The sequence below is a fragment of the Lissotriton vulgaris genome, chromosome 6 (assembly GCF_964263255.1).
Source record: "Lissotriton vulgaris chromosome 6, aLisVul1.2, whole genome shotgun sequence".
Taxonomy (NCBI): Eukaryota; Metazoa; Chordata; class Amphibia; order Caudata; family Salamandridae; genus Lissotriton; species Lissotriton vulgaris.
Window position 1 is genome coordinate 25,616,735 of NC_141694.1, and position 576,716 is coordinate 26,193,450.

General features: G+C 45.6%; 3 protein-coding genes across 3 annotated transcripts; all 3 read left to right on the top strand.

Annotated features, from left to right (window-relative positions):
• The first annotated feature begins 11,116 nt into the window (after positions 1 to 11,116).
• Positions 11,117 to 438,367, top strand: LOC147706728 (solute carrier family 22 member 7-like). Its single transcript, XM_086925872.1, has 10 exons — positions 11,117 to 11,620; positions 22,781 to 22,884; positions 70,833 to 70,987; positions 87,070 to 87,238; positions 89,141 to 89,264; positions 192,465 to 192,574; positions 192,663 to 192,877; positions 293,876 to 293,984; positions 411,695 to 411,901; positions 437,905 to 438,367. The coding sequence occupies exons 1-10, from the start codon at positions 11,123 to 11,125 to the stop codon at positions 437,963 to 437,965; spliced, it is 1,752 nt and encodes a 583-aa protein (XP_086781998.1). The 5' UTR covers positions 11,117 to 11,122; the 3' UTR covers positions 437,966 to 438,367.
• On the top strand, positions 106,863 to 129,120 carry LOC147706729 (uncharacterized). Its single transcript, XM_086925084.1, has 3 exons — positions 106,863 to 107,199; positions 127,222 to 127,353; positions 128,684 to 129,120. Exons 1-3 carry the CDS (start codon positions 106,863 to 106,865, stop codon positions 129,118 to 129,120), a joined length of 906 nt encoding a protein of 301 aa, XP_086781210.1.
• A 23,020-nt stretch (positions 438,368 to 461,387) lies between the features above and the next one.
• On the top strand, positions 461,388 to 497,059 carry LOC147706730 (uncharacterized). Its single transcript, XM_086925877.1, has 4 exons — positions 461,388 to 461,546; positions 465,429 to 465,530; positions 473,290 to 473,437; positions 493,199 to 497,059. The coding sequence occupies exon 4, from the start codon at positions 494,167 to 494,169 to the stop codon at positions 496,108 to 496,110; it is 1,944 nt and encodes a 647-aa protein (XP_086782003.1). The 5' UTR covers positions 461,388 to 461,546; positions 465,429 to 465,530; positions 473,290 to 473,437; positions 493,199 to 494,166; the 3' UTR covers positions 496,111 to 497,059.
• The last annotated feature ends 79,657 nt before the right edge of the window (positions 497,060 to 576,716 follow it).

Genomic DNA, 576,716 nt, shown 5'->3' on the forward strand with positions numbered 1-576,716 from the left:
GTCTTCATGATAATACTGGTGTACCCCTGCTCCATCGAAATAATTCCCACTCTGTTTATTTCCTCCTGCACTGTCTCTGTGCATGTCTCCTCGTCCCTCTATGGCCACTCCTCCTTAAACCTCTGCCTCTCTCATTTTCTCCTCTCGACTCCAATTCCGGGCACTCGCTCCTCCAATGTCCCTCCTTTCTAGAGTATGTGCACGGATTATGTCCTAGCAGCTCTCCTTGTGCATCTCCTCTACCAGTTCTAGGGCCTCGGGGACCCAAACATGAACCACGTCCTCTAACTCCTCCTCTTGCGACCTGCTGTAACAAAACTCTTGTCTTCAAATCTTTTACTTTCTTCTCAACTTTCTCCTTATTCTCGTTCTCCCTATGTTCATAGTACTGAGCCATACTCAAAATCACTGATGGGGTGGACATCATCCATGTACTCTCTGCCGCTTGTAATCGTGCTGCAATCTCTGGTAACAAATTTGTGACAAATCTATTTACAAACAGTCGAACTCCCCCTTCTTGTGCCAAATCTTGACCACCAAAGTCAAAAAACACCCCTTCAAACCTTGTAAAAAAATCAGAGACACTCTCATCCTTCTTCTGTCGACATGCCGTCAACTTATCCCAACCTACTTTTTTAGGCAGGATAAGGGAGTGCATGTAAGTGATGACCCGCCCCAGCAATGCCAGTATTTCTGCTCTAGGCTTCTCTCCAGGTTTGCACTCTTTGTCCCATTCTCTAAGCTCAGTCCATGTTCCACCTAATTCTAGTGCATGATCCTGATCATGTACTTGTCTCCAGACATCAACCGGCACCAACAGTCCGAAAAACAACCCTATGTCTGCCAACGTCATCACAGTGGAAGAGGCTGCTTCCGTCAACTCCTTATAGTACGCTGTCTGATTCATTCTTGGATCTGGCAATTGACTCCTCAGTGAAAGCACCTCACTCCTCTTCCAAGGAGTGTAAACCCACTGCTCTTGAAACCGAGCGTCAACTCGCTGTCTAATGACCACATTTGTGCTATCTCACAATTCTGGTATCTCAGGATGATAGATGGGGTGCACCTCTCTAATGGGGTGCTGGGTCCACAGTAGTGGGACTTTCTGATGTAACTGACCTCTATAACCTACTAGTGTTGTTACATTACTAAATACTTCATTCGAAGCCATGTCTGTCATGTACACTCTATCTCGTATGTCGTAAATAACCTGCGGTGCTACTCCTGCCCAACACTGTTCCCACAGCGCAATCAAAGTATTCGACATGTGCTTCAGAGCAAGTTGCTGTATGAAGGGCTCATAATCTTTCATCACACTCCAGATATCTTCGGCACTGTAAATCGGGTGCCGAACCCACTGAGCTGTCTGGTTTGCTACAACCTGCCTCTCCTCTAGACCTACCGCATTAACACTTTCCTCATGGGGTCTTGCATTACTGATCGATCATTATCTGTATGTCCACGTGCCGGGGTCTGCGTCACTGACTGAGGTGAAGCGCTTGAAGAAGATGAAGCAAAAACAGGGCTAGGTCCCCCACTATAATGTTAAAAAAAGGGAGGTGTAAGTAAAGGGAAAGTGGGCAAAGTGGTAGCAGTTCCCTGTTGAGGAGGGGGGTCAGAGCAGGAATGTCCTGCAGATCGGCAAAAACAGCCTGTCTTTCTGGGGCAGCGGATACAGGGACCGTGGGGTAATTTCGCTGTGGGGCATATGGCAGCGGCGGGTGGGAGTCTAAAACATCCTCAATCAGTTTATCCCTTTCTTCTCTAGCAACGTAACTTTTATTTACTTGGAACCGGAACCTCCTATCTTCACATTCTATTCCTTTTTCTGTCTTTGCCCTGTCATTAGCGACTGCCTTCTGTGTAATGGTTTGCGTGTCTTTTCTCCTAGCCACCTTCTCCTCCCTCAAGCGCTGTTGTCTCGCTTCTTTCTGCCACACCCTCAAAGAGTCAAACAAAGACTGCCCACTCCACCTAGAAAACATTTTCTCTTGCAAGTAATTATTTTTTTTTCATCAAAAGAACAGGTAAGCGCCCCCTGCAACTCAATATTGTCTTTAATATACTTGTGCCATAATGTATTAAGCATAATAGGAGCAATTCCATGTTTAACATAGATATCGAAACTCGGAGTGCCCTCCGGAGGCGTGGGCTGGCTCTCTTCCAACCGCTCGTCTGTAGTGTCGCAGCAGCTTCCAAAACACCTAAGTTTACTACAACAAGGCATTCTATAACATACGAACAACACAGACAATTAAAACATTGAACAAAACAATCACAATTGGTTTCAAATCGAAATTAACTGTTCGGAAGCCCCAAACACCTCTCACACATGTACTTGCCACATCCGCGTCTTCATCCACACCTGCCTCCGATCCATATCACCCAGCACACACTATTTCAATACTCAAGTATCAATTCCTAAAATCATACGTATTCCAACAAGGCATGCCAATTACAGGGGTCCTTGGACCTACCAAGTACCAAACCAAGACGGTATACCTCACCAGGACACAGCCCGTCGACTCGTGTCGTTCAAGTTGGGCAGCTCAGAAACTACACCCAAGACAGTCCAGCGACTGTACCAAGACAAGAGGACAGGCCTCAGCCCCCGACCTTTTAGCGAGTTCAATTTCCAGTTGGCCTGGCGGAGAACCTGCCCGTAACCCTGGACCTTTTAGCGAGTCCAATTTCCTGTTGGTCCGGCAGGCTTCTCACAAGCGCTCTGTGTCCCTCAAGGGTCCCCAAACCCACCAAAACCAAGACACAGCCCACCAGCTGATGTCAAACCAAGGCATGGTTCATTAACTCGTGTCAAGCAAGGCACGGCCCATCAGCTTGTGTCAAACAAGGTACGGCTCGTCAGCCTGTGTCAAACAAGGCACGACCCATAGGCTTGTGTCAAACAAGGCTGGCTCCCTTTTCCCAGAACCAAGTCACTCACCTGGGGCACGCAGGTCACAGGTTGTTCTCCACTGCTGTCTCTCCAGACCAAACGGGCAGCTCCAAAGTTTCGCCTTGAGGACTCCGGCCAAGGGCCACTAGCCGGGGATCCGCCTGATCGGGAAGGCAGAGCAGCTGCAAGAACCAAACTCGGTCTTGTACATGGGGTCCTCGGTCTGCCTGTCCGACCAAGTACCACCCCGGCCCCTACAATATGATTACAGATAAGAGAGCTCTAATAGTGGAGTCCCAGTTCGGCCGCCATCTGAAGGACGTGGCAATTCTAGGGCCACGCCTGTAATCACCTCCTACTATGCCTTCCCAAAGAAGAGTCGGTCAGACAGTGGAGAAGATACAACAAACATTTATTAGCTTATATCTCCATAGAGAAGCCCCATCAGAACCTCACCCAAAGGAGAGCATCGAGAGGACTGCCTCCCCAACATTAGGTAATACAGGATAAACCCCTCGAGGGGCTTCGGCCACGCCCACAATGGAAAACTACCAGCCTGAGCCGGACAAGAACAAAGGAGGCACAGAGAGATGGGTCTCACCTGCCAGTGGGTCGTATTATCAGCGTCTTCCTTATGTGCGAACATCATGAAGTGTTTCCTTAGGAATGAAAAACAATTGTACTCCTTATTAGCAAGTGCAGATGCAACCTTGGACATGTCAGAGAAAATATAACAAAATGAACGGTTCTGCTGAAGCAAGCGATTTCATTACTAGGCCTCACATGAAGCTTACGCAAACTGGCAGCGATTATGAAATCCAAAATGGAGGTGCTCTAGTCAAACAAGGCTTTCTGCTTTATACAGGTTATAATGGACCAAAAACACAACCCTTGGTGTGTGTAATATAGCCACACGCTGCTAACTATAAGTAACACAATTCACTGCATCAGGAGAAAGGAAATGTTGAAACCATCAGCAGTCAGCGTCCACTGTCTGCCCTCACTTTTCTGCCCTCACAGAGGGGCAAGAGACAGAGTGCTCTGTCTGCCCTCATTGTCTGCCCTTGTTGTGGGGTCAGTGGCAGTGTGGATGGTCTGTCCTCACGTCCCTGCCCTCACTGAGTGGTCAGCGGCTGTGTGCACTGTCTGCCCTCACTTCTCTGCCCTCCCTGAGGGGTCAGAGGCAGTGTGCACTGTCTGCCCTCACTTCTCTGCCCTCCCTGAGGGGTCAGAGGCAGTGTGCACTGTCTGCCCTCACTTCTCTGCCCTCACTGAGGGGTCAGGGGCAGCGTGCACTGTCTGCCCTCACTTCTCAGCCCTCGCTGAGGGGTCGGAGGCAGCGTGCACTGTCTGCCCTCACTTCTCTGCCCTCGCTGAAGGGTCAGAGGCAGTGTGCACTGTCTGCCCTCACTTCTCTGCCCTCCCTGAGGGGTCAGAGGCAGCGTGCACTGTCTGTCCTCACGTCCCTGCCCTCACTGAGTGGTCAGCGGCTGTGTGCACTGTCTGCCCTCACTTCTCTGCCCTCCCTGAGGGTCAGAGGCAGTATGCACTGTCAGCCCTCACTTCTCTGCCCTCCCTGAGGGGTCAGAGGCAGTGTGCACTGTCTGCCCTCACTTCTCTGCCCTCCCTGAGGGGTCAGAGACAGTGTGCACTGTCTGCCCTCACTTCTCTGCCCTCACTGAGGGGTCAGGGGCAGCGTGCACTGTCTGCCCTCACTTCTCAGCCCTCGCTGAGGGGTCGGAGGCAGCGTGCACTGTCTGCCCTCACTTCTCTGCCCTCGCTGAGGGGTCAGCGGCAGCATGCACTGTCTGCCCTCACTTCTCAGCCCTCGCTGAGGGGTCGGAGGCAGCGTGCACTGTCTGCCCTCACTTTTCAGCCCTCGCTGAGGGGTCGGGGCAGCGTGCACTGTCTGCCCTCACTTCTCTGCCCTCGCTGAGAGGTCAGCGACAGCGTGCACTGTCTGCCCTCACTTCTCAGATGTCGGTGAGGGGTCAGGGTCAGTGTGCACTGTCTGTCCTCACTTTTCTGCCCTCGCTGAGGGGTCAGAGGCAGCTAGCACTGTCTGCCCTCATTTCTCTGACCTCACTGAGGGGTCAGAGGCAACGTGCACTGTCTGCCCTCACTTCGCTGCCCTCGCTGAGGGGTCAGCGGCAGCGTGCACTGTCTGCCCTCACTTCTCAGACGTCGCTGAGGGGTCAGGGGCAGCGTGCACTGTCTGCCCTCACTTCTCAGCCCTCACTGAGGGGTCAGGGGCAGCGTGCACTGTCTGCCCTCACTTCTCAGCCCTCGCTGAGAGGTCGGAGGCAGTGTGCACTGTCTGCCCTCACTTCTCTGACCTCACTGAGGGGTCAGAGGCAACGTGCACTGTCTGCCCTCGCTGAGGGGTCAGCAGCAGCTTGCACTGCCTGCCCTCACTTCTCAGCCCTCGCTGAGAGGTCGGAGGCAGCGTGCACTGTCTGCCCTCCCTTCTCTGCCCTCACTGAGTGGTCAGAGGAAGCGTGCACTGTCTGTCCTCACGTCCCTGCCCTCGCTGAGGGGTCGGAGGCAGTGTGCACTGTCTGCCCTCACTTCTCAGCCCTTGCTGAGAGGTCGGAGGCAGCGTGCACTGTCTGCCCTCACGTCTCTGACCTCACTGGGGGTCGGAGGCAGCGTGCACTGTCTGCCCTCACTTCTCTGACCTCACTGAGGGGTCAGCGGCAGCGTGCACTGTCTGCACTCACTTCTCAGCCCTCGCTGAGGGGTCGGAGGCAGCGTGCACTGTCTGCCCTCACTTCTCAGCCCTCGCTGAGAGGTCGGAGGCAGCGTGCACTGTCTGCCCTCACTTCTCTGCCCTCGCTGAGGGGTCAGCGGCAGCGTGCACTGTCTGCCCTCACTTCTCAGCCCTCGCTGAGGGGTCGGAGGCAGTGTGCACTGTCTGCCCTCACTTCTCAGCCCTCGCTGAGAGGTCGGAGGCAGCGTGCACTGTCTGCCCTCACTTCTCTGACCTCACTGAGGGGTCAGAGGCAACGTGCACTGTCTGCCCTCACTTCTCTGACCTCACTGAGGGGTCGGAGGCAGCGTGCACTGTCTGCCCTCACTTTTCTGAGAACAAGTCCTCATATTTTAATTAAAGAGACATGCCAAATGCAGCATGGGGGGCACCTGATTCGGACCCCAGGGCACTTATAATCAGGGTCTTATTCCACTGCTGTGACTGGCACCTCAAAGACCATGCCGCCCAGAAGAGCACCCGAGTGCGAACAGCACTCACCAGCCACAAGGGGGGCACAGTGAAACTGTCCTACTGTTCCTGGGAGAGGAATGAGGACGGGGCTGAGTGATTGATTTGATTGATTTGATTGTGATTTGTAGAGCGCATAGCTACCCTAGGGCATCCCAGCGCTAATTGAACATTCTCCAGCAAGGTAGGGAAAGTGGGGAGGAGTGATCATGGAAAGAGTAAAGTCTTTAGTCGTTTCCTGAACTTGAGGTGGTTGTGTTCTTGCCTCAGAGAAAGTGGGAGAGCGTTCCACAGTTTAGGGGCATTGTACGAGAACAGGCGGCCGCCGGTTCTGGACTTCCTGATTCTCGGGACGTCAGCAAGGGATAAGGAGTTAGATCTTAACTGTCTGCTTGACTGGTGCTGTGTCAGAAGTGGTCTGAGAATGGGAGGGCCTTCATTGTTCATTATTCTGTGCGTAATGCACAGGGTTTTGAAGTTGACCCGTTCTTTCACTGGCAACCAGTGCAGATTTCTGAGGGCTGGCTTGGCCGAGTTCCTAGCCTTAGTTCCTGTGAGGAGCTCGCGACAAACCCCTTTCCGGGGCGAAGCAAGTTAGAGGGAAGGAGCTAAGCCCAGGGCTTTTAAGTGGGATGAAAAAACTAGAGGGTCTCTCAAAGGGGCGTGACCAATGTAATTAAGGGCGTGGCTTAAAAACAATTCAGCTAAAAATCTGTGCTTAGCATAGTGTGCCGACTTGTATTATATCAACAATAAGTCAGGACTATTGGGTTTGTCAATGGTTGTTAGTTGCATAAGATAAATAAGCAGCAACTAAAATATTGAAAAAGCTTTTACTTAAAGCCCTGGTGACACTAAGACGATGTTGCTGCTCCTCAGTTTAAAAAAAAGGGAGATCCAGAGAGAAAATGACTCTCTTCAAAGGATTTCCATTCCTCTACAAGGCTCACCTGGCATGACGTCATGCCGTAACTTCTCCACTAGTGAGAAGTGAACAGTGTGAGCAGCGCAAACCGATGTGACTGCTGTCACTGCAGTCTGCCTGTGCCAGGGCACAAAACAGAGCTCGATAGAGACCCGTTTTGAGGCCCCCTTTAAAAAACTGCCGGTGCTCAAACCCGGTGAGACCCGGCCCAATTAAAGCCTTGGCTAAACCCAGGAAAAATCTGTGCACCAATTGGTCAGCTTGGTTTAAAAGGACCGATCAGCAGGGTCCCCCCCCCCGGGGGAACGCCACTGTGGCGCACTGGGTTGTTACCAGGGAAGGCCTCGCAGTGCGCACAAGAACTGGCACACCAGTCACAGCTCACACTCTCAGCCGGAGGTCACGTGCGACTTCGACCCATTTATTTATACTAACAAAAAACCACAAAGAGGGTTGAGGCAAGAACCCTGCCCCTGTTACCTATGATGTCTTAATAGTATAGCGATGGTGCTAAAAAACCAGGAAGTGCACCCCTCTCCACTTCCTATTGGGTAAATCTCAAATACAATCAAAAACATGAATTGGAATTAGCACCCATCAATTAGAAATCTCATTACAGTTCATTAAAGCTTAAAAAACCCATGATGAAGGATAGAAGAAGCAGGTCCAGATTTTTCTTATGGTCGAAAGAGTTGTTCTTTATTGATTAATATATTCAGACGTTTAAAATCCAATGATCACAATGATTCTTTTAGCCAACGCGTTAAGTCTCTGTCGAGACTTCTTCAGGGTTCAGAATTCTATATATGTTGTTTGATCGTATTCCACTAGCAAAAAGAACTTGCGGTCAAAAATAAATATAGTGCCACGATAGTCATCTGGGTGTGAGGAACGTAGAAAACAATAACATGAATAGGCAGGGTGGCCAGCAACAATCCGTGCTCGAGGCTTTTTTTATACCCTCAGACCGAGCCTGGTCACAAGGGGTGGTGCACAGCAACATTGATGGGTACCGGCCAGGTGGCCCCTCTACATCCATCCTTTCTTTTAGATACACAGGCAGCAGGAGAGGAAATTGGAAACGAGAGGATAGGAACATGATCACAAAAGTAAATCGCAAAACAGACTCTGATGTTGGCTTGCAGTTCGTAATGAAAAGAGCTGGCGGGTGCTCAGCTCATTCAGCACACTAAGAGACATATTTACAACAGGCAACGATATTATCGCTGACCGAGCTTAGCGCGTTTTTTTTGTATCGCCGGAATATATCGCCAAGTTAGCATTATCCTTACAACGTTTAGCGTCATGGCGATGAATATTCCGGCAATAGCGGGGATTTCGCAGTTTTCCATGGAACATCGCTGGTTTTCCAGCGATGTTCCCTGGACAAAGGCGATAAGCTTACTGATAAGGCCCTGTGGCCTTAGCCCCACAATCCACCCCCCATGTCATGTATGCCTTAGTCAGGAATTTAACAGCCGTTAAATTCCAGCATTAAGGCAGAGGTAGCGCAAATAATTTTATCGCTACACTTAGTTGTACATATTGCAATATTTATCCATGGAGTGTTTAGAGGCACTCCTACTTTGCATCTCATTAGCGATGCAAAGTTAGGCGTGCTGGGAGCGGGCACTAAATCAGCAAACGTGTAGATTTTGCCAGCGCTCAGTATGAGGCTTGGTCTGGGCGACAACCATTCGTACTGGTCAGAGTCCATCACGTTGACCTACGCGCCTGTGTCTATGAGGGCTTGCACCGATGTTCCATTGGCCTTGATGTTGCACATCGAGGGCGAACACCTCTTTTGTCCTGGCCTTCCTACAAAGGATATGACGAACGTGTTGTTGTCGTCTTCGTAGTAAGTGACAGCTCCTTGGTCCGGGGGTGCTCCAGGGTCATCGTGTTCTTCGAGCATGGGGTGTTGTAGGGTCGTTGAGCAGCCTCTGAATGCGCCTCCTAGTGGTAGACCTCCGCCACTGCAACATACAATGGTGTAGTGATTGGCCTGGCCACATTTTGAGCAGGTTTATCCTCTCGCTGTCTTGTTCTCTGTGGTCGAACCCACAGTGCCCACACTTGCCAGCAGGCCCACTTCTGGTGCCTCGCTTCTGGCTTGGGGCGGGTCGCCTCTGTACAAATTCTACTGTCTCCTCTTTGACCCGGACTGTCTTCAGCATCAGCCCCTTCTGTGTGTTACGAAGTAAGATGGCTTCCAATTCATCTGCCTGCTTGTCTGACAGTTCGTGAGAGCGGACTCGATCCAGGATTTCGTCCATAGCATTTTGCGCCGCAGTGCAACAGACTTGCATCCCTGAATGATTTGCACCCTTATCTTTTTGGTTTGGTCGATGCCCGTGCGTGTCAACTTCCGGAGGCAGGCGTAGAACATACCTACTGTTTCCGCCTCAGTTTGCCTGACCCAGTTTGAAGTGCTCGCAATCAGGGTTCTTCTGGGGGAGAAGTATCTGTTGAGGGCTGCAATGGTGGCGTCATACTTGTGGGCCGTTCTTGTTTCGGGCAGCGTCTCAAACAGCTTGTAGAGCTCGTCTCCTCTGAAGTGCTTTAGCAGGGAGCACTTCACCGTCCCGTCTGTCTCTCTGGTCCCTGTAAAATAGTGATTGAGGTGGCCCACCCAAAGCTTCCATCTGGGCTCAACTGTGGCAGGGTCAGCGAGCTGGCTGCAAGGGGGTATTGGCATCACCGACACAAGTGAGTGTGGCAACACTGGTGCTGGGACCTGTGGTTGTGGAGGATCTCCCATGGTGTGATGGGCCTGATCTTTGCTGGATCCGTGAGGCAGAGGTGGGCGGGCTCTTGATCAGCAGGTGCAGGCTCGGACACGGATCCCAGACACACCTGAGCAGGCGCCCTCACGGCGTTTGCTCGTTGTGGGGAAACATCCTTTACGACGCGGATGTTACCCCGCAGTACCGTTACAACACGGATTTTAGAACGCAAGTCGTAACCACGACTTGCGATGGAGGGCGCTAAAGGACAAGGAATAGTAGATTTACTATTCCAACACCTTCCCTATTGTACGTAGGCTGGTGTTGGAATAGTAAATTAAACTATTCCTAAGCCCGCACCCCTACAGCGCAAGTCGTGGTAACTACTTGCGTTGTAAAATACGCGTTGTAACGGAACGCGTGGTAATACCAAGCGTCGTAACAACGTACATCCTCTAGGATCACTCCTGTGAGCTGTGACCGAGGCAGCAATACGGCTGGGAGATGGTGAGCAGGCTATTGGTCAGCAAGATGTCAGCAGAGGGCGGACACAACACTTGCAGCCCTGGCTAGGCAAAAGGTCCGCCCCCAGCACTTGGCAGCAAGGTGTAGCCCAGAGGTCGCAGGTTGTGCTGGACCCTTGCTGAAATGGGTAATTTGCTCAGGGTGCTGTCTTGGGCTGCTTTAATGACCAAACTGAATCTACAGACAATTTAGCAATACTGATGTTTTATGCTTGAAACATTTTGAACTGTGTTGTTAGATCATATTATGTGAATAACACTGTGGCCATTTTGCACCACTAAAGACACCTGTGTTAGTTACCACAAGGGAAGGTTGGGAGCATGCTAACAGACGGGGAGCTTGCGGGGCACTGGCTCGTCTGGGAGGGGTATAAGCAGAGGGGGCTAGGCTGAGCCATACATGTGGGGGTACACCCTCTGGCCAGCGGAGTCCTTCGGAGGTGCTGGCCTTTTATACCACCAGCTTCCCTGAACTACTCAGATATGTACAGCACAAAGTGAATCCAAGCCACAAATTCCAGCAAAAAAGGTGAATTAAAAAACTATAGGGGTGCTGATTGCATGGTGTGCCTAGTGCGGCCTAGGTTGAGACATAGGTTAGTCTGTTGTTGTCAAGACCAAGTCCCCCTCCATCACCTTAAGGGGTTTAACTCAGTGTTGGCCAGAGTGACCTCTGCCTGCTGCCCATTCCTGGCCCGCTCCCTCCATCCACAATTGTCTCTGAATCTTGTGCAGGTGTGGTCTGTAATGAGTAGCTCTTCGAGCATGTGACCTTTCACCTCTCGTTCCAGAAAACCCTCCTCTTTGCTCCACAGTGTGGTGCTACTTAGGATGAAGTTTGATGACCTCCTCCAAGACGCGGGGGGCTTTGGAAGGTTCCAGGTTCTCGTTTTGCTCCTCATGGCCCTCGGAAGGACCAGCCTCCCTCTCCACTTGCTGCTGAACAACTTCCTAGCGGTGGTTCCTCCCCACCGGTGTGTCCTCCAGAACCAGGGTGGGTTTGGAAACCTCACGGAGGAGGAGCGGCTCCTCGTCAGCATCCCCAGGGAGCCCGATGGGACCCTCAGCTCCTGCAAGATGTACAGAGAGCCCCAGTGGCAGCTGCTGGAGAACTCTTCCTGGGGCCCACCCAACAACTCCACCTGGGGGACACCCAGCAACAACACTTGGGGACCATCCAACACCTCTACCTGGGGGCCACCCAACACCTCCACCTGGGGGACACCCAACACCTCCACCTGGGGACCACCCAACGCCACCTCCCTGCAGAGATGCCAGCGTGGCTGGGAATACGACCACTCACAGTTCACTTCTACCATAGCTACCCAGGTAAGAGCTAATGACATTCCTTATAAATATAAAAACAAATGCAAAAACAAAAATGCAGAACAATGTCGTATATTCACCCCAGTACAGAGATATGGGCCTAAATCCATCGTTTTTTTGATCACCATGAAATTCCAGTTGACCCAGCCATATACAAATGAGTCTTGACCCTGTACCCGATGGGAACAGTCCAGCCCGAACTGCCAAGCCAGGTCGTCCCTGGACTGGAAACAAGCATCCTAGGACCGGTTTCGGGCTTTCAGCCCTCATCAGCCTGGATAGCTTGACTCCAGTGGCTTTCTTATAAATAGGCTGGGGGGGCCTTGAGTGAAATATCAAAAGCATCAATGCATTATTGTATACAAATGACAACCAATGTACGAATGAACAGGGTACACGGTCCAGGAGGCCAGATTTAGATTTTATGGGCGTTGGACAAAAAGGTAAAGTTTTAAAGGCACAATGAGGAAACCCAAGTGTGCCAAAACATGAGAGCCTCTGAGACTCTTGTGAATAGCAATAGCGAGAGTACCCTTCAAGGAGTGAAACTTTGCTAAGATTAGCGAGGCTCGCTCCCTGGGTGTCAGAGTATGCTCTAGGGAGCAAAAATCACAATGAGACTGTGGCCCTATAACTGAGTGACTGGGATTCACATTCATACCATGAGCCTGTGTTCCAAGGAGTGAGCTCAGACCCCAAGAGTGAGCCTGTGCTTGAAGATGCTAGAAGCAGGGGCGGCCTTAGGCATGTGCAAGTTGTGCACCAAACCCCAGGGGCCACCACGGCAATATACATCCTTAATATAATAATCCTCTGAGGATGGATACATATTTGCGTGGCAGCCCCTGGCAAGGATTTGGCCGCCTCCGGCTCTGTTCCACTTCCAAACACCCTGACCCCCCTCTTCACTGGCCTCCGCGCTCCACCCCGCCTGGACCCCTTCTTACGGGGCCCCCTACCTACGCTTCCTGCCCAGGGCCGCCATTAGCCTAGAGCCGCCCCTGCTAGAAGTCCATACTCTAAAGATGTGAGCCAGAAGCTAAAAGCTTTGGTGGATTGGGCTACTTGTTAGTTCTCTGGAAGAGCATATCCTGGAGGTGTGCTCTCGCAGTTAATACTCTGGAGCAGTAGGCTAACAGTTAACACACCAGAATAGTGCGCGTTCTGTTTGTACTCTGCGTAAGTGTGCACATCATTTTCTGGAGGAGTACGCTAGTATTTAATACCAGAGAGGAAAGCGACTGTTGTTAATATATGTTAGTTCTTAAAACACTTTAAGTGTGCACAGAATGAATACTCTAGAGCAGTGTTTCCCAAACTGGGGTCCGTGGACCCCCAGGGGTCCGTGACACATTCTCAGGGGGTCCGCAGGCAGCAGTTTTAAAAGCACAGAAAAGTTTCTTGTAGAATTAGCAGCTTTCGGCAACAATAAAAGTGTCAAGATAATGCCAGTGATTAATGTATCTGCTGGAGCATGAGGAGAGTTTTGTTCAGTGGCAGCTTTGATTTAACTAATGTAGCACAGAGGGTTAATGTGCCTAATGCAAAGAACGTGGAACATGCATTTTAAAAAGCAGTATTTTATGTGCATAGGTTCGTGGTTACTGATGTCGTCACAGAGATTCTTTCGTTACTGTGCACTTCATAAGTGACAATCGTAATCTAGCAGAGGTACCTATAAACTGTTTCAAGAGCTGCTTGCAAACTGCATGGTACCAGTTAGTAACTTATATTTTTTCCCAGTTATTCATTATCCTGATGCTGCTAAAAAGATTTATTTGGGTGGAAATACATTTTTAATGTTTGTCAGTGCTAGCCACTGTGTTATGTTCTGAATCCTGAGTTTGTGCTTTTCCAGACCAAGCACTCTTTAAACATTTTATATACACACTGATTTACATGTATGATTCAATGTCTATATATGTGTGTGATGTAAAGTGCTCTGACATCCTACAATGGTATGAGAGATGCTATAAAACAAATTAAATACATGTGACAGAGGGGCTATTACTTCATTATAGAATACTAAGGGCCAGATGTACGATCCGTTTTTATATGCGCGAACGGGTTCGCGAACCCGTTTGTGCATGCAAAAACTTATTGGACCATGTACATAGCCTGTTTTGCGAGTCGCAATTTGTTTGCGACTCACTAAATAGGTTTTGCAACTTGCTAATTGGAAGGGGCATTCCCTTCCAAATAGCGTGTCTCAAAACCATGTACAAATGTTTTGCGGTCGCAAAACAGTCGCAGTTACCACCTACTTCAAGGACATGGTAATGCATTCGCAAATGGAAAGGGGTCCCCAGAGGACCCCTTCCCCTTTGCAAATGCATGCAAAATTATTTTTTAAGGGCAGGCAGTGGTCCCAGAGATCTCTGCCTGCCCTTAGAAAATGAAACAAAAACGATTCATTTTCTTTTTTTTAAAAGCATGGTAAACAGGCTGCATTTTTTTAAACTACTTTTTTTAAAAGCAGTCCGAGAGATGGTGGCCTGCAGAGCCCAGCAGGCCACCATCCCTGGGAGGGCTGGCATTCCCAATGGCCTCGCAAATTGCGAGAGGCTCATTAATATAAATCTGGCCCCAAAATCCTTAGTACTTTGAGTATTTGTTTTGTGTGCACACAAGTGTATTGTTTTCGAATTACCGTTTTAATATTTGAAATTTAACTCCTACAAATTGCTTGGGGGTCCCCGGCTTCCAGTGGTGACTCAATGGGGGTCCTCAGGAGTCAAAAGTTTGGGAACCACTGCTCTAGAGGAGTAGTATTTAATATTAAAGAGGAAGGTGACTCTAGTTAATACAGGGGAGGGGTATGCTTGTTCTCAGTACTTTGTAGGTGTGCACTTAATTAATACTTTGGATCAGTGTGCTAGCATTTAACATTACAGACAAACGTAACTTTAGTTAATACTCTGGAGGTGTGCCCTAGTATTTCATTCTAGAGAGGAAAGCGGCTGCTGTTAATACAGAGGAGGAATATGCTACGTCTTAATGCTCTGTAAGTGTGTACGTAATGAAAACTCTGAGTGGTCTGCTCAATTCAGACACTCTGTTCATCACCACCCCCCCTTTTCTGAAATGAAAACTCTGAAGGCATGCATTAATATTTCACATTATAGAGGAAAGTGACTGTAGTTAATACAGGGGAGGTGTATGCTACTTCTTAGTACTCTGTTAGTGTGCATTTAATTAATGCTATGGAGGAGTTCCCTAGTGTTTACCAGTACCGATGAAAGTGGCACAGGGGAAATGAAGGGGGCCCGGGCCCCCCGCAGCCCTTCGGTGAAGCTGTGAGAGAGGCTTGCGCTGAAGCCTCTCTCCCTCTGAAGCAGGTGCAGGCTGTCTGCAGCCTGCTCTGAGCCCCCTCGCCCCTCCCGCCCGGGACAAGGGTGGGGGCCCCAGAGACAGCATTCCCCACAGGGCTCTGCTCCTCTGAGCTACTCCGACTTCCCACAAGTGCCAGCCACTCACTCTGCCACCAGTGCCAGCCTCTCACTCTGCCACCAGTGCCAGCCTCTCATACTGCCACCAGTGTCAGCCCCTCCCACTTCCCACCAGTGCCAGTCACTCACTCTGCACCAGTGCCAGCCTCTCACACTCCCATCAGTACCAGCCTCTCACTCTGCCACCAGTGCCAGTCTCTCACTTTGCCACCAGCGCCTGCCGCTCAGTCTGTCACCAGGGCCAGACTCTCACACTGCCACCAGTGCCTGCCGCTCAGTCTGCCACCAGTGCCAGCCGCTCAGTCTGCCACCAGTGCCAGCTGCTCACTCTGCACCAGTCCCAGCCTCTCACACTCCCACCAGTGCCTACCACTCACTCTGCCACCAGTGCCAGCCTCTCACTCTACCACCAGTGCCAGCCTCTCACTCTGCCACCAGTGCCAGCCTCTCACTCTGCCACCAGTGTCAGCCCCTTTCACTTCCCACCAGTGCCAGCCGCTCATTCTGCACCAGTGCTAGCCTATCACACTCCCATCAGTACCAGCCTCTCACACTCCCATCAGTACCAGCCTCTCACACTCCCACCAGTACCAGCCTCTCACACTCCCATCAGTACCAGCCTCTCACACTCCCATCAGTACCAGCCTCTCACACTCCCATCAGTACCAGCCTTTCACTCTGCCACCAGTGCCAGCCTCTCACTCTGCCACCAGCGCCTGCCGCTCAGTCTGTCACCAGTGCCAGCCTCTCACACTGCCACCAGCGCCTGCCGCTCAGTCTGTCACCAGTGCCAGCTGCTCACTCTGCACCAGTGCCAGCCTCTCACACTCCCACCAGTGCCTGCCGCTCACTCTGCCACCAGTGCCAGCCTCTCACTCTGCCACCAGTGTCAGCCCCTCTCACTTCCCACCAGTGCCAGCCGCTCACTCTGCCACCAGTGCCAGCCTCTCACTCTACCACCAGTGCCAGCCTCTCACTCTGCCACCAGTGTCAGCCTCTCACACTCCCTTCAGTACCAGCCTCTCACACTCCCATCAGTACCAGCCTCTCACTCTGCCAACAGTGCCAGCCTCTCACTCTGCCACCAGCACCAGCTGCTCACTCTGCCACCAGTGTCAGCCTCTCACTCTGCCAACAGTGCCAGCCTCTCACTCTGCCACCAGTGCCTACCGCTCACACTGCCACCAGTGCCAGCCTTGCTCTCACTCTGCCACCAGTGTCAGCCCCTCTCATTTCCCACCAGTGCCAGCCGCTCATTCTGCACCAGTGCCAGCCTCTCACACTCTCACCAGTACCAGCCTCTCACTCTGCCACCAGTCCCAGCCTCTCACACTGCCACCAGTGCCTGCCCTCAGTTTGCCACCAGTGCCAGCCGCTCACACTGCCCATGTTTGCTACACTCCTGCCCAGTGCCAGTTCCTGTACAGTGATATCACACTGTGCACCAATGCCCAGCAGTGCCTGCTCCGTCCACTGCCCTCATGTGTACTTCAGTCCCCCTCAGGTAGTTAATGGAAAGGTTTAGACTCCTTGGCCAGCACTAATATTTGTTCACTGTCTCGCAGCTTATCTTTTTTAGCCTAAGTTTTCACATGAAATCCCCTTAACTCCGTGCCCAGAATGCATTTGAAAAGGTACAGTCAAGCGCTATAACTTAAGATGCCTACTTCATTCCATACATTTCTCACTACACAAAAGCCAAAGCAATTATCTCCATTAAGTAGGGTTCGATGAAGCAGTTGGAGCAATTAAGACAATTAGACACTAGGCTATGAAATTCATTGGGGCCTCTTCGCAAAGGTAAGTTTACACATGTACATTTACTCAGGGCACAAGTCTTAAAAAAAGAAGTGGGGGGGCTGCTGTCGTCACGACAGGAAGTGACGTCACGAAAGGTGGCTTGCACCATCAGACTCATTGCCTCCCCTCACTCACCCCTTAGATGCGATTGCATCAGAGAAGCCAGCGCATGAGCAGCGTTCTGAATGAGCTCCGATCTCGCCCCAGAGAGGCCAAAGAGGGAATATGTGGCTCCATTTGCTCCAGTTATTGAGATCCCGGTAAAATAAGTAGGGGGACACCGTCCACACGCGTGGTACACCGACTCGAGCCCTGCATTTACTCCTGTAAACCCCTGCATCTAAATCTAAACCTTTTTGCCATCCAGCGTTTCCTACTGTAGATTTACACCTAAGTGTAAACGTACACGTTTCCACCCACTAGTGGACTTTCCTTCAACAGGATTTATGAGTCTAAAATAACTACTAGTAACTTTTCACTCGTAGGTAGTGATTTCCACCACTGTAGTGGAGATCTCGTTGTGAGGAAGTATAGGGAAATTATTAAAGCTTATTTTTAACTTAAAAAAAATTGAAAATATTGAAATATAAAATATAAATGTAAATTCATTTAGGATATTTATAATAAATAAATCTCGATGAGTAGCGCGCTCTATAAATGTTTTGATTGATGGATTGATTGATCTAAATCTTGTCAGTAAATAACAGTGCTCAGAATTCACAACAAAAGAAAGATAAGAAAATTGACCACTTGGCACAGGAAGTGGAGACTGTGCTTTTTGATCTATTCCTTTCCCATCTCGTCTGTTCACTTTTTGCTAAAACGAGCTCTTTCACTCTTAGCTTAGGATAGGTTTCACAGCTATTAGGATTTTCATCTAGATTCTTTATGAACTAGCTTACCCGTCTCGCGTTGCTGCGATCTCAGAAGAAGGGAAATTTAAGGAAACTTGCTATGATAACATTCAATTTACATTGTGTGATTTTTATTGAAACGTATTCATTTTAATATGGAAAACATATCAAAGTGTTGTTTTAATTCTGTTTTTTTATTCGAGTGCTTGTGGATACACAATATTTTTTCTTTTTCCGTCTGGTGCGCACACAAATAAATCAGAAGGTTTTCCGATGTGTAAGCTGGCCACATACAGTTGTCCATGTGAGAAGCACGGATTCTCCAAATCTAGTCCACACACTTGCAGCGATTGTCCTTGTGCTTTGTTGATGGTCAGTGCAAAAGTGAGTCGCACCAGAAAGTGTAAACGTTCAGTATTGGAAAGATTATGAGGGCCCTGGGTGGCCTGGGGGGGTGGTGATATTTAACAAATTTTTCTTCTTTTTTTTTGCCAGAAACCTTCGTGTGAGTGTACTCAACAACTTTTAACAAATGTATTTATTTATTTGAATATTTTTTTTTTTTGCCAGAAACCTTCACAGGAGTGTACTCAACAACTTCCCAAAGTTTCGTGCCGATCGGTGTAGTAATGCATAAAGGACAACCAGACATACTTTTAGTTTTTATATAGATAAAGTTGCTGCAAGTACCTGGAATTGAAAATAGCCTTTTAGCAAACTTATCTTCAATATTTTCTAACTCTTCTACTTGTGTGGTTCTCCAGATTGCAGCCCCATATGTGGCTATAGAGATGTGTTTTGATAAATAAACTTTAATCATTCCCTCAATTGGTTTACTGCCCAAATTATTTTGGAAATTTGAATAGTGCTGCTCTGCTTTTTGTCATGAGAATCGCCTTATTGGACGCCATCCCACTCCATTTTAATTTCGAATCAAATAGAATGCCTAAATAAGCAAATTTTTCCACACGTTCTATGGTTTTGCCCTGTATGTGGAGCTTCCTCAGTCTTTGCTTATCCCCACCGACTGTCAGAACGAAGGTCTTTGTTTAACCCCTTCGCTGCGGCGGCTAGTCCGCCGCAGCGCTAAGGGGGTAGGGCGGCTGCGCGGCGGTCACGTGCTTGTGACGGAACCGCTCCGTCACGGCACGTGGGTGAGCTGTGCTTGTGACGGAACGGTTCGGTCACAAACGCGCCCGCTCAATGGAACGCATCGCGCAGGCGCGAAATCAGCGCCGCGCAGGCGTGCCGAGCGGGCCGTGACGGAACCGTTCCGTCACAAGCACAGCTCACCCGTGGCTTGTGACGGAGCGGTTCCGTCACAAGCATTCAAGGGGTTAATGGCATGTGTCTGGTGCAACAACCAGAATGTAAAAATTGTATACACTTTCTTCAGATTTCCCTTAAATATGCATTCTTTTCACATGCAGAAGTACTTTACCTTAGTACATCAGATTGTATCTTTGCATAGTCAGATCTTTATTAAAAGTGATAGTTTTTAGGAACATTCATGGCCAATGTCATTAGTGAAGCAAGACGCATGTCAGTATTCATGTAGACCCTAAACGTGGCCTAGATGGAGCAATCTACAGTCTATTAAATCAAACATAAGAGGTGCTTGTGCAGTGCACATCCTGAACTGAAGTATTTGAAAAGTGCACTCACATTTGATCATGAAAAAAATAAGTCTCTGTGAAATAAAGTGTTTGCCTAGGATCACACAAGTTGGGCAAGCGAGGAATCCAATATGGATTTCAGATGATCTGGTTTCACATTTTGAAACTGAACCACCAGATGGGTATCTCTGTCTCTATTTTTGTCCTATGCTCACAGGTTACTATTTTGGATTTTATTCTTAGATCAGGACAAGAAAAACCTATACAGGGATAGCAGACCCAACTAGCAAGAAAATGATGCATTTATTTGAGGATTGTCACACCCCAAACACCCCCCTGAAGCTATGCCCCTGAGGGGCATATTGACAGGCTGCAAAGGAGCGATAGCCTAGAGTCTGCAGTCTGCAAAGGGGTAGAAAGCAGGTACTACACAATAGGGCAAGATAGGGCAGCAAACATAGGCTTCACCGGACGAGCCACTCAGAGGAGTGGCAGAAACCGTGCAGAAGCAGGGGCAAGGATGGGTAGATGGACTGAAGAGAAAGCAAGATAGCACACTCAAAGACAGGAGAGAGTCTCAGCGTCAGGATCCTCACAGAAGGACTGCAGAGGTGTGAACGGATGATACCAAGAGGCCAGCAGGGGGGCAGGAGGCTACTCAAGGGCTGCAAAGAGGATGGGGACACCCAAATTCTGCAGGTGCAAGGCGAGTTACAAAGAGGGGAGCAGTGGCGCCTGGCATTTAAGCAGGGTAGTGGGGTGGGAGGGAAAAAAAATTAAGTTATTAATACATTTTAAAAGATTACACTTGCCTTCAATCCTGGTGCAACATCCTCCTCACTCAGGTCCAGGCAGGCAGGACCCAACAAGGGACCAGGAAACTGCAGTAACCAATCCTGGCGCTGCTTTCATGCAGCATGAAAGAAGCATCAAGATTGGAGGGAGCGGCCTCTCTCACCTCTCCCGAGGACGCTGGAGCCCTATGCTGTGTCTAACCCACCTGTCTTAGACAGCTGGGCTAGAGAGGTTTAAACTGCGCATGTCTGGCTGGCCGTCCCAACACGGCCGTCCAAAAAAGACATGCACCCTTTAAACTTAAGTGCCCTGACTAGCACTGCTTTCTGCAGCTGCCTAACAGGCATCAGCAGAAAGCCCCCGACCCTGTCCTCACACTCGGCTCTGGATGGGGTTTTGAAATATTAAATGGTAATAAATCACCTTTATTACAATTTTATTTTTCCATATCTGGGGAAAATATTGGATAGTTGGGTGGCACTCCTCCAACTTAAGGGTGGAGCTGCCACTGGCAGGGGAAACAGGATGCAAACAAAGGCCCTGTAGAAGGGGCGGAGGCACAGAGGGGCTGCGGAGGCTGTAGCATGGCAGCACACGGGAGAAAGCAGAAGAACCGGATACTACATTTACGGGAGACAGGGACATAGAGTAGGACGTAGGAACGCAGTAGATGTAATGGACACAGAGGGGCTTCAGAGGGGTTGAGGGGCAGACAAAAGGGCTGCACACAGGGGCTGTAGGGCAGTAGTACACAAAAAAGATGTCGGGCACAAAGAGGGGAAGTGGGGCACACAGAAGGTGAGCGAGGGCACACAGATGGTAAGCGCGGGCACACAGAGGAGCTTGTGGGTTGTTGTGGTCACACGGATAGGCTGCAGGGAGAATGGGAGGCACACAGAGACACAGTGTTGGCAGGGCAAGGGCTGCATGGGGAACCTGGCACACACAGGTGCTGCTGGGGGAGTGATGGCACAAACAAAGAATGCAGAAAGAGAAGTGACCTCAGAGTGTCTGCAGGGGATGGGGGCACACCTGCCATCATAGAACACACCAAGACACTGACCATCATAAGCTAGCACACTCACCATCATACACCAACCAACATGTATCCACACAATACACGCGTTCATATGACTACACAACCAATATCATACATCAAAACATATATATCGTATGTCACAACCACCGTCCTATTCCAATACATCCTCTACCATGCCACACACACACCCACCATCATTTAAGCAACATCAAACACCAACATACCCACCTTCAGATGACCACATGACCAATATTACACCCCAACAAATTTAACACCATGTCATCTTTCGACTCAGGCACCAACATATTCTAATACATCCTTCTCCAGGCTTACACATACAACCAACATCATAATCCAAACACACTAGGCACGGCCGGCACAAGTAACAGCAGTGGGGCGGTGTGAGTGGGGGGCGGAAGTGGACAAACAACGGGATAGGGAACGTAAAATAAAAAAAGAAATCAAAACACCTTGCGCTCACCGCATTGCCCAGTTGGAGATGTGACAAGTACAAGGTAAGTGGTTTTATCTAATTATTTATTTACTTTATCTATCGCACCATCTGTCCACTCATCACCCCACCTTTGCCCCATCCCAATGCTGTTACCTGTGCTAGCCACTCCTGAAACACACCCACCATCATACTTCCATTAATTTCACCTAAAAAAGAGCTTCATGAAATTCCCCCAAAAAAACTGATTGACAGATAAAAGTTATAAAATTCAAAAGTCAAATTGCTACCTTGTGATTATTTTTGACGGTATAGTTTTTTTTAACGTTTCCATTAAAGATTTCCTGCGTTAGGAAGTCTCTTAAGGGGCCTTCAGCTGCGTGTAGTAAGTTGTAAGCCCATCTAATTACATTTGCCAGATATGTAGAATAGACAATAGAAAGGGGGAATTTGAAATATAGTGCTTGAACAGGAATTGCTTGTGTGGTATCCTGGGTTGGATGCCATGTGCCTTTCTCACTAACCTGTCTTGCTGCTCAGCCTATGTGTATGAATGGTGGAATGTTGGAGTGTATGAGGTCATATAGAATCTGTGGGATGCCTGGTGGATGGATGACCGCTGGAAGAGAGGGCTGAGTAGCAAGAGAGCTGCTCCTGGTGGGGCTTTAATGATTATATGATTTAACCTGATAATTCATCAATAAACCATCTTTAATCAGTACAACTCGGCGACGGTCTATCATATTACAGCTTGACTAAATGAAATTATCTTCCGGAGAAGCTTCCCTCCGAATACATTTAAAACTGACCATTTACCTATGGGAATATATTCGAGGGCATAGGATAAAATACAGGTATCTCTGCCCGAAAGGGCCCGCTGTGTAGATTTCAAGGCAGACAGGAGAGTTTGAGTGGAAATCCATTGAATCCTCTCCATCAGGGCCCTCACACATGAGATGTGGTACCAGGGGGTCTATTCACTTGTACTCATAGAACATGCATGGAAAGAGGAGGAGGTGGGATACCCTGCAGCTGCTGCAAAGCATGAATAGCTGGCATGAGGGGCCCAACCAATGCAGAGCAATGAGGGGCACTTGGAACTAATCAGCTGCAGTAGAGGAATCCATCTCTGACCTTGGCTCCTGCCTTTCTCTTTCAGTGGGACCTCGTGTGCGAGCAGAAGTGGCTCAATAAGGCCTCGGCCACCTTCTTCTTCATCGGGGTCACCGTGGGGGCCATTCTAAATGGATACCTATCCGATAGGTACAGTATATATTAAAGGTTTCCATAATGTGTATGTTTCCCTCCCTGCAGTTAATTTCTGGCCAATTCTAAATGTATCCTGCAGATAGTGCACAGTGTGGTGTTATAAGCTGGCAACTCCGCTAGCCGGGTGTCAGGATGGCATGGCTGATTGCGGCCTATAGAATAAAAGCACGGGGACACATGCATATTGCTGGCATGCCCCTGCCCGGGTCTCCGACTGACGTCACCTCGGGCAGGGGAGTATTTAATAATTAGGCAACTCGTGGTGCAGAAAAAAAAATTCCCCAGCTAGTCACAGGGGTATGCAGAGATATCACATGGGACAACTCTCTCTGTTAAGTTATGTTATGTTAAATGAATTTATATAGCGCACGTACTCCAAACGGTTTCATGGCGCTCAAGAACAAGAGAGGAGCTGCGACAGTGATGCATTTGGCTTACAGATATGCCTGAGTGAACAGAAAGGTTTTAAGTTTAAGTTCTAAGGATTATCCCACGTTTGGTCGCTCTTGTTACGTCACAGGAGCGACACAGCATTCCTCCCCAAAATAAAAGAACAATACCATAACCACAAACCAAAACTCCCAGTGATATCAAATCACAGTCTCACAACAGTAATGAGTATTCTAGTCCACACAGGAGATGGATGAAGACACAAGGAAAATTACAGTCTCAACACACACTTGCACAGGCCACTAGTCACCTTACTCGAACCACCGTCAGACCACTCACACCACATGATCTCTCAGCCTGATGGATGGCGCTGGATTTCTGTTTAGACCATACCAGGTGCAGGTGGCCTAGCTGGTCAGTGACTCAGGAACAGGATTCGATGAGTTCACCTGCTGGCCTGTCTGATTCAGGTCCATCACCAGGCTGACACCCAGATGCACAACTCGCCACTGATTCCCAGTCTGGCCATTCTTCATACCAGCTCCTCTGCGACAGATCCACACTGGAGGCCTCATCAGTGTCCTCCCTCTGATGGCAGCGAGGCTGATGAAATCTCTTGAAGGCTGAAACATGCTGAGTGAGGACTTTCGATCCCCTCTGAGCAGAAACTTTTGTGCCATGAAAAATGATGGTCCATGGATACCATTCGAAAAATAAACGGAATTTGCTGCCAGGGCTCCAATCTTGAATGAGCACTTCATCTCCCACTTGCAGATCAGACACTCGGTCTTGTCGTCGATGACTAGCCTGATCATTGGACTTTTACCAGTGACCATATACTTCTGACTCGCTAACAGGATCAATCACCCAAATCGAATGAGGAGGAATGGTGTCATTCACCACTCGGCCCATGGACAAGTGTATGGGGGCGTTCCCCGTGGTAGAATGAGGAGTTTGTCGAGATTCTCATAAGAAAGTATATATTGAGAGTCCACGGACTGTTGACTGGACGAGGCAATTCGAATGACCTTGTTCAAAGTTTGCATAAATTGGTCAGCCTCGCCATTAGCCTGACACCACCTCGGAGTGATCATTTTGTGATTGATCCCCAAAGAGAGTGTGGAATTGACAGTTTGTGGTCGGTCATCAGGGTGAAAGTGTTCCCATACACATAGAGGTGAAAGTGGCGACAACCCCAATGAATGGCAATGGGCTCTTTCTCGATCTGAGAATACCTCTGTTCGGTGCTGGTTAAGGAGTGACTCACAAACGCGACTGGGACCCACTCCTTATACTCATTTGATTGTTGCATCAACACGGCTCCCAGGCCTTTCAGGTCAGCATCAACAGCAATTGTGGTGTACTTTCGAAGGTCAAAGTAAGCCACAGTAGTTTTGGAGGACAGGGCATCTTTACTGGCCTGAAAGGCAGCATCCTGCTCAGGCCCCAGGACCACAGGACCAATGTCTTGGTCAATTCGCGGAGTGGCTGACTCAGGGTGGTAAGGTCTCTTATAAACTGGCCACTATATAATTGACAATGCCCAAGAAGCTTCTTACCTCAGTCACAGAAGCTGGGGCAGGCGCCTACTTGATTTCTTTAACCTTTTCAGGGTTTGGAGTTACTCCCTCTGATGAATATACATATCCAAAGAAGTGTAATTTTTGCTGCAGGAACTCACACATGTCGCAATGAAGGGTCTGGCCAGATTCTTTAATTCTCTGCAGGCTTTTTGCAGTCGGATGTTATGCTCAGGCACAGTTTTGGTGTATATTAAAATGTCATAGCTAACATTGAGGGCACCAGGGAGGTTCACTGGAGATGCCAAAGCTCAGTCACTTGTAGTGTCGCAATCCCACAAGCATAGAAAAGGTGGTGATATATCTTGATTCCTTATCTAGAACCAGCTGGTGATCGCCCGACTGTAGCTCTAGCTTTAAAAACCAACTGGCTCCACTGAGTTCACCAATCAGATCATAGATTGTTGGTGTTAAATGTCTCTTTCTATTAATCGCAACCTTGGCCATACACATGTCCACACATATCCTCACCTCTCCTTGCTGTTTTGGTTTTCGGGTCATCACAATCAGCGATACACACACACGTTACTTTCTCGATAATGCCTGCTCTTTCAAGTTTGTCTAACTCCTTCTCAACAAGGGGCCTTAGATGAAACACAATCCATTGATGGCGGAGAGCGATTGGCTTTTCTGATGAATCAATATGCAAATGTATCTCTTTGCTCTTCCGGCATCCTATTTCATAGAAGACAGTCAGAACTTTGTTAAAAATTTGAGTAATGGCATCTTGATGTATGTCGAACAAAAATGTCACAATGCCATGCTCTTTAGCCGTCCTGCAGCATCCCCTGACCTTCTTCTTCCACATTGATATGAGACTGTATCCACTGGGAACCATAGTTTATGGTGTTTTTAAATTTGCCTCGCTTTTTCAGAGACCGGTCTTGGTCGTAGGCAAACACCTTGATCACCGCTGGGTGCAGCTCTGCGATGGGTCTCATGGTGTTGAAAAACTTGGCTGACATGATGTTGATGGTCGGCCCGTGTCTACCACAGCCACAGTGATTTCCACCCTGTGCTTTGCATTGGGGCAGACGCCGTGTTGTCTGAGCAGCAGTGTCGATGGAGAAAACCGAGTGAATCGTGTGCTCTTTGACTTCAACATCGTCCATGTCACTGTTCCTTTAGTTTACTTCCGGAATAGCATTGATAGTGGTTCGCAGCCCTCTCTCCTTTCCTGAGCGACACATACTCGCAAAATGATTCATCTTGCCGCACCCTGCGCATTTCTTTCCTTTCGCAGGGCATTCAGACGGGTGATGACTGTTTCCTCCACTATACCCACCGGTGAGTGACTTGACACCCTCTCTTCTATTTTGCTTGGTAGTGGGGTTTGGGGACACACTCTTAACTGGTTCTGTTTTCACCAGGGTTTGTAGGGCAGCTTTCATATGAGCGGCACAGGCTCTGGAAAGTTCTTTCGTTCTGCCCAGTGTGAGTATGTCCGCTGAGGATTTCCCAGATTTCCTGAGGATGCACTCCAGTAATTTTGCTGATGCACATCCCTGAATGATCTGCCCTCTGATTTCCCCACTGTCATCGTTGAAACCGAATATGATGGCCAATTCTTTCAGGTGCACATAAAACACATCTATGGATTCCTCAGCCTGCTATCTTGCTTGCCAAAACCTGAAACGCTCGTAGTCCTGGTTCGCCATTGGGACAAAATGCACAGTGAGCGCCGCTATGAGGGTGAAGTGTGTTTTGGGGGCTGCCTCATTAGGGGACTTCGATATCTTGTAGATGTCCTTTCCATCCAAGTGTAGAATCAGCGCTCCTTTCTGGGATTTTTCAACTTTCGTCGCTTCAAAGAAGAGTAGCACTCGCTCCACCCATTCTTTTCACTTAGGAGCCTGCGCTGTTGGAGCCTCTTCCACGATGAATGGTTCTACTGCTAGAATATTCGCCTTAGCTTTGCTGTGGTGTTGGGGACAATCTGAAGTGTCTCTTGTCTTACTAATCTTCACCACCAGAGACAGCCTCTCCACCAGTCCTCTGCCATCTTGCAACACTCCTAGCAGGGGGTCAGGGTCTCATTCCCCTACTTCACTAGTTTGTCACTTGCAGAACACCCCCTGCAGGGGTCCTGTCAGCCCACCTTTGCCCACTTCTTCCAGGCATTCACTTCTATTCAGCAGGGGTCGGGAGGGGGCTTTCCACCCATGTGCAGGCCCACATTGGGTCATTTCCACCAGCACACAGTGCTCCAGCCTAGTTTGATGGCCCACCGTTGTGTTGAGGCTTCTCTTCAGCATCGTGGGAGACGTGCGCTGCACTGGGACTCCAGTCACTTGGCACAGCACCGCACACTTCTTCCTCCTTGTGCACCATGGCCATGCAGTACCAGGGCAGTGGGGACACAATCCAATCCCCTCGTCGCCAATGTGGTGTTGTAATCCTGCAATAAATGCAAAGGAACACATGCATATTGCTGGCATGCCCCGGCCCGGGTCTCCGACTGAAATCATCTCGGGCAGGGGAGAGTTTATTAATAAGGCACAAGGTGCTGCTGAACAAACCATTTCCCTCGATAGTCGCAGAGATATGCCCCTTGCTGGGGATCATCCCTCTGTCATTCACTCTTGTTATGTCACAGGAGCAACACCACACACAGCATTGTCTTCTCAACAAGGCATTCCAGTCACTTTCCAGTGAATGGCGACTGCTGGTTTGCCAGAGTAGATACAAGGAGACAGTGCATGAGCAATCTTCACAGTATCTTCACTTCATTGAAGTGGCTCTCTTGCCAGCCTACTCAACCGACATCAAATGGGAAGTGCCAGGGATCTTTTGGAGCTCTAAATCGTCAATAACTACATGTCTTGTAGATACTTGGTGACTCTGACTGGTTGTCCAAACCTCTGAGAGAGGTTAATTCCCTCCCATCATGCCTTGCACCTCTGTGATGGAGCCCTTCAATCCCTTAAAGACCCCTCGATATAAAATGCCTATTGTTTGCATTCACAGATATTGTACATTTGGGCTTTTCCAAGAAGCTCCTTTTTTATTTTTTTATTTTTATTTTTTAGTTCAGAAAAAGTTTATTAGGACAAAAGAATTACAACAATGTGCAGAATATAAAAAAAATGAAAGCAGTAGGTTCATATACAATGTAACAAGTGGGTTTAGAAAATAAACAGAGTATAAACATAACAAATAAGAAATGCAAATACAGTAAAAAAATTATGATAACATAAGCAATATTGTACAAAAGAAGGTGTAAATAGAAATATAAATTAACACAAAGGAAGTCATGGAGGTTTAGTAACTTCTTGCTGCAGAGGTCTAAGGGTAGTAGAGCATTTAGCATGAGCGTCAATGAATAAAATGACCGGAGCCCATAAATCAGAGCGCTTGGATGGCAAATGTGATGGATATACAAATGTAGTGTCTAGCCTTGATCAGACTGAAGTTTTTGCCGATGGATCGAGGGAACTGAAAGTGTCAACTTGCACAAGTGATAGCAGTGGGTCAACATTCGTCGCACATTCCCATCATAGATGAGGGAATAAACGTCTTTCTAAATATTACAAGAAAGTAGACAGAGAACAGTAATTGTGGAAGAATGGTGCCATAGCATCTCCTACATTTAGCTGTAAATACACCACTATGGACTAGAAACAACAAAAGAGGTTGGAGCTCATGACCAGAAAGTTCCAAAAGTAGTAAAACAATATTGAAGGAATAGAAATCTTCAGGTGTGAATCCAAGTATTACGGGAGTACAGTAGAACTACGGGGCCTAATACATAGTCAAGAGCCCATAGCTCATTATAAAAGGCTGTGGTACACCTTGGTATTGTTATCTCCTGAAGGCAGAACTCTCACAGTAACTTTTCCTCTTTACAATCTTAGGCAATAATGTTTATGTTTATGTATATGTTTATTAGATTTGTATTGCACACAAATACCCAAAGGTGTCTCGGCGCAGTGGATTATCAATTGACAAGTTTAATGCAGAATGGAATCATTGATCAAAGAGCCATGTTTTCAGTTGTTTTCGGAAAATTAAAAGGGTTGGACTGGTCTTGATGGTAAAAGGGAGAGTATTCCAAAGCCTCGCAGTAGCTACTAGGAAGCGTCTATCTCCCCAAGCAACTGTTCTAGTGCGAGGGAGAGGAAGAAGGTAATTGGATGCCGAGCGAAGAGACCTGCTCGGGGTGTAGATCTTGAAGTCCTTTATTAGAAATTGAGGGCCCGAATTGTGGATGGCTTTATACGCAATACAGATGGCCTTGAATTTTATGCGGCTTCTGACTCTAAGCCAGTGCAGTTGACGTATGGCCGCAGAAAAGGAGTGATACTTGGGAATGGAATGTAGTACTCTTGCCGCCGCAATGAAACAAAGTGATTTATTTAGGCTACATGTTTTTCTGCTCCCCCATGTAAGCTGTGCAATTTAACTGGAAGTCCTGCTTACGTTTCCAGCAGGAATCATCATTTGTAGTGTTCTGTGGGTGAGTGATATATATATATATATATATATATATATATATATATATATATATATATATATATATATATATATATATATATATATATATATATATATATATATATATATATATATATATATATATATATATATATATATATATATATATATATATATATATATATATCCATACTAATATAATAAAGAGAGAGCCCAAATCTTTGAGGCGGGTAATCTCAGGAAAGGGCAGTTGCAGAAGAAGGACATAGGCTATGCAGACACCCACCATATACATTTACAAGGTAAAAGAACCGTGCCAGCAAAGTAGTCCCTTGTGGGCGTGTCTGCATTGTGCTGTGGGCGTGTGCTGGGGGCGTAAAAAATGCTGGGGGCGTGTGGTACATTCCGCCCTTCATGCCATGTCTCATATTGGTGCTGGGAGCGTGTGCTGGGGGCGTGTTCGGGCGCGGGATTACGGAAAAAAAAGCGAGCGTTGTGTCCAATATTTCATTGTTTGTTCTTACCAGGTTCTGTACATTCCAGCTCCGGGCGTCCACCCTGCTTCATTTAAATACCCCTGCACCCCATAATCATAACCCACCCTTACTCCTTAAAATACCCCAACATCCTTAAACACTAACCCATCTTAACCCTTTAAATGTACTCTGTACCCCAAAACCCAAACCTATCCCTAAACCCAAAAAATACCCCTGTACCCCAAACCTAGCCCTGAACCCTATAAATACCCCTGTATCTCAAAACCCAAACCTACCCCTGAACCATAAAAATAACCCTGTACCCCAAAACCCAAACCTAGCCCTGAACTCTAAACATACCCCTGTACCCCAAAACCCAAACCTACCCCTTGAACCCTAAAATACCCCTGTACCCCAAAACCCAAACCTAACCCTGAACCATAAAAATACCCCTGTGCCCCAAAACCCAAACCTAGCCCTGCACCCTAAAAATACCCTCTACCCCTAAACCCATACCTACCCCCAAACCCTAAAACTACCCCTGTACCCCATAACCCAAAACTATATCTGAACCCTTAAAATACCCAAACACCCCAAAACATATACCTCAGTACCCCAAAACATATACCCCTATACCCATACTTACCTTATCCAAACATTTAAAAAAAACATGCTTTTACCATTCATGCATTTACAACAAATTTCGTTGTAAATGTATGAGTGGTAAAAGCATATAAAATGTAATGCCATGCGTTATAATGGCATTGCGGAGTCATGGTACTTTCGTAATGAAAGTATGCGGAGTGATGGTATGCGGAAAGAAAGTTGCGGAATAATGGGTGTTTACCCTCCCCGGGTAAGTACATTGGTGGCACGGCGGCCCACATCTCCAGCAACATACTCATATTTTTTCACCACCGATTTGAAAAATGCACAGGTCGCTCTCATTGATGGCTAGCACCGACATACACTTTTAGACACACCTCCCGCCACAAGTTCTAGAATTACGAACTTTAGAGCTGGGGAGCTACGTTCGAATCTCGGAATCACCTCAACATCCTGTGATTCCAGGCAAATCGCTTTGTCTCCCCGTGCCTACCACAAATGAATGTGTTCTTCTGTAATGTAATTTGTGCTCATGCCATGTTGTCGAGTTCGCGCTATAAAATATTGCAAGGAAAAATAAAGTAGGGAAACTTGAGTTCACTAACTACTGAATGCGCACTCTTAAGTGCATCAGCAGTGCACTGTGAATCGGAGCGTTTCACAGGCCTGTCACAGATAAGAAATGCTATCAAAACGAAATCCTAAAAAACAATATACAACTGGCCGTCAGCAATTCATACCCGGGCAACGTCGGGACGGGCTGCTAGTATATATATATATATAAACAGAATGCATGAGAGCTGTTTAAAGCATCGTGGGACCTGCTCTTTCCCTCCTGCAGACACCTCCCAGAAGTCTCTGTCACTGGAACAAGACCCTCTTTCTGTTTTTTCACCTCCGCCAGCCATATCTACCCACGCCAACTACCGCATTGCTGGACTTGCTCCTTTCCCTCCCACAAACACAGACCACACCTCCAGGCAACCTCTGTCACTGGGAGGAGATCCGCTTCCTGCGTTCAATGGCCATATCTTCCATCGCTGACTTCTAAATCACGGGACACAGGCGGCTGGTGCCCCTACAACTGAGACATAGGCCACTAGTCTCTTTTCCCCTGCCTCATCTCCTGCCCATCTCTGCACCATGCCTGATACCGCCCTTGTGGATGTCCACCACTTCTCCCTTAGCGCCCTGACTTCCTCCAGCATGGAGACTGGAGCGCATCCCCGCAGCAGATGCATGCAGAGGGCTCACCATGCACGTGCGTGTGCCACGCTCAGTGCCAGGAGTCCAACCCCTATGGACTGCCACCGCTTCACCTTGGATGAAGTTCGAGCCCTGAACCCCCAATAGCAGGAAAACACCAACTCCGCCTATAACTCTCCCAGGACCACAGAAGGCCCTTTCTCCAGCTGGAACTGCTGCTTCACCTGCATACCATCCACGCCATGCCCATCAGCCACACTACGCCACACTATGTCAAACGCACCCACATCAAGGCTGCTGACAACACCTCCAGAAAGATCTACTGCCTGGTAATCATGCATGCTCACTCGGAAAACATGATACAGAAATCTGGGACACCATCATGGGCCATGCCCCGGTCTACAGTTGATGCAGCTCTACTCCGGAAATGTTTTCTAAAACCATATCACCTTTCCCTGAAGTACCAAATCATACATTACTCATCAGTGGGGCCCATACCACTGCAAGTTACTTACAAACACTTTCATCCTACTTCATGGATCGGTGTGATTCAAAGGAGAGCTGCTGGATCATACGGAGTATCTAAATCATAACTAAATATTTATACTATATACACCTGCAGTTTAAACATTTTTTACCATGATTTTTATTAACAAGACATTTTATTCAGACACACCACCATTATAGTCGATGAATCTGCTAGTAAAAAATTAGGCTTAGGAAAATACAAGACTAGCTTAATTCTCCATTTATGTAATTTGTAATTAAGCAGGGTAGTGGGGTGGGAGGGAAAAAAAATTAAGTTATTAATACATTTTAAAAGATTACACTTGCCTTCAATCCTGGTGCAACATCCTCCTCACTCAGGTCCAGGCATCAAATGGGAAGTGCCAGGGATCTTTTGGAGCTCTAAATCGTCAATAACTACATGTCTTGTAGATACTTGGTGACTCTGACTGGTTGTCCAAACCTCTGAGAGAGGTTAATTCCCTCCCATCATGCCTTGCACCTCTGTGATGGAGCCCTTCAATCCCTTAAAGACCCCTCGATATAAAATGCCTATTGTTTGCATTCACAGATATTGTACATTTGGGCTTTTCCAAGAAGCTCCTTTTTTATTTTTTTATTTTTATTTTTTAGTTCAGAAAAAGTTTATTAGGACAAAAGAATTACAACAATGTGCAGAATATAAAAAAAATGAAAGCAGTAGGTTCATATACAATGTAACAAGTGGGTTTAGAAAATAAACAGAGTATAAACATAACAAATAAGAAATGCAAATACAGTAAAAAAATTATGATAACATAAGCAATATTGTACAAAAGAAGGTGTAAATAGAAATATAAATTAACACAAAGGAAGTCATGGAGGTTTAGTAACTTCTTGCTGCAGAGGTCTAAGGGTAGTAGAGCATTTAGCATGAGCGTCAATGAATAAAATGACCGGAGCCCATAAATCAGAGCGCTTGGATGGCAAATGTGATGGATATACAAATGTAGTGTCTAGCCTTGATCAGACTGAAGTTTTTGCCGATGGATCGAGGGAACTGAAAGTGTCAACTTGCACAAGTGATAGCAGTGGGTCAACATTCGTCGCACATTCCCATCATAGATGAGGGAATAAACGTCTTTCTAAATATTACAAGAAAGTAGACAGAGAACAGTAATTGTGGAAGAATGGTGCCATAGCATCTCCTACATTTAGCTGTAAATACACCACTATGGACTAGAAACAACAAAAGAGGTTGGAGCTCATGACCAGAAAGTTCCAAAAGTAGTAAAACAATATTGAAGGAATAGAAATCTTCAGGTGTGAATCCAAGTATTACGGGAGTACAGTAGAACTACGGGGCCTAATACATAGTCAAGAGCCCATAGCTCATTATAAAAGGCTGTGGTACACCTTGGTATTGTTATCTCCTGAAGGCAGAACTCTCACAGTAACTTTTCCTCTTTACAATCTTAGGCAATAATGTTTATGTTTATGTATATGTTTATTAGATTTGTATTGCACACAAATACCCGAAGGTGTCTCGGCGCAGTGGATTATCAATTGACAAGTTTAATGCAGAATGGAATCATTGATCAAAGAGCCATGTTTTCAGTTGTTTTCGGACAGGAAGCGAGAGCGAGAGCTGTGCTGTGCTGTGCTGTGTGTGCTGTGCGGACGAAACCGAAAACTCAGGGAGCCACGGAGCCGAAAGAGGCTCCTGTAACTTGTAATTAGGTGCCAGGCCCACGGCAGCCGCTCGGAAAAGCAGTTAGCGGTCAGCAGAGGAGTCCGCAGGGCTCGGCAGTGCGGGAGAGCTGGAAGCTGCGGGTGTGCCGCTGCAGGAGCATTTCCACCGCGCTCACCTTTTCCCTCGTGTATCGGGCCGGAGCAGTGCTGGGGGCCAGGAGGCGTGCCGCTGGTGTGCCACCGCAGGAGTGCTGCAGGAGTGCTTCTATCGCCCCCACCTCTTCTCTGTGTCCTGGGCCAGGGCCGGTGCAGAGTACTGCTGTGCCGTCGCGTTGAGTCAAGTCGTCAGGCTGGGCAGGGTGAGCACCAGCGATCAGCAAGCGACGGGGGGCCAGGACCACAACAGGGGCCCGGGCTGGGCTGGTGTCACGTTGTGCTGTGGAGCTGCCGGGCAAGGCGAGCAGCTGCCAAAGCGGGACCAGCCACAAGCTGTGTGCAGAGTGCCGGGCACCGGCAACGCAGCCGCATAAAGGAGACGGCCACGGGAGGCAGCAGTGAGCGGAGGAGACGGCCACGGGAGGCAGCAGCGAGCGGAGGTGACGCAAGCATACTAGCGCTGCGCCGCACCACCCCGGGGCACCTGAATGCCCGCCAGGAGCAAGGAGTCAGGAGACAGGAGACAGTGACAGAGTTAGTGAATACATTCGTTTTTCGTTCATACTTGGTCTGCATTCATTTAAATTTATTAAAATTCCCACCCCACCCTACGCCCGTTTTTGCCAAAGTTAACCTCAAATAAAGCCGGGGAACCTGAGAGCCATCCGTGGCCGGACGACGCCAAAGCCAAAGCAGAAGCCACAAGAAAAGAGGTAGCGGGGGCAGCAGAACCGGGAGAGGAGGCAGTGGCAGGGGGGACAGAGGGAACGGTGGCAGCAGCAGCAGTAGTGCCGCAGTACGCACCGCTGACATCCTTCGGCCACGGCCACCGTCCCTGTCAAAAATTAGACCCCTCGAAAAGGATCACATAAGTGCGAGAGAGCGGAAAGGCTCATAAACGACTGTCAGCAAGCGACAGGTCTTACATTCACCAACTTTGAGACAAGAGTAAACAAATAAACAAACAAACAAAAAAAAAAAAAAAAAAACCTTTTCGAAGGATCAGATTCCGACGTAGGGCAAAGAGGAGTGCAAGGCCCCGTCTGGGGAAATGAGATCGGGGAAGATGCGCCAACTCACAGAAAGTAAAAAAAAAACCAAAAAATCAAGGAAGCTTATTATGGAAGTTAAATCAACGGAAACAGGGACCGAATCAAACCCCAGGGAGAGGTTGGTATCAGCCCCAACCCCCGATCTAACATCAGACTCCAGACGGAAAACCGGTCTCTTAAAATTCTTCTATTTAAAGGACCCAATGGCAGCGATCTACGCACCAACAGCCGAGGCTGGCAAGCTGCCAAGCCCCATTGCGCCATTGAATGTACCCTCCCCACTGGCAAACGGCTTGCAGAACACGACGAGCATTGAACCAGAGTGTCTACCATTTCCATCTTGTTCAGGTTCCCCTCTCCAAGGCAAACTGGAGTTAGTAACCGCCCAGGTGCACTGTTCCAACACCCCCGTAGCCACAAACGAAACCAAGGGAGGTAGAGCCATAAAGGACACCATAGATAACCGCCTCGTAAAGGACACCCGGCAGAGTACAAGTACAACAATCATGGAGCTCGTCGAAGCCAGCGTCCACACAAAGGAACCTAAGAGCACCAAGGAGGGTAATTTAGGTCACAAAAACCTATCTACTTCATCTGGACAAGAAGGGGACCCATGGTTAAAGCCCCTTTTCCTATCAAACGATTCTCAACTCGAGGAACTCTCTGAAAGAATCATGAAGTACATCGACTCACAAGGAAGAGGACCTCAAACAGAATATGGTTTTGCTAATCGACTTCTGAGTCCGGGTATGCTGGTCTCAACCCCTCGCTGCCCAGAACTAAAAAGAGACCAACAAAAAGTATCCATAAACGATAGTATCATTATGCAGATGAACCAGTCTCAATCCAACCATCCCGTACCAATTACAATTTCATCGGGGAGCACGCTGGACTCAGAGCCCAAGGACACAAGCATAATCCAAAAAGTCGAACCCTCCACGTCATGGACTCAATCCCTGTTAAGCACTTTAGAGCAGGCAATAAGGGTATTGAACTACCAATCCAACAAAATGGAAGTCCAGATTGACCTCATCACGTTAGTGGCCGGGCACATTTCGGGCATAAATGCTAAACTGGACTCCTTAACATCCCTATTAACAACCCAGGGGAAATTGGAGGCCAACACCAGCTCGAGGAAACAACAGTGCAACTGTGGATGCGGAAGCATAATCGAAAAGCTAGCAAGCCTCCCGGCCATCTTGATGGATATTTTAGGGGAGGTAAAACAATCGCGCAGCCACAGTCAGGTGATAGAAGCTAAACCAACCCCAGAGAAACCTCATATAGTAAAGACGATGTATATTAATGGTCCCACAAGATGTAAACGAACAATGGATCAAGACCAAATACCAAATGAAACTGGTAAAGGAAAACTAGTCTTGGAAATTGACGAAACACAATTTGTTCAACAATCCTTTACTGAAGATAAACCAACAAAGAGGCAAAAGAAAAGGGCAAGGAAGGCTAGGCTCAAGTATAAAAAACAACTAAACGCAGATCCAGATAACATTTTTCCAATTTTCAAAACCAGCATCTCTCAGGAAAATAAACCTAAATTATTGAACGAGGCGCCTGCGGGTGAGGAGTTTCTTGCAGAGCCATCTGAGAAGGCAAACTCATCGAGTACTTCAAGGGTCGAAGGCCCAGGAACAGGAGCCAACTCGTGTCCATCCCCATTGATAGGTGCAAACAGTCAAATGGATATAAGATCTGTCCAGCGACAAAAAATGCAAGAGCCTGGCCGGGAAAATATGAGGTTCACGCAAGTGGTTGAAAATGGAGGATGTGAGCGAAACGAATGGAAATCAGCCCTGGAAAAAAACAGTATTGGCACAAAAGGCATTTGCAGAGAGGTTTTAAACCACAGTACAAAAATTATTATTGAGAAACAATTACCCTCAACGTTTGAAAAAAGCGTAAACGAAATTCAGGGTCAAGCAGTAGCACCAAAAACAAAATCTGTGCCAACCCCCGTGCGAATAACAGTTTTTGAAAAGGATCGTAAATGTTCGCTAATGCCAAGGGTTCCAAGTTCGGCACTAACTAACTTAACCAACACAGCTCCATTACAGGAAAAAACACATACAGTTGAGGGAGTACAGAAAGATGAAGCACTTCAAGAGACACACCCCCCTTGCGGAAGTATCCAACTCCACAACTCGTCATCACGCAAAGCAGGCTTAATACATAAGGAGCTAAGTCAACATCTGGAGACATTTGACTTAAAACTAGTTTTTATTCCCGAATATTCAACCAGGGGGACACAGGACATTCTAAACCGAGGTAATCTGTTAAGATTATTTAAGGAAATACCAGCTTTACAAGAAATTTCTTCTCATGACCTTTACTCCATTGAATTTCAACAAAACTTAAACAACGCGGCCATTGAGGAAACAGTTACAACATGGGCCTCAAAGGTCCTCGTAGAAAAGATATACTCCGCAAGACCTCAGTTTGAATCATGGGGTATCTCCATTATGCGCCACAAGCGCCCAAGATATCCCTATCCTTTACAAATTAGGACAGGTGACCTGAACAAGGGGCAAGAGATAAGAGGTCAACACACCACCTGTCTACGTGGCGCCCGATCCACCTCGCTAGTGTCATCAAGCGCAAGTCGCAAACCACAAACAACTGGTCTCCACCACGCAGATAGAATGGATTGGTCCTGGATACCCAATGTCTTGAGTAATAAAACTACCTAACCCAGACCCAAACCTCTCTGGGACCACGTGGAACAAGAAGCTCTCCCAGAGTGCAACAAAGAAATCAAATGTTTCACTTTGCTCGTGGAACGTGCATGGCTTTCGAGAAATGGCTCATGATCACGAAACACTATCCTTTTTCTTACAACAAGATATAATCTTGATCCAGGAGTCATGGAAATTACAACCGACTTCAATCCCAGGTTTTACAGAACACCATATATCTGCAGAACGCAATTCAATGCATGGGCACCCCTGTGGTGGATTATCAATATATGTAACCCATAAATATAATTGGGCATCAGAAGAGTTGGACGTGGGTCTGAACTGGGCCCAAGTGATTAGAATCACTGAAGCCCCACAATCGGGGTTTGATCCATGGAAAATTTTAATATTTAATGTCTATATCCATCCCAACAGAAAGACACAAAAAGAAAAATACGCAACTTTGCTGTCACTGATCAAGGCAATGCAAAGAACCCACTCACAATGCCCACTGGTTATTTCCGGGGACTTCAACAATACTCTCATTGTCCAAAACAAGATGAAGGCGAAGTCGACCACAAATATTGGCGGAAAAAGGCTAGTATCAAGCCTAAAAGAACACGGACTGTCAATCCTGAACGGCAACACAAAAGGGGATAGGCCGGCAGCCGTCACCTATCTGAGCGGTAAAGTCCATTCAACAATTGACTACTCCATAGTAAGTGACGAGTTAATTCCCAGCATCGAATCATTTAGCATCGAACACCGAGTAGAAAGTGATCATTTCCCCCAAATAATAAGACTAAATATCGTACTCAGTAAGGCTCCAACCATGACCTCCCTTCTCCACCATGCATCAAAGTTCAACTTAAGAAAACTGAAATGGCGTGGTGACGGGTTGGGCAAAATCACGGACACAGTTAAAGACCAAATGGCCAACCTTGGGACCCAAAAAGATGTGGAGCTAGTCTCTAGCTGGGAGCAAACGATTCAGGTCCTTCAGCAAAAGTTCCCAGCAAGGTCAGGGAACCAGGGTTTTCGCAAAATCAAGAAGGAGCCTTGGTTCAACATGGACCTAAGAACAAAAAAAAGAAAAGTCGCCAAGGAAGTCAGAGCACTCGCAAGGCAAAAAATGTTGGGGGCCGTGACAAACAAATTTAATTTGAACGGAGCCAGGAGCATCTACAGGAAGGCACTGAGGGCCGCAAAGTACTCGCATAAAGAAACCATCTGGAACAAACTGCTAACCGCGGGCAAACAATCAAATAGCCGGGACTTTTGGGGTATTATAAACGATTTAAATCAAGGGGCGAAACTCCAACAGGAAGTTGGGGTTGGAGCAGAAACCTGGACCAGACACGTGCAAATTCTATACTGCAACACAGATTCTGGCCCCGTTAATGGTTCCGGGGCATCACAGGAAAATGCGGAGGAACTAAAAGGAGCTGAGTACAAAGAAAAAAGAGCTCTCGAGCAGGAAAAAGTTCAGAAGGGGCCAACAGAGCTTGACGACTTAACCACCAAAGATGAACTAAGGATGATAATATCAAGATTAAAGTCAGAAGGAGCTGCAGGGCCAAACGGGCTGCCAAATGCGATCTTTAAGCATGACCCGGACCTGTGGTCTGAGATCCTAACGCCCCTGTTCAACCAAATATACAAGCAAGCAGAGTTACCCGCATCCTGGAAAGGCAGTATCATCCACCCCATATTTAAGCATGGCGATCATCGTAACCCCAGAAATTTCAGACTGATATCATTAATAGACGTAGAGGCTAAGCTCTATGCTTCCTGCATTCTACGAGAACTACAAGCCTGGATAGCAGAAACAAAGATAATGCCCAAATTTCAAACCGGTTTCAGGCAAGGAATGGGAACAACAACAAATTTAACTTGCCTGTCCATCCTAATGGATCAAGCGGTTGCAAAGGGATGCCGCTTGTACGCCTGTTTTATAGACATTAAGTCAGCTTTTGATCGGGTGAATAGAGAGCGCTTGTGGATGAAATTAAAAAGCTGGGGGTTGCCACATCAACTCTTAATAGCCATCAAAGCCCTTCATCACCATACTTGGGCAAGAGTGAAACTGGGAAACGGGGGCAATACAACCAGGAGCATCCCGACTCATCAAGGCCTAAAACAGGGCTGTGTATTAGCCCCCACCCTCTTTAACCTTCTTCTCTCCGACCTCTCAAGCGCGCTGGAATCGGCAGATAGCCATCCACCATCTCTAGCTAATAACCCAATATACTACCTACAATATGCTGATGATATTGTATTGCTGAGCAAAACACCAATCGGCTTACAAAGAGCTATAAATAAATTAACATCGTACTTAGAACGGGAAAGCCTAGAATTAAATAAAGAAAAAACTAAAGTGGTCCGTCTGGTAGACGCGCACAAGTTACGGTACAAATGGATGGCTCAAGGGGCAATAGTGAAAGAAGAAAGGAATTACAAGTATCTGGGAATAATAATATCAAAAGGTGTTAACCACAAGGACCATAAAACCGCCCTACAAGCAAAAGCACAATCTTTAATCTTTGCGTATCGTTCCTTAAAAGTAAAAATGGATTGCCCTAATTATAACCATCTACTAAAAGTAATGGCAGCGCAGATCATGCCTACCCTATCTTACGGCCTAGCGACGTGGTGTGGCAAGGAGGCCGATCTTTTAAATGAACTACAGACAAAAATTTATAAAACGGTCTTCACTCTGCCAAAATCCGCCTCAGCTTCACAAGTCAGGCTTGAATTTGGACTGCAAAACCAGAACTTCCGGAGCATGAGCGGCTTCGTGAAACTCTGTTACAAACTTCGATCCGCAGACCCAGACACATTGGACTGGCTGAGCTGGGAGGAAATCAAAAAATGGGCGGATACTGCACACCCAAACCCTTGGGGAAAGTACCTGAAACTATGTGTGGAAAAGCTGGAGCTGGAATCAGTCTGGAAATTAGGGACAGATAAAGCAAGCCTAAGTAAATTAGCCAATGCGGCAGTAAAAAGGAAATCCTTTTTGGAGGATAAAGAGACATTGGCAAAACGTCGGCATGGCTGGACCATCATGAACTCGTATACAAACTCAAAACCACTCGCTTACCTATTATCTCACTTTAGTGGCCATTTAAAAAAGGCTTTTATTGATTATCGGATGGGGATGCACATTTCAAAAGACTTATTACCGTCCTGGATACCCTCCGACCAGAAGGAGCAATGTCGCCTCTGTGGGTATAAAACTGAAACCCTTGCCCACTTTCTTTGTGTTTGTCCTGCGCTGATAGGACAGAGACGACTGTTATTGAAACCTATTTTTAACGCGCTAAACATACGCTCTTGTAGACACGCCGTTACAAGCTGGCTTGGAGGTTCCTCCATAATCCTGGCATGCCGCGGAGTTAAATTCCTGGCTGAAGTAAGAAATCGCCTTGGACAAATTGAAAAGGGGGATCACCAGGTTGGTGGGTTATCAGAAACTTTTTTAACATGATGATCGTTCACGTTTTGACCCCAATTTTAATAGAAGCAGAGAGTTTATAACTCTAGTAGTTTTAATTCATTTTGTATCGCTATTTTATTATGCAAATTTTGTAATAATTTTAACCAATTATGCAAATAAAACTTTGATACAGTTGTTTTCGGAAAATTAAAAGGGTTGGACTGGTCTTGATGGTAAAAGGGAGAGTATTCCAAAGCCTCGCAGTAGCTACTAGGAAGCGTCTATCTCCCCAAGCAACTGTTCTAGTGCGAGGGAGAGGAAGAAGGTAATTGGATGCCGAGCGAAGAGACCTGCTCGGGGTGTAGATCTTGAAGTCCTTTATTAGAAATTGAGGGCCCGAATTGTGGATGGCTTTATACGCAATACAGATGGCCTTGAATTTTATGCGGCTTCTGACTCTAAGCCAGTGCAGTTGACGTATGGCCGCAGAAAAGGAGTGATACTTGGGAATGGAATGTAGTACTCTTGCCGCCGCAATGAAACAAAGTGATTTATTTAGGCTACATGTTTTTCTGCTCCCCCATGTAAGCTGTGCAATTTAACTGGAAGTCCTGCTTACGTTTCCAGCAGGAATCATCATTTGTAGTGTTCTGTGGGTGAGTGATATATATATATATATATTCACAGAAAAAACCATAGGTTATACTCCATATATAGTTAGGAATTTGCATTTACAAAACCTTGAAAATTCAATGAAAAAACCATTGGTTTTAGGCCATATATAGTTAGGGATTTGCATTTAGAAAACCTTATTTTACTCGCATAAAACCATTGAAATTCCATATATAGTTATAAGCGCTAACTATATATCGCGCACCCGCAATCCACTGCTGATGATGTCACATATTACATCATTCATGACATGGTTAGTGACATCACTGATGACATCACTGATGACAACATCCAGTGACTGTATGTTTCTGTAAAGTTAAAACATGTCTTACATATTGAAGAATGAGTGGATGTATAAGTGTCTGGATGAAGGATTTAGTAGGTGCAAGACTGACTGTATGAGTGAGTGATTAAATGTGTCTCACTGAGTGCATGGGTTAGTGACTAAACTGTTTTAATTTGTGCATCATTATATCTGTTGTTCTACAAACTGCTGCATATGTTGATCAGTAGCTATATGAGTAACTGTATGGGTTATTGATTGGTTGTCCAAGTATTTGTATGGGAAACTGAGTGTGTGTGTATGGGTGGCTAGGAGGTGTGTGACTCTGTACATAGATGTGTGAGTAGTTGATTCACTATATGTATAGATTCAAAACTGCATGTGGAAACAGCTGTATGGGCGGTTGACTGTGCATGAGTGTATTAGTGAGTGAATGGATATCTCAGTGCTACATGTCATATTAAGTACATATGTAAAACACAATACATGTGAGAGTTGACATCTATAAATAACTGTGCATAAGAGCTAGTGAATGTATGAGTGGCTGTATGGATCATTGTGAACATGTATCAGAGATTGTATAAGAGAGTAAAGTAAATATGTGTTAGTATATGTTTGAATAAGTAAGGTGTGTATAACTGTATAGTTGAGAAAATGGAGGTGTGATTGATTTTTGGCATAACTGACTAGGTGTGTGAGTAACTCCATGGATGAGTGACTGTCTGTTTACACTGATTGTATCTAAGGTTATATTAGAGTCTGAAGAGGTTCATGGTATTATCCCATGAATGATATCATCAGTGATGTGATCAGTCATGTCAAATGAGATGTTATCAGTGATGTCATCAGTGATGTCATTTGAGATGTCATCAGTGATGTCATCAGTGATGTCACTAACCATGTCATGAATGATGTAATATGTGACATCATCAGCAGTGGATTGCGGGTGCGCGATATATAGTTAGCGCTTATAACTATATATGGAATTTCAATGGTTTTATGCGAGTAAAATAAGGTTTTCTAAATGCAAATCCCTAACTATATATGGCCTAAAACCAATGGTTTTTTCATTGAATTTTCAAGGTTTTGTAAATGCAAATTCCTAACTATATATGGAGTATAACCTATGGTTTTTTCTGTGAATTTCAATGGTTTTTTAATAGCAAACATCAAAAGCTGTCAAATGTCAAGTACGTGATAGGTAAAAACGTTTTCGTGTTTATGCACGCTGATGTGCTTTGAACGCTGCCCCCCCCCCTCCCCTCTTTTCTCTTAGTAGTACTCTCTCCTTGCAGATAGTGAAGGGTAGTTAACGCAGACCTTTACCCCTGTTGTAATCCGTCGTACCTGCTTGTCTCTCCATTTGATTGATTATTATCCAAGCATTTACTGTTTTACAATTGGTTCTCTTTGGATCATTCTCTATTTACAAACAAGCACAAAGTCGCAATACTCTGTTTAGTCTTTGCAGATAGTGAAAAATCGTGTAAAAAAATAAAAGTAATCGAGCAAAATCAGTAGACCACTAATTCGATCTCTTTTTAACCTCGGTAAAATACAAACATTAGGAATAACCCTTCATGAGAAATACGAAAATAGTGAAATGAATTGAGCTCCACACCATGAGGGCTGCAAAACAGCTCGACTCCGCCACCCACACCGCCCAAAATAACGGCAAACCCTATGCAAATATTATAAATATACACAACACACCACCAAAGAAACAGAATAAAACATTTTATTAAATAACTATTTACATAACTATTTTATACTTTTTATTGCCCGATCCGGCTAGCTCAATCGATCGAGCATGAAAGTCATGCACTGATAACAAGCGTTGAGAGTTTGTAGAATGATGGCTTCAGATTTTCCACATACAGTGTAGTGGCGCGAACTGGCAGGGGGCGTTTGGATTCTACCCCTTCTCCAAATAAGATTTTCATACGTGAATGTTCGTTCATGCTTTTTGTCCCTGAGTTGCTTCCATGTCACTGCCTTACATAAATGGCATAAGTCCTGGTTATTGAGTGCCATACTTCAGAGTTCTAAGCAGTTCTTGTAACACTGTTTAAACCTTATTTGCACCTGCTGCAGCTTCACTATTCAAAGTAGTGGGGTCCATTTGTGGACCTGACTGCATTGGAAAACAATGTGATACGGTGCCTCCCTAAACCGCTTGACGGAGGCTCCCGAGGGGCGGTGAGATGGCGCGGACTGAGAGGGGGCGCTTGGCTCCTGCCCCCTCCCCAAGTCGTGTTGCCCTGGTGAGGCCTGAGATCGCCCCCGGCATAGGTGGCCGGCTCCCGGGGTCCGGCGGAATTTTTTCCCTTTTGAAGAATCTTTCATTCTGGACCTTGTCCCACAATCCGTTTCACCTGAAGACACGCTGTCGTAGGGCGCCCCTTTACCGTTTTAGTTGCCATTCCGCCCGCTTTTGGTACTCTGTGCCTCTTCCGCCATTCAGCTGTTTACCGCTCGCTCTTGCGACTACAACGTCTCGCTCACCATGTAGTTGAGTTGCTCCCGCTCTTAAGATTTGACCGAACTTTTTGGACTGCTGAAAGCGGTGGAATTCCGACCGCTGGTTGGTGGAGACATTTTGACTATATTCTGCACCTGCATTGTCGCGTAATGCGTCATATGACGCGACGCGTTAGCGCACCCGGATGTGCTCCGGTGCGCAAGGCGCAGCTTCCCGGAAACGATCCAGAGCGCGCCGCGCAGCGCGTAACGTAAGCATAACAGGTCATGTGACTTGTTAATAAAACTTTTCATTGGTTCATTTTACTTTTCTTTTCCTAATTATGTAAGACTAGGTCATGTGACCTAAAAATAACACTTTTCATTGGATTAAAACTTTTTTTTTCCCAAACGATGAAAGCCCCACCTTGTTTCTGGATGTTTCAGACTGAAGCTGGCGTCAACATGAGAGCACCACCATCTCGTAGCTCCGTCGTGGCCATTCCGCAAGCAATCATGGCAGCCGCTCCCCACCGGAAGCCTGCGGGAGTCGAGGGCGCCCAAGACTTTTGTACAATCTTCAAGGCTGAGGGGACGCTTTCGAGAATGGAACCCAAGCCCTGGCAGACAAGCGTCCGAGTTCCAAGGTGTCCCAGGGCCATTTTACTGGACCAGGCCCAAATCCGAAGAGCCGGCCGCCATTTTAAGAGTCCTGTGGAAGCCGCCTACCGCTGCACCGCAAGAGTGGGAGCAACTCAACTACATGGTGAGCGAGACGCTGTAGCCGTAAGAGCGGGCGGTAAACAGCTGAATGGCGGATGAGGCACAGTGTAGCAAAAGCGGGCGGAATGGCGACTGAAACGATAAAGGGGCGCCCCACTACAGCAGACAAGCCTCCGCCATGTGCTTCAAAACTGCATATGTATCTCGTGATATCAAGGTTGGGCAACCAGTACAGAACAAGCAGTTACGAGTCCCATTTACACCGGCGCCATTTTGGGCGCGGCCGGGCAGGTCCAGGATCTACTGAAACATAAAAAATGAGGCTGACGTCTCTGAAGCAGTTCACGAACAGCAGGACATAGCAAATAAACATGAACTCTCTAAAGCTGTTAACTCACTGCAGAACAAAACAAGTGAACCTGAAACCTCTGGAATAATTGTCGCTCAAAAGAACAACACACAAAACTCTGTAGTGTCTGTGGAAAGTAAAACAGAAGGGCACTGGAGTTTCAGACACACTTAACACTAATGACTTAACAAAGATATCGTCTGTCTATGAAGCAGCTGTCACAAGGAAATCCCTAACGCATCAGCATTCTCGGAAGAGGTTGACACAAAAACATCTTAAGGAACAAAGAAAGACCTGTTCACTCTTGACACCCCAGGTGCTGTCTATGTTGCACTATAGTGCTGCATCGAGAAAACGGACAACCCTATTGATGTGGATTTTTCATTATTGATTATTGTAAAGAAATGGCGACTCCCCCCTTTAGCAGATTAGCTAAATGTTTGCGTAATTTAGGCATAAAAGTTATATTATTGTTGTTGTTGTTGTTATCGTTATAGTTCTGGTTAATTTCAAAAAATGGTTAAATATATTTACAGTTTTTGTTGCGTTCGTTATATTTAAATGTTAATAAAATTTTAAAATGTAACTGTCTTGGAGTACTATATTTTTTTTACAAATCGGGTGAATGGGGCCTTGAATCGGGTTATTGTCATGTGTGGGCTTTGCAAGTGTACTGCTACAAGATCGGACATTTCAAACTCAAATGCACGTTCTTTTTCTTACCTTTCCGAAGCATGGAGCGCAATAGCAGGCAGAGAAAGGGTGATGCACGTGTTGAACACTGCCTGGCCTACAAATTGCTGCCAGTGCCCCCCCGCCCGCTCCTGAAAGAGGACACACACACACCGCCGCCCCGAGTACTTCACAAATCTTTAAAAGACCATGCGCTTGTTCAATGGGAAGTGGATAACATGGCTAAGAGCATTTGCTGACTAATGCATGAATATCGCTGACTTTTCAGCGATATTCATGCATTGCGGCCGTTTTTTATCGCATTTGCGATAAACCTTGCTAATAGCAAGGTTTATGTGCGATAAAATTCGCCGAAGTGCGGCGATAATTATTGTCTCTAAACAAGTTAGAGACAAAAATTACCGCTAGTTGTTGGAAATATGCCCCCGGGTTTTTCCTTGCAGGAATCGGGAAACGAAAGACTAGCACTAAAATCAGTAGTCTCACACCTGAATCGGGAGGGTTGGCATGTCTGGATACTCTACAGCTGGAGCCATACACTACATCCGCAGGGCTAGGTGATAGCCTAGGTCCGGCCTGGACAATCGGACACAGAGGAAGAGAAGTGTCAGAGGGTGCGGTAGTGAATAGGGTGAAAGGGAGGTGTCGAACGGGCACAGGGTGTGATTCTCAGAGAAGAGCAGCGCAGATGGGGGAAGTATATGGCCCATGCATGAGAGAGAGAGCGGGGGTGACCATTGCGTGGGGGAGATGCGTGCGAGGGTGGGGAGCCATGCTGAGAATCGACGGCGTGCAGAGAGTGGCCCTGGTCAAGGCATCTAAAATGGCTGCTGTGCACGACAAAATTGTGGCATTGGACAAAAACGCAAGATGGCGCAGACAATGTTTATCAATAAGGATTCATTTATAACAAAATATTTACTCGCAGTGACAAAATGGTGTTCAACACTTCCTGATTTCCATCGAATCGAACGTTAACAAACGTCACGCAGCAAAAAAAAAAAAAGCTCACGCACAGAGCGGTTTTTAGCCATGTTATCCAATGGAAGGTGGATAACATGGCTAAGAGCATTTGCTGGATAATGCATGAATATCGCTGACTTTTCAACGATATTCATGCATTGTGGCCGATGTGCGGCGATAATTTTTGTCTCTAAACAATTAAAACGAAGCACAAAATGGCGAATTCCCGTTTCGCTACCAGTTTGCGGCCCAGTTCGCGGCCCGGGAAACGCTTCTACCGTGAAAAATCTTTTTTTTTTTTATTTTCCCCACGGGACCCTTTAATAACCCCAACAACAATCCTAGGGGGTCAAGAGGGGTATACCTTGCACCCTTTCAATAAATTCCCCCTTCGTTTTTCACCTCTTCTCTCTCGATCCTACCGAGAGATAAGATGGCGGCCGCTCCGGACTGTTTAGAATATTGACAGACACCGGAGAGCCAATCAGCTTTCTGCGCGCAAAGTTCCGTTTCGCGAAAAGTAAGCGGACCGGATCGCTGCCCAGAGCGCTGTTACAGATATATATCTTGGTTTGAACGTTAATTTCTCAAAAACTACTGGAGCACATATATTGAGACCTAGCAAAGGCACATCGGGCTAACAGTCCCTACAATTTTGCCAAGTTTCGTGCAAATCCATTCAGCCGTTCGAGCTAAAAGTGAGTCCAACCGCCCTATGGAAAAATGAATGGGAAAAACGCGTTTTGGGACCCCCCTTTTTTCTCAGCCCCCCCTTGACGAAACTCTACCAAATTTTCAGGGGCTGCTCAGAAACAAAATGTGCCATTTTCCTGAAAATTTCAGCCGATTCCGTCCTCAAACGCCAAAGTTATTAGACATAGAATTTTCAGAAATCCCATAGGGAAAAAATCCTAACTATATATACCTACTGGCTATTGCCAGTAGGTAATATATATATATATATATATATATATATATATATATATATATATATATATATATATATATATATATATATATATATATTACCTACTGGCGTTCGCCAGTAGGTATATATAGTTAGGATAAATTCCCTATGGGACTTTTGAAAATTCTATGTCTAATAACTTTGGCGTTTGTGGATGGAATCGGCTGAAATTTTCAGGAAAATGGCACATTTTGTTTCTGAGCAGCTCCTGAAAATTTGGTGGGGTTTCGTCAAGGGGGGGCTGAGAAAAAAGGGGGGTCCCAAAACGCGTTTTTTGCATTGAGTTTTCCATAGGGCGGTTGGACTCACTTTTAGCTCGAACGGCTGAATGGATTTGCACGAAACTTGGCAAAATTGTAGGGACTGTTAGCCCGATGTGCCTTTGCTAGGTCTCAATATATGTGCTCCAGTAGTTTTTGAGAAATTAACGTTCAAACCAAGATATATATCTGTAACAGCGCTCTGGGCAGCGATCCGGTCCGCTTACTTTTCGCTTATCGGAACTTTGCGCGCAGAAAGCTGATTGGCTCTCCGGTGTCTGTCAACATTCTAAACAGTCCGGAGCGGACGCCATCTTGTCTCTCGGTAGGATCGAGAGAGAAGAAGAGGTGGAAAACGAAGGGGGAATTTAATGAAAGGGGGCAAGGTATCCCCCTCTTGACCCCCTAGGAATGTTGTTGGGGTTATTAAAGGGTCCCGTGGGGAAAATAAAAAAAAAATGATTTTTCACGGTAGAAGCGCGGCCGCGAACTGGTAGCGAAACGGGAATTCGCCATTTTGTGCTTCGTAAATTAAATTACTAGTTATAAGTGGGTGCGGGAGACGTATCCTAATCCCCTATGTTTCCTGAGGGTGGGTGAGGAGGCTGATATATGTTGATACATCTCTTCCAGCGGCTGTGCGTGAGCTTTTTTTTTTTTTTTGCTGCGTGACAGTCCGGAGCGGCCGCCATCTTGTCTCTCGGTAGGATCGAGAGAGAAGAAAAGGTGAAAAACTAAGGGGGAATTTAATGAAAGGGGGCAAGGTATCCCCCTCTTGACCCCCTAGGAATGTTGTTGGGGTTATTAAAGGGTCCCGTGGGGAAAATAAAAAAAAAATGATTTTTCACGGTAGAAGCGCTTCACGGGCCGCGAACTGGGCCGCAAACTGGTAGCGAAACGGGAATTCGCCATTTTGTGCTTCGTTAATTAAAGTACTAGGTATAAGGGGGTGCGGGAGACATATCCTAATCCCTTATGTTTCCTGAGGGTGGCTGAGGAGGCTGATATATGTTGATATATCTCTTCCAGCGGCTGCGCCATCTTGCCTTTTTTCGAATGCCACAATTTTGTCGTGCACGGCAGCCATTTTAGATGCCAGGCTGGTCCCAGGCTATCACCTACCCCTGCGGATGTAGTTTATGGCCCCAGCTGTAGAGAATTCAGACATGCCAATCCTCCTGATTCAGGCGTGTGAGTACTGATTTCAGTGCTAGTCTCCCGCCTCCCGATTTCTGCAAGCAAAAACCCGGGGGCATATTACGAAGAACTAGCGATAATTTTTGTCTATAACTTGTTTAGAGACAAAAATTATCGCCGCACATCGGCGATTTTTATCGCAGATAAACCTTGCTATTATCGCAGAAAAGTCAGCGATATTCATGTATTATCGAGCAAATGCTCTTAGCCATGTTATCCACCTCCCATTGGATAACATGGCTAAGAACTGCTCAGGGCAGGTGTTAGATTTTGGAGATATTCGCGCTTAGCGCGAATATCTCCAAAAGTTGGTAATAGAAGGTAGCGATGTTAGGGACTGTTTCCAGTCGCTAACATCTTGGCACGCCACTTTGCATGTCATTAGTGATAAGTATCACTGACATGCAAAGCCGGGCCCAAGATGGTCGCTATCTCCTTTTAGGTGTCACTAACTGGTGTTAGCGACAGCTTGATAATAGGGAAATAATTTTATCTCCGCTTTCATTGTTTTTAAAGCCAAAAAAGCGGAGATAAACCCCCTTGCTAATATGCCCCACGATTCCTTGGGGGTTTCAGCTGATAGGGCTTGGTATTGTGTTACATGGTAATTTTTCCATGAAACGTCAGAGGGTCGATGTAGGGGTTCTAGAAGAGGTGATAAACCATTTAAGCCTCATGAACAAGCGCATGGTCTTTTAAAGATTTCTGAAGTACTCGGGGCGGCGGTGTGTGTGTGCCCTCTTTCAGGAGCGGGCGGGGGGGCACTGCCAGCAACTTGCCAGGTCAGGTAGTGTTCAACACGTGCATCACCCTTTCTCTGCTTGCTATTGCGCTCCATGCTTCGGAAAGGTAAGAAAAAGAACGTGCATTTGAGTTTGAAATGTCCGATCCTGCAGCAGCACACTTCCAAAGCCCACACATGACAATAACCCGATTCAAGGCCCCATTCACCCGTTTTTCAAAAAATAGATAACAGTCCAACAAAGTAAGGTTATAAAACTTTATTAACTTTTAACGATAATGAACAGAACAAAAACTAAAAACATTTAAACATTTATTAACACAAAAAGCAACAATGGTTAGAAGCTGTCTTTTGTGCGAATAGTCCCAAGGCAGCACAACGTGCAGAGTTCTGGACGGCACCCAGGTGATGTCGCCTGGGTGCCGCACTGGTTTAGGGATCCTACAATGCTGCTCCGAAAATTGGCGTGGGGTGTCCCGGGTGGGGCGGGGGGAGGCCTCGTCAGTAGCGGTCTGTTGTGCGAATAGTCCCAAGGCAGCACAACGTGCAGAGTTCTGGACGGCACCCAGGTGATGTCGCCTGGGTGCCGCACTGGTTTAGGGATCCTACAATGCAGCACAGAAAAACAGCGTGGGGCGTCCCGGGTGGTGCGGGGGGAGGCCTCGTCAGTAGCGGTCTGTGTCCAGTGTCACATGGCTGACACAACATGTACGACAGGCACCCAGGTGATGTCCAGTAAACTGCCGCACTGGTTTTGGTATCCTACAATGCTGCTCCGAAAATTGGCGTGCGGCGGCCCGGGGGGGGGGGGGGGGAGGCGGCGTGAACGGGCCTCCCCAGGTGGCGGCCATCTAGCTGAGTTGCGTCTCGCTCACCATGTTGTGGAGTTGCTCCCACTCTTGCAGTGCAGCGATAGGCGGCTGCCACATGGTTGTCAAAATGGCGGACGGCTCTTCGGTTTTGGGCCTGGTCCACTGAAATGGCCCTGGGACACCTTGGAAGTCGGACGCTTGCCTGCTAGGGCTTGGGCTCCATTCTCGAAAAGCGTCCCCTCAGCCGTGAAGATTGTATAAAAGTCTTGGGGGCCCCCGACTCCCGCAGGCTTCCGGTGGGGAGCGGCTGCCATGATTGCTCGCGGAATGACCACGACGGAGCCACGAGATGGTGGTGCTCTCATGCTGACGCCAGCTTCAGTCTGAATGATCCAGAAACAAGGTGGGGCTTTCATCGTTTGGGAAAAAAAAATGTTCTAAACCAATGAAAAGTGTTATTTTTAGGTCATATGACCAAGCCTTCCATCTTTAGGAAACCAAAAGTAAAATGAACCAATGAAAAGTTTTATAAACAAGTCACATGACCTGTTATGCGACATAGGGCTACAAAAAGCGTAGAAAATCCGTTGGCACGTGAGGCGGCGTCAGTAGCGGACCGATGTGCGAATAGGCCGAAGGCAGCACAACGCGCCGAGATCCGGATGGCACCGAGGTGGTGTCCAGCAAATTGCCGCACTGGTGTGGCCATCCTACAATGCTGCGCCGAAAGACGGCGTGTCCAGCAGAATTGCGGTCACTGTTGCGGTACAGTGACTCGAACGCGCCGAGATCCGGATGGCGCCGAGGTGGTGTCCAGCAAATTGCCGTACTGGTGTGGCCATCCTACAATGCTGCGCCGAAAGACGGCGTGTTCTGCTGAGTTCCGGTTACTCTTCCGGCACAGTGACTCGAACGCGCTGAGATCCGGATGGCACCGAGGTGGTGTCCAGCAAGTGGCTGCACTGGTGTGGCCATCCTACAATGCTGCGCCGAAAGATGGCGTGGGGTGCCCCGTTGGCTTATGAGGTGATGTCAGTAGTGGACTGATGTGTGAATAGGTCGGAACCAGCACAAGGCGCCAAGATCCGAATGGCAAGTCCTGGATGTTGAGTGCCTCAGTTGAGAGTTCTGAGCAGTGCTTGCAAGACTGTCTGAAGCTTATTTGCACCTGCTGCAGCTTCACTAGGTCCGGCGGAACTTGTTGCCTTTTCCTTTGTGCTTCTTTTCCTACAATGCGTTTCTTCTGAAGACACGACCAGGTCCCTGAATGTGTGCAGGGGGACGCTATTGAATGAATGAACGCGCCAAGATCTGGATGGCACCGAGGTGGTGTCCAGCAAATTGCCGCACTGGTGTGGCCATCCTACAATGCTGCGCCGAAAGTCGGCGTGGGGTGCCCCGTTGGTTTATGAGGTGATGTCAGTAGCGGACCGATGTGTGAATAGGTCGGAACCAGCACAAGGCGCCCTGCACTGTTGAGCCTTTTTCAATGTCTGTTTTTTGTTCTTTCCCCTCCATCAAAAACAAAACAAAAATACAAGGTGCCAAGATCCGAATGGCAAGTCCTGGATGTTGAGTGCCTCAGTTGAGAGTTCTGAGCAGTGCTTGTAAGACTGTCTGAAGCTTATTTGCACCTGCTGCAGCTTCACTAGGTCCGGCGGAACTTTTTTCCTTTTCCTTTCTGCATCTTTTCCTACAATGCGTTTCATCTAAAGACACGACCAGGTCCCTGAATGTGTGCAGGGGGACGCTATTGATTGAATGAAAATGGCGGCTTGACACAAAGCTGACTCAAGCGTTACTGTTGGTGCTATACAGACAAAAATTGGTTTTCAGTTTGTACATTCTTCAGGTTTTTTTTTCCATCCAAGTCTGATTGAGAGTTTGTAGAAAAATGGCTTCAGATTTTCCACATACTACTCTTCAACATTCTTCCTAAATGTAACAATGTGAAACTCACTAGGAGAACGGCTGTTTCTGTTTCCTTTCAAAATGCTGCCACCAATATTTTCTGAATGGAAGACACCATCTTGTAACATAAAGGGCCGAAAGGGGTTCTGGTCTGGCCGATGGTTGGTGGAGACATTTTGACTATATCTTGGACCTGCCCGGCCTCGCCCAAAATGGCGCCGGTATAAATGGGACTCGTAACTCTTTGCCCGCAAATGTATATCTAGAAAATGTTATTGTAAGTGGCCCTGTCGTATTTTAATTACAAAATGTACGTCCACCGATTCCGCAACTGTTAGACACCTTTGTTCTTGTCACCTAATGGCCCGCTCGTTACGTTCTTCTACAGTGTAAATGTCTCCTCATCATATACGATTTGAGTTTGCTCCGTGGCCGGCCCACGTGGTTATAGGCCCGTATTTGTATACTGACATTTTCACAATAAAGGTTTTTAAAACAAAACACGGTAGTAGTATTTTCATTTGTAAAGTTTTTACTTTTAGTGACTGTTTTCGAATCAGTAAAAGGCAAGTGAAATAAAGCAGTCCAATTACATGACGGATAAAAGGTATAATATGTAGGAACGCAGTAAAGATAAATGGTCAAGGGCAGTTGTGTTTTTCATGTCTGCAACATAAAGTGATCGATAAGAATCTGATAATCAGGCGCATCGGCGACTAAGACAGCAGGCCGAATCTCTTTTACTCAACGGCTCCGTCATGGAAGGAAGAAACGCCCTTTTTCTCGAAAAAGGAATATATTTTACTTGCCAGACAGTTGTAAATTTTCCGGGAAAGTACATTAGCCTGGAATATTATAACATATGTTTGAAAAAAAAATATTGTTCGAAAATAATAAAAAGCGTAATTTTTAGGTCATATGACCAAGCTTTTCATCATTAAATTAACAAAAGTAAAATGAACCAATGAAAAGTTTTATTAACAAGTCACATGACCTGTTATGCTTACGTTACGCGCTGCGCGCCGCGCCTCGGATCACTTCCGGGTGCGCTAACGCGGCGTGTCATAAAACGCATTACGCGACAACGTAGGTCAAGAATATAGTCTAAATGTCTCCACCAACCAGCGTTCAGAACACAACCCCTTTCAGCAGTCCAAAAAGTTCTGTTAAATGACAACAGAGGGGACAGGCAACAAGAACCATCAGTCAAAGAGGGGAGGGCAAGTTCTTCTCTTCCGGGTCATGTTGGGGCGCTACCGGAACTGATCGAATTGGTAGTCTACAGTGTTTCTGGATGTTTCAGACTAAAGCTGGCGTCAGCATGAGACCACTACCATCTCGTAGCTCCGTCGTGGCCATTCCACGAGCAATCATGGCAGCCGCTCCCCACCAGAAGCCTGCGGGAGTCGGAGGCCCCCATGACTTTTGTAGAATCTTCACGGCTGAGGGGACGCTTTTCGAGAATGGGATCCAAGCCCTAGCAGACAAGCGTCCGAGTTCCAAGGTGTCCCAGGGCCATTTTAGTGGACCAGGCCCAAAACCGAAGAGACGGCCGCCATTTTGAGAGTCCTGTGGCAGCCGCCTATCGCTGCACCGCTAGAGCGGGCGCATCTCAACTACATGGTGAGCGAGACGCTGTAGTCGCAAGAGCGGGCGGAAAAGAGCTGAATGGCGGAAGAGGCACAGTGTAGCAAAAGCGGGCGGAATGGCAACTAAAACGATAAAGGGGCGCCTCACTACAGCTTGTCTTCAGGTCAAACGGATTGTGGGACAAGGTCCAGAATTGAAGAGTCATCAAAAGGCAAAAAGTACCGCCGGACCCCGGGAGCCGGCCGCCTATGTCGGGGGCGATCTCAGGCTACACCAGTGCTATAAGACTTGGGGAGGGTGTCGGAGCCAAGCGTCTTCTCCGAGTCCATGGCCATCACAGCGCCCCTCAGGGGTCTCCGTCAAGCTGTTTAGGAAGGTAACATATCATATTGTTTTCTAATGCAGTCAGGTCCACAAACGACACTCACTTACTTTGAGAATAGTGAAGCTGCAGTAGGAGGAAATAAGCTTCAGACAGTGTTACAAGCGCTGCTCAGAACTCTTAACTATGGCACCCAACATCCAGAACTTATGCTATTTGAGAATGGTAGTGACATCGAAGCATCTCGGGGACCAAAACCATTAACGTACTTTCACGTATGAAAATCTTACTTGGGGAGGGGGCAGGAGCGAAGCGCCCCCTCCCAGTCAGCGCCACCACACCGTATGTTGAAAATCTGAAGCCATCGTTCTACAAAGTCAATCAAACTTGGATTGAAAAATCTAGAAAAATGTACAAACTGAAAACCAGTTTTGGTCTGCATAGCATCAGTAACAACGCTTGAGTCAGCTTTGTGTCAAGCCGCCATTTTGATTCAACAAAGCACAGGCATTGAAAAAGGCTGAAATTCAGAACTCTAAACTATGGCACCCAACATCCAGGAGCTTGCTATCCGGATCTTGGAGCCTTGTGCTGTTTTCGATCTATTCACACATCGGTCCACTACTGACATCATCTTATAAACCAACGTTATGTAAATAGTTTTTTAATAAAATGTTTTACCCTGTTTCTTTGCTGGTGTGTTGTCTATATTTTTAATATTTGCATAGGGTTTGTCATTATTTTGTGCGGGATGGGTGATGGAGCCGAGCTGTCTTGCAGCCCTCATGGTGTGGAGCTCAGTTCATCTCACTATTTTCGTATTTCTCAAGAAGGGTTGTTCCTAATATTTCTATTTTAGCGAGGTCAAAAAGAGATCCAATTAGTGGCCTACTGATTTTGCTCGATTACTTTTATTTTTTTACACGATTTTTCACTATCTGCAAAGACTAAACAGAGTATTGCGACTTTGTGCTTGTTTGTAAATAGAGAATGATCCAAAGAGAACCAATTCTAAAACAGTAAATGCTTGGACAACAATCAATCAAATGGAGAGACAAGGAGGTACGACGGATTACAACGGGGGTAAAGGCCTGCGTTAACTACCCTTCTGTATCTGCAAAGAGAGAGTACTACTAAGGCAAAAGAGGGGAGGGGGGGGGGGGGCAGCGTTCAAAGCACATCAGCGTGCATAAATACGAAAATGTTTTTATCTATCACGTACTTGACATTTTAAAGCTTTTCATATTTGCTATTAAAAAACCAATGAAATTCACAGAAAAAACCATAGGTTATAGTGGATATATAGTTAGGAATTTGCATTTACAAAACCTTGAAAATTCAATGAAAAAACCATAGGTTATAGGCCATATATAGTTAGGAATTAGCATTTACAAAACATTATTTTACTCGCATAAAACCATTGAAATTCCATATATAGTTAGCTAACTATAAGCGCTAACTATATATCGCGCACCCGCAATCCACTGCTGATGATGTCACATATTACATCATTCATGACATGGTCAGTGACATCACTGATGACATCACTGATGACATCTCAAATGACATCACTGATGACAACTCAAATGATATCAATGATGACATCTCAAATGACATCACTGATGACAACTCAAATGACATCACTGATGACATCTCATTTGTCATCACTGATCACATCACTCATGTGATAATACAATGAACCTCTTCAGACTCTAATATAACCTTACATACACTCAGTATAAACAGACACTCACAGACTGTCACTCATCCATGGAGTTACTCACACACCTAGTCAGTCATGCAAAGAATCAATCACACCTCCATTTCCTCAACTATACAGTTATACACATCTTACTTATTCAAACATATAATAACACATATTTACTCTCTTATATAATCCCTGATACAAGCTCACAGTGATCGATACAGCCACTCACACATTCACTGGCTCTTATGTTCAGTTATTTATATATCTCAACTCTCACATGTATTGTGTTTTACATACGTACTTACTTGCACATGTAGCAATGAGAAATCCATTCACTCACCAACACACCCATGCACAGTCAACCGCCCATATAGCTGTTTCCACATGCACTCTTGAACTCATACTCCTAGTGAATCAACTGCTTACACATCTATGCACAGAGTCACGCACCTCCCAGCCACCCACACACACACTCAGCCTCCCATTCAAATACTTGGGCAACCAATCAATAACCCATATGGCCACTCTTATAGCTACTGATCAACACATGCAGCAGCTTACACAACAACAAACATACTGATGCACGAATTAAGACAGTTTAGTCACTAACCCATGTACTCAGTGAGACACATTTAATCACTCACTCATACAGTCAGTCATGCACCTACTAAATTCTTCATCCAGACACTTATACATCCACTCATTCTTCAATATGTGAAACATATTTAAACTTTACAGACACATACAATCACTGGATGTTGTGATCAGTGATGTCATCAGTGATGTCACTGACCATGTCATGAATGATGTAATATGTGACATCATCAGCAGTGGATTGCGGGTGCGCGATATATAGTTAGCGCTTATAGTTAGCTAACTATATATGGAATTTCAATGGTTTTATACGAGTAAAATAAGGTTTTGTAAATGCTAATTCCTAACTATATATGGCCTATAACCTATGGTTTTTTCATTGAATATATATATATATATATATATATCCATACTAATATAATAAAGAGAGAGCCCAAATCTTTGAGGCGGGTAATCTCAGGAAAGGGCAGTTGCAGAAGAAGGACATAGGCTATGCAGACACCCACCATATACATTTACAAGGTAAAAGAACCGTGCCAGCAAAGTAGTCCCTTGTGGGCGTGTCTGCATTGTGCTGTGGGCGTGTGCTGGGGGCGTAAAAAATGCTGGGGGCGTGTGGTACATTCCGCCCTTCATGCCATGTCTCATATTGGTGCTGGGAGCGTGTGCTGGGGGCGTGTTCGGGCGCGGGATTACGGAAAAAAAAGCGAGCGTTGTGTCCAATATTTCATTGTTTGTTCTTACCAGGTTCTGTACATTCCAGCTCCGGGCGTCCACCCTGCTTCATTTAAATACCCCTGCACCCCATAATCATAACCCACCCTTACTCCTTAAAATACCCCAACATCCTTAAACACTAACCCATCTTAACCCTTTAAATGTACTCTGTACCCCAAAACCCAAACCTATCCCTAAACCCAAAAAATACCCCTGTACCCCAAACCTAGCCCTGAACCCTATAAATACCCCTGTACCTCAAAACCCAAACCTACCCCTGAACCATAAAAATAACCCTGTACCCCAAAACCCAAACCTAGCCCTGAACTCTAAACATACCCCTGTACCCCAAAACCCAAACCTACCCCTTGAACCCTAAAATACCCCTGTACCCCAAAACCCAAACCTAACCCTGAACCATAAAAATACCCCTGTGCCCCAAAACCCAAACCTAGCCCTGCACCCTAAAAATACCCTCTACCCCTAAACCCATACCTACCCCCAAACCCTAAAACTACCCCTGTACCCCATAACCCAAAACTATATCTGAACCCTTAAAATACCCAAACACCCCAAAACATATACCTCAGTACCCCAAAACATATACCCCTATACCCATACTTACCTTATCCAAACATTTAAAAAAAACATGCTTTTACCATTCATGCATTTACAACAAATTTCGTTGTAAATGTATGAGTGGTAAAAGCATATAAAATGTAATGCCATGCGTTATAATGGCATTGCGGAGTCATGGTACTTTCGTAATGAAAGTATGCGGAGTGATGGTATGCGGAAAGAAAGTTGCGGAATAATGGGTGTTTACCCTCCCCGGGTAAGTACATTGGTGGCACGGCGGCCCACATCTCCAGCAACATACTCATATTTTTTCACCACCGATTTGAAAAATGCACAGGTCGCTCTCATTGATGGCTAGCACCGACATACACTTTTAGACACACCTCCCGCCACAAGTTCTAGAATTACGAACTTTAGAGCTGGGGAGCTACGTTCGAATCTCGGAATCACCTCAACATCCTGTGATTCCAGGCAAATCGCTTTGTCTCCCCGTGCCTACCACAAATGAATGTGTTCTTCTGTAATGTAAATTGTGCTCCTGCCATGTTGTCGAGTTCGCGCTATAAAATATTGCAAGGAAAAATAAAGTAGGGAAACTTGAGTTCACTAACTACTGAATGCGCACTCTTAAGTGCATCAGCAGTGCACTGTGAATCGGAGCGTTTCACAGGCCTGTCACAGATAAGAAATGCTATCAAAACGAAATCCTAAAAAACAATATACGACTGGCCGTCAGCAATTCATACCCGGGCAACGTCGGGACGGGCTGCTAGTATATATATATATATAAACAGAATGCATGAGAGCTGTTTAAAGCATCGTGGGACCTGCTCTTTCCCTCCTGCAGACACCTCCCAGAAGTCTCTGTCACTGGAACAAGACCCTCTTTCTGTTTTTTCACCTCCGCCAGCCATATCTACCCACGCCAACTACCGCATTGCTGGACTTGCTCCTTTCCCTCCCACAAACACAGACCACACCTCCAGGCAACCTCTGTCACTGGGAGGAGATCCGCTTCCTGCGTTCAATGGCCATATCTTCCATCGCTGACTTCTAAATCACGGGACACAGGCGGCTGGTGCCCCTACAACTGAGACATAGGCCACTAGTCTCTTTTCCCCTGCCTCATCTCCTGCCCATCTCTGCACCATGCCTGATACCGCCCTTGTGGATGTCCACCACTTCTCCCTTAGCGCCCTGACTTCCTCCAGCATGGAGACTGGAGCGCATCCCCGCAGCAGATGCATGCAGAGGGCTCACCATGCACGTGCGTGTGCCACGCTCAGTGCCAGGAGTCCAACCCCTATGGACTGCCACCGCTTCACCTTGGATGAAGTTCGAGCCCTGAACCCCCAATAGCAGGAAAACACCAACTCCGCCTATAACTCTCCCAGGACCACAGAAGGCCCTTTCTCCAGCTGGAACTGCTGCTTCACCTGCATACCATCCACGCCATGCCCATCAGCCACACTACGCCACACTATGTCAAACGCACCCACATCAAGGCTGCTGACAACACCTCCAGAAAGATCTACTGCCTGGTAATCATGCATGCTCACTCGGAAAACATGATACAGAAATCTGGGACACCATCATGGGCCATGCCCCGGTCTACAGTTGATGCAGCTCTACTCCGGAAATGTTTTCTAAAACCATATCACCTTTCCCTGAAGTACCAAATCATACATTACTCATCAGTGGGGCCCATACCACTGCAAGTTACTTACAAACACTTTCATCCTACTTCATGGATCGGTGTGATTCAAAGGAGAGCTGCTGGATCATACGGAGTATCTAAATCATAACTAAATATTTATACTATATACACCTGCAGTTTAAACATTTTTTACCATGATTTTTATTAACAAGACATTTTATTCAGACACACCACCATTATAGTCGATGAATCTGCTAGTAAAAAATTAGGCTTAGGAAAATACAAGACTAGCTTAATTCTCCATTTATGTAATTTGTATTAAAAGCAAAGTTTAGCATGCCAAGCATTTTATTCACTTTATTTATTTCTTTATTTAAATTAATCTTCTAAAAGGATTTTTTTTTATCACAGACAGTTATATTCATTTCATTTCAGAAATTCAGAAATCGACATTATTATTTAGATTTATGAATACAAGTATTAGCAAAAGACAGATAGTTCCCAAAATTAATTTTCTCCTAACTTCCCTAACTAATAACCTCAACTAAAGCTCAGTCTCACTCAAAGAAATAAAACATTTATTCAAGAGTTCTTACATCTCAGGAAAATCAGCATACCGACAGCATCTCAGGAGGAAATCGAAAGAGAGTTTTATCTTAAGGAAAATCATGACTTTTTATACCTTTTTCACTCACTTTATCTATCTACAAAAGTAACTGTCAGCGCAAACTCAAGTTCTGATTGGACAATTTGAGTTTGAATGAGCATCACCTCATCATCTGAATATTCAATTTCTGTAGCATCAGCTGAATTTAAAGAGTCCTTGGTTTGAGAAAGTCTTGGCCTAGTCACATCCTCAACTAGTTCCTACAGGTTCCTTTCCCACGATCAGTAACTCAAATGTTCATTCCGTTGGTAGTCATCAGGATTTCCAGGGTAGGCCGTCCTTGAACTGCTTTCATTCAGGCACAGGCAGCTCACATTCAATCTCGGCTTCAACCACGCGTGCGCAGTATCTTTCACTGTCGCAGTAATCAAAAGCCTCAATTTTTTAGGTAGGCCTCACGAGCCAGAATGGGAACTATCATAGAAACAAACACAAATAAATGTTAATTATTGAAATATAGCCCTTCTGTTTACCTCCCCCCATACTAAGGGTTCCCCTGTTAGTTGTTACCTAGCAAATAAACAACACATATGCATGATATACTCACCTAACTCCATGTTTTTGCCACAAAATACATAAACAGAAAGCACATTTATGCCGTTTTAGATTAATTTAAAGCCTCTGCATTGATAAACAACATGACAACATTACTAAATTAGTCAGTTATATAGTTTTACATGCAAGCAGATTATTATTCCCACTGTATTTGTGTGTGCATTTTATACTCTGTTGATTAGTTTTTCAAACCACGCAATTAATAAAAGTTACAGTTATGAGGAAATGACTTCACGAGGGGTATACAAAATTTTGCTTCTTCACCTCGCTCTATCAACTCCCTCCTTTGGTGATCTTATCACCAAATATCTCCCAAAGGTTTGCAAATTTTATCCAAACATGTTTCAAATTCTTCAGATTAGTATGGTTTATACTCTAGTATCTTCTTCTCTAGTTTCTTTAAAGACCTTTTCTCGAAATTCCTCCATTTCTATATCACAGTTTTTTTTTTCTCTTTCTCGTTTTTCTTGAATTAATTTCTTTATTGACTTTCTAACATTCCTTCTTTTTCTATATATGCAGCATAATCTTAGCATCAAAAACACTAATACTATTATTGTTACTGGGATTAGTATCTTACCCATAATTGAACTACCTCTTTCTTGAAACCAATGTTGAACTGCTGAAAGACTTTTACCAAGTCGTTCAGGAACACCATCAACCTCCAGTGGTTCGATTTCCTTATGCAATTCTGTTATGTTTGTAATGTACTTTTCAATATTTTGACTTTTGTCTGGAATGTAAGTGCAACAGTGTTTTACCTTCAAAATTCCATAAACTCCTCCTTCTTTTGCTAATATTATATCAAGAGCAAGACGATTTTGCATCACCATAGCTCTCATAGCAACCATTTCAGTATTTACCATTAAGAATCTACCGACTGTGTCTGTTGACAAACGATCTACTATCGTTGACAATCTTTGAATTTGGTTTGCATTAAAAGATATTCCCACTGCTGGTATCAGTGCTCCAAAAATGTCACCTATTATCTCAATTACACTCTCTCTTTTTCTACGACTTAAAGGTTTACCTATCTCATGTATTCCATTAGTACCTCTATCTACATGAACATTTTTTGGAAAGACCAGACCCATACCGGTGGTCCAGTAATCTATAGTAAGCTTTGTTCCCACATATACAGTATATACCAGGGAAAAGTGGATCTTTTCCTCCTTTAAATCCCCAACCCCCTATTATTCTATAGGTACATTTACATTGACTCGCTCCCACAAAATAATTGTCATACACAGTGTTGTCTCTTCTAATACAGAATTTCCCTAACAATGGAGTGTCTATATTTATGGCCACGTTCACATTTCTATCATCAAGATTTTCATCTTCAAATGCTGAATATTTGGATTTTTCATGTTTCACTTTTTCACTACGTTTATAAGCAATTATTCTCTCTTCAACCATATCCAAAAATGCTTTTTCCTCACTTCTCATTTTACAAGTCAAATTATTTTTGAAAGCACATTTGTGGCTCAATTCATCCATTTCTAAAAATAATTCCCCCATCACTTTAGCAGGCTTTACTTTATTCATGGCATTAATTACTTTCAGCTTTATGAATACATCATCTGAATTTGAATAGTAATACTCTAATTTTCCTGTTTGATAAAACAGACTTGCATTTACACTACATGTGACACCATATGTAAGTGGAAGATGGTGGTACGTCACCCCTTCTGAAACGGATGCAGGTAATTTCACGCACACATAACAGCCACTAGCATCCATGGTCTTAGCATATTCATATAACAATCTTGAAAACGTATTTTTGGTGTAGTCACTGATGGACCTTGTTGGTGCATTTCTGGTCTATATACATGCTATTTGTTAGACTTTGATTCAACATTTCGTTCATTTGAACTCACATTATGTTTCAACTTCACTAAGTTATCCTGGAAGCTGCTGCGTGTGCCCCTTGCCTGCCCTCTGCCTCGCTGCCTGCCTCGTTTGCCGGCTGCCGGCTGCCTCCGCTGCTGTTGTTTTTGCCGTGTTTTGTCTGTAATTTGTGCCTGATTTTTATTTTTCTATTGTGCCTGTATGTTTCCTTCCTTGTTGTCCGCCTACCTCGCCGCCCTCCGCTCTCCCTTCCCGCCACCGCCGCTTTTCCCCGCCCCTTTTTTCTATTCTGTACCCTCCCCGCTCCCGCCTCCCAGCTGCTCCGCCCACCCGCGCACTTCGCCTTAAATGGCGACCGTGCGAACGCGCAGCGGGTGCGCCGTTTGTGCGCCGAAGGCGCGCCAAAGGTAAGCCCGTCTGCGCCCGTCCGCGCCTGGACCGCGCCCAGTGCCAGGACCCCTGGCCCACGAGGACCCCGACAGACCCGCCTGACGTACTCCGCCGCCACCCTCACCGCTCTCAACACCGGCCGACTCCCAGAATGCCATCAAGCCACTACACGACGTACCCACGGACCTTTCAGCTGCCACGCCTGCAAGTTCACCTGCATCCGGACCAGCCTCGCACCAGCACCCGCCAAGTCGAACACCAGCAGCACCCACCTCAAGTGCATCCTGCTCAACACCCGCTCCGTCCATAGACACGCCATCGAACTCTGGAACCTTCTAGATGCCACAGCCCCTGACGTTGCCTTCCTCACGGAGACCTGGATGAACGCCTCTTCAGCTCCCGACATCGCCATCGCCATCCCAGAGGGCTACAAGATCGTCCGGAGGGACCGAAACGCCAACCAGATGGGAGGAGGCATCGCCATTATCCACAGGAACACCATCCGTCTCACGACCAGCACCGACAACACCCTGACCAGCGCCGAACACCTGCATTTCCAGATCCACACCAACCCGAACACCACCCTCAGAGGCACCCTGATCTACCGACCCCCTGGACCACGCACACAATTCAGCGAGGACATCGCCGACTTCGTCAGCCCGCATGCCCTCCCCTCCGCTGACTACATCCTCCTGGGAGACCTCAACTTCCATCTGGAGAACAACAACGACCGCAACACCAGCACCCTGCTCGACAACCTCGCCAACCTTGGACTCAAGCAACTGGTGTCCACCCCCACCCACCTCGCCGGACACACACTCGACGCAGTCTTCTCTTCCAGCACAGATATCGACTTCAGCCACGCCACAGAGCTTCAATGGACGGACCACAGCTGCGTCCACTTCACCTTCAAGAGAACGACGACCCACCAACACCAGCAACAGGCCGCCCGCAGAAGCTGGAACAAGATCACAGCAGACCAGCTCGCCACCTCCCTGAGCCAGCACCCTCCTGCCAGCTCAGCGAACCCCAGCCAGGCCGCCGACAACCTCACGAAGTGGATCAGCAACTGCGCGGACGAACTCGCCCCACTGAGGACCCCGCCTAGCAGACCCGGCAGCAAGAAGGCCCCATGGTTCACCGACGAACTCAAGAGCTCCAAGAAGAACTGCCGAGCCCTCGAGAAAGTCTGGAGAAGGAACCCGACAGCGGACAAAAGGACCTCCATCAAACTTGCCACCCGGAAACACCACCAGCTGATCCGCGCCGCCAAGAAAACAGCATTCAAGGACCGGTTAGACAACAACGCACACAACTGCAAGGAACTCTTCAACATCGTGAAAGAGCTTTCCAACCCCAGCGCAGGAAACAACGACATCACCCCATCGCAAGACCTCTGCAACTCCCTCGCTTCATACTTCCACAACAAGATCGCGGACATACACAACAGCTTCAACAACCAACCAACGCACACCATGACCGAACAACCACCCCCCACCACCACCCTCCACACCTGGACCCCGATCAGCACCGAAGACACCATCCGCACGATGAACTCCATCCACTCCGGATCACCGACCGACCCCTGCCCTCACCACGTCTTCAACAAGGCCGACGCTGTCATCGCACCCCACCTGCGAGACATCATCAACACATCCTTCGACACCACCATCTTCCCTGAGAGCTGGAAACACGCCGAACTCAGCGCTCTACTCAAGAAACCAACAGCGGACCCCACCGACCTCAAGAATTACCACCCCATCTCGCTCCTCCCGTTTCCAGCCAAAGTCATCGAGAAGACCGTCAACAAGCAGATGGCCGCCTTCCTCGAGACGAACGGATCCCTCGACCCCTCACAGTCCGGCTTCCGAGCCAATCACAGCACCAAGACCGCCCTCATCGCCGCCACCGATGACATCCGAGCCCTGATGGACAATGGAGAAACAGCGGCCCTCATCCTCCTAGACCTCTCCGCGGCATTCGACACGGTCTGCCACCGCACCCTAGTACGGCGCCTCAGCAACATCGGAATCCAGGACAAGGTGCTGGAATAGATCATCTCCTTCCTCGACGGAAGAACACAGAGAGTCCGCCTACCACCGTACAAGTCAGAGGCCTCCGAAGTCATCTGCGGCGTCCCTCAAGGATCATCTCTGAGCCCCACCCTCTTCAACGTCTACATGAGCCCCCTCGCGGCCATCGTACGCAAACACAACCTCAGCATAATCTCCTACGCCGACGACACCCAGCTGATCCTCTCCCTGACCAACGACCCCGCCGCCGCCAGAGCCAACCTGCACGAAGGGATGAAAGAGGTAGCCGAGTGGATGACGACCAGCCGCCTGAAACTGAACTCGGACAAGACGGAGGTCCTCATCCTGGGCTCCTCACCCTCCACCTGGGACGACTCCTGGTGGCCTCCCGCCCTGGGCACCGCACCCAAACCGACAGACCATGCACGCAACCTGGGCTTCATCCTGGACTCCTCCCTCTCCATGACCAGGCAAGTCAACAACGTCTCCTCGGCGTGCTTCAACATCCTACGCATGCTACGGAAGATCTTCTGGTGGATCCCCACCGAGACCAGGAAGACCGTCACCCAGGCCCTCGTCACCAGCCGACTGGACTACGGCAACGCCCTCTACGCCGGTACCACCGCCAAGCTCCAGAAGAGACTCCAGCGGATCCAGAACGCCTCAGCCAGACTCATCCTCGACATCCCACGAACCAGCCACATCTCCGGACATCTGAGAGACCTTCACTGGCTCCCCGTCAACAAAAGAATCACCTTCCGCCTCCTCACCCACGCACACAAAGCCCTACACGACCAAGGCCCGAGCTACCTCAACAGCCGAGTCAACTTCTACGCTCCCAAACGCCACCTCCGATCAGCCAACCACGCCCTCGCCGCCGTCCCCCGCATCCGAAGAGCGACTACAGGAGGAAGGTCCTTCTCCTACCTGGCCGCCAAGACCTGGAACTCCCTCCCGACCGACCTGCGCCTGACCCAAGACCACCTCTCCTTCAGGAAGAAGCTGAAGACCTGGCTGTTCGAGCAGTAGCGGCACCCCCCCTGCCCCCCCCCAGCGCCTTGAGACCCTACGGGTATGTAGCGCGCTTTATAAGTGTCAATGATTGATTGATTGATTGATTGGAAAGGAATGACAATTGCTAAAATTATCCATATCAATATTAATAGTCCAGTACATATTAAACACATTCTACACCATTTTCTAACGATAGAACATTTAGTTTTATGGTTATTGCTAGACATTTTTTTTTCAAACAGTTTTTTCTTTACAATTCTCTTAGACCTTTTGTCATCTATAGGTTTTCACCTTTCACTTACAATATTCTCCTTATATCAGGATTTCAGGTTTTGTCTTCACCTTGTACCTTTGATCAATAATCACTTTTCTCAGCGATTCACTCCTTTACTCACTTTTATCATCTGACTTTAGGCAGTATAAGTTCCCTTGGCTACTGTTTACTTCTTCAATAGGAGGTAGAATGATATACGACCATTCAGGTGACTTTTATTTTTGGTTTGGTCTTCTCTCTGTTTTTGGCCTTTGAACAACTCCTATTAACTCCTTTTGACTGGTTATTTCATTTACTTGATCTTCTGGTTTTCTCGCTTTGTTAACCAGTTTAAATCTCAGTCCATCAGTCTCTTTAGGCCAATTATCTCCTTTACAAACTCTTTTTGTCTTAGGTTCCGTGGTGTTATGATCCACTCTCCAAGCCCTTTTTCTTAAACTCTTTCTCAATGGAGTCTCATCTGCACTGTCGTCAGTTTCACTTTCAGTCTCGTCGACAGTTTTGTTTATGATAAACTTTATAATGTCTTTTTCTTTTTCCAGATCAGTTTTCTCTTTTGTCAGTTCTTTCACTCTGTTAGGAACATCTCCATAGCTTGTACTTGGAATCTCATCCTTATCGTGAGTTATTTCCTCTTTTCCAGTGTCATGATTTTCGCTTCTGCTTTCAGAGCTTTCAGACTGTTCTTCAGGATTTTCTTGATGACCAGTTTTATCTCCACATTGCTCAGTGTCCTTACTGGTGTCAGTCTCTACCAAATCTCGATCTTCAGAATTCCGTATTTCGACAATTTCTCCTTCTCCTTCAGACGCAGAGCTAGCATCTGATACTTCCATATGTCAACGTTATTGTCGAGCTTCAGTATTTGGATTTCGCTCTGGTTCACCTTCAGAATCAGAATCAGTTGTGCTTTCACATTCCTCGTTTGGATTCTCAGGTTCATGCACACGGATGGTGTGGCTTGGAAGCAGGGAACTACCGGTCTATGATCGTCAAGACGAAGAAAAGATGAGGAGACAGAGAAAGGATGGTTAATGCAAACCTTCATTCATTGAGACAAAGTAAATCCCATCAGCCCACCACAGTGGTGGAACATCGTCACTTGGGAATGGTTGTATACTGAATGACTGTTGTAGCCCACACCTATCCAGGGGGACAGCTACATTACAGTCATTGCCAGTTATTGAACCAACCACTATTATATTTTTTGCAGTGATAGTGATGATTTGCAGTGCAAAATAATGTAAAGAAAAAGTCCAAAAAGTTAAGATTGACCACTAAGACACAAAAGACTTTAATAAACGTTATCTTAGTGTCAAGATTCAAACCAGATACTGATAGTTTGAAAGAATAACTATCTTGAGCAATAGAGAAAAATTGGCCTACATGGCCTACATGTTTCAGCCATACAAGTGTCTTTCACCAGGCTTTCTTCAGGACCAGATGTAAACCACGCTACTGCAAATATTTGTGAAAAACTGCACAAAATATGCATTTTAAACACTTAATAACTGGTACAATACACCCTACCAGAGTATGTGATTCAAAGTAGAATATTTCTTTTGGTTTCACAGGAGATGTCATTCCTTTCCTACAAAATAATATAGAAGTGATTAGTATTAAACCCGATTCACAGAATTCAAATCAATCATAGCCTTGACAAAAATAATGTCAAAATATAGACAATATCCTACCCTAATAAGTGGCAAAAAATGGGAATACTCCATTTATAAATAATTAATTTAGAAGTAATCATAAGTACTTACCCAACTTTATGTAGGAGTACGCCTCACCTCACCTGGCATCTGCTCAGTTGATGAGCCCCCGCTCTGTAACGTGGGTAGACAGAACAGTCACACAAGAGTAGCATCCCCCTATGTACCATCTCCCAACTTATATACACATAAAAGCAACCTTGTGACCTAATAAGCCAGCTGGTATAGCAGTATTTACGAACCCACACATAGTACATCAATGTAAAGGTAGACAAAACAAGGAACGATAAGTTCTCAAATGCGTTCCTCTTCTTCTACTAGTGAACAGCTATATCTATATCATCACTGTCCTACTTCGTACCCGAGCATCTTATATGCTTTACCTGAAATTTCAACCAGTACACAAGATGACACTGTTGAATTTAAAGAAAGCTCATTCCCGCACCACCATTCATGGAATAGTGATGGCTGAATATTTACGTGGCAAGTGTGCACTAACTGGATTGTTTGTCAAAATACTCCCAGGCTTTTCTTGACTGACAAAGAATTTTTACGAGATTGGTCATTGATCGCGTGGAGATGTACACGCGATTGGCTCATCTTAATCATAAGCACTGCCAAAAGGGTGGCAGATGCTATCCTCATTGAGATACAGGTATTGGAGGGACAAATTAAAGCTACCATCTCTAGCACCCTCTATAAAAAGAATTTGGATGAGACCAAAAAGTCCAATAAAGAATACAAAGACAATATCCTTTTGACCAAAATTGAGAAATTCAGGAAAGACCTTGCCCGGTTTTCACTGGTTAAGGTTTATCCATATACTAGTGACAACTATACAGCACCTGAGTACAACAGGAAAGGCAAGCGATACGGCTCCAACTATTCCACCTCAGGTTCCGAACAGGGCTCTAGTGAGTCTGACACATCAAGCTTGAGCACCTCCCAAAACAGTGGTAGAGGCCAACAAAATAGTCTGTTGCACGTGGAATCTTGACACTTGGTTACTGCCAGAACATGTTGTGGGATAGGCTCAGACATCAACTAACTTCAGGAGCAAGATTGAGAGGCATGGAGAGATCCTCATGCCTTTTCAGGTGTAAGAGGGGCCAAGTCTTGCTTAGATTTTTTATGATTTTAATTCAACTTACTTGAAGAGTTGGAGTGCGATGATGATCGACCTCGAGATCAACTCCTGTGAGTTCTAGACCAGAAATGGAACCAAGACCACTTCTTGGGACTGGAATAGTCAGTATGAGGAGTCTTCCAATGTTTGGCGATATATAGCTTCTTCTTGAAGTCTCGTATGGCATCTAGGATTCATCGACACACAGTCACTGCTGGCCTTAGAGCCATGACTTGATCCAAAGCACCTCAGGTAAACATGGTGATGATTTGTCACAGATATTTATTAAGGAAAGTCCTTACAAGATTCACACCTTATTATCTTTGGGAGTGAGATGTCTGTTGCACACTGTAAATGATAGAAAAATGGTCTTGAAGAGGCAAGAGGTAGCTCTGGACCCGCATTTGGTGGCATGGAAAGAAAGGAACTGACGTCAGCATGTCAGAGTGGCACCAATATGGGCTCTGCACATAATTTCAGGAGTCGAAGGGCATCAGGGCAGAGCTGCATGGTAACCCTTACCCGCACACAGAGGTACTGCTCAAAAAATTGCAGATTTAATCTGACGATTGGGGAACATTCAAAAGTTGAGGAATATCCAGTTGGAAGTCTTTATCGGAATTAACCCTTATGTAAACATTGCAGACTCTAATAAAACTGTTCGCTCCACATAGAGACACCATGCACATGTACTTAAATGTTGAGCAGCTGCTTCAAAAGAGAAGAAATGTTGGGGAAAACAGAGCAAGAGAGCATTTCTAGATCTCCATTTGCTAGGTTACTGGTGGAAGTGTTATTTAAAGTGATGGGAGAAGTGGCAATAAAAGAGAAATGTATAATCACTAGCCATGGGGTAATGAATGCCTGTAGAAGACTGGGTTATTACAGCCACACCTTTATCTTTCTCCATGCAGGTATGGCCGGAGAACGATTCTCTTTGTAAACTACGTACAGACAGTGGTGTTCTCGATGATTGCCGCTGCATCCGTCAATTACCCCATGTTTGCAGTGTTCCGGTCTCTTTCTGGGATACCTTTTTCTGGAATTGCCATCATCACATTTTCAATAGGTAAGTGTAGTGGTGAATGCGAGCAGAACATTTTTGTTTACTAAAACTCAGTTTTTCTCATCACAGTCTTTACACAATTGAAGGCAAGAACCACACTGAGCGCTTTCTGGGAACTTCCCAGCTTATCTATTAAGCGTTGAAGAGACCCAAATCTCAGACAGACAGTATTTTTGAAGGGCAGTACTCTGTTGTTGTCTGACACAGAATCTTTTTTCAAAGGGGACATTTAAGACCCCAATTGCCCAAGCGTCATGACTATGTCATGGTCACCCGGATCAATAACTTAAATGACAGTAGTTTTTGATGGTTGGTCTACAAAGGCAACTTGGGTGTTCCTGCGGTTTTGAAAACAATCATTGACCGCCATGGATCTGACCCACTGGATGGGATAAAGAGAATCTCTTGATTCTTTTAATCATGATAGCCCTCACCAGAGTTATCTTAAGACTCTGATGAACAACAATTAGGGTCTAATCTCACATGGTGGCAGCCACATGGTCCAGGGTAAATCCAATTTGCAGACAGGCCAGTTCCTCTGGAGGATTGCATTCCAGTGTTGCCAGCCATTGGTACTGCATCAATACAAGCATGTAGTAGTGACATGCCTAAGAGTCCAGGTTTCTTTAGAAGTTTACATTGTTCTTTCTTACCCTTTTGTATGTACTCTTATTTGTTGATCAAGCCTTTTATATGCCAACAACTGTAGCTTTTGGTATGTTGAGGAAATTTGAGAGAACACAGAGGTGTTGGGAATTCCTATCCTTGATGATTCAACAGCCACTGTAGAAGAAGGAACTAACCCACCCATTGTCAGTGTAGGAATATGATAACTACGTCCTCTAACACATGACCTTAACTAGTATTTAAGTGAGATGGGAAAAGGGGCTGAAATGCATGAAGTAGTGCTTTCAGCCATGGCCAGAACAGCAAATATACCCATATCTTTCCTCTTACTGAAGCCGGAAGTAGAACCTGTGTAGTAAGGATTGTTTTTCTCTGCAGACAGACACACTAAACTTTGTAAAGATGCACAGATTGAGAGAGTATGCTTCAGATTATGTAGACTCCTTGCTAAATGTGCACGCTTCGACATTTTGATATGAGTTTGCTTTTGTTTAGGCACGAATCGCAATGGCTAGAACAGTGAGTTCAAGGGAACATATCTTTCCCTGTTTACTCACAAATGCCTTAGCTGCCATTTTGCTGGTGCAGATGAACACAACTTGGTGCTGCACTGATGATGTAAAAGTCATGAGGGCCAATTTAAAGACCATAAGAACCCTGAAACATCTGTCAGAATCAAAGAGGGGTGGGGTCGCACACTACTCACACACCGGCGGAAGTTGCCCCTAAGGACTCTGGTCATTGTAGTAGAGTGCTCGTGATGCATCATCTTTCGATCTTGCTATCTTCGCTGTCTTCGCCATCCCTGGACACGTGTTTCGGGTTATCAACCCTCGTCAGCAGGGATAGGCAGTGTTCTGGGGTCGCCGATGGCTGCCAATATCTGCCAGGTATAGTACCACTCCGGCGCGTAGGTGCGGGATCCCAGGCTCGTCAGCCCGCTGCTCAAGGGAGCTTTAAGTTACAAAGAGGGGTGGGGTCGCACACTACTTACACACCAGCGGAAGTTGCCCCTAAGGACTCTGGTCATTGTAGTAGAGTGTTCGCAATGCATCATCTTTCGATCTTTCTATCTTCGCTGTCTTCGCCATCCCTGGACACGTGTTTCGGGTTATCAACCCTCGTCAGCAGGGATAGGCAGTGTTCTGGGGTCGCCGATGGCTGCCAATATCTGCCAGGTATAGTACCACTCCGGCGCGTAGGTGCGGGATCCCAGGCTCGTCAGCCCGCTGCTCAAAGGAGCTTTAAGTTACAAAGAGGGGTGGGGTCGCACACTACTCACACACCGGCGGAAGTTGCCCCTAAGGACTCTGGTCATTGTAGTAGAGTGTTCGCGATGCATCATCTTTCGATCTTGCTATCTTCGCTGTCTTCGCCATCCCTGGACACGTGTTTCGGGTTATCAACCCTCGTCAGCAGGGATAGGCAGTGTTCTGGGGTCGCCGATGGCTGCCAATATCTGCCAGGTATAGTACCACTCCGGCGCGTAGGTGCGGGATCCCAGGCTCGTCAGCCCGCTGCTCAAGGGAGCTTTAAGTTACAAAGAGGGGTGGGGTCGCACACTACTCACACACCGGCGGAAGTTGCCCCTAAGGACTCTGGTCATTGTAGTAGAGTGCTCGCGATGCATCATCTTTCGATCTTGCTATCTTCGCTGTCTTGCCATCCCTGGACACGTGTTTCGGGTTATCAACCCTCGTCAGCAGGGATAGGCAGTGTTCTGGGGTCGCCGATGGCTGCCAATATCTGCCAGGTATAGTACCACTCCGGCGCGTAGGTGCGGGATCCCAGGCTCGCCACCCCTCTTTGTAATTTAAAGCTCCCTTGAGCAGCGGGCTGACGAGCCTGGGATCCCGCACCTACGCGCCGGAGTGGTACTATACCTGGCAGATATTGGCAGCCATCGGCGACCCCAGAACACTGCCTATCCCTGCTGACGAGGGTTGATAACCCGAAACACGTGTCCAGGGATGGCGAAGACAGCGAAGATAGCAAGATCGAAAGATGATGCATCGCGAACACTCTACTACAATGACCATAGTCCTTAGGGGCGATCCCGCTGGTGAGTGAGTGGTGTGCGACCCCACCCCCTTTTGAAATGTTTAAAGCTCCCTCGAGCTGTCGGGCTGACGAGCCTGGGACCCCGCACCTGCGCGCCTGTGTGGTACTAGACCTGGCAATATTTGGCAGCCACCGGCAAACCCCAGAAGATAAGAAGATGGCCTATTCCATGCTGATGAGGGGTAAATACCCCGAAACACGTGTCCAGGGATGGCGAAGAAGGATACATCGCGGAATACTAAACTACACTGACCATAGTCCTTAGGGGCGATCCCGCTGGTGAGTGAGTGGTGTGCGACCCCACCCCCTTTTGAAATGTTTAAAGCTCCCTCGAGCTGTCGGGCTGACGAGCCTGGGACCCCGCACCTGTGCGCCTGTGTGGTACTAGACCTGGCAATATTTGGCAGCCACCGGCAACCCCAGAAGATAAGAAGATGGCCTATTCCCTGCTGATGAGGGGTAAATACCCCGAAACACGTGTCCAGGGATGGCGAAGAAGGATACATCGCGGAATACTAAACTACACTGACCATAGTCCTTAGGGGCGATCCCGCTGGTGAGTGAGTGGTGTGCGACCCCACCCCCTTTTGATCTGTCAGAATCACAGACAGTCAAATGCAAAGAGTAATGTTACAAGATAAGCCCTGGGGATACTGTTGGATCTGGCCTGAAAGAGGGTTCTCCTCGTAAGTCCCTACTTCCACTACCTTCTATTGAAGTACATTGTCGTTCCAGTGGTTCACCATGTCCCGTGCTGGACTTTCTCTCTTTCGCCCTTTTTGTCTCTAGTAACTTTATAATGGTAATTTGTGAATAGCAATGGTCTTACTCTTTAGTGGGTGGCCGCACATCTCTCCTTAAACCCCTGCTTCATCTTCGCTTCCTCTTCCCTTCCCTTCACCCATACCCTTTAGTAAGTATCGAGCTGCCACGTGGTGAGTGCACCGGGCGCGGGGTATAACTTTCCATCCCTCACGCTATACCGATCTCGGTCCGGCTGAGAAGTGATTCGTTTCATCATTCGCCGCCCGAAAAGTGAGCGCCCCCCCACACAGTGCTGGGCTGCATATAGACATGGCCAGCGGGAGCCGTACGAAAGCTATTTCATTACTAGAACAGGCTCACCAAGTGGGATCGGCAGGGAATATACATCGTCTGCGCCCGGGTACCCCCCCCCACCTCCCGCTACCAGTTTCATTGGCGTCCCGCCCGCCCTGTGTAGTGTCTGGGACACCAGGGGGCTGGGTTGACCTATGCCACGTAGTGGGGCCTTGTTAACTGTCAAAGAACCACACGGACACTCTCTACTGATTAGGGCCAAAGACCCCGAGCGGTCTTCCGGCCGTTTATTTATACCCAGGGGCTACCCCGCCCCTGAGGTGTATGCGTGTGTGTGTGCGTACGTAAACGGGCCGGGTGGCTCCGTTACTACATCCCTCCAAACTCACGGATCAATGGTCCCGGTCATGGGAGTCTCTTGGGCGAACCCATTCTCCAACCGTAGTCTTCCAGTCTCTGGCTAGGAGTGGGATTTGGCCGAAGGTGGTATCTCTGGCTTCACTGGCTCTCCATGTCCTCGACTTCTTCGTGTCGATCTGGGGGATTTTGGGCTTCATTCGGGACATTTGCTGGACCGGTGTTTTCTTCCCGCTCCGGCCTTGTCGGAATTGTTTCTTCTTCTTCTCGCGGGCTTGTCGTGGATTCATTTCCACACTGTCCGTGGCCCTCGTCCTCCACTCCTTCGAACGGCGAGCTGGCACTTTCATGCCCTCGAGGGACGCGCTTGAACCACGACACGTTCCGTGTTACAGCTCTCGTGCCTCTGATCGCCGATACCATGGTGCCTTGGACATTCACAATCTCCCACACTTCAGGTTCGAAAGCGGTGTCATACTTCGAGTTCCGGTGTCTGTTTTTGAGAACTACCTTGTCTCCGACCACCAGGGACCGAGCTTGGGCTCTCCGTGCTTGACTGGCTTTTTCATTGGTGCGTCTTCGTCGATCTTGGGCGGCACCTTGGTTCATTGCAGGTGGACACCACGAGGGTGCTGCCGGTACACAATCCCTTGGCACCTTCTTAAAGAGTAAGTGCGCCGGGGCACAACGCGTGGTGGAGTGTGGCGTTTGCCGGTATGCACTTAGAAATTGAGACAGACATTCTTCGGCATCCTCTCTCTTCTCTACCCCAATCTGGAGTGCGCGATTCAGAGTTCGCATAAATCTCTCGACTTCCCCATTTGCCTGGAGGGGTGACTTTCTGGTGATGGATGCCTCGTGCGGTGAGGTAGGCTTGAAAATCTTTTTCCTGGAATGGCGGGCCATTGTCCGACCTCATCTCTTCCGGCAGGCCCATCATGGCGAAGACCTTTTCCAGGGCTTTCTTCACATGTGCAAACGCGGTGGAGGGCACCACCTCCACAATGGGGAATCGTGAGTAAGAATCTATTAGCGCCTTGAGACCCTCCGGGTGAGTAGTGCGCTATATAAATGTTGTGATTGATTATCATCACCAGGGTATGTCGTCCATCGGGGAAAGATCCAAAATCCATGCTCACTTTGTACCATGGTTCGCAGCACGGGTCTTCGGTTATCACAGGGTGAGGAGCCGGGTCTTGGCTTGTGATGGTGCACGAGTGGCAGGTGCTCACTTCCTCTTCCACTGCTGCATCCATTCCGGGGAACCATACTTTGCTGTGTAGCCTTGCCTTTGTTTTCGACACGCCTTGGTGGCCTTGATGAGCCAGGCGCACGACCTCCTTCTGTAGCTTGGTGGGAATCACTATTGCCGTACCCCGGAGAATGACTCCATGGGGTCCGACACTGAGTTCGCTCTGTGCCCTCCATAGCTGCTGTCTTGACTGTTGTTCCGTGGCTGTTAGAGCGCTGACTCCATCCAGGTAGTGCTTCCAGCTTCGATTTGCTAGCGTAACTTTCACCTTGTTGAGACACTCATCCCATCGGTTGCCTTCCCGATGACTTCCGAGTGAGGGCAGTCGGGCAAGCCTCTTGTGACACCATCCTCACGTACTCCTCTACTTCCTCCATGTCTGTTGACCCGTGATCTGTGGTGGTGGTCCCGGGGTGTCGTGACAGAAAATCAGCGGGGTTGTCCGCTCCGGGGCGGTATACGACCTTAAATCGGTAAGTTTGAAGTTGGACGGCCCACCTTTCAATCCAAGGAGGGGCTAGTCTGGCCGTCCCCGCGAATAGGGGTACAAGAGGTTTGTGGTCTGATACGACTCTGAACTCGTGGCCGTACAGGTAGAGGTGAAAGTGCTGGCATGCCCACTTCATGGCCAGGGCCTCCCGTTCTATTTGTGCATACCTCATTTCAGTCGCGGTCAGCGCCCTGCTTGCATACGCTGTCGGTACCCATTCGTGAGCCTCTGTTTCTTGCATCAGGACTGCCCCTAGACCAACGGGGCTTGCATCAACAACCACTTCCGTGCGCCTGTGGGGTCTGAAGAAGGCCATGACTTTGTCATCTATCAGCGCGTTCTTGATCGCCGTGAAAGCCTCATCTTCTCTGGCAGACCATGCCCATGGTTGGCCCGACTTGGTTAGGACGCATAGAGGTTCTGAAAGGGAGGCTAAGCCGGGGATGAAACGTCCACAGTAGGTAGCCATCCCTAGGAAGCTTCTGACTTCCGTGGCCGACGTAGGTTTGGGTGCTGCTCGGATGGCTTCGGCTTTCTTTGGGTCCACTTGGAGCCCGTCCCTGGAGAATATGTATCCAAAGAAATCCACGGACTCCTTGTAGAAAGAGCACTTGTCTCGGTGCAGGGTGAGGCCGTGATCGGCCAGGCATTGTAAGGTGGCTCGGAGGTGCGTATGGTGATCCTCTAGGGTCTTTGAGTAAACGAGTATGTCGTCACTTAGATTTATGACTCCTGGCAGTCCTGAGAGTGTTTCCTTAATGGCGTTTTGAAATACTTCAGCGGCCGACGACACCCCAAAGCTCAAATGCTTGTACCTCCGAAGTCCCACATGAGTGGAGAAAGTTGTTATGTTGTGACTGTCTGGGTGTAGCTCAAGCTGGTGGTACCCGGCATTGAGGTCCAGCTTCGAGAACCAGCGGGCGCCGTTAAGGTCCGCTACGATGTCGTCCATGGTGGGCGTCAGGTGCCTCTCCCTTTTCACTGCCTTATTGGGTAGGCGCATGTCCACACACAGGCGTATAGCACCCGGTTGTTTCGGTTTTGGGGCTATCACCAGGGGCGATACCCATGGCGTTGGGCCTGATACTTTTTCTATGACGCCTAAGTCTTCAAGCTTCCGCAGTTCTACCCCCACTTGCGGCTGCAAGTGAAACGGTACTCTGCGATGTCTGAGGGCTGTCGATCTGATGGTGGGGTCTACGTGTAGTTTGAAGGTTTTGCCCTTTAGGCAGCTGAGTCCTCGAAAGAGGGATGGGAAGTCTTTGAGCATGGCGTCCGCGTGCAACTCATGCACCTGTCGTGCAAAGAACACCAGTTGAAGATCTTTGGCCGTGTGGCAACTGAGGAGTGTGCCACGCCGCCCACCAGTCACTTGGAACCTTGTCTTGACTTCTTGGTCGTTGCAGGCGGCTACGGCTTCGATTACTCCACGCAGCGGGAGCGGGTCATCACTGTCGTAGGTGTAGATCTTGGCGTTTGATGGAGATAGCGGAGGGCGTGGAGATAGTTGTTCGTATTGAATGCTGTCCATCACATTCACAGACGCCCCTGTGTCGATGAGCGCCTGTACAGGCGAACCAGCAATGGATATTTCGCACATCGGGGGCGGCCGTTTTCTAGAGCCCTCTCTCCTTACGAAAGAGACGAAGAAGACGTTGTCATCATCATCATCGAGGCGAAACACTGATCTCGAAGCATCACTGCACGGTCCGGGGTCCTCCAGTGAGAGTTGTCGCACGGCCTGTGCAGGACTCTTTCCACCCGGTCCTGGGCGGCGATTGCCGCCGCTGCGACACATCTTCGCAAAGTGGTTAATCTTTCCACAGTTTGAGCAAACGTTGCCTTTCGCAAAGCACTTTCCTCCAGCGGGGTGATCCATGCCGCAGTTCCCCCAAGAGTTGCGAGGTGATGTTTGAAAGTTTCCTCTCTGGGGTGGCGGCCATCGTCGAATCGCGTCCACGTGCTCCTCTTTGATGTGCGTGGTTTTAGCTGCCACACCAGGCCGGTAAAGGGCTGCCTGCATCTCATCGGCCCTGGTGTTGGAAAGCTCATGCGATCGTGCAAGAACAAGGATCTCATCCAGGGAGATTCGTGGTTGTCGGAGAATGAGACGTCTAAGTTGCACCGACCTGCACCCCTGGGTGAGTTGCGCGCGAATTTCCTGACGCTGGTCCGGGAGTTCGCAGGCAAGGGCCAGTTTCCGCAGCCTTGCGTAGAAAGTGTTGATGGATTCAGATTCACCTTGCCGTGCCTGGCGTAGTTTGAACCATTCAAAGTCAGGGTTCACCCTGGGGTCGAAGTAGAGATTTAACGCCCTGACAGTGGCGTCGTAGTCGTGGTCACCACCTCTGTCCGGTAGTGTCTCCAAGAGCTCATACAGTTCATCGCCCCCGTAGCACATGAGCAAGGAGCGTTTGACTCTGCCATCGGTCTCCCGAACTCCAATGAAATAGTGTTCTAGCCTCCCAATCCACAGACGCCATTGTGCTGCGGCCGTAAATGGGTCTGCGAGTTTACTGAAGGGGGGCAGGGGTGCAGCCAGTCCGTGCCAAGGGGGGGCCAGTGCGGCGGCCGTCGCGGGGCCTGCGGCATTCGCAACCGCTTGAGGCGGCGCCGGGGCAGGAGGTCTAGGCGGCAGCGGTGCAGGATTTTGCGCGGGTGCCACAGCGAGCGGGGTGCAGGCACGTGGTTGCGTCTAGTGACGTGAGACCGGCCTTGGCAGTGAAGTAGGCGGGTGGCGGCACAGTCACGTGGCAGAGCGCGTGTCAGGGCGTGGTGGGGCGTCTGCGGGCACGCCTAAGATGTGCAGAATGCTCCTGGTGCAGGTGTGAATAGCGTGGAACACTTGCCCCCTTGGCGAGGTGCTGAGAGCCGTGGACAGTGGCTGGGCTCAAGGCGCGCGGGGCATGACCATATTCTGAGGGCCGAACGCTCCCTCCGATCTGCGGCCGCCGTCCGCCCAATGCGTGAGCAAACGCAGGGCCTAGCGAGCAGTTGAGTCCGCCCAATGCGCGAGCAAGCACAGGGCCTGGCGAGCCGCTGCCGTTCGCACGTGTGCGAGCCAAAACCGTTGGTGCTCCAGGTGCGCACGGGGCGCGAGGGCCGAAACAGTCCCTCCGATGCGCCTGATAGCCTGCTGGGTCGCACGCTGGCACAGGAAAGTGGCGCGCCACCCGGGGGCGTCTGCGGGTGGGCAGGATTCACGGCCGCAGGCAGGGCCGAGTTGCGCACTGGGCCGCGGACCTCGAATGGGCAGAGGCGCGGGCTCACCTGTGGTGCCACGACCTGGCACCGTGTAGACTGAGTGTACCGGAACAGGTGCACGCAACGGCGCCGGCGCCGAGGGCTCATACGCGACAGGCCTAAACTCTCCAGGCGGGGGCCAAACAGCAGAGCACTGCTGCGTGTCGAGGCGTCGGGTGGGAACCCGCCTCGTCGCCAGTGTAGTGTCTGGGACACCAGGGGGCTGGGTTGACCTATGCCACGTAGTGGGGCCTTATTAACTGTGCAAAGAACCACACGGACACTCTCTACTGATTAGTGCCAAAGACCCCGAGCGGTCTTCCGGCCGTTTATTTATACCCAGGGGCTACCCCGCCCCTGAGGTGTATGCGTGCGTGTGTGCGTACGTGAACGGGCCGGGTGGCTCCGTTACTACACCCTGTGCCTTCAGCATAGCTGGGATTTTGCTGATCTGCATGCCCTCCATTGTGGCCTTGGTGTCAGCGCCTGGTTCATGCCGCTCTCCATCCACCCCTAGCGGACCAGACCCAGAAACTACAGCTCTATATTGCATTGTGCGGCAGCACTCTTGCCTCCAGCCTGGCCTCTGCAACAACACCATTCAGGCTTGTAACGGTCTCTTTTGGCTCTCCGTGCTGCGACAGCCCACGCAGTAATTGTGTGCTTTTCCTGTTCCACACAATCACTGAACCCTCTCACACGCTTGGTCTCCCACCGTAACAACACTGTGTCTCCTGTGGACCTGCCTTTGAGTGATTACGCCGAGTGTTGACCCGTTCTCTGTCCTACTCCGGAGACCCTCCCTCACTGCAAACCCTGGCCCACTGTCTCCTGGGTTGGCGAGCAGCATTGGCCGCAAAGACCCAAAGCCAAGGACTCTCCCATATGAGAAACTAGCGAAGACGGCCCGGGAAACAGGTGCTTATCTGGCTGAGGGCGGGCAGGTTGCTCTGCCCACTGGAGACCCCAAAGGTCAGGACAACTTGTTGCTTCAAGAGATGAGGGCGGGTTTCAAGGCCTTGGATGGCAGGTTTGATGCACAAGGCAAGAACCTTGCAGACTTAGGTGTTCAAATCCAGGTGCATGATCGACGGCTCGATGTCACCGAACCCGCATATCTGACATTGAAGATGGCACAGCGCAGTCACTCAAGAGGTTGGAGAGAATAGAGCGTATCCTAAAAGATGTGGGGATGTAAAACAAGGACTCGGAGGCGCGCAGTACACGGAACAATCTGCCCATCTTGGAGGTTCCGGAATCCACAGCCACGGGTCGTATGGACACCTTTGTCGAATCAATGCTGGCTGATCTGTTTGGTAGGGCCTCCTTCACTCCGGGCTTTGTGGTGGAGCGCGCCCATCGCACTCTGGGCCCCCGACTCAACCCAAGCTGCCCTCCTAGGCCCATCATCACCTGGGTCATGAACTTTAAGACCCAGACACCGCACTTCGTCTAGCCCGTGGCAATGCTCCAAACTGTCCCTAAATCCTGACTTCACCATAATGGTCCAGGAGGCCCTTCGCAAGTTTAATGGTGCAAAGGCAACGCTCTGGAATCTCGGCCTCCGGTATGGCATGCTGTACCCGGCAAGACTGCGCGTGGAGATCAATGGTAAAGTCTGCATCTTACAGAGGTTTTGGAAATCTGTTGCACGCATAAAAACAACGTTCAGACGGTTGCAGATGGAGCTGGACCCTCCCTATCACAGAACTACTCAGAGGCCAGCATGGAACTTTTCTCTTGTTCTGGTCACAGCTGACCATATCGAGACGCTACCCCCTTCTTTGTTGCCTATTGCCATGAGTGAACTTGGGCTATTTCTTCATTACATTCACTGTTCTATATCGCTGGTGAGCTGACGCGCGTTGCCTCCCCCCATTGGTGTATACCATGGTTTCTCCTTTTGGTTCCTGGAAGTACAGTCGCTGGGTTATTTACATTCTCTTACTATCACGATTGGTACTCCTTGTATATTTGATAATGTTGGTTTTGCCTTACTTGTCAGGTTGTACGGTTGGGTGGTGGGAGGGGGGGCGATTGCAATTGATAAGATGCACTTGGTTCATCACATGTTTGATCACAGTCACAATTCCTATTGAAATGTTGTCAAATGTTTTTTGTGTCCTTGATCTGACTCCTACATGGCCCCCCTAGGTAATGTTGTGGCCCTTAGACGTATGTGTCGTGGAATATCTGAGGCCTCAATGACAATTGAAAGAAACTCCAAGTCCTTCACTATCTCCTGCGTCATAACATTGATATTGCCTTCCTGCAAGAGTCCATTTGCCTGCTTCTGACCCCTCGCGCTTCGCTGCTAGCTGGGGAGCTCATAGATATTTTATCAACTTCAGTAATTACTCCAGTGGCACTGTGGTCTTTATACATAGGAGGATCCCTTTTAGCCCACTCACGATTCTGCGCGACAGAGAGGGCAGATAAACCATTGTTGCTGGGGCATTGATGGGACATGAGGTGGGCTTAGTGTGCGCCTACGGCCCAAATACTGACTCCCCTGACTTGTTTCACTCTCTACTTGCTCAGCTTTTAAAATTGGGCCAGACGGCTATCATAATGAGAGGAGATATTAACATTATTCACGACTTGTCCCTTGACCGCACCTCCATTGCCCCAGACTCCAAGCCCTGCACATGACGAGCGTTACAGTTCTTATGCGAAAAACTATCCCTGTTGGATGTATGGCGCTCGCGTAACCCTACCCTCACAGCATACACTCATTACTCAGGGTATCACAACACCTCGACCAGAATTGACTATTGGCTAATATCCCCTAATGTATTCAACTGGTGCCACACGATTCAGACCCTCTTGCGTACCTATTCAGACCACTCCCCGATAGTACTCACACTGAAGATACCCTACCAAGAAAGATTCGAGAGGCAGTGGCGCTCCCCGAGCCCCGCGTTAGAAGATGACTTGTTTCAACAAGAACTCCACGAGGCTATTGAAGACTACTTTACCATAAATACTGGCTCTGTTTATACTATGGCTGTTCTCTGGGAAGGTTTCAAGGTGTACATACGAAGGGTCTGTATTTCTAAAAAGGCTGGGGTACTTCGCGACTTGCGCACCACGTTGTCCAAGCTGGAAAGCGAACTCGCTGATTTAGACGCTACTTTCGTCCAGGTACCCAGCCCCGACACTGATCAGGCCTATCTGGGCCTGCTTGCGGAATATAGAGAAACTGCAGACCGTGAGATTCGGTACATGGGCAAATATCACACTGCGAAACATTACGGTGAGGGTGAGAGACCAGGAAGGGTTTTGGCACAAATGCTCAGACCCCCATATAGTAAAGGCTACATTACCGAGCTACCACGGGCCAGTCACTTTCAGGCACCACTGAGATTAGGGATGAATTTCTGTCATATTTCAAAACATTATACACCTGCAGAAAAGGGTCTGACCACTCTGCCCTGGAATCCTACTTATCCGAGATAGAGTTGGTCTACCTCGAGAAGGATATGCAGGACTTCCTAGCTGAACCCATCTCTGAAAACAATGTATTAGGGGCCATTGTCTCCCTGCGGTCCTCCTCTCCCCCAGGGCTCCAAGGTTTCTTGGGCGACTTTTAAAGACTTGCTAGCCACGCAACTGATAGAAGTATATGCAGAGGCCCTAGAGAGGCAGATCTTACCACCTACCCTTTGTGAAGCAGTCATTATTCTTCTCCCAAAACCTGGCAAAGATCCGCAGCTCTGCAGCTCCTATAGGCCCTTGTCTTTATTAAACTTAGATTATAAGATTCTCGGCCGAAATTATTGCTGGGCGTCTATCTCAATTAAAGGAATTTATTATCTTCCCTGCACAATCTGGCTTTATTCCCCACCGCTCCACCTCATTAAAACCTCAGAACACTTTTTTCAGTGCTGCACAGGATCAACCCGGATACACCAGCGGCCGCAATTCTGCTTGACACGGAAAAGGATTTTGATTCGCTAGAGTGGCCCTTTTTCATGTCAATCATGCGCTGCATGGGAATGCCTATGGGCTTCATGGCCACCACAGCGCTACTTTACCTCCTTCCAACTGCTCGCCTTCGGTTAAACGGTGCGCTCTTGCAACCCTTCTCACTCTCGCAGGGCACAAGGCAAGGCAGCCTGCTGTCACCCTTGCTTTTCATCCTCGCTATGGATCCCTTAATCAGGCACTTTCATGAACAATTTCCACTTATATTATATCATAGCACAGTGCAGCCATGCCTACACTTGGCACCACCCTGGCGCCAGGATTCTGTACTTTCGTCCAGAAGCAGACCTCGTCCTCGCCAAAGGCCTCCCCAGAGACCCTAACAATATCCCAACAGTCTCTACAACAATTTGGGCTAGGGAAAAGCTACGGCGAGTTACACGCACAGCCCTTTTATATTCCACGGCCCTTCCACTCCCCAATGCTCGTTGGCTACCACTTACAGGCGAGATTGTGCAGTGCACTCTAACCAAATTCGCGATCATGAAGGCCGGGGACCTGTTCCTGGATGGCCATGCCTATATGGGAAGTGATGACACCCACTTCCCTGACGCCACATTCATGGAACGGTTTCTGCTCCGGTGACTCCAATCAGCGCTGCGTGCCACAATACCCTGTTTTACCATAGACCCCGACTCGTTCACCCCCTTGTCTCTGGTCATTGAGAGTGAGATTGGCATCCACCTCATATCAAAATGTTACCGAAAAAAGCGGCGATAATGTAACACCCATTCTTCATAATATGCCCCTATGTTGTTAAGAGAAAAAATAATAATAATAAATAAATAAAAATCATCTTTGGTCTACATGTACATACTTCCATTGTGCATCTATGTACCTTCCATGTACTTGGATCTGTGTGTCTGTTACTTTTCTTCTGAAAAAGCATATCCAATGCACTACCCTATTTCTCATCCTTTGCCTCTATTAATATCTTAATATCTTTAATCTACATATACTTACCTCCTTTATGTATCTATATACTTTCAATGTACTTATGGATCTATATATTTATCACTTTCTTCTAATTTAGCTTTTCCAATGAGCTACCCTATTTCTCAGCCTATACTTCCCTCAATATATCTTCTAGCCCAACCTTCTGACTCATCTCAAACTTCTTTCTACCACTCCTTCCAATGCACTACCCTATCTCTCATCCTATACATCTATCAATATATCCTCTGCATCCACTCTCTCATTTATCCCAAACCCCATACCACTACTATGATCCCCAAAATAACCCTTTCTATACTCCTACTCTACCCCTCATTGCATCATCTGACTCCTCTTTTTACTATATCGATCCCCTAAAACCTTTCTAAGCTCTTCCCTCTGACTCCTCCCCTCCAAAACTCCTTCTTACTCTTCCAAAAGCCTCCTCCTACTGCTAAGACCTAAAAATAAATGTTAAAAAAATCTTTCACTCTTTTATCCCTCCACTATCCTTTTCAATCAAAATTAACAGACTAACATGTTCACTTCTCAAATTCCATATTCAACTATACTAATATACTACCCACATAACTGAATAACATATCCACTACTCAAATACTTCATATTTATACTATACTAATTTTCAACACTAATCCTTTATGGGTTCCGGAGTGGCGTGCTACTCACCACAAAAGCGCTTCAACACCCATCAGGGGTAACAAGTGCTATATGAATGCAAATCTTTCTTCCCCTTTTATCCCTCCGCTCTCCTTCTCACTCCAAGTAATGACAAATATCCACCACTGAAATGACTTCATATTTCACCATTTTAATTCACCACTAACCCTTTAGAGGCTTCCTTAATAGCGTGCGTCAACAAGCGCTGTATAATTACAAACCTTTGTCCTCATCTATCCTTCTGCTATCATTCCAAATCCAAATAACTGCATAACCTATCCACCACTTAAAATGTACTTGCATGTTTCACTATACTAATTCAACACTAATCCTCTATGGGTCTTGGAGTAGCGTGCTACTCACCGTAAAAGCGCTTCAATGCCTCCTAAAGGGTAGTAAGTGCTATATAAATGCAATTACAATCAAATAGACACAAGAAATACTTTAAAAACAGGTAAACCGCATAGGAAAATAGATGGGCCCAATGTGGGGAGGGGGGTCAAACCACATACTAATATAGTGTAATTTGAAACAGTCACCAAAACAGGACTACTGCTCCAGGAAGGGGGACCCCAGGAGCTGATCATAAAAATGTGGTGAGGGAGGTGACAGGAGATTGCCTGGGGTCTTGGCAGGTCCAGCATTCCTGATCTACTCTTGATAGACATTCATTCAGGACTATATCTCTGGCTGAAGAGCCCGACAGTGGGGAGCCTAGCTCCTAGGCTCTTCTGCTGAAGAAAAAGGGATATAGCACTTTGACCGGATGTACGTTGTTACAACGCATGCTTTTACCATGCATGCTGTAACAACGCAAGTTTTAAAACGCATTTCATTACAACGCATTACACTGGGGGGTGCTGGATAATGAATAGTTTACTTTACTATTCCAACACCAGTCCCCGTGGACACTAGGGAAGGTGTTGGATAGTAAATGAAAACTATTCCCTATCCTAGAGCGCCCCCCAGTGTAATGCGTTGTAATGGTTTTTGTTTTAAAGTCTGCGTTGTAATAGCACTGCGTGCTAAAAGTTGCTTTATAAAGGTTGTTCCCCACTTTGACCTAAAAGACAGCCCGCCACAGATTCATTCTTTGATCCTTGCTTTCCTTTAAATGCCGGATATTACATTCTAGAAATTGCAATATAGAATTTATTCACAAACTCTCAATTCCCTGGAATTAGCATCCTATTATGTGCTGTTGTGAAATCACTAGTTTGGTAGGTTGTGATGTAACAGAAGCAAAGAATGAATAAATAGTCTCCTGCACATGTAAACCAAAGCCCTTTGATAGTGAGAGCTTGGAAGGAGGATTACCCTATGATGCAGCTCCAAGTTCTTATGTTGAAAGAGTGACCTCTAAGAACCAATATCTGAATATTGTATTTTGTCCCGCAGCTCTCGAGTGGGTGGACGCGGAGCACCGCTCTTTGGCCTGGTTCCTGGCCTCTCTGTGCTGGAGCATTGGTACCATGATTCTGTCACTGGTGGCGTACCTGATCCGGGACTGGCGCTGGCTTCTTGTTTCCATCACCTCCCCGTATATTTTGGGCATTATCAGCATATGGTGAGTGAACAACGCCATGGCTCATGTGAGACACAGGTCCCAGGCACAACTTTTCGAGTGCAACTGGTTTAACCCCTTGCATGCTGGGGTTATTCCCTCACTGTGCTGGGGGGGTGGGGTGGGCACACACAGCGCCCCGGTGCTCATGACGAGCTCAGCTCGTCATGAGTCACGGTGGCCGTGTGCTCATGACGAGCTGAGCTCGTCCCGGCCTCACCCATTTCTTCAGAACGTTCAGCACAGCAGGGAATTAGCCCAGCTTGCGAGCGTTTTAACCGTTATGACAAGCTCAGCTCGTCATGAGCACGGGAGGGGTTAAAGCGTACTTGAAGCTAGATGTTTTAATTCAATTATACTCATCAATCACAGCACAGGTGAGGTGTGGGGAGGGGGGCCAACTCACAGATCCCTTTCCAGTTCAGTGCGGAGTAAGGCAGGGCTTTGTCCTTGCCCCCACACAGATTGTGGACTGTGGATGAACTTCTACCATACCAGGAGCCTCTCTCGGAGCTACTAAAGTCCCCATCGATTACTTCAATCCCATGGTTTAGGGTATTAAAAGAGTTACTAGGGAGGCATGGGCTGATGGGGTTCTGGTTTGATTCTGAAAGTCTGGTATCTGTTTTGAGAATTAAGTTGAAGAAAATGTTTTGAAAATCAACACTATTGCAAGTTTTGAGAAAAGCTGAGGATCATTTGACTACTGATTTTCTCAATTTTAAATGTGCCCCCTATTTTGAGGACACATTGGATGCAATTGTCCCTCCTCTGGCCTGGAAATTATTTCTCCAGTTTCAGTACAAAATCATATCCACTAAACTCTTTTGTAAAAAATTGAGTAAGGATGTTGTCACTGGTGATCTTTGTCCTGCCTGGAATGCAAGTCCTGAATCTATTGTGCATTTGTTATTTTGTTTGCCCGAACTATAAATCTCTCACGGAAAAATGGATAATACCACTCTGTAAACTAGTTGGATCCGCCCACTATCTGGAGGTGTTAAGTATTTTGAGTACAGTCACATGCAGCGTTGTGGTCTTTGGTTTGTCCAGATATTGGTATGCACAGTGGCTAAGACGAACAAAATGCACTTTATGATGGGCCTGGCTAAAAATGTATATGTATTGTAGACTAAGCGCACACCAAGCACTTTATGATGAAATCATTAACCCCTTCCATGCTGATGACGGCCCCCAGCCGTCATGCACTATGGTGCTCCTGTGCTGATGACAGCTGGGGGCCGTCATAAACCCACCCATTCGCAATTCTGACGCACAGGCGCAGAATCGCAGCCGCATGGAAGGGGTTAATTATAACTATGTGTTTTCATATGAAATGTTCTTATCTATGCTATCTATCTGTCCCTCTTTTGTTGTATAATGGATGTGCTGTGTACTTTTATGATCCCTTGTGATCGAAATAAAGTGAAGATGCTGAAGCTTACTTCAAGTCTATCACTTGTCTGTCACCTTCTACCATTGGAGTCGCAGGCTGACCCCCACTAATACATTTCTGCCGTTGTCTGAATCTGTCACTTTGGCCAGTCTTTGCTACTATCTTGGCCATCATCTTTGGAGGCGTCCTCCTGGTGTGGTAGGCAGTACTGTCTCACTCATGGAAATTAGCCCCCTTTGATTTAACAATTGGTTCAATGCTTCTGCTGTTCCCTATCCCTCAAGCCCTCTGTTGTTGCCTCATAATGATTGGCTCTCTTACCATTTGCTCTGTGATGTCTTCATCACAAACATATTCTTCTATCTATGTGATATGATGAACTCTTAAAACCCAACTTTATGACTGTGATTGTCATTTTCCAGATCTTTCATTTATCTTCTGCTCTCTCAGATCAGAAACTGATGAGATGTACTTATTCTTGTGCCTCAGTCTCCACTCTTCCCACACAGGTGGCTTCCAGAGTCTGCGAGGTGGCTGTTGGCCAAAGGCAAGGTGAAGGAAGCTCAGGCCGCCCTGGATCGATGCGCTTCAACAAACGGGCAGGCGCAGTTGTCCTCCAGTATAAACACTGAGGTGAGAGGATGTGTTCACTTCTCACCTGGAAGACAGTTGAGGCTGCCAACATAAGGGGCAAAAGGTTCTTGTTTCTTAATGTGATTGAAAGCAAACTGCTTTCAGGGGTGAATATCCTAAATCATCAGGAGCTATTCTGCTTCCCACGTCATCACTATGGTCATCCCAGTTTATTGTTTTACACAGGGGACTCACATCACAAGTAGGCCTACGGAAATTGTTTGGCAGGATCACAATCTTCTTTCATTGGATTTGCATAATTTGTGTATTTCCACTTTTTTCGAAACACATACGCTTTTTGCTTAGGGATCTGAAAGCTGGGTGTGTGGCGCAGACACGTGTACTGCATTAGCAATATTCAAGACTTGACCTTAGTAGCTGTATGGGCAATATATTGAGCTCGCATATCAGACGACCTTTGTGAGTGAGGGCACGACTCACATACACTTTTCACACTAAGGACTACGCACCCATGATATACTTAAAACACCAACATTTTACATGGATTTTGCATGTTTTCCATAGAAAAATAAATGCAGTTTTGCTCAAGCCTAGAATAGTTGTCCTGTACATGGCTTTGGTTGGTGACTCTACACTTTTTTGGGCGGTGCAGGCCTCCTCACATTAGCAATCCTTTCATCATGGATGACTACTGTCCACGTGACTAGTCTATGACATTCCTAACTGTTGGTGGCAGACAAACTGTAGTTATGGGGTATAGGCCTGTATACAACTGCACTTAAGTGTAGCTATGCCATCTGAATTTCTTCTGATTGTACAAGGAGCATGAGGCAGTGTTTGGATACATGTGCAGAAGGTACCCTAGTGAGTAGCGTCCTTCATAGGTTAATGATACTCAGATGTTTACTGTCTCCCAGCTGTGATGCTACCAGCTTCCCCCAGTGCCCTGTTACATATATCCACAGAAAGCCAGGACTATATGTCTGGGTTTGAATTCACATCCTCTTCAGTGAGCAGAAAAGTAATGGGCGCCCTGCAACCTCAATTTACCAGCCATCCGATGGGTGAGCCCACCTGCCAGGGTTCAAACATTTGACTTGCCAATCAGAGCATATTCCTCAAGTGAACGCTCAGCTCATTGAGGCAACTAGACTGTGGATATGACAAGGTGCCTGTGATCGATGGTTGCTATGGGACCATTCCGTGGCAACCATCTATCAAAGGTACATGAAAGATGCTTGTTCTGGTGATTGAGTCCCTTCAAGGGAGTGGCCAGTGGCTTTGGCGCAGCTGTCAAGGTTTCTAAATCTGAGCTGGCGGGTTGTGCCAGATCAGTGTTCACGTATCTTCTGCAAGGTGCTGCGGAAACCAGTACAGAGAAAACTGCTGCATGGGACAGGAAAAAAGATGTCCCCCTGAAGGAGTCAAGAGCATACTCCGAAACAGAAGAACAGACTCTTGTCATTGACATCAGTATAGAAGGTGACGTACTGCCCTTGGGCTGAACACCTGCCTGCTCTTGACAAAAGAGCAGTCTGCCTCAGCTGTGTGACTGCCGCAGGCACAACACAAGAGCCACTGAGACTAGAGTACTGCCCAGCCACTACCGGGAAGGGCGCCTCATGACCATCCACCATTTTCTTACTTCATGGAGACAACACAACAGCAAGAAGTGCCACTGGAGCAGAGAGGGAGGGCTCCAGAAACCTCCAGGCCATGGACCACTCTTAGCTCCATGTCTGCCATAGGTGCTTTCCCTACTGACCTGCTTTGCCCCTGATCACATCAACATATTGCATTGTAGGCTCTCCCAAGCTGCACGGGTAGCTGCTGATTGCACCAATTGTGCGGAGAAGTTGTGTTATTCCCTGAGGGCACAACGATACCAGCGCCCCACCCCTCAGAACTGCTTTTCCCACCGACCACAAGGGCTTTGTGCAATATTCTCACAAACCACCCTCGCCATGCACATTGTTGTTATCAATGATGTCATTTCAGATGTCAGTAGGTGTGTTTTCAATGTAGTCATTCAATCAATCAATCAGTCAGGGATTTTTAGAGCCCACTAATTAAACAACAGGGGGTGGAGATGGACAGAGTTTCTGAATTAAGCAGAATACTCTCACCCAGTCCAAAGATCATGGCTTGATCCATCACCGTTTTTTAGCTCACTGCACCATCCCAGCTCAGAACCTTGCTACATGCAAATTAGTCTGTCCCTGGCCCAGTGCATCATGGGAACAGGGCAAACCAAACTACCAAGCCAATTCTTTCACTGGGAAGGAAACAAGCTTCCGGGGACCGGTTTCTGGCATTTCAGCCGTCTTCGGCCCGGCTTGCTTGAATCCTGATGGTGCAATGAGCAAGGGACTCACGTCTGAGTATACCCTTCCACGCTTATGGTGGACAAAATAATTAAACAACAGGGGGTGGTGATGGACAGAGTTTCTGAATTAAGCAGAATACTCTCACCCAGTCAAGAGATCAGGGCTTAATCCAACACCGTTTTTTAGCTCACTGCACCATCCCAGCTCAGAACCTGGCTATATGCAAATTAGTCTGTCCCTGGCCCAGTGCATCATGGGAACAGGGCAAACCAAACTACCAACCAATTCTTTCACTGGGAAGGAAACAAGCTTCCGGGGACCGGTTTCTGGCATTTCAGCCGTCTTCGGCTCGGCTTGCTTGAATCCTGATGGTGCAATGAGCAAGGGACTCACGCCTGAGTATACCCTTCCACCCTTATGGTGGACAAAATATTAAACAACAGGGGGTGGTGATGGACCGAGTTTCTGAATTAAGCAGAATACTCTCACCCAGTCAAGAGATCAGGGCTTAATCCAACACCGTTTTTTAGCTCACTGCACCATCCCAGCTCAGAACCTGGCTATATGCAAATTAGTCTGTCCCTGGCCCAGTGCATCATGGGAACAGGGCAAACCAAACTACCAAGCCAATTCTTTCACTGGGAAGGAAACAAGCTTCCGAGGACCGGTTTCTGGCATTTCAGCCGTCTTCGGCCCGGCTTGCTTGAATCCTGATGGTGCAATGAGCAAGGGACTCACGTCTGAGTATACCCTTCCACGCTTATGGTGGACAAAATAATTAAACAACAGGGGGTGGTGATGGATAGAGTTTCTGAATTAAGCAGAATACTCGTACCCAGTCAAGAGATCAGGGCTTAATCCAACACAGTTTTTTAGCTCACTGCACCATCCCAGCTCAGAACCTGGCTATATGCAAATTAGTCTGTTCCTGTCCCAGTGCATGATGCAGGTTCTGAGCCAGGTTCTGAGCTGGGATGGTGCAGTGAGCTAAAAAACGGTGATGGATCTAGCCCTGATCTCTTGACTGGGTAGGAGTATTCTGCATCATTCAGAAACTCTGTCCATCACCACCCCCTTTTCCAAAATCGATTTTTAGAGCCCACTACTCACCCGTGAGGATCTCAAGGTGCTGGGGAGAGAGGGAGAGGGCAGCTCCGAGGTCAACCAAAAAGCCACGACTTGAGGTCCTTTTTGAAGGCTTGCAGTGTAGGTCTTTATCTGATGCCGAGGAGGAGTTTGTTCCAAGTTTTGGCCGGGATGTATGAGAAGGATCTGCCTCTCGTTCTGGCTCTATGAATGTGGGGGATTTCGTCCAAGGCTAGGTCAGCGGAGGATTTTCTTGGGGGCGTGGAAAGAGATTCTTTCATTAAGGTATTAGGGCCCAGTGTTGTGAAGGGCTTTGTAGGTGTGTGTGAGCAGCTTGAAGGTCACTCTTTTTCTGACAGGGAGCCAGTGGAGGTCTTGGAGGTGCTGGGTGATGTGGTCATATCGTGGGATGCTGAGGACGAGTCTAGCTACAGCGTTCTGGAGGGTCTGGAGTTTATAGAAGAGCGATTTGTTGATTCCTCATTGTTGAGTCATTGAACATGTCACGAGTGATGTAATATGTACCCTTAGAAATTCCCTAGAGAAAAGAACAAAAGTTAAAGTGATGCTATAGTTAGATAAAAATGTCAGTTAAAAAATACTATTTTAAACTATAAAAAAATAAAAACAATGAAATCGACCGGTTATAGTTAACTGAAGTAACTATACCTTGCACACTTGCCATGTACAGTGATGTTATTAATGTTGTAATTTCAGATATTCTCAGTGATTTTATCAATAATATCATGGGAAATGTATGAGTGATATAATATGTGCGGTCATAAGCAGTGCATGCCTAACTATAATGTCTCCGTAACCTTTGTTCTTATCAGGGAATGTCTAGTTTTTTTAACGTGAAGTAAGATTTAATTACCATACCTAAGTATGCCAATCCCCTTCCACGCACGTCCCTTGGCCTTAGACCGTGAGCAGCAGGGAGAAGGTACATCTTAAAGATTTTGGTGGCCCTGGACCAAACATACTTTGGGCGCCGCTGTTTGGAACAGCATTTTTAATCTTATTTCAGCTTTTGCACGCCCTCTTTGGCCAGGTCACTGACAGGGCCCAGGCACACTCATCCAAATTCGAAAAGGGGTTGCATCTAATATTCAGGGATAGTGGTGTATGTTTTCAGTATAGTAACACAGCAGTAGCTCACTAACAGTACCGAAAATAATCTCTGTCAAGCCCCCCATTTCTTATATGTGAAGTGATGTTCGAAAAGAAACTTTTTTATGGATGTTGCATAAAACATAAACACAACATTTCTCTGCAAAATGTCTGTAATAGATTCTCACACATCATCCACATTAAAATTTATGAAAGGAAAAGGTATTTAAAACAATGTGATAAAGAATTATTCAAGGTCATCAGGGCAAGACTCTGTAGAACAGAGATGGCTCTATCAGGGGCCCAGGTCTAGAGCCCACTTTGCCTCTGCCTTAAATTAGCTCTAGTGGGGAGTTGATCACAGGACCTGGCCTGCTGTCAGACCCTGCACCCAAACCCCATTGGTGCAAGAACCTCCCTCAGGCTGCAACCCCCCTAAACTCCCCCCAACCCCTAACCCCCCTCCCCCCCGCCCCCACCGGCCGCCTCCATGGTCACGCAAAACCGAAGGACACCCACCCAACTTGTCTTTGTTCCACTGTAATCTCATAGTACTTGAACGATTTTTCACATGGGCGGCACTGAATATTGCAAGTCTGCTTTGGCGTAAAAAATACTTTTTGCACTACGAACACAGGAGGGTCCCTGTATGGGAGTACCCTGCTTCCATGCTTTGGACATATGACTAGAATGAGTACAAATTCTGAGACAGGCACCCAGTACGTAGTTGATTACTACTACTTTTTTGAGGATGTCCTGCACAATTAGGTTGATGCGATGCACGAAACACAGGACTCTGAAGTACCCTCTATCAGCCATGACAATATTACTGCTAATGTTAGTGGCAACAAATCCAGTGCTAATACTTCTGGGTTGAACCCATTCGTAGACTTTGGTATTAAATTCTTCCAAGATCCTGGCAGCTGTACGCTTTCTGTCCATGGAAACATTGCAACTGTTGCATGTCACTGAATGCCTCAAATAGTAACATCAGTGGAGAGATCAGCAGCTACCCTTTGCTACATTCTCTGGAAGGAGATCCAGTGAGCAGTGATGCACATTTAATCTGTTGCTTGGCAGCGGGTCCACATCTCGAGCGATAGACGGGCAAAATAGGACTCTCCTTCACCAGAACAAAGGCATTCCGAGATGTGCTGTTGATTTGGCCTGAGGATAAAGAAGTCCTTTACTGGGTTGGAGAGCTTTCTTATTGTGTCTGAAGAACCTGCTGAAGTGCAGGTAGGTGTTTTTTTTGTCTTTACCTTGGGGTGGTCTGTGACTTCGGTAGGGGTGGTGGATGCTGCAGGTATTTAGGGACTTGAAAAGATGGACGCAGGCAGTGTCGGTGGGCTACATGACTCACCGCAGGTTGAACAGAGATTGACTTTACTTCCTTTGTGCCACTACCAACACTAACATTCACTGGCAAATGATCAATTTCCTCAATTTGAGAGCTGTTGGGGGCCTTCCTTTTTTTCTATGTCTCTTGTGGTGAGTTTTGGTCAGGCTCCAATCCATGCCAAGATCATCAAAACGGGGCTTGGAGAAGATGGGGGGGGGGGTGCTCTTTATTTTCCTTGCAGGGGACTGTGAAGCTGATCTGTCCAATGGAAGAGTAGTCATAACATCTTACCTCTGGGAGATCAGTTGTAGCTCTTGAGTTTCCTGTGAAGATTAACTTTCCTGCTGGGACAATTTGATTTCCAATTCACTGCTCTCAGCCACGACTGCAGCGCAGAAGGATGTCTGCTTCAGCTTTGGTGGTGCTGGTGTTGTTGATGATACAAAGGTGATCCTTCTCCCAACTTCCTCCTGCCTAGTGGAGGGTGCAGCAGGTGCACCACATTGCTGGAAAAAGAAGGAGGATGTGATGCCAATGGTGGCACTGGGGGTTGACTTGTTTTCCTCACTGGCTACTTTCTTAGTAGGAATCTCCTTTGGGGCTATCTTCTTTACTTCTTCTATGGGTCAGCAGTTCGAGTAGATGCACTTAGCTGACACCAGAGTCCAGAAAGACCTCTCTTCTAAGTTACTGAGTACTCTCCATCCCAGTTAGTGAGTAACTTCTCGTGCACTTGCAGGCAACAAAAAGAAGGGAGAAGGTAAGACTTGGCCATTCTTGTCAATACAATACATGTTATAAGTAATCATCACCATAAATAATTATTAAATAATATTTTAAAAAACTGGTATTCCTCCAGCTTCCATCAGGCCACTATATGAGGATCTGGAGAGCAACAATGGAATACATTAATGAACACATAGTTGCTTTCCCTCCAGGACCCATGGGCCCCCTATGGGTAGCGAGGGGCATCTAAAAAATGGATGCAATTATTACATATTTTGTGTCGTTCCATGCCCCAAAGGGCTCCACGTGGAGGCAGGCAACAATTGAATACATTATTTAACAGATGGTGTCCGTCCAGGCCTATGAGGCCCCTGTGGGGGGAACTAGGGGGGACACAACATTGAAACAAATTCATCAAAACAACAAATGTGTAAGAAAGATATATTAGGATATATTAGGAAAAAACAGAAATGAGCAAGAAGAACATGGGCTTTTTAATATCATTTTGTCTAGAAAATTGGATAAATTGATGAATTATCAGAAAGACCCACTGGCTCAACAACATGTTGGTTTGCTCACTGCATGGCATGGGTCAGCAAGTGTGGAGGGAAACAAACACAAAATGGCCATAACACACATGGCCAGCAAAGGAGAAGGAGGCATGGACTGAGCAAAATGACACATATTACATACACACCACAAAATGGTGGTTGCCCACATGACTCAGCAAGAAAGAGACATTGAGAACAAAGAACATGACAAACCTATCATGCTTGGAGCACCTTCCTTCCCCCTAAAAACATTCTAGCATTGCATGCAAAGGACTGCACAAATATACACCCCCGAAATGTATCTGGGCCCATCAATGGAAGTGCAATTTAACCACCCACCACCAGTCAATCAGTAATGTCAGAAAAGAAAATATATTTAGAAAATGACCCAACCACAAACAGCCCAAGACAGCATCAAAAATATAGAATGTGTGGCTACATGGTCCTGGAGTCCCGACCCCACCACCAACAGGGACAGGCACACAAAAATGCACTTTGTGCATGAAAATAAGGCCATCCACATGCCCATAAAATAAAAAAAAGGAAACTACGGCACAGCAACAGTAACACTTTTAATACATTAACAATACACTCAAGGGGTACTGGAGCGAAGAATACACCCCAACCAGTAAAACAACACAGTAACATGATTGACCAATCTATACTAAATTCACTAAAAGAACACAAGGACATTGAGAAAATATATATTACAATCTCATGCCTCCAGCATCCCAAAAAAGTGCAAAAATGTGCAAACATTACCCTTTAAAAACCTTAATCCCATATGGGCCCTTACACCAAACTCATGGCCATTCAGCAACAATTATAAAAAGAAAAGGACCTAGAAAAGAACTAAATTAGTGATGCCTAACCTAGTCGAGCGCAGCTCGAGAGTGAGCAAACACAACATGGTGACCCAAAAATATAATTTGCAAGAAGAATTTTCTTTCAAGTGTTTTCTTCAAAATGGGATTGGTGCATATATATTTCTCATTAATTCTGCACAGTATCCTAACAGTCTGAAAGGTGAATACTGGACAAGAACTGTGAGTGGAAAAGAGAAGACTTGGATGCTTGAGTAAGACACACCAAGCTGCTGTTGTGTAGTTTCTACTAATCAGTAGGAACTGAGGGGCATATTATGAAGGGTGTTTATCCCCGCTTTTTTGGCTTTAAAAGCCAAGAAAGCAGAGATAAAATTATCTCCCTATTACCTAGCTGTCGCTAACACCAGTTAGCGACAGCTAGTAGGAGATAGCGACCATCTTGGGCCCCACTTTGCATGTCAGTGATATTTATCACTAATGACATGCAAAGTGGGCGTGCCAAGATGAAAGCGACTGAAAACAGTCTCTAACATCGCTATCTCCTATTACCAACTTTTGGAGATATTCGCGCTAAGCGCGAATATCTCCAAAAGCTAACACCTGCCCTGAACAGTTCTTAGCCATGTTATCCAATGGGAGGTGGATAACATGGCTAAGAGCATTAGCTCGGTAATGCATGAATATCGCTGACTTTTCAGGGATATTCATGCATTGCGGCCGATTTTATCGCATTTGCAATAAACCTTGGTAATACCAAGGTTTATCTGCGATAAAAATCGCCGCAGGTCTGCGATACATTTTTGTCTCTAACCAAGCAATAGCGATAATTATCGCTATTGCTTGGTAATTTGCCCCTAAGTGTTTATGGACAACATGAACTTTGGATGGTGTCCGACTGATTCAAAGGACCCCACAGGATATGATAGCCCTTAGACCTGCTACCTCACTGTGCCACCTGGAGCCCCTCTAAGCCTAAGAGAGGAGCAAACAGTTCTGCAAACCACTTGAACATGACAGCCCTATTCCCTCTGGAACTGTGGTGACAGACCTAGAACTTTTCGCTCAGTCACTCTTTCGCTTAGTCACTCGTGCTCTTTTTGATCCGAGAAATATACGAAGAATATACAGAGAGGCGTTTTTAATATTTATTGAACCGTAGTGATTCTTCTAAAGAAGATATGTGCTGTGATGATTAATAGACAGAAGCAGATGAAAGTTATTAAGAGTGTCAAAACAGTGAATAAAACAACGAGTTCCACCATCTTGTTGAGACAACTTATATATGCTTACATATACAATAATATAACAATCTAGCATACTCCAACAAAGCAAGACCCTAACCTACGTGTCTAGGGTGCAGATGTATGTTTGCCAGGAAACTCCCTTCTGGATGATCTAACCGTACTACCTGGTGGGTAAGAGTGTAGGACCCCGTCTCGGTCACAAACTGGGCACCCCTCACCGAGATGTCAGTAAGCTGTTAGATGGGAGCCCCTGTATACAGGGTCCCCTCAAAGTCATCAGAAGGGTCTCCTCTGATTATGCCACAAAACAAAAGGTTATATATACCGAACGGCATCCTTGCCTTGGGCCGAGATTGTAATCAGGTTGCTATTGTTTGTTTTTCACAGATAGCTTCGTCGCCATATGGACATAAGAATAGACACATTTGTATCATACATGTGAGGGGGATGTATGACGTTACAACGCATGCTTTTACCACGCATGCTGTTACAACGCAAGTATTACAACGAAAACCTTTACAACACATAGCGCTTTGGGGTGCTGGATAGTGAATAGTTTATTTTATATTCCAACTCCAGTCCCCGTGGACACTAGGGAAGGTGTTGGATAGTAAATTAAATCTATTCCCTATCCTAGAGCGCCCCCCAGCGCATTGCGTTGTAATGGTTTGCATTGTAATAGTTGCGTCGTAAAGGCACTGCGTGCTAAAAGTTGCGTTGTAAAGGATGTTCCCCATGTGGGGGCCTTGCACTTAGTGCCTAGGCAGTGTCATAGTCTTATCATGAAGTATTTCATGTCAGCAAGGTCGTTGTTTCCAAGAAACCAGTCCAAGTGTCACAAATGAAAATTTGTGTGAAGAGTCGATGTGGCAAAGAGGAGGCAATTTTAGAAAGAGACCGTGTTCATGTAAAATGGCACTGACTGCTACCAGGCCTTTTGCACATTGAGCGACATCTGATATAATGAACTGCAGCAGTGAAGAAGCCAACAGCACATCACTCCTGGCACACTGAGAAGCTCTACATAAGCTAATGATGGCTTCTAAGAGAATAATCTCAGGATGGGTGGTGGACAACCATGAAGTAAAAAAATAAATGGCAAAGTCCTTTGGCCGGTGCATCAGTGAACAGACTACAGAGACCCCTGCCTCAAAGGAACACATCTCCCTTCTCCCAATTGATACAAACTATTCTAAGCATAATACTGTGCAGATTTCTCTTCACTAACCAAGCACAGTGATACCGAGCACATTGACTTTGCTTGATGAGAATCTGTGAACCTATGGAAAAAACTACCACACTCTTCATGTGCCAGTAACATTATTTAACAAAGGAGCAAGGACACCTCAGGCCCCCTGTGCAGTTTCATGCACAGCAAGATGGGTAGAGCACTAGTGCATCAATCCTGCATGCTGCTCTACCATACTGAGCACCGCCCTGTTATTACTATCAGTATTGTATAAAATCAGGTCAGTGTGCTGCGAGAAGTCATTGGTTAGATGGGCTCATCCTCCCAACTTCTGCTTCTGAGGTGCATCTTTTTTTGGAGCTAAAGTAACACATTATTACAAAATGCCTAACTATAACATCACTTTAATCTTTGTTTTTTTTCCAGAGAATATATATCTCCAGTAGGTACTCATAGCAGAGGCGGCTGGCACCTATGTGCACTGGTGTGACCACAAGCTCTGCGCTGAACCCTGGTGGGGCAGGAGTCCCAGGGTTAACATTGGGAACACCGCTAGCGCCATTAGTCCATCCAGCGCTCAACCACAGTGCGAGGACTACCAGTCCCAGCATCCCTTGCTTCACCGCAGGTGCCGCTGTGAGGGGGAGGCACTGGTGTAATGAAAAGTGAGGGGGCCTCCCTGCACGGTACTTAGGGGGGCCCCCTCCTGGCTCAATCAGGAGCTCTCCCGGCCAGAGTTCAGTGCCAAGGGGGCCCCTTGGAGCTAGGGGCCCCCCCCGCACCGCGTGGGCTGCGGGGGCCTGTGTTACACCCCTGTAGGCACTTTCTGTCACCGTGCTTATAGCTTTGCCTCTTCCCATGCGGCGTGGGAGCAAACAAACTTACTGCCAGCAAGGGTCACCACAAGCTCTGCGCTGAACCCTGGTGGGGCAGGAGTCCCAGGGTTAACATTGGGAACGCCGCTAGTGCCGTTAGTCCATCCCAGGGCAGGGCCACCCCTCTAAACCCCTGGGTCCAGGATACAGCTTCACACCAGGAGCCGGCAGAAAGGTGCAGTGAGCACCATCACAGACTGTCTTATTTTAATTAGTCGAATCCTAAACTTGACTCACATACTTTGCACGCTTCATGGCCGAGATGATTGGGAATAACACCCAAAAAAACATTTGACACCCAGCTTGGCCTGAACTGATTGGATCTTCCCCAAGACTTGTTATATATTATTCAGGCCACTGCACGGTGCACTTTACTGCTAGTACTTTGTTGTAATGTACCCTGTCGCTTTGTTGTTGTTTCCCTGTTAACCCCTTGCATGCCCTGTGAATTTTCGCGCTGTGCGGGCGATTTAGAGAGTGGGCGGGTTCATGATGGCCCCCAGCCGTCATCAGCACACGCACACCGTGATGCATGACGGCCAGGGGCCGTCATCAGCATGGAAGGGGTTAAAAAAACAAACGTCATCCCTAATATTTGGCACCGCTGTGCAAAAGGGCCCGCGACATTATCAATACTGCACATCCCACCCTTTTGCTAGTATTTTATTTATTTATTATTTATTGAGTGATTTGTAGAGCGCCTGGTGACCCGTAGGCATCCCCGCGCTATGGCATTTGTAGAGTCCAGAGGAGAAAGGAAGGGAGGGGGATTTTATTTTGGGAATAGCAGCGTTTTTAGTTTTTTCCTAAAGATCGGATGGCTGGGTTCCATCCCGAGGGTGCGGGGAAGTGAGTTCCACCCAGAGGATGCTTTAACCGAGAAGCGTCGGCCACCGGTCCGAGTCTTCTTGAATCTGGGGACGTTGGCCAGACGCTCGTTGTCCGAACGGAGGGACCTGTGGGCCTTGTATGGAGTGACCAGGTCTCTCAGAATGGCAGGTCCGGAGCCGTTGAGAAGTTTATGTGCAGTGCACATGGCCTTGAATTCGACCCTTTGACGTATAGGGAGCCAGTGTAGGGCTTTGATTGCTGGTTTGGCTGAAACTCTGGAGGGGAGGTTCATGAGCAGCCGGGTGGCTGTGTTCTGCGTGCGCTGGAGTTTGGCCATGGTGGATTCAGGTGCTCCTAGATATATCATGTTGCTGTAGTCCAGCCGCGCAAGGATCAGACCTTGGACCAGGAGTTTTCTGGAAAGGGGCGGAAGTAGTGGGAGGATCCTGCGAATGGAGCGCATGAGGCCAAAGCAGGTCCCTGCGGTTTTGGATGCCTGGGTTTTCATTGACAACTGGGGTTCTAGCCAGACTCCTAGGGTCTTAATTTCTTGTTTCGGGGTGGGAATTTCCCCGAACACGTCTGGCCAGACTGATGGAGGGATGGTGGTCCATTGTTTCCCCAGAAGCATGACTTCCGTTTTTGACCCGTTTAATTTGAGCGAAGAGTCGCACATCCATTTATGGATGGCCTTGAGACAGTTCGGCAGTTTGTCAGGGTAGTTGTCCAGTTGTGAAAGGGAGACGACCAGTTGTGTGTCGTCAGCGTAGCTAACTACCTTGATCCCGAAGGGGGTGACCACGTCTTCGAGAGGGGCCATGTAAGCATTAAATAGTATGGGGAAAAGGAAATTAATGGAGGGGAGTGCAGTAGGGGGGCTAGGAGAGCTGCTGCCAGGGATAATAGGGGAAAAAAGGCTAGAAGAAACCAACACCAAATACTTAAACCGACCCACGTAATAATTGTGTCATGGATATAATAGATACACTCATAAGTGAGTGTGAGGGTATCTTTGAGGATGATACATCCACCCAGGTGCTAACCACCAAACTAACCCAAGGCCCCGTATGTACCACTATCCTTTGTCCTGGACGACAGCTAACAATCCCTGTAATCTTCCATAAATCGATTGAAGGTGGTAGCTTAACATCTAAAATGGGGAAGACAATAGATGTTGGGAAAGGAAGACAGGCCTCCGTTAAGAATGTAACCAATATTTTTCAGCTATTGGGAGTTGATGTTGCCTGTGCTAACAGGTTCTCCCCTCTAACTGACGTTCTGGTCGGAGATGGTCTAGACACCCAGCCATGTTCTTCGCTTCCACCGGCTGACTCTGCTCCTTGTTCTAATGCCAACTAAGTCCCAGATTCCCAGGGAACACACTTTCTTATAAATGAATTGAGGTCGGAAATTTCATCAATGCGACTATTGATTGTAGATTTAACATCTATGGTTAAACTCCTAGGGCCACATTTATTAGAAATGACGCATCGCTGTGTGAAAGCAGCGATGCGTCACTTTTCAGTGCGCACTCCTTGGGACATTCCTGATGCGTCATATTTATAATATGACGCATCATGTCGCAAGGAGTTACAGATACGTCAGTATTTCTGACGTATATCTGTAAGCGCAAAAGTGACGCATTGCTGGAGTGTGTCACAAAAGTGACGCAACTCCAGCAATGCGTCCTTTCACATGGGGAAAGTCCCATGTGAAAGGGCTTGCGTCAGTCTTACGCCTGCTGTGAGGCAGGCGCAAGATTTTGACGCAACGGCGTCCTAAAAGTGATGCAGTGAAATCTCATAGATTACACTGCGTCACTTCTACGACCCTTCCTTGCGTCAATACGCCCCCCTTGCATACATTATACCTGGCGCAGGTAAAATGTGGCGCAGGGGTTTACAAAGTGACGCATCTACCTACATGCATCACTTTGTAAGTATGGCACAACGAGGTGCATTTTTTACGCCACTGGTGCGTCACAAAAAGTGACGCACCGGCGGCATAAAAGTGACGCACAGCCTCATAAATGAGGCCCCTAGTACAAAGGATACCTACCTATACTACTACGAAAAATAATCTAAGTCGGGACACCAGCTTAGAAAGACAGATCATGATAAACTTAAGTCTGGTTCTGGAAGTATTGGCTTGGCTAGTAAGGCTTTCCCTGAGTCTCGTTGCTGCACTATGGCAGGAACAGAAATGATCCCCATGGACAGACCAGATGGTTCAAACACAACGTGTCTAAAATTAATGCCAACACAACTAGCAAAAAAAGTCCCAGTTTAGTAAGAACAGGAAATTCAAGACATAACAGCCAAGAGCATAGATCTTCAGTGCCTAGACCCATTCCATCACAGGCCTCTACAATCTTTATGGTGAATGTACCCAAACATGCTAAAATTAATGACATAGAAAGTGCAGATTCCCTTACTAACAAGGCAATACACTGGATCCGTCACGTGAGGGGGTGCCGTTCAATTATTCGTGAGGATATTATTTGTGCAAGAAGACTTACCTCACGAACTGACCCATTGGATTGCATTGAGCTGAAGTTCAAAGGGCGAAATCATGCAGATAATATACTGGCATTAGAATACCGTACATCGTCCCCAGATTATTCCTCAATCCAATTTAGACGCTTCCCACTTACTGATGGTTACGGATGTCACCCTGGGCAATAACATTCCCTTCAAGCAGGGTTTTCCTCCTTGGAAGATAATGATTGACTCGAGAACATGCCCTATGAAGAACAGGAAACCCAGGGAGCTCCCTTGGTAATCATAGAATCTTCGTCCTGTATCCCCTGTAATCATATGCCATCAAGCCCTACTAACAACAACAACAACAACAACAACAAAACCTACAACAACATTTGTCTCCTGCAGGAAACTTGGATGGTGGATCCCTGTTTCCAAGCAGGCTACCTAAATTATAACATGCCGGCCATTAGGGGAGGGGAAAGGAAGCGCCTCAGGTGGGTTACTAATCTGGGTTCGCCAAGAATTGGGTTTTGTCGTACAGACACTAGAGTCGAACAGTAAGGACATCTTAGCAATCAGGGTGAAATGGGGCCAAAATGGCACCATTGACATGTACAATGTTTACCCAAAAGGGACTAATGGTAAAAAATCTGAAGTTTTAGCGGCTCTCAATGGCTTACTAGACCAGCATTCTAGGGGCAGGACGGTACTAGTAGCAGGTGACTTTAATGTGACCTTCGAGCCCCTTACAAACGAGAATTATAACCTTACTGAAGATAAAAATGACCAGTGGGGAATTCCTTACCTAGATCTAGCTCCCATAAAAAAGTGGGCAGATGTGGTGATCCAATTATATTCTATATGCCTGGAGAAAGGCCTAAGGGCGACAAATGGCAGAACCCCATCTGATAGACATGGGGCTTGTACATTTAATAAAGGCCTTAGTACCAGTCGTATTGACTACCTATTGATTAACTTCCAACTATGGAACGTACTATGTGATATGGTGGTCGCAGAGAGGCTAGTGAGCGATCATAATCCGCTGTGTGCAGCTTTTAACACCTTAGCTGCGTGTAAACATTTCTCCCCAGTGCTGCGCTGTCCATTAGAACTAGTGCTGAATGGACTTTCAATGGTCGTGCGCAGCACTGGGGAGGTAGCGCTGCTGACGACCATTGGCCGTCAGCAGCACTTAAGGGGTTAACCTATCAATAAAAGAAGTAGAAAAACCCAAGCATAGAGATATTGTCACTCAGGATTTGTCTTCATCTAATGACATGAGGAGGTTAAAATGGGCACACCTACTTGAGAACTCTGAAGCCCTCTGAAAAATTTCCATGGATATTAATAGTAGGGGTGGCGGAATTTGCGTAATCGCGTTACGCGAATCTCCGCGAAACGGTAAAAAATCTCTGCGAACACGCAGAAATTCCACAAACATGCTTTTTTACTGTTCGCAATCGCTTGTTTGTGTGCTCGGGTGGGAATATCTCGCGAACACGCATGTAAGAACGTGAACAAGCAAAAGATTTCCCGAAGTTGCGGAACGCAGAATTTTGGCCAATTTTGCATTCTCCGCAGAACGCAAAATTACCCAAATTCGGCAAACGGAACGGAATTTTCCGCTCAGTCCTATAAAGTGCAATATTCTCATTAGTAGTTCTCCTCTCCAACTCCGCAACCCCTGAGTCCATAATGGAATTCCATGAAGAATTCTTTAACCAACTACATACCTATTTTTCTAAACATTCTAAGACCAGAAGTACTAACTCTAGAAATACTTTAAAATGGTTTAACACCGAATGCAAGGAGGCACAAAAGTCCCTAGGTAGCGCAGTAAGAGAAGGGGACCATGTGAAAGTATGGCAAATCTACAAGAAACATATAGCCAAGAAAACCTGGGATGAGAACAGATGGTTGGACCTTTAACACGCCTGCGAGAATAGAAATGCCAAAGTGTTTTGGGATGTTGTAAAATAGGGCAGTGGTGGTCGATCGACAGAACCAATAAACCATGTAAGTCAGGATCAATGGGTTAACTACTTTAAACCACAGTATGCCTGTAACCCAGAGGATAGTGAAACGAATGAGTTCTTACATTCTTATTTTTGCGGCCCGGCTTTTAATGATGCTGATGTTAACCTTGCATTGAGAACCCTATCACGAGGCAAAGCACCGGGGCCTGATGGAAATCCCGGCTGATGTATATCTCTTTGATCAAGTTAAATGGAGTAAATACATTATGATACTAGCTAATGAAATCTCAAAGTGTGCACCGGCCCCGGCCTCGTGGAAAGGGGCAGAGGTACTCCCTGTTTTCTAAAAAGGGGACAGATGTCAACCTGAAATTTATAGACCGATTAGTCTAATTGATTACTCCCAAAAAATTATGGGCCGTCTTGTACAGAATAAGGTGCATGACTGGGTGGAGGAGCAGGGTATTTTATCACTCCTCCAGGCGGGGTTTCGGGCACGCACAAGCACTGTTGACCAGATATTTCGCTTTACTGTGCTTCACTGGAAGACGGTCATTGAGAAGGGAAGCCTATATGCTGCCTTCATAGATCTTAACCCCTACGCTGCAGGGGTAATTCCCCCGCTGTGCTGGGGGGGAGGGGGCACGCACAGCGCTCCCATGCTCATGACGAGCTGAGCTCGTCATGAGCTGCAGTGCTCCTGCGCTCATGACGAGCTCAGCTCGTCACAGGTGCATTGGTTCCCGTGGAACGCTCAGCACAGCAGGGGAATTCTCCCCGCACCTGAGCGTTCCATAGCCCATGACGAGCTGAGCTCATCATGAGCACAGGAGCACCGTGCCTCATGACGAGCTCAGCTCGTCATGAGCATGGAAAAAGTTAAGGCGGGTTTTGACCTCGTCTCCTGTGTTAAATTGTGAGCTGTACTACAAGAGCTAGGCATACCCCATAAATTACTATCACTCATAATTAGACTCCATGAGGGAAACCACGCAAGAATCAGATGGGGTAGGCAAGGACAGACTATAAACACTTTTTCCGTTGAGAAAGGAGTGCGACAAGGTTGCGTAATGGCACCAACACTCTTCTCTCTGTTTATTAACGGGATTGCAAAATTTATGGAAGCTACCCCTACTGATGCTCCAGTCCTAGCCGGTGAGAGAATACCGATCCTAATGTTTGCGGATGACACGTTGATTATCGCCAAAACACCAAGCGGCCTTCAACAAGCGCTGCTGCTCTTTGAAGAGTTTTGTCATCTGCGGGGACTGGTAATCAACGTGTCAAAAACTAAGTTTATGACCTTTAGTCCGCATAGATCCACTTCATTGCTTCCAGTTCCCAGTGTTCTACAAATCGCGGTAAGCCACTTACGGTGCGGCACCGTATACACTGGGCAAGCAACCAGTAAGTGGGCTAGAGATTCTGGGTGAGCGGGGCATATTGGGCAAGAGACACAGGTTTGTATGTCCCATTTTGCCGAAAATGACCTTACTGGTAAAGAGCCAGCTCTGAATTGGAAGTATAGCTTCCTATCGTGTGGCTTTGTGATTATGTCCCAGTATGGTTCCTGCTTTTGCATAGGCTTCACACTCAGAAAGTATCTTGTTAGTGTTAAAGAATCGTTATTTCTAACAATGTTATCCGTTACCCAACTCCAGTATCTTTCCTTTAACAAAGCCTTGGAAACGGGGTGCTTTCTGGGTTTTCCCACAGTGCATCCATGCCAATGTTGATTAGCAATATTCTGATTTCCTGCAACCATCTGACTTTTTTATAACAGTCTACTCTAATTAAGTCCTTCAGGCCAAGTGCATAGGCTCTTAGTTCTGGTGTTGACCAGATTCTCCGCCAATGTAGGAGGGGTCACAATCTGGCTATATCAGCCAATGACTTCCTTCCCATGTCGTGGAGCAGCGAACGGTAGTAGTACGCGCAGATACAACAACATCTATAGTCATTGCCTTGGCAAAGTTCTTAGGTTGGGAATGGTCTATTGGATCCCAAATCATCTCAGCTGGGTAGCAGGTATGTTAGGTGCATATGTACTGATTCCCAAATGCCCCCAACTTTTTCGGATGTTGTATCTTTTGACTTTTAATGTCCATCTGCCTTAGATAATACTGCTTTATATAATAGCGTGGTATGATAATAGGTTGATACTAATGATTTCTGTTTTCTCCCTTATAATATAATAAGTAGCAAAAAGACACCACACTTTTAACTATTAACACTGTTTTTTATTTCCATAATGTTTTACTCTTTTAAATGTTTTAGTGTAACTTGATCTTAAGTTATTAATTAACGGTCATGTGTTTTTCTAAATTTTGTATACCTGCTTTGATGACTAATATTGTCGAATAAAGCTAATATGACATTGGTGGGTGGGTGCTTGCATGCATGCAGACAAGGAGACTAACAAATAAAAAATAAAGTAACTTACCTTGCCTGCTGCACGTCCAATGTCCTCTTTCGACGTGCAGCTGTCGGCTCCAGGGGCACTAGACCCCAGGAAGTTCCATTAATCTTGTCTCCTTTCTGGTGAAGAATTGGCTTGGTAGTTTGGTCTGCCCTGTTCCCATGATGCACTGGGCCAGGGACAGACTGATTTGCATATAGCCAGGTTCTGAGCTGGGATGGGGCAGTGAGTTAAATAACGGTGATGGATCAAGCCCTGATCTTTGGACTGGGTAAGAGTGGTCTGCTTAATTCAGACACTCTGTTCATCACCACCCCCTTTTCTGAATCGTTTTTAGCCACTATAGGTGTGGCAGGGTATACTCAGACATGAGTCCCTTACTCACTGCTCCATCAGGATTCAAGCAAGCCGGGCCGACGACGGCTGAAATGCCAGAAACCGGTCCCCGGAAGCTTGTCTCCTTTCTGGTGAAGAATTGGCTTGGTAGTTTGGTCTGCCCTGTTCCCATGATGCACTGGGCCAGGGACAGACTGATTTGCATATAGCCAGGTTCTGAGCTGGGATGGGGCAGTGAGCTAAATAACGGTGATGGATCAAGCCCTGATCTTTGGACTGGGTAAGAGTGGTCTGCTTAATTCAGACACTCTGTTCATCACCACCCCCTTTTCTGAATCGTTTTTGGCCACTATAGGTGTGGCAGGGTATACTCAGACATGAGTCCCTTACTCACTGCTCCATCAGGATTCAAGCAAGCCGGGCCGACGACGGCTGAAATGCCAGAAACCGGTCCCCGGAAGCTTGTCTCCTTTCTGGTGAAGAATTGGCTTGGTAGTTTGGTCTGCCCTGTTCCCATGATGCACTGGGCCAGGGACAGACTGATTTGCATATAGCCAGGTTCTGAGCTGGGATGGGGCAGTGAGCTAAATAACGGTGATGGATCAAGCCCTGATCTTTGGACTGGGTAAGAGTGGTCTGCTTAATTCAGACACTCTGTTCATCACCACCCCCTTTTCTGAATCGCTGTCGGCTCCAGGGGCACTAGACCCCAGGAAGTTCCATTAATCTATCTTGGCGCTACTCTCACCAGCATGAGAGCAGCGCCAAGATTGGATGGAGTGTCCTGGCTGAACGCTCCTTCAGGCTCTTTAGGCCTGTGCTTGGTCTCCACCCAGCTGTCTAAGATAGCTGAGTGGTGTTCTGTAAAGTGAACGTGTCGCTTTGTCCGGCGCAAGACAGCCAGCCAAACTGACATGCATACTTTGGAGGGTCCGTCTTGCTTCTCCAGTCCTGTATGCTGACAATCAGCAGCAGAGGAGGACATGCCTCCACTAATTCCTGCTGAAGGCCGCTGCACTGCTAAACACGAAAAATTAAATGGCAATTAAATCATTTTATTGCCATTTTATTTTTCACATTTTGAGTTGCAGCGGGCGGGGGGGGGTGACACCCCCTTGCCCTCACGAAGAAGCTGCCACTGAATTATGGTTAGGACCTAGATTCCATGGGCAAACTATTTTTTGTTTCGCCAATAACTTTTGTGGAGTTTAACAAATATTCACGAACTTTTCAAAACTAGTTTAGCACTCACTTCTGTTTGGAAACTTTTAGGGTGATTCGTCAAGCGCAGGCCGAGAAAAGGTCCCAAAATGCGTTTTCCCCATGCAATTTCCTATAGGGAGTTTGAACACAACTACAGCCTGAACATCTTAATAGAATTAAATCAAATTTGGCAGGTAGCTAGATCTTGATCCAGAAAGATCTGTTTTAGTAATTTGTTGTATACCTGTTCAGTAGTTTTGAAGTTATTAAAGAATAAGATTTATGTATATCTAGAGCCTCAGAGGGTCTGCGGATTCAACAGATCTCATGCTGAGGTCTGATTGGTTGCCACTAAAAGCAGGGAGTAGTGGCAGCCATCTTGGGATTCAAGATTCGTCTTGAGTCCCATAAAAAACACAAGGTGACAGGGTAGGAATACCCTGACCCCCTATACCTGGTGGTGGGGTCCCACAGGGACCTTGCCGGGGGTCAAATATATATATATATATTTTAAAGTTTGCTACAAATTTGAAGAGAATACGCAGCAAAATAAAAAAATAAAAACAAGAGCAGTCTCCCGCACTGTTTTTATTTTTAGCCCTGGGTGGGACAGGCCTCGGGGGGAATTGAAGTTATTGTACTACTGAGGAGGGTGGCACACTTGGCCCCCCTCCTGGGCCGATTTCGACCCTGGGGACCACATTCCACAGCCAATTCTGAAAAAGGGGAGGGAGTCACGCCCCCACCCTCTCAGGCTGGTTTGGGCCCAGGGGACCTCAGATGCTTTGGGAGCCGGGGAAGGGGTCTCTGTCGTCGGGGAAACATCCTTTACAACACAACTTTTACCACGCAGTGCCTTTACATCGCAACTTTTACAACGCAAACCATTACAACGCATTGCGCTGGGGGGCGCTCTAGGATAGGGAATAGATTTAATTTACTATCCAACACCTTCCCTACTATCCACGGGGACTGGAGTTGGAATAGTAAATTCAACTATTCACTATCCAGCACCCCTCAACACTATGCGTTGTAAAGGCATGCGTTGTAAAACTTGCGATGTAAAAGCATGCGTGGTAAAAGCATGCGTTGTGATGTCATACATCTGGATCACTGAAATAATATCGAGAGACAGAATATCGACCATCAAGAATATCGTTGACAAAATATCGACTGCCAAAATATTGAGTTTCTATCTCCAAACAGGTAAGTACAAAAATATTGAGTTTTAAATATCGTTTACAAAAATATAGATTTAAAAAATATCGACTTCACTAAAAACAATGTTAAATTAAATTAAAATATACTTTAAAATACTTAAATTAACTTATAATAATTAAATAATTAATGAAAGTAAAAAAATAAAAAGATTTAATTCATATTTCTTAAAACATATATATATAGTAACAAAATATAATTAAATAATAGCCAATATCATTAACGTACAATAACAAAAGTGTAAAAATTACTATTCCCACTCCAAAGAGTGCAAGCATAGGGAAAGCGTTGGATAGCGTAGGGGTTAAAATTACTATTCCCACTCCAAAGAGTGCTTCAGTAGGGAAAGCGTTGGATAGCGTAGGGGTTAAAATTACTATTCCCACTCCAAAGAGTGCAACAGTAGCGAAAGCGTTGGATAGCGTAGGGGTTAAAATTACTATTCCCACTCCAGTGAGTGCAACAGTAGGGAAAGGGTTGGATAGCTTAGGGGTTAAAATTACTATTCCCACTCCAGTGGGTGCTACAGTAGGGAAAGTGTTGGATAGCGTAGGGGTTAAAATTACTATTTGTTGGAAGTAAAGATGTACTGAAGAAACAGGACACAGCTGGAGAAAGTACAACTCATTTATTAGCCATCCACTCTCCTCACTGGAGAACACCTCAACATTCTACAGTGAGCTTCACAACGGGAGAACCCAACAGGGGTCAGGGAGAAGGGGTGGACGGAATGTACCAAAGCAGGTTGTAACACATCTCCCTTCCTTATAATGAGTACCCACAAGGCGTACCAGCAGGTACGGGTTCACAAACAACTTGGTCGGCTCCCCGAGGGGGATAACAGAGTGTTCCTACAAAGAAAAGGTTATGGCTGCACTTTTACAATGTTGTCAAAACTCCACCATTGACCATTTTCAAACTGTACAACATTCTTTAATACTTCCCACTCGTAGGGGTTAAAATTACTATTCCCACTGCAGTGGGTGCAACAGTAGGGCAACAGTAGGGCAAGCGTTGGATAGCGTTGGTGTTAAAATTACTATTCCCAATCCAGTGGGTGCAACAGTAGGGAAAGCATTGGATAGCGTAGGGGTGAAAATTACTATTCCCACTCCAGTGGGTGCAACAGTAGGGAAAGCCTTGGATAGCGTACGGGTTAAAATTACTATTCCCACTCCAGTGGGTGCAACAGTAGGGAAAGCGTTGGATAGCGTAGGGGTTAAAATTACTATTCCCACTCCAAAGACTGCTACAGTAGGGAAAGCGTTGGATAGCGTAGGGGTAAAAATTACTATTCCCACTCCAGTGGATACAACAATAGGGAAAGCGTTGGATAGCGTAGGGGTTAAACTTACTATTCCCACTCCAGAGAATACAACATTATGGAAAGTAAATATTTCATATATTAATCAAAAATCTAAAAATGAATAACTATTAATAATTAATTAAATATAAATAAAAATATTATCTAATATAATAATTAATATTTTTAAATTACTAATTAACAATATTTATTTCAATTAATCACCTATTAATACAAATTAATTAAACATTAACAAATAATTTTTTAATAATTATAAATTATTTTACAATTATTTCCAAATAAATACATTTTAATTATTTGTATTATTTAAAAAATTAATAATAAATTACTTCCCACCCTATTCTTCTATAAACCCACAAGCGGCTACAGAAATTTAATTAGTAAAATGTACATAATTACCAATTAATCAATTAATAAAAATTAATTAACAATTATAATTAAATTAATTAACAAATATACATTTCTTAACAATTAATTACTAATTACTATCAATAAATACTTTTACATATTTAATTAATTATAATTAAATTACTTCCCACCCTATTCCCCTTTAAACCCACAACCCGCTACAGAATTTAATTAGTAAAATTTACATAATTACCAATTAATCAATTAATAATTAATTAACAATTATAATTAAATTAATTAACAAATATAAATTTATTAACAAATAATTACTAATTACTATCAATAAATAATTTTCCATATTTAATTAATTATAATTAAATTACTTCCCACCCTATTCCCCTATAAACCCACAACCCGCTACAGAATTAAATTACGCAATAATTATAAAATAAATATTCATTAAATAAAATTATTTATAACATAAATACACACTTTTCACACATATTATAACATAAAAATACACTATAAACAATTATATATTATTAAAAAATCGATATTTTTAACTATCTATATTATATACTTCGATATTTTAACTATCTATATTTTTAACAGTCGATATTACTTCACTTACCTTAATAACGATATTTTTGTTATCTATATTCTGTCCTGTTGATATTTTGTCCAGTCTATATTAAATACTCAATATTATGTCCAATCGATATTTTGGACTCGATATTATGTCTGTGCACCCATACATCTGCGTCGTCGCCCTCCTGGGCTGATTTCAACCAGGGACCCCATCACCAGGTGCCCGGCCGCTTTTGAAAACAGGGAGGGATGCTTCACACCACCCTCCCTGGTCCACTTGGCTCTAGGGACCTCATGCCCCAGGGCCCGGCCATCCATTCTATAGTGAGGTCTCCACGCAGCCCTCCTCCTGAAGCCATTATTTGGCCCGGGGGTCCCTATCCCCCAAAGCCGGCTCCAGCTATCTCCTCGGGTGCCCACCCGAGGACATAGTGGTTTACCTGCCACATTGGTGTGGACACTAAAATCTGTATTTGCTCTTTCAAAGCTTTCGCCAAACAATGGCAAACACTAGGGGCCTGATTCCGATCCTGGATTTTTTTTTCCATACAAATAGGATTTGTAGTTTTTTTCCATACAAATTGTACAAGTCCCTTCCAAACCGTGTAGTACGATTCGTACGGGAAAAATACATAAAGATCGGCCCAATCCTTACAAATCGGATCGGAAAAAGCTGTACGACACGGACTTGTAAAAAAGACCATACAAATTGTAAAAAGGCTGTCCAACCCGTCAAGTATGATTCGTACCAGTTTGTCAGCATACGATTTGTATGGAAAATGGCCTATATACAGGGAATGACTCTTACCGTGCAATGAAGCGAACCCCTATACACCTCATACCCTGGTATGACTTGTTCTGGGGGTACGACTCATACCGGGGTACGGGTTGTATAGAGGTATGAGGCGTACAGGGGCCCCCCCACATGCGAGGCATGTGTATAGTGCGTACACCAAAATGGCATATGTGCGCACCGTACCCCAAAATCGCCCATGTACACACCGTACCACAAAATCGCGTATGTACGCACCGTACCCCAAAATCGCCCGTGTATGCACCGCACCCCAAAATCGCCTGTGTACGCACCGTACCCCAAAATCGCCCGTGTACGCACCATACCCCAAAAATCGCGTATGTACACACCGTACCCCAAAATCGCCTGTGTACGCACTGTACCCCAACATCGCGCATTTACACACCGTACATACGCGATTTTGGGGTACAGTGTGTACACGGCTGATTTTGGGGTACGGTTCGTACACAGGTGATTTTGGGGTACGGTTTGTACACAGGTGATTTTGGGGTACTGTGCGTGCACGGCTGATTTTGGGGTACGGTTCGTACACAGGTGATTTTGGGGTACGGTGCGTACACGGCCGATTTTGGGGTATGGTTCGTACACAGGTGATTTTGGGGTACGTTCGTACACAGGTGATTTTGGGGTACGGTGCTTGTACGGTGCGTACACGACCAGTACCCCTTCATCGCGTATGTACGCACCGTACCCCACTTTCCATGTCATCCGTACGCACTGTGCATACGCACCGTACCCCTGTATTCATGGGGTGTACGACACGTACATGGGGGGGTCGGTCTCGTACTGTTTTAGGGGCGTGCAAGGCTTTTCCCGCACTTTTTGGCTCTTGTAAAAAAAGAGCCGTACCGCATGCCGTTTGTACGAATCGTACTTGCCGGGTTGTAAACTGCTGCCGGGAATACATGGGAACGTCGCGTACAGAGCAATCTGAATCGGAACCGCTTGTATATACGAGTTGTAAGGTCTTTTTTACAATTTGTATGGAGTGCGTCTATTTGTACGGATCGTACTTCCTAGGTTGTAGGGGCCTCCTTAAAAGTACGAGTTGTATGGAGAAAACGCTCCATACCACGGTTTGTACAGCGTTTTTCCAGGATCGGAATCAGCCCCTAAGTCTGCTTCCAGGGGCAGTAGCATGAAAAATGCTCCTGCGTGTTGGGAGAAAACTTGTAATTTGTTTCCCTGCCTGCACTGAAGTGGGCAGGTAAACAGATGAAAATAATGCTCTTGACTGCAGGGAGCAACATTTTTAGCTGTTCCCTGAGGGTGGGAGCAGTGCCGGCTCCAGCTGGAGGAGGAAAGCCAGCTGGGGCCACCGGTGACTTGTAGTTCTCCCCATGACCCCCAACAACAATATAGTGGGTTCCTGGGGCTGAAATCTGTCTGGGGAAGTAGGACACGTGCCCCCATTAGTAATTTTCTGGGCCCTGGGGAATGGGGTCTCAAGAGCCGATATTGGCCCTGTTAGTGGGGCTTCGTGCCACCCCCCCCTTTATAATATGGCTGGCCCTAGGAAATGGGGTCTCTGGGGCCAAAGGTGTGGTGGGCTGCGTCCCCCCACCCCATTTGTAATTTGTTGGGCCTGGGAGATGGGTCCATAGGGTCGTAATTAGTCATGCAAGGGGGGCTGCGTGCAAAGGTGGCCATTTAGATGTTGATGAGAGCGGGGCTCAGGGAAGAAATCTGGGGCACTCCGCAGCTGATCTCTGTAGATTCTGAGAGGAACGGGGTAGTCTGACTCACTGTCTCAAAGAGTGGATCCAGTCCAGTGCCTTGTTTTGGATGCCTGAGTCATGGAGTCTGGTGATTAGGGTGCATTGGGAGACGGTGTCAAAACCGGCCAAAAGCTCCAGTAGGATGAGGCCTGCAGTCTCACCTTGGTTGAGGAGTCAGCGGATGTTGTCAGTGGCAGCGAAAAGTGCGGCGAGGAGTGTGGTCTATGTGCTGTGGTTGCTTCCGAAGCAGGATTGGGAGGAATCTAGAAAGTGGTTTACTTCAATGAACTCGGAGAATTGGACGCTGCTGCATATATACTACTAACACATCCATCCACTCACCGACACACTCAGTCCCATATTTAGCCGCTCACAGCCACACTCACTAACCCATACAACCACTGACTCACCCACTCACTCATCCATGCAGGCAGTCACACACCACCTCATCTACCCACAGAGACACTCATACACCTATACAGGTACTCATACAACCAATCAATCACCATACAGCCACTCACGTAACCACTCACCAATTCACATAGCCAGTTAGACACCAACTGACAGACTGATACAGACATTCACGCAACCTATTCACTCACTCATACATTCACTAAGACACCTAATCCCTCACTTATAAAGTCAGTCAGGCACCCACAGAATCATCTGTATAGGCACTCATTCACCCACTTATTCATCAATACACCTTGGTGAATATTATGTAACACCCATAAACTCTTTAAAAACATTCTGTAAAGATTTATGGAGTCTTCATTAAGTTCAATTAGTAGTTTATTAGCAGCATCTTCAGCTGAGCTCAACGCTCACCAGTTACTTCTTCAAATTGACATTCTGCCCAAGGTTAGCAGTGACCTCACTATATTCTAGATTTCCCACTGCTACTGGTCAGCTATGACCTTGTTACATTTCATGCTCTCAGCATTACACGTCCTTACATATCTTCCCATTAACACATTCAAATAGAAACAAAGATTAACCCCTTCCATGCTCATGACGAGCTCAGCTCGTCATGCAGTACACTGCTCGTGTGCTCATGACGAGCTGAGATCGTCATGAAAAATGGGATTTACAGCACAGGAGGGGAAAAGTCAAAGCAGCCAAGGTGTTAAACATACCAATAATAAAATACATCTTAATATAGGATTACATCTAAACAAAAGTAATGCTTTCACAACGTATAATTGCAATTGAAATCAAATGCTATTGACACATCAAAAAATACATACATATTAATGACACATCAGAAGTACAATTCTAGACTTTACATATATCACCCATACTTCTAGTAGCACCATTCTCCAGGATCACCACACTTCACTTTGCATAGAGTAGAATATTTACTTTCACCCTTGCAAACGAACCCTTTTTTTCACGACTACCCAATCTCCTGGTCGTACATTACTCCAATTCACAACTTTCCTTTCATTATAATATAGCATGTTTTTCTTCTGTGCCCTCAAGACACACCTTTGAATTTCTTCACGATCTACTTCAACCTTCGTTGCTACTCCCCTTTAGCCATACAGGGCACTCTTTTAATCCTGGTTTCCTTCCTTTTAAGCAAACAAATGGAGAAACACCTGTTACAGAATGGGAACTTGTTCTATGCGCCCACATCATTTTCTTTAATTTCCTTTTCCACTGAAGATGGTTGGCAAGAGACAGTTGTATATTGTCCATCACTAACTGGTTAACCCTCTCAAACAACCCATTGGCTTGAGGTCAGAAGAGAGCCACCTTCTCATGCACAATTGCCATGCCAGAAAGATAATTTGCCATTTCCCTAGACACAAATTGCAATCCATTATCCGACACAATTTTCTTTGAAAAACCTTCCTCCACAAAGACTTCCTCTAAGAACTCAATGACATTTGAGCTGTTCACTTCACCAACATCTTTGATAATAAACCATTTACTATGGTAATCCACTAGGATTAGAATGAATTTACTCCTAGATCCTTACTTGGACACAGGTCCTAAAAATTCAATGGCCAATTTTACCCAAGGTCTTTCAGGGAAATTCATGACATTTAATGGAGGCTGTCTAACAACTTTGGTCTTGTCACTGTTAGCACACATTGAGCAATTCCTCACTTTTTCTTCCATGTCTCGATCAACCCCCTGCCACCAAAATGACTGTCTAACCTTTCTTTTCACAATTCCTCGTCCAAGATGTCCCTTATGGACGATATCAAGTATTCTGGTTTGAATACTTTTGGGAGGGACAAACTGATTTCTCCTCATTAACCTGCCATCAACTATGCTCAGTTCTTCTTTTACCTTAAAATACTCATGTAACTCACCACTCATTCCATCACTTTCCTCCCAAACATGTACAATTTTTGTTTCAACTTCTTACATTCCAACATCATTCTCTCTTGCGGCCATCCACTCATCAGGAGCTATAGCCAGTTCTCCATTAGCAAGTATTCCAGCTCTGAAAATCACTTCAGCAACTGTGTCATCAGTATCCACATCCACTGGCAGCCTTGATAGAAAATCTGCCACAACATTCTCACTACCCTTCACAAACTCTATCTCAAAGTTATAATCCATTACTGACAACAACCATCTTGTGATACGAGGTGTAACATTTCCTTCTAAACCTCTCCCACCTTTAAAAATATACGTCAATGGTTTGTTGTATGGTCTTAGCTTGAAGGGAATCCCCCACTCATGAAACCTGAAATGATTAATTCCCCAACAGCAGGCTTGGGCCTCCCTTTCAATCACTGAATATGTGATCTCTGCACCTTGCAATCTTCAGGATGCAAAACCAATTATATTCTCAATACCATCTTCACGTGTGTCAACACAGCACCAACCCCAACCTTACTAGCATTGGCTATGATATGTTTTGGCTGTCACATCAAAATGCCCCAATGTAGGAGCATGGGTAGTACTCTTTTTTTATATGTAAAAATACATCTACACACTCTCCACCCCATACAAACTCAACACCTTCCTTAAATAATCTTCTTAAAGGTTCTACAATTTCCGTAAATTCCCTCACAAATTTAGAACTGTACTCTGCTAGTCTTAAGAACGATTTCAATTCCTCCTTAGTCTGTGGTCTGGATGCATTTTCAATCGCTGCCACTATGCTTTTTTTTGGACTTATACTCTTGGCATTGATTGTATGTTATAGATACGTCACCTCTGGCTTTCTAATTTGACACTTTTCTTTTTTTATAGTCAAACCATGTTTCCGCAACCTCATCATTACCTCTTCAAACAACTTATCATGTTCAGAAACATTTTCTCCCACAATCGGTATGTCATCCTAGAAACACAATACATGTTTTAAATCTCCAAATATAGTTTTAATTATCCTCTGGAAGACCGCAGAGGCCGAGGCCAAGCCAAACGGCATTCTCTTGTATGGAAATGCTCCCAATGGGAGTAACAAAGGACGTTAAGTGTCTAGATTGTGTCTGCAAATCCACCTTATGATAAGTAGAAGACATATCTAGGACACTGAACACCACCCCCACCTTCCATTGTCAACATTTCTGAGATGTTAGGGAGTGGTTGTCTGTTCACCCAAATACATTTATTCAGGTAACGTAGATCAATACATAAACAAACCTTCCCTTCAGCCTTGGGTGCCACCACAATTGGGGCCAACCATTCGGAAGCCTCGATTGGTTCAATGATTTGCTGCTCCAATAGTTTATCAAGTTCTTCTTTCTAAAGATCTCTCATGACATTAGGAACATTTCTTATTCTATGTACCACAGGTTTTACTCCTTCTTTTAATATTATCTTATGTGAGAACCCCTTCAATAACCCCAAATTATCAGAGAGTATTTCAGGGTATTTCTTGATAAGATTATCATGACCATCTACATTCCATTCTTTCACTACATCTTGTGGCATTGGGATTAATGACTGTGCCTAAATCACGCTGGTGACGCCACCCCAGTAAGTTTGAACCATAATCAGTAATATACACTCCACCATACACCTCACTTCCCTTGAACGATATTGTTAGCCATTTCATCCCTAGGATCTCTATTTTCTTTCCAGCATATCCAACAGCTTTTATGTCAGATTCACACAATGAATGATTATCAGAACATTTCCAATTATTTTCATACGTCCCCTTGGAAACCAAGGTGAAGAGACTTCCAGAGTCAACTAAAACTCATACAGACAGTCCACCCAAGAGTACATGACAGTGAGGTTTCTCTAATGTGTCAGTGCTCTCTAGTTTTACACCAGATTCGCTCACATTTTTCATCACCTTTCCACTCAGCGCCTTACCATCCACAGGGAAAATGATTTCAACTGTTGAAATTAATTCTTGAATGTCTTCACAACAATCGTCTGACTGCTGATCAACCTGTTGAACTCTTCTGGCATCTCTGAACACTATCTTGGTTCTACACATCTTTGCAAGATAACCTTTTTTTCCACATTTTCTACAAACAGTATTTCTGGCAGCACATCTTGCACTAGATGCGATGTGTCCTGTAGCACCACAACGAAAGCATTTTACATCTCTCCAATCTCCATTCTTTTGCTTAATTGCAATTTCACCCTTAGGATTCCCTTCACTTATTTTTTACATCACATTTCCCTTTTTCTTATTTTTTACTCACTTCACCAATAACAGATTCCTTGTTCTCACTTCCTACATTATCCATTTCCTTCAACCATATCGCTGTATGCTCCATCCCTTTGGCAATCTGGATGGTTTCTTCCAAATTGGAATCTTTTATCAACAACCTTTCTTTAATTCTTTTGTTATTCGTACATCTGACTATCTGATCTCTAAAAGAGTAAGTCAAATGTTCGAATCGACACAACAATGCCAAACCCCTCAATGTTGCAACATAAGATGCTATGGCTTCTTCTTATCTTTGTACCCTAGAGAAAAACGTATGCCGTTCCAATACTAAATTAGTTTTAGGAGTGAACTGAATATCTAACATTTGTATAGACACATCATACACGTTATTAGGTTGTCCATTACCCATACCCAAAGACACTTCAGGTAGATCTTCATACATTCTTCTCCCTTCAATAACTAAATGGTGAAGTAAAATTGTTTGCCTCCTGAGGGGCCCATAACGATCACCACCAATAGCCAATGAATATGTAATAAATAATTTTTTCCATTGTTTCCACGTCACAGGTGGATTGCCAGGGGAGGATAAGAAAGGTGAAGACAAAGACATCAACTGATCTCCCATTCTTGTAATGTAATCAACACAATACACTAAAAAAATATTTAAAATAACAATCCAACATTACAAATTGATATAATAAACAAAACAATTGTGAACACAATCGTTGTGAAGTCTTGTCTTCTTTTCTTCCTTTTGTTTTTGTCCTCTGTTGTAGTGCAGTTTTCCTTTAAGCTCAAGGTGCAGTTTCCTTCAATGCTCCAAGTGTTGTTAGCAACCGTCTTTCCTCTAATGACAGAGGTCACCACATGAAATAAGCAAATAGAGAACTGTTGCTCATCTAACAGTTCAGACGTCACCAGAAGAGACAGACAAGAAGCAGTTTCGCCGCTGCAGTAAGAGGTATGGAAGTTCAAATGTTTATTTGTTTATGTGGACAAACAGTTTCAGGAATCTGACTCGTGCCAATAGACACGCTGATTGTCAGACTTATGCTTCAAAAGCTTTTAGCTCATGCTTTCCAGTAGCTCTTGATGAGGCTTAACGTGCCCCGATGCGTATGTGCCACAAACAGGCAATTACCTTGCGCTGATGTGTACACGAGCCACTTCTCTCATGACAGCTTGCGCTGCTCATGCTTATGGCCACTCTCAAGAGCTTGTAATTAACACCATGCGCACGGTGGCTTTTCCCGCTGCACGCTGACTTTTTAAAAAACCTGCGTTACATGACGAGCTCAGCTCGTCATGAGCGTACGAGACCCGTAACTCATGACGAGCTGAGCTCGTCATGAGCGTCGAAGGGGTTAAATAATGTTCTGAGTCGGTTATGCGCTGAAAGCGGTAAACAAGTTTCAGACAGCAGGCAATTAATCATGTTCCACACCACAGCCCAATCCTTTCTTTGTCCCAGAATTATGGGTGAAATCCTCATTAATAATGCACCGAGTTGGTTATGCACTGAAAGCCATAAACAAGTTTCCTACAGCAGGCGATTAATCACATTCCACACCGCAGCCCATTCTTTTCTTTTTCCCAGAACTACTGGTGAAATCTCCTTGTTTCCTTGGGAGTAAACCTCTTCTCGAGAATTTAACAACAGGAAACTTGCCTGGCTGGTTCAATTCTTGTTCCAGGGGAGAAGATGCCGTCCGTCTGTCCCCTGCACAGGTTGTAGAAGTCCTTCAACTCGTCCCCAGTGTAAAGATTTAAGGAGTCTTCATTAAGTTCAATTAGTAGTTTATTAACAGCATCTTCAGCTGAGCTCAACGCTCAGAGACAGGGAATGGGAAGCGTATTACTGACCGCTCTCATGCGTTTATTCTATACCGGAAGCGGGAAGCGAAGTACTCACGCCTACCGGTGTGAAGATTTGATTATGAAACCGAGGTGATTGCTGTAAAGGGATGGGCTTTGGGCGCTGTAGTATACGTGTAGAAGTAGTGTTAGTAGGCGTTTATACCATACCGGGAGTGGGAAGCAAATTACTGACCGCTACTGTGTGTTTATACTATTGCGAAAGTGGAAAGCGAAGTACTCACGCCAACCGGTGTGAAGACTTGGGGATGAAACCGAGGAAATTGCTGTAAAAGGGATGGGCTCTGGGCGCTGTAGCATACATGAGCAAGTAGTGTTAGTAGGCATTTATACAATACAGGGAGTGGGAAGCAAACTACTGACTGCTAGCGTGCGTTTATACTATACTGGAAGTGGGAAGTGAGTACTCACGCTTACCGGTGTGAAGATTTGGGGATGAAACCGAGGTGATTGCTGTAAAGGGATGGGCTCGGGGCGCTGTAGTATACGTGTGCAAGTGTGGTAGTAGGTCTTCATACCATACAGGGAGTGAGAAGCGAGCTACTGACCTCTCCTGTGTGTTTATAGTATACCAGAAGCGGAAAGTGAAGTACTGACGCCTACCAGTGTGAAGAGTTGGGGATCAAACCGAGCTGATTGGTGTAAAGTGATGGGCTCTGGGCGCTGTAGGATACTAGCTGCTGTAGTATAAGTGTGTAAGTACTGTTAGTATGTGTTTATAGTATATAGGAAGTGGGAAGCAAACTACTCACCCCTACTGGTCTGAAGACTCTGGGATTAAACTGTGACCCTAAATTTTGAGCTCATTGCTGTCAAGTGATGTGCTCTGGGCGCTGTAGCATACCTGTGGAAGTAGTGTTAGTTTGCGTTTATACAATACAGGGAGTGGGAAGCAACTACTCTCCCCTACCGGTCTCAAGACTAAGCATGGGCGAATTTTGCGAATCTCGCGTTCGCGAATTTTGCGGATTTGCGAACTCGCAATCCGCAAAATCCGCGAATTCTTGCGAATTTGCGGATTTTTTTTTTTTTTTGTGTTCGCAGGGATTTCTGCCAGTTCGCGAGGGTTTCGTACCAGTTCGCAATTGCGAACTTACATTTCGTCGCGCAACGGTCGCGAATTATGTTGTTTCTACGTCTGGTAGGTTCATCATCACAGGTTCCCAGCACCCTCTGTTTCACCACTGCAACCCTCTGTTACATCAATGCCACCCTCTGGTTCATCATTACTGTAGATTATGGGGGGGAAAAGCAAGCACACCAGCCCTGCTTCAACTGAGATGAATTAATTTGGGGTTAGTTTATTAATGTGTCACTGTTTTAAAATTCCAGTCTGGCACCTGCTTCCTTATCTGTAATTTTGCTTTCTGTTGCAGTGCATTTTTTTTCCCCAGGACCTTCTTTGTGGCCTACTTGTAGCTATTGTATGAGCCTGCTGTGAGGGTCAGAGCAGGGTCATACAATTGTTGCAACTAGCAACTGAATTCTGGAGGGGCCCCAGTCAGGAAGCACTACCGGGAATTGTTACTAATGATGAGTTTGAACTCTTGCCCCTGCCGAGTGCTTTCACTTTTGAAAAACTCGTTTTTCTGCAATTTCGCGGGGTTCGCGGGGTGCGAACACGCGCAAGATCGGATTCGGAAGCCGCAAATTCGTGCGAATATGCTATTTGTTTTTTTTGCGGCGTGTTAGTTGGCAAGGTTTTGTGCGTTTTTGCGAGCCGCTCGTAGCGCAAGACGCGAAGTTACCCTCGCGGTCGTTCAAGGGCGCAGCCATCTTGTTTGCCTGACGTATTTCCGTTTCCGGGCGCGAAGTGTAATCTCGCAAAGTCCGCGGCTTGCCAGTACAGTCTCGCGCGTGTTCGCAAGGAAAATCTCGCGCGAACTTACCCGCGCGGTCGTGAACGGGCACGGCCATCTTGTTTCTCATTCATTGCTATGGTTCTGGGCATGGTCTTTGTATCCTCTGTCAATCTCTGCCATCCTTTGCTTGTTTGAAGTTTTTTTTTATCTATTTTACTTATTATCTATCCCTCTATTTTTCTAGCCCTATATTTTTGTGTTTACTGCTACTTTTGGTTAATTTTAAACTACTTTTGTAAACTCTTTTCTTTTCTTCTCTTCCCTATTCTATTTTCTTTATTCCTTTCCGCCCAGACCATGGTGAAGGGAGCCGGGAAGCATCCCGAGAAGGGGAAGGGTCCCGCACCCCGTGTCCGGCTCCCGTGCGGGCGTTTGAGGGGGGTGCTAGTGATGCCACGGGAGATCTTTACCCCGGAGGAGGTGGCCCAACTCATTTTTTATGTTCAGCGCCGCCTCCCCAGGACCATCATGGGAGGCGGCAAGATCAGTGCCGGGTACGGGGCCCGGGAGCGCCGGAAGCGGTGGGAGAAGGTGTGCCAGGCCATTTACCACCACTCTCGGGTCTGGCGCACCTACAACCAGGCCACCCACCGCTGGACGGATGTCCTGACCCGTGAGCGAGATCTGCTCGACCTCCTTGGCCTTGAGATCCCCGGGCTTGGTGAGTAGTAGTAGCTATGTCTTTACTACTATGTTTTCTCCTGCTGTGTTATTATATTGCAAATTTTTGTTTTTTACCAAGAGCAATAATGCTGCTCATTACATTGTAGGTACATTTTATTTCAAAATCTTCTGTGCATTTCAGGTACACTGCTCTCCTTCTCAGTAGTGTTGCTACTATGCTTATTTGTTTTAGATTTTGTGTTCATTTCATTGGCCTGTGAAATTATGTATGAGTGTAGTTGAAAGAACTGCGCAATGCTACACACTAAGGTTCAGATTTTTAATTACCGGCGCATCCCTGCAAAGTTGCAGGGATGCGCCAGTAATTGTGCGTCACGCCACCATCACCCATGGTGCGCCGTATTTACAATGCGGCGCGCCATGGGCCCAAAACGTCACCAAAGCGTTACGCATCTGTGCCGTAAAGGTGGCGCATTGCTGGAGTTGCGTCGCAACGATGGTGCAGCTCCATCAATTCTCTGGGGTGCCCTATCTCCCCAATGCTGCGTCAAGCCGTACGTCTGCTTCAAGCAGGCGCAGGGTTTGAGTCACGCATCATTGTCCTCAAAGTGACTGATTGAAATCTTGTAGATTTCCCTCAGCCACTTTTAGGATGCGTTCCTGCGCAGGAACGCCCTCCCTTGCGCCGGAACACCCCTATTGGCGCAGGGCTTTACAACGTGATGCATCTCCCAGATGCGTCACGTTGTTAATATACGCCGCACCATTGCGCCTCTTTTGTGCTGTCGCTGCGTCACAAAAGTCACGCAACAATGGAGCAAAAGAGCCGCAAGGGCCTTATAAATCAGCCCCTACAGACTCAAGTCCAGTCCTTCCTTTGTACACATGGCGATAAGAAGAAATAGTGGTGGTGGATTAATAGTTTGAGTATTTTAATGACTGGTGAATGTAGTAGGAAACTTTAGTGTTGTCGCTGATCTTCAATCACGATGGACTTTGGCTGTCACTTTGCGTGCTGCGGACTGCTGCCTGCCAATCCTAGGCAAACCTTTTTAGTACTTTGTTTAGTGAGTTACATAGGGTAGTTTCCAATTCGACGGTCCGCAAATCAAGCAATACTAAAGTAATGACGTAGTCGACCACATGAGATTGGTCAATAATATATCCCGTGGAGTCGTTCCCTATTTGCTATTTCGCAAAAATATTTTGTTACTTTGTTAGTTCTTTTTTAAATGTTTGATTTGGTTGAGAAATATCATCCATGTTTTCTGTTTTTCTTTCTTTCATGTTGTACATCAGCTTCCCCCAGGGGCAAGAGGAGGACACAGGAGGAGGAGGAGGAGGGTGCTGTTGTCGATGCAGGCCAGGACCGGGCAGTCAAGGGCTCCTTTGCTGGCCCCAGTAAGTTTTAATTTTAATATAGAGTACTTATTTTTTCCTAGCGTTCCTCATTCGATTTTTTCTAAATCGTCTTTGATCTTCTTGTAGACAGGATCTAAATTCTTATCCTGCCTCGACTATGACTCCGTGTGGTATTACTAGATTATTCTTATTAGTCTGTCTGTGTAGCTAACTAAGATTGCACATTTGGCATTTCCATTGGACTCCCATTCTAGTCAGCAATAGCTCTATGCACTGAGTGTAGTCCTCTGGGATTGTCCATAATGTCTTTTCAAGTATTCTAAATGTTTATGCTTTGACCATTGCCAACAATAAAAAGGTGAATGACCACCACCAAGAAATAATAAGATACTACTTTACTTTTGGTTTGGATAGGAGGACAATCCATTCTACTACTGTTGCAGGGACAAATCTGCACAAACAGAACTATGGACACTAAATAATGCATCGCTTAGCTTATCAATTATAATAGGTGCTGTAACTGTTAGACTTTCCACATACCTCAGTGATAACAGACTTTGTAGTTGAACCCCCAATCTCCTTACTGACTAGATAGTGTGGCAGAGTCATTTAGCTCCCAAAGTCACCGATGGCAGAGGCACGGACTCATGCTTGCAAAAATTCGAAAACCTTTAGCTCATCCACTCTAGTCTGGAGGACCAAAAACCACAGAGTCTATTTAAGTTTAAAAGCTTTATTAAAAGTAAACACATTTATTAAATTCAAGTTTGTCATAAAAGTGAACGTGTAACTGAAAATGGAAAAGTGCTTAGTGCTGACGATTAATTGGACACATTTCTTGTGGTCGAGCCGAGCTCTCACCTGGTTTGAACTTGATCCTGCTCGTGTTCTTAGAAGTCAAGGTTCTGTCTGTTAGGAGAAAAAGTGGTGCGTGTTAAAAAGTAAAAAGCAAACATTCATCAGTTGTGCCAAAAAGTGCAGCAAGACAACAGCCTTCCCTGGAAAAAGGGACATTTTTACTCTAGAGTACACAGTCAAAAATTATTAAATTGTACACTTTTTTTCACATTTCTTTCTTCCTCCTAGACCAAATATTATATAGTAGTGAGTGGTGTATTCTAACATTATTAAATGTACTTTGTAGGTGGAACATCTGGAGACGGGGCCAGCGCGGAGGTGGTGGCATTGGACGAGGAGGACAACTCTGGGGAGGAGGCGGTGCAAGTGCCGGAAAAGGACATGCCTGTGAGGGTTCAAACGGTGGTGGCGGGCAGAGGTAAGCTATACATTCCTTAGTCATTGAGATTGAAGACTGCAGAGTGTGCTTTCTGCACGGGTGTATTATAAAAAAAGCAGGTAGTAGCCTCCTCTAAATGTACTTCGACTTAGCTGTGAAGTTTTTGGCGAGAAGAATCCCAATCAGATCTGAGGTGAACTTGATGGATGGGATGAACGAAAAGCGAAAGAAGGGTGTAAGTAAGTGTGGAAGCACGAGAAATGTAATGATGACTGGCAAAGAAGAATGATATGTGTTTGCTTGGTCCCCGAGGTGGCTGGGAAGGTAAGAAAATGGTATGGTGCATGGCTGGGTGAATGATGAAGCAAGGATGGGTGGAAGGAGAACAGCCTGGGTGGGTGAGACAGAAACTGTATGTGTGCAATATACTTTGAATGGATGGATGCCTGGATCATTCATGGTACTATCTGACTCTTAGATAGCATATGTGAATCTAGAGAGAGTAGACGGTCACTGGATGAACTAAGTGTTACTTTGAAGAGCATGTAACACCGCACCCGCACGTCCGTTCCAGTGTAGGAAAGGCAAGGAAAAGAAGTTGTAACGTGGTCCAAAGACTACCATGAATAGTAGCAGTAGTTTGTATTGCAACTGCAAGCACAGCATATATCCAGTTATTACGGTGGACACTCCCTACCTCCCTTAATAACTTTCGTTTAGTAGTAGTACGTCATTCATGTGTGGGGGTATCACTGTTCACTCAATAATAAGCAAAGCACCTAAAGTCATCCCATATGTCATCAAATACATCCCATGTGAAGTGATAGATAATCAGATAATTTAGCTTCTTCATTTTCCTTTTCTAATACTCATTTGCACTGTAGGGTGAAAGCTAAATTAATTAAGCAGTAGCCCTTTTAACAGAGTATTCTCAGTGCCACCCGTAATAGAAAAGTAAGAGCTTCACCACCTGCATGTACTGGACCGGTACAGTAACGCAAGTCTGTCTCACTCACCATGGTGTGCGTCTGTTTTTCTCGGGTGCAAGTTCACTGCGCTGGCATTATGCCGGCTTGCATAAGATAACGTACCAATTTTCCTAAACAAGAGAGAAGAAGAAGAATAAGAGTGGTGTACTGTCATAGTCGACTGTAATAGAAGTCCATAGTGCTCGTAGAATTTGTTCCTTAAACTCCCACTAATGTTAGAGCAAGGATGAAGAAGTCGGAGGTTACATAGATACTGTCCTCAATAGTTATGCACTGTGCTTTCAATTTGCTACTTGTACTGTGACAACTTTCTGCTCAATCATTTTGTGTTAATCTTAAGGAGCATTGGTTACAGACTATGTCTTTCTTTTTTCATGTAGTTGCTCCTTCCAAATCCAAGACACCATCAAGGAGGAAGGAGCTGGCTCGAATGGCCCGGCAACGGAGGCTGGATGCCACTGTTGCTGAATATCGGCGGCTGGTGGCCCTGGAGGAGGAGGAGACGCAGTCTGGAACAACAACAACGTCCACTGGGACAGCTGCATCCTCCTCCGTGCGGGCTGCCAGCCAGCGCAGTGCTCCAGCGGTACGGAGCCGGGCTACCAAAGCCAAACACCACCGCCCAGCAGCAAAGAAAGCAGCTGCCCCTCACAGGATTTGCAAGGCACACCGGCGCCGCTTATCCCTCAGACTGTCCTACCTGGAGCAGGAGGTCCATAATTATAAGAACGTGGTGGAGGGCCTCCGCTTCGAACTTGCCACCCTCCGCAAGGAGCATGATGCCCTGGCTGCTAATTCCAACAGCACCCTGCCATAGTGTCCCTTGCCCCTTTTTTAGAGACTTTTGGGGGGTGGGAATTGGGAGTTGTGATTTTTGGGGACTTTTGAAGGACAATCGTTGGGGTTAGGGAGGGTCTTGCGGGAGATTCTTTTGTTAGGGCTATAAAAATATACTTTTTGAAACTTTATCTGACCATACCTGTTTTTTACTGCTTTTGAGTCTGGTGGGTGGGGGTTTAACATAACAGTAAGTTTGTTTTCCTGAATAGTCCTAGGACTTTAGTAGTACTACCGTCAATCAAATCTCTTGTCTCTCCTAATACTCCATTATACTACCTCCAACCAAACGCCTATCTTACCTGTAATTTCTGTTTGCAAGTAGGGCTAGGCCGAGGGCTGGCTCCACGGGAAACAGCAAATAAGGTTGGCAATCCTGGGCGGATAAAATTTCCTCATAGCGGTGGTACTAGTGGTGTGACACAGTGGCAGTTGCTTGCCTATGAAAAAAAAGAAAATGAAATCTGGTTTGTCCTCCTGAGCAATACAAAGGTACAATACAGAATATAGCAGGTGACAGAAGTACACTAGAACAGTGCCACGTTGTAGCCTAACAAATGTTAAAGTATAACTAATTCGGTTGAAGTTCTTTGACATTAGCCATGGGTCTTTGTCAAGCAGAGTAAGAATATATCCTCGGATTTCTTCACCAGCCTGTTGCTATCACCTTATCCTCCCCAGCAAGTGTGTGGATTTATTGCTGTAATTTAGTCACACATCAATCAAAACCACACAGCCCGGGGGAAGAGGGTTAGGGTTTGAAAAATGGATGGGTACGGGGGTTTTTGGGAAAGGTTTTGGGAGACAAGAAAAAGTAGCACAGCATGGACGAACAATTGTGAACATAAACAAATCTTTGGGTACAAACCTATCCATCAATCTTTGAAAGTGCATACACTACTGCATGCATGTCAGTTAAAAGTAAGTAGTACTTTCGACAACTGTGGAAGAAAGAATGCGACAGTACAGGGCGTGGGTGGAAATATTGATAACTATATTCAACATAAGGTCTCTGTAGCCAGATACCTGAGAGCCTTGCTGGTCACTATAAATCCATTCACAACAACACTCAATGGGGTTGGTCTGGAAGGTATAGTAGATAGAAAAGGAGAAATTGCTTTTTTTCTAGGTGTCCCCTCACTCACCAGGGTTGCCCCTTGGTGACATGCTTCATCATTGGGGCCATCCCAGTCCTCTACGGGCTGGGGCGTGCTGCGACTTGCGAATTACGTAGGAGCACTTACAAATGACTATGTGTGGTGCAGATGTGATAGTGGAGTGGACTAAGTGATGTGTTAAGGGATCAATTTAGAAGCAGAGAGAGATCCAAGAAATGCAGTCACAGTCAGAGAAAAAGGCAAGGGATACTGTATCTATGTGGTTGTAGTGGTCCTGTTGGAAGTGGTAAGTAAGTTGCCTGCAGAAAAAAAATCCTCCTTTTAGCGGCACTCCTCCATTGCAGCCGACGCTTCGTCCATCGATGTTGGTCACCAGAAGACACCCTGTAAAAAAAAAGCACAGCATACACAAACAATGGAACATAAACAATTCTTTGGGTACAAACCTATTCATCAGTCTTTGAAAGTGCATGCACTACTGCATGCATGTCAGTGAAAAGTAAGTAGTACATTCGACAACTGTGGAAGAAAGAATGCGACAGTACAGGGCCTGTGTGGAATTATTGATAACGATATTCAACATAAGGTCTCTGTAGCCAGATACCCGAGAGCCTTGCTGGTCACTATAAATCCATTCACAACAACACTCAATGGGGTTGGTCTGGAAGGTGTCAGGTTTACTCCCCGTGATCCAGTCGATGCAAATATGGTTCCACCTCCAAATGTCACCAACACCCAGAAGTGTAAACACAGGGTGTTCGAGGCATTAGGCGGGGGAGAAAAATAACAAACTAAAATAAAAAATGTGGGATGGGTAAAGGTAGGGTCAGCAGGGAAAGGATACCTGTAACAGAAGACAAGACAGGCATCAGTGAAGTGCTGTCCTAACATACAAGGGTACTCTCATATAGTCTCACTAAATAGTCTGCAAGTCTCCCGCCTACTCATGGGAAATGTAGTTTCATAGTACGGTAGGCGCTTAGGGGCTGCGTAACCTGACAGAAGGTATAGTAGATAGAAAAGGAGAAATTGCTTTTTTTCTAGGTGTCCCCTCACTCACCAGGGTTGCCCCTTGGTGACATGCTTCATCATTGGGGCCATCCCAGTCCTCTACGGCCTGGGGCGTGCTGCGACTTGCGAATTACGTAGGAGCACTTACAAATGACTATGTGTGGTGCAGATGTGATAGTGGAGTGGACTAAGTGATGTGTTAAGGGATCAATGTAGAAGCCGAGAGAGAGCCAAGAAATGCAGTCACAGTCAGAGAAAAAGGCAAGGGATACTGTATCTATGTGGTTGTAGTGGTCCTGTTGGAAGTGGTAAGTAAGTTGCCCGCAGAAAAAAAATCCTCCTATTAGCGGCACTCCTCCATTGCAGCCGACGCTTCGTCCATCGATGTTGGTCACCAGAAGACACCCTGTCCACTGCCTGCCTGATGCTGAATTGTGGCTCGCTACTGTGAAGCCTGACTCCATCCTTTTTTCCCCATTGCAGAGACTGAAACCCGGCCTGTAATTATTCAACGAAAAACAGGAAGTGATATAATATTACAACACCACTGATAAATAAATATAAGGTATGTAGGCTGTGGAGTGCAAAAAGTCACAATTTGTTTTTCCTAGTAGACAGTACAATGTTTTTGAAAGTGCGTACTCTGAGTCACCTTTTGAAGGATAAATAAGTATGGGCAAATTAATGTAGCGGATCTTGCCCCTCAAGCTAGGTGTACTGTAAACTGTGTTTTAGAACAAAATTAGATCTTCCTAGCAGTGCTCCCACCCAGACCCTTACTAAAGCCAGTCGCAAAAATGTAGAAGACCCCCAATCAAATCTCAAAAAACGAGGCCTAGCAGAAAACTGGTGACAAAACTTACTTTGAAAGTAAAAGTAGGCCGAAGTACCCTAATTACCCATTACCCACCGTGGATTGCATTCAAACCACTTGCAAGCAACCAAGCAAAAGTAGCCATAGCCAGCATCGCTCCAAGACTCGAAATCCCCCCCACTCAAACACATGCAATAGAAATACTGCTAACCCTAACGAACCCTAAGTTAAGAATAGTGGCAAAGGCTTTCTTTAACTATGCCAAATCCCCCCTTTCCCACCATGGATTTTCTTCAAATGACTTGCAACCAAAATTACACATTCTCACGAGTGCTCTAAGACCCCAGAACTCAGTTTGAAAAATCTAGAACACCCCGAAACACATGCAATCCTGCTTTTAGGGCTAACCCTAACGAACCCTAAGTTACAAAAAGTGCCAAAACTAAAGGCTTTTCTGCGCGGATTTTGTCCCAACCACTTCTACCCGGTATTAGACCTTCCCAGGAATGCCCCAAGACCCGGCAACCCACCCGCCAAGAAGCGTAACACCCCCAAACAGGCCAAAAGCAAAATCTCATACTTGCAATATTTCTGGGCCTTCGGTCCAAACGCGCTGCGTAGCTAGGCCATAAGTCGGGGTTGGCACGACGGATTTCCTGAAAAGCAAATGCAATCAAGATTAGAGTGTCCCAGCAGTGCTCCCAGACCACGAAACTCACCCGCAAACAGACGGAACCCCCCCTAAGAGCACCTCAAAGGCAAGCAAGTCATCAAAAACACACAAAAAATTCCGCCTGGGATTTGGTCCAAAACACTTTTATCCGGTATTAGAGCTTCCCAGCAATGGCCCCAGAGCCGTCAACCCAGGAGAAAACGAGTAGAAGACCCCCAAACAGCCAAAGAGCAAAAGTACAAAAATGGGGACTTAGTCAATTTTTCACAAATTTCCCAAATCACTCCGCGCGCGCTCTGCAGCTAGGCCCTAAGTCCCCTCTGCCACCATGGATTTGCTTCAAACCTCTTGCAAAGTAAAGTATATATAGCCAGCAGTGCTCCCAGACCACGAAACTCACACACAAACACCAGGAAGCCCCCCAAACAGGTCCCCGAAAACGCTACATAGAGCAAAATGTCAGAAATAGCCAAAAAAAATCGGCCTGGATTTTGTCCCAACCACTTCTACCCGGTATTAGACCTTCCCAGGAATGCCCCAAGACCCGTCAACCCACCCGCCAAGAAGCATAACACCCCCAAACAGGCCAAAAGCAAAATCTCATACTTGCAATATTTCTGGGCCTTCGGTCCAAACGCGCTGCGTAGCTAGGCCATAAGTCGGGGTTGGCACGACGGATTTCCTGAAAAGCAAATGCAATCAAGATTAGAGTGTCCCAGCAGTGCTCCCAGACCACGAAACTCACCCACAAACACCAGGAAGCCCCGCAAACAGGCCCCCGAAAACGCTACATAGAGCAAAATGTCAGAAATAGCCAAAAAAAAATCGGCCTGGATTTTGTCCCAACCACTTCTACCCGGTATTAGACCTTCCCAGGAATGCCCCAAGACCCGTCAACCCACCCGCCAAGAAGCATAACACCCCCAAACAGGCCAAAAGCAAAATCTCATACTTGCAATATTTCTGGGCCTTCGGTCCAAACGCGCTGCGTAGCTAGGCCATAAGTCGGGGTTGGCACGACGGATTTCCTGAAAAGCAAATGCAATCAAGATTAGAGTGTCCCAGCAGTGCTCCCAGACCACGAAACTCACCCGCAAACAGACGGAACCCCCCCTAAGAGCACCTCAAAGGCAAGCAAGTCATCAAAAACACAAAAAAAATTCCGCCTGGGATTTGGTCCAAAACACTTTTATCCGGTATTAGAGCTTCCCAGCAATGGCCCCAGAGCCGTCAACCCAGGAGAAAACGAGTAGAAGACCCCCAAACAGCCAAAGAGCAAAAGTACAAAAATGGGGACTTAGTCAATTTTTCACAAATTTCCCAAATCACTCCGCGCGCGCTCTGCAGCTAGGCCCTAAGTCCCCTCTGCCACCATGGATTTGCTTCAAACCTCTTGCAAAGTAAAGTATATATAGCCAGCAGTGCTCCCAGACCACGAAACTCACCCACAAACACCAGGAAGCCCCCCAAACAGGCCCCCGAAAACGCTACATAGAGCAAAATGTCAGAAATAGCCAAAAAAAATCGGCCTGGATTTTGTCCCAACCACTTCTACCCGGTATTAGACCTTCCCAGGAATGCCCCAAGACCTGTCAACCCACCCGCCAAGAAGCATAACACCCCCAAACAGGCCAAAAGCAAAATCTCATACTTGCAATATTTCTGGGCCTTCGGTCCAAACGCGCTGCGTAGCTAGGCCATAAGTCGGGGTTGGCACGACGGATTTCCTGAAAAGCAAATGCAATCAAGATTAGAGTGTCCCAGCAGTGCTCCCAGACCACGAAACTCACCCACAAACACCAGGAAGCCCAGCAAACAGGCCCCCGAAAACGCTACATAGAGCAAAATGTCAGAAATAGCCAAAAAAAAATCGGCCTGGATTTTGTCCCAACCACTTCTACCCGGTATTAGACCTTCCCAGGAATGCCCCAAGACCCGTCAACCCACCCGCCAAGAAGCATAACACCCCCAAACAGGCCAAAAGCAAAATCTCATACTTGCAATATTTCTGGGCCTTTGGTCCAAACGCGCTGCGTAGCTAGGCCATAAGTCGGGGTTGGCACGACGGATTTCCTGAAAAGCAAATGCAATCAAGATTAGAGTGTCCCAGCAGTGCTCCCAGACCACGAAACTCACCCGCAAACAGACGGAACCCCCCCTAAGAGCACCTCAAAGGCAAGCAAGTCATCAAAAACACACAAAAAATTCCGCCTGGGATTTGGTCCAAAACACTTTTATCCGGTATTAGAGCTTCCCAGCAATGGCCCCAGAGCCGTCAACCCAGGAGAAAACGAGTAGAAGACCCCCAAACAGCCAAAGAGCAAAAGTACAAAAATGGGGACTTAGTCAATTTTTCACAAATTTCCCAAATCACTCCGCGCGCGCTCTGCAGCTAGGCCCTAAGTCCCCTCTGCCACCATGGATTTGCTTCAAACCTCTTGCAAAGTAAAGTATATATAGCCAGCAGTGCTCCCAGACCACGAAACTCACCCACAAACACCAGGAAGCCCCCCAAACAGACCCCCGAAAACGCTACATAGAGCAAAATGTCAGAAATAGCCAAAAAAAATCGGCCTGGATTTTGTCCCAACCACTTCTACCCGGTATTAGACCTTCCCAGGAATGCCCCAAGACCCGTCAACCCACCCGCCAAGAAGCATAACACCCCCAAACAGGCCAAAAGCAAAATCTCATACTTGCAATATTTCTGGGCCTTCGGTCCAAACGCGCTGCGTAGCTAGGCCATAAGTCGGGGTTGGCACAACGGATTTCCTGAAAAGCAAATGCAATCAAGATTAGAGTGTCCCAGCAGTGCTCCCAGACCACGAAACTCACCCACAAACACCAGGAAGCCCCGCAAACAGGCCCCCGAAAACGCTACATAGAGCAAAATGTCAGAAATAGCCAAAAAAAAATCGGCCTGGATTTTGTCCCAACCACTTCTACCCGGTATTAGACCTTCCCAGGAATGCCCCAAGACCCGTCAACCCACCCGCCAAGAAACATAACACCCCCAAACAGGCCAAAAGCAAAATCTCATACTTGCAATATTTCTGGGCCTTCGGTCCAAACGCGCTGCGTAGCTAGGCCATAAGTCGGGGTTGGCACGACGGATTTCCTGAAAAGCAAATGCAATCAAGATTAGAGTGTCCCAGCAGTGCTCCCAGACCACGAAACTCACCCGCAAACAGACGGAACCCCCCCTAAGAGCACCTCAAAGGCAAGCAAGTCATCAAAAACACAAAAAAAATTCCGCCTGGGATTTGGTCCAAAACACTTTTATCCGGTATTAGAGCTTCCCAGCAATGGCCCCAGAGCCGTCAACCCAGGAGAAAACGAGTAGAAGACCCCCAAACAGCCAAAGAGCAAAAGTACAAAAATGGGGACTTAGTCAATTTTTCACAAATTTCCCAAATCACTCCGCGCGCGCTCTGCAGCTAGGCCCTAAGTCCCCTCTGCCACCATGGATTTGCTTCAAACCTCTTGCAAAGTAAAGTATATATAGCCAGCAGTGCTCCCAGACCACGAAGCTCACCCACAAACACCAGGAAGCCCCCCAAACAGGCCCCCGAAAACGCTACATAGAGCAAAATGTCAGAAATAGCCAAAAAAAAATCGGCCTGGATTTTGTCCCAACCACTTCTACCCGGTATTAGACCTTCCCAGGAATGCCCCAAGACCCGTCAACCCACCCGCCAAGAAGCGTAACACCCCCAAACAGGCCAAAAGCAAAATCTCATACTTGCAATATTTCTGGGCCTTCGGTCCAAACGCGCTGCGTAGCTAGGCCATAAGTCGGGGTTGGCACGACGGATTTCCTGAAAAGCAAATGCAATCAAGATTAGAGTGTCCCAGCAGTGCTCCCAGACCACGAAACTCACCCACAAACACCAGGAAGTCCCCCAAACAGGCCCCCGAAAACGCTACATAGAGCAAAATGTCAGAAATAGCCAAAAAAAAAATCGGCCTGGATTTTGTCCCAACCACTTCTACCCGGTATTAGACCTTCCCAGGAATGCCCCAAGACCCGTCAACCCACCCGCCAAGAAGCATAACACCCCCAAACAGGCCAAAAGCAAAATCTCATACTTGCAATATTTCTGGGCCTTCGGTCCAAACGCGCTGCGTAGCTAGGCCATAAGTCGGGGTTGGCACGACGGATTTCCTGAAAAGCAAATGCAATCAAGATTAGAGTGTCCCAGCAGTGCTCCCAGACCACGAAACTCACCCGCAAACAGACGGAACCCCCCCTCAAAGGCAAGCAAGTCATCAAAAACACAAAAAAATTTCCGCCTCGGATTTGGTCCAAACCACTTTTAGTGCTTCCCAGCAATGGCCCCAGACCCGTCAACTCACCTGCAAAGAGGTAGAACAACACCCCCGCAAGTGCTGAGTCTTTCTTCATTGGGCGTAAACCAGCCCTCTGCTTTGATGGAAATAGGAGTCTGGAGGAGGAGGATAGAGGAGCATGTTCTTCTGAACTTGTGAACCTGAGGAATGCAGACTGCGGCACCTTCAAATAAATTAGCAAACAAGTGAAGACAGTTCTGCTGATGGGCTTGTTTTTGTGATTATCTGATTAAAGTTTGAATTATATTAACTGTGCACAACAAAGAAAGACAGACACACAGGAATAAAAGTGAATAAGGATGAAAAAGAAAGTTATTGATTCGTTGTATCATTTTCAGGGCTCGAAGTCGGTATCACGGTCCAGGAATAAGAATAAGGCTTCGTCATCATACTCTGCGAATTCAGGCAGGGTGAGGTCAGTGTCACCTGACAGAGTAGAAATTCCCTCATCTATGTTGCTGTCCACCTCCTCTTCATCCGGCACGCTCTCTCGTACTCTGAAATCTGGTGGTATGAGGTGCTGATTCATCTTGATCATTGTTAACCTCTCCACATTTTTGGGCGAGAGGCGGCTCCGTTTGGGAGTTACAATCCCACCAGCCGCACTGAAAACCCGTTCAGAAGACACGCTTGCGAGTGGGCAAGACAAGTAGTTTAAAGCCAGGTTGGTGAGCTGTGGCCACAATTCTTTTTTCCCATGCCAATACGCCAATGGGTCAGAATTAACATAGACCTCTGTTGAGTCATTCAGATAGTCCTTCACCATCGACTCAAGGTCCTCATCCAAGGTTCCTCCACTTTGCTTAGCTCTTGCTGTGCCTCTGACCTTTTGAGAACCAAACCCACGCAGAGCTAGCCAATCCTCTTCAGCCTCCAATGTTTCTGTTGTCTTTCGTGCAGATGATCCGGTTGCCGGTGTCTTTAACGGCTGAGAGGTCACTTGTGCCACAGCCACAGGTGCAGAAGTGGATTGTTTTGACTGGGGATGGCCTGCTGATGTACTGCCATTTCCTTCAATTTCCAGCCGTTCTGTTTCAAACTTCTTGGCTGACAAGGCTAGCCAACGTTTGTACTTTAGAACATGTTCATCATCAAAAGGAAAGAATGCTTGGCCTGCCAGCGCCTTTTTGTAGCGTGGATCCAGAATAGTAGCACAAATGTAATGCTGTTCTGAGTGGATCTTTTTAAGACGTTCATCACCTTGTAGGAGCTCTAATAATTGCTCGGCCAGAAGCAAAGAGTCTTGGTTTTTATCTTTTCTAAACACAGAACACACCTCCTTCAGTTGGTCCTCCAGCATGTACAACAATGGGATAGCTTTTCCCAAATTAGAGTCCTCCTTGCTGACTGCACGCGTGAAGAACTCAAAAGGACGAAGCATGCGTGTCAGGCTTTCAACTATGTTCCATTGCGGCCCACCCATCCTCAGCTCCTCTGCACCCTCTTTAAAGAAATATTGATCGAGTTCCGTACACTGCTCATACAGACGCTCAAGCATGTAGAAGGTTGAGTTCCAACGTGTTACCACCTCCTGGATGAGTGCTTTCACTGGCATTTGATGTTGATATAGCAGGCTCCTCAGCTGCTTCCGGGCCTTAAAAGAATGGCTGAAATGCTTGCACATTTTTCGGCAGGTGTCCAATACACCGTACGCTGCACTGCCTTTATTACCCAAGAATTTTTGGACAACCAGGTTTATACAGTGCGCCAAACACGGCACTCTGAAATAGTAACCGTCCCTCATGGCCTTAACTATATTGGAGCCATTGTCCGTGGAAACATAACCAACCTTGCGTTTTAGTGGGGACAGCCAGTTAAGGACCTTTCTGTTAAAGACATCCAAAATGTTTTCTGCTGTGTGACGTTTCTCCAAACCAAACATGGATAGTGTTGCATGTTTCCGAGCACCTTTAAAAACAATGTTAGTGTCAACACCTGAGTTTAGCTTTGCTTTAGCCCCTGAAAAAGAGACCCAGTGTGCAGTGATGCACATGTAATCAGCGCCTGCGCCACTGGTCCACATGTCTGTTGTCAGATGTATAGTGTGAACAGCACTCTTCTGCAAAGCTGCCCCAATCACCTTCAGAACATCTTCATGTAGTGCTGGAACCGCAACTCGTGCAAAATAGAAACCGGCTAGGAACCTTCCATTTAGGGCAGAGCGCTGTCACTAATTCTAGAAAACCAACCCCTTCTACAAAAGAAAAAGGGAGAAGGTCCAGAGCTAGCATTTTAGCCAGCTTAGTGTTATACAGACGGGTCATTGGGTGGTTGCGTTCATATTGCGCTTCTGTAAACAACATCTTTTTAATGTTGCCCTGGACCAAGGATTTACGGGATGATGATGATCTCTTCGACCCAGTTACGCTCGCTGATTAACTTTTCCGCATTGATGTCTCACTCTCTCCCACACTCTTAGTGTGGCTCCCATGGGGTGTGCTGCTGACAGGGGAACTGGGTTTAAGTGAAGTGTTTGAATCGTCTTCTACCTCCTCGTCATCACCAGATGAAAAAACAACGTTTTCATTGCGTGCAATTGCGGCTTCCTTGATCGTGTGTAGGTGCGCAAACCATTGGACATCGTGCGTTCTCCTAAGATGACCTCTCTGGCCTCCGGTACCATAGTTGGAACCCAACTTACCACGACTAACTCGAAGCTTACAAATGCTACAAATGGCTATGTTTTCATTTTTTGGGCAAACACTAAAGAAGTCCCAAACTGGAGACTTGAAATGTCTTCGGGGGGCAGAGGAGGCGGCGATACTGGTGGTGGTGGTCCTGTTGCTAATGGCAGATGAAGTGGAGGATGTGGATTGCCGAACTTCAGTACGTTTTGCACTTTCACCACCACGAATTGAGGTCGAGGACGAGGTGGGTACCTTCTTGCGAGGAAGAAATATGGAAGCGGTAGGTTTTGGTGTACTACTTAACTCCAAATCTAATGATTCCATTTCCATTGCCTCCTCGCCGACATCATCATCACGCTCAGCAGCTTCTCGGGATAGGGTCAAAATGTCTCTTTGCTGCATGCCCGGTGGGGCTGCAGTGACCTTTGTGATGACTGGCTCGTCGTTATCGTGAGAGGCTTCATCACCAGCAGTATCTGTCACTTCTTGTTGAGCCTCATCACACTCCATAGGTTTGAGTTTTTGGACGACCTTCCTTTTACGCTTAGGTACCGGTGTCAGATCATGGTGTGCCTCACTGTCAGACGCAGTTGTGGTTCCCAAGACAGATCACTTGCATCAGAAGGAGGTGGGCTTGAAGAAGATGTAGACACCCCCCTTGATCTTTTCCTTGCTAGGGATGTGGAAGACAATGAATGATCATCAGGAGGAGTGGCTTCCAATGATACCTCGGCTTCATTGTCGATTTCCAAATGTGCCCCTACTTCGGGAGGAACAACTATTGTGGGCACTTGTGAACCTCCATGCACCTTTGCTTGCGCATCTCCTTTTGCTGCCTCTCCTTCCACATGTACTTGGGCGTGTACTTGCACATGGTGTTGTTGTTGCGGCTGTGGTTGTTCAACACTTGTCAGATGAGTTACAACAACCTGTGTTGATTCAGGGACATTGCTGCTACTTTCTTGCGATGAGCCAACATCACTAGTCGATGGTGATTGGAGAAGTACACTGACTGCCTCTGAAGCACTCAAGGGCTTTGACTTAAGTTGGCGTGGTGGTGGAGGCACTGAACCCAATGGAGCAGGGGTGCTGCTCCCAGCTTGGTCCCCAGCAGATCCTGCTGCTGCAGGCGTACTTTTTTTTTTGCTCCCAAAAAAAGTGGCGGGTGGCACACCAGCCTCCTTGGTAACTTGCTTCTTCTGCTCCTTACTAGCAACTTTCTTGCTAGAGGAGCTACGGAGAACTTTCTTTGGGGGCGGGGCCATCTTCTTCAGAGCAGGTCAGACAGCAGGCCGCAGTTGCACGAATTGTAGAGTTGTCTGAGGCCAGACGTGACGTCGCGTGACGTTATGCTGCACACACACACCGCTGCAGGACTTCTTCCAGGCACTGGTGGTTCTCTTGAGTCTTGTGCACCTAAAAAAAATGGAAGACAGAGGAACATCAGTTCAGTTATAGAGCACCAAAAAATCGAAAAACACTGCAAAATCAGCACAATCCCAATCCATCCATGCCCTCCATAATGTTTAAATTCAAGACAACCCACAGAAAGACTAGACCCATGCAAGACTCACTACCCCTGGGCATAAATAAAGGTTGAAAAGTAGGCAAAATGGTTGGAGGCCTAACAACAAAGCCTGCATTTAAAATGGCCACTTGCCTGCCAGCACATGGCCAGTGCCTGTAGCTGCACTCAAAATGGCCACCAGCCACATGGCATGTCCCTCCCCATGAACACCCCCAAAAATCGAAAAACACTGCAAAATCAGCACAATCCCATTCCATCCATGGCCTCCATGATGTTTAAATTCAAGACAGCCCACAGAAAGACTAGGCCCATGCTAGACTCAAATACCCCTGGTGAAAAGGCCACAAGTACAGGCCCAAAAATCGAAAAACACTGCAAAATCAGCACAATCCCATTCAATCCATGGCCTCCATGATGTTTAAATTCAAGACAACCCACAGAAATACTAGGCCCATGCAAGACTCACTACCCCTGGGCATAAATAAAGGTTGAAAAGTAGGCAAAATGGTTGGAGGCCTAACAACAAAGCCTGCATTCAAAATGGCCACTTGCCTGCCAGCACATGGCCAGTGCCTGTAGCTGCACTCAAAATGGCCACCAGCCACATGGCATGTCCCTCCCCATGAACACCCCCAAAAATCGAAAAACACTGCAAAATCAGCACAATCCCATTCCATCCATGGCCTCCATGATGTTTAAATTCAAGACAGCCCACAGAAAGACTAGGCCCATGCTAGACTCAAATACCCCTGGTGAAAAGGCCACAAGTACAGGCCCAAAAATCGAAAAACACTGCAAAATCAGCACAATCCCATTCCATCCATGGCCTCCATGATGTTTAAATTCAAGACAGCCCACAGAAAGACTAGGCCCATGCAAGACTCAAATACCCCTGGTGAAAAGGCCACAAGTACAGGCCCAAAAATCGAAAAACACTGCAAAATCAGCACAATCCCATTCAATCCATGGCCTCCATGATGTTTAAATTCAAGACAACCCATAGAAATACTAGGCCCATGCAAGACTCACTACCCCTGGGCATAAATAAAGGTTGAAAAGTAGGCAAAATGGTTGGAGGCCTAACAACAAAGCCTGCATTCAAAATGGCCACTTGCCTGCCAGCACATGGCCAGTGCCTGTAGCTGCAATCAAAATGGCCACCAGCCACATGGCATGTCCCTCCCCATGAACACCCCCAAAAATCGAAAAACACTGCAAAATCAGCACAATCCCATTCCATCCATGGCCTCCATGATGTTTAAATTCAAGACAGCCCACAGAAAGACTAGGCCCATGCTAGACCCAAATACCCCTGGTGAAAAGGCCACAAGTACAGGCCCAAAAATCGAAAAACACTGCAAAATCAGCACAATCCCATTCCATCCATGGCCTCCATGATGTTTAAATTCAAGACAGCCCACAGAAAGACTAGGCCCATGCTAGACTCAAATACCCCTGGTGAAAAGGCCACAAGTACAGGCCCAAAAATCGAAAAACACTGCAAAATCAGCACAATCCCATTCAATCCATGGCCTCCATGATGTTTAAATTCAAGACAACCCACAGAAATACTAGGCCCATGCAAGACTCACTACCCCTGGGCATAAATAAAGGTTGAAAAGTAGGCAAAATGGTTGGAGGCCTAACAACAAAGCCTGCATTCAAAATGGCCACTTGCCTGCCAGCACATGGCCAGTGCCTGTAGCTGCACTCAAAATGGCCACCAGCCACATGGCATGTCCCTCCCCATGAACACCCCCAAAAATCGAAAAACACTGCAAAATCAGCACAATCCCATTCCATCCATGGCCTCCATGATGTTTAAATTCAAGACAGCCCACAGAAAGACTAGGCCCATGCTAGACTCAAATACCCCTGGTGAAAAGGCCACAAGTACAGGCCCAAAAATCGAAAAACACTGCAAAATCAGCACAATCCCATTCCATCCATGGCCTCCATGATGTTTAAATTCAAGACAGCCCACAGAAAGACTAGGCCCATGCTAGACTCAAATACCCCTGGTGAAAAGGCCACAAGTACAGGCCCAAAAATCGAAAAACACTGCAAAATCAGCACAATCCCATTCCATCCATGGCCTCCATGATGTTTAAATTCAAGACAGCCCACAGAAAGACTAGGCCCATGCTAGACTCAAATACCCCTGGTGAAAAGGCCACAAGTACAGGCCCAAAAATCGAAAAACACTGCAAAATCAGCACAATCCCATTCCATCCATGGCCTCCATGATGTTTAAATTCAAGACAGCCCACAGAAAGACTAGGCCCATGCTAGACTCAAATACCCCTGGTGAAAAGGCCACAAGTACAGGCCCAAAAATCGAAAAACACTGCAAAATCAGCACAATCCCATTCAATCCATGGCCTCCATGATGTTTAAATTCAAGACAACCCACAGAAATACTAGGCCCATGCAAGACTCACTACCCCTGGGCATAAATAAAGGTTGAAAAGTAGGCAAAATGGTTGGAGGCCTAACAACAAAGCCTGCATTCAAAATGGCCACTTGCCTGCCAGCACATGGCCAGTGCCTGTAGCTGCACTCAAAATGGCCACCAGCCACATGGCATGTCCCTCCCCATGAACACACCCAAAAATCGAAAAACACTGCAAAATCAGCACAATCCCATTCAATCCATGGCCTCCATGATGTTTAAATTCAAGACAACCCACAGAAAGACTAGGCCCATGCAAGACTCACTACCCCTGGGCATAAATAAAGGTTGAAAAGTAGGCAAAATGGTTGGAGGCCTAACAACAAAGCCTGCATTCAAAATGGCCACTTGCCTGCCAGCACATGGCCAGTGCCTGTAGCTGCACTCAAAATGGCCACCAGCCACATGGCATGTCCCTCCCCATGAACACCCCCAAAAATCGAAAAACACTGCAAAATCAGCACAATCCCATTCCATCCATGGCCTCCATGATGTTTAAATTCAAGACAGCCCACAGAAAGACTAGGCCCATGCTAGACTCAAATACCCCTGGTGAAAAGGCCACAAGTACAGGCCCAAAAAACGAAAATCACTGAAAAATCTGCACAATCCCATTCCATCCATGCCCTCCATGATGTTTAAATTCAAGACAGCCCACAGAAAGACTAGGCCCATGCACCACTCACTACCCCTGGTCAAGGCCCCAACAACAGGTCAAAAATCGAAAAACACAAAATTTTACACAAAAAAAAAATCGAAAAACACAGAAAAATCAGCACAATCCCAATTCATCTATGGCCTCCATGATGTTTAAGTTCAAGACAACCCACAGAAAGAATCAGTCCACCCACCACTGAGTACCCCTGGGCAAAAGGCCCCAAAACAGCCCAAAAATCGAAAATCCCAAAATTTTAGTTGCAGCAACTGTAATGCCCCAAACAAACTTACTTGTAAAATTTCTAATCCAACAGTGATCCAAAGAAAGTCAAAAAGGCCTCAAATCCAAAGATCCAGCAGCATCCACAAAAAGTAATCCTTCCAGGTCCACATCCAAATGAAAAGTGACCAGGAGATGGACAAAGCACTGGGAGGAGCCTGCTGAACAGGAACAGGAAGTTGAAGACTATGGGGCACTTCCTTCCTCCCACCCCCCTGCCCCCCTCCCCAAAATGGACTCCTCGCTAAAAAAGTGCAGGCAAATGTCAAACTAAGGAGTTATTCACATAAAAATCATCATTTCTAGAAGGTTTATGCTGCTTGCTGGTGGATTTCTTGTGCAGAATTGCAAATTTATATTTTCGCGCGCCGCATCTCAAATCTCGCAATTGCGAAGTACCGCGAGACGTGATCTCGCCGTACTCGCGTTGACAAACTATCGCTGGCAAGCCGCGATGACGTAATCGCGCTCGCCAATTCCCGCGGGATCACACAGCAAGATCCAAAATGGCGCAGCACTCGCAAACTATCGAAAAAAACAACTCGGCAAACGATGATAAACGCCGCGCGCCGCAAAAATTGTATCACCAACGCCGCGCGCCGCCAAAAAAATCCGCTGCGTGCGAATTTGCGGATTTTGCGGGAAATCCGCAAATCTCGCGGATTGCGGATTTCCCGAAAATCCGCAAAATCCGCGAGCGTAACGGATTTTCCGCCCATGCTTGCTCAAGACTCGTGGATGAAACCATGAGCTCATTGCTGTAAAGTCATGTGCTCTGTGTAGTTTTCCAATGTAAGTCATTGTACAATGTTAGTATGTAATTCTACTAGAATATAAATATGTAATGTTAGAATGTAGTGGTGTCATGAGGGGAACCTAGCGGAGTTCGTACACGGTGCTGGAGAAGACGGTTGCCTTGCAGTCTGCTCCTGTTGGTGGCTGTTTCAAGTGTCTTGCTTTCCTGTAATAAATCAACTTATCGGATCCACTGCTGTCTGCCTCTTCACTAAATAAATTTGGCGACGAGTGGGAGAAGGTAAAAAGAAGGCAGCACTCACCAATATTTCAAAATTGCTTGTGTTGTGCTGAAGACCCATTTTCTTCGTGTAGCTGTTTCTACTCATGCCAGGGTCGTCAGCTCATTGAACTATGTCATCTGACTTCTGGTAGGATTTATATTTTTAGATTTTGTGCTTACTCTGCTTCTTCACTACATTCTGGTCACTGTACTACACGTGTGTAAGTAGTGTTAGTATGCGTTTATACTAACAAATGCATCATGGTCCTTGAGAGCGCAACCTCTCAGGCGCAGCTCTTACAATGTCCCGGGGTGTGCATTCGTGGGACATTTGTGTTTGCTATTAGAGGGCGGGTGCATGGCTTCAACCCTGTGATAGCCAATCTTTGTTTGACTACTTGAAGCGAGAGGAGAAAAACCTTGTATCGCTTTAATAGAGCAGATGTGGATGGTAAAAATGGAGAGAAAAAAAAAGCAAACAAACAAAAAAAAGTGGGGTCTCATCCGTTCATTTAAATGAGGCCCCTGGTGGGTAATGTTCCGTGGCCAATCCTATTATTATATTGCTGGGTCTCTGTAGGACTGGGGATCTTAATGTCTCATGTAAATTAGGCGCGGAAGGGCACAGAGACGTTCCTCAGCCTAGGGGACTGCCACCTTCCCGGGTATTGTTTACTAATTGTTCGGGGGGTTCGAGGCCAACTGAAGTCCGGAGATCGCCACACTCCGGGGCTTTACTTAAATATGCAGGGTGGGCCTCGACAGTCCCTGAAGCCTTGGTGGTCCTAGGCAGTGCCTTATTAGTTCTGTAATCATACGGGCAGTACTCAAAGTGATACACTCATAGAACCCTTGCATTTGTAGAATTACCCAGGCTTAATTTGTGTAATAGTAAGTTGGATTATGTTTGGTAGGTGCACTGTAATATTACAAAGGTTTGTCCTCATAATCTACTATAAACAGACGATTTTCACAATAAACTATAGACAAGTGTTGTCAGAAAAAGAAGACCTATACATTTAGTTATTTATTTGAAAAAAAACGTAACCTTTATCAAAACACAAATAAATAGAAACGTAAGTTTAATAGAACAAACAGTATAACATAAAAAACGTGGGTTGGACTCCTGTGGAAGCAGCGTAGAAAACCTGCAATACAAAAATTAAACATAATTATGAGTGCTTTGTGGAAGAGGTAAAGAAAGGTAGTCTGAATGAAAGGACAATAGTGAGAATGGGAGGGAGAGGGAGTGGGTGGAAGGTAGAAGGGGAGGGAGAGTCAAAAGAAGAAAGGGAGGAGGAGACAGAGCGTCGACCTACTGCACCCAGCCCTCAGTGTTTACCCTCCCATCTCCCGTTTGTCTGGGACGCTGGGGTCTGCGAGAAAGAGTGTGGTCCAGCAAGTCCTTAAAATGAAACATATGAATAAGGCCAGAGATTAGGGGCCATATTATCAAGGAACAGCGATACAGTTATTGCCGCTTTTGCGGCAGGAAACTACAGCTAAAGCGGCGATAAGCAGCTTGGTAATATGCCCTTGTGAATTCCCATAGAAGCCTAGGTTCTGGTGTTCCTTGATAATATGGTCCTACATTATTAGCTACAGGAAAAACGCTTGCCTGCACCTGTGCACCCAGGGTGCTGCACCCCAGCCCCTTCCCCTGCACTGTGCTCAATTGTAGGTTACTGCTCACCTGCCACCACTGGTGTGTCCCACGACGTGTTGGTGCAAGCTTCGAGTCTGTGGTACGTTTGTAGGGTAGGAGAGCAGGTCTCCGATCGGGGACAGTGTCTTGATACCATGATGGAAGGCGTCAGAATGCCCAGGACATCATCGCGGGGAGAGCTCCCACACCACCCAGCTAATCAAATCAGTGTCTGAAAAGGAAGAAATAATTTAATGGTGGAAAAGTCTGGAGGTAAATGAAGGTTCATTTCAAGCTTAATAGAAAACAGGAGTTGAGTGCATCCTTCGTTTTCGAAGTATGACCTACCAACTGTTAGTGGTAATCGTAGTTCAAAGAGGAGTTGGAGTGCACAAGAATACACAAGGTTAAATAATAATACGTTATATGAAGGTTCACATAGAAAGGAACAGAGCACATGGCAAAAGCATAATGTGTGCGTGTAATGCAGTGGCGGAAGGCTGTGTGCATGTAAACTTAGTAACAAGCTCACTACAGTGCCCTAAAAGCCTGTCTGCAGGACAGCGCTGCCCGGTGGCTCTGGCCTACAGTACGGTCCAGCAGGTATTTAAAATGAGACAGAGATGAGACTGAGTCAGGTCAGAGATCACATCATTACACACGGCAATATCGCTTGTTCGCACCTGCGCACTCAGGCTGATGCACCCCACCCCTCCCTCAGCACTGCGATCAACACATGTCTGTAGGGCAGCTCTGCCCGCTGGTTGAGGCCTAAAGTACGCTGCAGCAGATCCTTAAAATGAGACAGACATGTGACTGAATCAGGTCACAGATCACATCATTACGCATGGCATCATCGCTTGTTCACACCTATGGACCCTGCCCGATGCACCCCACCCCTCCCGCAGCATTGCGCTCTGAACATGTCTGTAGGGCAACACTGCCTGCTGGCTCAGGCCTACAGTATGGTCCAGCATGTCCTTAAAATGAGACAGAGATGTGACTGACTGAGGTCAGAGATCACATCATTACGCATGGCAACATCACTTATTCGCACGTGCGCACTCAGGCTGATGCACCGCACCCCTCCCACAGCACCATGCTCAACACATGTCTGTAGGGCAGTACAGCCCGCTGGCTCAGGCCTACAGTACAGTCCAGCAGGTCTTTAAAATGAGACAGAGATGAGACTGAATCAGGTCAGAGATCACATCATTATTCATAGCAGCATCGCTTTTTCGCACCTGCACAGCCAGACTGATGCACCCCACCCCTCCCGCCGCACCGTGGTCAATTGGAGCTCCTGTGCACCCAGGCTGCACTGCTCACATGCTGTTATTGTTGTGTGTTAAAACACTATGGGCAGCAGTGCTCACAATTCAGGTGGAGTGTTGATTGCAGCATGGTGTACACCTCATGGATCCCTTTGGAAATACAATGGGCAGTAGGTTTCACAATTGAGATGCTGTGTTGATTGCAGGATGGTTTACACCTCATGGATCCCTTTTTAGGTCTCGTTCGAGACCTATTGTGATTGTGTCGGCTCTCAACGGAGCCAGGCCTGGCCACGAGCGCCGATTGCACATCGTGGACGCGCATGCCCAGCCTCCCAGAGCCGTGCACATCTCCAGAAGCACATCTCCAGATTGCCAGGGTCAGCCATGCCTCTCCAGTCGCACGCGCACACACACACTGCATGCGCACACACACACTGCATGCACACACACACACTGCATGCACACACACACACACTGCATACACACACACACACACTGCATACACACACGCTCACACACAGGTGCCAAGCCCCCCAAGCCCCACTTACCGCCTAAGCCGCCACTCCTGACTTCTGCTGCCACCGCTTCCCTGGGCCATTCACTCCGTGGACGCGGACTTCTCGCGAAGACGGAAGTCCCGCCCCACGACTGCCGTGAGCGTGCACATCCAGAAACCGGAAGTTCGGGAGAGTGCGCGCTCACGGCTTGTTTTCTAAACTGCCTAGTTTTATCAATATGCACAGCTATTGGCCTGGCGGTCTTGTCTGACAGTTAAAAAAAATACAAAAGAAAAAATATATTTTCGAAAATTGAATACATAGATGAAAACTACGTGTTCTCTTCCTATATGTACGTGTAAAAGTAATTTAAAATGGCTACCACGGAGCCTCAGTTGTGGTTATTTCCCCACGGCCCCATAAGTCCAGAAGATGGAAGCCTCGTGCTGCAGAGGCCTTGCTTCCACATAGGCTGAGCCCGAGCGAGTGTAGCAGCAGCTGTCCAGCTGTACAGGTTTAATTAGTGACTGCGTGTTACGTTTATCACCTGTGATTTCCTGTGCAATTAGGCTCACGCCCTGTATGACTAATGGCGCGCGCAGTGCTTGCCTGATAACAAACTGCTCACTTGCCCAAAAGCTGCGCAAGAAAAAGGAATTTTAGCAAATTTTAACCGGAGTTTAATTTCCATAATCCAGCGGATCTCTTTGTGTATAATGGAACTTCTGTTTGGCTAGTGTAACATATAATATCACAGGTCATATCAGGTGTCTGGGGTTTTTAAAACAGAGCCAGTGGAATTATGAGATGCTGCGGCTTTGGAGGTTTCTGCATAATTTGTGCCACAGTAAGCACATATACTACCCTCTTCTGCATACTTTACAGAGTTCAACAAAAACAGTTATTTCTTGATCAAACGGATCAAAAGTTATTTAAAACAGTACAACACGTGTTGCCAACCAGTGATAGAACTTTTGTTGCCTAGAAGCAGGTGACCTTTCAGTCGCAGATTGGTGTATTTAGGTGTTAAACTGATAATATTGAGGTGTAGCTTATGCCCATGCAGCGTCAACATGTGTAGAAATGGCAAAATATGGAATAGTGCTTTAAAATGTTCTGCGTTCACCACATAACTGACATTTTCTTGGCCCATAAATTGATAATCCCCTCCTGCATAACTTGGCCCTCTCCTGCCGCATAATTCCAGTGACCCTGACTAGAGTTATATATATAACAAGGCACCTTTAACATTTCTTGAATCATATAACCAAAAAATCAGATCAGAAGTTCTTCTTTTTCTCCTGAGACATCCTTAATAGTAATTAATTGGAGTATGTGGTCTGAGTATCTCTGCAAAAGGGTTTATGGCATGATTAAACGGAAAGTAAAATATGAACAATGAGCGATAGTAAAAATGTAAAGGTGTATTGAGATTTAGCACATGTTGTAAAAGGCCCACACATTTACGTTACTAAGTTACTGAAGCCTTCACTTGATATGCCACAGCTGATCCCTTCTAAAAATTCTCAATTGGGATGACATCGCCACTGCATCTTAATGCAAAATTATTTGTGCTGTTAAGAGTATTCATTGTTGAGGGCGTGCACATCAGTTGTGATTGCTAGCGGCACATTATGTGGAAACCCACTTCCCTGGTATACGTCTACTGCTTTCCCCTTCAATACAGTAGGTGCCCACTAAATCCCCTTTCATCCTCCTGCTCTATTGTTCTTTATCCCTATAGATCTGAGGTGAATTCCAGCATACCACACCTCCCTTCAGATTTCAGAGAGGCCTAATATTATTCACTGTAAAAGTGGCCTCTACCTTTTACCACCCTTAGTTGTCCCCATACTCTGCACACCCCTCACTACCATTCCAAGAAGCCCCACTTTCCGTCGCCTCACAATCACGCCGTACTATGTCGGTTTGACCACTTCTATCTGCACTCTGGGGCCATATCATACTCGGGGCGCACTGTCCTTATTTGCAACCCCAGTGGACCATATGAATTAAAGCTCCTGGTCTTTAGATTCTGAAGGCATTATTCTCCTTATCTTTGTCACCAGTATCATGTCCACGCAGTGTTCTGTGGTCTATCCTGAGAGACTAGTGCAATTGCCTTTGGGTCCAAGTGTTATCTGTAAGGCTACTGAGTTAGTAATACATTTCTTTCAGTATGGCCATTAATTGTATGATGCTAAATTCAAGTTATGATATACCATTGGCAATGCTGGTGATTAAAACTTATTTGATCCCCACTTGAGTGCCACGTAGATAGGCCTTCAAGGTGCCCTGGAAAAGGTGTAGAAAACTGTGACCTGAGGTGATAAAAATCCCTCAGCGGAAGATGAGGTTGTGAGAGCCCCTACACAAGATGCATACATTATTCCCCCTAAAATTAGAATAAGACTACCAGAACTTTATGTGTGACAGAAGTTTGAAGTTTCACGTTAAATGTTACTTAGTGAATTGTGAACAATAATTCTGTCTGGGATCTTAGGAAAATAAGCGGTTTGGGCCAAATATCCTCATTTATGAGGGGACTCTCTTAAGTTTTATACCTAAAATTCGATGTGCCCTATTCATAATAAGCATTAACATCCTGTATGAACAAAATACAAATACAAATAAACATTTTATTCTGGGTTACTCGTGCGATTCTCACCCTTTTGGCAAATCTCTGACTTTTTGTTGTTTTGTTTTCCCACTTTTCTAAAGAAGGTTCTCTTGGTGTGGTGGGGGAGGGGCAAGGAAAACCAGGCTCGTGTTTACAAAGACTAGACAAAATGTAACAGCAACAACAGAGGTAACTCAATCATGCAGGCAAAGAAAGCCACTCAGGGAGCCCCTGTTTCCTGTGAAAAGGCGGAAGGCCCACAGAGCAGACCAACATTTGTTGACGGGCTGTGTTTACTTTCGCACAAAATGGAGAAGACCCTTTAAGCGGTTTCAGCCTCACCCTCGCCCCTTCCCCGAAAAAAACACTGCCTTTGTTTGAACACGGCCGAACAGCTGCTCCCGTCCATGCATTCCAGGATGCCTCGCAGAGATACCCTCAGTGACAGAACAAAGACGTTTGGGGGTTGTGCGAGGTTGGGCGCGGATGAAGTAGGGGGTGTTGGGGGGGGGGGGGGGGTGTAGCAATCTGCGACAGGGCAGGGGCTCAGAGAATAGTCCACTTAGTTTCCGCAGGTCCCATGGAGTGTAAATGTAATAAGGTTTACATTTAAGAGCATTTAACAAACTGGGAACATATTTTACCGCATGTGTCGATGATAAAAAAAGACCCTTCGTTTTTCGAATCCCTCACTGGCCCGAATTATGCACGTGGTTTGAAGCGGAAAGGGTGAAACACATTTTCTTTTCTGCACAGCAGCACTTTTTGCTTAAGATTTCTAGAATTCAGCAACAAAAACTGTAGGTGTGTTCCTAAAACCCAATTTTCTTTTTCTTTTCCATACTCTAATCTGAACATACCTGATTGTCTGATTCTACTTTCCATATGACATAAATTGCTCCATTGGTGTTACGAAACTTGAGCCCCCCCCCCTCCTGCAAGGTACATAGAGGCCCCCCCTCCGGACTTAATCAGGAGCTCTCAGTTCAGGGTACTGTGCTGAGGGGGCACCTGGAGCTTGGAGGCTACTGATTTGTTTGTGTCATTTTTTTACCTACACTAGACTTGGCTACCAGGTCATTTTTAGGTCTCGCGTGGCATCAGGTGCGCACATGCGCACTCGAGCTCGCGAGATTTAAGGACTCAGAGTAGCGAGGGTTAACCCCGCCCCTCTTCTCCATTGGCTGGCCTCCTAAACGGCGGCCAGCCATTGGGGAAGAGGTCTCAGTGACGTCATTCTCTCGCTCTAAGCCCTGTCTTTTTCGGACTGGGGGCGTGTTTTTTAGTTTTGTTCTACCCTCTTCTCCATTGGCTGGAACAGTCAAAAACACGCCCCCAGTCTGAAAAGGACGGAGCTTACAGACAGTGTGAGCCGTCCTCCCTGCCGTCCCTGCCCTTCCACTGGCTGAGCCTGGCCTGGGGGAGGGGGCGGGGGACGCTCCCTCTTATCCCTGTTGTGGTTTTTGCATCTTCAAGGATCAGGAAGAGGGTCACATCGAGGTTTTTCGTGGTCGTATGAGAGAACACGCAGGAAGTCCATAATATTAAACAAACGGAGCTCTTGCCATGCGTTTATTTAAAGCACAGCCTCAGAATTCTAAACGATGCGTCAAAAATAAGAGCAGTTTAAATAGCCAGTTTGCACAAAGGCTGTAAGATGCGGTCTAGTGCCTTTCCATCTTTCCTGAATCGTATCCGAAATGAAGCCGTCCCAAGAACTTGCCTGGTTATTAGTTTCTGCGGCATGCTGGCGGGCTGTGCCTCCCTCTACAGGCATGACCCCCTCGGGGAGACTGCCTCAGCAGCCCCCCCAGACGTTACCACAACACATGAGGAGGGAGCGAGCAGCCGCAGGAAGGTAAACACCTGGCTGCCTCCCAACACGTGTAAACACGCCACCAGAAAGGCTCCGCAGCCGCAAACCACATACTCCCTCAGAGATCTGGAGGAGCAGGCCGCAGCCAGGGGCTCCTTGGCGACACTGAGTGCACCTAGCAAGAGGGCTTCTTAGACCTGCACTTTTAGGAAACACGTCTATCCAATTGTGCAGCATGAACCTACCCAAAACGGTGAGTAATCGCTACCAAGTAACAAAAGTGCTTTGTACAATGACAAAGATAGGATGGATGCGTGCGAGCCGCTGGACGCGGTAAAACAGGTTCCTCGCAAAGCATGGGGTACTTTTAAATTCTTGATCGGGCAGCCTGTGGATTCCTACTTCTACATGAATAGTGCCCTCACAACGATAATAAGGAAGGAGATATTCTCGTGCTTTAAAATAGAAATATGCAACTCAGGCAAGGCTCGATGCGGGCTCTTGCCACGCTCGACCACTGTCCCATGGAGAATGGCGAGCTAAAACAGAGCAGAGTTTCTGAACTTTAAACATGGTTTGGAATAGCTGTCAGCCGCAAAATTCACCAAGAGACGTAAGCACGCAGTTTGAGGCACGCTTGTCACCCCAAAAACCTGCTAAAATGCCATAGGTTAAGAAGGGGCACTTACGAAATATTTCAAAACTTTCATTCATGGTGCGTTAAACAAGCCCCTGAGACCCTCCCCTCAAGAGCCCGGGGTTATCACCCTCCTTTAGCAAACACTGAAATACTCTGGGGGTAACAGGGACTTTTTCAGCACAATTTCTGTTAACAATTGGCTTAAAAGCCACAGGTATTGGAGACAGATAAAAAAAAATGGGTCATGCAGATTCACGTTTCATCGTGGCGCAAAATGTACAAATCATGTTTAGGTTTCGCTTACCTGACAGCATTGGCTTGCCCAAATTGTGGCTATCCCACCCCTTAAGTTTGCCCCTCCTCTCAAACCCCCTCACCCCCCTCACCCTCACACCCACACCCGCTCACCATCACACCCCTCACACACCCTCACCCTCAAACCCCCTCACCCACCCTCACCCTCACACACCCCCGCCCTCACTCACCCTCACCCTCACCATCACTCACCCTCAGCCCCCCTCACCCTCACACACCCTCTCACCCTCACACATCCTCACTCTCCCTCACTCACCCTCACCCTCACCCCCCTCACCCACGCACCCCCTCACCCTCACACACCCTCACACACCCTCACCCTCACACACCCTCACAACCCTCACACCCCCTCACCCTCACACACCCTCACTCACACCCTCACCCTCACATCCCCTCACCCTCACACACCCCTCACCCTCACACACCCTCACACACCCTCACTCACCCTCACACAACCTCTCACCCTCACACACCCTCACCCTCACACACCCTCACTCACCCTCTCACCCCCTCACTCACCCTCTCACCCCCTCACCCTCACATCCCCTCACCCTCACACCCGGCGCTCTGTGTGTGTGTGTGTCGCTGTGCGTGGCACTGTGTGTATGTGGTGCTCTGTGTGTGTGTGTATGTGTGGCACTGTGTGTGTGTGTGTGTGGCGCTCTGTGTGTGTGTGCCGCTTTGTGTGTGTGGCACTCTGTGTGTGTGGCACTCTGTGTGTGTGGCGCTCTGTGTGTGTGGCTCTGTGTGTGTGTGTGTGGCTCTGTGTGTGGCTCTGTGTGTGTTGTTCCATGTGTGTGTGTGTGTGTGGCTCTGTGTGTGTGTGTGTGGCTCTGTGTGTGTGTGGCATTGTGTGTGTGTGTGTGGCATTATGTGTGTGTGTGTGGCTCTGTGTGTGTGTGTGTGGCTCTGTGTGTGTGGCTCTGTGTGTGGCTCTGTGTGTGTGTGGCTCTGTGTGTGTGCGTGGCTCTGTGTGGGTGTGGGGGTGCAAATGCAATAGGTCTCGCATTTGCGAGAGATTAATCTATTGGCATTGTAAATGACAATGCCATTTATTTATCTGTTTTCAAAACCAACACATAAATAACAATTTTGTCATTTACAATGCCAATAGCTTTAACTTTTGCAAAGTCGAGACCGTTGCATTGTAAATGCTTGTTTTTATTGCGCGTTGTGATATGCGAGGTGGATGCAGCCATATCACCTGAGGCAGTGTGGAAGAAGAGGGACATGTGGCGTTGTGGTTATCCGATTTATACTTATGCAAAGTGGCCAGGCCAGCGTAGGGGTGTGAATAATTATTCCGGGGACCTGTGCGTTGTTCAGTTTCTGCCTGGCCAGGAAGTGTACTTATGTGTGTTTGTTTTGTAGTTTTGACCTCGCAGAGTGTGCAATTTACAGTAGTGTAGCATGTGTCGGGAGGGCGACAACTATCGCTAATGAGATGGTGTTTGAAAAAATTGAATGGTGAACATCACATGTCGCTGTCAAGGTTGTGGATATGCGCAGACACGCATGTCAATGGTGTGCGGTATAATTGAAAGTGTTGCTATCGCGAAGCTTACACATGTGAATGTGCTCGGATGGATGGGGGATCAGCAGTGAGGCTACGTCATACACAGTGATAACGCTCATTACAGTCAAGCAATGCATGTCAAATGTGGATCTGAAAGTCTCACATATAACACACTACTACATTGGTAAAGCCTGACAACAGAGCGTACAGCAAAAGAAATCTACGCATTGCTGTTTACTGTTTGTCACATGTGATCTAGGATGTGCACTCTGCCCGTGGCTCCTGATACTTCTTAGAGCTACCAATACCCAGGTCGAAAGGAAGCACAATAATGTGCACACACAAACACACCAGGGGAATCGTGTAACACACATTTATTTTTTGATGGACCATTTGAGATGCATGGCGATCACACGTGGAAGGCTAATGTACAGACCATGCATATTGATCAAGATGATCGTTGCTTGTTGTGTGTAGTATAAGATATGTGTATACAGGAAATCACTTTTCAAAAAAGCTGTCTAAGCAGAAGAGGTGTCTCTCATCAAACGCTGTAGAGAGAATGACTAAAATGGGTGGGGTCGTCCAACTGTGTTGTAAACAAATCTAGGACCCTAGTGTAACTTTTCTCGATACATGCCCTTATATAGGTATACTTTACCCTATCCTTGTATAGGCATAGAAATCATTACCATATTTGGCCTGAGCCTTACAGCCCAAATACGGCAAAGCTACTTCCACTAAGTTCCGAGAATTCACACCGATTTCTTGGAGAAACCCGCCTTCAGCAGCTAGGATCTTCCCCCTGCTTGAATATTAAGTTATCCAAGAAATCCTGGAGTTTTCTAGGAATTGAACCTTTGAGTGATGTTATTAAGTCCAATCATACATCATACTTGGTACCTTCATGGTATAAATATGCCTACATTTGCCCAAACTAACACACGGTGGTTCTTGGAGCAGATCGACTAACTACTTGCCTTACGCCCTGCAGCAGCAAGTGCAGAAGGAAGCCGATGCACTGAGAGACACTGTTTCTTCTCTTGCCGAGAAATCCAGCTCCAGTGTTTCCAGCTTACCCTTGCGGTTATCTGAGAGATCGAGTCATGAGAGAGAGATACAAGACCTCTTTCATTCTAAACCAAGGTACGGAGCTGATTAGACCCTTAGAGAATTCTTGATTAGACTCTTGGCAGATGCTAGGCCATGAATACTAAACTTAAAACTACTCCTAAACTTATTTCTTCCCTGGTGCTAGGCTTAGGTCAGGTACATCGGGGTAGGCGTATTTTAGAAGCACTAGTTGAGTACATTTAGCCATCTCTTTTATCATTGCATGTATTTTATGCATCTTATCGATTAAAAGCAACATATGGCTTAGAAACCATATCATGCTTTTACAGTACTACTTCATAATACTGTTTGTATTATATGCCTCTTACTTTATAACCAGCATTACTATTGGAGCAGTACATTTCTCATGCTTGAGATAAAAGACTGTTCAATAAATACCTTTTATTGAAATGAAATGAAATGAAATTTGATTTATAAAGCGCATGACTGCCAGGAGCGTCCTAGCACTATAGAACAGAGAACAACTGAGAAAGGGCCCGTCTCTCTAATTTCTTAGCAACTCTGGTGAAACTAAGTATACACGATGAATGAGTAAAATAGTTTTAGTTTATTAATGAACTGTAGCGATTACTTAAAATCATTACAGTATAAAAGATACAGTTTGGTTCAATAAAATACAGTAAAATACCCCCCCTGCTCGATCTACACCGGTCAAGGACCATTGGTGCAGCTATGTGGTCTCGATACTGACTATATTCACTGGTACTATACATTATTAAAGGAATTAAAGTTTTAGAGTCATCGTGAGACCTCGCTTACTAGAGTCTGGAAGGCGTCTAAAAGTTCGACATCCTCAGTTGCACTGTGGGCTTCATCGGACCCTTAGTCGGCCCCAGTTGGATACCTCTGACTGATGGGACCATTTTCTTTTCGGTGGCTCCCTGTGTTATCTGTGGAGTGCCAACTTTAGGCCGGCGGGTCACAGGGCTCTTCTGGATGGTATCCTTTAGTTGATTTTCGAGTGCCATTTTAACTTGATGGATGAACTTGCCTATCCTGTCTAATAAACATGTTGTGAGAAACACCAATCCGAGGCCTCTCTGCAAGTTCTGTGGCCCAAGATACGTAGTGCCGGACGTAGCAATCGCTGTCGGTCACTGGTCAGCTTAGTGCAGCAACATAGCAAGTGTAGCCAGGATTCTCTGCGATAGTTGCAAAGTCGGCAGGCAGTGGCTCCGTAAAATATTTATCTATTGTTTCTACGACTCTGAAGATTGATTTCTTATTCATGGGAAACAAAGTTGTCATGTTATATGGTTGTCAGAAACTTATCCCTTCTTGTACTTTCGAGAAAGTTTCTAGTGACCTCTGAGCTAGCTGGCACACGCATAATTAAGTCTAATATATTTGGTAGAGACCTAGTAGACCTTAGTCCTACGTCTAAACTACAGTATATATTATTCCAATGCGCAGAGCCTATTGGGAATATAGGAACTACACTACATGGCGCCCAACGTTTGGTAAGGCGATAATTTAACGCTAGATACTAGAGTAACTCAGTCGTGCTTTTCACACAGACCCCTTTCTCCCGTAAAAACTCCAAAAGACGTCTGGAGTGGGTGAAAGGATAATATCCGCCAAAACTGAGTAGGACGAAAAATCCTATGTATTAGTTTTTGGTTTGTTCAACGTTGAAGGATACAGTGTTCCAAAATATTGTGCACCTAATCTTTGTTTCCTTGAAACTTGTTCTGAAAAACTCTTCAGTCAAATAATGAATAGTGCAGCAGCAGCTCAAGCGATCTAAGATGACACTGAAATACTAGAAAATGACAGGGATGCTATACTGCTCTCGGTAAATGTAGGAAAAAGTATAACTTACAAACTGATAAATAATGGAGTATCAGCATGAGGAGGCAGAGTAATCTTGGTCATAGAGGCACATGAATATCGGCAGACAGAGGTATTCTATTCATGAATTCAGTTTCCAGCAGCAAATGCAGGAACAAGAGAGTTCCACTACTACAAAGCAGAGGAACCTCCAACGGAATACGTTCCTTTCGAGGACATTGAAATTCCATTAACTTACCAAGAGCATCAGCTCTGGTTTAAAGGCACCCTAAAACATGAAGATCACATTACCAGGCTCGGTCCACTAGGTAGACCCGGAGCTACATGGCCGGTACTAGCCATCTATACACCACATCCAGACATTGAAAGAATGTCAGATGTAGAATTGTTAGCACAGCTAAAACAGTTAATTAAAATACATAGACAATTGGTCCAATATGTCATGCGGACATTAACAGTCCAACCAGCTGTAAAAATTCCACAGCACACCCCTCACCAGGGGAACACAAAAAAAATAACACCACAGACTATTCAATCGGTCATTGAAAAGTTGCCTGCCAAAAGGGAACAAATTCCGTTTTGGTTAGCACAAAAAATTACTCAAATAGAGGCAGTATTTCCTGATAGTACACCTTATGAGAAACACAGGATTCTAACAATCTGTTTACCTATGGGGATTGCACCGCACGTAGAGGATTGTGACACTTGGGGCACAGTCTTTGCTTCAATCTACACAAAAACACATGGTGTTCCGTCCATGGCGGTAATACCAGATGTTTTAAGGCAGATTCAAAATGAATACGGTCCAGAACCAGCTTTACATCTAGGTATGAAATTACTGAAAGATTTCAAACAGGTATCGGCTATACTACTAGCCAACTTTAGAGGTGAAGCAGCATCAGTGGCAATCCGCCAGAAATTAAAAGAAACAGACATTACTGAGCAACCATATGGGCTTGCCAGAATCGTTGAAAAATCCTGTGAAGAATTAGGTAGAGATAGTTTGGGTGGGAAACCACTAAAACCACAATTAACGGAAAATCCTGAAAAAGTTTTTATTAAAAACAATCTGATTACTCCTAGAAAGAAGTGGGAAAATAATAAACAGACACTTCCTAGAGAGAAGCAATCTCAGTCCAGAGGAAGATCTCCCCAACGGAGAGTTAGATCTCCTGAACAGGGAGGAAGATCTCCTCAACGGGAGCCTTCTGAAAAAAGATATAACCTTAGAAATAGGGATACTTTAAGAAAACCAGATAGATATCAAGATAATGACACACGTCCCTCTCGATCTTTTCAGACTTATTCGCAGAAATCAGAAAGAAGAGGACGGTCAGAACACAAAGAAGAACGCGTCAAGTCCAAAGACAAAGAACCCGTTCACCAAAATAAAAAAGCTACATTTTCAAAGAAGAAGGTAGCAAGCATAAACATTAAACATGCTGAGGATTCTGAGGACACAACTCAAGAACGGGGAATGGGCTCAGACTATGCTAAACAGTGCAGCAGAAGTGACCATAGCTTGCAAGATCCTGATGGATCATCTGCAGACAGTGGATTTGAATGAATACATTCAAGTTGAAACTGCCGACACCAGGGTTAGTACACCCCACAAGTTATATAAAATAACACTCCGGATAGAGGGGGACATAACTAGAAAAATAAAAGCTCTCTTTTGGGACAAGCTTTCCAAGGGTTATGACATACTTCTATCTGAAAAAGACTGGCCACCTGTTGTTGTTAGGGAGTGCACGGCAAAAAAATGATTATGGCAGCCTTCTCAAATCACATTCCAATTAATAAAAAATATACATATGCAAGGAAATGGGCTGTAGCTCAAGCTCCAGCATTATATAAAATTCACGTACAATGGGATGAGTATTCTCCTCACCACAAAATACAGTTAAAAAACCAACCTACTGCTCAGAGACAGTACCCTGTTAAACAGGAAGCTAAAAAACAAGTCAGGGAGATTCTAAATCAACTTGAATATCAAGGGGTGATTGAAACATGCACCTCATCTTTGAACAATCCTTTGTTTCCTGTCTCCAAACCAGACAATTCATATTGTCTAGTTTTGGATTACAGACACCTAAACTCCTGTTGTAAAACATTCGCAGTACAAAATGCACATAGTACTGCACTGATGAATAACATTGTGCGCAAAAAATATAAAACCACATTGGACATTTCAAATGGGTTTTTCTGTCAAAACATTGCACCAGAAAGCAGACACATGACCGCTTTCTCAATCTTGGGGACACAGCGACAATGTTGCCGTCTCCCCCAGGGATTCAAGAATAGTCCAGGGTTATTTTCAGCCAGAGTAACAGAGTTACTACAAATGTACGACGATGAGGCATTATCTTATGTCGATGACATCTATCTTACAGACGACGACTTGGATGTTATGTTATGTTATCGTAGGTTTTGTATAGCGCTCAGCTACTCTAGCAGAGTGTCCCGGCGCTGTACACTAGAAAAGAGTGAACACCATAATACTTGGGTTTGCTTCTGAAGGGTATAAATTCAATTTTAAGAAATCACGAATTGCCCACCTCAATGTCCTATTTTTAGGGTACAAGTTATCAAGTGAAGGCAAAAGCCTAGCAGCAAACTTTCTTGAGAAGTGTGCGCTGCTTCAACCCCCAAAAACACTGAAAAACCTACAGTCAATTCTAGGTTTCCTGAATTTCGGTAGAACTTATGTTCTAAATTACGCAGAAAGGGTTAAACCTCTCTACGAACTAATCAAACCTGATTTCAAACCAACTAATTGGACTCAAGCACACACAGAAATTCTGCGTTCAGTCCAAACAGACATGATAGCTAAAAACAGTTACAGACACACGAAAACGTTCGCAATCTAGTGATCCGTGTCATCCCAGGGAAATGCGGATTCACATACCTGACCTTTAATGAAGGTGAAAAGGTACCAATCGCTTACAAATCACACTTGTACATACAAGCTGAAATGAAATTCACATCAACAGAAAAAATTCTGACAGTGACTTCAAACTGCAGTAGCAAAAGAGAGAGCTCTCGCACAGGGTAAACGTATAATGATCGTTACACCTGTACCTGCCTTAGAGGCAGTGACAAGAGCTAGCATTCCCAATGCAAAAGCTTTACATCCGAGATGGATTCAATGGGTTAACTCTCTTGCTGCAACAGACGTTGAATACCATTTTGACACTAATTTAAAGACACAAGAATTTCTCCAATACGAATATGAATGTCCTCTGCCGACTGAAATTCTGCCTCTGGAACATTACGGATGTATAATCTATACAGACAAATCTGCACAGCCCGCTATTGGGGGTAAACAAGCCTATAGTGCTACGTGCACGATTGTTAAAGGTCGCTGGCGCAAAGGCAAATTCAGACCTATGGTCACAAAAACTCAATCACTCGGGGACTGTACAGCTCAGCGAGCTGAACTACAGGCTTTCAAGATGGCGCTTGAGAATACCGATCGCGAATTCCCCACACTAATAGTGTGCGATTCGTATTACTGCGTACAATCTTACAATGAGTATCTGCAGAACTGGGTTCAAAATGGTTTCAAAGACGCAAAAGGTGGCACAATTAAGCATAAAACGCTTTGGGAACAAGTAGTTCTTTTACAGAAAGAACTACAAAAAACTCACTTTATTCATACACTGAGTCATCAGCGTGATGGCGTTCACGTTGCAGGGAATTCATTGGCTGATGAAGCCGTAAAGTCAGCTGTGCAAACGGCTTCCGTAGCTGCAATCACCAGGTCAAAAACAAAAATAGACAGCGAAATAGTACAAGCTGTCACTGCTACAGACAAAGACAGTGGTAAGACACTACCGAAAGGCTTTCCAGTAAAGTACTCATATATAACTGATGCAAACTTCCTTTTGCTCGAATCCCTGGAGTGGGGATAGGGCAATCCCAAACATGGAACATAGGTTAGGACTAGTTGTAGAAGCACATGAAGGGCTAGCATCTACACATGCGGGAATTTCCGCCACTGTGTCATTATTAAAACAGAGATACTGGTGGCCGCGCATGAGGAAACAAACTAGAAATTATGTTCTAGAATGTGAAATCTGCCAGAAAATAAAAGTTTCTACAGTGAAACGTCCTGCACAGACACCCCTTCTGATTTCAGACAAAACACTAGCGTGTGTTTACCTGGACCACTGTGGTCCCTTAACTAGGGATGGCAACTATAAATATATTATGGTCGCAGTGGATTCCTGCACAAGATTCATTTGGATGTGGCCCCAGCGCTCGGCTGACGCCAGAACTGTTATAAAGGATTTGCGAGTCTTTATCGGCACATACGCAATTGGCACGCTACATTCTGACCAGGGTCCTGCGTTTAGCTCTAGGGCTTACAAGGAGGCCATGGTCAGCTTGGGCATTGCATTGCGGTATTCTAGTCCCTTCCATCCCCAGGGTAATGCGGTAGTGGAAAGAAAAAACTGTGACATAAAGCAATCCATAACAGCCAAGGTATTGGGTTTGGGTGACGGGTGGATCAAACATCTAATAAGTGTCCAACGTAGTCTTAATATTCTGCCAAGAAATTCTCTGGGTGGAGTCACTCCGTATAAACTAATGTTTTGTACCAGAATGATTATCGGGGACCTCGATCGTCAGTCTTCAGTGGTAGAACAAAAACCCTTTGATATCAAAGATCATTTGGCTGTTTTACAGGACTTAAATGAAACAAGAAGAAGTCTGAGTAATACAATACAGAAACAAATGACCACTGAAGGAAAACCACCTGTCCCAGCAAGACCTGTCTGTATTCCAAAGATTGGGGATCTAGTCAGAGAGACAATTGAGGTAAAGAAGGAATTTAGGCCTTCTTACAGAAAAGCTGTACCTGTCTTGGCAATCCACGGAACAAGATCAGTAGTACTACCGCCTCTTGCTGGTAACAGGAAGAACAGAGTTGTGTCAATTGACCTGGTCAAACCACAATCATGTGGCCAATAATAAGTAGAAGGCCCAGTGGACTCCCGAAAAGTAGCAGGCGTCCTAATCTTGCTACAATCCAAGAGGTTCAATCTGAAAGACTTATCACATTTGATAAACCTGCACTAAGAAAAGAAGGACTATGCAACAAAGCGATGGAACTTATGCCTCTGGATGCCCAAATAACAGTTCATCAAGACACACCTATCTACAATGATGTGACATCTGACTACATAGATATGGTGAAAAGAGAAAAGGCTCCAGTGACTTCGAATAATCCTGAAGCTATCCCAACAATTGACAGAACTGCTTCTGGCTATTTCATGAACTTTGATACCTTTTCAGAAGATCTCAGTGAAATTGAAGAAACGCCAGGAAAAATAAAAACATACAAAGAAAAGTTAACAGAACTCTTTCATCAACTTGGAAAAACATATCTGGTTTCACCATGGGTTGAATTTTGGATTGGGTTAGGTGCATTTGTTCTCCTACTCTGGCTCTTACTTGTGTTAAGCTTGGGAAGTAAGTAAGTAAAATTTATTTGCACAATTAATTAAAATCATTGCAATTGACCGCTAAAAAAAGAGAATATTCAGGTCTATTTAAAAAGACAATAAGTTTGTTGGTTAAAAAAGAACGAGAGAAATATCACTTAGAGGGGATAAAGGTCAGACTTAGTCAGATGGTAAGATCAAAGAGTTAATTTCTGTAATAAACTTTACAAAGCGTGTCGCCATCTGAGGTGAGTCTCCCCTCATGCATGCATCGAATGCTTCTTGGCATGTCCTGACATTAAGAAAAAGCCAAATTGGGCGCATCCAGAAAATTCTTTGGGGTCGTAGGCATTGACAAATGCACAATATGTGAATGAGCTTTTCCTCTTCCTGTTTACAAAAGCGGCATTGGGAGGAAGCTTCTTTCTTATATCCTTGGCCAAACTTATATGCCTTCAGCTGAATTAAGCCAAATCGGTATCTCATTAATTGACGTTTTTTATGAGATTTCAAGGATGAAAGATAAGGCAGTAAAGTTTTCGGGGTATATAGTTTGGCGGCCCAGGGGCCATGGAAGAGCTGAAGTACCTGTTGCGAGTCGAGGTCATTTGATAGAATTTTTGCTTGCTTGGTTAAAAGCTTCGATTTTGCCTCGATGGGTAACGTAGTTGACCATATGTCCTTTGCTTTGAGGGATTCGAGGCAGTATGTCAAATATTTATTCCACGATGATTTGGGGTTGCTGAGCAATGACCATATACAGCTCTTTAAAGTGTGAGGCACTTTTTTTAGGCAGTATGAGATGTATCTTGCACTCATTATTCATCGCTGGGAAGATAGAGAAAATTCTTTCCGAATTTGGGCATGGGAGGTCGAGTTTGGCAATCAAAAAACCCTACAGTAACATGACGATTGCGCTCTGTCTAACCAATTATGCAGCTTATCTTTAAAGATTATTGCGCGGAAAGAGATTGTAGGAAGGAATTTTGCAGTAATCAATTTTATTAGCGGGACTAAGTCCTGGGAGTGCAAAGCACTCTTCGTTCTTATAAAAGCCCCCTCCAGGCTGCGAGCAACTGCCTGCATTTCAGTTGTATGTAAAGAAGGTCTCCCTTTGTGATCGATCCAAACACCCAAGTACTTATATACGGTGACAGTTTCCAGTGGCTTCCTTTCAATAAACCACATTGTCTTTTTTGTTTTCACGGACGATATTGCCATTGCTTTGGTTTTGGTAACATTGGTCTCTAGCATATTGAAGTTGCAGTACTGGGCGAGGGTGTCAAGCAGTCTTTGAAGGCCCACCTGAGTTTGGTCGAAGAGGATGGTGTCGTCTGCTTATTGCAGAGTTTGAATTTTTCTTTGAGCAATTCCTGGGGGAAAGGCACAGGAGCGAGACAGCCATTCAGGCAGGTCCGCGAGGTACAAATTGAAGAGTAGTGGTGCAAGAGTGCACCCTTGTTTTAGGCCTCTGCTAGTATAAATTTTTTTAGAAGTGGATCATCTCGATGTAACTCTTACTTTGACCCAAGTGTCAGTGTGTAGGGCTATTAGTGCTATCAATAGCGGCCGAGGGATGCCCCCTCTTGCCAGTTTTTCCCAAAGTTTAGGCTGGCTCACGCAATCGAAGGCTTTACGAAAGTCGATAAATCCCAGGAATAACGATTTACCTTGTGCAGCTAGGGTGGTTTCCATCAAGTGGGCTACACAGATCAAATTGTCTTCGATGTGACTGCCTCTTTGGAAGCTAGTTTGGGTGAATGGGATTAAGTTGTTATTTTCCACCCACTTTGTAAGTGCTGTTAAAAGGGCGCTAGCGTATGCCTTCCCATCCACATCGAGGAGGGCTATCATCCGATAATTGTCGGGGTTGGACCGCGAGCCTTTTTTATGAAAAGGAACGAGAAATGATCCTTGCCAAGAGGCCGGGATAGGGCCTCCCAATATTGCGACCTCAAAGAGCGGGGACAATATCAAAGCCCATTTCTGGATGGAGGCTTTGAATTCTTTGGTGGGGATCCCATTGGGTCCGGGGGCGCCACCTGAGCGCATTTTCTTTATTATTCCTGTTATTTCGTCTGTTGTTATCTTGACGGAGGGGAATATGTCATCTTGAAGGGTTAATTGATCGAGAGTGGACAGGCTACTGGTATTTAAAGCGTGTGGTGCTGTATAAAGTGTTTTGACATACATCTCCCAATCAGCAGGAAAGATATTAGTTGTGGTGGGAGGTTTAATGGCTTTGGTGGCCTTATTTACCCAATTCCAAAATTTTCTTTGGTCTTTAGATTTTTTGATCTCAAAAGCTGTTGCCCAATGGTACTCTTCTTTCAGTTTCTTTAGAAAGAACCTGGCCTTCCTGTATTCTATTCTAGCCGCTGATATGTGGCTCTTCAGAGATTTATATTCGATTTCGTTATTCGCATTGTTTCGTTGCAACTTATTTAGTTTACTTTTTGTGGTGATTATATGTTGTTTTTGCTCTAACAGAGTAATTGAAGCCGGAAGGTCCTTCGAAAGGCTGTTTGTTGGTTTTGAGGCTAACTGATCTCTGAAGTTGGTCAATATAATTTCCCAAGAGGATGCTGTCAAGTGACTAATATCGTCCAAAACCATTTGGTCAGTGAATTGTCCACTTCCGCTTCTATTACTTCCCGATTTCCTTCGGGCCATCTCAGATTTCTTACACTCTGTAGGTTCGATTACGTTCCAATCAAGGGAATATTCGGGCGGTGTAGCTGCCTAAGAGCAATCTTGATAAACCTGCAGTAAGAAAAGAAGGACTATGCAACAAAGCGATGGAACTTATGTCTCTGGATGCGCAAATAACAGTTCATCAAGACACACCTATCTACAATGATGTGACATCTGACTACATAGATATGCTGAAAGGAGAAACGGCTCCAGTGACTTCGAATAATCCTGAAGCTATCCCAACAATTGACTGAACTGCTTCTGGCTATTTCATGAACTTTGATACCTTTTCAGAAGATCTCAGTGAAATTGAAGAAACGCCAGGAAAAATAAAAACATACAAAGAAAAGTTAACAGAACTCTTTCATCAACTTGGAAAAACATATCTGGTTTCACCATGGGTTGAATTTTGGATAGGGTTGGGTGCATTTTTTCTCCTACTCTGGCTCATACTTGTGTTAAGCTTGGTTAGGATGATGGATGGAAAATATAGTTCTATGGATACACAGCAGGTCAGAAAATCAACTTGGTCCTGACACCTCACAAATCATCTCATCATGAAAAAAGAGACCTATCATCAGTGAAAATCACAGCCGTACCTATACCTGGTGGTATAGCATGGGACACTACTGACTATGACATTTATGGCCCGGTGGAACTGCTGAAGATTCCACACCAATTTAAGTTTTTTTTAAGTGACTTTGAATCACCCAGCACATTCAGTGATGATTGGGACTTTGAAGCTGTTAATAACATGATGTCTAATTTAGAAATGTCAGCAAAATTCACAGAACATGAATACTTACAATGTTCATCAGATTATGAACAAATGTATTGTTTTAATCACTATGGTCATCATTATTTGCATAAATCTGCTAACCCTAGAAATGTTTTTACTTACAATCAATGGGAACATTGTCCAATGCCAGCAAAAGGCAGCTCGAAAACATTTTATGTGAAATTTCAATACTTCTCAGGGTATAATGTTACAAATCCAGAAACGTTTTATTTTAGAAATGAAAATAAGACAGGAATGAAAACAATGTTGACCAACACTAAACAAATTTATTCTGCAAACTTTTATGCTCAAATGTCTACATTAGGTTTTGACTTTTGGAACAACAACATTGAGACGAAGACCATTTGGGGTACAAAAGATTGGCAGATGCAAGGTTTAGAAGCATTGTTCAGAGCTTGCATAATACCAGAACAAATAATGTTCTTAAATGACACTGTTCAACAAACATCTTGTCTTGGCATTGCTAAGATAAAAGATTTAAATAAACCGTCTATACCTAATCCCATACCTGACAGTAATAACAATACTGATAAGGACTTAGATGTATCCCACATTTTAAAACAAAACAGAACTGATCCTGACTGGAAAAAATGTTAATCTGGCCCACAGACACTAATACCTGTGGAGATAGATTCCTGAACAAAACACAGGGTTTCAAAATGAACAGGCCAGATCCGAGATACTCCCAGAGACAACATCCAGGGATAGTAACTACTTATAGTGTAGGGAAGCTATGCCTTGAATGGTTAAAGACATCTACACTCTCAGAGATTAAGCAACAATTATCTTTACTTAAAGAAGGCAATGATTTCTTACAGGGACCTCGCAAACCATGTCAAAAACATTTCATATACGCCGGTATATACGCTGGGTACAATGAAGCTAGGATTGTAACGCAAATTGAAACTGCAGAAAAGATACGAGAAATTGATTGTATTAATTTAGAGAAAAGTCTCTCTGTAGTGGACAATGTGTTAACGACTCTGTCCTCCAGAATGTATTCTTTGGACAGCATTGTATCTTCTGCCATTGACATAATGGAGCAGGACTTCCTAATGCTACAACATGGCCAGTCCCAATTACGTTCTATCATGCAGTTAGGCTGGACGTTGCAAAATCTGCGTTCAGGCTACGTGCCTTGGCGTCTAATCAACACAACGTCATTGTTTTCTGTATTTAACCATACAGATAAACAAATCTCTTTGGCACAAAAAGGAGCAGACTTTAGGTTGCTGAACATTGAAAAACTGGAAAGATTGCCCTAGACAGTTTCTGAGAAACCTGTCACTGAATGGATAATTCATGGCACCATAAAAATAACGGTGACAATTTTCCAATTTCAGTATTGTCTATAGCATATACCAGTGGGCCTGTATGAAAGGTTGGGTAAAAAATATATTAAGTCAACCTGGACTTTATCTTACACACAGAAATGTTGGAAAAAGGGAACAGAGGTATTCCTTAGTGGAAATAATTGGAAAAATTCACTGAGTGGTACACGTTTGTGCCAAGGTATTCATTTACATGGAGCCTGCGATGGTTCTGCAAATAACCTCTCATGCCACCTGCACGGAACTCCCTCCACAGTAATAGAACCAATTTTCAGACAGCTATCTAACGGCAGCTACATTTTACTGAATGATCACAGCTGCTGTGGCATGTTGCCAGGAAAACTTTATCTTTTAGTGTGTCCTCCAGGGTTACTTGTTGTATGCAAGTATTGTATCCGAGGAGCAAGTCAGACAGAGTGACGGTGTTATGACCTTCACTGAATATCTCTTCTCTACGGATTGATACTTTAAGCAGAATGAAATCCATTCTTTTGCACAAAACTGTGCCAATGACCTCGTCTTGAGAAATGTATTATCTGTAGGTCGAAAGGACTTCGGTAGAGATACATGCCCTATTATCAGCGAATTGTCCTATGCATTTTGCAGAAATGTTGAGCCAAATCTTAAACATGTCTGATACTAGCGGTATCGCACATGTATTTATGACAATATTTTCGGGACTTTTAGCACCTTTTGAAGGAGTCCTCGGCATTTTTCCAAATTTCGTACACTCTGTGTTCGGCGGACTACCACTCATCTTGGGACTCATAGCTGGGATACTCTTTTTATTTCTCCTGCTTCGATATGGCAAGTCTGGCAAACAACGATACCCAGACATCCATGGAAGAAGCCCTCCGTGCAATGAGGTATCGTGAGCGGATAACACAGATTCACGGCTTGGCTCGTTTAAGAGACCTGAACACCACATGTTTTCTTTTGTTCAGACCAATCTGGCAAGAATGCATCTTACCTGTTCTGCGATGCCTGCTTTGCAGAGAAGAATGCGTGTTAGACATCTGTCTTACACTTCCATCAGTACTGCCATCGGATGTTAACGCTTTGCTAGGTCCTGTAACGGCTCATGCATCGTGTTGCCCCCAACGGCTGCCAATTCTGATGACGGCATTCATTGATATCTCACCGGCAAGTTTAACTACGGGTGGGGTACGAGAAACTACAGGCATACGGGTAACATCGACTGCTGACGTTGCTAATGCTTCCCACGCTGACGGCAATGATCCGCAACTATGCACATTTGATCTGCTTGATCAAGTAGTTCCACTTTCGCCTACTACGGTAGACGGCTTTTTTGCCAGCCTCGATGATCTGATGTTTTCTCCTGACTCTGAGAATAACTTTTGATAATATTGGCACAGCGTTCCCTGAACTCTGAAATTCGTCCTTCATTTTTCAAAACAAACCCTCCGGCTTACAAACTTTTCTACAAATGCAACTTTTGAACTTTTTCCAAAATTAGAACTTGTTTTGGCACAGAGTAATCTGTTTAAAGTAGAACTATTCATAGAGAACTGGATTTCTTTTTAGGACTTCCTACTGACAATATTTTGGCCTAGCCATCATAACACAATGGTTTCAAATATTTTGCTATGAAATTATCTCGATTAAATTTTTCTTTTCTGTACAGACTTCAGAGACAGTTCATGAATGTATATTTTCATTTTGCTTTGTAAATATTTGAAGGTATTAGCTCATACAGTGTACTTTCACTTTTGTTTTATCATGTAAACAAGCCTTTTCAAATGCAAATTTGTATTTTGGGTGGGATTGTGAACACTTACTTTAGAATTGCTCAGTGCTTATAGGTCTAGTCTTATTGAACTTAAGATCGTGGAGTACGTGTTGTAAACGAATCTAGGACCCTAGTGTAACTTTTCCCGATTCATGCCCTTATATAGGTATACTTAACCCTATCCTTATATAGGCATAGAAATCATTACCATATTTGGCCTGAGCCTTACTGCCCAAATACGGCAAGGCTACTTCCACTAAGTTCCGAGAATTCACAACGATTTCTTGGAGAAACCCGCCTTCAGCAGCTAGGATCTTCCCCCTGCTTGAATATTAAGTTATCCAAGAAATCCTGGAGTTTTCTAGGAACTGAACCTTTAAGTGATGTTATTAAGTCCAATCATGCGTCAAACTCGGCACCTTCATGGTATAAATATGCCTACATTTGCCCAAACTAACACACTGTGGTTCTTGGAGCAGTTCGACTAACTACTTGACCGACGCCCTGCAGCAGCAAGTGCCGGAGGAAGTCGACCCTCCACCAGACGCACTGAGAGACGTTGTTTCTTCTCTTGCCGAGAAATCCAGCTCCAGTGTTTCCAGCTTACCCTTGCGGGTATCTGGGAGATCGAGTCCTGAGAGAGAGATACAAGACCTCCTTCATTCTAAACCAAGGTACGGAGCTGATTAGACCCTTAGAAATTTCTTGATTAGACTCTTGGCATATTCTAGGCAAAGAATACTAAACTTTAAACTACTCCTAAACTTATTTCTTCCCTTGTGGTAGGCTTAGGTCAGGTACATCGGGGTAGGCGTATTTTAGACAGTTGAGTACTTTTAGCAATCTCTTTTATCATTGTATGTATTTTATGCATCTTATCTATTTAAAGCAACTTATGGCTTAGAAACCATATCATGCTTTTACAGTACTACTTTATAATACTGTTTGTATTATATGCCTTGTACTTCATGACCAGCATTACTTTTGTAGCAGTACATTTCTCATGCTTGAGATAGAAGACTGTTCAATAAATACCTTTTATTGAAAACGCCTGTCTCTCTAACTTCTCAGCAACTCTGATGAAAGTAAGTATACACGATTGACTGAGTAAAATAGTTATCTATTGTTTCTACGACTCTGAAGATTGATTGATTTCTTATTCATGGGAAACAAAGTTGTCATGTTATATGGTTGTCAGAAACTAATCCCTTCTTGTACTTTCGAGAAAGTTTCTAGTGACCTCTGAGCTAGCTGGCACACACATAATTAAGTCTAATATATTTGGTAGAGACCTAGTAGACCTTAGTCCTATGTCTAAACTACAGTATATATTATTCCAATGCGCAGAGCCTATTGGGAATATAGAAACTACACTACAACTGGTACAATGGGAAATGTTATGAAGCAATCAAATGCTTTTTTTTAAGATCACATGGCAATCGTGCAACGAGCACACAAGGAGGCCACACCAATGTGATTTTGCCAAATATATTTATCATGATATAAGTTTATTACAGTTAGAAATATATAAACGTTTAAAATATTTTGGATTATCGCTTGCTCTTACATACTGTTTAAAGTTATTTAGATATATTTTTGAGACAAAAAATGGCGTACCAGGCGCTGCACTGTGTGTGCCGTAACACAGGGCCTGGCAGCGTGTCCTCATCACATACGCAACGTGCAGTGGGCACGACCCCATACGTACATGACGTAATGCGTGGCTTGGTACTGCGTACCCGTCGGATACCAAAGTAGCAGCTGGGTTGACTTCATGCATATATGATGTTACGCGGGACGCAGTGCCACAAACTCATTGGATCCGAAATGCGCATCATTTATGAGTTTAGCAATATGGAAGATAGGATTCACGCAGTGATGGAGCTTGGTACGCTATCGGTATAGGAAGGCAGTTTTCTCCCAAAAAAAATATACATATTTTTTGGGGAAGATATAAAACATTACATAATTTTTAAAGTTAAAAAAAAGAAGTATATTAGAGTTCCAAAATATTAAAAAAATATTACAAAAAATATAGGTTTTAAAAACACTAAAATAGGAAATTAACATTTAAAAAACCTTTGAAATTAACTGAAAAAGCCATAGGTTTTACTGACGGTATAGTTAGGAATTAGCATTTAAAAAACCTTAGAAATTCACTGAAAAAACCATAGGTTTCAGGCATGTTATAGTGAGGACTCAGCATTTAAAAAACCTTAGAAATTCACTAAAAAAAATATAGGTTTCAGGGACGTTATAGTTAGTTGAACATTTGACTCATATAAAACCAGAGAAATTTGCCTGTATAGTTAGTTGAGCTAACTATAACTCGCTCGCCCGCAATGTACTGCTGATGTCACATATTACATCACTCATGACATGGTCAGTGACATTACTGATGACATCACTGATGACATCTCACATAACATCACTCATGACATCATCCAGTTAATGTGTGTTTCTGGCAAGTTTAAATATGGTTTCTATATATATGCCAAGGTGTATTGAAGAATGAATGTATTTACAAGTGCCTAAAGGAATTATTTTGTATGTGCGTGACTTACTGTATAAGTGAGTGATTGAACTTGTCTTACTGAATGCATGGGTTAGTGACTAAACTGTGTGAAAGTCTGTATTAGTCTCTCTGTTGGTGTTTAAGCAACTGCATGGGTTGCTGAATAGCTACGTGAGAGTCTAGATAGGTTATTGATTTGTTGTCTGAGTATCTGTATGGGTCCCTGAGTGTCTGTGTGGGTGGGTGCGTGGAGGAGTGTATGAGTCTGTGCATAGATGTCTGAGTGGGTAATTCAGTGGTTGTATGGATTAAAAAGTGCATCTGGGAAGGACTGTATGGGTGAGTTAGTGTGTGTATGGGTGTGTTGGTGAGTGAATGAATGTCTCAGTGGTATATCTGTGATTAACTATATATCTTTTAAAGCACTATATGTGAGTGTTGAAGTATATAAATGAGTATACGTGAGACTAAGTTATTTGAAGAGTGTGTGGATAAAAAAGTGTATGCTTCTATCAGTGATTGTATAAGACAGTAAATATAAGTTAGTAACTGTATAAATAAGTGATGTGGCATGTCTAAAAATAATGAAGTTGGTGTGTAAAACTGTATACATGAGTAAATGGGTATGTGATTGATTCTTTGCTTTACTGACTAGGTGTTATGAGTAACTCCATGGATGAGTGGCAGAGTGTGACTGCATGTATAGATGTATGAGTGCATATTATAGTCCTATATTGATGAGTAACTATAAGTATAAGTGACTGGATGTGTGTGTAGACATAGGCATTATTGAGTGATATGTAGTATATGGCATTCTTGTGTGTACAATTCAAAAATAATAGTCTGCATTTTAGAATGGGTGTATCAAAGTTTATATTACAGCATCAGTATGTGCATCAGATTATCTTGTGGATGATGTCATGAGTGTTGTCATCAGTGATGTCATTTGAGATGTCATGAGTGATGTCATCAGTGATGTCACTGACCAAGTCATGAGTGATGTAATATGTGACATCATCACCAGGGCATTGCGGGCGTGCGAGTTATATTTAGCTCAACTAACTATAACAGGCATTTTTTTCTGGTTTTATATGAGTCAAATGTTCAACTAACTATAACATCCCTAAAACCTATGTTTTTTTACTGAAAAAAATAAATAAATATATACAAACACACACACACGCACACACATTGAGAAAGCCAAAGGTTAAGGTAAATTTATGCTTAGTTTTGTTTATAAAACTTGGGTTAACTTTTCTTCTAATACCTTACCATATACTTTAAAAAAAAGAAAAACATCTACCATTCACTAAACATCAATGCGCAGTTGAAGTGAAATTATGGATACAGAACAAAACATAAAAACCACTGAAATTTAGCAGTAGTGGATAGGTAGACTAACCATAACTTGTGTGCTCCGTCATGCAGTGCTTATGACCCCACATATTAAATCACATTAATGATGACCTCACTGACTACATCATTCATGATACTGCTGTTAACATTACTTTGTGAAACCTAAAAATTATAAAAATAAAAATGAGAAAAAAGAAGTCTATGACCATATGCAGCATTGCATGACTGCTTGAAGAGGGCTGGGTACAGGGATTGCCCATAGGTCCAGCCCTTTGGCTAACACCCACTGTGCACAGCTCTGTGCTGTGGGGGAAGCTTGAGGAAAGAGGAAATGCACTCAAGGAGAGGGAAGCTGTATATTTAGACAGCTACAGGGCCAGGGGGAACTTACTGAACCCAAGGGCTTGATCAAACTGTGGTGATCTCATGTCCATCACATTCCAGTATTACATCACTGGAATGCAGAATGTACCTTGTGGGTTTCTAGTGTAGAGATTCTATGTTAGACAGTTACTTTGAGACTGCTGGAACTGTGGCTAATAAACTCAGTACATGAAGTATTTCTCGCTACAGACCTTCTTTACATTATACTTCATTACAATTTGGCGACGATTTAGCCACAGCCAAGGATCCACGTGAGAAGAATCTCAACTTTTAAAGAAAAAAGACTGGGAAGATAATTTCACTTCATGTTGGGAAGAATACAGGCCTGTATATTTTTGAATTAAGACTTTGGCATAGCAGCTTTTGAACGGTAGTCTTATTGATGGTTTGAAAAAAGAAACTGAATTATTGCGTTGTGTTTCATTAGAAAATATTATTTACTTATGCGGGAAATGCATGTTAGTTGTTGATGCCTGTCCACGCTCATTATCGTCAGATTGAGACTTTTGGATACATCAATATAAATCTAACAGATTTTAAACATTTTAAGCACCCCTCGTGAGCACTGCGTGTCAAGCTGAGCATGAACTATTGGAAAGGGGCGACCACTCGGTCCCCTGAACGTATGGTTGGGGGCCCGGATCCTCCCGGGAAACCATTTTGGGCGGGGGGCGTGTCACGGCTGGTATGCCCGAAGCGGCGTAGCCGGGGCGCGCCTTTTCCCGCCCAAGAGGGGTTGTCCTAGACACCTACGCGATGGCCACGCCCAGTAGGCGTACCAGCGGAGGGTTCACGCCCTCCCGAAGAGGAATAAAGAGAGCGGGAATCCGAAGAAGCATCCTCTTGTTCCTGTGCTTGGAAGCTGCAACCACTCGTTGCACGTGAGCCCTCGACGGAACAAGGAGCAATTTTGAGAACATTGTAATTCTTGTGTTTCTCTTTCAGCGACTTCGAGGCTAAGGATCCAGGACCGTGTTGATCAACTTGGATCGGATATTCGATAATAATGCCTGGCAAGAAGGCAGGAAAGAAGTCCGGGACTGACCAGATGCTTCGCATGCTGGTAAGAGATATGGCAAACATGAAGAAGCAGATGGCTGCGATGAGCAATCCGGGTAGACCAAAGAAGGTAATAGGCCCGGCATTGCCGAGAGTTGCCCCCGAGGGTAGGGGGAAACGGGTCAGGAGTAGGGTGGCAGGGGGGGAGGTCCCGGTTCCCGAGGTTCCCCCGGCGAGCCCGGCCAGTCCAGTCAAGGCCCCGGTACCAATCCCGGACGCGGGTCAACCGATACCGGTTGTTGTTACGCCCGCCAACGAGGAGGACATGCCTCCGGAATTAGCCGCCCAGTTGGCCGCATGGCTCGACAGGAAAACAGGGGGTGCTACGGCGCCTGAAGACATGGCCGAAGAGGCCAAGTTACTAATGCAGCAGTTACGGCAGTCGCGAGCTGCCGCAAAGGCGAATCTCCCTCTTGTCCCCCCACAGGTGACCTTGGAAGGACTGGCAGCGGGCGTCGAGAAAACAGAGGGAACGACAATGGAGCCGGGTAAGCAGGCATTGCCAATGGCGGGGGAGGGGTCGTTGCCCTCAAGGCGGGAGAAGGTGGTCCAACATATACCGTTGGCCACGAAAGAATTGATATGAGCTGATAAGTATGTGAATATGTTTTCTCTGCTGACTGACCATCGCGAGATGGAGTATATTAAGACACAGAAAGATTTGTGGCACCCGAGTCTATGGCGAGCAAAAATGGCGGGATTCAGGGCTGATGAGACAATCACAAATTGGGCCAAGGCCTTTGCGATGTTTACTGCAATTATTGGGGAACGTAAGCCCGAGGTTTTGCCCGAATTGTCTTGCTATCAGGCACGAATAATGGATTTTTATGAAACGTATGAGGGCAATGAGTGGATGGGTTACGATATGAAGTTCCGTAAGGCCAAGGAGTGCGATTCATCTCTGACGTGGGATTGTCTCGACTCGATTTCTTGGCAGAAGCAGCTCCTGCCGGGCGCGACGAAGTCGTCCTCGCTAGGCGGAAATGGGTCGGGGCCTTCCCGCCAACAGCCCTCGGTGCCCTTTCGAGTGGGCCCCGGTGGCGACCACCAAGCAAGGACTGGTGGGAATGGGGGTAAGAGAGGGGTCTGTTGGAATTTTAACAGGGGCAATTGCACCAGGCCACAAAGGACATGTAAATTCAGACATGCGTGTGCAGGTTGCGGGAATTCCTCACACCCCGAGAGTTTGTGCAGATCCAGGAATAGTGGGACGGTGGGTAGAGGAGGGTCCAAACAAGACTGAGGGGGACCATTGTGTACCGCTACCTACCCCCGTTGATATCATGGCAATGATCCCCTGGCTAAACGAATACCCTGATCATGTCTCCGCTGGGGTGTTGAGGAATGGCTTCTTATATGGTTTCCACATCCCGGCGGGGGATTTTCGTGGGGAGCCACTTTGTAGAAACAAACTGTCAGCTCAGCATAATCCAGGGGTTGTGGAGAGGAAGATTGCAAAAGAGGTTGCCCTTGGCCGGGTTGCTGGCCCATATAGGCACCCGCCAGTAACTAATTTCATCTGTTCCCCGTTAGGAGTGGTTCCCAAGAAGGATCCGGGGGAATTTAGGCTGATCCATAACTTGTCCGCTCCAAGGGGTCTCTCGGTGAACGATGCGATTGACCCGGGAGTTTGTTCGGTGCGGTACGCATCCTTCGATGATGCCGTCACCATGTTGAATCGCCTGGGGCCCGGAGCGCTGATGGCGAAGTCAGATATCGAGTCGGCGTTCCGGTTGCTCCCGGTACACCCACGGGATCAGCGCCTGTTAGGCTTTGTGTTCCAGGGACGTTACTACATGGATAGATGTATGCCAATGGGTTGCTCCATCTCTTGTGCTTATTTTGAGAAATTCAGCTGTTTTTTGGAATGGGCATTCACCAAAGCCACTGGCCATAGCTATGTTATGCATTACTTGGATGATTTTTTGTTCTTGGGGGCAGCCGGCGACACAAAATGTGCGCAGGCGCTACAGGAATTTTGCACCCTCATGAAGGGATTCGGAGTGCCATTAGCACCAGGTAAGATGGTTGGACCATCTACTTCACTCGAGTTTCTGGGAATTGAGCTCGATTCTGTGGGAGGATGTTTCCGTTTACCAGTAGGGAAAGTAGCAAAATTCAGGGCTTCCCTGGAACTGTGCCTTAGCAAGGAGAAAGTTACCCTCCATCAGTTACAACAAGCGGTGGGTCAGCTTAACTTTGCCCTAAGAGTGATACCAATGGCCCGCCCCTTTTCCGCTCTATCGCGCAAGCTATGGTTGGTCTCAAGGAAGGGCACCACCGCACGAGACTGTCTGCAGAGGTTCGCCAGGACATGCGCATATGGTTGGCATTCCTGGCGGATTTCAACGGTCGAGTGGTGTGGAACAAGCCGCCAGCATCTTCGGACGAGCTGGGTTTGTGGACCGACTCGGCGGGGAGCGTGGGATTTGGCGCAATCTTTGGTAATCGATGGTCGGCGCAAACATGGCCGACGTGGTGGCACACCAGCGGTCTCACAGGTAACATTGGGTTCCTCGAGTTGTTCCCCATTTTTGTGGCTCTGATGGCATGGCCGGATGAGTTCAGAGATCGCTCTGTGGTGTTTTGGTCCGACAATATGAGTGTTGTTGAATGTATAAATAATCAGGCAGCACGCTGCAAGTGGATATTACGAGTATTGAAGGAAATTGTATTACTTTGCATGAGACTGAATGTGCAATTCAGGGCGAAACATGTGCCGGGTGTACTGAATCAGGCTGCTGATGCACTCTCTCGTTCACACATGCAGGCTTTCAGGGGTTATCTACCGTCCGCGGACCTAGCGGCGGCACCATTTCCCGAAGCACTCTGGCTACTCGGTGCCCCGGATTACAAGACCTCGTGGCAGCAAGCTTAGCCCCCAGGACAAGGAAAGCATACGAAGGAGCGTTTCGTTCCTATTGTGCATTTTTGGGTCCGGCAGGGGAGGACAAATGGGGTCAGGAGGATTGCTTCCTAAAGTTTCTGGTAGCATTACACAGGGAAGGCCGATCAGTAGCAACGGCCAATAGGCACCGGGCCACCATTTCTTTCATGGCGCAGGCGCATGGCATCAAGGACCCGACATCGTCCTTTTTGGTAAAGAAAGCCCTTCGTGGCTGGCAACGCCTGGAAGGTCGTACAGTAGACGTGAGGCGCCCGATTGGGTTAGAAAGGTTGTCTCTGCTTATGTCGGCACTACCCACGACATGTTCCTCCCATTTCGAAACAGTTCTGTTCCGGGCCGCTTTCGCATTAGCGTTCCATGGGGCTATGCGGGTGAGCGAACTGGTCGCAAAGAATAAGAAAGAGGTGGAGGGAGGTCTGTGTCGGGATCACATCCTGATTAGGGGTGATTCAATGGTAGTCACAATAGCCAAGTCCAAGACTGACCAGAGAGCTATGGGAGACAGTATTGTTGTCCAGCGCATGCGAGGGTCCCCCATGTGCCCGGTAAAGTGCGTTGAGGAATATTTGGCGTGAAGGGCGGATACATGGGGGGGGAGCCTGCTGAGACACATTGATGCCACCCCACTGACGAGGTTTCAGTTTCAGAGGGTGCTAACAATGGCAATCGCAGCGGCGGGCTTGGACCCGTGCGATTTTGGGACCCACTCCTTTAGGATAGGGGCTGCTACTGAGGCGACAGCCAGGGGTCGGAGTGTTGAAGAGGTGAAACAGTTGGGACGATGGTCCTCGAATTGTTTTAAAAGGTATGTGCGATTGCACATGTTGTGAAGTCAAGTTACATGCACTCACGCTTCTTGTCTTCTGTTTGATTTACAGTTTCGCGAGCATGCTATGCGGGGCGGAATTTGCAGTCGACCCGACACCAGGGGACCAGCGGTCAGAGATCACCGGCTGAGGAGAGAGTGGTGTGGGTCGTGGGCCACTCATACGTAAGGCGGGCCGGGGACGTATTCAAAGCAGGTGACGCGACTCACGCAGCTGGGGAATACGGGTACAGAGTGACCTTCCACGGAAGGGGCGGGCTCTGTATTGACCAGTTTGAATCTTTTGTCGAGGAACTCTTAGGGCGGCAGAGGTCACCGCCATCTGTAATCATAGTACACCTGGGGGGCAATGACATGGTGACACTAGGTAGGCGAGTACTACTCGAGCGAGTTTTGTCTACTGTTAGCTGGCTGGCGAGAAGGATCCCGGGGTGCACGATAGCATGGTCCCACATGATTCCCAGAAAGGTGTGGCGGGGGGGCCTCTCGGTGTCAGCACTGAACCATTCAGTGAAAAAGGTCAACAACAAACTTGGTAGGTTTTTTCGCTCGGCGCAGTTGCACAGTATTCCGCATGGATGTATTCGGGGGGATCACATGTATCTAGAGGATGGGGTTCACTTGTCCCGGGAGGGGAATGTCTTACTCATAGGAGACTTCATAGCTTGGCTAAGGGGTTTGAGGAAGCATGACCTTTAGGAGGAGTGTGGGGGGGCCGGATAGCCGGTCAACTATCCGGCCTGTGGCGGTAAGGTCATGATCGGTGAGCAGTAATTTCAAGGTACCTAGAGGGGGGCGCCACCCACTATGGATGGGAGCGCCCGGGGGGAGGCGGCCATTGGCCCCTCCCACGGGGAGGCGGCACCCACTAAGTATGGGTCGCCTAGGGGAAGACGGCCATAGGCCCCTTCCAGGGGAGGAGGGGGCTATATGCCCCTCCTACGAATTTCCCGGGGCCCGGATATCTGCGACGGCGGATGTGATAGACAGTGTGGGGTGGGAGGGGGAGTCCACGCTGCCTTCTTACAGACACCTCACACGGGTCCTCGGACGACCTTTAAGATGGCGTCGAGTTAAAATGGGGGGCCCCACAAGACAAGGGAAATTGGAGTTGACACAGAGGGTACAGTCCTCTGCGCGGCCGCCACTCACACCGTGAGGGCGAGAGTTTTGATAGTAGGGATCTGACACCGGTTGCGACCTTGCCGTTGGCCCGTAATGCTAGGATGTACAATTTTAATTTAGAAAGTATGCATTTGCAGGATGTTAGACTCGGCTAGGAAAACCTTTGTACTAGAGATTTGTTAAGGTTAGCCAATGAACATGTCTTCATCGAAATGTAATAAATGAAAATTGTACATGATATGAAACGTTTACTTTAATGTTTTAATTTTGTTTCATATTTTAATAAATACGGCCAGGAGGGTAACTCCTTCCCGCCTTCCAAAAGTTCAGAACTGCGTCCGTCTTCCCATCCTTGGGGATTTGTGTTGGGAGGGGGTGACAGGCATCCCGGCCATATGGAAAGGGGCGACCACTCGGTCCCCCCGAACGTATGGTTGGGGGCCCGGATCCTCCCGGGAAACCATTTTGGGCGGGGGGCGTGTCACGGCTGGTATGCCCGAAGCGGCGTAGCCGGGGCGCGCCTTTTCCCGCCCAAGAGGGGTTGTCCTAGACACCTACGCCAATGGCCATGCCCAGTAGGCGTACCAGCGGAGGGTTCACGCCCTCCCGAAGAGGAATAAAGAGAGCGGGAATCCGAAGAAGCATCCTCTTGTTCCTGTGCTTGGAAGCTGCACCCACTCGTTGCACGTGAGCCCTCGACGGAACAAGGAGCAATTTTGACCCACCCACCAGCCCCTTACGGCAATGTTAGTACTGCAATAATGTAATTCTCTTTGATAACATCTTCTTCCCTTTGTTTAGCGGTATATAAAGGTCTAGATGAATGTCTGAAGGTACTGTTTTCTTGTAGTATAGACAAATATTGCAAATAAACAGGATAATTTTCTCCCTTAGTAGGTAATCTAATGTCGTATTTATTTTTTGGTCGGGCGGTAAGGTCATGATCGGTGAGCAGTAATTTCAAGGTCCCTAGAGGGGGGCGCCACCCACTATGGATGGGAGCGCCCGGGGGGAGGCGGCCATTGGCCCCTCCCACGGGGAGGCGTCACCCACTAAGTATGGGTCGCCTAGGGGAAGACGGCCATAGGCCCCTTCCAGGGGAGGAGGGGGCTATATGCCCCTCCTACGAATTTTCCGGGGCCCGGATATCCGCGACGGCGGATGTGATAGACAGTGTGGGGTGGGAGGGGGAGTCCACGCTGCCTTCTTACAGACACCTCACACGGGTCCTCGGACGACCTTTAAGATGGCGTCGAGTTAAAATGGGGGGCCCCACAAGACAAGGGAATTTGGAGTTGGCACAGAGGGTACAGTCCTCTGCGCGGCCGCCACTCACACCGTGAGGGCGAGAGTTTTGGTAGTAGGGACCGGTTGCGACCTTGCCGTTGGCCCATAATGCTAGGGTGTACAATTTTAATTTAGAAAGTATGCATTTGCAGGATGTTTGACTCGGCTAGGAAAACCTTTGTAGTAGAGATTTGTTAAGGTTAGCCAATGAACATGTCTTCATCGAAATGTAATAAATGAAAATTGTACATGATATGAAACGTTTATTTTAATGTTTTAATTTTGTTTCATATTTTAATAAATACGGCCGGGAGGGTAACTCCCTCCCGCCTTCCAAAAGTTCAGAACTGCGTCCGTCTTCCCATCCTTGGGGATTTGTGTTGGGAGGGGGTGACAGGCATCCCGGCCATATGATAGTCCTCAAGAGAAACGCACTTGGAGCTGCACATTGCATTATTAAAAGTGCTCGAGAGCTGAGGCCGAATTGATTCAAGTGCGCAAGAGCAGCGTGTGTTGAGCTGAGGCCTAATTCAAACCTCAATACTATGAACAAGCGCAGGACTTAACAGCACAAACGCACCGTGTGTGTGTTTATTTCCCGTGTTTCTTCCCAAATCGAAATTAAAGATACAGATTTTGTTTTTAAAAAAGAGAAAAAACATTTCTTTACCTTCACGTGAGCCAGCCGTTCCCTCGGATTCTCGTTTCGCTTGTCCATCAAGGTTTTGTTTCAAACGTGTCACGTGTTAGCTGTGACTAGAACGCTAACTGATGTGATGAAGTTTCCAGGAAGTGGTGCATTAAAGGCGAGAACAACTAGAACGCTAACTTTACTTTTGGTAAAAGCATTACAGGAAGCTACTAGTTTGTATTAAAATGTCTATGCAGCTTATTTTGGATTTATTTAAAAAAAAAACTGTCTTATTTCAAGTAAGGAATTAAAAACAAAAAGGTGAGGAATTACTAACCAGTGGAATATGTAATTGAACAAGGAGAATTATATACCTTCTACCAGAGGTGCACACAGTCCAAAGTAATAATCCACTGAAGACAGTTATATACACAGTTTGTACTATCAAACTATTTCTGAAGAATATGCACATCCGTGATGTGCACGCATGATTAGAAGGGACTATTGTTTTCACATTACAACTTCTGTTTATATGACACTCAGACTGTTATTTTTTTTCAAAGAAAGTAACTAGTTTAAAATAATATTTGTCTACATTTAAGTGTCATGGCAACTATGCAGAATGTATGTGCTCCACCCCCATTTCTTCAGACTCCTGGAGATCCTCCCGTACCTTGGAGAAATTGGTACAGAGCTTTTACAAAGTATTTAGGAGCCATTGGTGGTAATAGGTATCGACCAGAACGTAAAAGGTTTTTATTAGAACACAATTTAGGTACGAAAGCCATTCTATTTATGAACATCTCCCACTGTATATCATTCTGCATTATCAAGAAGATTTAGATGAGTTTGAATTAGCTGTAAAAGATTCAAAAAACTGTTTGATGTACAACCAAGTTTGATTGGTAACAGACATAAATGATTTACTAGGGAGCAGTTGCAAGATGAATCTATAGGTACTTATGTTGCTGTGTTACGTATGTTAGCTGCAGAATGTGAATTTGAACATTTCACAGATCAACTTATATGTGACTAGATAGTAGTATGTTATTGGGATACAAAAGTACAGGAAAAACTTCTTACATTGCGAAATCCTAATCTTATAGAAACAATTGATATAGTAAAGGGTATTGAGGTTTCATGCAAAGCACTTAAAGAACTCACTTGTAAGGAGAATAGTGATGTGTCTGTGGTGAATGAAAACACAGTTTCTAAGCAAAACAATAGTTTTAAAAAATATTCTAAAAAAAGAGTACAAAAATATTTTTTTTCACAGAAAAACATTTGTTTTAGGTGTGGTTATTCAAACCATGGACCAAATGGTTGACCTTACCCTGCAAGAAATGTAAAATGTAAGTTATTTAACAAGATAGGGCATTTTGCTAAAGTTTGTCAGACACCCAGGGAGAAAGTTAATTCTATTCCTGGTGGAGATCTGTGTGACAGCTCGGATGAAGAACACAATTGTTTGAGAGGAATTAGAGATATGATTGTGGTTGTACAGGATGATGAATCTGATTGTGTAGATCCTTACGAACACATCGAAGTAGATGGAAAAGATTTAAGACTCCTGATTGATTCTGGAGCTAGAATGACAATGATAACTGATGAACTATTTGATGAAGTATGGGGAAAACGGATGTTATTTCCTCCAGACAGGAATCCGGTAATGTATGATGGAAGGAAAATGTCATTGTCTGGGTATTTTGAGTGTCAACTCGAGTTTAAGGGTCGTACCATTCCTGGAAAGCTATATGTTGCTAAGAAAGGACTAAATATTCTTGGATGGTATCACAAAGGTCTTTTTGGGATGACTCTTAGACCTGGCAGAGATGTTCAAGTATCTTTAGTAACTGATTGTGAGGAAGACAAGGGGCCATTTGAGAAAGATGAAAACAGTACCCAGTGGGTTGACAAGTTTCCTACGGTATTTGGTGGCAAATTGGGAAAAATCAAGGGATTCAAGCACAAAATTAAGGTACAAGATGGTGTTATACCTGTAAAACATAAATTGAGGAATGTGCCTTTTAGCGTACACCAAGACTTAGCAGATATTCTTTAAAAAATGTGTAATGAAGGTGCGATTGTACCTATTGAGTCATCTTTATGGTTAAGTCCATTGATTATCGCAAGGAAGAAGAATGGGCAATTGAGAGTGTGTGTAGATTGAGAAGTCTCAATAAGGTTGTTTGGGACGTCTCTAACCCATCACCTAGGATATATGAGATCATTAGTACATTCAACACAAATAAGGGGAGAGGATCAATCGTATCTAAGACTCTCACGCCCCGAACCCCCTAAGTTATAATTGTACACACATAGAGGGGTGGAGAGAAAAGCAAGAAGAAGAAAGAAAACCCCTATACAACCCACAAAACAAAAAATCCTTTGATTTGAAAATACTGCCCTCACTCACACACCGAAGTGTGTGACATGCTTCATCATCGGGTCTGTTTACAGTACGCCCAGGTGTAGCCACACTTTGGACGGAGCATAGGGAGGGGGGTTTTAACATAAAAAGACCATAAGACAATTGTACAAAACCAAACAACATGTATACTTATAAATCAAATAGTGATCAGTGGATATCACCCTGTGACTGGAATAGGTCCACAACACGTGCAGTTAAAGGGAAAGTGCTTAAAACTAGTTTGTGGATACCAAACAAAAACATTATTAACAGGTTCCTGTAACGGGCGCGGGACAAATGGGCAGTAGGCGTGTTCTTGTTAAAGTGGGGTTTAATGATGCAAACAGGTAATCGGTACAAGTATTTCTAGCAGGGACTGTTCGACGGGGAGACCGACTTCGACTCCTCCTCCTACTTCGGGGCTTAGTCTTCTCGCTTTTCCGATGCCCGTCTGGGCTCCGTCGTGTCGGGGCTCCGTCTACGTCCGTCGTGCCTCTCGACAAAACAAACACAGCAAATCGTGAGGAAAGTGCTCAGAATATGTACAAGTGTTTCAGGAAAAAGGAGTGAGGGAGCAAAAACCCGTGACACACTCTCTAGACATTCTGTATGTGAAGGGGGTCAGTGCTCAGGGATAGGGAAACCGGGACAGGGGTATACCAAGGACTACTCGGTAGAACCGCCCTTACGTCCAACCCAGCCCCTGATCTTGCTCCATACCTGGGCTAGCCACACACCTCCCCCAGGTGTGTGGCTGGTCGGCTCGTGGGGACGTTGGCCTCCTGGTTTAACCTCAGTCTCAGGCGCCATTTCACTGCTGCTCCCTTCGTCCTCTGATCCTCTCCTCCTCTCCTCCGCACTCCAGTAACTACTCCGTTCCTCTTCCTTCTTCCTCCCGACTCCTTCGCTCCGGGTGAACAAGCACACCGGCCTGTCTGCGTCTTCCGCATTTGACTTCCGGGCGTCCATGTCTAGCTCCGCCCATTCCACCTCGGCTGAAGATCAAAGGGCCAGTGCACATCGTCGTCCAGGGAGCCCTTTTCATATATGACCTCAGAAATGTCATTCTGTGAAGGGCAAGAAAGAAGGGGGGGAGGTGATGAGAGCCTCTGGAGGGTCCCCATGTCCCGCTCAGGAGGGGTTTGTCTGTACTCCCGGTTACAGTTCCACAACCAGAATTAAAAGAAATGAAAGGATGGGTAATGTTTTCAAGAGAAACGTCAAGATTCTCAAAACAGCCCTCCTAATACCGCCTTTGTCAACATGTTTCAACAGACTTACTGTGCCACGGAGGTCACCCCGGTCTTCTTCAGGACATGTGTTGCTACCCGTCCCACTATTGGTCACACCGTAATTCGGTCAAGGTACCAATTCACTGATCGCATGGGATTCCAGTTGAATCAACATGTATGGAGGGGATCCCAACAACGAGGTAAACATATGCTAGAATAGTAAAAAAATTCCCTATGACACCGCCACCTTCCCGGAGAGCTGGAAGCACGCCGAACTCAGCGCTCTACTCAAGAAACCCACAGCGGACCCCACCGAACTCAAGAACTACCGCCCCATCTCGCTCCTCCCGTTTCCAGCCAAAGTCATCGAGAAGACCGTCAACAAGCAGATGGCCGCCTTCCTCGAGACGAACGGATCCCTCGACCCCTCACAGTCCGGCTTCCGAGCCAACCACAGCACCGAGACCGCCCTCATCGCCGCCACCGATGACATCCGAGCCCTGATGGACAATGGAGAAACAGCGGCCCTCATCCTCCTAGACCTCTCCGCGGCATTCGACAGGGTCTGCCACCGCACCCTAGTACGGCGCCTCAGCAACATCGGAATCCAGGACAAGGCGCTGGAATGGATCGTCTCCTTCCTCGACGGAAGAACACAGAGAGTCCGCCTACCACCGTACAAGTCAGAGGCCTCCGAAGTCATCTGCGGCGTCCCCCAAGGATCATCTCTGAGCCCCACCCTCTTCAACGTCTACATGAGCCCCCTCGCGGCCATCGTACGCAAACACAACCTCAGCATAATCTCCTACGCCGACGACACCCAGCTGATCCTCTCCCTGACCAACGACCCCGCCGCCGCCAGAGCCAACCTGCACGAAGGGATGAAAGAGGTAGCCGAGTGGATGACGACCAGCCGCCTGAAACTGAACTCGGACAAGACGGAAGTCCTCATCCTGGGCTCCTCACCCTCCGCCTGGGACGACTCCTGGTGGCCTCCCGCCCTGGGCACCGCACCCAAACCGACAGACCATGCACGAAACCTGGGCTTCATCCTGGACTCCTCCCTCTCCATGACCAGGCAAGTCAACAACGTCTCCTCGGCGTGCTTCAACATCCTACGCATGCTACGGAAGATCTTCTGGTGGATCCCCACCGAGACAAGGAAGACCGCCACCCAGGCCCTCGTCACCAGCCGACTGGACTACGGCAACGCCCTCTACGCCGGTACCACCGCCAAGCTCCAGAAGAGACTCCAGCGGATCCAGAACGCCTCAGCCAGACTCATCCTCGACATCCCACGAACCAGCCACATCTCCGGACATCTGAGAGACCTTCACTGGCTCCCCGTCAACAAAAGAATCACCTTCCACCTCCTCACCCACGCACACAAAGCCCTACACGACCAAGGCCCGAGCTACCTCAACAGCCGAGTCAACTTCTACGCTCCCAAGCGCCACCTCCGATCAGCCAACCACGCCCTCGCCGCCGTCCCCCGCATCCGAAGAGCGACTACAGGAGGAAGGTCCTTCTCCTACCTGGCCGCCAAGACCTGGAACTCCCTCCCGACCGACCTGCGCCTGACCCAAGACCACCTCTCCTTCAGGAAGAAGCTGAAGACCTGGCTGTTCGAGCAGTAGCGGCACCCCCCTACCCCCAGCGCCTTGAGACCCTACGGGTATGTAGCGCGCTTTATAAGTGCCACTGATTGATTGATTGATTGATATGAGTATATTGTTAGAACCCCAAGGGGGGGAAAAGGGAATGTAATCACATTGTCACAACCCCCTTAATCATAATGGAAAGTTTCTCTCTTTTGTCTGTGGTCTTTGGGGATACCATATTTAGCACCCTCCAACATCATATAAAATAAGATAAAATGAAATAAAGCCTTATGTGCAATGTTATGATCAAAATCAAACTACATATCTTTATGCATTCGCCCTCTGTTTCCGGTAATCATATTTAATTATAGTCTATGCGCCCCACAAGCAGTGTCACCAGGAGCGACACGGACTCACTTTCATGCAAATCACTCACCGAGTTTATTAGTACATTCTCAGGCGCTAGTTTTTTTTTCAAAAATTGACTTAGCATCTGCCTATTATCAGATATTGCTTGAAGAGTCATCACAACATCTTACAGCTTTTGTTTCCCCAATGGGTTCTAACAATTTCAACGGATGCCTTTTGGCCTTGCATTGGCGGCAGCTGTTTTTCAACATGTGTTAGAGAATGTATTGGAAGGAATTGAAGGGGTGGTAACCTTCCAAGATGAGATTCTGATAGCAGGAGAAAATGTATCATTCATGACAAATGCATGTGTACAGTTTTAGAAAGATTATAAAAGTTTGGTGTTGTAGCAAATCGTAGGAAGTGCACATTTGTAAAAAATACAATAGAGTGTCCGGGTCACGTAATCTCTGAGAAAGGAATTTAACCTAGACCTGGACTGGTTGATGCTAAAGTCAAAGCTCCTACCCCAAAACTAAGGAAAATGTGGCTTCCTTTTTAGGACTTTGTGAATTTTATTCGAAGTTCATTCATAATTTCTCGGCTAAAGCTGTAACTCTGAGAGAATTATTTAAGAAAAAGAAACAATTTGCATAGGAAAAAATTGTCAAGATGAGTTGGAGGGTTTGAAAAAATAAATTATTTCAGCTAGTGTCCTTGCACCATTCGATCCCTCACAAGAATGTATCATTACGGTTGATGCTAGTAATGACGGATTGGGTGCCACCATTGCACAGATGAAGGGGAAAATTGAAGTGACAATTGGTTTTGCTTCTAGATCCTTGAGGTCTAATGAAAACATTTTCTCTGTCATTGAAAAAGAGCTTTTGGGTTGTTGTTGGGCAGTTGGAAGATTTAAATGTTTTATTTGGGGAAGAAAATGTGTTCTTAACACTGACCACAAACCATTAGTCAGTATTTTGAGTGGTACAACTATTAAAGACCACACTCCAAGAATAGCAAGATTAAGTTCTAAACTCTTACAATAATTTTTTCACTGTTGAACACATCCCAGGTGGATAAAATATAAGAGCAGATTACTTATCTCGCTCACCTTTAAGTTTTACTAATTACCCAGAAAACTATGAACATGAGTGGATTTCTGAATCCTTAAAGGATGTGGAATTAGAAAGTGTAAGGAAGTATGTTATGAATGGTTGGCCTAAAGAAAAATCTTTACCTCAGGATTTGCAACCTTATTTTAAAGTAGCATATGAATTGTCAATTGAAGAGAAAGGGATGTTGGTATGGGGAGACAAATGTATTCCACCTGTTTCTTTGAGGGACAGGCTCATTATGTATGGTCATGAGAAACATTTAGGCCAGACCAATACTAAAAGGAAAATCAGAGATAGTTATTGGTGGCCTGGGATGGATTCTGCCATTATTGCCTGTGTTTGGGAATATGTTGTTTGTTCCTGAAGGTCTTAAAAGGAGGCGGTTCCCCTTCAGCCTGTTAAATTACCAGAATCTGTTTGGTCCTAGCTTGCCATAGATTTCATAGGTCCTTTTGGTGTTCTTCCACGGAAGTTAAGATTTGCTATTGTGGTTGTTGATTATTATAGTAAATGGTGGGAAGTAAAATTTGTAGAAGAGCCAAACACAGCTGGTGTCATCAAGTTTTTACAAAATGTATTTTTAAGAGAAAGTTTTCCCAAACAAATGGTTTCGCACAATGGTGTCCAATTTATTTAAAAAGAAATGAAAAGTTTTCTTGACAACAACGCCATCAAACACAAGTGTGTTGCTTTATATCATCCACAAGCAAACGGTCTAGATGAAAAAATGAATTGCACACTAGTAGAGTGCATGCAGTGGGCTATTCAGAACAAGTTTGATGTCTGCAAAGCTGTTGAAGAAAAGCTGTGGTCACATAGATGTTGTCCAAATGCTGTTTCTGGTCTCTCACCATTTGAAATTCTGCGAGGACACCCACCTGCTTTTAGGTAGTGTCCTGCATAGTTTCGAGAGTGTCAGAATAAAATTGATCACCTGTTAAATGTAGACAAAGTTGTGAGACCCAAAGTGGAAGTACTTCAGGCTAAAATGAAACGTCATTATGACACTTTGCACAGAGTGTAATCTATTGAAAGAGACCTGTGTGTAGGAGATTGGGTTTGTGTCAAAGATCCCAATCATGTTCCTAAAGGAATGTCGAAATTCAATCCTCCAGTCAAAATTAAGGTTGTGACCAGGAACGCAGTGAGAACTAGCAGAAATGAACAGTGGAATAAGGGAAGAGTGGTGAAGGTACATCCTCATGATACTCCATCTCATGATCCTTGTGTTCCATTTAATTCGTCTTTGCATACTCGTGTTGTTCCTCCTTCATCTTCCTATTTTGATATTGATGTTTCTGAGTCCAGGCGTCCTTTTCATCCAGTACCTTAACAAAGGAGTAGTAGACGAAACATTGTTAAACCTTTGAGGTTTCGTGATTGATGTTTTGCTTTGTTTATTTATGTATATTGCTGTCTAATTAATTTAATTGATATGTTTATGCAACATCTTTTCCTTTACTTTTTGTTCTGTTTTATTTATTGTAAAAGAAGAGAGATATTGTGGAGATCTCATGTCCATCACATTCCAGTATTACATCACTGGAATGTAGAATATACTATGTGTATTTCTAGTATAGAGATTCTATGTTAGACAGTTACTTTGAGATTGCTGGAGCTGCGGCTAATAAACTCAGTACATGAAGTATTATACTTCATTACACAATCCTAACGTTCAAGTTAGTGCTACGGTCTTAATGTGTCAATGAACTAGGATTTTTCTAGAATCATCATAGATAGCAAAGTGGATATGAAAGCAGGATGATAGTCAACAGACAACGCAACACAATCCCAGTGAAACCAAAGAAAAGAGCTCTGTAACCCACTGGACTGAAAACGTGTTGACACAGACAGCCCAAAGGTAGGGCATACGCTGGGAAACAGGACAGGACCACCTCAGATGACCTCATCAAAGCCTCTGTCCATAGCCTGGGTTTGTTTCTGGGTTCTTGCCAGTTCGTGGAAGGCTTGGCCCATCAAGGTGCCCTTCACGCAAATACTGTACAGATCTTCCCGGGTAGCCATTTTTTTTCCAAGCTTTTTTCTGTCCAGTGAGGATAAGGAGTATTGTCCACAGCATGGGCCTTGTCCCCAGGCCTTTGGAAAGCCAGCAATCAACAAGGTCATACCTCTGCAAATCTCACTCAGCATTGGTATGCAAAGGTTCCTAAAAGCCCATGATAGAAAAAAAATCCATGGCCCAGATGGCTAGTAATTATCCTTCTTTGGAGGCCCAAGCAGGAAGTCTGAAACAAATAACATGTTGGTGTTTTCAAAGTTGGGATCTTCCTCCTGTCAAGAGTAGGTTAACTGAGAACCTCTGCCAGCTTATTTGCTTTAAGTACAAATAAAAACTGGTGTTAGCACAAAAAATTGACCTGGTGGTATCAGTAGCTGATCACACTCACTAGAAACTGCAAATCATCCAAGAACTAATATTTAGTATATGTAGTTATAAATAAGTGGAGAAGATAGTTGAAGCAGCAGTGATAGGAAAACCCTGATAAAATCCTGGAGAAAAGACAAAACCTGTTGGTAACCTGTTGCAGTGAGTCTGGGTATGTGCGCTTTGGCTACGGAAGAAGTTTATTAAAATAGTTTGACTGTTAATGGATTACGGTATACCTGTGACATGCCCGCCCTGCAGAGTAAGAAGCAGATTTAAATCCAACTAAGAACTTAACGTTGGCCTGTCTTCTTGTTATACGTCTTTGCTCTCAGGTTCTCTGCAAGATCTCAGAAGATGAGAATACAGGAAAGAATTACTCGTTCATAGACTTGTTTAGGACTCCAGTACTGAAGAAGATCTCCATCTGTACAGGGTTTGTGTGGTAAGGACATGCTTTAAAAAATGTGATCTTCCTTTGCTTATTTTTCCAGCAGTGTATTCCAGATGATTGCTTGTCGTATCTCTTGTAGGTTTGGCGTGGCATTCTCCTATTACGGAATCAGCCTTAACATTGCAGGCTTTGGGCTGGACCTATATACAACCCAGTTCATCTATGGAGCCATTGAAATACCATCCAGACTGGGCTTATTAATCTTCCTGAACAAGGGTGGACGACGGCATGTTCAGGCCTGGACTCTACTGATTTCTGGATTCTTAATAGGAATAAATACCATCATTCCACCTTGTAAGTTTCTTTCAAGAGCACAATTATGATAAAGAATCTCTTTTTTCAATTATTTTTATGGACATTTATTATACAGTGTCAAATACATAATAATAAAGGTATCAGGAATTCCATGCAAATGCCAAGAGTCCTCCCCATTACTATGAATTGAATTTAGCAGACTAGTGGTGGAACAACAAACTCCTAGATAAGACTAGTCCTTGTTACTTTTTAAAATACTCTTGAATATGATGATGTCATCCTTCAATCTATGGAACAAATTTGCCGTAGAGGACAAATGAAAAAAAAATTGATTCCGAAACTGCTCATCTATCTTAGATGAGTATTTTGAAGTTCCACATAATTATCTTCTTCTGTATCAACACTCCTTTACAGTTTATCACTTATCTGATTGTGGTTTATTTCTATGACAATGAGTTAAAACAATCACACTTTGCAATAGGACAATGAAACAGAGAGTTAAAGTAATGTAACCTACTTTCTTTTCATCTCCAGCAGACATCTGAATCTGTAACACCATGCATGGTATGGACCTTCCCTCAAGAGATAACCATGTTAGGAAAAAAGGCACACTATGGTTAGGTTTCTTAGCCCAAGAAAATAGTAGGCAATGTACATTTACTCTAACAATGATAATAGTAGGCACCACAGGTGTATCATGTCATTCTTTCTTATGTTTGAAGCATGTATGTTTGAGCATTTTTACCAACCTGAGATTTACAAGTTATTACGCTAGGAACCTTAGCCACCACAATTTATAAGTTATACTTGCACATGCCTATAGGAACAAGTTGCTTTCCTTCGGTAACGCATAGCAGAAAAAGCAGCCACAACCTACTTCTGGTGCAGACACCCTCTCTATGGTTCCTTTGGCCATAAGAGCATGCACTTCTTGACAGAGCAAGGAGAGATGGTCCTCCGTCGATAGTAGGTGGGATGGTGTTCTGACTGACTTTTTCGGCCCTCTTTGGAGGGAGAATGATTGAAGGTGACTCCAGCCTATTACTCCTTTAGTGCAGGGATTAGAACTATAAACAGGGCCTATTCATAAGGCACAGTAATGCACTTTCGTACCCTTTTCCTTAGATCAGGGCTTATAAACTTAAGCTAGGGGATAGATTCATTAGTATTAGTGATAATCCGTCCTTTTGTAAGAGTGTTAGTATACCTTCTATGGAGTTATGCTTATTTCGGGCCTTGTAGGCCTCAAACGTGAGAGACTCCATCTTGCTTTCTGCCCCGGCAGCTCGAGATGCTTCTAGGCCAAGTGTAATGTTTTAGTTTTGAAGTGTTGTTCGCTTGGAGAGAACCGGCTCAGGCTGGCCCTTATCGAAAGACTGTATTTTTCTCCACTCCGAAGACACAACATCAGGCCCGCCGGCTGGGAACGTGTCCTTGGTACGGGGAGGTACAAGAATTTGGTGGGCGGCAGGTTACTGGCCGTAACTTTCCATGAAAGGACAAGCTTCCATATTAGTGAAAGTGTTAGGCAGTGAGTCAGTCAGTCTGTAGGCGGCAGCTAGCCATTAGCATCAATGCCATTAAATATTTCCAGGCAGACAGTCGCCATTTTGAAGTCCGAGAAAGATCATGAAGCTGATACTCTCTGAGAAAGATTGAAGGAGAAGGAGAAGTAGCGCAGAGCGAGTGGAGACAGAGAGAGACAGCAGCTAATAAAGAGGAAGGTTCCAGTGACTTGGAGGAAAGTAGAGACGATCGAGCATAGCGGTGCAGACGTGTATTCGTGACTGCTGAGGTGTGATTCCGAGATGAGCCAAGGAACAGACGAGAAGGGAACCTAGATGACTGTCGAACCCCGACTTCGTGTCCATAAGGTGACGTCAGCCCATATCTTATAGTGTGCACATTCTAACCTTTTACTTTTCTTTGCAGGATATATGTTATAGTATAGTGCTGTGCTAAAATACCCCAGTTTGTGGTATTGGGTTCTCCAGGCCTACATACTCCGCAGAATACCCTCTACACCATAAGAACTGTTGGCATGGAAACTAGAAAATGCAAAAGACAAATTTATTAAGACCCCATGGGGTGGTGGTGCATTCCTACAGCACCCTTCGGCAATGCAAGAAGTATCACACCGAACATCGGTGTAAGTCCTTCTTTTATACAGTTTTACACACATTAAAAGATAGGCGGTACATGGTTACAGAGTTTTAAGTACATATATGGTCATTTTTGGAACACAGCCAGCTCATGGGAGGGGTTACAACACCACTGGTCAGTTGGGCGGAACATTCCTAAGCAATGACTGGTCAGTCGGAACTGCGCATGTGAGGGCTTGACCGTTACTAAAAATAGCCGGTTGCTGGGCAAACTCGAGTGGTCAGTGGTACAGAGGACGGACAAAAGGGCATGCTGACCACGAGGCGACGCATTCTCTAAAATGGCCGCCGTAACATACAAAATGGCGTTTAACAACTATGGTCAAGATAAGGAAATAATGTGTAGCAAAGCTCAACGCTAACTCAGTCATTGTCAAATTACGACAGACGACCCTTTTAGCGTTTAGCTGAAGCTACCTCATAATGGACATAATCAGAATACTCATCTTCTATATCAATGGACATAATCTGGGCCACCTCTTTATGAGTCATTTGTTCATTTTTGGCAAAAGCTCGTCTAGATGGAATACAGGCTGATAGACACATAGAACACAATGCAGGGTCACATTGAATACATAAACATAAGAGGAATAATATTCCAATTATTATACATAGAATCGTCAATAACTTCCAGCCCCATGTACTAAGCATCGACCAGAACCACCCCGAAAAGGTCCATGTACCATTGTCAGGATGTATCTCAGCCGCAATTTTATGTAATTTGGATATGGCATCATACACAGATGGTGAATTGTCTGGCACATAAACACAGCAACTACTTCCGATAATGCGGCATGCCCCCCCTCGATCGGCTAGAACTACATCTAGAACCATCCGGTTCTGGAGCGTTACAATTCTAGAGATCTGAAGCTCCTCAGTTAAATTTCCTAATGCAAAAGCAGTATCATCGGCTGTTTAGAGCAGCTCCCACAAAAGAAAACAAACCCAAATTGAAGTCAACATATTGTTGCAATGCAGTGTCTGTTTGATCTATATCATCAAGAACTACTGCTCTCTTAACTCTGTTCAATATAAAATCGTGATACAAAATATAATCATTGTGATACATAGGCGGAGCAATAAATACAGGGGGCAATACAAAAGAGGTGTAGCACGTTCCTAACCATCCTAAAGGGAGACGATGATAACCTTTATTACCACATATGAAGTACGTATTTCGGGAGGCTACAAATGAAATACCATTCGGGTATCAAAGGTGAGAGTGGTGTTACATTCACTTCTGCCAACTGGGATTGTACCTTTATTACGTATACAGAGATCGGCTTTTGTGTCAATAACATTTATAACATGAGAACTGGACATGTTGATACTTCGATGATTTCTATAAACTCGTGGTGCAGACACGTTATCCGGGCAGTACTCTTCCCATTCAAACTTAGTACCTTCAGCTTGCGGATAGCCGTCTTGATCATTGAAACAAATTTTATTTAAACGAAAAAGCAGCCCCCCTTTTGTTGGCCATCGCAAAGTAAACAGGAGGGTATACCAGGCATTGCAAGACCCATTATGAGAAAACGGGAGTGGGATAAGCGGTGTGCCTCCTTTCTTCTGATGCCCAGGCAACATCCCACATACCCAACAGTTAGAAGTGTTCGTCATATTATGAGGCTGATGCAAAATTTGAATTAAACTATTGTTCAAGTAAGTCTGTCGGTGCCGCTCTTCATGGTACGATAGAGTGAAATGAAAATGTTCAGATGGAGCCGGGGTAGTCGGCAGCAAATGTTCTCGCACAGGCACCACAAGTTCCACTACCCAGGCTATCACAGCTATTACTACAATTGTCAACACAAATAATACAGCACCAAGAATTCTTTTGTCTCGTGCTGCGGAAGACGCCATAGTTCAGAGTTCACAATGTCTCAAAAGTACAATCTAAAAAATAAAAATATGAGTGCTGAGCTCCGAGGTAGCCGTTGTTTTCTTCTCCGGGGTCAAGACGGGTGTCGCTACACTTGGCAGAACTGATCCCCCCCCTTGAAATTCCCGGCTTCCGTTTCACAAACCTGGAGCGGTAACTCAACCAGTCTTGCATCAAAAAAAAAACTTCTTCTTATCGTGGTCACAGATTGTATCTCTCTCGTCCAGAAACAGTGTGGTCCGGGAAGACTCCCTCCGATTCAACAGACGTTACAGCTGGGCTCTTCTCCTCGTCCAAGATGTCTCGGTAGTCAGACAGCGCAGTCGGGCTCACCAGATCCGGAGAGACACGACGGCAGTGAGTAGAGTGCACCCACCGCTTCCTGTTGGTAACTCGCACAGCCGTTCGAGTTGCGAGCAATACCTGCTCGGGGCCACGCCACCTCGGTTCCAAGCTGTTTGTCCTCTCAAACGAGCGAATCATCACATGGTCGCCAGGACGAAGATTATGAGCCTCTCCAATGGAATTGTCAGGGAGCGCTTCACAAACCTGTTGATGAATAGAGAGTAAATCATTTGTTAGTCGTGCCAAATAATTGTTCATCATTATACAAGGCACATCATGTAACAATCGAGGCTTAGGAACTCCCCATATGTTCATCGGCCTTCCAAACACCACTTCGTAAGGTGTGAGGCCAGTTCGGGAATGGGGCACTGATCTAATAGAGAGTAATGCTAACGGCAAGGCATCCGGCCTCTTCAAAGACGTGGATGCCACAATCTTTGCTAACTTTAGTTTCAAAGTAGCATTGTACCGTTCAACAAGACCTGCTGACTGAGGATGGAACACAGCATGAAACTTCTGCTGGATTCCCAATCCCTTCAACACGTACTCTACAATTTTCCCAACAAAATGGGGACCATTATCGCTCCACAAAAATTTGCAAACGCCGTATCGAGGGAAATACTCCTTGAGCAAAACCTTCGCTGTTGTCAACGCTGTATTATCCTTCGTGGGGAAGACTTCAACCCATTTGCTGAAAGCACACACCACCACTAAGACATACTTAAGGTTATTGCAACGCTCAAGCTGGATGTAATCCATTTGCAGTACCTCAAACGGTGCAGTAGGTGGAACGAACCCTCCTTTTGGAGTATGCGTCCCTTTTGCAGGATTGTGCTGTAAACATATCAAACAGGTCTGCACTACTCTCTTGGCCGTATTGGCAATCTCAGGATGCTCCTATACTCGCGTTAGCAATCGAGTAATTGCAAGAGCTCCAACATGTGCCAACCCATGTGTCATTTGGACCATCGCTTGCAAGTAAGCTGCAGGCAATTTCCATCATTCCATATATTTGCTCCTCCAACAACCCTCATCATCCAGCACTCCCTCTACTGCCCACGTTGCAAGTTCTGCTTCAGTCACTGATTTCTGAATGTCTAATATCTCCGCTCTAGCATCGTGCAATCGCTCAGCCTGCGACTTCACCACATACATTGGAGAGTCATTTCGTGACATAGCCGTTTGTCTTGCTATACTGTCTGCAAAAGCATTACCTTGTCCCACTTTATCAGTGACCTTTTTATGTGCACTGCATTTGATTATCGCCACTTTCTTTGGACAAAGTAACGCATTTAGGAGATCACGCACTAGCTCTCCGTGCATAATGTGTACTTCATGCGAAGTCAAAAACCCACGTTCTCTCCAGAGTAGGCCAAAGTCATGCGCTACTCCGAAGGCGTACCGGCTGTCTGTGTAGATGTTCACACATAGGCCAGCACTCAATTTGCAGGCTCTTGTCAAAGCTATCAGCTCCGTTGCTTGGGCCGATTTCTGTGGTATTCGTGCTGTCTCTACCACTGTCTTAAGTGTCGTGATCACATATGCTGCAGAAGTTGTGCCATCTTGCAGCCTTAAACACGATCCATCAACCCACAGTTCCCCATCCACATCTGGAAGTGGCGTATCCTGTAAGTCAGCACGACCCTTTGTTTGTTCTTCAGTCAGGAAAACACAGTTATGGTGTTCTTCCTCCTGGCCCTCTGCAACCGGATACGGCAATAAAGTGGCAGGATTCAGGGTAGCACATCTTTTTAGTGTGATGTGTGGCGCCAGAAGTGTAAGCTCATATCCTGTTAAACGTGCACTCGTAAGATACTGGGTTTTCGTTTGGTTTAACAAAGCGTCTACCTCATGGGGAACTAATACCAACAGTTTGTGTGACAAAACTATTCCCTCACTCTGTTGTATAGCTACTGCTGTTGCTGCAACTGCTCGGAAACACCCAGGTAACCCTCGTGCTACAGGATCAAGAATGGCCGAAAAGTACGCACAGGGCCTCTGCTTATCCCCGTGTGTCTGCACTAACACTGATAATGCGCACCCATCTTTCTTGTGCAAATACAACGTGAAAATCTTTGTGTAATCTGGTGTACCTAACACGGGTGCAGAACAAAGGGCCTGTCTCAATTGTTCAAAAGCATTCTGACATTCATCTGTCCATTCAAGGGGCATTGGTGTAGTTTTGGACAGTAACGCTAACAACGGTTTTATAATGTGCGAAAACCCCATTGTCCACTGTCTACAAAAGGACGTTAATCCTATGAAGGCTCGCACATCTCTCTGAGTTTGGGGGACTGGTGTATCTAAAATTGCTTGAATTCGATCAGATGTTAATGCACGTCCCTCCTTAGACAAAAGATGACCGAGGTAGGTCACCTTTGGTCTATAATATTGTAACTTTTTCCTAGAAACTTTGTGATTATTCTGAGCCAAAAAGGAAAGCAAGGCAAGAGTACTCTCCTCACATTGTGCATAGGTGTCTGCAGCCAACAGGAGATCATCAACGTATTGAATAAGGGCTACTCCAGATCGCAATTCAAATGAATCGAGCTGTCTTTTTAAAGCCTGACTGTAAATGCTTGGGCTCTCTGTGTAACCTTGAGGAACACGACAAAATCTATACGATTTATTTTTTAACGTGAAGCCAAACAGATATCTGCTGTCGGGATGGATGGGAATGGAAAAGAACGCATTTTTAAGATCAATAACAGAGAAAGTAGTAGCAGTGGGGGGGACCAAAGTAAGGAAGGTGGTGATATCAGACACCACCGGGTACTGGGGCACTACAATTTTGTTAATTTCCCTCAAATCAATAATAAATCGATAGATTTTGTCATCAGTATCTTTCTTTAAGATCAGAAGAATCGGGCTGTTACAGACATTGTAGGGAACTTCCTCCACTACTCCTGCAATAATCAAATCCTGAACGATGTGCATCAGGGCGATCTCACCTTCTCTGGATATCTTATACTGCGGTACGCGCGGCAAAGATACTCCCTCCTTGACAGTAATTCGAATAGGCGGGACGAGCATCTGTCCCACATCCGTATCTGATGTCGCCCATAACGTGTGTGGGAGAGAGGCTAACGCTTCAATGTCTTGCATGGTACATAGTCTGCCTGCATCTGGATAATTGTCGTTCAAAATAACTCGCACTCCTTCAGGAGCGCAGCGTATCGTTGCTCGAAAGTACTTGAGCAAATCTATGCCCATAATATTGTCTGGGGTATGCGGCGACAATAAGAATGGGCATAGACCAAAAAATGTATCAATGCAAAATGCAAGAGGTTGTGATAATGGGCTTGGAGAGGGTGTGCCGTCGAACCCTATACATGTAATCATTTCGCCAGACAGGGGAGCCCTTGGAACCAAGTTTTTAGACAAAGCACTACGAGTAGCTCCTGTGTCAACTAAAAACTGATCAGTAGAACCCAAAACGCCCGCTGATACATATGGACCTCTTTGATCTACTGGCACTTCAACCGATTCCACACCCATCCTACGCAATCCTATGCGTGCACATAATCCTGACTCTCCACATTTTCACCCTCCGAGATCTGATACTGATTTTGTCGATCAAAAGTATTTCGTTCATCCTGACCACGACCCCTCGCCTCAAACCTACCACGATCACTTCCTCCACCTCTCGCTCCCGTATAACTATTCCGTGTCCTTCCACCTCCTCGACCACGCTGGCTACGTTGCTCACGAAGCACCGGACAGTCTTCAGCCCAATGCCCAAACTCTTTACAATATGCACATTGGTCCTCAGCAATATCGGTACGACCATACGACGCATTACCCCCTCCTCGCCTGCCTCTATCATTCCCTCTAGATTGCGCACCACAAACCTGTGCCAACATCACCTTCGTCTTCAATTCCTTCGCTTTCTTATCAACACTTTCTTTAGTCTCTAATTCCTGCCGCTCATAATACTGAGCCATAGTTAACAAAGACGCAGGGGTTGCCGTGGTCCAAGAACTTTCACTAGTTTTCAACCGCTTTGCAATCTCCGGTAGGAGATTAGCCACATACTTATCGACAAACAGATGCCGACCCGTATCATCTGTTAACAACTGCCCACTGTAATCATGAAACGCTTCTTCGAAACGTGTAAAGAAGTCAGATACCGACTCATCTTGTTTCTGTTTGCACGAGGCTAACATAGTCCAATCAATCTTTTTAGGGGGGACAAGCGTTTTCAATTTATTCAAAATAGCTGTTGGGAGATCTAAAATCAGTTGGCAGGGTTTACATGCAGGCTCCCTATCCAAATCAGCCTGGCTTATATCTTTCCAATTTGCTCCTAACATTGTTTGATCATCAAATTTACGAATTGCTCTCCGCATATCAGGGGGCAGTATCATCCCAAAGAAAAGATCAATATCAACCAGAGTCATAACGCAAGAAGAAATAGCCCCCTCCACCCCTTCATAAAAGGCTGCCGGATTTTTACGGGGATCGGGTAAAGCGTTTTTCAATGCCATAACATCCGCTCTATTCCAATGAGTATACACCCAATTATATATAAAATACCCCTTTGCATCCCCAGATGTTTTATCATCACTGGTACCTTGCCCTTTAGGGGGAACATACAAAGGTGCAGCTTCACGCATAGGCATAACATGCACTTTAGAACTCTTATCTGCTCCAAAGATAGAATACTCTTTGGATTGCTCCGTCGACCCCGACACGGACTTCCCTGATGCTTTTCGTGCTTCCCGCAATCTGGACGCCTCATCCCGTTACTGGACCAATCGTAGGAAAAAGGCATCCGCATCTGCAATAACAAATAGACCATTACGCATATTCTCATGCTGTACCGATATATCCTCAGGTTCTAAATCCTCTGAATTTTTACGAAATCGTTCAACAACTTCATCTGCAAGGGTACTTAAAAAGACACAACTGTTCTCGTTCTGACCATGTATTCCTTTCAGCATTAATCTCTGACATAGTTATTTTATTCAAATTCAGTTTCCTAGCAAAACTACGCATATCCGCGGCTCTACCAGCAGTTAACCTCGTACTCGCACTATCTTGATCTTCATCACCAAAGTCCTCATCCGGAGCCGTAGGCGAAACGTACGGAGGCGGAGACCGATCTAATAATGAAAAATCATCAACCTCATTAGTAAGGACAGGATAAAACGGACGTCGAATAGGAAAATGACCACTTGTTTGCAAATTACGTTCCCGTGCCTCCCTCTCTTTTTTCTCCTGCAAGTCCTTCTCCTCCAGCTGTAAAGCTTTATCTCGAGCAGCCTTGCGCTGCTCTTTTTCTACCAACGATTCAGAAAAGGGGGTGGTGATGAACAGAGTGTCTGAATTAAGCAGACCACTCTTACCCAGTCCAAAGATCAGGGCTTGATCCATCACCGTTATTTATCTCACTGCACCATCCCAGCTCAGAACCTGGCTATATGCAAATCAGTCTGTCCCTGGCCCAGTGCATCATGGGAACAGGGCAGACTAAACTACGAAGCCAATTCTTCACCAGAAAGGAGACAAGCTACCGGGGACCGGTTTCTGGCATTTCAGCCGTCTTCGGCCCGGCTTGCTTGAATCCTGATGGTGCAGTGAGAAAGGGACTCATGTCTGAGTATACCCTGCCACACCTATAGTGGCCAAAAACGATTCAGAAAAGGGGGTGGTGATGAACAGAGTGTCTGAATTAAGCAGACCACTCTTACCCAGTCCAAAGATCAGGGCTTAATCCATCACCGTTATTTATCTCACTGCACCATCCCAGCTCAGAACCTGGCTATATGCAAATCAGTCTGACCCTGGCCCAGTGCATCATGGGAACAGGGCAGACTAAACTACCACGCCAATTCTTCACCAGAAAGGAGACAAGCTACCGGGGACCGGTTTCTGGCATTTCAGCCGTCTTCGGCCCGGCTTGCTTGAATCCTGATGGTGCAGTGAGCTTGGTAGTTTGGTCTGCCCTGTTCCCATGATGCACTGGGCCAGGGACAGACTAATTTGCATATAGCCAGGTTCTGAGCTGGGATGGTGCAGTGAGCTAAAAAACGGTGATGGGTCAAGCCCTGATCTTTGGACTGGGTAAGAGTGGTCTGCTTAATTCAGACACTCTGTTCATCACCACCCCCTTTTCTGAATCGTTTTTGTCCACCATAAGCTTGGAAGGGTATACTCAGATGTGAGTCCCTTGCTCATTGCACCATCAGGATTCAAGCAAGCCGGGCCGAAGACGGCTGAAATGCCAGAAACCGGTCCCCGGAAGCTTGTTTCCTTCCCAGTATAAGAATTGGCTTGCTAGTTTGGTCTGCCCTGTTCCCATGATGCACTGGGCCAGGGACAGACTAATTTGCATATAGCCAGGTTCTGAGCTGGGATGGTGCAGTGAGCTAAAAAACGGTGATGGATCAAGCCCTGATCTTTGGACTGGGTAAGAGTGGTCTGCTTAATTCAGACACTCTGTTCATCACCACCCCCTTTTCTGAATCGTTTTTGTCCACCATAAGCTTGGAAGGGTATACTCAGATGTGAGTCCCTTGCTCATTGCACCATCAGGATTCAAGCAAGCCGGGCCGAAGATGGCTGAAATGCCAGAAACCAATCCCCGGAAGCTTGTTTCCTTCCCAGTATAAGAATTGGCTTGGCAGTTTGGTCTGCCCTCTTACCATGATGCACTGGGCCAGGGACAGACTAATTTGCATATAGCCAGGTTCTGAGCTGGGATGGTGCAGTGAGCTAAAAAACGGTGATGGATCAAGCCCTGATCTTTGGACTGGGTAAGAGTGGTCTGCTTAATTCAGACACTCTGTTCATCACCACCCCCTTTTCTGAATCGTTTTTGTCCACCATAAGCTTGGAAGGGTATACTCAGATGTGAGTCCCTTGCTCATTGCACCATCAGGATTCAAGCAAGCCGGGCCGAAGACGGCTGAAATGCCAGAAACCGGTCCCCGGAAGCTTGTTTCCTTCCCAGTATAAGAATTGGCTTGGTAGTTTGGTCTGCCCTGATCCCATGATGCACTGGGCCAGGGACAGACTAATTTGCATATAGCCAGGTTCTGAGCTGGGATGGTGCAGTGAGCTAAAAAACGGTGATGGATCAAGCCCTGATCTTTGGACTGGGTAAGAGTGGTCTGCTTAATTCAGGCACTCTGTTCATCACCACCCCCTTTTCTGAATCGTTTTTGTCCACCATAAGCTTGGAAGGGTATACTCAGATGTGAGTCCCTTGCTCATTGCACCATCAGGATTCAAGCAAGCCGGGCCGAAGACGGCTGAAATGCCAGAAACCGGTCCCCGGAAGCTTGTTTCCTTCCCAGTATAAGAATTGGCTTGGTAGTTTGGTCTGCCCTGTTCCCATGATGCACTGGGCCAGGGACAGACTAATTTGCATATAGCCAGGTTCTGTGCTGGGATGGTGCAGTGAGCTAAAAAACGGCGATGGATCAAGCCCTGATCTTTGGACTGGGTAAGAGTGGTCTGCTTAATTCAGACACTCTGTTCATCACCACCCCCTTTTCTGAATCGTTTTTGTCCACCATAAGCTTGGAAGGGTATACTCAGATGTGAGTACCTTGCTCATTGCACCATCAGGATTCAAGCAAGCCGGGCCGAAGACGGCTGAAATGCCCGAAACCGGTCCCCGGAAGCTTGTTTCCTTCCCAGGATAAGAATTGGCTTGGTAGTTTGGTCTGCCCTGTTCCCATGATGCACTGGGCCAGGGACAGACTAATTTGCATATAGCCAGGTTCTGAGCTGGGATGGTCCAGTGAGCTAAAAAACGGTGATGGATCAAGCCCTGATCTTTGGACTGGGTAAGAGTGGTCTGCTTAATTCAGACACTCTGTTCATCACCACCCCCTTTTCTGAATCGTTTTTGTCCACCAAAAGCTTGGAAGGGTATACTCAGATGTGAGTCCCTTGCTCATTGCACCATCAGGATTCAAGCAAGCCGGGCCAAAGACGGCTGAAATGCCAGAAACCGGTCCCCGGAAGCTTGTTTCCTTCCCAGTATAAGAATTGGCTTGGTAGTTTGGTCTGCCCTGTTCCCATGATGCACTGGGCCAGGGACAGACTAATTTGCATATAGCCAGGTTCTGAGCTGGGATGGTGCAGTGAGCTAAAAAACGGTGATGGATCAAGCCCTGATCTTTGGACTGGGTAAGAGTGGTCTGCTTAATTCAGACACTCTGTTCATCACCACCCCCTTTTCTGAATCGTTTTTGTCCACCATAAGTTTGGAAGGGTATACTCAGATGTGAGTCCCTTGCTCATTGCACCATCAGGATTCAAGCAAGCCGGGCCGAAGACGGCTGAAATGCCAGAAACCGGTCCCCGGAAGCTTGTTTCCTTCCCAGTATAAGAATTGGCTTGGTAGTTTGGTCTGCCCTGTTCCCATGATGCACTGGGCCAGGGACAGACTAATTTGCATATAGCCAGGTTCTGAGCTGGGATGGTGCAGTGAGCTAAAAAACGGTGATGGATCAAGCCCTGATCTTTGGACTGGGTAAGAGTGGTCTGCTTAATTCAGACACTCTGTTCATCACCACCCCCTTTTCTGAATCTTTTTCCAAAAACGCAATCTCACGCTTAATACTGTCATATGGTTACTACGTTTCTATATATTGTGTTAAGTTAGCATGTGCTTATTAAATGTTTAAACGCCATATTTTCTTTCTGCTTCGGTTTGCACACGACACCTAATTGTTATTGTAGCTTTCAACCTAGACGAAAGATGTGATTTATTTGAGAATAATATGTTATTGCCCTGGTATCAGTCGTGCTTGGTACACTTGGTACAACTGTCTGCACACTGAGAACTGCACACTCTAAGAATAACCTAACACAAGGTTGCTGAAGGCCTGATCCTCGTTAGTCATAACACAAATAATGTTGCTGCCAACTTTGGGCTCTACGTGGGTTTAAGATAGAGTTACAGGGAATGAAACAACACACTTGATGCTGAGCATGCAGAGAGCTGGTAGCTGTTGATGTGATCTCCTCCTACTGAGAATTAGAGGTATGGGTCCGCCCTGCTAAGAACCCAGATGAGACCTTCTTAGATATAATATAATATGCTAATTAGGGTGCGCGAAATATAGGTGATACAGAACTCTATAGATTTTTGCATCATAACATGCTATCACCTTTTGCTTACTATGGATTAGTGACTATGCTGCTGACTCTGATTTTTATAATATGTATGTTGATATTATACAAGATACTGCGTTTGAGAATGCTGCATTGAAAAATAAACATTTCAAACTTGCACGTGTATTCTTTGCCTCCCAGTTTCGGTTTGGAATGATAATATAATGAAAGAGTGTTCATGTGTTCCACGATACCTGAGGTACTCTAAGTTCATGTTCTGGATTGTCTAAGTCATTGGTAAGTTATTACTACCGATGAGACACTGTAGCTAGCTTGGTAAGGGGATTTCTGAAACAAAGGTGAGTTGTGGGTCACCCTAACTCACCCAGGTTCTAGATCTCTGTGCCCAGTTCTGTGGGAGAACGGAAACCCTGCTACATGGCGCCCATACGTTGATTGGCCTTAAATCATGACACTCGAGTAGTATATCATTCAAACCTTAACGCCTTCATTCCCGTTTCCGGAAAACGGCAGTGTCGGAAAAACCTACCTATTTTTGAAATAGGTCTTTTCAAGCTTGAATCTATCTAAAACGGTTTCTTTGAATTACTACCCAGTTGTGCTACAAAGTTATCTTTGTGTTTTCACTTTCCTGTGCTGACATGGCACAAGCCGTGGACATCCCGCAGCATAGTCGCATTGCGGTGCGTGACCATTTGCGGATGTATGATGTTCCTGTGGAAGGCTTGGCTGTGGTTCTGGTGGTGAGTGCGGAACATGCTTACCCGTACGAACTTTTTTATTCATGGGTGTTATTTCCGGCAGTGAACGCTAATACTGGTGTGTTCCACTCATACACTGCTTCGGATGTACCAGTTGCGTACGCTCCGTACAGGGCATTGGAAGTTCCTATTGATGCTTGGCAGCATGGAGTTTGGTTTGGTGGTGCCCTACCGCACGCTTTAACCGCTCCGAGGTTAGGTCCTTTGTCCATTCCGGGCACTCCTTGGCCCGCTTTGGCTGGATTTATTCCTCACCCTCAACGTGCCACTTGTAACGTGGCTGATCTGCGGCGGCTTCATGAAGTCGCGGTGGGAGTGATTAGAGCGCTTGTTCATTACACTAGCCGTAATGTTCATGCGCGGCCCCTAGGGGCGCACAGCTTCGTGCAGAACATGCTGGTCTGAAAATCAATCCGGTCATGGTAAATTCCGTGATGGGTAAAAAGCCCCAGGACAAGGATGATTTTCCGTTCTGGCTTGCTGAGAAATTCGGCCAGCTGGAAGTTGTGTTTCCCAACACGAGTCCGGGTGATAAACACCGGATTCTTACACTAAGTTTGCCGAAAGATTTGGCTCCTGAACTTGTTGACTGTGAGACCTGGGGCAAGACTTTTGCAGCGGTCTATTCGAGGTGCTATGGCTCCCCGTCTGTGACCAATCTAGGTGGGGTCCTTAAACGTGTTCAAGACGAACACGGACCAGAGTCGGCTGTTGCATTGGGTATGAGCCTGTGTGGCTCCTTTCATGTGGTTTGCGATCTGATCCTTGCGAATGTCAAGGGGGATGCAGTGAACTTTCAGGTTGCTAACGCATTGGCGTTGGTTCCCGAGGCCGAACGACCCCGACGGTTAGCAAGGATAATTGTAGCTGCTTACAAAATGGTTGGCCGCAATGCAATGGGGGTTAAAGCTTTTCCTGATAAAGAGAAGAAGCAGCCCCAGGGTCAGACATCGGAAACTAGTGGTCAACAAAAGTCCAAGAAACAAAATTGGCCTAAAAAGCAGAATCAGGGTAAGCAACAACAACAACAAACACAGGTTTCTGTTCCTGCGTCTCTGTTGCCTGCGCAGTCGGATCGAGTTTATGATTTGCGTGACCGCGCGATGATTAAATCGCCTGAGAGGTTTCAGGCTTCTGACCAACGCTCTCCTCGTTCCTTTCAGGACTCATCGGCTCCGTCAACCGGTGGTGGAGGGGGCGGCAGGGGCCGGGGTGGCCAGCAAGGACGTGGTCAGCCCCGCCCGCGTGCCGGTGGAGATCAGCAGGAAGGCTCTACGCCCAAGAGACCACAGTTTGCCACGAAGAAAGTCGCTGCCCTGACCGCGCATCGTTATGCCCCAGATAGTGAGAACGCGGCTTCGGAATCTGACGTGGGCTCTGACCTTGCTGGACAGCGCAGCAGAGATTACCATAGTGAGAGAGGCCCTCCGTCCACTGTTGAAGGTGACAGCGACTGATTCTTATGTTGTGATTGAAACTGCTGATACGCATGTTGCTCCCCCTGAACGTCTTTTTGAAATTGTCCTGTTAATTGAAGGTGACATGCAGCGAACTGTAAAAGGGGTATTTTGGGAAAATCTCTCGTCTACGTATGACATTTTGCTTTCGGAGGCTGACTGGCCCCCACCTTTTGTTCTCGCAGCTCCGCGAGGGGAGGAGGTAATCCTACCCAGCTTCGCGCACACTGTGCCGAGAGTGGAGGCGCTGCATTTTGCAGAAGAGTGGGCTCTGGCGCTTGCGCCGGCTGTGTACCGCAATCAGTGTGGCTGGGATAAATTGTCACCAAGCCACGAAATTCCTTTACGGTCTCAGCCACAGCCTCAACCTCAATATCCCATACGGCGTGAAGCCAAAGCTTTAGTCGCAGCTATCCTTGAACAATTGGAATATCAAGGTGTAATTGAAACGTGTGTGTCACCGATGAATAACCCCCTTTTTACTGTAAACAAGCCGGACGGCTCATATCGTTTGGTTTTGGATTATAGGCATTTGAACTCGCATTGCCGTAACTGTGCAGTACAGAATACTCATGGCTCTGCGTTAGTGAATAGTCTTGAGCGTAAACGGTTCAAAACCACGCTTGACATTTCCAATGGTTTTTATGCCCATAGATTAGACGGTCTAAGTTCCCAATGGACCAGTTTTACATGCGGCGGTGTGCAAAAAATGTTTAGGCGACTCCCAATGGGCTACAAGAACAGTCCTGGAGTATTCTCCGCCCGCATTGTCTCTCTTCTGGAGGGCTTCGACCCAGTTGCTTGTTCGTATGTGGATGACATTCATCTCACAGACGACAATCTTTGGGAGCATCTGTGTCGGGTAAATAGCATAATTTGTAACTTTGCTGACATAGGTTACAAGTTTAACTTTGCAAAGTCGCACATTGCAGAGTACACAGTGTTGTTTCTAGGTTACGAGCTTAACAACGAAGGGAAGGGTTTAGCACCCCACTTCCTGGAGAAATGCGCACAGTTGCGCTCTCCGACAACACTGAAAAAATTACAATCTCTACTGGGCTTTCTGAATTTCGGGAGGACATACATTCCGGAATATGCCCAGCGTATCAAGCCTTTGTATGCTTTGATACAACCATCTTTTTCCAAATCATGCTGGCTGCCTGAGCATTCGGCCATTCTGCAGTCTTTGCAGGCTGATTTGCACGCTTCTGAATACTTACAGACTCGTGATAACCAGACCAACCTGGTGATAAGGATTATCCCTGGGGCGGTGGGTTTCACGTACCTGACTTTTAATGAAGGAGATACAGTACCTATTGCTTACAAGTCACACTTGTACACTTCGGCTGAACTGCGATTTTCCACTGTAGAAAAAGTTTTAACGGCTGTGCAGATGGCAATTCTTAAGGAACGTGCCCGGTCACAAGGAAAACGCATGTTGGTTGTTACCCTGTGTCCTGCATTAGAGGCGGTTACGAAAGCCAGTGTACCGAATTCCAAAGCTTTGCACTCTCGGTGGATTCAATGGGCTGCATCCTTGACGTCCCAGGATGTCACGTTTATTTTTGATGCCACTTTACGGTCGCAGGAGTATTTACAGTATGAATTTGTTCATCCTGCTCCATTAGCAATGCGGCCGTTGGAGGATTTCCATTGCATGGATTTACACTGATGGTTCGGCGCAGGTTGCGCATGGCTCTATACATGCCTACGTTTCCGCTTGCGCCATTGTGGTCGGTGCCATGGTGAACGATGAGTTCAAGTCCAGTGTCGTGCACACGCAGACGCTTGGGGACTGCACCGCACAATTAGCAGAGCTTCGTGCTCTGATGCTTGCAATGGAGTACGCAGATCTTAGTGTGACGACTTTGATCGTATGTGACTCTTACTACTGTGTCCAGTCTTACAATGAGAACTTGTTCTTTTGGATTCAAAATGAATTTCGTGACTCCAAAGGTAGCACAATAAAACATAAAATGATCTGGGTCCGAGTGGCGGAACTGAAAGAGAAGCTGCCACTCGTGTTTGTGATTCATACTCTCGGTCATCAGCGCGTGGGGGTCCACGCTGTTGGCAATTCGCTTGCTGATGAAGCAGCGAAGTCAGCGGTATCAAAATACTTAGTTGCAGCGGTCACGAGGTCCAAAAGCAAAATAGATGATGACATATTGGCAGCAGTTGCTGCAACGGAGAAGGGAAGTAAATATCCTGCGGGGTTCCCTTCTAAATACACATACCACTTAAGTCCCGATAAGGTTCCTTATGTGAAAATCCCTGAAGTTGGCGAACGTCTAGTTCCCAACTCGGATCGCAGAGCTGCCTTGATTACAGCGGCGCATGAAGGTGTGGCGTCTGCGCATGCGGGCGTCTCAGCCACTGTAACTCAGCTACAACAAAGATTCTGGTGGCGGGGACTGTACAAACAGACGCGCGATTATGTTCTTAAATGTGACATTTGCCAGCAGATTAAACCTTCGACTGCTGCGCGTCCGCCTCAGACACAGTTGTACATCTCGAATAAACCGCTTGGATGCGTTTATTTGGATCACTGCGGTCCATTTTCTTCTGAAACTGCATACAAGTACATCTTAGTAGCAGTAGATTCATGCACACGCTTTGTGTGGGTATGGCCACATCGGAGCGCTGATTCACGTACTGTCATTAAGGATTTGCGAGTCTTTGTGGGAATTTTTGCCTGTGGTACCTTCCATTCCGATCAGGGTCCGGCTTTTGCCTCTAAGGCGTATAAGGATGCTATGGTTTCGATGGGGGTCCAAGTCAAATTTTCGAGTCCCTACAGACCTGAGGGTAATAGTGTAGTTGAACGAATGAACCGCGACTTAAAGCAATCTTTGACAGCTCGAGTTATAGGCACTGGCGGAAACTGGTTAGCCCACCTCATAGGCGTGCAGCGTGCGCTTAATAATCTCCGTAGAAGGTCTCTGGGTGGGCGGACCCCATACGAAATGCTCTTTGGTATCAAGATGTATGTACCTGACCTCGATGGTCTAGACAGCAAGGCCCAGGCCACGGCCTTTGACGTAGATGAACATTGCAATGTTTTACAGAATCTACAAAAGACCAGAGACAGTCTTGCAAAGGAACATTTGCCCTCCACATCGGATGATGCGCTGCAGATCCCGGTAGTTGGCTGGCTACCCCAAGTTGGAGAACTGGTTCGAGAGAAGATCGATAACAAGAAAGAGTTTGGTCCCTCATATCGAGCACCGGTTTGAGTTCTTGGAGTGAAGGGCACAAGAACAGTCATTTTACCACCACTTCCAGGTCGTAAGGAAACAGATTTATTTCTATTGACAATGTCAAGACACACAGGGTGGCCGATTCTTCATAGCATGACACCGGCTGTATCCTGTCCTTCCATGGTGAGGCACTCTGTGCTGGCTATTACATCTGGCGCAGAACAGGAGGTGTCCCTCGAGATGCCTGCCATATCCAGTCCTTTATTAAATACTATTCCTGTTACTAACATTGATGAGTTGAACTACACCTATCCTGCTGATTTATCGATGCCTGATTTGAATACCCGTTTGGCCGACCAGTCCAGATTCTCTTTTGACTCTGTTTCGGAACCTTCAAAGAAACCCTCAAACATTGCAAGATATGCCACGTTGTTTAAAAAACATTTTTTAATTCCCCCTTGGACATACATTTGGTTGATCCTCTTTTCATTTTATCTTTTTATGTCAATTGGTTTTGTGTTTTATTTTTTCCGCCTGATTGATGGTCACTACGTTAAAGAAAGAACAGGAATTCGGTACCTTAATGGAACTTTGGCCCCTCTTTCCTCTTCACATTCTGCGCACAGACTGAAACGAAACTTAAATACAGTTAACATTACTGCTTGGTCTGTCCTTGATGGGATTGTGTGGGATGCGGTTAGGTTTCAGATACATGGGCCCACTGAAGTGATTAATGTTCCAAATGTGCTTAGAGTAAACATGGGAGATGTAATTAAACAGAATATATGTTCTGATGATTGGGATATTCAGGCCGTAGAAGCATTATTCTCTGATTTGAAGTATTATGCTGCCTTCGATGCTGAGGATCTGTACACAGATTCTATTAATTATGGTGATTTGTTTTGTTTTCAACACTATGGTAATCATTTTTTACATAAGACAAATTCCAGGAGGGTTGCTGTAAATTATACACAATGGGAACATTGCCCTGCTCCATTCGGTGGCAGTTCCAATACGTTTCTGAAAAAATACACATATTTTACAGACTTTAATCAATCTAATCCCGAGTCATTTTATTTTAAAATGACACAAAAGTCCATGTCCAAAGTTAGACTTACCGATACAAAATTGCTGTTTTCGAAGTCCTTTCTAGACAGGTTGGCTGTAGATGGCTACGAGTTTTGGAAAGGAACAATTGACCTTAAATCGGTTTGGGGTACCAAAGATTGGCAGGTACAAGGCACTGAGGCTTTGCACCGTGCACGTCTCATCCCGAATCACATGTTGTTTTTAAATTCATCCATTTTCCAAACAACATGCTTTGGATTGGCTACTTCTAAAAAATTAAATACACCGACCATCCCAGATTTAGAGGAGTATACAGGTTGGGGTAATTTTACTGATTTGTCCTTTCATGAGTTGCAAACTCTTTTACACAATTCGTCCTTTAACATTTCCAGTTTGGATTCCAAGGGTTGGCTGGTGTGGCATAGAAGTGCTGATTCTTGCCAACGCCGTTTTCTGGGTTTGGCTGAGGGGTTCACAAAAGTCAGACTCGATCCCCGTTTTGAAGAAGACTATACTGTCACGACTTATTCTGTGGGGAAGCTGTGTCAGAATTGGTTACAACATTCCACATAAGCTGCAGTTAAACTACATCTGTCTCTATTAAATGATAATGTGGATTTGAACGATTTTATAAAAGGCCCAGCTAAAGGTAGATCTAAACGATGGCTGTATGCGATTTACAATGAAATTTGGAAAGTTACCCAGGTTGAGGCTGCTAAACGCCTGAGAGCTATTGATCAAGCAAATTTAGAAAAGGTGCTTGCAGTTGTTGATAACAGCATTAACACGCTTTCTTCCCGAATTTACACGTTAAACAATATTGTGTCTTCTGTTGTTGACATTGTACATGATGAAGTGTCCGTGTTATATCATGGTCAGAATCAATTACGTTCTGTGATGCAGTTTGCTTGGACACTACAGACTCTTAAGTCTGGTCGAGTGCCTTGGAATTTTATGAACGTCTCATCACTATTTGCCCCATTTAATCTAACTGAGAAACAGCGCATGCTATCAATGAGAGATGCAACATTTTCTATGTTACATATTGAAAAATTAGAATCCCTGCCCTTTTCTGTGGCTGAGGTGACTGCTGCTACATGGCTTATCCATGGTGTTATAACCTTACCTTTTGCTTTGTATAAATTTACAAATTGTATGAAATATATAGCCATTGGGCGATATGAACCATTAGGCAGCGCTTTCCTCCATGAGACATGGTCTTTACCATACACTTATAGATGCCTAAAGGAGGGAAATGAAGTGAATCTGAATGGTGAAGAATGTACACAGTCGCCTGACCGCTCACTGAGACACATCCAGTTGCATGGTTCTTGTAATCAGGACAAACCTAATTTGGCCTGTGTTTTGAAAGGGACACCAGATCCTGCAATAGTTCCCACGTTCACTTTGTTGTCCAACGGAAGTTATTTACTTTTGAATAACGAGTTTTGTTGTGGGTTAGAGGCCGGTATCGCTTATGTGGTTACCGTGTCAGAAAGGGTGGTTTGCTGCAAGAATGTGTTATATCTACCCACGCATGGGAATTCAGATGTTTTAATTTGGCCAAGAATACCAACCTTGAGAGCTGAGTTCAATGGTTTAGGCCGTATAAGAGCCCTATTGTCTCAAAAGCAGGTGGCCCTGAGCTCTGCCCGCGAAACTTATGTCCTTCACATAGCAAACACACGCACAGAAGTACAGGCACTTTTAAGTACTGATTTGCCGTTTCATTTCTGCGAGCTGGTTCATCAAATCTTCAATGCCTCCTCCACAACGAGCCTGGCTCATTTTTTTAAAATGGTTAGCAGTGGTCTCGTGACTACATTTGAAAAAGTATTTGGTATTATCCCTGCGTTCTTTCATTCTATATTCGCTAGCCTGTTTGGCGGATTTCCTGTTTTGCTGGCTTTGGCTGCAGGCGTTCTGGTGATATTTTATTTTATAAAACATGGATGCCCATCCTGCGCAAGGAAACGCTCAGCCCCTACTGATGCAGTTTCGCAACCGGATGCTGGATTACTATGGCCCCTTGCCGCTTGCGACTTTAAGCACGGCTTTTGGATTATCCTTCAGATTTTCCTATTTCACATGTGTCCAGCCCGTGTTTCATTGCCTGAGCTGTGATTTCGACTGGGCCATTGATTTGTGTCTCTGTTTACCGACTTCTCCTGACGTCAACTTTGATCAGCTGATGAACCCCGTAGTGGCTCACGAGCTGGTCTGTTCTGGCGAAAGGGTTATGGCTGTGGCAGCGATGCATGGACTAATGGGTCAGTGGGACATATTCGCAGCGGTGCATGACTTTCTGGCACAGAGCGTTCTCGAGAACCCACTGAGTTGTCCTCTGATGTTGCTAGAGGAATCGGTGTTGGAGGAGCACGTATGTTCTTTCCCATTGCTTAATTGGATGGCTGAACTGTTTTCGGATGATTACAGTGATTTCATGTTGGAAGCTGTAGCTACCTATTTTGCATATTCATTCAACCATGAGTGACTTTGAAGACTTCCATCATTATGGCACGTGACTTTTTAGTAATTCTGAATGGTGCCTTTTTCAATACGAACATTCGATTTTTTCATATGTTCTAGGCCTATTAACTGAGAGTAGGCCTTAAGTTCGACTTTTTATATTTTGTGTGGCCACTGTAGGCATTCATACATAAATTTTGTTTTTAAATTTTACATACATTTGCATACATTTAGCTTGGCTCAATATCATTGAACTCTGCTTTCATGTCTTGCCTCTCATAGAGTATTGGCTTATATTTTTTCTTTTTTAACCGTCCTCGGATCATTGGGGGGTGTCATATGGTTACTACGTTTCTATATATTGTGTTAAGTTAGCATGTGCTTATTAAATGTTTAAACGCCATATTTTCTTTCTGCTTCGGTTTGCACACGACACCTAATTGTTATTGTAGCTTTCAACCTAGACGAAAGATGTGATTTATTTGAGAATAATATGTTATTGCCCTGGTATCAGTCGTGCTTGGTACACTTGGTACAACTGTCTGCACACTGAGAACTGCACACTCTAAGAATAACCTAACACAAGGTTGCTGAAGGCCTGATCCTCATTAGTCATAACACAAATAATGTTGCTGCCAACATTGGGTTCTACGTGGGTTTAAGATAGAGTTACAGGGAATGAAACAACACACTTGATGCTGAGCATGCAGAGAGCTGGTAGCTGTTGATGTGATCTCCTCCTACTGAGAATCAGAGGTAAACATTTCAAACTTGCACGTGTATTCTTTGCCTCCCAGTTTCGGTTTGGAATGATAATATAACGAAAGAGTGTTCATGTGTTCCACGATACCTGAGGTACTCTAAGTTCATGTTCTGGATTGTCTAAGTCATTGGTAAGTTATTACTACCGATGAGACACTGTAGCTAGCTTGGTAAGGGGATTTCTGAAACAAAGGTGAGTTGTGGGTCACCCTAACTCACCCAGGTTCTAGATCTCTGTGCACAGTTCTGTGGGAGAACGGAAACCCTGCTACAATACGTTCACGCACTGCTTTCTCCCACATTCGTACACAATCAAACATATTCTGTCTAGACCTGCGTTGAAACAAACATTGCTCCACAAACTGAACCTTTCGTAAATCAAACGACCCATGTAGTGGCCATTGCAACTCGGGATCAGACTTGGTGTATTTGTTCCATAATTTACTATACAATATAGGGGGAAGGCCGAATTTAATATACATTTCACGATTAGGAGTCCCCTCTGGGGGAGCCGGCTGAGATTCATTTAATCTGTATGTGGTACCATTCCCAAGACAGCACATCCCTCGGAGTGTGCTTAAAACAGGCATGTTCAAAAAGTATCACGAAAACGTGATACCGTAAAAAATGGCACTTATTTATTTATTTATTTTATTTTTGGCATTTATTAAGCACGAACAATTGCCCGCAGGCGTCTCGGCGCTGTACTGTTTTACCCTCCTATATGATCTTTGCTGTTTTTCAGAGGTTGAATAGCCAGGTTTTCAATTTCTTCCTGAAGGATAATAGATTTGGGCTTGATCTTATGGTTTGTGGGAGCGTATTCCATAATCTTGGGGCGGCAGCTAAAAAACGTCTGTCTCCCCAATTGACCAATCTAGTCCGTGGCACTACCAGGTCATTCTGTCCTGCAGATCGTAACATTCGGGTGGGAATGTACGCGACGAGATGGTCGCACAGGAATTGAGGCGCTTGATGGTGTAGTGCCTTGTAGACGATACATACCGTCTTAAATTTGATTCGGTTCCTAACAGGTAGCCAGTGGAGACTCCTCAAGGATTCAGATATTGGTTTAAATTTGGGAATGTGCCGCTCAAAACACAAACAAAGTTAGAGAAACATCTCTACATGCTTGCCTATGTGGAGTGCACTACACATATACATAAATTCATAGACTCAAATGTTAGCTAACTCAAAACATATTCATATTCATAGAACCACAGTAAGCGTCTACAGACTACCTTACCAATCACAATTCTTACCCAAATCTCAAATATCCAGGTTCCAACTGCCAAGGTCTTTTGATCAAATCAGCCAAACAGGCACTGTACAGCAACGCAGACGAGCAGGATCTCAGTCGGGGACCGGCGTCACCTGGAAGGTCAGATCAGAAGGAAGGGAAGAAACACCGTGGGTGCCAAGACTCGGGTCACTCAGTGGCAGCGTACGCGTCCATATCGAGTTTCCAATCCTTCGTCACGACCTCTCCTTCGGGCATCCGAGTCGCCGATGAGTCCCTTCGTGGTCGCCAATTTGTGGTATTGGGTTCTCCAGGCCTACATACTCCACAGAATACCCTCTACACCATAAGAACTGTTGGCACGGAAACTAGAAAATGCAAAAGACAAATTTATTAAGACCCCATGGGGTGGTGGTACATTCCTACAGCACCCTTCGGCAATGCAAGAAGTATCACACCGAACATCGGCTTAAATCCTTCTTTTATACAGTTTTACAGACATTAAAAGATAGGCGGTACATGGTTACAGAGTTTTAAGTACGTATATGGTCATTTTTGGAACACAGCCAGCTCATGGGAGGGGTTACAACACCACTGGTCAGTTGGGCGGAACATTCCTAAGCAATGACTGGTCAGTCGGAACTGCGCATGTGCGGGCTTGACCGTTACTAAAAATAGCCTGTTGCTGGGCAAACTCGAGTGGTCAGTGGTACAGAGGACGGACAAAAGGGCATGCGAACAACGAGGCGACGCATTCTCTAAAATGGCCGCCGTAACATACAAAATGGCGTTTAACAACTATGGTCAAGATAAGGAAATAATGTGTAGCAAAGCTCAACGCTGACTCAGTCATTGTCAGATTACGACAAGTTCTTAGTGAACCAACATGTGCCTTGTATTCTTGTTCAATCAGGGTAACCTGGTCTTCTAGTCAGACATCGTTTTCATGAAGGGAAGTAAATCCCGGTCAGGTAAGAGGTGACTGAATAATGAGGGAGAGAGGGACCATTTGATGCTGAGAGCAGAAGGTACATGATTCAATTTGGCAAGTTGTGCTAATTCATGTTAGTGTAGTATCATCCCGAGTAGCCAATGAGAGATTCCTTTAAAAGGTATTCATAGGAGAGTGATCGTCGTTGGTAAGCGGCGTTAATGAGAACACCAGGTGGGAGACTGGTGCGTAGATCCGCCGGATTGCGGATCGGGTGGTAAGTAAGCGAGCACTGGGAGGGAAACCAGTGTCTAGGTCTGCCGGATTGTGGACCGGATAAAGAGAGAGCACTAGGGCTGCAGCTCAGTGTGTATGGCACGCCGGATTGCGTGTCGAGTGAGCACTGAGGATGATCAGTGTGTAGTGGTACATAATCAGAACTGCCCCAGGGTAGATTAGTCTGGGCCTAAGTGGCCGTGAGACTAGCTGGTATGAATGGAATATTGTAGAAAACCTATGCATGTGTATTGCTATTTTCCCCATCCTTAGGTACGAGATGTACATACATATACATATACCCATTGTAAATACGTTCTAAGGAGGGAGGTGATTACGTTCCGACTGGGTTGGAGGGGCTCTTAGGAGCTGATCCCATCTGGTTCGAGAATCCGGTCGTTACATCTGGCGTCACGAACTGTTTATGAAGCCTGTGTGTGCTGTATTGTTTTCATCTTGTTGGTTTGCGCTCGGCTCGTACGTATTTTCTTTGTTGATTATTGTGTATATATCTTTTGTGTGTCAAAATGTTTTCGCGTAAATCGAAATCTACTTTCAAATTCCCTGTTGAGATTCCCGGCTGGGAATCAACGCCTTACGAGGCTTTGGCCCGTGAGTGGGCCGATTCTACTGGTTTGAGTGAGAATTGGACTTCTTGTTTGGAGCAGGTGGAGCCTGCTGATTTGGTCTCTTGCTTGCAAAAGGCTCCGGTAGTGAAGGGTGATGAGCTTCCTATTTTAGGACGCAGAGGTTGGATTGTGTTGACTGCTTACAGAATACTTCATGAGAAATTAGTGAAATTACAGAAGCGATTTGTGGATATGGAGGAAAAGTTTGTTGAAGTGCAGAATGCGCATACTCTTTTGCGGTGTCAAAATAAATTGCTTGCCGACAAACTTGAAACTTATCAGACTATAGCCGAAAGGGCTGCGGTCCGAATTGCGAAATACAAATATAGAAACCGTCGTGCTCGTGTTTCTAAACGGAAAGTGCGTCTGGTCGTGGCGAAAGCCGGACTGGATTGGAACCCTGACGAGTGGGATGGTAATATCTGGGACTCGCACGATTCTGGCTCCTCGGCTGAGGAGTCCGACAAACGCGAGTCTTCTCGCTCCGGTCGTGACTGTAAATCTGCTTCTTGTGGCGAAGACGATGGTCCTAGCGACCGTCGTCGCTCTTCCCGTTCTGGTGATGTACCTACTCCTGATTGTTCCTCTACATCTATGGCTCGGGCTTCTTCGGAGGCTCGTCCGGAGGTTTCTGCACACCCGGTTTTTCGACGCAAATTACAACAGGCTCCTGGTAATCCTAATGGTATTCATATGGATAGTATTGAAGATTTTACTCAACAGGAGGTTAGTGACATTTTGCAACGATTTCGGCAACAGCCTGGTGAGGCTTTGCTTACGTGGATGGTGCGCCTTTATGAATTAGGTGCTGCAGGTATCATGCTAGATGCAGGTGATTGTTTACGTTTTTGCTCTTTGAGTTCTGATTCTACTGTACAAGACCATTTTCGAAAATGTAATCACAAATATCCTACTGAGTCTGATTGGCCTGTCAATGACAAGCCATGGTACACTTTGCGCGATGCGTCGCAGCGTTTGAAAGAGGAGGTGATGAAAACTGTGATTTTTCTCAGTACTGCTGACAGATTGTTGGATGGCTTATTGACATCTTCTGTGCGGAATCGCATTATCCGTTCTTCCCCTGTTGCTTATAAGCAGGTTATGATGACTTTGTTAATTAATCAAACTGGCAATCCTTTTTCTATAGTGCTTGAATCTGTCCGTCAGCTTGGTGAGTTGGGTGACTGGTTTAAACCTGAGAGACAGTCCAGACCGGAGGGTCGTACTGCTGGAGATTATAAATTCTCTAGACGTGATATGTTTCTTGCACTGTTGGCTGATGGTATGAAAAAGGAAGATATTGACGGTGAACCTAACAATCGCTTATGGGACATGTTTCGTAAGCGTGGTTTGGATCGGAAGGAGGGTGCCCGTCGTGTGCGAAAGAATGATTGTGATCGTGGTTGTTCTGATGACAGTGGTGACGACAGACGTCGTGTGGATTCTGATTGCCGTGAAGGACGGCGTTATGAGCGTGATGTTTCCCCTCGTCGTGAAAAAGTACGGGAGAGAGAGGGGTAAAAAGAAAGGGGGAGAGATGACAGATATAGAGATGAAAGGGATCAGTCCCCTGAGTTGAGGAGAAGGGAGGATCGTTACAGGCTTTCTGATCGTAACTCACAGTTCTATGAAAATGACAAAAATCCATTTCGTAATGGAGATGGATATGAACAGGATATTTTGATACCCAAGAAACATGAGAGCATTTACCCTGATTTGTCCTGGTTGACAGAACGCAGTAAAAATGACTAGGAAATAGGTCAAGCTCCAGTACGCAGGTGGGCTCACAAAGACAATAGACCCTATGTAGATATTGAAATTTTTGGGAAACATCGTAATATCCAAAGGGCCTGAGCATTAGTAGATACAGGAGCGGAGGCCACTCTAATTCATGGTAAATCAAAGAAATTCAAAGGCCAATTTTTCACAATTACTGGTTTAGGTGGAAAGGAGACTTCCGCAGTGCAAACTACGCTTGAAATGAGAATAGGTAGAATCCCCCGAAGAGAATATTCTGTATTAGTTGTACCACTCTTGGAGTATATAATTGGAATTGATATTTTAAAAGGAATGACTTTGCATTCGGATGACGGTTGTTATCAATTTGGAACTAAACATTATATATCGTCCAGACCCGTACGGGTTGGCCGTTTACGAATGCCCCCCATAAAAATTCCCCAAGCTACTAAGGTGGTTTCTCAGAAACAATATCGTATTCCAGGTGGCCATGAAGAGATTAGTGCCACAATTCAGGATTTGGTTGACGCAGGAGTTATAACTCCGGTTACCTCTGCTTGGAATAATCCCGTTTGGTCCGTGCGCAAGAGCGATAATTCTTGGCGCATGACCGTTGATTATCGAGAACTGAATAAACAGTTCTGAATTGACAGTTGCAGTACCAGATATTGTTACTTTAATTGAAAGAATCCAAAAGCATCCAGGTACATGGTATGCGTCTATTGATATTGCTAATGCTTTCTTTTCAATTCCGATTGCCCCCGAGTGTCAGGAACAATTCAGTTTTACATGGAATGGACGTCAAATGACGTTTAGAAGTCTTCCTCAAGGTTATGTACATAGTCCTACGATCTGTCACCGGCTGGTGGCGGAGCATTTGTCCGAAGTAACTGTACACCCGCAAATTCAAGTGTGTCATTATATTGACGACATTTTAATTCAAGGCGAAACACAAGATCAAGTTCAGACCCAATTAGATCAAATCCTTGATTGCTTGCGTGAAAAAGGTTGGGAAATTAATCCTGACAAGCTACAAGGTTCATCCCAAAATGTCAAGTTTTTAGGTATCAATTGGCATGAAGGTCACAGAGAGGTGATCCCGCAGGTTAAACAAAACATTTTAGATTTTGCAGTTCCGAGGAATAGAAAAGAAGCTCAGAGCTTCATTGGCTTGTTTGGTTTTTGGCGTCAACATATTCCCCATTTGAGTCAGATATTGGCTCCTCTATACCGAGTCACTCGCAAAAAGCATGCGTTTGAATGGGGTGAACCACAACAAAATGCATTCAATTTGGCAAAAGAAGCGATTCAGTATGCTTTGTGGCCTGTGGGCGAGGGTGATGTGGATTTGAATGTGTCTGTACAAGGTCTGTATGCAAATTGGAGTCTGTGGCAAAAGCAAGGTAGACAAAAAGTGCCATTAGGTTTTTGGACTAAAAAGTTACCTGAGGCTGGTGAGCGTTATACACCTTTTGAGAAACAGTTGCTTGCATGTTATTGGGCTCTGGTGGATACCGAGCAATTGACTTTAGGTCATGATGTGATTCTAAGACCTGAAATTCCTATTATGCAGTGGGTTTTGAGTTCGCCGAAAACTCACCGAATTGGACATGCTCAGGAGGCGAGTGTGATTAAATGGAAATGGTACATTCAGGACAGGGCACGTGCGGGTCCGAAAGGTGTGGCAGCATTACATGAGCAAGTGGCGCAGGCGCCATCGGATGAGACTGGAAGTAATTGCTCCGTACCTATGGTACAGGAATCTCCTGTCAAGTGGGGTAAGCCATTTGATGATTTGTCCGCGGGGGATAGAAAACATGTGTGGTTTACGGATGGTTCAGCGAAGTTCATTGGAGGGAAACGTCATTGGAAGGCAGTGTCCTATAATGCGATCACACAAAAATTGTTGAGTACAACTGGTGAAGGAAAGAGCAGTCAGTTTGCTGAATTATATGCAGTTTACCAAGTTTTGAAACAAGAGTTACCTGGCACATGTCATATTTTTACTGATTCCTGGTCCACTGCTAATGGACTGGCGGTCTGGTTACCAACCTGGCATTCTCATAATTGGGAATTGCATTCAAAATAATTGTGGGGAAAAGAATTATGGCAAGAAATTTGGGAAATGCTCCCACAGAGTACTGTGACAATCTTTCATGTGGATGCTCATACCCCGATAGACTCCCTTGACAAATTCTTTCATAACATTGCAGATGAGAAATCTAAAATTGCTGAGGCAGTGGTGGACATGCAGGATTCTGATTTGGCGGGATTGGCGAAATGGGCCCACCAGAAAGCAGGACATTTTGGAGAGAGAGCCACTAGCAGGTGGGCCGCCGATCGAGGAATTTATATTCCTTTAAATTACATTAAAGATGCTATTCTGCATTGTCCTATATGTCAACATTCTAGACAACGAAAAATACCACAAATTGTTAAAGGCCATTTACATCGAGGAAAATTGCCCGCTCAAATTTGGCAGATTGATTATATTGGTCCGCTCCCTATGAGCAAAAGTTGTCAATATGTTTGTACAATTGTCGACACTTACAGTGGCCTTTTGGTGGCCTTTCCCTGCAAACAAGCTACCCAAGTGAATACCATTAAAACATTGGAATTAATCATATTGTATTATGGTATTCCATTTCAAATTCAATCTGATAATGCATCCCACTTTCGTGGAAGATTGGTACAGGAATTTTGTGTGGAAAACAATATAGAGTGGGTGTTTCACATTCCTTATTATCCGCAAGCATCAGGTCTCATTGAGAGAATGAATGGTCTGCTTAAAGAACAGTTGCGAAAATTAACTGATGATAAATACAAAAATTGGCGGGACTATTTATTTCAAGCATTGTTAATTCTGAATAATCGTCCCTTGTTACATGCTGAATCTCCTTTGATGCGCTTGTTTCCCCCAAATGTCGATGTAAAACCAAACACCATTGGCAATACTGTAATGTATTGGGAAATTTCCCCCGGAGCTTTGGCTCCATGCAGAGCAACCCCAGGTTCCGCAGGCTTGGACCTGCATGCCATGAATGACACTGTGCTTAAAAGTAAAGACCGAATCATTGTTGAGACCGGCGTTGGTGTCTGTATACCAGCTGGAAGTTTTGGTCTGATTGCCCCTAGATCGGGCCTTGCCTTAAAAGGTGTTCAAGTTCTCGGAGGAGTGATTGACAGTGATTATCAGGGAGAGATTAAGGTCCTCCTGCTAAATAGCAGTGAGGTTGATTTATCAATTCAAAAGACTGACCGAGTTGCTCAATTGCTAATCATGCCTGTTTTCAGTGGTGAGATTCAGAAAGGCATTGCCCCAACTTTACTAACTGTGCGAGGCCAAAAAGGCTTTGGATCTACCGATAATCCTGGAGCGAGAATATGGGTGCAATCGCCTAAAAGTCCCCCTGAACAAGCTGAAATTATTGCAACCGGTCATGACAACACCATTTTGGTGACGAGACCAGGGAAAGATAGCTGGGAAGCTGTCCCGGCTGACAAATGTTACCTACGAGAATGAATAATGCCTGTATTTGATTTTCTTTCACATCATTCTTTGGACTGCTGCTGCAGGATGTGTCGGCGTTGGACTCCTTTTGGTCTGTTATGTTGGGAGAGGAGGGAACCCACAGACTTTGGTTGATTCGAGAACCCGAGTACCGCGTTCCTTCGCTGCGTGGGATTCATCATCAAACTTTTGGACGACCCTGGCCAAACGAGTTACTAAGTCCCCGCATTTTTGCCTAACACCCATGCGCTCAGTAACTGACATTTTAGCGACCTGTTTGGTTGCTGTCCCTGCCTCATTAGAGACTCTAAAAAATATTTTCAATATATCAAATGCCCGACCCAATGTTATTCTGGGCGATTTTGCGGCCCATGAATTTTGTCCTTTATGTACTATTCTTTCAGAGTCCATTCCCCCAATTCATTCTCAGATTACCACGTATAATATCACGCAGGGTGATTTATGCTTTTTCTTGACTTGTGGTCCTAGTGCAATTACTGAATGTGTAAAGTTAAAATTGAGAGCCGCCACTTCTTTTTCGGCTCATGAACGATTGCTGTGCTCACGAAGACCCCCAAAATCATGTGTCTCTGTTAAAAATAATATGACTTGTAAAAGTATAATAGTTACCCCTAGCCATTACCGTACAATGTTGTTGCCTGCTGGTTGGCTCTTTTCGTGCGGCAACTCCTCTTGGCCCTATATTCCTGCAAATATTTCCGGAGGCCCGTGTGCCATCACTAGACTGAGTTTATTAATGTTTTCTTCACATCCCAATACCTATTCCCGTGTAGTCCGTGATTCTATGATGTTACATGAGGACTGTGATTCTGCCTTACATCTCTATTCCGAATACCTTAGTTTAGCTATCTCCATTGTTGGTGTTCCAGCATTAGCTGTTTACAACGCGAAGTCCATTGGAAAAATGGCCTGTTGGATGGTGAAATCGATTAACCAAACCTCTACCGTTTTATCTGATATGCTATTAGATGCCCAGGGTGAACGCAGAGCAATTCTGCAGAACCGCGCAGCTATCGACTATCTCCTGTTAAAGCATGGACATGACTGTTCTGATTTTGAGGGTCTTTGCTGCTTTAATTTATCCGACCATACCAAATCGATTCAGGCCCATATTGACAAACTCCATGACTTGACTGCAGAGGTTAGAAAACCTATTGATCAGGGCTGGTTTGACTGGCTCTTCAATTGGTTACCTGACTTGCATTCTCTACGACAGATATTAGGGGGTATTATGATTTCTATTTGTGTTTTAGTAGCTATTTGATGCTTTATTCAGTGCATTCCCTCTCTATTCCAATACTGTAGGTTTGGCAAGAGAAATAGATCGGTTAGTTTTGTTTCCTATTATTCTTCCACAGATGTTAGTTCCATATAGAGAGTGATTAATAGACTGGAGTCAAGGGTGAAGTGTTCTGACCGACTTTTTCGGCCCTCTTTGGAGGGAGAATGATTGAAGGTGACTCCAGCCTATTACTCCTTTAGTGCAGGGATTAGAACTATAAACAGGGCCTATTCATAAGGCACAGTAATGCACTTTCGTACCCTTTTCCTTAGATCAGGGCTTATAAACTTAAGCTAGGGGATAGATTCATTAGTATTAGTGATAATCCGTCCTTCTGTAAGAGTGTTAGTATACCTTCTATGGAGTTATGCTTATTTCGGGCCTTGTAGGCCTCAAACGGGAGAGACTCCATCTTGCTTTCTGCTCCGGCAGCTCGAGATGCTTCTAGGCCAAGTGTAATGTTTTAGTTTCGAAGTGTTGTTCGCTTGGAGAGAACCGGCTCAGGCTGGCCCTTATCGAAAGACTGTATTTTTCTCCACTCCGAAGACACAACATCAGGTCGGCCGGCTGGGAACGTGTCCTTGGTACGGGGAGGTACAAGAATTTGGTGGGCGGCAGGTTACTGGCCGTAACTTTCCATGAAAGGACAAGCTTCCATATTAGTGAAAGTGTTAGGCAGTGAGTCAGTCAGTCTGTAGGCGGCAGCTAGCCGTTAGCATCAATGCCATTAATTATTTCCAGGCAGACAGTCGCCATTTTGAAGTCCGAGAAAGATCATGAAGCTGATACTCTCTGAGAAAGATTGAAGGAGAAGGAGAAGTAGCGCAGAGCGAGTGGAGACAGAGAGAGACAGCAGCTAATAAAGAGGAAGGTTCCAGTGACTTGGAGGAAAGTAGAGACGATCGAGCATAGCGGTGCAGACGTGTACTCGTGACTGCTGAGGTGTGATTCCGAGACGAGCCAAGGCACAGACGAGAAGGGAACCTAGATGACTGTTGAACCCCGACTTCTTGTCCATAAGGTGACGTCAGCCCATATCTTATAGTGTGCACATTCTAACCTTTCACTTTTCTTTGCAGGATATATGTTATAGTATAGTGCTGTGTTTATAATCATTGTAATAAAATACCCCAGTTCTTAGTGAACCAACATGTGCCTTGTATTCTTGTTCAATCAGGGTAACCTGGTCTTCTAGTCAGACATCGTTTTCATGAACGGATGTAAATCCCGGTCAGGTAAGAGGTGACTGAATAATGAGGGAGAGAGGGACCATTTGATGCAGTGGCGTAACGAAACTTGAGGGGGCCCCCCTGCAAACTACATGGAGGGGGCCCCCCTCCCATCCTCCGTGCCAGTCTAGAGCTCTCAGGCCAGCGACCCGCCATACTGCGGGGGATGCGGGGCTATTGTTACACCACTGTAACTAATCCAGCCGTTATAAGTAACACTGGATGGTGGAGTCAAAGGTTGGGCTTAGTCTGCCCGCAGGCTATCATAGGTGGTGGTTCATTCATTACAGGGTCTCTGCCATCAGTACGCCAGGGAAGTTTGCCCAATTCTAGGTGGGTTTTCTGATGCAGACTCCTGTCATGATATACAACATCGGGCCCACACATCGTTCAGTTTTGATAAAAGTGCATCCACTACTCCTTTTCATTTCCGTTTTAAAACATTAGACAATGCGACAATGCAGTATTTCAAAAGCAGATGTAACTACAAAGAGCACGTTTTGATAATACATTTTTATTAATAGACAATAGCAATCTAAAGCGGCATTGCATAGCTTCATACACACCCTGACCCAAATTCCATCGCAGTCTCTCTCTCAGTGAGTCAGTCTCTCTCTCTCAGTCAGTCAGTCTCTCTCTGTCATTCAGTCTCTCAGTCAGTCAGTCTCTCTCAGTCAGTCAGTCTCTCTCAGTCAGTCAGTCTGCCAGTCTCTCTCTCTTTCTGTCAGTCTGCCAGTCAGTCAGTCAGTCTCTCTCTCTCTCTCTCTCTCTCTCTGTCAGTTTCTCAGCCAGTCAGTCTCTCAGTCAGTCAGTCTTCAGTCTCTGAGTCAGTCAGTCTCCACTCTCTTTCCATTCTCTCTCAACTCTGTCAACTCTATCTCTACTCTCTCTCTCTCTCCACTCTCTCTCCACTTTCTCTCTCTCTATTCTCTCCCCACTCTCTCACTCTCCCTCTCTCTCTCTCTCTCCACTCTCTCTCCACTGTCTCTCCACTCTATTCTCTCTCTCCACTGTCTCCCTCCACTCTATCTCTCCACTCTCTCTCCACTCTCTATTCACTCTCTCTCCCTCCACTCTCTCTCTCCACTGTCTCTCTCTACTCTCTCCACACTCTCTCTCCTCTCTCTCCCTCCACTCTCTTTCTACTCTCTCGCCACTCTCTCTCCACTGTCTCTTTCTCTACTCTCTCTCTACTCTCTCTCTTTACACTCTCTCCCTCTCCACTCTCTCCACTCTCTCTCCACTGTCTCCCTACACTCTCCCACTCCAATCTCTCTCCACTGTCTCTCTCTCCACTGTCTCTCTCCACCCTCTTTCTCTACTCTCTCTCTCTCCATTGTCTCTCAACTCTCTCTACACTCTATCTCTCTCCACTCTCTCTAAACTCTCTCTCTCACTCCACTCTCTCTCCCACTCTCTCTCACAAAGTAGTGTGTGTTGCCATGGGCGTACGCAGAAATATTTCCGAGGGGTGGGGGCACATTTTTAACTTCTTTACCATTCCCCTTGCACCCTTCTTCCCTCTGCCTTGCACCCTTCTCCCCTTCCCCTTGCACCCTTCTCCCCCTCCGCCTTGAACCCTTTTCTACCTTGCACCATTCTCCCCTCTGCCTTGCACCCTTCTCCCGTCCCCTTGCACTCTTCTCCCCTCTGCCTTGCACCCTTCTCCTCTCTACCTTGCACCCTTCTCCCATCTGCCTTGCACCCTTCTCCCATCTGCCTTGCACCCTTCTCCCCTCCCCCTCCCCCTTGCACTCTACTCTCCTCTGCCATGCGCCCTTCTCCCCTCTGCCTTGCACCCTGGTCCCCTCTGCCTTGCACCCTGCTCCCCTCTGCCTTGCATCCTGCTCCCCTCTGCCTTGCATCCTGCTCCCCTCTGCCTTGCACCCTGCTCCCCTTCTCCCCTCCACCTTGCACCCGTCTCCCCTCCGCTTTGCACCCTTCTCCTCTCTGCCTTACACCCTTCTCCCCTCTGCCTTGCACCATTCTCCCCTCTGCCTTGCCCCATTCTCCACTCCCCCTTGCACCCTTCTCCTCTCCGCCTTGCACCCTTCTCCCCTCTGCCTTGCACCCTTCTCCCCTCTGCCTTGCACCCTTCTCCCCTCTGCCTTGCACCCTTCTCCCCTCTACCTTGCACCCTTCTCCCCTCTGCCTTGCACCCTTCTCCCCTCTACCTTGCACCCTTCTCCTCTCTGCCTTTCACCCTTCTCCCCTCTGCCTTGCACCCTTCCCTCCTCCCCCTTGCACCCTTCTCCCCTCTGCTTTGCACCCTACTCTCTGCCTTGCACCCTTCTCACCTCTGCCTTGCAACCATCTCCCCTCTACCTTGCACCCATCTCCCCTCTGCCTTGCACCCTTCTCCCCTCTGCCTTGCACCCTTCTCCCCTCTGCCTTGCACCCTTCTCCCCTCTGCCTTGCACTCTTCTCCCCTCTGCCTGGAACCCTTCTCCCCTCCCCCTTGCACTCTTCTCCCCTCTGCCTTGCACCCTTCTCTCTACTTGCACCCTTCTCCCCTCTGCCTTGCACCATCTCCACTCCACCTTGCACCCATCTCCTCTCCGCCTTGCACTCTTCTCCCCTCTGCCTTGCACCCTTCTCCCCTCTGCCTTGCACCCATCTCCTCTCTACCTTGCACCCTTTTCCCGTTTTCCGAGGGGGGGGCACATTTTTTACTTCTTTACCATCCCCCTTGCACCCTTCTTCCCTCTGCCTTGCACCCTTCTCCCCCTTCCCCTTGCACCCTTCTCCCCCTCCGCCTTGAACCCGTTTCTACCTTGCGCCATTCTCCCCTCTGCCTTGCACCATTCTCCCCTCTGCCATGCACCCTTCTCCCCTCCCTTTGCACTCTTCTCCCCTCTGCCTTGCACCCTTCTCCTCTCTACCTTGCACCCTTCTCCCATCTGCCTTGCACCCTTCTCCCATCTGCCTTGCACCCTTCTCCCCTCCCCCTCCCCCTTGCACTCTACTCTCCTCTGCCTTGCACCCTTCTCCTCTCTACCTTGCACCCTTCTCTCCTCTGCCTTGCACCCTTCTCCCCTCCACCTTGTGCCCTTCTCCGCTCTGCCTTGCACCCTGGTCCCCTCTGCCTTGCACCCTGGTCCCCTCTGCCTTGCACCCTGGTCCCCTCTGCCTTGCACCCTGCTCCCCTTCTCCCCTCCGCCTTGCACCCTTCTCCCCTCCGCTTTGCACCCTTCTCCTCTCTGCCTTACACCCTTCTCCCCTCTGCCTTGCACCCTTCTTCTCTCTACCTTGCACCCATCTCCCCTCTGCCTTGTACCGTTCTCCCCTCTGCCTTGCACCCCTCTACCTTGCACCCTTCCCTCCTCCCCCTTGCACCCTTCTCCCCTCCGCTTTGCACCCTACTCTCTGCCTTGCACCCATCTCCCCTCTGCCTTGCACCCTTCTCCCCTCTGCCTTGCACCCTTCTCCCCTCTGCCTTGCACCCTTCTCCCCTCTGCCTTTCACCCTTCTCCCCTCTGCCTTGCACCCTTCTCCCCTCCGCCTTGCACTCTTCTCCCCTATGCCTTGCACCCTTCTCCCCTCTGCCTTGAACCCTTCTCCCCTCCCCCTTGCACTCTTCTCCCCTCTGCCTTACACCCTTCTCCTCTCTACCTTGCACCCTTCTCCCCTCTGCCTTGCACCATCTCCTCTCCGCCTTGCACCCATCTCCTCTCCGCCTTGCACTCTTCTCCCCTCTGCCTTGCACCCTTCTCCCCTCTGCCTTGCACCCTTCTCCTCTCTACCTTGCACCCTTTTCCCGTTTGCCTTGCACCCATCTCCTGTCCGCCGTGCACCCTTCTCTCCTCCGCCTTGCACCCTTCTCCCCTCCACCTTGCACCCTTCTCCCCTCCGCCTTGTACCCATCTCCTCTCTGCCTTGCACCCTTTTCCTCTCTACCTTGCACCCTTCTCCCCTCCCCCTTGCACCCTTCTCACAAGACCTGGAACCCATCTCCTCTCTGCCTTGCACTCATCTCCTCTCTACCTTGCACCCTTCTCTTCCCCCCTTACAAACCCCCCTGCGGACGCTCACATGGTGAGTGCTAACAAGAGTGCTTACCTGAGGGTACCATTTTGCTGCCTCATCCCTTCTCATATGAGCTTTGCCCTTGAGAATGCTGACAGTCTTACTCTGAGGGGCCCCACTCCCAAAGGGGATACCGACTCAAGACATACTCCACCTTTCTCACAGTTTAAATTCAGAGAAACAATATACTGATCTTATAGAGGCACATTCACTAAAGAATACAAACTTTCCACACCACTCTCACCAGAAAGCTCGAAAATATCCAACCCAAATATTTCCTATAGGAATCAAGCTATTGTTTAAAATACTTCACAGTGGAGAGCTACAGCTAAAGGTGCAGTGTTACATGACAACCAAAGTTGTGAAATAGAACTACAATATTTGACAACATTGAGAAGATAGGATCTTGAAACCATTAATTCAAAACCTAGTCTTGCAAGTGTGTGGGACAGTATACCCGTCTGCCCATTCTTCCTTAGGAAATGGCAACCAGTTCATGAATACCATGCATATTTGCATCCATACTCTTGTCATGAGTGTGGTATGTGCCTTCAAAACCTGTCGGAAGAACACCATCTCCATTTCCCTCTCACAACTAGGCAGACCTGACCTCATGACTTGTTCTGCGTCCTAATTGCTCTGTGCTGCCTCCTGCTCGGGGCCCCCACCCACCCCATCCTCCTTCCGGCCTTGCTAGCTCTGACTGAAGAGAAACATTGCAACTTGTTACTTTGTTTCTCTTCAGTCAGAGGGAGGGGGCGAGGGGCTCGGAGCAGGCTGCAGACAGCCTGCACCTGTTTTAGAGGGAGAGAGGCTTGCTTCAGCGCAAGCCTCTCTCACAGCTCTCTGAAGTGCTGAGGGGCCCGGGGCCCCCTTCATTTACTGAAGAGAGTGGGGGCCCCCCCGCACTGCGGGGCCTGCGTGGGTGTTTGTTACGCCCCTGATTTGATGCTGAGAGCAGAAGGTACATGATTCGATTTGGCAAGTTGTGCTAATTCCTGTTATTGTAGTATCATCCCGAGTAGCCAATGAGAGATTCCCTTAAAAGGTATTCATAGGAGAGTGATCGTCATTGTTAAGCGGCGTTAATGAGAACACCAGGTGGGAGACTGGTGCGTAGATCCGCCGGATTGCGGATCGGGTGGTAAGTAAGCGAGCACTGGGAGGGAAACCAGTGTCTAGGTCCGCCGGATTGTGGACCGGATAAAGAGAGAGCACTGGGGCTGCAGCTCAGTGTGTATGGCACGCCGGATTGCGTGTCGAGTGAGCACTGAGGATGATCAGTGTGTAATGGTACATAATCAGAACTGCCCCAGGGTAGATTAGTCTGGGCCTAAGTGGCCGTGAGACTAGCTGGTATGAATGGAATATTGTAGAAAACCTATGCATGTGTATTGCTATTTTCCCCATCCTTAGGTACGAGATGTACATACATATACATATACCCATTGTAAATACGTTCTAAGGAGGGAGGTGATTACGTTCCGACTGGGTTGGAGGGGCTCTTAGGAGCTGATCCTATCTGGTTCGAGAATCCGGTCGTTACAGATGGCTGGAGTGGGCGCCACAAAGTAGAGTAGCCCCTTTGGACTATATTTAGTACCCAACGGTTTGAGGTCAGTAACCACCAGTGGGGGAGGTGATGGCATGTCCTGCATCCCACTGGGTGCACATGATGGTCTTAGGGTGGTCTAAAGAGGCTTAGAGGCAGCGACTGCTAGGGGACATGCCACTGGATGCCTGTCCCATATGGACTGTAGGAACCACTCCCTATGCCACAAAAAGACTGGGAAGCCTCCTGCCATGGCTGGAGACCTCTTCTGCAGTCACAAAAGGGGCAGAGGCAGATTGGAGTTGACAAGGGGCCATAGACAAGCCCAAGGACCTGGTCATAGCGCTGCTGTCCTTGAAGCACTCTAGGGTTGAGTCTGCCTTGTCTCCAAATAGATGAAAGCTATCACAGGGCATATGTATGAGGGACGCCTGGACATCCCCTGAAAAACCAGATGTTACAAGCCAGACTTGGCGCCACAAGGCCACAAATAATGAAATTGCTCTGTATAGAAAGTCAGTAGCATGAAGTCCACATCTGATGGAGAACTTTGCTGTATCTCGCCCATCTGCAACTGTCTGAGAGTATGGCCCCGGCCTTCTCCAGGACCACAGGCAGACGTTGTGCAACCAAATCTCACAGTGAATGGGTGTAATGGCCCAAATGGCATGCTGTGTTTAGTGACTGAAGTGCCAGGCTGATGGAAGATAACATTCTCTCACCAAAGGTGCCCAGCCTCTTGGATTCCCTATTGGAAGAGTGGTAGGGAATGTGCCAGGCTGAATGTGGGATGAGGAGGCTTGGACCGCCAATTTCTCTGAAGTAGGGTCTTGGGTAAGGATATCCAGGGGCGGGACAATGGTGGTGGGCAACCGTCTAATTCACAGGAGTCCGTATGTAGTGCTTGGACCAGGCCCCAAGTAGGATGCCCAGAAGTGATTCAATAAATGGGAGTAAGGGTTCTGAGTAGGAAACTCCTTGCTGAAGCACATCTGTCAAAATGTTAGTTTTGACTGCTGCTGCGTGTAGGCAAAGGTCCAGGAATTTAGCCGCCCGGAGCATCACCTTAGCAGAAAAGGCTCCTTCCTCCATAGCCACAGTAGAACGGGAATCCAGGCAAGTGTCAGGTGAAGGGTCTAACCCACTGACCTCTCCCAGTTCCTCATACTTGTCATCTTCATCAACTGGGTCCTCTCGATAAGGGTCCCTAGATTCCTCCCAAACATCTTATGCATCAGGTGTGTCCATAAAACAAGGAATACGATGACCATGGAGGATATCATGATGGGGAGGGTACCCCCTACTTGCATCAGCGCTGCAGCAGGCACCAAAGAAAGTCTCGGTCTTTCTGCTGGCTCTGCTCCAAATCCAGTGAGAAATCCAGTGAGGCCCCCTCCCACGCCTGTGGGCCCCAAAGGTGCAATCAGCCAGAAATGAGCCACATGGTCTCATAAAATTCCTTTAGCTGGAAATGGGTTGCTCCAGGAAGCACGTAGCAGACCCGGATTTAGACCCCACCAACTCATGGTTCAGGAATGTCGATACTCCCTCTTTCCATTGGATGACTTCAACGGACATGTGGAAGTCAAATAATGTTTGGACTTCTTCAACTTCTTGTGCTTGTGGGAATTACCTGACTTCCCTGATGACTTTGAATGTGACGAGGAACATCGGGAAGAGCTTCCTGAATGGTCCCGAGACCTCCTATGCAAACGGGACTTCAAGCATTGCAAAATCGACTAATGTCAGGCAGTAAGGAGCTAGAGAAGTCACCCCCTCTGCAACTTTGAGTGCATGGCATGGCAGTTCTCACATGCATAGGAGTCGTATCTAAATGTGGGCCAAAAATCCGTTCCGCTCACGGAATTTGCGGATTTTCTGCAATTTCACAAAATTGCAGAAAAATCCGCAAATCCGCTTGCGGGTGGATTTTGTTTTTGGGCCTACAGGAAGCACTTACAGTTAAGGCAGGTGCTCGAGTTGAAGCTAACTTTGTAACCATTTTAGAATGGCGCCGGCAAGCTGCCAGAGTTGAAGTTGCTTACTTGCAAGTTGGAACTTCAACTCTGGCAGCATGCCAGCGCCATTCTAAAATGGTTACAAAGTTAGCTTCAACTCGGGCACCTGCCTTTACCCTGTAATGCTTCCTGTGGGCCAAAAATTAAACCTTAACAGGAAGCACTTAGAGATATAAATAAAGCAGGTGCCCGAGTTGAAGCTCAAATTCAGTAACGTTTTAATCAGCCCAAAACATTAGTGAGCACGGTAGAGGCTGGGCAAGTGTGCTTTAAACCCATATCTGCAGTCGAAAATTAGCTGTAATACTCGAGGGAGGTCTTCAAATCCCTGAGTTTCTCGAGCGCAACCCCCGTGTAGTTCCTGTGACAAGGAGGCTGCTTTCTCCTCACCTGCTGCCCTGCTCGCTCTCTGACCCTTTATACACAAGAGGCATGTTGACACGCATAGAAGCTCCGCTCGTTTGGCCCCGCACCACACACTAGCGGTATCAAACGTCTTCCCACCCTTTCCCAACTATGATGGACAGCTCACTCAAGGGACCTCGGCGCCTTTTGGCGCAGTGGCAAAGTTACAGGCACACATGGTCAGTGGAGACAAATCTTCTGGCCCTTTACACAGCTGCAGTGTAGGAAAAGCACTTTACATTTACCTAACGAGGTAGCACTTACTTATTAGCCAGTAGAAAGCACTCCAGTTGAGTAGAGTGCAAATCGCAAAACAATCAGCGAGTTCGCGGGAAAATCTGCGAATTCGCTGAATGTTTTGCGATTTCTCAGACCGCAGATCTGCAAAATTACCCCATACTTAGTCCTATCCGGGCTCCAGGCTCCACAAACACATCAATTAGGGGTCTGGCACCAACATTTGCCTGTGACAGGCTCCACTTGGTTTAAAACCAGCCATATCTTGGGTGACAACCTCACACCAGGAGATGCAATCTCAGAAACAAAGGTTGACAAAAAGTAAAAATAAAACTGTCAAAATATGACTGAGGATAGGTCAATCCGGATCAGCGTTATCTGGTGTAGAAAGATAAAGAACTGACGGTAGTGTGCAGAAGTGGCACTTCTATAGATACTGCACATCACTTCCAGGGCCACCAACATGGAACCTAACAACGCCACCTATCGGCACACAGAGGTACTGCTCAAATGTTTTCTGGATCCAGTCTCAAGCCTGGTGGATATTCAAAGGTAAGGAATATGTGGCTGAAAGTCTCTATCAGATTAGTTCAATATATTTATTATCCACCCCTTGTGGATATTCTAGGAATCATTTGTAACATCATTTGATGAATCGAAATGACAAATCAACTTGGGGGATATTCTCAAGAATGTGTTAATCATCGCAAAATTAGCTTAACGCAACTCCCCACATTGCAGTCCATCGCGGGCAAATAACACCATGTTAACATAATAGTCTCAACCCAGCGGCATCATGCAATAGTCCCACGATAACGCATCAAATGACCGTGATATACTCAACGCGATGCCGCAAAAATGCGTAACATGAACTCGAAAACAATTGCGATGAGGCCATTCGCGATAACCAGCGAAAGGCCTGCAATTCCCACGCATCATGCAGGAAAATACACTATAAAAGCAGAACAAGAAAAACACACCAAAAACAAAACAAATTGCGTAGCAACACGGATGCACCCGGACCGAGTGCCCAGGTCAACGCGAGCTCCATAAGCCCCACAGACCACCATCAAGAACCCTCGAGGTCGGGGAAGGCCAAGGAGAAGAGGAAAAGGAATACACGGGTCAGTCCACATGACAACCAGATCACCGTCACAGAGGTGACAGAACACCAACAACAACTGTCCGTCACCTCCACCCTGACGTTGGCAACACAGACGGAGAAATGGAATTCCATTGCAAATGCAGTCGGAGTGATGAGGAGTCCAAGATGCGCTGGCATCATGTGAAAAGCCAAACCAAGCAGAAACCCACTGTTAACAGGAAGCCAGCAACGGCGATTGGAGGTGGGAGTCCTGTGCCACAGGTGGAACTGGAGCAAATGGAGGCCACAGTCATCAGTGTGGAGATGGTGCAAGGAGTCGGGAGTCCGGACACTGCTCAACATGACCTGACACAACATCAACAGGGTGAGTCACGAACAGGAACTGGGGGATGGGTGTTGAAGGGTGACGGGCACAATGACACACATGCACAACGACGTGCAGCATACCCACAATGACCCTGGGTCATGTCCCTGATCCCTGTGGCACACTGCAGAACACAGACAAACATCAAGTAGGCCCCCGTCCACCATGTGCCCAAAGGGGTCCCACCCCACACATCACCAATTCCACAACACACACATGCACCCGTGCGAAACACAGCAAATATGCATATCTGTGAACCACACTGACAATGCAAGTGACACTACATGACGAACAGCATGGCTGGAGTACAATCAACATGACATTGTGCATGCCCAAGACTGAGGTGGCTGAGTGTGGACCACATCTGTAAAGGAGCAGGTCACACTCTGACACAGCCCGGTGCACAAACAACCACTGACGTCAACAAGACATCTGCAGACAAACAATGCACAAGAGTACATAAACCGTCCAATAGCACAAATTACCCAAGTCGCCAACACCACAGCACCTTAAAAGCACAAAAGTCAAAGGCACACCGCCTCCATGGGAGAAGGGACAGCAAAATCACAGCTGTAGAGGCGACTCTCCCACAATGCATCACACACACATAGCAATGGCAGCACATCCACATGGAAGACAATGTGGTACACAGTGCTACACTTACACTGCAGAACAGAGGACACAACTGGGTCCGCTTGTGCACAGAAAATGGCCAATTACATCTGACAAAGCATAAAACTGTGAGATCAAAATGTACGTGTACAACCTCACCTATGTCATGTAGTCCAAATGTCCATTGTCCCGCATCAAATAGTTCGCTCCTTTCAAACAGTCACAATGTATGTTGTCATGCAGTCTGTATGTAAACTTGAACAACAAGTCAACATACATGTCAACACAATGTCAACGGGCATCTCGCCTTCACATTGCAGGGGACAAACAACACCTCCAGCAGAGCAGACCAGGCAACTCTACAGTGATGCTCCACACCTCCACACTTTTGACACCGACGCCCTACAACAGTTCATGGACATCCTAGGCAATCGCGCTCCAGGAGCAGGGCAGCCCAGCTGCATCCATGATATACTCCACCCTCAGCACAGACGACACAGCTGGACACATCCACCACCCAGGCTAGCTCCCACCAGCCCACCGAAGCACACATCGCATTCCAAGGCCAGGTGTCAGACTGCCAGAAGGGGGTGGCCGAACAGATGAGGGTGGGGTTCCACCTCATGTTAGCCGAACTAGATCACAAACGTGGGTGTCAAAGTCCCATCAGGGACCACCTACACTCCCCAACTGAGACCCACAAAACTGGTGACAAAAAGACATTCAGCACCGGCCTTGCGGTAGTGTTAAAGGTAGGAATACCTTTCTGCTCCCCCCTTATTTTAAAATATACACCGGTCCTGAAGAATCGACGATTGACCCGTTAGGGGCTGTAGGCGAGAAACATGTCGACCACTTGCACTATCTTGACCCTGTAGGGTCCACTTATTTTAGTTAGGTTAGTACACCCCCAGAATAAGCATTTGTTCCACACAGGGCAGTACTAGACCTATTTGAACTCATTTTTTACTCTCAACTCACTACCTTGACCACATACCCCCATGCACCCAACGGCTGTCTCTTAAAAAGATCTCCGTCAAAGAACCCCTTTACGGTTGCCCGTCAGGCCTTGCAGTGCCGGCCCGATGAGGAGCAAAGCCCAATAATGAAGCATGACATCCTTCAGAGTGGGTAAGGGCATTCAGGAGAGACCTGTTCACTGTTCACTGTTCACTGTTCACTGTTCCTCAGAAACTGCATCCCTACTTAACCGACTGACTATCAGAAGCACGGTGCAGGACCTAATTTAAAAAGCTCCCAGTTCCTCCTTTTTGTTGAATGAAGTTGATCACCCCCAGACCATCGACTCAGAGGCCATCCAATAGTCAGTCAGACAGGGTCCATGACTTGAGCTGCACAGAGTTAGTGGCCCCGGATGCACCGTGCCTGGCACAGTCACATCGCCATGGAACGGTGACTAGCGGTGCAGTGAGATAGGGCCTCGAGAGCGGAGCGGGTCCTCGTCGATGTCAAAGGTGAATGTCGAGGAGTGTTACGGGGACAGTGAAAGGTGTCCTCCAGGGCATGATGCAGATGGCAGAAGCCGGCCATAAGCGGCAAATGGAGGAGTGGAATGCTACAGCCTCGTTTCTGCAACAAAGTCAGTATCACCGACATGATGATGAAGACAACCCCTAGTCCATAGACTCAGTCGCCACCAAAGTTCAACAAGAAAGTGTACATGGATGTCATGGAACAGACTTAGTGGCACCGTAGCTGAAAGGGGATGCTGTCTGCGATAAGGCCAGTACAATGAGATCAAAGCAGCCATAAATAAATCAAGACTGAGTCCCCAATGTGTGACATACTCGACCGCAGTTTAGGCCGAGGGCAGACGTCAGCAAGGGACCATAGACAGGTGTCGTTTGGATGCTATGCACAGAGCTGGTGGCACCACATCGAAGGGAGTACAGTGTTAAGAACTCTGCCATGAAGTGTGTTCCCTGCCACTGCATAATCAAGACTCAGTTCCATATGTGTGACCTACTTGACTGCTGTGTAGGTCTAAGTCTAGTCATCAAGGGCCCACAGACATATGTGGTTGGGATGCTATGCACAAACTTGGTGTGAAAATTGCAAAAAACACAGTTGATGGACAGAATGTAGAACAATGTCATACATTCACCCCAGTACAAGGATCTGGGCCTAAATCCATCGTTTTTTTGCACTCCACACCACCCTGGGTTAGACACTGGCTATATGCAAATCAGCTCTGACCCTTTGCCTCATGGGAACAGTCCAGTCCGAACTACCAAGCCATGTCTTTCCCAGACCGGAATCAAGCATCCAAGGACCGGTTTCTGGCTATCAGCCTTCATCAGCCTGGATAGCTTGACTCCAGTGGTGTGGAGAGCCTGGGACTCACGTCTGAGTATACCCAGCACACTCGGGGTGAAAATTGCAAAAAACACAGTTGATGGACAGAATGTAGAACAATGTCATACATTCACCCCAGTACAAGGATCTGGGCCTAAATCCATCATTTTTTTGCACTCCACACCACCCTGGGTTAGACACTGGCTATATGCAAATCAGATCTGACCCTGTGCCTCATGGGAACAGTCCAGTCCGAACTACCAAGCCATGTCTTTCCCAGACCGGAATCAAGCATCCAAGGACCGGTTTCTGGCTATCAGCCTTCATCAGCCTGGATAGCTTGACTCCAGTGGTGTGGAGAGCCTGGGACTCACGTCTGAGTATACCCAGCACACTCGGGGTGAAAATTGCAGAAAACACACAAACTTGGTGTCACCACATCGAAGGGAGTACAGTGATTAAGTATGGGTGTAAAATCCGTTTCGCGGGCGAATTTGCAGATTTCTGGCAATTTCACGATCCGCGAATCGCACGAATTTGCCCAAAAATCCACAAATTCGCAAGCTACGAATTATTTTGCTTGGTCGCGCTTAAAAAATACAATATCGCGCGCGCGGCGTTGACTTACCGTGATTCTGAGTCCGCCAAGTTGTTTTTCTCCCGGTTTGCGTGTGCTGCGCCATTTTCGATCTTGCTGCGTGATCGCGCGAGAGTTTTTCGAACATAATTACGTTATCGCGGCTTGCCATCTTGCACAGCGAGAGTTTGACAACGCGAGTACGTCATAAAGGCCCGCGATCACACATTGCGGGAGTAAACAATGCCGAACACGTAGATGCAGCGCGCAGCTGACTTCCGTCGGGAGATTTGAACAGCTCGCGTTCCCGAAATTGCAAAAATTGCAATTCTGCACAAGAAATCCACCGCATGAAGCATAAACCTTGTGAAAATGATGATTTTGATCAGAATAACTTCTCAGATTGACATTTGGCTGCACTTTTTGGTGCAGGAATCTATTTTTTGGGGTGGGGTGGGAGGAAGGAAGCGCCCCAGAGTCTCCAACTTCCTGTTCCTGACCAGCAGGCTCCTCCCAGTGCTTTGTCCATGTCCTGGTCACTTTTGATTTGGATCTGGAGCTGGAAGGATTACTTTTTGTGGCTGCTGCTGGATATTTGTATTTGAGGACTTTTTGGACTTTGGAGTTTGGATCACTTTTTTACAAGTAAGTTTGGGGCATTGCATTTGAGGCAACTACAGTTCTAAAACTTTTTTCACAATTTTACCAAAATATATATTGTGGGTAGCCACAGTATCCAGTGTGGCAAGGGTTAGTCATGGGTACATGATACAAATGTTTCTGTGATTTTTTTTAAACTTAATTCTCATTTATGTCATGGAATTTTAGCCCATTGTTATATGTAGATTTTTTTTTAAATGTTGGGGTGCCTGTAAAACCTCACTAGCCAGTAGGCCCAGGGGTAGTGAGTGGTGCATGGACCAAGCTTTTCTGTGTGGGTGTCTTGAATTTAAACATCATTGAGGGCATGGATGGCATTGGATTGTGGTGATTTTTGAGTGTTTTCCGACTTTTTGGGGCGTTGTTGGGGTCTGGCCATGTGGGTGGGGGTGGGGGCCATTTTGAGGCCTGGGACAGGCAGGGCCTGGCCATGTGGTGGGGGTCAAGGGGCCATTTTGAAGCCAGGCAGTGTGCTCAGTCCTGCACCCAGTTTGCCTTGCTTTCAACCATTATGCCCAGGGCTGGTCAGTGGTGCATGGGCCTAGTCTTTCTGTGGGGTGTCTTGAATTTAAACATCATTGAGGGCATGGATGGCATTGGATTGTGGTGATTTTTGAGTGTTTTTCGACTTTTTGGGGCTTTGTTGGGGCCTTGCCATGTGGGTGGGGGCCATTTTGAGGCCTGGGACAGGCAGGGCCTGGCCATGTGGTGGTGGCCAAGGGGCCATTTTGAAGCCAGGCAGTGTGCTCAGGCCTGCACCCAGTTTGCCTTGCTTTCAACCACTATGCCCAGGGGTACTCAGTGGTGCATGGGCCTAGTCTTTCTGTGGGGTGTCTTGAATTTAAACAACATTGAGGGCATGGATGGCATTGGATTGTGGTGATTTTTGAGTGTTTTTTTACTTTTTGGGGCATTGTTGGGGCCTGGCCATGTGGGTGGGGGCCATTTTGAGGCCTGGGACAGGCAGGGCCTGGCCATGTGGTAGGGGCAAGGGGCGATTTTGAAGCCAGGCAGTGTGCTCAGGCCTGCACCCAGTTTGCCTTGCTTTCAACCATTATGCCCAGGGGTACTCAGTGGTCCATGGCCCTAGTCTTTCTGTGGGGTGTCTTGAATTTAAACATCATTGAGGGCATGGATGGCATTGGATTGTGGAGATTTTTGAGTGTTTTTCTACTTTTTGGGGCGTTGTTAGGGCCTGGCCATGTGGGTGGGGGCCATTTTGAGGCCTGGGACAGGCAGGGCCTGGCCATGTGGTGGGGGTCAAGGGGCCATTTTGAAGCCAGACAGTGTGCTCAGGCCTGCACCCAGTTTGCCTTGCTTTCAACCATTATGCCCAGGGGTACTCAATGGTGCATGGGCCTAGACTTTCTGTGGGGTGTCCTGAATTTAAACATCATTGAGGGCATGGATGGCATTGGATTGTGGTGATTTTTGAGTGTTTTTCGACTTTTTGGGGCATATAACTGATGTTCCTCTAGCTTCCATTGCTTTTAGGTCCTGCAGCGGTGTGTGCAGCACAACGTCACGTAACGTCACGTGTGGCCACAGACAAGACAACTCTGCAACTCGTGCAACTGCGGCCTGCTGTTCTGACATCTCAACATCATCATCATCATAAAAAACTTTATTTCGATTCATAACAGAATCATAAAAGTATACAGATTTAAACATTTCAACATAGATATCTACATACATTTAATTTATCAACCACAATTTCTCGACATTTATTCCAACATAACAATTACAGTCCATCATGGAGGTTAAAAGAAGCCCGTATAAAATGATAAAGTGCTTGTGCTATAGGTTCTTCATGTACTACAATAAGAAGGTTCTACCCTAAATGGGTACCGACCATCTGAGTTCTACTATATTACCATCGAGTAATCAAATAATTTTCCCACTAATGCTGCTCAATATCGTTTTCTAATGGTAAGTGCCAACCCAATAAAACTGAGCATAGCACTACATATGGCTGCACTAGACAGTGACAACAGGTAGTCATATCCTTCTTTATAATTACATGGACGGATGTCCGATAAAACAGGTTTAATAAACCGGTTCCTTGGATCTTTATACAATGTACAGAAAAGAACAAGATGCAAGGTACATTGTGAAGCTTTGTTATCACAAGGGCAAGGGGGTAGCCTCTCACACCAACCCCCCTGTTTCGGAAAAGCGATTAAAAAATGCAGAGTATCTAAACGAAATCTTGTCAGGTAAAACCGCCATTGTGTGTGCATAGTAAACGAGAGATGAAATTGATGCTGTAATTTACCCCTATGATGGGATGCTTGATTATTGTTTTTTAGCATACCCAAGGTGGTGCGATAAGCGTCTTTAATTATTGTCTTTGCATCCTTCTAGATAGATTGTGGGTTTTCATAAAAGTGACCCAAACCAATTTTGTGGAAAGTATCCCTCACATATAACAACCATAGGATCCGCATAGCATGATCAAGTCTAATGCAGTCTTGCAGAATTTCTTTAGTAAGCTTTAAATCTTCAGACTGCCACATTTTCCCCCATAGGTGTAGAGGAGAGACATGAATAATATCACTCACAAAATCTATACCCATCTCAGTATGACAAAAAATATTTGAAGAACCAGTTGGGACTGATAATAGACGCTTTAAAAAAGTATTTTCCATGACTTGAATCTTTTTACAGTTTTGAGTCCCCCACACCCCCGCTCCGTAGGTAACAACAGGCAAACATTTTGCTTTATATAAGATCTTCAGTTCAGGAATCGTTTTTTTGACCTTGTTTATTTGAAAAGCAAACAAGGGCCTCTATAGAACGTGTTGTCGTTTGCATGCGGGCCGATATTAGTTGGTCCCAGCCCAGAGTTTCATTAAATAAATTCCCCAAGTAGTTAAAGTTGTCAACCTTTTCAATGGTCAAATTTTCTACCATATACCTACAGGATTTTGTCCCTTTCAGGCCACAGACCATAGCAAAAGACTTTGTGAAATTAACCCTAAGATCCAAGTCCTGCATGAAATATTTAAATGCGTAGGATAACAAAGGTATCTGTTTACCATTTACTTTAGGGAAATCTGAGCCTTTTTCCAACAAACAACTTTCCAAACCATTCATGTAAACTAGAAACAAAAAAGAAGCCAAAATGCAGCACTGACGTACCCCTTCAGTTGATGGGATAGGTTTTGTCTTCTCGCTCCCCAGGCCATATTTCATTGTCACAGTGGTGGCAGCATGCATTCTGCGGAGCAAGGTAACCAGAGGTTCCTCAAACCCCATGGCCTCCATCATCCGCCATAACTTATCCCTACATACAGTGTCGAAAGCACTTGATAAGTCATTGAAGGCCAGGTGGGTAGAAGTACCCCTGGCCTTCATGTACTTACCCATTACTAGGGCCAGGTTCAAACACTGCTCCGTGGTCCCCTTACCTCTCCTGAACCCGTACTGTGAGTCCACAATAATACCAGATGAATCAGCCCATGCTTCTAACCGTGCCAATATCACCCTTCCCAGCAACTTACAAGATGCGTCTATTAGTGAGATTGGCCTATAACAGCACGGTCACTTTTATCACCCTTTTAAAAAATCGGTACGACTACCGCCTCTCTCCAGGATGTGGGAATGCGCCCTCTCACGATTGCCCTAAAACATTAAGTAATAATGGAGCCCATACCTCAACATTATGTTTAAAAAAGTCTAAAAGAACTGCATCTGGACAAGGGGCCTTCAACAAAATAGCTTTACGTAAGGCCTCCTCAACTTCAGAAAGCGAAAGTGAGAGTCTAAATGTTGAAGCTGAATCATGGTTAGGAACACTATACCCCTCGCTATCAGTTGTCAAACAAACCCCTTTTGGATTGAAAATGTTTCCATAATGGGCTACCCAGGTCTCCCCCATTATATGGGTGACCATGTTACCTTTTTCCTCACTATTGAGAAAGGGACGATTTATAACCTCCCAGAATAACCTGCTATCTTTCAAATCTGAGGCTTTTTCCAGGTCATCCCATGCCGTCCTCTTTAATTCTAATTTCCGCTTATTAATCGTGTCCTTATATGCTTTCCTTGCACTTTTAACCAGCTCCTTATCACGAGGTACATGGTGTAAAGCCTTCGTCAGTAACGTTTGTGCTGCAGAACATGCAGCATCAAACCATTTATACTTCCTTGGCTTTTTCTTGCTGACCGTTTTAATAAGGTGTTTTGCGACATTTCCACAAAGAGCCTCAAAATTCTCAATTATTATCTCAGGCTCAGAGGAGGGTGTTAGACAAATATCAATTTTTGACCTATTAAGTTCTGACATCTCAAGAAGATGGCCCCAAAGAAAGTTGGCAGCAGCGCCTCAGCGAAAAAAGTTGCCAGTGCCACTGCCAGTAAGAAGGAGCAGAAGATGCAAGTGGCACCACCTACCAAGGAGACTAGTGTGCCCACCGACACCTTTTTTGGGAAAAAAAACTACGCCTGCAGCAGCAGCGGTGTCCGCCGGGGACCAAGCTGGAAGCAGCACCTCCGCTTCATTGGGCTCAGTGCCACCACACCAAGTTAGGTCCAACATGAGGGCTGCTGCGGCAGCCACTTTGGTTGTTGAATCACCATCGACCAGTGATGTTGGCTCATCACAAGAAAGTACCATCCAATCAACGCCGGGTGTAACTCAGCTGACGAGTGTTCAACAACCACAGCCACAAACACAGGTGCAACTAGTACAAGCGCAAGTACATGGGCAAGGAGAGGCCCAAGGAGAGACGCAAGGAGAGGCGCAAGGAGAGGTGCATGGAGAGGCCCATGGAGAGGCGCAAGGAGAGGCGCAAGTACAGCCGCAAGGAGAGGCGCAAGGAGAGACGCAAGGAGAGGCGCAAGGAGAGGTGCATGGAGAGGCCCATGGAGAGGCGCAAGGAGAGGCGCAAGTACAGCCGCAAGGAGAGGCGCAAGGAGAGACGCAAGGAGAGGCGCAAGGAGAGGTGCATGGAGAGGCCCATGGAGAGGCGCAAGGAGAGGCGCAAGGAGAGGCGCAAGGAGAGGCGCATGGAGAGGTGCATGGAGAGGTGCAACTAGAGGTTCATGGAGCGGCACAACTGCCTAGAACGCTTGTTCCTCCAGAAGTAGGGGCACATCAGGAAATTGATATTCAAGGGGAAGTATCATCCTAGGAAGCCACTCCTCCTGATAATGATCCATTGTCTTCCAGATCCCCAGCAAGAAAAAGGTCAAGGAGGGATACTACTACTACTACAAGTTTTTCTTCAAGCCCCTTCATTCTGATGACCTTGATTGTGATTGGAACTCAGCAATGCAGTCTGAGAGTGAGTCACGCCATGAGCCGACAAAGGTAGCTAAGCCTAAAAGGAAGGCTCACGCAAGGCTTCGACTTATGGGTGATGATGACGAACAAGCAGTGGTGTCTTCTGCTGCTGATGAACAGTCTGACGACGACCCAGTCATCACAGTCGTCACTCCAGCCCCAGCGGGCATGGAGCAGACAAACATTTTGACCCTATCCCGAATGGCTACTGAGTGGGATATGGGCGGCGTGGCACTGGTACCACCACCGTTAACTACAACACAAACACGAACTACAGCTTCCATCTTTTTTTAGTCAGAAGGGCCGGCATGGACCTCCATCCAGCTCGACCTCAAGTAGTGGTGCTGTAAGTGAACAACAAAAACGAATTCAGCCATGCCCATCCTCCACTTCATCTGGCATTGAAAGTCAAAGTAGCACCTCCACCACCAGCAGACATCACCAGTACCCAGTTTGGGACGTCTTTACTGTTAGCGCAAAGGCGGAAAACATGGTTGTTTGTTCGATTTGTAAAGTATCCGTTAGTCGGGGTAAGCTTGGTACCAACTATGGTACCGAAGGCCAGAGAGGTCATCTCAAAAAACACCACCCTATCCAGTGGTATTCGCACCTAAGTACAATAGAGGAAGCCCACCAAAGTAGAACTGATCCACATGTATCCATTCACATTGCATCTGATGCTGACGAGGGGCTGATTGTGCAGGGGGGAAGTCAAGAATTGAGCGTCATTTTTTCTGGTACACCCAGTACCCCTGGTAGCAGCACTGCAGTGGTAGCGCCCCCAGCCCCACACCCTCTCCCCCTGCAACATGTATGAGGCACACTAGGAGTCTGGGAGAGGGGAGGAGCCAAGCTCGCGACCGTGATGGCCGCCCTGTAGCTCGGCTCCGCTAGCCTTCTTGCCCAACACACATATCCTGCCTAACATCCTGGTCCGTGACGACACACTCGGGCGGAATTGGAAAGGTGAAGCGACGCTCGTACTCACCGTTTGACCCGGGGGCTCCTGCGAGCTGCGGATCCGAAGTTGAGCTCCTGCTTGATCCGGGGCCTTGTTGGCGCGGAGACCGGGGACTTGCCTGCGTGGGTCGGCCGGAGTGGCGGCGTTGACGGCGGTCCCTGGTGGAGGAGAGGGGTCGGCCGGGAGAGGCCGTTGTGCGGTTATGCCGGTGGAGACTGACCGGGCCCGGTCCAGCGGCCGGGGAGCCCCGAGGTAGGGAGTGGCATGCCGTGGATGGGGGAAGACCGCGCAGGAGGATACCCCCTTTGTTGCCTGGTCCGGCCATCTTGAAGCCCTGCGCCCGGAGGTGGCGTGTGGCGCCCACGGGGCGGTGGCACCGGCGGGCCCCCCTTTTTGGTGGCTCTCCTTTCTGCACCCAGGTTGCCATTTCTGGGGCTCGGGTGAACTCCAGCGGTGGCCTTCTTTTGAGAGCCTGCTCCAAAGGTTGAGGAGTGTGAAGACGCGGCTGGACCCGCAAGATGGCGCCGACGCCCTGGGTCACGGATTTACTCAGGACGGCGGACTTGTGTAGCTGAAGTGCACGGGGGCCTGGTCCTGTGAGCGTGAGCCCGCGCTTGTCGATGTCCTTGATGCTCTGCGATCTTTACATGCGGCCATGGCCCCCGTCGCCCCTGTGCAGGATAGACGATCTGCCGCTATTTTTGTTGGGCCGTCCCTCATGAACGCGGCTCAACTTCGAGTGAGCGCTGCCTCGTCCCCTCCAGCTGCTGCGGGGAGTGCTGCCGCCCTACATCGACAGGACTGTATGCCTGCGGCCCCGACTTTCCAGGTAGCTTTGACTGCGGAGAGCGCTGGTGCGGGCCCCACGCCGGGGCCCGTTCCTGCTTGAATGTTCGGGGTGAGATGTGGACAGCCGATTCGATCTGCCTTGGTGAGGTCCTGTTGTTGCCTTGCGGGGAATACCTCACTTTCATGTGCGGAGAGACTGCTTCCATACTGGTTACTGCTCGAGTTGTCTCTAATGTATAGTGTGGACTGCCGCGAACAGTTCTTGCTTTGTTGCTGGTTACCGGGATCCTCTGGCTTACACCCTTGTTCCGTTTTGCTCCGATCGAGTGGCTTCTCCACCTTGAAATGCTTGCTGCCCACTACTCTGTCTCGTATGGTGGCAATGACTAGGAAAGGACAGGGGTGAGCCGGACTGAACCCGGAGGACAACTGGTTAACGGATGGAGATGGGGAATGCCCCCAATTACGATAATATTAACGATCCCTTTGAGGGTTTACGATGCCTGTAACTGTGTCGATCTCGTTTAGATGTTGCATAAATGTGTGGGAAGGCGGGAGGCAGGGGCCGAACGACTCGATTGATGGTCTCCTCCTTGGTTCCTTTCCCTTTTTGCCTCTTTTGTTCCTTCCCTCTCTCTGAATTTTTCTATATTTCGGGTTCCTAATTAGGGCGACAGGCACGCTGCTAGGGGGGTAGGCCGTAGCCTTCTGCAGGGGTGCAGGGTGGGGTGGGTGGGTCGGGCCTCTTATCTGTTCCTTTCCCCTTAGTTCTATGGCTCTTTTGTATCCCTTCATCCGGGCGCCGTGTCTGTTCGTATCTCCCATGGTATGCTTGCAGGTGGGGAAGGGGGGCGAGTTGTTCTTCTTTCTACTGTATTGATTGCATACACATTATGACTTGCACGCCCCAACCCCGATAGCGGGATCCTCAGCCACATTGCGTGCCTTTGTCGCTGTGGGGCGCGAACAGCGGCGTGGCGTTCTTTCTTTTCTTCATTATAATATTTCCCCCCCCCTTTACCCCCCTTTTTCCTTATTATTTAGGTTAGTATAGAGGATGATTGTAACCACTGTTGCTGTTCTGGTTCCTCCGTTATGCATCAGTATGATAATTAGGTGGTTGGTGGGTAAGCGACGGGCCACGGGTAGCACTGATTTGTATTATGGCGTCTATATCCTAATTGATGTGAACTGTTGCTGAAAACAGTCTTTCTTGATGCCTTTATATCCTGATGCCTAGTTCGTAGCCTGCTAGGGGAACTCAGATGATTAAACTGCAATTGCTCTGCTATACTCCCTATTATAAAAATGAACCTTCTTTGATCCTGTTTTCGGCGGTCGTGCTCAGCTTTCCTCAGACTGAACTACTTGCTTGCACAATGCTGGGCGCTACCGGGACACCTCCTTCTTCTTTTATGTGAATTTCATAATGTGTCGTGGCCGGCCTGATTGGTTGTAGGTCCGTATTTGTATGCCTTTTTCTTCACAATAAAGGTTTTCAAAAAAAGAGTCTGGGAGAGACATCAATGCGAAAAACTGCATCACTGGGCCTAACTGGTTTGAAGACATCATCATCATCATCACGTAAAATGATCCAGCCCACCATTCGTGGAATGTTGTGGTCGGAGGCGCCATTTGAACGCAACCACCCGACGGTACGTCTGTATGACGCAAAGCTGGCTAAAATGCTAGCGCTGGACCTTCTCCCTTTTTCTTTCGTGGAAGGGGTGGGGTTTCTAGAATTAGTGGCAACAGTCTGCATTAAATGGAAGGTTCCTAGCCAATCCTATTTTGCCAGAGTTGCGGTTCCAGCACTACATCAAGATGTGCTGGAGGTGATTGGGGCAGCTTTGCAGAAAAGTGCTGTTCACACTATCCACTTGACAACAGACATGTGCACCAGTTGCCAAGCCCTTGATTACATGTGCATCACTGCACACTCGGTCTCTTTTGCAGGGTCTTTTGCAGGGGTTAGAGACAAGTCAAGTGCAGTTGTTGACCTGGACACAGTTTTTCAAGCTACTCGGAAACATGCAACATTAGCCATGTTTGCCATGGAGAAAACTCATACTGCAAAAAACATTTTGGAGGAGTTTAACAGTAAGGTCTCTGAATGGCTGCAACCAAGAAATCGCATAGTTGGTTATGTTTCCACGGATAATGGCAGTAATATAGTTAAGGCCATGCAGCAAGGTGACTATTTCAGAGTGCTGTGTTTGGCGCACTGTATAAACCTGGTTGTGCAAGATTTCTTGGAAAATGAAAACACAGTCAGGAAGTTACTGATCACCTGCCGAAGAATTGGCACACATTTGAGCCATTCTTTTAAGGCCCGGAAGGAGCTGAGGAGAATTCAACATGAACGTAAAGTGCCAGTCAAAGGACTCATCCAGGAGGTGGCAACACATTGGAACTCAACCTTTTACATGCTTGAGCGTCTGTCTGAGCAGTGCATGGTAATCAATGAGTATGTCTTTCAACTAGGTTCTACTATGAAAGACATGAGGCTAGAGTTGGAGGAATGGAAGCTAGTAAAAGCCTGACAGACATGCTTCGTCCTTTTGAGGTCTTCACGCGTGAAGTCAGCAGGGAGGACTGTTCTTTGGGCAAAGCTATCCCATTGTTGGTCATACTAGAGCACCAACTGAAGGCGGTGTCTTCAACGTTCAGAGATGATGTTGAGAAGCAAGACGCATATCTGTTGGCGGAGAGGTTATTAAGCCGCCTCGTTGCCAATGAAAGGCTTAAAAACATACATAAAGAACAACATTACATTTGTGCCACTATTCTGGATCCACAGTACAAAAAGGCAGTGGCCAGCCAAGCATTCATTCCTTTTGATGAAGCAGATGTTTCAAAGTACAAACAATGGTAAGCTGTGTCAGCCACTCGGTTTGAATAAAATCAGCTGAAAATTCAAGGAGCCGGCAAAAGTCCAACTGAATCAGCAGGCATCTGGCGTCAAGTTCCACATCTGAATCTGTGGGAGAAGGGAGTCACTTTCCCTCACAGCCGTTAACGACACCAGCAGCAACCGTATCATCATCCTCACCTGCACCAGCCCCAGCCATAAAATTGTCGGAAGCGGATTGGCTAACTCATCAAGGGTTTGCTCGTTCCAGTGCTGCAAAGGCCACAGATGGTACGCAAAGTGGAGCAACCGTGGAGAACCTTGAGTCGATGGTGCAGGCCTATCTGGATGACCCAACAGAGGTCTTTGTTAATATAACCTATTGCTGTATTGGTACAGGAAAATGGCTCTATGGCCACTGATCACCTACCTGGCTCTAAATTATTTGTCTTGCCCACTCGCTTGCTTCTGAACGTGTGTTCAGTGCCGCTGGTGCCATTGTAACTTCAAAAAGGACCCGCCTCTCGGCCAAAAATGTGGAGAGGTTAACACTGATCAAGATGAATTAGCACTTCATACCACCAGATTACAAAGTACGTGAATGCACGCAGAAAGAAGAGGACACCGACTTAGGTGACGAAAGTTCTTCTCTGTTAGCTGACCTACTGCCGTCTCAATTCATAGAGTTTGAGGACAAGCTTTACTTCCCTGACACCAAGCCCTAAAAATGACTTCCTTTTTTTCGTCCTTATTCACTTTTATTCCTGTGTGTCTTTCTTTGTTTTGCAACTTTTACCACAACAAAACTCTAATCACCTAATCACAAGTCCATCAGCAGCACTGTCTTCATCTTATATTCCTTATTGATTTGAAGGTGCCGCAGTCTGCATTCCTGAGGTCCACAAGTTCAAAACTCAATCATGCTCCTTTATACTCCTCCTCCAGAGTCCCCCTATCTATTTCCCTCAAGGCAGATGGATGGATTACGACGAGTCCCCTCAAGTGGGACTGAAATTACTGACTACATGCTTGCTGATTGCTGACAGAGTTACTTCTGATATTGACAGGAGAGGCTGCCCTGTGGGCCCTCACTTTCCGAAGAAGAAGATGCGGACAAAAAGTAGAACAGGTAATGAAGAATTGATAAGATGGCATGCAGTGGACAGCAATGGCTGTCTGGCTCTGATGAAACCAATTGCAGTTTGTTTTTTGTGCATGAAATAATGATTCATATGTCTTGTTTTAGTTATTATTTAATCTTTTACACAGTAATTGTAACTCATGTCAACAACTCAGTTTTTTTTACCTTGTTTAATTAAAATTGTACTTCAAATTCAGGGGCCACTATATTGCATTTCACAAAATATGCAAAATGTCCTTGGAGCGGACTCACTTGCATATATACCATGATGATTGATTAAATAATATATCTTTTTTCTTTACAGTCACTCACTGGGATGGATGGATCATCAGCGTTGGTTTACGGAAGAACTATGGCCAATTTGTCAGTGGCAAACAGGTAAACCAGTCTAAAACAACTACTACAGCAGAACTACATGTCTGTCTATTCGTGGTATGTATTGGTCGAGGGCGAGGCAGTGTACTGTTGTTGTTATGCCAGGCAGAGTCCACTCCAGACAGCAGTTCATGTAAAATTGGGGCTATGTGGCTTGCTGCATACAATTAGATATGCTTTGTCTGAGCCTAGGTATGCTACATCAGGTTGCTTCACTCAGTGGTGCCTGCCTTGACCCTCTGCATGGCACTGCCTCAAGCTTGGGCCAAACATCCGTTATGTTTTCAAAATTTGCTGTTTTTCGGTATTTCGCAAATCTCTCAAAATTACCGAAAAATCCTTGAGCGGAACGGATTTTTGGCCCATGCTTGTGGCAGGGCCATGCAGACGGTCAAGGCAGGCACCACTGAGTGAAGCATCCTCCTGATGTATCATACCTAGGCTCTTTGACACAGACAGACAAAGCATATCTAGGGTTTAGGGTTCAGTGCGATCTACTAGGGTTTTTGAGTTTAAGTTGGTATGGTTCACGCTGATTCTAGGGCTCGGGGCCTGATGCAGGCTCGTTCATAATGGTGTTGGCAAGGTTTTAGGGGGGTTTGGTGTTCTTTGGTCCAGAATTGGCAGAATTTTGGCCTTTTTGGATGTTTTGCGGGCCCGTGTGTTTGGGTGAAAACTAAGTGAAAACTAGTTGTAGACCTTCTTCTTCTTCTTCTTCAAAGAGCACAGTGGTTCGATTTTGTTCTGCCTTGCTGAGATTCTTGTGAATCGCTGGAACAAGTGACTGTCCAGGTAAGTTTCAAGAGGATTGAAGTAGTGGAAGTGCTGAAAACAGCAATGTTTTGTGAACAGCGCAATTTGCCATGTTTTGAATATACCAGTATTGTATGTTTTTGGGGGGTGTTTGGGGGTGTTCTAGATTTGTGGGGGAGGGTCTGGGGGTCTGGGAGCACTGCTGGGATAGCATAATTTTGATTGGAAGTGATTTCAAGAAAATCCATGGTGGGAAAGAGGAGTTAGGGCCTAGCTGCAGAGCGCGTTTGGACCGATGTTGACTGGTTGGCTGAAAATTTTCTAAGTATGAGTTTTTGCATTCTTGCTTTTTGCCTGTTATGGGGTGGTCTGCTTTTTTGCGGGTGGCTGTCGGGGTCTGGGGGCATAGTTTGGAAGGTCTAATATCGGAATCAAGTGTTTTGGACCAAATCCATGGTGAAAAAGTTTTTCTGTTTTTGCTCACTTGCCTTTATTTGGGGTGCTGTTTGGGGGGCTTCTAGGTTATTGGGGGTGGGTTTTGGGGTCTGGGAGCACTGCTGGCACAGTCTAATTTTGATTGCATTTGTTTTTCAGAAAATCCATGGTGGAAAAGGGGAGTTAGGGCCTAGCTGCAGAGCGTATTTGGACTGAATTGAAGGTAGGCCCATTTTTGCTTTTTGCCTGTTTGGGGGAGTTCTGCTTTTTTGCGGGTGGCTGCAGGGGTCTGGGGGCATTGCTGGCAAGGTCTAATACTGGATAAAAGTGTTTTGGAGAAAATCCATGGTGGAAAAGTTTTTCACTTTCCAGAGTTTTCGCTCACTTTTGTGTTTTCAGTGCCCTGCTTGGGGGGGTCCTGGTGTTTGTGGGGGTGGGGAGGTTGGGGTCTTGGAGCAATGCTTGGTATGGATAGTTTTGATTTCAAGTGGTTTGGAGAAAATCCATGGTGGCAAAGGGGAATTAGGGCCGAGCTGCAGAGCGGGCATGGAGTGATTTGGGATTGATGGCTAAATTATTCAGTCTCACTTTTTCCGGTTTTGCTTTTTGACTGTTTGGGGCTGTTAAACTTGTTTTCGCCCGGGTTGACGGGTCTGGAGGCATTGCTGGGAAGGTCTAATACCGGATGAAAGTGGTTTAGAGAAAATCGGAGGTGAAAAAGTTTTTCCATTTTCAGACATTTCGCTCACTTTAGCGTTCTCGGGGGGCTGTTTGGGGGGGTTCCTGGTGTTTGTGGGGGGGGGGGTTGGGGTCTTGGAGCAACGCTGGGTATAGATACTTTTGATTGCAAGTGGTTTGAAGAAATCCATGGTGGGAAAGGGGCCTACTTGCAGAGCGGACATGGAGTGCTTTTGATATGAGGCCTGAGTTGACGGGTCTGGGGGCATTGCTCGGAAGGTCTAATACCGGATAAAAGTGGTTTGGAGAAAATCAGAGGTGAAAAGCGTTGTGGCACTATTTTTAACTTAGGGCTCGTTAGGGTTAGCAGTATTGCATGTGTTTGGGGCTGTTCTTGATTTTTGCAACTGGGTTCTGGGGTCTTAGAGCACTTGTGGGAATGTGTAATTTTGGTTGCAAGTGGTTTCAAGAAAATCCATGGTGGGGAAGGGGGATTTGGCCTAGTTGCAGAAAGCGTTTGGCACTATTCTTAACTTAGGGCTCGTTAGGGTTAGCAGTATTGTATTGCATGTGTTTGGGGGTGTTCTAGATTTTTACGACTGGGTGGGGTTGTAGTGTAGTGCCTAGTTTCCCACTAGGCCCTGCGCATTGGAATAACATAAACAGTAGTATCGACGTGGAACTGCGGATATTCCAGGCCTCCACTGACTATGCTAAACTTAATTGGGTTGTGTTACCAACTAGCTCAGTGTCAGGACTATGCCGACCCCCATTATGAGACCTCTGTCAGTCCCAGCAGCAAGGGGAAGATTTCCTGTTTGGAGGCTGTTTCCACTTTGGGGTTCCCTGCAGAAATTAGCTCATGACCACTGTCGGTCGGAGGTGTAGTACGCCTCCGGCTTGTGCCGCCATTTCGATGCGGTTAGCGTTCTAGCCTTTTCAGCAGTCCGCCATTTCCTAATTCCGCACGTTCTATGTGGCGCACTTCAACTGTCCCTTTCCAGCAGTTAGACGCCCTGAATTTGGCTCCTGTCAATTCACTGCGTTCTTTCATAGTTTCCCTCATTTTCCAGTCAGCTTTCACAGAGACTCAGTTCCGGAACCCTTGGAGCGTATTTACGTTCTGTTCCCGTGGATTCCTGCATTCCGGGCTGTTTGCCCCTGCCTCGCCGCGGCCCGTGTCTGGCTGTGCGGACTCTTTCCGTCAAGCACTCCTCGTCTGGGTTTCGTTCCAGTGGGCAAGTACCTCCCGCATTACTCAGAATTGCGGTAAGAACATTTCATTCTCCAGACTTGCTGGTACTATCGTTGCCCAGTGCCTGTTGGTCCAGTCATCTGCTTAGAACGTTCCAGTGAATAGAATTCCGAACTGTTCAGAACTATCTCGATCCAGTTTGTGACAAGACTCTGAGTGTTTCACTCTGTTCCCGAAATTCGACAAGTAAATGAGAGTATATATTATATGCATATGGTAATACTGTTGTCTACCACCTCTACTCTTCGCATCATCCTTTCTACTGCTCTACACAAGCAACAAGAGTTCCAACCCTCACATGACTTATAGGGACTCCGTAAGAGAGAAGCTAACTCCACACGATAACCAGGTATGATTGAGGAGAGTCGAGAGTGAGAGAGTGTGTCTCCCATGATTTATTAGAGCGTTAGTAATGTTCTGCTCCCTGTTGCAGGTGTTCCCCAGCCACTCCTTCCAGAGATAGTTACGAAGACACCAGTGTGGAAGACTCTCTTTGTTGTTTGTTATCCACTTCCCCTTTCCCTTCCATTCCTGGGCTTGGAGCAATCCGGGTGCAGGGGTGTTTGGGAATTCGGAAATTAGCATCGTCGAAGATAGCCGCTCGCTCCCACGGAGATCTGGATATTTCAGGTACTGCTTCTGACAGATTGAAGTGCCTCAATTATCTTCCGTCTGAGCGAGATGGCTGAAGGATTGGATGTCAAAGCGTTGGCTTCTGTGTTAGAGGGACTACAGAAACAGTTGAGTGAGACGAGGGAGGAAGTTAGGAAATCTAACCAGGAGGCTAGTTATTTACGTCAGAGATTAGATGAACTAGCAGAGAGCCCGCGCCCCAACTTCGGTAGTATAAAATCATCTGCCTTTGGTTCCGCTCCCTCCTCATCCTCTTCTACGGAGTTTACCACACAGGTGGTACACGCAATGTCCCCTACCATACCGTTGGCCCCGCCCGAGAGATTTCAGGGAGATCCCCACAAGGCCCAAATCTTCCTGACCCAGTGTTCATTGCATTTCCTGTGTAAGCCCATTCTGTTTAAAGAGGATCAGTCTAAAGTGGCTTTTGTGCTGTCCTACCTGAGCGGAGATGCTGCAGCGTGGTCTTTGCCTTTGGTGGCAAGCAACGATCCAGTGTTGTATAAATTCGAAGAATTCAAAGCTGAGTTTTTGCGCATTTTCGACCGAAGAAATGTCTCACAGACCATCGACAATGAACTATTAGAATTGAAGCAAGGGAATCGAGATTTGGTGGCTTATTTGGCACAATTCAATAAATTGATCGTCGAAACGAGTTGGCCCGAGGCTAAGCGGGCGGCCATTTTCTACCGAGGCCTCAAGGATGAGTTGAAGGACGGTTTGGCGCAGATTCCCAAACGACCCACAGATGTGTCAGAACTCATAGATCTAGTATTGCAGATTGATCAGAGGCTTGCAGAAAGGCGAAGTGAACGTCGAAAGGATGTCCGCACTCTTCGGCCTCGATTTGATCGGTCTCGACCGGAGGTCATAAAGAACCCTGAAGGCCAAAATCAGGAAGAGCCGATGCAGGTGGGAACTATTCGAGGCCCTCTTACGCAGGAGGAACGAGAAAAGAGACGACAAGGTCGATTGTGTATGTATTGTAGGCAATCGGGCCATTTTGTCAAGAAATGTCCGAAGAGATCAAAGGCAAGCTCGTAGGTAAAAGATCGGCTCCACCAGTAGACGGAGTTGCACTGGTGGGAGCGAGTGACGAGCCAACTCCCAAGCCACAACTTTTAGCTAATACCCTGCAATCCGCAGCCCCGCATCTGAATTTACTGTGTAGGATAGAGTTTGGAAAAGCTCTGAAGGAGGAAGTTTCGGTGATGGTGGATTCGGGGGCTACCGGGAACTTCTGCGACATCCAGTTTGCCAAGACTTTGGGAATACAGTTCGAAAAGAAGCCCAGACCGGAACCGGTGCGAGCAGTGGATGGCACCCAGTTGTCGTCGGGACCTATTGCTTATGATACTGAATTGATGACAGTGGTGGGACCCGGTGAGCACCGAAGCTTCATTCGATTTAATCTCATAGATGCCCCTCAGTTCCAACTCATACTGGGGTTGCCCTGGCTCACCGAGCATAACCCGCAGATCGATTGGTCACGGCGTTCTGTAAAGATGAATTCCGAATTTTGTTCTGAGCATTGTTTCCAGTTGACTCCGGAGAGCCCAAGTTCCACGTTGTCACAAAACCTGGCCAATCAGGTTCAAATGGTGTGTGCTTTGGAGGCCCCAGAGATTCCCGAGGAATATCAGGACCTGGAAGAGGTGTTCGATGAGAAGGAAGCTAAGAAGTTGCCACCTCACCGAGAATATGACTGTCGGATCGAATTGGAACCTGGGGTGTCTTTACCATGCAGTAGAATCTACGCACTGTCGGATCCGGAGAATCTCCATTTGAAGGACTATATCGAACAAAATCTAGCCAATGGGTTCATCCGCCCCTCTCAGTCTCCAGTTTCCTCGCCCCTCTTCTTCATTCCGAAGAAGGATGGGACCTTGAGGACTTGCATTGATTATCGGGCATTGAACTTGGCCACCAAGAAGAACCGTTATCCTCTGCCCCTCATTTCGGAACTCCTGGATCAAGTCAAGGATGCCAGTGTGTACACAAAATTGGATTTACGGGGGCCTATCATTTGGTGCGCATGGCCGAAGGAGAGGAGTGGAAAACTGCCTTTCGAACCAGGTTTGGTCTGTATGAATACCAAGTGATGCCCTTTGGGCTCTGTAACGCCCCCGCTGCGTTCCAGCATTTTGTAAACGATGTGCTTCGTGAGTGTCTGGACCGTTTCGCAGTGGTCTACATCGATGACATCCTTATTTATTCCAACAGTTTAGAGGAACATGTTCATCATGTGCGAGCCATCTTGAAACGCCTGCTGGAGAACCATCTGTTTGTCAAACTGGAGAAATGTGTCTTCCACTCTTCCCGAGTGGAGTTTTTGGGCTTTGTTTTGTCTCCGGAAGGAGTATCCATGGATGACTCTAAGTTGCAGGCGATCAAGTCATGGCCGGCGCCCAGATCCGTAAAGGAGATCCAAAGTTTCCTGGGATTCGCCAATTTTTATAGACGCTTCATCTTGAACTTCTCAGAGAGGGTGAGCCCTATTACTAGGCTGTTAAAGAAAAAGGTACGATTCGTCTGGGAACGAGAATCAGAGGAGGCGTTTCAGCAATTAAAAGAAGCTTTCGTGACAGCCCCAGTACTGCAACACCCTAATTTGAGTGAGCCCTTTTTCATTGAGGCCGACGCATCCAATTTGGCCATTGGAGGAATCCTGTCACAGCGCCAGAAGAACACTGGTCAGCTTCATCCAGTGGCATACCATTCTCGCAAGCTTACTCCGGCGGAGATAAACTACTCCATCGCTGATAAGGAGCTTTTGGCCGTCAAAGAAGCATTCAAGGTTTGGAGGCACTATTTGTTGGGAGCGAAACATGTAGTCACTGTCTTCACCGGTCATCGAAATTTACAGTTCCTCAAGTCAGCGCGCACGCTCACCCCCAGGCAATTGCGCTGGTCGCTCTTCTTTGCAGATTACGATTTTGTCCTCACATACAAGCTCGGATCCTCCAATGGAAAGGCGGATGCCCTTTCACGTCTGAGTATGGGTGAGGAAATCAAAACCAAAACGGAAGGATTTATCATTCCTGAGGAAAAGATAGTGGCCATAGCTGTTGAAGACGACTTGGAGACCCGAATTAAGGAAGAGTTTGCCAAGGCCGAATATTCTGATTGGGAATCAGGCGGTCCAGATCGCAGTGTGAGGAATCAAAAACCCATTTGGCAAGAAAAGATGTTTGTTCCCAGTGAGAAATTGCAAAAAGAAGTCATTCAGCATTTTCACGACCACCCGCTAGCAGGCCACCGAGGAGCTAAGAAGACCTTGGACTTAATCAAGAGAACCTTCAGTTGGCCGGGCATGGACGCTCAGGTGAGGCAGTACATTGCCACTTGTGAGCCTTGTGTTAAAGGCAAGAGTATGAGGCAGTCCCCACAGGGCCTTTTAATGCCGTTGCCTATTGCCCCGTCTCCCTGGCATTCAGTCTCCATGGACTTCATAGTAGACCTGCCTTCTAGCCAAGGGTATTCAGTCATTTGGGTGGTGGTGGATATGTTTACCAAGATGAGCCACTTTGTCCCTTTGAGGTCCCTCCCCACAGCCTCTCAGTTAGCTACTCTGTTTGTGGAGCACATTGTAAAATTGCATGGGGTTCCTAAGGTGGTTATTTCCGATCGAGGACCTCAGTTTGTCTCTCGATTTTGGAAGGCTTTCCTCAAGGGTCTAGGAGTGGACTCTCGTTTGTCCACCAGTTTCCACCCAGAAACGGATGGACAGACCGAGCGAGTGAATCAGGATTTGGAACAATATCTCCGCTTGTATTTGATGGATCAGGAGGGAGAATGGCCCTCATTGTTGAGTACGGCAGAGTTCGCGTACAACAATGCAGTCCATTCGTCTACTGGATTTTCCCCCTTTTACCTGAACTCAGGTCGGCATCCCAATATGCTAGTGGGTCGGGTGGATGTGGAGGTCCCAGCAGCGGGAGAGGTGATACAAGAGTTACAGAAATCCTATCAGGTAGCCTCTTCAAATCTCCAGAAGGCCAAGGATGCTTTACAAGGTACAGGCAGACAAGAAGAGAAAAGAGAGTCCCATGTATGAATCTGGAGAAAAGGTGTGGATCTCCACTAGACACATGCGGTTGAGAGGAAATCGAAAGTTCCAACCTAGATTTGTAGGCCCCTACCCTGTGGTGCGAATGATTAATCCAGTGAGTGTGAGGGTGGCTCTTCCCAAGTCATTGAAGATCCATCCAACGTTTAACGTGTCATTGATTAAAAGAAACCCACCAAACTTCAGGCGTGTCCAACCACCAGCTCCAGTTCAAGTTCAGAGTTCAGAAGAATTCGAGGTTAAGAGAATCCTAGACTCCAAACTCAAGAAAGGGAAGATCTTCTACCTCGTGGACTGGAAGGGTTATGGTCCAGAGGAAAGGTCGTGGGAGCCCAGGAGCAATGTTCATGCCCCAAGATTGGTCAGCGAATTCCACAAGGTTCACCCCCAAAAACCCAGGGAGGGGGCTTTGGTGGGGGGTACTGTCAGGACTATGCCGACCCCCATTATGAGACCTCTGTCAGTCCCAGCAGCAAGGGGAAGATTTCCTGTTTGGAGGCTGTTTCCACTTTGGGGTTCCCTGCAGAAATTAGCTCATGACCACTGTCGGTCGGAGGTGTAGTACGCCTCCGGCTTGTGCCGCCATTTCGATGCGGTTAGCGTTCTAGCCTTTTCAGCAGTCCGCCATTTCCTAATTCCGCACGTTCTATGTGGCGCACTTCAACTGTCCCTTTCCAGCAGTTAGACGCCCTGAATTTGGCTCCTGTCAATTCACTGCGTTCTTTCATAGTTTCCCTCATTTTCCAGTCAGCTTTCACAGAGACTCAGTTCCGGAACCCTTGGAGCGTATTTACGTTCCGTTCCCGTGGATTCCTGCACTCTGGGCTGTTTGCCCCTGCCTCGCCGCGGCCCATGTCTGGCTGTGCGGACTCTTTCCGTCAAGCACTCCTCGTCTGGGTTTCGTTCCAGTGGGCAAGTACCTCCCGCATTACTCAGAATTGCGGTAAGAACATTTCATTCTCCAGACTTGCTGGTACTATCGTTGCCCAGTGCCTGTTGGTCCAGTCATCTGCTTAGAACGTTCCAGTGAATAGAATTCCAAACTGTTCAGAACTATCTCGATCCAGTTTGTGACAAGACTCTGAGTGTTTCACTCTGTTCCCGAAATTCGACAAGTAAATGAGAGTATATATTATATGCATATGGTAATACTGTTGTCTACCACCTCTACTCTTCGCATCATCCTTTCTACTGCTCTACACAAGCAACAAGAGTTCCAACCCTCACATGACTTATAGGGACTCCGTAAGAGAGAAGCTAACTCTACACGATAACCAGGTATGATTGAGGAGAGTCGAGAGTGAGAGAGTGTGTCGCCCATGATTTATTAGAGCGTTAGTAATGTTCTGCTCCCTGTTGCAGGTGTTCCCCAGCCACTCCTTCCAGAGGTAGTTACGAAGACACCAGTGTGGAAGACTCTCTTTGTTGTTTGTTATCCACTTCCCCTTTCTCTTCCATTCCTGGGCTTGGAGCAATCCGGGTGCAGGGGTGTTTGGGAATTCGGAAATTAGCATCGTCGAAGATAGCCGCTCGCTCCCACGGAGATCTGGATATTTCAGGTACTGCTTCTGACACTCAGAGGTCACTGGAAACTTTCTTCTCTGCATAGGAAGTGATCAGCTTCCTTGGCACAGACAAGAAGGGATTCAGCTTTCCAACAACCGTGCAACATGACAACTTTGCTCCTCAGATCAAGAGTCAATCTCTAGGGTCGTGTGAAACAATAGACCTGTATTTCACTCAGTCAGTCTAGTGCAGTTTACTTTCACGAGATGTAGAGAATAGAGAGACGGGCGTTTGTCAATAAAGGGTTAACATTTATTGAACAGTCTTTCTTCTCGTACAAGAGAAATGTATTGCCACAATTGCAATAATTGTTATTATAAAAAGTACGTACAGTAAGATAAGTATTGCGAAATAGAACTGTAAAAGCATTGATATGGTTTCTTAGCCATACAATGGTTAAAAGTAATAAAACATATATACAGTCATATATACATTAGGCTAACATACTCAACTGGTGCTTCTAACTAAGCCTACCCCAGTGTGCCTGACCTAAGCCTAACACGTGAGAAGGGGAGTAAGTAAGTAGCTTAAGTTAAGTTGGTTTTGCCAAGGTTTGTTTCAAGAATTCTCGTCTAAGGGTTTAGTCAACACCATACCTCTGAATAGAATGATGGAGGATTGGTATCTCCTTCAGGGGTCTCTCTCGATATCCCAGTCACCCGCGAGGGTAAACCGGAAGCGCCGGGACTGGATTTCTCTGCACGAGAAAGGCAGCGGCTTCTCTTCAGCGCGTCGAGGAAGGAGGGGGGACAGCGTCCGCGGGCAGCTGGAATCTGCTGGATGTCTTCGCAGAGGGACGGCTGTTCAGCTCCTTAAGCGTACTGCACCATAGGTCGCGCTTTAGCGGCGATAATGGTATCAGCAGCTTCACCACCACAGGATAGCAGGCTGCAGCGACAGAGTGCTAGATTTACCAACACAGGGTCTTGCAGGCAGCCAGCATCAGCAACAGTAGCTTGCAGCTCTCAACAGCCATTGCTTAAAGCAACGTTGGTAATATTTATACCTGACAGGTGCCGGGTTTGACGCAAGTTTGCTGGACATAAGACGTCAATTAAAGATGTCACTAGGAAGTGATAGTTATCAGTTGCTCATTAGAGTTCCATTACTAATCAAAACATAGCAAGCGGGGATTTCCAGGTTTGCTAAGTTTTTATCTTGTTGTAGAACTCGGAGTGTTATCTAGGAATATCAGATAGTGACTACTGCTCTGTCATTGCACTAATTGGTCGCAAAGGAAGTGGCAGAGAGAACTATGCTGGAATGTGGCTCTGTTCGTGTGAGGCCAGAGATGACTTTTCAGAAAATCGCACTTGAACGGTTATGCCAATATAGGGAATAAAGGGATTTATAGCCGAATAGGGGCATAAGGTCACAGTATCGATCAGGAACCTAGATAAACACGCAACACCCACTCCACGGGTTAATGTCCATCAAAATTACTAAAACTAAAGCAATTAGATGCATGTGTAACATTGCCCACCCCAAAATACATAAATGCATTCGAAATAGGCGTACTTGTAATACATGGAATTTAGGTACTGTACGTTTTTTAAAGCATATTAATCATTCAAGAATTATTGCATATGAAATCAATGAACGATTATGCAAAAGGAATTACACATGAAGTATCTCTGACAGAAGAAAGGCGAGATAAATCATCACATTAAAATGCATTGTAATAACATGTGTGCTAGAGGCTGGTGTAGTATTGTTATGTCTCTAGATGTGTTTAGAAATAGAAGTGTGAAGCTTCTGTTCTCTAAGAATAGTTTTTACGTTAAGCAAAGAATTTTTCGTGCCAAAAAAGGTCAATATTAGAAAAATTGTCCAATTCAAAAAATTATTTCTTGAACGGGGAAAAATAGATTTCCAAAGCTTATTGCAGTTTTTGTTGATCAAAACTGAAGGCCGAATTCAGAGTTCATGGGAACGCTGTGTGTCGGAAAAGCTTCTAAAAGTTATTGTTTCTGTACGGGTGAGAACATCGTATCAGACAGGCTCTCAAAGAATTGGTCTACAAATTCAGGTGATAGTTCAACCAAATTAGATAGCGCTGTAACTTGGCAGGTGTGAGAATGATTGCTGTCATCATATTCGGGAGCAGCAATGCTCACAGCTCGTTGTACCTGGATGATGTTGCTTTTGTCACTCGCTCCACTGTTACCACTTGGCTGTAGTACAGGAGTCTCCACAAATGCCGTCATCAGGATTGGTAGCCGCTGGGGACAACACAATGCGTGAGCCGTTATTGGACTGAGCAAAGTATCGACGTCCATTGGTACTGCTGATGGAAGTGAAAGACAGATGTCCAACACGCATTCATCGCCGCAAAGCATACACCGTAGCACAGGTAAAATGCAATTTTGCCATATCGGTCTGAATGAAAGGAACCAGGTCATGTTTAGATCTCTCAGCCTGGCCAATCCAAGGACGTTAGTTATCCTGTCCCGGTAGCGCATTGCTAGGATTGTCTCTTCCATTCCCATGGGAGCTATGTCTGAGCCGAGGCTTGCCATAACGTAGCAGGAGGGTCAAAAATAGAATCCCTGCGACGAGTCCCAAAAATAATGGTATGCCGCCAAAAATGGAGTGCACAAAATTAGGAAAGATTCCCAAAATTGCCTGGAAGGGTGTTAGCAGTCCCGTAAAGACTGTCTTAAATATGCCTGGGATGCTTGTTGCACTAGACATGTTAAGGAGTTGGCTGAACATTTCTACGAAATGCACGGGGCAATTTGTTGATAAAAGGTCATGAATTTCAGTAGCTGTCCTTGCAACTAGAAGATCATACGTCTCTTTAGATGACGTTATAGGCACTGTTGTCTGTAAAAGTACAGATTTAACTTTGCTTAATGTATCAATTCGTATAGAATAGAGATTCAGACGAGGCCAGATGGGAGTCACTGTGTCTGCAGGCCCACTCGGGAACAATGCCTGCATACAGCATTTGACCATGGATGTTACTCTTACTAGATAACTTTTCCCTGGCACTAGGCCACAACATCTGTGATCCGTTCTAAGAATGTAACTCCCGTTTGCGAGTTGCATAAAGAAGGGCTCTATCTGAGTTGCAGGTGTGACTAGCTGGTGGCATGAAAGGTTGTTTGAATTTCCATCACATGCTCCGTGTAAATTAATACCCTGACACAAAAGTATACCGCTTAGTGAATGTTTACAGTTCTCACCACTAAGAAATACATTTTTGTCGCTGTCACTATAGCAAGAATGAGTGTATGGTAATTTCCATTCGGATTTTACATATCCTTTACCCAATTGTTCATACTGGCCAGCAGGTATGTACTCAAGGCACTTTTTAAATCGGAAAGTTGTTATCGGAATTGTGATAGTTCCGTGTATTATCTATTCAATGACAGGACTCTCTGACATTGTCAATGGTAATCTCTCGAGTTTTTCGATGCTCAGGATTGTATAGTCTGCTCCTTTCTGTGCCAAACTGATCTGTTTATCAGTAAGGTTAAAAATGGAAAATAATGACGTTGTGTTGATTAAACGCCAAGGCACATAGCCTGAACGAAGATTTTGCAGCGTCCAGCCTAATTCTATAATAGAGCGTAATTGAGACTGGCCATGTTGTAACATTAGCAAATCTCTGTCTATCACATTAAAGGCAGAGGATACAATATTGTCCAACGAATATATTCTGGAAGACAGAGTCGTTAACCCATTGTCTACCACAGAAAGTGATTTCTCCAAATTAATACGATCAATTTCTCGTATTTTTTCTGCAGTTTCAATTTGCTTTACTTTCCAAGCCTCGTTGTAAGCAGCATAGATACTGGTCGCTATGAAACGCTTTTGACGCTGTTTGCGTGGTCCAAGAATGAAATCGCGCAAATCAGCACCATCTTTTAGTAAAGACAAGTGTTGCTTAATTCCAGCCAGTGTGGATGATGTTAGCCATTCGAGGCAGAGTTTCCCTACACTGTATGCTGTTATAATCCCTGGATGTTGTCTCTGGGAATATCTCGAGTCTAATCTGGTCATTTTTAACCCCTGTGTTTTATTCAGGAATCTATCTTGACAGCTATTTGTGTCTGTAGGCCAGATTAACCACTTTTTCCAATCAGGATGTGTTCTGTCGAAATGTAAAATTTGTGACACGTCTAACTCAATATCTGTGGTTGTATTCTCAGCTATTGGCTTTGGAATAGACGGTGTTCTAAGGTCTTTGATCTTAGCTAGGCCAAGACAAGATGTTTGGTGTATTGTGTCATTTAAAAACAACATTTGTTCTGGTATCATGCAGGTCCTAAATAGTGCTTCAATGCCTTGCACCTGCCAATCTTTTGTACCCCAGATTGTTTTCGTTTCAATATTATTTTTCCAATAATCAAAACCAAATGTCATCATTTTGTCATAAAATGCTTCTGAATATATCAATTTAGAATTTGTCAGCATTGTTTTCATTCCTGTTTTCTCTAACAGTTTATAATAAAACGTTTCTGCATCACTGGTGTTAAACCCTGAGAAGTATTTGAATTTCTCAAAAAATGCTTTAGAACTGCTTTTAGGTGGTGTAGAACAATGTTCCCATTGATTATACATAAAAACATTTCTAGGCTGTGCAGATTTATGCAAGTAATGATCCCCATAGTGGGTGTAACAGAATAACTGCTCATAACTAGATGAACCTTGTAAATAATCATGATCTGTGAATCTAGCTGACATTACTAAATCAGACATCATGTCATTAATACTGTTAAAGTCCCAATCATCAGAGAATGTACTTGGTGTCACAAAGTCACTTAAGGAAACCTTTAGTTGATGAGGATACTTCAGGATTTCGACCGGACCATATATCTCATAGTCTGTTTTCTCCCATACTACCCCACCAGGTATTGGAATTGCTGTGACATTTACTGTTGACAGTTCTCTTTTCTTCACGTGGGATGATCTGTGTGGTTTCAGGACTAGGTTGATGTTCTGACTTGCTGTGTCCATTCAATTGTAATAAACTTCCCTAAAATTAAAACTAAAATTAGGCATAATAGGAGTATGAATACCCCTGAGATAATCCAATGCTCAATCAACGGTGAATCCAGATATAGTTCTTTGATTTGTTGAAGGAGTCCTGTTGTACTTTCTTTAGAATACTTTTTTGTTTCTGGCATCACTTCGGGGTCGTTCAAATCTTCAGAGAAGTTGTCGAAGTTGATGAAATAACCAGAGGCAGTTCTGTCAATTGATGGGATTGTTCTTTCAATCTGTCTCTCGGTAGCACTTTCTGATGCCACATTAGTGTAGACTGGTGTTGTATCTTGACTAACTGTTTCAATCTGTGTTTCAAGAGGCACGAGTTCCATGGCATTATTGCATAGTCCTTCATTGTGCACTGCAGGCTGATCGAATGTGATGAGTCTTTCAGTTTGAACCTCTTGGATTGTTGCAAGTTTGATTATTCTGTTGTTTCTTGGGAGTCCACTGGGCCTACTGTTGATTATAGGCCACATGCTTGTGGTTTTACCAGATCGATAGACACGACTCTGTTCTCCTTTTTACCAGCAAGGGGCGGTAGCACAACTGATCTTGTTCCGGTGACTGCCAAGACAGGTACTGCTTTTCTGTAAGAAGGCCCAAATTCCTTCTTAACCGCGATCTTTTCTCTGACTAGATCCCCAATCTTTGGAATCCAGACAGGCCTTGCTGGGGCTGTTGCGGGTGGTGCCTCGTCAGTGGTACTTGGCTGTTGCTTTAACTTTATGTTGCTTAATGATTTTCTTGTTTCATTCAGTTCCTGTAAAACAGCCAAACGATCCTTTACATCAAAGTGCTTTGTTTCTTCTTGTACCACTGACATCTGACTATCGAGGTCCTGAACTCGCATTCTAATTCCGAACAATAGTTCGTATGGGCTGAAACCTTTTAGAGAATTTCTTGGCATGTTGTTAAGACTAGTCTGGACACTTATTAAATGTTTGACCCACCCAGCGCCTGAACATAATACCTTCGCTGTTATAGATTGCTTTATGTCCCGGTTTTTTCTTTCTACCACACTATTCCCTTCGGGGTGCGACGGACAAGAATACCGCAACCCAATTCCCATGCTAGCCATGGCCTCCTTATACGCTCGAGAGCTAAAAGCAGGACCCTGGTCAGAATGGAACGTGGTAATTGCGTATGTGCCGATAAAGACTTGCAAATCTTTTATAACCGTTCTAGCGTCAGCCGAGCGCTGGGGCCTCATTTTTTAAGTGCTTTTAGCCTTAACTAATTAATAGGACGCAGGTTGGGGTGCAGGCAGCGTTACGCTCTTCCTGATTGGTAGCCGGTAGCAAGGTTCGCTACTGCGATCCCTATTACAGTTTTCACAGTTGTTTGCATATATTTGGTGTTCTACACTCATTCCCGGCCACCAGAATACCGATTGTAATTCAGTCAGTGATTCCTTGATCTCTCTGTGCCTTAGACCCATACCCATGTGTGCGTCTGCTATTAAAAATATTCTCCTGTTCATGTTTGGAATTACTCTGTCCCCCACTCCAGGGATTCGAGCAAAAGGAACGGAGTTTGCATCGATTATGTATGCATAATTGAGTGGATAGTTTACGGGTAGTGCTGCACAGTCGCCTTTTACGGTCGTTTTTACTGCCAGCATGGTTTCCCCGTCTATGTATTTATCTGTACGCTTTTTTGTGGCTACGGAAGCCGGGTTAGTTGCTTCCGCGGTGGCTGTATTAGCCAATGAATTCCCTGCAACGTGAACGCCATCACGTTGAAGACTCTGTGCGTGAATCACGTGAGTCTTTTGTAGTTCTTTACTTAAAAGAGCTACCTCGTTCCAGAGCAATTTATGCTTTATTGTGGCACCTGTGTCATCTTTGTAGTCGTTTTTGATCCAACTCTGCAGTTTGTTATTGTAAGAGTTGACGCAGAAATGAGAATCGCACACTATAAGTGTCGGGAATTCGCGTTCTGCATTTTCAAGCGCCATCTTTAAAGATCTGATTTCAGTTCTCTGAATCGAACACTTTCTTACAGATTCAGTTTTTGTTACTTTCGGTCTGATTTTACCGCACAGCCAACGACATTTAATGATCGCACATGCTGCGTCGTAGGATTTTCTCTCTACGTTGAAATGCTGTACAGAGCTATCTGTATAGATTATACAGGCATATAGTGGGAGAGGCAGAATTTCGATTGGCAGAGGATATTCTTCTTCATACTCTAAATCATTCAGTTCTTCGTATTGCGGGGCGAAATAGTATTTCACGTCTTCCGCTCCTAGAGAATCTATGCACTGTATCCATTTTGGATCCAGTGACACTGTAGGCAGGTTTACTGGGCTGAATAGCGCTTCGAAGGCGGATTCCGCTGTGAGGATGTTAATCCTTTTGCCGTGTGCTAGTTCTCGTTCATTTGCTAATGCGATTTGCACTGCATTCACAGTTCTTTCTGTGTGACTGAATGTTTTTTCTGCTTGTGTGTACAAGTGAGATTTAATTGAAATTGGTACCTTTTCTCCCTCATTAGAGGTTAGGTATGTGAATCTGCATCTTCCTGGGATGACTCGGATTACAAGATCGATCGTGTTGTCACGTGTAACTAATTTAATTTTTGCTAACATGTCTGTTTGCAGTGATCTCAAAATTTCTGTGTGTTTTTGAGTCCAATTGATTTGTTTAAAATCAGGTTTTATTAGTTCGTAGAGAGGTTTAACCCTCTCTGCGTAATTTAGGATGTAAGTTCTTCCGAAATTCAGAAAACCTAGTATGGATTGTAAATTCTTCAGCGTTTTTGGAGCTTGGAGTACAGCGCACTTCTCTAAGAAGTTGTCCGCTAGGCTTTTCCCTTCACTTGATAATTCGTACCCTAAAAATAGTACTGTCAGATGGGCAATTCGGGACTTTTTAAAGTTGAATTTGTAACCCTCTGCTGCGAACCCAAGTATAATGGTGTTCACTCTTTTCAAGTGAGTATCCAAGTCGTCGTCTGTGAGATAAATATCATCTACGTAAGATAATGCTTCATCATCATAGATTTGTAGTAACTCTGTTACCCTAGCTGAGAATAGTCCTGGGCTGTTCTTGAACCCTTGTGGGAGTCGACAGAATTTTTTCTGCGACCCAAATGCGGAGAAAGCGGTCAAATATCTGCTTTCTGGTGCAATGTTTTGACAAAAGAAACCATTAGAAATGTCTAATGTCGTTTTATATTTCTTCCTAACTATGTTATTCATTAGGGCTGCACTATGCGAGTTTTGTACTGCAAAAGTTTTGCAACATGTATTAAGGTGTCTGTAGTCCAAAACTAGACGATATGAATTGTCTGGCTTGGAGACAGGAAACAAAGGATTGTTCATTTGAGAGGTGCATGTTTCAATCACCCCCTGGTACTCAAGTTGATCTAAGATCTCCCTGACCTGTTTTTTAGCTTCTTGCTTTATGGGATACTGCCGTTGGGCAGTTGGTTCACTTTTTAGTTGGATTTTGTGAGGAGGTGAATCCTCATCCCATCCTACATGATTTTTATACAAAGCCGGAGCCTGGGCTACTGCCCATTTCCTTGCATATGTATATTTTTTGTGAATCGGATTGTGATTCGAGAAGGCAGGCATAATCACTTCTTCGCCACGAGGGCTCTCCCTGACAAACTCTGGGGGCCAATCTTTTTCAGCTAACAGAATATCATAGCCTTTTGAGAGCTTATCCCAAAATAGACCCTTAATTTTCCTAGTCTTATCACCCTCCATACGCAATGTTATTTCGTATATTTTATGGGGCTCGCTAAGTCTGGCGTCGGCAGTTTCAACCTGAATGTACTCATTCATGTCCACTGTCTCCAGATGACTCATCAAGTTCTTGCGCGCTATACTGATTTCTGCTGCACTGTCCAACATTGTCAATGCCCACTCCCCGTTTTTCAACTGTGTCCTCAGTATTCTCGGCATGGTTGATTACTCTAATACTGGCTACCTTCTTTTTCTGAAATTGAGATTTTTTACTCTAAGCAGGTTCCTTGTCTTTGGACTTGGTGTGCTCTCCTGGGTCTGACCGTCCTCTTCTTTCCGAATTCTGTGGAAGAGATCGAGAGGGACGTGTTTCAATACTTTGATATCTATCAGGTTTTTTCAGATTATCCCTATTTCTAAGGTTATATCTTTTCTCAAAGGGCTCCCTCTGGGGAGACTGGCGTTCCCGAGTCGGAGTTCTTTCCCTCCGTCGAGGAGACCTTCCTCTGGACTGGAAAACTTTTTCCTTGGGAGTGGATTGTTTATTTCCATCCCAGCTCTTTTTAGGAGTGTTTAAATTATTTTTAATAAATAATTTTTCAGGACTTTCGAGCAGTTGGGGTTTTACTGGTTTCCCACCCAAGCTGTCTCTACCTAATTCTTCATAGCATTTTTCTATGATTTTTGCAAGCTCAACAGGATCTTTTATATCTGTTTCCCTCAACTTCTGGCGAATCGCCACAGATGCTGCTTCTCCTTTTATGTTGGCTAATAATATAGCCGTGACCTGCTTGAAGTCTTTCAGTAATTCCATACCTAGATTTAAAGCGGGCTCTGGACCGAATTCATTTTGAATCTGTTTTAGCACTTCTGGTATTACCGCCATAGACGGAACACCGTGTGTTTTTGTGTAAATGGAAGCAAAGACTGTACCCCAAGTGTCACAGTCCTCCACGTGTGGTGCGATTCCCATAGGAAGGCAGATGGTCAAGATTCTGTGTTTCTCTATAGGGGTAGTATCAGGAAATACTGCCTCTATTTGAGTGATTTTCTGTGCTAACCAGAAAGGAATTTGTTCCCGTTTTACGGGTGTTTTACCAAGACATGACTGTATGTTCTGTGGTGTAATTTTATTTGTGTTCCCCTGGTGAGGGGTCAGCTGGTGTGAATTAACAGCTGGCTGGACTGTTGCAGTCCGCATTACATATTGGACTAATTGCCTATGTATTTTTATTAATGTGTTTAGCTGTACTAACAGCTCTTCTCTTGACATCCTTACAATGTCAGGATGTGGTGTGTAGCTGGCTAGAACCGGCCACGTGGCTCCTGGTCTACCTAGTGGACCGAGCCTAGTTATGTGATCATTGTGTTTTAGGGCGCCATTAAACCAGAGCAGGTGCTCTTGAAATTTAAGTGGAATTTCAATCTCCTCGAAAGGAGCGTACTCTTCCGGAGGTTTCTCTATTTTGTAATAGTGAAACTCTTGTGTTGTAGCGTTTGCCGCTGGAAAGTTTATCCATGAATAGAATACCTCTGTCTGTCGATACTCGTGAGCCTCTATCACGAAGATTACTGTACCACCTTGAGGTGTCAGTCCGTTTTCTATAAGTTTTAACGTTATAGATCTTCTTAAGTTGACCGGGATGATTATAGCATCCGGGTCTGTGTATTCGGGACCTTGCTGAGTCGCATCTACTGCGGCCCCAGAGGTTCCGTTATTTTCTGGCATTGTAAAAATGCAAGGTTTGCAGAGTAGGTCTCCAAGGAGACAAAGATTAGGTGCACAATATTTTGGAACACTGTATCCTTCAACGTTGAATAAACCAGAGCTTTACATAGGAATCTCTTCCTACTAAGGTCAGGCGGATTTTTACCTTTCACCCACTCCAGACGTCTATTGGAGTATTTACGGGAGAAAGGGGTCTGTGTGAAATATGCACGACTGAGTTACTCTACTGTCTTGCGTTAGTTTATCGCCTTACCAAACGTTGGGCGCCATGTAGCGTAGTTCCTAGTTTCCCACTAGGCCCTGCGCATTGGAATAACATAAACAGTAGTATCGACGTGGAACTGCGGATATTCCAGGCCTCCACTGACTATGCTAAACTTAATTGGGTTGTGTTACCAACTAGCTCAGAGGTCACTGGAAACTTTCTTCTCTGCATAGGAAGTGATCAGCTTCCTTGGCACAGACAAGAAGGGATTCAGCTTTCCAACAACCGTGCAACATGACAACTTTGCTCCTCAGATCAAGAGTCAATCTCTAGGGTCGTGTGAAACAATAGACCTGTATTTCACTCAGTCAGTCTAGTGCAGTTTACTTTCACGAGATGTAGAGAATAGAGAGACGGGCGTTTGTCAATAAAGGGTTAACATTTATTGAACAGTCTTTCTTCTCGTACAAGAGAAATGTATTGCCACAATTGCAATAATTGTTATTATAAAAAGTACGTACAGTAAGATAAGTATTGCGAAATAGAACTGTAAAAGCATTGATATGGTTTCTTAGCCATACAATGGTTAAAAGTAATAAAACATATATACAGTCATATATACATTAGGCTAACATACTCAACTGGTGCTTCTAACTAAGCCTACCCCAGTGTGCCTGACCTAAGCCTAACATGTGAGAAGGGGAGTAAGTAAGTAGCTTAAGTTAAGTTGGTTTTGCCAAGGTTTGTTTCAAGAATTCTCGTCTAAGGGTTTAGTCAACACCATACCTCTGAATAGAATGATGGAGGATTGGTATCTCCTTCAGGGGTCTCTCTCGATATCCCAGTCACCCGCGAGGGTAAACCGGAAGCGCCGGGACTGGATTTCTCTGCACGAGAAAGGCAGCGGCTTCTCTTCAGCGCGTCGAGGAAGGAGGGGGGACAGCTGGAATCTGCTGGATGTCTTCGCAGAGGGACGGCTGTTCAGCTCCTTAAGCGTACTGCACCATAGGTCGCGCTTTAGCGGCGATAATGGTATCAGCAGCTTCACCACCACAGGATAGCAGGCTGCAGCGACAGAGTGCTAGATTTACCAACACAGGGTCTTGCAGGCAGCCAGCATCAGCAACAGTAGCTTGCAGCTCTCAACAGCCATTGCTTAAGGCAACGTTGGTAATATTTATACCTGACAGGTGCCGGGTTTGACGCAAGTTTGCTGGACATAAGACGTCAATTAAAGATGTCACTAGGAAGTGATAGTTATCAGTTGCTCATTAGAGTTCCATTACTAATCAAAACATAGCAAGCGGGGATTTCCAGGTTTGCTAAGTTTTTATCTTGTTGAAGAACTCGGAGTGTTATCTAGGAATATCAGATAGTGACTACTGCTCTGTCATTGCACTAATTGGTCGCAAAGGAAGTGGCAGAGAGAACTATGCTGGAATGTGGCTCTGTTCGTGTGAGGCCAGAGATGACTTTTCAGAAAATCGCACTTGAACGGTTATGCCAATATAGGGAATAAAGGGATTTATAGCCGAATAGGGGCATAAGGTCACAGTATCGATCAGGAACCTAGATAAACACGCAACAGGGTCTTGGAACACTTGTGGGAATATCTAATTTTGATTGCAAGTGGTTTGAAGAAAATCCATGGTGGGAAAGGGGGTTTTGGGCATACTTTCTGAGTGCGTTTTGGCAGGATTTGAAATTAGGCCTCTGCGAGGTAGCAGCAGTATTCTGCACGTTTTTTGGGAGGGTAATGTGGGGTGTACTAGATTTTGGGGATTGTCATCTCTGAAAGTGTAATTTTTGCACTACACAGCGTACCTTATATTTTTTTTCTCTAAGGTGTATTTATCACTTACTGTTGTGTTTTTCCATCAACAATTACAGGCAGGCCTTTTACCCTGTGCCATCGATGTACTACTCAGGCTTACAATTAGCGATCCGCAATTCTGCATCAGGCAGGCAGTGGACAGTGTGTCTGGTCACAAAGATTGATCGACGGAGCATCCGATGGAATGAAGGAGTACCGCGAATAAGAGGAATTGCTGAATGCATCAACTTCACAAATTCAACAGGACAACTACAAAAAACAGTTACAGTATCCTAAATTCTCCTTATCTTTTAAATGATATTCTTGTGAACTTGTACTTACTTCTACGAGTGTGACTCTGTGCGTTTGTTTGATCTGTGCTTCAAATTCATCCCTCCAGCTATTTGATACGTCTTTGCTATGTTTAACAGTAATTTAATGTTCTAAGTGTTTATTCTCTCTGAGGGCAGAGAGGCAAGTGAAATTGCGTAATGACTGCAGCCCTGTACTGTCAACTTGTTTATTCGTGGTTACTAGTAAGTTGCAGTAAGTAGTAGTACTACTTTGCAGTAACCTAACCATCCATTTAGTAAACAACTTATGGCATGCAGTAGTGGACTTCCTTTATGTCCCTTTAAAGATTTATCAATATCTTCAAATCCAAAGATTTGTTTCTCTTCATTTGTTGTTTGACTGTCCATGCTGTGTTTCTTTTCCTCTCTACCAAACTTTCCCAAAAACCCCCATTCCCATCCAATTTTCAAACCCTAACCCTCTTCCCCCGGGCTGTGTGGTATTTCATTGTAGTGTGACTGACAACAACAATAAATTCCATACACTTGCGGGGGAGGATAAGGTCAAAGCAACCAAAATCATTACAATCAGAAGTTCATGTGCGCCATCGTGGATTGATAGGAGCATCCTCCTCCTACACGACGTGAACAATCAAATGCTTAATGCTTACGTTTCATTGATGACGTGTCCTTTGCCTTAATTTCTTATAGCAGTCAAACTCCACGCAACTACTACTTAAATTTACATTAATTTAGCACTGCTTAGGCTACAATTTAGGGAACTGTTCTCTACCGTACTATCTATTGTACTGTTTCTAATGCTACGCTCAGGCCACTCAATGTTTCATTTCCTTTTTTTTCATATGGTGATACTGCCAGTGTGTACCACTACTGCTACCAGCACAACAATGATATTGCATCCGTCGGGGATTCAAGTCAACAACAAACCTTAATCACCATTTGCAATGCAAGCAGCTCTGGGGCTACCCCCATTCTCAAACACAAATCACAGGTAAGATAAGCATATTGGAGAGGTAGTAGAATAATGGGCTAGGAGGACTAAGTTGGGAGGAGAGCAGAGACTGACAGTACTACTAGTAAAGTACAGTAGTAGGGCTACTGAATTGACTAACTCGGTTACTTGCATTTTGGTACATTTCAGGACTAGATGTTTCATTCATGCTGGTAAGTTTGAAGAAAACAAACATCCAGTAACCACCGCCAACCCCCACACAAAATAATATATGAACACGTATACTGTGTTTTAGTAAGAAAAATAATTATTAAGAAATATATATTCATGTTGTTGTCAGCACAAAAATAAAATAAATTACTCCAACTCACCCACCCTCCCTAACCCAACCAATGTCCAAAAGTCCCCTTTCCTAAACACCCAATTCCCACCCCCCCGCAGTCTTTAAATAAGGGGCAAGGGACAGTCACTTCCTCCGGTGGTGTAGTTCGGACAGCTGGTGCCTCACGTCCCGCAGCTCTTTGCGGAGGTCCCGGAGCTGGCGCTGATGTTTTTTGCCCAACCGCTCCAGGTAGTCCACTCTTGTACGTAGCCGGCGCACACAAACCATCCAGGATCTGGGGGGGGGGGCGCTGATTTTGTTGCTGCTGTGTGGCGGCGGCGGGAGGCTGTCGGGCCACGGCTCAGTTTGGCTGGAGGCTTCTGGCTGGTGGACTCGGGGGCATTGGAGGAGGATGTACTGGTTGATGTCTCCTCATCCTCCCGAGCCCACAACCGCCGATACTCGGCACAAATAGCCTCCAGCTTACGGGCCCTGGCCCGGACAGCCATCTTCTTGCAGGTGAGCTTTTTTGGAGTAGCATCTATGAAGAAAGAAAGAAAAATACTGTAGCCAATAATCTTTCACATAAAGTCAAAATAATTCAACGGAAAGTTGACACTCAGTAACACCAGCAAGTAGCAAACACAGTATAACATTTTGGCATGTATCTTTCCGCCGTCTTTGTAAGCCTGTGACATTACTGGGAGTTTCAGGAATTCATCTAGCAGCACTATGGGTGGACTCACTACTACATACATAGTCAGAGAGTACTAAAAAAAGGCCTTTTTTACTTTTTTTCTCTTGTTTGCAAAAGAAATTACTAGTACGTGAACTTGTGGTAGCCGCCATAATGGCAGCTCACTCAGCTTTCACCCAAGAAATACAGACTCAAGCCATGATGATGCAGACTCGCAGTACTTTAAGCAGTACATTCAGGTGGGGATAGGAATGTCCTACTTTTCTATAGGGATGGCACTGCCACTGGCCATACTTCATCCACTCAGCGTCTGCTCTACTACATCATACACCTCTGCTATCGATGAGGATAAAGATGATAACATCCAGGCTTCCAAAGTACGTCTATGATACTTCTTAATGTCTCAAATGTACCAAAATGTATTTTTGTCAACAACCAACTAACACCCGTTTCATTATATTTTGGAAACCGCTGTCTTCTTATCTTGAATTGCATTCAACAAAACCATTCTTTACAGTCATAAATATTAAGACTCTCTCGTCCTTCGTTTCACCCTTCTTTAACTTTTCGTTCTTCACATCCCTAAACTACGTCTGATATGACTTGGCTTCACAATACAAATTTGCCAGCTGAGTTGAAGTGAAATAGAGGGGGCCATTGGTTACCCGAGAAGTACCGCCGCCAATGCTATTACAAGTCAAGGTTGACTGTCTTCTCCGTGATAGCCCAAAAAGTATTTCTAAATTAGTAACTGTTCTTAACAGTACAGTCTACTTATACTAGTGTACTGTGTACTACTGTACAGTACATCATACACTCCTTTGCGAGCCTACTCAAAAACATTTCAATGAGTAAGGAGTATAATAACTCACCACTGTCCGCCGCCGCTGAGTCTTCCCCCCAGCTCCTCCTGTTGGCGCTACCGCATCCAGAGTGGACTCCTCCGCACTGCTGGCCCCGGCACTGGTGGTCATCTGTGCCGCATCAGATGTTGTGACCTCTAGGAAAAACATGTCATATTTTCAAATGCCATACACAACCCCTATTTTGTCTCGTAATGGAAGAAAATATATATAACACATTTTGTATTACTGGTATTGAAAAAAAGTAACGGTTTTGGGGAGGAAGTGTTAACCTTTTATATGCTTATTCCATTAAATGCTACACTTCTTCTTATGACAACTGATGAATTCTTGCTTAACATGCACCATTTTTCTCATTACAGAAAGAAGATTCCATTGCCCTTCTGCCAGACGATTCACCAACTACTAGTAAGTCATAACCAGCAGTACTTTAAGTACTTTAAAGAAGGTGGGGGATCCCGCACAGTTATTCTAATAATTTCATGTGTCTGTTAACTATTGTTAAGTTTGAGTCATAGTAATTTCATTCATGGGATTGTTGTTTAAACTTTAACGTCATCTTCATCCATCACCATTGTTCGCTCCGAATACTACGCTATTAAAAATCAAGAAATAAGGTTTTCATTTCTTAATTGAAAATAAAACTTTAAAAGTATCAAACACTGTGTGGTTTTTGTTCACGAGTGAGTGAGCGGAAGGGTTTGAACTACTACACTTGGCAGTCATGTTTCAGTTACTCAGATAGGCCGGGACTCAGCGGTAGTCTTCTTCTGTTCTTCTGGGTCGTAAAATCATTGGTCAGACACACTAGATAGTCGGTCAGGGAATTGGGGGTTCAACTTCTGTTCGGACTGAGCTATGTCGAAAGTTGAACTGCACCTATCATCAACAATGTCCTATTTGACTTGTCCATACTTCTTTGTGTGCAGAATAGTCCCTAAAACACTAGCGGTATGGGATGTGCTTCTCTCAAATCAAAAAGGCAACTGTTACCTTTTCCTTGGTGTAAACAATGACATTTTGTTGTTGGAAATTGTCAAAGCACTTGCATTAAGAAGACTGGAATAGACAGCAAGGGCAACCCAGAGGACTGCACTCAGTGCCTAGAGCTATTGCTGGATCAGAGTTTTGTTTCACACCGTTTGCCGACTGGGCAAGCTTAGCTACCTACACAGACCGACTCATAATCGTAAATAGTAGTAGCACAGAGAGTGATGGTAGAGGCAGGATAAGAATGTAGAAAGTAGTCTACATTAGAAGAAGATCAAAGACTATTTTGTAAAACATAGAATTAAACAGCGCCAAGACGCCTCGGCAATAGTGTGCTTTATAAATACCATCACTCCCTCACTCATTAGGAAACAGTTTGTAATGAATAGGAGCTGTAAAAGTTAGGGAAGTATAAGTATTAATATAACAATAGAACAACTTACTGGGACCAGCAGAAGAGCCTGCAATTGACTGATCCTGTCCACCTTCTTCCACCGGAGTCTCAGTCGCCGCCGGCGCCTTGCCCCTGGGAGTTGCTGGTGAACATGAAATAAAGAAACACAACATGAATGATTGTTTTTTTGGAAATATTTGATTTCTTTGAACACAATCTAAAATTATGTCGGGGAAACAAATTAACAACAATGGCATCTGATCTGGTCAACTAGGAGGATAGTAGTACAGTATTTCAGGATTCGCAGACCATCTAATAGGAAAGTGTAACGACCGGATTTTCGGACCAGATAGAATCAGCTCATCAGAGCACTACCAACCCAGCCGAAACGCAACCACCTCCCTCCTCAGGACCCATCTATCCAGGCACCTGGGTACCTACCTGAGGATGGGGAATTAGCAATATACAAGCTCATATCATCAAAAACACCACTAAATCTATAGGGATTACTAGGAATACTCACTGATTACTAAGGACGTCCATGCCCTACACCACACTCATACCTCATAGTCTCGCGGCCACATGGGCCCAGACCAATCTACCCTGGGGCAGTTCTGATTATATACCATTACACACTGGCCGCAACCAGTGCTCGCTAAAGCCACAATCTTGTGGGTATAAATACCAGTATCCCCCCTGGTACTTTCTCTATTTCCTTACAAGCCACAATCTTGTGGGTATAAACACCAGTATCCCCCCTGGTGCTCTCTTACTTACATCACAAGCCACAATGCTGTGGGTATCCACACCAGTATCCCCCCTGGTGTTCTCATTAACGCCGCCTTACAACGACGATCACTTTCCTATGAATACCATTAGCTCTCTCTCTCTATGTTGGGAAGTTTCTCTCACTATTTACTAGAGGTACAATACTACAATATTATGAATCACACAATGCTAGCCAAATTACATGATGTACAACTTATCCTCCAGTTCAAGGGCTCCTCTCTCCCTCATTATTCAGTTACTACTTACCTGATCAGGGGTAGCATCTGTTCAAACAGTAGTACCTGACTAGAAGACAAGGTTACCTTTACTGTATAAAAATAAGAGGTACACACTATATGCAAAAGTTATTCCCTGATTTAAGCGCTCCTCCTACATTTTGATCCATCAGTTACTATACAGCCTCTGGTTAGAAGAAAGGTTAGCTTTATCATACGAATAACACATGCACACTGGTTCACTAAGAACTGGGGTTCCTTTATTTATCAGAACAACAATAGCAATATAACACTATACTATAACACATAGCCTGAAAAGTAAAAGGGGAATAGACACATACACAGATCTGCGGGGTCTCTGTAAAGCTTTATTACTATAGGGAATGGATTATACTGCACACCGCTGAAAGAAAAAGGATTAGCAATACAATAGGGGGCTCTAGCCTAGGAAATAAAAGACAAGATTAAGGTGTAAGTGTAAAGCAAACTATATAACAGGAAGGATATCACCTTATTAGTATGAAGTCTTGCTCTAGCTGTCATCTGGGTTCCTCTCTCGTCTGTGCCTTAGCTCGTCTCAGATACATGCATCTGCGCTGATCACTCTGCACTGGATTCCTCTCCCCCATGAACTCTCTCCACCTTCCAACTTCAGCCTAATAGTTTCTGCCGCTCTGATAACCGTTCGCTCCACTAGCTTCTTCACTCTGTCTGATTATCTCAGCTCCAATGTCCAATTCATTCCAGCTGCTCCCACAGACTAATCCACGATATAACTTCCGTCTCTTCCAAAAGGCATCACTTCAGACTCCAGCTGATCACAACTCCTTCTGATAAGTAACTGCTTCTGACTGCTTCCTTCAGTTCCAAACATCATCTCACTTCTCTCTGCTCAAAACACCATCTGCTCACAACTGCTTCTGACTTCTCTCTCTGGTTCCAGCTCACTGACTGTCTGTCTGTCTTCTCTCTGTTCCAAGCATCTTCTTCTTTCTCTGGTTCCAACTGTCTCACTGACAAACTGACTAACTGACTTCTCTCTGTTCCAAGCATCGACTGTCTTCTTCTCTCCTCTGCTCCAACTCAACTCCTTCTGCTTCTACTCCACTCCTTCTAACTGACTCCGCCTCTGCACTTCACTAATATGGAATGCTCTCTCCTCATGGAAAGTTCCAGCCAGCAGGCTCCTCCCACCGATTCCATGTACCAGGCTCCTTGCTCTAGACGCTCCCACAGTGACCAGCTGCTTGTTTCGTCTAGAGACCTGAGCCCAGAGACACTTCCTGATTAGATTCAGCTCTGGACGGTTCTCTCCAGTTCGCAAAGGGCGAACAACACCTCATAACTAAAACATCACCTTTACCCTGCAAGCATCTCAGTCTGCAGGGACAGAAAGCAAAATGAAGTCTCTCTAGTTCTGGGCCTTGTAGGCCTGAGAAAGATGAAATAACACTTAGCTCTGTCAGAGTACCTACACAAACCATACCAATATGTAATATAAAGTCAGGACTACAGGATCCACCCTCTACTATAGGTAGGATGATGAAAGGACACATAATGATGTCAAAGCCAATAGGCAATAGATGGATTAGAGTCAAGAATAAGGGATCTATCATCTTATTAAGCAGCTATCCTCTAGTTTATGCTTCTAGGTCTGGCAAAAGGCCTGAAAAGGACCAACACAAGGCAAGAATAGAGATTCTGGATGGTAGCAAGCTTAAAGTCACCATCACTCAGAAATAGAGCCAAAAATACGGTCACAACTGAAAGTTATGTAATTCACTAACTACACCAACAACAAAAAGGTTCTATACGACTGGCATCACTCAGCAGCACGATGCGTCGCGTGACAGACACAGTCCGTCATCATGATTGTAGACCACTAACAAATGTCCTATAACAAGTAATAAATAATATACTCAACGTATCAATCCACCACTATCTCTTCAAAGTGGCAGCAGCAGGAGTACAAAGAAGGACTAGACTTGAGTCTACTGTCTCTAGCATTACGCAGTAATGCTCTCAAATGAGTAAAAAGTTGCAAACAAGTAAGCATAGTAGCAACGCCAATAACCAGGCGAGCACCTGCAATGACAGAAGCTATTTAAAGATTAATTTACCTGCAATGTAATCGAATCAGCAGCATTCATACTCTTCAGGAAAAAAAGAGATTAGCAATATAACAGAGCAGAAGAAATAAAAGTAGATATTAAATAGCGACTTACCAAGGCCAGGGATCTCCAATCCTAGCAGGTCGAGCAAGTCATGCTCCCGGTATAGGATGTTAGTCCACCGGTGCGTCGCTTGCTGGTAGGTGCGCCGGACCCCAGACTCCTTACACATGCCCCGGCACACCTTCTCCCACAGCTGGCAACGCTCCCGGAGGCCGTAACTGGAAGCAATCCCCCCACCTGCTGCCACGGTCTTAGGGAGGTGGACTTGAACAAAAACCATCAAGGTGGCCACCTCCACCGGAGAGAAGATCTCCCTGGCCTGGACTTCCTCCCCCCTCAAACGCCTGCAAGGGAGCCGGGTGCGGGGTGCTGGGCCCTTCCCCTTGCCCTTGTCGGCTCCCTTAGCCATGATCCTGGGCACAAGAAGAAGGAAAGAAGAATAGGTGTGAAAAAATAAGAGAGAGAGCGAAAGACATAAAGTAGGTAATAAAGTAACAAAAAGTTAAAAAAAACACAAAATATAGATGTAGGAAATTGTAGAGATAGATAATAAGCAAAAAAAGCAAAAAAAAGTTCAGAAAAACATAGGATTACAAAGATGTAAGATGGATAGAAAGGTAGCATGCCCAAAAACCATAGCAATGAATGAAAAACAAGATGGCCGCGCCCATAGAGGACAGCGTGGGTAAGTTTGCGCGATATTTTCCCCGCGAGCACGCAAAAACACACGCAAACTCGTAATAGCGCGGCACACACAACGCGAGATTGCCAATGGCGCCCGGAACCGGAAATACGCAACGCGCACAAGATGGCCGCGACCATGTACGACCGCATGGGTAACTTCGCGGTCGTTGCGCTGATGCTTGAGCATTTTTCCGACCTGTTCCATCTGGCTACGGGCTACAGCGCCAAGATGCTCCCTGGAGTGATAGCTGCGCTATAGGAAAGCACAATTACATTACATTACAAGCGGCCCGCGAAGACGCAAAAACACGAAGAAAAAAAACGAATCCGCTAATTTGCACGAATTCGCGGATTGCGAGTTTGATTTCGCACAAATTCGCGCCCCGCGAATCTCGCGAAATTGCAGAAAAACGAATTTTGCAAAACTGAAAACTTAGTAGGTGCAAAAGTTCAAGCTAATTTGTAATCATTCCCTGTAGTGCTTCCTGAGGGGCCCCTCCAGAGTTCAGTTGCCTACTTGCAACTATTCTCTGACCCTCAAAGCAGGGTCAGAGAATAGTTACAAGTATGGCACAATGCTCCTGTAAAAAATATTTAACTGCAACAGGAAGCACTTACAGCTAAGGAAGCAGGTGCCAGACTTGAAGCTCAAATTCAGTGACACATTAACCAGCCCCAAGTTAATTCATCTTAGTTGAGGCTGGGCAGGTGTGCTTTCCCCCATAATCTACAGTGGTGAACCAGAGGGTGCTGTGATAAACCAGAGGGTGGCAGGGATGAACCAGAGGGTGGCAGTGGCGAACCAGAGGGTGGCAGTTATGAACCAGAGGGTGGCAGTGGTGAACCAGAGGGTGCCAGCGGGTGGCAGTGGTGAACCAGAGGGTGGCAGTGATGAAACAGAGGGTGGCAGGGATGGACCAGAGGGTGGCAGTAGCGAACCAGAGGGTAGCAGTGATGACCCAGAGGGTGGCAGTGATGAACCAGAGGGTGGCAGTGATGAACCAGAGGGTGGCAGTGATGAACCAGAGGGTGGTAGTGGTGAACCAGAGGGTGGCAGTGATGAACCAGAGGGTGGCAGTGATGAAGCAGAGGGTGGCAGTGGTGAACCAGAGGGTGACAGTGATGAACCAGAGGGTGGCAGTGATTAACCAGAGGGTGGTAGTGGTGAACCAGAGGGTGGCAGGGATGAACCAGAGGGTGGCAGTGGTGAACCAGAGGGTGCTGTGATGAACCAGAGGGGGACAGTGATGATCCAGAGGGTGGCAGTGGCAAACCAGAGGGTGGCAGTGATGAACCAGAGGGTGGCAATGATGATCCAGAGGGTTGCCATGGTGAACCAGAGGGTGATGGTGATGAACCAGAGGGTGGCAGTGGTGAACCAGAGGGTGGCAGTGGTGAACCAGAGGGTGGCAGTGATGAACCGGAGGGTGGCCGCGATGAACCACAGGGTCGCAAACAGACTGGACATGTAGAAACAACATGGTCGTGACCGTTGCGACCACACAAGTAAGTTTGCATTCCAGAACTTGTAAAAAACCCTCGCAAACTGGCAAAAACCCTTGCGAACACGCAAAAAAAACAAATTCGCAAATTTGCCCGAATTCGCGGATTTTGCTAATTGCCAGTTCGCTTTCAGGTGAATTCGTGGAACGCGAATTCGCAAATTTCGCTCATACTTACTCCCGGCCTAGGTCAGACCGAGGGGCATTGGTGGGTGCCATGCGTACTGGGGGAGGGGAAATGGCTTACACACACCGCGAAATTCACCAGGCGCTGACTGATCATTACAGGCAGCTGTATATGTCCCGGGGTACTGGCCCCAGACATGCGCTGGTTGCGTTCCTTAACCAAGTCGCCCAGCCCACTGCCACTGACGCCCACAACGGTGCACTCTGTGTCCTTATCACCCTAGAGGAGGTTGGGGAAGCGATTCAGGCCTTGGCGTTGGGGAAATCTCCGGGTCCTGACGGCCTGCCAGTTGAATACTACAAGGTCAACAGAGAGATCCTGGCGCCCTGGCTCCTCCAACTGTACAACACAGCGATCGACGAGGGCAGGCTCCCACCGACTTTACGAGAAGCATTCTTGGTGTCACTGCCCAAGCCTGGCAAAGACCCCACAGAGCTGGGCTCATACCGCCCACTGGCAATGCTGAATGTGGATTATAAAGTATACGCCAAAATCCTTGCAGAGCGGTTAGCGCCGGTGGTCCCGCACTTGGTGCACCCGGACCAAAACGGCTTTGTGCCGGCGCGGTCCACATCGCTGAACCGTAGGAGGTATTTTAGAGTAGCGGCGGATGCGACGAGAGATTGGCCTAAAGCAGGTTGCCTGGTATTGGACCTGGAAAAGGCATTTGACAGTCTTGAGTGGGGGTATCTGCAGTCAGTATTGGAGAAATATTAGTTAGACACTGATTTCCTGCAGATGGTGGACTTTCTGTATCGCAATCCAGTGGTCTGCGTGAGGTTTGGGCCCTATGTATCGGAGGCGGTGGCCGTGGGCAGAGGCACCCGACAGGGTTGCCCGCTGTCCCTGCTGCGCTTCGCGCTGGCCATGGAGCCCTTGGCTGTGGCCATGAGACAAACTCTGGCTGTTGGGATTCCACTGGGGGATGGCGTGCACCAGGTGTCGCAATACGCTGATGACCTGCTGGTGTTTGTCAGAGATGTGAGCAATATCCCGGAGCGTCTGGATCGCCTACTGGACCGCTTTGCAGAGATTTCTGGACTCCGGGTCAACGCAGGCAAGTCTGGCCTCTTCCCATTTCGGGATGGAGTGGAGGACCCAGGATTCAGGCTACAAGGCACGAGAGTCCAGTGGATGGCGGACACATTTAAATACCTGGGGATCCAGATTTATCGCCAACCGACTGACCTCTTCGACAGGAATTTAGGTCGAGCAGTGACAGCGCTCAGGGCACAGATCGGCTTTTGGTCCACGCTACCACTGACGCCCACAGGCAGAGTAGCTCTAGCCAAAATGGTCATGCTCCTGCGCCTGCTGTACTTTTTTACTAACCTGCCATTGTTTCTACCCACTTCCTTTTTTACCACGCTCAATAAGGTCCTGCGCGACTTCATCTGGGGCTCATCCCGACACCCGCTGGCTGCGGTCGCCAAGCAATGGGGCATGGTTATGGTCTCATATGCTGACGACACGCAGCTAGCGGTTGCCCTCTCGGAGAGCCCAAGCCAGGAGGCCTCCAGGTTCAAGGAGGGTTTGGCCGCATTGGCAGGTTGGATGACAGCAAATTATTTATAGCTGAATGCTAATAAAAGTGAAGTCCTGATAGTAGGCAAGAACAGTGAACTGTGGGGGGACCCATGGTGGCCAACGATCTTGGGCAAGACACCTATACCTATAACTGAGGTAAAACATTTTGGGGTCTGGATAGACCCTGCGCTCAGTTTCACTAGCCACACTAAAAAAGTGGCGGCCACCTGCTTCGGTATTTTACATGGCATCAAGCCTATTTTAAAATTCTTTGATGCTCCTACCAGGCATATGATAATTCAGGCTACTATATTGTCCCGTCTGGATTATGCTAGCTCCCTTCTTCTGGGGGCAAATCAAGCCAAAGTCATCCGGATGCAGCGCATTCAGATTGCAGCTGCTAGGGCCTTAGTGGGCCTTCCGAGGTTTTGCTCGGCCGAGGAGACCATCCGGAAGCTGCACTGGCTTCCAATGGCTCAAAGGATACAATTTAAGACGCTGTGTGTTTCCTTCAAATTTCTAAAACAGGCCACCCCCACTATTCTGGAGAACCTGTTGACCCCTTACGTTTCATCTCGTAGCCTGCGGTCTGAGGGGCAGGGCCTGGTCACTGTGCCCCGTTTTAAACGTTGTAGAGCTGGAGGCCGCTCTTTCCGCTATCTGACGGCAAAATTGTGGAACTCGTTGCCGACCCACATCCGAGCGCTCAATGACCTTCTTTCATTTAGGAAGGCGATTAAGACCTATCTGTACCCACGCAGGATATAATTGTTACACCGCTTCTGCTGCTTGCTACCTTCTGATGGCTGCTTTGTCTTCTCTGCTAAAGCGCCAGGACGCCCCTTTGCTGGGGCAGCTGTGCGCTATAGAAATTGATCTAACACAACATAACATAACACTCGGGAAATTGTTCCTCCCCACTGACAGAGGTGGATTAGCTGCCCCCTGCTTCGAGCACTACTACCTGGCTGCGCAGCTCCAGTGGATCGCCCGCTTGTTAGCGGACAGGGGGAGAGAGGATATGGCAACCGGTGAACCTCCATACACGCTGGAGCGAATCCTCATGCTGTTTCACCCGTTGGCCGCCCCGGCGCGTCCCACCCCACTTCTACTGACGGTGGCATACAAGTGCTATCGTAGGGCAATGCAGCTCACGCGGGCAGTCTTTCCATATGCACCGGCGGTACCCTTGGAGGGCTCACCGGGAGGGGGGGGGGGGTACTCACACTTCATATGCTAGAGAGGTGGCATGATGCAGACATCCAGATGCTAGGTGACCTATACAGAGACGGGACACTGACACCGTACGAGACACTGGTCATTGACGAGGGGCTTCCCCAGGGCGGTTCCTGCTGCACCACTCCCTCCTAGCACACATGACGAAGGGGTGGGGGGATGTCACGACAGAGCCTGAGCAGCACCTCACTATACAATATCTCCACGTCATGGGTAGGAGGAGACCTCTGGTTAAATGGTTTGCTGCATCACTGAGAGCGCACACAGAAATAAGCCTGGACACACTGCGGGGTAAATGGGAGCAGGACTTGGGGCAGGCACTAGAAGATAAAGATTGAGAGAGAGTCCTCAAAAGCCCAGTGCGAATCCCCTGGAACATGCGCTTCTGTCAAATTCAGGTCTACATAGTTCATAGGGCCTACCACACCCCAGCTTTAATTAACAGATACTATCACAGGGCGGACGCGTCCTGCCCAAGATGCGATGTAGTGGATGCTGACCTACTCCATATTCTGTGGATTTCTACAGGGCTGGGCACTTACTGGGGGGACATCAGTAGGCCTCTTGCGCAGTGTACTGGGCGCGTCATTCCCTGTAACTGGCCTGAATTTCTCCTGCATCTTTTTAAGAGGCCCCCAAAAGATAAGGTGTCGTCCCGATTCTTGGACCTGGGGATGGTGGTGGCAACGCGCCTCCTCACCAAGAGATGGAAGGTGCGGGATCCACCTAGCGTGCAGACTTGGACCCTGTCACTTCAAGCATGGGCGCGGGCGGAATGGACTGCTATACAGCGGGAGGAAACAGTGGAGCCTATGGCAGAGCGATGGGAACACAAGCTTAATACCCTACAGTCGGCAGGAATTGCTGCAAGTGGAGGAGCGTCGGAAGGCTAGTTGGGGCCACTGGCAGCTTGGGGACGCACACGGCGGGCACTACACTTGACATCTAACCTGGTGCTATACACAGTGCTGCAGCGCAGGGGAATAGCAAGAGTTAGAGGCATGTGGGGGCGGGGGGAGGATTTCATTTTTGGGAGGGGGGGAAAGAGGGGTTGAAGAGAGCCCGGGACACGATGGGAGACAAAACCTACTGTATGCTCACGACCATGTCGCAATGTGCTTGTTTGAGTCAGTGAAGTTAAGAACTTTACTGTTTTGATATATAACTCATTTCTGTACTCGGGGCTGGGACGTACAGGCCCTTCTAGATTAAGGATGCACTCTGGCAGATCTGCTAATCGCGGGCCTGTTTACACACTACAGTGCAGTGCCTAAGAGACATAATACACTTTGCACAACTGAATGTCGAACATACCCTCAGTGATGTATTGTATGGATAATTATGGTTATTGAAATGTCTATAAAATGCAAAATGCCAATAAACAGATTTGACAAAAAAACATGGAGGTAAATGAAGGGGTAGGTGGTCTGTCTTACAGTGGCTGAGATCATTAGGGGAATGTTGTGAAGAACTTTCTCAGGGCTCTTTAAGGATGATGGATTTGTGGGGAGAGTACAGATGGCTTGGGATCCCTTACAGATTATAGAACCATCTGGAAGGGAACGTGACATTTTTCCAGGTTCTGAATCACAATGTTCCCATTGTTGAAAATAGAATCTAACAGAGAATGATTTTGAAATGTAAAGAAAGTTTCTGTCCACAATCTCCCAACAATCATGGGAGATTATCACATCCCTGGTAAAGAGATCTCTCCTCGGAGATATGTAATGAGGTGTGTTTTTATCTCCCCTGGTTCACACTATTATTATCATTATGGCATTTGTATTGTGCAACCCTCCCCACTAGGATAACAGAGTGCTCCTCATAAAAAAACAAGATACACAGAACTAGATAACTACAGAGGAGGGTCAAACTATACACGTATACACCAATAAATGCAAAGCTTCGAGGAGTGCGTAACAAGTTCCTGCTGGAACCGTAGCAATGGATTTGTCCATTAATTACTATGAAGTTGGTCTATGACTAGTATTTCTGGATATTCTTGCATTAGCCTGTATTTGTCATGGTTGCTGCATTTTTCAGATAGGTTTGACATCCAGATTATTTTATTGGGGTTAGGTTCTGATTTGCGTAAATTGTTTAGCAAGTAGTAAGGATACTTTCTAAAAATAAAGTGAAAAGCTTGTAGGATAAGATTAAAAGGTCTTCTGCAAAGGAGGAAAGACTCCAGCAATAAAATCATTTGGCACAACAATTACATCTAGTTCTACAGGCACCTGGTGAAGTGCGTCATAGAAGGGTTGTCATTAACAAGGAATTCAGACCTAGTGTGTCAATAAAATATATCTGTGTTCACTGTTTGCCTGCAAGTGTGTTAAAATGGAGAGAAGCAATAAGACAGCGAGGTCAAAGACCCATAAAAGACCCCTAAGCTACCCAAAACAATGTTTCTAAGCATCGAAAATCTGTCTAAATTCTTTGTTTCTGCTGTCAGGGAATCAGAGAAATTTGCGAAAATGAGGCTGTAGTTTTTCTATTGTGTCTATTACGTCAGGCAACATACCAATCCTGCTCTGGTGTTTAATACGAATGTATGACGTTACAACCATATATTTACAACACATGCCTTTACAATGCAGTTTTTACATCACAACATCCTTTACAACCCATTCTTTTACATTGCATACCATTACATCGCATTTTTTAGAAACTACCTTTACAACGCATTCCATTACATCGCATTATACCATTAAACGCATACCATTACATCGTAGTTCAGGTAAGTGTTGGATAGTGTAGGGGTAATAATTACTATTCTAACTCAAGTGAGTGCAACAGCAGGGTAAGTGTTGGGTAGTGTAGGGGTAATAATTACTATTCTAACTCAAGTGAGTGCAACAGTAGGGTAAGTGTTGGATAGTGTAGGGGTAAAAATTACTATTCTAACTCAAGTGAGTGCAACAGTAGGGTAAGTGTTGGATAGTGTAGGGGTAAAAATTACTATTCGTACTCCAGTGAGTGCAACAGTAGGGTAAGTTTAGTGTAAGGGTACTTGTAATTGCGTTGTAATGGTATGCGTTGTAATGACTTGCGATGTAATGCCTGCATTGTAGTGACTTGCGTTGTAGTGACATACAATGTAGTGACATGGGATGTAATGGCTGCTTTGTAATGACATGCGATGTAAAGGTAGTGCGATGTAATGACTGTATTGTAAAGGTTGGTTCCCGTTTAATACTCCTACCCTAACAAAATAGCAAGCACAATGGGCAACATCAAAATAGGCCAGCAGCTTGCTGACAGTGATCCCAGCATTGGTGTGGACCGAGTGGCTTGAGGAGAAAAGCCAAAGGGTCCAGGAGGAAACGTTCATGGTCTTTGCGGCTTCAAGCTGTCAGTGGTCATGAGAGATACGGGGATGACCTCGGTCACTTGAGTCCCCTGGAACTCTACCGACATGCTAGTGCACTGACAAAGCTGAGTTACATCAACAGAGGTTTCCGCATGTGGTCAAAGTGCCAGCACCTCTACCATCAATGCTCTGGCATTCCTCTGCAATGGCTTCCCTAATAAAATGTGCTTCCCACCACCTGCAATCCAGGTAAGAGGAAGCCATGAGCCGGTGAACACAGGCAGCAGAAGACCCTCCCCCTGTGAAAACTGACCTGGGGGCTGACCAGCCACCTATCCGTGCTTGGCAAGGCAGGCCACTTCTGCAACTGAGCGGCTCCTGCCATTGATCATCACTGATCCAACATCCTCCATCAGATAAGAATCCTGGGATCACTCCGGCAGGCAACTCACAACAGAAATCATCAATGATGAAAACATTTATTTTTAATGAAGTTCTCTTTCATGTACCCCATTGAGCATCTCATTTAAGTCCAACCTCTCTGCTCACAACATGCACTGTGAACAGCATAAAAACTCAGTATTCCAGAGCTAACACATGGATTAATATTATGCCATTGCATTATCAAGGACAAAGTGGTGTTAACACAAGACATTTTTTTGCTTAAACAGGGTTCTAATTCAGATCCCTGAATGGGCAATCTCATCGACTGCCTGACCATCACCTAATTCTATTTGATGTCAATGTCAACCAACCTGAGCTCGCCTACCAGTTGTATCATCTTAAGCACTGGACGAGGAACATGCATCTAATTCCCCAATCATAGCTAGAATCCCGACTCAGCTCCCAAATTCCCCCCCACCCAACTTTATTACAGCCGATGACCTCACCTCCCACCATAACACAAAAATGATGGAAATTATTGACACTGTCACCCTTCTAAAACTCAAGAAATCTACAAGTTTTCCCTTCAGAACCTGGCAACTTAGGCTGACTGAACGAACCTGGAGAAATCATCCCTCGCGGATCCATCTCACCCTCCTCTGAGCAGAATGCCGAAAATACAACAAAAATATCTACAGAGAAAAATCTACTTTCTTCTGAGCCCAACTTGACCACTGGAGAAACAAACCTAAAGAACTTTTCAACATCAATAATCACTAAACCTTCTCTTTCTCACAATACTCAACTGATACCTCTGCCAAGCACTATGAAGAGTTCACTAAATGTTTTTAAACATCAAACTTTCTCTGGGCCCCTCTATCTCTTCTCCCCCTACCAAAGATGGCCTCTCTACCAAAGACGCATCCCCCTTGCTACATTTCCAACCTACGGCGGTCACCCCCAAATCCTCCCCCTCAACGAACTAGAACTCCATCATTTACAACTGAAAAACAATGCAACCTGGACTAATTTTGAAAATATCTGTGAAAAAGAAATCCTTGAAATAATTTACTGCATAAAGCAGACATCCCACTTCACTGACCCCCCCCCCTATCTTGTTAGAAGTATCAGACACATCATCTACCTAACTTGAAGAAAAATCATTAACTCCCCAATATCCATTGGATCCATGCCAGCCTCCCTTAAACTCAGTCAAGTCACTGCGCTCATTAAAAAGCTAGACGCCCACTCGAATGACCTTAAAAACTACAAACTGCTAACTAACCTCCCCCTCCTAGCCAAATCTATTGAAAAATGTGTGCTCTCACAACTTAACAACCACATTGAAAATGTTGACCTACTTGACACCTTCCCATCCAGGTTCAGCAAAGGCTGCAGTACGAAGTATGAAATCTTGAACATGAAGGACGAATGGAGAGGTTTGACTCTTGGACCCTGGACCTCACAGCAGCCTTTGATACTGTTACCCAGAACATTCTCCTAAACGGCTTCTCACAGTGTGTTAGCATCAACAGTACTGCCCTCCAACGGTTTGCCTCATACTTGAACCAGAGTTCCCACCTAATCAAATTAAACAGCTCCACCTCACAAGCAGTATTAGTCCCACAAGGTATTCCCCAAGGATCAATCTTGTCCCCTTCCTTGTTCGACCTCTATATCGAACCCCTTACAGTGATCTTGGAAAAGGACACAATTGACGCCCATCTCTATGCAGATGGGGCCCAACTCTACATCAAAACCTTGTCATCTAAAGACATCCAGCACATAAACCAAACTCCACCTTATCCTTCCAAAAGGAAAGTCTTATCCCATGCTTACCTAGCTCAGCAACCTAAATGCACTAAACTGTAAACTAGTTATCTCTAACAAGCCAGAAGGGATTTCTCTTGAGAAAAGCTTGAACATGAAAGACCATATCAGCGCCTCAACAAAAAGTGTGTTCCACATGCTCAAACACCCGCAAAAAAAGTCAAACCCTTCATCCCACTGGGTGACCTAAAGACTATAGTTCAATCACTAGTCCTCTATGAGCTGGACTATGATATCACAACAATCACAGGTACTCCAAAAATCCACCTTGCACCTATAAATTCTACACTCAATGCAGTGGCTAGACATGTCTCTGGGGAGAGGCAATACAATCACATCACTCCTACACTTAAGAAACTCAACCAATCGAAGTGAGAAGTATATTATAAACAGTGTGCATAACCCACAAAGCTCTCTATGCTGGAAAGCTAAACTATCTCACCAACAAACTATCTAAAGATGGCCAAAAATAGGCCTATGCGAAGCTCAAACACTCTACTCCTGATTCTGCCCAAAATCAGACTACAAAAATCACTCACCTGTTCTTTCTCTGGAAATACCCCAAGAAGTTGGAACGCTCTATCACAGAAGGTACGCAACAATCACTCATTCCTATACTTTGGTAAAAAACTCAAACTATTCCTTCCCAACAAATACCTGAACCCACTCTCCTACAATAATCGACTGTCTCAGATGCACCCCCCCTGAAACACTTTCTAATGTAATCTACCACCCCTTGCTGCAATATACTATCACTACCCCAAAACTTTATTGATCTCCCATTCCACCCCTTACTGTATACTATCCCCAGTATACATACAACTGTTTGTTTATTTTTTTATTGCATATTCCATGTAATATACCAGCATTTGAAAGCGCACAGCTACCTGCAGAGAGGTGTCCCTGCATTGGGGGCCATCGGGAAGATTAAGCAAGCTATTGCCCAGAGTCGCATGGTATGAGCTAACCTGCCGCCGGGGATCAAACCCTGAAACTTGTGGTCCAGAGTCTGGGCCACTACGCCACACCTCTCCCACTATATATGTAATCTATGCAAACTTTCTAAAGTGCACTGATGCCATCGGGCCTAACTCTGGCTATCTAAAACTCAATTAATAAAAATAAAAATCCTCTGCGCTGAAAATCCCTGTGGGCATTGACTGGCCTCGCTTGTAGCGCCTTGTCCTTCATTGTTCATTTATGTCCTTTTAAAACAATGTGAACATGGATGGTACCTCGAATATGCAGTTTACATCACCCTCTTTGCTTTGCACTGTTTGATTATATTCTGATTTACTTTAAATTCTTACCTAAGGTCATATTTAAAATGACTTTATTTGACGCGCAGCAGAACTATTAATGGTTTATGGTTGACATCAATGGGTGCCTTATGTTTATCTAGAGGGCAGACAGTTCCCCTCTTCACTAAATGCTGTGACTGTAGTTAAGGCCACCTGTATAACACTTGCGTCCTCTCGCTCTCTCTCCTCTGTTCCCTCTCCCAGCTCTAGGCACTGTGAGAATAACAATTGCCATTTTAGGGAAAGGGTTCTCCGGAGCAGCCTTTGCCGCCTTCGGTTTGTTCACCGCAGAACTCTACCCCACTGTGCTCAGGTATGTATATCTCTTAAAATGACATTCATTACTGATAATATAGGGGGTAACACCACAAGTTTTCTTTGTCCAAAAAGAAGAAATTAAGTAGCTATAGTAAGAGCATAGATTCCTGTTTTCACTCTCTGGTTCTGTTTGGAGAGTGTCGGAAAACAATAATTTCATGCAATATAGAGGTTTAGAAATGGACTCAATGCAGCCCAGAATGCAAACGGATCTTGAAAAAAAAGCCAAGACATCAACCAAGGCACAGGAGGACTCCCTATGGTTCTGAGTAGGATGGAGGTTAGACAGCCACCGACAGGCATTTGGTGGCTTTCCAACCAACATCCATTAGGGCCGTTTGACCGCCGCATTATGATGCGGTCGGTCGGACCGCATCTGTAGGAGGGACCAACAGATCCTGGTTGGGCCGTCGGTTGGATTGTATTCCCTACAATAGGGGTGGCTGCAGAGACACTACCGTAGGGATTAAAAAGGCCAATTCCGACTGTCTTTTCATGGCAGTTCAACCGCCATGAAAAGGCAGATGGAATGGGACTTTGAGGGCCCTTATCAGAGGCCCATTCCCCGAGGGCCTCCACTATGGGCCCATGGAAGCACATGTTGTGCCCCCAAACATCCATGCACAGTGTGTGGAAATGTGCCTTTCAATGAGCACACAGGTGCAGGGGTCACCCTTATGTGGTCCACGGGTCAGTTAACCAACAAAATAGAGATCGGCACAGAAGCTGGAATTCAAATAAGTTTATTAATCACGAGTGGGACTACCTCAATACAAACCCTCAAGTGCTGCAGGAGGTAGTACACTTATGTCACAGAACACAGAGCTTATATACAGATGTTGTGCATTGTAAGCATGTGAACAGGAATAGGAAGAGAAGTTTTAGAAATAGTTCTCTGCAAACAAGGACAGATAAAAAAACACATGGTCAGTAAAGGGGGAGCAGGAGTGCTTATGGCAGTAGTGAATGATTGACATTTAATAGGTGTACTGGCAGCTACAAACTCTCAGCATATACATTGCTTTTAGCTGAGTCAGGAAGTGAACTAAAATAGATAGCACAGGCAGAAAAAAGACGAGCAGCAGAGGACGGGAGAATTACATAGCTAACAAAATGGATGCCTCAACCAAGATGGCTGCAGCTTATGCTAACGAAGATTATTTCAGATTACCACAGACAACCCTTTTAGCATATGTTGAAGACATCTTCCAATGTTTTTGAAGGAATACAAAACATATCATTCACATCGGTCTGCATCATTTGATTAATTTCTTGGTCCATTGCTAGGTGAGCATTTACATTCTTAACATTTTGTTTAGTCGGTATACATGAGGTACAAGTAGAAACAAAAAGGAAACAAAGCATTGCCCGCATTGAATACCTAGGCAACATGTGAAAAGAATAGCAAGAAATATACATAGAGCTGATAATAGTTTCCATCTGCCTACAGTAAATATGTTCCATAGCCATCCAGTCAAAGTCCATGTTTCTGAATCCTGATGGATTTCAGTGGCTATTTTATGCATCTTGGAAATTGCATCAAAAACAGAAAAGGGGTGGTCAGGGATGTATACACAGCAGCTGTTCCCGATGATGCAACATGCTCCGCCACGGTCAGTCAAGATTACGTCAAGGAGCATCCTATTTTGGAGAGTCACAATTCTCGCAATTTGTAGTTCTTCTGTGATATTTCCAAGCTCCATTGCTGTCTGATTGGCCACAGCCTCTACAAAATGTGTCAAGCGCCTGATCTTTCTACTGTTTATGGCCGCACCAACAAAGAAGAATAATCCAAAACTAAAGTCAATATACTGCTGTAGTGCAGTATCAGTTTGATCTACCTCATCATTGTTTATTGTTCCTTTGAATCTGTTCTTGGATATGTCATTATACAGTTTATAGTCTTTATGGTAAGATGCAGGTGCCAAAAACAAAGGTGGAAGCAAAAAGGACACGTAGCAACTTCCTGACCAACTATAGGTAGATAGTAATAACCTTTACTTATGCAAATAAAATAGGTGTTGTGTGAGGGCCAAAAACTGCTTTTGTTCATTCCAGTAATATTTAATACTATTGTACAGTCAGTTTTTCCCACAGGGATATTGTCAATACTGCTCACACAGAGATCCCCTTGAGCTCTAGTAACAGCGATAACAGGAGGCCCATTACCCTTGATAGTTCGAGTGTTAGAGAAAACATAGTGTGTGGAGAGATTTCCTCAACAATACTCCTCCATTTCCCATACAGTTCCTTTAACTTGTGGATCTCATTCCACATCAGGATAACAAACTTTACTCAACTTAGCGTTCAGTCCACCTACATCTGGATAAGTAATATTAACAATTTCAGATGCCCACAACAATGCAAACCAGGCTCTGCAGGAGCCATTATGTGAAAACAGCAAGGGAATAAATGATGTTCCTCCCTTTTTTTGGTGCGGTAGCATAATTCCACATACCCAGCAACTGGTAACATTCGTAGCATTATGGGTATGATGTAACATTTGAATGAAAGTGTTATTGAGATAGGGCAGTCAATGTTTCTGCTCATGATAAGAAAGAGTCAAATAATATTGTTAATTGTGGACAGGAGTCACAACAGTTAGTAGATTTCAGACAGGGGCTACTTCCTCTACAACCCATGTTATTATAGCGATAATAACAACAGTCAAAGTGAGTCCAGTAACAATTATTGTTCTTCTGCTACAAACTCCTGCAGCAGTCGGTTTCTTTTCCTTAGGCATATTCATCTCGTCGACAAACAACAAAACAGATAGTGCCCTAACGTCCTGGGCCAGCGTTGGATTCTTCACTAACATTGAGACGAGTAGTCAGTCTTTAACCACCCAGGACAGTGGCTCAAGCAGTCTTTTTAAGCAACAAAGTGTCTTTTTTCCTGGGTCGCAGCCGATAACGAGATGTACCAGGGATCGTGTGGTCTGGGAAGACTTCCTCGGGTCCTTCAGGTAACGTAGCTTCTCTTTTCTCTGTGACCAAGATATCACGGTGATCTGCCAACACAGCTCGGCTCACTACGTCTTGCAACACTTTTCGACAGTGTGTTGCATGAAACCAGTTTTTCCGGTTTGTCACTCGAACTGCAGTCCTGGTAGCCAGCAGCACTTGCTCAGGGCCTCTCCATCTCGGTGCTAGTCAGCTGGTTCTAGCTGTCACCACACAGTCACCAGGGCGCAAGCAGTGGCCCTCACCTTGCGACCTGTGTGGAAGAGTCTCCCGAACCTGTTGATAAATAGAAGACAAACTGTCAGTCAACTTAGACAAATAGTCATTCATATAGGGTACATCATGTATAGGACATGGCTTAGGAATCCCCCAAATATTCATTGGTCTTCCAAAAACCAGATCATATGGTGTGAGGCCAGATAATGTATGTGGTATCGATCTAAAAGACAGCAATGCTAGAGGCAGTGCATCAGGCCATTCCAAAGATGTGGAAGCCTGTATCTTAGCCAATTTAAATTTTAGAGTAGAGTTGTTATGTTCCACTCCCCTGCTGATTGTGGGTGTAAAGCAGCATGGAAGTTCTGCTTTATTCCCAATCCTTTCATGAGACACTCAACAACTTGCCCAAAAAAATGGGGTCCGTTGTCACTCTACAAAACTTGCCAAATGCCGAATCTGGGAAAAAAACTATTTTAGGAGCACCTTAGCTGTAATAAGAGCTGTATTATCTTTCGTAGCGTATGCCTCCACCCATTTATTAAAGGCACAAACCACTACCAGAACATACTTCAGGTTGTTACAATGCTCAAACTGGATGTAGTCCATTTGCAAGACCTCAAAAGGTGCAGAAGGTATTGCAAACCCTCCTCTTGGAGTTTGAGTTCCCTTTCCAGGATTATACTGGAGAAAAATTAGACAGGACTGGATTATTTTTTTTAGATGTACGGCAATATCTGGATGATCCAAAACTTGCATAAGTTGCTTTGTCATTGAGGATGCTCCAACATGTGCTGGCCCATGTGCCATGTTTATCATAGGATATAAATAGGCTGTGGGCAACTTCCATATTGTCATTTCTTTATTCCTCCAACAGCTCTCATGTTCCAATGCTCCCTCCTTGGACCATTGGTCTAATTCATCACCAGAAGCAGATTGTTGCATGTCCAGCCCCTCTTGCCTGGCATCATGCCAACGTTCAGCCTGTGACTTAACTACATACATGGATGTGCTACTTCGCTGCATTGCAGTCTCACGAGCTGTGTAATCCGCAAAATCAGTCACTTTTTTGTGTACACTATATTTAACATTTGCCACTTTCTTAGGATATGTCAAAGCAGTAAGGAGATTATGTACTAAGTCCCCATGCACTATGCACTATTTGTGTCCCATGTGAAGTAAGGAAGTCTCCTTCTTTCCATAGCTGCCCGAAATTATGAGCCGCCACAAAGGCGTATTGGCTATTAGTGTAAATGTTAACAAGCAAATCTGTACTAAGCTCACATGCTCTTTTCAGTGCTATCAACTTGGCTGCTTGAGCTGACTACTGTGGGATACGAGCTGTCTCAACTACTGTCTGAAGTGTTGTAATTGCATAAGCAGCAGCTGTAGTGCCATCAGGCAACTTCAAGCAGGATCCATCAACCCACAATGCTCCATCAACACTAGAAATAGGTGTATCTTGTAGGTCAAACAACCCTTTTTTTGTTCTTCAGTAAGAGATATACAATCATGTAGCTCTTGTGACTGAGACTGAGTAGCTGGTAATGGCAATAATGTAGCAGGATTCAGAGTCAAACATCTTTGCAACGTGATATAAGGGGCTAAAAGTGTAAATTCATATCCTGTCAAACGGGCACTAGTCAGATGCTGTATTTTTGTTTGATTTAACAAGGCATCTATAGGACAAGACTATTGCCTCGCTCTGATGTATGGGCACAGGCGTTGCTGCCACCGCTCGAAAACACAGAGGCAGTGCGCAGGCAACTGGATCAAGGACAGACGAAAAATATGCACAAGGACATTGTTTAACGCCGTGTGTCTGTGTTAAAACCAAGAGAGCACAACCGCCTATCTCGTGTACATAGAGTGTGAAGGTCTTAGTATAGTCTGGAGTTCCTAATACTGGTGCAGGACAAAGAGCTTGACATAACTGTTGGAAGGCATTCTGGCACTCAGTAGTCCATGGGAGAGGCATCGGAGTGTCTTTAGTCAAAAGGGCCAACAAGGTTTAATAATGTACGAAAAGCTAGAGATCTACTGCCTACAAAAAGAAGTAAGGCCAATCATGCATGAACATCCTTCTGAATACGGGGCAGAGGAGTGTCTAAAATAGTTTGAATGCGATCTGGTGTGAGTGCACGTCCCTCCTTAGACAGGAGGTGACCTAAACAGGTAACCTACTGTCTACAATATTGCAACTTCTTCCGGGAGACTTTGTGATGATGAGAGGCAAGGAATGATAACAATAACAGTGTTCCTTCTTCACACTGTTCAGGGGTATCAGCAGCCAACAAGATGTTGTTGACATATTGAATAAGAGCTACCCTTTTCGGCACAGGGAAAGAATCAAGCTGCCATATTCAATGCCTGACTATAAATGCTAGGACTCTCTGTATACCCTTGTGAAGCTCTACAAAACCTGAATGATCTATTGATCAAGGTGAAGCCGAACAAATAATGGCTGTCAGGGTGAACAGATATTGAGGAAAATGCGTTCATCAAATCAATTACACTAAACGTAGTGGCAGTAGGAGGAACCATAGTAAGAATTGTTGTGATGTTAGAGACTACCGGGTATTGGGGCACCACAATTTTCTCAACCTCTCGTAAATCAATAATGAATCTGTAAATTTTAGTGTCTGTGTCTTTTTTCAAAATAGGAAAAATAGGGCTATTACAGGTATTGTAAGGGACTTCTTCCACAACCCCGACCTTGATCAAATCTTGAACAATGTATATTAATGCTTCCCGACATATTTTATATTGGGGCAGTCGAGGCAACGAAGCACCTTCCTTCATTTGAATATGCACTGGTGAAATAACCCTTTGTCCCACATTGGTATCTGATGTAGCCCACAAAGTACTAGGTAAGGAGGCCAAACCGATATCCTCTTTAATGAGACAAGACCTCTCAACCATTGGATAGTTATCATTTAAAATAATGTGCACATCTTCTGGAGAACAACGTATTGTAGCCTGAAAATATTTAAGCATATCGATGCCTACAATATCATACGGCGTGGTAGGGGAAAGCAAAAATGGACACGCTGCAGTGAATTTATCAAGGCTAAATGCAAGTGGCTGTGACAGTGGGCTAGATGTAGGTGTCCCATCGAATCCTATCAATGTTATCATTGTGCCAGACAGAGGAACCCTAGGAACCAATTATTTAGACACAGCACTACGAGTAGCTCCTGTATCAATTAGAAACCAGAAACCGATCAGTAGGACCAAAGACATTTGCGTCATCATAAAGACCCTTCTGATCTACTGGGACCTCAACCGGTTCCTTACCCCATCCTAAGCATTCCTATGCATAATCAGAATCCGCAAGTCCATTAGCTGAATAATCGGATATTTGATATTGATTTCGCCTATCCAAGGTATTAGAATAATTTGGTTCAACTGCCTCAAACCTGGGACGATTTTCTATTCCTCACCTATTTCCTGAATTCCTTGGGTATCCTCTCATACTTCCTCTACCCCGTTGATACTGCTGACCTCGCAAAAGGGGGCACTCAGAACGCCAATGTCCAGGCTCTTTACAATAATCACACTGGTCAGAAGACAAAATTACTGTAGAGAAAGGGGGTACACCAGGTGTATATCCTGCACGTCCACCTCTTCCATCACCTCTGAATGATGGACCGTATACTTGAGCCAACATACATTTTGTCTTTAAATCCTTAACCTTCTTATCCTCTTTGCCTTTTGCTTCCAATTCCTGACGCTCATAATACTGGGCCATAGTCAAAGGGAGACTGGGGAAGACGTAGTCCATGAACTCCCGCTGGCCTTTAGGTAACTAGCTATTTCTGGCAACATGTTAGTGACACATTTGTCGATGAACAGATGCTAACCTGTGCCATCTGTCAATCACTGCCCACTAAAATAATGGAATATCTCTTCAAATCGTGTAGAGAAATCGGAAACGGACTCAACCACTGTCTTTTTACAAGAAGCTAACGTAGTCCAATCTATTTCTTAGGGGGTATGAGTGTTTTTAACTTAGTCACAATAGCTTTGGGAAGACCTAATATCTCCTCTTGTTTCTGCGCAGGTTCTCCAGCCGCATCTATTTCTTCTAAATGCACCCAAGTATCATCATATGCTACATTATCACCTATTTTCCGAACTGTTCTCCACATATCAGGGGGCAAAATAAGTCCAAAAAACATATTGATATCTGGCAAGGTCATAATGCAGGAGGTAATGGCTCCTTCCACTTCTTCATAGAAGCTGCCAAATTTTTTCCCGGGTCAGGCAAAGCAGCCTTAAGAGCCATAACATCTGCTCTACTTCAAGGAGTGTAGACCCAATTATAGACAAAATATCCCTTTGCATCATCTGAAGTTTTATCATCATTTGTTCCCACACCCTTCGGAGGAACATACAGAGGTGCAGCTTCACGCATCGGTTTCACAGTAGCTACAATATCACTAGGGTCATTGTCTGTCCCCAAAACTTCTTCTTTTTGCACTGGGGTGTGAACTGTTTGCGCAGTTTTAACTTTACTAACTGATTTTTGCTCTGCTTTTAAACATAGTGTATCATGTCGTAATTTAACCACTCGCCTAATTAGATCAGGTCTATTTGAAAAAAGGAAAGCTCCATCACTTAATTGTTTATAATCAGAATTTATGTCAATGAGTTCTGGGTTTTTGGAAATGTTTCTAAAAGCAAGTATTACTTCCTAGGTAAACTTTTCTGGAAAATATAACTGCTCTAAATCTTTCCACTGCTGAACCATAGCTACAAGGTCAGGAGCAGAAGTAGTCCCACAAGCTTCTTTGCGAGCAGTAGACCTAATAGTGACTTTTTCGTCAGTAGTTAAAGCAGAGCGAGACTGTCGCCCATCATGCTTATCTATTTCTTTATCGTCTGAAGAAAAATGTTCTTCTTCAGAAAGATCATCTTCAGGGGCAGAGGGAAACTTATACGGGGCGGAGGTCTATCTAACAAGATAGAATCATTCTGAGGTTTTTTAAGTGTGGGATAAATGCGGTGCCTACTAGGGTACTGGCCAGTTACCTCTAAATGACTCTCCCTTTATTCTTCTTGTTTTATTGCTTTCATCTCCTTAGTTTTTTAATTCTAACGCTTTTTATGTATAGTTTTTCGCTGTTCTTTTTCTGCTATAGCTTCTTCTTTCCTCACTCTCTCTCGCACTTCTTTCTCCCATATTCGTAGACAATCAAACACATCTTGTCAACTTTTTCTTTTAAACAAACACTGCTCTACATATTGAATCTTTTTAACGTCAAATGTGGCCATTGTAAATCAGGATCCTTTTTCCAATATTTGTACCACAGTGTACTACACATTATGGAAGAAATACCGTATTTGACATACATATGGCTATTAGGTGTTCCCTCTAGGGGTGTTCCCTCTAGGGGAGCCGGCTGACTTGTTTCTAAATCCATTTTGGTACCATCAAGACAGCAACACAGCCTACGGAGTGTGCTGGAAAAAGGCATGCTACCAAATGTTTGTAAAATATGACTTCTCCAAAATATTCAAAAGTAGAGAAAAATCTCCATATCACCTGCCTTTATCTTTTGCAAAAAATAAATCAAACAAACAAAACCAGAATCTTGGCCAAGCAAATCAAGAGTGCCGCTTCAGTGACCTTACCAAACAAGAGTCTCCAACTTCCAACTGCCGATCTCTTGGTCGACCTAATGGTCACTGCAAATATTCCCCCAAAGGAAACGTCAGTCGTGACCGGCCACCACCCGGAGGGTCAAATCGAGAAAACCCGAAATGTCACTTTGGTCTGCAAAGACAGGGATCTCCTCATGCAGGACGTCGCCTCAGCAGTATTCCACTCTTCCATCAAGACCACTCCTTCGGATGGCTGCATCTCCAATGAGGCCCCACATTGGGTGCCAACTGTGGAAATGTGCCTTTTAATGAGCACACCGGTGCAGGGGTCACCTTTAAATTGTACACGGGTCCCTAGACCAACAAAATAGAGATCGGCACTGAAACTGGAAATCAAATAACAAGTTTAATATTCACTCATGAGTGGAACTACGTCAAGACAACACCCTCACGTGCTGCAGGAGACAGTACACTGAAGTCACAGAACCCAGAGCTTGTATACAGATTTTGTGCATTGGAAGCATGTGAACAGAAATAGGAAGACAAGTTTTACAAATAGTTTTCAGCAAACGAGGACAGATGAAAAACCACATGTTCAGCAAAGTGGGAGGGGGAGCAGGAGTGCTTACATGATATCCACAAGTGTGCCTGGCACCATTTGGTGCCTGGCACATGGTGCATGGATGTTGGTGAACTGCCCTTTTCCACTGCGACTTGTGCTGCAGCCCTTTTCTAGGACCACAGCACATGCTGCAATGGAAAAGAGCAGATTTATGACTGCCTTTATGGCAGTTGCATTGTAATCGGGCAGATGGAACCCCAAGATATAGTTAGACACCAGCCAAACGACTGCCATCTTAATCAGGTCCTATGTCACGGCTTGCCACTTTTGCATGAATCTGTAGTGCATGAGAACACAAATACACATGCACAAACGAATATCCATCCACACCCACACAGAATTTCAAATACTGCAAATTGGGCTGTTATATTTAAAGCTTCAGTGAGAGCTAAATCATCTTTCTCAGGGAAAGTAAAACCATTGACCTCAGTTTCATCGTCAATGGGTATGTCAGACAGTTCCACTGTGGACAGAACCATCATCACCATCACTTACTTTACCCGAAGCAAAGACACCAGTTGATCCAATTCATTCACTAACAACTACAGAGACCTATGGATTTAATCCTTGGATACGTCTTCTGGACCCCAGAGTTTCCAACCCTTTCTGGGTAAGGTATCTTCAGCAGCACAAGCTGTTTGATATCTAGCCAATGAGGATGGCACATTTGAACCACATATAGTCCAGGAAACCTATGGGTAAAATATCAAAAGGATGGTGATCAGGATGAGAGCTAGGTGCATCTAAGAGACTTTACTTCACCCTCATATGCCCTCAACAGGAAGACTGAGGCTGGCTCTTTAGTCATCGTCAATATGATCGGCATAGGCAATACAACCCCTATTGCGAGGAACCATCCATGGAGCTCAGGTACTAAGAACCACAAATGATGCAAAAGCATAAAGACTTTGTTATGGATCTGCAGGCCATGATGAAAACCTACTATGCAAGGTTCGCACAGATTCAGGTGCAAAATACTGAACCCGACCTCCACTAGAGGACCAGCAACTACCCATACCACAGCAACCAGGACCAGCTCTGTCTTTGCCGCAAGTCCCACCACTGCGCTTGGCAGAAGTACATACGACTGACAATGAATGATGCAGAGTCAGTAGAGAAAGGAGACATTCTTGAGGAGGTCATTTAAGTGGCTCATTAAGTTGTGAACGTAACAAAAGATGTCGAACTTCTAACAGGGGACTCTCCCATTATAAGATATCAATTTTCTGTTTCCTCATTGTGAGGTCATCTGGGAAATGTGTTTTTCCAATTCAGGTTCAGCAAAGGGACTGTTGTCTCTTCACCTCTGGAATTCAAGGTCTATTCTGAATGTAGATCACGTTTGGAATGGTGAAAGATCTGACTCACAACGCAGCCACCTCTCCGGCCCATTTGTCTGTCTGTAAGAAAAAGTAGAGTGCCAAATTGAAGTCACCCAGAGTTGGTTTCCATTGTCCTAAAAGAAGCTCAGTCATGCTCATGAAATCCGTCATCTCTATCTTCTGCCCACCTGAAAGAAAGGCGGGATGACTATACCCAATCGGCAAGTGTGTTGCTTCGCTGGCAGCCACCTCCAGCTGAACCACAAATATATTGATGATTCCTAAGGGTTATAATCACTAGATGCAGGGTGATATTGGCACAAACCTAGACCCATTCGGGAGGGGATGCTAAGGATATAATCAAGGAAGGGGAAAGAGAATTAATGGACTTATATAATGTAGGGTTCCATCAGCTAGCAAACTGCAGCTCCTTTATACTGGAGGTACAAAACTGAATATTGGCATCAGGCAACATTCATTTTGTAACTAAGGGTTTGCTGCTTCCAATCCTTTCAGAGGTTCCTGTCAATCCTACAAACCACAGCATTATTAAGCAACACTCCTTCTACAGAAGGCCATACTCTTCAATCAGCCATCCAAAAGCCAATGGTGATCACAGCAGACAAACTCTTGCAACACCAAGAAGAGAGGACGCTGTCACTGTAGAGCTCAGGACCCCGGGAAAGAGTAATTCAGTACCAGCAACGAATGTTGTTAACTGCCACCTTCACAATAACATAGGAAGCTTCCATTACCATGGACCAATGGTTTATGGACATGGCTTATTATAGACACACACCTTCGAAACAGCCTCCATATTATGAAAAAGGCCCTTGCGCCCATCCCCAAATTTCAGTACAGTAGGGGATCTTCTGGAGGTTCTTACTTGTCAATAAAAAAACATGCAAATGGAAGTGCATCTTAGGTCTAAGGCGCCTAAACAAATTCCTTAGGAAGCTGTCATTAACACCCAGGACATGCTTCAGATAAGTCAGTAGGCAGAGTAAATCACATTGCTAGATCCCCCATTGCAGTGCATCCCAAACATAGAAAGGAGCTGGGCTTACAAGTAGCCTGTTCCCACCAGCAGTTTTGAGACATCCCTCCAGCCTGTAATTAAAATTCTGCATCTTTACCAATTGTCTAGCCCCAGTTGGGGCACAACTCACGGGCTCTTATGTATTGACTTATTTGTCATAAGGAGGAACAGGAAGAAAGGAGACTTGTCTAGCACTCACAGGAATTTACTATAAACACTGGAAAGCCATCTTGATACCATCGGCCAGGCATCAATCCTTTTAGGCATCCTAGATGTGAAAGCCGGCAAAAGTTAACCTTCAGAGAACATTATGGTACAACAGCTTCAGACCACGTCAGTCTGCAAGAACAAATCCATGCTGGGAGTGATATCCCCTTGCATGTCTGCAGAGCCCAGGTGCCACCTGCACATGAGATCCATTCAGGAACAATTTAACATCCCATGGGTTCAGTCTTTCTTTTTATTAAAGCTCTTTGTATTGACTTTGTGCACAAGAATCAAAAAGCAAACCTTCATTCTGAAAGGTAAAATTGATGCTCGTTTGGAAAGTAGAACATCAATAGTCTAATACAGTTATCTGACCGATCTTTTAACAGAACTGCACACAATCCAGTAGTCTATAATGTTAGGCTCAATTGAAGTTGATCCTAGCTGGACACCTGTGTCTTCTTGTGTTGCGTTGAGCATCCTCTCGTCTGGTACAATAGTTCTATTTGTGAGCACCGGCCCATACCACTTTATAATGTCCCAAGTTCATGTGCTGCCAGTTTCAGGTTATGTCCCAATGTACAAATAGTGTTCCCAAGCCCATCAAAATCCTCTGTCACCAAGGCCCACTATTCTCATTGGAACCCCCCAGTAGTATCACCTTGAGTGAAAAAAATCAATGGGTCTCCCCAGTACCTGAATTGCTTTGCATCAGTATGATTATATAATTTGAAGTGGCCCTACAAAATGACTAAATTGGCCATACCCACTTGTCATGTTGTCTCGAGAGGTCTGGGGGTTATGATGCAGGACTATCAGAGAGTGGGACTTTGCTTTTGTTTTATTGTGCCAGAAAAACAAAAGGAAATCAATAGTAGAATATACAGTCCTGGGGATCCTCGCTTGTTGTCCTGTCGGCGCCGTGGGGGTCCACGTGGGTTACTGGAGACTCCTCTTCTCCCTACTCCAGCCACGCGCCTCCTGGAGCGTGGCGGGTGTCACGTGGCGTATCTGGTGTCCTGTAGTGTCTGGGTCGGTCGGCACCTTTCGTGGGCTCTTCGGAACTTCCCTCAGGTTGGTAGCTTCCTCCCGTCTCTCCCGGCATCTTCAACAGGCTCTCTGGTCTCTACGCTGGAATCCTGGCTAATGCCACTCCGTACTCGGCGTCTTACGCCTTAACATTCGGCTCGACCCGTGATAGGGCGGCTCGTGATGACGTCGTCTCCGGGCACTCCTCCTCTGGTCCTTCGTGGCTTTGTTTAAAGCGGCCACTCACACCCTGTGCAGGTAGAGGCAGCATGTCAGTATCCCTGTCATAGGACGAGTCCCGATCCCCAAAGATCTCCTGACACATCTCCCCCCTAGGATTTCCCCGATTGGGGGAAAGAGGGTAACGGGACAGATATTCAGCGTTCCCTTGTTCTACACCTTTACTGTGGCGGACCTCGAAATGAAATGGCAGGAGGGCCAAAAACCATCGAAGAACACAATCATTACATCCTTTGTTCCTTTGGAGCCAAGTTAAGGGGGCATGGTCAGTGTATAGTATAAAGGATCTACCCTCAAAGTAATAACGTAGTTTCTCAATTCCCCACCAGACATTCCTTCTCTTTTGTAGGATAAACTTTCTCTCTCGGAAACAACTTCCTACTGATAAAAAGGACAGGTCTTTCAATAACCCCACTATCTTCCTGTGATAGAACCGCTCCCATGCCTACCCCTGACGCATCAGTTTGAAGGATGAATGGTTTATTGAAGTCAGGTGTGGCTAACACAGGAGAGGTGGTTAGAGCTGTTTTGAGATCCGAAAAGGGCTGTTTTTCAAGGGTCGAGGGAGATTGGAGGTGGTTTGGAGAGGTCCCTTTTATTTAGTATGCCGGTGAGAGGGGCTGCAACTTCTGAGAACTGGGGAATAAACCTCTGGTAGTATCCCACCAATCCTAAGAAGGCTCTGAGTTCGCATTTTTGTCATGGGAAAAGGTGTATCTTGTATTACCTGTAGTTTCTCTGCCTGAGGTTCTATTACTCCTTCTCCTAAAAGGTAACCCAGATACCTCACTTTCTGAAAAGCAAATTTGGATTTCCTGGCATTTATGTGTTGGTTAGCTTTTTGAAGAGCAGAAAGGATTGCCTCAAGATGAGTTAGGTGTTCCTCCTATGACTTGCTATATACAATTATATCATCTAAGTATGCTGATGAATATTTTAGGTGGGGTGCTAAGAGTGTATCCATTAGCCGTTGAAAACTGGCTGGGGCCCCATGTAACCCAAAGAGTAACACAGTGAAATGATAAAGGCCGTCAGCGGTGGCAAAAGCTGTTTTTTCCTGGTCGTCTGGGTTCAAGGGTATCTGCCAATTGCCTTTGGTGAGGTCAATTGTGGAATATAATGGGCCTCACCAAGGCGTTCTACTCACTCATCAACCCTGGGAAGGGGATAGCCCTCTTGCTTGGATATCTGGTTCACGGCCCTAAAGTCGATACAGAACCGGATGCTACCATCCGGCTTCGGTACTAGTACTATGGGGGAACACCAATTGCTGCGGAAGGGCACTATGACACCCATTTTCAACATTTGGGATAGCTACTTCGGTAGGGCAACCCGTCGGGTTTCTGGGACTCTATACGGTTTTTGTTTGACTATTTTTCCTTCTTGGGTGGGAATGGAATGGGTGGTCAGGGAGGTTCTTCCCGGCTGGTCTGAAAATACATCCTTGAAGGAAAGGAGGAGTGTGTATACTTCTTTGGTTTGTCTTTCAGTTAGTTCAGAATTGATGACTGTAACATCAACAGTATGTGGAACGTCCTCCATAGTGGAGACATTATGCGTATCTTAGGGAGGGGGATCCAACCATTTTTTAAGAAGATTGATGTGGTACATCTGTGTCTTAGAATTTGAGAGGGCTAAGATGTATGTAGTTTTCTTTTTAATTTGGAAAGGACCTTGCCACTCCTTCCTCATTTTATGTGTAGAGGAAGGCAATACAACTAAAGCCCAATCCCCAATATTCAGTTCTCTCAATTTTTTCCTTTATCATAAAAGTACTTCTGTTTCCCTTGGGCTTTCTCTAATGTGTCATAGGCCAGTGTTCTATATTTGTGCAATCTGGTTTTTATCTGGTTGGCATAATTTAGTAGAGAATGTGCTTCTTGGGCCCTGTTGGTTTCCCAACTTTCCTTAGTTATCCCAAGTAGTGTACGGGGTTTTCTCCCAAAGAGGAATTCGAAGGGAGAGACCCCAAGGCTACTATGTACCTGGCTTCGGAGAACGAATAGGGTTAAAGGGAGAAGCTGGTCCCAGTTTTTTCCGTCCCCCGTTAACATCTTCTTGAGGGTAAGTTTAAGATGACCATTATAACGTTCTACAAGACCATCTGTCTGGGGGTGCTAGACTGATGTTTTGATATGTTTATGCCTAGCTGTTTACAGACCTGTCTCATCAAACGGGACACAAAGGGGGTCCCCTGGTCGGTAACGATTTCCCTGGGAAACCCCATTTGTGAAAAGACCTCAATCAGCCGTTGTGCTATAGTGGTGGAGGTAACAGAGCACAGAGGAAGGGCTCCCGGATACCGGGTTGAATAGTCCACTATGACGAGGACATGTTGATAATCCCTGGTGGTTTTAGGAAGAGGCCCTATGAGGTCCATTCCAATACGATCAAAAGGCTTACTAATGATGGGGAGAGGCTTCAGTGGGACCTTCGGAGGGATGTAGGGGTTCTTTTTTTGGCATATTAGGCACTCTTGGCAATACTTCTTTACTTGAGCATGGAGTCCTGGCCAATAGAAATTCTGAAGTATTGACTGGGCTGTTTTTTCTGCCCCACAATGCCCCACCAGGAGATGAGCATGGGCAAAAAAAGAACCTGCTCTCGAAAGTCGATGGGTACCACCAACTGTGGTTTCTCCCCCTCTTTCGCTATCCTATACAGAAGCCCCTTACGTTCTCTGAAACATGGGTAGGTCTGGCGAGGGGAGTCCTGTGTTTCTTTAGCATTTTGCCAAGCATTGTTGAGACTGCTATCGTTTAATTGAGCGGTCCTGAAATGTGTGTCTATAGCCCAGGGCTCTGATGCTAAGAGGTCATCATCAGGGTTCTTCAGAGTGGGGCTATTCTGCAGGTTCCCTAACAAGAGATCAGGGAAGCAGGGGTTGTCTATGCCTATTGTAAGAGGTTCAGGAAGAAAAGGCAGAACTCCTACCTCGGTCCGTACTTCTGCACCAAGTTCGGTTTGGAGAATAATTCTAGCCACCCGGTATGCTTTTATGTCTCGGTGAACACATCTGATCCTTACCATCTTCCCAGGGACCACATACTTATAGTGAATCAGTTCCTTTCTTACTACCGAATGCCTACACCCTGAGTCTAGTAAGGCGGTTACCGGTTGACCGTTTCTTGCGCATATAAAATGGATTGGGGTAAGTAGCTAACATCAATGGGTTCTTCTTCTTGTTTTTCTCTTTTCTGGCGATATGTCCCTACTCGCCGCATTCATAGCACTGAGGTCCGGACAAAGGCAGGGTTTAAATTTTTCCTAAACGTGATCCTAAGGGTTCTGACGGGGTTTTTGTTGGTTTTCTTTCACTCTTTGTAGGCAGAGAGGTCTTAAGGTTTTTTTCTGGTTCTCGCAGTAGGTTCATACTTTGGGCCCTGGTATAGGAATTGGTCATTTCCACTGCATGCTCGATCGTCAATGCAGCATGTTGACAAAGCCACCTTTGGGTCCCGTAAGGTAAGGCCTCCAGGAACTGTTCAAGGTAAATCTTACTCATAATTTCTTCTGGAGGAGACTCTAAGGGTTTGAGCCAACAATCGGCTGCATCCTTTAACTTGTATAATAGCGCTTTTGGAGTGTCTCTCTGGGTCTGTCATCCCCTTCGCGGGCTCTTTGGAACTTCCCACAGGTTGGCGGCTTCCTGCCGTCTCTCCCGGCGTCTTCAACATGCTCTCTGGTCTCCACTCTGGAATCCCGGCGAATGCCACTCCGTACTCGGCGTCTTCCACCTCAACATTCGGCTCGCCCCGTGATAGGGCGGCTCGTGATTACGGTGTTTCCGGGCACTTCTCCTCTGGTCCTTCGCGGCTCATACCCCTTGCAGGAAGTGGCAGCATGTCAGTATCCCTGTCAGGGACGAGTCCCGATCCCCGAAGATCTCCTGACACATGTGTGCAATTTTTCCCATTCTCCAGGGCTGCCTAGGGTGAAATGAGTCATATAGAGGTATTTAAATTGTGCTAATCACAGCCTAGATGGTATGGTCAACTCTAGAGGCGTAAGTAGTTTGTCCCTCCAATATCCCTTGTGCACACATCTTTCTCCTATCGTAATTTCAGGGCCAGCAGACCAGTGGGATACTTGCCGATAGAGGAATGGTACAAGTCTGAAATTCCACCCCTAATTATTATTCCTATTACTAGCTTCCAGAGGTTTGCAATCCAAGAGTGTCACCAGCTGGGGTAAATTAGCCTCTCGTTCATGTGTCAGTTGTAGGGAACTCACAAATTGAGACTCCAATTCGTTTGCAAGGTGGTAAAGGGTTTATCTCACATACATCACCCTCTGGGATATCCCACTGCGATCCTGCTTGTGGAACCCTTTTAATCATGCTGTGTATGTCCCACTTAAGACAGACAACTATAACATATTCTTCGCATACCTCATCTATGGGTTTCCCACTTCCATGGGCTAGTTGTCCACAGCCCATGGAAGTGGACAACTAGCCCACACAGAGATGTGGTAGGGAGAGGCAACAGTGAACTGCATAAACATGTATTAACTGTCTATTCACAAGAGCCTCAAAATGCCTTACGGAAGGTTCCTTCAATTCGTGAAAATACAATGAGATAACAGAATTATAAAATGAGGAATTATTAACTAAAAATCCTATATTAGAAGAGGATATTCAAATAGCAATATACTGCTCTGTGGCTTAAAGACGGATTTGTCAGAGAAACGAAAAGTGTTTGAGGTGGTAAAAAGTGAATATGTAGAATAAATAAAGACTAGTAAGATAGAACCAGTAAAAAAGAATTCAGAGTGGGGAAAAAAAGGTTGCGGGGTTGATTCCCCGGAGAATCTCGGTTCTAGTGTCGTGTTTGGGGCAAGAAATGTGATATCCCAGCATTCTGGTAAAAGAGGTTGTTAAGGTTTGCATTTCAAACAATGAAAACAAAAGATCTGAGGGTGCAGTAAAAAAATTCAGGTGACAATTGGAGAGAAAGAAGAAACATGAAAGGTATGCAATTTAGAAGGGATACAAAGAGAAAGTTCTAATAAAATAGATCATATCTCTTTGCAACATGGATATTGATGGCAAAATGAAGGGTGTTTCGTCCATATGATGTGTACTGGAACATATATGTCAAAATTGGACAGATCAGACATAGGAGTAGGAAGGTATAGAGGCAGATTTCAGAATGCGGAATCTTAGAACTAAACAGACGGCGATGAGATTTGAGAAGAGAGCTGTCTCTGGCCATCTTTACGTGAGAAACCGTGGGTCAGAACTATTTAGGTGGGGACACCGGAAGGACATGAAGCTGAATGTAGTCTTAAATCATAAGTGTTAGGAACTGGATATGGTAGTAAAGACTCACCTCTAGTACACGAATTGGGTCACTTTTGCAATTTAGTCAGAGACCTGCTGTAAAAGAAAAGTGACAAATTACTGAAGGATGGTATAGTAGAACCCACTGAGTACTTTTTAATGGTTGCCGCTTATAGTACACAGCGAAGGAAGACATAAAATATGTCAATGCATTAACAAACATAACTTGAATAAGAACATATGGGTTGATAGGTAACCTCTCCCCACATATCCGAGATGCTGAACATTTATGGTGGGATCATACTTCGTGTATTAGACATTTCTTCTCCATACCATAAAATCAGATTACATAAGATATGAACAGCCTTAACTTTATTCCTGGCACCATTGGGTGGCTTTCAATATCGCTGAATGCCCTTTAACCTACCTCAGCATCCGCAGTGTTTCTTTCAGAGGGTAATAGAAAAGGTATTTGATTGAATGTCACAAAAACTTTGTTTCTAGGCCAATATACTTATGGTGGGAAAAACGTGATGATATACTCGATGAAGTTCTGAAGATGTTGGAGAAATATCGACTAACAATAAAGATTGAAAAACATCAACTGAGAAGAGGAAAAAGTGACACATAACATTAACTAATGTATTTATAACAAAGGGCAGCAAGGCACCAGACCCATGAACAAGGAACAGTTGAAATTATTTTTGAGGTTAGCAGGATATTATTTGACGTTTGTATGAACTTTGCTGAAGTTGTGGAACTCCTCAGATATTGATGAAGTAAAACTCTATATGTGACTGGAGCACTAAGATTGAAGAGACACTTGAGAGGGTGAAGAAGGGTATTGTTGAGGCTCCAAACTTGTGGCATTTTGATGTAAAAAGAAAAAGAAATCTGACAACTGGCACAAGTAATGGTGAAATAGAAGTGATAATAACACATGCTGTAAATGGATAACTGCTGCTTAGTGCTGCTCTGGGTATCAGTCGCTTTTGGGTCTTTGTATGGGGTTCACCCTATAGAGTCAGGAGGGATCACAAGCCACTTCAAATAGGGAAATGTCTAGAAAAGGGTGGTAACACCACATATTTCCAGATTGATGCGAACTATACGTCCGTTGGACTACACGAGAGGGCTCACAAAAGTAGTAGCTGAGTATCAAGACTATCAGCAGAGAGTATTGAACAGATTTTGGAGTTGGATGAGGAAGTCATTTTAGAAGTTAACAAGGAATTAGTCTGGATTGAAGAAGAGTAGAAATGTTTGCAAAAGAGAATTCCATGCACAAGAAAGAGAGAGTGGGTGAAAGTAGGCTGGAATAGTTCTGAGGCATTAGGAGTAAAGATATAATTGTATTATAAAGTGGAAGACAAGTTAGGCACACAGGATCACAAATTATTAAGGATTTTCAGATAGTTCAAGCACAGTAATGAAGAACAAGGTTCATCAAAATACCCCATTAGGGACATCCTTGTCGCAGTATAGCAAAAAGGAGATGAGATAATCAATTGGGTGGCACAACATGGATAGGAAGGTCGAGTTAAGACCAGTGTTGCAAGGCAGTTCCCAAAAGGGTGTATGAAATTTCCCCAAAAACCATGAGAAACAATAGCAATATACGTTTTGTATCCTATTGATAGACTGGGCTCTAGGAATAGATATTTATTGATATTAGGTGATTAGCATACCAAGTGGTTTGTTATTACAACGCTGGAACATGTTTATACTGAAGAGATTTTTTAAAGACTTTTCATGGATGGGGATATTCCGAAGACAATAGTTTCGCAGAGCAGTGCAGTTAGGTTCTGAAGGTATTACTGAGATTTTAGGTATAGTAGGAGTTAAGCACGATTGCTTAGCATTAATTAGGCCTTTAGCAAACGTAATGTTAGAGTCAATTACTTGGTAATTGACAATATTTGGCTGCTATTGGCCAAGAGCTCGTGGCGGGAGGAATTAAAGAAATGTATTTGATCACTAAAAATATCACCTCATTCTACAACTGTACCGTCATCATTTGCGGCTATTAAAAGAAGAGCACCTGAGGGGCGTGGCTTCATCACAGAAAGAAATGGCTGCCAGATAGAATAGCTCTGTGACAACCCCTACTGAATAACACGATCTAACACAACAATCTGTCAGCTGAGCAGAGGTGGGACCACCGGAAACACTGTAGGCACTGGTGAGCCGAACAATGCAGCAGAGGGACTCCAGACTCGCAGAGAAATCACTGCAGCTTGTTGCGACCTTCCAGTGAGAGAGAACTGGGGCCTGGTGTACATCGCAGTGCAGCATGGTGATGCAGCAGCGCTGGCCTCTGACGGACGATTTGTGGTATGTGTGTGACCCAACTAGAGATGGGGTCGCGGTCACAGCTGCTGCACTGACTGGGTGTGGTATTTCACACATTGTACTGTCTCTTTAATGTTGGCTTGGAATATAATCTTAGCCATCTAATCTTAAACCTTTGCATGATAATATTCCAGATGTGTTCAGTTGCTTTCTCATCTGCTTGTTGATGGATGGGATCTTCTACTCTCGGATTAAACTATATCATAAGTCATTCCTGTGTCCTGGACTTATTGTATGGAATGCTTCACTGGCATAGTCGGCAGGATACGAACCTGGGCGGGGAAACCCCAATGGCTTCACTGGACTGATTGGGAGGAGGCGGGTACAGGAGTGGGACAACCTCGAGTGCAGCTAGATAGACTTACAACTCCCTTTTAAAAAAAAGGAATAGGCTCAGAGGTGGAAGGGGAGCCACTGGCAGGTGCAAGTGGCTGGGAGCAGAGACACAGGGATGCACTCTTTATTACCGCAACTGCAGCGACGACATCTAGAGGCCGTCATCAGCTGCCGAGTTGGGGGAGCCCTTTGAGCTGTTGTAAACTAGTTGTCGGTCGGAAAGCCCGAGACCACGAGACCCTGCTCTGCTGCACTGTGTGCTGACTGGACTGGCCAAACTTGGTAGCGTGAGCACAGCTGCTCAGTCTGGCCTGCACCTAATGTGGGGCCTGGCTGGTGCCTCTGAATTGTGCAATACCTCCAGGGGCCAATTTTGCTGCTACCGCTGGTGCAACTAGCAGACCTAGAGTGACGCTTCATCACAAATAAAATGATACACACGAGGGCGGTGGCCCTCGAAACAGTGCCCACGGGTGGAGCTGGTGGTGACCTTCCATTTGCGGTACTGCGTGGCAGGCAGGGTCATCGTGATTCCGCCTGGCGCTCCTCGAACTGGGAAAGGGATCGGAATAACGAGTGAACACTGGTTCTGGATAATCAGGGAGGAAATGTCAGGCACAAAAGGCTTAAAAGGGTTGCAGCAAACCAAACTCGACAAATTAGCCTTGCCGAAATCCACAGCTGCTGAGCACCAAGCTAAAAGTAAAGTGGCGACTGGCCCAGAGGGTACAGACCAGGACCCAACCTTGAATGACATCACGGATGCCATCTCGGGGTGGGGGGCAAAATTTCCTAGAGCACAGGAGGGATACAATCACATCGGAAGTGACACTGATCAGAGCGGACTTAACAATAATAGGGGAGAAGTTGAAACAAATGGAGATTGTCACGTCCAGCCTCATTGCGAACTCCTCGCAAATGCAACAGGACATAAAAAACCTGCAGGCTTTTTGTAAATTTGCAGAGGGAAAACTGGATGACTATGAAGGTCATACCAGATGGAACAATGTGCGCATAATTGGACTGCCGGAATGGGCAGAAGACCCTGCAGCCAATTTATTCGTAGAGGAATTCATACTCAAACATCTATAGCCTAAAGGTTTATCAATATTCTTTGTAGTAGAAAGAGCGCACAGAGTCCCTGGTGGGAGACCAAAACCTGGAGCGCCTCCCCGTCCGATGCTGGCCAGACTCTTAAACTTTAGAGATAGAGATGCTGTACTGCATGCTGTGCAAGTGGCTCCTCTGCTGTGATACAAGAATCTGAAGATCTCCTTCTTTCTAGACTTCACCCTAAACGTTCAGCGGTTGCGTAGATCATTTCTGGATGTCAAGAAACAGGGGGATCAAATACGCCATGCTGTTTCCTGCACAGCTCCGTGTTGAAGCTGAAGGTAAAGCCTGGTTCTTCGAAAATCCAGAGGAAGCTGCACAGTGGCTGGAGGGCAGCAAAAGACCATAGCGCCTACAGAGGAGCTAGAATAGGCTGCCTCGGATGAAGGAACTGATTGGTGTAAGCATGGTGCCATTGCCTGGTTTGAACATTGGACCGCTGTGGCTGGATGCGCTGAGTGCAGTGGCGGAGCTTCAAGGATGAACTATGATCGGGATGGTTACGCTAAGTGCCTTGCTAATTATTACGGGCACTCTGTGGGCCCCCACTAGCGAAGGAAAATGTATTTGATTAAGGGATGAGGTCAGGGAGGAGGAGTTTCCCCCCCCCCATATATACTACGTTGAGTCTAAAGTTTGGGCGACAGGCACTCTGCATAGTTTGATTCATTGCCAGTTTTAGGCCCAGAGTGCAGGGCAGCAGGGAGGGAGGTAGTTGGGTTAAGGTTGGTTTATTTTCTGTTTTATTAGTAAGTGCAACATTGAATATTGCAATACAATGTATGAGATATGTTGAACATGACAACGAGAATGGGAACACATTGGGACAATCCTGCTACATCTTGGAAACCCCCCTCTCATTCTAAGCAGGAAAACATCACAGCAGCACTTATAAACGCATGCTCATTAGTTAAACATAAGTATGAGATAGTAGACTTTATAAAAGATCACAATCTCAACATACTTTTTTATACTGAAACATGGACAGACCCGTCGTCGTACCTGACCTTAGCACTGCCACCCCTGAGGTTTATTTAGCCTTTAAACTAGATACTAGATAGACCCAAAAAAAAGGAGGTGGGTTAGCGATAATATACTGCAGTAAATTCACAGCCAGGACGGAATCCATTCCTTCTCAGACCTGTGAAGCTGTGAATTTTTCCATCTTGCTCACCCCTTCCCAAACTTTTAAGGGAACTCTCTTATATCGCCCTCCAGGTTCTCGGGCGAAGTTTCTTTCCACCTTGGGCAATATGTTGGAGCCCTTAGCAGCAGAACCCATATTCACCATTTTAGGTTCTTTTAGTTTTCACCTTGAAAACCACTCTGACAATGACACGATCTAGCTGCTTTCAGAACCAGAAGCAGTATGTTTCTCACAATTGTTATCCAGCCCTACGCACCTCGCCGGGCATACTTTAGACGGCCTATTTTCTAACAGCCAATCTATTCTCTTAAAGAGCATTCTACCTTTGGTCTGGACACACCATTACGGGGTCATATTTGACATTCAAGTCAATAAGAAATCGATACCTAGGGTAGTTTCACACATGCCAGAATTTATTAGAGCCTGGAAGAGTGTAGATCTGCAGGTTCTTAAATCACATCTGCTCTCCACACAACCAGAAGCTTCATCAGACGCGACTCTTGCCTCATCAAACTATTTAAACTGGCTGCACAAGGCTTTTAATCTTCTGGTACAACAAAAAAAAAATCTTTGCGCCCCTTCCGCTCCTTGGTTTTTAGAAACCCTCAGTGTACAGAAGCAACTGTGTAGAAATCTTGAGAGGCATTGGCAAAAAAACTATAACAACAAAGACAAAACTCATTATAAAGATGCACTCACTAAATACAAATTGCTGATTGTGCAGGAGAAAAGCAAATATTATATTGGACAGATAGAATCCACCCAAGATTCCAACAAACATCTCTACCAGGTAGTAGCCAAATTATCAGCACTTACATCAAACCCCACCCAAGCCCCCACACATGCCTTATGCGACTCACTTGCTAGCTATTTCTTTGAAAAGGTTAATGACATTTACATTAACTTTTCCTCTCAACCCAAGACTCATGATCAGCCCCCAATCCTTTGCATTACTGAACTCTCTTCTTCCCTCTTGCAATTTGATAGGATATCATCTGACCAGATCTTAAAATTTTATTTCTTCTACTAAGTCAGGCTCTGCTACTGACCCCTGTCTACCAGCTTTCCTAAAATCCATTGCCGACCTTATTGCGCCTAGTCTTTCTAACATTTGCAATGTGATGTTTACTTAGGGCGTATATATCCTCGGATCTGGAAAAAAACAACCAATAAACCTCTGTTAAAAAAACATAATCGTGATCCCAACGACACAAAGAATTATAGACCTATAGCCAGTTTGCCTTTCCCAGCAAAAATCTTTGAAGAAGTGATGAATATTCAATTATCTAAGTATATTGAAGATCACCATCTTGGATGACACACAATTCGATTTTGGTAAGGGCCATGGAACTGAGACGGCGCTCATTAAAGCATCAGAAGATATTAGGATGACAATAGATCAGGGAGGGACCACCGTCCTCAAATTGTTGGATCTATCAGCAGCATTTGACACGGTCGATCATACCATCTTGATTGACCGTGTCACAAAAATAGGTATCAAACATACAGCAAGAGCCCTGCTGACTTCTTTCCTCACAAATTGTACGCAATCAGTGAATCTCTGCACCTTCAATTCTTCTCAATTGGCCCTCCTGTGTGGTGTTCCGCAAGGATCATCATTGAGTCCGACATTATTTAACATCTATGTGTCGGACCTAGCCAAAGTCATCAAAGCACACAGGATGGGCCTCAAAGCATATGCCGATGCCACTCAACTAGTGCTTGCCATACACAATGATGGTGAGGAAGTAGCTCCTAATTTCCAGAAAGGCATGCTGGCCATCAGTAGCTGGATGGCCAACAATTGCCTTAAACCTAACTCTGAAAAAACAGAGGTTATGATACTGGGCAAAATACTGCCAAATTCGTCTTCTTCATGGTGGCCATCTTTTTTGGGGACCCTTCCACTGCCAGTCACCAAGGTCAGAAATTTGAGCATCATATTTGAGGACAGGCTGTCCTTTGTAGCTCATGCCAACACCGCGGTTTCATCATCATTCCATAAATTGCGAATGATAAAAAAGCTCTTACCTTTTCTACCTCTTAGGGCTGGAAAGACACTAGTAAGCACCTTAGTTATGTCTACCATTGACTATTGCAACAGGCTCATTATTAATGCTCAGAGCTAAGTCCTCCATAAACTCCAAGTGGTTCAAAACTCAGCAGCTAGAATGCTATCAGGTACCCCCAAATACAAATCCATCTCACATATACTTCAACAGTATCACTGGCTCCCCGTGAAAAATCGCATTAAGTTTCAAGCTCTTTGTATTGCATACAAAGTTCACGTAACTCTGGACCTCTGTTTCTGAATGAGGCCCTTGATGCTTACATTCCAAATCGGGCCTTACGCTCTTCCACAGCAATCCTGCTAAAGGCCCCTCGTACTAAGACAGCATCATGAGGTGACAAGCGATTCATTGTTGCTACATCGAAACTTTGGAATTCCTCCCAATTCATATCAAAGCCAGCCAGTCCTTACTTGCTTTCAGAAAAATTACAAAAATATGGCTGTTTACTCAATAAGCTACTCGGTCGTCTGGTTCATGCTCGCTGTCCCCAGCGCCGAAACACCTTCGGGTACTTGCGCGCTTTACAAATGGCATAAATAAATAAATACATGTAAACTGGCTTGGGGACAAATTAAAATGTAGTATCATATTACAATACATCAAGTGACATGCCCCAGATGTGGTGCTCCTCCAGGAGACGCACCTGGTTGGTAACTCCTGTAAAGTCATGAGCAGATGGGGATATAGACTGGTGGCCCACTCGGGTTTTACCGCTGGATCCAGAGGAGTAGGCGTTATGGTCAGAAACCCCTTTCCACTGTCAATAATCCACACTTGGACTGATGTGATGGGTAGATACGCTGCAATTTCCGGGAAGTGGGAGGGGAAGTAGCTCACACTGGCAGCAGTGTACACCCCACCAGGTCTGCAGAGCCAAACGTTTAAAGACTTAGACAAATTCCTGTTGTCATTCCCGGAAAGCTACCTGGTAATCGGGGGGATTTTAACTCTGTGGTGTCTGGCTCCCTTGATCAGTGTCCCCTGCGGTCTAAGCCCTTCACATAGGTGACTCCCAGTTTTGATTAGATGCAATGGGCCTTGTAGACACGTGGAGATTGTACCACCTAGGTAGTGCTCAATATACCTTTTACTATGGGGCACACACGAGTTTCTCACGCATAAATTATCTCCTTACTCCAGCGTCTCAAATAGGGAATGTTCAGGAGATCCGACACCCTGCCCGCAGCATATCCGACCACTCCCAGCTATGGGCAGAGGTGGTACTTGTGATATAAGGGTGGGGAGGTTAGTGCCCATCAATCCCTGGTACTTACGAAATCCTGTGATCAAACGTAAATTGTCGGAGGATATTGAACATTACTTTTTAGAGAACAGAGACTCAGTACGGTCATCCCAGGCCCTATGGGAGGCCTTTAAGACAGTTGTAAGGGGGTAAGCAATCTCATAGATAGCCGGGGTAGGAAAGGAAAAGACAGCGGGCCTAACCCGACTAGAGGACGAAATTCTTCTTTTAGAGGAGGAGGACGAGGGGCACATGACACAGGACAAACGTCATGCCCTGAAACTTAAAAGAGATGAATATAAAACTATCGCCACGGACATGGCCAAGACGCTGAGCAGAGATAAGGAGGGCAGGCTGTATGACTTGGGAGACAAGGCTGGGAAGCGATTAGCCTGGTTGGATAAAAAAGAGATGGCGAGTAGACTGGTACCAGAACTAACTAAGGGACCGGGCGACACAATAACTGGGGAGGGGAGGATTCTTAAGCCCTCCTCTCGGACATATTTCTCCCTACTCTGATTCCAGATAAATGGGTCACACTGGACAATGATTTTACCAATGACGAAGTTGCACCGGCAATTAGAAACCTCCAATCAGGCAAAGCAATGGGCCACAATTGGCTACCTATTGAATTATACAAGTTAATGCCTGACAAACTTGCTCCTTATGTGTGGGACATGTTTAACGAAAGCCGTGATCTGGGAGTGCTTCCTTGAGACCAAAGAGTGGCTACGCTGGTCACCATTCATAAAACGGGCAAACCCAGAAACAAATGTTTTTCATATAGGCCCATCTCCTTATTAAATGCCAAACCAAAAAAGCTAGGCTAACTATTGGCTGGTCGTTTGGTTCAGGTGATCAGTAAATTGGTACACCCGGATCAATAGGGCTTTATGCCGCACTGGAACACAGCACTACACCTGAGATGACTGCACGGGGTGTTAGGACGTACAGGCATTTTACAGGAAGAGGCAGTTGCGGTCTCGCTCAACGCCACGATGGCCTTCAACACAATTGAATGCCCATATCTCTTTGCAGTCTTGACCAAGATGGGATTCGGGGCACACTTCATCAAATGGGTTCGTCTTCTGTATACGGAGCCCTTGGCACAAGTGGTTGTTAACATAAAAAATAGGATGTTTTCACACTGGGGCAAAGGACTAGACAGGGTTGTACGCTGTCTCTCTTGCTTTTCACCCTGACTCTAAAGCCTTTGGCTGCCTGGATTCGCAGAGACCCTGTAATTCGAGGATTGAAGTGGGCCGAAACATGGCATCTCTCTCTGCGGACAATATTCTGTTGTACCTCATATTTCCCAAGGCTTCCTTTTTTTTTTTTTTTTATATTTTTATTTATTGCAAGAAAGAGAAGAACAAAAAAAAGAAATCATGTTTTGTTATGCATACATCATTGCATAAGTATCTGAACATAAAATAATCATTAAGAAACAAGCAGAGGGTTACAGTACAAATATTCACAAGTATCTAGATCGTAACAATAGTGCTGATGTGCTGGTCTCTCAAAGCAATTACATGTTTATTTAATGAACGTTCCCCATATTTTTTCCCTCCCTTTCAATGCCTTAGGGCCCCTAAGTTTAGCCAGTGATAGCTCCATTGTATGTATTTCATGGATAAGGTTCCACCATTCCATGACTCTAGGAGGTTCCTTCGAGATCCAAGTCCGCGCGATGATCAACCTAGCGCAAGCAAAGACAATAGATATCAGGTATTTATAGTTACTATTAATATCTTGTATATCTAACAATATCAAATGTGCCGAAAGAGCTGGTACTGTTATTTGCCTACTATTAAGAGCCCCTGTTATTCCTTTCCAGAATGTTGTAAGTTTTGGACATTGATAAAGCATATGTTCTATACCAGCAGCTTCCATATTGCATTTTAGACATTTAGTAAGCTCACTAGAAATATTTCCAGAGGTCCAACTAGCAATTCTTTGAGGCGTATAGTAAATTTGAGTAACCGTTCTATAAAATTGTAGCCTCAAATTTGAAGATTGGACCACTCGATTTATTTGTTTGAGCGATCCTGCAATCTGGTTGGAACTGATATTAACTCCTAATCTGCTGGTCCATTTGTTCGCCATTTTCGCACAATCCCTTGCCCGGTCACTATTAAGACAAGCGTAGCTCTTACTAATAAGTGATTTAGTATACCTAGAGTGTTCTGCTCTCTCAATTTTCATTTTATTAACCAAGAAATCTTGTATCTGTATATATTTAAAATACATAACATCACTAATTTTATACAGTATTTTTAGTGTACTAAAACTCAAAAGGCCATCCGGCCATATAGATCGCCTAAAGTATTTATGCCATGATCTATCTATTGTGCGCAGGCGCCATCAGAAAATATGCCTGGCATCCCAAGGCTTCCATACACAGAGTACTTAATATCTTTACAAATTTTGGGAAGTATTCCGGACACAGAATCAATTGGAGTAAATACCTGATGTATGTCTTGTATAGGATGCCCTATGCGGGTGGCAACAGAGGGATTCCAGTATTTGGGAATATTTATTCCAAAAGACTCCACAAGGAGGTATGAATGTAACCTGCTCCCCCCACTGCAGAGATTGAGGAGCGATGTTGCCAACTGGAAAACGCTCCCGCTTTCGTTACTGGGGAGAGCGGCATTGTTTAAAATGATCTCCCTACCGCGCTTTCTTTATGCGCTTCAGAACTTTTCGAACCCAGTCCCTGCAAAGTATTTCAAAGAGGTAGAGAGTCTCCAGAGAGATTTTCTCTGGGACAGCCGTCCGCGTATAGCCTTCCCAAAGTTGGTACTGGGTTGATATGATGGGGGATTTGTCTCCCCGACATCAAAAAATACTATTGGGTGGCCCACCCGGTGCCATTAATCAGTGTACATACCGTCTCTGGGATGATCTGGGTTACAGGATGGACAAGTGGCTCCTGCCAGGCGGTAACTATAACATGGCCCTCTACTCTAAACCCCCAAAATTTCCCTTAACGGGGCCAACTAGACACTTGGTCCTAATACTTATTTACCCATTTATTCTTCCATCGACCTTTAGATATACATATATAAGAAATATTTATTTTTCAGAAAGACACACATTCACTGGATGATGTCATCAGTGATGTCATCAGTGATGTTATTTGAGATGTCATCAGTGATGTCACTGACCATGTCATGAGTGATGTAATATGTGACGTCATCAGCAGTGCATTGCGGGTGCGCGAGTTATAGTTTGCGGAACTAACTATAACGAGGTAATTTTAATGGTTTTGTATGAGAGAAATGTCCAGCTAACTATAACATGGGTGAAACCTCTGGTTTTTTCAGTAAATTTGCAAGGTTTTTTAAATGCTATTTCCTAACTATAACATGTGTGATACCTATGTTTTTTTTAGTGAATTTCTATGGTTTTTTAAATGCTGATTCCTAACTATAACGTGTGTGAAACCTATGGTTTTTTCAGTGAATTTCTAAGGTTTTTTAAATGCTAATTCCTAACTATAACGTATGTGAAACCTATGGTTTTTTCAGTATGTATGTATATATATATATATATATTGACGCACTTTTCTTGTAGAAGAAAATAGAAGCCACAATGGGGAGGTTCCAGGGAGCAGCTTTTATTCTCCAAGCAACAGGCAAATGCATTTCGGCCGCGAGGCCTTCCTCAATACCCACAGTTGCAGAAATGAACACGCCTCCTCCCCTTGGACTGCTATCAATGTCCGGCTCAGTCTTGATTGGCTGTTTTCTCCATTCCTCCCACTCCGGCCGGAGTGGGCTGCCCAACATGCAGTTCTCACCAGATTACTGGACTGCATGTCATATATATATATGCACAGGAAAACTCAACAGGCACTTCCCTTACAAAGAAGTACAAAGTTTGCAGTTTTCATCACTTCCTCTTTCAAACGTTGCGACGCATCGCGCAAAGTGTACCATGGCTTGTCATTGACAGGCCAATCAGACTCAGTAGGGTATTTATGGTTACCTCAATGGGCAGCAAGTTTGCGCCGAGTCTGGCGAATCTCTATATGCATAACTTTGAAAGCCAGCATGTACTGAGTGCCACCAATCCACACCACCAACATTTGGTGGTGTGGAAAAGGTATATAGACGACATCTTGGTGGTGTGGCGTGGCGATGAACATTCTCTATTAGCCTTCGACGTCTGGCTTAATGGCCTCAACCCATTTTTGAGGTTCACTCAGGAACATAGCAGAGACCAATTACCATTTTTGGATTTAGTGATCTTTCCACTAGATGGTCATCTAGCCAGCTCGCTTTATAGAAAACCTATGGCGCGGAACTCACTTTTAAGGTTTGACAGTCACCATCCACGCTCACTAAGGGAGAACCTCCCCTTTGGACAGTTTTTAAGAGTGAGGAGAAATTGTTCAGAGGTGGCAGATTTTCGAGTCCAGGCCAAGGACCTCTCTACAAGACTGATGACGCGACAGTACCCTAGGCATTTGATTAGGACGTCATGCAAACGGGCCTCGAATAATCATCGTGAGTCCCTTTTAGAGGCACCGGTGGAGAAGCCACCCCTGGGTCAATTGGTCTGCGTTACGACGTTTAACACCTCTTCGTCGAAACTGCAGAAAATTATCAGACAGAAGTGGAAGATTCTGAACAGCTCTGGTGATAAGACTCCCCTTCCCCTTTTTTCGTTTAAAAGAGGAACAAATCTGAAGGACGAGCTGGTCCACACTAGACCACGTCGAGTGGTAGATGAACCCACATCCACCCTGTGGAATCTTCCACCTGTCCAGGGCCATTATCCCTGTGGGAATTGTTCGGTCTGTCCCCAGACCAGGAAGACCACATCAGTGGACATAGGCACCTCTCGTCCTTGGATACTCAAACACCATACAAATTGCAATAGCGAGAGAGTCATATACCAAATTACATGTCCATGCATGCTAAGATATATTGGGATGACAACGAGGAAAATCAAATTACGCGTCCAGGAACATAAGAGTACTATTAGACGCAGTAAACAAGCTACTCGACTTACATCCCATTTCATACAGGCCAAACATCAGGCCAATGACCTAGAGTGGGTGGTCCTTGAACAACCTTATATACCTGACCACATAACAGATATCTCACTGTTTCTACTGAGAAGGGAACAAAAGTGGGTGTACAAGCTAAAAAGCGACACGGAGGGGCTGAACGATGACATCCCGTGGTTGCAACTCTGAGGCTGTGTTTGATCACCCCGCCGGTACTATTCTTTCATGAATTTTTTCAATGTTCTTCAATCTGTTCCACTTTGGAGCTAAGAGGTCTCTTTGGCTCTTTGTACTCGTATTGGCCCATGCACGATGGTTACCTATGCTTGGATCTTGCTCCCTGGGGGTAGCGTTCAACCTTCTGGACCTTATCTCCTACCATCCTTAGTATTTCCAGCAAGCCATCCTAGATACAAACCTTATACCGTAAACCTTGTAGGATGTGACGGTAGTTTGTGTGTCTGAGTGCATATGAATCCTTTTGATGTTTTCCATACGTTGTTCCATGCCTCCATGGCAGCGTGTATATTTATGCGCCCATACATAGGCATCACATGGGGCGCAAAGGAGAGAGGTCATGATAATAGATGTATTGTAAATTGCCCTTGCAACTACGGTACTCTAATGACGTTTTGATTGCATGTAAACAATACACACGGCCCTCTGTGATTGGCCTACAGCGGTCCAATGTCTGTATTCTACGGACGGGGGTATCCAATCAGTAGCCAGTTTTCAGCGATAGCTACGGTACAGAGCTTTGATGATTTTCGGTTTGATTACTTAATGAATCTCTTTGCTGTATTTTGTCCGATCTGAAGGGCAGGAACAACATTATCATCTACATTATCAATTTCTGTATGGTAGTTTACCGCGTTCGTAATGTTCGGATGCGGCCGTCTGTGTTAGACCATAACTGAGCACACAGGCTAACCCCATTGGCCCAGAATGAGCCAATTAAGGGACAGCTCTTAACCGGACACGCAACACTAATGCGCGATGATCTGATTGGCCTAGAATGGACCAATAGCGGGGCCTTTTCAGAGTCGAGCAGCCATTTGGGGCTCAACGCGTATTTAGCATAGTCCGCATAGCTGCCTCTACTCCTGATTGGACGCGAAGGGAAAGGGTCTCGCTCCCTCGCAGGTCCGCAGCCTGACTATTTCTCCGTGCTGAAGACCTGATGTCCTCACCTCCCCCTCGGCTCACAGTCTTGAGCGAGGCAACGACGGAGAGGTGAGGACATGGTGCTGTTGCGGATTTCTTACTTTTTGAAGGACCTTTTGAATACTTGTTTGGAAGACTTTTTGAATACTTGTTTGGAAGATTCTGAATGGGTGAAACTGGCGTAACAACTGGGCGATTGTTTACCGCCCTTTGAATACTCGCATATACATAGGACACCACGAGAGTTTGGGTGTGTCCTGTTTTCAAGTCCTACAACTCTTGAAACTTCAATCCAGACCTATGGGTATTTGTGCCATCATAAACTGAGTGTGTGGCACTGTGTAAGGCATGTCTTACCCATGGGAGGCCCTTGTGTCGGGGAATGTTATCACTATCCATGGACTCCCTATCAATGCCATTGTTGTTGATCTTTTAAACACACTTATTAAATGAGACGTATGTTTTTCACTTTCCTCTTTCCTTTCTTAGTGCGTGGCCTCCTTCACTGTGAGCAAGTGCCAGGTGAGGTGAGGTTTTTCCTCCCTTACATTTGGGTGAGTTGAATTATGTAGGAGTCTATAGTGTACTATACACCTAGATTTTCCTCTTTCTGATAATAAGAACAATGTTTTTTGTTTTGATTGTTTCATATACAGGAGAAGACTTTTTGACTCCTTACTTTTGGAGTTCTGAATCACTTATTGAGATCTTTTTGACCCAGTAAGTTTCTTCACAATTATTCTTTATTGCAGTAGAACATCATAGGTCCTGAAGAAAGCCTGTGAAGGCTGAAACATGTCGACCATATAAGATTCATGATAAATAGCAATTCCTTGCATGCTATTTTCACTCTGCTTTTAACCATACCACCTTGATGGTCAGACCCAATAAAGTTTTTTATGACATCAAGGTAGGTATTTTTATGACACTTGGATTATGAATTTTGTTTCTTTTCCTTTTTTCACATCTTTATGAGCACTGCAATTTAACCCTTTTCAGTCTGCATCTTCGTTGGTTGAGGGTCAACGTAATAGTCCAAGCTATGCTAGCCTTGGGTGGTTCCTAAGGAAGGGCATTATGGACATTGCTTTTGTCAACCATTCTACCCAGATGACGAAATTCCGCTACTGAGCGGGCTGATGGGGATTTTTTTTTTTTTTTTTTTTTTTTTTTTTTTCCAGCACCTCTGGGGCTTTTCTTTCCCTCTTGGTTCCTCTCTCTTCTCCTGTTATTATATGTCAATCGTTGATGACTTGTACATTGACCTGTTGATTTTGTCTTACAGAGTGAGTACTATTTAGGCTCCCGTGTACAGACTCCTGGTACCTCTCGTGTTGTGTATTTATGGTTACAGCCATCATTCGCAAGCTGGAGCAAAGTAATCTGGCCAGCACCATTATAATTCCGAAAATGATCTTGTACAGTAGAATCGGAACTCAGAGAGCAAAAACGTAAACAATCACCAGCATCAAGCATAATACCGGCAGCACCTAGTTCATAAAGGCGCACCATCCATGTGAGTAAAGTTTCACCGGGCCGTTGACGAAATCGTTGTAAAATGTCACTAACCTCCTGTTGAGTAAAATCTTCAATACTATCCATTTGAATACCATTCGGCATACCAGGAGTCTGTTGTAATTTACGTCGAAACACAGGGTGAGCAGAAACCTCCGGAAGAGCTTCCGAGGAAGCCCGGTCCTTAGATTTAGAAGAACAATCAGGGCGTGATACGTCATCAGAACGGGTAGAGCGACAACCATTGCCAGAAATGTCATCTTTGTCACAAGAAGCAGACTTACAATCACGTCCGGAGCGAGAAGACTCGCGCGTGTCACCCTCCTCAGCCGAGGAGCCAGAATCATTCGAATCCCAGATATTACCATCCCACTCGTCGGGGTTCCAATCCAGTCCGGCTTTCGCCACGACCAGACGCACTTTCCGCGTAGACACACGACCACGACGGTGTCTGTATTTATATTTCGCAATGCGTACTGCAGCCCTTTCGGCTATAGTTTGATAAGTTTCAAGTTTATCGGCAAGCAATTTATTCTGACATCGCAAGAGAGTGTGCGCATTTTGCACTTCAATAAACTTTTCTTCCATGTCAACAAACCGCTTCTGCAATTTAGTAAACTTCTCATGCAGAATTCTGTACGCAGTCAACACAATCCAACCTCTGCGTCCTAAAATAGGAAGCTCATCACCCTTCACTACTGGCGCTTTTTGCAAGCAAGAAGCCACATCAGCGGGCTCCGCCCAAACAAGAAGTCCAATTCTCACTCAAACCAGTAGAATCGGCCCACTCACGGGCCAGAGCCTCATAAGGCGTTGACTCCCAGTCGGGAATATCAACAGGCAACTTAAAAGTAGATTTTGATTTCTTTTTCGAAAACATTTCAACACAAAAAAAAAATATATACAAATATCAACAAAGAAGATACGTACGAGCCGAGCGCAAACCAACAAGATAAAAACAATACAGCGCACACAGGCTTCGTAAACAGTTCGTGACGCCAGATGTACCGACCAGATTTTTGGACCAGATGGAATCCGCTCCTAGGAGCCCCTCTAATCCAGCCGGAACGTAAACAACTCCCTCCTTAGAACGTATTTACAATGGATATAGGCATATGTATAACATCTCGTACCTAAGGATGGGGAAGATAGCAATAAACAAGCATTGGTTCTACAACATCCTATTCACACCTATTAGTCTCGCGGCCACATAAGCCCAGACTAGTCTACCCTGGGGCAGGTCTGATAATGTACCATTTCGCACTTTATTCACTTGACACGCAATCCGGCGCGTCTACACACCTGGGCCTGCAGTCCCAGTGCTCTCCTTTATACCCGATCTGCAATCCAGCAGACCTACACACCCCTCAATCTTGGGTGCTCTCACTTACACACGACCTACAATCTGGCAGGCCTCTGCACCGTATCCCCCCGGTGCTCTCATTTACACACGGTCTACAATCCAGCAGACCTACACACCTATCCTTAGGTGCTCTCATTAACGCCGTGTACCAACGACGATCACTTTCCTATGAATCCTCAGGGATGAAATCTGCAATTATCTATTCAGGGTAAAACTACGGCAATGGAAATTAGTATAGTGTTCGAATCACAAGGTGTGCCTTCTGCTCTTGACATCAACTGTTTTCTGCCTCCCTACTTGTTCAGTCATTCCTTACCTGACCGGGATCCACATCCGTTCATGCAAACAACACCTGACTAGAAGAACTAGATCACAACGATTGAACAAGAATACAAGGCACATGTCGGTTCACCAAAAATGGGGGCATTTATTACAATATAAAGAATAAACACAATACTACACAATATATATATATATCTATATGTATATATGCTGCAAAGAAAAGATAGAAGTTAAGGTGCGCGCTTCGCAAGGGAAGGGGCAGATATCACCTGGTTAATATGAAGTTTGGACTCGGCAGTCATCTAGGTTCTCGTCTCGTCTCTCTCTGTGTCTTGGCTCGTCTCGGGGTCCACCTCAGCCGTCACAAGTACACGTCTGCACCGCTAGGCTCAACCTCCTCTGCTTCCCTCCAAGGCACTGGAACCTTGCTCGTTATTAACTGCCGTCTCTCTCTCTCTCTCTCTCTCTAGCTCTCAGAGAGTCTCGGCTTTTCTCAGACTTCAAAATGGCGATTGTCTGCCGCAGAAATAATTAATGGCAGAGATGCTAACGGCTAGTTGCCGCCTACGGACTGACTGACTCAGTGCCTAACACTTTCACTAATATGGAAGCTGTCCCTTCATGGAAAGTTACGGCCAGTAACCTGCCGCCCACCAAATTCTTGTACCTCCCCGTACCAAGGACACGTTCCCAGCCGGCCGGCCTGAAGTTGTGTCTTCGGAGTGGAGAAAAATACAGTCTTTCGATAAGGGCCAGCCTGAGCCGGTTCTCTCCAAGCGAACAACACCTTGAAACTAAAACATTACATTTAACCTAGAAAGCCTCTCCAGCTACCGGGCAGAGGGCAAGATGGAGTCTGTCCCGTTTAAGGCCTGCAAGGCCCAAAATATGCATGACTCCATAGAAGATGTACTAATACTCTTACAAAAGGACGGATCATCCCTAATACTTATATATCTATCCCATAGCTTTAGCTTATAAGCCCTGATCTAAAGAAAAGGGTACGAAAATGCACTACTGTGCCTTATGGATAGGTCCTACTTATAGTCCTAATCCCTATACCATAGGGGATAATAGGCTGGAGTCATCATTCATCATCCTCCTTCTAAAAAGGGTCGGAAAAGTCGGTTATTACATTTCACCCTTGACTCCAGTCTATTAGCCAGATTCTATATTGAACTAACATCCGTGGAGGAATAATAAGAAACAAAATTAACTGATCTATTCTTTCTACCAAGTCTACAAAATTGCAATAAAGAGGGAATGCACTGGAGAAAGCAGCAAACAGCTACTAAAATACAAATAAAAATTATAACACCCCCTAAAATCTGTCGTAAAGAATGTAAGTCTGGCAACCAATTAAAGAGCCAGTCGAACCAGCCCTGATCAAGATGTTGTCTAACTTCTGTAGTCAAATCGTGGAGTTTGTCAATATGGGCTTGGATTGATTTAGAATGGTCAGACAAATTAAAACAGCAGAGGCCCTCAAAGTCAGAACAGTCATGTGCATGTTTCAACAACAAATAATCAATCGCAGCGCGGTTTTGCAAAATGGCTCGTCGTTCACCCTGGGCATCTAATAATAAGTCAGATAATACAGTCGAGGTGTGATTAATTGATTTAACCATCCAGCAGGCCATCTTGCCAATTGTTTTAGCATTATAAACAGCCAATGCTGGGACACCAATAATAGAAAAAGCTAAACTAAGATACTCCGATTTAGAGTAAAGGTGTACGGAGGAATCACAGTCTTCTTGTAATGTTATAGAGTCTCGTACTACACGGGAATGGGAACCAGGGTGTGAGGAAAACATTAGTAAACTTAATCTAGTGATAGCACACGGACCTCCGGTAACATTAGCAGGAATATAGGGCCAAGAAGTATTCCCGCATGAAAAGAGCCAGCCATTAGGTAACAACATAGGACGATAATAGCTAGGAACAACTAATAAACTTTTACATGTCATATTATTTTTAACAGAAGTACATGAATTCGGAAGTCTTTGTAAACAAAGCAATCGTTGGTGAGCAGAAAAAGTCGTGGCAGCTCGTAATTTTAAACGCAGGCATTCCGAAATCGCCTTCGGATCACAAGTGAAAATGAAACATAAATTGCCCTGTGTAATGTTATATGTAGTAATCTGGGAAGGAATCGGAAGGGCAGAATCAGAAAGGGTAGAACATAAAGGGCAAAATTCATGGGCGGGAAAATCGCCCAAAATAATATTAGGACGGGCACTCGAAATGTTGAAAATGTGCCGTAAAGTCTCAGTAGAAGCAGGGACAGCAACCAAGCAGGTCGCTAAAATATCAGTCACGGATCTCATAGGGGTAAGACAGAAATGTGGAGAGTTCGTAACCCTTTTCGCAAGGGTTATCCAAAAATTGGATGAGGTGTCCCACGCAGCGAAGGAACGCGGAACTCGGGTTCTCCAATCAACCGAAGTCGGTGGGTCCTCTTCTCTCCCGGTGTAGCAGACCAAAAGGAGTCCAACGCCGGCACATCCTGCATCAGCAGTCCAGAGAATGATCTGAAAAAATACAAACACAGGCCTTAATCACTCTCGCAAATAACATTTGTCAGCTGGGACAGCTTCCCAGCTATCTTTCCCTGGCTTCATCACCAAAATGGTGTTGTCATGACCGGTCGCAATAACTTCAGCCTGTTCAGGAGGATGTTTAGGCGATTGCACCCATATTTTGGCGCCAGGGTTGTCCGAAGAACCAAACCCTTTTTGACCTCGTATCGTCAGCAAAGTTGGGGCAGTGCCTTTTTTAATCTCACCACTGAAGACAGGCATAATCAGCAACTGAGCAACACGGTCAGATTTCTTGATTGATAAATCAAGCTCACTGCTATTAAGCAGGAGAACCTTAATCTCTCCCTGATAATCGCTGTCAATTACTCCTCCAAGAACCTGAATGCCTTTCAAGGCAAGGCCCGATCTAGGGGCAATCAGTCCAAAGCTACCGGCAGGTATACAGACACCAATGCCAGTTTCGACAATGATCCGATCTCTACTTTTCAAAAGTGCATCATTCATAGCATGCAGGTCCAAGCCTGCGGAACCTGGGGTCGCTCTGCAGGGAGCCAAAGCTCCGGGGGTAATCTCCCAATAGATAACAGTATGAGACACGGAATTAGGTTTTGCATCAACAGCAGGAGGAAACAAACGCATTAAAGGAGATTCAGCATGCAACAAAGGACGATTATTTAAGATCAATAATGCCTGAAATAAAAAATCTTTCCAATTCGTATAATGGTCATTAGTCAATTTACGCAACTGTTCTTTCAACAAGCCATTCATGCGTTCAATGAGGCCCGAGGCCTGCGGATAATATGGAATATGAAAAATCCATTCAATGTTATTTTCCACACAGAATTCCTGCACCAATCTTCCACGGAAGTGGGATGCATTATCAGATTGAATTTGGAATGGGACACCATAGTACAGTATGAGTAATTCAAGAGTTTTAATAGTATTAACTTGGGTAGCTTGTTTACAAGGGAAAGCGACCAACAGGCCACTAAAAGTATCAACAGCCGTGCAAATATACTGGCAATTTCTGCTCATAGGGAGCGGACCAATATAATCAATCTGCCAAATTTGAGCGGGCATTTTTCCTCGATGCAAATGGCCTTTAACAATATGGGGCACTGATCGTTTTTAAGCATGCTGACAGATAGGACAATGCAGAATGACATCTTTAATCAAATTTAAGGGAATATGAATTCCTCGATCGGAAGCCCACCTGCTAGTGGCTCTCTCTCCAAAATGTCCTGCTTTTTGGTGGGCCCATTTCGCCAATCCTGCCAAATCAGAGTCTTGCATGTCCACCACTGCCTCAAAAATTTTAGACTTTTCATCTGCAATGTTATGAAAGAATTTGTCAAGGGAATCGATCGGGGTATGAGCATCCACATGAAAGATTGTCACAGCACTCTGTGGGAGCAGTTCCCAAATTTCTTGCCATAATTCCTTTCCCCACAGTTCTTTTGAATGCAATTGCCAATTATGAGAATGCCAAGTCGGTAACCATATCGCCAGTCCATTAGCAGTGGACCAGGAATCAGTGAAAATATGACATGTGCCAGGTAATTCCTGTTTCAAAACTTGGTAAACTGCGTATAACTCAGCATATTGACTGCTCTTTCCTTCACCAGTTGTGCTCAATAACTTTTGTGTGATCGGATTGTAAGAAACTGATTTCCAGTGCCGTTTCTCACCAATGAATTTCGCTGAACCATCTGTAAACCACACATGTTTTCTGTCCTCCACGGACAAATCATCAAACGGCTTACCCCACCTGACAGGAGATTCCTGAACCACAGGCACAGAGCATTCATCTGCAGTGTCATTCGAGGGCGCCTGCGCCACTTGTTCATGTAATACAGCGACACCTTTCGGTCCCACACGCGCTCTGTCCTGGATGTACCATTTCCACTTAATCACACTTGCCTCTTGAGCATGTCCAATTCGATGGGATTTCGGCGAACTCAACACCCACTGCATGATAGGAGTTTCAGGTCTCAAAATCACAGTATGACCCAGGGTCAATTGCTCGGTATCCACCAGAGCCCAGTAACATGCAAGCAACTGTTTCTCAAAGGGTGTATAACGCTCACCAGCCTCAGGTAACTTTTTAGTCCAAAAACCCAACGGCACTTTTTGTCTGCCTTGCTTTTGCCATAAACTCCAATTGGCATACAGACCATCCACAGAAACATTCAAATCAACATCACCCTCGCTCACAGGCCACAAATCCAAGGCATACTGAATTGCTTCTTTCGCCAAATTAAAAGCATTCTGTTGTGGTTCACCCCATTCAAATGCATTCTTTTTACGGGTGACTCGATACAATGGGGCCAAAATCTGACTCAAATGGGGAATATGCTGACGCCAAAAACCAAATAGGCCAATGAAACATTGAGCCTCCTTTCTGTTCCTCGGAACAGCAAAATCCAAAATTTTACGTTTCACCTGCGGGATCACCTCTCTGTGACCTTCATGCCAATTAATTCCTAAAAATTTAACATTCTGGGAAGGGCCCTGCAATTTATCGGCATTAATCTCCCAACCTTTAGCACGTAAACAGTCGAGAATGTGGTCTAAATGGGATTGAACCTGGTCATGCGTCTCACCTTGAATCAAAATGTCATCAATATAGTGACACACCTGAATTTGGGGATGAACAGGTACTTCGAACAAATGCTCCGCCACCAGCCGGTGACAGATCGTAGGACTATGTACATAACCTTGAGGAAGACTCAGGAACGTCATTTGACGTCCATTCCAGGTAAAACTGAATTGTTCCTGACACTCGGGGGCAATCGGGATTGAAAAGAAAGCATTAGCAATATCAATGGACGCATACCATGTACCTGGATGCTTTTGAATTCTCTGAATCAAAGTAACCATGTCTGGCACTGCAACAGCCAAATGTGGAGTGTGTTTGTTCAATTCTCGATAATCAACAGTCATGCGCCAAGAATTATCACTTTTGCGCACGGGCCAAAAGGGATTATTCCAAGCAGAAGTAATTGGAGTTATAACCCCAGCATCAACCAAATCTTGAATAGTGGCAGTAATTTCCTCATGACCACCAGGAATACGGTATTGCTTTTGAGAAACCACTTTCGTAGCCAGGGGAATGTGAATGGGGGCATTCGTAAACGACCAACCCGTACGGGTCTGGACGAGATGTAATGTTTCGTTCCAAATTGATAACAACCATCATCTAAATGCAAAATCATTCCTTTCAAAATGTCAATTCCAATTATGTATTCTAGAAGTGGCACAACTAGTACAGAATATTCTTTGCGGGGAAGTCTGCCAATTCTCATGTCGAGAGTAGTTTGCACCGCGGGGGTCTCTTTTCCACCTAAACCAGTAATCGTGAAAAATTGTCCTTTAAATTTCTTAGATTTACCATGAATTAAAGTGGCCTCCGCCCCAGTATCCACCAATGCTCGGGCCCTTTGGATATTACGATGTTTCCAAAACATTTCGATATCTACATAGGGTCTATTGTCTCTGTGAGCCCACCTGCGTACTGGAGCTTGACCTATTTCCTAGTCATTTTTACTGTGGTCAGCCAACCAGGATAAATCGGGATAAATGCTTTCAACTTTCTTCGGGATCAGAACGTCCTGTTCATATCCATCTCTATTACGAAACGGATTATTGTCATGTTCAAAACACTGAGAATTGCGGTCAGAAAGCCTGTGGCGATCATCCCGTCGTCTAACGTCAGGGGAACAACTCCTGTCATCTCTGCGTCTACTAGAGACACGATCATCTCTCCCTCTGTCTCTCTCCCCCTCTCTCACCCTTGTATTATCGCGGCGGGGAGAAGCATGACGTTCATAGCGCCGGTCATCACGGCGATCAGCATCCACACGACGTCTCTCATCACCACTGTCATCAGAACCACGATCACAATCATTCTTTCGTACTCGACGGGCACCCTCCTTCAGATCCAAACCACGCTTACGAAACATTTCCCACAAGCGATTATTAGGTTCACCATCGATGTCCTCTCTTTTCACACCATCATCCAAAAGTGCAAGAAACATGTCACGCCTAGAGAATTTATAATCCCCAGCGGTACGACCCTCGGGTCGAGATTGCCTTTCAGGTTTAAACCATTCACCCAACTCACCAAGCTGACGAACAGATTCAAGCACCATAGACAAAGGATTGCCAGTTTGATTGATCAACAAAGTCATCATAACCTGCTTATAAGCAACAGGCGAAGAACGGATAATGCGATTACGCACAGAAGAAGTTAAAAGACCATCCAACAATCTGTCAGAAGTACTGAGAAAAATCGCAGTTTTCATCACTTCCTCTTTCAAACGTTGCGACGCATTGCGCAAAGTGTACCATGGCTTGTCATTGACAGGCCAATCAGACTCAGTAGGGTATTTATGGTTACAGCCATCATTCGCAAGCTGGAGCAAAGTAATCTGGCCAGCACCATTATAATTCCGAAAATGATCTTGTACAGTAGAATCGGAACTCAGAGAGCAAAAACGTAAACAATCACCAGCATCAAGCATAATACCGGCAGCACCTAGTTCATAAAGGCGCACCATCCATGTGAGTAAAGTTTCACCGGGCCGTTGACGAAATCGTTGTAAAATGTCACTAACCTCCTGTTGAGTAAAATCTTCAATACTATCCATTTGAATACCATTCGGCATACCAGGAGTCTGTTGTAATTTACGTCGAAACACAGGGTGAGCAGAAACCTCCGGAAGAGCTTCCGAGGAAGCCCGGTCCTTAGATTTAGAAGAACAATCAGGGCGTGATACGTCATCAGAACGGGTAGAGCGACAACCATTGCCAGAAATGTCATCTTTGTCACAAGAAGCAGACTTACAATCACGTCCGGAGCGAGAAGACTCGCGCTTGTCACCCTCCTCAGCCGAGGAGCCAGAATCATTCGAATCCCAGATATTACCATCCCACTCGTCGGGGTTCCAATCCAGTCCAGCTTTCGCCACGACCAGACGCACTTTCCGCGTAGACACACGACCACGACGGTGTCTGTATTTATATTTCGCAATGCGTACTGCAGCCCTTTCGGCTATAGTTTGATAAGTTTCAAGTTTATCGGCAAGCAATTTATTTTGACATCGCAAGAGAGTGTGCGCATTTTGCACTTCAATAAACTTTTCTTCCATGTCAACAAACCGCTTCTGCAATTTAGTAAACTTCTCATGCAGAATTCTGTACGCAGTCAACACAATCCAACCTCTGCGTCCTAAAATAGGAAGCTCATTACCCTTCACTACTGGCGCTTTTTGCAAGCAAGAAGCCACATCAGCGGGCTCCGCCCAAACAGGAAGTCCAATTCTCACTCAAACCAGTAGAATCGGCCCACTCACGGGCCAGAGCCTCATAAGGCGTTGACTCCCAGCCGGGAATATCAACAGGCAACTTAAAAGTAGATTTTGATTTCTTTTTCGAAAACATTTCAACACAAAAAAAAATATATACAAATATCAACAAAGAAGATACGTACGAGCCGAGCGCAAACCAACAAGATAAAAACAATACAGCGCACACAGGCTTCGTAAACAGTTCGTGACGCCAGATGTACCGACCAGATTTTTGGACCAGATGGAATCCGCTCCTAGGAGCGCCTCTAATCCAGCCGGAACGTAAACAACTCCCTCCTTAGAACGTATTTACAATGGATATAGGCATATGTATAACATCTCGTACCTAAGGATGGGGAAGATAGCAATAAACAAGCATTGGTTCTACAACATCCTATTCACACCTATTAGTCTCGCGGCCACATAAGCCCAGACTAGTCTACCCTGGGGCAGGTCTGATAATGTACCATTTCGCACTTTATTCACTTGACACGCAATCCGGCGCGTCTACACACGTGGGCCTGCAGTCCCAGTGCTCTCCTTTATACCCGATCTGCAATCCAGCAGACCTACACACCCCTCAATCTTGGGTGCTCTCACTTACACACGACCTACAATCTGGCAGGCCTCTGCACCGTATCCCCCCGGTGCTCTCATTTACACACGGTCTACAATCCAGCAGACCTACACACCTATCCTTAGGTGCTCTCATTAACGCCGTGTACCAACGACCATCACTTTCCTATGAATCCTCAGGGATGAAACCTGCAATTATCTATTCAGGGTAAAACTACGGCAATGGAAATTAGTATAGTGTTCGAATCACAAGGTGTGCCTTCTGCTCTTGACATCAACTGTTTTCTGCCTCCCTACTTGTTCAGTCATTCCTTACCTGACCGGGATCCACATCCGTTCATGCAAACAACACCTGACTAGAAGAACTAGATCACAACGATTGAACAAGAATACAAGGCACATGTCGGTTCACCAAAAATGGGGGCATTTATTACAACATAAAGAATAAACACAATACTACACAATATATATATATATCTATATGTATATATGCTGCAAAGAAAAGATAGAAGTTAAGGTGCGCGCTTCGCAAGGGAAGGGGCAGATATCACCTGGTTAATATGAAGTTTGGACTCGGCAGTCATCTAGGTTCTCGTCTCGTCTCTCTCTGTGTCTTGGCTCGTCTCGGGGTCCACCTCAGCCGTCACAAGTACACGTCTGCACCGCTAGGCTCAACCTCCTCTGCTTCCCTCCAAGGCACTGGAACCTTGCTCGTTATTAACTGCCGTCTCTCTCTCTCTCTCTCTCTAGCTCTCAGAGAGTCTCGGCTTTTCTCAGACTTCAAAATGGCGATTGTCTGCCGCAGAAATAATTAATGGCAGAGATGCTAACGGCTAGTTGCCGCCTACGGACTGACTGACTCAGTGCCTAACACTTTCACTAATATGGAAGCTGTCCCTTCATGGAAAGTTACGGCCAGTAACCTGCCGCCCACCAAATTCTTGTACCTCCCCGTACCAAGGACACGTTCCCAGCCGGCCGGCCTGAAGTTGTGTCTTCGGAGTGGAGAAAAATACAGTCTTTCGATAAGGGCCAGCCTGAGCCGGTTCTCTCCAAGCGAACAACACCTTGAAACTAAAACATTACATTTAACCTAGAAAGCCTCTCCAGCTACCGGGCAGAGGGCAAGATGGAGTCTGTCCCGTTTAAGGCCTGCAAGGCCCAAAATATGCATGACTCCATAGAAGATGTACTAATACTCTTACAAAAGGACGGATCATCCCTAATACTTATATATCTATCCCCTAGCTTTAGCTTATAAGCCCTGATCTAAAGAAAAGGGTATGAAAATGCACTACTGTGCCTTATGGATAGGTCCTACTTATAGTCCTAATCCCTATACCATAGGGGATAATAGGCTGGAGTCATCATTCATCATCCTCCTTCTAAAAAGGGTCGGAAAAGTCGGTTATTACAAACAGTACCAATTGTCTACAAGTCACATTTGTACACAAATACTGAGATGCGCGTTGCATTTACAGAAAATATTCTAACAACAGTACAAACTGCTGTAGTGAGAGAAAGAACACTGGCTCAGGGGAAACAAATAATAGTAGTGACTCTAGCCCCAGCCTTAGAGGCTGCGACAAAGGCAAGCGTCCCTAACTCTAAAGCCTTACATCCAAGATGGATACAATGGGTTAATTCTCTCACTGCAACAGATGTAGAATACAGGTACGATTCAAATTTGAATGCATTCCTGCAATACAAACAAGAATATCATCTACCTAATTAAATAATGCCTCTAGATCAGTATGAATATATTATTTACAGTGACCGAGCTGCTCAACCGGCCATAGGAAGTAAGCAACAATATAGCACAGCATGTGCTATCGTTAAAGGTTGCATGCGGGATGGGAAGTTCCATCTGAGTTGCACTAAAATGCAATCTCTAGGAGACTGCACGGCACAGTTGCCAGAATTATAAGCACTGATACTGGCACTTGTAAATACGGGTCGAGAATTCCCTACACTATTTGTGTGTGATTCCTTTTACTGTGTGCAGTCTTACAATGAATACTTGCAATACTGGGTTCAAATCAGGTTCAAAGACGCAAAAGGTGACACAATTAAGCATAAAACGCTATGGGAATAGGTAGTGAAATTTAAATCGGAACTACCAAGGACTCACGTGATACACACACTCATAAGCGTGATGGCGTTCACGTTGAAGGGAAGTCATTGGCTGATGAAGCTGCAAAGGGGGTTGTACGCACAGCTTCCATAGCTGCAATCACTTGTTCTAAAACGAGAATAGACTGTGAGATTATGGTAGTTGTTATTGCTTCACGCAAAAACACCGGACAGTACCAAAAAGATTTCCACTCAAGTACTCCTACAAGTTAGATGCCAATAACATTCCATTTGCTCAGAATTCTGGAGTGGGGGATAGAGTAATTCCAAACATGGATAGTAGGTTAGGTTTGATTCTAGCAGCACACGAAGGGTTAGGTTTTACACATGCCTGCGTTTTAGAGACTGTTTCCTTCTGAAACAACTCTACTGGAGGACAAGGTTAACATAGCAGACCAAAGACTAACAGCCTGATTCATCATTCTCCCGTTTTGCGAGCACCTAATAGCGATTCATAGCGAATCGCTATTAAGGACTCGCAAAACGGGATTCATGTAGAAATTGCACAAAGAAATGCGATTCCTACTGATTCCTTATTTGCAATTAGCAAATTGCTAATCGCAAATAAGGAATAACTCGCCATTCATTCCTATGGGCCAAAAGGCCCATAGGAATGAATGGGGAGTATTCCTTATTTGCGATTAGCAATTTGCTAATCGCAAATAAGATAGCGATTTGAAGGGTGCCAGGGGTGTCCAAAGGACACCCTGTAGCACCCCTCAAATGAAATTTTACACAGGTGTTGCACACACACATGTCCAAAGGACATGTGTGTGTGTAACATGCAACTCAGAAAAATGCATTTAAATGCTTTTTTCTGAGTTTTCGCAATTTACCACGAGGTCTGACCTTGCGGTAAATTGCGGCCAGAAATTGCAAATTCGCTAAATAAAATTGGATGATGAATTGCATTTAAGGAATCTCAAATAGAGATTCCTTAAATGTAATTCCTCGCAAAATTGTGAGATCGCAATTAGCGATTTTTACATTTGGGATGCTGAATCCCAAATGCAAAAATCGCACTCGCAAAGGGCCAGATTCTCAGAACCTGGCCCTTTTGCGGCGCAATTTTGTTTGATGAATCGGGCGGTTTGTCTTAAAGTGAGAAATGTGTCATCAGCAAAAAGGGTCCACCGTAGCACTTCCAGCGCAGATATCATTGTTAGACAGCGTAAGACTGTCCATTTGCGTGTGATTAACCGAACCACTGCGGTCCCTTACAAACTAAGGGTAGCAGTGGACTCCTGCTCGAGATTCCAATAAGTGTGGCACCAGGCTGAGGCTCGAACTGTCATATGAGATTTACGAGTCTTTATAGGCACATAGGAAATTGAACCATTATATTCTGACCAGGGCCCGCGTTTAGCTCTAGGGCTTACAAGGAAGCCATGGGAAGTTTGGGTGTAGTGTTGCGGTACTCATCTCCGTACCATCCAGTGGGAAATTCAGTTGTGGAGAGAACAAAACCGAGACTTAAAGCAATCTTTGACAGCTAGGGTTAAAGGCATGGGTGAAAGTTGGGTAAAACATCTTTATGGAGTCCAGAGGGCCCTTAACAACATGCCAAGAAGTTCTCTGGGGGGGGGTCACTCTTTACAAGGTCCTATCTGGGACAAGAATATGGGTACCTGATCTTGATTATGAAGATGCAGTGGCGGATGAAAAGCTTTTTGACATCCATGATCGTATGGCTGTTTTACAGGATCTGAATGAATCCATGACAAACCAAAGTAACGTCCATCTGAAACAAGGCAAGACCTCTCTGGATCCCAAAAGTCAGGGATCTGGTCAGAGAGAAAATATCGGCCAAGAAAGAATTTGGACCATCCTACAGAAAACCTGTACCGGTCCTTGCCATTGAAGGAACAAGAACTGTACTTCTACCACCTCTTGCCGGAAAGAAAGAGAAAAGATTTGTCTCAATTGACCTGATAAAACTACACTTTGAGGCCGGTACTAAGCAGTAGGCCATGTGGACTCCAATGTAGTAGATGCCCTCCTCTCGCAACGGAAAGACTCATCACGTTCGAAGAGCCTCCTGTACGGAATGATGGACTATGCAACAATGTCATGGACCTCGTTCTTCTTGAACCCGAAGTTTAACTTCAAAATCAAACGCAAAATAACACACTAGTTGCTATAAGACCAAATACTAATGTGTATGTCAACCTGCCTCAACGAGAGAAAAGTACGATTTTACCAAATCCTGATGCAATTCCAACAATTGATCGAACTGCTTCTGGCTAATTCATAAACTTTGATACGTTTTCTTTGGATCCAAGTGAACCTGAAACAACTCTAGCCCAAAAATCACGAAAGCAGAAAGTTAAAGACTTTTTGAACTTTCTTAGAAGAACTTACCTGGTATCACCATGTGTAAAACTATGGAAAACTACTGGGGAACTTTTAATTCTCTTCTGGCTAGGCTTAGTAATAGTTTTTAACATTCTTATTCGTGGACAATACATTCGACAAAACTCTGCAGCCCAAAAAGTGAATATCATTTTAAAACCACATCAATCATCTCATCGAGAAGAAAGAGACTTGTCGTCAGTGAACATTACAGGCGTTCCTGTACCATATGGTATAGTTTGGGACGGATCACTGAAATAATATCGAGGGACAAAATATCGACTTGCCAAAATATCGTTGACAAAATATCGACAGTCAAAATATCGAGTTTGTATCTACAAACAGGTAAGTACAAAAATATCGAGTACAAAATATCGTTAACAATAATATAGATGTAAAAAATATCGACTTTATTAAAAACAGTGTTAAATTAAATTAATATTAAATTTTAATTACTAAAATATACTTAAAAATACTTAAATTAAATTATAATAATTAAATAATAAATGAAAATAATAAAAATAATTTTTTACAATCTTATTTGTTGACCCTGAACCCTAAAAATACCCCTTTACCCAAAAACCCAAAACTGACCCTGAACCCTAAAAATACCCCTTTACCCAAAAACTGAAAACTGACCCTCAACCCTAAAAATGCCCCTTTACCCAAAAACTGAAAACTGACCCTGAACCCTAAAAATACCCCTTTACCCAAGAACTGAAAACTGACCCTGAACCCTAAAAATACCCCTTTACCCATGAACTGAAAACTGACCCTGAACCCTAAAAATACCCCTTTACCCAAGAACTGAAAACTGACCCTGAACCCTAAAAATACCCCTTTACCCATGAACTGAAAACTGACCCTGAACCCTACAAATACCCCTTTACCCATGAACTGAAAACTGACCCTGAACCCTAAAAATACCCCTTTACCCTTAAACTGAAAACTGACCCTGAACCCTAAAAATGCCCCTTTACCCAAAAACTGAAAACTGACCCTGAACCCCAAAAATACCCATTTACCCTAAAACTGAAAACTGACCCTGAACCCTAAAAATGCTCCTTTACCCAAAATTTATCAATATTATTTAATTACCAATTAATTATTAATTAACAATAACAATAAAGTAAATATATTAGCACATTAGCTGTAATTATTTTAATAATTAATATTATTTTTTCCCAATTAATTACTTAAAAATAACACAAAATTATATATATTAAAAATTTACTCTAATTAATGTAATTAACTAATTACAATTAATTAATTACCAATTAATTACTAATACAAAATATGTTCAAAATTATATTAATTAATTAACTAATTAATATTAATTAGTTATCAATTAATTATTAATTAAAAATATTAACAAACATATATTAATTAATTAATTATTATTAAATTACTTCCCACCCTATTCCCCTATAAACCCACAACCCGCTACAGAATTACATTACGCAAATATTATAAAAACAAAATTCATTTAATAAAATATTTTATAACATTAATACACACTTTTCACACATATTATTACATAAAAATACACTATAAAATATTATATATTATTAAAAATTCGATATTTTTGCTATCTATATTTTATACAGTCGATATTACTTCACTTACCTGAAAAACGTTATTTTTGTAGTCGATATTATGTCCAGTCGATATTTTGTCCAGTCTATATTTAAAACTCGATATTATGTCCAGTCGATATTTTGGAGTCGATATTTTGTTTGTATACCGTTTGGGACACGGTTGATTTCGATATATTTGGCCCAACAGAAACTTTAAGAATTCCACATTTATTTAAAATATCATTGAATAATATCATTACCTCAAGTACATTTTCCGATGATTGGGATTTTGAAACTGTGAATAACATGTTGTCTGATTTAGAAAAATCTGCTGCATTTTCCAATAGTGAAAAATAGGAGAGCTCAGCAGATTATGAGTCTATGTATTGTTATCAATTTTATGGTCATCATTTTTTGTATACATCTGCTAATCCTAGAAATGTGTTCACATACCACCAGTGGGAACATTGTCAAACTCCGCCAAAAGGCAGTTCAAAAACATCTGCCCAAAAGTTTCCATATTTTTCAGGGTTTAATATGTCTGACCCAGCCTCATAATATTATAAGGTTGCACCAACATCAGCACCAAATAATATGGTAACAAACACCGAACAGATTAACTCAGCATCCTTTATTGCCCAGTTGTCTGAAGAAGGTTACGATTTATGGAAGGACACCATAGGCTTAAAATCAGTCTGGGGAACAAGAGAATAGCAAATTCAGGTAACAGAAGCTTTATTTAGAGCATGCCTTATCCCTCAACAAATCCTGTTTTTGAATGAGACAGTGCAACAGACGTCTTGCCTTGGACTGGCTAGAAACAAAAACTTGAACACACCTCGGCTGCAAACATTAACATCAACTGAGGGTAATAAAACGTCACAGAAAGGGGTTATATTAGATGACATTATACAATACAACAGATCAGATCCCGATTGGAAGGAATGGTTGATTTGGCCACAGTAAAACACACAAACATCATTGGTTGTCAGGAAAGATTCATGGGTAGGACCGAAGGGTTTAGTATCTATAGGCCAGGTCCACGCTATGTACAGAGACAACATCCGAGGGTAGTGACATCATACAGTGTTGGGAAGTTGTGCCTTAATTGGCTAGAAACCTCAACACTCACAGAAGTGAAACAACACTGATCCTTCCTTACACAGGACATAGATCTTAGGGATTTTTTACTAGGTCCCAGGAAACAACGCCAAAAACATTTCATATATTCTGCCATTTACGCTGCCTACAATGAAATCTGGAAAATATCACAACAAGAGGCCGCAGAAAGAATACGAGAAATAGACCGTATTAACAACATTGACCTCCAGGATCTATTCCTTAGGCAACATTGTATTTTCTGCGATAGACATACTAGAACAAGATTTAGCCATATTACAACACGGGCAATCTCAGTTACGTTCTATTATGTTATTAAGCTGGATGCTGCAATCCTTGCACGCAGGCTATGTGCCTTGGGGTTTCATCAACAGTACGTCTCTGTTTTCTGAATAAAATATAACAGATAAACAGATAGAAATGGCAGAAAGGGGAGCTAAATATACAATGCTGTGTATCGAAAAACTGGATAGGTTACCGTTCACAGTGGCAGAATCACCGCACACAGAATGGCTAATCCATGGCCACATAAATCTACTGCTCACTACTTTTCAGTTTCAATATTGCCTCAAACAGAAACAGGCAGGCAAATATGAACACATGGGTAAGGAATACATTAAGGAATTTGGGGAATTATCATACAGATTTTGATATTGGAGTGGAAATTGAGAAGTGTTTCTCAGTGGTACAAACTGTGAGAGCGCTTTAAGTCGATCACTCATATGCCAGGACATTATACTGCACGGGGCTTGTAATGGTTCTGTAGCAAACCTGTCTTGGTATCTGAGGGGTGCTCCAGCTGCTGTGATTACTCCAGCATTTGGGATACTTTCGAATGGGAGTTACTTAATGTTGAACGATCAAGGCTGCTGTGGAATGCTACTGGGCATCGCATATCTGGTAACCGTGAGCTCCAGGTTTACTTGTTGTATGCAAGTATTGTTTCCACCGACACATACAGTCAGGGAGGCGCCGTTATCGCCTTCACAGGATGTTTCTTTAATATGGTTTGATACTCTAGGCAGAATGAAAGCCATGCTTTTACAGAAGTCTGTTCCCTTAACCTCCGCTCAAGAGACTTTTGAACTCGAGATCGCAATTAATACTAACTGCCCTTTCCATTTTGTAGAAATGGTGAATCATATTTTTAGCATGTCTGATACAACTGGCATTGTCCATCTATTTAAGACCATAGGTTCTGGACTTCTAAGCACCTTTCAGACGGTACTTGGAGTTATACCAAACTTCATACACTCCGTATTCTGAAGCATCTTTGGAGGTGTATTGCTGATCCTGTTTCTAATAGCAGGTATCCTGATTGTCTTTTATCTGCTACACAATGGACATCCCCGTCACCAAGGAGATTGAAAGAGCACTCCTGGAATGTAAATACCGTGACCGAATGGTACAATACCTCGGCACGCCTCAACTGAAAGAACTAAGTGCATCTTGGATCCTGTCATTTCGACCAGTCTGGATGGACTGCATCTTACCTGTCCTCTGATGCCTGTTTTACGGAGAAGAATGCGTGTTAGACCTTTGTTTGACACTCCCATCGTGTGCGCAACCGGACGTGGATGCTCTACTGGACCCGATAACGGCCCATGTTCTGCAGGGTCCTCAGCGCATTCCAATGTTGTTGGCGGCATTCCCTGAGCCACCACAGGCTGTAACTGCACCTGTTGGTAAGAACATCGGCTCCTCCACTGACACCCAGGCTTTGGACGGCGCACAGGCTGCCTCAGCACCGGCTGTGGACACTAGAACATCATCTGTGCTCAATTGACGTGCTTTGCGAGGTGCTACAGGGGCCATCTACTGCGGAAGCAAGCAAAGAAAATGTGGCGTCTACCAGCCAGGACACGAACATTTGACTCATTTTGGCTCATGTGCGCTGGAAACAAATCTTCATTTTTAAACAAGCTCAATTTGGAACTCAGTAGCAATATTGACATTCCTTTCATTTATTAGGCATAAATAGCTTTCTAATGTGTGGTGATGTCATCTTAGAGGGCTGGAATTCTCCTGATGTCATTTGGAATACTGTATTGCACATTCCCTGAATCTCTGAGTGTCAGTTACTGTCTTTGCTGGGGATGCCTCAGGGACGGCTCTCTTTATCCTCCAATAAATATCTTTGAAACTACCTCTGCATCTACTCTTAATTTCACTGGCGACAGAGGATGGGATGCAATCCATTGTGCCCAGCTTGACGCACGTGATCTCCTCCAGCCGGTCAAATTTCAACTTCAACAATTTTTTTTCTACGAGTCAACTGTGAGTAGATTTTGCTTATATCTTTGCAAGGAAATCAATATATTCAACAAATATATATATTCAACAGAACAGAGAGCCGTGCCTTTTAGCAGAAGTCCACACGTTACTTTACACTGTCTGCATATTTAAAAATATATATAAAGAGAGGAAGGAACATTTGGAGGAAAGCTGAGGAAAGCTGTAATGAGATTTTATTGGAAATTAATTAATTTTTGGACAGTGACTTTTCCGCTTGGTCAGTATTATCTGCATTCTATCGATCGATATTTCTCACCGTTGGTCTTCGGAGAGATCCTTTGCCAGCGCTGTTTCTTTTGGTTGTAGAAGTTCACTGAAACATAATTACATGTCTACCAGCTCTTGACTCCACTGCTCATTGACGTGTTGCGCATGACGTCGAAATAGGAAGAAAGCTCTGTTGCATTGTTGTTGGCTCTATGGCAACATCACATGGAAGACACTGTGCATCGGAGCCGGAACAACACGGAAGCAATTAGCGGTGAGAAAATACACTTGAGCATGATCAGTCACGGTGAGTGAAGCTTCTTCTTTAAGCACGCCAAGGGCAGAGCGCATCAGCAAGCCTTCACAGTGCATGCAGCATCTATAAAGCGTGTTAATACACCGTCAAGCAGTAACTGAACTTCGGCATGTTAAGAGTTGATGCACGTCAACATTGCGCATTATATCGCAAGTCACTTCAATAATCACACTGATACACGCAGCTTTATCTGCGTGTGTGTATGCATTTTCGAATAATATTTTCAGTAGCTGGTTTACAGTATTTGCGCAGATACACACAGCTTCACCTGGTAAACTATGCTGACACACACAGCAACTGTGTGTCAGTTTACAATTTTAAAGAATTCAATGTATTTACGCTGATACACACAGCAATTTTAAATCTTGAAAACATCATTATTTTTTTTTACATTCCATCTCGCTGAAATACTCAGCTGCAGTGTGTCAATACCTAACACAAGGCTGCCACCTTATGGATAAAGGCAAGCTTGCAGTTATTTCCATTTTCTTTAAGAAAATGTTTAAGTGACAACTACTAAGTTTTGCAATTTATTCATCACCTTTGCTTCCATTTGTACATTAATTCTTGACTTGTATTTTTGTTTTTTTCATTTCATCTTTACTACAAACATGCAAAGCGTTACACCTCCTGCGCCATTTTTACAAGAACCTGGGGAGCCACAACTAGAATGGAAATTATGGATCAGATCTTTTAAAGCGTACTTAGGTGCAATTGATGGCCAAAGGTACAGACCTGAAAGAAAGAAAAATTCAATCTATTATCATTTAGGAGTTGAAGGAAAAAATTTCTTTGACCACTTACCCCCTTTTGAACCTGCTGAAGGTGAAGATCCAGATGAGTTTGACATAGCTGTAATGCAGTTAGATAAGTATTTTGCCCCAAAAAAAAACTTAGTAGTACACAGATACACATTTTTTACAATAACACAGAAACCGAATGAGAGTATTAACACTTTTATTACTGTTTTAAAAGTTCTTGCTGCAAAATGTGAATTTGATCATTTTACATCGCAACTTATTAAGGATCAGCTTGTTGCACGATGCTATTGCACAAAAATACAAGAAGAACTACTTACTTGTAAAGATCCCACCTTAGATGAAGCTGTCGATATTGCCAAAAGCATAGAAAGTTCTATGGACGATGCTAAACATCTTGAGTCTGCTTTATCTAATTCTACTATCTATGGTGCTGTTAATACTAAATCTTCTTCTTCTACTCCTTCCTTTCCTAATACTCCTTCTTTTCCTAATACCTCCAGAGGATTCAATATACCCAGAGGTGGTAGAAATTTCAGAGGAAATAGAGGTGGGAAAACTTTCACACCTAATAGACAATTTAACTATTGAATGACTTGTTATAGGTGTGGATCTTCTATGCATGTTTCTTCTTTTAAAAACTGCCCAGCTGTAAATCAACAGTGAGCTCAATGTGGAAAAATAGGTCATTTTGCGAAAGTTTGCATGATTGGAAATAGAAGAAATGTGAGATGCGTACTTAATGATTCTGATGAGCAAATTGAAGAACAATTTAGTGATAATGTCATCAATCAAGAGTATGTTGTTGTTATCAATAACTGTGCAGAAAAAAGTACTATGCAACATATTTCTGATCCTGAAGTTGAAGTTACTATAGAAGATAACCATATCCAACTTCTTGTTGATACTTGAGCACGTATCACTATTGTGTCTCATAATAGGTATTTGAAATTCTGGTCTACCAAGAATTTACTTCCTCCTGACATACTTACAGTAGCTTTTGAAGGCAGTAAAATTGATCTGCTAGGCTACTTCTGGGCTAAAATAAGTGTATTTGGAGTTTCAATTAATGGAAAAGTATATGTAGCTAGACGTGGAATAAATGTACTTGGTCTTATTCATCAAGCTGAGTTTGGTCTCACCATTAAACCTGGTTTACCTAACCCAGTTTTTATTGAACATCAAACATACATTAATCATTCTATCCCCACTAAAAATATAAATTCTCTTTCTGATCCTAAATTGATTACTCCATGGGAGGAAAAATTCAGTGACATTTTTGAAGATCGTTTAGGAAAAATCACACATTTTCAACATTTCATCAAAATTAAAGAAAATGCTGTACCCATTAAACATAAGTTAATAAATGTCCCTTTAAGTATCAGAGATGAACTTTCAAAACATTTAGAAGCATTATGTAACCAAGGCATAATTAAAAAAGTTGAATCCACTCTTTGGTTGTCACCCATTGTTTTAGCTAAGAAGAGGTCCGGGGTCAAAGTCAAAGTCAAAAAAGTTTATTGTATGATTAATTAAAATCTTTACCATCTTCCCAAAAAATAAAAATGACTGTACAGACACAATTAATATCAAGCAACATTAAAATTACCCATTAATTTTATAACCTAGGTCCATGTGATTGGCTAACATATAGAATGTTATAAATATGATAGTTAAAATTTGGATCTAGGCCAGCTTCTGTGATCCTGCCGTCTAAGTGTGCTCTTAATCTGTTTTACATTCAGTCCGTGTGTGGCGTGGTTGGCCCGTAGGGTCCAGGCCTGGGGGAACATTCTCCTCTGTTTTCCTCCTGCTCGGCTTGCCATAAGCGTTTTCTTACCTCTGCCAGGAATTTTAGTCCCCAGCAGAGGAGCCTCCCAGCCAGCTTATCACTGCCTGTCTACATGTGCGATTATTCTGTTCAATAAAGATGGGCTTTAAATACCGTCTCCTCAAGACCATGACTGCTGGGCATGAGCATAATAGGTGGGATAAGGATTCCATTTTATATCCACATAGTCGACACTGCACTGTTTGATGTTTGTGTTTCCAGCATGGCAGTAGATTTTTTGAGACGTGCTGTCCCATCCGATAGTCTATATATAGCTCTTTTTTAAATGCCCGCTAAAGTGTAATAATAAATATGCTTGCGGTTTAAGTGATTTGTAGGAGGTAATGATGGCCCACCCATGCCGACGTTTAGAGATTGTTTTTATCCTCCAGAAATGATTTCCTTTTTGCTGCGTCGTTGACTGCTCTACTAATACTTGCTTTTTCTGTCCTGATTTCCCATACTTGTTCTAAATCAAGGTCTGCCAAACTGGTTTTCAAGTACCTTCCCCAGGCACTCGATATTTCTTTGTCCACATGACACGTGATTTCTTCCCAGCATAGACTGTCCATTGTGTCTGATTCAGCGGAACAACATTTTTGACAAAGCTTCACGAAGCCGCTCATGCTCCGGAATTTCTGGTGTTGATGGCCAAATTCAAGCCGCACTTGTGATGGGGAGGCAGATTTTGGCAGATTGAAAACGACCTTGTAGAACTTTATCTGAAGGTCATTTAGTAGGTCAGCCTCCTTGCCGCACTAAGTGACTTAACCGTAAGACAGGGTGGGCAAAATTTGAGCAGCCATCACCTTTAGGAGGTGGTTGTGATTCGGGCAATCAAGTTTTGGTTTTAATAATCGATATACAAAAATTAGCGATTGTGCTTTGGCTTTTATTGTAGATTTGTGCTCCTTGTGTGTTAAGCCTTGCCCTATTGTTATACTGAGGTATTTATAGGGCCCTTGCTCTTCCACCATTGCCCCATTCGCTGTCCATTTGAACTTAATTTTTATCCACTAAGCGAACAACTTTTGTTTTTGCTTTAATTCCAATTTTTCCCGGTTCAAATAGGATGCTAATTTGTTTATTGCTCTTTGTAGGCCTATTGGTTTTGGCTTAGCACTACTAAGTCGTCCGCATATTGTAATATGCTGATGTGCTTGTTGGCCATGATCGGCGGGTGACATTCGTCAGCTTCCATAACTTTACTGATATCTGAAAGAAACAGGTTGAATAGGCTTGGTGCTAACACGTATCCTTGTTTTAAGCTTTGTTGCATGATAATACTTGAAGTTGTACTACATCCATCGCCTAATTTCACTCTTGCCCAAGTGTCGTTGTGAAGGGCGATTATTGCCTTTAGTAGTTGACTCGGCAGTCCCCATGTGTTAGCTTTGCGCACAGGTGCTCTCTGCTCACTCGGTCAAAAGCCGATTTTATATCAACGAAACATGCGTACAACCGTGTTCCCTTATTCACTGCTTTTTCCGTTAAGAGCGCCAAAATAACCACATTTGTTATAGTTCCAATTCCTTGCATAAATCCTGTTTCGAACTTGGGGATTATGTTCGTGTCGTCCATCCAGTCTCGTAGCTGTACTAGAAGGCAAGAAGCATAAAGTTTGGCCTCAACATCAATTAAAGATATCAAGCTATAATTTGCTGGGTTGCGATGGTCTCCCTGTTTAAATATAGGATGTATTATGTTCCCTTTCCAAGAGACTGGGACGTCAGTATGTGCATAAATGTGGTAGAAAAGAGGTGTTAACATATCTGACCAGAAGTCTGGGTCGTTCTTAAAAAGAGGTCCGGTGATTTGAGGAGGTGTGTTGACTTAAGGAGTCTCAATGAGCCCATTTGGGTGGATGGATTTCCTCTACCACGCATTGAAGACCTTATTGCCAGAGTAGGTTCTTCTGCATGGTTCACAAAACTTAATCTTAAGGCTGTCTATCATTAAGTTGAACTACATCCTCAATCCCAACATCTCACAGCTTTCGTCGCCCCAGATGGTGTATTTCAGTTATGTCGTCTCCCTTTTGGTCTCGCTTCAGCCGCTGCTATATTTCAAAGGCTAATGACTGAAATGTTTCATAAAAATCCTAATGTTGTTGTCTTCCAAGATGACATTCTTATTATCACTTAAAGTGAGACAGAGCATGATTTGGTTCTGGATGAAGAATTCAGTATTCTGGCAAATAGAGGAATCACCCTACAAAACAACGAATGTACCTTCAAGGTCAAGGAAATTGAATATTTAGGTCACATTATTTCCGAGAACGATATCAAACCCAGACCAGGTATTATAAAAGCATAGTTGATGCATCTTCTCCTCAAAACAAAGAAAAACTCATGTCCTTTCTCGGACTCTGTGAATTCGACTTGAAATTCATGCAAGATTACGCAAAAACAACAGAGTGTTTGAGAGCATTATTAAAGAAAGGATCAATTTATGTATGGTATGAAGAATGCCAGAAAGGTTTTGAAACTATTAGGAGTCACATTGTGCAAGCTCCAGCGTTGCAAGCTTTTATTGAAGGTAAACAAACTATTATCACTGTGGATGCTTCTGAGTACGGATTGGGAGCTGTTCTTTTACAAAATGTGAATGGAAAAGAAAATACTGTAGGATTTGCATCCAGGACTCTTCGTCCTGTTGAACGGAAATATTCCATAATTGAAAAAGAGCTTTTGGCTTGTGTTTGGAGCATTGAAAAATTCAAACAATACGTATGGGGAAGATCGTTCATCCTTAAAACTGACCATCGTCCTTTGGTTGACATTTTTTTCAGGTAAAAATACCAAGCGCACTACAGCTCGCCTAGCTCATTTATCAACCAAACTCTTAGAATATTCTTTCACTGTTGAGTATATTCCCGGGGGAAAAAACTGCAGAGCAGACTGTTTATCACATCTTCCCATCTCTGATGCAGATGAACAATATTGGGAAACCGAGGTTGAAGAATGCTTTGTGGCAGTGATTAGTCAAGACAGTTTATCGTTTACAGAAGATGACTGGATTATACAAATTCACAAAGATCCTATTCTCAAAGAAGTTGCTTCATTGATTAAGAAAGCTTGGCCAAGAGAAAAGTGTCTTTCTCATGATCTTCAGGCATTCTGGAAACTCATCCCTTCTGCTTGTTATCGAAAAAAATCATTCTTAATGCTCACTCAGGTCATCTTGGAGCAACAATTACTAAGAGAAAAGTTAGGAATGACAGTGATAAAGTCTTAGTGCTTGAAGGTACAGTTGAACCTCCTGTATCTCCTCCAGATAGAGCTTGGCAAAAACTTGGTATGGATTTTCTTGGACCCTTTCACATTCTTCCCTCTAACTCTAAGTATTTTTTAGTGCTTAATTTATTTATTTTATTTATTTTATATTCTATTATTTTATATTCTTCTATAGCACCTGAATAGACCCCCAAAGGGGTATCTCCACTTGTCTAGATGGGTGGAGGTTGAACCAATTTCCATACCAGATTCAAAAAGTGTTATTAATTGCTTAGATGCCATTTTTCAGAGAGGGGGTATCTGGAAGAAATTCTCACTGACAACGTGTTCAATTTGTTTCCCATGAAATGACTTAATTTTTAGATTCTTGCAATATCAAACATACTAGGACTCCATTATATCATCCACAAACTAATGGGAAAACCGAGAGATTTAATAGAGTAATAGTAGAATGTGCGTTTTCCAAGCTGTGAAAAGATCTGGTATCGTCATATCGTACTTCACCTCATGTGGCTACCAATTTTTCTCCATTCGAACTCATGAGTGATAGAAAGGCATCTACTCAAGTGTACCCTTTTTGGATGGTCGAATAATTTCATCTTAGTTGTGATATGAAGTGTGTGGGAGTCTGCTAAGAAGATTTTGAATTACATTTGTTCTAAATCCCGTCAATCTGCCACAATGAAAGGAAATGATAGACTCTGTGTTGGAGATTGGGTAAGGATAAAAAATCCAGTCTCAGTGAGAAAATGTTTTTCAAAATTGCTTGAAGCAGAGCAAATTGTTGAAATAAGAATAAATACTGTAATGTTATCCAGTGGAAATTGGTGGAGCACTTCTCGTGTAGCCAAGGATCCTTCTATTCCTTCTGAGAGTGTAAAAGTCAATCAAAAAACTTCAAGAGGGGATAGTCCTAGAACAGTACTAGAGTTTGTATTAGACCACGAAAATTGCAAGACTATGTTTAAAAGTAATCATATATTCCTCCGAGCACTCAATCAATAGTACAAAGTCTTATATGCAGTTTTCACTGATCGATTTAATGTCCAATCTTCCAAGTATATTCACATCCAAGATCCACCAATTGATATGACGCAGCCAACACGTGTTTCGTCAAGTCAGTAAGACCATTGACTTCTTCAGGGCTGCAACCCAAATATATACAATCAATTGTAAATCTAGTGACCAGTAATTTCACTAAACACAATAGTTTTCTCATTACATCTGTTGAGAAGAATTAGGGGATACACCCACAAACCTATGTTGGTAGATTCACATGTACATATTCATTGTGAATATTATGAAGAAGAAACATATTGCACCAAATTCGTGTTCAAGTCAGAAATGCATAGTAAAACATTCAAAAAGTAAATTAGTATAGAAACATCTTTCTATTCTGGTCAAGATGTTGTGGCCATGGATCATCAACAACCCCACAAGTACCCGAGTCACGCACAGTGAGAATAAAGTATCCCTAAACATGGTAGATCAACTCACCAATATCATACAGAATGATGTCCTATATGTTCCACTGATTCAATATATGTAATTCTGTAAATAAACAACAATTCTAAGTTGTAGAGTACTATAACCCCATAGTCCACACCTCACTTATATTCCATTAACCTCACCTCAAAAGTTCAGATATCCAAAACAGAATTTGGCTTGTATCGGATCAATTCGTACATGTAGTTCTCCTACAAGTAAAAATACTGCTTGTTACTGTGAAAATGGCAAGCGTCTGTTTACACAAATGATAACAATCGGTCCCTAGCCAAGTCTTCAAACAACTACCATAAGTCCTCTCCACTCCTATTAATGTTATCACACCCTCTCAATGCCTCACCTCGTATATCCTCACAGCAGTCGAAATTGCATCAACCCATCTATCCAGTACATCTTCCTATGGTATATCACGGGTACGTGTCTGTTAACCAAAAATATGCATTAGTAAACCGTATAGCTATGAATTAAGTAAGAGACCAGAGCTCCCAAGCACGTTTCTAGACTTACCGCAACAGCGTGTCCACGAGTAAAAAGTGGCGTTCTGCACCCGCGCCATCTTACAATGGCTATTTATAGCGGAACCACGTGTTGCTGTGTTCAGGTAATGTATGTTCGTAATGGGCTCAATATTGTTTCCGTGCAATTATTATTCTGTGCTTGTGGTACATTAGTCCACAAATCACAATCGGAACTTTAAAAGAATTACCGATAACTCAATATCTCCGATCATACAAACTCGGATAACGTAAACAAGCGCCATCTTGGATTGGTTAAGACGCTTAGATAATGTCAAGTACACAAGTAACGTTGGAATTTTAATCTGTTCTCTCTAATGAACAATGCAATTGTATGGAAATTATTACTTTTAATTGCTTATGTAGAAACGAGGTAAAGGGATGTTCAGATGGTATAACATTAAATTAATTATTTTAACAGAAGCCAAATTGGGTCAGTCTAAATTCTATGTTACCCTACTTTATCTATACAGACCCCGTTATAGCTATCAATTCTTTGGTTTTACTCACTATGCGTGAATTCGGACACCCGCGGTGTCATCAATGGATCCAAAACCAGAACCTAAATCAATATCATGATGATTTGCAAAATAGATTTGAAAAGGCAGTTTACGGTGGAATGCAAAATCCCAATAACATAATTATATCATGTACTTTATGTACACAAACATTGTACAAATATTACCAACTCGTAATTACTTCACTTTTAGAACAGCAATACAAGACATCCCTTCCAGGGTGCACACAAGGGGACAAGAAAAACATTATTTTGTACATTGTTAGTTCAGATCCAGTATCTTTACAAAAAGGAGAAGAAAAGTGGGAGAGGGGGCCAGGGGAAGGGGACAGAAAGTGCATACAATACAGCATAGTCGTCCACATGTCTGCAACAATTCTACTGAAGACAACATATAGATATAAAATACCTACTGTCCTAAGTAATATTCATATTCATGGTCAACATTAAGGCCACATTCAACGGCTTTCAATTTGATCAGCCAGAGTACTTCCCTTTTCCTTAGTGCCAGAAGTCCATTACCCCCACGGGGGTCAGGTTTAATGTGATCAATCCCATGACAGGCTATTACATAGATCACATACGTCGTGTCACAATTTATAAACATTCCAATAGTATATTCAACTGAATTGTTATAGTTGAACTGCAGTACCTTACTTTTCGCCCATCTACATGATATGCATCTCCCACACTTGTGAAAACCTTTGAAACTACTCAGCCAGTCAGTTCTACTAGGTTTACTTGGGTAGCTAGGACTCACTAAATTCCTCAGAGTAGTTCCTCTCTTAAAAGTCAGACTCGGTCTGTTACATAAGTATGGTCTGAGATCCTGATCCATAAGGAGTGAGTCCTAGCCTGTTCCTGTGGTAAGATCTATGTGGGGAGCACGATCAGGAGACTTAGGGACAGAATGGCTGAGCACTTTAGAGCCTTAAAGAATGGAGACACACGCTACCCAATAGCAGCACACTTGGTACAGAATCATGAGCATAGAGGACAACATATTTTCTCCTATCATGGGATTGATCACATTAAACCTGACCCCCGTGGGGGTAATAGACTTCTGGCACTAAGAAAAAGGGAAGTACTCTGGCTGATCAAATTGAAAGCCGTTGAATTGTGGTATTGGGTTCCCAAGGCCTACATGCTCCGCAGAAATACCCACTTACACCAAAGAACTGTTGGCACGGAAACTGAAAAGTACAAAAGACAAGTTTATTAAGACCCCATGGGGTGGTGGTACATTCCTACAGCACCCTTCGGCAATGCAAGAAGTATCACACCGAACGTTGGTGCGAATCCTTCTTTTGTTCATTTTTACAGGTAATAAAAGATAGGCGGTATAAGGTTACAGAGCTTTATGTACATATATGGTCATTTTTGGAGCACAGCCAACTCATGGGAGGGGTTACAACTCCACTGGTCAGTTTGGCGGAACATTCCTGAGGGGTGACTGGTCAGTTGGGACTGCGCATGTACAGGCTTGACCGTTACTAAAAATAGCCTGTTGCTGGGCAAACTCGAGTGGTCAGCAGCACGGACAAAGGACTAAAGGGCGTGCTGACCACGAGGCCGCTCATTCTCTAAAATGGCCGCCGTAACATACAAAATGGCGTTTTCAAATATGGCTAAGTTAAGGGAAATAACGTGTAGCAAAGCTAAGCGCTAACCCGGCCATCGTCAAATTACGACAGACGACCCTTTTAGCGTTTAGCTGAAGCTACCTCATAGTGGACGTAGTCAGGATACTCATCTTCGATATCAATTAACATTATTTGAGCAACTTCCTTATGAAGTATCATTTCATTTTGGGCAAGAGCTCGTCTGGATGGAATACAAGCTGATAAACACATAGAACATAAGGCAGGGCCACATTGTATACATAAACATACGAAGAACAGTATCCCAACAATAATACATAAAATCGCCAGCAGTTTCCAGCCCCAAGTGCTAAGCAGCGACCAGAACCACCCCGAAAGAGTCCATGTACCATTGTCCGGGTGTATTTCAGCAGCATTTTGTGAAGCTTTGAGATTGCATCATGAACAGACGGCGAATTATCTGGCACGTACACGCAGCAGCTACTTCCGATGATTCTACATGCCCCCCCTCGGTCAGCTAGAACCACATCTAGAACCATGCGATTCTGGAGCGTAACAATTCTAGAAATTTGAAGTTCTTCCGTAATGTTCCCCAATGCAATAGCAGTGTCATTGGCTACGGCCTCGACAACACGAGTCAGTCGTCGTATTTTCCGACTATTCAAGGCAGCCCCCACAAAGGAAAACAATCCCAAATTAAAGTCTACATATTTCTGTAAGGCAGTATCGGTCTGGTCAATGTCATCCAAGACCACAGTTCGTTTAACTCTATTTAACACAAAATCATGGTAAAGAATATAATCATTGTGATACATTGGTGGGGCAATGAATACAGGGGGCAATACAAACGATACGTAACATGTACCTAACCATCCTAAGGGAAGCTGATGATAACCTTTAGTACCGCAAATAAAGTACGTATTTCGGGATGCCACAAATGATATGCCATTCGGACTGTCAAATGTAAGTGTGGTGTTACATTCACTTTTTCCAACCGGGATTGTACCTTTATTACGTATGCAGAGATCAGCCTTGGTATTTATAACATTTATAACATGTGAGCTAGACATATTAATGTTCCTTTGATTGCTGTAAATTCGGGGTGCAGACATATTATCGGGGCGGTACTCCTCCCATTCAAATCGAGTACCCTCAGCTCGTGGATAACCATCCCTATCATGATAACATATTTTATTCAGACGGAAAAGCACCCCCCCTTTCGTTGGCCATCGTAAAGTGAATAGGAGAGTATACCAGGCATTACAGGATCCATTGTGGGAAAACGGGAGTGGGATGAGCGGGGTGCCCCCTTTCTTCTGATGCCCAGGCAACATCCCACACACCCAGCAATTAGAAGTGTTCGTCATATTATGAGTATGATGCAAAATCTGAATGAAGCTATTGTTCAAATAAGTCTGTCGGTGCCGTTCTTCATGGTAGGGTAAGGTGAAGTGAAAATGTTCAGATGGAGCCGGGGTAGTCCGTAGCAAATGTTCTCGTACAGGCACTACAAGTTCTACTACCCAGGCTATTACTGCTATCACCACGATTGTCAACACAAACAAAATGGCACCAAGTATTCTCTTGTCTCGTGATGCTGAAGATGCATAGTTCAAAGTTCGCAATGTCTCAAATGTACAACTACAAAAAAAAAATTAAAAACAATGGTGCTGAGCTCCGAGGTAGCCGTTGTTTTCTTCTCCGGGGTCAAGATGGTGTCGCTACTCTTGGCAGAACTGATCCCCCCCCCCTTGAGATTCCCGGCTTCCGTTTCACAAACCCCAGAGCGGTAACCAACCAGTCTCGCACAAAAAGAAAATCTTCTTCCTATCTTGGCCGCAAATCGTAGCGCTGTCGTCCAGAAACAGTGTGGTCCGGGAATGCTCCCTCAGATTCGGCCGACGTCACAGCTGGGCTCTTTTCGTTATCCAAGATCTCTTTGTAGTCGGACAGCACAGTAGGATTCACCAGGTCCGGAGAGACGCGGCGGCAGTGAGTTGAATGCACCCACCGCTTTCTGTTGGTCACTCGTACAGCCGTTCGAGTTGCCAGGAGGACTTGCTCGGGGCCACGCCACCTCGGTTCCAAGCTATTCGCCCTCTCGAACGACTTCACCATCACGTAGTCTCCAGGACGGAGACTATGGGCCTCCCCAATGGAGTTGTCAGGGAGCGCTTCTCGAACCTGTTGATGAATAGAAAGCAAATCATTTGTTAATCGTGCCAAATAATCGTTCATCATTATACAAGGCACATCATGTAACAATCGCGGCTTAGGAACGCCCCATATATTCATAGGCCTTCCAAACACCACTTCATAAGGTGTGAGGCCAGTTCGAGAGTGGGGCACTGATCTAAGAGAGAGCAATGCTAGCGGTAAGGCATCCGGCCACTTCAATGACGTGGACGCCACAATCTTAGCCAATTTCAGTTTCAACGTGGCATTGTACCGCTCAACAAGACCTGCTGACTGAGGATGGAACACAGCATGAAACTTCTGCTGAATCCCCAGTCCCTTTAGCACATATTCCACTATTTTCCCAACAAAATGAGGCCCATTATCGCTCCACAAAAATTTGCAAACTCCAAATCGAGGGAAGTATTCCTTGAGCAAAACCGTAGCTGTTGTCAAAGCTGTATTATCTTTCGTGGGGAAGGCCTCAACCCATTTGCTAAAAGCACACACCATCACTAAGACATACTTAAGGTTATTGCAGCGCTCAAGCTGGATGTAATCAATTTGAAGTACCTCGAATGGTGCAGAAGGTGGAACAAACCCTCCTTTCGGAGTATGAGTCCCTTTTGCAGGATTGTGCTGTAAACATATCAAGCAGGTCTGCACTACTCTCGTAGCAGTATTGGCAATTTCGGGATGCTCCCAAACTCGCGTTAACAATCGAGTGATTGCAAGAGCTCCCACATGCGCTAATCCGTGTGTCATCTGGACCATCGCCTGCAAGTAAGCTGCAGGCAATTTCCATTTTTCCATGTCCTTGCTGCTCCAACAACCCTCATCATCCAGTACCCCTTCTGTTGCCCATACTACAAGTTCTGCTTCAGTCGCTGATTTTTGGATGTCTAGTATCTCCGCTCTAGCATCATGCCATCGCTCGGCCTGTGACTTCACTACATACATGGGGGAATCATTTCGAGACATAGCTGTTTGTCTTGCTATGCTATCTGCAAAAGCATTGCCTTGTCCCACTTTATCAGTGATCTTTTTATGTGCACTGCATTTAATTATCGCTACTTTCTTTGGACAAAGCAACGCGTTTAGGAGATCACGCACTAGTTCTCCGTGCATGATGTGCACTCCATGAGAGGTCAAAAACCCACGTTCTCTCCAGAGTAAGCCAAAGTCATGCGCTACTCCGAAGGCGTACCGGCTGTCTGTGTAGATGTTCACACATAGGCCAGCACTCAACTCGCAGGCTCTTGTTAAGGCTATCAGCTCTGTTGCTTGAGCCGATTTCTGTGGTATTCGTGCTGTTTCTACCACTGTCTTAAGTGTCGTGATCGCATATGCTGCGGAAGTCGTACCATCTGGCAACTTCAAACACGATCCATCAACCCACAGTTCCCCATCCACATCTGGAAGTGGCATATCCTGTAAGTCGACACGACCCTTTGTTTGTTCCTCAGTCAGGAAAACACAATCATGATGTTTTTCTTCCTGACCTTCTTCGACCGGATAAGGCAATAAAGTGGCAAGGTTCAGGGTAGAGCATCTTTTCAGTGTGATATGTGTCGCCAGAAGTGTAAGCTCATATCCTGTTAACTGTGCACTCGTGAGATATTGGGTCTTCGTTTGATTTAACAGGGCATCTACTGCATGGGGGACTAGCACCAACAATTTGTGCGATAACACTATTCCCTCACTCTGCTGTATAGCTACTGCTGTTGCTGCAACTGCTCGAAAACACCCAGGTAACCCTCGTGCTACAGGATCAAGGATGGCTGAAAAATACGCGCATGGCCTCTGCTTATCCCCGTGTGCTTGCACTAACACCGATAACGCGCATCCATCTTTCTCGTGTACGTACAATGTGAAAATCTTCGTGTAATCTGGTGTACCTAACACGGGAGCAGAGCAAAGGGCCAGTCTCAATTGTTCAAAAGCATTCTGACATTCATCTGCCCTTTCAAGGGGCATTGGTGTAGTTTTGGACAATAACGCTAACAAAGGTTTTATAATGTGCGAAAACCCCATTATCCACTGTCTACAAAAGGACGTTAATCCTATGAAGGCGCGTACATCTCTCTGAGTGCGGGGGACTGGTGTATAAAAAAATCGCCTGAATTCGATCTGATGTTAATGCACGCCCCTCCTTAGACAAAAGATGACCGAGGTAGGTCACCTTGGGTCTACAGTATTGAAGCTTTTTCTTAGAAACTTTATGATTGTTCTGAGCCAAAAAGGAAAGCAGGGCAAGCGTACTCTCCTCACATTGTGCATAAGTGTCTGCAGCCAACAGGAGGTCGTCAACATACTGTATAAGGGCTACTCCAGATTGTAATTCAAAAGAATCAAGCTGTCTTTTTAAAGCCTGGCTGTAGATGCTAGGACTCTCAGTGTAACCTTGAGGAACACGACAAAATCTATACGATTTATTATTTAACGTAAAGCCAAATAAATATCTGCTATCGTGGTGGATGGGGATGGAAAAGAATGCATTTTTTAAATCAATTACAGTGAAGGTCGTCGCTGTTGGGGGGACCAATGTAAGCAATGTCGTGATGTCAGACACCACCGGGTATTGGGGAATGACAATTTTGTTAATTTCTCTCAAATCAATAATAAATCGATAGACCTTGTCGTCAGTGTCTTTCTTAAGAATCGGAAGAATAGGGCTGTTACAAACATTGTAAGGAACCTCCTCCACTACTCCTGCAATGATCAAATCCTGAACAATGTGCGTCAGGGCAATTTCACCTTCCCTGGAAATCTTATACTGTGGTTCACGTGGCAAAAGTACTCCCTCCCTCACAGTGATTCGAATAGGTGGAATAAGCATCTGTCCCACATCCGTGTCTGAGGTCGCCCATAACGTGTGCGGGAGAGAGGCTAATGCTTCAATTTCTTGTATAGTACAAAATCTGTCTGAATCCGGATAATTGTCATTCAAAATAACTCGCACTCCCTCGGGAGCGCAGCGTATCGTTGCTCGAAAGTATTTGAGCAAATCAATGCCCAGAATGTTATCTGGGGTGTGAGGTGACAACAAAAATGGACCAAAGCTGAAAAATTTGTCAATACAAAGTGCACGAGGTTGAGATAATGGGCTAGGAGAGGGTGTGCCATCAAACCCTATACATGTTATCGTTTCGCCAGACAGGGGAGCCCTTGGAACCAAGTTTTTGGACAAAGCGCTATGAGTAGCTCCTGTGTCGACTAAAAACTGATCAGTAGAACCCAAAATGCCCGCTGATACATATGGACCTCTTTGATCTACTGGCACTTCAACTGATTCCGTACCCCATCCTACGCAGTCCTATGCATGCACATAATCCTGATGCTCCACATTCTCACCCTCCGATATCTGATATTGATTTAGTTTATCAAAGGTATTACGTTCATCCTGGCCACGGCCCCTCGCTTCAAACCTACCACGATCACTTCCGCCGCCTCTCGCCCCCGAATAACTGTTCCTCGACCTTCCACCTCCTCGACCACTCTGATTACGTTGCTCACGAAGTACCGGACAATCCTCAGCCCAATGCCCAAACTCCTTACAATAGGCACATTGATCCTCCGCTATATCCGTACGACCATACGACGCATTACTCCCTCCTCGCCTACCTCTATCATTCCCTCTAGATTGCGTTCCACGAACCTGTGCCAACATCACCTTCGTTTTCAATTCCTTCGTTTTCTTATCAACACTTTCTTTAGCCTCTAATTCCTGCCGCTCATAATGCTGAGCCATAGTTAACAAAGACGCAGGGGTCGCCGTGGCCTAGGAACTTTCACTCGCCTTTAATCGTTTTGCAATCTCCGGTAGGAGATTAGCCACATACTTATCTACAAACAGATGCCTACCCGTATCATCTGTTAACGATTGACCACTGTAATCGTGAAACGCTTCTTCGAAACGTGTAAAGAAATCTGATACCGATTCAACTAACTTTTGTTTGCAGGAGGCTAGCATAGTCCAATCGATCTTTTTAGGAGGAACAAGAGTTTTTAATTTAGCTAAAATAGCCGCTGGAAGTTCCAAAATCATATCACATGGTTTACATGCAGGTTCCCTGTCTAAGTCAGCCCTGTTTAGTTCTTTCCAAGTTGCCCCAAACGCCGTTTCATCATTAGTTTTACGAATCGATCTCCACATATCGGGCGGAAGAATTAACCCAAAAAATAGATCTATATCGACAAGAGTCATAACACAGGAAGAAATAGCCCCCTCCACCCCTTCATAGAATGCGGCTGGATTTTTACGAAGATCGGGTAAAGAATTTTTCAATGCCATAACATCCGCTCTATTCCAAGGCGTATATACCCAATTATACACAAAGTACCCCTTTGCATCCTTCGACGTTTTATCCTCATCTGTACCGTCCCCTTTAGGGGGAACATACAAAGGTGCAGCTTCACGCATAGGCATAACATGCACTTTAGAATTCTTATCTGAACCCCGGAGAGAACACAGTTTGGACTGCTCCGTTGACCCCGGCACAGACTCCGTAGCCTTTTTCCCTTCTTCCCGCAATCTGGACGCCTCATCCCGTAGCTGGAGCAGTTGTTTGAAAAGGTCATCAACATCTGAAAGGACAAATAAACCTTTATCCAAATTCTCACAATAAACCGACACAGCTTTAGGCTCTAGAGTGTCTGAATATTTACGAAATCGAGTAACAACTTCAGTTGCAAGAGTATTCAAAAAACACAACAGTTCCCGGTCTGTCCATTTACCCCTTTCAGTTACAACTTCTGCCACAGTTACTTGATTCAAATTTAACTTCCTAGCAAAACTCCGCAACTCCGCTCCTCTCTGAGCAGATAACCTGACACTCGACTTATCCGTTTTATCTTGCTCTTCATCACCAGAATCTTCAGTCGGAGCCGTAGGAGGAACGTACGGAGGCGGCGATCGATCTAATAACGAAAAATCATCAATTTCATTATTAAGGAAAGGATAGAGCGGTCGTCGAATAGGAAATTGACCGGTCGTTTGCAAATTACGTTCCTGTTCCTCCCTCTCTTTCTTTTCCTGTGCCTCCTTTTCCTCAAGCTGTAAAGCTTTATCTCGAGCAGCCTTGCGCTGCTCTTTATCCGCCAAGGCAACTTCACGCTTCATGCGTTCGCGCACCGCTTTCTCCCACATTCGCACACAATCAAACATATTCTGTCTAGACCTACGCTGAAACAAACATTGCTCCACAAACTGAACCTTTCGTAAATCAAACGACCCATGTAGTGGCCATTGCAACTCGGGATCAGTTCTAGTATATTTATGCCATAATTTACTGTACAGTATAGGGGGAAGGCCGAATTTCACATACATCTCACGGTTTGGAGTTCCTTCTGGGGGAGCCGGCTGTGATTCCGCTAACCTAATCGTGGTACCATTTCCAAAACAGCACATCCCTCGGAGCGTGCTTAAAACAGGCATGTTCAAAACGTACCACGAAAGCGTGATACCATAAAAATGGCACTTACAGTACTTCACACAAATGTGCCGCTCAGAATACAAACGAAATTAGAGAAACATCTCTACATGCCTGCCTATGTGAAGTGCACTACACATATAGGTTCAAAGTTCACAAAGTCAAAATTGTTAGCTAACTCAAATCATAGTCACAGTCATAGAACTTCAGTAAGCGTCCGTAGACTACCTTACCGATCACAAATCTTACCCAAATCTCAAAAGTCCAGATTCCAACTGCCAAGGTCTTTAATCAAATCAGCCAAACGGCGCTATCCAGCAACGCAGACGATCAAGATCTCAGTCGGAGACCGGCGCCACCTGGAAGGTCAGATCAGAAGGAAAGGAAGAAAACACCGTGGGTGCCAAGACTCAGGTCACTCAGTGGCAGCGTACGCGTCCATGGCGAGTTTCCAATCCTTCGTCACGACCTTACACAATGTTACACATGCATCTAATTGCTTAGTTTTAGTAATTTTGATGGACATGAATTTGTGGAGTGGGTGTCATGTGCTTATCTAGGTTCCTGATCGATACTGTGACCTTATGCCCCTATTCGGCTATAAAGCCCTTTATTCCCTATATTGGCATAACCGTTCAAGTGCGATTTTCTGAAAAGTCATCTCTGGCCTCACACGAGCAGAGCCACAGAGCCACATTCCAGCATGACTCTCTGCTACTTCCTTTGCGACCAATTAGTGCAATGACAGAGCAGCAGTCACTATCTGATATTCCTAGATAACACTCCGAGTTCTTCAACAAGATAAAAACTTAGCAAACCTGGAAATCCCCGCTTGCTATGTTTTGATTAGTAATGGAACTCTAATGAGCAACTGATAACTATCACTTCCTAGTGACATCTTTAATTGACGTCTTATGTCCAGCAAACTTGCGTCAAACCCGGCACCTGTCAGGTATAAATATTACCAACGTTGCCTTAAGCAATGAGCGTTGCCTGTTGCTGATGCCAGCTGCCTGCATGACCCGTGTTGGTAAAAACTAGCACTCTGTCGCTGCAGCCTGCTATCCTGTGGTGGTGAAGCTACTGATTACCATTATCGCCGCTACAGCGCGAACTGTGGTTCAGTACGCTTGAGGAGCCGAGCAGCCGTCCTCTGCGAAGACATCCAGCCCAGCTGCCCGCGGACGCTGTCACCCCTCCTTCCTCCCGACGCGCTGAGAGAAGCCGCTGCCTTTCTCATGCAGAGAAATCCAGTACCGGCGCTTCCAGTTTACCCTCGCGGGTGACTGGGATATCGAGAGAGACCCCTGAAGGAGATACCAATCCTCCATCATTCTATTCAGAGGTATGGTGTTGACTAAACCCTTAGAAGAGAATTCTTGAAACAAACCTTGGCAAAACCAACTTAACTTAAGCTACTTACTTACTCCCCCTTCTCACGTGTTAGGCTTAGGTCAGGCACACCGGGGTAGGCTTAGTTAGAAGCACCAGTTGAGTATGTTAGCCTAATGTATATATGACTGTATATATGTTTTATTACTTTTAAACCATTGTATGGCTAAGAAACCATATCAATGCTTTTACAGTTCTATTTCGCAATTCTTATCTTACTGTACGTACTTTTTATAATAACAGTTATTGCAATTGTGGCAATACATTTCTCTTGTATGAGAAGAAAGACTGTTCAATAAATGTTAACCTTTATTGATACCCGCCCGTCTCTCTATTCTCTACATACCGTGAAAGTAAACTGCACTAGACTGACTGAGTGAAATCTGTGTCTATTGTTTCACACGACCCTAGAGATCGACTCTTGATCTGAGGAGCAAAGTTGTCATGTTGCACGGTTGTTGGAAAACTGAATCCCTTCTTGTCTGTGCCAAGGAAGCTGATCACTTCCTATGCAGAGAAGAAAGTTTCCAGTGACCTCTGAGCTAGTTGGTAACACAACCCAATTAAGTTTAGCATAGTCAGTGGAGGCCTGGAATATAGCCAGTTCCACGTCGATACTACTGTTTATGTTATTCCAATGCGCAGGGCCTAGTGGGAAACTAGGAACTACACTACATGGCGCCCAACGTGGGGTAAGGCGATAAACTAACGTAAGACTTGTAGAGTAACTCAGTCGTGCATATTTCACACCCCTTTCTCCCGTAAATACTCCAATAGACGTCTGGAGTGGGTGAAAGGTTAAAATCCGCCCGACCTTAGTAGGAAGAGATTCCTATGTAAAGCTCTGGTTTATTCAACGTTGAAGGATACAGTGTTCCAAAATATTGTGCATCTAATCTTTGTCTCCTTGGAGACCTACTCTGCAAACCTCGCATTTTTACAATTCCAGGAAACGGCACCTCTGGGGCCGCAGTAGATGCGACTCAGCAAGGTCCCGAACAAGCAGACCCGGATGCTATTATCATCCCGGTCCAGTTAAGAAGATCTATAACTTTAAAACTTATAGAAAACGGACTGACACCTCAAGGTGGTACAGTAATTTTCGTGATAGAGGCTCACGAATATCGGCAGACAGAGGTATTCTATTCATGGATAAACTTTCCAGCGGTAAACGCTATAACACAAGAGTTTCACTATTACAAAATAGAGGAACCTCCGGGAGAGTACGCTCCTTTCGAGGAGATTGAAATCCCACTTAAATTTCAAGAGCACCTGCTCTGGTTTAATGGCGCCCTAAAACACAATGATCACATTACCAGGCTCGGTCCACTAGGTAGACCAGGAGCCACGTGGCCGGTTCTAGCCAGCTACACACCACATCCTGACATTGCAAGAATGTCTAGAGAAGAGCTGTTAGCACAGCTAAACACATTAATAAAAATACATAGGCAATTAGTCCAATATGTAATACGGACTGCAACAGTCCAGCCAGCTGTTAATTCACCACAGCTGACCCCTCATCAGGGGAACACAAATAAAATTACACCACAGAACATACAGTCATGTCTTGGTAAAACACCCGTAAAACGGGAACAAATTCCTTTCTGGTTAGCCCAGAAAATCACTCAAATAGAGGCAGTATTTCCTGATACTACCCCTATTGAGAAACACAGAATCTTGACCATCTGCCTTCCTATGGGAATCGCACCACACGTGGAGGACTGCGACACTTGGGGTACAGTCTTTGCTTCCCTTTACACAAAAACACACGGTGTTCCGTCTATGGCGGTAATACCAGACGTGCTAAAACAGATTCAAAATGAATTCGGTCCAGAGCCAGCTTTAAATCTAGGTATGAAATTACTGAAAGACTTCAAGCAGGTCACGGCTATATTATTAGCCAACGTAAAGGGAGAAGCAGCATCTGTGGCGATTCGCCAGAAGTTGAGGGAAACAGATATAAAAGATCCTGTTGAGCTTGCAAAAATCATAGAAAAATGCTATGAAGAATTAGGTAGAGACAGCTTGGGTGGGAAACCAGTAAAGCCCCAACTGCTCGAAAATCCTGAAAAATTATTTATTAAAAATAATTTAAATACTCCTAAAAAGAGCTGGGATGGAAATAAACAATCCACTCCCAAGGAAAAAGTTTTCCAGTCCAGAGGAAGGTCTCCTCGACGGAGGGAAAGAACTCCGACTCGAGAACGCCAGTCTCCCCAACGGGAGCCCTCTGAGAAAAGATATAACCTTAGAAATAGGGATAATATAAAAAGACCTGATAGATATCAAAGTATTGATACACGTCCCTCTCGATCTCTTCCACAGAATTCGGAAAGAAGAGGACGGTCACACCCAGGAGAGCACACAAAAGTCCAAAGACAAGGAACCTGCTCAAAATAAGAAATCTCAATTTCAGAAAAAGAAGGTAGCCAGTATTAGAGTAATCAACCATGCCGAGAATACTGAGGACACAGTTGAAAAACGGGGAGTGGGCATTGACAATGTTGGACAGTGCAGCAGAGATCAGTATAGCGCGCAAGAACTTGATGAGTCATCTGGAGACAGTGGACACGAATTAATACATTCAGGTTGAAACTGCCGACACCAGACTTAGCGAGCCCCATAGAATATACGAAATAACATTGCGTATGGAGGGTGATAAGACTAGGAAAATTAAGGGTCTATTTTGGGATAAGCTCTCAAAAGGCTATGATATTCTGTTAGCTGAAAAAGATTGGCCCCCGGAGTTTGTCAGGGAGTGCCCTCGTGGCGAAGAAGTAATTATGCCTGCCTTCTCGAATCACATACCGATTCACAAAAAATATACATATGCCAGGAAATGGGCAGTAGCCCAGGCACCTGCATTGTATAAAAATCATGTAGGATGGGATGAGGATTCTCCGCCTCACAAAATCCAATTAAAAAGTGAACCAACTGCCCAACGGCAGTATCCCATAAAGCAAGAAGCTAAAAAACAGGTCAGGGAGATCTTAGATCAACTTGAGTACCAGGGGGTGATTGAAACATGCACCTCTCAAATGAACAATCCTTTGTTTCCTGTCTCCAAGCCAGACAATTCATATCGTCTAGTTTTGGACTACAGACACCTTAATACATGTTGCAAAACTTTTGCAGTACAGAACTCGCATAGTGCAGCCCTAATGAATAACATAGTTAGGAAAAAATATAAAACGACATTAGACATTTCTAATGGTTTCTTTTGTCAAAACATTGCACCAGAAAGCAGATACTTGACCGCTTTCTCCGCATTTGGGTCGCAGAAAAAATTCTGTCGACTCCCACAGGGGTTCAAGAACAGCCCAGGACTATTCTCAGCTAGAGTAACAGAGTTACTACAAATCTATGATGATGAAGCATTATCTTACGTAGATGATATTTATCTCACAGACGACGACTTGGATACTCACTTGAAAAGAGTGAACACCATTATACTTGGGTTCGCAGCAGAGGGTTACAAATTCAACTTTAAAAAGTCCCGAATTGCCCATCTGACAGTACTGTTTTTAGGGTACGAATTATCAAGTGAAGGGAAAAGCCTAGCGGACAACTTCTTAGAGAAGTGCGCTGTACTCCAAGCTCCAAAAACGCTGAAGAATTTACAATCAATACTAGGTTTTCTGAATTTCGGAAGAACTTACATCCTAAATTATGCAGAGAGGGTTAAACCTCTCTACGAACTAATTAAACCTGATTTAAAACAAATCAATTGGACTCAAAAACACACAGAAATTTTGAGATCACTGCAAACAGACATGTTAGCAAAAACAAAATTAGACACAGGTGACAACACACGTGATCTTGTAATCCGAGTCATCCCAGGAAGATGCGGATTCACGTACCTAACCTCTAATGAGGGAGAAAAGGTACCAATTTCAATTAAATCTCACTTGTACACACAAGCAGAAAAAACATTCAGTCACACAGAAAGAACTGTGAACGCAGTGCAAATTGCATTAGCAAATGAACGAGAACTAGCACACGGCAAACGGATTAATATCCTTACAGCGGAATCCGCCTTTGAAGCGCTATTCAGCCCAGTAAACCTGCCTACAGTGTCACTGGATCCGAAATGGATACAGTGCATAGATTCTCTAGGAGCGGAAGATGTGAAATACTATTTCGCCCCGCAATACGAAGAACTGAATGACTTAGAATATGAAGAAGAATATCCTCTGCCAATCGAAATTCTGCCTCTCCCACAATACGCCTGTATAATCTATCCGGATAGCTTTGTACAGCATTTCAACGTAGAGAGCAAATCCTACAATGCAGCATGTGCGATCATTAAAGGTCGTTGGCTGTGCGGTAAATTCAGACCGAAAGTAACAAAAACTGAATCTGTAAGAAACTGTTCGGTTCAAAGAACTGAAATCAGATCTTTAAAGATGGCGCTCGAAAATGCAGAACGCGAATTCCCCACACTTATCGTGTGCGATTCTCATTTTTGCGTCAATTCTTACAATAACAAACTGCAGAGTTGGATCGAAAACGACTACAAAGATAACACAGGTGCCACAATAAAGCATAAAAAGCTCTGGAACGAGGTAGCTCTTTTACACAAAGAACTACAAAAGACTCACGTGATTCACGCACAGAGTCTTCAGCGTGATGGCGTTCACGTTGCAGGGAATTCATTGGCTAATACAGCCACCGCGGAAGCAACTAACCCGGCTTCCGTAGCCACAAAAAAGCGTACAGATAAGTATATAGACGGGGAAACCATGCTGGCAGTAAGAACGACCGTAAAAGGCGACTGTGCAGCACTACCCGTAAACTATCCACTCAATTATGCATACATAATCGATGCAAACTCCGTTCCTTTTGCTCGAATCCCTGGAGTGGGGGATAGAGTAATTCCAAACAGGAGCAGGAGAGGCTTCCTCCTACTGGAAGCACACATGGGGTTGGGTCTGAAACACCAAACAATCAAAGCCTCTCTGAAAGAATTACAATCAGAGTACTGGTGGCCAGGAATGAGTATAGATATTCAATGTTTTGCTCAAAATTGTGAAGACTGCAACAGAGATCGCAGAAATGAAAAGGCCAGTGTAGTTTCAGGATCCCTTCTAGACAGCATAAGGCGGTCTATCTGCGCAATCAAAGAAGAGAAGCGCGTCCCAGTGTACAACGTTTAAGACGAAATACACTTAAATAATGAGGCCCCCAGCGCTCGGCTGACGCTAGAACGGTTATAAAAGATTAGCGAGTCCATATCGGCACATACGCAATTACCACGTTCCATTCTGACCAGGGTCCTGCTTTCAGCTCTCGAGCTTATAAGGAGGCCATGGCCAGCATGGGAATTGGGTTGTGGTATTCTTGTCAGTCATACCCCGGGAGGGAATAGTGTGATAGAAAGAAAAAACCGGGGCATAAAGCAATCTATAACAGCGAAGGTATTAGGTTCAGGCGCTGGGTGGGTCAAACATTTAATAAGTGTCCAGACTAGTCTTAACAACATGCCAAGAAATTCTCTAAAAGGTTTCAGCCCATACGAACTATTGTTCGGAATTAGAATGAACGTTCAGGACCTCGATAGTCAGATGTCAGTGGTACAAAAACAAACAAAGCAGTTTGAAGTAAAAGACCGCTTGGCTGTTTTACAGGAACTGAATGAAACAAGAAAATCATTAAGCAACATAAAGTTAAAGCAACAGCCAAATACCACTGACGAGGCACCACCCGCAACAGCCCCAGCAAGGCCTGTCTGGATTCCAAAGATTGGGGATCTAGTCAGAGAAAAGATCGCGGTTAAGAAGGAATTTGGGCCTTCTTACAGAAAAGCAGTACCTGTCTTGGCAGTCACCGGAACAAGATCAGTTGTGCTACCGCCCCTTGCTGGTAAAAAGGAGAACAGAGTTGTGTCCATCGATCTGGTAAAACCACAAGCATGTGGCCTATAATCAACAGTAGGCCCAGTGGGCTCCCAAGAAACAACAGAATACCCAAACTTGCAACAATCCAAGAGGTTCAAACTGAAAGACTCATCACATTCGATCAGCCTGCAGTGCACAATGAAGGACTATGCAATAATGCCATGGAACTCGTGCCTCTTGAAACACAGATTGAAACAGTTCGTCAGGAAACAACACCAGTCTACAATGATGTGGCATCAGAAAGTGCTACCGAGAGACAGATTGAAAGAACAATCCCATCAATTGACAGAACTGCCTCTGGTTATTTCATCAACTTCGACAACTTCTCTGAAGATTTTAACGACCCCGAAGTGATGCCAGAAACAAAAAAGTCTTTTAAAGAAAAAGCAACGGAACTCTTTCATCAACTGAAGGAAATCTACCTTGTTTCCCCTTGGTTGGAGTTCTGGTTCGGTCTAGGTGTATTTTTCCTCCTGCTTTGGCTCATCATGGTATTATGTTTGGGAAAATTCATTGAAGGAAAATATATTACAATGGACACAGCAAGTCAGAACATCAACCTAGTCCTGAAACCACACAGATCATCCCACGTGAAGAAAAGAGAACTGTCAACAGTAAATGTCACAGCAATTCCAATACCTGGTGGGGTAGTATGGGAAAAAACAGACTATGAGATCTATGGTCCGGTAGAAATCCTGAAGTATCCTCATCAACTAAAGGTTTCCTTAAGTGACTTTGTTACACCTAGTACATTCTCTGATGATTGGGACTTTAACAGTATTAATGACATGATGTCTGATTTAGTAATGTCAGCTAGATTCACAGATCATGATTATTTACAAGGTTCATCTAGTTATGAGCAGTTATTCTGTTACACCCACTATGGGGATCATTACTTGCATAAATCTGCACAGCCTAGAAATGTTTTTATGTATAACCAATGGGAACATTGTTCTACACCACCTAAAAGCAGTTCTAAAGCATTTTTTGAGAAATTCAAATACTTCTCAGGGTTTAACACAAGTAATGCAGAAACGTTTTATTACAAACTGTTAGATAAAACAGGAATGAAAACAATGCTGACAAATTCTAAATTGATATATTCAGAAGCATTTTATGACAAAATGATGACATTTGGTTTTGATTATTGGAAAAATAATATTGAAACGAAAACAATTTGGGGTACAAAAGATTGGCAGGTGCAAGGCTTAGAAGCACTGTTTAGAACCTGCATGATACCAGAACAAATGTTATTTTTAAATGACACTATACACCAAACATCTTGTCTTGGCCTAGCTAAGAACAAAGACCTTAAAACACCGTCTATACCAAAGCCAATAGCTGAGAATGCAACTGCAGATAATGAGTTAGACGTGTCACACATTTTACATTTCAACAGAACACATCCTGATTGGAAAAAGTGGTTAATCTGGCCTACAGACACAAATAGCTGTCAAGATAGGTTCCTGAATAAAACACAGGGGTTAAAAATGACCAGATTAGACCCTAGATACTCCCAGAGACAACATCCAGGGATTGTAACCACATACAGTGTAGGGAAACTCTGCCTAGAATGGCTAACTACATCCACACTGGCTGAAATTAAGCAACACTTGTCTTTATTAAAAGATGGTGCTGATTTGCGCGATTTCATTCTTGGACCACGCAAACAGCGTCAAAAGCGTTTCATAGCGACCAGCATCTATGCTGCTTACAACGAGGCTTGGAAAGTAAAGCAAATTGAAACTGCTGAAAAAATACGAGAAATTGATCGTATTAATTTGGAGAAAACACTTTCTGTGGTAGACAATGGGTTAATGACTCTGTCTTCCAGAATATATTCTTTGGACAATATTGTATCCTCTGCCTTTGATGTGATAGACAGAGATTTGCTAATGTTACAACATGGCCAGTCTCAATTACGCTCTATTATAGAACTAGGCTGGACGCTGCAAAATCTTCGTTCAGGCTATGTGCCTTGGCGTTTAATTAACACAACGTCATTGTTTTCCATTTTTAACCTTACTGATAAACAGATCAGTTTGGCACAGAAAGGAGCAGACTATACAATCTTGAGCATCGAGAAACTCGAGAGATTACCATTGACAATGTCAGAGAGTCCTGTCATTGAATGGATAATACACGGGATTATCACAATTCCGATAACAACTTTCCGATTTCATAAATGCCTTGAATACATACCTGCTGGCCAGTATGAACAATTGGGTAAGGGATACTTAAAATCCGAATGGAAATTACCATACACTCATTCTTGCTATAGTGACAGCGACAAAAATGTATTTCTTAGTGGTGACAACTGTAAACACTCACTAAGCGGTATACTTTTGTGTCAGGGTATTAATTTACACGGAGCATGTGATGGAAATTCAAACAACCTTTCATGCCACCAGCTAGTCACACCTGCAACTCAGATAGAGCCCTTCTTTATGCAACTCGCAAAAGGGAGTTACATTCTAAGAACGGATCACAGGTGCTGTGGCCTCGCGCCCGGACTAAGTTATCTAGTAGAAGTAACGTCCATGGTCAAATGCTGTATGCAAGCATTGTTCCCGAGCGGGCCTCCAGACATAGTGACTCCCATCTGGCCTCGTCTGAATCTCTATTCTATACGAATTGATACATTAAGCAAAATGAAATCTGTGCTTTTACAGACAACAGTGCCTATAACGTCATCTAAAGAGACGTATGATCTTCTAGTCGCAAGGACGGCTACTGAGGTTCATGACCTTTTATCAACAAATTGCCCCGTGCATTTCGTACAAATGCTCGACCAACTCCTTAACATGTCTAGTGCTACAAGCATCCCAGGCATATTTAAGACAGTCTTTACGGGACTGCTAACACCCTTCCAGGCAATTTTGGGAATATTTCCTAATTTTGTGCACTCCATCTTTGGTGGTATTCCACTATTTTTGGGACTCATCGCAGGGATTCTATTTTTGACCATCCTGCTACGTTATGGCAAGCCTCGGCTCAGACATAGCTCCCATGGGAATGGAAGAGACAATCCTAGCAATGCGCTACAGGGACAGGATAACTAACGTCCTCGGATTGGCCAGGCTGAGAGATCTAAACATGACCTGGTTCCTTTCATTCAGACCGATATGGCAAAATTGCATTTTACCTGTGCTACGGTGTATGCTTTGCGGCGATGAATGCATGTTGGACATCTGTCTTTCACTTCCATCAGCAGTACCAATGGACGTCGATACCTTGCTAAGTCCAATAACGGCTCACGCATTGTGTTGTCCCCAGCGGCTACCAATCCTGATGACGGCATTCGTGGAGACTCCTGTACTACAGCCAAGTGGTAACAGTGGAGCGAGTGACAAAAGCAACATCACCCAGGTACAACGTGCTGTGAGCATTGCTGGTCCCGACTTCGATGACAGCAATCATTCTCACACCTGCCAAGTTACAGCGCTATCTAATTTGGTTGAACTATCACCTGATTTTGTAGACCAATTCTTTGCGAGCCTGTCTGATACGATGTTCTCACCCATAGAGAAACAATAATTTTTTGAAGAGCTTTCCGACACACAGCGTTCCCATGAACTCTGAATTCGGCCTTCAGTTTTGATCAACAAAAAACTGCCAGGAGCTTTGGTAAACTGATTTTTCTTTGAATTGGACAATTTTTCAAATATTGACCCTTTTCCTTTTTGGCACGAACAATTCTTTGCTTAACGTAAAAACTATTCTTAGAGAACAGAAGCTTCACACTTCTATTTCTACACACATCTAGAGACATAACAACATTACACCAGCCTCTAGCACACATGTTATTACAATGCATTTTTATGTGATGATTTATCTCGCATTTCTTCTGTCAGAGATACTTCATGTGTAATTCTTTATGCATAATCGTTCATTGATTTTATATGCAATAATTTTTGAATGATTACTATGTTTTAAAACTACGTACAGTACCTAAATTCCATGTATTACAAGTACGCCTATTTCGAATGCATTTATGTATTTTGGGGTGGGCTATGTTACACAATGTTACACATGCATCTAATTGCTTAGTTTTAGTAATTTTGATGGACATGAATTCGTGGAGTGGGTGTCATGTGCTTATCTAGGTTCCTGATCGATACTGTGACCTTATGCCCCTATTCGGCTATAAAGCCCTTTATTCCCTATATTGGCATAACCGTTCAAGTGCGATTTTCTGAAAAGTCATCTCTGGCCTCACACGAGCAGAGCCACAGAGCCACATTCCAGCATGACTCTCTGCTACTTCCTTTGCGACCAATTAGTGCAATGACAGAGCAGCAGTCACTATCTGATATTCCTAGATAACACTCCGAGTTCTTCAACAAGATAAAAACTTAGCAAACCTGGAAATCCCCGCTTGCTATGTTTTGATTAGTAATGGAACTCTAATGAGCAACTGATAACTATCACTTCCTAGTGACATCTTTAATTGACGTCTTATGTCCAGCAAACTTGCGTCAAACCCGGCACCTGTCAGGTATAAATATTACCAACGTTGCCTTAAGCAATGAGCGTTGCCTGTTGCTGATGCCAGCTGCCTGCATGACCCGTGTTGGTAAAAACTAGCACTCTGTCGCTGCAGCCTGCTATCCTGTGGTGGTGAAGCTACTGATTACCATTATCGCCGCTACAGCGCGAACTGTGGTTCAGTACGCTTGAGGAGCCGAGCAGCCGTCCTCTGCGAAGACATCCAGCCCAGCTGCCCGCGGACGCTGTCACCCCTCCTTCCTCCCGACGCGCTGAGAGAAGCCGCTGCCTTTCTCGTGCAGAGAAATCCAGTACCGGCGCTTCCAGTTTACCCTCGCGGGTGACTGGGATATCGAGAGAGACCCCTGAAGGAGATACCAATCCTCCATCATTCTATTCAGAGGTATGGTGTTGACTAAACCCTTAGAAGAGAATTCTTGAAACAAACCTTGGCAAAACCAACTTAACTTAAGCTACTTACTTACTCCCCCTTCTCACGTGTTAGGCTTAGGTCAGGCACACCGGGGTAGGCTTAGTTAGAAGCACCAGTTGAGTATGTTAGCCTAATGTATATATGACTGTATATATGTTTTATTACTTTTAAACCATTGTATGGCTAAGAAACCATATCAATGCTTTTACAGTTCTATTTCGCAATTCTTATCTTACTGTACGTACTTTTTATAATAACAGTTATTGCAATTGTGGCAATACATTTCTCTTGTATGAGAAGAAAGACTGTTCAATAAATGTTAACCTTTATTGATACACGCCCGTCTCTCTATTCTCTACATACCGTGAAAGTAAACTGCACTAGACTGACTGAGTGAAATCTGTGTCTATTGTTTCACACGACCCTAGAGATCGACTCTTGATCTGAGGAGCAAAGTTGTCATGTTGCACGGTTGTTGGAAAACTGAATCCCTTCTTGTCTGTGCCAAGGAAGCTGATCACTTCCTATGCAGAGAAGAAAGTTTCCAGTGACCTCTGAGCTAGTTGGTAACACAACCCAATTAAGTTTAGCATAGTCAGTGGAGGCCTGGAATATAGCCAGTTCCACGTCGATACTACTGTTTATGTTATTCCAATGCGCAGGGCCTAGTGGGAAACTAGGAACTACACTACAATTACTTGATTCAAATTTAACTTCCTAGCAAAACTACGCAACTCCGCTCCTCTCTGAGCAGATAACCTGACACTCGACTTATCCGTTTTATCTTGCTCTTCATCACCAGAATCTTCAGTCGGAGCCGTAGGAGGAACGTACGGAGGCGGCGATCGATCTAATAACGAAAAATCATCAATTTCATTATTAAGGAAAGGATAGAGCGGTCGTCGAATAGGAAATTGACCGGTCGTTTGCAAATTACGTTCCTGTTCCTCCCTCTCTTTCTTTTCCTGTGCCTCCTTTTCCTCAAGCTGTAAAGCTTTATCTCGAGCAGCCTTGCGCTGCTCTTTATCCGCCAAGGCAACTTCACGCTTCATGCGTTCGCGCACCGCTTTCTCCCACATTCGCACACAATCAAACATATTCTGTCTAGACCTACGCTGAAACAAACATTGCTCCACAAACTGAACCTTTCGTAAATCAAACGACCCATGTAGTGGCCATTGCAACTCGGGATCAGTTCTAGTATATTTATGCCATAATTTACTGTACAGTATAGGGGGAAGGCCGAATTTCACATACATCTCACGGTTTGGAGTTCCTTCTGGGGGAGCCGGCTGTGATTCCGCTAACCTAATCGTGGTACCATTTCCAAAACAGCACATCCCTCGGAGCGTGCTTAAAACAGGCATGTTCAAAACGTACCACGAAAGCGTGATACCATAAAAATGGCACTTACAGTACTTCACACAAATGTGCCGCTCAGAATACAAACGAAATTAGAGAAACATCTCTACATGCCTGCCTATGTGAAGTGCACTACACATATAGGTTCAAAGTTCACAAAGTCAAAATTGTTAGCTAACTCAAATCATAGTCACAGTCATAGAACTTCAGTAAGCGTCCGTAGACTACCTTACCGATCACAAATCTTACCCAAATCTCAAAAGTCCAGATTCCAACTGCCAAGGTCTTTAATCAAATCAGCCAAACGGCGCTATCCAGCAACGCAGACGATCAAGATCTCAGTCGGAGACAGGCGCCACCTGGAAGGTCAGATCAGAAGGAAAGGAAGAAAACACCGTGGGTGCCAAGACTCAGGTCACTCAGTGGCAGCGTACGCGTCCATGGCGAGTTTCCAATCCTTCGTCACGACCTCTCCTTCGGGCATCCGAGTCGCCGACGAGTCCCTTCGTGGTCGCCAATTTGTGGTATTGGGTTCCCAAGGCCTACATGCTCCGCAGAAATACCCACTTACACCAAAGAACTGTTGGCACGGAAACTGAAAAGTACAAAAGACAAGTTTATTAAGACCCCATGGGGTGGTGGTACATTCCTACAGCACCCTTCGGCAATGCAAGAAGTATCACACCAAACGTTGGTGCGAATCCTTCTTTTATACATTTTTACAGGTAATAAAAGATAGGCGGTTTAAGGTTACAGAGCTTTATGTACATATATGGTCATTTTTGGAGCACAGCCAACTCATGGGAGGGGTTACAACTCCACTGGTCAGTTTGGCGGAACATTCCTGAGGGGTGACTGGTCAGTTGGGACTGCGCATGTACAGGCTTGACCGTTACTAAAAATAGCCTGTTGCTGGGCAAACTCGAGTGGTCAGCAGCACGGAAAAGGACTAAAGGGCGTGCTGACCACGAGGCCGCTCATTCTCTAAAATGGGCGCCGTAACATACAAAATGGCGTTTTCAAATATGGCTAAGTTAAGGGAAATAACGTGTAGCAAAGCTAAGCGCTAACCCGGCCATCGTCAAATTACGACAGAATGTGGCCTTAATGTTGACCATGAATATGAATATTACTTAGGACAGTAGGTATTTTATATCTATATGTTGTCTTCAGTAGAATTGTTGCAGACATGTGGACGAATATGCTGTATTGTATGCACTTTCTGTCCCCTTCCCCTGGCCCCCTCTCCCACTTTTATTCTCCTTTTTGTAAAGATACTGGATCTGAACTAACAATGTACAAAATAATGTTTTTCTTGTCCCCTTGTGTGAACGGCACCATGGAAGGGATGTCTTGTATTGCTGTTCTAAAAGTGAAGTAATTATGAGTTGGTAATATTTGTACAATGTTTGTGTACATAAAGTACATGATATAATTATGTTATTGGGATTTTGTAGTGTAGTTCCTAGTTTCCCACTAGGCCCTGCACATTGGAATAACATAAACAGTAGTATAGACGTGGAACTGCGGATATTCCAGGTCTCCACTGACTATGCTAAACTTAATTGGGTGTGTTACCAACTAGCTCAGAGGTCACTGGAAACTTTCTTCTCTGCATAGGAAGTGATCAGCTTCCCTGGCACAGACAAGAAGGGATTCAGTTTTCCAACAACCGTGCAACATGACAACTTTGCTCCTCAGATCAAGAGTCAATCTCTAGGGTCGTGTGAAACAATAGACATGTATTTCACTCAGTCAGGTTAGTGCAGTTTACTTTCACGATATGTAGAGAATAGAGAGACGGGCGTTTGTCAATAAAGGGTTAACATTTATTGAACAGTCTTTCTTCTCGTACAAGAGAAATGTATTGCCACAATTGCAAGACTTGTTATTATAAAAAGTACGTACAGTAAGATAAGTATTGCGAAATAGAACTGTAAAAGCATTGATATGGTTTCTTAGCCATACAATGGTTTAAAAGTAATAAAACATATATACATTCATATATACATTAGGCTTAAATACTCAACTGGTGCTTCTAACTAAGCCTACCCCAGTGTGCCTGACCTAAGCCTAACACGTGGAAGGGGAGTAAGTAAGTAGCTTTAAGTTAAGTTGGTTTTGCCAAGGTTTGCTTCAAGAATTCTCGTCTAAGGGTTTAGTCAACACCATACCTCTGAATAGAATGATGGAAGTCTGGTGTTTCCTTCAGGGGGCACTAAATATCCCAGTCACCCACGAGGGCAGACCGGAAACGCTGGAGCTGGATTTCTCTGCAGGAGAAAGGCAGCGGGTCTCTTCAGCGCGTCGAGGAAGGAGGGGGGACAGCGTCCGCGGCAGCTGGAATCTGCTGGATGTCTTCGCAGAGGGACGGCTGTTCAACTCCTAAGCATACCGCACCATCGTTCGCGCTTTAGCAGCGATAATGGTATCAGTAGCTTCACCACCAAGGGACAGCAGCAGCAGCGTACTGCCTGCAGCAGCTATGGGATGCACAACAGGGTGCACAGCAGCATACGACAGCACGACAGCTCATTGCTTAAGGCAACGTTGGTAATATTTATACCTGACAGGTGCCCGGTTTGACGCAAGTTTGCTGGACATAAGACGTCAATTAAAGATGTCACTAGGAGGTGATAGTTATCAGTTGCTCATTAGAGTTCCATTACTAATCAAAACACAGCAAGCGGGGATTTCCAGGTTTGCTGAGTTTTTATCTTGTTGAAGAACTCGGAGTGTTAATCTAGGAATATCAGATAGTGACTTCTGCTCTGTCATTGCACTAATTGGTTGCAAAGGAAGTGGCAGAGAACTATGCTGGAATGTGGCTCTGTTCGTGTGAGGCCAGAGATGACTTTTCTGAAATCGCACTTGAACGGTTATGCCAATATAGGGAATAAATGGATTTATAGCCGAATAGGGGCATAAGGTCACAGTATCGATCAGGAACCTAGATAAACACACAACACCCACTCCACGTATTCATGTCCATCAAATTACTAAAACTAGAGCAATTAGATGCATGTGTAACATTGCCCACCCCAAAATACATATATGCATTCGAAATAGGCGTATTTGTAATACATGAAATTTAGGTACTGTACATTTTTTGAAGCATAGAAATCATTCAACAAATTATTGCATATAAAATCATTGAACGATTATGCAGAAAGAATTACACATGAAGTATCTTTGACAGAAGAAGGGCGAGATAAATCATCACATATAAATGCATTGCAATAAATGTGCTAGAGGCTGATGTAAGTTTGGTATGTCTCTAGATGTGTTTAGAAATAGAAGTTTGAAGCTTCTGTTCTCTAAGAATAGTTTTTACGTTAAGCAAAGAATTGTTCGTGCCAGAAAAAGGGTGAATATTAAAAAAAATGTCCAATTCAAAAGAATTAATGCTTGAACGGGGAAATAGAGTTCCAAAGCTTTTTGCAGTTTTTGTTGATCAAAACCGAAGGCCGAATTCAGAGTTCATGGGAACGCTGTGTGTCGGAAAGCTTCTCCACAGTTATTGTTTCTGTACGGGTGAGAACATCGTATCAGACAGGCTCTCAAAGAATTGGTCTACAAAATCAGGTGACAGTTCAACCAAATTCGATAGTGCTGTAACTTGGCAGGTGTGAGAATGATTGCTGTCATCATAGGCAGGATCAGCAATGCTCACAGAAGGTCGTACCTGGGTGATGCTGCTTTTGTCGCTTGCTCCACTGTTACCACCTAGTCGTAGCACAGGAGTCTCAACGAATGCCGTCATCAGGATTGGTAGCCGCTGGGGACAACACAATGCGTGAGCCTTTATTGGACTGAGCAAAGTATCGACGTCCATTGGAACTGCTGATGAAAGTGAAAGACAGATGTCCAACATGCATTCATCACCGCATAGCATACATCGAAGTACCGGTAAGATACAGTTCTGCCATATAGGTCTGAATGAAAGGAACCAGGTCATGTTTAGATCTCTCAGCCTGGCCAATCCAAGGACGTTAGTTATCCTGTCCCAGTAGCGCATTGCTAGGATTGTCTCTTCCATTCCCATGGGAGCTATGTCTGAGCTTTGGCTTGCCATAACGAAGCAGGACGGACAAAAATAAAATCCCTGCTACAAGTCCCAAAAATAATGGTATGCCGCCAAAAACAGAGTGTACAAAATTAGGAACAATTCCCAAAATTGCTTGAAAGGGTGTTAGCAGTCCCGTAAAGACTGTCTTAAATATGCCTGGGATGCTTGTGGCACTAGACATGTTAAGGAGTTGGCTCAACATTTCTACGAAATGCACGGGGCAATTTGTTGATAAAAGGTCATGAACTTCAGTAGCTGTCCTTGCAACTAGAAGATCATACGTCTCTTTCGATGACGTTATAGGCACTGTTGTCTGTAAAAGTACAGATTTCATTTTGCTTAATGTATCAATTCGTATAGAATAGAGATTCAGACGAGGCCAGATGGGAGTCACTGTGTCTGCAGGCCCACTCGGGAACAATGCTTGCATACAGCATTTGACCATGGATGTTACGCTTACTAGATAACTTTTCCCTGGCACAAGGCCACAACATCTGTGATCCGTTCTAAGAATGTAACTCCCATTTGAAAGTTGCATAAAGAAGGGCTCTATCTGAGTTGCAGGTGTGACTAGCTGGTGGCATGAAAGGTTGTTAGAATTACCTTCACAGGCTCCGTGTAAATTAATACCCTGACACAAAAGTATACCGCTTAGTGAATGTTTACAGTTGTCACCACTAAGAAATACATTTTTGTCGCTGTCACTATAGCAAGAATGTGTGTATGGTAATTTCCATTCAGATTTTACATATCCTTTACCCAATTGTTCATACTGGCCAGCAGGTATGTACTCAAGGCAATTTTTAAATCGGAAAGTTGTTATCGGAATTGTGATAATTCCGTGTATTATCCATTCAATGACAGGACTCTCTGACATTGTCAATGGTAATCTCTCAAGTTTTTCGATGCTCAGGATTGTATAGTCTGCTCCTTTCTGTGCCAAACTGATCTGTTTATCAGTAAGGTAAAAGATGGAAAATAATGACGTTGTGTTGATTAAACGCCAAGGCACATAGCCTGAACGAAGATTTTGCAGCGTCCAGCCTAATTCTATAATAGAACGTAATTGAGATTGGCCATGTTGTAACATTAGCAAGTCTCTGTCTATCACATCAAAGGCAGATGATACAATATTGTCCAACGAATATATTCTGGAAGACAGAGTCATTAACCCATTGTCTACTACAGAAAGTGATTTCTCCAAATTAATACGATCAATTTCTCGTATTTTTTCAGCTGTTTCAATTTGTTTGACTTTCCAAGCCTCGTTGTAAGCAGCATAGATACTGGTCGCTATGAAACGCTTTTGACGCTGTTTGCGTGGTCCAAGAATGAAATCGCGCAAATCAGCACCATCTTTTAGTAAAGACAAGTGTTGCTTAATTTCAGCCAGTGTGGATGAAGTTAGCCATTCAAGTCAGAGTTTCCCTACACTGTATGTTGTTATTATCCCTGGATGTTGTCTCTGGGAATATCTCGGGTCTAGTCTGGTCATTTTTAACCCCTGTGTTTTATTCAGGAATCTATCTTGACAGCTGTTTGTGTCAGTAGGCCAGATTAACCACTTTTTCCAATCAGGATGTGTTCTGTTAAAATGTAAAATTTGTGACACGTCTAACTCAATATCTGCAGTTGCATTTTCAGGTATTGGCTTTGGTATAGACGGTTTTTTAAGGTCTTTGATCTTAGCTAGGCCAAGACAGGATGTTTGGTGTATTGTGTCATTTAAAAACAACATTTGTTCTGGTATCATGCAGGTTCTAAATAGTGCTTCAATGCCTTGCACCTGCCAATCTTTTGTACCCCAAATTGTTTTCGTTTCAATATTATTTTTCCAATAATTAAAAAACCAAATGTCATCATTTTGTCATAAAATGCTTCTGAATATATCAATTTAGAATTTGTCAGCATTGTTTTCATTCCTGTTTTATCTAACAGTTTGTAATAAAACGTTTCTGCATTACTGGTGTTAAACCCTGAGAAGTATTTGAATTTCTCAAAAAATGCTTTAGAACTGCTTTTAGGTGGTGTAGCACAATGTTTCCATTGATTATACATAAAAAGATTTCTAGGCTGTGCAGATTTATGCAAGTAATGATCACCATAGTGTGTGTAACAGAATAACTGCTCATAACTAGATGAACCTTGTAAATAATCATGATCTGTGAATCTAGCTGACATTACTAAATCAGACATCATGTCATTAATACTGTTAAAGTCCCAATCATCAGAGAATGTACTCAGTTTTACAAAGTCACTTAAGGAAACCTTCAGTTGATGAGGATACTTCAGGATTTCGACCGGACCATATATCTCATAGTCTGTTTTCTCCCATACTACCCCACCAGGTATTGGAATTGCTGTGACATTTACTGTTGACAGTTCTCTTTTCTTCACGTGGGATGATCTGTGTGGTTTCAGGACTAGGTTGATGTTCTGACTTGCTGTGTCCATTGTAATATATTTTCCCTCAATGAATTTTCCCAAACACAGTACCATGATGAGCCAAAGCAGGAGGAAAAATACACCTAGACCGAACCAGAACTCTAGCCAAGGGGAAACAAGGTAGATTTCTTTTAGTTGATGAAAGAGTTCTGTTGCTTTTTCTTTAAAAGTCTTTTTTGTTTCTGGCATCACTTCGGGGTCGTTTTGATCTTCAGAGAAGTTGTCGAAGTTGATGAAGTAACCAGAGGCAGTTCTGTCAATTGATGGGATTGTTCTTTCAATCTGTCTCTCTGTAGCACTTTCTGATGCCACATTAGTGTAGACTGGTGTTGTTTCTTGACGAACTGTTTCAATCTGTGTTTCAAGAGGCACGAGTTTCATGGCATTATTGCATAGTCCTTCATTGTGCTCTGCAGGCTGATCGAATGTGATGAGTCTTTCAGTTTGAACCTCTTGGATTGTTGCAAGTTTGGGTATTCTGTTGTTTCTTGGGAGTCCACTAGGCCTACTGTTGATTATAGGCCACATGCTTGTGGTTTTACCAGATCGATAGACACGACTCTGTTCTCCTTTTTACCAGCAAGGGGCGGTAGCACAACTGATCTTGTTCCGGTGACTGCCAAGACAGGTACTGCTTTTCTGTAAGAAGGCCCAAATTCCTTCTTCACCGCGATCTTTTCTCTGACTAGATCCCCAATCTTTGGAATCCACACAGGCCTTGCTGGGGCTGTTGTTGGTGGTGCCTCGTCAGTGGTACTTGGCTGTTGCTTTAACTTTATGTTGCTTAAGGATTTTCTTGTTTCATTCAGTTCCTGTAAAACAGCCAAACGATGCTTTACATCAAAGTGCGTTGTTTCTTCTTGTACCACTGACATCTGACTATCGAGGTCCTGAATACGCATTCTAATTCCGAACAATAGTTCGTATGGGCTGAAACCTTTTAGAGAATTTCTTGGCATGTTGTTAAGACTAGTCTGGACACTTATTAAATGTTTGACCCACCGAGCGCCTGAACCTAATACCTTCGCTGTTATAGATTGCTTTATGTCCCGGTTTTTTCTTTCTACCACACTGTTCCCTTCGGGGTGCGACGGACAAGAATACCGCAACCCAATTCCCATGCTAGCCATGGCCTCCTTATAAGCTCGAGAGCTGAAAGCAGGACCCTGGTCAGAATGGAACGTGGTAATTGCGTATGTGCCGATAAAGACTCGCAAATCTTTTATAACCGTTCTAGCGTCAGCCGAGCGCTGGGGCCACATTATTTAAGTGTGTTTAGCCTTAACTGTGTACAATGGGACACGCTTCTCTTCTTTGATTGCGCAGATAGACCGCCTTATGCTGTCTAGAAGGGATCCTGAAACTACACTGGCCTGTTCATTACTGCGATCTCTGTTGCAGTCTTCACAATTTTGAGCAAAACATTGAATATCTATACTCATTCCCGGCCACCAGTACTCTGATTGTAATTCTTTCAGAGAATCTTTGATTCTTTGGTGTCTCAGACCCAACCCCATGTGTGCTTCCAGTAAGAGGAAGCCTCTCCTGCTCCTGTTTGGAATTACTCTGTCCCCCACTCCAGGGATTCGAGCAAAAGGAACGGAGTTTGCATCGATTACGTATGCATAATTGAGTGGATAGTTCACGGGTAGTGCTGCACAGTCGCCTTTTACGGTCGTTTTTACTGCCAGCATGGTTTCCCCGTCTATGTATTTTTCTGTACGCTTTTTTGTGGCTACGGAAGCCGGTTTAGTTGCTTCCGCTGTGGCTGTATTAGCCAATGAATTCCCTGCAACGTGAACGCCATCACGTTGATGACTCAGTGTATGTATCACGTGAGTCTTTTGTAGTTCTTTCTTTAAAAGAACTACCTGTTCCCAAAGCATTTTATGCTTTATTGTGCCACCTTTTGCATCTTTGAAACCATTTTCCACCCAATTCTGCAAGTATTCATTATAAGATTGTACGCAATAAAAAGAATCGCACACTATTAGTGTGGGGAATTCGCGATCGGTATTTTCTAGCGCCATCTTAAATGCTACTAATTCAGCTCGTTGAGCCGAGCAATCTCCTAGAGATTGTGTTTTAGTGACCAGTGGTCTAAATTTTCCTTTGTGCCAGCGACCTTTTACAATCGCGCACGCAGCACTGTAAGCTTGCTTACCCCCAACTGCGGGTTGTGCTGATCCGTCAGTATATATAATACTTCCGTATTCTTCGAGAGGCAGGATTTCAATTGGCAGAGGACATTCATATTCATATTGTAAAAATTCCTGTGTTTTTAAGTTAGGATCAAATTCGTAAACTACGTCTATTGCAGCAAGAGAATTAACCCACTGGATCCATCTCGGATGCAAAGCCTTAGCATTAGGAATGCTTGCTTTAGTTACCGCTTCTAAAGCCGGTATAGGTGTTACGATTATTATTCGTTTACCTTGTGCTAGGGGCCTTTCTTTTGCTACAGCAGTCTGAACCACAGTTAGAATTTTCTCAGTTGAACTGAATTTTATTTCAGCCTTTGTGTACAAATGTGATTTGTAAGCTATTGGTACCTTTTCTCCCTCATTAGAGGTTAGGTATGTGAATCCGCATCTTCCCGGGATGACTCGGATTACAAGATCACGTGTGTTGTCACGTGTATCTAATTTTGTTTTTGCTAACATGTCTGTTTGCAGTGATCTCAAAATTTCTGTATGTTTTTGAGTCCAATTGATTTGTTTAAAATCAGGTTTAATTAGTTTGTAGAGAGGTTTAACCCTCTCTGCGTAATTTAGGATGTAAGTTCTTCCGAAATTCAGAAAACCTAGAATGGATTGTAAATTCTTCAGCGTTTTTGGAGCTTGGAGTACAGCGCACTTCTCTAAGAAGTTGTCCGCTAGGCTTTTTCCTTCACTTGATAATTCGTACCCTAAAAATAGTACTGTCAGATGGGCAATTCGGGACTTTTTAAAGTTGAATTTGTAACCCTCTGCTGCGAACCCAAGTATAATGGTGTTCACTCTTTTCAAGTGAGTATCCAAGTCGTCGTCTGTGAGATAGATATCATCTACGTAAGATAATGCCTCATCATCATAGATTTGTAGTAACTCTGTTACCCTAGCTGAGAATAGTCCTGGGCTGTTCTTGAACCCCTGTGGGAGTCGTCAGAATTTTTTCTGCGACCCAAATGCAGAGAAAGCGGTCAAATATCTGCTTTCCGGTGCAATGTTTTGACAAAAGAAACCATTAGATATGTCTAATGTCGTTTTATATTTTTTCCTAACTATGTTATTCATTAGGGCTGCACTATGCGAGTTTTGTACTGCAAAAGTTTTGCAACATGTATTAAGGTGTCTGTAGTCCAAAACTAGACGATATGAATTGTCTGGCTTGGAGACAGGAAACAAAGGATTGTTCATTTGAGAGGTGCATGTTTCAATCACCCCCTGGTATTCAAGTTGATCTAAGATCTCCCTGACTTGTTTTTTAGCTTCTTGCTTTATGGGATACTGCCGTTGGGCAGTTGGTTCACTTTTTAATTGGATTTTATGAGGAGTTGAGTCCTCATCCCATCCTACATGATTTTTATATAATGCAGGGGCCTGGGCTACTGCCCATTTCCTTGCATATGTATATTTTTTGTGAATCGGAATGTGATTCGAGAAGGCAGGCATAATCACTTCTTCGCCCCGAGGGCACTCCCTGACAAACTCTGGGGGCCAATCTTTTTCAGCTAACAGAATATCGTAGCCATTTGAGAGCTTATCCCAAAATAGACCTCTAATTTTCCTAGTCTTATCACCCTCTATACACAATGTTATTTCGTATATTTTATGGGGCTCGCTAAGTCTGGTGTCGGCAGTTTCGACCTGAATGTATTCATTCGTGTCCACTGTCTCCAGATGACTCATCAAGATCTTGCGCGCTATACTGATTTCTGCTGCACTGTCCAACATTGTCAATGCCCACTCCCCGTTTTTCAACTGTGTCCTCAGTATTCTCGGCATGGTTGATTACTCTAATACTGGCTACCTTCTTTTTCTGAAATTGAGATTTTTTACTCTGAGCAGGTTCCTTGTCTTTGGACTTGGTGTGCTCTCCTGGGTCTGACCGTCCTCTTCTTTCCGAATTCTGTGGAAAAGATCGAGAGGGACGTGTATCAATACTTTGATATCTATCAGGTTTTTTCAGATTATCCCTATTTCTAAGGTTATATCTTTTCTCAGAGGGCTCCCGCTGGGGAGACTGGCGTTCTCGAGTCGGAGTTCTTTCCCTCCATCGAGGAGACCTTCCTCTGGACTGGAAAACTTTTTCTTTGGGAGTGGATTGTTTATTTCCATCCCAGTTCCTTTTAGGAGTGTTTAAATTATTTTTAATAAATAATTTTTCAGGATTTTCGAGCAGTTGGGGCTTTACTGGTTTCCCACCCGAGCTGTCTCTACCTAATTCTTCATAGCATTTTTCTATGATTTTTGCAAGCTCAACAGGATCTTCTATAACTGTTTCCTTCAACTTCTGGCGGATCGCCACAGATGCTGCTTCTCCTTTTATGTTGGCTAATAATATAGCCGAGACCTGCTTGAAGTCTTTCAGTAATTTCATACCTAGATTTAAAGCGGGCTCTGGACCGTATTCATTTTGAATCTGTTTTAGCACTTCTGGTATTACCGCCATAGACGGAACACCGTGTGTTTTTGTGTAAATGGAAGCAAAGACTGTACCCCAAGTGTCGCAGTCCTCCACGTGTGGTGCGATTCCCATAGGAAGGCAGATTGTCAAGATTCTGTGTTTCTCCATAGGGGTAGTATCAGGAAATACTGCCTCTATTTGAGTGATTTTCTGTGCTAACCAGAAAGGAATTTGTTCCCGTTTTATGGGTGTTTTACCAAGACATGACTGTATTTTCTGTGGTGTGATTTTATTAGTGTTCCCCTGATGAGGGGTCAGCTGTGGTGTATTAACAGCTGGTTGGACTGTTGCAGTCCGCATTACATATTGGACTAATTGCCTATGTATTTTTATTAATGTGTTTAGCTGTACTAACAGCTCTTCTCTTGACATTTTTACAATGTCAGGATGTGGTGTGTAGCTGGCTAGAACCGGCCACGTTGCAACAGGTCTACCTAGTGGACCGAGCCTAGTTATGTGATCATTATGTTTTAGGGCGCCATTAAACCAGAGCAGGTGCTCTTGAAATTTAAGTGGAATTTCAATCTCCTCGAAAGGAGCGTACTCTTCCGGAGGTTTCTCTATTTTGTAATAGTGAAACTCTTTTGTTATAGCGTTTACCGCTGGAAAGTTTATCCATGAATAGAATACCTCTGTCTGCCGATACTCGTGAGCCTCTATCACGAAAATTACTGTACCACCTTGAGGTGTCAGTCCGTTTTCTATAAGTTTAAATGTTATAGATTTTCTTAAATGTGCCGGGATGATTATTGCACCCGGTACCATATCGTCGGAATCCTGCTGAGTTGCATTTACTGCGGCCCCAGTGGTTCCGTTATTTTCTCCTGGCATTGTTAAAAAACGCAAGGTTTGCAGAGTAGGTCTCCAAGGAGACAAAGATTAGGTGCACAATATTTTGGAACACTGTATCCTTCAACGTTGAATAAACCAGAGCTTTACATAGGAATCTCTTCCTACTAAGGTCGGGCGGATTTTAACCTTTCACCCACTCCAGACGTCTATTGGAGTATTTACGGGAGAAAGGGGTGTGAAATTTGCACGACTGAGTTACTCTAACGTCTTGCGTTAGTTTATCGCCTTACCAAACGTTTGAGCGCCATGTAGTGTAGTTCCTAGTTTCCCACTAGGCCCTGCGCATTGGAATAACATAAACAGTAGTATCGACGTGGAACTGCGGATATTCCAGGCCTCCACTGACTATGCTAAACTTAATTGGGTGTGTTACCAACTAGCTCAGAGGTCACTGGAAACTTTCTTCTCTGCATAGGAAGTGATCAGCTTCCCTGGCACAGGCAAGAAGGGATTCAGTTTTCCAACAACCGTGCAACATGACAACTTTGCTCCTCAGATCAAGAGTCAATCTCTAGGGTCGTGTGAAACAATAGACATGTATTTCACTCAGTCAGGTTAGTGCAGTTTACTTTCACGATATGTAGAGAATAGAGAGACGGGCGTTTGTCAATAAAGGGTTAACATTTATTGAACAGTCTTTCTTCTCGTACAAGAGAAATGTATTGCCACAATTGCAAGACTTGTTATTATAAAAAGTACGTACAGTAAGATAAGTATTGCGAAATAGAACTGTAAAAGCATTGATATGGTTTCTTAGCAATACAATGGTTTAAAAGTAATAAAACATATATACATTCATATATACATTAGGCTAAAATACTCAACTGGTGCTTCTAACTAAGCCTACCCCAGTGTGCCTGACCTAAGCCTAACACGTGGAAGGGGAGTAAGTAAGTAGCTTTAAGTTAAGTTGGTTTTGCCAAGGTTTGCTTCAAGAATTCTCGTCTAAGGGTTTAGTCAACACCATACCTCTGAATAGAATGATGGAAGTCTGGTATTTCCTTCAGGGGGCACTCAATATCCCAGTCACCCGCGAGGGCAGACCGGAAACGCTGGAGCTGGATTTCTCTGCAGGAGAAAGGCAGCGGGTCTCTTCAGCGCGTCGAGGAAGGAGGGGGGACAGCGTCCGCGGCAGCTGGAATCTGCTGGATGTCTTCGCAGAGGGACGGCTGTTCAACTCCTAAGCATACCGCACCATCGTTCGCGCTTTAGCAGCGATAATGGTATCAGTAGCTTCACCACCAAGGGACAGCAGAAGCAGCGTACTGCCTGCAGCAGCTATGGGATGCACAACAGGGTGCACAGCAGCATACGACAGCACGACAGCTCATTGCTTAAGGCAACGTTGGTAATATTTATACCTGACAGGTGCCGGGTTTGACGCAAGTTTGCTGGACATAAGACGTCAATTAAAGATGTCACTAGGAAGTGATAGTTATCAGTTGCTCATTAGAGTTCCATTACTAATCAAAACACAGCAAGCGGGGATTTCCAGGTTTGCTGAGTTTTTATCTTGTTGAAGAACTCGGAGTGTTAATCTAGGAATATCAGATAGTGACTTCTGCTGTGTCATTGCACTAATTCGTTGCAAAGGAAGTGGCAGAGAACTATGCTGGAATGTGGCTCTGTTCGTGTGAGGCCAGAGATGACTTTTCTGAAATCGCACTTGAACGGTTATGCCAATATAGGGAATAAATGGATTTATAGCCGAATAGGGGCATAAGGTCACAGTATCGATCAGGAACTTAGATAAACACACAACAATTTTGCATTCCACCGTAAACTGCCTTTTCAAATCTATTTTGCAAATCATCATGATATTGATTTAGGTTCTGGTTTTGGATCCATTGATGGCACCGCGGGTGTCCGAATTCACGCATAGTGAGTAAAACCAAATAATTGATAGCTATAATGGGGTCTGTATAGATAAAGTAGGGTAACATAGAATTTAGACTGACCCAATTTGGCGTCTGTTAAAATAATTAATTTAATGTTATACCATCTGAACATCCCTTTGCCTCGTTTCTACATAAGCAATTAAAAGTAATAATTTCCATACAATTACATTGTTCATTAGAGAGAACAGATTACAATTTCCAACGTTACTTCTGTACTTGACATTATCTAAGCGTCTTAACCAATCCAAGATGGCGCTTGTTTACGTTATCCGAGTTTGTATGATCGGAGATATTGAGTTATCGGTAATTCTTTTAAAGTTCCGATTGTGATTTGTGGACTAATGTACCACAAGCACAGAATAATAATTGCACGGAAACGATATTGAGCCCATTACGAACATACATTACCTGAACACAGCAACACGCGGTTCCGCTATAAATAGCCATTGTAAGATGGCGCGGGTGCAGAACGCCACTTTATACTCGTGGACACGCTGTTGCGGTAAGTCTAGAAACGTGCTTGGGAGCTCTGGTCTCTTACTTAATTCATAGCTATACGGTTTACTAATGCATATTTTTGGTTAACAGACACGTACCCGTGATATACCATAGGAAGATGTACTGGATAGATGGGTTGATGCAATTTCGACCGGTGTGAGGATTTACGAGGTGAGGCATTGAGAGGGTGTGATAACATTAATAGGAGTGGAGAGGACTTATGGTAGTTGTTTGAAGACTTGGCTAGGGACCGATTGTTATCATTTGTGTAAACAGACGCTTGCCATTTTCACAGTAACAAGCAGTATTTTTACTTGTAGGAGAACTACATGTACGAATTGATCCGATACAAGCCAAATTCTGTTTTGGATATCTGAACTTTTGAGGTGAGGTTAATGGAATATAAGTGAGGTGTGGACTATGGGGTTATAGTACTCTACAACTTAGAATTGTTGTTTATTTACAGAATTACATATATTGAATCAGTGGAACATATAGGACATCATTCGGTATGATATTGGTGAGTTGATCTACCATGTTTAGGGATACTTTATTCTCACTGTGCGTGACTCGGGTACTTGTGGGGTTGTTGATGATCCATGGCCACAACATCTTGACCAGAATAGAAAGATGTTTCTATACTAATTTACTTTTTGAATGTTTTACTATGCATTTCTGACTTGAACACGAATTTGGTGCAATATGCTTCTTCTTCATAATATTCACAATGAATATGTACATTTGAATCTACCAACATAGGTTTGTGGGTGTATCCCCTAATTCTTCTCAACAGATGTAATGAGAAAACTATTGTGTTTAGTGAAATTACTGGTCACTAGATTTACAATTGATTGTATATATTTGGGTTGCAGCCCTGAAGAAGTCAATGGTCTTACTGACTTGACGAAACACGTGTTGGCTGCGTCATATCAATTGGTGGATCTTGGATGTGAATATACTTGGATGATTGGACATTAAATCGATCAGTGAAAACTGCATATAAGACTTTGTACTATTGATTGAGTGCTCGGAGGAATATATGATTGCTTGCAGAACCATTTGTGGTCAACCTTTGTGGGCTGTGGTAACCAGCCCCCCCTTTTCTTCCTGAGCACCACTTTGACTTGTTTGCGAACATACACTAACCTCGATTGTGCTGTGCGCTCCAATTAACTGTTACCATTTTTTGTCTTATGTTTAAAAGTACTACAGTTTGTGTTAGACCATGAAAATTGCTAAACTATGTTTAAGTTCAATATTGTGTTTTATCTTTTTGGATTTTTTCTGCTCTTATCCTACTCTCTTCTCTTCTTCATCTTTTCCACTTCTCTCATTTTCTCTTTTTATCTTTCATCAAAAAGGGGAGGTGCAGTGATTTCATCTTAGAGGGCTGGAATTCTCCTTATGTCATTTGCAGCCACATGCATCAAAGGAAATTGCATTCGCAAATGGTGCGAATCGCAAAATTCGCCCGTTTGCGAATGCAATTCCCATTTTTGGGATGCATTAACATTTTTGTTATTTTCGTTATTTAAGAAATCGCAAAATTGCGATTGCATTTAAGGAATCTCAAATTGAGATTCCTTAAATGCAATGCATCAAACTTTAAAAATGTGCAAATTCGCAAATAAGGGGAGCAAATTACCATGAAGTTGACCTTAATGGTAATTTGCGAAAACTTTGAAAAATGCACTGAAGTGCATTTTTCAAAGTTCCATTTTACACACACACATGCCCTTGGGGCATGTGAGTGTGCAAAATGTACTCCTAAGCAGATTTCAGGGGTGCAACAGGGTGTCCTTTGGACACCCCTGCACCCTTGAAATTGCATTCTTAATTTGCGAATTTTTAATGGTGAATTGCAAATTAAGAATGTCTTTCCATTCATTCCTATGGGCCTCTAGGCCCATAGGAATGGATGGGGAAGTATTCCTTAATTGCGATTCTCAATTAGAGAATCGCAATTAAGGAATTTTAAGAAATCGCTATTTTTATAGCGATTTCTTGATGCATTGCAGTTAGCAATTCTTTAATTGCGATTCCTTATTTTTCGCAATTAAGGAATCGCAAAATACAATATTGATGCATGTGCCCGTTGGAATACTATATTGTACATTCCCTGAATCTCTGAGTGTCAGTTACTGTCTTTGCTGGATATGCGTCAGGGACGGCTCTCCTTATTCTCCAATAAATATCTCTATAACTACCTCTGCATCTACTCTTCCTTTCATAATGCTTATAGTGGGTCGGACTATAACTACGGACACTTTTAGAGCAATAGTTCGCAAATATTTTTTTTTTTACATTTTTTAAAGCTTTTTAGAAGTTTTTAGAAATTTTAAACATTTTAAACAAAAATAAATGTTTTATGAACTTTTGAGCATACCTTTATCTAGTTTGGCTAGTAGTACGCTATAGGTTACATATGTCGTCTAGTCGGAAGAGGAGTGGGTGTTATATTCCATATAGGTACCTTATATAGGCGTAGTTAAACATCACAACCTTTCACCTATATTTTTTCCTACATTACATACATACCGGTTCTTAGGCACTGACCTTTTACCTAGATACAACACTGCATTCAGGGCACAGGTTTTTCCCTGTTTCGATACTCATACATTATGCATGAGGCTTCTTGGAAGCACAGCAGGACTCACAATAGGACACCCAAACTGTGTGAGTAAGAATAGAACCCAGGCAGAAAGAGTATGATGAGAGAAATATAACCAAGGTTAAGAAACTATATTGTCACAGCATGACAAACAGGCTTGGTCAGTCACCAGTACTCTGTCAGTAAATAGATAATCATCAAGACTGGATACCCACCACTGAATATTAGGTGGATCAAACACATCCAAAGGCTAATAAATTGCAGGCTTTGTTGCTTATAGACTGATTCCCATCAGGTTTGGAACTCAGTAGCAAAATTAGCATTCCTTTAATTTATTGGGCGTAAATAGCTTTCTAATGCTGATAGTGGGTCGGATTATAACTACGGACACTTTTAGAGCAATAGTTTGCAAATATTTTTTTTTCTTTTAACATTTTTAAAGCTTTTTAGAAGTTTTTAGAAATGTTAAACATTTTTAACAAAAATAAATGTTTTAGGAACTTTTGAGCATACCTATATCTAGTTTTGCTAGTAGTACGCTATAGGTTACATATGCCGTCCAGTCGGAAGAGGAGTGGGTGTTACATTCCATATAGGTACCTTATATAGGCATAGGTAAACATCACACCTATATTTTTCCCTACAATACATACATACGGTTCTTATGCACTGACCTTTTACCTAGATACAACACTGCATTAAGAACGAGGGTTTTTTCCTGGTTTGATACTCATACATTATGCATGAGGCTTCTTGGAAGCATAGCAGAACTCACAACAGGACGAACATCTCCTGTATAATATCTATGTTAAGGTTCAGGCCCAACATCATGCTTTAGACCGACACGGTAACCAAGCAAGGTAGGACCCCTGGGGAGACCTATGGGTATATATACATCATGCCCTGCTTAGAGAGACAGAGGAGACCGTGACTTCCTGGCTGACACACTGACCAGAGACGCTGAGATTCCTGCATACAGACGCTCCAGCTAGCAGTGGTCTAACATCGCTCTCGGGGTATCCAACTCGAGAAAAGGACGGGGTCCCACATACTCTAATTCTCAGGTAATGGGGTGGACTATATCCTAGAGGGATTTGGCATAACACCTACGCCGATGCTAGGTACATTTAGGTACATCTTGTTCGGGAGACATTTTAGGAGTATGCACTTATTGTCATGTATTCTGTATACTTGTATATAATCATAGTTACTGCAAGATGGTAGAACTGTACCATCCTTTTACTTTCGTAGTACTGCTAACCATATATCTATGCTACTGGTGGTTGTTACAGCTCATATATTCTACACTAGAATAACACTGTACAGGGGCGTGGCCACGCAGCGTAGCGAGATGGCCACTTAATCCAGTCGCACCGTCTACACTGTCTCCCCCACGTATATCCGACCCATAAATCCGACACCGAAAAGAGAAAAGGTGATTGGAGAGTGTGTGGAACTCCGTCCAGAAACTCCCGGGTCCGGCGACCGCCCATAGCCAGAGTTACGGGACAAGTTGATCTGAGGCCTGTAGCAACGCCCGAGCCTGCACTTGGCGTGAGGACTCAAGCGGCAGAAGTAGCCAAGTGGTGCGGCCGAAATCTACTACAGGCCCGGGGTCTTGGCCTGCACACTCGACAGTAGCATCATCGAGACCTGTGACACCCAGCTGACCCGCAGCATGCCATAAAGGCAGGAAGAGTAGCAGGGAAAAGCGAGGCAAGTGGAGACCGACCAGTGCTGGACTGACGATCGGGCAGTGAGAGAGCCCGTAAATTAACACGGCGGTTCACAATCCTATAGCACAAACTTGGAGACGCAGTGAGGAGGAGGCCAGGAGTCCATGGTGAGGTGGGGGAACCCCCCCTTTTTCTGTCTTTTTCCCTTCCGCCCACATTAAAACTGTGGAGAAATTAGTAGCAGACTCCCTCCCTGTGTGATAGCGCCCTGCGGAGTGGGACTGAGCTAGCAGCTGCTGAGAGCCCCTGGTAGAGAAACAAAGGAGACTGGAGATCCACTGAGTGGTTCAGACATGGAACCATCGGAGGTGTGAGATCACTATGCCACACATTTTCCACTGTGAGTAGCCATATTAATCTGCGGTGCAGACTGGAGTGATGAACAGCTGTGCTCACTACGAAGTGTGGGAATGCTCCAATGGAACAGATTGTGGCGACGTCATGAGGGACCGCGCTCAATTTCTGAGAATATCCACTAACCCAGAGAGCGCAAGACTGAGGGGCAGCGACTCACGCCCTTCCTTTTCCTTGCCCCCCCACCCCACAACCCTGCATGCTCATGGCATCCGTGAGTAGAGACTCGACTCAACACCATACCGCACACCAGTGGGGTTGGAGAGGCAGAGAGACTAGGCTGTCACGTTTGTGCCTACTGGGAAGCGAATATGGAGAAGACCAAAATGACAGGCATGAAGGGCCCCAAAGCTGGCCAGACTAACAAATTAGACCGTTACACTCTCCCTAAAGAAACGCTGCAGGACTTGCACACCATGGACAAATCCGCAGGTTAACCGGGGGCGTGGGGAGACCTAGGTGTCCACATTAAAAGACGTAATGGCAACGTAACTTGGGTCAAGACATCGTTGGAGCACAAGATGGACTCAATCTCGATTGAAGTGAACCTCAGTAGAGCAGACCTCCCTACAATCAATGAAAAGGTTAAACAAGTGGAGATCACTACAGCAAGCCTGGTGGATGACTTCAAGCAACTCCAAGGTGATATCCATGACCTGAAAACCTTCCGCAAGTTTGCTGAACACAAGCTGGACAATTATGAGTGGCACCTCCGGAGGAACAACATATGTTTACTGGGGGTACCGGAGAGAGCGGAGGGGCAATCACCGGCTGTCTTTGTGGAGGATGTTATCCTAAACCACCTGCAACCTAAAAGCCTAAGCAAATTCTTTGTCATAGAGAAAGCGCACAGAATCCCTGGATGTCGTTCGAAGTCGGGGGCTACCCCACACCCAATACTAGCGAGAGTGTCTAATTTCAGAGATGTGATACTCCAGAATGCTAGAACAACATCACCACTCCGCTATGACAACGCCAAAATCATATTTTTTTCAGGACTTTTCACAGGCGGTGCAGAAGCAGAGGAGATCCTTTCTGATGGTTAAAAAAAACTCAGAGAGAGAGGTTTTAAGTATGCAATGCTGTTCCCGGCACGACTTCGTGTGGAGGCAGAGGGACGGGCCTTGTTCTTTGAACAACCGGAAACAGCTTCTGAATGGCTTGAGAGCCGGGCAGAACACAACTATAATCATCATGGCCACAGCGACAAGCCGGACACGCAGCCAAAAGGATGAGTAGGGCCTGAGAACAAGATGGGGCCTCCTTCGGCCGAGCTGGGTCCTCAACAGTGATAGGAACAGGTACCTGGGACCTATAATTGACTTGATCTGATGGGGTCCTCCCCCAGTGACTAAAACTCATAACAGTGGGATATGACTCTTCTTGGGAACTATATAACAGTGACAGGGGAGGGGGGACAGAGGGATGAATGTTGCGCCCCCTGTATTTCTTCTTTTAGTTTACTAGTTGGGCGACAGTCCTAAATGGGCAGTTCCACGCCCAGAGTGCGGGGAAGCAAGGATGTGGGATGTTGGGTTGGGGGTTCACCTTTGTTTAATGTCATGGTTCTAGCATCGACAAGACTCGTTTTATTTGAACAAAATAAAATTAAAAAAATAGAATAACAACTGTTCAATAAATACTTATTGAAACGCCCAGACTGTTTATTCTGTGTATCTCTGAAACAAACTAAGTGAGCTCGAGTGACTGGGCAAAAAGTAGTACATTGTTTCCACGATCCTGAGGGATCAGGGTTGTCATGTTCTGAGGTTGCCAGAAACTATTCTCTCCCCGATGAGAGGAAATTCTATTCGTACTGTGAGCTAGCTAATGCAAACAGGCTAACATATCCTGAGGGGGTGCACAGAACTAGTCTGCCACCAAACCCACAGTTTATGTTATCCGGAGTGCCAGATCCTGTATAGGATATATAGGAACTACACGACAGATTGAATTAGTTAATCACTTAGGATTCACAAACTAAGTGTAAGAATCCATTTTTGACCTTTGTATATTTTGTAAAAGTGGTATGGGTCAACAAGTGTGGTTAGTACTTTGGTAAAAAGAAAAAAAAGATACTGTTTGCTTTGGTGTTATTAACAAGAAGAATCCATGACATACATGTCAGAGAGAAGGAAGTGGAGACAATTGCTATTTGTTTGGATCAAGACCATTAAACAATTTATATGACTCCCAAATCATAACAAATGCTCACACCCCTCAGAGTGGGGATACATACTGTAGATTCAAGCAGCACCTCATTCTAAGCTCCACAGTTCACCTATGAAGGTATTATTTAACTAGATACAATTTTAGACATGTTATGTAGATTTGTAGAGCGCACTGATCACCGGTGAGGGTAACCAGGCACTTGACCGGGTGTGTGAGAGTATGGTTATTCAAAGAGCCAGGTCTTCAGCCTCTTTCGGAACTCAAGAAGTAAGGAGGTGGCCCCAATGTTTTGAGGCAGGGCGGTCCATGTTTTGGTTGCGATGTAGTAGATCAACCTGCTCTGCTTTTATGAATGCAGAGTGTGTGTGTGAGAAAAGGACAGCAGAGAAGAGAGAGCAGAGGGAGCAAGGCGGAAGCCTCAAAGCAAAGGAGTGAGGCTCAAATGCCTTTACTCTTGGGAGGACAGGTCACAGGTAAGTGTATATATATATATATATATATATATATATATATATATATATATATATATATATATATATATATATATATATATATATAATATCTTTATTTGATTTGTTAAAATCATAAAAGGGTGAAACTTACCACCATGTGATAAACATCAACATATTGAATCAGTGTAAAACAGCATAAAACATACCCCGTGTCCTGGGCAACTTTGCACAGATATACAGGATAAGTAAAAACAGGGAGAACATTTTTAAATATACAAAGATCAAAGGAAGCAGGAGTAGTGCTTTTATAAGGCAGTGGCCCTCTCATTAAAGGATTGAGGCCAGCAAATAACAGTCATAACAAGGGGTGCTGCACACATAAGGGCTTATATTTGATTAGATGTAACTAAATATGAGCGCAAAATCCGTTCCGCTCGCGGATTTTGAGAATTTTCGGTAAATTCGCGATCCGCGAACTCCCGCGAATTTACCGCGAATTCGCAAATCCACGAGCGGCGGATTCCGGGGGCAAAAGTTGAAGCCTGGCTGGCCTGTCAACTTGTAACTATTTTACGATGGCGCCGGCAAGCTGCCAGCGCCATCCTAAAATAGTTACTACGTTAGCTTCAAACAGGAAGCTCTAATAGATAAAATAAAGCAGGTGCTCGCACCTGCTTTATTTTATCTATTAGAGCTTCCTGTTGAAGCTAATTTAGTAAGTATTTTAGGATGGCGCTGGCAGCTTGCCGGCGCCATCGTAAAATATTTACAACATGCCCTTCCTGTGAGTGACTCATTCATCAGCCCAAAAACAATTGTGAGCGTCGTCGAGGCAGGTGTGCCTTCTTCCCAAATCTACCGTGGAAAATCAGCTGTGATGCTGGATAGAGGCTTTTGCATCCTTGACTTTCACGAGCGCAATACCCGTGCTGTTCCTGTGACCAGGAGCTTCTTTCTCTTCATCTGCTGAACTGATCTTTCTCTGACCTTTTATACACACAAGAAGCATGTGTGAACTCGCATGGAAGCCCTGCCCATTTGGCCCCGCCCACACACTCACGGTTTGCACCGTCTTCCCGCCATTCACCCACTATGATGGACAGCTCACTCAAGGGACCCCTGCGCCCTTCGGGCGCCTGACTTTGGGCTTGGAAGCCCCCCCCCCCACACACTTGCAGTGTGCACCGTCTTCCCACCATTGACCCACTATGATGGACAGCTCACCCAAGGGAACCCTGCACCCCTCGGGGCGATTGCATAGTAACACACACATGGCCGCTGAAACTAGTAAGCTGAAATGCTTCAGCAGGGCAAATCCGCGGATCCGCAAATCTGCAAATCCGCCGATTTTGCGGATCTACGATCCGCAAATCCGGAAAGTCCGCGGATCGAGGATCCGCAAAATCCGCCCATACCTAGATGTAACTGTCCCCTCTTATCTTAAATAAAATGCTTGCAGTGTCTTAATACAAAAGAGAAGAAGAGGGGGGCTGTAAAGAGGATGAAAGATGATCTGGGTCCGGCAGCAAGGTGTCCATATATCCCAGTTCCTCTTTTGCTCCTTCCTTTTTTTCGAGCTCTTAAAGCAGCAAATGTCAGGAATTTTATCGTTTTGCAGGAAAGTTGTATCGAAGACCCACTGGGGCATTTTATCACAGCCGCCCCGCAGGTCCTGACTTGTGTTTCTCTTAGGAGTGGCCTCAGAAGGATCTTCTTTTGATGTTGTAAGGCTGGACAGATACATAATAGATGCAATAACGACTCTACTCCCTTATCACAGAGGCGACAATCCAGAGTTTGCCAGGTCCGTAACCCTTTTGGGGTGAGGTCTTTACTCGGAAACCACCACAACCTCAATAAGCTTAGTTTCCTCTTATAGTGATCCCTGAAACATTCTTGTAAATAGGATTGTTCTTTCAGTTGTTTATATGTTGGCATCACGATCCAGGCATGACTTTTGCCAGCCACTAAGGCTTTGTCTATTAGAAATGATGCTTGTTTGACGGCTTTGTTGGTAGTTTGTTTAAAAGCAAGATGTGACATTGGTGAATGCCAAGCTTCTTCCAGATTTAGTGATAGAAGTGCTTGCCTAAGAGACTTGCACGTGGAATTGGTCTGCCTGGCCTGTTTTTCGACCTCTTCCCAACAGAGATGGGCAATTGGCCAGGGCGCCTTGTCTGGCCGGTATCTGGTTTGTTAATCCGTATTCCAAGCGTATTTGCGCTTGGGAAATGTGTCGCGGAATTGTGAAGAGTTTTTCAAACAATCTTGATTGGGCAAGGTTTAGCGTTCTAGAGTCTTTAGTGGCCATCATTTCTGAGCCATATGTGATTGAAGGAAGAAATTGTGCTGCTACAACCTTTTGCAGGTGACCTTTTGAACTTCCGCTTAGTTGTTTTTGTAATATTTTGAAGGCAAATTGAAGTTGTTTTGATTTTGCATTCCCAAGGTCTAAATGATGTTTGTAGTTTAATTGGCGATCTACTAGGATGCCCAGATATTTGTATTCATCCACCTGGGTTAGAATACCAGAATTTATTGTCCAAACAAATTTGGGTCGTTTTTTTACGAGTGCTGGAGAAACATAGGACATTCGATTTTTCGAGGTTTATTGTTAATTGTGCGTTTGAAATGTACAGTGCAAGTTGTGAGATCAGCCGTTGTAAACCAAGAGGAGTTTGAGAGAGGAGCACAATATCATCCTCGTATTGCAGACTCGCTATGGGTGTTCGTCCCAATTTCGGTGGGTCACCCTGGATTGTGCGTAGGTCGCTCTTTAGGTCGGCGGTGTAGATGTTAAATAAGCTGGGGGCCAGCACACATTCTTGCTTTAGCCCATTTATTGTTGGAAATTTCTTTGTTAGGCGCCGACCGTCCCCTTTTTTTATTTGGACCCAGGTATGTGAATATAAGTTGATGATTGCTCCCAATAAGCTGGGAGGCGTGCCCCAAGCTTTCATTTGAGCCCATAGTTTAGGTCTTGGCACTTTATCAAAGGCAGCTTTGAGGTCTAGAAAGCATGTATATAGGATGTTAGAGTTATCGATTGCTTTCTTAGCTAGGGAGAGTTAGTGCTGATAAGTTTGTTAGGGTGCCCATGCCGGCCCGGAATCCTGTTTGTGTCATTGGGATCATGTTTTTGCTTCTGACCCAGGTCTACAGATCTGCCAATAAGTTGGATGCGTAGATCTTGGCCTCAACAGCTATTAGGGTTATTAACCTGTAGTTTTTGGGGTCTGAGCGTGTGTCCCTGATTTATGAATTGGTTGAAGAATGCTGCCCCTCCAGGAGTCAGGAATATACCCGGTCTTTAAGCTGTTACAAAACAAGGGGGATAAGAGGCTAGACCAAAACACAGGATCTTGCCTAAATAGAGTGTTGGGTAGGCCATTTGGTCCAGGAGCCCCGTCTGCTCTTAGATGATTTATAGTCTTCAGGACCTGTTTTTGAGTTATCTGCTCTGTTTCTCCGAGTTGAACTGCCGCTGTTTACTGTTAAGCATAAGGTTTATTTTTGCCCAGAACTGTTAGGAATTTTGCAGCTTGCTGGCATGGAGTATGGTGGTCTCTAGGTTTTCCTTATACTTTTGCTTGGCCACCTAGCTTTCACGTTCAAGCTCCTTTTTTAAAATGTTCTATTGATGCGAGAGTTTGTTGTGATAATTGAGGGTACTTTTTTCGAAATAACCTTAGGTATGTATTCATCCGTGTTTTTTATTGAACGCATTTTGGCGTGTACCACTTCCCTCCTCCGTTTCTTGTTATTTTGTGTGCTCTGCACTTATTTTGGTATTTTTTGTTGATGTTGACTACGAAGGACTCCCAGGCCTTTACTGTATCTTGAGCTTCTACTGACAGTGAGATCAATGAGTGACATGTCTCCATTAGAATGGAGATGCTGTCTTCGTTCCAATTTAATCGTTGTAAGTTAACGAGTTGAGTGTTCAATGTTAGGGGATGCGCCTGCTCTGACACTTTTGGATTGATAGACAATGTAAAGATCTGGGGATAGTGGTCACGTTCAACCCGTTCCAGGATATGGAAATCTTTAATGTAAGGAAATAGATCAGGGTCTACTAGTGTAAAGTCTATTGTTGAGCCTGTGTTCCTGGTGACCCTCGTTAGGGCTGCAGGTTAGTCCAAGGGACCCCTTCCATTTAGGGTGTGCAGAAAGAGTGCTTCCAATTTTGCTGCACATTTCTTCCCCATTGCATCTTGTCTGCTTCGATTGCCCAGTCGTTGCTGTATAAAGGTCGCTAAATTTCTCTCATGTCCTTGGATTAGGTTCATGTTGAAGTCACCTGTTATTATCATATTGTCACTTGGGTAGGTGGTTTTCAGTGCTGTAATTGAAGCTTTTAGTTGCTTAAATATTTTCCCTTTATGTTTTCCCGCTGGGTGCATATATAAATTCAGAATTAATAGACCCACGGTAGGAGAGATTTCGACTTTGATGCATTACATCCATGTCGAATCTAAATCAATACAGACATCTCTCCAAAGGAAGTCGGTGGATATAAAGATTGATAGCCCTCCTTTTGCCCTACCGTGTCATGCCTCCTTTTGTGCTGGGATGAAGTGTTCTTTATATCCCACGAGAGGCGAGTTTTTTGTCTGCCAGGTTTCCTGGAGCAGAAGTATGTTGTGTTGTGTTGTGTAATAAACTCCAAGAAATCATTTTCCTCCAGCTTTGTGCTTAACCCGTTGATGTTCCAAGAACAGATCTTGCAACCCTGCTCTTTTCCTGATGTTTGTCTTGGGATTCATTCTACACCCCTCTAGTTTAGAACCAAGGGAGGTTGTGGGTATCTCTCAAGTGTGACTTCTTCGTGGTGAGCAATTGTGATTGTAATTTGCCTAGGTAGGAGACCTTCTTCTGTCATGATGCTTCTTTGGTCTGGGCCTTTCGCGCCTTTCAGGAGGCTTCGTTTCGGACTTTGTTTCTGGAGCGGACTGGGGTATCGTGCGGGCTCAACCTTTATTAACTCTATGCCCCATAGGGCGAATTCCTCCCTATGCTGCAGGATTTGTTCTGTAAAGCTGTATTCGGTCCATGTTATAATCGTGGAGTCTGGGCCTGATTGGTGAGGGTTTAATTGGAATTCAATTGATTCAAAATCGCCTGTTTTTATTTGACGCAGGACTGGTAATTCTTCTAAGAGTTTTAAAATAGACCCTCTATTTAAGATGTCATGTGGCCCTCTCAAGCTGTATCGTGGGATTAATTAAACTTTTTTGCTTGAAATGAGTCGTATTGGTTCTATGTATCTTTTTTTCCCCCTGTTACTTGAAGAGGCTGTGCCGGCCCGGCTAGGCTCTGACGGGGCAGAGTTAATTTGATGTTGGAAACAATTTTTCTCAATACTGCTGGAGTTCGCAACTGGTTGAACATTTGTTGCTCCCGACGGCTTTGCCCGTTTCTTTGGGCTTCGTACATCTCTCTGAGTCCACTTTGCTGCTATTGGGGGTCGCTTGTAAGGTAGAGAAGTTAGTATTTGTTTTATTACCATGCACAGTGTCTGAGGTTTTTAATGTTCCTGGGCTCAATGGTTTGAGTTCTTCTTTCCCTACCGGGAGGTTGAATATGCTGAACACTTTTCTTGCTTGCTGAATTGGACTAGTTTGTTGGGTTGGGCCATCTGGAGTGATGGCCTCCGTTGTTAAGGAGTTGTCAGTTTGAGTTGAACCAAGTGCAGGCATTGTTTTATTTTGAGAGGGGTCTCCCTCTGTTGGCACCTTGTCGTTGGTATCGTTATAGTTGAAATTGGTTTTTTGAGGATGTATCACCAACGGCCCTCGGATGTTTGATTTAGTTTTTCTTGCTTTCCTCAAGCGCTTCCTTTCTCTCTTTGTGAGAGAGGTTGCCAGCTTTGATTGTTTGGGGCTTGTTTGGTCTTTTGTTTGAGGACCCTGATTTTGTGGTGCATCCTTTGCTGTATCAGAATGAAGTTGTTCCTCTAAGATTGTTGTCGTCTTGGTGTCGTCTGGAGTGGAGGAGCTTGACTGCTCTAGTACTTCGAGGGTCTCTTCTTCGCTCCGGACACCGCTTTCCCTGCCACTTCCTTCCTGGTCATCTTGTTCGACTCTTTCCTGACTGGTAGGTTTGATGATCTCTTTAGGTGAATCCTTAACAACCCCCAATATCTGTGACATCAAAGTTGGTACGGTTGCCAGTTTGTCATTTATTTGGGGGCAGTAGCAAGTTTGAAATGTAGTGTCCTTGTCAAGTTGCACCTTCTTTATCATGGTATTAAGGTCCTGTAAATGTGCTTCTATCCCCTGAACGTAGATAGCCAAGATGTTAAGCAGATCGACTTGCGTGTCAAGCTTATCTGCATGGCATTACATTGCTCTGCCTATGGTTTCCATGGTGTTTAATAGTTGCGGCCATACGGTGGCCGTTGGAGTGCTCTTCTGTGTTTCCCCCTGTATTTGAGTTTGTAGCTGTGAGTATTCAAGATGGTCAGGGTGTTCTGTGTCGGAATTGTGCTCATGCAGTTGTTCTCTCCTCTGAGGGGTCATGTTTTGAGTGTCCTCTTCCTTTCCTGAACTTTGTTCGTTCGTATCTAGGGACAGGCACCTACTTAGTTTGATGTCTACTATTTCATTTGCTTCTTGTGGATTGAAGGTTTTGGTGTTTTTGATTTCTAACCCTAAGAAGAGATTACTATGGTTGTCCCCCATATTGTCTTGTTCCGATGAATATTGGTCTCTCATTAAGCTGGGAAAATAGACCATTGAAAATGAACTTGAGTCTTGGGTAAGATTTTGGATGTGCAGAGTGCCTCCTTCGGTTTCTTTGGTTGTCGTTTTCTGGGTTGCCCAGTTGCTTTGCTGCGAGAGGACAAGGTCACTGCTTGTATCGGGAACCCAGTGGACGAGGGCACTAGACGTTTGAGGGTGAATTGCTTGTTGGGCCTGGGGAGGTGGTTGTGCTGTGGATAAGTCTGATCCTTTAGCTGGTTGAAACTTGCTTGGATCGTCTAACAAAGGAAGGCCAGTGACCATGCCCACTGGGTTCCCTATTGTTTTGTTTTAAGGGCGTTATTGGACTCGCTTTTACTCCTTAATTTGTGCTTTGGAGCTGTAGATTTATTGCTACTGTGCATGGGATCCATAGCGACCTTGTGATTTTCAACATTAGCGTTGGTGCTGTCATTATTTCCTGTATGCTCTTTGCTGCTCCCTGTAGAAAGTCTATGGCATACTTTGAGAAAGTCAGAAATTAGCGCCCGTTTGCTGGTTTTAAAGCCTGGACCTGGTGCATGGTGGACCGGGGAAGCTATTGCCCCGTCCTCTGTTTCTCCCTTATTAGTTTTTGCTGGTCTGCCTTCTCTATTGTCCATATAGGAATCCTCTGCGACACTAGGTGCAAGGGCAGGGCTTCAGGACGATTGTTGTTTTCTAGAGTCAAATGATGCTGGAGGATCTATTTGTGAGTCTGGCCCGTTGTCTTCCTCTTTGTTTGTACTAGGTGGACCCCCTCTTCCTTTTTTTGACTTTTCCGGAGGTTTTTCTGCACCGCCTCGGGGCTTCCCTGATTCATGGTCCATTTACTAAGGGTTATCACTTAGTTGTCTCTTAGTTATTGATTGATGATTCCTGGTTGTTTCTTATTTCCATATGATTATGGTGGCCCCCCGAAACGATGTATTTCCTGATTAAGGCTGGGGGTCCTCGTAGCCCCCTATGTTGATCCTCTTTTTGTTTTGACGAAACTTTTGGGAGGGCAGGGGCTCTGGGCCTCCCCACGAAGCTCCTGGGACCCCCCCCCCCTTCACTGATTCTGTAGCTCCTATGACTTAGTAGCCCATTTGTTGGCTCACTTGTTAGCTGCCCCCCCCGCCAATCTCCCTCTGGCTGGAAGCACCCCCTGCCAGAGAACTGTATCCACCAGCTCGCTCACCTCCTCTCTCTGTGGGTAGGGGTTGAGACTGGCGTCCTCTCGGGGCTCTTGGACGCCGGAGATACGGGCTTCCTTAAGCAGGCAGATTCTGGGGGTCTGTGCTCCCTTGGTACTCCTTGCAGTCCCCTTCGGCCCCTTCTTGCCGAGTCACCTTGCTAATAGGCGAAATAGGCGAATGGAGAGACAGGGTCGAAGAGTGGATGCAGCAAGCTGTGGACAGAATCAGAACCCAAAGGATTTTGCCCAGTCCTGTATGTCAGTAGCACTCACCGTAGTTCAATTAAGCCAAAAGCCAGAGGGAGGTCCGAAGGTCATCAAAAGGGGACGAGTAGGGGTCTAGCAAGAAATGGGTGCTTAACCACCGCACCCCCTGAGCTCCGCTCCCCCGTTTCCCGCACTCCCTTCTCCTCGCCTCGCCTCGCCTCACCTCCAAGCCAATGCTGTGGGCGTTGAAGCTTTATGCTCCAACTGCATCCGCCTCTGCAACCAGCTCCCACAGGCCTCCGGACATTAGCAGCTCACTGCAGGGTTAACCGGAACAGCACAGCACAGCCGAACCGGACCGGGCCACGATCCAATTGCCCCCGGGAAGGTAACACGATGCTGGAAACTGTTGGCAAAAGCGAAGCTGGAGCCCGGCCGTGAGCTCGGCTGCTGCGGCTGCTGCGGCCTCAGCGTCTCACTGCTTACTCGCTCACCAGTGACACTCAGGAAAACGGTAAGTGGGTGGGGAGCAGGGCCTCTGCATATTTAAAATGTATCTGAATGAATTATTATTTATTTATTTATTATTTATTCCATTTATATGGCGCAACAGCTACCCTGGGGGTTTCCCATTTATTTATTTATTATTTATTCCATTTATATGGCGCAACAGCTACCCTGGGGGTTTCCCGGCGCCTTGGATCGGTACAGAACCAGGGGGAGTCAGCTATAATTCTTAGTTTTGGTTGAAAAGCCATGTCTTGATACCTTTTTGGAATGTTATATAGTTGGGTTCAAGGCGTAGTTTTAATGGAATAGAGTTCCATAAAACTGGCGCCATATATCCGAAGGAGCAGCTGCCCATTCGTGCTCGTTTAAATCTTGGAACAACAAATTTCGCCAAATGTGTTGATCTAAGATAGCGAACTGGCATGTATTTATGAACCAATTTATGCAGTTACGCTGGTGCTTCTCCTGTGTTAATTTTGAACATATAAGATAACGCTTTAAACTTGGTTCTGTTGCCATTTTGAGCCAATGTAAATTGCGCAAATGTTCGGAGATATGTGCCCTCCTCGGTAACCGTAGAAGCACCCTCGCAGCCGCATTTTGTACGACCTGTAGTCGTCACGTGATCTCTTTGTTGGTACAGAGGAGAAGAATGTTCCCATAATCCAGCCTCGAGCCAATCAAGGCCTGCACTACAGTTCTTTGCACCCCTTCAGGAAGTTGCCACAGAATTTTTCTTAGCCATTTTAGGATAGCGAAGCAAACTGAAGCTGTTTTGGCCGCATGATCACGCATAGTCAATTTGTCATCAATTATTATTCCTAGATTTCTGGGGACTGCTACTGGCGGAGGGCCCATTTCTGTGGGCCAGTGTGTTGGTCCCCAAAGCTCTTTTTGTTCTCCGAAAATCAGTAGTTCCGTTTTATCTCCATTTAATTTTAGTTTCCTGGAGTGCATCCACTCCGCCATGATCTGTAGCCCAGAACGTAGAGACGAGATATTATTTTTTTCTGCTGTTGACAAGGAGAACACCAATTGTGTATCGTCTGCATACAAAAAGATAGTAAGGCCAAAACTTTCTGCAATGCTCGCAAGAGGGGCGATGTAAATATTAAATAATAGTGGGCTGAGGATTGACCCTTGTGGGACTCCATAAGGGGAGGTTAAAATGTTTGAGACATTATTTTTAGAGAAAACCTGATAAGATCTGTCTGAAAGAAAATTCGCTAGCCAATCCAAAGCCAGACCTTTTACCCCTATTCCCTCAAGGGTTTCAAGTAGCATTACATGAGATATGGTGTCAAAGGCGGCACTCAGGAATAACCATAGCAAGTCCTTCACTAAGCTTCTTCAAGAGATGTTCTTCCAATTATAACTCCTTATGCTTTTGCTGTTAATGCAAAGGTTGTACACAATAATTGTTTAGCAAGAGACAAGCAACTTTTAATAAACAAAACTGAAATAGTGTTGAGCAAGATGACGATGTGTGAGCTTCATTCATGAGAGTGAGCTACTCCACCCTTGTGTGATGTGCCCCAGTCTGTATATGGACAGCCACAGCTTCAGCCCTTTCTTTCATATTGTTCCTCTAGGCAAAACGGCCTTGGGTACAGCTCATTCATTGGCCGCATAAGTGTTTCCTTGGCTCCACTGACCATGCTGCTGGAGGAAGAATGGAAGCATTTCCCACAAATCATCTACAGCTCTGTGGCCATCGCCTCCGGCTTGGTGGTTTTTTGCCTTCCTGAGACTGCTCGCGTGCCGCTGCCGGAGACAGTAAACGATGTAGAAGAGGCATGGTAAGGCTCATAATTATTAGTATAAATGTATACCTATTGGGTGAACATCAATCAATCAATCGCAAAATTTGTATAGCGCGCTACTCACCCGTAAGAGTCTCAAGGCTCTGAGTGGGAGGGGGGGGTCGCTACTGCTCGAACAGCCAGGTCTTGAGTTGTTTCCTGAAGGAGAGGTGATACTGGGTCAGCCGCAGGTGAGTGGGGAGGGAGTTCCATGTCTTGGCTGCCAGGTAGGAGAAGGATCTTCCTCCGACGGTGGATTTCTGAATTCTTGGGACGGAGGCGAGGGAGAGGCTGGCGGAACGGAGCTGGCGGGTGGGTGTGTAGAAAGTAAGGCAGCTGTTGAGGTACTTCGGGCCCAAGTCGTGTAGTGCCTTGTGTGCGTGGGTGAGGAAAGATCTAGAAAGGATGCAGAAATATATAAAGCATGCCTCTTGGTGCAGTCTGCTGACCTTGGATGACATCATCCCATGTCCTTTCTCTCTCAAACGCAATCTCTCTTGCCCCATATCTTCCTACTGACCACTCTTGCTGCATCTTCTTCTATTTCTTTCTAGTTAACATGTCGAAACTCAGGAGCTCATGCAAGACAAGACATTTCTATTTTCTGGATTTGTTTTCATTTTTCTCCAAATAACAGTTTTTGTGATTTCTCATCAATCCTGGCTTGCCCTGGGAAGCAACGTTGGATCTTAGTGTGGAAAGCTGTGGTTCAGCAGCCAGCAAAGGTCGGATGTATGACGTTACAACGCAGGCTATTACAACGCCTGCCTTTACAACGCGGTTCACTGCAAAGGTCACCGATTCCATCCTGGGACAGATTAGCCACCATATAGAAGTGCTCATTCTTCGAAAAGATTGCAGCTTACAGCCAGAAAATCAGCTAGGGATAGGAATGATTAGAATGAGGTTGGTACCCATTCCTACACGGTGACCCCATGCAGACCCCTTTCTTGCCTGGGCACTTGTAACATCCAATCACATTAGACCTGCATCCTACACCATTCATAAACAATGCACTTCCTCCTCCAAGGTTGGGGTTAATCCACATCTGTCCAAAGTGGTACTCTCACTGAATCTACCCTTGTTTTGCTTTACAGTACTAATTTACGTAATCGAGATGCTAGTTTCTGGTCTTCTGAAAGAGCCATTTTTCTATATGAAACATTTCTATTCAAACATATTAAAAAACAGCAATAAAATAAACATCATCCAATCAGACATAAGAATAACAAGCAGAAACAAAAACGCATGTTCAGATTATTATAGATTTCATATACATTTCCCTACGCAGAACAACAAATACAATCATTTTAAAATAAATACAAGTTAAAGATGAACACGTATTATGAAAATAGTAACAACATATTTTTTATTTCAAATTAGAAAATCAATAGAAAGATAAGAGTACGAAAGAGAGAGTGCAAGGATGTTTGGAACTTTTTAATACAAATAATTAAGAAACTAAATAGTCTCCCGTGAAACAAATGACAACATGTGATATATATATATAAAATGTTCTATTGTATAAATATATCTAAAGCTTTATGTAGTATAGGAAAAAATAAAAACAATTTTGAAAGTAGTCAAGGAGTATTGAAAACAATTTTTGTGACATTTATAACATTGAAGGAAATGGCTCTTTTTAGATGGTTACCCCAAACATTTTGCCTTCCTCCACCTATTTTTCTGACTTTGTTTTGTTGGCTTAAGGGCTCTGGACACTTTACCATTGCTAACCAGTGCTAAAGTGCATTTGCTCTCTCCCTAAAACATAGTAACATTGGCTCATACCCAAATGGTATATTTAATTTAATTATAAGTCCCTAGTAAAGTGCGGTATACACCTGTTACAACGCATTTGTTACAACGCACTACCATTACAACGCGACTTTTACACACGCATACCATTACAACGCATTGCGCTGGGGGGGCGCTCTAGGATAGGGAATAAGTATAATTTACTATCCAACACCTTCCCTAGGGTCCACGGGGACTGGAGTTAGAATAGTAAATTATCCAGCACCTCAAAGCGCTATGCGTTGTAATGGTATGCGTTGTAATGGTCGCGTTGTAATAGTAGGTAGTTGTAACGGTATGCGTTGTAACATGGTACATCCGTAAAGTGCACTACATGTGCCCAGGCCCTGCACATTAAATGCTACTAATGGGCCTGCAGCATTGATTTTCCCACCAACATAAGTAGCACCTGTTAGAATTTGGGGTCTCTAGTTGGCACAGGTAGGTACTTGTGACAAATAGGGACTCTCTCATCTAGTCAGGACAAGGGGATTACACTCCTAAATAACCCCTGCTCACCCTCTAGTTCAGAGCTTTCCAAACTGTGTGTCCCAACACAGTAACTGCTAATTAGGAGGCATTCCTTTGAAAGAGTGTCTCAGAGTCAGCCACAGCAGCTCAGACTCTGGGACACTCTGCTCTGGGGGGGGGGGGGGGGGGATTCACAACAACGCCCCATTAACAAGTAAATGGTCCTTTAAAGACTAGCGTAGTTCAGCTGTGTGTGCCCTGCAAGCTGGGGTGAGGTGCCAGAGGGTGACAGGTAGAGAGAGGGAGACAGTGAGATAGAGGGAGGAAGAGAGGGAAACAGAGAGAGGGAAACAGAGAGAGGGAGACAGAGACAGGGAGGGAAACAGAGGGACAGATACAGGGGGATTGAGACAGTGGGAAGGATACAGAGGGAGACAGAGAGGGAGACAGACAGAGGGAGGGAGACAGAGGGAGATAGACAGAGGGAGGGAGGCAGAGGGAAGGAGAGGGAGACAGAGAGAGGGAGGGAGGCAGAGGGAAGGAGAGGGGGAGGCAGAGGGAAGGAGAGGGAGACAGAGAGAGGGAGGGAGGCAGAGGGAAGGAGAGGGGGAGGCAGAGGGAAGGAGAGGGAGACAGAGAGAGGGAGGGAGGCAGAAAGAAGGAGGGGGGGAGACGGAAGGAGATGGAGACAGACAGAGGGAGGGAGGCAGAGGGAATTAGAGGGGGGAGACAGAGGGAAGGAGACGGAGACAGACAGAGGGAGGGAGGCAGAGGGAAGGAGAGGGGGGAGGCAGAGGGAAGGAGAGGGAGACAGACAGAGGGAGGGAGGCAGAGGGAAGGAGAGGGGGAGGCAGAGGGAAGGAGAGGGGGAGGCAGAGGGAAGGAGTAGGAGACAGACAGAGGGAGGGAGGCAGAGGGAAGAAGAGGGAGACAGACAGATGGAGGGAGGCAGAGGAAAGGAGAGGGGGAGGCAGAGGGAAAGAGTGGGAGACAGACAGAGGGAGGGAGGCAGAGGGAAGGAGAAGGAGACAGTCAGGGGGAGGCAGAGGGAGACAGTCAGGGGGAGGCAGAGGGAGACAGCCAGGGGGAGGTAGAGGGAAGGAGAGGGAGACAGACAGGGGGAGGCAGAGGGATGGGGAATGAGACAGACAGGGGGAGGCAGAGGGTGGAAGACAGAGGGTGGGAGGCAGAGGGTGGGAGACAGACAGGGGGAGACAGACGGGTGGGAGACAAAGGGTGGGAGACAGAGGATGGGAGACAGAGGATGGGAGACAGAAGGAGGGAGACAGAGGGAGGGAGACAGAGGGAGGGAGACAGGGAGCGACATACAGACAGAGGGTGGGAGACAGAGGAAGCGAGACGGACAGAGGGAGGGGGTTAGACAGACAGACAGAGACAGACAGAGGGAGACAGACAGATACAGACAGAGGGAGACAGACAGAGACAGACAGAGGGAGACAGAGGGAGACAGACAGAGGGAGAGAGAGGGAGGGAGACAGAGAGAGAGAGGGAGGGAGACATAGGGAGAGAGGGGGAGGGAGACAGAGGGAGAGAGGGAGGGAGACAGAGGGAGGGAGACAGAGGGAGGGAGACAGAGAATGGGAGACAGAGGAAGGGAGACCGAGGTAGGGAGACAGAGGGCAACATACAGCGGGAGAGCGGCAGAGGAAGCGAGACAGAGGAAGCGAGACAGACAGAGAGACAGAGGGAGGTAGACAGACAGAGGGAGACCGACAGACAGAGACAGACAGAGGGAGACCGACAGACAGAGACAGAGAGAGGGAGACCGACAGAGACAAACAGAGGGAGACTGACAGACAGAGACAGAGAGAGGGAGACAGACAGAGACAGAGAGAGGGAGACAGACAGAGACAGACAGAGGGAGACAGACAGACAGAGAAAGACAGACAGACAGAGACAGACAGAGTGAGAGAGAGGGAGGGAGAGAGAGGGGGAGGGAGACAGTTACAGAGAGAGACAGGGAGAGAGAGAAGAAGACAGACAGAGTGAGTGAGAACTCCCCCCCACCGCCCCCAGAACCACCCTTAGAGAGTTTGGGCTTGCTACGCTACATTCGCATGCTACACTGCCTTAATGTGTCCCAAAATGATGCATCTCCAAAAAGTGTGTCCGTCCCCTCCATAAAAAGTTTGGAAAGCTGTGCTCTAGGTAGCATGGCGAGAGCAGTAAGGCTTTATTTCAGAGGCGTTGTAAGTTAAGCATTTGTGACCACATACAGTAACCCAGTGACAACACTACAAATGGACACCACACAAGGCTGTATATCAAAACTAAGTATATTTTATATAGAGTTACCACAAGATTAATAAACGACAAAAAGAATCCACAATACTATTAGATTTCAAGAGTTCTGGTTAAAAAGGCTTAAATCAAAGTTCTGTGCGAGTCAGTAGCCCTGTCCGGCTACAGCATTGTTGAAATAACACAAAGACTAACAAATCCAGCGGACGGCGTCGGTCTGGACCCACTCAAATGTCGAAAGACTCAGTCACAGTACCTTTTACTTGATGCAGCCGGCACGGACGTTCCAGCCGGTTCCAGTGTTTGGCGCACTGCAGAAAAGAAAGCGCTGCAGGACGCGTTGTCCCTCGATGTGGTGCAGGCAGCAGCTAGTTGACGGAGTCGGTGGATCCAAGGCGTGCTTTGCAGGGCGAGACGGTGCTTCGTTGCGGTGCTTCCAGCTTGCGGTGCGGCTACAGAGCCGGAGTTCAGGGCCTGGCGTCGATCAGTCCGAACAGCGGTGCGAGTCGGGTGGTGCGGCGCGAAGCGTGCAAAGCGGTGCCCAACTCCGGTGCGATCACAGGACTCGAAGTCAGCAGCAGTGAACGCATCAGTCAGACCAGTGCGAGTCGGTGTAGTGAGGCGTTGCACGTCGCGGTGTCCACAGGTTACGGTGCAGGCAACAGCTCGGTGCCGGCGTCAGGACGGAGTCGCTGAGCTCAGAGCTTGCGTTGTTCGAGGCGGACGTTGCTCGATGCGGCGCCTACAGGACACCGGGCCGGTCGTGAGAGTCGGTCACAGCTCCCTGCCTCTGTAGCCACTGAAACAGCGTTTCCAGCAGCAATCCACAAAGTCTGGTGAAGTCTACTGGTCCTGAGACTTCGGTCAAGGGGCAAGCTTTCACAAGTTGAAAAAAAAGTACACAAAGTTCTTTCTCCTTCCTTTGGCAGTCAGGCAACCACTGTAGGCCAGTCCCCCAAGCAGCATTTCAGCTTGGGAATAGTCTCTCCTCAGTTTCTCCAGGTTCCTCTCCTCAGCAAAGGTTTCTTCTTGCAGTCCAAAAGTGATCTAATTTCATGGGATCAGGGTCCCAATACATATACCCCAAAATCCTTTGTTCTCTGAGGGGTGAGGGGCCTGTGCCCACCCAAAACCAGTTCTGAAGCACTCTGTAGTCCAGACTCTCCTTTCCTTTCCCAGCGCAGGGCAGGCATATCAGACTCCCCACAGGAGGTAAAGTCCTGGAGCACTTTGTAGACATTCTTCCCTCTCCTCTTTCAGTGTGCAGGGCAGAGACAACAGACACACCACAGGGGGTGGAGCAGGCATTGTGGAGGGAAGGCCCAGCCCTATTCAGGTCCTAGGTGCAACTCCTCCCTCCCATCTAGATGTAGATCTCTCTAATGACCACCGGGCTGCCCCAGCCTGTCTCCTGGAATCCCCCGGCCCTGTCACTCGCAAAACCAGACGAACGAATACACAACCTTGCAGAGGCAGGCTCAAATGGTTAGGCAAGCAAATACCTACTTTCTAAAAGCGGTATTTGCAAACACAGAATATTAAAATAAACTTCACTAAAAGATGTATTTTATTATTCTGAGTCCAGGCATACTAAACTCGAATTTCTACCATGTTCTCTGAGTCTGTTAGGATTATAAAATATAATAATTCTAACAGCCCATTCTGGCCTATGGAGAACAGGTAGCCTTGCAATAGTGAAACACTAAAATGGCTGTAATTCACTCTTAGGACATGCCAAACACTTCAGGGCTTTTCCTACCTTATACTTACAATGTACCCTACCCTTGGGCCTACCATAGGGGTGACTAATATAAAGATAAGGGAAGGTTTAGGGACTGGCAAGTGGGTGCACTTGCCCAGTCAGCATGACAGTACCAGACTGCACGCAGGCTCTGCAATGGCAGACCTCAGACACATTTTACAAGGCTGCTTCTGTGGGTGGCACAACCAGTGCTGCAAGCCCACTAGCAGCATTTGGATTTACACACCGTGGGCACACTCAGTGCACTGTACTAGGGTCTGACAAGTAAACCAAATAGTCAGTCATGGAATCACCAATTAATACATTCATTTACAATTGGGGGAGCATATGCACTTTAGCACTGATCAGCAGTGGTAAAGTGCCCAGAGTCATAAAATAGCCAACAACAGGTCAGAAAAAATATAGTAGGAAGGCAAAAAGTTCAGGGATGACCCTGCAAAAAGGGCCAAGTCCAACACAACCCCCTTCCAGCCAAAACGCAGGGTAGACCAATCACTTCCTTGATGGGCATTCCTACTTAGGGCGATAGAACATGGACCTGGCCCGCAACAGCAGGAGCATAATCCAGTTCTACGCCAATCTGCACCCATTTCAATTCCTCTGTCCATACTCACAGGATCCACCAAGCTAATCCATGGGGAACCATTTTCTTCACCTGTGGACACCACCAGTGCAGCATCTAACCTTAACTTGCTCACAGGTGTGTCCCAACAGACAGACAGCAAGTCACAATGGCCACTGACAGTAGTCAGGAATGAGACCCAGGCCTTATGCCTGTTAGGGCTCTCAAACCTCTGTGGCATCCGAGAGCAGGGGGCAGTAGCCCCACGTGTGTGGCACCCTGTGTCCACTCTCCCTCCTGTCATGTCAGGTATGAAATCCTGGCACTGACCGACCAGCCCCAGGCCTGTACCCGGTGGCTCGACCAGAGACTTCGGTTGGCCCTCCTACACCCGGTCCTCCTCCTTGGGGCTTCAAACCCTCCCACCTGGAACTGTACCCCCTTCCAGAATTGTCAGGGCACCTGTGGTAGGTGTCCTGCACAATTCGCCCACCAGTTCAGGGGTTCTATGCTGCAACTGGGCAACCAGGTCAGGGGGGACACCCTGAACCTGGCCCTCCAACCTAGCGTCTGAACCCTCTAGTTGAACCGGGGTCTGAGGCGAGGACTCCCTCCCTCTGCACCCACTTCCGGAGTGCTGTACTCTCCCACCTGGAGTGGTACCCTAGAAGCTACATCGGTCAGGACACTGATTACAGTCGCCACTTCCTCCAGGTCGGACAACACCTGAACCTTGCTTCCCAAACCAGGGACCAAATCCTGCGGTTGAACACTTGCCTGGCAAACCAGGACTTCCTGGGGAGTATGCATGGCCCCACTGAGGGTAACACATAACTCATGTGTTGTGTGATAGTCTGCCTGGCCCAGATCTCCCGACCCCTGTGCATCTGACAGTGCGCGAAGATCCCCCAGGACAGAAGTGATGTCACCATGGTCATTCACTGGTGACACAGCCCTTCTGGCTGGCCCCTGACCCACTGGTTCTTCCATTGGAGACTCTTTCCCCCTCTCACCCCTCAGTCTGGACTTCTACACCCTCCACTTAGGTGCGGCACTGCCAGACACCAGAACTGATGGAGGCCTGCTTGCAGACACTGCCAGTTCACCAGACACAAGGGGATCCCCCTCAAAGGACGGCCCATCAGGACAGCCTAGGCTCCCTACCTGGTGTTCCCTTAAAGAACTATCCAGGCCCTGAGACTGGGTTTCGGGCACCTGGGGACACACAGCCCCACACTCACTCCTTCTCCACTGAGACAGGTTGTGAGCCCCTACACACCTCCCACTATACTGGGACCTAGCTGGGCTACTCTGAACCACTCCGACCACTTCCACCACTCTGGGTTGAAAGATACCTGAGCCACTCCTCTTAGAATCACCCCCAAATGCCTCTCCAGACCTTCTGGAATCCACCAAAAGATCTGCCTCCAATGTGAGCTCCCTGGGGTCAGAGAACTCACTCTCCAACAGGTGTAGGCATTAACCATGGGCGGAAAATCCGTTTCGCTCGCGGATTTTGCGGATTTTCGGTAAATTCATAATCCGCGAGATTCGCGAATCTCCCGCAAAATCCGCAAATCCGCGAGCAGCGGATTTTGCTCGCACTGTTCGCACTGTTCGCGTGAGTTCGCGCCCCCGCGAATAAGTGCAAAATTGCAGAAATACGATCTTAGCAAAACTGAAAGTAACTACTTACCAGGTTCAAAAGTTCAGGCTCATCATTAGTAGCCATTTCCTGTAGTGCTTCCTGAGGGGCCCCTCCAGAGTTCAGTTGCCAGTTGAAACTATTATGTGACCCTGCTCTGAACCTCAGAATAGTTACACATATGCCACAAAGGTCCTGAATTACAGCTAAGGGAGACAAGCAGGAGCCAGGCTGGAAGTTCAAATCCATTAATCAGCCCCTAATGCATTATTGTCAGTTGGGGCAGGGCAGGTGTTGTAACTAATTTTGCAACAATGAAAGCACTTAGCAAGTGCAAAAGATCACTAATCAGGAAGCACTAAGGAAGCAGGTGCCAGCTAAAAAAATATTCTGTGACACATTAATCAGCCCCAAATTAATTCAGGTCACTTGAGGCAGGGAAGGTGTGCTTGCGTTGCCACAATAATGTACACTGACTGGACAACCAGAGGGTGCTGTGATGAAACAGAGGGTGGCATGGGTGGGCCAGAGGGTGGCATGAGTAGTCAGAGAGTGGCAGTGGTGACAGAGAGTGGCAGTGATGAAGAAGAGTGTCCCAAACAGGCTGGACACGTAGAAACAACAAGTTCGCGAAACTTGCGACCCGACAGGTAAGTTCGCAATTTGCGACATTGTAAAAAACCCTCGCGAACTGGCAGAAACCCGCGCAAACACAAAAAAAAAATCCGCAAATTCGCGAGAATTCGCGGATTTTGCGGATTGCGAGTTCGCAAATCCGCAAAATTCACGAAAGCGAGATTCGCAAAATTCGCCCATGCTTAGTAGGCATAGCACTGGAAAACAGGGACTTACAATATGCTCACCCATAATTGGATCACACAGACCCCTACAAGGGTTAACCAAACTATCCTTCACCTCACCATCCAGTGCCTCGCACACATACTCCACACCACTCTCCTGAGACTGGCAAGACAGTATCTGACTGTCTCTGTCACACAACCCACACTCTTCTGGGCCGTCTTTACACTCACATACCGGGACTTCAACTTTGGGGGAACCCCTCTCCCTGCACCTCTCATCTAGAGTCAGTAGAGTGTCCCTCCCACCACTAGGACCATAAACCCCTACGCCAGTTACCCTATTCCCCTCAGGGACACTGCGCACTACTAGAGCTACCTCATGTCCTTGAACCTCCTGGTGTATGTTAACCCCCTCCAAGTCAGGTGTCATATCTCGGGGGGGGGGTTGTACTATTCCCTCAGCACTAGATAACTGAATATTGCTGCCACCATCTGAGTTGGATTCCACCTCCAACTCAGCAAAGCGTACTTCCTGAGATACCCAAATTTCTTATTGCTGGGCTGAGACACTCATGGCCTCAAGCCTCTCGAGCTTCAAATCAAGCTTCCTCATTATCAAGTCATGCTCAAACTGCATTTCCTTTTCTTCCAGGGCTAATTTCCTAGTTTCTAGCTCCAGTTGTCAACTCAACCAACTCGAGCTTGGCCAGCTCCATTTCATGCATCCTGTTTTCTTTCCTGTCTGCCAACTCTTCTGGGGACAGGCCTCGGGCTGAAACACTGCTACACAACGGGGAGGTTGTACCCCTCCCTTCTGGACCCAGTGGTCCTTCAGCTGCTCCTCCGCATCCTCAAATTCAATCTCATTTTCAGGGGCATTCCTTGCCTCGACCCAGGCCCTCAGCGCCTTTTGGAACTTCTCCCTTCTGGAGAGCCCGGTCAAGGAAATTTTTTACTTTTTGCAGAAGCTCTTAAGCTAGTTGTTGGTGTAGCTTTCTAGTTTCTCTTCCTCCCAATCACAATCAACCGATGCAATGGATGCTGCCTTTTCGATTCTGACTGAACCAGGCATTACTTTGCAAAAATGGAGATCCCTGGCAAAAACAAGTATCAGAAGTACGTGGTTGCGTTATGGTCTCCACTCACTAAGAAGTGTTCACCAATCACTGTATATGAGTCACAAATGTAAAGCCCAGAATCCCTTCCGCTTGACTCCCAATGTTAGAATTGGGGGTCTCTATTTGGCACAGGTTAGGTACTTGTGACAAATAGGGACCCTATCCTCTAGTCAGGAAAAGGGGATTACACTCCTAAAATAACCCCTGCTCACCCTCTAGGTAGCGTGGCGAGAGCAGTCAAGGCTTTATTTCAGGGCGTTGTGAGTTAAGCATTTGTGACCACATACAGTAACCCAGTGACAACACTACAAATGGACACCACACAAGGTTGTATATACAAAATAAGTATATTTTATATAGAGTTACCACAAGACCAATAAACAACAAAAAGAATCCACAATACTATTAGATTTCAAGAGTTTTGGTTAAAAAGGCTTAAATCAAAGTTCTGTGCGAGTCGGTAGCCCTGTCCGGTTACAGCGTTGTTGAAATAACACAGAGTCTAACAAATCCAGCGGACCGCGTCGGTCCAGGCCCACTCAAATGTCGACAGACTCAGTCACAGTACCTTTTACTTGATACAGCCGCCACGGACGTACGAGCCGGTTCCGGTGTTCGTCGCGGTGCAGAAAAGAAAGCATTGCAGGACGCGTTGTCTCTCGATGCGGTGCAGGCAGCAGCCCGTTGACGGAGTCGGTGGATCCAAGGCATGCGTTGCAGGACAAAACGGTGCTTCGTTGCGGTGCTTCCAGCTTGCGATGCGGCGACAGAGCCGGAGTTCGGGAGCTGGCTTTGATTAGTTCGGACAGCGGTGCGAGTCAGGCGGTTCCTCATCAGCAGTGACCGCGTCAGTCAGACCAGTACGAGTCGGTGTAGCGAGGCGTTGCATGTGGCGGTGTCCACAGTTTACGATGCAGGCAACGATTCGGTGACGGCGTCAGGACGGAGTCGGTGAGCTCAGAGCTTGCGTTGTTCGAGGCGGACGTTGCTCGATGCGGTGCCTCCAGGACACCGGGCCGTCGTGAGAGTCGGTCACAACTCCCTACCTCTGTAGCCACAGCGTTTCCAGCAGCAATCCACAAAAGCTGGTGAAGTCTACTGGTCCTGAGACTTTGGTCAGGGGGCAAGCTCTCTTCCAAGCCCTTGGAGATCTTTCACAAGTTGAAAATAAAGTACGCAAAGTTCTTTCTCCTTCCTTTGGCAGTCAGGCAACCACTGCAGGCCAGTCCCTCAAGCAGCAGTTCAGCTTGGGAATAGTCTCTCCTCAGTTTCTCCAGGTTCCTCTCCTCAGCAAAGGTTTCTTCTTGTAGTCCAAAAGGGATCTAATTTCATGGGATCAAGTCCCAATACTTATACCCCAAAATCCTTTGTTCTCTGAGGGGAGAGGGGCCTGTGCCCAGCCAAAACCAGTTCTGAAGCACTCTGTTTACCAGACTTCTCCTTTCCTTTCACAGGGTAGGGCAGGCACATCAGACGCCCCACAGGAGGTGGAGCCAGCATTGTGGAAGGCAAGTACAGTCCTGGAGCACTTTGTTGATAATCTTCCCTCTCCTCTTTCAGTGTGCAGGGCAGAGACATCAGATACACCACAGGGGGTGGAGCCGGCATTGTGGAGGGAAGGCCCAGCCCTATTCAGGTCCCAGGTGCAACTCCTCCCTCCCATCTAGATGCTGATCTCTCTATGCACCACCGGGCCGCCCCAGCCTGTCTCCTGGAATCCCCCGACCCTGTCACTCGCAAAACCAGATGAAGGAATACACAACCTCGCAGAGGCAGGCTCAAATAGTAAGGCAAGCAAATACCTACTTTCTAAAAGCGGTATTTGCAAACACAGAATATTAAAATAAACTTCACTAAAAGATGTATTTTATTATTCTGAGTCCAGGCATACTAAACTCGAATTTCTACCATGTTCTCTGAGTCTGTTAGGATTATAAAATGTAATAATTCTAACAGCCCATTCTGGCCTATGGAGAACAGGTAGCCTCGCAATAGTGAAAAACTAAAATGGCTGTAAATTCACTATTAGAACACATCAGGGCTTGTCCTACCTTATACTTACAATGCACCCTTCCCTTGGGCCTACCATATGGGTGAATAATATGAAGATAAGGGAAGGTTTAGGGACTGGCAAGTGGGTGCACTTGCCCAGTCAGCATGACAGTACCAGACTGCACGCAGGCTCTGCAATGGCAGACCTCAGACACATTTTACAAGGCTGCTTCTGTGGGTGGCACAACCAGTGCTGCAAGCCCACTAGCAGCATTTGGATTTACACGCCCTGGGCACACTCAGTGCACTGTACTAGAGTCTGACAAGTAAACAAATAGTCAATCATGGAATCACCAATTAATACATTCATTTACAATAGTGAGAGCATATGCACTTTAGCACTGATCAGCAGTGGTAAAGCGCCCAGAGTCATAAAATAGCCAACAACAGGTCAGAAAAAATACACGAGGAAGGCAAAAAGTTCAGGGATGACCCTGCAAAAAGGGCCAAGTCCAACAGCCCCTCATTGCAGAGCCTGTGTGTGTGCAGTTTACTATCCCAACAGCTTGACATTTAAAGCTACTTGACAATCCTTAAACTCCCATTTTATTACACATAGGGCACCCTTAAGGTAGGCCCTAAGTAAGCATTACACAAAGAACTCGAGGAGAGGGTCCAGGGGAGACAGTTTAAAGATCAGCCAGAAGTAATTCCCCTAACATTATTAATCATAACACAAAAAACTTCTCGTGTCTATGCGAGCCTGGAACCAGTTTGGGTAAAACAGAAAAGAAGAAAGAGGTGAATCTGCGTCTCTCTATAAAACCCCAAGGGGGGAGCAATCCCTTTTAGGGCGAATGCCCTCACCCACCATAGGTGGCATGCTTCATCATATGGGCTTCTCCTCCCAGTGTGAAAACCTAGTCCCACTGAGGGCTACAACTCCCTCACTGTGAGGTAGGAGCTCTGGGATGTTTTCAGATTGTCAATAGCGGTTGAGGATGCTAAAATCCCATATGTGAGTAATAAGGTGTTGTGAGGGTGCAGCGCAAAACATGAGTGAAAGTGAATTAAAAACTACCTTTTGAGGACGAAAGGATTCTTTATTAACTCATCCGAACTGGCAGGATTAAAAAGCAGTGCAAAGCAGTGTAAATTTAAACTGCAAAGATGTATAAAAAGGTCAACATGTTTCAGCCTTTGCAATCTATATAAGTATACAGGCTTTCATCAGGACCAGAATTAATAAACAAAGAGGCTGCTGTGGTTGTGTAAAAGAAATAAACAATGATACAAAACCAGTAATCCTGAGTATAATTCGGTATTACTAGAAATTATCCAAATTTGTAGGATAAGCTAACCCACCTCAACCAGAGCTCCTATCTCACAGTGAGGGAGTTGTAGCCCTCAGCTGGACTAGGTTTTCCCACTGGGAGGAGAAGCCCATTAGATGAAGTATGCCACCTATGGTGGGTGAGGGCATTCGTCCTAAAAGGGATTGCTCACCCCTTGGGGTTTTATAGACAGATGTAGATTCACCACTTTCTTCTTTTCTCTTTTTCCCAAACTGGTTCCAGGCTCGCATAGACCCGAGAGGCCCTAAGTAACGCCAAGGGGCAGTGTGCTGTGTAAGTAAAAGGTGAATATGTACCTTTATATTTTGCATATCCTGGTAGTGACAAGCTGCCTATTTTGTTTTTCACTTCTGTAAGGCCTACTCCTTCCGTAGGCTAGCATTGGGGATTCCTATAAAATATTTTTTAAGCTGCAATTCCTGATTGGAAAGGAGCAGCAACTTCATGTTTAATATCTTTGGAATAGGGTGATAAATCCTCGTTAGTGGTATTAATATTTTAGAAATGACACTTTTAGAAAGTGGACATTTCTCTGCTCTTAACTTTGCTCTGTGTGGCTGCAACCTCCCTCCAATATGAGTGTGGGCTGGGTGAGAGCTACCCTTTGTGCATACTCTCTAGACAGCCATAACACGGAAAGGGCTGGGTGTGACTGGAAACACATCTGCATTCCTCTGCACACTTATAGTCTTCTTGGGAAGGGAGAGGCGGTTCACATTTACATCTAAATAGGCTGTGTCCTCCCCTCACACATAGGGTTGATTTTTCCCCTACTGGTGGTCTGGAGCCAGGGCTGGGCTGCAAGGGATTCTTCGGAGGGCAAAGGTGCCTACATCAAAGGCACTTTTGATTATAAGTATGAGGGCTCTGACCCTATCAAATTAGTACACTACTCAACCTGGAAGAGACTCTTCCGGAGTAAAGACTTCTGTGCTGAAGGTTTGCCACTCTACTATACATGACTGTTCCACGGAACTGCTTTGCTGCCTTGTTGTGCTGCCCTGTTGACCTCTACCCTATTAAGTGGACCCACGACTAAACCCCAGAGTGACTCCAAGGACTTGCTTGCTTGCCCCCTTTTCTCCCTGAGGTGTTAGGGACATCAAAGACTTCACGGCCTAGTTAAAACTCCAGCATCGCACTGTCCTGAAAAAGCAAGCGCTCCGCTTTTTAGGAGCGTGCCTTATTGGCACTGACACTGCTGAGGAGTGAGGGTGGTACTAATCTGAGACCTTCGCAGCGTTCCACTCATGTGAGCAGTGCACTCCATTCTACCCACCCACTTGAAGATCAGCGCTTCTAGATGTGAGACCTCTAAGCATTTGCAATACCTGTGCTTCCCCGCCTCTAAGGAGTGCCCAGGGAGCAGCGCATCTGCTGTTCAAGCCATTTCCAGAGCACACAAGGATATCACTCCTCACACATGAGCCCCTGATTCGCCTTTACCTGCGAGCCATGCAGCAGCACGACTCACCTAACAGTGATGCATGCCCTGTGTGCAAGGCCCACCGACATCACCCGTGGCTTACTCCAGTCCAACCTTCGTCTTTGGAGCTTACCCTAACTAGAGTGGTAGATTTGGCCTGGCTTAGGTGCATACACTAGCCAACCAGACACTTGTTGTACCACACCGGCCACACCCTAGAAAACCAACATGGCGACCAGTAGTGGGACAAGTGGAGTCGGAGTCAGCGCACCAGTTTATCAAGCACGCATTGAAGAAGAGGCAGAGGCAACCCACGGGTGGGACCTGTTTGCGCATCCGAGGAGCTGACTGGCGAAGACGGTCCTGGTCACTATTTAATACTTGTCTCAATTTTCTTCTATAGATAAATAGGCTATAAGGTTTTGAAGTCCTTTTCTCAGGGTGTTTCAATCCTTGTCTTGGATGGTACACCTCCAGATGTTTGTGTCTTTTTATATGCTAAGGCGGCAGTAGATAATTTTTAACTTCCAATAAAAATATAAAGAGGCATCTTCAACAAGTTAAATATTTACAAATTGTTATGGACTAATCTTGATATGTATATATTTTGGACACATTGATTCTCTGAACAATATATAAACGTATCAATAGCACAGCTAGAAATGTAGGGGGTGTCTAGAGGCAGTGGTGTAGCATAGGTGGGCGGTTACCCCCACCCCGCTCTTACCTGCGGCAATGCTGGGCGGCAGTTGTGGAACTCGCCAGCAATAACCCCGCCCTCCCTCTCATCACGTGGGGGGCACACCAGCTAGCTCTACCACTGCCTAGATCAGGGGTCTCCAAACCGGTCCTGGAGGGCCGGAACCATGCCAGATTTTTTAAATAACTACATGTATCTCAATGGTGATATCTAAAAAATCTGGCATGGATCCGGCCCTCCAGGACCAGTTTGGAGACCCCTGGCCTAGATGATGGGCTATGAGATTGATAATAAAAAAGTTGAAATCCCCCTGCACAGTACATGTGTGACATAGGAAGAAGGCATACCATGAGCATAAGCACAAAATGTTGAAACACTAAGTATGAGAAAATATTCCTATAATCTTCTGTGACTGCTTTAAAATGCTCTTGGACTTGTAGCTCTTGATAGGCCTCAGAGAAGTATTAAATAGGAAACACCACGATGGAAGTGACCTTGCAGAATTAATATCAGTAACACTATAAGCTCAATCACATGATGTTGTCCAGCTGTTGGTCTATCTGAAGTAGGGGGCTATTTGGCCTGCTCCTCAAGGAGATCTGATTGTCACCCACGCTTGGAGTCTAAGGGTTGACGTTATTAGAACATGTTCTGAGGACACCATGTATCATCCACCTGTGGAGAACAGGGAATGTGGGCTGTATCATCACAATCCCATTTTCTGACAGTGTTGAAGTGATCCGTGGTAGTCCTTTTGGCATCTTCAGTGCATTCGATAACTTGAAATACCTCCAGGTTACTGCATGTTTTGCTGAAAGCCGAGCCTGGAAATGTACATAAAAAGGGAATTACTGGCCTATATTTCAGTGCTTTGTTGTCAGCAGGACATACATTGACTTAGCGATATTTTCAGCTAATGTGTACATTAGAGACATTGAAAAGAAACAGACGGATGCCTTCTATGCCAGCACAGCACAGAAAAAGGGATAAAACCACACAGAATTAATTAATTAATTGCGGGTTTCTAACGCGCTAGAATTGACTCCCGAAGGAGTATCTCTGCGCCATAGACTGCTGGGGAACCCGTCCTGGCTTACCCTGTGAGATGGTCCCTACTGGGTATCTCCAAGGTGAAACTAGGCATCCCCGGCATATGTGGGGGGCCATTGTGGAGATGAGGCAAGCTAATGCCCAGACGATCAAATAACTTGCATCCATCCATGTCAGACCCCCACTTAAAAATGTCGCCGAGAGCCTAAGGTCTTGTCACCTAAGCTCAGCCGTCAGAGAGCCTTCTCAAAAGGTAATAAGAAATGCCAAATTATTAGACTGACTGGAGAATAGGATGGGTTTATTGGGAAAAGTCCTAAAATGGTTTTATTCTTTCTTAGAGAACAGATAGCAGAGATTTCTAGAAAACCATAAGTTATCCCTGCCATCTCCGAGTCACAAGGATCAACTCTATCCCCATCCCTATTCAATCTGTACATCGAGCCACTAACTAAAGTATTACAACAGGCTAACATTTCCTTCCACATGTATGTAGATGACACTCAGCTGTATATGAAGATTACAGCGCTGGAAGAGATCAACATAATGAACCAAGCACTACAGAGGACCGTTCAATGGCTATCTAGTAATCATATAAAGCTTAACTCACAGAAAACAGAGGGGCATATTACCAAGGGGGGCGATAGGCAAATATCGCCGGTTTAGCGCCGATAATTCTATCACTCTTTTAGCAACCTGTCACTAACTGATGTTATCGACAGCTTTTAGGCGATAGCGAGCGGTTTGGGGCCCACTCTGCATATCAGCGATATTTATTGCTAATGACATGCAAAGTGGGCGTACCCAACCTGTTAGCGACTGAAAGCAGTCGCTAACGTCGCTATCGCCTATTAGCAAGGCAGGTGTAGCGATGGACATATTCCCGCTATCGCCAAAAACCAACGCCTGCTCAGACCAGTTCTTAGCCATGTTATCCAATGGGAGGTGGATAACATGGCTAAGAGCATTTCGTCACTAATGCATGAATATCGCTGTATTCTCAGCGATATTCACGCATTTCACCGCTATCGCTGGATATTTTAGCACAATGGAGAAAAACGTTGCTAATAGCATGTTTTCTCCACTACCATATCCAGCGATAGGCAGCGATAAAAAAATCGCCGCTGAGCCTATTTAGCGATAATTATCGCTACTTGTTGGTAATATGCCCCAGGATTTCTTCTGATCTTACCCCTAAAAGCTCTACTAAGATTAAGGAATGGACCAAGATGTACACTACGCTAAACGGTACCCCGATTCTAGTGGATTCAACTAAGTCTCTGGAAATCACGCTGGCTAAGGAATTAAACATGCAAACCCACATCAACACAATGACAAAAAACGCCCCATTTCCATCTGAGCTATCTTAGAAAATGGAAGTTGTTCACCAATACAGCTGACCGTAAAACGGCAGTCCAGGCTTTGGTCATATCAAGAATTGAGTACGGATGCACAACTCTATCCGGTCTTCCTAAGATTTCAACAGCTCCCCTAAAAGCGTGCCTCAATACTGCAGCTAGACTCATAATGGGTTCTAGAAAATTTGACCACATCACTCCACATCTGAAAGCGCTCAAATGGCTACTGTACGAGGTAAGAATACAGCTAAATATTACATGTATTACACACAAGTCACTATACCACAAAACACCACTTTACCTCGCCCAAAAAATTACGATGTCTGGCGGCAGTAGATCCTCTAGGGATCCAGAGATTTTTTACTGAAACCAGCATTCTTCCATAAGAAGAGAACATATGATAGAGTGTTCTTGGGAACTGCACCAAGAATTTGAAATTCATTCCCACAGAATATTAGAAGAATCATGTCCGCTTCACGATTCAAAAAGCATTGGCATAGCAAATAGGTCTCGCCTTTTGGGCCTTAGAAATGTGTAGCAATGCAATAATATAGCACTTAACACAATAATATACAGGCACTTAAACAATTGTTACTAATGTTGCCCCCTCTGAACGGTGATCACCTTATTAAAATGGGTGTCACATTTGCATTTCCAAGATTTCCACAAAACACCAAAACGGTCGTTTGAACGCCTACTTCCTCCATACTAACATACTGACCATTGCAATTGAAATTGACTCACAGCCCCCAGAGCACCCACACCACTGAATTGCATATCGGAAGCCAGGAATTTGCTTTCAGGGTTTCTTTCCAGCTGCATTCTGCTCATCACACTTGTGTAAGTGTGTGGGCGTGAAGTGGGGGAGAGAATCCCAAAAGAATCCAATGCTTCCAGAAGTGTGACTCAAAAATACAAAAGAAACGAGATTGTGAGAAAACCTTTTCCCTTGCAACAACCTCCAGTTTTGCAAGGTATTTGGGTTAAAATTTAAATTAAAAAAAATACAAAAAGAGACTACTCTAGCAAGAAATGCCAGCCTTCATCGATCCAATGTGCACGATATAAAAATGCACCTATTTTGTTTTTTAAACCCTGCAACAAGCGAGGTCAAAGGCCTCCATCGCAAAGCCAATTTCTACTCCCTTGAAAAAAGCAGTGTAAAGAAGATCCTCCTCTCAGTTTTTCAAAAGAATAGTCACAGTTGAACTCCTCCCCTTGCCAGTAGCGGTCGGTGGTAGGAGTGCTGCCGGGCGGTGACGTGGGGCGGGTGAGGGGTAGGGTGGTGGGTAGTAAACTATCGAATACGGCCAAATACAGGTAAGTAAACATAAAAATAAATAAAACGAACAGTGTTTTGTGAAATTGTGCAAAAAAACCCAGATGGCAGCTTTGTAAACCTATACAACAGCAGCAGAGGACTTTATTTAGGTGGTTTTATACAGCATGTGATGAAGATGGATGAGTTATAGAACACATCAAATATAGGAAAGGCTTCCTGTAAAGGTCACGGCAGAAGACAACACAATGCACCGCTGTTAGAACCTGGGGTAGCCTGGCCTAGGGCAAGACATTCATTTCAGAGGCACAGTGTTAAGGTTGCAGACCACCCAACAGTAAAACCACGCAATAACACACAAAAATAACGCTACACCAAAATGTGGAAAAATAAGTACTGCTTTATAAAAATAATATACTCTTCGTTTTAGCTCACAAGTATTCACAATTAGAAATTACACCTTTGATCACGAGAAGTTAATGACACTCTTCTAGCTGTGGAAGAATTACACTTCAAAACATACAGTTTTCATGAGTTCAGAAATGCTTACTTTTGGGATTGTGAACTTATCTTAATAAGATTACTCTCAGCAGTGCTACTTTGCATTAATGATCAAAACAACAATACATTTCATTACATTACCCTGCCAATTTCACTGGCTATGACTTCTACAGGGTTAAGAACCTTCCCTCCCTTATCTGCACCTTAACACCCAGGGGGGGGTGCACACCCAGCGTGGAATAGGGGCACTCACAAATTCTCCAGGGGCCTCAACTACCTCTATGAGTGTCAGCAGGGGGGGGACTTCCCAGTTGGTAGGAACTGTCAGCGCTCTGCTGACTATAGATTACCCCCCCTGGTTTCTGGTTCAGAAGTGGCCTTAATCAGACCTGTCCCAATAAAGGAGGAGGCTTGGTAGTATTCCCTCACCTTCTAGGACACCACTTAAGAGGGTAGTTGAATTGGTTATCTGGCACCTTCTAAGCACTAGATCTTGTGAATTTTAACATTAACCAAGAGGGCACAGCACCTTCCTTCCTCACCCCCACTCTCCTTACTGTCTCAGTGGCAGTTCTGCCACAGTCCTCCGGCTTTTAACTGACAGCCGGCCTCCAATGATTCTGCCCAGCTTCCCTGACCAGCTTCTTAGCCTGGGCTGGCGCTGGGGAAGTCGATGCCACAAATGCGGTAGCCTGACTGGTGTTCTCCCCTTCCCTACTGCTCAGCGCGGCTCCTCCGTGTTGCGCTTCAGCAGGGAAAAGGAGGTAACTGACGCGGGGAAGCGCCAAAGCCTGCTCCCTCGCCGATCGTCTCTTAGGTGGTCTGGGCATCACACACACTCCGGTTCCTTCGCGCAGATGCGGGGGAGTAGTGTTGCCGGCTGGGAGTCGGTTCTAGACGCCTGACGCTGGAAGCGTCCTCCGCGGGGGGCCTGCTCACTTCCCGGTTCGCCTCGCAAGTTGGGGCATGCGCGGACCTGACGCCGGAAGCGTCTCCTGCAGGGGCCTGCTCGCTTCGCAATTCGCCTCACAGATGCAGAACAAGGCGGCGCGAGGGACTAGTGTTCCCGCTTGGCGCCGCGCTGTCTCCGCTTCCTCGCCCACAGTCTTTCCCCTCACCTGGCTCCAGGGAAAACGCTGATTAGAGCGGAACGCTCACTCGACAGGGCCACAAAGGCTCCGCAGCCACTCGCCTTTCCCTCAAAGCCTCGGGGAAAACACCGGGCTCAACACTGGGCTAAAGCTGTCTTCTCCACAACGCTGGTAAGTGAAGCACTGCCAGTGGGAAATTAGGGAAGTCTTTCAGCTAGAGCGTCCCGACAGGGGTCAATGGGGCTCAGGTGTAGAGGGGGGGCTTCCACCTCAGGTAGATCAATCTCTTCAGCAGAAGAAGGTGGTTGGGAGGGATTGGTCAGGGGTAGAAAGGGGAACGTCTCCCTGTAGTGGCTGTCTGTCACAGGGACAAACTAACTGCTCCCAGTGCGTCCTCCTCCTTTCACCACTGCCTCACTCCTCCACTCTCTGGTCAACACAAAATGGCTTCCCAACCTCTGCCCTTTTATAGACAACCCCCACAGAGTCCAGTAGGGTCCAGAAGGTTCTGGAAGGCCTAAGGTTATCCTATGGTGCAGTCTAGGTTGTGGCAGTTGGAAACATTTAGGGCCCTCCATTTTGTGAATTACAGCAGTTTCCTAACAGAACAGGCCTCTGGGCCTGAGGTAAAAAACTATGAGGGACAAAAGAACACCTATCCCCTTGGCCAACACCTATAAAAAGTCAGTGGACAAAAATTATTAAAGATATGAGGGGCAAAAAGGGGACAAAATAAATAATAAATAGGAGGGACTACGCCAAAAAGCCAGACAGGTCTAACAACCGCCCATCTGCAGACAGGTTTATTTGTAATAGTGTGTCCAAGACGTCTGCCAGTACTAATCATTACTTAACCTATGTTTTGAAAGTTGGGGTCCATAAAACAGCAGATTCCAAAGTACTTAGAACGAGGTATGATTCCACCACAGAGTGTGCACCAGGGAAGTCTCCCCTGTCGCTCACTAGATTCTTTGGTTCTGTCCCACAACTACAGGTTGTGAGGTAGGACTGGATAGCTCTGTTGGGCTTTCCTAGATGTAATGCGTCAATCAATCAATCAGAACATTTGTAAAGCGCACTACTCATCCGTGAAGGTCTCAAGGCGCTGGGGGAGGTGGGGGTGAGGGTGCTGCAACTGCTCGAATAGCCAGGTCTTGAGTAGGCTTCTGAACGTTAATAGGTCCTGGGTCTGCCGTAGGAGGGTGGGGAGAGTGTTCCAGGTCTTGGCAGCGAGGTGGGAGAATGATCTGCCACCGGAGGTTGCTCTTCGTAAGCGGGGGATGGTTGCGAGAGCGAGGTCTGTGGATCGGAGTTGGCGGTTGGGGATGTAGAAGAGGAAACGTCTGCTGGTCCGGTGTTGATGAGTGCCTTGGGTGCGTGGGTGAGGAGCTTGAAGGTGATCCTCTTGTTGACGGGAAGCCAGTGCAGGTTTCTCAGGTGGGGTGTGATGTGGCTGCGGCAAGGGATGTTGAGGATCAGGTGTGCGGAGGCATTCTGAATGCATTGTAGTCGTTTCAGGAGTTTGGCCGGGGTTCCTGCGTAGAGGGCGTTTCCGTAGTCCAGTCTGCTGGTGATGAGGGCCTGGGTGACCGTTCTTCTTGTTTCAGTGGGGATCCACCTGTAGATCTTGCGGAGTATGCGGAGGGTGTTGAAGCAGGAGGACGAGACAGCGTTGACCTGCTTTGTCATGGAGAGGGTGGAATCGAGGATGAACCTCAGGTTGCGTGCGTGGTCGGTGGGTGTCGGTGCTGTTTCCAGTGCAGTCGGCCACCAGGAGTCGGCCAAGGGGGTGGAGCCAAGGATGAGGACTACTGTCTTGTCCGAGTTTAGCTTCAGGAGGCTGTTCTTCATCCACTCGGCGACGGCTTTCATTCCTTCGTGGAGGTTGGTTTTGGCAGTGAGGGGGTCCTTGGTGAGGGAGAGGATCAGTTGGGTGTCGTCGACGTAGGAGATGATGTTGAGGTCGTGCAGTCGGGCGACATGGGCAAGCGGTGCCATGTAGATGTTGAACAGTGTCTGGCTGAGGGATGAGTCTTGGGGTACGCCACAGGTGATCTCGGTGGCTTCGGAGCGGAAAGGGGGGAGGTGGACGCTCTGGGTTCTGCTGGAGAGGTAGGAGGTGGTCAAGTCCAGAGCCTTTTCCGGATCCCAGCCTCGTAAAGGCATGTGCGTAGGGTGCGGTGGCAGACGGTGTCGAAGGTGGCTGATAGGTCCAAGAGGATGAGGGCCGCGGTCTCGCCGTTGTTTAGCAGGGCCCTGATGTCGTCGGTGGCGGGATGAGGGCAGTTCTGGTGCTGTGGTTGCTGCGGAACCCGGACTGGGATGGGTTCAAGATGCTGTTCTCCTCAAGGTAGTGGGTCAGTTGTTTGTTGACTCTCTTCTCGATTACTTTTGCTGGGAACGGGAGCAGGGAGATGGGTCGGAAGTTCTTGAGGTCCTTAGGGTCGGCCTTGGGTTTCTTGAGTAAGGCGTTGATCTTGGCTTGCTTCCAGCTCTCCGGGAAGGTATATGTCTCGAAGGAGATATTGATGGCTTTTCGGAGATGGGGTGCCATGGTGGTGCTGGCTTTGTTGAAGATGTGGTGTGGGCATGGGTCTCATGGAGAGCCGGAGTGAATAGTGTTCATGATTTTGATGGTGTTGTTGTCATTTATGTTGGTCCAGGAGATCACGGGGTCAGTGCTGGTGGTGGTCGTGGGGACAAAGGTCTCAGTGGCTGTCGGGGTGGTCGAGACGATGAAACTGTCATGGATGTCTGCGAATTTGCAATGGAAGAAGGTGGCAAGGGAGTCGCACAGGTCTTGTGAAGGTGGGATGTCGTTGGTGTTGGAGCTGGGGTTGGAGAGTTCCTTCACGATGTTGATGAGCTCTTTGCTGTTGTGTGCATTGTTGTCTAGGCGGTCTTTGAAGGAGGTCTTTTTGGCGGATCTAATGAGCTGATGGTGTCTGCAGGTGGCGTTCTTGTGGGCTGCGTGGCTGTCCGGTGTCTGTTCGTGGTGCCATTTCTTCTCAAGTTTTCGGCAGGCTTGCTTGGAGGCCTGGAGGTCCTCGGTGAACCAGCTGGTGTGTCTGTTGGAGGGTTTCCTGATCGGGGCAAGAGTGTAGGTGCAGTCTTCTCAGAGGTTGTGGGCGCCGGTGTCAGGGTCGGTGGGATAAGCAGGTGGACTCTGGGCGAGGGTGGTGGTAAGCTGGTCCTCTGTGACTTTGCTCCAGCAGCGCGAGGGATCTGTTGGGTGCGGTGTTGCGTGATGTGTTTCCGGAAGGTGAAGTGGATGCAGCAATGGTCGGTCCAGTGGAGTTTGGTGGTGTGGCTGAAGGCGAGGTAGGAGCTTGCAGAGAATTTGGGGTCAAGCGTGTGGCCTGCAGAGTGGGTGGGTGTTGTGACGAGCTGTCTGAGTCCGAGGTTGGCGAGGTTGTTGATCAAGGTGGTGGAGTTGGTGTCATTGTTCTCGAGGTGGAATTTCAGGTCCCCGAGGAGGATGTAGTCTGTGGAGGCGAGGACGTGTGTACTGACGAGGTCGGCGATGGAGTCGCTGAACTGTGGCTGGGATCCGGGGGATCTGTAGACAAGGGTTCCTCCAACGGTGGTGTTGGGATCGGTGTAGATCTGGAAGTGCAGGTGTTCGGCGGTGCTGAGTGTGTCGTCGATGCTGGTCAAGATTCTGAGAGTGTTCCTGTGGACGATGGCGATTCCTCCTCCTGTTCCGTTGGTGCAATCCTTGCGGGTGATCTTGTAGCCGGAGGGGATGGCTATGGCGATGTCAGGTGCTAATGAGGGGTTCATCCAGGTGTCCGTCAGGAAGGCGACGTCTGGGGAGGTGGAGTCCAGTAGGTCCCAGAGTTCAACGGCGAGTTTGCGGGCGGAGCGGGTGTTGAGAGGAATGCAGTTGAGGTGGTTGAGTTCTTTCACGGTTGGTGGAGTTGTGGATTTAATGCTGGTGAAACTGCAGTTCCAGCAGGTGAAGGGTCCTTGGGTGCGCTTTGGGGCGGCCCGGAAGCAGGTGTGCGATCGTTCGATGTTGAGTGCGAGGAGGGTGCTGGCATTGTAGCGGAGTCGGGCAACATGGCATTCGTGGGGGCCAGGGGTTCTGGCACTGGGCGCAGTCGGGCTTGCCTTGGGGTGCCAGCGGCGTGCCAGCTGCGCGTGTCCGCCATATAAGGGGAGGTGGGAGGGAGGAGCAGCTGGGAGGTAGGAGCGGGGCAGCGAATGGGCACTCAGAGGGGGTGGCCGCAGGGGAGGGAGCGGCAGGGAAAAACGGGGGGAGAGACAAGAAATCAAGAAATAAGGGCAACAGACAGCAGAGGGAAAAATAAGCAAAATACAGTCAAATACAAGCACAACAATGAGAAATAAAGAATTAAGGGCAACAGTCACAGAAGTAACCAGTGAACAGTGAGAAAATAAAGAATTAAGGGCAAATAAGCAAAAATACAGTCAAATACAAGCACAACAATGAGGGCAACAGCAGTGGTGAACTTACAGCAGCAGCGGTGGCTGGGACATGGACACACAGGTGATGCTGTGCGGCGTGCGGAGCGGCCTACCCTGAAAACAGAGTAAAGGGTCGCTGGTGCAGGTGGAAGCATCTCTCATGCTCAGGTTAAAGGAATATGGTTATGACCAGGCAGCAGAACAGCCCTCTCCTGCTCTTTGATAATTATTGCATGGGTAGTTTCATCAAACAGGGCGACGGGACAACAGCAATTGAGTTCATCAGGTGATAAGACAACAGGTTATCAAACTTCTAATGGCTGTTAAAAGACAGCAACTTCATTACAACTGTATTGAATTTTTTGATTTTCACTTCTCTGACCTTTTTTTCTTTCATCAGCGATGAATTTGAGAACTCCGAAGAGGTGCCAAAGGAGGTCGTTCACATGGAGAAAATCTAACACCACCCACTGCCGTGTGCTTGTGGTCTGAGAGGGAGACCCACCATACCTCAGGACAAAATCTTCTACACACCACAGACTTCAAGCTTTCCAACAATTTGTGGATCCGACCTTCCTTCTTCTTAGACATCCTTTGGACGATGCCACCTACAGATGTGCTTTATTGATAGTTTATCCATTATTTGCAGAGCCCAATACACCACCTTATGATGGCCTGGATACTGCTTAGTGTAAGAGATGCTAAGGCGCCCAGAGGTGGACTGTCAAGGCACGCTCAAAGCAATCCTTCATGATAACATTAGGAAACTCTTTATTCAAGGGCTGAGGAGAATTTCTCCCTAATTTACATGTCTTGCTAATGCAGGAGCGGTCCATGCAGGGAAGAGTGGTGAGGCGGGGACTCGAAAGACGACAATGAGGGAAAATTTATAAATAGATACATTTTCCCTCGTTGCCTTCGGTCAAGTCCCCACCCAACACGCTCCACTGCTCTTACTTGCACAGGCCGCTCCTGTGATAATGTGAATGCAGCAAATTCTGGTCTCAGGTGCCTGACCAAACAGTATGGTTTATCACAAGCCCCGTTCCCTGCAAAAGCCATGTAAGCAGAGTGAAGAGGGTGATCTATGTTTCTCTTTGGAAACTCAGGGATATTTTTTTTAAATATCAGGTGCTGTGGAAATCAAAAGGAAGGAAGACCCTGGAGTAGGAGAAGTGCCTGCCCAATACAGATCTCATCCTTCTGCTGACTTTTGTTCTTTTCTATGCTCACGGGATGTTCACGTTATGAGTCTTTCAAGAGTGCTTCGTATGTTTTGTGCTCGAGAGGCAAGATTGTAAAGGAGAAACAATGGTACAGCCACAGAGTGCCCCAGACCCGCCAATCTTGAACAATGTTTTATTATGTTAACCTAGAGAGAAAGGAGGAGAGAGCTCAGATGGGTTGATGATTGCCAAGAAGTCAACAATCTGCAATCAGAATTATGGGACACCTTCTGTACCACAAGGGGATTCCTCATCGCCCTCCAGCTCAATAACAAAAAAGATTTATTTGAATCTGATTGGTTCCCTTAAAATATTGGCGTCTACGTGGGGGACTTTAACTAGTCAAAGTCTCCAGACAGTTGGATGGAAGATTGTTCAGCTGTAGTTTCTTTGTAGGGGAGCTAGAAACATGGCCAGAATTAGTCCACGTTAGCTATGGGTACTTGATCTACCTGCTTCACTGGCTCCACTGCCCCCACCTTAGTCCAATGGCGTATTTGCCTCAGCCTGCTAAAAGTGCTACTTCCAGTCTAATCCCAGCAGATAAGGGGCGGCCATGTTTGTAGTTCTTTATTCTTGTATGTACAGTCGCCATTGTTTGTAATGTATGTGATCATACCCGTCAGTAATCTGCAACATATGCTAGACAGCAATGATGAAGAAACTGGTCAGGATTGGAACACGCTGCTGTATGATGATGTCCGCATAAAAAGACTTGGTGCTCGCCTGTTATTTGACTGTGCTTTGAAAACCACCACATATGCCTGCATGTCTAAGTCTATGCTTGAAAACAATAAAGATTTTTTTAAGTCATGGTTTATAATGGAACCTCATTTTAAAGAAGCTTGTTCCTATTCTGTCCCAATATCTTCACTGAAGAATTAATCAATAGTGGGTTAGAAAAAGTCAAAAAGAAATGTAATTATTGAATCTCACTGTTTTTTTAACACTTATTCTCTTATCGTGACAAATGAAAATGATTGTGCGGCATGATGTAGGAGCATCTTTTTCTCTTCTGTTAGAAGTATCACAGATAAGCGTTTGATGCGCTCTTAAAGAAAGGAGTGGACATACTTTGGGGCCATCTTGGAATGCATGAGGGTGTCTTCTTGGAGGTGAGCAAGACTCACTGCGTTTGGCTAAAAATCCGAATTGGCGGGGGTCCAGGAGTTTGTAGTGTTCCAGGTGTTCGGTGAGCTGCTGGTTGATTGCCTTCCTGAGAACCTTCACTGGAAAAAGGGGCATGGTGATAGGCTAGTAGTTCTTCGGTTCTGGTCGACGAATGGTTTCTTCAGGAGGCGCCCCACTTCAGTGTGTTTCCAGGCTTCATGGAAGGAGGCTGAGGTGATAGAGGCATTCAGGACTGTATTCAGCTTGTCACCAATCATCTTGTTCCAGAGGTTGATGACATGGTGAGGACAGGTACATGGGCGCTCCAGAGTGCAGGGAGTTCATGATGGAGTGTGTGACTTGAGTAATGAGGTGGTCCCAGTGGGTGAGCAGGTGTTGGGGGCTAGTGTTCGTGGGTGTGATCACACTGATGTTGTAGGGTGCGGTTGGTTGGGGTTTAAAGTTTTCGTGGATGACTGAGATATTGTCGAGGAAGAAGGCTGTCAAGGTGTCACACAGTTCTTGGGAGGGGCTCATGTCATTCTCAGTGACTGTGGGGTTGGAGAACGTCTTCACGCTGGGGAAGATCTCCTTGCTGTAGTTGGAGCTGGCCTCGATAAGGTCTGATAGGGTATTCTTCTTTGTTTCTTTCAGGTGGCAGTGGTACTGGTTGAGTGCCATCTTGAAGGTGATATGATCTCTTGTCTCTTTGCTGGTGCAACATTTCCTTTCTAGTTGCCAACAGCAACATTTGGTGGATATCAGCTCCACTGTGATCCATCTAGGTCTTCTGGCAGTTTCTTTGAATTTGGCTGGCTCGGCGGGGGTGATTGATTTGGCACATTCTGTGATCCACTGGGAGAAGTTCTTTCCTGCCTGTTCTGAGAAAGACGTTGTGTCTGGGAGGTGGGAGTTGAAAGCATTGATCCACTGGTCTTCTGACATCTTTTTCCAGTAGTTGGAGCTGGTGGTCATGGTGCCAGTGTTGGTAGGTCCTTAAATGGTGAAGTAGATGCTATAATGGTCGGTCCAGGTGAGCTGCGAGATGTGCATGCACATGACTCTGTTACTGGATGTAAAAATGGGGTCACAGGTGTGTCCTACATTGTGGGTGGGGTTTGTGACAGGTTGCATGAGGCTGATGTTGCTCATGCTTTCCAGGTAGATTGTGTTGGTGTCGCTAGGGTCATCAAGGTGGAAGTGAAGGTCTGCTAGTAAGATGAAGTGCTCAGACTCAATGGCGTTTGTGGCAATGAGGTCAGCAATGGAGTTGTAGAAGCTGGGAAGTGGTCCTGCTGGTCTGTAGGTGAGGGTGCCTCTGATGGTGTTTTTGCTGTCTGTATGGAGTTGGAAGTTGAGATGCTCTCTTATCGGGTTCGAGTCATCTGGGGAGGTGAGGCAGAAGATGGTGTCCTTGTAGATGAGGGCAATTCCACCTCTGTGTTTATTGGTTCAATCCCTGACCCTGGCCCCGTCCGCGACAGGACGGGGCCAGGGGCCAGGGACTATGGCAAAATCCACCGATGCCCTAGGATCTGTCTGTTCTACTCGGAGAACCTACACATCACAGGTACTCCACGGTATACAAAACAGTCTCCCGATGGGTGGTAGCAAGAGGGTGGAGGACAGTTTGGAAGACCCGTTCTCCTGCTATAATAGTAAAGCCCAGTTCCACACATTACATGAGGACAGGATCCCTACTGGCATTCAGCCACAGATGCAACCCCTCGATAGGGAACCGATAGATGGCAACTCCACCCAAATTCACAGGGTGAATGTTGATACATCTCTAGGGAGCAAGAATCTGCTTTGCAACATCAGATCTCTATCCAAACACTCCACGGAGGTATGGGACCTTATCGCTTCTGAAGAACCTGATATATGCTTCCTGACGGAAACTTGGTTAAAGCCGTCCTATAACCTTAGGAATCCCAGCTGGGTATAAAATAATTAGGTTAGACCGGCCTATTAAGACAGGAGGGGAAATTGCAATTGTCCATAAACAGGAAATTGACATCTCTATAATTGAAGAACTATGTACCTCCGAGCTAGAACTTCTGATTTTTAAAATCAAAACTATGCCCAAAGGGAGCAGGAAAGGAGCTCTGGTATATCGCCCCCCTGGCCCATGTACCAATTTCTCCATCTCACTTGTTAAAGCATTAGCCCCTCATGTACATGAAAATAGTGACTTTCTACTTCTAGGTGACTTCAATGTCCATAGTGAACAAACAGAATGCAATGAGGCACAATCCTTACTAACGGATCTGTCCCCATTGGGACTGAAACAAGCTAATAGTGGCCCCACACATCAGGCAGGACACACCCTGGACTTGGTCCTGTCTAACTCCCCTCTGATTAATTGCTTGCCTCCATCCCAAGTAGAGTGGACTGATCATTTCGTTATTGAATTTTATACCCCTATTGTCAAACCCCCTTCTGCCTGTCAGATTGCCTTACCTAGTAAAAGGAGACAATGGCACAAAATGACTCCGGAGTCTTTTAAAGACAGATATGTCGAATCCACCCGACCCCTTCTGAGAACATTGAGACTGCTCTGATTAAATTTGAAGGGGCGATTGCTGCAGGAGTAAACGACATCGCACCACTGAAACAATTTAAGTCTTGCCCAGCACATAAACAAGAAGTCTGGTTCTCAGAGCACCTAAGATCGCTAAAACAAGCAGCTAGAAAACTTAAAAAGAAATGGAGGGCATCTCATCTGGCCGAAGACAAAAAATTTTATTGGAACTCCCTCACCACATATCACTAAGCCATTCGTGCTGCACGAAAAAGTTACATTGCATCCCAGCTCAAGGCTGTGGGAAACACTCCAAGGGTACTATATCAAATCCTGCAATCTTTTGTGAAACCCATGGCCTGTGAGAGTTCTGAGCTGGCGTCACAACAACTCTGCGACGAGATCTCGCTATTTTTTACCAAAAAAATAGACGGGATATATGAAAAAATTATTAGCTCTAATCAGTCTTCTAGTGGCGAAAAGTCGCCGCCTCTGACAGTTGTAGAACCCCCTTCCTCCACCCACTCCCTTGACCTGTTTCCCCCTATCTCTTTAGAAGAGGTAATATCGCTAACCTCTCAGATCAAGAGTGGATGCCCAACTGACATCATCCCAGCAAGATTAATGCCCATGCTTGCCAATGATCTAGGTCCTGGGATTCAAAAACTTGTTAACCTCTCTTTAAATACAGGGGAAGTCCCCAATGAGTGGAAAAAGGCTTTGATTAGACCAATCAGGAAAAACACTGCTATCCTCTGGACAGAACTAGCCAATCTAAGGCCAATATCCCTGCTTCCTTTTTTAGTCAAGCTCATTGAGAAGCATGTTAATCGTCATCTGTCCAACTACATCGAACTAGCAGGAGGGCTGGACTATTCCCAATCGGGGTTTAGGCCAAAGCACAGTACCGAGACCACCCTGATGTCAGTCGCAGTCGATCTACATATGTACCAGGACAAGGGTTTTTCCGTGATCTTGGTGCTACTGGACCTGTCTGCGGCGTTTGACACTGTGTCACATAACATCTTGACAACTTGTTTGTCTAACATCGGTTTGGAACATAAGGCACTCGCCTGGCTTAAGAGTTTCCTTTCCAACCGTACCCAACGTGTGACCATGGGTGCTTATCGCTCAGAAGAGTTTGAGATTTCAAAAGGGGTGCCACAGGGCTCTTGTTTGAGCCCCACCCTTTTCAACACCTATGTGGCACCCCTGGCCAATATCATGCGAACATATGTCTTCATTCCGGTGTCTTACGCCGATGGTACCCAGCTCCTCTTCCCTTTTAAATCCCTCACCGCCGAGATTAAGACCTCTTTTTCCCAGGGTATGAAGGCTGTGGCACATTGGATGGCATCCAATTGCCTTCAATGTAATTTCGGGAAGACCGAAGTTATGCTGTTCAGAGAGGCTAAACTCCTGTGGACCCCGGACTGGTGGCCACAAGATCTTGGACCAGTTCCAGAACCCAAACAGGTAGTAAAAAACCTTAGGAGTCTGATTGGATCAGGGGCTCTCACTGAAACAGCATAGCAACTACGTGGTGGGTTCATGTTTCCACGTGATTGGCCTTCTACGGAAAGTGTTCCCGCTACTCCCCGATTCAGTCAGAAAAACATTGGTGCAGGCTCTTGTCTTAAGTCATATAGACTATTGCAATGGCCTGTTTCTGTCTGCTAACGAAGGAGTTCTGGCAAAACTCCAAGTAGTTCAGAACACTGCAGCTCGACTGGTCCTAAACGCCCCTCCCTGAACTCCTTCCAAACCACTCCTGGCAAAACTTCATTGGCTGCCTGTCAAACAGAGGACCAAATTTAAAGCATGCTGCATAATTCATAAATGCTTTAATGGACTTGGCCCTGCATATCTGGTAAACAAATTCACTCCATCCATTCCCACACGCTCTCTCAGGTCCAGTGACCAAGGCCTATTATGTGTCCACCCGGGCAAAGAAAATTAGACACGGTGGCAGGGCTCTGTCTGTGGCTGGGCCCTCTTTATGGAAGAGCATCCCTAGAGCTTTCAGACAGTGCTCAGAACATCTATCATTTAGGAAACAACTCAAAACTTTTTTGTTCCAATCTTAACTTATATTCCACCTGGTTTTCCCTCCCCTTGTTGCTGTGGCTGCCAAAGGCGTAGAGATACTCCTTCGGGAGTCGAATCTAGCGCGATACAAACCCGCAAATAAATAAATAAATAAATAAAATGGCCTGATACAGGAACTGCGCACAGACAATGGGCCTCCATTCCAGGGGCAAGAATTGGCCACCTACCTCACTAATCTTGGTATTTGACATCGCAGGATCACTCCCCGATGACCACAGGCCAACGGCGAAGCGGAAAGGTTTATGAGGACTCTAAACAAAGTAATCCGGATTGCTCATGATCAGAGGCAGTCTATAGAGTTGGCCATCTTCACGTTTCTTCGAAGTTATCGCCAAACGCCCCACACCACTACCGGGGTAGCTCCTGCCCATCTGCTGATGGGCCGGGTGGTCACTGACTCAATACCTCACCACCCTCAGTGGCAGCCACAGACCCCCATTGACACAAGGATTGATGCTCGCCAAAGGGAGATTTATGCACAAGTAAGTCAACGACGAAATGCCCAGACTCGAAGGTTTGAAAAGGAAGATCTAGTACTGCTCAAGAATCGTTTTGCCACTGCCAAGTTTCATTTGCCCTATGAAAAGAAACCGTGGACTGTAGTCAGTGTCAAAGGTACTCGAATCATTGCTGCCCGAGGTCGAGAGACTGTAGCCCGCAATGTGTCTCATTTCAAGAAGTATCATTCGGAGATCTCAGCGCCATCCTTGATGCATCCAGAAGTTGCAGGCAGTCAGCTGGCCGCCGCGGATGACAATCCCGAGGAGCCGGTGGGACAGGATCCTATGGAGGACTGTGAGGACTCTGGCAATTGGAGTATCTTGTGGCCTGACAGCGCCCGCCATGCGGAGGCAGAGGTCCCTCATGTTCCATCTGAGGGTGGTCGCTGTGAGGCTCCATCGGATGCAGAGGCGGCTTCCTCTCCCTGGCGAGGTTTGTCCCAGTACCGACTGCGGAGAAATCCGGAACCATCCTGCAGATTGAAGGACTTCTTCACGTAAGACTGTTCCATTCTTATCTGGACCCCGACCCGCCATCTTGTCCATTCCCTTGTCCTTTACCCTTTTCCCTCGTTTCCCCCTTGACGATCCTCAAATGTTTCCTCCCTTTTATTATTTGCCTTTTCTCCATTGAGGTAATATAAATTTTATGGTCATGTTGTGTTCCCTAGCGAGTACCCCACCGACTCCATGTACGAGTTAAAAGTGCATGTAACTTCCCTCCTGTACAAGCTATGAAGACGCAAATACATTTGCGTCCAACGTTAACTTGTCCTCTTTCAGACCCACCATGAATGGGTTCGATGGTCCGTTCCTAAGTATGCTATGCCAACGTCTTTTTGAAGTGTATTCCTACGTTTTTCAGCCTGGCTGAAAGTAGGCCCTGAATCTCTGCCACCGAGCCTCTTTTCTGGCTTCTGACTGCGAGGGCCCCTGCCCAAGCAGCCCCCGTACCCGTGAACTCTGACTTACTTCTAGCGCGGCCCTCCGTGCTCAGCTCAGCCTGCTGCCTGCCAAGACTGACTATAACCTTCGAGTTATCTGTTTTCCTCCCCGAAGATACATTCCAGCCTGCTAGTTTCAGTAAACACCCTTCCTCAGCTACAGGGCTAAAGGGCCGACCTGTCTTTATGCAAGTAAATTCATAGCCTCTGTTGCCATGCTTCCATGGAAGGCCCCATGCCCCCACGCTTCTCATACAGACACTCAGGCGCTTATACACGCACTCACAGCAAGTATAGAATAGCTTCTGCTCTAGTGACATTTCTGCCCAGATAGCTTAGTTCCTAAACATCAGATATCAGATATGATAGAAGCACAAGTTGATCTGACATGCCAGACTTCTGTCTCTTTCCGTCAGTGTAAATGTCAAGTCCCCTGCACCCCGTCTATCACACGTCATGCAGCTGCGCGCGCATCCAAGCTTCCGATTTCTGCTGACATTGCAACATTCTGTTAGCACCACCCCTTGGTGCCACCCATTTACGTCACCTATCAGTGACGTTTCTAGCACACACGCCTAGTTTACGCCTAGTTTACGCCTCTTGATGATGTACTAGTACCACGTGTATACTGTTATCTTGTTTTCTCTCAGCTGTTACGCCTCTTACATTGAACATTATGATGTAAATCAAGTATATAAGCTATGTATTGTCAATAAACGTGAGCGCGCTCATCTATCCCTTCTGACACCCTGTGTGGTGGTCAGAACATGATATCCTGATTCCTTTATGAGGAATAAAAACCCTTAGAAACTCTTACACCACGGACTCTGTTTTCCTTCATTCTGATTGAGTTATCATTAATTAAGTACTTACCTGCATAGAAATTAAGAGAGTAAATTAATTATTTACGTCATTTTGGCGCCCGAACAGGGACTCCTCCCCCACCTCACGCGCCGGAAGGTGCGTTGCAATCCGTGTCCCCTGCCATCAGTTAGACGGACTACACGTGTACTGGCAGGACTTCCTGCATCCCCCTCTGACACACGGAGGTGACGAAGACTGCAATCAGTGCCCAGACGAGGCGGTGAGGAGTGCGGAGGATCCCGACCAGAGCCCAGCCGAAAGAAGCAAGGTCCGAGGTGTGAAGAGGCCCACCAGGTTTCCGAAGTTTTCCGAAGTTTTCCGAAGTTCCGAGCCGAGTCCAGTCGAGTTTTCCGAGGCCTTCTGTTTTCCGTGCTTCCCGGTGAGTACCATTGCTGGGTCGTATCTAGACGGGTTTGGGTACGCAAGTCCGGTCTGCACTGTTTTTAGGCAGTGTATCTGTACTGTTTAGCAGTATATAAAGTATTCCGAATTTCTGCACTGTTACAGCAGTGTATCTGTATCGTTGAGCGGTACATTCAGAGTAGGGGGAAGTTAGCTATGTCTTTACGTTTTCATGTAATTAATGTCGTGGTATGAATGTGATTGTTTTTGTGCATTATTGTGTTTTCTTGTATAAATAGTTACAGTCGACATTAAGTATCAAGGATCAAGCATTACAGTATCAAGTAGGCACAATGCCGTTTTTCAACAAGTTAAGGCAGATAGGGACTAGGAAAGGGATGTTAGAGGAAGAGATTCCAATCCCCCCTAGGGACACTCCAGGTAATTTTATGTACAATAAACATGGCATAGACGCCATCCTGTATCTAGAGTTATGGACCGATTATACCAAGCACCTAGAGGAAAGATACCGATGGCCAGTTAACGGAACATGGGATGCCGAGTGCATCATAAAGGTAGAAGAAATATTACGGAAAAAGAAAGCCAGACAATCTCAGAAAGACGCCATAGAATTTTGGCGTAAGGAATCACGTAAGCGTGCTGAAAGAGCACTCCGTAGAGAAGACAGACTTCAAGAATCAGAAAAGGCCCAAGAAAACGAATTAGTTACTGAGGGAATTCGAGTAAAATTAGAACAAATAGATCGTACCCAAACTAGCCAAGTAAATAACATGTATCTTTTGGCCGAAGGTACCCCTGACGCCATCCCAGAAATACCGAAAAATTTGCCGTCACCATTGGTTCCAACTAAAGTAATGCACAAGACTACTAAAGACATATTCCTAAATTCCTATCTAGAGGATGTAGCACCAGCTTACACCAATCTGCCTGTTCGCGCCCTGCCTGCAGACAGGGACGGGGGTGGTACTCCACCCCCAGGTCACGTTCCGCCGGTACCACAACAGACTTCTCCTGTTCCGCCAGCCCCGCCACTTCCCCTACTCAAAACTAACCTACCAAAACCACGTTTGCCTGATCCACCTAAACAACAAGTTCAACAAGTTCACGTTCAGATACAGACTCCGCGGAGAGATAATGCCCAAGCATCCGCCTCAGGAGGTACGACAGCGGGTCTACAGACCCCGCCACCGACACACAGATTGCATTTAAAGGACACACAGAATCCTTTCCAGTCTCCCCACTACACATCCCGGCTTGAGGCATTGAAAGATAGGATGTCATTCTGCAGATATGATCCAGTACCCGGAACAGACGATCTAATGGTATTAGCATCACTACGCTTAAGATCAGCCACCGACAGCTTGTTATGCTGTGTGGGAATGCAGGAAGCCCTCGACAGACTATACAAATTCATACAGACAGGGAAAGACCCCGACAGTGTCCAAGCTGCCATGTATAAACAGAAAGTAGACATTCAAAAACAGCTATTACGATTCTTCATTAATTGTGTAATAAGAGAACGAGACAGGCCTGGAACAGATCAGAGTGAATTAGACGTATTGAACAAGTGGGGCCAAAATATAGCCGAAGCAAAACATGACAAGGGGACTTGCATAGCCGCTATGTCCCAGAAAATTAGAAAGGCAGTATTAACTGCGCATCAAGAAGCAACTGATAAAACTTCCTCCGAGGAAGAAAATGAAGATGAGACATCAGGAAAGTCTACAGACATTATAGCATATGTAGGTAGGGGAAACTACCTTAGGAAAGGTGTCCGTCCGGAGAGCAAGAGAGTTTTCTTCTCTGCCTTAACGAATCCGAATTCTGCTGAGCATCAGTTCCAGGAGACTGATAAACGGCTTCGAGATCGAGTTGGGTACCATGTACTCAATTCTATGGATGAACAAGAACTAGCCCGATCAGCTGTATCATGGGCCGAGAATGCCGACATATATAATGATGATACCGTAGCACAGACATTTTTGAACCTCTCCCCCGACGAACAGAAATTAGCAGGTGTATACATGATTCAGCACCTTCTCATCAAATACAGAAAACATTATTCCGATCCAGGTCCCTTACACGAGACACTGGAAGCACTACTGATGGATAGATGGAGAGGCTTAAGTACCAAATTAGTTCAAATAATTCTAGAACAACGACGCAGATATGATACCTTTGTAAGTTCTGAATATGTTCCCGCCCCACCTCCAGAGAGGAAAATGTACCATATGCAGTGCGGGGGTGGTATTGAAAGTCAGAACCCCTTACGAGAAGTACACCCTGTTATGGGTGAGGACAAGGTTTTGAGACGCGTGTATGTACACACGCCTCTGACTAAATTAGAACTGTTAGAAATGAAGAAATTAGTACCGTGCCATGATAAAGACCCTGCAGGTTTTCATAGAGAGCTCAAAGATATGTTACTGATGGGAGATTACACGTATGATGATATCATGAAAATGTTAAAAGTATTACTGCCTACGGGGATATTCGAGAAACTGAAAGAAAAGGAATGGGAGGTGGGAGACACAAAGATTGCCTGGGCAGAAATAGAAGACGAAGAGAAAAAACGGATTCCAGGGTTAGGCCTTGGGGACAAAACTAAAGCATTACCAGGGTTGATAGTACAGGTCCTGCCCAGATTATTGACAACTAGAAAAGAAGATTGGGACGCAATCTCGTCCTGTAAACAGAAACAAGATGAAGATACTAGCGACTTTTATTCAAGATTCGAGAAATGTTTTATTATCAATAGTGGCCTCCAGCCAAGTAGCGAGTCGTACCCGCATCTTTTTGTATCAAAGTTAGTCGAGAATTCCCTACCGTTAGTTAAAAATAGAGTGTATAAGGTCGAGAGTACATGGCAAGCAAATACGCCATCCCAGATGTTACAAATGTTACAATATCACCAGAATAGAATTAGGGAAGAACAAGATCAGGAACAGAAACGTATGAAAGACAGGAAAATGAAAATGTTAGTAGCTCAGACGGTCCCATCCGACAGTCACAGGAAAGGTACGACCCAGACAAGTCACACTGCAGCTCCTGTTAAAGGGACATGCAATTATTGCAAGCAGCCAGGTCACTACGTACACGAATGTGCAGTTCTGAAACATAACATAGCGACAGGTAAAACTAAAGAAAGACCGCATCCGCCTAGACAAGACCATAACCAGCATCAGTCTACACAGAATACACAGCCTATGCATGCATCTGCACAGACAGCACAGACCGTAGCAGTACCACAGCCACAGCCCATTGCTGCAACTCAGCAAGTCTCACAACAGATGTACCAGTATGCCCAGTCTGCTTACCCCGAATATTCCCGATATACATGAAACAGCCTAGAGAGGGAAGGTGGCTTGCCTCTTATCGAGATTCCTGTAGATCAAGAAGGTCCTTATGTACACAGTCAAGTATTGGGGAAAGACAGAAAGTTTTTAATTGACACAGGGGCAAGTCGCACTACAATAAGTCATGACGAAGTTCCAGGGGCACCCCTCTCAGGCTCACAAAATGTTTCCCTTGGTTTTTCAGGACAGCCTATTGTAAATGAAGTATCAGAACCAGTTCCCCTGGCGGTGGGTCCATTATCACGCGTTACAGACCTGTTACTAACAAAATCATGTCCGGAAAATCTGTTAGGAATTAAAACATTGAAGGCTCTAGGAGCTATAATATGCTGCTCCCCGGAGGGGGTTAGACTCTTTCTGCGGGATTTCAAGGGTCATTACGTTCTTCGTGAATTTGACGTCAGATTGAAAAATGTACCTGATTACTTGTGGGCAAAAGGCCCAACTGATGTAGGATGTATGCACATTACACCATACCGCGTACACTCAAGGCAGGTGTTGTATTACCCAGAATCAGACAATACAAGTTACCACCAGATGCTGTAGTGGCTTTACTGAAAATCATTGAAGAGCTCATTGCCCAAGGAGTGGTCGTCGAGACCGACTCCAATATCTGTAATTCACCCATCATTCCGATTCTTAAACGTACTGATCCCAATGCCCCGCCAGTATATCGGCTGGTGATCGATCTTCGAGAATTGAACAAATGCATTATCCCACAGTATCCTGTGGTCCCCGATATATCATCTCTCTTGACTGCTATCGATTCAGAAGCAACGTTCTTTACTGTGATTGATCTCAAGAACGCCTTCTTCAGCGTGCCTATTGATCCAGAGAGCCAATATCTCTTCGGATTCTGTTTAAATGGACGCAGTTTCAAATTTTCGCGCGCACCTCAAGGATTCACAGAAAGCCCCAGCATCTATAGTCAAGCACTGAAGAGACAACTAGATTGTATTCAAATGCCAGTTAACACCGCTTTACTACAATACGTCGATGATCTGCTGATCACCGCACGAAGTGAGTCCGAATGTGAAAAAGCATCACTGACAGTTTTACATTTCCTGGCCGACAAGGGACACAAGGTGTCTCCTTCGAAGCTACAATTCTGTGTTCAGCAAGTTGTGTACTTGGGTCACTTGCTGTCCAAAGTGGGGAGACAGCTCACTCCCGATCGCATTCAGTTAATTGTGAACATGCCGCAACCCAAGACACAAAAGCAAGTGCGGGCCTTCATAGGCCTCACCTCGTACTGCAGACAATGGATTCCCCAGTACGCATTTCTAGCTAAACCACTCATCCAGTTAACGACACAGGAGGCAGCGACTTCGACTGTCCTCCCTTGGACTCAGGAACATACACAAGCTTTTGAAGAATTAAAGAAAGTTTTATGTCAAGCACCAGTTTTAGCGACACCATGTTACAGCAAACCGTTTACACTTTTTGTTACAGAACGTGATGGCACAGCGCTGTCTGTCCTCACTCAAGACCAAGCAGGTTCACATAAGCCTTGTGCTTATTTTTCTAGTACATTGGATTCAGTAGCTCAAGCACTCCCTGCGTGCTTAAAGTCAGTAGCAGCAACAGCGTTAGCAATAAGACAAAGTGATTCAATTGTTTTAGGTCATCAGTTAACAGTTCAAGTACCACATTCTGTGGAGGTTTTGTTAAACAGAACCCAGACTCAACACTTAACTATAGCACGACTGACAGGTTATGAATTAACACTATTCCAGCCACACATAGAAATCAGACGTTGCAGCATCCTGAACCCAGCAACACTGTTACCTACAGTTATGACAGATCCAGCTCCGCATGATTGTATAGAAATAATTAATGCAGTAACTAAGCCTAGACGAGACTTAACAGATGTCCCATTGACAAATCCAGACCTGACACTTTATGTGGATGGTTCATGCATGAGAACAAGTACAGGAGAATTAGTGGCCGCGTATGCCGTGACCACTGAAACTGAAATTAAAGAAACACACCGTATTGACACACTGTCTGCTCAAGCAGCAGAGCTCATCGCTCTGACCCGAGCCTGTATTCTAGCCAAAAACAGAAATGTTAACATATACACAGATTCCCGCTATGCCTTCGGAGTTGTACACGACTTCGGAGTCCTCTGGCAAGAACGAGGTTTTCTGACTTCTCATGGGACCAAGATACAACATGGCCCCCTCATTCAAGCACTGTTAGAAGCAATACATTTGCCCTCAGGCATATCAGTCATGAAGTGTAAGGCACATACTAAAGTCACAGATTCTGTTTCCCAGGGTAACGACCTGGCAGACCAGACAGCAAAACATACAGCATTGACTCACACCCAGACTACTGATGTGACAAAGACAATAGTACAGACACAGTGTATGGCAGTTAGAGATCCCGCCCTAGACGTAATTGACATCCAGACACATGCTACTCCAGAGGAGATAAAGAAATGGACTGAACTAGGAGGGATTCAGACAGATCAAGGTTGGGTGACGAAGGGAAAATCTATATGGTTTCTCCCTGACTCGATGGTTCAAGTCATGATAAATACAGCACATAGTCCTGCCCATCTTGGAGAGAAAGCCATGTTAGACAGTTTACAGAATCTCTGGTACAACAAACACTTACGAGCAGCAGCAAAACAGAAAGTGCGTACTTGCATGATCTGTTGTCAGTTCAATCCAGGTAAAAGCGTCCCTGTTGAGCAAGGTGGATTCCATCCTCCCGATCACCCTTTTGAAGTCCTCCAGATGGATTATATCCAGATGAATAGCTGTAGAGGATTTAAGTATGTCCTTGTAATTGTTTGTGCTCTGTCCCGCTGGACCGAAGCATACCCAGTCCCAGACTACACTGCTCCGACCACTGCCAGACAGTTGGTTCGTGAATTCTTCCCACGGTACGGTTTGCCCCGTGTCGTGTATTCAGATAACGGACAGCCGTTCTCGTCCGAGTTGATGAGACAAGTCTCCCTCTTGTTAGGATATCAGTGGAGGTTCCACTGTGTCCGACATCCCGAAGCAGCTGGCCTTGTAGAAAGGCATAATCAGACACTAAAAATCCGTCTTGCCAAGATCTGTCAGGAAAAAGGGGTCGACTGGATAGTAGCCCTGCCCGTGGCACTATTCTACATGAGAATGGTCGCCCACTCAAGATCAGGGCTATCCCCGTACGAAGTGGTCTTTGGCAGACCACCGAATATGTGGGGGACGCCCGTTCCGAAAAAGATCACTGATGTTGATTGTAACATGTTGACAGATTACCTTGCCTCCTTGATGTCTGCACTCCAATCATGTCGTTCACAGGTTGCCGCAGCGTTCCCTGACAATACCGATGTAAAGGCGCATGAGGTCCGTCCAGGGGACCTGGTACTCGTCCGGAATTTCGACCGGAAAAGTCCGCTGGAGCCCCGCTGGAAGTCTCCAAAGACCGTTCTGCTTACCACCAGGACCGCTGTGAAAATCGAGGGGAGAAAGGGGTGGGTCCACACGAGTCACATCAAACTATGCAATGAACTAAAGAACGGACTGAAACAGGACTCTGACTCGTCCACCCCCACCAAAGACTGTGTTGAAGCACAAGACGTTACCGTTCCTAAAAGAGAAAAGACTCCCCAAGAACTCTACCGAATGAAACTCCGATCTAGCAAGTCAGACAGTTTAATTGTTTAAGTCCTCCCCTAGGTGAATCGGTTAAATAGTTTCTGACATGTATCCCCTAGATCGAGATAGAGAGAGAGAGAGAATAGAAAAGAAACGTACATACTGTAAATCACTGCGTAGTCACTGTATAGTGACGTTGTTAATAATGTTTTTTCTAAGTATTCTAATTATTATTGCCAGCATTCTGCTACCTATATACTGGCCTATTTTCAGGCATGAACAATCTGCTTACAATGTCTCTGCTGAACACACTTTTAGTGAACTCCCTGCACATGAACTCTCTTACAGACTTGCGCTGCGCAACAATACATTCATTAGTATGTTACACCATTCCCATCAGACAAGTAATGCCACAGACTGCTGGATATGTGGCCGACTCCCTCCCTACCAGAATTACAAGGGAGCTCTGCCCCTCTTTCCGTACCCATTCACTCACAATGGATCCTGTGGAGCATGGTTTAAAATAATTAATTCTTTAGATCCTGATACTGCTGTTTTCGATGGGGGCTGGGTTTGGGGAAACTTGAACTTAGTCCTGCTCAACGTCTGTTATCCTGATAAAGAGGGACTTCCCACTCGAATAGGAACTGATCTAGAAAATGAAGTATATGGATTAGGTAATTACACAATAAGCCTTATGATCCTTACTGTTGAATCTGAAGCTGCTCCAGTTTTGCCCCATATGTTAGTATTACCAGTCACAGGTGAATTATGTGTTAGCAAGAAAGGTTCAGTACACATAGGTCATAGTAAATGCACTACTGTGGTCGAGTTCAGTGACCATGGTAAATCGTCCTTTAAAGCTACCAGTCATTCTTACTTTGTTTGCGGTCATACCGCATACATTAGCCTACCCCCAGATTGGGATGGTACCTGTTACATTGCATTCCTTCTGCCACCTGTTTTTCTAGCTCCCCCTGATTACCATAGAAATACGAATCTAGCACCGAATAGACCCAAAAGAGATATTCCCCTTGTCGACTACACAGAAACGGCATGGGAACAGTACACTGATTTCAATAAAGGATTCTTTTTCTTCCTAGGACCTGTCCAAAACAGTAAATTAATACGCAGATTAACGAGAACACTTGAAGCAGTAGCGAATGAAACTGCCTCCGCTCTAGGTAACTTAACAGAGGAGCAGTCTGCTATACGGACTGTTGTCCTTCAAAATCGTCTTGTGATTGACGTCATCTTGGCAGATAGAGGTGGAGCCTGTAAGGTCATCGGGTCAAGTTGCTGTGTTTTCATTCCACAAAACGCACCATCTGTCTATCAAGCTATCACCCGTTTACATAAAATTGCAAATCAGATACATCAGAATCCAGGCACCTGGACTTGGTCCGGTTGGTTCTGGACTACGTTAACAGCTTGGGGATGGAAGATCTTATCCTTCCTAGGCATTGGCCTTGTTATTGTATTCAGTTGTTGCCTGTGCCTGCAGTGTGGGCCAGCGATATGTGGACTGTGTGCCACATCCTGCATTGAGCATTCCAGTTGCCTCTCGAATAGTCAAAGAAAGAAAGACGAACATATAATGTTACAAGAACAAACCGATCGATTTATGAGGATCGATATATCATGAAGGGTCCGTAGGGAACAAGGAGGGAATGAGGTAATATAAATTTTATGGTCATGTTGTGTTCCCTAGCGAGTACCCCACCGACTCCATGTACGAGTTAAAAGTGCATGTAACTTCCCTCCTGTACAAGCTATGAAGACGCAAATACATTTGCGTCCAACGTTAACTTGTCCTCTTTCAGACCCACCATGAATGGGTTCGATGGTCCGTTCCTAAGTATGCTATGCCAACGTCTTTTTGAAGTGTATTCCTACGTTTTTCAGCCTGGCTGAAAGTAGGCCCTGAATCTCTGCCACCGAGCCTCTTTTCTGGCTTCTGACTGCGAGGGCCCCTGCCCAAGCAGCCCCCGTACCCGTGAACTCTGACTTACTTCTAGCGCGGCCCTCCGTGCTCAGCTCAGCCTGCTGCCTGCCAAGACTGACTATAACCTTCGAGTTATCTGTTTTCCTCCCCGAAGATACATTCCAGCCTGCTAGTTTCAGTAAACACCCTTCCTCAGCTACAGGGCTAAAGGGCCGACCTGTCTTTATGCAAGTAAATTCATAGCCTCTGTTGCCATGCTTCCATGGAAGGCCCCATGCCCCCACGCTTCTCATACAGACACTCAGGCGCTTATACACGCACTCACAGCAAGTATAGAATAGCTTCTGCTCTAGTGACATTTCTGCCCAGATAGCTTAGTTCCTAAACATCAGATATCAGATATGATAGAAGCACAAGTTGATCTGACATGCCAGACTTCTGTCTCTTTCCGTCAGTGTAAATGTCAAGTCCCCTGCACCCCGTCTATCACACGTCATGCAGCTGCGCGCGCATCCAAGCTTCCGATTTCTGCTGACATTGCAACATTCTGTTAGCACCACCCCTTGGTGCCACCCATTTACGTCACCTATCAGTGACGTTTCTAGCACACACGCCTAGTTTACGCCTAGTTTACGCCTCTTGATGATGTACTAGTACCACGTGTATACTGTTATCTTGTTTTCTCTCAGCTGTTACGCCTCTTACATTGAACATTATGATGTAAATCAAGTATATAAGCTATGTATTGTCAATAAACGTGAGCGCGCTCATCTATCCCTTCTGACACCCTGTGTGGTGGTCAGAACATGATATCCTGATTCCTTTATGAGGAATAAAAACCCTTAGAAACTCTTACACCACGGACTCTGTTTTCCTTCATTCTGATTGAGTTATCATTAATTAAGTACTTACCTGCATAGAAATTAAGAGAGTAAATTAATTATTTACGTCACCATACCCTTGTATCCCTCCCTTGGTGCTGTGACTGCGTCCCCCCTCTGACCCCACTTAATGGAACTATGCTCTTCTGTTTTTTTTGTTCGTTTTTTTGGGTCTTGACCTGAACATCTACTAGGTGTATATATATGTATATAGAGATAACTCTAATCACTAGTATATGCAGTAGACCTTTGTACTCTCTACCATTCCTATGTGACTCTTAGAGTATATCCATTCGTATCCCTTCCTTAGGTATTTAGAGATAACTCTAATCACTAGTATATGCAGTAGAGCTTTGTTCTCTCTACCATTCCTATGTGACTCTTAGAGTATATCCAGTCACATCCCTTCCCTATGTATATAGAGATAACTCTAATTACTAGTATATGCAGTAGACCTTTGTACTCTCTACCATTCCTATGTGACTCTTGGAGTATATCCATTCGTATCCCTTCCCTATGCATATAGAGATAACTCTAATCACTAGTATATGCAGTAGACCTTTGTACTCTCTACCATTCCTATGTGGCTCTTAGAGTATATCCATCCGTATCCCTTCCCTATGTATATAGAGATAGCTGTAATCACTAGTATATCCACTAGACCTTTGTACTCTCGCCCATTCCCATTTGACTCTTAGAGTATATCCATTTGTATCCCTTCCCTATGTATATAGAGATAACTCGAATCACTAGCATATGCAGTAGACCACAGCTTTCCAAACTGTGTGGCGCGACGCATTACTGTGTTGCGCCCCATATGTAGGTGTGTCGCGTGATGTGATGATCTGATGTCTGCTGGCAATCGGCAGAGTCGAGCTGCAGGGGCTCTTAGAAGGGGTGAAACAACAACAAAGCCCCATTAACATGCACAAGGTCTTTAACAACCTGTGAAGTGCTCGGGTGCGGCTGTGAGCAAGCCCGGGATGTCACACACGACAGGGGGGTTCTGAAGCTGAATAGAACGAGGATTGCTCTGCTCTCTGGAGTTTCTTTGGCAGAGTGCTGTAGGTGATGTAATGCCTGTCGGCTGGAACAATGATCTGTTATGCCTTCCCACCTTCTTCAATCAGCCACATTTTTTCAACAGAATTCGACAGCTTTGGGCCACAATGATTCTGAATGCTCCAAACAGGTTCAGGGCTATCTGGTACATGGATCCCTGACTTCTCCACAGGGAGATGTCTTCAAGCTGCCTTCCTTTCTGGAACTTCTGTTGAATGAGGGCAGAAGTCTTTTCTACTCTGATCTCCACAGTCTGCAATTGCGTATTTGCCTCTGAGTCCTGAGGGGGTTGTGGGTTGATGGACATGGACTCTCAGATGGCGTGTACTTAGTGTTGTGGTGGACAGTAACTAAACAGCACAAGGTATCTATTTGAGTGTAGATGCTTGAGGTTTTGTAGAAATATTATCAGAACTGTCTCTGTTGTACTTATAGTTTTACTATCTGGAGTGCTGGATTTTTCTTTCACACTTGTTAAGGTGGGTCTTGCCGTTGTTAAATTCTTGCTTTGTGAGCCTAGCAGTGTCTCAACATATGAATGGCTTAATGTAACACCAGTCGTGCGTACAACGCAAGATTGTAAAAATAGTTTAATTGTACTTTTCCAAAAGTCACAGACACTGAATAGCTCTTACCCTTGAAAATCGGGCATGCAGCAACATTAAACGAAGTTAATTGTATTTGTTTTCTCTAGTTCACGGTGAAGGTGATATACAGCCATTTTTTTTTGCTTAGCTCTCTCATTTTAAACAAATCCCATGGTAAATTTAGCAAGGACATATGTCTTCAAGTTGTGTGGTACCTTTTCATCGCCCGAGCCTTTTGTCAAATCGACCAAAATGTAACAATTACAGCATTTCAGAGGCGGGTCTATCTAATCTTATTACTCATTCATCAACATGCGGTCAGCAGCTGAATCAAGATCGAACAGTGCCAAAAAAGAGCAGCGAAAAGCTTTCTCCACTGCAGCGACGCTAGGCTTAGCATATTTTACCTGCTATTGTAGTTTCTTTTTGACAGGTGCAAATATTTTCTTAGCCTCCTGGATTACCAATTTAAAATCTGGTTACATTGAGGTGTTCAGATCTTGAGGCGTCAGTGCTCCATTTTCTCTGGTCATATGCAGGGTGACATCTTTATCTCTTTAATTCAGGCGGCAGTCCGCAAGTATTGGTTGTTGCTTTACCTTGGCACAGGAGTTTGTGCTAATATTCTGTGGACTTTTTCAGTAATGAAAATAACGGAGAAATTCCTTCCAAACAAGTCCAGTAGGAGAATTACAACACGTTTCAACCTCCCACATATTGGTAGACTCTGGCAGCCCTAAAAGGGGAATATATTTCACCTGGATCATAACAACCATAGGGAATATAGTAATCCGAGTGCTAGGGTGTGGGTGTGTGTGTGTGGTCGGTGTGTGTGGGGTGTGTGAATGTGGGATGTGTGTGTGTGTGGAGGGGTGAGTGGGGTATGTGTGGGGTTGTGTGTGTGGGGGGTTGTGGGTGTGTGCGGGGTGGGTGTGTGTGTGGGGTGGTGTGTCTGTGGGGTGGTGTGTGCATGCAGTGGTGTGTGTGGGGTTGTGTGTGGGGCCAAACCCACCTTAGGTGGTTCGGGCTCCCTGGCTGCACTTCCTCGCGTTACCGTGTCCCTGAAATGTTTTTCACAAAAAGGTGTGTCACCAACATGAAAAGTTTGGAAAGCTGTGCAGTAGACCTTTGTACTCTCTACCATTCCTATGTGACTCTTAGAGTATATCCATTCGTATCCCTTCCCTATGTATATAGAGATAACTCTAATCACTAGTATATGCAGTGGACCTTTGTACTCTCTACCATTCCTATGTGACTCTTAGAGTATATCCATTTGTATCCCTTCCTTATTTATATAGAGATAACTCTGATCACTAGTATATGCTGTAGACCTTTGTACTCTCTGCCATTCCTAAGTGACTCTTAGAGTATATCCATTCGTAACACTTCCCTATGTATAGAGATAACTCTAATCACTAGTATATGCTGTAAACCTCTGTACTCTCTACCATTCTTATGTGACTCTTAGAGTATATCCATTCGTATCCCTTCCCTATGTATAGAGATAACTCTAATCACTAGTATATGCTGTAGACCTTTGTACTCTCTACCATTCCTATGTGACTCTTAGAGTATATCCATTCGTATCCCTTCCCTATGTATAGAGATAACTCTAATCACTTGTGTGTGCAGTAGACCTCTGTACTCTCTACCATTCCTATGTGACTCTTAGAGTATATCCATTCGTATCCCTTCCCTATGTATAGAGATAACTCTAATCACTTGTGTGTGCAGTAGACCTTTGTACTCTCTACCATTCCTATGTGACTCTTAGAGTATATCCATTCGTATCCCTTCCCTATGTATAGAGATAACTCTAATCACTTGTGTGTGCAGTAGACCTCTGTACTCTCTGACATTCTAAGTGACTCTTAGAGTATATCCATTCATATCCCTTCCCTATGTATATAGAGATAACTCTAATCACTTGTGTGTGCAGTAGACCTCTGTACTCTCTACCATTCCTATGTGACTCTTAGAGTATATCCATTCGTATCCCTTCCCTATGTATAGAGATAACTCTAATAACTTGTGTGTGCAGTAGACCTCTGTACTCTCTGACATTCTAAGTGACTCTTAGAGTATATCCATTCATATCCCTTCCCTATGTATATAGAGATAACTCTAATAACTTGTGTGTGCAGTAGACCTCTGTACTCTCTGACATTCTAAGTGACTCTTAGAGTATATCCATTCGTATCTCTTCCTTGAGTGACTTTACTATTTGTACATTTGCAATTTTTCTTTCTGTGTATATCTCTTCTTTGTGTGACTTTACATCTTTTATGTAACGCTTGTAATCCTAAGTCCTTATGTTTTGCAACTGGTTCTTATGTATAGCGCTCTGACACATTCGGGGAATGTTCGCGCTATATAAAATCACATTATATAAAAATAAAATAGGTAAATAAAGTAACGTAAGGGTCATGTGACCCCGGTTTAATAAAAAGACAGGGACGCACAAACGGCGACGGACGCGAGCCCGAGCCATGGCCACCATACACAGTCTCCGAGCATGCGCTATGGCACGGGCAGGCTAAAGGCTGCGAACTGAAGTATCTGCGCATGCGCCATGTCTCGGTTACTCTAAGGGGCCACGATCTGAAGTTGCGCATGCGCTTTGGATCGTTAGGCTGAAGGCTGCGATCTGAAGTATCTGCGCATGCGTTCTGGCACGGTCACTTTAAAGGCTACGATCTGAAGTTACGCATGCGCTATGGCACGGTCACTCTAAAGGCCGCGAGCTGAAGTATCTGCGCATGCCCAATGCATTAGCCTTCATAAAGGACCCCGCCGAAAAGCACCATGGACATAGTGCGCATGCGCCGAGGCAGGGCCGCCGTAAAACATGATGATAAGATCAGGGAAAGCTCCCTTCCTCGCGCGTGGCGAGCACGAGGGGTCGGAGCAGAGGGCTCGCGGGGGCCCCGGGAGTTTTGTTTCAGGGAAAAAACGTCTGGCTCACGGACGGACAGGTAGGTGCACGCGCGCCGCATTGCACGGGCGTGTATAGCGTGAAACACGTGCGTGCATGGCGCGAGCTGCCGAGTTCTGGGTCTGCTGTGTCCCAGCTGTGAGGGGGGGGAGGGGAGAGCAGGCTTACACATACTCTTGGACAGAGGGGCCTTTGGAAGCAAAGACTCGGGAGACTTTGCATTTTTGGTTCAAGTAAATGCAATTTTAGAGGGCGGGGGGCAACTGAAATAAATCCATTTTGTCTTTAAAAATCCGCCACCCGCCTGGGTGTATTTGGTATGTGGCACAGCTGTAATTTTTATGTGTATTTACTTTTAAGACCTATATTTGAACAACTTTTCAAACATTTCACAATTCCCTTTGTTGAACTTTTTTTTATTCATACTGGCTGGTTGAACACCCCACTATAGTCCTGCCGAGTACCATACATCAGGCCAAGGGTACTCATAGTACGGCCTGGCAAGCCTTCCTTGGCGGCCCGCGGACCTTGCAGACATTGCAACTGTCTTTAAAAAAAAAAAAAATTAAAGGGTGTCAGCAAACCCCACCGACTCCGAGACACTCTGCTCTATGGGGGCCGGGCGTTTCAGAACAAAGCCCCATTAACAAGTAAATGGTCTTTTAAAGACCTGTGAAGTACTTGGTGAGGCTGTGTGTGGGTGTTCCCGGGAAGCTGGGGTGAGGTGGCAGAGGGAGAGAGAGAGAAGGAGGGAGACAGAGGGCGACAGACAGAGGGAGGAGGGCGGCAGAGGAAGACAGACAGATAGAGGGAGAAAGAGGGAAGGAGACGGAGGGAAGGAGACGGAGGGAAGGAGACGGAGGGAAGGAGACAGAGGGAAGGAGACGGAGGGAAGGAGACGGAGGGAAGGAGACGGAGGGAAGGAGACGGAGGGAAGGAGACGGAGGGAAGGAGACGGAGGGAAGGAGACAGAGAGAGGGAGGCAGAGGGAAGGAGAGGGAGACAGAGGGGGGGAGTCAGGGGGAGACAGACAGAGGGAGGGAGAGAGAGGGCGACAGACAGAGGGAGGAGGGCGGCAGAGGAAGACAGAGAGACGGAGGGAAGGAGACGGAGGGAAGGAGACGGAGGGAAGGAGACGGAGGGAAGGAAGGAGACGGAGGGAAGGAGGCGGAGGGAAGGAGACGGAGGGAAGGAGACAGAGAGAGAGGGAAGGAGAGGGAGACCGAGGGGGGGACTCAGGGGGAGGCAGACAGATAGAGGGAGAAAGAGGGAAGGAGACAGAGGGAAGGAGACGGAGGGAAGGAGACGGAGGGAAGGAGACGGAGGGAAGGAGACGGAGGGAAGGAGACAGAGAGAGGGAGGCAGAGGTAAGGAGAGGGAGACAGAGGGGGGAGTCAGGGGGAGACAGACAGAGGGAGGGAGAGAGAGGGCGACAGACAGAGGGAGGAGGGCGGCAGAGGAAGACAGAGAGACGGAGGGAAGGAGACGGAGGGAAGGAAGGAGACGGAGGGAAGGAGGCGGAGGGAAGGAGACGGAGGGAAGGAGACAGAGAGAGAGGGAAGGAGAGGGAGACCGAGGGGGGGACTCAGGGGGAGGCAGACAGATAGAGGGAGAAAGAGGGAAGGAGACGGAGGGAAGGAGGCGGAGGGAAGGAGACAGAGAGAGAGGGAAGGAGAGGGAGACCGAGGGGGGGACTCAGGGGGAGGCAGACAGACAGACAGAGGGATGGAGAGAGAGGGATGGAGAGAGAGGGAAGGAGACGGAGGGAAGGAGACAGACAGAGAGAGAGGGAGGCAGAGGGAGACAGAGGGGGGGGACTCAGAGGGAGACAGGCAGACGGAGGGATGGAGACGGAGGGATGGAGACAGAGGGATGGAGACAGAGGGATGGAGACAGAGGGATGGAGACAGAGGGATGGAGACAGAGGGATGGGGACAGAGGGATGGGGACAGAGGGATGGGGACAGAGGGATGGGGACAGAGGGATGGAGACAGAGGGATGGAGACAGAGGGATGGAGACAGAGGGTTGGAGACAGAGGGTTGGAGACAGAGGGATGGGGACAGAGGGATGGGGACAGAGGGATGGGGACAGAGGGTTGGAGACAGAGGGTTGGAGACAGAGGGTTGGAGACAGAGGGTTGGAGACAGAGGGTTGGAGACAGAGGGTTGGAGACAGAGGGATGGAGACAGAGGGATGGAGACAGAGGGATGGAGACAGAGGGATGGAGACAGAGGGATGGAGACAGAGGGATGGAGACAGAGGGATGGAGACAGAGGGAGGAGGGAGACAAAGAAAGCGAGACAGATAGAGGAAGACAAGGAGTGTGACCGTAACAGACAGAGGGAGGAGGGAGACAGAGAGAGGAGGGAGACAGACAGACAGAGTGAGGGAGAGAGAGAGATAGAGAAAGGGAGGGAGACAGAGAGAGAGAAAGATGTATGCATGCTGAGTCTGGTGGCTCAGTGGACGAAGGCTTCCGCTGCAGGGTCCTGTGTTCAACCTCATGGGTACATGTTTTTTTTTTTGGTCTAGCCCCGCCCCTCTCCCCCACTGACCCCACCCCCACCGGTGCAGCTCTCGGCCACAAACCACACTGGAAATTTGGCCCCCGAGAGAAAGTTTGTGAGTACCCATGCGTTCAACTAACGCATTTCAGTGTGGTGCTCCACATCACCGCACTGAAATGCATTGTCGCGCATATGATGCATTTCACATTATGTGTCTCTGCTGGAGCACTGCCTAAAAGTGTGGCATGAGTGGCAGCGCGCCGCCCAGGCCTGCGCGAGTTGCTCCTGCAGGCTTTGGGTGCTCAAAGCTGAGCTTTGGACGACTGACAGGCTCACAGCTCTGCTACAATGTATTCTAAATCCTGCTTACGGCTCTGATTCAGACAGCCTGCTGACTGACCTCACAAGGTGAGTGCCCAATGAGATGGCCGAGCTAGGCAGTCGGGTTGTAATACGCTTGGTCACCCATGGCGCTGCGGGGGGAGGTTACATCCTGCTGGCAGTGGGGAGTTTGTGAAGGGCTGGCTACTGGTTTACGGGCGGTGCTGGCCTGGGCCGCACTCCTGGCGTTTGCCTGGTTGCTGCTGCTCGCACCGGCTCGTCTGGCCGCCCGTGCTGTGGCTCAGGCATTATGGGCCTTGCCCACAGCCAATTCAATTATATTTCAGAGCTTGTGGTTTAAGTCAAGCGCTGTCACCCCGTAATGTAAATGTAAATGTTTTTGTACTTGTATAGCGCACAGCTACCCAGACCGGGTCTCCCGACGCTTGTACTCATACCGCTAAGGAACCCTTCCTGGTTTTTCCCTGTGAAATGTCCACTCCTGGGCATCCCCAAGGTGAAGCCAGGCATCCCAGCGCTGTTGGGGCCGTTGTGGAGATTAAGCAAGCTATTGCCCAGAGTTGCAGCGTGGGACCCATGATTAGAATAGGCACCAAGGCGAGAAATCCGGTCCGATGAATTTAGAGCTCAAGCCCCGCCAAGACCGGCCGAGGCAGGAATTGAACCCTGGTCCCGGGCCAGACCTCTGCATCAGGGTCTGCCGCTCTAACCATTGAGCCACACTTCTCCACATTTGCTCCCGTTGTGCAGCGGGCGGGCCTCCAGGACAGTCTGTCACACTGGACAGGCCACTCAGTCAGGACAGCTGGTCAGCGTGGACTAAGGAGGCGGGCGCCGGCGAAACAAAATGATTGCCTCCCGCCGCTAACAGGACATTGAAATAATTATTCAGGATGTCAACATATATTAATTTATGATATTTAGGCAGTTGGCGTCTGGTAAGTCAACTGTGTTGGAGGCCCTTAGTAGCGCTAGCGCGCTGTGTTAACACTGGTGCCAGTTCTACATTTATATATGCCAATTTAATTGTTTCTTTTAACAACTTGTAACTGGTAACTTTCTCGACAACTAGGCTCTCTGGAATTGCTGCCTCTGCCAGATGCTGGCTGACTTAAATTACAGGAAAACTGACAACGCCTGTCTTCGACCTCCTGACCTCGACACACAAGTACAGGTTAGTCCCCTTCCTTTACTAGAGCTTTGCAGCAATTTTAAGTTCTTTTTTGGGTTCATCAGTGCTCAAATGCATGTAATTTCTGATATTTATATGTTTCCCTTGTCTTCATTGCATGATTTTGCCAGTGAGAAAGTGTCACTCATAGTCGTTGAAATGTCACTCATAATTACACCGGAATTATGAAAATCTCACACATGGTAATCTGAAACCTTGGCAGCTTTGGGGAAGAAAAATTTCTTTCTTTCAGAGGACAACATGTAATAGCTGTACAAATAGAAAGTAATTGTAAACAAATATACTTTCATCAAGTTGGCTAACCTAAAGCTTCTTCGTTCTAAAGCAACATTAAAATTATACATACTATATAACCGTAGTTTTCAGCTACCACATTTTGAAAGATAAATCCACGCAGCCCTATCAAGCACACGGCTGCTATCTGCAAAGTGCATACCCTTCTTTTTCAGTCTAAAAATCTGATTTGATCTGCGATTCCAAACCCTGTAGTTTTTTTTTTCTCTAAAAATTCAGCCTTTCTTCTTTAGCATCACTTAGGCTGTTTGCTCCTTGTTGATATCAGGCAAGAGTTTGTGGTCCCACTAATTTAGAAAAAAAAGCACACGCCTGGGAGGGCTTCAGTTTGTTGGCACAATCTTAATGCGTGATAACAAACCACTAACGTCTGTGACACTGTCACTTAATCCAGCCTGAATCTGTGATGTCTCACAGACACATGGCTAAAAGAGGATGGATTACAATTACCAAATATTTATTACCACTGCGATCCTCTATTTTAGCCCCTTCATAAAACCAAATGAGGAATGTGCACCTCTGGAATTGTTAAAGATTAATTGAAATGTTTTAAGATTTTTGACAATTGCTACCAAGTCTGGAAACACGGATATTATGGGTCCCTGATTCAGGCCAGCAAGACTGGAATCTTTTTCTTTGCTATCATCCGGTGCAAAACATCAGTGCAGCTTTTGAGCTCCTTTCTCCCCAAAGTCGTTTCAATAAATAGCTTGTTAATTAATATAAAAAATATATCCGGAATTATGAAAGCACATTTTTTTTGTAATTCAGAAGTGTGATGCCAACTAAGAGTTAAATAGGAGCAAAACAAACCTGAAAACTTTACTCGGTGATGTGCAAATGACACATATTTGCAGAAACTGTTTCCAAACATTATTGTTTGTACACTATATAGTTTTATCAGTAAAACCGCATGCCAGTGGGAACGTTTGTGGCCATTTCAATGTAAAATCTGCTGATTAGAAATGACTGTGTGCTACCACTTCATGCTTTAATTATGTGTTTATTAAAAGTGATAGTTTTTTTTAAACATGATTTGAGAAACCTTTCTGTCCCCGCCCTGATGACACTTCTCAGTTAATGAACTGAGAGGCAAGCCAGGGGTTATGTGTATCCTGTGGCTGGATTTGTATTTTTTATGGAAAAAAAGTTTAGTCTATTACATCAAACAAAATACAGCCTGATTCATCAAGCTTAATGCGCTCGCAAAGGGCCAGATTCTGAGAATCTGGCCCTTTGCGAGTGCGATTTTTGCATTTGGGATTCATCATCCCAAATGCAAAAATCGGTAATAGCGATTTCGCTATTTTGCGAGGAATTACATTTAAGGAATCTCTATTTGAGATTCCTTAAATGCAATTCATCATCCATTTTTCAATAGCGAATTCGCAGTTTCGGCCCGCTATTTACCGCGAGGTCAAACCTCGTGGTAAATAGCGAAAACGTAGAAAAATGCTTTTAAAAGCATTTTTCTAAGTTGCATGTTGCACACACACATGTCCTTTGGACATGTGTGTGCGCAACACCTGTTTAAATTTGCATTTAAGGGGTGCTACAGGGTGTCCTTTGGACACCCTGGCACCCTTTAAATCGCTATCTTATTTGCGATTAGCAAATTGCTAATCGCAAATAAGGAATACTCCCCATTCATTCCTATGGGTCTTTTGAGGGAACAGGATATGGCATCACGGCCAGAGCAGCCGGCTTTTGAATTAGGGTGCCAAGTTAAAGTCTAAGCGCCGGCTCAACATGCTGTGATTCTGAGCAAATCACTTAATCTTTCCCTGTCTAAAACAAAAAGTGAGCATGTGCTTGTGTCATGCCACATAATTACACACCACATAATTACACTGCACTCAATGCAACATACACTCCAAATACCACTCAGTGCCACATAATTTCACGCCACATAATTACACTGCACTCAATGCAACATACACTCCAAATACCACTCAGTGCCACATAATTACACGCCACATAATTACACTGCACTCAATTCAACATACACTCCAAATACCACTCCGTGCCACATAATTACCCACCACATAATTACACTCTACTGAATGCAACACACACTCCACACAATACCACTCAGTTTCACATAATTATATGCTACATAATTACAATGCACTCAGTGCAATCTACACTCCAAATACCACTCAGTGCCACATAATTACACGCCACATAATTACACTGCACTCAATGCGACATACACTCCAAATACCACTCAGTGCCACATAATTACACGCCACATAATTACACTGCACTCAATGTAACATACACTCCAAATACCACTCGGTGCCACATAATTACACGCCACATAATTACACTGCACTCAATGTAACATACACTCCAAATACCACTCAGTGCCACATAGATACACACCACATAATTACACTGCACTCAATGCAACATACTCCAAATACCACTCAGTGCCACATAATTACACGCCACATAATTACACTGCACTCAATGCGAAATACACTCCAAATACCACTCAGTGCCACATAATTACACACCACATAATTACACTCTACTGAATGCAACTCACCCTCCACACAATACCACTCAGTTTCACATAATTATATGCTACATAATTACAATGCAACATGCCCTCCAAACAATACCACTCAGTGCCACACAATTACACTCTACTGAATACAACATCCACTCCTCATAATACCACTCAGTCCCACATAATTATATGTAGGGCTCCCGGTTTTCCGTTTAAACAGATTGATACATATAAATACAGACGGAAATCATTTATTCCTTTGTCTGTATTTATAAATAGAAACTGAAAATTACTAATCAACTTGCTTTATTGTGTCTGTTTGCTCCTCTGTAAAATGAGTGTCTGAGGCACACAGGGGCCAAGGAAAGAAATTTGAAACTGCTGCTGCAATGTCCTGCAGATTATTCTCCCCTCTAAATCACCCCACCCTACCGAGTCTGGGCTAAGCACTCTGCTGCCAAGGGAGACTGATTAGTTAACGAGCGACCCTTTGTACCTCCCAGACAGCAGCAGGCCGAGAGCGCTTATCTGCCTTTAACATACACGCTATTGACCATGGCACAGGGTTAATTAACACCCCCACGCCCCCAGACATCCTGTCAACACCATGACTTTGGTCATGTGTTTTCTCACCATCATCTTGTAGTAACTGCATGTCCTGAGGCATAGTTGAAAGAGCAAAGAAATGGACAAGCAGCAGGACAGTGATGTTCTCTTTGTCTTCGAATTACGCATCTTAAAGTGCGTGCGAACATCTGCACATCTGATGCACAGCAGCGCCTGGTTCACAGCTACAGCCTAGAGCCAAACACAACACCGAGGTGAATTACAGGGTGGCAAAGGCAAGCATGCATTTCAGGCTGATTGGCATACCGTCGGAGCGAGGTGCAGCGCTCTGCCCAAGACGCCGGAATTCCAACGATGCAATGATCACCTGTTAATGCGTGCCCAGGCTGTAATTGTTTCTTTTCAAATAAATAGACAATCACGGTACTTTGCAGACCGTGCAGGTAGTCTGACTTGCTGCTAACTGTTGCGTTTTAGTACACAGGTGTAACCACAAGAATACTGAAGGGGTGAGGGAGGCACAAGCACACGAGGGTGACTTGTTGAGTAGCTCTCAGCTTGTAAAAGCTACATAGATGTCTAAATGTTGCTGTTCCACATTTCTGTAGCCCGATCTCTAATTGTATTGAGAAAGCTGGAGCCCCTTACAAGTGCATTAATCTTGGTGGCCTAAAGTGTCCACATGTAGAATCTGTCTTTACATTTATTTTATTAATTATATGGCAATGGGTGTATACATCAACCAAAAAGGTGGTGCGTGGAGGAAATGGTATTAGTTGATGTGGAGGGACTTGAATGTCGTGGTCAATTAGCGTTAGTGAGGAATACAGATAGTGAACCACCCGACGTGCCTGGTCATCACTGCTGTGGGAAAAACGGGAAGAAATCAGGAATCTAGAGCCCTGTTTATATTCCTTGATTATCACTCAGCTTTATTTTCTAAGCCTCACAGCAGGAATTGAGTGACTTATGTGGGGCTAAGACTGGATATAACCCTGCGATGGCAAAAGGATTGTGATGTCACCTTCACTACCCATAGCACTGGGGTGAATTAACAACCATGGATGTGAACATATAGGCTCAAGTCTCGGGTTTGGCTCACCATCCTATGATTCTGGCCAAATCCCTCAATTTCCCTGTGTCTGTAAAAATCAAAATGACCTCGTGTAATCAAACTGTTGCTCATGTTAAGCTCTTCAGTACTTTTGGTGCAAAGTCACACTACAAAAAAACGGCAAAAAGAGTGCTTTGTCTGTTTGAATAAATGTGAAAAAATTCTAGCTGCAGCGTCTTCTTTTGCGTGCCACAAAAATAAATGCGGATAAATACAGATAAAATGGTAAAAAAATAAATATGGATAAATACAGACGGAAATGTGCAAAAAATAAATACCATAAAACCGGGAGCCCTAATTATATGCTACAAAATTACACTGTGCTCAACGCAACATACACTCCAAATACCACTCAGTGCCACATAATTACATGCCACATAATTACACTGCACTCAATGCAACATACACTCCAAATAACACTCAGTGCCACATAGTTACACGCCACATAATTACACTGCACTCAATGCAACATACACTCCAAATACCACTCAGTGCCACATAGTTACACGCCACATAATTACACTGCACTCAACGCAACATACACTCCAAATACCACTCAGTGCCACATAATTACATGCCACATAATTACACTACGCTCAACGCAACATACACTCCAAATACCACTCAGTGCCACATAATTACATGCCACATATTTACACTGCGCTCAACGCAACATACACTCCAAATACCACTCAGTGCCACATAATTACATGCCACATAATTACACTACGCTCAACGCAACATACACTCCAAATAACACTCAGTTCCACATAGTTACACGCCACATAATTACACTGCACTCAATGCAACATACACTCCAAATACCACTCAGTGCCACATAATTACATGCCACATAATTACACTACGCTCAACGCAACATACACTCCAAATACCACTCAGTGCCACATAATTACACGCCACACAATTACACTATACTGAATACAACATAAACTCCAAATCCCACTCCGTGCCACATAATTACACACCACTTAATTACACTCTACTAAATGCAACACACACTCCACACAATTTCACTCAGTGCCACATAATTATATACTACATAATTACAATGCACTCAATGCAACATACACTCCAAATAATACCACTCAGTGCCACATAGTTACACGCGACATAATTACACTCTATCTATCTATCGCATCACTACAGCATAACTCAGCGTCACCACAGCATTACTCAGGGGGCACTAAAACATCACTATGCGCTATCACAGCATCACTCGTCGCAACCACATCACTCAGCGCCACCACAACATCAATCTGTGCAACAATTACACAACTGGTTCAAATGTTCTCTCAATGTTTTAAGCTTTATTACAAATGTCACAAAAAGATGTTAATATTTCACTTCTGTTCTTGGATTTTCGTCACAATAAAATACACTGAACATAGTCTTCACAAAAGTTATTTACAAAAGTTTAAGCTATTGCCATTATAAATTACAATAACTTTTATTTAAGTATTAATTATTTTAAACAATTAAAAGTATTGGCATTGTACATGACAAAGCTATTAATTTCGCGATTTTCAAAACCAACACAAATTAAAAAAATTGTCATTTACAATACCAATAGCTCAAACTTTCCTAATGCGAGACCTATTGCTTTGCAAATGCTTGTTTATCTGGGGCTCAAGGACGACTTTTCTATGAACCAGACCACACAGGCTCAATCCTCATTTTGCTAGCCCAAGGATGAGCAAGTGCAGTCCAGCAGTTGGCGCAGCCTCTCTTCCCAGGTCCAGGGAACAGCACCGCAGTTCTCCTCCAGTCCCCATGCAATCTGAGGTCTGGGTGCCATATTTATGCTAAAAAATTGACCGAGGGATGTGGTGGTTATTAGCCAATGGGTTACAGGGTCACTCCCCAACTGGTGTCACGTTCCGGAAAAGTGTGCTATCTAGCTGTCCCAGACTGCACTATTGTGCCCACTCCCAAGATGGAACAACCCATCTCCTGGTGTGTGAACATGGTAGCCCACCCTAAAGGTGTGACTACCTGGGGGCTACATGCCCATGGAAAAATCGGTTTGGTCACGTCTCCAACCCCCCCTAACCCCCCCTTGTGTCCCCAAACAGCAACCATAATATCAGGTGTGTTCGCCATTTACCCTTTAAAGATGGCTTCCCCTTAAAGCTCGCCTTTTGGGCACACACCGTGCGCTCTATTGCTCTCTCTCCAGGTCTCTATTGTTTCCTCTCCTGGTAGTTGTCCACACCTCTCCCCACGAGGGCTGAAGGCCATCTTGTTGCAAGACTCTGAAATGGCAATTGGGAATAAGCAGATCAAACATACACGTTTAGGGGTCAGTGCACTGACACTGAGGGATGGTTAGCAGTCCTCCGAGCACTCTGCTTCGAAAAATCTGCAGCATCAGTCCAAAACATTTGGTGTGATCGTGCAAAAAGAGGCATTTCCTTACATTAATCATTAATCAAATCATTAATCAAATGAATGTTATAGAAGTGTCATCACTTTTAATAGTCTGTGGCCCGTCTCGTAAAAGTGGCGTCTTGTAGATATTGTATGCACAGAGAATGGCCTCTGCTGTACAGAGTTGCCATTTGCTATCAAATAGTCAGATAATTTAGCTTTTCTGTGTTTTTTGGTCCCTTTCTCCTACCCGAAACCATATTTCAATTTACCAAAATGTTCACCATCTTTGTCTTAGCCGGGTGTGTTTTGCAGATCACTTGAAGGCAACATCCATATGATTAGAGCTAATCTTACCAATGGTGTAGACCCTGTACCAGCTTGCAGATCTATTTTGGTCTAGCCTCCTTTAATTAAGGTTACACAATGAGAGCTTGGCGACAGAGTACTCGGTCACAAATGCTACAGGGCAACCTGTCAATCAAACCCTCAGCCCTCCCTCCCTATTTAGAGTGGGGCAGACCATGAGCCCCCATTAACTCAGTTGATGGACATCAACACACAGTCACAGAGTAGAGTCTGTAAGAGGTAGGACATAACACTGTCTGTTCTATTTCAGTTAAATAGCATTATGTCTTTTTTCTCTGTTTCTCACCGCCAAGCCATACCTGGCAGTGAGGGATTATTAAAAAAATAGTAATTCGCTCCACACCATGGGAGGAAGCTCTCAGGTTGAGATCAGCAGACCTTAATGTTCCAGTTGTAAGTTTATGGGCAAACAGTTTGGCTGGGTAGTCCAGCGATATGTAATGTAAAGCTTTAAATGACAAGGAACAGTTTAACATTTGTTCTTTGCTTAACAGGCAACCAGTGGAGAAACCTCAGAGCACACACAGTGTGGAAGTTAAATGCCATCACCCTGCACTCTCTGGACTTAGAGATCAATATAGTATTTGTTGCAATGATCTGGACAGAAAATAAATACATCCAGTGTTAATGGTGAACAGAGAGGTAAGACACTATTTTGCCTAAGTAGGTGGTAGAAGTCAAACTTGTAGAGTGAATGCTCACTGTCGAATAACCTACCAGGATTGCAAACTTTTGAACTAGAATGAGGAATGGTTTTAGTAGCTTTGTCCAAGAAAAGCACAGGCAGAGGGGGCGATGGACACCAGTAGCAGGATTTCTGTTTTTCTCACTGTTCAACCATAACCAGTTTTTTCTAATGGAATCTTCTACCTGCAGATTCCTCTCCTTTAAAAAAAATTCCCCATGTGCCAGACTGGAGCTGGAAACTGTTTTCATAGCTCTTTTGTGCCACTATGATTGCACTGGAAATGGTGCAGGTGTGATGCTATTAGACCCAATGTCTAAAAATATTGATCCCTTTGGGAAACAATGATAGCACACCAGATCTTTACTATTCACTCAAACAACAGGAGCCTCTCACCCTGGTCAATCAATCAAATATGACCATGTTTATTCCTTAATTCTTCACAAATTCAACAAAAAATAATTAGAAAATAGATAAAATAAAGCAATTTGCTCTAACATATAAAAACAATATCAGTCCAATACATTCAAGATACTTGTATGATAGCTTAAACCACTACTAAGGTTTTGGTCCTAATTAAAAACAAAGTGCACATTAATTATGAAATTCAGCAATCCGTCATAATTGAGGGTGATATTCTATGAAACACTACATTCCGATTCCACAATCAAACATGAAAAGTTCTTTCTTTTTTAAAAACAAAACTACCTAGAGGCGACACGTTTCGGTGGTATCCACAGGTCCAACCACCTTCTTCAGGCTTTACATTGACAATACAATTCCAGCACTTTGAATCTATATGAAAAAAGGATATATGTAAGTGTGTGTGTGTGTGTGTGTATATATATATATATATATATATATATATATATATATATATATATATATATATATATATATATATATATTCCTATGTATCAAAAAGAAATTTATTTTATACAATTTTATATTAACACCATTTAAAAAAACATATTAAATAAATAAACATATACAATTAGATTGTTGGCTTTATACAACTCACACCACTCCTGTATCACACCTGTTCTTAGAGTGGCGCCCCCCTGCAAGTATTCGGAAGTGGTGTGATACAGGAGTGGTGTGAGTTGTATAAAGCCAACAATCTAATTGTATATGTTTATTTCTTTATTTAGTTTTTTTGATGGTTTTAATATAAAATTGTATAAACTAAATTTCTTTTTGATACATATGATTATATATATATATATATATATATATATATATATTTACCTACAGTAGGTATATATAGTTAGGACCTAGTTACCATAGGAAATTCTGAACATTCTATTGGGAATAACTTTGGCGCCGATTAAGGGATCTGCCTGTAATTTTCCTTAAATTGCCTCGCTACGCTCTGCTCCTTCCCTGAAAGTTTCGGGGGGATTAGTCAAGCGGGGGCTGAGAAAAAAGGGGGTCCCAAAACGTGTTTTCCCCATGTTAATTTCCATAGGGACATTCTGACAAGGCTACAGGCTGAACGGAATTACACCAGGTTTGGCAAAATGGTAGGGACTGGTATGCAGCTGTGCCTTTTGTATGTTTGGTGTAAATCCCTCCAGTAGTTCTTGAGAAAATTGAATTTGAAATTTTTCAAATGGCATTTTCTATGGGGCCTTTAGACACGGCTACAGCCCGAACGGCTGAACGGAATTACACCAAACTTGGCAAAATGGTAGGGACAGGTATGCAGTAGTGCCTTTTCTATATTTGGTGAAAATCCCTCCAGTAGTTGTTGAGAAAATTGAATTTGAGCAAATTATATATCTATATGCGCTCACAGTACGCGTACGTGCGCGTACCCTTACGTGCAGGAGCGAGTTTCTGATTGGCTGGCAGTCGACTGTCAACATTCCAAACTTTCCAAACCAGGAAGTGTTGGCCACCATCTTGTTTTTCAGGAGAACTGAGGCACAAGAGAGCCCAAAGCAAGAGTGGAAAACACGAAAAGGGGGCAGGGTAGAGACCCCCCCCAACCCTTTAGCTCTTCTCGGGGGGTTCCAAAAGGACCCCCAGGAGCAAATTTTTTAAAAAATCGCGGTGTGCGCGCACGGTACGCGTACCGTGCGCGTGCCCCGCGATTTTAAAAAAGGGCTAGGGGGTCTCAGCCCTGCCCCCTTTTCGCGTTTTCCACTCTTGCTTTGTGCTCTCTTGTGCCTCACTTCTCCTGAGAAACAAGATGGCTGCTCAGGTGGTCCCAGAAGGATAATAACATATATAAACGTTATCCGCTAATAGAATTAGCATTTACAAAACCTTTGAAATTTATTGAAAAAAAATATAGGTTTCACGCCTGATATAGTTCGGAATCAGCATTTAAAAAACCATGCAAATTCACTGAAAAAAAACATAGGTTTCAAGCCTTATATAGTTAGGAATTAGCATTTAAAAAACCTTGCAAATTAACTTAAAAAACCATAGGTTTCAGGCCTTATATAGTTAGGAATTAGCATTTAAAAAACTATTGAAATTGCTCCTATATAGTTAGTTGTACTAACCTTTGATACACCCAGTGTTAAATACAGACTATCATTCTTGAAACCATTGACACACCAATACCAGTTACTACATACGCACTCACTGATTCCTAGGTCTACACACACATTCACTCATTCACCCATAGAATCACTCATACATACAGTCACTCATCAATACAACACTATCATATGCACTCATACACCTATACAGACACACACACACTGCCACTCATCCATGGAGTTACTCACACACCTAGTCAGTCATGCAAAGAATCAATCACACTTCCATTTCCTCAACTATACAGTTATACACACAACACCTTACTTATTCAAACATACACTAACACATACTTACTCTCTTATAGAATCACTGATACAAGTACACAATGATCCATACAGCCACTCGCACACTCACTGGCTCTCATGTATAGTCATTTATATATGCCAACTCTCACATGCACTGTGTTTTACATATGTACTTACTTGGACATGTAGCACTGAGATATCCACTCACTCACCAACACACCCATGCACACAGTCAACCGCCCATATAGCTATTTCCACATGCACTCTTGAACTCCTACACCTAGTGAATCAACTGCTCACACATCTATGCACACACCTCCCAGTCACCCACACACACACTCAGTCTCCCATTCAAATACTTGGGCAACCAATCAATAACCCATATAGCCACTCATATAGCTACTGATCAACACATGCAGCAGCTTACACAACAACAGACATACTGATGCACACATTCAGACAGTTTAGTCACTAACCCATGCATTTAGTAAGACACATTTAATCGCTCACTCACTCATACAGCCAGTCACTCACCTACTAAATCCTTCATCCAGACAATTCTACATCCACTCATTCTTCAATATGTAAAACATATTTAAACTTTACAGAAACACACAGTCACTGGATGATGTCATCAGTGATGTCATCAGTGATGTCAAATGAGATGTCATCAGTGATGTCATTTGAGATGTCATCAGTGATGTCACTGACCATGTCATGAATGATGTAATATGTGACATCATCAGCAGTGGATTGCGGGTGCGCGAAATATAGTTAGTACAACTAACTATTTAGGAGCAATTTCAATGGTTTTTTAAATGCAAATTCTTAACTATATAAGGCCTGAAACCTATGGTTTTTTAAGTGTGTGTGTATATATATATATATATATATATTACCTACTGGCGGTCGCCAGTAGGTAGTTATAGTTAGGATTTTTTTCAATGTTAAATCTCAAAATTCTATTTGGAATAACTTTGGTGCCGGTTGACGAATCTGCCTGAAAGTTTCTTCAAAATGGCCTTGCGGAGCTCCGGTCCTTCCCTGAAAGTTTGGGGGGGATGCGTCAAGCGGGGGCCAAGAAGAAAGGGGGCGTCCCAAAACGCGTTTTCCCCATGTTAATTTCCATAGGGCGGTCGACCTCCCTTTTAGCCCGAACGGCTGAATGGATTTCCTCCAAATTTGGCAAAATTGTAGGGACTGGTAGCCCGGTGTGCCTTTGCTATGTCTCAAGATATGTGCTCCAGTGGATTTTGAGTAATTTAGGTTAAAAAATATATATATCTATAGGCGCGGCCCGGTACACGCATCGGGGAGCGCACCGGGCATGCCACGCGACTTGTGCACGGAAAGCTGATTGGCTCACGGGTGTCGAAACAGTCCGGAGCGGCCGCCATCTTGTGTCTCGTAGCATCGAGATAAAATATGTGGCAAAAATCAAAGGGGGAAATGAGCAAAAGGGGGCAGGGTACACCCCCCTGACCCCCTAGGTTTGATGTTGGGGGAAAAAAGGGTGGGACAAATAAAATTTTTAGATTTTCGCGGGGGGAGCGCCCGGTACGCGTACCGGGGAACGTACCATGGAGAAAAAAGAATGACACTTTTTTTTAAATAAGAGCATTTTTTTATAAATTGGAGGTCGTTCTGAAAAGAAATTTTTTTTGTTTTTGTTGTTTTATATTTTTTTTATACTTTTTAAAACGATTTTATACAGGGATTCAAAAACTGCTCAACAGGAGCAAAAAAATGTGAAAATTTAGGGACTGGGAGAGCAGCGGTGTTCCTGTCTCTTTATAGCAATGAGTTCAACGCTCTGCTCCCCATAACAGAGCAGTTCGTCACAGTCCACGCATAGAAATGTAATGCCTGCAAAGACCGGCTGCACGTTAGGGACCATTCTTTCACGTGTTGTTCCTGAAGGTGTTGCTCCACCGGTGGAGGTGCTGCCGCCATCTGTTGGTAAATTCCGTGCCAGCTCCCTGACACTCTCCCTGGAATAATTATTTGGGTGTCTTCTTTTGACATGCTTAATTAAATTGGCATTTCCAAAGCTATATTTTTTTTTAGGATTGCCTCTGGATAAAATACTGCCACATATTTTGCAGGTTACTTTACCAGCATTAACTTTTTTTTGTCCTTCAGGGATGTCAAAAATTTCCAGATGAAGTGGTTCTTTTTTTTCTGGAGAGGAGGGTCCTCAGGCAAAAAACCATCTGAATCACTGCTGGATGACTCCCTTGCAGCCATTGCTGTAGATCAGGAAAATTATGAGAAGAAAATACACAGAACACCTCTTGCTCTCTCCAAGTGCAAATCAATAGTGAGAGAAATGGGTGGGTTTCTCAAAATTTAGAAGAAAAAAACTTCTGAACCAATGAAAAGTGTTATTTTAAAGTCACATGGCTTGACGTGCTTACGCTACGCGCCCTTGGGCCCGTCCCGGGGCGCGCAGCGTAAGCGCGTCGGGGCGCTTACGTTGCGCGATCGTATACGCTCGGGCGCTTACGCGGTGCGTCATAAGACTCATCTCGCGGCTACGCGATACGTGTCTTATGACGCGTGGCATGGCGGCTACGCGATACGTCACGATGTGGTTTTAGTTCGCGGCAATATCGCTATCCGGACGCTCACCGGTACACGCCCCGGAGCGCGGCGTAACATTGCGCTTACCGGTGCGTTCACCGGTACGCGCCCCGGGAGCGCCTCGGGGTTAAAAATATTTAAAAAATGTAACATATTTATACAATATAAAATTCGTTATAAAATTTTTCACTTTTTATACCTATAAATATTTGCTATTAAAAAACCATTGAAATACACTGAAAAAACCATAGGTTTCACACCAGTTATAGTTAGGAATTAGCATTTAAAAAAACAATTAAATTCACTGAAATAACCATAGGTTTCACACCAGTTATAGTTACCTGGAAATTTTACGGACATAAAACCATTGAAATTACACGTTATAGTTAGTTGGACTCACTATAACTTGCGCGTGCAATGCACTGCTGATGACGTCACATATTATATCACTCATGACATGGTCAGTGACATCACTCATCACCACTTGATGTATAATATCCCAATCTAAAAAGAAAATTCCCATGGCTCATTATTAACCAGACAAAGATTACACCTCAAACTCTGTAAATAGATGCGACTCCATTTTTTGTTACATTAAAAACAAGTGCATCAAAGTGAACGTTAAAAACATTACGGTAGACCTTTTAGACTCAGTGTAATTCATAATCATCTCTAAACAGAGCAGAACAAACAAACAGCCAAGGATCACAATTGTGAGCCCCTAAAAAAGAATGGTAACATTTGTCATAATGGGATGAGATTAGCATATATCCCAGAATATCTAAAGAAAGTTGTAGTTAGTACCTCACTGATATACAATTATTCTCCCAGAAACCATGCCATCTCTTCCTCAGAATTCAACTCTTTAGGGATCTTGGAATCTAAATTAAGGATATATTGTGATTCCAATTGCCGTAGTTTGCGAATTATATCACCTCCTTTATTGCTGGGTGGTATCCTGTCAACAACGATTACTGTGGTGAAATTCTTCGAAATGGCGTGCAAGGGGTGACTGTTTGTCTTTGTTTTGGATCGCTCTCATATGTTCTAACACCCGTTTCTTGGCAGCAAACATCGTACTGCCCACATATTTCTTTGAACACGGACATGTTAGTACATAAATGCAATGGTCTGAGAGGCAGGTCAGATGTTTATCGATCAACTTTTCCACATTTTCAACAGGGTAAAACGCTTTCTTGATATTGCAGCTAAATTTACAGGCCTTGCAGGCCATGCAGGTATAGAATCCCTTAATGTTCAATGGGGATTCCTTCTTTCTAACAAGGTCATTGCTGCATAACTTATCCTTAAGGGACTGTCCCTTTCTGAATGTGATGCTTGGAAAATTTTTTACATCTTCATCAAGGGTTACTTCTGTTTTTAATACTTTCCAGTGCTTAGCTAAGCATTGTCTGACCCTGATAGACCCAGAATTGTAGATGGAGATGTACCTGATATTGGTGGTATCTTGTTTTGTGCTGGAAGAGTCCAGCAATTCACTCTGGGTAAATTGACTTGCCTTCAGAAGGCAAGTAAATTTTTTATTGGTCTGTCTAGTCTCATGATGCTGTAGTTTGGGGGAACAAGTAGATCAATGCAAGGCGATGAAGTTTCGGTGAGCCCAGATTTCTTGGGTTAAAATAAGATCGGCGATGTCAAAGGCATGCTTCACTGCTGATTGTTAGTTAAGCAGAAGACCTAGGAATGGTTTCAAGGAGTTCTCGGGAGTTAAATCTTGATTGGATGCGGTTAGTAGAACTCTCTTCAGGTTATCAATGTTTAACTTTCTATTTTTTATGATGAAATTTCTATTAACGCTGATTTTGACCATTCCAATTTTGTTTTCGCCTCCTAAGTCTGGGTGACTAGAGGCCTTGGGTGTTGATGCATCGGATAGTAGTAAGGGGAAAGTTTCTTTTTCTTCTGATAGATAGATCTTTAAGTTGTTGACGTGGACGATACAGCCTCTTTGACTAGGGCATGGCTGTAAGGTTAGCGTGGCTTTGTAGTTTGCATACGGAATTCTGAATGAGCTTGATTTTTGATAGAGATTCTTCTGTGCTGTGCAAGATGCTCTTCATTTCAAGAATAGCACTTTGAATGCTCTGAGATAAGTTGACGGTTTAGAGTCTCAGTGCTTCAAGCTTCATTTGAGTTGTCGATGATCTATGAATGGCGACCTTGGTTCCTGAGCTCTTTGTGATAGAGAGCTCGCCACTCTCGTGAGTGGGGCTAGCTTTAAATATCCCAGTAGTTGTTACTCTATTCGCAGGAGTGACCAAGTGAACGACTCTATCCGGGGGTGGCTATAGGTGGAGTTCAGTGATACACTCTGGGCTATTTGGGTAACTGGTGCTGAGGGGGTAGTAGGTGTAGAATGTATGGTTGTTACAGTTAGAGGCACAGGTTTGCTACGTTGTCTAGACGATGGGTTGACCATAAACCAGTTAGCTTTTAGGTGGTTGCAACCCTGAGTTATGTGTCGATTGGGTATCACAATTGGAGGTATAGGGACGGACCTATCTTTAAGCATAGGTGTTAAGCAGCTATTGCTGAGACATGGTTGATTGACCTCTGAGTGCTGTTGTTCGCTGTCCTGAGTCTCTAATCTCATTGATATGAGCTTAGATAGCTGGGTTTCTTGTGCCGTATTTGTGTCTGTTCTGGTGGGAAGATTGCTTGGCGTTGAGTTGGATTGGGTGACCGGGTGCTGAGGAAGTCTTGTGGGAGTGTTAAGTACCTGCTTTTTCAGGTTGGTGAAGTTGTCATCTAATTTCTTTAGATCCTTGTTAGCCGCTTGAATAAGTACTGTGCTGTTTTTATAGATTGTTATGTTTAGATTTGCTCTAAGGTCGTGTGAGGGGGTGATCCTTAGCTTGGTGCAATGGGGATTATTTCTGTTTTTTGTGTGTTTAATATTTTCATTAAGGTTGCCCGCCAAATTGCTATTTTTCGAGTGAAGAATATCAGGTCCTTTACGATGATGCCTTTTTTAATATTGAATGAAGGATCAGAAATCAGTGTCTCTGGGTTTCTTCTCAAAATGTTGTGTTTAAAAGTTTTAGCTGCAGCCCTGGAGAGGTTGGGGGGGATATAAGATAGTGAAGGAGTTTTTGCCTGCTGTTTTTAGGCATGATGATCCTGCCATGTTGGTGGAACGCGCTTTCACCAGTTTACAAGAGCGTTACTTTCCCCTTCCAATTCCAGACATACTGCTAAGGTCTTCTTCACTCCCACCAGAAAGATGGAGTTTCTGCCTCTCCTCAATTCTCCATATACAACACTCAACTCTCTTCTCACATTCCAAAGTCCTGTTTCTGCTTAGACAGGTCCCTAAATTTCATTCACCCTTTTTCTTCCTCCGTTGCCTCTGATCATTCCTTTTCATGCAAGGAATTTCCTCTTGCGTATGAAACTGATAATTGTGTGGCATCGACTTCCTGCTTTCCAATGGCAAAGTCAAGAGTTTGTTGCAAAGTATTTTTGTCCTGGCAAGTACTCCACCCAGAAATTAAATTCTCTTAACTTTCTATCAACCTCGCCTCCCTACAATAGAAGATTTGCGGCTGTTGACAATGGTCTGTTGACAAAGTATAGACTCAAAGATAGAATTTAAAATTTTAGATGGGTCATTAGAAAGTTATTGCCTCTCATTCCACAATTGTAAAATGTTTCTCCACGCCTTTAAAGGAATTTGAAGCAAAGGCTACAACCCTTTCGTCCCCCTTTACCACTTGCGAGAGGACTGCACCCAGCCCTTTTAGGCTAAAATCCATAGTTAATCTGCACATAAAGAAAGTCATAGGTTATGCATCTTCTTATTTATCTTGTACTTTAAATAACTGAGACCAATCTCACGCTCATCTGACCACTCATACCAGGAACCTTCCATCCAGTTAAAACATTTTCTCTAGACAACACTTGCAAAATTCTGGAGTTTGGAATAGTATTCTGCCAGTCAAGGAATAATCTCACCATGACATAAAGCCCATAAGGCCAGACTCCATCTTTAGCAGGCCAGACTCTGTTTTATCATGTCTGCAGACTCATTGGCATGCCTGCCTCTGACGCAGGTGTCGTCTGCCCTTCTCTTTCCAAGAACCTGGGAAAGTTTCAAGTCACTCAGGCAATAACATTGATAAAACACTTCATGTGACGCAAGAATGAGACCCATTCCGTGTTCTCGCTATCTCAAGGTCACACCAGAATAATAACCAGAACAGTGTGATATAGTGATAAAGGGCCACATGTACAAAAACTTTTTGAGGTCTCAAACGTCCCAATTTACAGAATCGGGTAGTTTGCGACTGCAGAGAAGATTTTCAAAATGTACAAAAGTCAAACTGCAATTCAGTAACCTGTTATAGAATCAGTTAGGATTTGCAAATCAGTATTTGAAAGGGACGTGTTTAGGGCGTCCTTCTTAATACCGATTTCCAGTGGTTTGTATGAATATTTTGTAACCCGTTTACGGTCATAAAACATTTAATTTTCACCTGCACCTTCAAAGGTGGTGGTGACAACTTGCAGATAAGAAGAGATCCCAATGTCACTCCTCCCACCCTCAAATGAATTTTGATGCAAATATTTTTTTATGGGCAAGCAGTGGACCCACTGACCACTACCTACTTTTTTAAAAATGATCCATAAACATTTCATTTTTTTCTTTTTAAACACATCTGTTTTCCTTTAACCCCTTCGCTGCGGGGCTAATTTCCCCACAGCGCGGGGGGAGGGGGGCGGCGCGCGGCGCCGCTGTGCTCATGACGAGCCCAGGCTCGTCATGCAGCACGGTGCTCGTGTGCTGGTGACGAGCCTGGGCTAGTCATGACCACGCCCGCGCAATGGAACGCTCAGCACAGCGGGGAAATTAGCCCCGCGTGTGAGCGTTCCACGGCTCATGACGAGCCTAGGCTAGTCACCAGCACACGAGCACCGTGCTGCATGACGAGCCTAGGCTCGTCATCAGCACGGAAGGGGTTAAGGAAGATGGGTTGCATTAAAAAAAATTGCTTTATTAAAAACCAGTCACTGACATGAGGGGGGGAGGTTCTGCTGATCCCAGCAGACCACCATCCCTTTGATGGCTTCAATTGACTGCAACCTACCTAGATAGATCTAGTGCAACCATATTAGAATCCGCTATTTCCAACTTCTCGATTCTTGTACATTAGGAATTGAGATTTCCTATTCCGATTCACAAAGATTCGTAATTGGGAAATAGCAATCCCTAACTTCTCGACTTATGGCCTCATATTTATTAAAAGAGTTTTTAAACATGAACTGGGAAATACTCCCATCCCTGCCCTGATAGCAATGCTATTAGTGAACTAAGAGGCAAGTCTAGGGTCATGTGTACCCTATATGTGGTAGATTCTTATTATACATCGAGCAAACATTTAGTCAAACAAAAGAGTTTTATTTTTTTGTACAGCAGAAATGCTGACCTCCCACATTTGAAGGTGCACTCACAAGTGATAATGAAGAAAAAGGCGGCGCTGTAAAATGAAATATTTGCCTACAATCACACATTTTGAGACCAATTTATGGCCCGGCCAGGTACATTACAGTTGGATAGAATATTTAAGTTACTAGACCTATTCGCTTCTAAGAACACTACCACCAGCCATTTCAGAAGCTTTGATTTCCTCATTTGTTCCCAGTTGCAGTAGCTTATAAAATCCCTCTTTGGTGAGAAAACGTAAGTTTTGGTTTGGTTCTCTTATAGGTTTATGAACTTATGGTATTCTTTTTCATCAGAATTCTGTGCATTAAATTCCTCAACAGGCCTAATCTCTGAAACGTTGTCATCATATCCTAACCGCGCTGTTTACATGAACATGGCTTGTTCTGGATAATTGCAATTCAGCCCAATTTCCAGATTCCCCCCTGATGGCGCCATCCCAATGAATTATCTTTACGCTTGACTATGAACATGTCCCTGGTGTTTCTTTTCCTTCTATTGAATTCTCGTCACAGTATTCCGTATCAGATTATTGTTAAGGATTCCTAATACGTCTGGGTTATTGTCAGGAGCCAGTAATTTGATGTTCTCTGTGCCAATTATGTTTTCCCAATTCCTGTCTCCAATCAACAGGAATATGTACTAGCTAATACTTCCTACGATATAAGTGGCATCTTTCAATCCTGTGTCTTTTGCTTGCTGTTTTCCTTGCACTACTTTGTATTGAATAATGTATTGGTTAAGGTCATCAAACCTGCATTTATGAGCCAAATTTCTCAGACCTGCTAGACTGACCTAACTTTCTTAGTTTTTGTTTGAATCATGGCAAAAACACCACATTGTTCTTCGAGGTGAAATGTTCTTCTAGCGTTTAACAAACATCTCGTAAATATCTCTGGGCTCACCTTCTTCAATGCCAACTGCCATTTCTTCCATATAAATGTGCCTTCCTTTCATGATGCAAAAGTCAACCTTACTTTCTTGGTGGGGAAAACATTTTCCCCTATTATATAGTCAAATTTGAGTCAAGCAGGTTCTGATACCACTTTGAGGGTGCAAAGGGCCGTAATCATTTGATAAAAAGAGGGGCAGTTGTGTCATGCTGGCAGCAGCCATGCTGTGCTCATATTGTGTCATGATGGTAAAACATTTAACTAAAATAAATGGTAACTATCAAATGAACACAAAAAATTCACATAAAATGTAATCTGTTCAAGAATAGAAGATGACAGTACATACTGAATTACTAGTTCCGAATTCTCAGTGAGAGACAAGACTGTGCAACCCCTTTGCAATACACACTGTAGTACTCTGTAGTCAAAGGCCGTGTGAATTGAATTGAAGCAACATTTTTAAAGCGCATGGTTACCTGAGGGCATCCCAACGCTATCGCAGTGCGATCAAGAGCTACGAGCAGTATTTAGGGAAAGAGAAACGTTTTAATTTGTTTCTGAAAGATCAAATAATTGAGTTAAAGACGGATCTGAAGGGGAAGGCGATTCTAAAGCTTGGCAACATTATATGAAAAGAGGCGCCCTCCACTCCGCGATCCTTTTATTTTTGGTACTATCACCAGATGTTTATTGTTCGACCTCAAAGCCCTGTTAGCCCAATAGTGGTACTAAAGGGGGTGGTGATGGACAGAGCATCTGAACCAATCAAACACTCACACCCAGTCAACAGATCTGGGTTTAATCCATCACCGTTATTTAGCCCACTCTGCCACCCCAGTTCAGACATGGCCATATGCAAATCAGTCTGACCCTGTGCCTCATGGGAACAGTCCAGCTTGAACTGCCAAGCCATGCCTTCCCTGGACCGGAAACAAGCTTCCGAGGACCGGTTTCTGGCATTCCAGCCGTCTTCAGCCCGGCTTGCTTGAATCCAGTGGCAAAGTGAGCAAGGGACTCACGTCTGAAAATACCCTGCCAACTTATGGCAAACAAAGTGGTACAAAAGGGGGTGGTGATGGACGGAGCATCTGAACCAATCAAACACTCACACCCAGTCAAAAGATCTGGGTTTAATCCATCACCGTTCTTTAGCCCACTCTGCCACCCCAGTTCAGACATGGCCATATGCAAATCAGTCAAATCAGTCAGCCTCCGTCATCTAGGATTTTTCTAGATTCCTCTAATACTGCCAGGAGAGCGGCCTCTTTACCTTGTTAGGGGTCTAAATCCCACCTGAGAGGGATGGAGACAGTCATTATTTTCCCAAAAAGCGTATAGAGCAGAGTTAAGGTGCTTCTCTGCAATTGTGCTGATTCCTGGCAGTAGTGAAATGAGGCGGTAGTTCCCCTCCACTTCCGGATTTAGGTTAGGTTTCTTTAACATTGCTTTGACCATTGCCTGCTTCCAAGAGGGGAGAACAAGTCCCGTCGGGAATGAGGCATTAATGAAGTCGAGAATCACAGGGGCAACAGTCTCCGTGACTAGATTGAGGATAGTGTGGTCACTTTCTTGCTCTGTTACCACGTTCACTCTCTTGTATCAGCCAGCAATGCTAAATTTCATTCAGCCTCTACCCCCTTCATATTTTTCCCACCCTTCAGCAAGGGTATGCAGACACCGGTACAATCTTTTGTCTTGGTGTGGTCCTCTTTCGTTCACATTGCTTCAGGCTTTTGTTGTAGGTTGGCAAGATGGCCTACCTCAAGACAAAATGGTGTAGCTACATCAAGGTTAATTCTCTGCATGATTCCTGTGACTGAATTCTTTTTGTAAGCATAAAAATGCATTGTTCAGCCTTTATAAGGAAAATTGGAGTGTGAGGGGACCACTAGGTAACTACTAACATGCTGTTAGCCCGATTTAATACATCCTTCATGGATCTGTTTTAATCTGTTGTATGGGAGGGCACCAATGCATTATCTTTCCTTACAGTCTTGAGTGTAAAATATTTTAGATTTTTCTAAGCTATGACAAACAATTCTATTGTTTAGTTTTATGATTATAACATTCGGAGTTCTTCTTCAAAGAAGTTGATATTTGTAGAATGTGTTGGCTGCAGATACACATTCTATGCACAGTCCTGCCATCTAGTGTTGGGCCCGGACTCTGCACGTGGTTGTTTATGGTCGGCTTGATGCGTCTAATCACCTCCTCCTGGAGGTATTGTGCTTCAACGGCTCCTTTGTTAGATTGTTTTTTTCCCACCATTCGGCTTGGACAGACTGCATCTACAGTTTTGACGCCCATATGGTCTACAGATGAAGATAAATCAGCGATCGAGGGTTAAAAAACACTGAAATGGCAAACTTCCACATTGTCTACAACCATACTCATTGACAATGTTAGTCTCCCCATGATGGAGTAGAAGAAGGAAAGCCTATGCAGGAGGTGACCTTGTGTGGTGCGAAATACTCATATTCTGAAATACACAAGGTCTGTAACACAGTGGCAACTAGCACAGGTAAAAGTGGTGAGTCGGGGTGGGACGGGTTGAGGGGGGTGTTGACAGATAACAGGGTAGGTAAAATGAAATAAAAATATATATAAAACCACTTTACCTTACGCTTGCTGCATTGCCGACTCAGCGATGCGGCAACCGCAAGTTAAGTGCTTTTATTTTCCTTATTATTTCATTTCACCTACCCCGTCATCTATGGACTCCCCCCGCCCGACCACTCTTACCTGTGCCTACTGCCACTGTTGCAACCTGTGTCTGTTGCCAGAACCTAAAGAGCAGGACATCATGGCATGTAACCGCTTTAAGAACAAAAGGCCCTACCAAGTAGAAGTGATTGACTCCTAGCTCACACAATGGAGGTGGCAGCCCAGGGGGATTTCTCCCACAACAAATCACACAGCAAGGGTAAGATAGACACCAAAGCACTGGTCCAGCAGGGGTAAGTCATTGCAGGCCCCTCTACAATTCCTCCTATGAAGACAGCAGGGAGGCAGAGTCAGATATGCAGGTCGGTGACGGACGATGTTCAGCAGACTGTGCTAATACAAAAAAGAGGCTATAGAACCAGTTCCACTCAAACATCAAGGGAAATGAGTATACTCCCATACTTCCTATTCCCCAAAAAGGACGGAATGGTACATCCTATCAGAATACTTTCATATAGTAATATTACAGGATGTAATACCACAACTATAGTAAGGCTACTTCATGACTGCATTAGATCTGAAGGACGCCTAATTGCACACTGCCAATACCTATGGTTTGTGGTAAGTGGATGTCACTATCAGTTCAAAGTACTACCCTTCAGTGTAACAACCTCATATGTGTTCACAAATGTTTAGCAGTAGTAACTTCACACTTAAGGAGGGAAAATATACATGTTTTCCCTTACCTAGACAATTGGCTAAATAAACGTTCCAGCAAACAAACATGTACACATAACCTTTTACGCAAACTAGGATTCATAATAAGTACAACAAAATTCCATGCATTTTGCAACTGCTCCAAAAACAACTGTACCTTGGAGTAGTACTCGATTCAAGAACAGCGAAAGCATTTCCCAATTCCCAAAGGGTTCTCAATCTCTACAACCCACTGGCTCTTTTTCAGCCACATCGTCACCTAACCATCACAATCGTGATGCAGCTATTGGGTATGATGGCTTCTTGCACTGCAATAGTATCCTATGCCAGACTGCATATGAGACCCCTTCAGGAGTGCTTAGCATCACAATGGTCACAAGCGGAGGACAAAATGGAAGACCTAGTGTTTGTTTCACTAATTGTAGGTCCATCAGGTCCTACAATAGTGGAACACACGAAACACAACAGAGGACAGAGCCTTCAAGGACCCAATCCCGCTAGTGACAGTAACATCAGATACATCACTCATGGGTTAGGGTGCTCACATGGAATACATCACAGTACAGGGTCACTGGTTAGCACAACAACTTACATTCCATGTACAAGTACCAGAACTGCTAGTCATACAGCTATATCATAACAGGTTCAAATCAATATATTAGGGAAAAAAATACTTCTAAGCACAGACAATATGACTGCAATGTATTACATACAGAAACCAGGAGGGGCCCACTCATTGCAGTTATCCCACTAGCACAAATGATATGAAAGTGTGCCTTCAAACACAATATTCACCTCCTGGCACAATACATACCAGGAGTAGACAATTGTCTAGCGGATCTGCCACGCAGAACATAGCAACAAGTACACGAGTGGGAAGTTCTGCACACATATTTCCAACGGTGGGGGACTCCAACAATCGATCTATTGCCACTGCAGAAAATGCAAAATGCCTAAACTTTGCATCAAGGCACGCACACCCACAATACAAGGCCAATCCATTATGGATGAACTGGCCAGGGACATTTGCATATGCTTTTCCACCTCTCCCACTCATACCCTGTGTTCAAGAAACTGAGACAAACATCATTGCCATTGATATTTATAGCTCCAATATGGACGCGGAAGTCATGGTGCATGACCCTGTTAGAGCTGTACATCACAAAAAGCTTCCCAACATACCGGACCTTCTTACACACAGTGGAGTCAGAGCTAGACACCCCAATTCATAAGACCTCAATCTTGCAATCTGTCTCCTGGGGTAATAGAATTCGGGTACCTTCAATTACCAGTAGATTGTATGGACTTTTTCAAGGAAGCTAGAAGGCCAACAACAAGGGCATATTATGCAGCCAAAAGGAAACGTTTTGTTCACTACTGTACTGCAAACAAAATAAACCCGTCTTCAGCAACAGAAAAACAACTATCTGCAAATATCATATATACCATACATGTCTATATGACTACATCTAGCAGTTACTGCTGCTTACCTACAAAATAGGAAGCATCAATCTATTTTTCATATTCCAGTCATAAATGCTTTTATGGAGGGACTTAAAAGAGTAATTTCACCAAGTACACCCCATGTACCATCATGGAACTTAAACATCGCACAAACCAGGCTAATGTCTACACCCTTTGAGCCCATGCATAAATGCAAAATACAATTTCTAACATAGAGAGTAGCGTTCTTTCAGTATCAGTATTCTTTCTAAAATCATAAACGGTCGCAGAGAGAGCATTACATACATTAGATGTCAAAAAGCCTTAATGTACTAGGACTAAAGCATTCAGAAAAATACAACAATTATTTGGTTTATTTTTCTAACTCCAGAAAAGGTAATCCAATATCAAAAGCTGGAATCGCAAGATGGATTGTAAAATGTATAGAAATGTATTACACTAGAGCGTAAAGAACATTACCAACAATGCCAAGGACACATTCTACAAGAAAAATCTGTATTCATGGTATTTTAGGAAACATCCCACTAACAGATATTTGCAAAGCTGCAACATGGTGAAGCCGACGCCCATTTACAAAACACTATTGTGTGGTTGTACAAGCTTTAGGAAAATGGTTCTCAGAACATTATTTCAAAGAAATACAACATCTCACACTTGAAGCCGCCGCAAGAAGAGTACTGCTTTATAGTCTATGCATAACGTGTGTCTTCAGCCAACACATGCTACCAATCGAGTATGTTACTTACCCTGTAAGCATGTATTCGTAGCGTGTAGGGGGGAAACACCCATCACAACGACTGCATCGAATCGCGGAGCTATCGCAATGCGACTGTTACATCGCGGGCGACTCCACAGCGCATGCTATTACTTCGCATTCTATTACCTCGCTATTACATATACATCGCTAGCGATGGCAACGCATGCAAATCGTCTGCTGATCCCGTGTCTAAGCATTTTGAGTTTTCCTGCCAGCATTACTAGTGTAAACGGCGAACGCATGCGTTCACGTTTGTGGCCTTACGATCTGTTTCTCAAAGCTATCTGGACAGACAGTAATGGGAGCACAAAGATACCGTTTTGCAGTTTTGATGTTCTCTGTTGCACAACTTTATAATTTAACAGCTATTTAAGCCAAAACAGAAAAAACACTCAATAGACCCTGGTAACTCATATCTATTTCTGAATTGTAACCATTACCACAAACTATCTAGTAGGCAGTGACCGTGATATTTCAGTTTAAATAATTAGAGACATCCTGGTCCCAGGAGGAAGCCAGGAGTGCTTTAAAGCTACTATCAAATTCGAGTGATGGCCGCTTCTCTCTCCCAGGCCTTGAAGAAATAAAGCAAGTTTTGTTTAATTCTTCCTTTTTATTCTGTGTTTTAAACAGAATATTGACGGAATATTGGTCATTAAAAATAATAACCCTCAATTATGAGCTTTGATATGGTTCAGTGCTGCAATAATTCAGTGTAGAAGAAAAGAGCTCAAAATGCCGGTTTCTCTTTCAACAGCGCCTGCCCGTCTGCTATTGTTTTAGTGTATTTATGTTTTTAACGCTGTATGGTGGGGGTGATTAATGTCACCGGTAGAAGTTCTTGTTCTAAAGCATGACAGGAGGGCTGCGGTATTGAGAAGTATACTGAGCCCTCGCTGACGTACAGTCACCTGTTCTTTACTGCTTTGATCCGATATTGTGGTTTTACGAATGAACAGCATGCCAGCACACAGAAACAATTGTATCTTAACAATTTAAATCAGTCAGCCAAGCACCACAAGAAATCTGCTTGCAGCAATTGAAGTCCGTCTTTAACACTGGGGATCTGGACGTATTCGCTGTCGGCTTCCTAGCCCTCATTCTATGTCCCTCGCAAAGCAAGATGCAGTGATTCTGAATAGGAAATTGGGTGGTGGGTGTATGAATGATGGATGGGGGTGGGCAGTGGGGGCCAGGGGTTAGAGGTACAAAGCACAGCAGTGCAGTGTTTGAGCAGGCTTACTGTACAGGAATAGGACGCACAGACAGGATCGGGGGGACGGTGGGCAGTGTCTTGCAAATGGACGGGATTTAGGAAAGGCACTGGCATCCGGAGCTCGTGCTGCAGCCGTAGAGACTTGAAGAGCAAGCCTAGCAGGTGCTTAGAAACGGGCGCTGGAATGTAGCTCTTCTTCAGTCTGGAGTAAAGGGTAGTATATCCGGGCCTTGGCTCGGGCAGACCCCGGATTAAAACAAAAACGTCCTTGAGGAGAGAATTGTTGGGTTTTTTTTACGTTATGTGAAACAATTACAAAGAATTAGCCACATGTAAGTTAGTGCCTATAATTATTGAGATAGGTGGGTGGCACCAGTGGCATCCGTAACACAATAAATGTACAATTACAATGTTTTAAAAGAAGTAAACAAAAAGGAAAATAGAAAGGAAAGAATTAGCGTCGTGGAGACAGCGGGGGGGGGAGTGGGGGCCATGGGGTTAGAGGTGGGAATCACGCATTCGGACAAAAGATTGCAAAAACTGTGGTAGCACACAAAGAATGCATTGTCAGGACGCGCAATTTCGTAGTCTGCTAAGTAATGTACCAGCCAATACCAATCAACGCATTGGCGTTGCAACAACGTACGATGTAAAAGTTGGCGATGTTGTGGAGTTTACGATGTAATAATTGCGTGGTAAAAGCACGCGATGTAATGGTGCGCGATGTTTCGTCATACATTCGTGTAGGGTTGCAGATTCACATGCACCCTCCCGCCTCCCCAGCAGGTATTAGATGGTGGAACAAATACACCATAACATACAGCATGTTCAATAGCATACAACTCACTCTGCAGACTATATCCTCACTTCCTATGGTGGGGAAAAACACTACAATCTAACAAAGGAGCCGTTGAACATGTGCAATACCTCGAGGAGGTTGGGATTTGACGCACAACTTCAACCATTAACACTTTCTTCGAGAAAACAACTTGTAGAGTTGGGGCCAACACCAGATGCAGAGTGTCTATAGCAAGTGAATCTGCAGCACTTTATGGGATGAATAGATGCTCACACGGTGACATATGCCTTCCTCATGAAATAGCCTTTTGCCAGGAAATAGAGCTATGAAAGCATTGCCTAATGCATGTTTTTTTAATTGCAGCCAAAGTCTAAGAAAACATGTTCTTGGGCACAAGGGCATCAGAACATAACTTGAAGAAACGAAAGCTGGAAAACATGTGAAGTGTAACTTGGAGACATTGATTCATGGAAGAGAATTTGTCTGTATTATTGCTGTGAAAAATGTTTCAAATTTTAAGAAACTAATCTTTTGAATTTCATAGAACTCCTAAAAATCAAGAGTTTTTTTATATATGCTAAAAAGACATTTTATCTATTAAGGGAACTTTAAACCATTATAAAAGTTCCACACGAGACAGGACACAGTGCTAAATGTGACACCTGTATAAACAAGTGACATTCATTTCTAGGTTGTTTATAGTCCTTGTTTGAATGTGAAAAAGCCTTCTCTACAAATGAATCCCCAACAATGTATCAAGAAAATCAATGTAAGCAATACTAACCCGTGAAACATATGAGCTGTCAAAACATAACTATTAGATTTCTCCTTTGAGTCATCAATAATATAAGATACAGAGCAACGTGCTAGTATTATAGTTTTGACAAAACTGTGTGCCACTAGGCTTTCAGCACCAATGTATATTTGATTTTACATCGGAGAGTTTGAGAAATGATGTAGCTGTACCGATTGTGACAAAGCCCATAGAATATAAGAGTATCCACAGAAGGTGTGCTGAAAATTACATGTATGCTAAAACAAAACAGAGACACTAAATTGTGAAACTAAGACAAATAGTGATCAGACACAGTTCTTTGAGTGTGTAAAGCTCCTTCCAAATAAAGGCACATCATCAGAAAATCCACTTACCACTCATTGATGTAATTTTCACATACTAACACTATTATAAAACAAGTCTGAGTAGGAATTCTCCATTGGTCCATCAGAAAGTCTCTGTAAAGAGAAACCATATTAATTTTATAATTGTGGCTAATCTTCATATCAACATAATTTTATTTTTCATAATTTTTTTTAAAGGAAACATCCTTACAATGGAAACCCTTCTTGAATTTACTAAAGGTGACAAGACCCCCATTACAAATGAACATCCAGCTTTCCATCAGAAAGTCCAAGGGGAAAAATATAATTGTAATGAATGCAGCCGGTCTTTTAATAGAAAAGCAATGCTAATGGCACACCAGAGAACCCATATTGTTAACCAAACCTATAAATGCATTGAATGTGACAAGACCTTCATTACAAAGGGGAAACTAATTTTACATCAAAGAAGCCACACTGGAAAAAAACAGTTTAAATGTACTGAATGCCCCAAAGCTTTTAGTAGAAATAATTCATTAATTGAGCACCAGAGACTACATACTGGTGAAAAACAATATAAATGTACTGATTGTTACAAGGCTTTTGGTAAAAAAAGTTCACTAATATTACACCAGAAAATCCATACCGGTGAAAAACCATATAAATGTACTGAATGTAGCAAGACTTTTCTATTAAAGCACCACCTAACGTTACACTGGGGAACCCACTCGGGGGAAAACCCCTATAAATGTACTGAATGTAATAAGACTTTCGTGACCAAGCAAAGGCTTATGCAACATCATGCAGTTCATACTGGTGAAAAACCATATGAATGCACTCAATGTGAAAAGGCATACAGGTCAAAGAGAGAGCTAATGCTACATAATAACCGCATCCACAGTGGGGAAAGACCATATAAATGCACTGAATGTGACAAGACATTCAAAACAAAGGATGAGTTAATGAAACATAAAAAGATCCACAGTGAGAAAAAAGCCTTTGAATGTACTGAGTGTACGAAGGCTTTCGTGACAAAGGGAGCTCTAATAGTGCATCAGATGATCCATACTGGGGAAAAACCGTATAAATGTACTGGATGTGATCAAGCCTTCAGAGCAAAATTCCGGCTAATGGTACATCAGAGAATGCACACTGGGGACAGGCCGTATAAATGTACTGAATGTACAAAGGCGTATTTTGGTAAGGAAAGTCTAACCCGACATCAAATGCACCACACTGGGAAAAGACCATATCAATGTACTGAATGCAACAAAGCTTTCATAGCAAAGTGTCAGCTAATGAGGCATGTGACAATCCACTCTGGTGAAAAACCGTATAAGTGTCCTGAATGCGACAAGGCTTATAGAATAAAAGGAGAGCTAATACTACATCAGAGAACTCACACAGGAGAAAAACCATTTAAATGTACTGAATGTGAAAAGTCCTTTATCAGAAAGAGAAAACTAATGCAACATCGTCGGCTACACACTATTGAAAAGCCATATAAATGTATTAAATGTAATAAAGCTTTCAAAATTCATGAATATCTACTAGCACATCAACGAGCCCACACAGTTGAAAGACCATATAAGTGTACTGAGTGTGAGCAGGGCTGTAGGACAAAATCAGAGCTGACTCTGCATCAGCGAATCCACACAGGTGAAAAACCATATGAATGTACTGAATGCCTCAAGGCTTTCAGGGTAAAAGGAGCACTAATACAACATCAGAGAGTCCACACTGGGGAGAGACCATATAAATGTACTGAATGTGATAAGACTTTCAAAGTCTTGCCACATCTAATACTACATCAGAAAATCCACACTGGTGAAAAACCATATAAATGTACTGAATGTGACAAAGCATTCAGCACAAACAGTCAACTAACAGTACATCATAGAATCCATACTGGTGAAACACCATACACATGTACTGAATGTAACAAGGCTTTCAAAAGCAGGTCAGGACTAATATCACATCTCAGAAGCCACAGTGAGGACAGACCACATAAATGTACTGAATGTGACAAGGATTTCAAGACAAAAGGAGAGCTAATGTTACACCACCAAACACACACTGGAGAAAGACCATTTGAATGTTCCGAATGTGACAAGGCATACAGAAGAAAGAATCTGCTAATATTGCATCAGAGAACCCATACTGGTGAAAAACCATAAACATGTACTGAATGCGACAAGGCTTTCAAGAGAAAGCCAGTGCTAATCTTCCATCTCTGAAACCATAGTAGAGGAAAGACCACATAAATGTACTGAATGTTCCAAGGATTTCAAAGCATAAAAGGGCCAATGTTACACCACAAACTCTACCCTGGAGAAAGACCATATAATGTTCTGACCATGACAAGGCTTTCAAAGCAAAGCTTTCTCTAAATGTGGCAGGCGGTTCCTGTAATTGCAAGAGATGCCCACTGTGCTGGCGGACTGCTCTAAATGTGGCAGGCAGACTACCCTTGCCATGGTGAGAGTAAAGTACTCCACTATGAAGATTGTACTAACACCATCCTCCAACATTCAAATCAGGCCCCAAGCTCCATGGAAGAATTGTAGCATGCTACAGGCCTCATTACTCCGTTGTCCGTCCCTATGCTCACCTCCCTCCCTGAACACTATCCTCCAGCCCACAAGGCTTCCTCATGTCAACTAACACCATCCTCCCATCACCACTCGGGTCCTTCCTTGGTTACTTCTTTATAAAGTTAACACCGCCCGTCCCAACCTATCCTTCCACGCCAGTTGGCGGAGGCTCTACATGACATCCTCCAATGGGTCCCATCATCCTACCAGGACGCACAGGGAAACTTCACACCAAGATATTGCATCACGTAGTAACAAACAAGTCATAGATTCCTCTTCCTTACTCCACAATAAGCCAGTATTTTCCTCTCTTCAGCTCTTATAATGGACAAATTAAAATACAGGCATTTTCATGTTCATTGTTATTATTTCCAAGATTCTGATAATGAAATCACCCAAACATATATAAGGGTGCTTTATCTACTGAACCTGTAATGTACCTGATGGATGCTACATGTTTTCTTCTTCACCCTGTTCTAACAACCAATGTCAAAGCTCAACAAAACCCAATAAAAATTGTTTGAAAAAAAAATCAGGCTCCAAGTTGTTATTAAAAAGATGTATTTAATTTATTGAGGATTATACATGTCAATCATTTTACATCCCTTTCATGCACATCAATTACTTGAATGGACTTAGTCAATGAACCTAAATATTGCGTTAAATTTTTTTTCTTAGAACTCAAAATCTCAATGTATTTTCGACCAGCCTGGTCCTACATAAGGGGATTATTTGATCATTCGGTATTGCAAAAAGTAAACAGACATCAGTGCTGATAAAAAGGGGGTATCTGAAGCATTCCTAAAGAGGGTCACAACAGGAATCAGTAAAATATCATGTTGTGGCTAAAGGGTGTGAATTAGCAGAGGAAATAGAACCTCAGGCCCCGGAGAGATTCAGTCAATGGTTTCAAAATTTCAGTAACAGTGTAATGTTTTAAACTAAACAAAAAACACTAAAATTCACCAGCTAGAATTATCTCAATCAACTATCACTCATGCGTTAAAGTAAATATAACTTGCGCCCACGCCATGCACAGTTTTGTCATCAATGATGCCATTTTTAAATGTTGCAGTGATGTTATAAATGATGTTATAGATTATTTAATGAGTAATGTCATATGTGTGGTAATTTGGTTTGCATGGCGAGGGCCCGAATTATATTTACCTTAGGGCACGAGTAATAGTTGCCTGAGATTGCTTTAACTGATTCATTTCAGTCTGATTTTCCACTGCATTCACTGCAGACATGGAAGCCCAGGCCCTATTTAAAAAAATATTGTTTTTTCTCTCTGGCGAGAGACAACAAGGCCTCTGTGACTCTTTTGGGAGTCTGGAAGTTGCATTTTGGGACCCCCTCTCCTTTCTTTGCCCCGCCCCCCATTTGACAGATCACCCTGAACCTTTCCAGGAAGGAGCTAACTAAAACTACAGAGTGGCAAAACAAGTATGTTCCTTTGAAAGGAATAAAAAAAGTGAAAAGAGACAGTTGCCTCATTTGTGAGTTGCAGATAACTTTAGGATACAAAGGGTGAATAAATTATAAGAGAAAATATAGGAATCAAATATGGAAATTGTTCATAGCAATCAAGGCAAAAGAAAAGAGCAACTGAACACTACATTAAGGTATTGGAAAAAGCAAAAAAATCTGTGTTCAAAGATTGGTGGAGGCTCTTCAACAGCTAAAAACAATGGTATGGCCACTTCCCATAGATTAAGTATCTGATTTCCTACATCAGCTAGCAAATGTGTAGCACAGGTGTCTGCCGGGGATAGAGAGCTGCACCCCATTTATCATACCAACCAAAAGGCTTTATAGCATCCCAGTACAACTTGAACTAAAAAACATCAGTTAACCAATGAAGAATAACCGAAGTATAAAGAGTGGAAGAGCCAAATACTTTGGGCATCATAGTCCTCTGATTTCTGTTGGCCCAGAGTGTGAGGACGTAGGTGATAAAAGTCTTGGGACAACATATAACAAGGTGGCATGGGGGTGTTGTGGCAATCCACATCACTGATTCAGATGCGATTCGTGGGATGTCCAGTCGATTTGAGGACACTGGGTAATGGTGTCACTTCGCTCAAATCAGAGTAGTAGAGTAGATATTCCTGGAAATCCTCTTGAACAGTGTGACGTGAGACCTTTGTTTTCTTTCATGTGGGCATGACAACATGAAAGTTGAGTCTTATCAACTATTACTAATAAAATAAGTTTGATGAATTAGTAAACAAGCAAGTTACTATAGAGCGAGATAATTGCTCTAAATCAGTGATAATCAACTCATAAAACGCTTGTGGGCTGGTATAAATTTAATATGAAATTTAAAAATATATATTTAAACAAATGAAATGATTAGCAAGTTTTTAAGTATTTTTATCACTGGTTGACACAAACAAATATTGGATGCGTTCTCGTTTCATTTGATTCATAGGATGTTCTACCTTTGCTCCCTGCTTAGTGAACCCTTACAGGCAATCAATCTCAAACCTCCATAGCAGATGCCAGTGACCACCTTCTGTGCCTCGTTTGTTCATTACAGAGTCTTCACCATAGAAAACTCTCTTGTATTAAGGATAGGTGATCTCTTGGATAGGTGGTAATGACACTGGTAATGTTCTGCCCTATAACAATACATGCCGGAGGTCAGTGTATAAACGTGTGCGGAGTCATCACTTATTCAAGAAGGAAACTGATACAAAACGACATATGGTAAAATAATGTTGAAAATGTGTGTGCATAAAAATCAAGTTTGTCTCAGGATAATAATCTCTTGTTTTTTTAATGTGTTAATGAATTTTACATTTGTTGAAGTAAAAACTGAAAATATTCCCTGTCTGTTCATTGCTACTCTTTGTTCTGGTTGTTTTTATTTTAAAGAGTTATCAATCCAATACTTCTCCTTACCTCTCTACCGCACTTCCCTTCCATCCTACATCTTCAACCTTTTCACAAGATATCAACCCTTTACTTCTCTACCTCCATGCTCCTTGTCTTTTATGTGTTGTTCCTTGCCCTGTACCATTTTGGCATTGTCTCCTGGTGTTACCTCCCTCTTTAATTGTGGCACTTCACTGTTGTATCTCTTGCACCACTCAACACTTAAATCTAGCCAAAGGTTGTAAAGATGTCTTCCATCATGTTCGATGCAGAATTTCTTTTGACTACTGGCCAGGCAGTTAATGATCATGTTCTTCACCTAAGCACTGATCTACTGAACTTGTGCTTTCTCAGAGTACTTGGCAGACATTGCAAATGGACTGACTGGTACTCTTTTGCTATTCACGTGGTGGGATGGCTCTTGAACTTTTGGCTTCTAATTCTTTTCTTTCATGACCCATTTAGCAATGTTCATGCATGTATCTACTGTCATAACAACTATCTCTTCAGGAGATCTTGTTTGGCAATGAATGCAAAATCTTGCAATTGGAAGATTCATTCTCCTATTGGCAACCTCAACCTTAATAAAGACCCTTGGAAGAGGGAAAGTAAAGGTTTGTGGTCAGTTGACATCTATGAATCATTGCCAGAGTGAGTTAGATTAACCATATGGCCGTTCCATAAGAAAGTACGATTGTTTAGAGGAGGTCTTGCAGGACCTCAGAAGTAGTGATTTTGATAAAAGCATGTGCAGCAGGTCACCCTGCCAAGGAAACTCCTAACTTCTGAGATGAATTCGCACAGGACAGTCACACTTACTCAAAAAGGCTAATCTTACCTTTCACTGCGGGTAAATTAAATGCCTATTTTGCTCTTGCCTCTTCCAGTTAAGACCATTGAAGTAGAACTCAGTTCCCTTCCTGATATTTCCCTCTCACTCTTCAAGGTTTTGGCCTAGTAATGGGAATGGAGCAGTTCTAGTAGCTGGCGTGACAACATTTCATTCAGCTTAGTGGAGGAGATGTGGCATAACGGGCAGATGTGTTGACTTTAAAGCTGGAGACCAGATTAGAGTCCTTGCGTCGTCTCAATCTTCTGTGCCAAATAAAGTTGTGACATTGTATAATGTAATCTGGTGCTCATGCCAAGTGCTTCAGTACCCTTTGGCCAAATTTGCTCAATATAAAACTGCAAAAGGAACCGTGGAATTAAAAGGCTCACCTCATTCTAATTAGGAGTCTTTATGAAATAGGAGTGAGGGATGTGCCTCTGCCTTGGTAGAGTGTTTTTTGTAGTCACAAAGAGCAAGCAGACGCTATTCCCTTTCGCTCAACATTTTGCTCTTTGCCTTGTGGAAATCTGTATGTGTCTTCTTCAAGTCCAACATTGCTTAATGTCTATATGCACTATCTTGTATAACCCAGAGAAGAGAGCAAGCAGTTGCTATTCTTCTTAGTGCAACATTTTAGTCTCTCCCCAGTAAAGTTCCTGCTTGCCTGGTCCTCTGTCTTTTATATTTTGCATTTTGTGGGAAGCGCAATTGGAAGCGCAACTAACCTTACAGGCATCCTGGTGCTAAATACACACTATTTGTAAAAATGTAGTTGAATCCAAAACCTTTATATGTAAAAAGTTGAGTTTTTTAAGCTTTCGCAATGCGTATATGAAAAGGAGATCCCTCTAGCTCTTAGTCGGGAACCTTGAGAGAAACTAATAGACAGGAAGAAGCGGTACATAAAGTCTGAATGAGTTGGTAAAGGGTGAACACATTTTTTACACACACACAGCTTTTTTCGTAAATTCCGCAATTTCATTTAAGGCCGGCAGAGCGCAAGGAGGCCAACTTCTTTTTTGTACATGCAACGGACCTAAACGCGCAGAAATCTTTGTCTACCCCCTATTTCTTGATCTCTCTATTAACACTCCCTGCTGCCTACAATATTCTGTTCATTATTATTTATTATAACATCTTTAATCATTCGACTCGGGACACTTTCAAACAATTGGCCAAATTTCTGGTGGGCTTTTACTACCAAGCCAAAAGTTCTGCTTGTATCGTTTGAGTTGAGTATTATAAAATCAGCACCTGTAAACTGTCTAGTACGTGTGTGTGGATTGTGTAATTAACGAAATGTCAATGTAACTCACTTTATTCACTCTGTCAATGGGGATGCAAGTAATGGATTGTTGATGAAGTTCAACCAAGTTTTTGCAAGTGAAGCCTGTAGCCCTAATAACCCCACAGTCCCTACCGTTATAGGAAATTGTGCTGGCTCTATTATAGACCATATCCTACTATCCACTGAATTATTGCCCTACTTAACTAGCCTTGAGGTCCTTGTAATCCGTATAAGCGAGCACAATCCACTCTTTACTACCTCAAGCTCCCTTATCCAAATGCCAAACCCCAAAAGTGCAGTTGATTTGGAAATCTCAAGGAATAAGAACTTAAAATTAAAATGGAGTAAGTTTGATCCTGTCACATTTACTCAAACCATTGTTAACAATTCCACTGCTGCCTTTGTCTTGCTTGACCAACAGGGTGGAGCCAGGGGCCATTCATTATGCCTTTGCCAGCATTTGTAGGTCTGTCTCAAAAAACCTAACAACCACAGCTGTCCCCAAGAGAGCCTGCACTTAGCCGCTGGTTCAATGCTCCTTGTTCCCTGGCACATAAGAACATTTTGGTTGCACTGAAGAGCCACCCACGGGTACCACGAGATGTTAAGCTGGCTAAGAATGACTATAAAATGACACAGGAGGAAAGTAAAAGGGAAATTAGATGTAAAATCTTGGAGGATCTTCAAATGGCTGGAGCTCTGAAGTATAGCACTAAATTCTTGGATGTGATTAATGTGTCCTTTTTCAAGGCAGCTGAAACCACTAACAGTCACCATTATTGAAGTAGTTTATTTATGTAGCGCCCGAATCACCCCCGAAGGGGTATCTCTGCGCTAATGGACAGACGTGACAGTGCTGGTGCTATTGGAGGTGTCCAGAACAAAAATGTTTTCAGGAATTTTCTAAAACTAAGATGTCGGAGCACTGCCTTAGTGCAATCAGGAGCGTTTCCAGTTCCGTGGGGCAAGATACGAAAAGGCTTTCCCCCCCCAGGCCTAGACTTATTAATCCGAGTAACTTTGAGAAGGGATTTGGAGATAGACCGGAGATCTCTCAGAGGGGTATACTGGCAAAATTTCTCAGCAAGATATGTTGGACCATTATCATACACTGCCTTATGAATGATGCAGCAAACCTTGAACTTTATTTGTATACGCACCGAAGCCAATGGAGCTGCCGCAGCAGTGGACTAGAGGATGATCTAAGAGGGGCGTTCAGTACTAACCGTGCCTCTGTATTTTGGACTACTTGTAAGCGATCTAACAAAGCTTCATTAGCCGAAATCAATAAAGCATTAAAGTAGGCCAGGCGGCTCAGCACTAACGTCTGGATAAGAGTCCTCCGTATATAGTCGGGGAGGAAGAGAAAATACTCATCTCAACAGACTCCGCACATGAAAGCATAAACTCACAGTATAGGTCACCTGCTCCTTCATATTCAATTTCTGCTCAATGCCAACCCCCAGGTTTTTTACTGATGCCTTAGGGGCGGGAGAGACACCCAGCTCTCCTGGCCACCACTCTGGTGACCGCAACAATGTGGCCTCTCCGAAGAGCATAATCTGTCTTTCCGGCATTTATTTGGAGACAGTTGGTACACATGCACTCGGATATTGCTAGCATGCTGGAAGAGAAGGTTGTCCGGGCTGTTGTGGACAATTTAGGCGCCACAAAGTAGGCGCCCAAGTGTCCTATACATAGATTTTTTCCTTGTGGGAGCTACCACCCTCACAGGGGACAACTGGTTCGCATGGCCATAGCAGCGGTTAGTGATCTCCAAAAACCAATTAATATTGAAGAAGTTACTATAGCTATGAATAAATGCATCTTGGGTAAGCTTTTGTGGGCCCCATTTCTAACTTGTATTTAGAGCGGTAATCAGAGTACCATTCCCGACTGAAAAACTGCTGTATTGGTCACGATTGTTAAAAACGGGGACAGGTCACAACAGTCATGCTGTGGACCAATTTCACTCATCGGCTTAGGGACAATCGAGAAATGTCTAAATCTTTATCTAATCTTGCAGAAGCACACAAGGGAAAAAAGTGATTAGGTGCACCTAGCTTTCATAGACTTGCTGAGCGCATTCAACCTCATGAATCGCAATAAGCTGTGAGATCTAATGGGTCGGATGGACGAAAAATTGAAACTTTTAAACCTCATTTCTCACTTGCATCTAAACCTCATTTGTGGCTGGATCACAGTAAGGGTGCTCCACTCATATTAAGCCTACTCGTGGTATCGGGCATGGGTGTATCCTGGCCCTGTTCCTTTTCCTTTTCCGCATTTAAATTAGCTAGAAATCTGCAGGATAAAACCAATAATCGACATTTTGAATTTATATATGAGTAAGTGCATTTCAGTGGGCTTTATTTTGAACTTTTGTAATACACAGATTGCTACCTCATATATGAAAGAGTGTTTGCCATCATTGCAGTACTACACTGCTAGCTTTATTTTGTACATTTGTAATGCACAGATTGCTACCTTATATATGAAAGAGTGCGTGCATATCATTGCAGTATTATACCTATACCGGTATTTTGAACATTTGTAACGCACAGATTACTACCTCATATATTTTGGTTCCTCACTAGTGCCACGTTTACCTGTATTTTGAACATTTGTAACGCACAGATTACTACCTCATATATTTTGGTTCCTCACTAGTGCCACTTTTACCTGTATTTTGAACATTTGTAAATGCACAGATTGCTACCTCAACTTTTTGGTTTGACAACCAATGTCACTTTCGTTTCTTGAATTTTGACTCACGTAAATTGTTGTATCTGGATCCTATCTCTACATTCTATCATTATTATACTTGCACTTGTATTTTGCCCTACTCTGCACATTTCCGTAACCTACTCCCTTTCCTACCTTCTCTCTCCTGTTATGCACAGACTGCTACCTCATACTTAATATACTTCTAATGTATCCTGCACTATTGCACAGTTACACAACCTGCATCCATTTTCACTCTTCTCTCTAAGGCACCGACTACTATCCCATATATCTCTGGTTGCACACGAGTGTCACCTCTGCCCCCTAGGGCCACTCTTGATCCATATATCTCTGGTTGATCACTAGTATCACTTCTGCCCCTTAGGTTCACTTTTGAGCCATGTAACTTGATACTTGCATCTGTACCCTTTCCCAGTATTTTACTTCACTTTTGTACTTTGTAATGCCTTATATATTTGCTCTACTTTGTAATATCGTATGTATTTGTTATACTGCACACTCGTATATCCTGGTTATGCTGATTGATCACTAGTGCCACTCTTGTACTCTATAACTTACTGTATGTATATGTTTCTCTGCACACTCTTACATTTGGGCTATGCTGATTGATCACTAGTACTACTCTTGCACTGTGTAACCTACTGTATGTATGTATGTATTTGTTTTTCCTGCACATGTGTACCACTATACTGCATTCCCCCATTCCCTCCTAAACCATCATCGCAACATGGATCCTATCGGCAATCACTCATATAAAATCAACTACCCACCGTCACTCACCAAAAAAGCTGCTAAACGCTTTAAACACAACTTCCTTAGGTCACACCCTGAAACCCCCTTTGCGGACACCTACTTCTCACCGGTCAATGGATCCCTGAACACTGATATCATATTCCATACCACACGCAGAGCTCAATGGAGAAAAGCGTTCCTCACCCTACTCACCGTCTCCTCCACCAGGAAATCCGCTCACAGCCTAACTCTCTCCATCACACCATCCCAACTCTTTCCAGGCAGAGCCACCATCACCATTTACAACAGGGGTACTCGTAGTACGGCCCGCGGGCCAGTGGCGGCCCGGCAAGCCTTCCCTGGCGGCCCGCGGACCTTGTAAATATCGTACCCGCGTGTTTTTTTTTTTTTAAGTCTGTCTGCAACCAGAGCGCCATTCGGCAACTCTGCTGCTCTGTGGCGGACGGGCGATTCCCGCCGTAGTCCGAGTGGGGCTGCAGGGGCGCTGAGAGGTGATCAAGGCATAATTAACATGCTAATCGTCTATTAAGGATCTGTCAAGAGCTCGGGTGCGGCTGTGTGTGTGTGTGGGCCTGCGCCTGGAAGCTGTCACAGCTTGGGCACACACAGCAAGGGTGAGGAGACAGAGGGAGAGAGGGCGGGAGAGAAAGGGAGGCAGACACGGAGGGAAAGAAGCGAATGGGAGGGAAAGGGAAGGAGAAGGATAACTCTCTTGTAGGATTAATTGACTGAATAATGTGCGTTTTATGTAAAGCGCTCTGTGACCCTACATTAGAATGGGCATCGCAATAATAACAATTCACTGCGAGAGGGTGGCTATAAAGAAATGAGGGGAAGCACTGAAAGGAAATAGTGAAGGCATCCTTAGAGAAGGCGGGAAGGGGGGGCAACAAAGGCTCTCGCAATGGGAGGCTACTAACGCTAAAGCCGACCCTGCCCAATGCTATTTCCACATTTTCAGTAATGTGGTGCCACTGTCCCACCTGGGACAGAGTAAGGCTCGTGACCAATGTTTGACCTCTGTGTCCCTGGGGGAATCTGCGGTGTGATGGATGGCTGTCTATGGGGACAGCTCGCCCTTTGCGTTTTGTGTAATTACAATTCATTCCTCTTTAATTCTCGGGGAGAGCTGTTCGCGGAGTAGAAGCTCTGAACCTTACTCCTGAAAAATAAGAGCAGTTGTTGAAACATCTGTTGGAGCGAGAAGGTACTGTTGTTCCCCTTGGGTATTTTTGCATTATACTCAACCACCAGTTCGTTAACTAGTGCTTGCCTAATCTGATAGATAAGGATGTTTTAGTATTTAAATTCAGCTTACAAGCAAAGTAACCTTTTTGACTAGCGATCAGCCACGTCTATAACCCACAAAATTGGGGTTTAGGTACGCAAATAAATTTTCTCTCATACAAATTGAAGTACCTCAGCCTGCCAGCCGTAACGCAACCCCACTCACCATTGGCTGGGGTTGTGCACCCTCTGTGCACTGGTTGATGTGGCCCCACTGCAGTACCCTACAAAGAAGTGAGTGTATTCCTGCAAAAGGTCAGTGGTTCTACTTGGTGCTATCTTTGTGACAGGGCCCACTTTCCGAGCCCATCAGGCAGCATTTTGACGAGCACATTTAATGTTGAATAATAACTCGCCAGCCGCATTTCAGAACCTGCACTTTATTTATGATGAGCAGATTTCAGGGGGAAGATGGGAGGGGCAGGGGGTGGATTTTAATGCGCCCGCTCATTTTGTCCAACATTAGTATAACATTAAAAGGGCGTTTATAATATAGGAGAGACTGGAATCCCTTTATTAAAGCGTGTCTCTGATTTCCATACGGTAGGCGACTTGTGACATCTCTAGTCGCCTGTGAAAAAGAACTGACATAGCTGATCAACTGTAATGCCTTATTACAGCTGAGCTCTGACATCACGCTGCTGCCCGAGCCAGCGGCAAAGGTGAAAGGGAGGACATTGAGCATTATTAAAGCTGCAATTTAAACATGCAAAAACGAAACCTCGCATTTTCTGAATGAACGATGATCTGTAGAACGGAGACATTTATGGCAGCATATATATGCATGCATTAGGAAATGATGGAAAAATATATCATCTCTGTTTCTGTCCATGCATATTGCTTCTGCACTACAACATTTAAAAAAAATCTGACATGTATTAAACTGATTCCAATATCTTTTTGCAAAAAAGTCTAACTGCCCTTTGGTGTGTTTGTGGTACAGGTGTGACTTTTATTCATCAGGTCAGCAAACATACTATCGATTTCATATGAAAGTGCAACAACCCAAGGACTTTAAGCAGTGTGTGGGAAGGGTGATGGAGTCACCATATATTATAAGAAATAAAGTACCCTGTGATTTGCATTAAAAGGATATTGCAAGGCACCCCAGAGAACCAAGACCATATGAAGTGAAGGAGAGGGAGGAAGGGAAAGGTAGGCAGACGGAGGGAGGGAGTCAAAGGGAGGGAGTGCGAGAAGGAGGGAGGGAAAGGCAGGGATAGGGAGGGAGAGCAAGGGTGAGAGGGAAAGGGAGGGAGACTGAGGGAGGGAAAGGCACGGAGACCGAGGAAGGGGGAGAGGGAGAAGGAGGGAGGGAGTGGGACGTAAAGGGAGGGAGAGGGAGGGAGGCAGAGAGAGGGAGGCAAACAGAGGGAGGCCTCAAAGAGAGGGAGGCCTCAGAGAGAGGGAGACCTCAGAGAGAGGGAGACCTCAGAGAGAGGGAGACCTCAGAGAGAGGGAGACCTCAGAGAGAGAGGGAAGGAGTGCGAGGGAGACAGAGGGAATGAGGGAGAGAGAAGGAGAGAGAGGGAGACAGAGTGAGGGAGAGAGAAATAGAGTGAGGGAGAGAGAAATAGAGTGAGGGAGAGAGAAATAGAGTGAGGGAGAGGGAAATAGAGTGAGGGAGAGGAAAATAGAGTGAGGGAGAGGAAAATAGAGTGAGCGAGAGGGAAATGGAGTGAGCGAGAGGGAAACAGAGTGAGCGAGAGGGAAACAGAGTGAGCGAGAGGGAAACAGAGTGAGGGAGTGAGACAGTCAAAGAGAGAGAGTGAGACAGAGTGAGTGAGACAGAGTGAGAGAGACAGAGTGAGAGAGACAGAGTGAGAGAGACAGAGTGAGAGAGACAGAGTGAGAGAGACAGAGTGAGAGAGACAGAGTGAGAGCGACAGAGTGAGAGCGACAGAGTGAGAGCGACAGAGTGAGAGCGACAGGCGTCCGCTGCAGGGACCTGTGATCAACCTCATGGTTGCAGTTTTTTTTTTGCTCTAGCCCCGCCCCCTTCCCCACTGACCCCGCCCCCACCGGTGCGGCCCTCTGACACAAACCACACTGTAAATTTGGCCCCAGAGAGAAAGTTTGTGAGTACCCATGATTTACAATAACGGGATTGTCCTAGCTCAATCCACAGACAGGAACCTGGAACTGCTAGACAACCTGTTCCCCACCTTCAAAGAGCACCTCTCCCATTCGCGGTCCAACACTCATATCCCCTCCAGTCCCACCAACCATGACCTCACAGCCACATACTCCTCAATCAGGGACACACCTACCATCCCTGATCTCACATCTCCCACCCACAACCCCTCTATCCCAGTTCAGCACCATGCAATTGTAACACACGCCTCAAACACAGACACAGATCGCTCCCCCTCATACTCCACTCACACCCCCACCCCTTTTACCAACCCCCAGACCTCCACACTTACCATCAACACTCCTCTCACACCTACAGCGGGCATCATTACTCCGCTCACCCCTAACAGCACAGCTCTCACACACAACACACCTAACCTAGTCCAGCACCACAATAACAGCACAGCTCTCACACACAACACATCTAACCTAGTCCAGCACCAGAACAACACGCACTGCGACAAATCCCCCATTCATCCCCCCCCCCATTCTCAGTCCCCATTACCCTATAACTAACCACGCAGAACACACCTCCTCTCTTAATTTAACTCCCCCTCCCCACAACAGGACCATCCCCTATCCCATTTCCCCTCCTACTCCCCACCACGACTATCAGTCTCCTAGCCTACACCCTGACCCCCCCGCCTACCACCAATGCCCTCACTCATACCACCAACCTCCTCCCTACCTCATCCACACCCCTCCCGCCCAAAGCATCTCTCCTCCCTAACACCTTCCCGTACACCAACACAACGCATACCTCCTCGAACACCAGCCCACGCTCCCACCTGCACACGAATTCCCTGGTCAGCCATTCATCTATGACTGCCGCCCCCACCTCCACCACCTACCCCACGATGGACAACATCATGGCCACCATGACTCAGATCAAAGAAGACATACACAACATCAAGGAACTACTCGCCACCCATCCCATACACCCAGCACCCACCTCCCCTCCCAACTTGTCCCCTACCCCTCCAGCTGACTCCCTCACTCAACACGCCCCAAACCGGGCGTCAATTACTGCCCATAGGCGCAGCAATTGCCCTCGTCCCCCTCGTCGTCCCTACAACCCCTCACACAACTACACCTCCCCGCCCAACGGGTCCCCCACCCTTCCGACTAACTCTCTCACTCAACTCTCCACCAACCTGACCTCACTCCCAGCTAGCAATCGCAACAACCGCCCTCGTCGCACACACAACTCTACTTCTGACCGCAACACTCTCACCCTTCTCCGCTCCTACGACCCAGCCCCCCAAAATCACACAAACACCCCACACCTCAACATTCCCACGATACACTCAAATCCCCTTACACCCCACACTAAACAGCAGATTCTCCATCCCCAATAACCTTAGAAAAGTCCCTCTCTCTCTAGAACCGTCTACCACCCTCAACACACCTTGTCTCAAATGCACTCTCCTCAACTGTAGATCGGCCTCGAAACACTCTGCCGCTACTGCTGATCTCCTCTTATCGCTGGACCTTGACCTAATCATCCTGACCGAAACCTGGCTAACTGAATCTTCGACACCTATAATGGACATTCTGGTTCCTCCCAACTACCACATTATCAGGCTAGACAGAGCAGGCAAATTAGGTGGTGGAATCGCATGCATCTACAGGAATAACCTCTCTGTTCAGAAAGTCAACTCTACCTCCCTACCATCCCCAACAACCTGGGAATACATCTGCCTTGACATTATCAGTGAGGACAAACCGATATGTTCTCTTCACAGCATCTACCACCCACCCAGGGACAACTTCACCTTTTCCCAACAAATCATGGATATAATCTCAACCAATTCCGGACGGCAGCTCACCCAAATATACCTTGGTGACTTCAACCTCCACTGGAACGATTGCAAGGACACGGTGGTAAATAGTCTTAAAAACTTCCTCGATGCCCTCAACCTCACCCAAATATGCAACAGCCCGACCCACGAGAAAGGTTCTATCCTCGACCTGATCATCTCCAAAGAGGAATCTATCCAACTCTACTCCATCCAACCCTGTGACTGGTCAGATCATCATACTGTCACATTCTTTATCAATGAAAAAGTTAAAGTTAACCCGGCTCAAGTATCCAAGCCAAAAGTCTGGAAAAGAGACATGAAAAAACTCAACCCAGGCTCTCTGCCCCCTAACAGGTGCAATCTCTTACTGCCACCGACTGGCGATACGGACGTTCAAACACTGACTGACCATTATCTCAACGCTATGACCTCTATAATTAATGAGGCTGCACCTTTGCAGCTAAAAAGAGCCTCTACTAAAATCTCCAATCCATGGTACGACGGGAGACTCAATGAAGATAGACGATACATGCGAATGGCAGAGCGTACCTGGAGATCAGCTCCCTCGGCAATGCACCTAAAAGATCTGAAGAAAAAGAGAAACGCCTACTTCAGGAAAATAAAACGCTCAAAATCAGACTTCTTCAGCCTCCAGCTCGACCAAGCAAAAAACCGTCCGAGAAAACTGTTTGAGCTAATCAGATCACAATCCAAGGATCAACCCCAACCACTCATCACTGCGCGTGAGGCACCATCCTGTGAAGACTTCGCTGCTTTCTTTACCCAAAAAACTGGCAACATAAAGAGCGATCTCCTCATTGACGCAAGCCTCTACTCCAAACCCCAGTGCCTAGCAGCCACTGAACCAAAAAACAATGCCACATGGTCAACCTTTGGCACATACTCAGAAGAAGAAATTGGCAAACTGCTCAGCACCCTGAAACCATCCAATCACCACACGGACCCCCTTCCTGCTGCAGCAGTAAAAGACTTTACCCCCTTGCTTATCCCTCTTTGGACTAAAATTATCAACAGCTCTCTCCAACAAGGAAGCATACCTGACTCCCTAAAAGTTGGTCAGGTCACACCTCTCCTAAAGAAACCTACAGCCGACCCCTCTGATCTCAACAATTACCGTCCCATTACCAATATTCCCACTCTCGCCAAACTGCTGGAAAAATGCGCACAACTACAATTGACTAAACACATTGAACAATTTGATCTCCTCAACCCGCACCAGTCAGGCTTCCGAGCAGGGCACAGTACAGAATCGGCTATGACTCACATAATTGACGACGCACTTCAAATGCTAGACCAAAACGACACCTGCCGCCTCATCCTCCTCGATCTCTCTTCAGCATTTGATACCGTTAAACATGAGAATCTACTAGAGCTTCTAAACACAAGAATGGGCTTATCTGGAACTGTCCTCAAGTGTTTCTCCTCCTTTCTTCACAACAGGTCGCAGAAATTCAAGAGCAACAACCTGATGTCCTCGCCAATACCCGTAACGCTAGGTGTCCCCCAAGGATCCTCTCTATCCCCAACTCTGTTCAACCTAGTCATGGAACCGCTCACCACCTTGCTACTAGCATCCAATGTACACTTTCATATGTACGCAGATGACACCCAACTTTATCTCAAATTACAGTCCCCCAAGGACATCTTGCTCCTGAACTCAACGATCAGATGCACCCAATCCTGGCTGGCCGATAATCATCTCAAACTCAATGCCCTGAAAACAGAGCTCCTTCTGATCTCACCTCCAGCGAAGGTCTCCACCACTCAAATTTGGCTTAAAGACCTAACTGCACTCAATGTCCAACCCACCATTGTGGACTCGGCAAAATCCCTAGGCATAGCACTCGACACCAATCTGAACATGCAGCAACATATCAGCAAGGCAACAAAGGGAGCAAACTTCCAGATCAACACTCTGAGGAAACTTAAACCCTACCTCCCAGCCAAAGACTTCCAAACCGCAGTACAAGCACTAGTCATCCCTCGAATTGAATACGGCAGCATCGCCCTCTGTGGACTCCCCCTAACTACAACCGCACCCCTAAGAGCTTCTCTAAACGCTGCAGCGAGACTCATCACTGGGTCAAAAAAACACTCCCATATTACCCCTGACTTGAAATCCCTGAACTGGCTGCCATTTGAAGCTAGAATACATCTGAAAATCGCCTGCATGACACACAAGGCGGTACATCTAAACTCACTTGGATACCTCGCTCAGAAGTTGACAATCTCTGGAGGAGCTAGAAACACCAGAGGCACAAACAATCTTCTGTTGAAACCTCGAAGATTCCGGAAGGAAAAAACATATAAGCGCTCCTTCTCGGGAATGGCGCCTAGGATCTGGAACTCTCTCCCGCCCGAAACCAGGCTTATCTCTTCCACCACACTCTTTAAAAATGAAGTGAAAGCTATCCTCATGGCTAAATACACCTGAACTATTATCTTGATCACTGTTAGTACTCTGCACCGAACCATACTACATGTTTGACCCTTTTGATTATTTGTATTAACTGTCTTATTACTCACATGTTTGGCTTTGTAGCCACCTATTTGTACTACTTTGTAATCATGTTGGGCTTAGTTGCCACCTATTTGTACTAATTGACCTATTGATTTATCTGCTTAACCATGCTCCCTCATGTACTTCTCTTTGTAAAGCGCTCTGATATCTGCAAGGATCTTGTCCGCGCTATATAAAACTTTAAAAATAAATAAATATATGGTGCCAGGCTGTGGGGCTCTAGCAGGGCCGGGAACCTTTAAATAGCAGAAAACAACTTTACCCGCATACTGCTTTCCGTGCCACTGGGGCTGACATACCTGGAAGATTTGATTAGCCTTGCCTCCCTATTACTGTGGGTCAAAATCTGAGCCACATCTGAGAATGTTTTGTTTCTATCTTGCCAGACCCGCCGATTTGAGTGTGGTAGCCAGGATAGAGCACTAAGACACAGGAAGATGTCAGTGACTTGAGAAACTTAATATAGATTCATACTCTGGGTGGACCGAGTTTCCATTGGTGGGGCCACCCATCCATTTTATTGGCTTACGGATTTGAGGCGAGTATTTTTAACTTAATATCGCTTGATGATTTTCAGCAGAGTGACACTATTTTGGTCCTGAGGAACGTCCTAGAACAGAGTTCAGTCACAGATGGGCAGAAACATGTCGACCTCACGATAAGTGAACAGCGCTATTTATGCCCAGTCCATTTTCTTGGGTCATCAGAATAAATAAGGGATTTCCCCACCGGAAGTAGTTTCAATTATCACTTACATGCACTCTGCCCCTACTTAGATTCTTGATATTGCTCATCTCGAGGAAAACACCTCTGCTTCTCCCCGGCTGGAGAGTTGTAGCCCACTGCAGGTTCAATGCAGTCCTGTTGTGCGGGAACCAATGATGAAGCATGTCACCTTCGGGTGAGTGAAGGTTCTTGTCCTTAAAATAAAATGCTTTGTCTTAACATCTTTTCTTCCTTATTCATTCATTCATCTATTTATCAATTTCTTATCTAGTTTCAGAGCATACCAGATGTTTCTATGTGTGAATTAATGTTTTGACTAGAAATACCATAGCTGAATGCCTATCATTAGACAAAGTCCCTCTGATTCCATGGTTATCTTACGTGAAATACAGTATTTAGGCCTTAGATCTAATGGATCTGTATCATAACCCCTCGTTAATTGGGCTCAAACTCAAATTGCTGGTCAGTTAATCTTACATGAATCACTGTATGAATATTCGTTTGGAAAGTGCCCAAGTTAAGGATTCAATTGTCAGGAATGCCTGCATCGCCACAACATGCAGCACCGAGGCTTATCTAGGGTGGATCAAGAATACCATACATCGCCACTGGCTATCTATCTTTAGACTGGGAACATTGTATTTTAACCCCTTCAATGCAGCTAGAATTCCCCCGCGGTGTGGGCGAATTCCACGCGTGCGCGGTTCCCATCCGACGCAAACGCCCACCGTGACGTCGTACGCATGCAAAGGGTTAAACTTACCTTCCCCTTAGCGGGTGTTTTGAAAAGGGGTCTCCCGCCTTGTGGGTTTGATATTATTTCAGAACAGAGCACTAGTCACCTTACTTTATTTTGCACTGTATATTCAGGCTGAGACACCCCTTCATAGTACCAATTTTTTGCAAAACAAATTATTGGAATCACAAGGAGGAACTCCTAATCCTGCAATTGCAGGGCTTGCGGGATTTGTGTTTTTTAATGGCCGACGAGTGGGAGCTCTCCGATTGAGCTCCATCTGCTTGGGATCCCCTATCTGGAAATATCCCTATTAGCGGAAAGCCATTGACTGCAACCGACCCATCAAAAGTAACTGGTTTTGCTACAGCATCATCTAGACATATCGCTCTAATTTTTTGAACCACAATCTTATCACTAACGCTTACCTGCGTGTGGACCCCGGACTGGACAGTGCCCCGACCACAACAAGGAGGAGACTCTTCATAGTCGATCCGTGAAACCCCAGAGACTTCAAGAAGTGACCTCGGGCCGCTGGGGCTGTGGCAACCGCAGGTTTGGGGTTGTGGCACATCCACGACATCGACGGCGCACCCGGACTCGCAAGGCAGTACACATCAGCGTAACCATAGAGGATCGGGGGCTTGGCCAAGCAGCATGGCTGACAGGACGTAAGCTCCTTCGGCTCCCGGCAGGCCAGCACAGAAATCCTGCAGGAAATCCTTCCTGGGGGTTCTCGGACTGAGTAACAGGGGTCCACGAGTCCCGCTTACCTAGGGGCACATCCTGCTGCTGCCTACACTAGTGTGACAGAGGCGGCCCGCGATTTGAGCGCCCACTGCCATCGGGGCCTCCGTGACGAGGGGGACATCTACTCAGGAGAGGGGCCCGCAGCCATCCGGGGCCCCTAGTGTGGAGAAGATCGCCTGCATCCCTATTGAGCCCTGCGGTGGGGGACCAGTGCAACTGCAGTAGCGGCCTGCGCCGGAGCTGAAGGGGCGACTCGCGCTCCTCGAGCCTGCCCTGCCTGAGAGGAGTACCAGTTACGGAGGCAAACACTGCCATCTGGGTGGGCGGAGGGAAGTCTTTTTTTTTTTTAAATTTGTTGGGTGGTTCAGCCCTGTTTGGCGAATGGGGTGGCTGTGCACGTTCTGGCACCAGCAGGGGAAGGGCATATTGGCATGTTTTGTTGTTGCAAGTATATTGCTCGTGGGTGGGGGTGGTGGGGTTTTTGGAAGGGGTTGTTGAGGGGGAATGTTTCAGGCATCATATGTAACACATTTCGGGCACGGGTTTGAGGTGAGACCATGGGTAGGGTACTATGGCTGGTTTGGCTATGTCATCAGACATGGGGTATACGTTGATGAGCTGGAAAGTGAGGGGGCTAGGCACATGCACTAAGAGACATAGGGTCCTGTCCTCCCTTCGCAGGCATGAGGTTTCCATTGCGTGCCTCCAGGAGACCCACCTTGCAGATGAGGGAGCCCAGAAATTGAGGAAAAAGTGGCGGGGTCAAGTATTCCACTCACCATTTTCCACATACGCCAGAGGGGTCCTGATATGGGTGGCACTCGGTGTCCCGTTCGCTATCCAATACGTGGAGGCGGACATACACAGCAGTCACCGAGGACCAACTAACCACCACCCTCGCCCTCAGTCCACCCCACGACCGCACCGACCTCGACACCATCAACCTCAACAATTGGATCAACAACTGCGCCGACACCCTTCCCCCCTCAAGACCTCCACAACCCATCGCACCAACAAGAAAGCCGCATGGTTCACTGAAGACCTCCGTACCTCCAAACACACCTGTCGGTAGCTGGAGAAGAGATGGCTTCGCGACCGAACTCCAGACAACCACACAGCCCACAAAGACGCCACCCTAAGACACCACCAACTCATCAGGACTGGCAAGAGGACCGCCTTCAAGAACCGCCTGGACAACAACGCACACAACTCCAAAGAGCTCTTCAGCATCTTTGAAAGAACTCTCCGACCCCAGCTCCAGCACCAACAACATCCCACCTTCACAAGACATGTGCGATTCACTGGCCATCTTCTTTTACCGCAAGATCGCCGACATCCACGACAGCTTCAACTCCGACACCCCCACATCCACCGCCGACACAACCCCGCGACCTCCACTCGCCTGACCACCTGGTCCAATGTCAGCGAGGAAGACACCATCAAGACCATGAACTCCATCCACTCCGAATCCCTATTGGACCCATGCCCCCATCGCGTCTTCAACAAAGCTGGCACAGTCATCGCACCCCATCTCCGGAAAACCATCAACACCTCCTTTGAGACAGCTACCTTCCCGGAGAGCTGGAAACACGCAGATATCAACGCTCTACTGAAGAAACCCAAGGCAGACCCCAAGAACCTCAAGAACTTCCGTCCCATCTCCCTGCTCCCCTTCCCGGCGAAAGTCGCAGAGAAGATCGTCAACAGACAGCTGACCCGCTACCTCGAAGACAGCAACATCCTAGACCCATCCCAGTCCGGCTTCCGCAGCAACCACACCACCGAGACCGCCCTCATCGCCGCCACCGACGACATCAGAATCCTGATGGACAGAGGAGAAACAGCTTCCCTCATCCTTCTGGACTTATCAGCAGCCTTTGACACGGTCTGCCACCGCATCCTGACAGCACACCTCCACGACGCTGGAATCCAAGAGAAGGCCCTGGCATCGACCACATCCTTCCTCTCCGGCAGACCGCAGAGCGTCCGCCTCCCGCCCTTCTGCTCAAAGACCACCGAGATAATCTGCGGCGTCCCACAGGGATCCTCCCTCAGCCGACGCTGTTCAACATCTACATGGCACCGCTCGCCCAGGTCGCACGACAACATAACCTCAACAACATCTCTTACGCCGACGACACCCAGCTGATCATATCCCTCACCGAAGACCCGCAAACCGCCAAAGACAATCTCCACAGAGGAATGAAGGCCGTCGCCGAATGGATGAAGGAGAGCAAACTGAAACTGAACTCAGACAAGGCGGAGGTCCTCATCCTCCCGTCCACCCCCTCAGCCTGGGACGACTCCTGGTGGCCCACTTCACTAGGAACACCGCCAGAACCCACCGAACACGCACGCAACCTGGGGATCATAATCTCGACTCCACCCTCTCCATGACCAAGCAAGTCAACGCCGTCTCTGCATCCTGCTTCAACACGCTCCGAATGCTCCGCAGAATCTTCAAATGGATCCCCTCCGACACGAAAAAGACAGTCACCCAAGCCCTCGTCAGCAGCAGACTGGACTACGGGAACGCCCTCTACGCAGGAACAATAACCAAGCTCCTGAGACGGCTCCAACGCATCCAGAACGCCGCGGCTTGACTGATCCTCGACGTCCCACGACGCAGCCACATCACACCCCACCTGAGAGACCTGCACTGGCTCTCCGTCAACAAGAGGATCAGCTTCAAGCTCCTCATCCACGCACACAAGGCCCTCCTCAACACCGGACCTACATACCTCAACGACCAACTCAGCTTCTACACCCCCACCCGCAGCCTCCGCTCGGCCAGCCACACCCTCTCCACAGCTCCTCGCATCCGGAAAACCACCGCCGGCGGCAGATCCTTTTCCTACCTCGCCGCCAAGACCTGGAACTCTCTCCCCACCTACCTACGACAGACCCAGGACCTGCCGACCTTTAGAAGACTTCTCAAGACCTGGCTCTTCGATCAGTAGCAGCCCCCCCAGCCCCTTGAGACCCTCACGGGTATGTAGCGCGCTTTACAAATGTATTATTGTATTGTTTTGTATTGTTGTATACCTGCTTCACCGGGCGAAACTGGATGGCAGGGAAGTCACCATACTAAACACATACGCACCCAACACGGATGACCCTGTCTTTTTCCAGACCCTTCAGGAAGTCCTGATCCCTGACCTGGAGGCGCCGGTGCTATGGTTCGGGGATTTTAATTGTGTTCTTGATCCCGTCCTGGATAGGTTTCCGCCCCGAGGTGACACAAAGCCCCGTATGACTGCGAAGCTTAGGGAGGTCATGGGGAATATAGGAGCTGTTGATGTTTGGCTCCAGAGAAACCCTGCTTTTCCCCCACTCACAACACACATAGTCGCTTGGATAGGGTACTAGTGGCAAACACAGGGTCCAACGTGTCCATTGAGGTTACCCACCAGGCTCGTTTCTTATCTGATCACTCCCCGGTGGCGTGCATGGTGCATTGGGGAGCCCCGGTCTCCCGCCCCCGGACTTGGAGGTTGCCGGCGGATATCCTTCAGGACCAGGTGGGGAGGGCTCATGTAGAGACAGCTCTTAATGACTACGTGGACCTTAACTGGGAGATGGGGGGACATACCTTGACCACCAGGTGGGATGCCCTAAAGGCGGTTGTGACAGGGGCGTGCATGGGGCTCACCTATGGGGCTCAGAAACCGCTTCATCAGGACCTTCAGAAGGCGGAGGATACTCTCTTGAACGTGCAAACCTCCACGGCCCCTGACGCCTTACAGCAGGAGGAGGAACAGACTGCCCGGTCTCGCGTACATGACATCCTCGATCGGCTTGACAAATATACCCTCAGCCAATACAGGCAGCGCCTTCACAGGGAGGGCGATAAATCAGGTCGCCTTTTGGCTTGGATCCTACGGCGGGAGCAGGCCCCGGAGCGTATTGTGGCCCTGCGGGACCCTGCCGGGGCCATGGTTTACTCAGAGCGGGGCATCCTATGGGTTCTCCAGTCCCATTTACAACAGGTATATGCCGTGGACCCCGCTATCACGAGGACTCTTATCTCCTTTACCTCCAGGGGCTGACCCTGCAGACCCTTCCAGAGGCGGCACGGGAGGAGTTGGATGAGGCCCTAGCGCTGGATGAGGTGCGTGCAGCAATGGGCCGCTTGCCGCGCGCTAGGTCCCCTGGGAGCGATGGGTTCCCTCCTGAATTTTATCAAGCTTTTGAGGGTACACTTTCCTGCCTCCTCTTGCAGGTCTTTCTTGAGACGTTTGAGAGCGGGACTCTCCCACTGAATATGACATGCGGGAAAACTGTATGATCCTGAAACCGGAGAGGACAAGCATGACCCTTCTTCATATCATCCGATCAAGATGATCTTCACAGACGTGAAGATCTTGACCAAGCTACTAGCCACACGCCTGGTGCCGTATATGTCCCACCTGGTCCATGCAGACCAGTGCAGATTTATTCCTGGGCACAACACGGCCATGAACCTGCAGCGCTTAAATCACATTAAACATGAGGTACGTGGCAGGGAGGAGCAGATGGTTCTGGTATTGATCGACCTCGCTAAAGCGTTCGATACAGTCGATTGGGGGTATCTACAGGAGGACCTCCGAGCAGTGGGGTTGGGCCCCAACTTTTGTCGATGGATTTGCATCCTATATAGGACACCTCGTGCCAGGATAAGTCTTGGAGCTACACGATCGAGGAGTGGCAACTGGGATGGGGTACACGACAGGGGTGTCCCCTCTCGCCACTCCTATTTGCCCTGGCCATAGAGCCCTTGGCTGTTCGAGTCCGCACGGAGATGTCACAGTGGGGCATTCCGGTGGGAGACACATGCAATGTCATCTCTTTGTATTCGGATGACGCCTTGTTTTACTTGACAACCCCGAGGGAGGCACTCCCGATTTTGTTGCACCACCTGGATCGGTTCGGCGAGGCGTCAGGACTGAAACTCAACTGCGGCAAGTCTCTGATTTTCCCGCTGGCGGGCTTTGACTCAGTGCCACTGGAAGACTTGCCAGATCTGCGCTGGGAACGGGAGAGATTCCGTTATCTCGGAGTTCAGGTGGCCCCGGCGGACTCACAATTGCTGGCCCGGAATATTGATCGGATAATCAAGTCCCTACAGCAATCGGTGTCCTTTTGGAATTCCTTGCTGCTATCTTTAATGGGACTGCTGGCCATCGCAAATATGGTAATGCTTCCCAGGACGCTATATGTCCTCCAGAATATGCTGTGTCCTCTTCCCCTAGGGAGGCCTAGAGGCACCGCGCTTTGACTTATATTACTACGCGGCACAACTGCAGCCTGCGGCCAGGTGGTTCACAGGCGCGGATAATAGGGAGACACGCCTCTTGGCGGGCAGGGCGACTGTGCAGGAGCTACAGGTCGCATTGGTGCAAGGAAGGGGAGCGGACGAAAATTTGCCTTATGTTGTGCGCCACACGGCGGACGTCTGGCAGCGGTTTGTAGAGAGGGTCTTGCGGCGGGCACCCTTCCATGGGGAACTACCGGTCTGGATACTAGCCCCTTTAGTGGCACTGGAAAAACAAATGTCCTTTCACAACTGGCGGGAGGGGGGATGTGATGTTCTGGGCGATCTATACCCCAACGACTCCTTCTTGACTTATGAGCAGGCAGAGGAGGCCTTCGGCCTAGGAAGGGCAGTATCTGCACTATCGGGGACTGCATGATGTGGTATGGGTGACCTGGCCTCAGTGTCCGGATGCACCACCGTTGACTCACACCTTACACATTATTCTGTCCTGCGGCAGGGGGCGTAGACTAATCTCCCTGCTCTATGCAGCTATGAAACAGGACTCCACCCCACCGGTGCCGCCGGCTTGGGCAGCATGGGAGGCGGGTCTTGGTGCTCCATATGAACAGGGGCAGCGGAAACGAATAGGGTCCCTCACGCGTAAGGTTTTGAGCAATGCACGATTCAAATTGAAACACTTTAACTTTCTGCACCGTACCTTCCTAACTCCGATCTCGTTGAGGCGTTTGTCCGGAGACAGGGGAGACAGCTGCCCCAGATGTAGTGCAGAGGTGGCAGGCTTCCTGCATTTAGCTTGGGACTGCCCGTTGATTAAGAGTATTTGGGCGGATGTGGTAGATCTCATAGTCACCACTACAGGCCTTCAGATATCAATGACTCCCCAGCAATGTTTACTGGCGTTAGTCCCCAAGCCCAAGAAACGGAAACTCTCCTATAAACTATTGCAACTGATGTTGGTGCTTGCCAGGCGCAGGGTGGCAATTACCTGTATGGGACAGAGGGCCCCTGAGGTGCCCACCTGGCTTAGAGATGTGAGAGAGTGGTCCATGGCCGAGGAAACCCATATGCAGCTCACTCAGAGGGATGAGAAATTGCAGGAGGAATTACTTGCTGGCGAAGCATGTGTATCTCGGGCTGGCAGAGATATACACATGCTTTGCCAGGCAAGTCTGGTCCCGCTCCCAGGGTTCCATCTTCATGCTCGGCTCCGGTGGTGGTAGGAGGCTTTAAATATCTAGGCGTCTATGTCACGCAGGACAAGCTGGCGTTTCTAGATAGAAATCTCGAGCCCTAGCTGAACCGTCTAAGGGCTGCCGTGGGTCATTGGTGCACCCTTCTTCTTTCCCTCATGGTACGGGCAGCATTATTCAAAATGCTGACTGTGTCGAGGCTCCTATACATTTTACAGAATACACCATACCCTGTCTCTCCTGGCGTGTTTAATGTATAGCACAGGTGGTTAGAACCTTGTTGTGGGAGGGCGGGTCTCCAAGAATTGCTCTACACAAGCTGCAAAAGGGTGTATACGATTGTGGTTTGGCGATCCCGGATGTCAAGTTATACGACTGGGCCTCGCAGCTTCAGGTGGTAAATGACTGGGTGTACGTAGATACTACTGAACCAGCCTACAGGGTAGACAGGATGGTCATGCCGAATGGGAGCTGTGAACCTCTCCTTTATGCATGGAAATCCCGGGTGGAGTGGCCTGATCACACCAAGGTGGTCCTGCAGTGCAGGAGAGAGGCTAATAAACTCCTAGGATGGGCGGGGGAACTAACGGGCAGGACCCCGTTGTGGTTGGGGGAATCATCTGCGAGATGTGGCAGCTTTAACTGGCTTCAAGGGGTGGAAACTGATAGGGATTGAATATTTGGGGGATGTCTGGAAAGTGTATTCCCCCCGCTCTTTTGAGTATCTACAGAAGGAATACAACCTCCACCAGTTGCAGCAGTACCACTATCTTCGCCTCTTGTATGCCCTATGCGCACTTATACATAGTAACACGTCTATCACTGAATACTCCCCGTGGAGCACAGGTTGTTTCTCGACCCCATTATAGAGAAACTGACCTCTACGATCTATCGCAAACTTATCAACAATGTACCTGACCCACTAATCGCTCTCGGAGAAGCTTGGGCCAAGGACCTTGGAAGTATAGATGATGAGGATTGGCTGGATACGTTGCAGAGACCTAGGGAAATCATAATCTGCTCCCGATTCAGACTAGTCCTGTTAAATATCCTACACCGCATCTACTATCCTCGCACACACCTCTATACATGGGGCAAGGTTCAGTCAGCGCTATGTGTCAGGGGATGCCAGCAGGACGGGCACCTTCTTCCACACCCTATGGGAATACCCGGAGATTAGTAAGTTCTAGTGGAGGGTCACTGATACCATGTCGCGGGTGGTGGGAGAGGCGGTACCGATGGAACCGAGGTGGCTCTTACTAATGATAAAAGGTGACACTGCTTGGACTAGCCATTGGCAAATATGGCTGGTTCTAGCTGCGTTAATTGCAAAACGCAGTATTGCTAGGGGATGGGGGTGCCAGCACCACCACAACTGGAGGGCTGGAAGCAAGACCTCGACTGGTGCCAAAGGGCCAAAGAAACTGTTTTTAAAATTAGGGGGTGTGCTAAAAAATGGAAGAAAGTGTGGGCGCCCTGGCGGAAGTACAGATAATCTGTGGCAGGTGTGTAGAAGTGGAGGGTGGGGGGGTTCTAATTGTCTCTGTTGTTCCCTCATGATGAATTTACTACTGATTTCTATGATATGACCTTCTGGAATTTTTTTTAAAGTGTCATTAATCAAATGGAATTTTTTTTTCAGGATGGATCCAGTGTGTAGTCAGACAGGTGGCCATTGTGTCCTTGACACTGATTGGATCAATTTTCATGAATGTAGGTTTTATGATTGTCATGGATTCTGAGTCCTCTGACAGTTTAGAGTTATGGTTGATCATATACAAAGTTGGCTTAAGTGGCTTGGATTTTGCCACCTATTTGTACTAATTGACCTATTGATTTATCTGCTTAACCATGCTCCCTCATGTACTTCTCTTTGTAAAGCGCTCTGATATCTGCAAGGATCTTGTCCGCGCTATATAAAACTTTAAAAATAAATAAATATATGGTGCCAGGCTGTGGGGCTCTAGCAGGGCCCGGAACCTTTAAATAGCAGAAAACAACTTTACCCGCATACTGCTTTCCGTACCACTGGGGCTGACATACCTGGAAGATTTGATTAGCCTTATCTCCCTATTACTGTGGGTCAAAATCTGAGCCACATCTGAGAATGTTTTGTTTCTATCTTGCCAGATCCGCCGATTTGAGTGTGGTAACCAGGATAGAGCACTAAGACACAGGAAGATGTCAGTGACTTGAGAAACTTAATATAGATTCATACTCTGGGTGGACCGAGTTTCCATTGGTGGGGCCACCCATCCATTTTATTGGCTTACTGATTTGAGGCCAGTATTTTTAACTTAATATCGCTTGATGATTTTCAGCAGAGTGACACTATTTTGATCCTGAGGAATGTCCTAGAACAGAGTTCAGTCACAGATGGGCAGAAACATGTCGACCTCACGATAAGTGAACAGCGCTATTTATGCCCAGTCCATTTTCTTGGGTCATCAGAATAAATAAGGGATTTCCCCACCGGAAGTAGTTTCAATTATCACTTACATGCACTCTGCCCCTACTTAGATTCTTGATATTGCTCATCTTGAGGAAAACACCTCTGCTTCTCCCCAGCTGGAGAGTTGTAGCCCACTGCAGGTTCCTTGCAGTCCTGTTGTGAGGGAACCAATGATGAAGCATGTCACCTTCGGGTGAGTGAAGGTTCTTGTCCTTAAAATAAAATGCTTTGTCTTAACATCTTTTCTTCCTCATTCATTCATCTATTTATCAATTTCTTATCTAGTTTCAGAGCATACCAGATGTTTCTATGTGTGAATTAATGTTTTGACTAGAAATACCATAGCTGAATGCCTATCATTAGACAAAGTCCCTCTGATTCCATTGTTATCTTACGTGAAATACACTATTTAGGCCTTAGATCTAATGGATCTGTATCATAACCCCTCGTTAATTGGGCTCAAACTCAAATTGCTGGTCAGTTAATCTTACATGAATCACTGTATGAATATTCGTTTGGAAAGTGCCCAAGTTAAGGATTCAATTGTCAGGAATGCCTGCATCCCCACAACATGCAGCACCGAGGCTTATCTAGGGTGGATCAAGAATACCATACATCGCCACTGGCTATCTATCTTTAGACTGGGAACATTGTATTTTAACCCCTTCAATGCAGCTAGAATTCCCCCGCGGTGTGGGCGAATTCCACGCGTGCGCGGTTCCCATCCGACGCAAACGCCCACCGTGACGTCGGACGCATGCAAAGGGTTAAACTTGCCTTCCCCTTAGCGGGTGTTTTGAAAAGGGGTCTCCCGCCTTGTGGGTTTGATATTATTTCAGAACAGAGCACTAGTCACCTTACTTTATTTTGCACTGTATATTCAGGCTGAGACACCCCTTCATAGTACCAATTTTTTGCCAAACAAATTATTGGAATCACAAGGAGGGACTCCTAATCCTGCAATTGCAGGGCTTGCGGGATTTGTGTTTTTTAATGGCCGACGAGTGGGAGCTCTCCGATTGAGCTCCATCTGCTTGGGATCCCCTATCTGAAATATCCCTATTAGCGGAAAGCCATTGACTGCAACCGACCCATCAAAAGTAACTGGTTTTGCTACAGCATCATCTAGAAATATCGCTCTAATTTTTTTGAACCACAATCTTATCACTAACGCTTACCTGCCTGTGGACCCCGGACTGGACGGTGCCCCGACCGCAACAAGGAGGAGACTCTTCATAGTCGATCCGTGAAACCCCAGAGACTATGCGGGGCTGTGGCAACCGCAGGTTTGGGGTTGTGGCACATCCACGACATCGACGGCGCACCCGGGCTCGCAAGGCAGTACACATCAGCGTAACCATAGAGGATCGGGGGCTTGGCCAAGCAGCATGGCTGACAGGACGTAAGCTCCTTCGGCTCCCGGCAGGCCAGCACAGAAATCCTGCAGGAAATCCTTCCTGGGGGTTCTCGGACTGAGTAACAGGGGTCCACGAGTCCCGCTTACCTAGGGGCACATCCTGCTGCTGCCTACACTAGTGTGACAGAGGCGGCCCGCGATTTGAGCGCCCACTGCCATCGGGGCCTCCGTGACGAGGGGGACATCTACTCAGGAGAGGGGCCCGCAGCCATCCGGGGCCCATAGTGTGGATAAGATCGCCTGCGGCCCTATTGAGCCCTGCGGTGGGGGACCAGTGCAACTGCAGTAGCGGCCTGCGCCGGAGCTGAAGGGGCGACTCGTGCTCCTCGAGCCTGCCCTGCCTGAGAGGAGTACCAGTTACGGAGGCAAACACTGCCATCTGGGTGGGCGGAGGGAAGTCTTTTTTTTTTAAATCTGTTGGGTGGTTCAGCCCTGTTTGGCGAATGGGGTGGCTGTGCACGTTCTGGCACCAGCAGGGGAAGGGCATATTGGCATGTTTTGTTGTTGCAAGTATATTGCTCGTGGGTGGGGGTGGTGGGGTTTTTGGAAGGGGTTGTTGAGGGGGAATGTTTCAGGCATCATATGTAACACATTTCGGGCACGGGTTTGAGGTGAGACCATGGGTAGGGTACTATGGCTGGTTTGGCTATGTCATCAGACATGGGGTATACGTTGATGAGCTGGAAAGTGAGGGGGCTAGGCACATGCACTAAGAGACATAGGGTCCTGTCCTTCCTTCGCAGGCATGAGGTTTCCATTGCGTGCCTCCAGGAGACCCACCTTGCAGATGAGGGAGCCCAGAAATTGAGGAAAAAGTGGCGGGGTCAAGTATTCCACTCATCATTTTCCACATACGCCAGAGGGGTCCTGATATGGGTGGCACTCGGTGTCCCGTTTGCTATCCAATACGTGGAGGCGGACATACACAGCAGTCACAGAGGACCAACTGACCACCACCCTCGCCCTCAGTCCACCCCACGACCGCACCGACCTCGACACCATCAACCTCAACAATTGGATCAACAACTGCGCCGACACCCTCCCCCCCTCAAGACCTCCACAACCCATCGCACCAACAAGAAAGCCGCATGGTTCACCGAAGACCTCCGTACCTCCAAACACACCTGTCGGTAGCTGGAGAAGAGATGGCTTTGCGACCGAACTCCAGACAACCACACAGCCCACAAAGACGCCACCCTAAGACACCACCAACTCATCAGAACCGGCAAGAGGACCGCCTTCAAGAACCGCCTGGACAACAACGCACACAACTCCAAAGAGCTCTTCAGCATCTTTGAAAGAACTCTCCGACCCCAGCTCCAGCACCAACAACATCCCACCTTCACAAGACATGTGCGATTCACTGGCCATCTTCTTTTACCGCAAGATCGCCGACATCCACGACAGCTTCAACTCGGACACCCCCACATCCACCGCCGACACAACCCCGCGACCTCCACTCGCCTGACCACCTGGTCCAATGTCAGCGAGGAAGACACCATCAAGACCATGAACTCCATCCACTCCGGATCCCCATTGGACCCATGCCCCCATCGCGTCTTCAACAAAGCCGGCACAGTCATCGCACCCCATCTCCGGAAAACCATCAACACCTCCTTTGAGACAGCTACCTTCCCGGAGAGCTGGAAACACGCAGATATCAACGCTCTACTGAAGAAACCCAAGGCAGACCCCAAGGACCTCAAGAACTACCGTCCCATCTCCCTGCTCCCCTTCCCGGCGAAAGTCGCAGAGAAGATCGTCAACAGACAGCTGACCCGCTACCTCGAAGACAACAACATCCTAGACCCATCCCAGTCCGGCTTCCGCAGCAACCACACCACCGAGACCGCCCTCATCGCCGCCACCGACGACATCAGAATCCTGATGGACAGAGGAGAAACAGCTTCCCTCATCCTTCTGGACTTATCAGCAGCCTTTGACACGGTCTGCCACCGCATCCTGACAGCACACCTCCACGACGCTGGAATCCAAGAGAAGGCCCTGGCATCGACCACATCCTTCCTCTCCGGCAGACCGCAGAGCGTCCGCCTCCCGCCCTTCTGCTCAAAGACCACCGAGATAATCTGCGGCGTCCCACAGGGATCCTCCCTCAGCCGACGCTGTTCAACATCTACATGGCACCGCTCGCCCAGGTCGCACGACAACATAACCTCAACAACATCTCTTACGCCGACGACACCCAGCTGATCATATCCCTCACCGAAGACCCGCAAACCGCCAAAGACAATCTCCACAGAGGAATGAAGGCCGTCGCCGAATGGATGAAGGAGAGCACACTGAAACTGAACTCAGACAAGGCGGAGGTCCTCATCCTCCCGTCCACCCCCTCAGCCTGGGACGACTCCTGGTGGCCCACTTCACTAGGAACACCGCCAGAACCCACCGAACACGCACGCAACCTGGGGATCATCCTCGACTCCACCCTCTCCATGACCAAGCAAGTCAATGCCGTCTCTGCATCCTGCTTCAACACGCTCCGAATGCTCCGCAGAATCTTCAAATGGATCCCCTCCGACACGAAAAAGACAGTCACCCAAGCCCTCGTCAGCAGCAGACTGGACTACGGGAACGCCCTCTACGCAGGAACAATAACCAAGCTCCTGAGACGGCTCCAACGCATCCAGAACGCCGCGGCCTGACTGATCCTCGACGTCCTACGACGCAGCCACATCACACCCCACCTGAGAGACCTGCACTGGCTCCCCGTCAACAAGAGGATCAGCTTCAAGCTCCTCATCCACGCACACAAGGCCCTCCTCAACACCGGACCTACATACCTCAACGACCAACTCAGCTTCTACACCCCCACCCGCAGCCTCCGCTCGGCCAGCCACACCCTCGCCACAGCTCCTCGCATCCGGAAAACCACCGCCGGCGGCAGATCCTTTTCCTACCTCGCCGCCAAGACCTGGAACTCTCTCCCCACCTACCTACGACAGACCCAGGACCTGCCGACCTTTAGAAGACTTCTTAAGACCTGGCTCTTCGATCAGTAGCAGCCCCCCCAGCCCCTTGAGACCCTCACGGGTATGTAGCGCGCTTTACAAATGTATTATTGTATTGTTTTGTATTGTTGTATACCTGCTTCACCGGGCGAAACTGGATGGCAGGGAAGTCACCATACTAAACACATACACACCCAACACGGATGACCCTGTCTTTTTCCAGACCCTTCAGGAAGTCCTGATCCCTGACCTGGAGGCGCCGGTGCTATGGTTCGGGGATTTTAATTGTGTTCTTGATCCCGTCCTGGATAGGTTTCCGCCCCGAGATGACACAAAGCCCCGTATGACTGCGAAGCTTAGGGAGGTCATGGGGAATATAGGAGCTGTTGATGTTTGGCTCCAGAGAAACCCTGCTTTTCCCCCACTCACAACACACGTAGTCGCTTGGATAGGGTACTAGTGGCAAACACAGGGTCCAACGTGTCCATTGAGGTTACCCACCAGGCTCGTTTCTTATCTGATCACTCCCCGGTGGCGTGCATGGTGCATTGGGGAGCCCCGGTCTCCCGCCCCCGGACTTGGAGGTTGCCGGCGGATATCCTTCAGGACCAGGTGGGGAGGGCTCATGTAGAGACAGCTCTTAACGACTACGTGGACCTTAACTGGGAGATGGGGGGACTTACCTTGGCCACCAGGTGGGATGCCCTGAAGGCGGTTGTGACAGGGGCGTGCATGGGGCTCACCTATGGGGCTCAGAAACAGCTTCATCAGGACCTTCAGAAGGCGGAGGATACTCTCTTGAACGTGCAAACCTCCACGGCCCCTGACGCCTTACAGCAGGAGGAGGAACAGACTGCCCCGTCTCGCGTACATGACATCCTCGATCGGCTTGACAAATATACCCTCGGCCAATACAGGCAACGCCTTCACAGGGAGGGCGATAAATCAGGTCGCCTTTTGGCTTGGATCCTACGGCGGGAGCAGGCCCCGGAGCGTATTGTGGCCCTGCGGGACCCTGCCAGGGCCATGGTTTACTCAGAGCGGGGCATCCTACGGGTTCTCCAGTCCCATTTACAACAGGTATATGCCGCGGACCCCGCTATCACAAGGACTCTTATCTCCTTTACCTCCAGGGGCTGACCCTGCAGACCCTTCCAGAGGCGGCACGGGAGGAGTTGGATGAGGCCCTAGCGCTGGGTGAGGTGCGTGCAGCAATGGGCCGCTTGCCGCGCGCTAGGTCCCCTGGGAGCGATGGGTTCCCTCCTGAATTTTATCAAGCTTTTGAGGGTACACTTTCCCGCCTCCTCTTGCAGGTCTTTCTTGAGACGTTTGAGAGCGGGACTCTCCCACTGAATATGACATGCGGGAAAACTGTATGATCCTGAAACCGGAGAGGACAAGCATGACCCTTCTTCATATCATCCGATCAAGATGATCTTCACAGACATGAAGATCTTGACCAAGCTGCTAGCCACACGCCTGGCGCCGTATATGTCCCACCTGGTCCATGCAGACCAGTGCAGATTTATTCCTGGGCACAACACGGCCATGAACCTGCAGCGCTTAAATCACATTAAACATGAGGTACGTGGCAGGGAGGAGCAGATGGTTCTGGTATTGATCGACCTCGCTAAAGCGTTCAATACAGTCGATTGGGGGTATCTACAGGAGGACCTCCGAGCAGTGGGGTTGGGCCCCAACTTTTGTCGATGGATTTGCATCCTATATAGGACACCTCGTGCCAGGATAAGTCTTGGAGCTGCACGATCGAGGAGTGGCAACTGGGACGGGGTACACAACAGGGGTGTCCCCTCTCGCCACTCCTATTTGCCCTGGCCATAGAGCCCTTGGCTGTTCGAGTCCGCACGGAGATGTCACAGTGGGGCATTCCGGTGGGAGACACATGCAATGTCATCTCTTTGTATTCGGATGACGCCTTGTTTTACTTGACAACCCCGAGGGAGGCACTCCCGATTTTGTTGCACCACCTGGATCGGTTCGGCGAGGCGTCAGGACTGAAACTCAACTGCGGCAAGTCTCTGATTTTCCCGCTGGCGGGCTTTGACTCAGTGCCACTGGAAGACTTGCCAGATATGCGCTGGGAACGGGAGAGATTCCGTTATCTCGGAGTTCAGGTGGCCCCGGCGGACTCACAATTGCTGGCCCGGAATATTGATCGGATAATCAAGTCCCTACAGCAATCGGTGTCCTTTTGGAATTCCTTGCTGCTATCTTTAATGGGACTGCTGGCCATCGCAAAGATGGTAATGCTTCCCAGGACGCTATATGTCCTCCAGAATATGCTGTGTCCTCTTCCCCTAGGGAGGCCTAGAGGCACCGCACTTTGACTTATATTACTACGCGGCACAACTGCAGCCTGCGGCCAGGTGGTCACAGGCGCGGATAATAGGGAGACACGCCTCTTGGCGGGCAGGGCGACTGTGCAGGAGCTACAGGTCGCATTGATGCAAGGAAGGGGAGCGGATGAAAATTTGCCTTATGTTGTGCGCCACACGGCGGACGTCTGGCAGCGGTTTGTAGAGAGGGTCTTGCGGCGGGCACCCTTCCATGGGGAACTACCGGTCTGGATACTAGCCCCTTTAGTGGCACTGGAAAAACAAATGTCCTTTCACAACTGGCGGGAGGGGGGATGTGATGTTCTGGGCGATCTATACCCCAACGACTCCTTCTTGACTTATGAGCAGGCAGAGGAGGCCTTCGGCCTAGGAAGGGCAGTATCTGCACTATCGGAGACTGCATGATGTGGTATGGGTGACCTGGCCTCAGTGTCCGGATGCACCACCGTTGACTCACACCTTACACATTATTCTGTCCTGCGGCAGGGGGCGTAGACTAATCTCCCTGCTCTATGCAGCTATGAAACAGGACTCCACCCCACCGGTGCCGCCGGCTTGGGCAGCATGGGAGGCGGGTCTTGGTGCTCCATATGAACAGGGGCAGCGGAAACGAATAGGGTCCCTCACGCGTAAGGTTTTGAGCAATGCACGATTCAAATTGAAACACTTTAACTTCCTGCACCGTACCTACCTAACCCCAATGTCGTTGAGGCGTTTGTCCGGAGACAGGGGGGACAGCTGCCCCAGATGTAGTGCAGAGGTGGCAGGCTTCCTGCATTTAGCTTGGGACTGCCCGTTGATTAAGAGTATTTGGGCGGATGTGGTAGATCTCATAGTCACCACTACAGGCCTTCAGATATCAATGACTCCCTTGCAATGTTTACTGGCGTTAGTCCCCAAGCCAAGAAACGGAAACTCTCCTATAAACTATTGCAACTGATGTTGGTGCTTGCCAGGCGCAGGGTGGCAATTACCTGTATGGGACAGAGGGCCCCTGAGGTGCCCACCTGGCTTAGAGATGTGAGAGAGTGGTCCATGGCCGAGGAAACCCATATGCAGCTCACTCAGAGGGATGAGAAATTGCAGGAGGAATTACTTGCTGGCGAAGCATGTGTATCTCAGGGCTGGCAGAGATATACACATGCTTTGCCAGGCAAGTCTGGTCCCGCTCCCAGGGTTCCATCTTCATGCTCGGCTCCGGTGGTGGTAGGAGGCTTTAAATATCTAGGCGTCTATGTCACGCAGGACAAGCTGGCGTTTCTAGATAGAAATCTCGAGCCCTAGCTGAATCGTCTAAGGCAGAGGTCTTCAAACTTTTTGATGCCGAGACCCCCTTGTAAAACCTTTTTAGGGGTAAGGACCCCCTTCCGACAAAAGTTTCTAGAAACTGGTACTCCTCATCATCATCTTTTGACAACCATAAAAGCGCCTGTTAGACCTCATCACATCCATCCATCATTTATCCACCCACACTTTCACACATCCATCCATCCACCCTTTCATCCTTCCATCCATCCATCCATCCATCCTTCATCCATCAACACTTTCATCTTTCCAAACATACATCCATCCTTTACCCCTCCACCCTTCCATCCATCCACCCATCATTCATCCACCCACCTTTTCACACATCCATCCATCATTCATCCATGCAACCTTTTATCCATCCATCATTCATCCATGCAACCTTTTATCCATCCATCCACCCTTTCATCCTCCCATCCTCCCATCCATACATCCATGCTTCCTCCATCCACCCTTTCATCCATACACCCACCCTTTCATCTATCCATCCACCCATCATTCATCCCCCCACCTTTTCACACATCCACCCATGCATCATTCATCCATCCATGCAACCTTTTATCCATCCATACATCCATCCATCCTTCATCCGTCCACCCTTTCATCCTTCCATCCATCCACCCTTTCATCCATCCATCCTTCATCCGTCCACCCTTTCATCCTTACATCCATACATCTATCCTTCATCCATCCACCCTTCACCCATCCACCCTTCACCCATCCACCCTTTCATCCTTACTTCCATACATCCATCCTTCATCCACCCACCCCTTCATCCTTCCATCCATACATCCTTCATCAGTCCACCCTTTCATCCTTCCTTCCATCCACCCTTTCATCCATCCATCCATCCATCCATCCATCCATCCATCCATTCATCCTTCATCCGTCCACCCTGTCATCCTTACATCTATCCTTCATCCATCTATCCTTCACCAATCCACCCTTTCATCCTTCCATCCATACATCCATCCTTCAACCATCCACCCTTTCATCCATCCATTCACCCATCATTCATCCACTCATCTTTTCACACATCCATCCATCCATCATTCATCCATGCAACCTTTTATCCATCCATACAACCTTTTATCCATCCATACATCCTTCATCCATCTACCCTTTCATCCTTTCATCCATCCACCCTTTCATCCATCCACCCTTTCATCCATCCATCCTTTCATCCATCCATCCACCCTTCCATCCATCCACCCTTTCATTCATCCATCCTTTCATTCTTCCATCCACCCTTTCATCCATCCATTCATCATTCATCCACCCACCTTTTCACACAACCATCCATCCTTCATCCTTACATCCATCCATCCACCCATCATTCATCTACCCACCTTTTCTGTGCCTCTCTCATGGGGGGAGGGGGGGTCAGTATCTCTCTGCTCTTCTTCCTTCTTTCCTGATCATGGGAGGGCATCTCTGTGCCTCCCTGCTGGGGGCGGGGGACGTGTCATGGGACTCACAGCTCCAGGCGCACAATATGCATTGACCTCAAAGAGCTACACTACAGCCTGCTCCCACAGCCCCCCTCTGCCCCCCACCCCCACCTCTCCTCCTTCCCCATCTCGAAACGGCTTCAGGGACACACACACACAGCCACACCCGAGTACTTGACAGGTCTTTAGAAGACCTTTTACTTGTTAATGAGGCTCTGATGTTTTTCACACCTCGGCTCCGCCATGAACACCCTCGATCAGCCCACCGCCAGGAACTGCGTGCTCTGGCAGAATCTGCGACCCCCTTCCAAGAACTCCACGACCCTCCTGGGGGTCGCGCCCCACAGATTGAAGACCTCTGGTCTAAGGGCTGCCGTGGGTCATTGGTGCACCCTTCTTCTTTCCCTCATGGGACGGGCAGCATTATTCAAAATGCTGACTGTGTCGAGGCTCCTATACATTTTACAGAATACACCATACCCTGTCTCTCCTGGCGTGTTTAAATGTATAGCACAGGCTGTTAGAACCTTGTTGTGGGAGGGCGGGTCTCCAAGAATTGCTCTACACAAGCTGCAAAAGGGTGTATACGATTGTGGTTTGGCGATCTCGGATGTCAAGTTATACGACTGGGCCTCGCAGCTTCAGGTGGTAAATGACTGGGTGTACGTAGATACTACTGAACCAGTCTACAGGGTAGACAGGATGGTCATGCCGAATGGGAGCTGTGAACCTCTCCTTTATGCATGGAAATCCCGGGTGGAGTGGCCTGATCACACCAAGGTGGTCCTGCAGTGCAGGAGAGAGGCTAATAAACTCCTAGGATGGGCGGGGGAACTAACGGGCAGGACCCCGTTGTGGTTGGGGGAATCATCTGCGAGATGTGGCAGCTTTAACTGGCTTCAAGGGGTGGAAACTGATAGGGATTGAATATTTGGGGGATGTCTGGAAAGTGTATTCCCCCGCTCTTTTGAGTATCTACAGAAGAAATACAACCTCCACCAGTTGCAGCAGTACCACTATCTTCGCCTCTTGTATGCCCTATGCGCACTTATACATAGTAACACGTCTATCACTGAATACTCCCCGTGGAGCACAGGTTGTTTCTCGACCCCATTATAGAGAAACTGACCTCTACGATCTATCGCAAACTTATCAACAATGTACCTGACCCACTAATCGCTCTCTGAGAAGCTTGGGCCAAGGACCTTGGAAGTATAGATGATGAGGATTGGCTGGATACGTTGCAGAGATCTAGGGAAATCATAATCTGCTCCCGATTCAGACTAGTCCTGTTAAATATCCTACACCGCATCTACTATCCCCGCACACACCTCTATACATGGGGCAAGGTTCAGTCAGCGCTATGTGTCAGGGGATGCCAGCAGGACGGGCACCTTCTTCCACACCCTATGGGAATACCCGGAGATTAGTAAGTTCTAGTGGAGGGTCACTGATACCATGTCGCGGGTGGTGGGAGAGGCGGTACCGATGGAACCGAGGTGGCTCTTACTAATGATAAAAGGTGACACTGCTTGGACTAGGCATTGGCAAATATGGCTGGTTCTAGCTGCGTTAATTGCAAAACGCAGTATTGCTAGGGGATGGGGGTGCCAGCACCACCACAGCTGGAGGGCTGGAAGCAAGACCTCGACTGGTGCCAAAGGGCCAAAGAAACTGTTTTTAAAATTAGGGGGTGTGCTAAAAAATGGAAGAAAGTGTGGGCGCCCTGGCGGAAGTACAGATAATCTGTGGCAGGTGTGTAGAAGTGGAGGGTGGGGGGTTCTAATTGTCTCTGTTGTTCCCTCATGATGAATTTACTACTGATTTCTATGATATGACCTTCTGGAATTTTTTTTAAAGTGTCATTAATCAAATGGAATATTTTTTTCAGGATGGATCCAGTGTGTAGTCAGACAGGTGGCCATTGTGTCCTTGACACTGATTGGATCAATTTTCATGAATGTAGGTTTTATGATTGTCATGGATTCTGAGTCCTCTGACAGTTTAGAGTTATGGTTGATCATATACAAAGTTGGCTTAAGTGGCTTGGATTTTGGAGGCAGAATAAGGTGATAAGGATTCACATAGATCTAGAGAAGCAACAATGGAAGGATCACAAATTGTCAGGCCAATTATTTAACAATCTTAAACACTTCTTTGGCATTATTACCCAGTATTATACAAGTAGGACAGAACTTTACTACCTCTTTGATTGCTTGACAGTAGTTATCCCTATCACAGTCCTTCCTCTAAAGTCTTTCCAAACATTTACATGTGCATTTTGCTGCTTGAAGTGCATCTGTATACCATGTTGTTCTTCTAAAGGATTTTACAATATGGGGCAATCCGGTCCAGTGCAACAGTGATCCATGCTTTAGTGTTTGTAACAGTGAGTTCCAGAATCTCACTGAGCTTTAAATTGCCTATAAAAAGTAAGGGACTGATATTATGGGTGGGTATAGACAAATAAGTTTGATTTGATTCAGGAAAATTTCTTTCGGGAGAACTTAATGCAAAGCCTATTACTGTCTTCGCAGTAAGAGTACCAATCTGGAACTGTAGTATTACGTGTCCGAGAACCATGTTTCCAGCTGGAAAAATAAGTTGAGTTTCATATCCAGAATAAGGTTGATGAATTTCAATACATCGCTTGGGCAAAGATGTTTCTTTAAGATGGGCTGTCCGGAAGCAGGAGCCAGCAGCTACAGAATCGGGATCCAGCTGGTACAGAAAGAGCCACTTGGTACAAAGTAGTATGGTTTAAATTCTGAAGGGAAAGATTTGACACCATTGGATTGTTTTCTAGAAGATGAATTAAAGACACACAGACAAGTGTCAAGTAGGCCAGACCCTATCATTATTGAGCATCACAGAACAAGAATACAAGAATAAAATGGACTCCACACAAAACTGCCTTCCATTGCCACTCCCCTGATAATCAACAATGCTGGATTCTACTGTTTGGTTCACGTGGAGAGCACCTCCAAGAGATGAGAGGTGTTCCAGAAGAATTCCATCAATAAGTCTGGCCTTGGCTGTGTCCTGGTCAGAAATAGGCTCAGACATGCTTGCCCTTAGCAAACTGTCAGCATGCCCCCTTGTCACAACTCTGAAGAGAGCCATGCCGAGGAACAGGCCTCTGATACTAATCCACCAAACTCCACCAAGAAAGAACCATAAGGAAAATATAGGGAATATAGTGGGGGGAAATAAGGGGAAATGCCAAGCTCTGCACAATCTGAGCAACTGAAACCAGAACACAAAGCTGTTGCAAGGAAAATTGTTCCATCTTTCTTCTTGTTTAAATTAGCTGGGAAACAGTCCTTCCATTGACCTAATTGGTTATCTTCCTGAGTCTGACCTGAAAGACCTGGCTCCTGCATCTCCCCCCCCCACCCCACCAGCTGCTCCAGAATACTGGCACATAACCATGATGGGTCAGAGACCTAGAACATGACCACATTCAGTGTCAATATGTCATCCAGAAGGGCCCTAAAGGTTTAGCCTGGGAAAACAAATTGGTGAAGTGGGGACAGACTAACTCTCTGCTTCTTACACTGCCCAACTAATAACCTTGAAAACCGACATAGAGACGAAAAAAACACCTCTGGCAGCAAGTAGTAGAAATCCCAGCTAAAACGGTAAATGTCAACCAATAACGCAGTACAAACATATTTACATTTGAACATACCAGAAAACTACTTTAGTGTTTAACTATGTGTGCTGCCCTAAAACAGACCCCACAGCACATGACCAGAAGAGGTTCGAATGCATACCATGTTCAGCCTCAATTGATTAGATAACAGGCCCCAGAAAATATAGTCTGGTAAAAACAAATTGGTGATAACTGGACATAATGCACTTAAACACATACATAAACTGAGCTAACATCTTTACAAAGGGGTATCCAGGCGCAAATCTATCACTATCATTATCATCTGATGCACACACTTACCTTTTGCTTTTCCCATCGATTTAATCAAGAGTTTCGCCATATTATTGCAAATCATTTATTCATATTCAATCTCCACAATTCATCCTGATTAACCAATCAAAACTTTCCTCAAGTAGTATATCAAAATTCACATAGAAAAATATAAAAAAGGCACACCGAATGGAAAAACGTATGTAGCATTTAGAATCATCGTAAAAACAAAAAATACTTCCCATTCACATTCTAAATATCTACATCTTTGATTTCGGGAACATATAAGTGATACAATCTCTTATTTGATTGCCATCTCCACTGTTCTACCTTTTATTCATCACACTCCTCTGTAGCTATTTCATTTTCAGATTTGTCATTTACAATGTATTTATAGTTGTGGCCACAGTGTCTTATTTTTTTCACTATTTAACGTTGGCACTCTATCTTTCTCCCAAAACTGTCTTTCTTTAGTTGCGTCTGCACTCTTTCAATTATTAATGATGAGCTACGTTATCTTGTGTGATATTCCCTCTCTCCCTCCTTCCTAATCATTTTACTGGTCTTCAAAGAACATTTACTCCTGTCATGATAAGAATATGCAGAAGAGAAACATGAAAGAGTGTAACTCCACACTTTCTGATTTCCTCAATCATAGAAGGTTGTACAGATAAAAATCCTCTGTATTTTAGTTCAACGCCTGGGAGAGAGCTTTCTCTACATTATGTGAAGTACGCTTGGTTATGTATTTTTACAACTATTTTAAACACTGCTCAAACTCAAAGAGCTGAGAACAATCAAATCTAAATCTTGGTTCTACGTGGATCTTAATAACGAAAGACAACTCAGACTGTCCGAAAAGACTTGGAGACTAAACCCATCGACATCGCACCTAGCGCAACTTGGATCTGCTAGGTTGGCATATAAAAAACACATTTGCAGAGCAAAGGCCTCTTCCTTCCGCAGCCAACTAGACCAGGCAAAGAACAGACCTAGAGAACTCTTCAACATTGTTAAAAGTCAAACAAACGGCACATCCCCACACGAAATTAAAGCCCCCAAGGATCGATGCGAAGAAATTGCCAGCTTCTTCACAGACAAAGTCACAAAAATAGAACAATCCTTCATCCAAACCTCAAATCCTCCTTCCCTCTTAACCTGCCCCCCTTCTACCACCCTTGACCAAACTGAAAGAGATCATACCAAGGACAATCATGTCTGCCTCAAACAAAAGTATAATTCGCATTGGTCAGTCTTCAAACCCATGTCAGAAAACAAGGTCTTCAATACAATTGCAAGCCTAAAGCCTGCTTCCCACACAATGGACTCCCTCCCATGCACAATAGTAAACAAAACTCAACCACATCATTGCCCCTTTCTGGACGAAAATCATCAACTCCTCTCTCACATCGGGCTGTGTCCCAGACTCCCTTCAACTAAGACAAATGACACCCATACTCGAGAAACCAGGGGCCGACACAAACTATCTCAACAACCTCAGACCTATCTCCAACCTCCCGTTCCTAGCTAAAACATTGGAGAAGTGCATTCTCCAACAACTTAACAAACACATTGATGATTTCAACCTCCTCGACACCTTTCAATCAGGATTCAGGAAAAGGTGTAGCACCGAAACAGCCATGCTCAATATTTCTGATGATATCCACAGAGCCTTGGATGGAACCCCTTACAATAATTCTGAAACAAGCAGGAGTTAACTTCCGGACACTCTAAGTATAGGTTGCGGGGCTTATCCCAAGCAATACGCCTGTCCTTTGACTGTTGCGAATACAAAACAGCCCACCAGACAAAACCAAAAGCTTTACTTCTGCCTTTTTAAGAAAAGTGCTGCTACCCTCATGTTTTAATTGCGCCGCATGTGTATGAAAATGCTTTTATGTGTTTTATCACGAATAAAGCAAGACTTGACTTGGACTTGACTTGAATTGCGCCGCATGTGTTTTCTAACCGAAGGCAAGCCCATCTGCGCCAGACCGCTGCCAGCTGCTAGGACCCCTGCTCGTTCCCATATTTCCCTGCGTTCCTCCCTTCAACTCGGTGAGTTACCACAATGACTCTGTTCAAATATTCAAGCCAGGATTTGAAAGATCTAAATTATCCTCATCTTAGACACTCCACTACGCTAGGAGACACAACTACCAGCAGGGTGCAAAGGATATCATGTTCTAACAAATTAGCTCCACAAAGCAAAACTCAAACATCCTGTAACCTGAATCAGACCAAAATCATTAAAAGCAATATATTTTAATGGGCGCTCTATTCCTAAACACACCGTTGAAATATGGAGCCTCATGGATACTGAATTACAAGATATTTGTTTCACCACGGAAACCTGGTTACATGAGTATGCCTCCACAGACTTGGTCACTGCCTTTCCACCGCAATACAACATAATAAGTGTGGACAAAAAAAAGAATAGAGGAGGAGGCTCACTCATAGCCACTATCCCTGGCGTGAGTATCACCTCTTTAGAAACCATGAGTATTGACAAATTGGAATTGTGTATCTTTAGAATGGAGGGTCCGTTTGGAGGTGTATGGAGAGGAGCATTAGTATATTGACCTCCTGGCCCCAAAAACGATTTTCCACACAAGTTACTTGAGATAAACGCTCCTCAGGTATTGGCCTCCGATCTCTACATTTTAATAGGAGATTTTAACTTTCATGCTGAATTACTACAGGACCCGGACACATACCAGCTAATTACAAGTATGAGCACCTTGGGACTAGCCCAATTGGTAATAGGGCCCACACACTCCGCTGGTAACACGCCCGACCTACAGTTTACAAATTCCACAGAGGTTAAGGTTGAGCCACCATCACCTTTATTATGGTCTGACCATGACCTACTAAAATTTGTTATCCCAGTTCATACCATCAAAACTGACCACTGGGAAGTACTAATCTGGTGAAGGTCATGGCATAAAGTTACCCTCCCTCTTTTTACAACCCATTTCAGCCCCACCCAACTTAGTCAAAATGTCAAGATTGATCAGGTAACAATTTCCTTTGAGAACAATAACCAATGCGCTAGACAAAATTGCCCCTCTCACAAGGGTAACAATTAAATCTAGAGCTGCTCCTTGGTTCACGGAGCAACTGAAGTCAGCAAAGCTCTCCTGTAGGACAGCGGAGCAGAAATGGAGAAAAAGTAAAGATTCGATAGACCATGAAACATCTAAATGTATCCACCACAATTATATGGAAAATATTAGACAAACAAAAAAACTATTTTATTTCTCCTAAATCGGATTGAGAAGGCAGCAAACTCCAATAAGGAGCTTTATCAAATCTTAAAAGAATTTACAACACCACCTCTTCAGACACAAGTCTCCACTTCACAAGATTGGATTGACTCCCTCTCTAAATTCTTTGACGACAAAATCATCGCAATCCATAACTCCTTCCCCCCCGCCCCCCAAGACATCACTAATGTCTCAGGAAATCCTCCCATGACAGCTTCAGGCCCCCTCATATTCTGGACGAATTTATCCAGTGTAACTCAGAAGAAGTGACCAGAGTCATGCTAAAAATAAAATCTGGTTCACCTACAGACCCCGTGCCACTGAGATTTCTTTCAATCATAGCTCCGGCGTTGTTAGATAGCCTCACCAACCTATTTAATAAGTCACTGTCACAATCTGAAGTTCCAAAGATATGGAAAACCACCAGAGTCAGGCCAATATTAAAAAAATCCACGCAGATCCTAAACTCCTTTCTAATTATCGTCCAATCTCACTGCTCCCTTAATTTGGGAAGATGCTCGAGTCGCTGGTTAATCAACAGCTCGTCGTCCATCTTGAGAGCCAGGGATTACTAGACCCCTCACAATCGGGTTTCCGGGCCGCCCATAGTACCGAAATAGCTCTGCTGGAAGTAACTGATAACATTAGATTGGCATTGGCATTGGACAGAGGGCTGACATCTATTCTTGTCCTGCTAGATCTATCAGCAGCATTTAACACCATCCCCCACAGCATTCTTGAACGTCGGCTCTGGGAGATTGGTGTCAGGGGGAAGGCCCTACAGTGGCCCAGGAGCTATTTAACTGACCGAGCTATGACAGTACAGGTGGGAAACACCGTCTCGTGTAGTAGACCATTAGGATGGGAGTGCCGCAGGGCTCTATTTTGAGCCCGACACTCTTTAATCTATACGTGACCCTATTGACCAAGGTGATCAGATCCTACGGCTTTGATGTTGTGTCGTATGCCGATGACACTCAGTTCTTGCTCATTCTTGGCCCAGATCCAATGGAAACAAAGCCACGTTTCAAAGACTGCATGTCCCACATTGACAGGTGGATGAGCACAAATCACCTTCAATTAAATGGAGATAAAACTGAGATCATTCTCTATGGCAAAGTTCATGAGCATTGGTCACATGATTGGTGGCCCCCAAATTTCGGCCCCTGCCCAACTCCAACACAGACAGTACGGAAAACCAGATCAATAAGATAATTAGCTCCTGCTTTGGCATCATGCGTAATTTACGCAAAGTTTTTAAATGGATTCCGATGGATGCCAGAAAACCTTTAGTCCAGGGACTGATGCTAAACCGCATGGACTATGGAAATGCGCTGTTGGCGTCAGTAAATGAAGACCTTATTTCAAGGCTGCAGGTTCTGCAGGACACCGCAGCAAGGTTAGTACTCAATCTTCTACCAAGATCCCCATCGGCACCTAACCGGAGACTCTTACATTGGTTTCCTGTCGGAAAACAAATACGTTTTAACATTCTATGCTTAATGCACAAAAATATGTCCGGAAGAGGCCCGGGCTTTTGGGCCAAAGAGCTAAGTTGGTACCAACACGGCAGAACTCTGAGATCTAGTAACCAATCACTTCTCCCATCTCTCAGAATTCGCACTACCACAAACGGAGCGAGATCCTTCTCCTTCCTTGCTCAGGCTTTTTGGAACAAACTGCCCCCACACCTACGCATCATCAATAATCACAACTGTTTTCGCAGGAAGTTAAAGACATGGCTGTTTGACAGCTAATTGCATCTAGCCAAGCTGATCTTTCGAGTTGTCCGCTAGCGCCATGAGACTTTCGAGTGATATATGCGCTAAATAAATATCCCATGATTTGATTAAAAAAATCCATGATTTGAGCTACCACCTATATGCAGATTACACTCAAATATAATACAAAATCAAATCACCCAGCGACATCCGACACCTCAATGTCATACTAACCAAGATCCAAACTTGGTTCAACGCAAACCACTGAAAACTGAACCCGGACAAAACAGAATTAATAATGTTCTCCCTGAAAAGTAACCACCGACCCATTCAAGACTGGCTCAAGGATCTTGATGCCCTAAGCTGCCCCCTCGTCCTATCCGACTCAGTTAAGTCACAAGGCATTACCCTGGACAAGAACTTACCAATGAAGACCCACATCAAAAACTCTACAAAAGGTGCGCTTTACTCACTAAAACACCTCAAGAAAATTAAACCTTTCATTCCCCAGGATAATCTCAAGACTATAGTACAATCCCTAGTCCTCTCTGAACTGGACTATTGGAACGCCATCCTAACAGGGACACCAAAAGCTCACCTAGCCCTACCAAGGTCAGTTGCTAACATGGCAGCTCGACTCATAACAGGTGTATAAAGATTCGAACACATCACACTAACCCTCAACTGGCTTCCCATGGCAGGGAGATGTATTTACAAACTGGCCTGCATCACACACAAAACCCTTCATTCACCTTCCCCCAACTACCTAAACAGCAAACTGGCAAAAGTAGGAAAATCTAGAACTCTGACAAGCTCCAACTCACTCCTCCTCATCCCTCTGAAAATGAAAAGGAAAACCACTCAGTGCCAACCCTTTTCTGGTAACAAACCCAGGATACGGAACGCACTCCCTAGAGACCACAGATGCATCCCCTCCTTCTCCTGCTTCAAAAGGGAACTGAAACTCCATCTCCTCAACAAATACTTAACTGACCAACATCAACTAACCTAAACTTCACTATACTAGCTGACTCCCATCTCACATGACCATTAAGGATAGGTGGTTTCTTGAATGTGTTTTTTTTCCCTCCCCTTCACTGTTTGCCTAATTATTATGTTTTACTTATATCTTTTTTACTTCCTTAGGTCCTTCTATGTAATGCAATTCTTTTTTTCTCTCCTGTGTGTATGTAAAGCGCTCTGATACCCACGGATCAAGCCAGCGCTATATAAAAGTTTTAAACTAAACAAATTAATAAATGTTATATATGTTTCTCCAATAAAAGTCTTGTGATATTTTTCAATGTAGATTTTGATATAATACTTGACGAAATATTTGTTTGTTTAATGAAGATGAATTATGAAGAAGAATAAATGATGTGTTAAAACATTGAACTGCATGTTTTTCATTAAATGGATGGTGAACGCAATACTTAAGGGAGTGTATCTGATTATAAAGATCCTGCTTCACTGTTTCTTATACCCACCAACATAAACCCTAGATGATAGAAACCAAGACAAGATAAAAAACCTTGGCCACATGTAGTAAAATTACTGTTAAAATGGGAAAACTTCAACCAATACAAAACAATAGAAATGTATAGTAAAACAGTTTAAAACGGTTATATCTTTCTAAGAGAAATACTGTAGTGTTTTGTATTTCTAGACAAGAGCACCTTTGTAACCTAGTGTTGCTGCTAAGTAGAAACAATTAATTTGAAGTGCTTTGTATACACCGAAGTTAATATGAATCTCCTGTTTCTGATGGATACCTCCAACCATAGATTACTCACTTTTAGAATATTCTTCAAGCAACAGACTGGATCCGGACGTTTTCTTAGCTGGGCTCCTGTGCACTGCTAAAAGGTGCTGTGCAGCTCCACATTGACTCTCTACTGACCTGGAAGTGACGGAGCTGAGCGGCATATAAGACACACCCATGCACCAATGCCATTTCCTATCTTTCCGTACGTTTGACTGCAGATCCTGAACCCTGCTCCCACTTCCTTCATGACAGGGTTTCATCTGCAGCCTGACACCTTTTAATTCCGTCCACAATATGTTCTCATCACTCACCTTCAGGTGGACAAAGGAGAGCTCCATAATTCCTTTCATTTGAGAAAGTGACAGAAAAGAAGTCGGGTACATGATATGAAGTTGTCAATTCTGGTGCTGGCCAAAGTGATGTAGCACATGAGGCAGGCTTCAAAGGTAAAAGCAATGGGGCAAAAGGCTCTGATCAGCCTTAACTGGAGCAAAGTGGGCCCATCACACTCTGTGCCACTGCACCTTCTGCAAAAGGCAAGCCCATCAGCGCTCATTAGTGCCTGGACCGCTCTTAGTGCCAGGAGCACTGGTCCAAACGCACTCCTGAAAAACCCCTAGGCGTTCCTTCATGTCCTCATCCCAGGGCCTACCTCACCTCATTGTTGCAGCGCATGCAATACTCCACCAGACCCGCAATCAACACCACCGCGCACATCGACCACATGCCTCTCTATGACCTCCACCCACAAACGCTCCATAGAAACACTATCATGCGTGTTACTCAACATCTGGTCACTCAATAAGCACGCGACAGAGGTCTGGGACCTGAAAAGCCTTTATGCCCTAGCCATCTATTTTCTCACAGAAATCTGGCTGAACTCCATGCTGGCCCCAGAGTTCACCACTGCTGTCACAGCAATATACAAGATCACCTGGAAAGACTAACAATACAAGCTTGAAGGAGGACTAGCGTTCATACACAAAGAATCACTCTACTGTACCACCAATGCAGAGAGCAATACCCCCTTCATGGAACACCTCCATTTTAAGCTCCACATCACTGCAAACTACACCCTGAGAGGAACCCTCATATACTGACACCCTCAGACCACTTCATGCACAGCTTTACAGACTTCATTACCCCCCTTAATATCTAAGCCATGGACTGCATCCTCCTAGGAAACCCCAACTTTCCTTCGGAGAGCTGACTGACCCCAACTCTACGGCCGTCCTAAAGAGCCTAGGCAATCTCAGACCCACTCAACATGTTACAGAACTTACCCATGGTGCCAACCACACCCTCAACCCCATCTTCAACACCCCAAACTGGGTCAAGTTCAAAGCCACCACAACCCTCACTTGGACTGACCATATCATAGTACTCTCCTAGGTAAACATCCCATACCACAGGAAACTCTCCACCATAAACCAACCATGCCTCACCTGCAGCAACATCACAGAAGCTTACTGGGCCCGGTCTCTACGCACTCTGTACCAACCCCCACCGATAACCGCAATAGAGACATAATCGGTTTCAATGAGTGGATAACCAACTGTGCCGCCTCCCTCACAGCCATGAAGCTTCAGCAAACAGGCCGACTGGAATGCGGAGGACCTCCGAGCAACTAAATGGCTCTTCAAACAACTAGAACGGAACTAGAAAGGAAATGATGAACCAGTCAAGACAGCAACAACAAGGACACCTTCAACTGTCAGACTACTTCATCAACAAAAGTTGGACCATCTACAACAACGTTGACCCCCAACCAGACCTCTCCAGCCTAGCTATCAGCCTACCTAACAAAAACAACGAAAAACCATAACCACATGGAACACATCACCTCAGAGAAAACTACTAACACCATGTGAACAGTCCACTCCGGAGCCCCAATGGACCCATGCCCTACTACATCTACAATCTATACTCACCACCTATCAGTGAGATCTTCACCCACATCATGAACATCTCCACCCCACCTTCCCTGACACCTAGAAACATGCAGCTGTCAATGCCCTAATGAAAAAACCTACAGCAGACCCAACTCATCTGACAAATTACCAACCAACCTCTCTTACCCGCCTAGATCATGGAGAAGATAATCAACAAACAACTCACCAACCATCTCACCAGTCAACAGACCCCGGACACCTTACAATCAGGATTTTGACACAGCTAAAGCATAGAAACTGCACTCCTTGTAGCAACATACAACATCAGAATGATCCTACACCAAGTAGACACAACACCACTCATCCTGCTAGACCTATCAGCTGGCTTCTACACAGTCGCCAACTCAACCCTCATCAAAAGACTCCACAAAGCAGGCATACAAGGCACCACCCTTAACAGGCTGTTCTCCTTCCTCACTGGAAGAACACAAATAGTATGCTTGGCGCCATACACATCGGAAGCAAAAAAACCTCATATGTCCCACAAAGATTCTTGATCAGCCCTACTCTGTTCAACATCTACATTACACTACTGCCGGATGTCATCCGATCCCATGGCATAAACACCCACTTTCATGCTAACGACACCCAACTCATATTCTTCCTGTCTGACAAGACCGCAACAATGAAAAGTAGTTTAATTGCCTGCATGTCTGTAGTGCACTACATGGATAAAAGATTACTGCCTAAAGCTCGAGCCCGACAAATCTGAAATCGTAATGTTTGGAAGCAAGATCTCCGCGAGGGACCCAACTTGGTAGCCGGCAGACCTAAAACCCACTTCAACCCCCAAGGCACACGCAAAGAACCTATGAATCATCTTGGACAATAAAACTCAGCAAGAACGCACGGATCAACTCAGTTACTACTACAGAAGATGATGTGAAAGCTCTTCAAACGGTTGCCAGAAAACACAAGAAAAACAACAATGCAAGCCCTCATCACCAGCAAGTTTGACTATGCCAACGCACTCTAAACCTGAATCAACCAGCTGCTCCTAAAAAGACTACAAACAAATCCAGACACCGCAGCAAGATTTGTCCTTAACCTCCCATGCTGCACTCACCACCCCACACCTCACGGACCTCCAATGGCTCCCGATCCACAAATCCATCCACTTGAATGAATGAATGAAAACATTTGTTTAGCGTGCAACTACTGCTAAAATGTCTCGGCGCTAATCTCTTTACCCACACCTACAAAGCACTCCCCAACTCAGGCCCCACATACCTCAATACCTGCATACACTTCTACCAGCCATCTCTGTTCAGCTGGACTCTCACACATCACCCTCAAACACAAGTGCAGAGTAGGAGGTCATTCCTTCTCATACACCACCCTTAAGGCATGGAACGACCACCCTCACTATGAGAGCTCCCTTGCTGCTTGAATTCCGCAAGCAGCTGAAGACCTTCAAATGTGCCCGAGTTAGGCCCTGTAGGATTTAGTATAATTTTTACATATACATGAATCCTTCCTAAAGTTGCCTTCTCTTTGTCACATTAACGTTCAACACACATCCTTCATTCGTAACGCTTGGTTAGGTTTGGCAGAAACACTGACCTTGCTGACACAGAGAGCTTCATGAGAATCCTATCACACTGCCTTGGCATTTGGTGCAAGGCCCCTCACGTGCGTAGTACAAATGTTTTTTATTATCACATCCACGGCACCACAGCTGCCTGTACAACACAAACCATGGCTATCCGATTACAATCTCAACCCGAGGCAAGGATGCTATTTTCTATGTATAGTCTTTTGTTTCCTAACATAGTTAGAGGAGACACTTCTGCTGATCTTGAGGGGTCCCTGCATGCCGAAGCTTACGCCTAGCCAATGAGTGGTGTCCAGTTTGTAACCAAGATGGGGTCGAACACCAGGCAACAGGGTTGGATCATCGAGACGGGGTTTTCTTGACAAACTAAATATTCACACCGTAGACATCTAGGTTGGAGTTAGCATCCTAGGGGTACGCTTGGTTGTTACAATCCCTTATATGCAAGCATATATAACCTGTCTCAACAAGATGGTAGAACTCTGTTTTATTTCCAGTGTTGACACTTATTGTAACTTTTATCTGCTTCTGTCTATTAATCATCACAGCCCACATATTTTATACAAGAATCACTCTGGTTCAAAAAATATTGAAAATGTCCCTCAGTGTTTTCTTTTTATATTTATCTGAGCAGAAGAAAGCACGTGTGACTGAGCGAAAGTGTGAAGTTTTGTCACCACTGTTCCTGAGGGTACAAAGTTGTCATGTTCAGTGGCTGCCAGTTTAGGTTTAGGGGGGCTAATGGTGGCACTGCGAGCTAGCTGGTCCCAGGGACAACATACCTTGCACCCAGCGGAGGTGAATGGGATCAGTCTGGTACCATCCTAAGTTTATGTTGTTTGCAAAAGCCCAGTTCCTACTGATGGGTGGAAACTACGGGGCATATTATCAAGGGGGTTTATCTCTGCTTTTTTGGCTTTAAAAGCCAACTCAGAGGAGTTAACTAATAACTCCATGGGATTCTGCAGAGTTCTGCAGCCGGTGGAATCCCAGTCCAAAATTAGTGCAGCTGTGTTCCATGCATCCCAGTTTTCTCTTTGGAACATGGCTTGAGAGCAATGTGATGAATATGTTTAATATTCCTTAATGCTTTATTGCTATGGAAAATGGTTGCCCTGCCGGAGTGCAGACAATGAACAAGTTACCTTCGGTAACAAGATATCTGTAAGAGACATATATTAGTTATAGATTCCTTACCTTAAAATTACCCCCAGGTGTCAGACTCGATCCGGAGAAATTTTTTCCGTAGCAGTACCCCTGCGCGTCGATAGGTGGCGTCGGTCGACTTCACTTTCGTCATCGGCATTTTTGTCGATGGGATGACATCACGGTATCCACTTAGACGCCGCTCACGCACGCGACGCCCATGACGTCAGTTCTTTTCACAACATTCCACGTCCGAAGCGCAGAGCCATGCAAGACACTGACCACTGGTGCACAAAACTAGGGCCTTGAATGGAAGTCCTTAACCCAAGAAGTCAGTTTGCAGAACAGGGAGGATGGGTGGGGCGGTAAGGAATCTATAACTAATATATGTCTCTTACAGATATATCGTTACCAATGGTAAGTAACTTGTTCATCGGAAAGAGACTATTAGTTATAGATTCCTTACCTTAGAATAGATACCACAGCAATACCAACTACGGAGGTGGGTCTGTGAACTAAGTTCACACCAGGAAGTCCTGGAGAACAGAACAACCAAAGAAGCCGTCTCTCCTATCTTGACTATCCAGGCAGTAATGTTTAGTGAACGGGTGCAGTGATGTCCACGTGGCTGCCTGGCAGATGTCATGAAGGGATACTCCAAGTCCCAAAGCAGTAGTGGCTTCCGTCACCCTGGTGGAATGGGCGCACAGTTGTACCAGAGGCTCCTTCTTTGCCAAAGAGTAACACATTTTTATGCAAAGAACGACCCACCGAGAGATGGTCCATTTTTTGCACGGCCCGACCTTTCTTGGCACCCACATAGCCAACAAAGAGTTGGTCATCGACCCGGAATTGGCTTGTGCGTTCTAGATAGAAATATAGTGCACGTTTTGGATCCAGAGGGTGGAGCCTCTTCCTCATTTGAAGGATGTGGACGCGGAAAGAAGGTGGGTAAAGTGATGGTCTGTCCAATGTGGAAAGAAGTAACCACTCTGGGAAGAAAGGAAGGTCTGGTTGTTAAGACAACCTTGTCCGGATGCACAGCAAGAAAAGGAGGCTTAGAGGACAGAGCCTGAAGCTCACTCACCCTGCGAACAGAGGTGATGGCCACTAGAAAGGCAATCTTTAAATTTAAAAGTCTGAGGGGACAGATATGTAATGGCTCAAAAGGAGCGCACATAAGATATGTTAGAACCAAGTTGAAGTCCCACTGAGGCATTACGAAAGGAATAGGAAGAAAGAGAGGAGTAATACCCTTAAGAAACCTATTTAAAATAGAGGACTTGAAAAGAGAAGGCTGATCAGGCAGCCGAAGAAAGGCTGAGGAGGCAGAGATAGCCCTTGAGTGTGCCCAGAGCAGAGCCCTGCTGGGCCAAAGAAAGGAGGAACAAAAGAACCTCAGAAAGAGGGGCAGAGAGGGTATCCACAGCCTTTGCTGTGCACCATGCCACAAACTTGTTCCATCGACAGGCGTATACCGCCTTAGTGGAGGGACGCCTGGCTGCCAAGATAACGTTACAGACTTCGGGAGGAAGATCAAAGGCTGTTAACTGTTGCCGCTCAATCTCCACACAAGGAGGTGGATGCTGGACAGGTTCGGGTGGAGGACTGTCCCCTGCTCCTGCGACAGAAGATCCTCCTGAAGAGGCAGTCGGATCTGAGGATCGATGGCCAATTGTAACAGCTCTGGATACCAGTCTCTTCGTGCCCAATCCGGAGCCACAGGGATATTTTGGGCCCAGTCGTGATTGATCTACTTCAGCACTCTGGGCAGAAGTGGTATAGGCAGAAAGGCGTATAGAAGACTGCAACTCCACTCACGACGGACAGCGTTGCCTAGCGAGTGCCACCTCGGAAATTCCAATGCGCAGAACTGCTGACATTGTGCGTTCTCTTTGGTGGTGAATAGATCTAACCAAGGCTCTCCCCACTGCTCAAAGAAACCTTGCACCATCTCCGACTGAAGACGCCATTTGAGATACATCCTGCACCTGCGGCTGAGTTTGTCCACCCTTGCGTTTGGTGAAGCTGCCAAGTGTTGAACCACCAGGGATATGCCCTGATGTTCTAGCCATGTCCAGAGGCGAAGAGCCTCTTGGCATAGGGTCCACGACCCGACCCGACCCCACCTAGTTTGTTGCAGTATCACATGGCGGTGGTGTTGTTTGTAAACACCTGCACTACTCTTCCCCGGACAGAGGGAAGGAATTCCTTCATGTGCAAGACAAATCGCCTGGAACTCCAGAAGGTTGACGTGGAGCCCGGACTCCGCGAGACCAGAGCCCTCTGATCTCTGCCCCTCCCATTTGGCCACCCCATCCAAGAAGGGATGCATCTATCACCACCGTGAACTCTGGTTGGGAAGGGAGAGGGACCTGCCGTTGACCCAATCCTGGTTCGTGAGCCACCACTGCAAGTGGCGTGCAGTGCCCTCCGACATCTGAACGCAATCAGAAAGATTCCCCTGATTCTGTGCCCAATGGAACTTAAGGTCCCACTGAAGAGCCCACATATGCCACCTTGTATGATCCACCAGCAGGATGCAGGAGACCATGAGGCCCAGCAGCCTCAGGGTCATTCTGACTGAAACCCGGGATAGAGGCCGAAAGACTGGAATCATAGCCCGAAAATCCTGGATTCGCTGCTCGGGAGGATAGGTCCGAAACTGCATCGTGTCTAGAACCACTCCGATGAAGAGGAGCTTCTGAGAGGGACTGCTGGAGGTCCGCCCTAGTGTGGAGGTGGGAGATGACAGCCTGGGGAGAGCCCACCTTCAACAGCCAGTCGTCGAGATAGGGGAAGAATGGAACCCCTGATATGCGCAGATGAGCTGCAACCACAGCCATCAGTTTCGTGACCACCCAAGGGGCTCTGGTAAGGCCAAAGGGGAGCACGGTGAACTGGAAATGCTCGTGGCCTACCGAGAACCGTAGGTAACGCCTGTGGACTTGCAGGCCCGGGATGTGGAAATAGGCGTCCTGCAAGGCCAACGCTGCCATCCAGTCTCCAGGGTCGAGGGCAGATAGAATACAAATTCAGCGATAGGGGTCTAACACCCAACAGATCCCACGCCGCCGCTGGAGCAAAATCACCGAAGACCAACTACATGCAAACCTCGCTCTTAGCCCACCCACCGAACACTCCAACACAGACGTTGCTGCCCACAACCTCAGAGGCTGGATCGAGGACTGCGCCAACACCCTCGCCCCATTGAAGAACCCCCCCCCCACAAAGACACCAGCAAGAGGGCCAGCTGGTTCACCCCAGAACTCCTAGATTCCAAGCAAGCCTGCCCGAAACTAGAGAAGAAATGGCACAGTGAACAAACTCCGGACAGCCACGCAGCACACAAAAACGCCGTCCGCAATCACCACCACCTCATCAGGGCTGCCGAGAATACCTCCTTCAAAGACCGCCTCGACAACAACGCACACGACAGAAAGGAGCTCTTCAACATCGTGAAGGAACCCTCCAACCCCAGCTCAAACACCAACGACATTCCTTCATCGCAAGCCCTGTGCGACTCCCTCGCCACCTTCTTCCACCACAAGATAGCAGACATCCATGACAGCTTCAACACCCAGACAGCCCCAACAGACAGGACCACAACAGACCCTCGACCACGTCCCCTTGCTAGCCTGGACCAGCATGAGCGTAGATGACACCATCAAGACCATGAGCACAATCCACTCCGGCTCTCCGTCAGACCCATTCCCGCACCACGTCTTCAACAAAGCAAGCAGCTCCATAGCACCCCACCTACCCAACATCATCAAAATCTCCCTTGAGACCGCGACCTTCCCAGAGAGCTGGATACACGCCGAGATCAACGCCCTACTCAATTAACCCAAGGCAGACCCAAGACACCTCAAGAACTTACGACCCATCTCTCTGCTCCCCTTCCCGGCCAAGGTCATAGAGAAAATCGTTACCAGACAGCTAACCCGATACCTCGAAGAGAACAGAATCCTGGACCCTTCCCAGTCAGGGTTCCGCAGCAACCACAGCACTGAGACCGCCCTCCCTCATCGCCGCCACCGACATCAGGACCCTGCTGGACAATGGCGAGACCACAGCACTCATCCTCCTAAACCTCTCTGCCGCCTTCGACACCATTTACCACCGCACACTATGCTCACGCCTCCAAGCCGCAGGGATCCGAGACAAGGCTCTGGATTGGACCACCTCCTTCCTCTCCGGCAGAACCCAGAGCGTCCGCCTCCCCCCATTCCGTTCCTAAGCCTCTGAGATCATCTGCGGCGTACCCCAGGGATCCTCCCTCTGCCCAACGCTGTGCAACATTTACACGGCCCGCTCGCACACATCGCCCAACAGCACAACCTCAACCTAATCTCCTACACCGACGACACTCAAATGATCCTCTTCCTCACCAAGGACCCCATCACTGCCAAAGCCAACCTCCATGAAGGAATGAAGGCCGTCGCCGACTGGATGAAGATCAGCCGTCTGAAGCTGAACTCGGGCAAGACGGAGGACCTCATCCTCAGCTCCAACCAGTCAGCCTGGTACGACTCCTGGTGGCCAACAACACTGCGGGCAGCCCCGACCCCCACCAATCACGCACGCAAACTGGGAATCACCCTCGACTCAACACTCTCAATGACCAAGCAAGTCAACGCCGTCTCCTCCTCCTGCTTCAACACCCTCCGCATGCTTCGCAAGATCTACAGATGGATCCCGACAGATCCCAAAAAATAAGTCACCCAGGCCCTCGTCAGCAGCGGACTACTACGGAAACGCCCTCTACGCGGGAGCCCCGACCAAGCTCATCAATCGACTACAACGCATCCAAAACGCATTGGCACGACTGATCCTCAACGTACCACGACACGGCCACATCATCCCCCACCTGAGACACCTGCACTGGCTCCCCGTCAACAAGAGGATATCCTTCAAGCTCCTCATCCACGCAGACAAGGCACTCCACAAGACCGGCCAAGCCTACTTCAACAGACTGCTCTCCTACACCCCCAACCGCCAGCTACGCTCCGCCGACACCTCACTCGCCACCGTCCCGCACATCCGAAAAACCACCACCGGCGGGAGATACTTCTCCCACCTCGCCGCCAAGACATGGAACACCCTCCCACTGAGCCTACGACAGACCCAAGACCTGCTGACCTTCAGGAGGAAACTAAAGACCTGGCTGTTCGATCAGTAGCAGACCCCAACTCTCCCCCCCCCCCCCAGCGCCTTGAGAACCTCGCAGTATGTAGCGTGCTTAACAAATGACTGATTGATTAATTAACACTAGTGTGCACTGGTGAGTGCTGAGGCAACGGGATTTATTGGGCCGGCTGTCGAGGAGACGACGGAGACTGACCATAGCGGATGAAAGGTTTTCTACAATGAATAAGAAAGAAGTATTTGACTAGTAGATTGTGGGGGTGGACGCCACTGAGACGCAGTGCCGCCAAATTGAGATTTTAACACACGTGGATTCAGGAAGAATTGCGTTACACATTGAGCATTCTTGAATTAAGAAGAAATTGCGTGATAAATTGATTCTTATAAAGTTTGGCCAATGTATATTTTTGAGCCCTGATGATGTCCCATGGGGAACTAAACGAGTAGGCTGGTTTAATTGATTGATTGTTTTGTCATTTCCTTTCTGGAGAAGCATTGTTGAAAATTGGCACATTTGCTAATAAAGGCATGGTTACAAGGAAGCTTGGGTTAGGATTCGATCATTAATGGACTGCAATAATTTTTAAAAAATGTTCTTGAATAACAGTAAGGGTGACTGGACAAGCACGGGGCAAAAATCAGTGTATTCAATAACCATAGAGTATAGAAAGTTTGTGCGCTCTTCTTCCTGGGGTCTACCGTTTAGGCCCCAAATGATCCAAGCATATGAAGATAACAAGGAAGGAGCGTTGTGTTCATAAGAAAGTCTTGGGTACAAATATTGTGTTCCGAAGTTTTATTGTTGCAAAGTTCATCCAAAATCTGCAACAGAAATTTCATTTCCAATAGCATAAACAAAGTCCAACTCAATCCAAATCAATACAGTGTTGAATAACTCATAACAGCCAACGGGTTTCGTGCGGAATGGTCATCATCAGGGCTGTAAATGAACAGTTAGAGAAATATATATTAGGTGCTGTTCCACTAATGTGAGGAAACAAACATTCAAAGTATGAGTAGAACTATGATAAATCCCATCACAATCTCTATGCACCTGCCTATATACCATTCTAGTGAATAAGCTGATAATCATAGTACAAGGTTGCAAAAGAATGTCATTGACCAAAGGATAAAGAAATACATTGGGTTACAAAAAGGAAATTGTAGTTAGCAAACAAGAAATAAATGAAACATTACAGTAGCCTACCTCAAAATAAATGTATTTAATCATTAACCAGGAGACCTCTAATCAGTTCCAAGATCCAGTGTATGGAGTCCTCCCTGCTCTGGTGATAAATCTAAGGCATGAAAAGGTAGAAAAAACAAAAAAAAATTTTTATATGAACCTATCACATCCTGCCTCTGCTTCATAGCAGACATATCACTGCCTATTTCTTTATTAGACTCTAGCGGAGTCCAGAAATGTTGGTTCTATCAGACCCTATTAAATCCATCAAGTGTCTCAAGTATACGAATTGTAAATAGTAGCAAAACATCCTGGGTCTCACCTCAAAATATCAGCTTCATATCTCATTTAGGCCTGGATATAATAACTCATGTAATTTTCACATTCCAATCTAAAAACAAGAGAGTCACCAATCATATATTCAACAATATCTCTTAGTTACCAAAAAACCTCCCCTACTCTCACAGTCAAAGAGGACTGCAGGGCTTACCTCTAAAATTGAGAATCCAATATTGGTCCCCAAGAAAGTTTCAAAGTGCAACCATTTGCCACCATCTGCAATAATAAGAAATCCCCAGCATTCTATCCAAGCAATATAAAAACCAGGGGCTAAACAATAGTCTTAACTTTCAGCACAATCCCCGTTCTCACCTGGGCAAATAGTGGTAATGTCTTCGATCGAGATCCAGACCGGCGTCACTGGGTATGTATACTTCCACTGCGCACCGGTCTGAAGCCTCTTCGTTCCTTATAAAGCTCATAACAACCAATCAGAGAATGCGTGTACTCCCGCCAAAATTGCCGAAAACAACGGTGTCCTATACGGTCCGCATAAACTCTCCACCTATCAAATGCTCCAAATGAGTAGTTCCACAGCCAGCTAATCAAAAACGTTCATCCATGTTAGCCTATTATTTTATGGCCAATCACATCGCTCGAAACTAAAGCCCCTCCAGTTCCCTATCATATCCTCAATCCTGCAAGTATATCCGTCCCGAGGCGGAAACACTATCCATTGAGCCAATCAATGCTCAGGCCTGTCTACCGCCGGATAGTGTGTAATGAAATTGTAAACAAAGGTTAATGCTTGTGCCAATTCTATGTCAGGAAGCGGAGGGGAGGATTATGCTAGTCCTTTCTCCATTTTATTGGACAGCACGTTAAAAGTATAAAAGAAAAACAACAACCATGAACTACCCTAACCAACATGGCAGCGGTAGTCATGGCAGCACATTAACCAATCAGAGTCCATACAACAGCATAAAGGTGTTGGAGTAAGAATTTTTACCTTCACAGCTATCCAAGGACACACCTGTCACCTGCACAACATGACCCCTGTGTGGGCCCTGCTGTTTAGAGGTTACAGGCCTCAGTTACATTGCCCTGGGCACTGCCATTTTCTCTTAGCTTAAACAGAAGCAGAAAGCAAGTCTGACCCAAGATTCACCCAGCTGCTCTTGTCTGCAAAGCTCAGCACCCCTGCCAGGCCCCACCTCATTGTATATTTCTCACAAACAGCAAAAGTCAAGTTCCTCTATAAATCTTGCAACATGCCCCACGTCCCCCACCTAAGCCATGAATAGAATAAGGGAAGTTCCCACCACAGCTACGTCAAGCAAGATATCCGATAAACTAAGGATAACTGTGGCAAAATATTATCGCAGACTGCCTGATTGACACATGAATAGAACCCTTCGAAGCAATAATAACACATTTCTGATTAATGACAAACTTCCAGTCAGAATGGCAGGAACTCAGTCTAGGCTAGCGTACTTGCCACACAATTACGAGAAGGTAGTCACATCTACACTAATGATGGGAAAGTCACCAGGCAGGGGCGTGAGAGGCGGTAGAAGGATATGTGGTTCGAGGTGACGTAATATAGCGTGACCATAGGCCCCTCACCCCTGAACAAGTATAAAAGGGTGGTCCGCCCGATTATCGTTGAACTACTCCCCGTCAGCATATGGGTGACGGACAAGAGTTTTTCCCAGGGGTTACTCGAGATAGCCCTTGTTTCATGTACTTAGGTTTCATGTACTTAGATTCTGCTCCATTGTATATTCTGCTGTAATGAAATGCTTTTTCCTTGTTGCATTTAAAGTTGTATTCCATTATTTGAAATGTTATGTTTTCTCTGACTTTGTTTTATCCGCACTGCATTTAAAGTCTTTGAACTAATACTTTCAGGACATCTTACAGGTAGTGGTGAGTGTGCCCAATAATATGTGCTTAACCTCTTCTATGCAATATGCCTCATGCCTCACCAGTGTTCTTAAAGTATAGTCTCTCTCTCTCATAGCAGCTGTAAAATGTACTTTGCAAACTTAAACTGGTTCATGTGACTTTCAAGAGAATGCTGGGTACAGGACCAAGTACTATGTGGATTTTATGCTATCACTGATTATTTCTAGAAGCTGTGTCTTCAAATAAATTGTACAACTCCAAGCTTCAGTCTCCAAGGCTCATATGTATGCTTTTTTCCTGTTTTAGAGCAAGAGGTCCAGGTCTGCCCCGGTGCAAATTAAGCCGCCCTATTCCCCTTAGTTCTCACTCACGGTCTCGCCAGCGCGGCTTCTGAAAGCTGTGCGCCGAGTCCCCCTGGCCCCTTCTGCCCCTAATAAATCATCCCCTCCAACAAGTGGTGACCTCGTGACGTGATAATAAGCAGTTAAACTGACAGGATGCAGCTGGTTCCTAAGGAGGAAGTACTAAACTGCTAAACGACTCTGCAGCCGTCCTGCTGGACCATTGTGAGGGGAGAGCACAGCGCTGAGGGTAAGCATACATAATATTGTGTCTGCCCGCCGCTGCGCTATCTCTCTCTTGGGTTCGGCCGAATGGTGGGCTTTGTTGTGATACAGTGGTACATCTGCCAATGGTCCAGGGGTTTCCTGTCTATTAACCTTATTATTTGATTCCGCGCAGAGGAAGGGATTGTGTGCTATCTGGAGATTGAACCTGACAGTTGGGTAATTACTGAGATACATGTGCTTTTTGTTGCTAAAAGTAGCTTCATGTTTTTGCTGTTTCTTCTGTGATTGCTAAGAAGGATTGTAGCAGTCGAATTGTCAAGGCTTATTCTATATTTACTCTTAAAGCGCGGTGCCTCTCTAGAGGGAGGGGACCTTTAATACATCTTTTAGGCTTTTTTAAGTGACCCTCTGAAGTTTCAGGGAAGGAGGACCGCATGTGGCAGGTCTCTCAGCTATTGTGAAGCCTCTCCACAGGGGGAGGGCCTTTGATACATCTGCAACAGGGTGTCAAGGAAGGAAAGGGTTGCGTCTAGCATCTTTTTCAGTATATTCGTGCAAGTGATCCTCTGTTTGATAGGAGTAACAGAGACGAGGTAATCTCTCATGTCAGTAGTCCATGAGAAAGAAGGAGTTTCAGCAGGTCCGATTAGCTACCGTGACCTTTGATCTTTCCTTAATTTAGCGGTGATATCCCCTACTGTATGTCAAGGGAAGAGTTCTGTGCGGGACTAAGAAGTTTATATGCTCATATTGTAGGCATTATATTTTTTGCCAAGCTAAACGTGGTTTATTAATTATTGTTGGTACGCCTCACATGTATAAAGAACACTCTAGCACACTCTAGTGGCCATAGAGCGTGATTTTTGTAAAAGAATTGTTGAAGTGTTTACATTTTATTTTTCTCTTTTTAGATACCTGTTCAGGCACAGACCTGTATGTTAGCGCCTAGTGTTTAATGGTGAATGTATTTTTAGGTTCATAGAACAAATTTGTGTGATTCTTACTGTTTTCATGGTCTCTTTTTGTTGGGAGTCACTGGCTGGCACAGAGGCTGACCATAGCGAGACTATACTATTGATTTATAGGTGCATTGTGATCATTCATCTTTCCTTGACTGATTATAACCTGTGAACATCGAATTTCTGTGTAACACTGTGTTGTCTGGCCTCATACCAATATTACCACTTAAGGGTAAAAGGCCCGCTAAGTAGGGACTGCTGTGCACAACTGTGATGTCTGGCCCCGTACCATTATCACTTAGGGGGGGGGCCCGCTAAGTAGAAATTGCTGCTAAATATATTTTGTGACCATCATTTGAAGACTGTTCTTTTAGCGAGATTCAATAACTAGGGAGATTGTAAATGCATTTCTGTGTTTCCCATGTATGTTGATCTGCCACTGACTAACTGAAGAGAGTCTATAAGCTACAGCATTTCGAGCACCACAGTTGTCATATATATATATATATTGTTTTCCTTTTTTTCTTGCTGCTGCTCCCCTGTGTGCATCTGGCATTCAGGATTTCCCCTTCCCTCTACAAGCACTGCAGGCTCACGAGGGAAGTCTCAGGGAAGTGCTCTGCGTTATTTTTAAAATACAGATCGTTTAGAATAAATGAGAAATGTTTTCTCTTTTTTAACTGCATTCCACGCTAGGAATAGGATACATGAGTATAAGAGGTATCCAGTCATCATAGAAGCATTGTGCTTGTGGTAAACTGCCCCGACCCCGAAAACAACTGACAGGAGGTCAGCCAGATGTCTGGTACATATATGTACATATAACAAAGAAAGTACAGATGAGCTATAGTGGACAACAAGTTGAGGTAGTCCTACACATATTGAACAATAAAATTGTGTCAGTGCAGAACGTGAGCGCACAAACTTATAGAGAATTTAACAGAAAGGAAATTTCCTTAATATCTAGGGCATGGGACTTGTTGGGAATCCCACTCACACAGGGTACTGAGATAAGGGCATCCACATTGCATCTAGTGAAACTGTGCCTCCCAGTGCCAACGTATACATCCCCCACTGATGACACACAACTTACACTTCAGTCAGTAGGTAATGTAGTAAGTAACGAAAGCCCTGATACTGCTCCTCAGTGTTCACTCACACCGCCTCCTCCAAGCACCAGCTGCCCGGAGGGGCAGGGAGATTCACAGGATACCCTCACTCCACTAGGCTGTGAGCATCACGCCCATGGGTTGCATAACAAGCTGCAGCAGCAGCTATCACCAAGACTCACAGAACTATTACAAAGACATCCTTCCACGACGCATTATCCAGAAATCTGGGCATATTTACAAAGACGCATGTTGAAAGGAGATTAGTTTCGCCACATTCACTGCCACAGATAGCCTACCTCAAAGACAACTCGACTCTAGGAGATGAGCAGACAGCCCACACAAGATCCAAGACTACAGATTACGGTACACATAGTGAACGGCTGTGTTGTTGCCCTTTCTGAGGATACAGCAACATCCCCTGAGTCTGTCTCACCCCTGACATGTACAGTCATTTTGATGCTAATCTCAGCCCTAGGAATTGACATAACATACTTGCAGCAGGTAAGGCTGACAATAATACCCGGTGGCGTTGCACACTTACGCCAGCCTACACACCACACAGAAGGATAATGTCAACACCCACAGTACATCCACCAGCCTATGACGCAGATGACATTAATTTAGGACGGGGTATAAAGACTGACATAGAACTCTTATCAGATGTCCAGGCAGCCAGAGGCCATGACGATGCCTTAGCCCCAGACATCTCAGATAACTCACAAGATAGTACATCAGAGAGTACATTAGGCCAGCTATCCCTAAGTTCGCAAAGTCCAGTACTGCAGGATGCAGCTTCAGTAATGCCAGGTCAAATTGACACGCTATTGATAATAAAAATGAGACGTGTCCAACTCTGCAGCCCCCAGCAGGAAGAAAACAAAGAGAGCCATGAGGCCTCTAGTGCTTCACAGCACAGCTCCTACATGACACTCCCCAGACTCGACAGCCCAGCACCCACTTCCCTCACTGAGGATCACGATACCCCAAGAACAAGAACAAGACATTATGGCCCATTCCGATTTCCGAGCCACCAGCATTGCAATACACAGAGTCAGTATAATGAGTGGCAGCCCCTTAACACATGTCCTAATAGAGAGGAAGAACACCTGCTACAATTCAATGAAGTAAGGAAAGACAGTGAACAGTATCCCTCTGCCCTACAGAAAATACAGCAGCCCTCCAGCAACTGTCATTATACCTAGCCAGTATAGGGGATAGAATGACTGAGCAGATGGGTGCAAAGAAAAAACAGGCACCAAATGAAGTGGCTAGTAGTGTGAAGGAGGTAGTGCCACACAGTGGTGGAGTCCTAACTATCATGCCACAGCAAGGGCCATGGATAGACTTACATCAGGAAGCACAAAGTGCAGCCATACCACAGATCACCATGGCAGCTTCTCTCACAGCCTACTTAAGTGTGCCCCAAGCTCCGTCTACAGTCATTAACTATAACACTCGACCACCTACGCCTATGCCTCAGGCATCACCTCCAGTAGTTACACCACATAGGCTAGAGAGACCACAGCTAGAGCAAGACAATTTGGATCTGCCAAAAATGTTCGAACAGGCAGAAGAGAGGAGAAGGCAGAGAAGAAGAGAGATAGAAGGAATTGCAGTACTAGGTGACTATGGGCGACTGGATGACGTCCAACAGGAATATGATGCATCAGGTACAGCAGGGCTGCACACCGCCAGATTTGGTGTACTGCACCATATGACCCTTGACAGGCCAAGACCGCCACTGATTAATGGTCTGACGCCAAATGAGATAGTGATACTTGGAGAAGGGAGTGACCTTTATGTCAATCCATTCTCAGATAAATTGGCAGACTGGACAGAAACAAATGCATCTCAAATGAAGGTTTGGCCCAGAGAGGGTTCCTTTGAGCCAGATGAAATGGCCACTGCTGAAGAATGTATATTGCAGGGAAAAGGAAATGACGATTGGAACTATACCTACATGCGCGAAGGCCTAAGGGTCTGGAAGAAATACGCATGCAGGTATTGTCACACAAGACCCACAGGGGTAACACACCAGCTGCCCCTGCTGTCCAAGGAGGTCAATGACCCCCCTACCTCAGTAACTTGGTCCCTAACGGACAGAGAAAATTTGAAGAGAGAACTCCCACCCCTCACGGAGGGTGCGGGAAAGTGGATAGAAGCCTTTGAAAATGACACTTCAAGTGTGTCATTGGCTATTTGGGATATGAAAAGCCTACTCACATCCCTGATTGGAAAGGATGCAGAGGATATGTTTTTACGCATCAACACAAGGCTTTGCACCACTAATTCAGAATTAGACGGTGATCCTTTCAATAAAATAAGATCAGCGCTATGGAACGAACTGCGCCAGAAGTTTCCAGATGTCTCAGACATCGGATCTCTAATGTCACAAATAAGGCAATTAGCTATTGAGAACACAACTGCTGAATTAGAACAGCAGAAATTAAAGAAAAGAAAGACTCTTGATGCAGTTAGGATAGATACACCAGTGAGTCAAGTGACTACTGTCACCAATGTTTCACAAAGTGCCTTAAAAGTGCCAGGAGGTAACACACAGGTAACACAACATCAGATACAACAGGTACCTCAGCAACACATGCCTGTGTACAAAATGGTGCCCCAGACACAAGCCCCTGTATCACAAGGAGCTTCAGTTCTGCCCCCCATTGATTCGGTTTCACAGGGCACCATCCAGCAGCACAAGGCTGGAGGCAATGCAAGTCAGGATAAGCCCACAGACAACTCTAGTGTGTCCCTTGTTGTCATGTCTCACAAAGATTAGAGAGGACCCAGTTGTGAATATCATGATTAACAACAACACGTATAGTTTTTTTGATTGACACAGGTGCCATATTCTCCTGTATAAAGGGGAGGGCACTGCCCATTTCCAACTAGAGCGCAAACACACTAGATTTCTCTGAAAAGATATTAGGGGTCCCTTTCACAGAACAAGTACGAATAGAAACAGGAGATAAAGTTAATGAGGAGCGTCTACTTTATACACCACAGTCCACATGATCTGATGGCCAAGCTAAATATGAGAATATATTTCGATGAAAAAGGCACAATGCCCTTTTCGGTTCCCAAGTGCACGCAGACTGTCAGTTCTATGTTTGCATTTTTGTTCAGAAATAGATAGTTATGTTATGTGAATGGTCAAATATAATTCACACTGTATATTTTGCTAAATATTGCAAAATAGAGCAACTAAATAAAAATATTTATTCTTACATCCCAAAATTCAGCAGCAGCTGACACAGGCACAAGAAAGATATAAAATGATGGAATGGAATGCACACTAGTTGCATCGCATTTCTTTTCAGATATAGACACGAGATCATGTGCTGCTAGGCCTATTGAGCATTTCATCCTTCTAAGGTGGATTCAAGAAATACCTTGAGTTGGGGACAATAGAGATCTGCTGTTTATCATCAATATACCATTCTGAGTGAACATGTGCATTACAAATAAGCCATCTTTATTTCTATAATACGATTCGTATATTTTACATTTGCAAATAGAGACAGCACATGTTTTCAGATATTAAAAAGAAGTGAAAAGACAACGGGGTTGTTTTTTTTATTTTCGGACCGCGTTCACAAGTAGCTTTCCTGGCCAAGTGCATATTCTGGGCGTAGAGCCAAACAGGAAAAAGGCTTCCTGTAGTCGACAGTTAAACAATAAGATTGATGAGAAAGGGAAAAGTATTGTGTAATAATACGTTGGTCTATGGAAATGAGCAAGAGAAATGAGTGGCCCAAGATCACACAGTTAGGTGAAATAAATAGTAAGGAATATGTTAAGATGGATGAGAGGAGATAAGGAATACGTTTTCAGATATGCACAGCTGTACAGTAGTTACTTCACACAGGCCCAGTGCTGGGAAAGTAAAAATGAATACAGATATAAAGTAGATTTCAATGTTAAGAGGACGTATGCAGGGAGAAAGCAATGCGCGGTATTAAAATGTTGTCAGACTGAAATGTGCGGATTTTAGAGGTGGTCATATATCTGAATTATGAACATGAAAGCAGTAGCCAGAAGGCCCGGACATGCACCATCTCTATCCCCAGCACAAACTGACTGTGCCCCCCATTCTGCTTGCCCAAAATACACCCTCAACAGTGCAAGAAGATACATCATGCCCATACACTATTGGTAATACACAACACTATGATTTCATTGCGCAACTGCACCTTAGAGAGACACAGAGAAGTGCCCCACCTGAAGAAAAAATTGAGGAAAGAGAGGGGAGTACAACAGGATATTTCATATTTTCTTTTGCAGACAGACAAATGACAGGAAAACCTGTCATGCCACAGGCCCTTCTGCAAATAGCACTCAGTCAGTTGCACCTTCCTACACAGGCCTCTCGTGATATCATGTCCACAACTTTGCAGACAGAGTGGTTCATCCCCAGTGCACATGAACAGATACAACCCTTTGTATCCATTTTACGGTCCTTTTTAGAGCTCCACATTAACTATGTAGACATGATTAACAGATGCCTAATAATAAGACACATCATGTTAGTGGTGTGCCCCTTTTTCACGGTGGATTTAAGTTGGACCATGTGTCCATTATGACGCAAAGGCCGCAGCTTAACAGTCATTTTTCAGACATCTTTCTTTTGAACAACTGCGACAATGTTAGGCCTGTTCAAAGCCAAATTCAGTAAGATAAGTGCCACAATTGGGAAGGAATGGCTATATTGCCTTCTCGTTGCTCTGTCTGCACTTAGAAACACTCCCAGCTCTGATCATCACATCACATCTCATCGGCTTGTCACTGACAGATCAATGAATATGGTTGTTCTCTCCACCAGACTTAAAATAAGATACTGGGCCCTCTTCTGATATTATAAACGATGAATCATTGTTCATTTATGTGCACTAATGCGTGCTCCAAAGTTCCTTTCCATCCAGATATCGAGGAAAAGAACAAGGGTCCTATCTCTGATGAACTTCCGCCTATCTGCTTTGGGACACACATCTTTGTAAAGGAGAAGTCCGGAAGTGGAGAGACTTTAAATTCAACGAACACTTGCAAATGAACTTTTTGAGGTTCCACTCGTCACCGTCCAAGATCTGAACATTGAAGACATCATGTACCCACAGACTTTACAGGAATGTGAAGATTGTGTGATGGCCTACGGACTGAGACGCAGCAACAGAACAACTCTCCATGTCAAGATTTTAATTAATAAGATATGTACAAATATAATTATTTTCTTTGTTATGTTTATAGCTTCAGTAACAGCATTCCACTGGTTAGCAGTGCGATCAGAGAGAGAGAGAAGTTACTAGCAATATTAAATTTGTAGCGACTACAGAGCTCCCCATGCACAAGACACTTCCTGCTAACAAGCAAACTGGGATAAGCACCAGTAGTAACTATGACACCTCTGTGCCTATCTTGACACTTTCTATACACCATGCTGACCCTACAGGAAGGGACTTGACACTCGATATCATCTTGACCCCCACTGTGCCAGGTACCCCAAGACGATCCTGCCAAAATAAAAGAAGTCTTAGTCATAGAATGAGTAGCAAGATAGTGCCTGTTAGATATACATCGCATACCCGACTTATGGCAGACTGGGTTAGTAATCTCCAAGACACAGTTGTTTACACCTTCAACCAGCACTCCATGCCTGATTTTTCCTCCCAGCGCCCTGGTGTGTCAGTACAGAATGATGGTACCCATAACGCATTGTTGGATAACACGTGGTACAGAGACATGAGGGAGGTGGGAAGAAAAGCCACAAATGAGTCATGCTTTGTATGTTCTCACATTCCACACGCTGTAGCCACAGATGAATTGATCTTTCCTAAAGAAGTCCCATCACCCACAGCCAAATGTCTTTTACACTTGTTTCTTTGCCGCATACATGGTCAGATACAGCTCCACTCAGCCAAAGTGGATGATGCATTTGTAAATACAACAGAGTGGGATGACAAGTATGTAACATTTAGGGTCATCACCAATACATTGGAAATAGAAAGGAGAATGGAGGTTTCCCGTAATATGAAAGTACCTGCCGACATAATGCAGGATTAGGAACATCACTATAAGAAAATAGGGTACTTCACCTTCCCAACACCCCCGTCGAAATACCACTCACCTGAACATCACCGATGTAACCACACCCATGACACATGCCCTTGTCAGTGGAGACCTATTCTGCACCTGAAGGCCAACATTTATTTCGACAATAAGTGGAATGGTCCACATGACATAATATGTAAGGCAGCCTCCTTAGGAAGCACAGCTATAGGACAAGAGCACAAACATAATTTAAATGTAGAGATAGAAAGGGAGTGTGATGAGATATGGGGTAGGGAAACTAGAAGATACACGTCCAGTGAGGGTACACCATACACACAGGAAAAAGAATACAAGCTAAAGCCTCCTCTCCTTTGCTTCCTAGGTAATGGAACGGTACCTGTGGGCAGGAATGCCAATTACAAGAGCACTAGTACTAATTCGGACTCGAAGTACAGCACGTCCATCCTCATTGGCATCTATTGGATATGCGGAGAAAATCTGTATCTTCAGTTGCCTCCCCAATGACAAGGACTTTTGTTCTATCTTGACGATGCACGAATGGCATCTCGTCGTCCCAGCAGTGAACATTTCCCGCATCCACACACACCCAATGGCAGGTAATGTCACCCTGCCCCACCACCGAAAAAGAGAAGTCAATAAGTACTCCTCAGATGACTCATTCCATGAGGTTCCGGAAGATTTCAATGATGCTGAACTTTTCTTTGGGGGAGCGATCCCCATGTTCCAGACAAAAGCCAATGCTCAATGGCTCCAAGTAACGAGATATGAACTGATGCAGCTTGTTAACAACACCCGTGATGGGTTCAATGCCGTGGAAGAAGAACTACAACATTTGAGACTAATGGTTCTGGAACAACGCTATGTTCTAGACCAGTTAATTGCGATGAATAGTGGTGGTTGCGACAGAATGGGAAAATAGTCCTGCTGTGTCTTCATTTTGGCCGATGATGCTGATAACGGAACACTTACAAAGGCCATTGAGGACTTGGACAATTTTGGGGAGACAGATGCCTGAGGATGGAAGTGCAGAAGCAGATGTTTTAAGTAATTGGTCCAACTTGGACTGGATGCCTTCATGGCTATCTGCAGTACTAAATTTTATAATGCCTATATTATGTGTGCTTGTGGTTGTGTAATTCTGAACACAGATTATGTTGCATTATGTTGGAAGATTAAGGTCTAAGATAGTTGAGATGAACTACACAGGTACACGCAGGGGACAAGGGGAAGATGTAGAGATAGCAATGATGAACATAGAGCGTACCATCCCTGACCCTCACTTAGCGCAGGTCCCCTCTGAAAGTCAGTATCTCCCTATGAGACCATGTGTAAGAGATTGGACCAGAAGAGGGTTTGGGAACAAATTCTTCATAAAATTGCCCTGGCCACCCCCCATCTCCAGCTAAGTATGCAGTTCGAATGGTGTTTAAAGATGTTTGATGAAAGTTCGAATTTCGAACTTGAGGGGGGAATGTTGGAGTAAGAATTTTTAGCTGCACAGCTATCCAAGGACACACCTGTCACCTGCACAACATGACCCCTGTGTGGGCCCTGCTGTTTAGAGGTTACAGGCCTCAGTTACATTGCCCTGGGCACTGCCATTTTCTCTTAGCTTAAACAGAAGCAGAAAGCAAGTCTGACCCAAGATTCACCCAGCTGCTCTTGTCTGCAAAGCTCAGCACCCCTGCCAGGCCCCACCTCATTGTATATTTCTCACAAACAGCAAAAGTCAAGTTCCTCTATAAATCTTGCAACATGCCCCACGTCCCCCACCTAAGCCATGAATAGAATAAGGGAAGTTCCCACCACAGCTACGTCAAGCAAGATATCCGATAAACTAAGGATAACTGTGGCAAAATATTATCGCAGACTGCCTGATTGACACATGAATAGAACCCTTCGAAGCAATAATAACACATTTCTGATTAATGACAAACTTCCAGTCAGAATGGCAGGAACTCAGTCTAGGCTAGCGTACTTGCCACACAATTACGAGAAGGTAGTCACATCTACACTAATGATGGGAAAGTCACCAGGCAGGGGCGTGAGAGGCGGTAGAAGGATATGTGGTTCGAGGTGACGTAATATAGCGTGACCATAGGCCCCTCACCCCTGAACAAGTATAAAAGGGTGGTCCGCCCGATTATCGTTGAACTACTCCCCGTCAGCATATGGGTGACGGACAAGAGTTTTTCCCAGGGGTTACTCGAGATAGCCCTTGTTTCATGTACTTAGGTTTCATGTACTTAGATTCTGCTCCATTGTATATTCTGCTGTAATGAAATGCTTTTTCCTTGTTGCATTTAAAGTTGTATTCCATTATTTGAAATGTTATGTTTTCTCTGACTTTGTTTTATCCGCACTGCATTTAAAGTCTTTGAACTAATACTTTCAGGACATCTTACAGGTAGTGGTGAGTGTGCCCAATAATATGTGCTTAACCTCTTCTATGCAATATGCCTCATGCCTCACCAGTGTTCTTAAAGTATAGTCTCTCTCTCTCATAGCAGCTGTAAAATGTACTTTGCAAACTTAAACTGGTTCATGTGACTTTCAAGAGAATGCTGGGTACAGGACCAAGTACTATGTGGATTTTATGCTATCACTGATTATTTCTAGAAGCTGTGTCTTCAAATAAATTGTACAACTCCAAGCTTCAGTCTCCAAGGCTCATATGTATGCTTTTTTCCTGTTTTAGAGCAAGAGGTCCAGGTCTGCCCCGGTGCAAATTAAGCCGCCCTATTCCCCTTAGTTCTCACTCACGGTCTCGCCAGCGCGGCTTCTGAAAGCTGTGCGCCGAGTCCCCCTGGCCCCTTCTGCCCCTAATAAATCATCCCCTCCAACAAAGGTATCCCACGTCGGTAGTCCTTCCTCTTTGTCCATTGCTGCCGCGTCAACATAAGTCCTGTTTTTCTCCTCACTTATTCTTGTGGTGTGGCAGTTTGATTTATTCATTATTGACAGCTTAGCTTTGTATTTATATTCTATTGCGACTGTTGTCCTGCTTTGTAGGCTGTTTATCTACTGTGTGAAAGACGCGGTAGGCTTCTTGCCTGAGCGTCTCTGTTGCACGCGTGCGCGGTCTGTGGCGTTGTCTTTCTCAGACGCTGACCGGCTTTCTCCACAGCGCTCTCTCCGCGCTAGTGGTGAACACGCGCTGAGGCTCGGCGCTTCAAATTTTACAATTGTGCCTCGTTCCCCACACTGACGCTGCTGTATTGTGGCAGGTTTAACTTAGTGACTGGATTTGCGTGTTTTAAAAATTTTGTTTTTCTCATACGTGTCAGTCACATTACTTTGCATATTTTTCCACACACTGTTTCTGGTGTTGCCTGTGGGTACCTGTATTGGGGAACCCCCCTTTTAATTAGTTTGGGGTGTGTTTTACTGTATGGGTGCACATTCCTCTGCGGAAATGCAGACTCGTCAGGACCATGATTATTTGGCTAGTAATTCTGAACAGCCTCAACAGCCCCTATTGCGTCCTCCTGCAGAGGTGGACAGACTCCTGTCTTCGGCGATTGCCCAGGCGCTGGCACCTCTGCAGGACAGCGTCAATAAGCTGTCTGCCCACGTGTTTAAAACTGGTTCTGGCATTTTGGGGGGACAGTGGGGCTGGGCCCAGTGGTGTACATTCTGTGCCTATGAAACACAACAAGGGCACCCAATCGAGTCAGCACAGGACCTCGGGGAACATATTAGTGAGAACAACAGTGGTCCTATGCATGGAGGAATTGTAAACGAAGGATAAATATAGACACAATGGAAACTATATTGTATATTAACTTGCCCAGCCGGGCAGAGGTCCAGTATTTAATTTTCAACACAAATTTTTCAGAAAAATACCTTCAACAATTTCTTGGAGATGGGCACAAGCCTGTACCCAAACATTTACAAATTGTCATGGTTAGCAGAGTAGATAGGAAGTAGAACGAGATTTTTAGGCAAGAGCTATTATATTCTGTGAATATAACAATAACAGAATTTCCATTCACACCATTACTGGAATTATAGTAATTAATACACAACACAGTATTTGGTGTAGTAATTGTCGACGGCGTTTCGATCCCATTAAAAAGTTACAGGGATCATCATCAGGACTGAATAAAGCCTAATTATTCCTAGCCATGATAGCCGCGGTGAACAGCTCCCACGCAGTTGGTGCCGGCCGGTACAGGGTAAAGATTAGCGGTTTGCAGTCGTGACCCGTGAAGGAACTGGTTGTTGGAAATTTTCAGCAATGGGACGTATTATCCGGGCAAATTTCCAGCATTGGGACGGGGAACAGTCTCCCCGTTTTAGATAAGACGCGCCAGCGATGGGCTTGGTCGTGTCATTGGGAGCCTTCACAGTGGACTGCAGACGCTTCCCAGGTCGGTCTAACCGGGGAGACTGTTCCCCGTCCCAATGTTGGAAACCTGTACCGGCCGGCGGGCCCTTGTCCTTCTTGGGTACCAGAAAGTGGTGGGAATAGCAAACACGACTACTTCTGGCACAGTGACATGCTCGATGGCTCCCTTGGCCAAGAGAGCCACAACTTCCTGGTGGAGAAGGGCCAAGTGATCCTACGACATGCAATGGAATTGAAGTTGCATAGATGGAGGGGTAGTCTCAGAGGAGAGGGAGTAGCCCCTTTGGACTATCTGCAAAACCCACCAGTCCGACATGGTTTCGCCAGTGGTCAAGGGGATGGCGAATCCTGATGCCCACTGGCGATTGATGGGCCTGAAAAGCCGGACTAGAAGTGTTTGGAGGCTGTTGCAGAGGGGGTGCTGGGTGACTGGCCCGCCGCAGGCCCCCTGACCCATGGTGGTGGGATCCACATCCCCAGCCGTGCAGACGCTGGACAGCTTGCGCAGGCCTGTGGCTCGGGGCAGAACGTGGCAAGGCACCCCTTCTATAGCCCCCAAAGGTGCGAAAAGTAGACGGCGCTGGGCCGGAGGTGGAAGCGAGGCCAAAAGATCTGGCCGTATCCCTTTATTATTATTATTATTAAATGAAAGTTGTAGTTAGCGCAACTAAACCTGTAGGCATCAAGGCGCTGACGATGGTGAACGGAGAGCTCAAAGATCACCTAAGGAAGAATTAGAGATATGCTTCTTGAAATAACCAGGTCTTAAGTGCTTTACGGAACAAAGTGTGGGAGGAGATCACCTCCCACATGTGTTCACCGACCGCGGTCCCAAGCTGGAGGAAGAAATCATCTTCTTCTCGAAGTGGTCCAGCTTCTTGGATTCCCTATCAGGTGCTGCGTTCGGGAATGCACATGGACGTGGAGGCTTGGACCACCAAGCTCTCTGGGGTAGGGTGAGAAGAGAGAAAAATGGGTGGGCTGGGCGGTGGCGTTGGGCAATCATCATGTCCATAGGAGCCCCGGTGTTTGGCCTGGACCAAGTGCTGAAAAGGATGTCTGCGAGGGCCTCATTGAATGGCAACAGGGGCTCTGAGGAGGCCGCTGCCAGCTGAAGTACCTCGGTCAGGAGGTTAGTCCTGACCGCCACCGTAGGAAGCTCGAGGTTTAGGGCCTCGGCTGCCCTACGCAACACCAATGCGTACGACGCACCCTCCTCCATAGCCACGGTAAGGGGAGAAAGCATGGCAAGGTCTGCGGAGGTATCCATACCACTGTCATCACCCAACTCTTATCTCCAGTCCGGTTCCTCTAACTGGTCTGCAAGAGGGTCCACAGACCCCTCTCAGTCCTCCTCCCCCTCTCCTGGTAGCCACTCAGGGTGGTAGGAAATATAAGGGGAGAACATGGGTACAAAAGTACCGGTCGGCGCCGGTCCCAACGTCAGACGACATCGGTCCAGCTCTGTGTGGGGGAGGCCGGGGCAGACGCCGGCTGGGGACACAACCGGCATCGGAGGTGTCGTCACTCAATTCGACGGCCGGCATGTCATGAGGTCAACCAGCGCCGATCCGGATCAAGGCCTGGATCCTTGGGGTCCAGCGGTGCCGGAGCCGAAGCCGCCGGCATTGAAGGCCTAGAGCCCCCAACCGAGTCCCCAGGGCACGCTGTCGGAGTCGGGCTGCCCAAAGATGGAGTACAAGGCTTCGTAAAAGCTTCAAAGCTGGGCTGGGGTCACTCCGGCTCCTGAAAAGGGAGGGAAGGCCGGAGTCGACCCAATGGCTCTGCGGGCGGAGCTGGACGACTACCTTCCGCTTCCTGTGTCTGCCGACGGATAGGGGGAACGCGAAGAGCGACTATGCTTCTTAGTCACCTTCTTGTGCTTCGACTTACCAGAAGATGAAGACTTCGATGACAAGTGGTGGCTCCACGACCGGTCCCGCAACCTCCCTCTCAACAGGGACCTCGAACGGCGCGGAGCGGACTGCCGGGCCTCAAGAAGCTTTCTGGACTGCTCCCACAAATACTTCAGGTTTATGGACCAGCAGTCGGAGCACGACTTCAGGTCGCGGTCACGCTCCAGACCCCAAAGGCAGACGAGGTGCGAGTCCGTGACCAACATCAATTTGTGACCGGAGTCACAAGCTTTGAAGACGGTCCGACGTGACATCCCTCCGTGCATCAGGAGTCGATTGACTCAAAAGTGATGTTGACAAAAGTCGTAAACACGGAGTCAAAGTGACTTGAAGTACATCTCTCTCCGAATCTGCCCTGGCTGTCACAGAAAAAGAAGGAACTGAGGTCAATGAGCGAGGACGGCGTCTAAGTAGATACCGCAACGTCATCCTGGCGACCACAACAAATGTGGAGTCGACCGCCGCCACCTATCGACATGCAGGGGTACTGCTACGGAAAAAAAATCTCTGGATCCAGTCTAACACCTGAGGGTAATTCTAACAGTCCCTTTCAGATATTTAAATTAGATCACTGTGCATGCAATTAAATGAAATTAGAAGAGAAACCCCAGACAAACAAACTGCTGTTAGGACGGAGCCTTGTAGATTTGGACTCCCTGATAAATATGAAATAAGAAGTTGACAATGGGACTTAAGTGCTCAAGCTACAAGAGTGATGAGAGTATTTCACATCAACAAGTGCTGAAAGACACACCTGCCCCCTAAGAGGGAAGCAATGTTGTGCTAGATATGCAGCCATTATCCCTGCTGCTTGCCTTTTGGCCTCTGGGCACCCCCGCCCGTGGGCATGTGTGCTGCTTCGTGGCATCACCCTACCTTTGTTTGCCCATATATCTGGGTTCGTTCCTCACCGTGCCCTCAGTCCCTGTGGAGCGGGGGTTAGGGCGGGCCGGAATAACAGGCGTGGAGGCCGTATGAAGTACGCTATGATTAGCGAAAACTTTATTGTTCATACAAAAGAAACTCAGTTCAGAGGGTGAGGAGGTCCGGGTGAAAATCCAGGTGGGGTTGTAGGGACGAGGTTCCGGGAAGGTTTCGTCGGGGTGTCCGCTGCTGGGCTGCGCTCGTCTTTCCGCGGTGTAGGTACGGTGAGCCCCTCGCAGGAAAAAGAGAACGAAACAGGGCGATTAGTCCAGGGGTAACAAACTATCGTAACACTGACACCAGCACCTGGGAGTGAGAGGGGTTGGAGTGGACGTGACGGGGTGGGGGTTGCAGGGAGAGAGGAGGAGACGGGTAGAGGGAGGAGAGTGCTTGGACGGGAGAAAGAAAGAGTGCGCAATTCTATACAGTGTTGGTGCACGTTTTTACAGTGAAAGTGGTTCGGAGGGCTATTTATACTATGTACACTGCTACAAGTGGAAACACGGAGAAAAGGTAACAAGGTACTCACGTGCCCCGCTGTAACTCTCCTCTGAGCTACGACCGCTCTCCAGCCACCTCCTGAGGACGCCACCAGTCCTCACACCAAACGTCTTCTTCGTCTGCTTCTTCTTTCCGGTCCTTCGGTTCTTCACTGCTTTCCGCTGCTGGTTCTCCGAGGTCTGCCAACTCCTGCCACGAGTTCGCTTTTGGGAACCCTGAGTCGTTCGAGTCGTCGGCTTTTCTACCCTCCTGCCGATATCCGGTAGAATGACTTCCAGGGTTAGGTGAGACCACTTCCGGTCCTTCACTACCGTCCCTACTTCCGGGGTCACGAAAGGTCGTTTCCGGTCCGTCTTGTACCGGTGTTACCGATGGTGCCTGTGGGGAGACAGAGAGAGGAGTAGTTCCGGAGGCATGAGAGTCCATATTGCTCCGCCGTCCCCTCGAGGTAAGGGTCGACCCTTCACATTCCCTTCCCCTAGGAGTGTTTCTTGTAGGGTTTGTGGGTGGCGGATACCGGGAGAGGTAGTCCGCATTGCCCTGTTCTAGTCCTTTTCGATGCAATGTTCGGAAACGAAAGGGCTGGAGGGAAAGGAACCATCGAAGCACCCGATCATTGTGTCCCCTGTTGCGAGCCATCCATGCAAGGGGAGCGTGGTCGGTATACAAAAGGAATTCCCTACCCTCAAGGTAGTAACGAAGACTCTCCACTGCCCACTTAATTGCGAGTACTTCTTTTTCAACAACAAAATAGTTGGTTTCTCTGGGAAACAGTTTTCTGCTAAGGTACAGAATGGGTTTTTCTGCTCCTTCTGAATCTTTTTGAGACAGAACCGCCCCTAGACCTTGATCCAACGCATCGGTTTGTAAAATGAAAGGCTGAGTATAATCAGGACTCATTAATACAGGTTCAGAGGTCAAGGCGTTTTTTAGGAGATTAAAGGCCCGCAGGAGTACAGGAGATGGTTGTTTGAGGATCTCCTCTGTTTTCGCTGTCTTCTTTAGGAGGTCAGTTAGGGGAGCTGCAACATGCGAAAAGTTGGGAATGAACCTTCTGTAATAACCCAACATACCCAGAAAGGCACGGAGATCTTTTCGTGTTTGTGGGAAGGGTATTGCCTGTATTGTCTTTACTTTGCTCTCTTGAGGACGAATGTGTCCTTCACCCAACAAGTAGCCGAGATATTTTACGATCTGAGCCGCTAAAGTGGTCTTGGACGGGTTGATGGTAAACCCGTATTTGCCCAGGGAGGAGACTACAGAGCACAAATGGGATAGGTGTTGTTCCCAGGTGTCGCTGTATATGACTATGTCATCAAGATAAGCGCCTGAGTTTAAATTGGAACAGGCCTTCGGGGGTGGAGAAGGCGGTCTTGTGTTTGTCTTCGGCTTTCAATGGGATCTGCCAATAGCCCTTACACAGATCTAGGGTGCTGATGTACCGCGCCTTGCCTATACGCTCTACCATCTCGTCTACACGAGGTAGGGGATATGAATCAAAGGCTGAGATCTTGTTCACCTCCCTAAAATCTATACACAATCTGGTAGAGCCATCGGGTTTAGGGACTAAAACAATGGGCGAATTCCAGCTACTGCTGGAGGGTTCTATGATACCCATTTTTAACATCTGGTTCGTTTCTTCTTTGATTACAGCTCTACGGGCTTCCGGGATACGGTACGGACGTTGCCTTACCGTCTTTCCGGGTTCAGTGTGGATGACGTGTTCCACCACAGTGGTATGTCCTGGTAATGAGGAGAATACTGCTTGTAGGGATGATAGAGATCGGCAGAGATCTCTTCTCTGGCACTCAGGCAGATCTGTATCGAAACATCCTTCAAACAAGAAGGGTTTGCTGCCTGATAGAACAGGACGTGGGCCCTCCCATTTCTTGAGGAGGTTGATGTGATAGATTTGATTACTTCCCCTATTGGCATCCGTTTCAATTTCCTATGTGACCGGAGTCACTTGCCTTACTACTGTAAATGGACCCTGCCATTGACCTAACAGCTTATGGTCCGAAGATGGGATGAGGAGGAGTACCTGGTCTCCCTGAACAAAGGACCTCATTTTGGTTCCCTTATCATATTGAGTTCTCTGAGTAGACTGTGCTGCCACGAGATTCTGCTTTACGATCTCTCGGACTTCTCCTAAGTGGGTTTTTAGATTGTCTACGTATTCGGGAAGAGGACGAGTGCGGTCGGGCTCTGCCTCCCAAGCCTCGCGAGCCATGTCCAACAGGGTCCTGGGTGCTCGGCCATACAATAGTTCGTATGGCGAGTAGCCTGTACTGCTTTGTGCTTTGCAGCGGATGGCAAAAAGAGCGAGGGGAAGCATTTCCTCCCAACGTTTACTCTCCAGTCCCAACAGATTTTTAGAGTAGTTTTCAGGGTTGCATTATAGCGCTCGACTAAACCATCTGTTTGGGGATGGTAAGCGGAGGTTCTTATTTGCTTGATCCCCATAGTCAAACAAACCTGACGCATGAGAGAGGAAACAAAGGGAGTACCCTGATCAGTTAATATCTCTCTGGGAAAACCCACTCTAGAAAAGATGGATATAAGGGCTTTGGCTATGTTCTGTGTCGTGGGTTGACGGAGAGGGACTGCTTCAGGGAAGCGGGTGGCATAGTCCACTAGCACTAAGGCATACCTACATCCACTCTTGGATGGTAAGAGGGGGCCTATCAGGTCCATTCCCACTCTAGAAAAGGGGATGTCTATTAGTGGGAGAGGTTGGAGGGGAACCCTTGGAGGTCTATATCGACTAGTTGTCTGGCACACCGGGCACTCCCGACAGTAGCGTTTAATCTCGGCGTGCACTCCTGGCCAGTAAAACTTCTCTAATATGGCTTCACCCGTCTTCTCGTCACTGAAGTGTCCACCCAGTAGGTGACTGTGGGCCAGAAAGAATACTTTCTCTCTAAACAGTCCAGGAATGACCAATTGTGCGTTTTTCTGGGGTCCCCCCTTCCTATATAGGAGTCCGTTCTTTATGAAGAAATAAGGACCTACTTGCAATGGGTCCTCATTGGGAAGAGCACGCCCCCATGCATCTTGGAGAA

Bases quoted from the DNA above. Each gene is read 5' to 3' on its own strand.
- LOC147706728 (XM_086925872.1), top strand. From the start codon at position 11,123: ATGAAGTTTGATGACCTCCTCCAAGACGCGGGGGGCTTTGGAAGGTTC. The intron at 192,878-293,875 runs GTAAGTTTCTTT...TCCCTCTCCCAG, and splicing joins AAATACCATCATTCCACCTT to CTCTAGGCACTGTGAGAATA. The intron at 411,902-437,904 runs GTAAGGCTCATA...TTCTTTCATCAG, and splicing joins AACGATGTAGAAGAGGCATG to CGATGAATTTGAGAACTCCG.
- LOC147706730 (XM_086925877.1), top strand. From the start codon at position 494,167: ATGGAAACCCTTCTTGAATTTACTAAAGGTGACAAGACCCCCATTACA.
- LOC147706729 (XM_086925084.1), top strand. From the start codon at position 106,863: ATGGCACCAACACTCTTCTCTCTGTTTATTAACGGGATTGCAAAATTT. The intron at 107,200-127,221 runs GTAAGTGGGCTA...TGTACTTTGTAG, and splicing joins ATACACTGGGCAAGCAACCA to GTGGAACATCTGGAGACGGG. The intron at 127,354-128,683 runs GTAAGCTATACA...TTTTTCATGTAG, and splicing joins AACGGTGGTGGCGGGCAGAG to TTGCTCCTTCCAAATCCAAG.